Source organism: Girardinichthys multiradiatus, chromosome 18 (genome assembly GCF_021462225.1).
Source record: "Girardinichthys multiradiatus isolate DD_20200921_A chromosome 18, DD_fGirMul_XY1, whole genome shotgun sequence".
Taxonomy (NCBI): Eukaryota; Metazoa; Chordata; class Actinopteri; order Cyprinodontiformes; family Goodeidae; genus Girardinichthys; species Girardinichthys multiradiatus.
The window spans coordinates 9,498,014-9,997,809 of record NC_061810.1 but is presented as its reverse complement, the minus strand read 5'-3'; the positions used below and the strand labels follow the sequence as shown (position 1 = coordinate 9,997,809).

At 40.6% G+C, this 499,796-nt stretch overlaps 7 protein-coding genes and 1 long non-coding RNA gene across 22 annotated transcripts; 4 read left to right on the top strand and 4 right to left on the bottom strand.

Moving 5' to 3' along the window:
• The first annotated feature begins 1,766 nt into the window (after positions 1 to 1,766).
• Positions 1,767 to 27,621, top strand: LOC124883681 (probable E3 ubiquitin-protein ligase MID2). 2 transcript variants are annotated; one of them, XM_047390899.1, is made up of 4 exons: positions 1,767 to 2,591; positions 16,153 to 16,192; positions 16,812 to 16,895; positions 16,985 to 19,034. In XM_047390899.1, the coding sequence occupies exons 1-4, from the start codon at positions 2,223 to 2,225 to the stop codon at positions 17,056 to 17,058; spliced, it is 567 nt and encodes a 188-aa protein (XP_047246855.1). In that variant the 5' UTR covers positions 1,767 to 2,222; the 3' UTR covers positions 17,059 to 19,034. The 2 variants fall into 2 exon arrangements, with proteins under 2 accessions (XP_047246855.1, XP_047246854.1); XM_047390898.1 differs by lacking the exon at positions 1,767 to 2,591 and adding an exon at positions 25,888 to 27,621 and having other exon boundaries at positions 15,556 to 16,895; positions 16,985 to 17,213.
• Positions 27,622 to 41,747: 14,126 nt separating this feature from the next.
• On the top strand, positions 41,748 to 63,980 carry chrd (chordin). 2 transcript variants are annotated; one of them, XM_047390674.1, is made up of 21 exons: positions 41,748 to 42,189; positions 45,741 to 45,844; positions 45,970 to 46,096; positions 49,579 to 49,725; positions 49,888 to 50,005; positions 50,207 to 50,294; positions 51,571 to 51,712; positions 51,880 to 52,017; positions 52,103 to 52,185; positions 54,542 to 54,689; positions 56,614 to 56,720; positions 58,048 to 58,363; positions 58,454 to 58,695; positions 59,188 to 59,301; positions 59,791 to 59,982; positions 60,371 to 60,464; positions 60,583 to 60,639; positions 60,812 to 60,915; positions 61,137 to 61,400; positions 61,513 to 61,606; positions 63,253 to 63,980. In XM_047390674.1, exons 1-21 carry the CDS (start codon positions 42,048 to 42,050, stop codon positions 63,306 to 63,308), a joined length of 2,877 nt encoding a protein of 958 aa, XP_047246630.1. In that variant the 5' UTR covers positions 41,748 to 42,047; the 3' UTR covers positions 63,309 to 63,980. The 2 variants fall into 2 exon arrangements, with proteins under 2 accessions (XP_047246630.1, XP_047246631.1); XM_047390675.1 differs by having other exon boundaries at positions 41,750 to 42,189; positions 58,048 to 58,327.
• An 80,954-nt stretch (positions 63,981 to 144,934) lies between these two features.
• On the bottom strand, positions 144,935 to 145,522 carry LOC124883750. Its single transcript, XR_007042306.1, has 3 exons — positions 145,389 to 145,522; positions 145,079 to 145,302; positions 144,935 to 145,006 (listed from the first exon to the last, which is right to left on the bottom strand). It is a non-coding gene; the product is annotated as an uncharacterized LOC124883750 (long non-coding RNA).
• Positions 145,523 to 164,710: 19,188 nt separating this feature from the next.
• Positions 164,711 to 396,441, top strand: LOC124883862 (chloride channel protein 2-like). 9 transcript variants are annotated; one of them, XM_047391271.1, is made up of 28 exons: positions 164,711 to 165,150; positions 232,832 to 232,979; positions 258,189 to 258,239; positions 279,518 to 279,649; positions 280,309 to 280,437; positions 284,525 to 284,658; positions 293,394 to 293,471; positions 297,757 to 297,780; positions 298,008 to 298,031; positions 298,620 to 298,698; positions 300,373 to 300,498; positions 302,087 to 302,171; positions 306,368 to 306,469; positions 311,115 to 311,199; positions 315,414 to 315,569; positions 337,081 to 337,150; positions 340,033 to 340,143; positions 342,482 to 342,695; positions 357,491 to 357,624; positions 361,683 to 361,873; positions 363,426 to 363,537; positions 365,076 to 365,146; positions 365,615 to 365,689; positions 367,178 to 367,210; positions 378,132 to 378,170; positions 382,610 to 382,714; positions 390,498 to 390,584; positions 393,332 to 396,441. In XM_047391271.1, the coding sequence occupies exons 1-28, from the start codon at positions 165,100 to 165,102 to the stop codon at positions 393,524 to 393,526; spliced, it is 2,841 nt and encodes a 946-aa protein (XP_047247227.1). In that variant the 5' UTR covers positions 164,711 to 165,099; the 3' UTR covers positions 393,527 to 396,441. The 9 variants fall into 9 exon arrangements, with proteins under 9 accessions (XP_047247227.1, XP_047247232.1, XP_047247228.1 ...); XM_047391276.1 differs by lacking the exon at positions 365,615 to 365,689 and having other exon boundaries at positions 164,712 to 165,150; XM_047391272.1 differs by lacking the exon at positions 367,178 to 367,210 and having other exon boundaries at positions 164,712 to 165,150.
• Positions 396,442 to 402,986: 6,545 nt separating this feature from the next.
• Positions 402,987 to 407,557, bottom strand: LOC124884499 (heat shock protein beta-7-like). The gene is made up of 3 exons (XM_047392437.1): positions 405,942 to 407,557; positions 405,217 to 405,368; positions 402,987 to 403,663 (listed from the first exon to the last, which is right to left on the bottom strand). Exons 1-3 carry the CDS (start codon positions 406,186 to 406,188, stop codon positions 403,472 to 403,474), a joined length of 591 nt encoding a protein of 196 aa, XP_047248393.1. The 5' UTR covers positions 406,189 to 407,557; the 3' UTR covers positions 402,987 to 403,471.
• Positions 407,558 to 421,857: 14,300 nt separating this feature from the next.
• Positions 421,858 to 450,449, bottom strand: fam131ab (family with sequence similarity 131 member Ab). 5 transcript variants are annotated; one of them, XM_047391821.1, is made up of 7 exons: positions 449,956 to 450,449; positions 449,832 to 449,887; positions 439,869 to 440,008; positions 431,938 to 432,031; positions 431,656 to 431,838; positions 425,818 to 425,949; positions 421,858 to 423,681 (listed from the first exon to the last, which is right to left on the bottom strand). In XM_047391821.1, the coding sequence occupies exons 2-7, from the start codon at positions 449,860 to 449,862 to the stop codon at positions 423,029 to 423,031; spliced, it is 1,233 nt and encodes a 410-aa protein (XP_047247777.1). In that variant the 5' UTR covers positions 449,863 to 449,887; positions 449,956 to 450,449; the 3' UTR covers positions 421,858 to 423,028. The 5 variants fall into 5 exon arrangements, with proteins under 5 accessions (XP_047247777.1, XP_047247778.1, XP_047247779.1 ...); XM_047391822.1 differs by lacking the exon at positions 449,832 to 449,887; XM_047391823.1 differs by lacking the exons at positions 449,832 to 449,887; positions 449,956 to 450,449 and adding an exon at positions 444,391 to 444,519.
• LOC124884134 lies at positions 447,382 to 448,274 on the top strand. The gene is made up of 2 exons (XM_047391826.1): positions 447,382 to 447,902; positions 448,004 to 448,274. The coding sequence occupies exons 1-2, from the start codon at positions 447,382 to 447,384 to the stop codon at positions 448,272 to 448,274; spliced, it is 792 nt and encodes a 263-aa protein (XP_047247782.1).
• Positions 450,450 to 454,777: 4,328 nt separating the features above from the next.
• Positions 454,778 to 483,480, bottom strand: alp3 (alkaline phosphatase 3). Its single transcript, XM_047392529.1, has 11 exons — positions 482,983 to 483,480; positions 478,924 to 479,040; positions 478,663 to 478,778; positions 477,785 to 477,959; positions 468,365 to 468,537; positions 468,105 to 468,245; positions 465,911 to 465,980; positions 464,146 to 464,280; positions 461,650 to 461,841; positions 460,001 to 460,117; positions 454,778 to 458,310 (listed from the first exon to the last, which is right to left on the bottom strand). Exons 1-11 carry the CDS (start codon positions 483,050 to 483,052, stop codon positions 458,120 to 458,122), a joined length of 1,497 nt encoding a protein of 498 aa, XP_047248485.1. The 5' UTR covers positions 483,053 to 483,480; the 3' UTR covers positions 454,778 to 458,119.
• Between the last annotated feature and the right edge of the window lie 16,316 nt (positions 483,481 to 499,796).

Here is a 499,796-nt window from a genome sequence, read left to right as displayed (position 1 = left end):
TATTGTAGATTCAACTTTCACAAACAACTATTCTACTCTTCCTTCTTTCATCTTTATTTCTTTATTCCCAATTTATCCATAGCTACAATACATGAATGGACAATGTTTTTCAATGAGCGACAGATACTCCCGACCTATTTTCATGTCACAACTTGCTGAACCTTTATGAGTGTATTTGAGGCTAAAGAAGTCATAAACACATTAGGTTCTGGTAAAAAAGGAAAAATATTAGACTCCTTTTCTTCCCACCAGTATCTGTTGCATCAGTGGTTGTGCTGTGTACATTTCACTTGTAGGATGTTGTGCAATGCCCTGGCTTCCTTATCCCAGACTTCACAGGAATTTCAAGAAATCTATCCATCATCATTGTCTCTTTCATGCCAGAAAAGAGTCACTCATTCCAACAGCTCAAAAAGGTTATCCGTGTGTGTTCTTTGATTTTGGAACCGCAAAACTAAACATTACCAAATTATCAACCTTAAGTTCCAGTATTTGCCACATCTGTACGCAGTAATTGTGTTAATTCTCTCCAGCAAAGTATAATAAAATCCTGGAAAAACTTTCACAACCACTTGATTGGAGATACTTGTCATGTATCTCCAATCAGTGCACTGAGATTTCATCCCAGTAGCTGGAAAGGTGTACCTAACAGTAATGCTGGCTGTCCACTGGTGACAGGGGTTGCCCATGCTGTTGAATTTGATGACATTTGTTGGATTTCACCGTCACATGCAGTTCACGTTTTGTCATGATACAACCACAAACCTCTGTGTGTTTTATTGGGATTTAATATGATACAACACAAAGTAGTGATAACTATGAGGTGGAAGGACAATAGAACATCACTTTGAACCTTTATCACCAATCCATACCAAAGCATTTATATCCATTGGTATTTTTTCCCATTTGTTAGTTTGCAAAATAGCACAAGCTGCCTCAGACTGAACGGGGAGGATCCGGGAATGGCATTGGACTTAGGTCTGATTTAGGTTTGATCAAACCCATTTCATTGCAGGTCTGTACATATGGTCAGGGTCGTGTGACCTGCTGGACGGTGAACCTCTGCTCCAGTTTTTTTCAGTCTTTTGCTGCCTCTTTTTTTCAGTCTTTTGCTGCCTCTTTTTTTCAGTCTTTTGCTGCCTCTAACAGGCTTTCTTCCAAGATTGGCCAGTATTTAGCTCTATCCATTTTCACATCAGCTCTGGATCCTCACAGCATGATGCTGCCACTACCATGTTTCTTTATGTAGTTGGTGTGTACAAGGTTGTTTTTCTTCTGCCACAGTGTTTGTATTGCAAATTCAGTTTTGGTCTCATCTTGTTCACTAACAAAGCTCCGAGGACATCAGAGAACAAATAGAGTTAATAGATTAAATTACGAACAGGTGGATGTAATTACAAAGTCCGTGACGTCTTAAGGCAATTGTTGCACTCGAATTTATTTAGGTTTATCAGATTAAAGGACACAAATGCATAACAAACCTTTAAGACTTTCTATAAACAAATCAGTTTCCTTCCACTTCACAATTAAACATCTTTCCAGTTGCAGAATTGTTAAGAAGTCTATCACATACAATTCCAACTGAATAAACTGAGGATTGTAATATTAGAATTTGGAGAGAGCACTGGAATACCTTAACAAGGCCCTGCAGATGTACATGTGTGCACAGGGGCTCTTCATCTTGTAGATGTGCGTCTCTTCAGAATGAGCTGTAACCATGGCAACACCAAGCGATGAGTACCCTTTCAAAAGCCTGGCCTCTCTTTCTCTCTTTTATCTTTCAGCCCATCCTGCTTTTTTTCACCCATAGCAGTCAGCTGGGAGACTGGCGACAAAGCAAAACGGGAGGATTTCAGTTCCAGGCGATATCAGTTTAACTCCATTCTTTAGGTGTTCCAGTGTGACAGCCTGCTTCACTTCTGCTTTACAGGAGGATTTTCTAATTTTTGTGCCACTATAGGACGTCTATTTTAATTTTTTATGGTTTTGTTGGTAGGGTAATTCATCACTTAATAAGACTTAATAATTTTTGATACTGCTTGCAGAGACTGATGCCCCTCACCCTAAGATGTAAGTTGGAATCAAAGATTTTTCAGGATAAATTTCAATTGCATAAATAAAGCAAAACAAGAATCTGCCAAATATTTGCATTTTCGTTCTTTAAGGGTCATAAGACGTTTAATAAGAAAGGTAAAGAAAATGAAAAGAAAGTAAAGAACATAATGGAGACCTACAGAAATGCTCATGGGACTGGAAACAAACATGGCATGGATTGTTTGGAGGATTTCTCTCACTGTCCAGCCTGTAACAAAGAATATGACATTGCGTTGATCTTGCCTTGTTCTCATACAATCTGTGGTCGCTGTGTGGCAGCCGGAGAAGAAACCGAGTCACATCCATTAGGTCATCGTGACACACGACTGTCAGTCTGCTCAGTGCCATGCCCTTGCTGTAGACAACCCATAGAGCTGCCATGCTGGACCTGGTTGTCTGCCGCCTCCTGTCTCCCTCAGCATCCCACTCTGAGGTCTGAACATGCCATCAGGAATACAGGCTTCAAAGACAGATCAGCAGAGAGTCACCGTGTGCAGGTAAGGCACTGCGATCCAAACAAGACCCTTTAAAAAAAAAATATATATATATATATATATACAGGTAAGCCCACAATTATTTATACCCCTGTCAGATTTTGATTACGAAATGTTTTTTGTTCATCAAAAAGTTTGTTTTTGATATAAAATGTATAAAAATAATCGCACACTGAAAATCATTTAAACCCTTCTCGATAATCAGTGGAAACATCGTTATTAGCAGTACAGCATTCACGGCCTTCATATAAATGCTATACAGCCGTTTTGCAAGTTTTATGGATATTCAGACAATTTATATTTAGTGACAAGCTCTAAGTCTTTGAGGCTGAAAGGCTTCCTTGCCATCACCCTCCTTGCCCACTCAAAAATGTGCAGTGAGTTTGTAGTACTTAACTAACCATGTCAATGGGGGGGTGTGCTTCACACCAATTGTTTTTTTTATATGGGTTTATTTAAAATTGTTCACTGTGAGGCAAAAAAAGATAATAGCAAATAGGCACTATCTTTGAGTAATAAATAATGAACTTGCGGAATTCTGTTGAGATTTTTTGTACATTTAAGGTTGTCTTTAAATAACGTAAGGAGCACGCTTAAGGCCTAAGGTGTTTCGTGATTAACTTTTATCTCACTGAGGAAACATTCTAAGAATTTGAGAAATTCTACGCTTTTTCTTAGAATTTTACCTCGGTAAAATAAAAGTTATGCACAAAAGAGATATATTCTCCGGCTAGTGGTCTTTCTGCATTGAGTTTGAATGTTGTCCCCATGCATGTTTGGGTTTTTTCCGGGTACTCTGGTTTCCTCAAATAGTCCAAAAACATGACTATTAAATTAATTGTTCTCTCTGACTTGCCCTTAGGTATGAATGGGTGTGATCATGGTTATTTGTCCAGTATGTTTCTGTGTTTCCCTGCAATGGACTGGTAACCTGTCCTGGGTGTACCCCTCTTCTCACCTGTATGGCTGGAGATAGGCCCCAGCTACCCTGTGACCCAGTATGGAAGAAGAAAGTATAGAAGATGGGGATGGATGGATGGATGGATGGACGGACGGACGGACGGACGGACGGACGGATGGATGGATGGATGGGTGGATAATTACCAGGATAACATTTGTGTTTTGTTTTATTTTTGTTTTTTGTTTTTGTAACAATCAATCACAGCTCTTAGAAGACAGCGCTCCACAAAAATGATGTCTCAGCTTGGAATCCTGATTGCTTGATTGACTTTATTAAATCAAGACTGCATCCAGCATCATAGTCAAAGTGACAAGAAATTTGTGTTTGTTTGACCTTCAACCATTGTAACCATTGTGTGTATGTGTGTGTGTTTGTTACATGATGAGGTCCATTTTAGAAAAAAGCCACAGCTGTGAGTGTGTGTGTGTTTGTGTGTGTGTGTGTGTGTGTGTGTGTGTGTGTGTGTGTGTGTGTGTGTGTGGGTGTGTGTGTGCGTGTGTGAGCTTAGGTATAGAAATAATGTGTTTTGGTATAACAAATGTATCTGAGTGAGATTTTAACATGAACGTCCACAGTTGTTCGAGTGGCGAGAATGGTAGAAAGGCTAACGAGGCACATAAAGCTTCCAGTCGGCCTGACACATCCCTGGGAGCCATAGGCCACCCAACAGGAGCCCACCACTACGGGACATGGCCCGAGCACCAACACAAACACCACCACGCCAAAGGAGGCACTGCATGGTGCACCAACCATGCCTGCAAGGCCCATCATCCCAGGGACCAAGAGACAAAGACCACAGACACCATCAGGCCCTGGTAGGCGCACCCAGCCTCTAGACCATCCGGGCATAACCAAAATTACTTCACACCCTAAGTAACAGTGTTTCCCTCCTTCGTCTCAAAGGTGTCTCTCATGTTTGAATCAAAACTGCGTTTATAGGTGTTGATTGAATAGCTCTTATACACAACTGCAATGCTCTACATTGTAGCCTGTCAACTGTTTGTAATGTTGTATTTGCTGCTGCCCTGTACACAACACAGCAATAATCAATTGGTGACATCATAATATCTTTACATCAGTTGTGCCAAGCTATAGTAGTAGATTTAGGAGTTTTTTGCACTTTGCTTCTAGATGTTTGATATGAACTTGTCATGTTTATTTGTTATCTAACCACAGACCAAGATATTTAAATTCAGACAAGACAAGACAAATTCAGAAAGGGTTCAAAGTAATTATGAGGTCAAATGTAACTACCATATAGGTTTCAATTTACGGTTTTGTCCATTTTTTTGTGATAATCATATACCAAGACTTTGAGTGAAAGTTTAAATCAATCAGTCAGTCTTAAGACACTCCTACAATTTTTCCATTGCTTTTTGCAAATGTTTGACTATGTGTTGTACATACCATCCTCTCATCCAAATAGCACCATCATCAGCATATGATGCTGAATTAATGCACACCTTTAGCACTGCCACCAGCCAATCCCAGACTCTGAATAGCCCACCTCCCCTGGATCTCCATTATCCTCAGCAAACAGTAAGCAACTCTGTTCCTCCAGCAAAAGAGACATTATCAGCATCATCTCAACTTCCAATTTATCACTCATCATTTCCTCCTCAGTGTCCATTCCTATTTCCATGCGAAATCCTGAGACATTCATGCTTGTTTTCAATAAAATCCTTAAAACTGTTCTTAATGTGTGTAACTCTTGCTAGTACTAAAGCTGAGCAACAAAAAACCACGACAACACCTTGGTATGAGTAAAATGAGGTGTTGGGAAAAACACAGGTATGGACATGAGAAAAGGCATGAACAGGAACAGTATAATCAGTCAGACAGGCGGAGACTGGAGATTGCATAAATAGGGAGACAGCGACTACTCTTTTGTTTTGCTGCTATATAAGATTTTAAAAGAACGTTTGTTCTGAGTGCTCTACATCTCTCCCTAACTGCTTTGCTGCATTTCTAACTCTACCAAGGTACCACCTTTTTCTTGCCCTGTATAGTTCTTTTTGGCATACTCAATGCTACAGCATTTAGAGTATGTTCATTAATTTCTGTTGTACACTCATCCATATTTTCATTTATGATACTAAATGTGCTGTTTTCATAAATCTTCAAAATTTCCCCCTGTCCACCTTTTTGAAGCACCAGCCAGTAAATACATTTGTCCTATCCACAGAGCGGTGTGCTGTTGTTGCGTGCTTCTGTGTCTCTCCTCACCTCTTCATTGCAGACGGTGACTTGCAGGTGTGTCCCGCAGCTGCAGATCATCAGCACTAATTAGGAGCATAAAGAGGAGCAGATTCCATGAGGCAGATGCCAGATTGTTTTTGCTTACCAGAGTGGTAATTAGGCCTACCTTCTCTTGTGTTACCAGTCCTTCGCTGATCTTATGCTAACCCTTGCTGTCCTCCTTCGCAGATACTGGTTCCTGTTTGTGCTCAAACTCCCACGCCTCTGTACTCTGTTTCTTCATGCACTGGAACATTAGAAAAAATCCCTGGAAAGCTCTTCTGTAAGTCTCCCCACTACTCCTCTGACCACTCTCCTGATTTCGGCCGTTCAGAACCCTTTGCAGCTTACTGCACACTCACCTGCCTGTTCGTCCTTCAACGCTCACCACTCCATCGATGCCTTTTCTGGAAAAAAGAACAACATAGACTCCATTACCCGTACGCTGTTTACTGCCAACAGCAAAATTCAGACTCTATGGATTTGCTCACCTCCTCCTGGACCTTATCCTTCATTGATACCAGTAGGAGCTTTCCCAAAATTTAACTGATTATTAACCAACATTCTGCAAAATAACAACAATATTCAACAATAACTCAATATTCTGTGCACAGTCTTCAATAAACCTTTCAACCTTTCCTTTAGTGTCCATAATTGTTGTCCAATCCGTATCTACAATGACAGAATTTCCTTCTTGTTTGAATACATCAATGTTAACTTTAGTGAATATTAGGAAATTATCACTTCCTATGGCGGACATCTTCCTAACATTTCATTCTGCAGAAACGGCCAAACTATTAGATACTAGGGTAAGATCTAAACATGCTCTTCTTAATATCTATTCTTGTTTCTTTTGCACTGTTATTAAGCCAAACAAGTGTTTCATATCCACAGAGCTGTGTGCAGGTTTTGGTGTTTCCTCTCTTCCTACTTCTTTCCAGGGTGACTCATCAGGAGGGGCTTAAAGAGGAGCTGGCTCCCTGAGACAGACACCAGATTGTTATCCTAATATGAATGGTAACCAGGCATTCATCTCTGTGTGTTCTTTGTTTCTCGAACCTCTGACTAATCAGATTTGACCTTCGATGCCTGAGTTTTGGACTCCAGTGATCCGCTTTCTAATTCCTAGCATCTGTGTGCAAAACACCTACCTGGATCTCTTTCCCTCTCTCTGCCACTCCTCCATCGTCCTGGTAACTGCTCCTTAAGTCCTTACATCTTCCGCTGCTCCACTGACCTGCCTCCGGCCTCCGATGAGTCACTGCTCACAGCTCCTACCCGGAAGGAAAAAAAGGGACAAAACATCATTTGACCACCAAATACCAAACTCCTGTCAACCTCAACCTCTGTGGATGGACTCACCTTCTTTTTGATCTTCAGTCATCCCTGCATTAGTATTCACTGCTCACAAATACTGTACCTGCTCATTTCTCATTATCTCCAAACAAGATCTAACCACTTACTTCTCTTTTTAGTGTCATCCAGGAACCCGGTCTCGATACCTGCAGAACATCACTTGTTTACATATTTTACAATAAATAATTTTCGGAACTTCTGCTGTTGTGTAATTCATGCTTGCTCCACAAAATCATGACCCCTAAGAACGCACTAGAGTGCGACTGTTTTAATTTTAATCGTGTTGTCATCTGATGACAGGGAGCTACATAGAGGCAGAAAAGAAAGGTCTCTGGGGCACAAAAGAGAAAATAGAAGAGGGAGAAGGATAAAGACGTTGTAGGGATGAAAAAAAAAGTCAAAGTGGTTGAGAGACAGCAGATAAGTTATGTATCAGGATAGAGAGGCATAAGAGAAGAAGAGAAAGAAAGAATCAGGACAGACGGGAAGGTGACAGGTTGGTCTAATATTAGGTGGAGGTGTAGGAACCAAGTGATTCATTTTTAAATATTATTTATGATGAAAAAGTACAATAACAAGATGTGTAAATTAGTTAAAGCTATTAAATAATGATCGTTTGACCACATGACTTAGCAGAGAAAACACAGGCAAGGGGTGAAGGGTTCCTACCATGCCTCTGAAGGTTGCATCTGCCACAGAGATCCTTTAATAAGCTGAAGCTTATAAAAACATACCTTCCTTCCAGTATGAGCAATGATCACTGGATCCAGTAAGCAGTGATATCTATTGAAAACAGATCTATTTCATTTGATGCCATTCTTGACAAATGGGCGAGTGCAAAAGGCATGACGTGTAACAACTTAGTTTTAATATTCTTACGTAGATACAATACAAGCTGTTGTTCCAATGTCATAATTTCATATTTCCACTACAGAGAATGTAGAACAGAGTGCTGGGTGTCGCTGCAATTACATGTTATTACATTTTTTTGTTTTTGATTGAGTTGATCACCTGCTGTAATACTTACCAGAAGTAAAAGTCTTTAATAGTAGTCTTGTATTTTCCATGTCCATGAATAAGAAAAATGTATACACATAAATATAAGAAAAGAGAAAGTCCGGCTTTAGTTTTGGGGTGGGGTTTGGGGTGCCTGTAATGTGTCCGCATACCCATCATAAAGTAAGATAGTTGCACCCCAGTCTGCAAGTATTTCTAACTCATGAAAACAGTTTTCAAATTCTTGACCGTTGGGCATGAGACTACCAGTGTCATGACTATAGGGTTAATCCTTAACATTCTTCACCCCGACTTCAAATGCTGTTAGCAAAACATGAATCTTTTCTGCTTTAACATCTTTTAACCATAAAAACAACAATGCAATGCTTTGGTTTTTATTGGGTCACTTTTTTATTTTGAGTTGTGAGGCAACATTGAGAATATGGCAGTATAATGGCACCAAATTCACTTTAGTCACCAATAATGTGGTCTCATCAACTTTATATTTTTATGCACAAGCACATCATACAAGTAAAAGGTCAGAAGGTTCCTGTTGTGTTGAGGTATCATTTCTTTTATTTACCAATGGATTTATTGCACCGGATTTGATCTTGTTTGTTATTCTCACTCTCTGGACTTCTATAGCTTCTTTTTTGAACTGAACGTCCTCCTTATACAGCACTGTGTTCTCCTACCCAGTTGTAGCATTAACTATTGCATCTTCCACATTTCTCGTATTTATGTTGGCCTCCACATAATGCACATGTAAACTTTTATACTTTCTCATTTAAGTTGTGACATGTTGATTATTTTATCTTATTGTTGTATGTTATAGTTGCCAATTTCTAAACATGCTTGTTGCTCGGGAATCTATTTGATTCTGGCTCATTTCTTCTTCAGTCACTTTGATAAGTTTTATTGGGTGATTAATTCCACTGTCTTGTCTAAATTAAATTATTTCTTCCCATTCTACTTCTTCTGTTGTTTAATAGATGTTTGTTGAACATTCTGAGTAGTCTTAGATATTTTTCTGTTGTAATGGCCAGCCGGCTCACTCATGTAATCAAACCAACTAACTTCTCTTCCTTCTTTTTGTCCTTCTTTCAAAGCCCTATATTGCCTCCTGGACTTGGATGTTATCCACTTCATGTCATTACCAATATCTCCATCCAAACTACTTGACATGATCTTGCAGTCTATGTACTTTTTATCCAGTCCACCTAGAAAGAAAATTTAACCCTACCATGTTTAACTTGTCTAACCATAGCCGACCTAGTGACACCCAACCAATTCTAAGCTCTTGACCCATCAGAGGTTGAACCTACTTTGTGAGAAACAAAACACACCAAACAAGTAAAATGTTTGCTGGAGAGCTGATTACTGAAATGCTAGGCAGGTGAGTTAATGAGCAGGTGAGGGACAGCTGGGAGGTGCGTTGAGCTGAGACACTGTGGGAAGGTACTTGCTAAATCAGGGAACACAGAAAATAGTCACTAACAAAAACAACTAAACACTAACAGAATGCAAATCTAGGAATACACAGAAATGCAAAATACTACAGATCATAACATACTTTTTTTCCTCTGAGTAAAAATGTTTTTAAATTACTAACAGAAAACATCTGTTCTAAAAGAAATGAGGCCATTTTCCAGCCTGTCACTACCAGTTTGTCAGGCAGTCATTGTTCCAAGTGATTGTTGAGACTTCCATCTGAGTCTTCCGGAGTTTCTGACAAAGCAAATAAGTACTGGAGAACATAATCCTTACAATGCTGCCTGCTTTGTCCAGATGACAGTGGGTTTGTGGAAGCAGGTATATGATGGTGTCTTCACCTCCAACTCCACTGTGATAAGCAATATCACTGATAGTTGCCCTGTTTGGTTACTCTGGCGGGCCAACAGGAGAACCTTAATGATGTTGGACATCAGGGAAACATGTCAATAGCCATAGGTGAGTTTATCTGAACAAGGCAGGAGGTGCAGAATCTCATAGAACCGCTGTGCACAAACCTGAAGGACACAAAAAAAGGTTCCATGGCCGAATTGGATGATGAAACATTTGAGGTATAACAGGAAAGCTGTGGGTCAAGGAAGGGTGGAAGGTCTGTTTGGCTGGGGAGAGGAGAGGAGAATGCAGAGACTGTTCCTGAACTGAACCTATTGAAGAATGTGTATAGTTCATTGGTTCTGTCCAGACGTCCATCAGTCCAATCGTCCTTCTGCTTGAAGCCTGTGATCTTCTTCATCCCTGACCACACATCTCTGATATCGTTATGGTGAATCATGCCCTCTAGATTCATTTTGTACACATCCTTGCTGTTTTAATCTTCGCTTTAAATTGCTTCTGTATACTCCTCAGTGTTTTTTATTTCTCTTCCTGAAGGCCCCTTTTTCTTGTTAAACAGGTCCTGAAGGTCACTGGTGATCCAGGGTTTGTTACTGGTGAAGCATCCTATTCGGTCATGGCATTAGTGTCCTCTTCATGTAGTTGGCACAGTGCAACCCAGTCTGGAGCCTCAAAACAACCCTGCAGGGCTTCTTCAGCTTCCTGTTATCATCTTCTTCTCTGTCTGTTCATTATCCATGGTCAGAAAGCCCAGCATAGACACATTGAAGTCAGGGATATGATCCTGCAGCCATGTCTCAGTGAAACACATAATACTGCTTTTCCGTTACTGTGGCTGGGTCCTTGTTAGTGGTTGGAGTTCATCCACATAGTTTCCCAATAATCTCACATTTTCCATTATTGTGATTATTATTATGAATACTGTATGTTATTTAATATTTAATTTTAATATTTTATTAAATAATAATTCAGTCTATTATCCGGTGAATACCAGCCCAATAAAGCGGTGGCATTAGGACAATAGTGAAAAGGGTGAGTCAAGCTCTGACAATACTAAACATCTAAACTATGTGCACATGTGGAATAAATTCACACAATTTCTTAAAATAAAAAAATGTATTAACAAATACAAGTCAACTCAAAGTCAAACATATTTTAATCAACAACCTCTTTACTATCCTAGAACAATGTAACTAAAACTGCCAATCAAAATGAAAGAATAAGGAAGAGCAACTATAAACAATATGAACAAGTGAATCAAGATGGTTAAAAACCAAGTGATGCAATATTATCATTCAATGTTATTTATGTCTGAGAACCAAGGATTATCTTGGGGAATCTGGAAATGAAGTTAAGTTAGTCTTAGAACTAACTTAGGCAATAATCAGTATATCTTCAGGCCATCACTCACACTACAACATCAGATAAAACAATATAAAATAATATTTCAAAGAATGATTTGCTGAATAAAACCGACCTTCTGGATGACTAATTCTCAGTGGTGTTTAAGTAACTGCTTTTATTTAGTACAGTAATATTTAAGGAAACATTATTTTCCTAGATTGGAAATTAACAACCTTTCTGGATACATTATTCTTAGTGGATTCATAAGATGGCGGCAAGTCGCGTTACCTTAGCCTTTAGCGGTTGAAGTAAAGAAAAGAAGCTCATAGGTTGTTGCCATTCCTTTAAAATCAAACATATATCTTTAAAATACCAGCAATAAAAGGATCAAAATGCATAAGCATTGATGGCACATTATGGCCGATCTGTGTTTAAAAACCAGCCTTTAAATAAAGTTTGTCTTAACTTTAAAAACACAACACAGAACACATCATTTGCTGAGCAGCTAGTCTGCTAGCCTTAGCTGAGTTTTCTCAACACAAACAAAAAAACACACGTCACCTAACGAACATTATTTAGATTATTTCATTCTAAACTAATCTCCTCTGCCCAAACACCACCTCTTACAAGAACCATGCCGAGGAAAAGGTTTCTGGACAACGAATTGAGGGAAGCGAAGAAATCTGGTCATTCACTTATGGACTGAACTATACAACAAAGGCACTTTTGGCTCTTTCAGTGGCCGCAGCGTGGTGAGGTAGCTCTCGCTACCTGGACATGTAAGCAAGAAGGCATGCAATGCCACAAGTGCCGTGTAGTAGAGGCCGCCATGTTGGAACATGGTGTTTTTGTTCAAACAGTGATGTCACAGGGAGTCAGCTATGACACCTCCGCTTCCTGGGCTGGGTTTGATGCACATTAGTGTAACACTGAAAGGTGTAGAAAATTTCATTTTGCCCTCTGGAGTCTATGTTCATCTATGTTGTAATCCATTGCTGGGGTCCCAACAGCATCATAACTGATGAGTGAGACATTTCGATATGTATGTGGAAGACATGTAAGATCATTAAAGTAGTTAACTTAAATAGAAGTATATTAATAAATGACATGATGTTTAGTGTGGGCTGGTAGCACTGTTGCCGCAAACCAAGAAGGTCCTGGGTTCAAATCCCAGCCTGGCATCTTTCTGCATCAATCTTGCATGTTTTCCCCCATACATTCATGGGTTCTGTCTGGGTGCTCCAGCTTCCTCCCACAGTCCAAAAGCATGACCGTTAGGTCAATGGGTTACTCTAAATTGCCTTTGGGTTGCCTGTACTGTGTTGCCATGTGATGGACGGTCGTCCTGTCCTGGCTGTACATTGCTACTGGCCCATTGACTGCTGGAGATAAGCACCCTGCAAGAACAAGAGGGTATAGATGGTAGATGTATGGATGTTTATTACAAAAGTAAAACCATTTAGGAGCCTCTTTTTAACTCAGTACACAACTGTAGATTAACCTACAGATGTTATTACTTTACACCTTTAAATTAATGGTTTACCAGTGCAAGAATGAAAAAAGAAAATGTTTTTGGTCACTTCCTTTTTCCTGTATAGGGTTTCTGTAGGTAATGAGCTTATTCCAGCAGAAGACAGTCTGTAAAAGAAAAAGTACATCCTGGACAGGTTGCCAGCCCATCACAGAGCCAACATAGGGAAAGATGGGAGAGACCTAAGCACTAGGGTTTTTAATACTTTTATATTGTTTATCACTTGTGTCTGCTCTAAGTGCTTTCTTCCCCCACATGCCATAGACAAAGAGATAAGAGAGAAGGGTGAGTTATGCTATTATCAGCAACATCTAGGGACTGGCACCAATCCACACACACACACACACCCTGAATGTTTGTTGAACTATGTGTGAACCAGCATGTTATAAAATAAAGAGAGAGGGGTGCTAATGCTTTGTAGATTTGCACTGCAAAGTGTGAGCTACCCTTGCTGCAAGTACATCTGACTCTGTGTCGTTCCTTACCTCTGAGTTGACTAAATAATACCTAACACCTAAGCACGATTAACCTCTTAGCCCCTAACTAAACATGACATTTGACTACATTAGTTACGTCAGACAGGCCATGTGTAAATGTTTAAATACACATCTTTTTTTAAAGGAGCTTAGCCCCACCCTTATCATTTTATGTCTATGTTGCTCAACATTTGAAATACTGATGAGTATCTCCATCCCCTGAACATGTCTCCTAGCATGCCAGGTTTTGAGGAGACAGTTTCTGACCTCAGAGCTCATAGGTGGATGATAGGGTGGTGGAGGGGCTGAAAAGCAGCACAACGAAGCATGCAAGGAGCAGCAGCAGGAGATGATAAGCAGAATGATGAAGGAAGCTTGTAGCCTCATGACCACGGATTGGTCCCCACAAACTCTACGGGTCTTATCAAGATACACTATATTACCAAAAGTATTTGTTCTCGTGCCTTCACACACAAATGAACTTCAGTGACATCCCATTCTTAATTCATAGGCTTTATTGTGATGCCTGTCCAGTCTTTGCAGGTATAGCAGCTTTAACTCTTCTCTGAAGGATTTGTAAGGTCGGGCAGTGATGTTGATCGAGAAGACCTGGCTTGCAGTCTTCACTCTAACTCATCCCAAAGCTGTTCTGCTGGGTTAAGGTCACAACTCTGAGCAGGATACTCAACTCCCTACATACCAAACACACTCATTCATGTCTTTACAGACCTCGTTTTCTGCACTGGTGGGCAGCCATGTTGAAACAGGATGGGGGCTTCCCCATCTTGTCCCCATAAAGTTTGCCCAAAATATATTAGTATGCTAAAAGATTAATAATTACTCTCACTTTAAATAAGAGACCAAGCCCAACTCCTGCAATATTTTGCAGCCCTACACCATAATCCCCTCAGGACAAAACTTTACACCTGACAGTCAGGCAAGTGACATTTTTCTGGAAATTGCCTAAACTAGACTGGTCCTTGGGATTGCCAGACAGAGACTGGTCACTTCAGAGAGTACATCTCCACTCCTCTACAGTTCATGCATTTTTCTTGAGCTAATATGAAGAGAAGGTCCCTAATGAATACCCAATTAGAGCACATTTTCCCTTTATTTTCTTTAAACCTGTCTGGCTCAGTCTGGGTTGATAGTATAATAAAATAAGATTTTTAATCTATGGTGTTGCAAGAATTATATTTTATAAATTCTATATGATTTTTTTCCTACTAAGGTTATAAAATTAATTTGGCAATTGGACTGGTGGGTCACATTGAACCTAAATCCGGCAATATTTCACATCACATATGCGATAACCTTTTCAGTTCTGCATTATCTGTAGAAATTATTAGACCAGATAGCCCTTCTTGCTTAAGACATTTCCTTCCTTTAGCACACATGATTTTAAACCTCATAGTTCATTTGCAGGCTTCTACAGAACTTATAACCATGATGATGATGATGATGATGTAATAAATTCCTTTGAAACTGGTAATTCCTTCCTTTGAATCTGGAGTCTGGGACAATCATGCAGGACAACGTTCCCATAGGACCAAAGTTATGAAACTCTTCATCTGACAACAGTCACCCTAAATCAATTCAATTCAATTCAATTCAAAGATACTTTATTAATCCCCGAGGGGAAATTAGAATTCCAGTACAACCCATCCAAACATACATCATGACACAAGACAAGGGGGGGGACGGGTCACCGAGGCTTTGCTGCCCACTCACAGGCGCTGCCCTTGCTAGATGAGCTACTTACCTACTTACATTAGGTAAGTAGAGGGAAAAAAAAAATCATATTTTACACTTTATCCTTAGCAGGATATAGTTTGAGATTGCAAAAAACCTCAGCACAAAGAAGCAACAAGTTGACAAAACAACATCATGCCGGGAACGGTGAAGGTGGTGTGAGGGGTGCATATGTTTATCTTGAGCATGTGTGTGTGTGCAACTGAGTGTGTGCAAGTAAGTCCATGAAGCACTGTCACAGAGGCCATTGTCCTTGATGGTTCGTTGGAATGTTCATCAACCGGCCACAAAGTTCTCAGCAGGTCCACAGATGTCCTCAGGGAAGGGAGGGGGCAGAGGGAGCAGAGCGTCATGTTTACATAACTTCCAGGAGAAGTTGAAGATAGCCTGCCATCAAGGCGGTGCAGGGGAGCCAGATTCAGAAAAACAATAGTTATTTAGGTTAGGCTGACTCTTAATTTTCCTCAGTCAATTCCCATGTCTAGGAGAGAGAAAGGGTTAAACACTAAAAGACAGGGCTATGTGGATCATCGGTAGAGGGTGAGCATTAAGTTGTTGCCAGCAGAAGCTGTCCCTCAAGTCTCTTATAAAAATATGTGGGCTTGAGATGATTGTCTATTTTTCAAGCAGTATTGTTCAAGGTGATAAAGAAACAGCTTAACCAGTTCTTGTCTCTTTTTCTTTTAACCATTTTCATATTTTATTCACTGTTACATCCACAAACTTCAATGTGTTTTATTGACCAGCAAAAAGTAATGCATAACTTTGAAGGGGAAGGGAAAAAACACATGGCTTTCAAGATGTTTTTACAAATAAACATTTAAAAAGTGTGCCTTGCTTTTGTATTCAGCCCCCTTTACTCTGTGAAGGCCTCAGATGTTTGTTAGAGAACATTATTGAGCAAGCAGCTCTCTCATATTTGCATAAAGGTTTGCTTTTCTGCCTCAACATGTACAATACATGGAGATTATTTGATTCTGCTGGTATGGTTTATTTATCATTTATTAATCGCAGTCGTGTGCCAACGATTAATTCATTTCCCCTTTCCATTGTTTCCCTCTGTAGGAGGACAGAGGTGGGAAATCAACACAAAGCAGTAAAAAATGTAAGTATGTAATGCCTCCTTTAACGAAAAGTCCATGGTTTTGGGTTAGAAGAAGTAAAGCAATTGTGAGATCCTGCTTGAGAAGATAACATCAGGTACACTTCTTGAGCTGCAACAGAGAAACGACAACAAATACAAAATGCAAACGTTTTTTTTTTTGTCTCAGTCTTTGAAAATTTTTTTAGATCAAGCTAACTGTCAGTTGTTTTTCTTTACTGTTCCCAGGAAAGACTTCAACCTCAATGACTTTAAGATTTTTAGACAATGTTTTGATTTTGTTTAAGCTGAGAGACTCCAGGATAAACTTTTGAAGATAATTATGGGCATAGTGGTTAGATTGTTTCCAAGCAAGCTGCACAGCTGAGTACAGCCACAATAGAGTCTGACCAGTCCTCCTACAGCTGAAAGGATTTTCATTTGACTGTCCAAGTACGATATGTACAAGGTGTTTAAAGAAAAAAGCTCTGATTCCAGCCTACTCATGACCTGTTGTCTTTTGGGGATCAGTTAATCTACTCGGAATATTTTCTGTTACAGATGTATTGAGCAGAGGAACAAAAGATGTTATAATGAGCTATTTATGACTGAGCGACTTTACATGCTTTCCTGTTTGCCTCAGGCTCCAGTGCTGCCAGTTCCTATGTATTGCCAGTGGATGGTGCTGTAGACCTGCAAGAGGAGGAAATGGAGCAGAGTGTTAATGGTCAGAAATCAACCAGGATTCTCCCCCAAAAAATACAGATGATATGGGCATCATTATTTTAGCTCTGTTCTTCATCTGAATCATTTTAGGGCTGCCTTTCGCTCTGGACCCTTCATCTGTCCCACCGTCTTTCCCAGTCCCACCTCGCAGTGACTTACAGTGAAAGTAGTCCTTTACACCCACATCCTCTAATCAGAAAACCTGGGTTGACCCCTAACACCACGGTGCTCCTACTTCTTGTGCGTGCTGATGTCATAATTGCTCGAGGACAGTACTACTGGGAAGTGGATGTCTCTAACAGCTCTGTCTACACGGTTGGTAAGAACTCTCTTAGATGTGGTTGAACAGGGTTGATGTCAGTGGGTTCATTCCTTCCAGAAGCCCTCACCGTTAGTCAGCAAGACTGTGCTTGTTTATCCCCACACCCACTCTAACGTGCACTCTGGCAGTGAAGACACACACATGCACCTATAACAACCCACCTTCGTTGGTCATGGGACCTAAAGTTTTTAGGAGCATCGACAAGCTATTGGTCATAATTTAAGCTTTGTTGGCAAGAGAACATTTTGGTGCAGGATGTTGCTACAGTAATCCAGGAAAACTCTAAGCATCTTCAGTCTCTTCGTGTAATCCCAGACTGACTCCAGGATGTTGACATCAGGGCTCAGAACCATCTGTTGCACAACTCTTTATTTTTCTTCTTGCTTGCATGTTTGGGTTAATTGTCATACAACAGAGGGAAATTTGGACAAATCAGATGCCGCTCTGTTGGTCTTACGGAAAAAAAACACGAATCTAAACACAAAATGCGGACACAATTGTTGATAACCTAGGAAGGCTTATTTCTGTGAGTGATTCTGTGAGTGTTGTACTTCAAATAATCTCAGGGATTCAAAGTGTTATATTTTACAGTGTAAAAATCAAAGCTGAGAAACTGCAGTGGTCTTAGAATCTGTAAGAGCGTGGAGCTCCACTGGTGGGATAAAGTTCCAGAAACAGTATATTGCAATGAAGAATATTCCTATTATTTTCCTCATCGTCTCAGTGCTCTGCTACTGCATTGACAGAGAATCATAAAGAATTGGATCAGCATTGGTTTGTAATGATTACCACTTTTCTAAAGGATGATGACAGTTAAATATCTGTTAACAGTTTTAAAGCAGCACATATCATTGAAATCATTGCCCCTTCTAAATTGCTTGCAAGATGCCATTTTTTTTAATGTTTAATGTTTTAATGTTTTTTTGTGTTTAGAATGAAAATGTTTTATCAATTTTTCTATATTTTTGGTAATTAGATTCTTGTATTTATTATTTACATTGGTTATTATTATTATTACAATTATTAATAATTGTCTATTGATGAAGTAATTCCTGTTTACAGGAATTTAACCAAAATATATATATTTTTTAATAACTTTTATGCAGCATTTTCACAAAAAAAGCCTCATGCAGGATTCAGTTTGCCTCTTCTAGTTTGCCAATTAGCTGTCAATGTAATACTTATGTAGACCACAATTTTTATGACAGTCGTGATACAAAAGAAAGTAGCTACACCTTTGTGGGGGCTCTTTTGTGCTGTAGAACCCTCAGACAGGATGACAAAACCCAGCAGTTAGGAGGAGGACCATAAGATGAAAAAAAATGGAAACAGACTTCATCAGTTTTCCAGAGCTCTGTGTTTTTTCATTTAATTTCTTTCATTAAAAAAAAATTTACACCATCCGCTCACCAGTGCAGATTCTGCTACAGGTCTTCTGCATCACAGGTCAGGCAGAAAAATAACTTTGACTTTTTTAAACACATACACACACACTTGACCAACAACTTATTTAAATATACAAGTCAACAACAACAACAAAAAAAAGAGCAAATCAAAACAAAAACTTCAGTCGATTTCAACCCTCAGCTTCACCTAGTGGTCTGCCCCAATGAGATGGATGATTAGGGAAGTCCCTCCAGGTGAAGTCATTAGAATGCCATCATGTGTGCACTCCATGAAGCTAGCCCTCAGGAAGTGGACCTCAAAGAAAAAGAAGTTAAATCATCAAAAGCCACTTTGTTTTGCCTGCCTGGTCGATATTGGATGGAGAACCGGTATGGTTGTAAAGACAGGAACCAGCGTGTTACCCTGCTGTTGGTATCTTTCATCCTCTCCAACCACTGCAATGCCTTATGATCTGTTTCCAATATGAACTCACTTCCAAGCAAGTAATATTTCAGTGTGTCAATAGCCCATTTCATAGCTAAACACTCCAACTCTACTGTTGAATACCGAGTCTCTCTTGGAAACAGTTTCCTGCTTATAAATGCTATTGGTTTCTGGTCTTCTCTCTCACCTTGTAATCGAACTGTGCCTATCCCTCAACCAGAGGCATCAGTTTGAACGGTGAAAGGCAGGTAAAAGTTGGGACTCTGAAGCACGGGCTCACAGCACAAGGCCTCCTTCAGATCTTTGAAGGCTTTCTTATGCTCTTATCCCCAGACCCATTTTGCTTTTGCTGCACTGGTAAGATCCGACAACAGAGTGAAGCTCTCTCTGAGATGTTAGGGATAAAACGACGATACCAACTCACTAAGCCAAGGAAGGATTTTACCTGCTTATGTGTGTTAGGCCTCTCACTCTTCGGATTGCCTCCACTTTGTCCTTGACGGGCTTTATCACTCCCCAACCAATCCTATACCCCAGATACTGAAGCTCTTGCTTTGCTACACACTTCTTTGGGTTTATCGTCAGTCCTGCTTCCTTTATTTTCCCAAACACGGCTTCTAGATGAGTCAGTTGTTCCTGCCAAGAAGAACTATGAATAATTATGTCATCCAGACAGGCAGCAGTAAATTTGTCCATACTTGCCAATACTTTATTCATCAACCTTTGGAAGGTGGCTGGCGCACCTTGATGGCCAAAGGGCATCTTTGGCCATCAGAGGCTTTGCAGCATCTGACAATGGCACCTGCCAATACCCTTTACAAAGATCTAAAGTAGTTAAGAATTGGCCTGGCCCACTCGTTCAATTAAATCCTCTAGTCTTGGCAATGGATATGCATCAAATTCAGATTGTGCATTTACTTTTCTGAAATCAATACAGAACTTGATACTTCCATCTTTCTCGACCACCAGTACGATAGGATTGCTCCATTCACTGTTTGAAGGCTCAATAACCCCCATTTCCAACATAATAGCAATCTCCTCCTCCAAAACTGGCAGTAATTTCTGTGGAATCCTGTACATTCTCTGCCTTATTGGTACACTTTCTTTCAGGCGGATGTCATGCTGCACCAGGTTTGTTGACTCAGGTTTCTCCTGAAAACGATCTGGCGGAATAATGGAATACAGTTCTTCCTGCTGAGTTACAGATAGATGAGAGAGATCCAGCAAGGCAGAGTTCAGTTCAACAGGAGTAAACTCACCAAAAACATCTTCCTCCTCAGCTACAGCACGCACAAACAGCTGCTGTTGGATTGGACTATCCCGGGTTTTCCATTCCTTTAGCAGATTGATGTGAAATGATTGGTTTGGATTTCTTCTCTGGCATTAGAATCTCATAAGTTGTTGAACTTAACTTCCTCAGCACAGTATATGGACCTTGCCATTTAGCCAACAATTTATTTTCAGCAGTGGGAAGTAGTAAGAGTACCTGCTGTACTGGACTGAACGACTTCTCCCTTGCACCTTTGTTGTACCATGTTTGCTGTTGCTGCTGTGCCTTCTTCAGGTGCTTCCTCACCAGATTAGTGTTTTGCTCCATTTTCTCCCTCATCTGGAGAATGTAGGCCAATACACTCGCCATCTCTTTCTTTGGCTTAATCCAGGACCCTTGTAAAACATCCAGTGGTCCTCTCACCTGTCTGCCATAAAGAAGCTCAAAAGGTGAAAAGCCTGTTGAAGCTTGTGGTACCTCCCTATAAGCAAACAACAGATAAGGGAGCCACTTGTCCCAGTCTTTAGCGTTAGCAGAGATGAACTTCTTTAACATAGTCTTCAGAGCTCAATTGTATCTCTCCACTAAGCCATCTCTTTGTGGGTGATAAGGGGTGGTACGAATACTCCTAATCCCTAGAAGGGTATACACTTGCCTTAATGTATTTGATAAAAAATTTGTTCCCTGATCTGTTAGGATTTCAGATGGAATCCCCACTTGAGAAAAGAGCTGTAAAAGAGCATAAGCTATCTGTTTAGCTGTGACATCCCTAAGAGGAAATGCCTCAGGATACAGTGCCTTGCGAAAGTATTCTGTCCCCTTGAACTGGTCAACCTTTTGCCACATTTCAGGTTTCAAACATAAAGATATAAAATGCTAATTTTTTGTGAAGAATCAAAAACAAGTGGGACACAATATTGAAGTGGAATGAAATTTATTGGATGTGCCAAACTTTTTTAACAAATAAAAAATTGAAAAGTGGGGTGTGCAATATTATTCGGCCCCTTTACTTTCAGTGCAGCAAACTCACTCCAGAAGTTCAGTGAGGATCTCTGAATGATCCAATGTTGTCCCAAATGACTGATGATGATAAATAGAATCCACCTGTGTGTAATCAAGTCTCTGTATAAATGCACCTGCTCTGTGATAGTCTCAGGGTTCTGTTCAAAGCGCAGAGAACATCATGAAGACCAAGGAACACACCAGGCAGGTCCAAGAAACTGTTGTGGAGAAGTTTAAAGCCGGATTTGGATACAAAAAGATTTCCCAAGCTTTAAACATGCCAAGGAGCACGATGCAAGCAATCATATTGAAATGGAAGGAGTATCAGACCACTGCGAATCTACCAAGACCCGGCCGTCCCTCTAAACTTTCATCTCGAACAAGGAGAAGACTGATCAGAGATGCAGCCAAGAGGCCCATGATCATTCTGGATGAACTGCAGAGATCTACAGCTGAGGTGGGAGAGTCTGTCCATAGGAAGAGTGGCAAGAAGAAAGCCATTTCTCAAAGATATCCTTAAAAAGTCTCATTTAAAGTTTGCCACAAGCCACTTGGGAGACACACCAAACATGTGGAAGAAGTTGCTCTGGTCAGATGAAACCAAAATCGAACTGTTTGGCCACAATGCAAAACGATATGTTTGGCGTAAAAGCAACACAACTCATCACCCTGAACACACCATCCCCACTGTCAAACATGGTGGTGGCAGCATCATGGTTTGGGCCTGCTTTTCGTCAGCAGGGACAGGGAAGATGGTCAAAATTGATGGGAAGATGGATGGGGCCAAATACAGGACCATTCTGGAAGAAAACCTGTTGGAGTCTGCAAGAGACCTGAGACTGGGACGGAGATTTATCTTCCAACAAGACAATGATCCAAAACAAAGCCAAATCTACAATGGAATGGTTCACAAATAAACATATCCAGGTGTTGGAATGGCCAAGTCAAAGTACAGACCTGAATCCAATCGAGAATCTGTGGAAAGAGCTGAAGACTGCTGTTCACGAACGCTCTCGATCAAACCTCACTGAGCTCCAGCTGTTTTGCAAGGAAGATTGGGCAAGAATTTCAGTCTCTCGATGTGCAAAACTGATAGAGACATACCCCAAGCGACTTGCAGCTGTAATTGCACCAAAGGGTGGCACGACAAAGTATTAACGCAACGGGGCCAAATAATATTGCACGCCCCACTTTTCAGTTTTTTATTAGTTAAAAAAGTTTGACACATCCAATAAATTTCCTTCCACTTCACAATTGTGTCCCACTTGTTGATTCTTCGCAAAACATTTGAATTTTATATCTTTATGTTTGAAGCCTGAAATGTGGCAAGAGGTTGAAAAGTTCAAGGGGGCCGAATACTTTCGCAAGGCACTGTATCTGGTGCTGTAGTCACACACTACTAAAATATAGCGATTACCTGCTTGGGTTCGCTCCAGTGGCCCAACAACATCCATTGCTATGCGATTAAAACGAACATCAATCACAAGTAATGGCTGTAAAGGAAACTTTGGAACATTTTTGTCTCCAGCCAACTGACAGATTGAGCAAGACTGGCAGAAGTTCTCAACATCCCTATTCATACCCGACCAGTAAAACCTGTTTGCAAATCTGTCCCTTGTCTTCTTTGTTCCCAGGTGACCTGCCCAGGGAATAACATGTCTTAGTCTTAACACTTGATCACGAAGCTGTTGTGGGACCACCAACCCCACCATATGGTACAACACTTTTTCTTTGAGGAAATAGCCCACGTCTATGTCTTGATCTGGATGAATTTCAACTGCCCTTTTATAACAGTCTTTTAATGACACATCCTTTTTCTGAAGCTGCAAGAAATCACTTTGTTCAGTCTCGTCGCTTTCTAGCACTGGAAATTTAGCCGTATTTCTAACTGTACCAGCTATTTTCTCTAGTCTTCTCTGTCCTTTACTTTTTCGAGGTTTAAAAGCACCTTCTACAAGACCATCAAAAAAATGGCAGCTCTGAGAAAACTGAATGCTCTTCAATAACCCCTTCCGATTGTTCCAGAGGTGGTGGAATCTGCTGGGGCTGACCCTCTATTCTGTGCTGCTGCTCCAAATCATCGCTTATGTTGTTTATTTGAATTTGCATCTGGCACCACCTTTGGTCTTGCCTTAGTGTTTCTTTTTCCCACCTTTCATTAAGGTCACGCTGAACATGAAGAAACTGCTGCAGCAAGCCAATAACGGAATCCAAGTCTGCAGTTACTGGATGCAGAGGGTCTTCCTGAGGCTTTAAAATCCGGGGAACTCCTCCTGCTGCACCCTCCTCCAGAGAGTCCTCCACACCATCCATCTTTTGAACCTTGGCTTGTGCTTTTAGGCCCATGTTGCCACTCTTAATATAGTCCACCTCCAAGCATGAAGTGAATCATCCCACTTCTGACACCAAAATGTGGGGGCTCTTTTGCACTGTAGAACCCTCAGACAGGATGACAAAACCCAGCAGATAGGAGGAGGGCCATAAGATGAAAAAAATGGAAACAGGCTTCATCAGTTTTCCAGAGCTCTGTGTTTTTTCATTTAATTTATTTCATAAAAAAATTTACACCATCAGCTCACCAGTGCAGATTCTGGTACAGGTCTTTTGCATCACAGGTCAGGCAGAAAAATAACTTTGACACAACCCATCTCAACAAAGAAAACAAAAAACAACCACCACCCCTACTCTGCAATCCTGTTTAAATATATAGGGATACTTCCACTCTTCAAATTCAAGGGGGATTTCCCTTTAGTAAAACAGCTACATAAGCTATCAGAATTGCTCAAAAGTCATTTTAAACACATACACACACACTTGACCAACAACTTATTTAAATATACAAGTCAACAATAAAAAAAACAGAGCAAATCAAAACAAAAACTTCAGTCCATTTCCACCCTCAGCTTCACCTAGTGGTCTGCCCCAATGAGATGGATGATTAGGGAAGTCCCTCCAGGTGAAGTCATTAGACTGCCATCATGTGTGCACTCCATGAAGCTAGCCCTCAGGAAGTGGACCTCAAAGAAAAAGAAGTTAAATTATCAAAATAAAAACATAATACCATCTTGCTATTAGTGTTTGTGTGTGCTTCACTTAGTGAGGGGGATGCTTCCCAGCACCCTCACAACCTTGTTTTAAGTTTCATGTATCAGAAAATTATATCGAAAATTATGTGATTATTTTCAGGTTATAAAAAAATTAGCTCTAACCCTCAAGTTCAAAAAAGCACACAGCAGATTTCACATTGTAAAAATGTATGTAAAAGGAAAATTAACCATAAATGAAAAGGTGTGTGTGGAAAAATAACCTAACTCCTTGCTGCCCCCATTGCATTTAATAGAACAGAGTAGTAGTTAGGTTTTTTTAACCAAATGCATCCTATTACTGATTATTGGTCAGTGAATCCACCTCTAAAAGTAGGTGCTCAGGAACATGCAGATGTGTGTTAACAAAGGCCATGTTTAGAGACATCAGCGATTAACTTAAAGAAGCAGTTCTGCATTACACTTTGATGGGTCCTAAAGCCACTTCCAAGCAATTTGAAGTCCATCACCCTTGTAGAAACTCACTCACACTTACTCACAAATGAAATATATTTTAAAAAGTTGCGAGTGGATCACCCAGCAAAGTCACTTGAAGGTTAGATGATGTAATGCTCAGAGACACTGCAAGAACCCAGCTCAGTCTCTACAGACCTTAACTAGCATGTTAAATGGTTAAAGGTAATGACACGATAACTAGGAAAAGACTGAAGAAGAATGGTTTGTTTGGAAAGGTTACCAAGAGAAATCTTCTTTCTAAAGCACAAAGAATATGGCAGTATGACCTATGCTCCCAAAGCTGCAATTAAATGAACCACAGAAGCTCTGGAACAATGACTGTGGACAGAGATGAAAAAAGAAATGCGTCTTTGACCAGAATCCAGTGTCATGTTTGGTAAAAAAAAAAAAAAACACAGCATATCAGCCCAAAAACCTCATACTAGGTGCAATCAGGGTGGCAGAGGGGTGATGATTTGGACTCGTTTTGCAACCACAGGACATGGGCACCTTGCATCATTGAATCGACCATGACCTCCCCATTATAATGAGGTATTCTTGCACAAAAGGGTTGTCTGTCCAACAGATGAAGCTTTGCACATCTTGGGTCATGCAACATGACACTGATCCCAAACACAGCAACACCCAAAGTTCAATTTAGAGAACATCTGAACAAAGTGCATTAAGACCACAAAATATCAAGCTATAATTCATTGAGCTGTTTCTAATTAGGTAATGTCTGTGCTTTTTCAGAAATAGCTCAGAACAAAGCAGGCACCAGGGTTAGGAAGTTGACTGCTCTGTTTGAGCACATTTTCTCTGCACCAAATCATTTTAGCACAATTAATTTTATTTAAATAGTCTTATTCATCCTATCGTATAAAATATGTAACACTTTATTACTTGCTTCACAGATGCAGCAGGTGCTTTTCTTTGCAATAGTACTTCAGATCAAGTTCAATTGTGCAGAATTTATTGAACAGTACACATTTCTTTAACTTCACTCAGCAATCATTGCGTTTCTTCCTAGGTGTGATCTCATCAGATGGCTGCAGAGGCTGGTGGCTGGAGAGAAATGCTTCGGCTTTTCATGCAGTGCACGATGGAAGCTGCAAGGCTATTGTCACTGTCCCACCAAGGGTCAAAACTCTCGGAATATTCCTCAGTTTCGAAGGTGGGATCTTGAGCTTCCGCAATCCCCCGACCCAGGAGCACCTTGTGACACTTCCGACCCACTTCAGCACTTCTGGGGTGCTCCCGGCTCTGGGCCTAGGACAGGGCAGACTGAGGCTACGCTGTGGCCTCCCAACACCTTCTTATGTGTTTCTGGGTAAGAACTCAACATATAGGGGGCCTTGTTGCCCAAAGGGTGTTTGGTGGCACAGAAAGGTTTCATTCCAGTTGGTGAAAAGAGTGATCCAGAAGTTTGAGAAACTGGCTTTATCAGACTAAAACTTTGTGTCTAGTTTTGGATTATCCTGTTCTCCCTTTACTGGGAGAGTCTGTGGACCCTGTTGTTTGGGCAACCAGAAGAAAACTCATACAGAATATGAAGAACTTCTAAAACCTCCTGTTCAAAAGGAATGCCCACAGCTCCCATGGCTGGTTTGATGTTTAACTGTCATTTGAAAGGCTAATTTTCCATCTTGGAGGACTATGGCTGCCCTTTTTCATTCTCTACTTGAACCCGGACCTGCAATTGACTCTCTCCCCAGGATGCAGCTCTTTCTCTCAGCTGAACGACCCCCACAGCTTTAGGCTTGGGCCAGAAAAAGTCCTGGCATATACAGAGTGTGAGGAAAGGGTGGGATTTTATCAGCAGGACTCCTTGTTTTGTCTCTGTGTGCCGGCTGTTGGACAGTAGGTGTCCCACACTATGGAAACACACGTTCGGTATAGCACTGCTTTAAAGGTTTGCTCAGTCACTCGTGCATTTTGCTGTGTGTTTGAGCAAGAGGAAACTATGTATGAGCAGCAGGGGGTGAGGTGATGAAGCGTGAGTACAGTGACACCAGTAGTGTTGACGGGGAGCAGCAGTGACAGGTGGTAACATACATTTATACCGCCGCCTGTCTTCGAGGGAACAGTAGGGCTGCCCTTTCTGACGCCTTTTGAAAACCGCAGGGCATCTAATGACTTCAAAAGAGCCAAGAGAAAGCTGGGGAACAGAGAGGGAGAAAGAGTAACAGCATGCATGTCAGCAGGTGATGAATTGATATAAAGGAATAAGCTAAGAAAGGCATTCCAAACTGCCTTCGTGCCAAATAGGTTGATAGATGTACTTTGTGAAGCTACAGCAGCAACCACTTTACTTCAAGGTGGCATCGTCTAAGACACAGCAGAGACAATTATAACATTAAATGTTTCATGTCCTGTGAATGCTCATTTGTGCTCCTTTTGTTATTATGTGGAGGCAACGCAAATGGTAAGAATGGAAAAGCTGTGTAACCATGACTCAACTTCGTAGTGTCTTGTTTAAAAGATTAGTAGATACTGATTCTTGGTCTTTCCTGTAAAGCATATTTTTCTGTAATAAGTGGTAAAAGATTCTGGTTTGACAATTGTTTGTGTCTGTGAGTGTGTGTTTGTGTTTGTTCAGGTAAAGCCATGTGAAATGTTTTGTTGTCAATGCCATAAGGATCTGTAACTGAAGCTAAACAGAGCATGTACTGTAGATGTTAAACAAATAAAAACTCAAGAATTGACCCCTGAGGAATTACCCCTGTGATATGTGTATTTTGTTTTTTTTTACATTTTTTATATAAAGCAGCTTTCTGGAAGGAAACAACAATTCTGATTAAAATGCACCTGTAATTTTTCACCATCTACAACCTGTTTTTATTCTGTTGCCATTTTGTTTTGAGGTTTAAAATTCAGCTTTCTTACATAGGGCTTTCATCGTTCCTGAGAAAGCCTTACCTTCAACTGCAAAATAGCATCAGTGATGGTTACAGTGTTAATCCTGGCAATAGAGACTGCAAATTTGAAGGAACACAGCACAAATATATTTAAAGAGATCAACACATCTCCACTTGCAACAGCGATTTGTCTGCAAATTAAAACCAAAACCATTTAGTTAAATATCATGAGGTTTGATGGGGGGTCAAAGTGGGGCCAAAATAACTGATTAAACCGTATAGCCTTCTGCAGATGGACATTCTTTAAAAGGACAGATATTACACTTTTAAGATCAAACACCTAAACATGATTCTAAGGTCATCAAAATAATAGAAACAGAAACATTTTATTGTTGAATACTGTCCTTTTTTCAAAGTTTCTTCTCTTGCCAAAACTCTAGAATTTTAAATAAACTCTCAACTGAACAATAATATCTAAATCAGGTCACAGTACCATAACAGCAGGTATGTTATTAACTAACTACACTGCCTGGCCAAAAACAAATTCGCCACGTGGATTTAACTAAGCAAATGGGTACGAGCCTCCCATTGGATAATTACTGCATGGGTGATTATTTTTCAGTTGGCAACAAGTTATTTAACCCCAACTGGTGCAATGAGTTGCTTCTCATTTCTTAAACAACAATGTTGAATGATACATCCCATGGTCGTGGAAAAGAAGTCAGTCTGTTTCAGAAGGGTCAAATCATTGGCATGCATCAAGCAGAGAAAACATCTAAGAAGATTGCAGAAACTACCTAAATTGGGTTAAGAACTGTCCAACGCATTATTAAAAAGTGGAAACATAGTGGGGACCCATAGTCTTCGAGGAAGAAATGTGGCCGGAAAAAAAATCCTGAATGATCATGATCGGCGATCACTTAAACGTTTGGTGAAATCAAATCGAAGAAAAACAACAGTAGTGAAAGTAAGAGCATTTCCGCAAACACAATGCAAAGGGAACTCAAGGGATTGGGACTGAACAGCTGTGTAGCCTTAAGAAAACCACTAATCAGTGAGGCTAACCGAAAAAAAGGCTTCAACTTGCTAGGGAGCATAAAGATTGGACTCTGGAGCAATGGAAGAAGGTCATGGTCTGATGAGTCCAGATTTTCCCTGTTCCAGAGTGATGGGTGGATCAGGGTAAGAAGAGAGGCAGGTGAAGTGATGCACCCATCATGCCTTGTGCCTACTGTACAAGTCTATGGGGGCAGTGCTATGATCTGGGGTTGCTGCCGTTGGTCAGGTCTGGGTTCAGCAAGAGCATGTGTTCAAAGAATGAGGTCAGCTGACTACCTGAATATACTGAATGACCAGGTTATTCCATCAATGGATTTTTTCTTCCCTGATGCCACGGGCATATTCCAAGATGACAATAGCAGGATTCATTGGGCTCTAATTGTGAAAAAGTGGTTCAGGGAGCATGAGACATCATTCTCACACATGGATTGGCCACCACAGAGTCCAGACCTTAACCCCATTGAGAATCTTTGGGATGTGCTGGAGAAGGCTTTGCGCAGCGGTCAGACTCTACCATCATCAATGCAAGATCTTGGTGAAAGATTTATGCAACACTGGGTGAATATAAATCTTGTGCCATTGCAGAAGCTTATCGAAACAATGCCACAGCGAATGCATGCCGTAATCAAAGCTAAAGGTGGCCGAACGAAATATTAGAGTGTGTGACATTTTTTTTTGGCCAGGCAGTGTATGTTATTAATGCTGTGAGGATGCAGCATTGTGCCGCTCTGTTGCTAGATCTGTCGCAGGCATTTTATTTAGTTGATTATGACTTCAATATGATTACAACTTCCTGTTGGTTTTTAATCTACCTTTCATTTAGAATACAGTGTGCTTTAGCAGATTGATATAAGTTATTTTTATGATTTTATAAGGAGTCCACGGAGCTCAAAATCTCTGGATTCACTTAAAGGCTTTTAAAGAGCTTTAAACTGTCTTTCAGTAACTGCAGGCACCTCTGTAAACCTTGAAATTTGTTATTAAAGTGAATAAAACTAAATAAACAGAAATCACTTCCAGGTCTCAGATAAAAGTATACTGGATAAGCTCTCTTTTAGTTTATGTGGATTCTTATCAACTTCAAAGTCTTGATATGATGCCTGAGCTAGTTTTGCATTAAATCTACCAGATTTTTTTCACAACTTCAAAGCATAAAGTGTGTTCTCTTAGTTAGCACCTTGGTCATGGACTAAGAACATCATACTGACAGTCAATCAATGTTGTGGTAGTGTGGTTGTCTTCTGTACATGGACAACATCGTAATTAATGGAACCATGAATTTTGTTCTCTGCAAGAAAATCCTAACAGAGAGTTCTTAAAAACAAACCCAAAATGAATGTTTCAGAGTGGCCTAGTCAAAGTCAAAGCTTAAATCTAATTGAGATGCTGTGGCATGAACTTAAACAGGCTGTTCATAATAGAAAGTGTCATAGTTTTGTAAACCGACTTGACCCACATGCAGGAAATGCTCAGGAGAAACAGGAAAGTTTGTAATGAGTTTATTGAAAACAGGAATACTGGGCACTCTGGTACATGGAGGGGTAGGCTGTAAAGAAGAAGGGAGCAGTAAGTAGGAGTAAAACTAAAAACGGATTAATGAATAAGCATTTCCTTACTAGGCTGGGTGAGTTCTCTGCCAGGTGGAGAGGGATTCAGACTGACCAGAAAGAGTACACAGTGCGGTGAGTGAGAAAGCTTCCAAACCAGGAGTGTGCAATAACGAGTGGTAGTACGGTGCTGGAGCTGGGTCGCTTGAGAGCGGTGGAGGGTGGACAGGTTCTGTGGAATCGGTGTGAGGCTGGAAGCACTTGGCGGCAGCCAGCAAGGTAGGCCAGCAGGACAATAATGATGTGGCTTCTGTGCAGCAAAGGTACTCCAAAAAAATGCTTTAACTAAGCAAGGTGGCGATCCAGCCTGGGTAGTATCCAGGTAGTCTCGATCTGGGATACAAGAAGACAGAAGCAGGTCAGCAAAAAGTCAAAACGAGAAATACTTAACTATACATAAGAAGGCTGGAGCTCTACCACTGAGGGCTAACACTTGAGCAGTGAGATGCTGGCTGCTTAAATATACCGAAGCTCATCAGTGAAGATAGGGAACACCTGTCACCTCCACCAGTACTTCAGCACTTGCTATAAACCAAGCACACACACACACACACACTGCCGTGTGGCCACCACAACAGAAAGCCCTCGATGTGGCTGAATTAATACGATTCTGCAAAGAAGAGTGAGCCAAAACTCCTCCACAGTGATGTAAAAGACTTACTACCAGTAATCACAAACGCTGGGCAGCACAACCAGTTATTAGGTTTAAGGAGCAATTACGGTTTTAAGATAAAGCTAGGTTTGGATAGCGTTTCTACCTAATGGAATACAATCATCCTTTGAAAACTGCTTTTTGGATTTACTCAGGCTAATTTTATTATTTTTGTTGAATGTATTTTTATGTTAATAGCTAACTTGCAGCTTGTAACTTTGTAATGGTTTGTCTTCTCTGACTCCATAGGGCTTTCTGGTTAAATAAAGTTTGAACAAAATGAATAAAGGTTGGGGCCCTGAGATCTACTTTCATGGTTTCTAAGCTGGTGTAAAATAAAATCACACATTTTTCACAGAAGAATCATGTGACTGGCCAGATGAAGAAAGAAAATTACCTCCTCTTGTGTCCTTTTCTGCTGATTTTTATCTACGCTCGTTTGGATTTATGCATTGGATTTGACAGGGGATATAATCATCTTATAAACTTTTCCACTTTTCTTCTCCATCTTAAGGGCTCCAAGCCCAATCTGGCACTGACAACTATTTACACTTGGCACGACTGATGTTCTCACTCATTCTGCCTGTGACCACTTGACTTCTGATTGGGTCGAGCCAAGTGAACAAATCTCTCAAGGCCCATACTCTGCTTCCAGTTTTTCTGTGACGTTTTGTCTTTTCTCAAGCATGTTTTGCCTGGCCATCTCAAGTGTGTTTAAATGTTAGAAAAGGAAGGATATTAACTGGAACAACTAGCTCTGACTTATACAGACAGGATATAAATCTTTTGGGGAACGTTTGAATGCTAGTATCTGTGGCATTTGGCCTACATTTCCACTAAGCGACAGTCATTCTGTGGCTGCATGACAATGGTTAGGCAGAGGGTCAAACTGTGTAAACAAGTGTTGAGTCGAAAAGAAGCTTGTTAGCCTGTCGCCTCTCAGCCCACTCATCAGGATGACTGTGTGTTGATGTTTAACGGATGAGGTATTTACCACGCCAGATTTTTTTTTAGAAATGCATACTTAGTGACTGCCTTTAGTGTAGCTCTCTCTGTGTCACTCCTGTTCTCTCTCTCTCTTTCTGCAGATTTATCAGCTTTTACAAATAAAGTGTGGAAGCAATTTGACTCTTGTAAACAGAAACGAGACCAGAGTGATGCAGATTTCAAAGAGCCGATGGGGGGTGGAGATGGAGGGGGGTTGTCTGCCAGGAAGGATGGATAACGCATTGTGGCTTGTGTGCTTGAGTTTCGCAGTTTCTGCTGGATGGATTCCAGCTTTCTGAACATGAGCCATAAGATGATCTACATGGGGCTTGAGAGGTGGATCCACAGTGATGACACAAAAATGAGGATCCCGACAGATCCCACACAGTCATATAGTTCTTTAAAAAAGCGGAAAATAATTGTGGGGCCTTGGGCTAAATTAAATCCTGTCCACTTGTAAATAATATTTTTCATTGTAGGATAATGGTTTTCAAATAAGCCTTTTACAAAAAGTAAGGAAATTTGTGTTTGCCAATTATGTCTTTGTTAAAACAAACAGGCAATTTATCCCATTTGTAAGGAAAATGATTTGTCTGATGAGCAGCATAGTTCATTATGGTGATAAGTATGAGGAGGTGCCAGGCTGTTGTGGTTCTGTAGTTCTCTCATGCTTTATAAATCCCCCTCCTTGTTAAATGAATAAACTGTTAAATTGTCATTGTGTATTGTTTCTTCAAACTTCAAACATCCAAAAAAAAAAAAAAACACCAAAGAGACAACAGCAGAATAGGCTGTTTGGCAATGGCAGTTTTTCATTGGTATAACCATCAACTTTGCTGTTTAAGCATCAAATACATTTTCCTTACAAATGTGGCACCTTTTAAATGGAAATATATGAGCTTTCAAGCAGTATGAAACTAGTTGTTAAGAAGCATTGATACAATATGTGCACCAATTTCCTTACTTTTTCTGCCACTCATAACCCTCACTACAGCTCAGATTAACTCTTGCTGTGCTTTAAAATTTCCTGGTTGTGGAAGCAAAAGGTAGACACTTGAACTATGTTATAGAAAACTTGTTCAGGGCGACACATCCTGTCCCCCCTCCCATTTCTAATGCCACCCTGGCCAACCACCCATATGGCACATATTAAAAACCCACCACTGCCCTTGAGGTTTGGTTTCAGTAAATTTAGAATCTGTTATAGAACCTGTTAAAGACCAGATCATTTAATTATGTCCTGATACATAAAAACAACAGTTTAATTGCCTTTTATCATGACTGTAAGTATTTTATTTTACTTTATTTTAATTTTACTGTAGGTGTCTGACTTGTGTTAGAAAATATTCATGCTATGCTTATAGGATTGGTATGGCTATGCTTAAGTATGTTTAATAATGTGTGAAATAAAATGTATTGTGTAACTTAGAGGCCTCCAAACAGGCTTATATTTGTGTGTGTTGGACTTAGATATCACCTGCCCAGTAACTGAAGATATTTTTGGATGTGTCTCTGTAAATCTTCTGCCTAACGACAAGAACATATTTCTGTATGTAAGACTTACTTTTGCCCAGTGACAACAAGATATTTATATATGCAAGACTTCAGTGACAACAGATATTTTTATATTTCTACATATGTAAATAAAGGTCAAAAGTAGAAAAACAGGAAGTGTCGAAAAGTCAGCTGAATGGGTGTCAGACAGCTCCAGATATGAAATCAGACAGTCGATTAAAATTTATGCTTTTTCATGTACAAGTACACGCCTGGCTTTTGAATAAAGACTGCTGTTCTTGGGGACGTAATCAGAAGTTTCGGAAGTTTCAGAAGGATTCGGACGATCTTCTCAGTGTACAGGCATCTAAAAGACTGCAGTCTCCGTGTTTCTTTTATTACTTTGTTTTTTATTAATAACAGAAAAGGAGGTCTTAGCTTTACCAAACAAACGAGCATGCAGGAGTTTAGGGATAACTCCTACACTGGGAATTAGAAATTACATCTTGATATTGTCCTTTTAATATCCCGAATTTAATTTCATAATATCTCTTCATTACCTGTGTGTCAATTATATATTTAGAAATATAAGCAAAAAGCTTTGTCATAAGAAAGTATTGGGGTGCAAACCATTGGACTGCCATTCAATATAACCAATTACCCCATGGCTCATCCACTAATATAAAACTGTAACAGCACTCCTGTTTAAGACAGGCACTTATTTCCGTGTGATTTTACAGCAACACCTAGAATCCTTTGCAAAATATTCATAGCCTTACTCATACCACTTTTCACACATTGTCACATCAAAATCACAGAATTCAACGTATTTTAGGGGAGTTTATTGGGTAAGACTATAGACAAATGTACCACAAAACTCTGAATCGGATGAAAACACCACACAGCATTCAAAATATTCTACAAATAAAAATTGGAAAGGTGTGGCATACTTTTGTATTCTAGTATCACCAGAAAACATCCAGAGCGACCAATTGCCTTCAGAATTCACTAGTAAATAGGGTCCACCTGAGTTTAATTTAATCTTAATCTAAGTCGGTCTGTTCTGTGAAGGCCTCAGAGGTTTGTTAGAGAACATTACAAAACAAAGGAACACAGCTGACAAGTCAGACACAAAGTTGTGGAGGTGTTTGAAGGAGGGTTGGCTTCTAAAGCAATACTCCATCAATCCATCATCTGAAAATGGAAAAAAAAAAAGAGGCATAACTGCTAATCTTCAAAGGCATTAATCTGAGGAGCAGATTCCAGGGGAGGAGCTGCCGAAATCTGGAGCTCAGGTGGGAGAATGTCTTGAAAGGACAACATTATAGTCAGGGTGCACTCCATGAATCTGGCATTTTAATAAAAATGGAAAGAAGAACCAAAGCCACAAAAAGTGCTGCTTGAATTGTGGGGGCAGCATCATACTTAATAATGACTTTCTTCAGGGGAAGGGATGCTGGTCAGAGTGAAGATAAATACAGTACAATGTGACTGCTAAAGATTTAAAGTTCACCTTCCATTAGAACAAGGACCCAATGCGTATACCCAGAGCTACATTTGGTTCAGATGACCAAATGTAGTCGAAATCCAAACCTAAATCCTATTAGGAATACTTTGAAATTGCTCTTCACAGATAATCTCCATCCAACGCGATTGAGCTCATGATATTTTGCAAAGAGGAATGGTTACAATTTTAGTCTCAATGTGTGCAAAGATGACAGAGACATAACTGAAAAGGCTTTCAACTGTAATTAAAACAGAATTCAATAAAGCAGTGGAGCAGGAGACAAATGCCTGCCAACCTTTTCATGGTTCTTAACAAACAATAAAATAAATCTGTTTTATTTCCCTTCCATTTGACTATTGTATACTACTTAGTGTTGATGCTTCACGTGAAATCCTTTTAAATATAGTGACGTTTGTGGCTGAAATATAACAGAATAAAAAAATGACTGTAAAAGTCAAATCAATGAGTTGCTTCTACTTTAAATAAGTCCTGCTTCACAACAATTGTCAAATCAATCATACTCTGTTGCAAACTCATTGAGAATTGCCAGTTCTTCCTCCCAATATTCCATCTGCAAGGAGATCTTCTTACTGCATGATGTCTGATGTTGGGAATGTTGGGAACATTTCCCTTACACACCTCTTCTTTCTGAGGTGTCAAAATAAACTAAGCAGCCCCTCCACTCCCAGCACTCGATATATTTGGTTCTAGCCCTCAGTCGCTAATTGCTCCCTGGAATTATAGCGCCTCTCTGGCCTCGGAAATTAGGGATGGTGAGAAGAAAGGAGGTGCGCTTTTCTAGTCAGAGTTTTGATCGTGTCTGCCAATTGATCCCATTTGTTTGAATAAACATCAGCCCCGCAAGATTTCCTCTGTTTGCATATTGTGTGAGGACAGAGAGAGCCATTAGCCACCCCCAACCCGCCTTCTCCCTCCAGATGCCAGGCGGGCATCTGGAGGGAGTCCCTCTAAATTAGCTTAACAACTGAATGGGCTGCCTCTTATTACCATCATGATGAGCATCAGCATAACAGTGGATGAAAACAGTGCAGTGCGCTCCGCTGTTGGGTCGCTCCGCCGGTTTGTCATATAGAGCCATTTCTTTACAGCTCTTTCTTTTCTTTACAGCCTTAGTTGCATCCTGGTTCAGATTGCTATTCATATTCAAGAACGAGAAACTGTTTTTTTTCTACATCTCCGCCTTTGATGCAATAACCTTAAATGCGCACCAAACTCGCAAATCCAAAACGCGCAAACGTGTTACATTCCCTCTCCTGACCTGTAAAAATGGCAAAGAAAAGTCAAATTTTGTCCCAATAGATTGTCAGGTTAGAGCTCTTTGTGTCTTGCAACAATAAAATCTCATCATATAAAATCATGAGAAGTGGAAAGTTCTGCCACGTTGTGACAATTGTTACACTTTTGCCATAGCCATGTAGTTTGGATCGTTTCGTGTCCGACTTTTTCAGCACAAAACAGCGTTCTGTCATGAGACATTTAGTAGAACGTAACTTGACTTCTACAGTTGACTGAGTGGGTACCAAATGTGCCCCTCGTGGTACAAAGTGATGCTTAGTATGAAGCCTACGTCATACCCCCAAAAATGGGGCAGGAAAACATTAAAACTGCAAAGGTACGAACTGGCAAAGTGGTGAAATCCCCATCATTCACTGAAATTGGGTTTAATATAACGGCTTCGGAAAATCTATTTAAATTTTGACCATTTGTAAATAGCAAGTATTAACATAAAAAAATAAACTGACAAGGTTTAATTACATGGGTACGAAATGGAAGCAGAAGCACGCGAAACGGCAACGCTTTCGGCATGAAATGGTGCAAAGAAACGGCGGAGGGGCGACTTGGTCCGGAGCGTAACTAATCTCAGGGTTATTTTGTTCCCATATTAAAGACAGAAGCATAACAGCATGCACATCAACGCTGCAGGTCCATGATGTGATGAGGAACAGGTTGTGTGTGTGGCACATCTGCCAGGCCATCCGCGATTCACACCTCCCAGTCCAACCAGCAAACAGCATGCGGTCCCCGCTTCCCTGCGCCCTGCAGCAGCAGGAGCATTTTTCACCTGTAAACTGAAATGTCTGCTGCAAACACACAAATGAGCCCATTGAGCCGAGGGGATAATAACGAATCCACGATCATGCAAGCATCCACCCAGCAGCTTTGAGCGTGATTTACAACCTCCCACGCACACAACGCGGCTAATATCTTATTAATAGTGTCACATCTGCAAAAATCCGCTCAGTGCATTGTTCCCCCACTTCAGCCGTGAATTCGTATCAGGTTGTCCTGCTCTCACGGAGAGCTCCACGGAGAGCGCAGCGGTAATAGCAATAAAAAATATTTTGTTTCTGATTCAATCCTGATCGGGAATGCTAAAAGACTCATAAAGCTGCAGGCAGGCAGGTCATTTTAATCGATTTCTTTTGGCTTGAATGTTTGGAGTATCAGAGGTGACTTCTGGCCCCTTCCCTGCTGATTTTAACGGTCCAAACCCAGTGTGATTACTTTCTAATTGAAATTAAATGACCATGTAATCACCAAATAAATTGAAATTCTACAGTTGGATGAAGGCCAGAGTTCTGAAGCCAAAATACGCCCATAAATTAGAGGAATACATTATCCTTCTTCACAATAAGCGCCTTACAAAAATAAGCTAAATCAATGTAAACATGCCCAATGTGCTAATAAGGTGTTGACTTGTATTATCATCACAGAATTTCCAGGAATCCTAATGTACACAAAAATGAAAAATGTCATTCTTAAATCTGTAAGGAGTTCTTTTAATGTGTGGAAAAGTATTATACGGTTATTATACAGTCAGTCAGTCATTCAGTCATTTTCTTCCACTTATTCCATAGTGGGTCGCAGGGAAGCTAGTGCCTATCTCCAGCAGTCTATGGGTGGGAGGCGGAGTAGGCCTACACCCTGGACAAGTCGCCAGTCCATCGCAGGGCAGCATGCAGATAAGTTTCTGTTTGATGCAAAACTACAATCTCTGCCCAAGAACCTGCAGCCCATTTCTTTCGCTTTTATATGCTATAGTCCTTAGAGGAAAAAATCGAAATCTGAAATGTAAGATCGCATGTTAAAGACAATCACTACTTTTTGGATCTATTCCAACAAGATCAGATGTAACCCCTTTCCCTGACAACCACAGCTAAGATAGGCCCTTTGTTGGTAATGACTACCACACGGTCAAGAAACTCAACTTGCTAGCAAATTTGACTTAAGCATTAGCGCTATAGCTAAACTAGTTAAATCCTACATTTTTGCCCAAACACAAAGCCTTTCTTATGAAAGTTTTTAACTTTTACTAAATTGATATGTTAATTTATTATACAACCGACATAGACAGCTCAGCCTTACTGTTCTCTGCTGGTCACAGTGACCAATGAGAATAGCTGGACCAACATAGCTACGATAAATCAGAATTAAAATGTTGACATAGGATTTGTTACCAAAAATAAAGTATGTCATCAGTTTTTTACCATGAAAGAAAACAAAATGCTTTAAATGCTCTAAATTGATTGCTCTAAATTTCTTTTTTACAGTGTGCTAACAGGTTTGACACTAGCATTAGTGCTGTGGTTAAACTAGGAAGAGCTGGATACAAACGTAAATTCTTGCTACACAAAAACTTTCTCAGCCACAAGATCTTTGACAATTCATCATTTTTACGTTTACTTTTACTTTTTGACTTATCCTCCTATTATTGAACCCATATAAACTTATCAGCCTTACTGAACAAACATCTTCAGTTAAATTCTAATCAAAATGTTTAGCTAGGATTTGTTAGCAAAGCAAAGTAGCTACTGTGGCTATAATTTAAACAATTATTAAACATTAGATAAACTAGGGAAGACCGGGGTTAATGTCACACTGATTACTGCCATAGTATAGGACACTACAAAATGTTATTACTGTTCTCATAATAAAAGCTCATAAAACATAAAAAATCTGAAGATAATGGTTTTCATTTCAACCATTTTTTCTTTTCTTTAGCAGGTTAAAGCCATGCTAGCTTCAAAATGCTTGTCAAGCACTCAGTTGGTTGTTACCTGTGCACATGTATAAGTCATGTATTGTTTTAATAAAGGTAATATTATTAAAGCACAGTAAATTCATTGATTTCACTGCCCAATAATTGCTTGAAGGTTCAAATTCACTTTTAAAAATAAACTGCATTAGCTAGTACCTACAGTATGTCTAGCCTTACTGAAATCTTTATCTGAGAAAGGGTAAGGAAAGGGTATGTTTGTTTAAAATGTAGATAGATAATTTTATTGATTAATATTCAACACCTTCCAAAATTCCTTTTTTATAGTGCATGTAAGGGGTAACTGGGTGCACACGGAAAACGGACCTAGGACGCATTTAGAATACGGACTTTTCTTATTCATATTTGCTAAACAGCTGTTATGAAATCGCGCTGGTCACCTTGAATACACACTAAACGATCCCGTCAGCATCCCAGTGTTTACGGGGTTTTGTTAGCTCTAATAGGCAATTTAGCATCCAGTCAGCTTAATGAATCACCGCGCAGCGCTGAACAAAAGCCGTCGCTTATCACCCGATGATGAACAGCAAACAGCCCATCATCGACTTCAATAGCAGAGTCTGGGGGCTGCGTGAATCTTCACACCCGGGTGGAAGTGGAACCCCCAATAGGGGCCACATAATGTGAAATATGCATAAAAATAATACCTTGCCTTCGCACCGTTATGTGCGCTTCTGGCACACAGCGCCGATTAGATTTGGCACCTTCTAAGGCGACTCTTGCGAGTGACCAGTAGCATGTTTGCGGAGTAATAAATATGTTTTCCAGTATTTCTTGATTAATCATTGTATTCCAAACAGCTCTGTGATCCAGCTGGCCTGACAATTCCTGAACTCTCCACCATAAATCACCCGTGGGCAGCTATAGTGATGTAAACCGCTTGTTCAGCTCCCCCTCTCCTAAAGGAACTAGACTGTTACCTCACATTTGTTTGTCTGATGGGAACATTTCGCAGATCTAATAGGTGCCATTAACCCCCCGCCCCCCCCACCCCCACCCCCCAGAACCACCACCACCACCACCTCCTTGTGTAACCCCATATTGAGCACAGTGAACTGTAAAATCGTCGGGGTTAAATAGCCTTCGGGCACCTGCGTCCGGACAAGGCTGCCTAATACGAAATGGGATGTTTGCTGCAGCTTTTAGACGATCAGGAACAGAGAGCCTGGACGAATCTGGCATGAGACATTCCAGCTACTTTCATTTGTTTCTGTTAAGTCACTTAGGTGCTGTAGCTCCAAGCACATTTGGAAAAATAAAAGGCGAGCACTCACACATTCCTTACTGTACATGATCTGGAGGTTCACTCGTCCAATCTATAGGAGCGCTCATGTAGCTGCGCTTTGTGTGGGTGTCAGATGACCTCGGTGTGCTTCTCATCATACTGAGGAACCTTTATTGCTGCACAGCGTGAAAATAGGCACAGGATAGTCATAAATCTATGAGGGGACCAAAAGACAGACTGTCAACTCAAATATTGGAGCATTTGGTCCTGTCACCACTAAATTAAAATAACACAAACGAGGTGAGCATAGAAAGTCAACCACTCAAAACCAAATAAACTGTTAGAATTTAAGCAATGCAGGATGCTGTAGAAATTTCCATACATTTTATCTGGCTCGATTTTACTTAGCATGCAAAAAATAGAGGAATACACTCTCAACTCTCTCACTCTCAAGTCCCGCTCAATGAGCAGAACATTTTAACATGAACATGATCAAAGTGCATATTGTTGTATTTATTTATATAATCATTAAATAATTTGCACAAAGTGAATTTTCAAGAATCTTAATACAAATAAATAATCTTCTATCAGATCTGTTGGGAGTCCTTCTCATGATTCGAAAATCCCAGTCTGCACAAATAAAACATACCTGCCAATAAAATTGGTGTGACAGTCTGTAGGCTATACAATTTGGGTCAATTTAAATCATCTCAGAGTAGAAATTCTGCAAATTTGACAGGTAAAATACTCTCAAATGGAACTGGTGTGAGATAAAACGTTACTGAAATAGTAAAGAACTTTTAAAAAGTATTCCAACATGTAAGCTTTGTCCTTTACTCAGTGTAAAGAAGCTCAGCTTCCTAGTCTGTTTGAGATTCACAGCAGGGCTGTGGCTAAACTAGCTTCAAGCTGGATACAAACTTAAATTCTTGCTCCAACATGAAAAGGTTCCCAACCACAGGTCTTATGACAGTTACGCACTTTTAATAGGTTGAAATATTAATTTATAATACAATTCATATAAATATATCAGCTTTACCATTCTCTGCTGGTCGACGACTGAGAATAAAAGCTGATTAAACCAACATCTACAGTTAAATTCAAATCTAAATGTTCGATTGGCTATAAGTATAATGTAGTTAGAACTGAACCATTATTGAACATTGCATTTGCTATCCAATATGCTTGATCTAACTTGTAATTAATACCTCCATTTTTTTATAGTGTAATGCAATGTAAAGATTTAAAAAAAACGTAGACACAATAAATCAGACGCTGACTCATTTCCATATCTTAGGCGTGTGTGAATTGTCAAGGCGTCCATTTCCCTTTCCATCACCCACCCCCATAACCCATCCTTCATCTCTTCAGCCCCCCTCTCCCTCCCCTCCTTCCGACCGGTGGCTGCTTCAAGCTGTCAGAAGGAGGCTATAAAACAGAGAGGGGCGGCTCTGAAGAGGCAGCTCATTTTTGGGGGAAATACACACAGTACAGTTACTTTGCGCTCTGCCTGCGGGGAAAAAACCTTCTGGCTGAGATTGATGATTTAAAACAGGCGACGTTTGACCCAATAATAGCGGACAGTTGGAGGCAACGAGGACACATTGCATTTTTTTGTCAGCCTGAATGAGAATTGGCGTTGACAGGCTGCCAAAGAAGAAATCGTTGGGTGTTTTTTTTTTTTGAGAGAAAGGAAGTAAAGGCTGCTTTGTGAAAGTCTGGGATGCTGGCTCCCCGAGCGCTCCGCTCCTGGCTCTGCGCACTGAGCTGCTGGTGGCTTCACACCGGAACAGCTTCGCGCCTCAAGACTCCTGCGCTGCCCATCCAGTCCGAGAGAGAGCCGCTGCCCTCCAAAGGCCTGGCAGGTACGTGAACCAGCGCCTTTACCTACACGTACCATATCTACTGTCTGCATCAGAACCTGACCCAGACATAGAATAGCAAAACTCCAATAAATGTAAAATGTTTGTGTAAATATAGCTGCCTCCTAGACTGCCCGCAATTTACAAAAAAATCTACGCTATTTGGCTAATTAAGAAATTTATTTCAATCTTATCTTATTTAGAAAATTAGAAAATAGATTAGACTCTGGGAGGCAGCACCGAGCACCAATCTTATTAGCTACTTGTTCATTTTTTGTTTTTACGCCGTGTGACGCTAACCACTTCGCAGGTGTTGCCTCTATCTAGGGTAAGTCACAATTTAAAAATTTCTGTTTGTAAAAAAAATCATTTTCCTTTCACTTTACAATTATGGAGTACGTTGTGTTATATAAAGTATATAAAGCATATACTTTATATAACACTACGTTTAAAGTATATAAAAAAAGTATATAAAAAATCCCCCCAAAATATGTAACATGGCAAAATGTGAGTTATACCTTCGCAAATCACTGTAAGTGTTGTATGGAAATATATATTGTAAGAGTATGTTTTATTTCTTTTTAACTTTTTTTTACTCGGAAATACACAGTTAAAGGAATGCATATGATTTGTTGCTCTTTAAATGTTTAAGTTTTTGGGGGGCAATTAATCTCAGTAGTAGTGTTGCTTGATTTAGGATTTTAACTTTCTAATAATTCAGAAATGGTAGTCTTTCAAATGACAAACAGGAATAATAAAAAAATATTATTTGGTCCTTATCTAATGGCTATTTTAATACATTTAAAGACTATGGACTACTTTCATTTGGAAAATATGATTGTGATTTGTTAGATATCTATTCAAGATGTGAAAAAGAAAAAAGGCTGATACTGAAATCATGGCTGTTTGTTGTCGAGTTTGCCATCTGGTCCATCTCAAAAAACGACAAAAACTAGACATGTCTAAACTCTAAGGTCGTTTTTTTGATTTGCTTGCTACCAAAGGGTGGGTCCATTTTAAAAGCTATATTACCTAGAATGGTCAAAGCTAGAGTAAATTGTTCTAAACTGATAACAGATTCTATAAAAACACAGATTGAAATCTTCATTCAGTTTGTGGAAACTCAAAAGAAGCCCTTTTAGACTTGAGTTGCTTTCTTTTCCTTTACCTTAGATAAGGTCCATCTCAAAAACTACAATACCAGGTTAGACATGTCCATGGTGTTGTCATTTTTAAGATAGCAAGTTGCAAACAACCCAGTTTTCATAAAAGTTTTACAAATCACAAACTGCATTTTAAAGAATCTATCTTGAGTGAACAAGCCAAAAAATACCTTTCTTTGGCAGTTACTCATTGAATAAAGGTTTAAAAAAAAAAAAACTGTAATCTGTAGAATCTGTTATGACTGTAAAATACTTTTGTGTAAGTTAGATTTTTCTAGATACTTTAACTTTTAGGATGGACCCAATATAAGGTGCTCTCTAGCCACAAAATTCCTTAAAATAGACAGGGTTTTTTTTTTACCAATTAAATAAAGGTTTCACAAAAACAAATAACGTTTTGAGGGGATCAAAGGTAGTCCCGTGTTGTTAAATGCAGTGAAATAGCTCATTAGTTCAGTGTTGAAGCTACAAATAGAGTGTGTTGGTCAGCAGCTAAATCGTGTGTGTAGTGAAGTTGGCCACAATGCTGAAGCTACCTGGTCACCAATTTTCTGCGTGATTTAGGGATTATTTCACTGCCTTCTAGGGAATCAGCACTTCAGAATCTAGAATACTTGGAATGGTCAATGTTGTGATGTGACTCCAACAAGTCAAAGTTGTGAAACTCATATAAAAATAGAGATAACACTTGAAAGTCTCCCACTCTGACACCAGTTTTATCTTCATAGGTTTGACTTAAAACTTCCCGTAGTGTTGCCGCCTGTTTTCTCCCAGAGCAAGCGGCAAACCTCTGAGTCATAACCCTGTGAATGCCTTTTGATTCACGCAGGGCTCGATGTGCTTTTTATAAGGTAACTACTCCTAGGAGTTCAAACTAGTGAGGAGCTCTGTGGTAACCGCCGCCTTGTACCATGCAATTCAGAGCTGGAAACTGTAATCAATCGACTTTCCATTACAAGTGCTGGCTCCTCCAAGATGATTTATTTGAGCAGGGACAGACAAGTGGCAGGCGAAGCGAGCAGCTCACAGTTTGGCTCTTTGACTCAGCTGGTGTGTTTAAAGTGTGTAGTCACTTTATTGTAATTATAATGTGGTAAAACTTTGTGTGCATGCCCCTTACACTCACTGCTTATAGCCAGTTCTCCCAAACAGAAATAACTGTAATACTCCTGTAGAGCCTCAGTGTGACAAAGGCTCAATTATCCTTGTAGTATAATAATAATAATAATTATAATAATAATAACAACAACACTAAGGACTATTTTATCTGCTCTGACATGAATACCCAACCCACTAGAACATTTTAGAATTATGACGATATTTAAGGTCTCTTAAACTGATTAGAAAGTGTAACATGTTTACTTTTTAGCTTTAAGGAATTTGAAGATGCTTACAACCCGTATTGAAGCGGTTGCAATGTCTTTCTACCTATTTTCAAGTCTTTATGGTGTTTTATGGTGTGATATTATCTCTAAACTTAGAAGTGCGTATTAAGAAAATTGAGAGATTGAGATTTTTCTGGGATTCTTTGGCAGACCTTCTGAGAAAATTGGCATGTCTCCACCATGCCTTCTCCTGGCTCATTTAGATTAGACACCAAAACTGGTAAGGCATCCAGGGAGTTTCGTTCAGTTCCAGCATGCCTGGACAAGGAACTATATGAGATCTTTTGGTTGTGAAGTATTAAAATGTTGGTAGAGTCTGAGATTGTCATCAAGGAAAACATCAAAAGATGCAAATTTGCATTTACCTAAAGTTCTAGAATCAGTTCTTATTTTGCACCAAATAGATTTTCTTTCTTTTTTTGCAAATATCATGAGATAAAAGGTTTCGACAAATCAAAGGGGATCCTAATGTCAAAAAAGCGCAGAAAATTTAATGATTTTTGTTTTTTTACAAAATCAAAATAAAATTTTCATTTTTCTTAAACTGAGCTTTAAATAATCTCTGTAATCAGTGTAGATCAATCCAGTTCAGGTCTTACCAGTCTAAGTAATTTGTATTTTGGACATGTAAGCAGTGAAACAGCTCTTTAACACTGAGCATTATATATGACCATTTTTTTTCACATTGCTGATAGTGTATTGCTTAAGCCCACTCCATTTGACTGAAAATGCAAGTAAGCAATAGAATACTAATAGTTTTTTTATACTGCGATGCCCCCTAATGGACTGGTGCCTTGGGTGCACCAGTCATATTGCCCATTTTGAGTGACTGTTTAGCCCACATTGATTTTTTCCCCCTGATGTATAAACTAATCAAGCTTTATGCGTATTCTAATTTACAAGTTTTCTGATCAAACTAAAAAAATGTCAAAGCAGAGTGATCCGAATAACCTAACATTTAGGTTTCAGGTAAGCCATGTTTAATCTGCATGTGTTTGTTTCACAGGATGCTCATTTGGAGGTCGATTTTACTCCCTGGAGGACACCTGGCACCCAGATCTGGGGGAGCCCTTTGGTGTCATGCACTGTGTCCAGTGCCACTGCGAACCTGTAAGTGTTGTTACTCTCTGACTCCACTCTTTATTATCTCAGCTTCACTATGTGCATTGTGCAGTATTAAGCCAAAGAAGCATGCCCACTGCCAATGCTTACTGTTGTATCTTTTTGTCTGGCAGCAAAAGAGTCGCCGTGGGAAGGTGTCGGGAAAGGTAAACTGCAGGAACATCAAGCAGGACTGTCCAAACCTGGAGTGTGATGACTCTGTCCTGCTTCCAGGACACTGCTGTAGAACCTGTCCAAAAGGTAATCGTCCTCTGCCTCAAACCTAACACCTTCTCACAAGGGATCAAAGTTTAGGTTATTCTGATTGCGTATGGCTTTTTACCTTGCCATGCCTTGCAAAAGGTTTTGAATCCCTTGAACTTTCCTCCATTTTTCACATTAGAACCACAAACTTCCCTGTATTTTATTGGGATCCTTTGCAATAAACCAACCAACCAAGTTCTAGGAGGAAAACGTTTCCGGTTTTTATTTTTATTTTTTTCAAAGAGAAATCTAAAAAATGTGTTGTGCGTTTGTGAACATCTGTTTCAAGTCTTGCCAAAGATCCTCAACTTAATTTAAGTCTGGAATTTGAATGTGCTTCTCCAGTACATGAATATGCTTTTATGTAAGCCGTTTCATTGTAGCTTTGACTGTATGTTAGTCGCAGTCTTAAGCCTTTTGCAGCCTATATCAGATGTTCTTCCAGGGTTGTCCTGTGTTTTGCTTCATTCATCCTTCAATCCGTTGTCTGCAGCTTCCCTGGTTGGGGGTGGGAATGGTGTTTTTAGGGGAATATGCAAATTTGTGAATGCACAACTAATAGTTCTGCCATCTACAGATGCTTTCAACTGAGCATTGTGTCTCAGCTGCTCCTCCAGTGTTCCCATAGACCTTTGGTATTTGTTTAAATTCTCTCCTTGCTCAGCCTTTCCGTTTAGTTGGAAAGCCATGTCTTGGTAGGTTTGCAGATTTGCAATCCTCCTTCCATTTTCAGATGATGGGTTGAACAGTACTCAAAGCATGCTCTGTTAACTATGTTCTCCAACAAAACCTCTGAGGCAACAGAGCAGCTAGGAGATTAAATGGCACTCAGATAACTCTGCTTACTACATAGGGAACTTCTGTGGGTAATTGGTTGTTCTTGATCAGAATAAAGGGGTCTGAATGCAAATCCCCTTGACTTTTTTCAGGTTTCTATTTGCAAAAATATACTCTCTAATTTACCTTCCATTCCACAGTGAAAATAAATCACTCTCTTTCCTCCTTGTCTTCTTCTTTTGACCTCTTATGCATTTCCAGTTTTCTAGTCATAGGTCAGCTAGTTACCTTTCAGAACAGCTGCTCAACTGATTTTCCACTAAGTTGTGTCAAATGCACATTTTCTGTAACAAACCTTAAGTGAAAGCCACCTACCTTGCCTCTGCACTCCTGCACATACAATTCCACCTTATTATGGTATTACAGAGCTGCCCTGCAAAGAGAAACACACCCTGGGTGGGTGCTTTCCTACCATGTGTGTCTGGTAATGGAATGGAAAGTAAAGGTAGAGCACTGTTGGACTTTATGTTGTGTGTGCTTGGAAGAACCGTGCAGCCCTCTGAATGTGTGTGTGTTGTGGTTAAGTCTTAAGGAAAAGGTTGAGTGTGTTTTTCTTAGCCTTGGCACAATTGCACCTGGGATGTTTGTGCAAGTGATGGAAAATGTGTATACATGTATGCACGCGGGTGTGTTTGTGTGTGTGTGTGTGTGTGTGTGTGTGTGTGTGTGTGTGCTATTACTTGGTGCACCTGAAGATACAGTATAACTAAGCAGGAAGAAGTGAGAGTGACGCAACCCAAAAGCCTTCAGGGGGGCTAGGAATGCCTGGAGAGATGTTTGTGTGTGTGTGTGTGTGTGTGTGTGTGTGTGTGTGTGTGTGTGTGTTTGTGTGTGTGTGTACTGATATTTGTTATATGGCGAGGACAATTTTTCCAACATTTATGACATTGTGAGGACCCACTGCTCCAAGGTCTGGTCCCCGTAAGGAACAATGCTGTTCTTCGGTTGGTGTTTAGGTTTAGGACTAAGGTATCAATTGAGTTTGGGTTAGGTTTAGGGTAAGGTCAATGTTAGAATATAACAATGAATGGAAGTCAATGCAAGGACCCTGTAAGCATAACAAGACACTATGTATGTGTGTGGGTTCTTGTACTTGCTGCTGAGTGAGAACCATTTTTTGTATTTTTATCGCAAAGATTTTCCTAGTCCACACTTTTCCAAATTCTGTTCTTGGGAAAGGGGTTAGGTTTAGGACTAGGGTATGAATTGAGTTATGGTTAGGTATGAACTGGTTAGGCTTAGGGTTAGGTTTAGGGTAAGGGTTAGGCCCTAGAAATCAAGGAAAATGAATAGAAGTCAATGGAAGTATATGAAAATTCCTCACGAAGATAGTAAAACACGGATGTGTGTGTGTGTGTTGTGTGTGTGTGTGTGTGTGTGCCTGTGTGTGTGTGTGTGTGTTTGTTTGTATAAATCAGATGCAGAAAAGAAAAGCAGACAGTTCAATCGAGCTCGTCAGAAAACAACCTTGGGAGAAATAACATTTGGGTGACTAAGAGGCAACGTGTGGTTTTCATTCTCAAGAACATGTCAGAAGGGCTGTAACTGGTTGAACAAGCACCCCTGCATGTGTTACTATGTGTTGTGCATGCATGTGCGGAGCTGTGAGGGCTACACATTACATCAGGATGCAGTGCAGTTTGTGAGGAACAGTGGGTCTTTGTTGAGATCGCACGCCAGTGTCGCTTCCAATCCTCTTGAAGCTTGTCAGCTGTAAGACACAGTGCTGGTTAGCTGTTCTTGGCCAAGAAAGGAGGAGGTAGAAAGACTAAGCTGTCAGGAAGATGGAGACCTCCATATTATGCTGGTCATATGTCTAATCACCCGAGATCAGTTTCAGTTCTGCCAGATGGTCAATGGTCAGGGTTCTTATGTGGGCCACACGTTGTCAGAACCTGTTTGAATTGTTTGGATTTGTGTGGCCACTTTGAAAACCCAAATATTAGATAACATTTCTCAGTGTCTGCTAGGTTGGCAGACAGATACTGGAGTGGCAGACTGGGGAAGTGGTCCTGAATTTTAAGAAAGGAGAACTCTGAGTATGTTCCAACTGTCTGCCTAAAGCGAAGGAGTCCAAGTATCTTGGTGTCTTGTTAACAAGTGATGGTAGGATGGAGTGGGAGATAGATAGATGGATTCAAGCCTCATTTGCCGTAATGTGGGCGTTGTTCCTGTCTGTTGTGATAAAAGAAGAGCTGAACCAAACAGTGAAACTCCCAATTGCATCCACAGACACCTACCTATTTGTCAAGATATGGATCATGCATGAAAGATTGAAATCCCACAAGCAGCTGAAATGAGCTTGTTCCTTAGAGTGGCTTGGTTAACCATTGGAGAGCTGCTGCTATTCTGCATCAAGAGGAGGTGGTTCAGGGAGCTGATCAGAATGAGTCCTGGGAGGAGACCCAAAAGCAGACCCAGAACTTGCTGGATGGACTATATAACCCTTCTGGCCTGGGACTGTTTAGGAATCCCAGAGAAAGAACTAGGGAGTTTTACTAGGGAGAGGGATTTCTGGATTTCCCTCCTGGAACTGTCACCTCTGCGACTCATCTTTGATAAGCGGAAGGCAATATATAGCTGGTATACAGACAGCTGTTTAATGTAGCACAGTGACGTGATTTCTTATTTATATTCTGCAGATTCAAATGACAAAAAGCAAACTGACTCTATGCTGGACAGCTTTGAGTATTTCCATGAGAAGGGCAAAGAGGACGACCTCCACAAATCCTACAACGACAGATCCTACCTGAGCTCTGAGGACACAGGCTTCGTAGAGAGCCGGACAGGTACACCTAAAGCACCCACCGACAAATAGATATAACCCAATGTTCCTTCATATGTTATGCAGGTTGGGTAAAGTAGATGGTGAAATGATATCTAATATACCTTTTCTGCCACATCCTTGTACAGAGTGATAAAACCTATGTGCCTTTTGTTACTCTCTGCAGATTTTGTAGCATTGTTGACAGGGGTGACAGACTCATGGCTGCCCAGCTCCAGTGGAGTTGCCAGAGTTCGTTTTTCTCTGACCAGAACCACACTGACCTTCTCTGTGACATACCAAAGGTAAACCAGCTTGCTAAAGAAGAAGCAAGTCATTTGTTTTGTTTTTTTGCGTTTCACAAGATGTGTCTGTTGTTTCAAATATAATTCTGTAATGGAGTAGGGGGGGGGGGGGAAACGAAGTGCTCTTAATATAAATGAGACAAGTTTTCTGGTCACTGCCTGTTTTTATGCTTGCATCTGAACTTTACCCTCACTTTCCAGAATCGGCCGCCCCAGTAAAATAGCCATCCTGGACTCAGATGGGACTCCTGCTTTTGAATATAAAGTCCCTAAAGGACAAGCAGACATGGTAAGACATTAGTTCCATGAGAGCAGACAAACATATCCTCTTGGCTCCGTCTGTGTTGTATTAGGTTTCACGCACATGTGTTTCCTGAGAGATCAAGCAGCAACATGATGGATGCTCTTACAGCTGGACTGTGTGCTCAGACTCTGATTTGTTTTCTCATAACTCACTCACTGTAACATCATAAACAATAAACACACATATACAGACATTGACACTTCCTATCTGCTTCAATGGCCCATTTCTAAACTTCAAACTGATTGCAGTCATTATTAGCACAGAGTCACCCACACCAACAGTTCAGTTTTAAGTCAGCTTTATCTTGATAAATCAGTATATCTATCCTTCATTGGGCTAGTAGTAACCTCACATGTTTGTTCATATGTTCCCTATGGATTATCTGTATTCCTACATGTGATTTCCTGCCAAAATACACACATCTTCACATTCCATTTCAGACAAAAACACTGTTCAGTGAGACAGGAGCCCCCTAAATACAGGTCCCAGAAATTGGCCTATTATTATTTTTAGATAAATGTCAGTGTCAAGCTCCAGAGGACCTCAGAGAAAACACTATGGCCCTGAAAAAGAAAGGAGGAGGGGGTTTGCTGAAGCAGGGCTTTGCGGGAGAGAGGGAATTTTTCACACGTTACATCATTGCTTAGCAAGGCGACAGAGAGTATTGGTAATTAAAATGGAGATTACTCCTGAACTCCGAGTTATGAGGAGCCGGCATTCTGCCACATTTCTTCCCTCCGCTCAGAGGAAGATGTTTTGGTTTTATGTTCAAGTGCTGTGGCCAAGAGTTCAGTCCACAATCACAAAACGTTATGGATCTAGCAGATGGCAATGTGTTCCCTGTCTGTTCTTATTTATAGTGTTTTCCAAACGTATTCATGAGCCTTAAACTTTTCACGTATTGTCAAGTTACAAAAGGCCTAATGTATACTAATGGTAATGATAGAGCAACGAAAAGTAGGGCTTAAAAGTGAAGTGGATTAAATAAAGATGTTTTTAATAAAGTGGGTTCATTATCAGTTACTTAATCATGCAGTACTTTGTGGGTCTATCACATAATATCTAGAAAAATAGAAATAAATTAAATTGGAGACAAAATGTAAAAACGTTCCTAAGGCATGAGTACCTTTGCAAGGCATTGTATCAACCTTTGTCTAAATATGCTTCCAGGATGAACAAGGTGGCTCGATGTTCATTTGGATTTGCAGCCTGAATTTCCCCAGTACTGCACCTTATGGTGTCTGTGTTTGTTTGTCTGCAGATCTGTGGAGTGTGGAAGAATCTGGCGAAACCTGTCTTGCGACAGCTGCAGTCTGAGCAGATGCGCATCAGCATGACCACATCCACGGGCAGACGAGAAGAGGTGGAGGGCAAGATCATCAAACACAGGGCGCTGTTTGCCGGTGAGACTGCATGTGGGCTGTTAAAGCATATGCTCTTTTTCTTAAATATTTTATGGTCATGTATTGTTTTTCTCAATGCATCAGTTATGTCTGGCAAAATAGACTTATTGTAGATACATGCTTAAGTGTGTGGGCAGATATCTCATGTGCATGTTTATTATGTGCAGAGACATTCAGTTCAATCCTGACCTCAGAGGAGGAGAATGCGGGAATGGGAGGCATCGCTATGCTGACACTGAGTGACAGTGAGAACAACCTCCACTTCATCCTCATCCTACAGGGTCTCATCAGACACAAGGACAAAGGTGAGAGGGAGACACACTGAAGCAAAGATATGGACTCTAAATGAAGGTCTCTCAGTTAATAGTGAAAAAACCCTTTTCTCCTCAGAGCCGGTTTTGGTGCCAATCCGAGTCCAGCTGATGTACCGCCAACATGTCCTGAGAGAGATCCGGGCAAACATCACCTCTAACGTGAGTAACACTTAAACATCCATTCTAACCAGTTTGGTCAAAGAAGGAACCAGTTTTAAAGAGAATTATTTTATGCTGATTATTGCAACACAGTGGAGAAGTTGTAGGTCCAAAGGTTTGCTCAAAGTGTTAGGATGTGGACCCGAAGCCGTCTTGTTTTGGGTTTGAAGCTTATGACACATCAACACAGTCCCAATCCTGCCCCCTCCCAGTTCCCATCCACTCAAGCAGACGGATGTGGTTTTGTCGCCACATCCTAGCGATGTTATCGCCGCTGCTCGGATCACAGCTCACCATCTCGAAACATGACGAGAAACATTAACGGAGGCGCGGGAAAACAAAGAAAAGAGAAAGTGTGTGTGTGGAGAGTTTGGCAAGAGATAGATGGCGGCAGGGGATGAGACACAGAGGAAGCATGGAGGTAAAAGAGGATGCAGCGTGCAGACACCTCTCACACATGTCAGTGGTTAGTGGTCTGTGGGCTCAGTTGAAGGAGAGGAGGAGGGTGGTGGGGAGGTGATGAAAGGTGTGTCTGGTTTTAATTCTGCCAGGGAGGGACGATGTGTGTCTTTTGAACTGGTTGTTTACAGAACGTGTCCGTGACAAATATGTGTAAGGTTTGAGCTTAGCCACTGCTTTCTGACCGATTAAACTGTACAATGGCAGGAAAGCCAAACTCTCACCATGTGATTATCATTTCAAGCGCAAGACAATGCTTGACTTATGTGCTTTGTAATACTTGCAATAATATATATATATGCCGCTTGAACCTTTGAACGTTTTAACACATATTTTTTTAAGATTTTATGTGACATACCAGGACAAAGTGGTGCATAATTGTCTAAAAAATGTGGCATTGGTATGCATTCTACCCTGTTTACCCCGATATCCTTAAAAAAACACTTTTGCAACCAATCATCCAAAAGTGAAAAGAATATGACACATCTGCAGGTCAGCCTTAATCAGAAGGTGCTCTGGTCAGATTAGACCAAAACTGAAATGTTTAGTCAAACCACTATGCGGGGCAAAAACTAAACGTGGTGTTGTCAGCATTACGCTGAGGGCATGCTTTTCTTTAGCAGGGATGTGGAAGCTGGTCAGAATTGATGGGAGATTGAATGGAGCAAAATAAAGGGCAGAACTAGAAATAAAACCGTCTGCATAAGACTTTACACTGGGGCAAAGCTTCAACTTTCATTAGGATGATGACTCTGAACACACAGGTAACTCTAAGCCTACTCATGTGATAAAATGGTCTAGTCAAACTTCAGACCTACATCTAATTGAGAATCCGGCTAGAGCTTAGGCCCTTTCGCATAAAAGAATGCGTAAAGATTTTCAATATTTAAATGTGCAAAGCTGGTACTTGCAGAAAATATTGTCTGAATACGAATGCATGCCGCAGTTTATTTAGTAAAAAATGTTGAAAGCCATGCTTTGGGTTGCTCTAGCTCATAAAATCCATGTGAGATACATTAAGGTTTGTGGTTGCAACTTGACATATGGCAAAACAACTCAAGGGTGTGAATACTTTTGAAGAGCGCTGTAAAGACACACTTGGACAAGTAGCCTTGTTACTGCTGTGTTACTGCCCTGCTCCATTCACACCAGAACCCAATATATCCATCTTCACCTTGCCTCCACCTCATTATTGGTTCCAGTTTTTCTTCCAACAACATAACCCTCTCTCAGTGCTGCCCCTCCTCTGTCTATGAGCTGTTTTGGCTGCTCACTCTGTGGATTTATGCTTCACGTGTATTTATATTGAACTGAGGCCTGAGGGTCATAAAAGCAACATTTCTTTAACACACTCATATTGTATCCCATTAATCCATCATTTCTCAGTGTCTTTGTGGAATATTGTCAGTCCTGCTTCAAATTTAGGATCTCTAAGTATGAAACCAGTTAAAGCAAAGCAAACTCAAGTCAAATTGTACGCGTGTGAGCGAGGTGATTATGGGGTCGTGTTGTTTCGTAGCAGAAATGTTTGTGGCCTTAACGGATTCGGACTCTGTCATGCCCTTGGAACTGTCGTATTTATTTAATCTCTGGAGGTTCAGCTGCTATGAGATTTGTTTTGCTCTCTGTTCCCTTTTTGTTTAGGATAAATAGAAACAAATGGAGCCGGACACAAAAATCATGAGCCTGTCCTTCCTTTAAAGAGGTTGGGGGTGGTTACTCTGGTGACATATCAGTCTTGAATAAACCTCATGTCAACAAAATCTAACACTTTATTGTGACATTTTCATTCCTGCTTTTGAAGACCATATTTATTTATTTGCGACATTTTTTTTTTTTTACTCCTTCTCTTACAAATAAGCTTTTAGTGTTGTGCTAACCACTTCAATCTGTGCAGGATCCAGATTTTGCAGAGGTGCTGACAGACCTGAACAGCCGAGAGTTGTTTTGGTTATCGCGTGGTCAGCTGGAAATGGCAGTGGCGACTGAGGGTCAGGATCCCCGACAAATCTCTGGCTTCATCACTGGGAGAAAATCTTGTGACAGTAAGTGTTATGCAGTAAGAAACCTAAATGCTCACTTTGTTCTACGGGTACAGGCGTTAGAAAAACACTAGGTAGCACATGACTGTAAAAAGAACGGAAAATGGTACCTGATTTTTCCAATTTGTTTTACAAAAAGTGTGGCATTCAATGGAATTCAGTCCACAGAGTCAGCTGCAGGTCTGTTGGGGATATGTCTACTTACTTTGCACATCTAGAGACACAGGTTTTATCCATTCTTTGCAAAATAGCTCAAGCAGCATCAAACTGGATAGGTAACATCTGTGAGCATCAATGTTCATCAAGACATCCCACAGATTCTCAGTTGCTTTCAGGTCTAGACTGGACCATTCTAATGTGGATATGCTTTGATTTAAACCGTTCCATTATAATTCTGGCTGGATGTTTGTGATCGTCCTGCTGGAAGGTGAAGCTTCAGTCCTGTCTCAGGTCTTTTGCAGCCTCAAACATGATTGTCCCTGGGACCAGCTTCCTTGTTCCCGCTGAAGAGAAGCATCCACACAGCATGATGCTTCCACTACCATGTTTCATCATGTGACTTTTTGCATATCGATCAAAAAGCCCAAGTTTGGTTTCATCTGACCAGAAGACCTTCTTCCCCATGTTTGCTGTTTCTCCTACGTGAGCAGTGGCTAACTCTAAACAGGACTTCGAATGGCTTTTTTAATAATGCCTTTCATTTAGTCGCTTTTAATGAAAGCCAGATTTGTGGAGCGCATGATTACTGGCTGTGCTGTCAACAGATTCTCCAACCCGAGCTGTGGATCTGTGCAGCTCCTTTGGAGCTGGATAATATTTACGATTATTAAAGTGAAGGGACCCAAACAAAAATGAATGTCACACTTTTAAGGATTTTGTTTGATGAACATTTTGGAAATGATGTAGCAGGTTCCTTTCACTTCAAAATTATGTAATTAGTTGTATTGATCAACTACAGAAAATCCCAGTAAAGCACATTAAAGTTTGACAAGAACTTCAAAGGGCAATGAATACTTTTCCAAAACTCTTTGAGTTGGTTCTGAGCAGCAGAGAAACAGGAAAAGAAAAACAGTTAAAACAATGGTTTGTGTTGCTATGGTACTGGGCCCATCCATCTGTGGCTGTTTTTGTCATTCTCTATAAATACTTTCTTTCTGTCTCCTTTCTTTCAAGTCTTATCGATGTGGGGAAAACTATGTTTATAGACCTTATGTTGGACTTGGTGTCCCACCGAGGGCCTGCACACATGTGTGTTTGAAACCCTAAGAAAAGGGTTTCAGGAAGACTGCAAGCAGTCTACAAATATTAAAGCATGAACACATGGCCTTTTCTATGGGACTCATTTTTGAACATAATCATCACCATTAGCAAGTCTACTGCTAATGTAAAATGCTTTGATTATGTTTTTTTTATTGTCACAGAGTAGGATTTATAACAAAAAAGATGCTTGTTTGTAAAATGTGTATACACACACTCACACACACATGGTTGCTGCCAAGGTTAGCGTGCTGGACCTGATTCCCCAAGTTCCAACGTTTTGATTAACAGTGTCTGATGTAATCTGTTAGGAATTCAATTCCAACGCTCTTCTCTGCCTCTCTGTCTCCTCCATGTCTCAGTCCCTTCGTTCGATGTCCTCTTTGTGCAGCTTTGGCATCAGTTCCCATGTGTGGCGTTGTTCCCTCTGTGCCTCATATTAAAAACTTTCTCTCCACTTCTGTTACTCATTACCTCCTGTCCCCCTCAGCTCAGTCTTTCTAAGGCTTGCTTCACTCACCAAGAGATAGCCCAATCTAAGACAGCCTTCAGCAGGTTCCTTTACAAAGAAACATTGATGTTTTTTGTATGACAGACGATGTGTTAAACAGACACAGCTTTTTGTTATCATTATTTTCATTTTATATGAATCTGTCTATGTCCAATCCAGCTATTCAGAGTGTGATGTCCAGTGGCAATGCATTGATCCCAGGGAAGACAGGAGGGGCGGGATCTGCTGTCTTTAACCTCCATGATAACGGAACGCTGGACTACCAGGTATCAATCTGTTTCACTCTAACACAAGTTGGTGTTTTTTTCTTTTCAGGAGAACTTTGTTTGATTTTAAAGAGTACAACAAGGTTTAATATTTTGGACTGCATGCATTTGTTTCCTTAACTGGTTTAAACTGGTTGTTACGTTGGAAATATGCAGAAGTGGAAGCCCTTATTGAGACCCCTTGCTTGTCATGCTCATTAAAGTCAAAAGGTTTGCTGTGAAACAGCTTTGTTATTAGTTGATAAAACTGTCATATCTGAAGTGTTTGAGTTCAGCAGAGCTCTGCTTATGCTACTAAGACATTTTAAATCACAGTCATGGTAAAAACCAACTGCAACAGTTTCAGTACAATATTTTTAAATTAAGAAAACAAAACTCAATTTTAGATTTAGGAAAACACAAAACATACTCAATATTTCTCTGCTGAAAAATGAAACCAGAATGAACAGTAAGAATTAAGAGAATAAGTAGCATTCAGGCACTGCTAACCTAATGCACCTGAATATATCGTCATCAGCAGGTGTGACCACATCTATTATAGAAGGAGTTTGTCCTGTTTGTTGCCAAGTAGGAAAGAAATCAGCAATGACTAGAGAAGCCACAGTTTCTGTCTTCAAACTATTTAATGTTCATCATTCTGTTGTGAGAAAGGTAAATCATCAATGAAAAACATTTAAGGCAGTTGTGACCCTAAGGTCAGACTGTACAGTGCTCTGTTTCCACTTACTTTCACATACTGTACTCTGCATATCTTCACATGTTAAATGTCGATGTTCACCACATTGCAAATCAGAAAGATTGAATGTATGGGCTGTTTAAGGTACACAGTCAAAGTCTTTTCTCTCTAAACACAACATAGCAGCACAGCCTAAGGTGCCCAGGTTCAATATGATTTGGCCACGATGTATAGAGTGTCACTTAGCTGAGACCAAACAGTCTCAGGCATGGGGGTGGAGTGGTAATAATTTGGCCATATTATTAGTCTTACCCATGCCACTCTTTTGCTTTATCAATCAGTACTTTCTTTTAGCAGTAAGAAAACTAAAAATAAACACATTATTAAACATTATTATTACAACCACAAGACCTGGGCATGTTGAAGTCACTGACTCAACCATGACTGTACACCATGGTGTTGTTGACTCAAATAGGTAATCTGTCCACCTAAACCGATTAAAAGCGAACAAACCAAAATTACATTTTTTTATAATGTTGCAGTAATATGTCCACATTTCTCAATGCTTTTGAAAAGACCCATAGTATTATGATGAAAACCAGATTTAGAGTTGATGGAGTGTTTTAAGATTTCTGGGTCTCCATTCTGCAGGTTCAGGTTGCAGGTCTCACAAGTGATGTGGTGGGTCTCACAATAGAGCTGAAGCCGCGGCGTCGAAACAAGCGCTCCATCCTATATGATTTAACACCGGAGTATAGCAAGCCTACGGGGCAGGCGGTAGGCAGCTGGAGTCGACTGGAGGCGCGACATGTCCACATGCTGCTGCAGAATGAGCTCTTCATCAATGTGGCCACAGCACACAGCCAGGAGGGGGAGCTCAGGGGTCAAATCAAGGCCCTGCCTTACAGTGGTCTGGAGGTGCCCAGAGATGGTGAGGACCGATGGAACGAGGAGGGCTGGAGTTGTGGTAGACAAATTAAGAAACAGCTATACATAAAAAGATACAGTAAATCTCTTCGAAAATGTACTATATATATTGTCCTTTCTAACCTTCCAGAGCTGCCCACTCCTCTTGCTGGACATTTTGTGTCCCCACCAGTAAGAACTGGTGCATCTGGCCATGCCTGGGTTTCAGTGGACAAACATTGCCACCTGCACTATGAGATAATTGTCGCAGGCCTTAGTAAGACAGACGATGTGGCTGTGAACGCTCACCTGCATGGACTGGCTGAGATCGGAGAGCTGGATGACAGCAACACAAATCACAAGAGGCTGCTGACAGGTTTCTACGGCTCTCAGGTTCGTCTGTTCATACATGCTACCGTAGAAATACCCTGGTCAGAAGTTAATGTTTTGGTTTTGTTTTAGATAAAGAAAATCAGAAGTCATATTTTATATTAGAATGTGTTTACATTTTAAGACAGCACAGCCAAATAAATCTCATTCAACCTACTCATTAGGTGCAAATGTGAAATCTTAAACTGGTATTTCTTAGCATTTTTTGATTGTTTATTCAGACTTGTTTTTGGCATCAATGACTGTCCCAAAAGAGAAACAAGTAGAGTTTGTGTTGCATAAAAGGAAACCAAATCCTGCTAATGGTTCTCAGTCAGCAGCAGCTCTAATTAGGAGGTGAGTAAGTCAAAGGGATCACAGGGTTAAATGGAAGCAAGGTATACAATGTCTGGTGAATGAAAACACTTTAAAATACCTGTCCAGGACAATCTCTGCTTCATACATAAATCCAAAAACCTAAAGTACTGAATCTAAACTTGTTTGTCTGCCCTGCAGGCCCAGGGTGTTTTAAAGGACATGAGTGTTGAACTATTGCAACATCTGGACCAGGGAACAGCCTTCATCCAAGTCAGCACCAAGATGAACCCTCAGGGAGAAATACGAGGACGGGTATGTGATAAAAGGTCACATTGTCACTAACTGTAATGTCACTGTGGACTTTAGTGATATATTTGGCCACAACAGTTGTGATAATTACCAATGTCAAAGTTAATAAATACAGTATATATAACTCTGTCTGGTAAATCTGGTAAAAATGAGAAAGTGTTTGAAGTTTGGCAAAAAAAATGTGAAAAGTGTTTTCCCCCTGCAGTATAAAGAGTGTCTGTTTTTTAAAGGTGGTATTAAGAGAAGGGGCTCTGTGTTGTAGGAGTCCTGCAGATTCTTTAACCACCTGAATCTTTCTGGGTGCATGTGATTGTTTTCACTGGCAGCTGTTGTTCTCTACAGAGGACAGACAAACCTCACAGGTGTATAGGTTGATCATGTTGTGAGGCCCTCTTTCATCCCAACTTTATTTCACCCACTTTTTTTCCCAGGTCCTCCCTCTCCATCTGACTCCATCTAATGTTTTTTTCTCCACACATTCCATGATTCCAGGTCCATGTTCCAAACACCTGTAAGTTTGGTGCCCCAGCGGAGGTGGAAGAGGCAGAGTTTGACGACCTTTTTCTTAATGACCCAGAGGAGCTGAAGAAAGACCCAAATACCTGCTTCTTTGAGAACCAGCACCATGCTCACAGCTCTCGTTGGACTCCCAGCTACGATAAGTGTTTCACATGCAGCTGTCAGGTAAGCAGGACAAAACAAAGGCAAACAAGAACTGATTTTTTTATTGTTTCAATTAGGGGTGTCTCAATCTGGATGTTTTGTCCCAGATGTTGCAATGAGTCAAGGCAGCTCTGCAGCTATGCAGATGGCAATTAGCCACAGGGGTACGCTGGGGTGCAGCAGACAAAATCCCACTGTAGACCAATAACAAGTATCAGAACTCAGGTTTCATCAGGGAATCTGATACTTCTTATATTAAAACACCTTCATTGAGAGCTGATAACTAGAATTGGATCTGGACATCCCAAACTAAGTTTAAATTGTTCAAAATGTTTAAAAAATGTTTTTAGGAATATGATCAAGTTGTCTGCACAAATTAATGATGCGAACACATTTTTTTTATTTGTAGAAGCGAACAGTGATCTGTGATCCAGTTATCTGTCCAGAGCTGACTTGCTCCAGAACTATTCAGCCTGAGGACAAGTGCTGTCCTGTCTGTGATGGTAAGGTCAACATTATGTTGGTGTTTTCTAAGTTATTCATTGATGCTAAAGTGCTCTCCACGGCCATTTATGAGATTCAAACTGATTATGTTTTTATGACGGTTTTCCCTGTGTACAGAAAGGAGGGAGCCTAAGGACATGAAAGCACCAGAGGCGGTGGAAGAACATCTCGAAGGTGGTATTATATATGTATCTGCTTTAGAATTTATTTTCCCTCTTTAATGTTGTATGTTTTCTAACTGCTTTTCCCTTCTGCCCATTTTAGTTTATAGGATCTTAGCACACACCTTAATGAACCCCCTGGCTTACATTGGTAACCCTCCTATCTTGTATTTTCCAACACTCAGGTTGTTACTTTGAAGGCGACCAGAAGATGCATGCCCCAGGAACCACATGGCATCCCTTTGTTCCTCCGTTTGGATACATTAAATGTGCTGTCTGCACTTGCAAGGTAATAAACATCAATAAACATGCTCACATCTGGCTGAGTTTACAACCCAGAGGCTTGTTATGGATCATTTGTGTTGGATTAGGCTGCAAAGAATGTGAAGCATAAAGACACTTCTCCTCTGTCCTTTAAGGATGCCCATGCTATTGAAAAGGAAAAACCAATGCATCACATTTTTCTTAGGAAAAATAACGGTTTCCAATCTGTTGTTATTTTAACCCAAGGGCTCTACAGGGGAGGTCCACTGTGAGAAGGTGACGTGTCCCGCGCTGACCTGCAGTCTCCCAGTGAGACGGAGCCCCTCTGACTGCTGTAAGGAGTGTCCTGAAGAAGAAAGAACCCCTGCAGGCCTGGAGCTCAGTGACATGATGCAAGCGGATGGCCCACGATACTGCAAATTTGGAAAGAACGTTTACCAGAACAGCGACAGCTGGCATCCCTGGGTACCGCTGGTGGGTGAGATGAAGTGCATCAACTGCTGGTGTGATGTAAGCATGAGGGATCCACAGGTTTCTGCCAAAAATTTTATCTGAAATCTGAATTTTCCCAACAAATGCACAAGCCCTTAATGTTGCTCTCCTATTCTCTTTTTCTCCACAGCATGGAGTTACTAAGTGTCAAAGGAAACAGTGTCCAGTGCTGACCTGCTCTAACATCACCCGTACAGAGAGCTCATGCTGTCCTGAATGTGCTGGTGAGCAGTGAACACTCATTGATTTACAGTATTTTTATTAGGGGTGTAACAAAACCTCACAACATTTTAATGTCACCATATTTCTTTAAAATAAGTCTAAGCTATTATTACATGCCTGGATATGAAATGAGTGCTTTAAATTAAACAGCTGGTATCTATGTCTGAGGATCTTATTTTGAAGAGAGAAAGGAAGTAGGTCTTGGGTTGTCTTGCACTGTTGCCAACTTGGCAACCTTGTCCCCAGTATTCAGACCCCTGCACCCACTTAGTCAAAAATTGACAAAGGAAAAACCTAGTAACCTTTTCTGGTGTTTTGAAGTCATGAAAGCAAAGTTGTTCATATTCTTCTATCTTCTTTGCACACTCACCCGTCTGCATCCAGAACATAAGTGAATGGTGCATGAAGCCGGAAAATTTGCAGAAAACTAAACCAAATTAGAAAGTTCAAAACATATTTAAAGTTGTTGTTGTCTCTTCCATAACATTATTCCTCTCTTCTACAGATTTTAGTATGACCACATAGCAACTTTTTGGACAATGAATAGATACTGTCCTGGCTGTGGAGATGGCAACAGCGTTGCCCTGCTGTGTTGGTAGAGCTGGGTGTTAACATCTTCTTCTCATGCTGGTTGACAACACTTAATTACATAACCACCGAAGAATCTTCTTCTACTTTTAACTTGTTTGTGCTGCAACATTTTGTTTTTTTAGTTTTAGAAAAAAAAAATCAATGACAGAGTGACAGACAAGATACAAATACTTTGTAAGCAGTGTGGGAAAACTGCAACTGGCTAAACGTTAACGCTAACAATGCTGAAGTTGACAACTGCTTCTGACACTTAACTACAGAGGTTTTTTAGTTGATTTTAAAGTATCTGGGTAGTATTTAATCACCAGTTATTCAAACCCTAGAATTTCTGATTGATCAAACCTAAACTGGAACATTTTACACTAAAAGGAGCTTCTTTTTTTTTTTTTTTTTTTAAGATATTTTTTTCACCACTAGTGGCCTTTATTTTTTTTATTTTTTGACAGTAGGCAGATAGGAAAGAGGGGTAGAGAGAGAGGGAGACATTTGGCAAATGTCGCCGGGTCCGGGACTCGAACCCTGGACAGCCACTTTGAGGACTATAGCCTCTGCTTATGGTCGCGCGCTTTCGACATTTCTCGTCTTATTGTTAAATGTGCTGCTCTTACATTACATCCTCTTTTCCTGCTTTTGGAACATTGACCCTTCATGAATTCACACTTTAAGCGAACTGCTCCATGCTTCATATAAACTGTGCAGAGACAGGCAGATCTCACCGTGCCATGGTGCGGTTCTCTGATCCATTTCATGGTCCGGAATGGGTTCACAGAGGCATGATTTTCAATTCTTCTTTGGTGTTCGGGACCATTATTGGTTGAGACAAACATATAGACCACAATAGATAGTTAACACAACAGAGTTGTCAAACTTGGATTAGAAATTCTGCAAAGATTAGACTACAGATTGTTTGAAAAACCAATTTCTAAAATCCTCACTATTTGTGAAAACAAAACAAAAAATCAGGGATTCTTGGTTTCGCAAAATATTGCAGAAAATTGGTCTTGTTGCATTTTCTTGAACTCAATATGATCTCATGCATTTTTTACCTTCTCCATAGATAACAAACAGGAAGCTGATCTGATGACAAAAACACCAGGCAAAAGACGAACCTAGAGACAATGATGATGTGAAATGCCCCCACTCCTGAGATGAGCCCCAACCCCCCGTTTTTAGGAAACCCAGCACCGTACTCTTCCCCATCCCACACAGACATGTTCCCAGAGCTGCACACTGGGACCCCTTTTCACTCCTGACCCGACACCCACCCTGTTATCAGCTTTAAGATTGTAATGAGGAGAGCCGTGCAGAGACTGGAGGGAGTTCAAATGCAAAATAAAAACTTTTTAAGTGAAGCATCGAAGCTTTGGTGAGGACCAACCTAATGTTACTCACATGTTGCCTTCAGTGTTGTTGAAGTTTAACCGTCGCTACACAGCTGCTCATCGGACTGAAATCCAGCAGGATTTTAAATAGCAAGCATTGGGAGTAAAAAGCAGTTTGTATCGACAGAGCTTCTTTTTGAAGCATAGCCATAGCTGCTGCGGTTCCCACTGGACACAACGATGGAAAGTGTTACTTAAGATGGCTTGAGTGTGTGAATGTAGGTATCTGTGTGTGTTTCTTTTACTTATTTTGGTGTTTGATAGTGGAAGTGAATAGAAGTGTATCTGCTCACCGGCCTACAGCTTTCGTTTGTTGTAAGAAAATATTTCTACTCTGTATGAATCTCATTCCTAATAAGATCACAGTTTTTCTGGGATATTAAAACACCCTCTGTTTATATCATTTCGCCTCAGTTTTGGTTCTTCCTGTTTTCTTTTAAGTCCTATTTGAATATTTTTTTTCAGTCATTGTGAACTATGCAGGAGGGTTTGTATTTTGTATTTATTGAATACCATTGAAATAAAATAAAAGGGGTTTTGTTCGTGAGGAAATGTCTGCTGATTTTTACATGCTGTTACTAAGCATATACCAGTAATTCCTCCTTTATGAATTTTTACCTTTTTTCCATTTTAAGTTGAACATTTTGCTTTTTAACTTTCTTTAGATTTCCTTCCTATTCTCAATGTTTTTGTCCTCTTTGTTTGAATTTTTTGTCCATTTCAGACTTGCCTTTGGAATGTTTATAAAATTTGAAGTGAGATTCTATAAAGTCAATCTAAGTTATAGTTTTTGTTTCTGTAGTTGACAGATGTCATATCACTATGAGTTTGTAGAAATAAGAAGAATGCCTCAACGCGATGCAGGGTTAACATTCAGTCAGACGCACTGCCACCTTAGCTGAATTTAGGATATTTTCTCATCTGTTTCAACATGAATTTACTTGGTTGAGAATGCAGGTTTATTCATCAGTCAGCTCTCAGTCTGCCAGACGTGGAGTAAACATTTGGATTTTGTGGGAGATAGTCCATTTCTGGGTCTTATACCTGTGTGGAAATTATTTTGATGGTCTCACAATCAGCAGATCAGGCGGATGGAAAGAGCTGTCAGTCTGTGGCATTGACATTTCAATTAGTAACAGGCGATGTTTGTGTGAGAAAACAGCTACAAACTTAATGGTTTACTGCAAGAGTTAATATTCAGTAACATTTTTAGGTGGAGTTATTTTAAATTCATAAAATCAGCCTTTCTTTTGACTACGTACAGCAAGAAGATAAGACACCTTTCTGTTTTAGTTCTAATAGAACGATTAATGAAAATCACTTCATAGAACTTCTCTTCAGAAACTCCAAGCTCACCATTTTATTTGTCTTCCTAAAAAGCCCATTCTTCTTCTTTTTCTATTTTGCTTTCTTTTTTGTTATTTTCTGCTTTCTTCCTCAGACAGTCACATGTGATCACACACACACACACACACACACACACACACACACACACACAGAGGGAGACAAAAAGACAAACACACAATGAAAGCACACAGACTGAAACATAAACACACGTTCACAGAGTCACACATGTCCAAACCCTGGTCCTGGAACACACACATTGCTAAAAAGCCAGCAGTTATTCCAACACACCGCTATAAAGCTGTGGCTGCTGCACTCTGCTGGTCAAAATATATTACTACTCTTTTTTCTTTTTTTTTTTTACAATTATTATTATTTTTATTTTCTTTACTGCTGCGGGTGTCTATGTACAATAAGGTTACGTTGAAAGGTCACGATGTTGTTATTTATAACTTAAATTTTAGATATTTATTTTATTTACATTTTTAAAAAATATGACTGAGAACCAGAGATCTGTAAATGAAAACTGGAGCCAACTAGTCAGTGTCCCAGAGTCTTTGAATTGCCATTTAATCTAACATGCATGACTGGAATTGTAAGAAGCAGATGTACAATCCCTGCAAGCAGAGAGAGAGAGAGTGAAAACTCTACACAGAAGAGTTTTCATATGCTTCTTATTTTCAAAACCAGAGGGTTATTCCATCTTTACTTTCAGTTTGCATGATGAGTATCATCACAGCACGGTAGCAGCAGATGGTGACTAATATTACTACATATTTTCAGCTTGTCTGTCTCTTTCTTGACAAGTTAACTCAGGATTGGGCTGTGAATCAAACTTTGTTTGGACTGGAGAATAAACCAAAAGACTCAGTGAATAACGATAATGATCACATTGTCTTTATACAAAACACATTCTAATGGCTAATTATCCTAAAAACTGAAATTACATTGTATAAAATGAGGGAATTGAATTGGCCAGTTTTTAACCTGACTCAATAGTTGATTGAAATGAATTGCTCCACGGAGGCATTCTGTTAGGATGTAGTAATATTAAACTTCTGTTTATATCCTCACCACTTTATGTCACCAAGGAACATAAAATCATATAGCCAACCTGGAAATGTGTTTAAATATAGTTGCTTTACTCGTACTCGTACTCGTACTCGTCGTCTTCCGCTTATCCGGGACCGGGTCGCGGGGGCAGTAGACTCAGCAGACGCACAGACGTCCCTCTCCCCAGACACGTCCTCCGGGGGGAGCCCAAGGAGTTCCCAGGCCAGCCGAGAGACATAGTCCCTCCAGCGTGTCCTGGGCCGTCCCCTGGGCCTCCTCCCGGTGGGACGTGGCTGGAACACCTCCCGAGGAAGGCGTCCAGGAGGCATCCGGTATAGATGCCCGAGCCACCTCAACTGGCTCCTCTCGATGTGGAGGAGCAGCGCCTCTACTCCGAGCCCCTCCCGGATGGCCGAGCTCCTCACCCTATCTCTAAGGGAGTGCCTGGCCACCCTACGGAGGAAGCTCATTTCAGCCGCTTGTATCCGGGATCTCGTTCTTTCGGTCATGACCCAAAGTTCATGGCCATAGGTGAGGGTAGGAACGTAGACCAACCGGTAAATTGAGAGCTTTGCTTTTCGGCTCAGCTCTCTCTTCACGACAACGGACCGGCACAGTGCCCCCATTACTGTGGCGGCCGCACCGATCCGTCTGTCAATCTCCTGCTCCATTCTTCCCTCACTCATGAACAAGACCCCGAGATACTTAAACTCCTCCACTTGAGGCAGGAACTCCCCTCCAACCTTAAGAGGACAAGCCACCCTTTTCCGGTCGAGTACCATGGCCTCGGACTTGGAGTAGTTGATCCTCATCCCAGCCGCTTCACACTCGGCTGTGAACCGCCACAGCGCATGCTGTAGGACTTGGCTAGAGGGGGCCAGCAGGACCACGTCATCTGCAAAAAGAAGAGACGAAATCCACTGGTCCCCAAACCAGACCCCCTCTGGCCCTTGGCTGCGTCTAGAAATCCTGTCCATAAAAGTTATGAACAGGACCGGTGACAAAGTGCAGCCCTGCTGGAGTCCAACATGCACCTGGGAACAGGTCCAACTTAGTGCTGGCAATGCAAACCAAACTCCTGCTCCGCTCGTACAGGGACAGGATGGCCCCTAATAAAGGGCCCCTGATTCCATACTCCTGGAGCAGCCCCCACAGGGCATCACGAGGGACACAGTCGAATGCCTTCTCCAGGTCCACAAAACACATGTGAACCGGTTGGGCAAACTCCCACGAACCCTCGAGTACCCTGTAGAGGGTATAGAGCTGGTCCAGTGTTCGACGGCCGGGACGAAAACCACACTGCTCCTCCTGAAGCCGGGGTTCGACTATCGGCCGGACTCTCCTCTCCAATACCCTGGCGTAGGCCTTACCAGGGAGGCTGAGGAGTGTGATCCCCCTGTAGTTGGAACACACCCTCCGGTCCCCCTTCTTATGAAGGGGGACCACCACCCCAGTCTGCCAGTCCAGAGGCACTGTCCCCGACCGCCACGCAATGTTGAAGAGGCTTGTCAACCATGACAGCCCTACAACATCCAGAGACTTGAGGTACTCAGGGTGGATCTCATCCACCCCCGAAGCCTTGCCACCGCGGAGCTTTTTAACCACCTCGGTGACTTCAGCCTGGGGGATGAAAGAGTCCAACCCCGAGTCCCCAGCATCTGTTTCCACCACGGAATGCGTGATGGCAGGATTGAGGAGATCCTCGAAGTACTCCTTCCACCGCCCGATAATGTCCTCAGTCGAGGTCAGCAGTCTCCCACCCCCACTATAAACAGTGTTGGCGAAGCACTGCTTCCCCCTCCTGAGGCGCCGGATGGTTTGCCAGAATCGCTTCGAGGCCAACCGGTAGTCCTTCTCCATGGCCTCACCGAACTCCTCCCAGGCCCGAGTTTTTGCCTCTGCCACAGCCTGGGCTGCAGCACGCTTGGCCTCACGGTACCCATTAGCCGCCTCAGGAGTCCCACAAGCCAACCACAGCCGATAGGACTCCTCCTTCAGCTTGACAGCCTCCCTTACTGCCGGTGTCCACCACCGAGTTCTGGGATTGCCACCGTGACGGGCACCGCAGACCTTATGGCCGCAGCTACGGGCAGCAGCATCGACAATAGATGCGGAGAACATGGTCCACTCGGACTCTATGTCTCCAACATCCCCCGGGATCTGGTTGAAGCTCTCCCGGAGGTGGGAGTTGAGTACATCCCTGGCCGAGGGCTCCGCCAGCCAAGTCTGTCTGGCTTTCTCCTCCTCCAGCGGATCCAACTCACCACCAGGAGGTGATCAGTGGACAGCTCAGCCCCTCTCTTCACCCGAGTGTCCAAAACATGCGGCCGAAGGTCTGATGATACGACAACAAAGTCGATCATCAACCTCCTGCCTAGGGTGTCCTGGTGCCAAGTGCACTGATTGACACCCTTATGTTTGAACATGGTGTTCGTTATGGACAATCCGTGACTAGCACAGAAGTCCAATAACAAAACACCACTCGGATTCAGATCGGGGAGGCCATTCCTCCCGATCACGCCTCTCCAGGTGTCACTGTCATTCCCCACGTGGGCATTGAAGTCCCCCAGCAGAATAATGGAGTCCCCGGGAGGGGCACTATCCAGCACCCCCGACAGGGATGCCAAGAAGGCCGGGTACTCTGCACTACCACTCGGCCCGTAGGCTGAAATGATAGTCAGAGACCTCTCCCCAACCCGAAGGCGCAGGGATATGACCTTCTCATCCACTGGGTTAAACCCCAACACGAGACGGCTGAGCTGGGGGGCAACAAGCAAACCCACACCAGCCCGCCGCCTCTCCCCGTGGGCCACTCCAGAGTAGAAGAGAGTCCAACCCCTCTCAAGGAGATGGGTTCCAGAGCCCACGTTGTGCGTGGAGGCGAGCCCGACTATTTCTAGTTGATATCTCTCGACCTCCCGCACAAGCTCAGGCTCCTTCCCCCCCAGCGAAGTGACATTCCACATCCCTAGAGCCAGCCTAAGCATCCGGGGATCGGGCCGCTGAGGTCTCCACCTTCGTCCGCCACCCAATCCTCTTTGCATCAACAACCACATTTGTGGTTCCGTTTCACTTACCACAACCTGGCCTGATTACTGCCAGACCTGTACAATCAATAAATCATTCAAACTGAACCTGTCTGACAACATGAAGTAGACAAACACATTTCATAAATAACATATTAAGTCCAGATCTAAAGACATTTTAGAACAAAGAAACAAAACCCCAGACCACTATCAGTCTAGAAAGTTACTGAGCCATTTTTAAGGCTTTTAATCAAAATAAGAGCCATTATCAACGCACAAATAAAGAAAACATGTAACATTTCAGGAAACAACATCATACCAAGAGTCAAACATGGTGGAGGAAAGGTGATGATCTGGGCCTGTTTTGCTGCATCACCACCTGGACAAATTGATGGAACCATGAATTTTGCTCTCTAGCAAAACCTAGAGAAAAACATGTAAACTTTAGTTCGTTAGTTTAAGCTTAAGCAGACCTGAGCTATGCAGCAGAAAAATTATCCAAAGCACACCAGCAGGTTTACCTCTGAATGGCAAAAAGGAAACAAAATGAAGTATGTGGTGTAGTCAAGGTCCAACTGAGATGCTGTGTCATGCTCTTAAACAGGCTTTTGAATTAGAACAACACTGTGAAGAAGGGTGGGCCAATATTCCTCCACAGCAATGTAAAAGATTCACAAACACTTGATGGCAGCTGTTGCTGCCAAGAGTGGCTCAACCATTTAGTTGGGTCTAGAGGGCAATTATGTTCAGGTTAGTTTGGAGAGCTTCTTCCCTAAAGCAAGAGAAAGGTGTCAGACGTTTTAAACAATTTTGCTCCCAGGAAGTTTAAAACAAATGCTTTAAAAATAATTTTATGGCTCCAATGGGTCAAAAAGGCAAGTTGTATCACTACTAATTCTAATGAATACAATCTATGAAGTGCGAACACAATACTCAGTATATATCTGAATACAAAAATCTGCAGAGATCAATGACCAGTAACATTTGCTAAAACTTGACCGTTCCTTGAGACTATATCCTCATAACTACTAAGCTCACAATTCAATGGACTGCTGCCAACTCAGCAGTGTTTAGTTTTGACAAGCTATTTTACACTAAACACAGCTGGACTTTCTGTAACAAGCTAAGCACTCTCTACTCTCCTGCTCAATAATCGGGTAGCCAGTGCTTCTTCTTAGGGCATCAATTAAAATGGACAAACAACAGTCTGAAAATGATTTTCCTCGCATATTGGATGAATAACACACTAGTAAATTAGACAGACAGACAGACAGACAGACAGACAGACAGACAGACAGACAGACAGACAGACAGACAGACAGACAGACAGACAGACAGACAGACAGACAGACAATGTGTAATAATTAATCATGATGGTGACCCATTCTTATTTTATTAGTACTTGGAGTTGCTCACAGTTTGTTGTTTAGAACTGGTCACATATTCTCAATGAGTTCTGAAACCTGAACATACACTATATTACCAAAGGCATTGAGTCCCACCACCAAATCAGTTAGGTCTGGTGTTTCACTTCCAGGGCTGCAGGTGTATGAAGTTTGCTGTGGAAAAACTTGACTGGACTGCACAGAGTCCTGACCTCAACCTTCTTCAACACCTTTGGAGTGAATTAGAGTGGAGGTTGCTGTTCTAATTTTCTCATCTAACTATGAACACACTCCTAAATTTTGTGGAAGATGTTTAGAGAATAGTTAAAGTTGCTATTGCTGGCAACACTGGGTCCATCAACAAAACTGGACCTTTTAGCTTATAATTAGGATGTCATCGTGTTCATCAAGTTTATGTACATGTAAAAGTAAATAAATACTATTGACAAGATAGTGTATGTTAAATTTCACTGTTCTGATGTTTGAGCTGGGACCATAAGGTGATGCAGTTGTTAGCACTATTGCTTTGCAGCAAGAAGGTCCTGGATTGCCTGGTGATACTACCTGACAACTTGCCCAGGTAGTTTTCCCCCTCTCGCCCAATGACCTCTGAAGATAGACACCAGCAACAGTGCAAGGATTGTAGCACACTTCACACTGTTATGTAGCCACATTTATGACATATTCGTGCTATTTTTTGTGTGCTCACTGTTAAATTCACATTACCTCACTGAATGTCTTCATAATTAAGTTATCTGGGTGTTAAGAATATTTGTTTGTACAAATTTACAATTAGTGGCCCAGATGTCTAGAAATAGGGGAAAGGCTATTTCTAACTTCACTCAGAAGTATGTATATCTAATAAAATGTGTTCTGTAGGAAATAATCGTACAAGTGTGAACAGAGCTTACCCAAAGGAAATGCTATAAAAGTCAAGGTAAGAGATGTCTTTGACTCACACTGCAGAGCAGACTCCAGCTGAGTGAGCACAGTCTCATCAATATTTTAGCACTGCTGCCCTCTGCTGTGAAGATCTGATCTGACATTTTAGCACTCGTAAAACAGGGATTTACAGCGTTTGACTGGGTGTACTTTCACGAGTCATATACAGCATCATAAAATGGTTCTTAAGCTCGCAACAAAGCAGCAGCAGCATGATGGAGCTTTTTTTTTTACATTCACTGCTCTCCAGTTTCACACCTGCTCCGCTGTAACAACTGAAAGAGAAGTGTCTTCCCACAGTGAAAGAAAAAGTTACAGGGAAAATAAATCCTAGCATTTACCTCTGCTGATTGCTGTAGCCTGATTAGTTTCCCAACCTTCAAACTGCAGGTAGGTCACACTACACTGAAGCCGCAACAAATAGTTTTATCTTATCAAAAAGATTTTGACTCTAAACTCTTCAGAACCTCACCTTTGTGTTGAGACTGTGCCTGCATCAATGAAACCCCCTCAGGGCTAGGGATGAAAGGAAAACACCAGATGCTTTATGCATGGCCAAGCATCTCATGGTGCAGAGGGCAAAAACTTTATTTTTGACTTTCTCCTTTTGTAAAACTTCAGAGACAGTTGACTGAAGAGGTCCCTTCACACATCTATCATCTTCCCCTCTTGCAGTGGACCAGCCTCTGTTGACATTTTGAATTTGATGAGCTTTATCTTTGTTTTCTACCATATGAAAGTACTGATAAGTTTCTTGGCGCATGACTTTGGAGATCTTTTAATGCCTGGAAGACAACTAGCATATTTTCATTGCTGTGAAAAATTATTTCCGTTATTGTGTTTTTGCTTGTACGTGAACCTTAATTGTTTTAGATCATCACACAAGATTCAATAGCAGACACAGATAACCCTAATAAATCCAAAATGTGATTTCACCTATTAGAGAAAATGGAAGCCAACCTCGCCATGTGGAAAATGATGATTGCTGCTCAAACCTATGGTGTTTTATGTCTATTATTTCCCAGTTTCTCTTTCTTACTGGTGAATTACAGACTCTGATCTCAACCGATGTAGCAACATGAGGCCTGCAGTGCTTTCAATGTAATTCTGGGTATTTTTGTGCCATGCATTCTTGTAGTAATTTTGGTAGGCTGTCCCATGTTTTCACCATTTGTGGATAAGGATTCTCACTGTGGTTCTCTGAAGCCTAGGAAATGACTCTGTAACCCTTTCCAGAGTGACAGATGTTAATGAATTGGCTTCTGTTCTTGAATTTCTTCAGATTGAGACATGGTTTCAATTCAATTCAAAAATACTTTATTCATCCCAAAGGGAAATTAAAATTGTCACTCCTTGAGATCTCCTAGCCTACTTCGTGTTTTCAAACAGGTTCTATTTCAGTGTTTTATTGATTCTAGCAGTCTGAGAGTAATCAGGCCTAGTTGTGGTAATTGAATAAATTAAATGATGATTTTAAAAACTACATTTTGTCAAATTATAACCAAAAACTTCATCATATTTTTGGAGGATTTTAAATGAAGAACATAAATTTAGTTCATTGTTAGCCTGAAAAAGTCCTATTGTAGTAGGTGATATAAGCATTCCACATGAGTTTCCTCTTGCTGCAATCTGACCAGAGTTGTGCCTTCTCTATCATGGATGTACCAAAGCTCCATTTTTCTCCTCTTAAGGGCAAGGAAACATGGGCCTCTGTGTCCTGACCTGGGGCAAAATGGTGGTCAAGATCCATGACTGAAGAGATGGAGGTGTGACTGGGGAGCCATTGTTAACAAAAATGCCCCTTTTCCAGTGCCGTGATTTGGACCTACTTGACTCCACTCGGCTCGTTAGGCGAGCGTTCCATTACAGTTTTTCCCGTACCGGTACCTACTTTTTTGGTCCCTGCTCCTGAGCAGGTACGACTGGGGCTGAGTCTGGACTACATGTGACGTGACTAGAGTGCTGTTCACTGATTGGCCGTGGGAGGAGGAGAAATGAGAAGGTTTTTGTTCAGACAGTGCAGGGAAAAGTTAAACTCAAAAGCAACTACAATAATATTAGGGACCACTGTGGCCGAGCAGGTCATACATGTAATTTTACCATTTACAGAGCATAAACCTGAAGGATGACAGAAAAGAAAAAGGACAAATCAGCTTTCTGAATTACACGCAGGCAGAGCGCTGTATGTAATTACATCCTAAATTGGCTGATCACACATAAAATCAGCTGTTCAGAGGAAAAACATTTCTCCCAAAACACACAAAACAAAACCACCATGAAACAACATGTTTGGTTCGGACATTTATTGACGGTTCTTTAGTGAACCAGCGTCTGCAGGAGGAGGGAGCAGGCAGAGATCAGACTGCCTTCACTGATCAAACAGGAGGATAAGCCCATTGAATCTGCGGAGCATGGATATGCAATATCCAACCTAAAACTAACTTCAAATGTCATAAGTCCGTGGTTTTGCGCTTTTAAGTCCTTGTCCTCGTTATTGCCATGGATAAGCCAAAAACTTCATCATAAAGCCCAAAATTGTGGCCTCTTCAGGCAAATTTTGGAGCTTCAACATCCAGACAGCAGCATCTCTCCTCTCAGCTTAAGACAAAACATAAGACATTCTTCCATATATATTAATACAAACATTATTAGTATTTAGTTTATTTATGTTTTTATTTTCTATTTATTTTTTATCATTTCATGCAGATTACTTTAATGTGAATTAATGTAACACAGCACTATTAATAGTAGCACAGTGTTCTATACTCATAGCTGGAGGCGGGGCTTCAGCCACCATAGCTTCCGCCGTCGGCGGGTCAGTGGAAACACAACAGTTACCGGACCGAGTAGAGCGAGACCGAGTGGAGCGGAGCCGCGCTGGCTAAAACGAGCCAGTGGAAAAGGGGCAAAAAAGTTCAACTTAAAGCAGGCAACCGGCCAGTGGGAACTCTGGAGGAGTTCTAGAGTGCCAAAGCTCGGGTGGGAGAATCTGTTGACACAGCAGCCATTAACTATGCATTCCACAATCCTGGCCATTATGGATGAGTGACATGATGAAAGCCATTAATAAAAAGAAACCGTAAGACGCCTGTTTGCAGTTTACTATGTTTTGTATATGAGTGACAGAGCAAACATGTGGAAGACGTCTATAGGATATTGTAAATGTATGCAGTAAAATTGCAGGCATACCCCTGAATTATCTTTGTAACCTTTACAATATCAGATTTCTTCAGAAGGCTGAAATCATCTTGGCTGACTGCAGCCATCCTTTATGGGGAGAATTTTCCCTGCCGCCTTCAGGAAGGAGGTACAGGATGCCACGCTGTAGAACAAACTGCTGGTGAACTCGACAATATGAGGATGAACTCAGACCTTTCTTTTTCTTTTAATGCTGCAGTTCTTGTTGTTGTTGTGTGCTTGTTTACAGGTCCTTCTCAAAATATTAGCATATTGTGATAAAGTTCATTATTTTCCATAATGTCATGATGAAAATTTTACATTCACATATTTTAGATTCATTGCACACTAACTGAAATATTTCAGGTCTTTTATTGTCTTAATACGGATGATTTTGGCATACAGCTCATGAAAACCCAAAATTCCTATCTCACAAAATTAGCATATCATTAAAAGGGTCTCTAAACGAGCTATGAACCTAATCATCTGAATCAACGAGTTAACTCTAAACACCTGCAAAAGATTCCTGAGACCTTTAAAACTCCCAGCCTGGTTCATCACTCAAAACCCCAATCATGGGTAAGACTGCCGACCTGACTGCTGTCCAGAAGGCCACTATTGACACCCTCAAGCAAGAGGGTAAGACACAGAAAGAAATTTCTGAACGAATAGGCTGTTCCCAGAGTGCTGTATCAAGGCACCTCAGTGGGAAGTCTGTGGGAAGGAAAAAGTGTGGCAGAAAACGCTGCACAACGAGAAGAGGTGACCGGACCCTGAGGAAGATTGTGGAGAAGGGCCGATTCCAGACGTTGGGGGACCTGCGGAAGCAGTGGACTGAGTCTGAAGTAGAAACATCCAGAGCCACCGTGCACAGGCGTGTGCAGGAAATGGGCTACAGGTGCCGCATTCCCCAGGTCAAGCCACTTTTGAACCAGAAACAGCGGCAGAAGCGCCTGACCTGGGCTACAGAGAAGCAGCACTGGACTGTTGCTCAGTGGTCCAAAGTACTTTTTTCAGATGAAAGCAAATTCTGCATGTCATTCGGAAATCAAGGTGCCAGAGTCTGGAGGAAGACTGGGGAGAAGGAAATGCCAAAATGCCAGAAGTCCAGTGTCAAGTACCCACTGTCAGTGATGGTCTGGGGTGCTGTGTCAGCTGCTGGTGTTGGTCCACTGTGTTTTATCAAGGGCAGGGTCAATGCAGCTAGCTATCAGGAGATTTTGGAGCACTTCATGCTTCCATCTGCTGAAAAGCTTTATGGAGATGAAGATTTCATTTTTCAGCACAACCTGGCACCTGCTCACAGTGCCAAAACCACTGGTAAATGGTTTACTGACCATGGTATCACTGTGCTCAATTGGCCTGCCAACTCTCCTGACCTGAACCCCATAGAGAATCTGTGGGATATTGTGAAGAGAACGTTGAGAGACTCAAGACCCAACACTCTGGATGAGCTAAAGGCCGCTATCGAAGCATCCTGGGCCTCCATAAGACCTCAGCAGTGCCACAGGCTGATTGCCTCCATGCCACGCCGCATTGAAGCAGTCATTTCTGCAAAAGGATTCCCGACCAAGTATTGAGTGCATAACTGTACATGATTATTTGAAGGTTGACGTTTTTTGTATTAAAAACACTTTTCTTTTATTGGTCGGATGAAATATGCTAATTTTGTGAGATAGGAATTTTGGGTTTTCATGAGCTGTATGCCAAAATCATCCGTATTAAGACAATAAAAGACCTGAAATATTTCAGTCAGTGTGCAATGAATCTAAAATATATGAATGTTAAATTTTCATCATGACAGTATGGAAAATAATGAACTTTATCACAATATGCTAATATTTGACAAGGACCTGTATGTGGCTGCTAACTCCACCACAAAAATAAAGTTTACCTTGACCTTGAGTCAAAGTCCAGACCTAAATCTTTGGAATGAATTGAGACTAATTATTCACAGATACTCCTCATAATATCTGACTGAACTTTGACTATTTTGCAGGAAGAATGAGTAGGAAAATCTGCAGATGTCTATAGATGTGCAACAGTTCCTGTGCAGAGAAGCAGTGTTATCTGTGAAACAAAAATGAATAATTCACTCATGGGATTACAAACCTACATTACCCAGGAAAAAGGATGCTAATGAGTAACAAGAACTGTTATTGGACGTGACAGTGCCAACTCCCTGGGACATTCATCACTTCCTGCAGCTTGTTTGCTGTTTATAGCTCTACTGTGCCCTCAGAAGTGACAGCAGAACCAGATTTGATAAAGCCAGCCCATCATTACTTGTGCTTCCATCATGGCTGTTGTCTGAAGGTTGAGCATGACGGTTAGGAAGGCTAGAACCAGGATAGCAGGGGGTGACGAATTGGTTTCTCGTCCTATTCAATAATATTTTAAACTATGCTGTCTGTTAATAACTTATTTACTTTGTCTTTGAAACTTTAAAAACTGTTCAGTTAGTATTACAGCATCTCCCGCATGTTAAAAACCTTTGTCTAGTTTCCACAGAGACAAATCCAAGCCAATGCCTTTGAAGACAAGAAATCTCTAAATGTTTCTGTCGCCTCAAACTTTAGTTAGTTTCATCAAGTGTCTGTTTTGTTTCTATTATCTGATGTAGTGAAATGATTCCTAAATTTGCAGAGACAGAACTATTGGGAAATTCATGCATAACTGAAGAAAAGATGGAAATTTTGATTTAACTATGCTGTGCCTTCCCAAGGGGTCCCATCAATTAGAAGGAAAATGTGCTGCTTCAGGAGCTTTTGGTGAAGCCTCACTGATTATATCCAGCAAATGTCAGAATGTAGGGTAGAATAAAGAAGGATTGATAAATAATGATCAAGCAAATGAATGAATGAATGAATGAATGAATGAATGAATGAATGAACGAAAATTCACTCAGTGTGGGATTAAAGCTGAACATTGTATTACTGGAGCCTTTCAATCTAGTCTTTATCATGGGCTCCTTCCCCTTTCCAAAAGCCTCAGAGGCAGCCCCAGTCTTCGTACAGCAGCCCTCCCTGCTGCTGCAAGGGCCGCTCCCCTTAAGGTCAGGGTGGGAAATAAATGTAATGTTTTTTTCCTAAAATAAATCACTGCATTAAATAAATCACAATGCTGTGGTTGTGTCATTTTGGCCCATTTAGATTCTTATTTTAGACTGTATTAAAAAAAATTATTTTACCTACCTATGGGTTTCTACTGTAACTGGGCCATAGGGCTAAAAAAAAACCAAACAGGAATGAAGAAAAATAAAACAAAAATCTAAAGCTAAATAAAAATATAAATATAAAACAATTAAACAAAAGCATATCTCCAGTGTCTCTGTGCATCCAAAGGCAGGATAAAAGAGGAGAGTTGGAATTGCAACGAAACAAAGAACAAACTGGAGTTGAAAAGAATGTGTATTTGTAGCCCTCCACATGTTAAAAATACTTTTCTCACACCATTGTTTATTGTTCTCACAAGGCTCATTACAGCTAATTGCAGATGACAATAAGATATTTCTAGAGTCATGTGTTTATCATGTTTTGGATAGTTACATTTCTTGCATCTAAAGTTGTCTTTAGTATCTTTTTCATGTAAAGCATTTGAATTGTTTTGTTACAGAAATATACTTTACAATAAACGTCCCTTACATTATTAGTTTTATTGTGGATAGTCTGGCCCTTTCTGTTCTGCGTTCTCTTTATTTCTTGTTTTCTTCCTGTTTCCCAGTCTCCTCTTGGTTTGAGTCTTTCTTATATCTAGTTGTGTTGTGTTTGTGTACTGCTTATTGGTTTCGGGTCTGTGTTCAGTTCCTGTTCTGCCATTCATTCTCTTTAATTCCCTCTGTTCTCTGCTTGCAATCTCAGCTACTTCTACTCTGGTCATTAGTCTCATGTGTTTCGTGTTCCTCCCATCAATTCTCCACAGTATATTTTTTTCTTTGGTTTTTTAGTCACTGCTGGTACTTCTTAATCCTGCTCTAGCCTGCCCCATGTAATTCTGCCCATTTTGGACCATGGACTTTGTTTTTGTAAGTTTATTTGTTGTATTATAAAGCATCTTTATTTTTTACTGTGTCACCTCCACATCCCTATTGCCTGTATTTGGGTCCTCCACCAACCACCACCCCTTTTGTGACAATGGCAGCCAATAGCTATTTCCCTTTTTTAAGAGTTAGCAACAGTAAAAACAGCAAGCTTGATTTGTCCCCAAAACTGGAAAGGAAGCTGGTTATTATGTCCCGTTGGTCATTTAGACTTTTCCTGGTACCAAACGGAGCCACCTGCCATGGGACATTTCATACTAACTATGCTTCAATTCATACCAACCAAGACTACATTTTATATAGTTGCACGGCAGAAAAACTGTTTTATATGTTCTGTTCAGAGTCTAGTTTAAGAAAATGTGATTGGGTGACTCCAGTAAAGCGGGAGTCCATTGATTGAAATGAGGATCAAAACCCACTTCAATCAATGGGCAAACTGAGTTACCTTCAGTAGGGGTAACCCAGCAAATAGAGTTTATGAGTTACTGGCATTAATATGTCACCTTGACAACACAGAAAGTGTTCATTAACAGATGTATGGGCTTCTCTGCACTTCATAACGTTCAGAGGATTTACCTAATAAGGTAAGTCCTCTGAACCAATCCGGAGCTAAAATTAAAAACAAGGAAAAATTCAAAGCAAAGAATGTGTAAAAGTTAACATTATTAAATGACACGTTTTAACTTATAGGTTTTAACTGTCTGATTCTCAAAATATCTCTAGTCCAAACCTCTGAGTGTATGAACAGCTATAAAAGAAATTCTTACAACATATTATTGAGACAGAATTGGGTCACTGTCACTGTTCTTATTGAGCCCTGAAGGCAGAGGAAACCATGTCATCCCACCTGACAGAGCAAAGAATCTCATGGCAAATTTGCATGATGCCCTAAAAGTTCATTTTGATACAAGTCTGTGAGAAGATAGCAAGGAGTACCAGAACATATTGATGTAGATTTTAGGTTTTGGTGAAGATCTTTTCATTTTTCAATCTCAAAACAAAGCAAAAATATTTAAATGCTACACAAATGCTGCTGTGTTGATAACATTCCTCACTGAAGTTCTTAATGACATGCAAATGAGCCAAGTGGATACCATGCACCCGTTGCTTTAGGTAGATTCAACCTAGCAACAATGAGAGGAGTAAAACAGACTTAGATCAATTAGCAGCAGCTGAGGAAAATACGCATCAGGGAAGCTTCATTTGTTTTATTTTCTAACCTTTTAACCTCTGATGCTCCAACCTGGGGTACTCAAGATATGATTAGATCCATTTCTAGATTACAAAACACAATGACTTGGATAAATATACTTTGGGATCTCAGCTGTTGTCTTGTCATCTGTGAGCAAATCGTGTAAAATTGTGGAAATGCCACAAATTACTTTATTGACTTTTCAACCCTCTCAGTGCTTTAACTCTGAAGGATGTCTCTAAGAGAAAGGAATGGGGTCACAATGTAGGGTCCCACAGAAAATTTGTGCCCAGATTCACATGATTGTTAGTTGGAAATGGAACAGGCTGGTTAATGAAAGTAACCTCAGCATGAGATTTTTGGGTTGGGTGATAGATTACGTTCAGAGGGTTGCACACAGGTGTCGGTGCGGCTTAATTTACCACAAATGCATTTAGACCCAAGCCCATCTTGCACTGATGAAATGTGGGCACAGTCAATCTCTTACACCTAATGTCAGGGAGTAAGAAAACAGAAAGTGAATGTGTCTGCCTAAATGTGCAATGGCAGAGCAATCCACAGATTTGGAGTTACCTCAGTAAAAGCTAGCTCACCTCAAAGTTTGCATCTCATCCCAAACTGCGTATTTTAACCAATTGAACATGCTGGTCTTTATACCAATTATAGAGACGTTTTAAGATAAAAGAAATGCCCCAAACAAAAGCCAGAGGTACTTTCAAGATCTATATCATTAGAAGTTGCAATAATTTTCATTATACTTAAGAACTGAGAGGAAATCACACACAGCACTGTTAAAAAAATCCATTTATCACAGATTTGTCTTCTGTTTTTTTTGTTAACCTTATGTTTCAGATCATCAAGAAAATTTTAATATTAATTTAAAGATTATTGTCAGACTTGCAAAACCAAGAAATCACCTAAATGGATCCTGTCCAGAAACATTAATTTGACTACATCTCAAAAGGCAACACATTACACCCCAATCTAAATCAATTAAGAAAAGATGACAAAACAAAGTTCCAGTTATTGATTGGTTTCAAAAAGGTTACAAAGATATTTCTAAGGCTCTGGGAATCCAAAGAACCACAGTGAGAGCCATTATTAATCTACAAATGGAGAAAACATGGAACAGTGTTGAACTTTGCCAAAAAATGGCTGGCATTTCACAAGAACTTCAAGAGCACATCAACGACTCATCCAGAAGGTTACAATAAACCTCCAGAACTACATCTAAAGCACTGCAGCCATCACTTGCCTCAGTTAAGGTCAGAGTTTACACTTTAACAATAGGAAAGAGACAAAAAGGCAAAAATTACAACTGTGAATTCTGCTCTGTACCAAAAGATCCTGGCTCAAAAAAAAAAAACTAACTGAAGGCAATGGATTGGCCTAGTCAGAGACATTAAGGACATCCTTCAATCAAACGAGGTGTGAACATTTTGACAGGTGGGCGGGACTTCCGGTGGCTGGGACATCCTAGGGCGGGACTTCCGGTGGCTGGGGCTTCCTGTGACGTAACCGGATATCATCATTAATCGGATGTTGTCATTAGCCGGATATCATCATTAATTGGATGTTGTCATTAACCGGAAGTTGTCATTACTAGGAAGCGAATCTTTCTAATTGTATGTTTTTAGATGTTTTTTACATCTAAAAACAAAACATGTAGTTTCTCCACTTTAAAAGGTCACTCAATTTAATGCAGGCACATCACACGAAATTCTGATAAAAAGAGAGAACCTGACAGATTGTAAATTCATTTTGTTTTAACACAGGGGGTTATTTAGATGCTATTTAGAAAAGAAGGATGAATTGGCTTCCGTTGTAGAGATTATCTAAAACAGAGAAGCCAATTGTTAGGTATTATTTAGTCAACTCAGAGGTAAGAACGATACAGTCAGAGTTACTTGTGACAAGGGTAGCCCACTTTGCAGTGAAACTACAAAGTTTTGACACCCTATCTCTTTATTTATATACACAATTCAACAGACAGTTCAGACAGGGTGTGTGTGTGTGAGACGGAAAGGAGGCTGGTTCACACAGAGATAACAATGATCTCACACACACAGGGAGGAAGGCATAGTGCAGGTGCCTTGCAACCCAAGGTTTTTACATGAGTGATAACAAGTTTTTGCACCCATCCAACAGTCCCTCCTTTTATCACAAGTAAAAACATTTAATATAAAAACGAGTAAGAAAAATACTTTGTATGAGCGAAAACCCATGGACGGTAAACAGATTATATTTTGTGGGAAATACTCATACGGCCCCGCCGCCCTCGGCGACCATTAAAAGTTAAATGTTGATTAATACTTGAAATCATAAAAATAACATAATGATACTTGAAATCATAAAAATAAAATAATGATACTTGAAATCATAAAAATAAAAGAATGATACTTGAAATCATAAAAATAAAAGAATAATACTTGAAATCATAAAAATAAAAGAATAATACTTGAAATCATAAAAATAAAAGAATAATACTTGAAATCATAAAAATAAAAGAATAATACTTGAAATCATAAAAATAAAAGAATTAAAAAATCTGCCCTGTTTATGTCATCATTGTACTTTTTCTCATTTCACTTAAGCAACAACTTCTTCCGATTTTCTGCTGTAAGGTTATTTTATGAAATACAATGTATGAGTACACTCAGGCTTTTGATGTGATTTATTTACAACATGTCATCATAATCGTCCCCTTCATTTTCGTGCATTTCTACCTGGTTCAGTGTTGCATATGCCACCATGAACAATACCAGAAATTCTGTAGGAATGGATGTGCGTCATGTTCTTCCGTCAGTGTTCTGAGATGGGTCCCGTCTGATGTCCATCTCTTCTGGTTCGGTATCACCTCCTGTGGATCCTGCTTTAGATAGAGAAAGAGTCCTGCTACCAGAATTAAGCTCAGGCTTATCAGTCCTGTCCACATGTTACAGAGAGCCATTTTATAATTGGGCGCAGATCAGCTGTTTTCTTCACCGGTTTGAGACGCTGGGCCATCTTTGAACCCGGACTTCCTCTGCTACCCCGTCGGTTGGTTTGGCTCCTGTAACGGCAAAACTGGCTTACAGTGGCTTTTATGGATCCAGGAAGGCCTCTCTGCTATTTTCAGAGCTGTGGGCGTTGTCAGGAGTATTTGAAACGGCCCTTTCCACCAAGGAGTGCTCCAATCCTTCCGGTGGAGTGTCTTAATCAGGACCAGGTCTCCAGGCCTCATTCTGTGGGATAGGAGCAGAGATTATCGGCAGACCACTGGACATTTGTTCTTCTTTTGTCTGCAACATTTTATTCATCCACTCAGCTAATGAAGGTTCCTGTTGTGCTTTCTCTATTTCATTCATGTCAGAGGGCAGAGAAAACGGTCTGCCATGTACTATTTCTTTGAGAATACAAATTCACATCAGCAACTTGGTGTCACGTGATCTCAGGCTCAGAACACAGTGGGTGGAGTTATACAATGATGTACAGTAGGTGGCAAATGGAGTAAGACCAGTTTGATTTGGAGTTATTCTCATCCATAATTAACCAGGGATAGGCATTCGGGCCATGGCCTCCCTGTTTCTTCCATTGTTTTCCTTAATCTTTAACTGAAACCCTAATGCATTAGAACTTAGTTCTATTAATTTATTTACAAAATGAGTTCCATTATCTGACCTTATAATCTGTGGGATACCATATGTGGGGAAGAAATGTGTCACTAGGTTCATCTATTACAACTAGGCAATATTTCTTCCCCCGTGTTTGCAACAAATTATGCATGATCTGCAAAAATGATTTGCATAGTCAGAAATATTTATAGTGTAGCATTAATGCTTTACCAGATGTGACATATTCCCCCCTTGACACGTGGGTCTTCCCAATGTGTCACTGTAGCCGCTGTGTTGTATAACTTTTTTGGGAGGATTGGTTTATCTTCTATCTGATAGATGTCATCTTTTTTCTGTGCTCCTCTCTTTAGCCAGGCCTTTATTTCTGTCTTGGGTGCTGACTGTTGGGCGTCTTTCAGCACATCTGTGTCTATAAATAGCAGATCTGACATTTTCTCTTTAATAGGTTGAAATGAGTTAGTTCTGTCCCTGATGATGTTTTAAAACCTCTATTTTGCCAAATCTTAGCATGGTGATGTACTGATCCGAAAACGTATTGGCTGTCTGTGTATATAGTAAGTATTTGTCCCTCATGTAATTCACATGCTCTTACTACAGCATATAATTCTGCTGTTTGGGCTGAGCATGTATTGGGTAGAGATTTAGCTTCTATTATCCTATCGATGGTTGTTACTGCATAACCAACTCTATTCTTTCCATATTCATCTTTAGATGCTGAGCCATCTACAAACACAACACATGAATCTGGTATAAGGGTTTGAGAAATGTCTTGTCTGGGTTTGGTGTCTTCTTCAACTTTTGCTTTATAAGAATGTGGTTTTCCATCTTCTGCAGTAGGTATTAGAGTACTTGGATTTAAAGGGCACATCTTTTTAGAGTTATGTTTGGCTGTGATAATAATAGCGATGTCAGTGTGATATGCCTTGCATGTAGCGTCAGGTGCTTCTTTTAATATTCCTGACTTCAACATATCTTGTATTACTGGCTTAGTACCTTCTTCAGCTTCTGGCTTTAAGGGGTATTGACGGACTGATTGCCTTTTTTCAGATATTAGTTTAACCTTGTATGGTGGGAACCCCTTTATAAGCCCTACATCAGTTGATGATTGGGACCACAGTTCAGGTGGGACAGCAGATAGGGCAGGATGCATGTTGCTCTCTTTGCTCTCAGCTAAGCCCTGTATTTGTCCCTCTGCCTCATCTAAATGTATCCTTGGATGGACTTTGACTGTCTACGCCAGAATGAGCTTCCAGATTCCTGTAACTAGGATCCACCTTTGACAGTGTCAGTGCTGTTCCTACAGAGGTTTAAAGCCTCTGTTTTTCCAAATTCTTATTATTCTTTTTTATCATATATTATAAAGTAAGTCCTTATTACATTTAAAAATGAGATCAATATTTTTGGTAATTGCTATTATTATAAATAATGCTTGGTTTAGTTCTTATTAAAAATAAAAATAAAAACTCACTCACTGATGAACACAAAAAATGAAGGGCATATTATATCTTATAATCTTAGTTTGTTTTACCCTGTTTTATAGATACAACATACAGTTTCAGTCAGCTTTGTATTTAGTTCAAGTAACTAAAGTTTGTTTCAATTAACTCAAGTTTTCTCTATTTCAGTCCAGTTCAGTAATTCTGTTAAGGTTAATTTAATCTTATGTTAAGTTTGAGTCTAATTCAATCATTTTGAACCTGACTGGAAAAAGTCTAAACATCTGTTAAAATCTTTTTGTTTTACCATAGAGAACTGACCTAATATTATTATGGTATGTTGAGGACTCTAATTTTTACATAACATGAAACAGACATTTATTTCACAAAAACAGAAAGTCAAACACAGACATTTGGCCACATGAAAGTTTAAATAACCTGTTTGTAAAAGAATTAGGAAAAATTGAAGACAGATCTATGAACTTTCCTATGGTTATCAGTATTTTTAATACAGGTAGAACCTTTGCTATCTTTATATGATTTTTCGGAAAAGATTCTGGAAACCTTATTAAGATATAAATTTGGCAAAGATCATCAGAACATCAGACCTTTATTAGCGCTTTTAAGGTCCCTCAAAGATGCATTACAATGAAATCAGTCATTCCCATTCACACACTACTTACTTATTTTTCTGTCAGAGTAATTTTTATTTGCAAAAATTTGAACATAATTTGACTTCTATTATTCTTAAATTGCACATTGTTTCCTCATAACCCCTTTTGTTTCCACAAGGTCTGTTTTGAACGCTTCAATTCTTTTTTTTTTTATTCACCAAGAATCAATAAGGTGGTCTTAGTGGGGTCCACCTTAAAGGTGTTATCTGTTGGGTGTCATGTTATCATTGTCAGGTCAGTGAGGTTCATAAGTCAGTCAGAACCTTGGTCATTTGGTCTGTGCTCATAATGTTTCATAGATCCAGCCTATGATTAGTCAGCAAAACGTCCACCTATAGGAGAAAAATTGATTGTTAATGAATGAGCTGAATTTCCTAGGAACACTGTCTTCCTCCTGGATGAGCATCACCTGTTGAAAAACTTTCATCATTGTTTGTTTCACATATTCAATCAGATCTTTATATTATACCAGTAGGTGAAGTTGTTAGTATCTCATGTAGACTGACATATACTGTTGCATTTGGAGAGGATCTCAGATTAAATAAACTTAGTTAGAGCGTCAATCCAGGTTCATTTTGTGTCTGCAGACTTTAGCCAATTTTTCTTTTCTTTCTTTTTTTTTTTATACATAAAGAGCAAGATTCAAAACATTTTCAAAAGGCAGATTGTGGCAGAATGTAGACAAAACTGCTTATTGATTGACAAAATAACATTCAAGCACACAATCACTATATTAAAAGGCTCTACTTCTAGAGAATCACTAAACTTCTGGGGTCCGGTTTTGGCCCGCGGACCTTGAGTTTGACACATGCAGGGTAGAGTTACAATTTTTTTTTTAGACCTTTCAGCAGAGACAGGCTTCTGCTGTTTGCAGAAGTTTTATCTTTGTTTTCAGGCAGCTACATCTCTTTGTCAAGGTCGTTTCACAGAGCTGAAATTTAACTTCTCTCAAAGAGGAAAAATCAAGAATGCACACAATCTGAGCCAAATATGGAATTATTTCCCTGTAAAATGAATATTTTGCATTTTATCATGATATTGTTAGTAGTATAACACCATAGAATGATTTTTAAAGCACCTGTTTCTCACTAATGCTTGCCTACAAAATCTTTTACTCTCAGATTACTTCTTTAACAACATTCTGTTCTCTCTTCTCTAGTCATTGTTCACTGGGTTGTCCAGTTGGACAGTTTCCATGTTGTCCACATTGTCACCTCCTCTTTTAACTTCTTTTACCACGTCCTCTAAAACCATCTCTTAGTCTTTATAATTTGGGGCTACCTTGGTATTCTAACCTGGAATGGGTGGCAGTCCGCCCCTCTTTATTTGTTTTCAGTTAAGCTGAAAGTTTTTTTTCTGTGCTTTTCTTAAGGCCTCAGTATTATGGCTATGTCAGTTAAAAGCTGCTCTTATTGTTGTTTTTTTTAATTCATCTTTTTGTTTTAATCTGTTTATCAACTGTGAGCACTCAGGGACTGAAAAGTCCCCTTTGAAATTATAACCTGGCAAGGTTTTTTATTGTCTCTTGAATCTTTTGAATGCATAATCTCCAGTTTAAGATCCCCGTGTAGTTTTAGGATTTCAGTGATAATTAAGTTACCTGAAAATCCGTATTTTTATGCCATCGTGCACATATTTCTGTTAAATCAGAGCTTTTTCTCTGTTCTTCCCCCATTGTTCTTTGTTATTTTTCTCTTTTTAGTTTTCATTATTGCTAATTTTAGATCCCCTTGTAATTTTAAGACATCCTTTGTATCTAATTTGCCCAAAAACCCATGTTTTTTATTTTTTATTCCATCTATGACAGATCATACCTGCTCCTTTTACATAGTTCTCCATAAACTTTACCTCCCCTTCTAAGTCAATTAGTTTACTTTGTTTCTTCCCCATTATGTTTTATGTTAGTTTAATTATAGTATAAATGTCCCAGATAAAAGGTCACTGGCATGAGACTTTAAGGAGAGGACATTAACACGCCCTTCTACTGCGACTAATTCGCAGCGGTGTTAATTTTCTGGAATGAAATCCGACCTGAATCTCCAAAGTCACCAGTACGTAGTTTTAATCTGGGCAAAAGAAAACACAGGACTAGCAGAATCCTGCTATGATTCTATTAAAATGCTTAGTCCTCCATATACACACAACACAGTCACACAGTTAGTTTCAGGTACCTTGTAATTTTTCTAAGTTAACTTGGTGTTATTTTATGAGCTCAATTTACTCCGTTCTTTTTACTTGTATAGCGCTTATTCTATTCCCTCGCAGGGGAATAACCCTTAGTCGTTTTATTTGGCCCCCTTCTTGGCGGGGCCCTACCTTAATTTGTCACTATTCCTTTCACGGTGGAATAAAACCATCCCAATGCAGCGTCCTTACCGGCGACGCACTACCAACGACTGTTAAGTACTTTTCTTCTTTTATTTATATAGCGCTTACTCTATTCCCTCACAGGGGAATAATCCTCAGTCGTTTTCTTTAATCCCCTTCACGGCGGGATTGTACCAAATTTGTCACTATTCCTTTCACGGTGGAATAAAACCATCCGAATGCAGCGTCCTTACCGGCGACGCACTACCAACGACTGTTAAGTACTTTTCCTATGAACTGTATTTTAAAACTGTCTCACCTCGGAGTTGACTTCTTGGTGACTCTTTGGACCCTGTGACAGTCACCCCGCGCAGAGGAAGGCAATAACCCACTGGCCAGGTGTGAATTCACACACACCGGGACTTTCAGCCACTCCGGCTAAAGGAGGCTGTGCAGCGGTGCTTCGCTCGACGTCAGGCTTCCCCCACGGATCCCAGAGTCACTGTTAAAGCAAAGAGAAATAAGGTTATTGAATTAATCCGGCTCGAAGGACCAATAAATGTTAGGTATTATTTAGTCAACTCAGAGGTAAGAACGATACAGTCAGAGTTACTTGTGACAAGGGTAGCCCACTTTGCAGTGAAACTACAAAGTTTTGACACCCTATCTCTTTATTTATATACACAATTCAACAGACAGTTCAGACAGGGTGTGTGTGTGTGAGACGGAAAGGAGGCTGGTTCACACAGAGATAACAATGATCTCACACACACAGGGAGGAAGGCATAGTGCAGGTGCCTTGCAACCCAAGGTTTTTACATGAGTGATAACAAGTTTTTGCACCCATCCAACACCAATGAACTGAAAAAATAAAAAATAAAGGTTATAAAATCCTCAGACATGTCACTGTTTATTGAATTAAAGCAGACATCTTGTGTATTGTCTCAGACAGTCTTCACACCAACTGTAGTCAAAAGTAATTAAGAGGAAAATAGCACTTTCCTGGCTATAAGTCTGGAGCATTGTCTGACAATACACATCCACTGTTTAATGAATTAACGCGTCTGCGCTGTTGCTGAGGTGTCTCGGGGGGTATGGCCAAGGGGCGTAACTAAGCGCGCTGAAGGTGGTGGAGTCAGTCATCCCTGGTTCTATCGAGAGATAAAGCGCAATCTTTACTGGGAGATCCGCTTCAAATCTGGTAGCTAAAAGTTTATTTTTAACCAATTACACTGAAATATTTTTAGAACACTTGTAAGGAGAAGCTGAAAAAAAAATGTCGGAAAATATTTCAGGAAACGAAGAAGGTGAACATTCTGCTTCTATCGAAAGATACAACGCAATCTTCAGTAGTAAGTATTCATCTTTAAGAATTCTTTAAGTGCTTGTGAATGCTCGTTGGATAATAATAATGTTTAACTTATATTCTTTAGAACCCACAAGTGATGAGCTGGATGGTATCGTTTTTACACAGTCTGACTATGGTAATTATTAACTGCAACAACAACATCTAGTTTAGTCAACTGGTGAATGCTATTTTGTGATTTAAAAAATAAATTAGATAAATTCTACTTGCAGATTTAACAAGAGACGTATTCCTGAACGTTGGAGAGGTCAGCGTTTGTAACCGTCTGCCTCCGAAAAAATCAAAGTTGAGACGGAAACTTGTCTTTAAAAAAGACAATCCGATCCCAGCGAAACATGAAATAGAGCGCGAAGCCATTCATGCGCCACAGTCCCCTGACCGTGCGCCGGAAAAAGTAACAGCTCCGGAAGAGGAGAGTAAGAAAAAAAAAAAATATATATATATATATATATATATATATATATTTCTAAGCATATGTTTTCACAGGTCTATGCGATATTGCAGACTTGTTTTAACCCCTGATAAAATATTTTACAGATATATCGAATGATTTAATCCAGAACCCAAGCTTGGATAACATTCAGCAGAACTGTAGCAGTTCAGTGCAGGAAGAGTTGGAACCGCCCGGAACCGTTCAAATACCCCGTGTACGGAGTAAGTTATAGTTATATTCAAATCTTCACAGAAACAAGATTTTTTTTTTTTTCAAAAGACCTGCATTGTAAGGTAACTTTATTTTGTTTCACAGAATATCTTAAATTGAGGAAAAGACGGCGACTCTGTGCTCTTTATACCAGGGCAAGGCTTGTTAAAGGTTTATTGAATGGTAAGTTTAATTCTTCTTATACTCATTTACCTACTGAATTAATTCGCATATTTCATTAATTAATTTTTTTCTTTATCTTTCCAGAGGCAACGTTGATGGTGGAGCAGATTTCATCGAGACCTGGACAGCAACAGCGCAGACAGAGAGTTCCCCTATCCTTACGTGACCGTTGTAATAAAGCATCATGTTTAACGCTTCTGGCTGCATGTCAGACATTGTTAGTGAAACATTGCGCTGATATCAAGGTAATTTAAACTGATCCCTGGGTCTTCTTCTTCTGATACTCATGTTAATATGGAAAGCCAGATCACACATGCGCTGAATGAGATAAGGAATGTTGTTGCTCATCTTAATGAAAGTCCTATTAATGCTGATGTAGCAGATAACATCGGGTTAAATGCATCTCCTGCTAACAGTGAAAATGTAATAAATCAAAATCTGTACGGTGACATTTTAAGCTCATTAGAACAGGCTGTTGAAGATTTAAATAGAACACCATCTCCATCCAGCATTCAGCAAAATGAATCAGCTGACTTACAAATTCCTTCAACGTCACACGCCGCTGATCATACTGGGCAGCATGGAGGCAATTTCAATCCAGAGGTTGCAGTCAACCCTGATCAGATTGAGGGAGATCCTCCTGTGACTGTTGAACGTGAACGTTTTAATAACATTGAAATAAGGAGACCTTTTACCATCCCACCTCCCTGCCCTGGGAATGTCCCTGATCTTGCTACAATCTATATAAACATCATGCATATTCTCACTGAATTAGCCGATACTGCAAGATCTTTAGCCAGACGTAACGATGTTGTGCAGCTAGAATTAGTCGGGGAAAATCTGAACCGTAACGTCACGTTTACCATTAACGATGATGGGAATATGATTCTGCCTGCTTTTGAGGATTTTCTGGATGAGTTAGTACAGTCCAACGCTGAAATGCCTGCAGATAATAACCTGGAATTTGTTCTACAGGTAGTTAATGACCCTGCAGGAGGGTCAAAATGTAAGGTTAAAGGAACGTTAGACTGTGAATTGATTAATAAGAAAAAGTGTCACCTGTATATTGTAGATAATACCGGTAATCAGTTATGCTTTGCCATAAGTCTTGCACACGTCTCTGACTCTAACCTTACTGATAATCAGGCTTTAGAGCTGGGGAGGGAGTGGCAACACAGGGCTGGTTTAGATGATCAGACAGCAGTAACTTTCAGCGACATTGGTAAATTTGAAAACATTCTAAAGAGAAAAATTGTAGTGTTTCACAGAACCGTTACAGGCTCTGCAGCTCTTTGTAAATTTGAGACCAGTTTCCCTGATCGATCAAACCCTCTCTTTCTGCTGTTATTTCAAGGTCACTACTATGGGATAAAAAATCTCAAGGGTTTTATAGGATCGAGATACATCTGTGCATATTGTTACGGGAGCTATGAAAAGCCAGACACACACCATTGTGAAGGCTATTGTCCGGTGTGTCAGTCATACCAGTGTATGCGTGAAATTAACGAACCTGTCGCCTGTGCAGGTTGTCACAGAATCTGTCGCAACTCTTCTTGTTTCAGTAGACACAGGGAACCTCGCAAAAGACCTAGTGCTGACAGGCCCATGAGAGACTGTGAGTTGGTAAAACTGTGCAAGGTGTGTAAAAGGATATACGTTATTCCAATCAGCAAGCAGGATAAACCACACGTGTGTAATGTAAAATGCCGTATTTGTGGTGAGAATATACCTCCTGATTTAGATGTGATGTGCGATGGTCATCTGTGTTACATTCAAACCGCCCAAGCCTGTAATCAGTTAGATGATAAACTGGTTTTTTATGATTTTGAATGCTTCATTGACGAGAACGGTGTGCACATCCCCTATCTGGTCTGTGTTAAAACGCTGAAAGGTGAGGAATGGCATGCTTTTGGATTGAATTGCACCCACAAATTACTTCTCCATTTCAGGAGACCGATGTACAGAGGCTTTACCTTAATAGCTCATAACGCACGTGGGTATGATAGCTACCTGATTCTCACAGCTATGCTGCAGTTAGGCATTAAACCTCATCTCATCATGCAGGGAAGTAAAGTTCTCTGTTTAACCGACCCTGATTACAGGTTAAAATACATTGATAGTCTGTCCTTCATGTGTATGAAGCTTAGTGCGATGCCGAAAGCATTAGGTTTTAGTGATAAGACCAAAGGTTTTTTCCCCCACCTATTCTCGTCTGAGCAACATCTCCAGTATGTGGGGTCTTTTCCTCCTCCATCCTCCTACGCTGTAGAACGCATGAGCCTTCAAGAACAACAGGTGTTTAGCAGCTGGTACAGAGAAACGAGCAAAGGGGTCTTGACTTTGAGAAGGAAGCTCTTCGTTATTGTAAAAATGATGTGGACATTCTTTATCAAGGTTGTGTTAAATACAGAGATGAGTTCTTTAGGGAGACAAGTGTGGATCCGCTTAAATGCGTCACGATAGCCTCAGCCTGCATGAAGGTTTTTGTAACCAATTTCCTTCCTCCTAAAACCTTGGCCATCCCCTCACCTCTGGACTACAGGCATAGTAGTAAGACATTTTCCAGCACGTCCATTCAATGGCTTGGCTGGATTTCAGACAGCAGAAAAATTGACATCGAACATGCATTAAACATGGGGGAAAGGAAAATTGGTCCATATTCTGTGGATGGGTATGCAGAGATTAACGGTGTCAAAGTTGCGTTTGAATTTTACGGCTGTTTTTTCCACGGCTGTAAAAAGTGTTACATGCCTCATGACAAATGTCCGTTGAGAGGGGTCGCATTTGAACAGTTTTACGCAGCCACTGTTGAGAGAAGCAAGGTGCTCCAAACTGTGTACGGCCTTCATCTCGAGGTTATCTGGGAGCATGAGTGTACTGAAATGAAAAAATCAGACCCAGGGGTGATCAGCTTTCTTGAGAAAGTTAATGCACCCGAACCGCTATCACCCCGAGATGCTCTGTATGGTGGACGCACCTGTCCTATGAGGTTGAGGTACACAGCGGGGGCAGGTGAAACTGTACACTATGTGGATTACACATCTCTGTACCCCTATGTAAATGCTAGCTGCGTCTTTCCCCTCGGGCACCCCACCATCATTTACAAAAACTTTGATGACCCCAGCAGCTACTTTGGCCTCATCAGAGCTGTGGTCTACCCCCCACGAGGTCTCTTTTTCCCTGTTTTGCCTTACAGAACATCCCAAACTGGTGTTTACTCTCTGCCGCACATGTGCTGAAATAAATAACCAGTCAGGTCCCTGCAGGCATAATGATGAGGACAGAGCTCTGACAGGTGTGTGGGTGAGTGTAGAGTTTTGTAAAGCGCTGCAGTGTGGTTATCGCCTAGCTAAAATCACTGAAGTTTGGCATTTTGAGAAGACCAGAGACACAATCTTTAAAGGTTACATTCACTGCTTTTTAAAGGGTAAGCAGGAGGCTTCAGGCTACCCATCTGAAGCGGTGGATGAGGAGAGCAGGTCAAAGTATGTCGCAGACTACAAACTCCACCAGGGTATCCAATTAGACGTAGGCAAAATCGAGGTGAACCCTGCCAAAAGACAAGTAGCGAAACTGTGCTTAAACAGCTTTTGGGGAAAGTTTGCGCAGCGAAGTGATCTATCTTAGACCACAGTCATCACTAACACTGATGAGTTTTTCAGCTTCATGTTCTCGAGTAAATACAGGGTTAACTACTTCCATTTCTTCAACCCTAAAATGTGTGTAGTGCAGTGGAACTACAGCAAACGTGTCATCTCTCCCCCAAGCAAGGTAAACAATGTGTTTATTGCAGCATTCACCACCGCTTATGCGCGTTTAAAACTTCTCAGCAGCATGGAGCAATTGCAGGACAGATTGATTTATATTGACACAGACAGTTTGATTTATGTGACAAAAAGTGGTGAAACTCCTCTGGAGTTGGGGAATTATCTGGGTGATCTTACTGACGAGCTCGCGGGAGACAGCATTTCGGAGTTTGCATCAACAGGACCCAAGAGTTATGCATATCAAACCAACAACCAGAAAAAGCTAGTGATACGTGCTAAGGGTATCACTCAGATGCATAAATGCAGCGAGAGGGTCAATTTGGACAGCATCAAAGGGCTGGTTGAGGGCTACTTACAGGGGTCAACTGAGGGTGTCATTGAAATCCCTCAGCACACGATCAGGAGGGATAAAAAGGTTTCGGTTGGTGTATGACAAGAGATACCTTTTTTCTGACGGGACAACTCTGCCTTTCGGTTATTAGAGCATAAGAAGAAGAAGAAGAAAGATAAAATAAAAATGTTGCAATCTGCCAATTTACAGGAGATTGATTTTGATCCTAGATTTAGAGCGCCTTTCTCATGTATGATAATAGGACCCAGTGGTTGTGGAAAAACCTTTTTTGTAAAAAGCGTTTTGCAGAACTGTAACCATGTCATGGATGTTGTTCCAGAAAATATTGTGTGGATTTACACATCTTTTCAGCCGATGTATGCTGAATTGCAGAAGATGAATAAAAATATTACCTTTGTGGAAGGATTGCTTCATTCTTTTGAAGATGAAAACCTGTTTCCTCCTGATCAGAATCATCTGATTATTCTAGACGATGTTATTGCTCAAGCCTCAGATGATGAAAACGCCTTTACCCAGTTTCGTCACCATCGTAATATGAGTGTTATGATGTTGACTCAGAATGTTTTTTATCAAGGAAAGTTCAGTCGCACTATTAGTTTGAACTGTAATTATATGGTGTTGTTTAAAAACCCGAGAGATAAGCTGCAGCTGAATATACTGGCCCGCCAAATGTTTCCATCTCAAAAGGGTCTCTTCTTGGAGAGTTTTGAAGATGCGACGAGAGAAGCTCATGGATATTTAATCATCGATTTTACGCCTACCTGCCCAGAACATTTCAGATTGAGAACAGGCATACTTCCTTACCAGTGGCCAGCTGTGTACGTACCCAGAACAAAGTAAGTCATCATGTCTGCACGTATAAAAAGGAATGTACCATTATTCAGAGCCTTGTTTGAGGCCACCCCGCAGAAGCGCAAAGATATTCTCACACACTGCTCTCCCGACTTTCTTCAGGCTCTGTGCGAGATTGCACTGAATATCCTTAAAGGTAACATTAAACTATCTCCATCTCAACACCGGAAATTGAAGAAGCAAAGAAAAATCATCAGATTGTTGGGTGATAAAAAAAACGGAAAAAAAACTAAACAGCTGGCTCTCAAAAGGCAACGAGGTGGTTTTATTCTCCCCATCTTAACAGCTCTTGCTCCCTTGATAGGTGATCTAGTGGGTGGTATAATCAGGAGATAATGTCTCTCAGAACATCGCAGAAGATGTTTCTCATTTCCCCTCATCAATTCAAGCGTCTGACCCAGTCAGACACGTCCATCAGACAGACGGCGGAGGAGAATTTGGATGCTGAAATGAGAGCGATATTAAACGAACACGGTTTGACTTCTTATGAAAAAATCAAGAAATATGATGCACTTTTCCAGAGGTATCTGACTCTACTCAAGCAAGGTGTGAAAGAAGAACAGCGGGTAAGTTTAACGCTGCAGCGTGACACAGAGGTTCCTGAACATGAGCGGTCCCAAGAAAAAAGAGACCCAGGGCAGGACGAGGCCCCTAAGGATCAGGTTGTTACGGATGTACTGAAAAGCCTACCGAAGCATAACCGTAAAAATGCTGAGTACATTTTGATGAAATTATCCAAAAGAAGTGAGAGTTGGACTTCGCGAGGTGAATTTGTATATAAAGGGAATGTTGTAAAGGGGTCCCACATGATTGACTTGTTGAAAAATCTCATCCTTCTGTTTAAAAAATCTGGCGCATGGCTACCCCAAGGATGGTCAGACTTTCTACATACCTTGTCAGAGGTAAACATCCCCATATCTTCAGTCATTAACCCTTATGCTCGTGAAGAATATAGACAGTTCAAAACAGGGGGTACATCTATTGAAAATGGGGGTACACCACCCAGCATTAAGCAGAGAAGAACAAGAAGAAGAAGGCAGATAACTCATTCTCCCCATTGGTCGAGATCCGAGCTGGAAGATCCAAAAAATGCTGATGGGAAGTCAAAAAAGTCTCTTCGTAAGACGACACTACCACCCCGATGGATTACATTTTCACCATAAACCGTTATAAGAAAATGAAACATGTAGCCTATTTCTTTTATTCAATAAAATCTTTATTGATTATATTTTCAAGTCTAGCTTCGTTCTCTACTTCACACACTAACATATGATGTCATTACACAAATATTAAATCATAAGAAAAACAAACAATGAAAAAAAATGACAATTTAAATTCCATAACAATCTAGAAACATCTCCAAAGAGCATGTTCCATGAGTATAAAATGTACAACTTTGATTAATGACACATTTCTGATATTTTTTCACAAAGTTAGATACCATTAAATCATTCTTAATCACGTCTCCGGTGTATTTTGACAACATTTGCTGCAGTGATAATCCGCACGCTCTATGACATAGATAAAAAATGCAATGGTGACCGCACACAGTGGACATAGTGTTTTGAAGCTGATTATTATGATACAATATTTTTGAGGATCTGTCTTCTAAAAATGTTACGATGCTTGACGGGTAGAACTCGAAATCTGGAGAGAATCCATAAGAGTCAAAAAAGCTGGATTGACCATTCTCATCCAAAGTCAGAGCTAACCAGTGTTCTCCAGGCATGTGTGAAGGATGTGTGTTCACAATAAAGTAGCCCGGCCCTGGGAATTTGTCAGCTAGCAGCGTCAGCTGGTCGCACGGCCACACACCGCAAAACAAATCTCCCAGCAGATGATGCAGTATGTTCTCAATTTCATGATTATTCATGTCTGATTAGATTAATAATAATCCACCAGCACACGCCTCTTTGAATCAATCTCTAAAATAGAGTCATAACAAGCGTAGATGATCAGCGTGGTGGTATGAGGCAACGGGTTTCTGAAACGCATTTCCAGTCTTAAATTCCCACTGGAAACTGGAGATAGAGCATCTGTGTCCTCACCCGGGTTAAGATTAAATGCGAATAGAGAGTATCCTTGATTAAATTCCTGACGTGTTATCCTCAGCGGAAGATCTTTTAGATGTCGTCCTGTAGCCGTAATCAAGTTGTAATACTCTCTCACTGAATTACCTTGGTTAAAATTGGGCTGGAAGGCCTTAGCTGGAATTTGTCTGCCATCCTTACACAAAGCTAAATATTCCATATCAAAATGATTAAAGTCAAACGGATTGAGATTGCGTGTTCCTGTAAAAGCGTCATGATCCAGTAATGCAATCACCACATACTTGGGAAAGACGCCTAAGAAAAGATTCTCTTGGTTGCCTACCCTTGAATTTTCAGGGATGGAATATGTTTTTACATTCACACGTGAAAGTGGATAGAGAGCATTTGCCTTCATTAAAGCTGAAGCGTGCCCCAGTCATAAAGCCTGCTCTGTTGTTAAGACCTTGGTTAGGGCCGTTAGTTGTAACAATAGAGTTCAGAGCCCCTGCAGTGTCTTTATAAAAAAGACCAGAGCTAAACTGGCTTTTTAAAGAATCCTCAGAAAAGTTTAACAATGTCTCAATCATGGCTCTGTATGGATGTGTAGCGCTGGATTGTGAAATCAATCGATCTCCGAGAGTGACGTCACACTGACTGAAGATGGTGTTTAACGGGTAGTTGATGAGCCCTACAGGTGCATCATCCGGCAGGTTTGTTCCATCCTCGTTAGTAATTTTCACTCTGAGATGCAACAGCGTATTGTTGAGATCTAGATACTTTTCTCCATCTCCCAGAATGAAAAACTCGATCGGGCCTCCATCGGTGATTGCTGATAAAGGCTGGATCTCGGTGTAAATTTTATCTTCAATTGATAGCTGCGTCATCGGGGCAGAAAATAAGTCCAACTCTGCCAGTATGCACTCTGATGATTTGTTTTGTAAAAGAGCCATTATTTAAATATATCAAAACATGCGGATGACTTCCTTCCTCTTCGTTTGTCAGCTCTAACTTTTTTGCGTTTGTCGTTGTTTTTTAACTGTCCTTAAACGATCACCAGGGGGTCTTGTTCTGGGTCTTTTGGATAAAACCATAATTCCTGAACCTTCTTGACCTTCGGTGCGTGTAGAACCACTCATTTTACTCACGGCTCTACCGATGACGTCTGAAGCGATATTTGATGCAGCCGTTTTAAGATGGGGTTTTGCAATAGCAAATCCTTTTTTAACCAGAGGGGATACGAAGCGGAATAATTTTGAAAATAATGATCCAATCCGTACATGACCAGGGCCCCATAAAACCCTGGCAGATTACCGCCTGATTGACTTACATAGTAATTTACAAAGCGATTTGGATCACGTCTCAGACTTAGATGTGCCATGTTCTCTCTTGCCTGCTTGATGCAGTGTTGAAGGACCAGGGTAATATGAATGATAATCAATCAGTCTTAGAGGTTATATATATCTCTGTTTATACAAATAAAATTTATCTCAGGCTACGTTGTGATATCACCGGTTTGAAGTGTAGTCTTACAATGGTCTTACCATAGACGAAATTTACAGGAACATTTTGGTCCGATTTAATTTCTATATGGATATTTTCAATATGTCTTCTGGAAACTGGAAGGTAGTGGGCGGGGTTAAACGTCAGAGTAACCATATCACTGAAGTCGCCTTGTACTTTGACGGTCCGCAGTAAAGTCGCAAAAGTGTCGCCCACTATTTGCGGGCTGACCACGTCGCTGTAACAGTATAGGTGATAGAAACCAGCCTTTATATCTGCCGGAAAAGGAGCCAGTTTTGGTTCAGATACATGAATCCATTCCCCTGGTTTCATGCCCATCATATAAGCCAGAGTGTTGAAGAAGCGTATTTCATACGGACTGTTTGCTTGAAATGCAAATCTCTTTTGAACTTTGCTGAATTTAATGCGGATACCCGAGTTCATTTTTTTGAAAAACAGTTCCATCTCTGTCTCGAGTTGAATAACGCTGTTATAGTAGCCACTTCTGATCCTTTGCGTATTGATCTCCACATCGCCAACCTTCCTCCATTCAAAGTAGGCATCATAATCCGGTAAATTATGCCATGTATGAGGGTATGAAATCTCTGCTAATGCAACCATCCATTGGCCTTCTAAATCAATATGTTGAGCTAAATTTACACGGAAACTCGAACTGGTATTATTTTTAAACACTTCCATGCTAGCATTAGAGGGAAGGGTAATGTAAAAACCGTCATCCTCTGCCTTGCATTCCATGATGCTGTATGAATCATTAGGTTTTAGTACACACCTATTTTTTACGTTTCGTAGTTCATCAAACTTGATCCAACTGTTGAATTTCTCAGGCCAATTTTTCCAGCGTACAAAAACCTGTTTGAAACCCTTGACGGTGCGTTGATTTAATATTTTCTCCACTTGATACATCTTGTCCTTAAATATTTTTACTTTTTGAAGTTCCTCAGCGTGAAAAGAACCCTCAATAGGTTCTCCATCCAAATCCTTGAGTTTGTATACAGGAGGAGATCGGGGTATCCGCTCATACACTGTAAACACTTAATCCGTAAAACTCTGTTTGTATTTTTTGTCAAACACTCCACGTACCTTGGATATTCTGACAAGATCCCCCTGTTTAAACATTGTCACTGAGGCCCTGCAATATCTGTTGGAGGTAACATCGTACAGATTCTGAAACACTTGAAAGGCATTTTCTGAGGTCACTTCCATTGGGCTCATCTTAATGCTGGTGTGGTAGCTGTGGTTGTAGCTTCTTGTTAAATTTTGCAGGACGTCAATGTACCGCCGGGTGTTGTTAGCAGTAAAATATCTCCACATCCTTGTTTTTAACGTACGGTTAAACCTCTCAACCACAGAGGCTTTTGCTTCACTTGCTGTGGCAAAATGTTCAATACCGTGTATCTCCATTAGAAGCTTAAATTTCTTGTTAAAAAATTCTTTCCCTGCATCAGTCTGAAGTTTTTTTGGGACCTGACTTTCTTTAAAAACTGATTCAAAAGCCTTTAGCACCTCTGCAGCAGTTTTCCTCTTCAAAACACGTACATACGCCCTCTTTGAAAAGATGTCAATGACTGTTAATAAATAATTGTAACCGTCATTTTCCTTGGCCAGAGCTTGCATGTCACAGAGATCGGCTTGGAACTGTCTCAATGGTCTGGTGACAAAAACTCTGTTTCTCGGGAACTTTATTCTTGCAGGTTTATGTAGAGTATAGGTATCTTCTCCCGATAAAAAATCTTTAACTTTTTCAACCGCTACCTTCTTCCCCATTTCATCTTGTATAACCCTCCTCAACCTTTCTAAACCCCCTAAACTTCCAGGATTTGATGGGTTGTAATATACATTTTTCATGATCCTTCTTTCAGACATCCCAGTTTTATGCTCACTCTGACGACTACTTGTTAAATAATGAATAAAACAAACACCTGGGGGTATATTTATACTTCTTTTTTTATTTTGTACCCGTATTTAATAGAGAAACAGAAAAAAAAAACACATTCAGATAAGAAAGATCAATTCAAACATTGCAATCTTTAAAAGAAAAAAAAAACTGTTATATATGTATACCAGTAGAAAGCTGAGAGAGAATACAGAAAAGACAAAACAAGTCATCAATCATCTGAGATCGGATCGTAGCACTCTGAGACAGAGTTAAGCTGCTTGAGACAATCATTACCGCTCATCTTATCGTACATATCAGTGATTGCACTATGGAAGCCTTGTACCGATTTCAGTTCATATAAAACCGTCTCAGCAATCGTTTTCACTCTGAAGTCATCTGCTTGTATGCGTCGAAGTGTCAGAAGTTTCCGAATAGCAGGAAGGAGCTTGGGGTTTACGAGTCATCGCACGATGCGTTGAAAGTTGACTTGGTAATACTCCTCCAATATCTCCAGGCACTGATGCTGTCGTTGGCTCGGGTGGTTCGTAGTGCACCCATAACAGGTTTCTTTGACATAGTTCAAACAGGTTATGTTGAATAAATGAAGTATTGCTGTTTTCACCGTATTGATGAGAGCGCTTGAGATCCAGCCGTCAATTTCATCACCCTGATTACTCTCCTCCTCCTCTGGTGAAGGCTGAGGGGCAGGTATCGGGTCTGGAGTTTGTGGGGAGGGTGAGTAGCTGATGGTTGCCTCGTCCTCCACGATCACCCTCTTGTCTTCAGGTTGGATATCTGTGTGTACAAACTCAGCCACGCATAGCGGTGAATAGAGGCCGGGTGAAGGCGGATGATATGATCTGAGGTTGTATCCTGTCGGTGTCCCTGAACTGAATAGGGACTCAAAGAGCTGCGACGATGAGGCGGCTGGTGAGTAGAGGTCTGGAGAAGGTGGATGATACGGCCCGGTGTTGAAGCTTTTATCATCATGATCAGGAGAGAAGACGGTCTCTTCTTGCTGGTTGTAGAGGTCCCAGTATGGTGTTTTCCCGTACGCTCCATACATTCTCAAGGTCTGCCGCCCGCCGTTATGAAGAAGAAGAGTCTGTGAGCTCACAGTTAGACCCTGATATATAGCACAGGAAGGTGGGAGGGTCCTCAAGAAGGGGAGTGGGTCCTCAAAAGAGGGTGGGCTTTAGATCCACAACAGGGAACGTCAGGATTCTTTTCACTGACATAACATCAATCCAGCAGCGTGAGTTTTCGAAAAGGTTGGAAAGACGCTGTCCAATTTCATTCATCTTCTCAACCCAAGCATCATACGGTAGAGCCAGCACAGTCTTGAATACACCGCAGTTCTGATTGAATGCCTCCAACACAAACAGATCTGAGGGGGTCGTCTGGTTATTCCTGCGTTTGCTTGCCTGAAAAGACCAGCGGCCATTTGCTGTGGTTTTTGACCCCCACACTGCACTAAAGAGAGGTTCTCTCGCAGCTATTTCAACATCGGAAGGACACATTCTCATCCTTTTTGCTGGTCGAGGAGAGCTTTCATCTTCATCCTCCCTTTCGTACACTGAGACTGATTCAGGGTTATCGTTAAGGTGTGGGATTGCCAGCCGTAACACAGCCCAGTCGTTGTGGGTGAGAGTACACAGAGCCAATGATCCATTAAATACCTCGTCTTGATACAATTGATACAGGCAGAGCTCTCCTATTTCGTACATGAAAATATACCCCCAGCTACCGCTCAGTCCATATGGTTCCAAAGACCACTCTTCCTGCAGAGTGTCGAACGGAGGCCTTTGTACCTTGCATAGGTAATATGTTGATTTCTTCGGGGCATCCATTTCACGGCGCGTATGCCTGTAGACGGTTACCGGGGTTTCACACAGAAGAGATGTACGTCTTAGCTGACCTGAGGCCTGTTTTTCATCCATTGTTGTTGGTGAAGTTGAATCATCATCTGCAGAGTATGTTACGATAGGAATTCCGATAGGTATCTCAGACGAGGAAATAGATGATGTAGATGGTTGTTCATCATCTTGGCACATCTTGCTTTTCTCCCCGGTTTGATGAAAAACTCTCTTAACTCTAACCATTGTTCAACAAGCGTTCTTTTCCAGCGAATGCTGCAGGTAAATTGTTGCGTTTTCCGCTAGTATTTAAAACAAACAATGAAGAACGCCCCTCTGTTTTTTAATTTGTTGATTCTAGATTCGCCCCCTAATGACAAAATCCTATTAGCGCGCTTAGTTACGCCCCTTGGCCATACCCCCCGAGACACCTCAGCAACAGCGCAGACGCGTTAATTCATTAAACAGTGGATGTGTATTGTCAGACAATGCTCCAGACTTATAGCCAGGAAAGTGCTATTTTCCTCTTAATTACTTTGTGACTACAGTTGGTGTGAAGACTGTCTGAGACAATGCACACCTGTGGATGTTTAGAGGTCTGCCCATCTATTCATTAAACAGTGGATATGTATTGTCAGACAATGCTCCAGACTTATAGCCAGGAAAGTGCTATTTTCCTCTTAATTACTTTTGACTACAGTTGGTGTGAAGACTGTCTGAGACAATAAACAAGATGTCTGCTTTAATTCAATAAACAGTGACATGTCTGAGGATTTTATAACCTTTATTTTTTATTTTTTCAGTTCATTGGTTTCTCTGTTTTAGATCATCTCTACAACAGAAGCCAATTCATCCTTCTTTTCTAAATAGCATCTAAATAACCCCCTGTGTTAAAACAAAATGAATTTACAATATGTCAGGTTCTCTCTTTTTATCAGAATTTCGTGTGATGTGCCTGCATTAAATTGAGTGACCTTTTAAAGTGGAGAAACTACATGTTTTGTTTTTAGATGTAAAAAACATCTAAAAACATACAATTAGAAAGATTCGCTTCCTTGTAATGACAACTTCCGGTTAATGACAACATCCGATTAATGATGATATCCGGCTAATGACAACATCCGATTAATGATGATATCCGGCTAATGACAACATCCGATTAATGATGATATCCGGTTACGTCACAGGAAGCCCCAGCCACCGGAAGTCCCGCCCCAGGATGTCCAAGCCACCGGAAGTCCCGCCCTAGGGTGTCCCAGCCACCGGAAGTCCCGCCCACCTGTCAAACTTTTCACACCTCGTTTGATTGAAGGATGTCCTTAATGTCTCTCTCTAGTCAAAGTCAGGAGTTAAATCCTATTGAGCTGCTGTGGCATGACCTTAAACATGCTGCTTATGCTCAAAAACCCACCAGTTGTGCTGAATTAAAACTTCAGAAGAGTAAGAAAAAATTTCCCATAGTGATATTAAATTGATCTCCGATAATAAAGTAAAAAACCTTGGTGTTATTTTTGACCAGGACATGTCAATTAAATCCCATAATAAACAGGTTTCTAGGATTTCCTTCTTTCATCTCTGGAACATTGCCAAAATTAGAAATATCCTGTCCAGGAGTGACGCTGAAAAACTAGTCCATGCATTTGTTACTTCAAGGCTGGACTATTGTAATTCTTTACTATCAGGATGTCCACAAAATGCAGTTAAAAGCCTTGAGCTGATTCAAAATGCTGCAGCAAGAGTTCTGATGAAAATTAAAAAGAGATATCATATTTCCCCTACTGTAGCTTCCCTTCATTGGCTCCCTGTTAAATCCAGAATAGAATTTAAAATTCTCCTCCTCACATATAAAGCCCTTAATGATCTTGATCCATCATACATCAGAGATCTGATTGTTCCATGTGTTCCTAACAGAGCACTTCGTTCTCAGACTGCAGGTTTACTGGTGGTTCCTAGAGTCTCTAGAAGTAGAATGGGAGGCAGATCCTTTAGTTATCAGGCTCCTCTCCTGTGGAACCAGCTCCCAGTTTTAGTCCGTGAGGCAGACACCCTGTCTACTTTTAAGTCTAGGCTTAAAACTTTCCTTTTTGATAAAGCTTATAGTTAGAGTGGCTTAGGTTATCTTGAGCTATCTTCCTTATTTTTTACCTCCATCTTCTTCTCTCCCTGTTGGATGGAGTCAGGTTTAGTCTAAACCGGCTCAGTTATGGTTGAAGTGCAAACACATCCATTTCTGCTACCTGTATAACCCCCTCTCTTTTCCAATGGTTATGGTCAATCTGACAAAGAGAGATATCCCAATCGTTGTGGTTTTTAGTATGACAATGACCAATCAATGGGCTCTAGATGGACAAACTGTCTACTTTTAAGGCTAGGCTTAAAACTTTCCTTTTTGATAAAGTTTATAGTTAGAGTGGCTTAGGTTATCCTGAGCTATCTCTGTAGTTATGCTGTTATAGGCTTAGACTGCTGGAGGACATAATGACCACTTTCCCCCTCTTCGCTACATTCTCACACTACTCTCTAATTCTGCATTATTTGCTGTTATTTCAGCTTTTAACTTTGTTCTCTCTCTTTTCTCTTCCTAGAAACTACATCTGGCCTGGCTTAGTGTCTACCTGTGACACTTTTCTGGAGAGGGGCATCGTCCAAGCTTCTGCTGGCAACAATTTAATGCTCACCCTCTACCGATGATCCACATGGCCCTGTCTTTCAGTGTTTAACCCTTTCTCTCTCCTAGACATGGAAATTGACTGAGCTTTTACTGTAACTAACTCTATGTGCTCTCTTTCAGACTCTAACCTTGAAAACTGGCTTAGCATTTATCTGTTCTTTCTTTCTATATGAAACAACTAAAGGAGCTACATCCATTAACATTTACTTTTCCTTCCCATAGAAAGTACTCCTGGATCAGTGCTTCATTGTTCTCTTTGTGTCTCTGCTCTGTTCTCTCAAACCCGTCGGTCGTAGCAGATGGCCGCTCACACTGAGCCTGGTTCTGCCGGAGGTTTCTTCCTGTTAAAAGGGAGTTTTTCCTCTCCACTGTCGCTACATGCATGCTCAGTATGAGGGATTGCTGCAAAGTCAACGCCAGTGACTGTCCACTGTCTCTACATGCTCATCAGGGAGGAGGGAATGCTGCAAGTCACTGTCTGGATGCAATCTGTTGGGTTTCCTTAGACAGAAAAACGTTTTATCCAATTTTAATAAATAACTGAATCTGAGTGCACTGTTCAATGGTTATGATTAATTTGAATGTATGTACCTGACTTTGTGAAGTGCCTTGAGACAACATGTGTTGTGAATTGGCGCTATATAAATAAACTGAATTGAATTGAATTAAATTAAATTTGTCATGGTTCTGTCACGGTTTACTTGGAATTGGACCTCAGAATGCAGACGAGCAGGCAGCATGATGGTAAGTGAAAAAAAAAGGTTTAATAACAAAAACTCACACTCAGCAGGAGGCAGGAACAAAACAAACGTGCAGGCAAGACAGGCATGGCATGATCCAAAAAAACAAAACAAGACTTGGTTAGAGAGCTAGACATGAGCATGAGAGTGAAAGATGTTTCCGCGAAGACTAACAGAACAGGTGTGAATATATAGCGTGAAAACCAGGTGGAGTAAGGAGACAGATTAACTTGAAGCAGGTGAACTGAATAAACTTAATTAACAGAACAAAATGTGACTGGAGCAAAACAGAGACTCTTGAACACAAACTAGAAAAACATGAAGCAAAAGCATAACCAGATCCGAAAACCAAAATTGACAAAACATGAACAAGATGACAAAACCAAATTATGACCAGGAAAATAAACAGAAACATGATTCAAAACTTGAACAGTGAAAAAACATAAGGGAAAACCCCAAAACTAAAAACCAAACCACCCTACATCATGACAAAATAAAATTAAATAAAATTAAATAAAATTGAATTGAATTGAATTGAATTGAATTGAATTGAATTGAATTGATATTGCCAACGAAATGCTAGATTTAGGGAATGATTCCTTTATTTTTCTTTATTTGTTTTTTTTTTACAAAGGGCCATGTTGGTTCGGGAAGGTTTTTTTCAGTTGTTTATGATATTTAAAAGCCAAAGCTAATTTAATTATATGCTTCTGAACCATATGATGATAAAAAGTGATGGATTCCATAACTTTACATGAAACTGATATTGATGCTATGTGGAAGATGATTTAGATTCCTCATTTTTAAACAAATTTATATAGTTTTGTTCTGTTATTTCCAATGGATTTCACTTTCCTCTGTATTTATGTACCTTATGAGCATCATGTTTATCTATCTACTTTGACTGGGCCATTCTGACACAGGAATATGCGTTGAATAAAACTAGGGTTGTCTTTCTGGTAGGTGAACCTACTGGCATCAAGTCTTTTGCTGCCATTAATAGGTCTGTCTTTCCAGGATTCATCTGTATTTAGCTTCATCCATCTTCCCATCAACTCTGAGCAGCTTCCCTGTCCTTGCTGAAGAAAAAAAACAACACATCCACATCATGATGTTACCATAGCTATATTTAAATGGAATGGTGTGTTCAGGCTGATGTACACTCTTAGAAATGTCTGTAAATTTACAGCAGATTTCTAGTAGTAACATACTGTTATTATAAAATACGGTAGAATACTGTTAAATTTGACATCTTTCAGAGTCAAGAATGATGACGGTAAACTACCGTAAAAATAATCAAGTAATACAGTATTTTTTCCAGGGTAGACATTTTTCTTTGGTTTTTGCAACTTTGACAATCAGCATTCATCCTCCAATTTTAAAGCATCAAAAAGGTAAGTAAAATCACTCTGGTAAATGTTAATTATTTCATGGTAGAGAGTGAATTTAGACACGAGGTTGTGCTGTCATTTGTCATTGAGTTTACTTTGGATGACCACATGTCTTAAGCCACAGTCAGGTAGTAGGGATTTTATGGAGAAAAGTTAATCACTTTTTTTTTATATTTAGCCATATGTCAAGTATTTTGTGCTTAAAGTTTGTCTAATACAAAAGCGATTCAGGACCACATATTTTATCTTCTATCTTTACAAAGCTATAAATTCAAGCTAGCATTAGCATCTGAACTTAAGTTATGTTGCTACTAACCATGCATACAAGCACAGCACTAAGTGTAGCATTAATTACAGCTGAGTCCCATTATTGAAAAGTGATTTCTGCTACAGCTTTCTGAATTTATTTTTTGTTGGCTTCTTAGTTACGTTTTATTTTATTGCAGGTTACATACGTAGACCACGATTTTGTTGTGCTCCTGGACCACATGAAAGATACAGTTCGAATTAACTGGTATTGTAAAGAAAGTTCTTACTGTCAGTTTTATATGTTTTTGGTAATCTGAGATTTTAAAGAAGATACAAAAATCTTAAATATGGCATTGTGTAACATATGTTCCAAGATGTGCAGTAATACAGCTTCTTACATAAGGCACAAGCGGAGCATTGTATGTCAAATGTGATGTTCAGGTGTGGTTTTTCCAGATGCAGCAGGGTGTTTAGTAAATTTTCATCTTATAAGGGTCACATCTATCAGCATAAAGTTACACATAAAACTGCTGTTGTAAAGTAAACTGATTTAAAATGTCATATGGAATTTTCTAATGCTAAATTTGAGGATAAGAGGAGTCTTTTTACCCATCTGAAAGTCCATATAAAAGAGGGAACAATGCACGAAAAATTTTACAGTTAGGTCAACGTTTACATCGCACATGACAAGAAAAGAATAGACACTCTTCTGAAAAAAGTCTGATGACCTCAGTTGGAAGCCTAACAGATCCTTGTAGCTCTCCTGATACTGATGATGGAGCTTTTAATTTGAAGCCAGATGTTTCAAGCTCCTTCAGTAATGAACAGGAGATTTTTCCAGAGAAGACAGAAAAGGACATGTTTTTAAGACATTTGTCTTTGTTTTATTTGAAATTACAAGCCAAACTATTGATACCATCCTCTACTATTAATACTATCTTTAAAGCAAGTTTGGTGATGTATTTTCTTAATATATTTAAAAACAGCATAATTTCTCCATATAAGGTAAATAAACTTTATATATTGTATACCTGCTGCCTTCAAAGTGCCACACTGTCTATATTTTATCATTTTTTTCATTTTGGATTGTGTTTTTTAGGCGCTTCATTGGGATTAACCCGGAAAGGGGCACAAAGACCAGCCATGGCAAAATGGTGTCCAAAACGACAGGCAAGATAATCCAAAGGAAACAGCAGACAGTGAATGCACCTGTTTCTACCCTGATCAAAAACCAGATGGACTTTGAGTGGCACTTCATACAGGTTAGTTGTTGTCTTTTTTTTTGTTTTTTTGTTTTTGAATACTTCTGTTTCCAAATCATTTAAGGTATAAAAGATATTTTCTTGTATTTTTCCATGCTGGATATTACCCTCACCTGCATCTGAAAACATAAGTGCCACTTGGACTCTTGAAAAACAGTAATAGTTCATGGTTTAAATCTCTGTTTAGGACACTACAATATGTGATTTTGGAATTCTTACTCAAGTGTTAATGAGGCCATGTTTAATTTTTGATTTTGGGAGTCTTTTATTTAATGATACCCATGGATATTTCTGTAAGAACTGTGTTTTTTTGTTCCTAAGATTGGAAAAATGGATCAGTTAAACCCAGTTTAAGACACTGCAAACTGTACTTATTTAATTTTCATTCCAGTGTAAGTGAAACTAATTTTTGACTTTGGAGGTCCATTTTGTTTTCTCACTGATTCCCTGAGGCATTGGTATGTGTTTATTTTCTATAATTTGTTTGAATATAAATGTATATGGTTTGAGGGATAACAGTGCCTTTTAAATAAAAATGTTGTCCTAAAGAATGTTACTTATCTCCTCCTCTTTTATGTTATGTCATGTAAGGTTTATGCATTTTAAAACTATGCCAATTTTAGCACTACACAAAGTAAAGTACTACTATAACACTGTAAAACTAAGACTGTAAAAGTTGCATTTAATTTTTTGCAGTAGTCTAGTGATAAAGTGAATGCTGTAGTAAAACTAAACTTAAAGTAAAATACTAGCAGCTACAGATGCTAGTATTTTACTGTATATTTAGTTTCACCACTGTATTTAATTTAACAGTAAACTACTTTTAAAAAGTTTTACCGTGTTGAAAATGTAAATTTACAGTAAATTACTGGCAGCTAAATTTGCCAGTATTTTACCTTTTTTTTTTTTTTACAGTATCTATACTGTATACTATAACAGTAATCTACTGTCAAAATAAATTGCAGTATACATAATGTAAATTTACAGTAAAATACTGGCGTCTGTAGCTGCCAGTATTTTACTGTAAATTTACAGGAGGATTTCTTAGAGTGTACAGTGCTAGATTTCTGCCACAATTGCATTTTCCATAGAGGCCAAAAAGTTCAACTCTGGTCTCTTCTGACCAGAGCACCTTCTTTCACTTGTCTGCTGTTTCTCCTATGGCTTGTGGCTTGTCTGTCAGTTAGATCGTTTTCTTGCTCTCTTTAATAGAGTGGCTGCTTACAGACTCTCCCACCTGAAGTGTGAATCTCTGCGGCTCATACAGAGTTACTATGGATCTCTTTGTTGCGTCTCTGATTAATGCTTTCCTTGCCTATCATATCAGTTTAGCTGGTCTGTTTCCATTTTCATGTGATGGATGAGCAGAGCTCTCTGAGCTGTCCAAAGCTTTGGGTATTGTTTTAATTTTATCCTCATCGTTCTCCCTGACCTGTCTTCTGTGTCCTTGGGCTTCTCGTTGCATATTTATTTACTAATGTTCTCTAATAAACCCCTGAGGTCTTCAAAGAACCGCTGGATTTATACTGAGATAAATTACACGTAAGTGGACTCTATTTAACAGTCAAGTTACTTCTTCAGCCAGTTGGTCCCATTGTAGGTCAAAATACGGCGCATTAAATAAAAAAGCACTCCACACTTTTCAGATTTTTATTTGTAAAAAAAAAAAAAAAAAAACTTTTGAAAACCATGTAAACCATTTTCCTTCCACCTTACATTTATGTGATACTTTATGTTGGTCTGTCCCAATAAAATACGGTAACCTTTGTGTTTGCAGTCTGATAAGAAACATTCTGGGCTTTGAATACTTTTGAAAGGCACAGTACTGTAAAGGACAGAGTGGATGGATTGTTTTGATGAAGCTTTAAAAAGCCGCTGTGTGGGAATACCAGCTGCTGTACTCCTCTACGCCGCAGAAATAGATACAGCGGCTTATCTTCCAAATCATGCACACATCTCAACCAGGTTCTCCAGGACCTCACACAGGTAACTCTCCTCCACGCTCTCATCCCGCACCAGCCACGTGCCTCCCTCAGAGATGCGCACTCCGCCGCGCCCCCACCACTTCCCCTCAACCCGCTGTCTCTCAGGCTGTCCAGTCCCGTGGAAGTACGCGATGGAAGTCTGCACCTCTGGATGGATGGATGGATGAGAAGCGGCCAAGGTTTAATCCATGATTTCATGGATTTTTCGTGTGCATCTGAGTGTGACTGTGTGGGTATCCGGCGGTTCGTGCAGCGATAGCACCCGCATTGCAACACACGGCGGCTGTTGAATGCCAAAAAGAGCATCTTTCCGTTGTTCAGCCGTTATCTTAAAGAAATGCTGTCATTCTTGAGCAGGGCGCTGTCAGGAAAAGACTGTGTGTGTTTCCCCTGATTTTAACTGCAATCTGGAAGTTCAGGCTATTGCAGTGAATTCCTCCCCTTTCACTGTCACCGGTGGCCGCCTGAGGCTTCAGAAACACTCTTGTCAAGTTCTCAGAGGAGTAAACTGTTGCCTTGAGTCAACTTTGTCTGTCGGTGTTCGGATCTGAGATTTGCTTGGTCTCCAGCCTTTCCTCCTATCGCCCCAGCCTTCGTCCTCAGCGCTCTGAGTAGGAGAGATGGAGAGCAGTAGGTGACTCACCACGCACCGTCGCTTCAGGACACCTTCTGGGGACTCACTGGACATACTGGGAATACCTAGAAAGTCCCAGGACTGGATGGTGAGTGCGCAGCGCACTGAGCGCCTGCACGCCGCCGTATGCTGTCTGTGCGTGTGCGTGAATTAACAGCAACAGGCAACACGGTGTTTAAATGGGTGGCAGAAGTGAGATCTGCCCTTTGGTCGCTCCAGTTTACCACACGATTATTTAACTGAGTAGGTTTGAAGTGATGGATAAAGTATAAGAACCATGAGTTTACTTCTTGCACGTATTAAAAGAGACTGCTGCCAAGGAGATGAAGTGTAGTCTAACAGCTGCACTGAGCTGTCTCAGCTGAGTTGTTTTAGAGTTGTCTCAATTTGTTGCAGTAAAAACTGCCTCTATAAAACACTGGAAATATATTGGCTGTATGTTGGAAGTCAGGTTTATAGTGGTTGTTGAGGACAACATGGCTCTCCACCATAGGCCCCATTCAATAGGGCGCTTTCAAAAAAAGAAACAAAGTTATGTAATTGGAACACAGAATGGGACTTATCCAGTCCAGTAAACAAAAAACATGGCAGCGCCTTATTGGAAGCTAAAGAGCTATGGTCAATATCTGATTTTACCATTTTGATTTGTGAAACATTTAAAGTTGTGAAACCAAACAAGAAATGTGTTCCTGAAGCAAAAAAAGAGGCTGATTCATGCCACTTATGCTAGAACAACTGCAGCATGTGTTCATTAAAAAAACAGTCAATGTTTTTAGCTCGATTATCCCACATTGAAAAATGTTATGCATCTGTTATGTTTACAGCATAATTTAAAAATCATATTTGCTCTTTGAAAAAGCTTGTTTTAAATCCATCCACTCTTAGCAGTTATAGACTTGTCTACCTCTCCTGCTGAAATTCTAGAAATCTGGAAAGCCCTGCAAAAGAATTTATACCTCAGAAAATGTTCACACTTTGTCACATTTTATTCATAAACCTATCAATGTGTTTTATTGGTGTTTATTGACTTTTTTGGGGTACATGGATTTCAAAATGTAGTTTTACAAAGTAAACTCTGAAGAGTGTGGTTAGCTTTTGTAGAGATTGCTATAAATACAATACTATTAATACAATCCAGTGCAACGAATTTTCTTCAGACATAACCTCATTAGTAAATAGAGTCCACGTGTTAATCTCGGTAGAACTCCAGCTACTGTGACGGCTGTGTTTGAAGAAAGCTGTGAAGAATTTTATTAAAGCAGGTTAGTTTATAACGCCATATTCAATGCTTTGGACATTTGCAAAGGTACTTTTTGATCTATCATTAAAAAGGATGCCAGAACAGTAAGCTTACCAAACTATGGTAAATTAACAAGCTGGTCAGGAAAGCATGAATCAAAAAAGCAACCAAGACACCCCTGGGGACTTTGGAGAAGCTGCAGAGATCCACAACTCAGGTTGTAGAATCTTTTAGCAGGACAATTATTTAGTGGTTCCCTCCACAAATCTGTCCTTTATGGAAGTGTAGCAAAAAGAAGGCCATTGTTGAAAGACTTTTGTTTGCCAGACCCCATCTAGGGGACAGCTAAGTTACTCTGGTTAGTTGGGAACAAAACTGAATCTTTTGGCCTGTGATGGAAAACTAACATTGCACATCACCCTGAACACACAATCCTCTTTTTTAAAAGATGATAGTTCCTGATAGAGATATGTTTTCCTGAGCAGAACTTAGAAAGTATCGACTCAGAGGGGCTGAAAACAAATGCACGTCACATTTCTTGAAATTTATATTTGCAAGAAGTTAATTTCAGCTAGACTTTTATTTAAAAAATCCAAATTCCACTCATTGGCTTTGTCTGGACTTCCAAGTTCTAAATCCAACTAATCTATGGCACCACTTGATATTTGCTCTTCACAGACATTCTCCATCCAATCTGTCTGAGCTTGAGCTCCTGAAAACCACGTATTGTTTTTATTGTACTTAACAATAATAATAATAATAATAATTATACACCACATTTAAGTTTGTTGATCACACAATGTACTGGTAAAGTACTTTTAAATATGTTCTGGTAACATGGCAACATTTTAAAAAGTTTTAGGTGTATAAAGACTTTTTCAATGCAGTGTAGATGCTTTTAATGACTGTAATATATGGAAGAAATGTCAGTCTAGTCTGCATAGAAGCCATTCTTCAGAAGCAACTCTCCACAGGGATTGTAATAACTTGAGAATTCACAGTCTTAGCGTCTTTCCTTTAGGTTTAGCCTTTGACACTTGGATGATTTAGTGTAGCTCCAGGCACTAAAATGTTGGGCGGACTGATACAGGGCCGATGTGCTCTATGTGTGATATGTGGTATTTCTGTTGCAAAATAAAATTTTAAATCATCTGGGGTTACTCTTACGCATGGAGTTCCACTGAGTTCTGTTCTTGGCCTTATTTTAATCAAGCTTTATTTGCTTTTTTCCTGTTATATCTCCCATAGCTACTATGCAGATTATATGCAGCTTTACAATAGTTTTAAACCGCAGTGTGTATAACAACTTTCATTGCAGCCGAATTGTATGAAACGTATGAACTCCTTGTGGTTGGATAAGTTTCCACAGAATGACGAGAAAAAACGGTCTTATTTTTGTTGCCAATTGCTGGGTGCTGCACACTGTTAAATGACCTGGGTTCAAATCTTCACACATTTAACCTACTGTTAAAAATATTGGTGTGACCTTTGATGGTAATATATATATATATATATATATATATATACAGTACAGACCAAACGTTTGGACACACCTTCTCATTCAAAGAGTTTTCTTTATTTTCACGACTATGAATATTGTAGCTTCACACTGAAGGCATCAAAACTATGAATTAACACATGTGGAATTATATACTGAACAAAAAAGTGTGAAACAACTGAAAATATGTCTCATATTCTAGGTTCTTCAAAGTAGCCACCTTTTGCTTTGATTACTGCTCCGCACACTCTTGGCATTCTGTTGATGAGCTTCAAGAGGTAGTCACCTGAAATGGTTTTCCAACAGTCTTGAAGGAGTTCCCAGAGATGCTTAGCACTTGTTGGCCCTTTTGCCTTCACTCTGTGGTCCAGTTCACCCCAAACCATCTCGATTGGGTTCAGGTCCGGTGACTGTAGAGGCCAGGTCATCTGGCGCAGCACCCCATCACTCTCCTTCTTGGTCAAATAGCCCTTACACAGCCTGGAGGTGTGTTTGGGGTCATTGTCCTGTTGAAAAATAAATGATGGTCCAACTAAACGCAAACCGGATGGAATAGCATGCTGCTGCAAGATGCTGTGGTAGCCTTGCTGGTTCAGTATGCCTTCAATTTTGAATAAATCCCCAACAGTGTCACCAGCAAAGCACCCCCACACCATCACACCTCCTCCATGCTTCACGGTGGGAACCAGGCATGTAGAGACATCTGTTTACCTCTTCTGTGCCGCACAAAGACACGGTGGTTGGAACCAAAGATCTCAAAGTTGGACTCATCAGACCAAAGCACAGATTTCCACTGGTCTAATGTCCATTCCTTGTGTTCTTTAGCCCAAACAAGTCTCTTCTGCTTGTTGCCTGTCCTCAGCAGTGGTTTCCTAGCAGCTATGTTACCATGAAGGCCTGATTCACACAATCTCCTCTTAATAGTTGTTCTAGAGATGTGTCTGCTGCTAGAACTCTGTGTGGCATTGACCTGTTCTCTAATCTGAGCTGCTGTTAACCTGCAATTTCTGTGGTTGGTGACTCGGATTAACATATCGTCCGCAGCAGAGGTGACTCTTGGTCTTCCTTTCCTGGGGCGGTCCTCATGTGAGCCAGTTTCTTTGTAGCCCTTGATGGTTTTTGCAACTGCACCTGGGGACACTTTCAAAGTTTTCCCAATTGTTCGGACTGACTGACCTTCATTTCTTAAAGTAATGATGGCCACTCGTTTTTCTTTACTTAGCTGCCTTTTTCTTACCATAATACAAATTCTAACAGTCTATTCAGTAGGACTATCAGCTGTGTACTGTATCCACCTCCTGCACAACACAACTGATGGTCCCAACCCCATTTATAAGGCCTGAAATCCTACTTATTAAACCTGACAGGGCACACCTGTGAAGTGAAAACCATTTCAGGTGTCTACCTCTTGAAGCTCATCAACAGAATACCAAGAGTGTGCGGCGCAGTAATCAAATCAAAAAGTGGCTACTTTGAAGAACCTAGAATATAAGACATATTTTTAGTTGTTTCACACTTTTTTGTTCAGTATATAATTCCACATGTGTTAATTCATAGTTTTGATGCCTTCAGTGTGAAGCTACAATATTCATAGTCATGAAAATAAAGAAAACTCTTTGAATGAGAAGGTGTGTCCAAATTTTGGTCTGTACTGTATATACAGTATATATTCAGTGCTGTTATAGGAAGGGTTATTCATGGTTTCCTCTCGCGTAGATTGCTTTAATTCCTTTTTGGTCTGATCACAATCACAATCACAATTGGCAATCCAGAGTTCATTGTGATCTTCTAACCTAAATCAAAGGTAAAAAGGTTCAGGACGACACACCCTTGAGAATAGTACCCCCTGCAATTTGGAATGCTCCCCTTTGCTCAGTGAAATTCAAGAAGCAGCCAAGAACTAATCTGTTTAGGCTGACATTTGCATAGCTTATGACTGGATTTGATGGTAGATGATTGTATTTTAGCATTTTATTGTATTTATATTTATTTGATTTTAAAATATATTTTTTTATTTTTCTGTAATTTTTATTTTAAAAGGTGCTGCACCTTTCCAAATGCTCACAAATATGTTAGTTTTTCTTAGATTTAGTGAGGTTCTGGTGAGCCTGAAGCAAACCATCGATGAGGAGGTTCAGGTTCAGGAAAACTTTATTAATCCCTTAAATGGAAGGACCTATGCCTTGACCTTGAAAGACCTAGATGTAAGAAAAATAAAAATAAACTCTCAAAATATGTCATTCTGTGTCTAATGAATCTATGTAAGTTTCACTTTTTTAATTGAATTGCTCAAATAAATTTATTCATCAGATGCAGCTGTAAATTCTGTCATTTAGTGTCCACCTGTGGAAAAATTTGATATTTACAGACAGATAAATGCAAAGTTTTATGCATTATAAGAGAGGTGTATTATGTGATTATTTGAATGAAACCAACACAACCTGTTATAAACAATAAAAATATTTAGCCTATCAGATCATCTTGGTTGGGACTGTTTTCTTGCTTTTGAGAAAGTCCAGACTCACAGCTGATTGAGCAACACAGCAGGATTTAGAAATATAACCTGAACATTTTAGAAACCATATCATATATCAATTCAGAAATGTTTCTAAATGCATTTGGTGCACATTATAGCTTGAAACTGACAAAAATGTTCTTAAATATAAGCTAATGTGCAAATTCAGCAGTGAAGGTTTTTAACAACTGCCACAATGTTCTTGATGCCTATCTGTGGAAACTTAGGAACATATCAAGAAAATTTGTGGATACGGATGAATCTTCAATTTTAGGGGCAGAGCTTTGTTCTTGTTTGAAGAGCCTCACACACCGTCTGCAGGCCTGCCCTCGGCTTGGTGTCTACACCACCTCGTGTCACAAGATGCGTATGATAACTGCACGTCAGCAGCGTGGCTTTCAAGTCACAAGGCTCTTTTAGTAGCTTGTCTTTACACAGATATTAAGTACATTTTAATGATGGATCATGTGGCCTCTTTTTTTCAGGAAGTAACAAAAAAAACCATCTCTAATTTGTGCGAATGGCATTTGCAGTCGTGCCTCTTCAACACAGAAACTGTTGGCATAGCATTGAACCTGCTGGAGGTCGTCTTTAGTTCCACGATTTTGGGATCAAAGACAGAAGGCCCGCAGCACAGATCCTGACCTCCTGCAACTGACCTCCGTGTTAAACTGTACCTTGATTGTTCCACTAGAGGGCCTAAAACAACCACTGTAACAACCTAACCCACTGAACTCTTTAAAAAACTAAAATATACTAGCAGAAATAATTTATTTGAATATATAGAGAGATCTCTCTATCTATCTATCTATCTATCTATCTATCTATCTATCTATCTATCTATCTATCTATCTATCTATCTATCTATCTATCTATCTATCTATCTATCTATCTATCTATCTATCTATCTATATATATATATCAATGTATATCTATATATTTGTATTTTGTGTAATTTGAGCAATAGTACACACATTTATTGGCCTGTTCTGCTAGCATCTATCATAGACCACATCTATAATCCACTGTGAGGCCACAGGAGCTGAGAGTAGCTCTTTCAACATGAGACCGATGTATACCCAGCGTAAAACAACAGATTATTCAGATTATTTATCTCCACGACAGTCAGATCAGCAGATCAATGGGACTGTTGTTATCTTTCATATTATCACAGATCATATCTGTTTTTAGATACTACTCCCTGTATCTCTGAATAAAGAGCCTTTTCATCAATCTCTAGTGACAGTTTCATCTATGTTATATAATATTTATTTTATAATTTTCTGTCATTTTTTTAGTTCTACTGACTTCATATATTTCACTTCGAGGGGTGAGTGTTTTTTGTTAATTTTAGGGATCTTTTTATGATTCCAAAACTTAGGGGATGGACCAGTGATGTTTCCACTTAACAATATAGTAAAGGACAATTCTTAAACTGGATCTATGGCCACATTGTTACAAACAAAGACACAATGTCCAACAACTTTTGTTGTGGAACCTGGTAAATTTACTAACACCACAGCTTGACAGACAGAAAATAGTAGTTCAGCACCAATAAGTAGATTCCTGAAGGGTAATTAGCGGGTTTGCATGGTCTCTGTGTGCATATGTGGTTTCTCTCTTGGTACTCCACATTCTATTCACAGTCCAAAAACATGACGGTTCAGTTAACTGGTTATTCTATATTGCCCTCATGTAGGTGTGTGTGTGTGTGTGTGTGTGTATGTGTGTGTGTGTGTGTGTGTGTGTTTTCATGTTTTTTTTATCCGGTGTGTCTCTCTGTTGCCCTTTGATGGATCAGTGACCTGTTTGAAGGATGTACCACCCCCACCATCCCTCCCCCTCGACCATGTAAAAACATAAGTAAATGTTCTCTTTAAAGACTTTCTTGTATGAATGTTGCTCATAGGAACAACCAATTGATAGTCTACTATTACAGTATCAGTCCTAGTGGCATAATTTCCACAAACTTTCCCCTATTTACAAATGAATTCATTCTGTAATAGTACAATATGACATGGCAATAGCTTGAACTCCAACCAGCATCAAATTTATCTTTATTAAATTATTAAAACAAATTTATGATGAAGGTTAAACGTCTTTGAACATTATCTATACCTAAAAACACAGTAGCCAAATTTCATGTTGCAGTGGTGATACCATAATGGTACATTGCTGCCTCAGGGCAAAAGTTGCTTTTCTAAAAGTTTCTATTATTTATTTGGCAAATACATTAAACTATTAAACAATAGGGGTTATTCACCTTTTATTATGAATAAAGGTCTTTGCAAATGGAAAGTGACCAAGAAATAATGTTTACAGACCAAATGGCAAAGCTTTTTTATTTGAAAGAGACGGTAAAATAGAGTTTGAATATAGTAGCTTCCTAGAAGTCATGTGGCAAATTCTCCTTCTTTTAAAGATTTACATCATTCAGCTGAGAGAGGCCAAAAATAGTTTGTTTCCTGGGGGCAAAATGGTACTATAGAGGCATAACAATAATTTAATTGGCTCCATAATGATGTGAATTTCCGTCAGATTCCAGAGAACTTTTGTTTTACCTGTCAGCAACATCAGCAATATTCCTCTTTCTCTTCTCAGAATCAGTCCCTCACCTTCACTCTTGACCTTGTTCAACACTTTCCATTACTGCTGTAGTTTAAGTCAGAGGCAATTAGTTGAGGCAACTGCTAATATGTAATACCTGCACGACCTGGTTTTTTAATCAAACATAAATCACTGTAACATATCTATGACTAATAGGGCTGTCTGATAGCAAATTAACACAGTGAAGCAGTTCAGACAATGGTAGAGAGTAAGCCATCAGATGGTGGGGACAGGAGGGTGGAGTGTGGACCATCTGAGTGAACTGAAGTGATCTTGCTAATTCTTTGATAGTATGAAAAAATATACCGCCACCAAAGTATGTTCCAGCATGAGGTAGATTTTGTAAGTTTTGCAAACAAAACAGTTTTCCATCCAGTTCTTTTGATAAAGCCTTGGAGGTTGAGCTTTAGAAATGGAGATTTAACCAGGACTGCTTTAATTCTGTGGACACAAAGAGTAAAATCAATTATCAGGCATCCATGTGTTCACAAATCTCTTCTATTTATGAGTACAAGTGTGTGTTTTTCCATTTGAGCTAGATAATCCTTTGTCTTATTGCTTGGGAACTCATTGCCGTTGCTGGCATCTTGACCACGTTTCTGTTCATCTCCTGAGGGGAACACTGGTGTGGTAATAGCATGCAGCGCCCAGAACATGGGGGAAAAAAATGACCGTTGAACCTATTGTTAGGATGTTGTGAGTTCAAAGATCTAATATGAGGAAGGGGAGGAGGTAGGTTGAAGTGTAAAAAGCATCTTCAGTAAAAACAGAAAAAAAACTGAAGTTTGAAAGGTCAAAACTGCAAAATCTGAGGTTCTAGCAAATTGAGCAGGGCAAAAGCAGGTAAGAGAGAGCAGAAACACCTGGTATCGAGACACGAAATGAAGACAGAAGAAGAGAAAACACCTGCAGGACATAGGATGTGTCTTCAGCTGGAACCCAGAAACAGGACACCAGGCGTCTTACGCCAGACCCCCAGAGAAAGGAGTTAAAGGGCCTTTGTCCGAACGGGGTTTTGGGGTTAAATGTGTGGCGTTCGTGAGCTTTCAGAGGCTAGAGAAGCATGAAGCTAACAGCAAACCCAGTCCTTTGGCTGTGGCTGTAGTGTGGACTAGTGAGCAGGTCAGTGTTTGAACTGGGGTCAGAGAAAGGTGTGAGACTCAGGAGAGGGACGTGAAGAAGCAAAGGTCTGGAAAGTACGAATGTACAACTCCATCATGTGCCAGGGAGATGGGTGGGGCGTGGTATGCTACCAGACATTGGCAAAATATGGGACATCTTTGGAAATTCTTTCTGGTCTTGTGGTGTGGTGTGCAGCTCAGCTTAAATGATAAATGCACTGAAATTTTCAAGTCATGCCAGCCATTCACCTTTACACTATGACTTACATTAACCTATCTCCACACACATCCATGTATCAGTCATTCCAGGGGGCAACATGGGGTTTAGTATTTTTGCTCCAAATCTTGTATTTAGAAGAGTTCAAACTGCAGCAAAGTCCAAACAGGTAGTATACTGAGGAAGGGGAAAACAAGTACGCACAAGAGGAAACAACTGGGACAGAGATGCAATGGAGCAGGGTGATTAAACAGGAGGGTCTGACAAGGACCACCTGAAACCAAGAAGAATAAATACTGGGAGGAGCAATTACTGGAACAAGGACACAGTAAACATCAGGGGAAACCAGGCAATTTCTCAGCATGAACAAAATAACCTGTTGAATGCAAAACCCAAACACAAAAATGCACAACTACCTTAAGATTAAAATACAGAACACAAAATCTGCACAACAAAATCAAATATTTTGGACCTGGCAGTGGCGCATAAACATAAACATAAAATCATCAGTTAGTTTACTTAGATAACATCAGATGCAAATTATTTATGACAAAACAACTCCACCTCCCAGGATTCTTTGTGGTTTATTAAAGGTCACCTTCAAATCTGTCTGAGTCCTGCAGAATCTGTTTGGACTGTTGAGACTCAGTCTGACTACAGTTACGGCCTAGTTAATGTATTTTACATGTTTCTAGGATGAATTGGATCACATTTGAAAAACATAACTTCTGAGCCAAATCCTAACTGGTGTTGAACAATTTTTGTGTTTGGAGTTGATCACAGTTAAATTGTGATTATCTTTTGATTGTTTAAAGAAGCAACAGATTGTCAGAGAGGATAAGATCTGAGGAATTTCCTGGCCATAGGTCCAACATTTGAATGCTTTGATCTTTGAGCCACCTTATTATTACTTTTGTCCTCTGCCTCATCATGCTGGAAAACACACTAATCATTACCAAGTGGTTTCTGGATTGTTGGAAGTAGTTGTTCTTTGGGAACATTGTGATCCCACTTTTTATTCTTTTTTTTTTTTTTTGTAAAGAAGTTAGCCCACTCCCTCGGATAAGAAGAAACCCAACATATGAAATGTAGCAGGATACTTTACTGTTGATACAGCACAGGATTCATGGTGTTTCTCACCTTTTCTTGTCTGAACAAATGATTTCCAGGACATCCTAAACAATCAGAATGAGGATTCGTCAGAGAATATAAGTTTGCAACAGTCTTCCGAGTTCCATCCCTGTACTTACTTCAGAAATATGGTCTGTCCTGTGCAATAAATCCCAAATAAAACTAGAAAAAGACTTAAAAATTAAGTAACAAACTGCCAAAATCTTCTGCTTTACAAAACAAAGGTTTAGCTACTTCTACTCTGTTCAAACCAACTCCCTTTGGTTCATCTTTAAACTCTGTGGAAGACTAATATGAACAGTGATACTGTCAAAATACAGGTGTACATTTGGATCAAAGAGCAAGGCTTTTTCTTCCTTTCACTCATCTTTAAAACATTTTAAAACGGTCTTTATCTACCACTTTTTTAAAATATTATGAGGAAAATTTACCACTACATTGCATTTATAGAAATGCTCTGAAATTTATTTGGGTTCCCATTTCTAAATTAGATCCGGATTTCAGATATTAAAGATGTTTTACCATTTTTACTGAAATATGTAGTGATGTTATTGACGTAAAAGCCAAAATGAATAAACAGCACAGGCCCTATTTGTAATGCAGCATTTATGAAAGTAAATTTTTTGCATTAAGCAATAGTTCCAAACAATTTACAGATGGCTATGGCACGTTTGGGCAGTGGGCTGGTTGCACACCTGATGTATAAAGGTAAAGAAGGTTGTATTAATAAGTGAATCTGACAACATGTATTTATGTGGCAAACTGATAAGTCCTACCAAAGAGCTGAGTATGGAAGGAGAAGTCAAGGACATTTGGAGGAGACACTTTTAAGCTGTTTTTAACAGCTTAAAATGAGTTCTTTTAGCCTTTAGCCACTTTAGTATCGTTTACCTGTCAGATAAATCCCACAGACTTGAAGGAAATGCAGAAGCTTCATTTTTTACTTTATGTGTAGAATTTATCACCAGCATCTTGTTAGCTGTGTAGTTACACATCACTACGGTGCTTTAGCATACTGATGAGAAAGTTACATCCCACCATCAAAATTGTTACCAATGCCTGAACTCTGGCCACTTTATGTCCCGGAGGTTTTCTAAAATTCTGCCAAACCTGAAATAAGACCAATTAATATAGCCTACAGCAAAATCATCAATGACTTACGTAAAACCTCTTGTCTCTCTTGATGAATTCAACCGAATTTGCATTTCTCTTAATATCGTCTTAATTTCTCTTTTTCCTTTATTTACATTGTCTCTTGCTGGCCTACAGGCTGCTATACCACAGAACTCAGTGGTATCCCAGATCAACCCCAGAATGCAACGTAGTCTGATGTCTAAGATCATGTTCTCTTTTCTAGAGTGCAAATATTTCTAACTGATTTTAGAGTCTTCCGACAGGCTGCCAAAGTCTCTAGATCCTACAGGGACCACGTCCTTGCAGCTGTCCTAATCCTCTCGAGTAGTGTTGCACCAAGATGCCCACGCCTTCTCCAATGTGTCTTGCACCAATGTGCACCACAATGTCCAAACTTGCTCCATCATCCCGCGTGTGAATCCAGAGTTCATTGTGATCTTCTAACCTTCTTGGACTAATAAACAATACTAAGGGCATTCCAAGGCTACTCCAAAAAGAACTTACGTTGGATATGCCAATCAATTTAGCATCCTACAACGTCAGTCTCTTCATTAAATACCATCATATGATCAAAAAAGTCCATGAGACCATGGCAGCCTAAATGCAAAACCTTTGTACCACAGCGCCATCTAATGAGAAAGTTTCAAATCTCAATCGTTCTTTGCATTTTCTCTCATTATTTTCTTTATTTCTCTGTTCTTTCTGTCACTGTGTCTTTCGCTGGCTTATAGACTGTTGTTTTGCGGAACTGACAGTTATGACCAACCAATCCCAGAATGCTAATTTTCTCCTCCCTAGGATGCCAAAATTTCCTAACACATGTGAGGCTGCCAAAGCTTGGAGATCCAATATGCTCCACGGCAGACAGAGTTTGAACATCCAAAAGAATAAAAAAAGCAACATTCTGTAATCCAGTTAGCCTGAAGTTGCTGCAGGAGCTCCTTGTAGCTCCTCTGAAGAACTCCTGAACTTTATCCTTAGGTTTTACTGTAACAGGCTGATTTGAATTTCACCTCTCTAGACAGTTGCCAAAAACACATAGATGATGTACAGTACTGTGCAAAAGATTTAGGCAGGTGTGAAAAAGTGCTGTAAACAAAGAATGTTTTCAAAAATGGAAGTGTTAATCATTAATTTTCATCAATTAACAAATGCAGTGAATGAACAAAAGAGAAATCTAAATCAAATCAATATTTGGTGTGACCACCCTTTTGCCTTCAAAACAGCATCAATTCTTCTAGGTACATTTGCACACAGTTTTTGAAGGAACTCAGCTGGTAGGTTGTTCCAAACATCTTGGAGAACTAACCACAGATCTTCTGTGGATGTAGACGTTCTCACATCCGTCTGTCTCTTCATGTAATCCCAGACACACCACTTCTTTACGCTGAAGATATTTCTTGATGACTTTGGCTGTATGTTTGGGTTCGCTCACTTAGCATTTTGTAAATTGATAAAAATAAATCATCATTTATATTTCTGAAAACATTCTTTGTGTACAGCATTTTTTCACACCCGCCCAACACCTTTGCACAGTACTGTATATGCATTTTTTTCCCTTTTCAATACTAAAGTATCTCTGAAGCAAAGAGTGCAGCGGAGTTCTCTCGTTACAAAGATACAGTCCACTGACACATGCTTCTGTAACAAGCTTCGACTATGGGGATTAAATTTGCCAAATAAATTAATGATATATTTGAAACATTGGTTTGCATGCAGTTTATAAAATTACTCCGTTTTCTCATTTAAGTCTGCAACTGTTTTACGTTTTTTCTTTGGCTGTAAACCTAAATTTCCAGAGTAAAATAAGTCAAGTTCTTTGAGACTGATTCTGTAATTCTATATTTCTGCCACATTGAGATTACAGGTACTTGTGAATAGGTACCCTTTCTACTGCACAGTACATTGCTCCATCCTTACCAAACACCTTCCCTGCATACTTCTAGGATTTAGTCAAGTATTTTGTTAAGATTTATTCAAAGGTTAGAGATATTCAACCAATATGACAAATTAGACATATGAGATGAACCTATGATTGATCTGGTAAAAGATGCAGATGCATGATGGTGTTATGAAAACAGCAGGAAGCCAATTATTCTGCCTTGGTTCTATGCCTCAGTTGGATCTGCACCTGAGACAAACAGCTTTAGGAGGATATAAAGGTTGTTAAAAAAATTATTACTCAACTGTTGTGATTGGTTTAAAGAAATTCAGTTGATCATTCTCCTAATGGTAATGGATATTTACCACAGCATTGAGATGCTTGAAGCAAGAATAATCTTAAGTCATACTCTTTCTAACATTGTCATGAATGTTTGTGTAGTTTCAAACATGTTCTATGTGAGTCTAAACGTAAATAAATGAAGCATATTTGGTGAAACATCAAGATGTATATGAAGTGTATCATTTATGATGTGCCACTGCTTTTTATAGTATGTGTGCATTGGGATGAAAAGTGTTAAATGTAAAGACTGCTACTGCGTCAGGACAGGGTAAGGTTACCTTCATCTTAATGTCAAACGATAGAGCTTTAGCTGACAACGTTTTCACTCAAACTATGAACAACAAGGCACTACAGACAAAAAATAAAGAAACAGTGAAATTCAAAAGCATTCAAGTTTACTAAATTGATTTTTCCTCTGGCTACCTATCAGTAGCTAAACACATAAAAAAATGGTGCTTTTAAAAGAACTTAAGCAGCTCTATGTTCAACTGTGAGTGTGACTCAAATATCATCAACCTGAGTTTGAAGGAGTTACCAGGAGAGCTCCGAACGTTTCTGGCTCCTGATAAGAGCCTCAGTCTGGACTTACAGTAGACAAAGCAGCTCCGAGGTCAGGCTCAAGGTTCAGCCCGTTTCTGTGTTTTCAGCATAGCCTGAGAGGAGAAGCCACTCTCATAGAGATGTGTAGTGCTGAATGGTAGGAGGATTTTGACCTGGCAAAGAAAGGATGGGTGCCACAGAGCAGCACCACAACTGAGAAAGGTTTACCTCAGCAAATAGTAGTGCATTGCTACATGATAGTCCTACCCGCTGACTCTCTTCACTGTTTGACATGATGACTTCTATGTTGCTTCTAAAGTGATCTTATCATTTTCTCTCTCAGGTAAACAGCATCTCATATGCACAGGTTTTGCCATGCATAATTAGCCTAGGGAAAGAAGCTTTGCGCCTTCTTCTATGGTGTTTTACTACAAGTGTCAACTCACATTAGTGGACATTATGGCCACCAACTGTAAGGACAGTAAATAGGTGAGACCCAGTTGTTTTTTTTTTCCTTGACTTTGTTTGCCCAGACAAAGTCCTATGAGCTACTGGAAACAGAGTTTGCTCTATGTGGTGCAATGGCATCACAAGAAGTACAGACCTACCTTTGTGGAAGACAAGCAATGAGCATAACCACGGCAATATGCAGAATTTCAAAAAAAAAAATACTCAATACTAACTAGACCGATGCCAGACACCAAACAATAAATGTAGTCCCACGTTCGATGCTTAGGAACATTTCATGTATTGATATCTAGAAGTACTTGGTGTTGTCTGTGAAGCCTGAATACAACATGAATCCATGATGCTTTAATGATCAAACTTGCAGCTCCTGTCAATATTCTCTTGTGAATTTATGTGCATGGGCTAAGACATTATTTTCGATCAGTTTAAATTTCAAAAACAGATGCTTACATCTTTGGAAAGTATTATCTGGAGGTTTAGACCTAGCTCAAGTCTTAGCACCAGCCTGGTAATGTCCAAACCAAAGATAAACCACCCTTCCTTCAAGAAATATAATAGTGACTGTAACACAGATTGTTTATGCTCCTGTTTACTCGGCACAATTTGTGTTAATCACCAGTAAATGATCAAATGTTTCATCTTATCTCTTTGTTTCTAATTGCTGAAGTTTACATATCTGCACTGTTATTTTTCAAAGATTGGGAAAATGTCCTGATCTGGCATTTTTTTATGCTTTTAAATCACTGAAAGCACATTAGTTGTATATTTCAATGTTTTTTTTAGATGCAGTTTTCTGTTTAAGGTTGGGTATGAGGTCAGGGATGCACTGATGAATTATTACCAATCAGAAAGGGACGTAACTCTGTTGCACATTATTTCTGAAGCCACCCTCAGCCGTGCAGTCAATCCGTTTCTAAAAGTGATGTTTTGAACGGCCCTTGTCTCCATGGGCTTTACTTTGGCTGGCTCAACTGCACTCACACTTAAAAGTGACTACAAAAATATTAAGGATCACAATGGCTGGAGCAAGGCAAACTGAAAGCCATGTTGTTGGTTCGAAATCATTGTTGAAGTTCATGGTGAGCAATGTTAGGTGTTAATTTTACTTTGCATGTTTGACTTTATCTCATGTTTACTGAAAGCTGAAGGGTGGGGCTTCAAGCCAAAGCACCAGCCATCACTGAGTCAATGATAACACAACAGCAGAGTAGAGCAAGATCAAGTTGATGCAGCGCTGGAATCATGAATGGAAAAGTGCTATTGTTGGTTGGTTGCATCTCAACCACAAAGTAGGTTAAAGATTTTCCTTCAAGGAAGGAAGCTACATATTTTCCTGTGCCATAGAAATGCATAGTAGCTACAGAACACCCCTTGGGGGGGTGCTTCAACAATGTGTTGTTGGGAATAAAAGTGCAACACTACACAATAGCAGGACGATGCCAAAGGTCGCTGAACCGGTTTGACCTCAGCTCAATGTATTTTTGCACGCTTCAGAAAAACAAGAATAAACCAATACAAATTCCAGAACCCTGAATCACTGAATGCATTAGTGTGTCTAAACAGCTAATTATCACAGTCATGTAACTACCCGGTATGCCTCTTATGTGTGATTCAGCGATTTGTGCCTCTGTTTCAGCTCACAAAAGCTTTGCTTATGAAGTTATAGTAAACAATCTACAGATAGGTCCGTGCTAAACGCTACCTCTATTTTCTTTTCATCCTACACTGGCTGCTCTGCCTGCCCTGTTGTTTGTCGGCACTTTTTGGAAGCGTTTTCCATTTATATGTACCGTTACCAGTCAGGGCTGGTAAACCTGGGCACACCTCAGACCTATGTGATCACAGAGCCATGTAATGGATGTGACACTTGTGACAATAAGGCAGCATCCAGAAAGTGTAAAACCCTACTCTACTATGCTACTCATACTAGGAGATCTTTCTGATCCTCCGTTCCGCTGTCCTTCCTTCATCAAATACTGGAGTTGGATGCGCACAGACATGCACTTATGTTTTGGGAGTGATTCTATCCAGCAAAATGACTGGTGAGACATTGGAGTTTAATCTATAGTGTATTCTGTGTTCATTATGTAGGAGCTTTTAAATAACGTGAATGTTGAAGGTTGACCATCATCAGAGTTTTACCCACCAGTTCTCTCCCTATCACCTTACTGCACTTCTACACAGCTTTATATGGACATAACAATAACCTGAGTGCTCCTGGTACATTAGATTATCTATTTGAAATATATTTGAAATTGGATATTTTTTTTCACTCTCAAATACCACCACAGTATTACTCAACATCGTTAAAAACATCCCTGTTTTATATTTTTACTGTTTTATATTAGTTTTATATTAATAAAATCTGACCAAAACTCCGGTCAATTCTATACTGGTGATTTTTTTAAACGCTAATAAATATAAAATCAAGGTGTCATCAGAAAACTGCTATGAAATCTTGATTATTAGGGCACAAGGTTTAGATTCTAAAGCAGAAGCTTTGAATATTTTAATTTTTAACAAGGTCAAACTGATTGTCCAGCACCATGGACAGCACCATCCTAGGTTTAAGTTTAAATAAAAATAAAGACTACCCATGTTCTCTGTGTGCACTGTAAGTCTCTAGGCTTAGGCCATTTACTGAGGAAATAAGACAGAAATCACCTCATCCCTTAAATGTTCCGTCTTATTTTGTTGTTCTTAATGTCCTAGGCCTGATCAGTGACAATTCAGAAGAGAGACAGATAACACAACATGAAACTAAAACAGGAATCAGGAATACCTACTGAGTAATAAAAACAGATTAGTATTTAAACATTCTCTGGTCAAAAGTTTATGTTATTACATTGTAGCATTTCAAAAGTGGCCAATATAGAGGTGACTAGAGTTTTGGTCAGGTTTTATCATTTGCCAAATATAAGATGATTTGATAATGGTCAAGGATGTTACTTAGGAAGTGCAGAATAAGACCTTTGGTGACTTTTGATAATAAACATGATTATATTTAATTATTCATTTTTGAGTTTTTTTTTTATGTAAATATTTTAATTCACTATTTGACTTTAATGCACCATGAAGTTAAAAATGTATGTAAATGCCTGTGGAGCTGGTGGAGAGGCATATTTCAATGGGAAACATCAGCTGGACACAACAGTGCATCGGTGACTGATGGACCCGACGCATTTTAAACATTGCATGGTACCTGAACATTGGTACACTGTAACTCTACTTAATCTTGCTTTTCAGTCAACTTAGACTGATGTATTTGCATAACTGTGGAAGAATCCCAGCAGTTACTGTGATTTAAACCATGATGTTTTCACGCATACTGGAGGGTATTCTCTCTTTTCTGCAGGATCTGTGTTTAATGTGGGACTAAATCTACTTAAGCTATTCAACCATCAATCAAACAGCTGAAAATAAGTGTTAGCAAAAAACTTTATTTAAGATGGCATGGCCAGAGCAGAACAAAGACTTGACAATGCTGCGATTAGCTCTGACATGCAGTAGAAAGTGCTCCATTAAGCTGCGCACCCATGGAGACAGGTGAGGTGGAGGGACTTTTGCATCTAAGGACTCCCAAAACTAATTCACAGCTTGTCAATTGATGGAGGACGTAGAAAAAAATTGCTGCACACCGAGATTACAGATTGAAAGCTAATTAAGTCATTCACAGTGAGCAGGCTGGAGACAGTGATGCATAAAACTGCAGCACACTCTGTAAAATGTGCAAGCAGCAGCCGTTTCATTTTCTCACATTTCAATCTTTCTGGCTTTCACCCAGCAGAGGTTCCTGCAGGCAAATATAAATAAGATGCTTATTTTTGAAAACTGTCTGACAGCTAAGACAAAAGAGAAACACAATGGATAGAAGCACTTAAACAGAACACAGATCTGATATGTCAGTAAGGAGACGCTATAAATTTAGTAGTAATCTAAAGTGAGTTAAGTGTCACTGTGGGTGTGTCTTTACAGCAGCAGTCTTTTCCAGGAATCAGGCTGTAAGATTGACTTAGAATCGCTATTTAACTTGGCATGCATGGGTTTCATAAAACCAGAGTACTCAGAAACCATCCACCAATGCTCAGGAAAAGTAGGCAAACTCCTTACAGAAAGTCCTCCTTGTTGTGATGAAACTCTACAAACTGATTCCCTGTACTGTTGGTAGCGCTCACATTCTACTGTACACAAATACAATCACTGCAAACTCGGTGGAAATCTGCATCTCCAACAAAGTACGATGACTCTTTGACTGTTGCAGCCAGAGTGAGTGAATGTTTTTGTCAACGCCATTTATTGGAGTATTAAACCATTGATGTCAGAATGTTTCATTTCCAAGAAATAAATAAAACAATAAACCTTTAGGAATTCGCATTTATGGGAACACGGTTTCTTTTTATCCTGTACTTGACATTTTCCAGAGGGATGTAATAATGTGAAAAGTTTGGATCATAAATATTTTATGCAAATTCATCATGGTTTTCAAAAGGATCAGTTTTGTTAAAATGTGTTAAAAATAGGCAAAACATTTTATTTCAGGCTGAAATGATTCCACTAAGAGTGAAACCAGCATATCTTACACTAAATTAGTAGTAGAAGTCAACTTTCCATCTGTGATCACATACTGACTTACACCTGGAATTCATTTTTCTGTAATAGATTATTTCTCTAACTATAAAATTGTCTTAAGAAGGAAAGCCTGTGTTTGAATGAGATTATCTGTATAAATAAAGGTGAAATAATAATGAAATAGCTTCCAAAATGTATAAATACATTGCTTTAATGACAATGGTTGTAATTCTTCTGAGATGAACCTAGGACCAGAACATGCAAAAAGATGACATTAAGAGCCCGGTGGCGCCAATTGTGTGGCAGCTCCACTTCTGTCAGTCTGCCCCGGGGCAGCTGTGGCTACAATGTATCCTACCACTGTCAGTGTGTAAATGTGTGAATGAATGGGTGGATAATTACCCTTTTCATGTGGGGTGACATTCCTGATGTTTTAGAGCGTAACCATTTGGTTAAATTATTGTTTCATAACCTCTTCATTTATCTGAGACAGAAATCTCAGACACTGAGACGGATGTGAATAAATAAAGGAATGTGTTGGTGCAGGTCATTTAGAAATCTGAGATAGGAATACATTGCCATGAGGTTTGGAGTGACTATTATTAATTATTATTATTATTATTATTATTATTATTATTATTATTATTATTATTATTATTATTATGTTTTAGAATGCCATCAAAATGAAACTATTTGAGGTTGATGTGTCATTGGCTAATTTCACTGGTTCTTTGTAACATTTTTACAGGTAGATGTGATCTATGTTTTCAGCTGACATAACCTGCATTGGTGACCAAGTATGAATGTTATTTTTGCAAACAATGAGGCATCTTTCAAATACACAGAACAAGTGAAAGTAAACACATTTTAAATAGAATGCATAGTGGCTATAGTGGACTGCTTCGCTTTATTCCGTTTATTCATGCTCTCTGTAACAGCAAGACTCCAGCAGCACTAAACAGAAGCAACACACTAGTGGATATAATTTCCTTATTTACTCTGAACCTCGGACTTTCTTGCAAATGCAAAAAAAATTGTTAAAACAAATATTGTTGTGCAAAAATATTTTGCTTTGGCTATGAATAACATAAGTCGAGACACCACCTGACTGTCAGGAATTAATAACCAAACAGCTTTCAGTCTCTGTCAGGTATGGCTGTACTAATACCTATCTGGTGGGGTGTAGTATTATATATCAATAGATGAGTGAATCCATGCACTGGTGTTCTGAAACGGCAAGCACTACGCACATACACTCACCGGCCACTTTATTAGGTACACCTTGCTAGTACCGGCTTGGACCCCTTTTGACTTCAGAACTGCCTTAATCCTTCGTGGCATAGATTCAACAAGGTACTGGAAACATTCCTCAGAGAGTTTGGTCCATATTGACATAATGGCATCATACAGATGCTGCAGATTTGTCGGCTGCACATCCATGATGCGAATCTCCCGTTCCCCCACATCCCAAAGCTGCTCTATTGGATTGAGATCTGGTGACTGTGGAGGTCATGTGAGTACAGTGAACTCATTGTCATGTTCAAGAAACCAGTCTGAGATGATTCATGCTTTATAACATGGCACGTTATCCTGCTGGAAGTAACCATCAGAAGACGGGTACACTGTGGTCATAAAGGGATGGACATGGTCAGCAACAATACTCAGGTAGGCTGTGGCGTTGACACGATGCTCAATTGGTACTAAGGGGCCCAAAGTGTGCCAAGAAAATATCCCCCACACCATTACGCCACCAGTCTGAACCATTGATACAAGGCAGGATGGATCTATGCTTTCATGTTGTTGATGCCATATTCTGACCCTACCATCCGAATGTCGCAGCAGAAATCGAGACTCATCAGACCAGGCAACATTTTTCCAATCTTCTATTGTCCAATTTTGGTGAGCCTGTGCGAATTGTAGCCTCAGTTTCCTGTTCTCAGCTGACAGGAGTGGCACCCGGTGTGGTCTTCTGCTGCTGTAGCCCATCCGCCTCAAGGTTTGACGTGTTGTGTGTTCAGAGATGCTCTTCTGCATGCCTTGGTTGTAACGAGTGGTTATTTGAGTTACTGTTGCCTTTCTACCAGCTCAAACCAGTCTGGCCATTCTCCTCTGACCTCTGGCATCAACAAGGCATTTGCGCCCACAGAACTGCCGCTCACTGGATATTTTCTCTTTTTTGAATCATTCTCTGTAAACCCTAGAGATGGTAGTGCGGGAAAATCCCAGTAGATCAGCAGTTTGTGAAATACTCAGACCAGCCCGTCTGGCACCAACAACCATGCCACGTTCAAAGCTACATAAATCATCTTTCTTCCCCATTCTGATGCTTGGTTTGAACTGCAGCAGATCATCTTGACCATGTCTACATGCCTAAATGCACTGAGTTGCTGCCATGTGATTGGCTGATTAGAAATTTGTGCTAACAAGCAGTTGGACAGGTGTACCTAATAAAGTGGCCGGTGAGTGTATACAGAATAAACTTCTATCCAAAATACAAGAATTTATTAACAAAATCCTTTAGCTTGCAGTTAAAATACTTTAGTCAACTAACTCTTTAACTGGGCTGGTAACATTCAGCTAAACTACTAAGTAAAAATGGAGAGAAAATAATGAAAACTAATAAATCAAAAATAATCAACTAATCGATGCAGTGAAGACCTGTGCTTTAAAGAAAAGAACTGTTTAAAGCAAAGGTACCTTTGGAGCCAGTAATTAAAAATTGATTTTGTATTAATTTTCTGTTTGACGATTCTTTACAGAGAAGGGCTTCTTTACCAAACATATCTTACGCTGTGCGTTGACATATAAACAGGACTAAGGCTCTTGTTTAACAATCATTTGCGGCAGTATTGTTTGTGTGCTTCTTAATAGTTCACCGCACAAAATGCATACAAAACAGGCAACCTCTCCTATACAAGTACCATTGCCCATTTCTTTGCAAAGGTGGTGACATTAATCTGAGAGCACTTCAAGGCTTGTCAGGCTCAGGAGATTTGCTGAACAACATCCTCAGCAAGCACAACTGATGGAAAACACTATTCATTTCCATGCAGGCATGCAGGTATAAAGTTTGTTTGGAAGCTGGATATACTGTAGCTGCTCTAGATTATACATATAGTGGAAATGAGACTAATTAGCCAAGTCTTGTATCCAAAAGAACAGTTCCAGTCCAAAGATTGAACACCTCATGTCTCCCAAAGGATTTCATTAAGAGGACAAACTTGGATAACAATGTTGAAATTATTTTTGTAAAGTTTCTGCAAACCTTTTGCATCTCTAAATGTACCTGAGCTGTGCATGCAGGTATTGAAAATAAACAGAGTTCAGCTTTTCTGCACAGAGCTGATGAATGGCATCCTCTTTGCATACCACAGTTTAAGAATACATTTCATGAAGAAGCCCAAGATTGTGTTCAGTGATGCAATCTGGAGCCTGTTTCAATATATTGTCTATGCAGTTATGATGTTGTCTCCAGAAGTGGCTCATTTAGTAGCTTGAATGACAGAGGCAGTTCCCATCTTGAAGCTTTACCCAGATACACCTGAAGAAACAATGGTGTTCATCTTTTTAAAATTTAGAACAGATAAAATATTTAAACTTGCCAACATACCTGTGATGGATAATGATAAAATATAATGCTTAGAAACTGGCTTTGCTCTAAAGTAGGTACTGGAATGCAAACTTTTCTGATGAGGACTTAATGCAAACGTGTGCTTGTGAGGTAGAGAAAGCAGGTGTTTTATTTTAATAATTTCCATTTACCGCTTCGTATCTTCTCAACTTGCTTCTCCTTGTTCTTCCCCAGTGTTATTTGCTGCCTCTGCTGTAACAGTTTTAGATCTTCATCAAAAGGTAGGAGGCATTCCAACTTAACAGCTGATCAGAAGTTCTGGTGGGATCTTACACAGCAGTCAGGGTTGTTGCACTTCTGTCTTTCCCATTAATCACAGGCTCACCACAATATCCAGTTAGCTTTGCTTTTGCTTTGTCTTTTTTCTTGTGAGTCACATATAAAGAGCTAAATAAAGAAATACTTTACTTGCCTTGTAAAGTTCGCCTGAATGTTGAAATTTTTTGTTAGGGGTTGGGTGGATGGTATTTAGCTTGACAAGCTCACCTTTTTAACATGAGTTCACATTACATTATCCAGCAGTAAACTGCACATGTTATTGCCAGGATTTAACCCTGCATTGATGATAAAGTAAGATAGTTCTAACAAGAGCTCATTTGTTGGAAAGACCTTAACAGTGTGTGTTACACTCATTGCAGTTCCTCTCCCAAGCAGGAGGTATTGCTGTGGAGAAAATAATGTGGCTAGACAACAGAAAGAACAGCAGAGGAAGAGTCGTACAGAAAGTGCACAAATGTAACCCAGCTGTAACTCATCTGCCTGTGACTGACAATACATTTACAGCAGTTTTTAAAGACAGAATTCACAGAGTTATATTTTCAGATTTTCCATATTACCTTCCAACCCCTGTGAATGTTCTACAAATTCTTCCATATTGCTGTTAAGGCCAATACATACTCCACAAGAACAGACAAATTAGTTCTTCTACTCGAGGCTCTAAGAACATTTCATACTCCACAAGAACTAAAGTGCAGCACTCCTAAGAAGTCTTCATAGGTTTCTTCCACTACAGCACACCCACTTCATATTTCTCGGACAACACGGAAGACCAAACCAGGGCTGCAAGAACAGAACTAAGGCATTTAGTTCTTGCAGCTCCGGTAGAGAACACACTTCTTTTTGCAGAGTATTTATTGGCCATCACCAGTTTTTCTTTTTCAAATGTAGTTCTTTGAATGTGTTGCACAAATAAATGTAAAAAAAAAAAAAAATCAAGTTATTGCATTTTAGAAAACTGTCACATTTAGTTGATATTGTTTGACTTAGTTATTGAAAAATGTTCTTTTATCTGTTTCTGTCACGGCAGTCTGTCGATTTTGAGAGACAGTAGCCATTTTCATGAAACTATCAGCGTTTTATTGTTTGCTGCCAAATTTAAATCAGTTCTTATGTAACCATGAAAATAAGTATCCTTTACTTTTTTGTGGCACAAAATTTATGTTTCAGCCCTCAGTATTGTTTAAATGTATTTTTACTCAATATGCTTCCCTGATACCCCTCATCTATACAGATGTTAAGCTGATGATGCTTGATTTTCAAAAATATTTTTTTCTACATCACTGAATAAGGACTGACAATATGTAAAATGTTCCTATTTGTCCACCTTTTACACAAAACCCTTTTTCTATTATATGGTTCTATTATTTACCAATAATTACAGTCACAACAAATATAGCACTGGAGACAACAACATCATTTCAGGAACTATTTTCTATAGATGTTCACTTCGAGACTTGAGTCAGAAAATCTATTTAAATACCATAAGCCATAGGTTATAGGGTGACACCATTTTAGCAGGTGGAGCTAAGAATCCTGGCGAAGGGGTTAAACTTGTTAGGCTGATAGGCTTTGTTTTCACTCTGCAAGGGCAATGGCCTCCCAGAGGTAGTGAGCCTGTTGGAGTTGGATTAGTGAAATAAAGAGGTTTAATAAAAAAACAAAAAAAAAGAACTTACAGCAGGCTGGATTAAGCAGATGCAGCCATGAACATGAAACAGGCTTGGTTTGGCTTGGCTTGGTAAACAGGTATGAACAACAGTTTTAGCATGAACCGAGTAGAATAAACCAGCAAGGAGTAAACAGAGGAGTATATATGGGGCATGTGAAGCAAGGAAACTGATTGGCAAAGTGCAGGTGGACTGAATGAAACTGACTGCTGTGGCAGAGGCAGAGAGTGAAAATAAAACATAATTGATCTAAGCAAGTTTGTCCGATATGTTGCCCTGTGACGGACTGGCGACCTGTCCTGGATGTAGCCTGCCTCTTGCCCGTATACTGCTGGAGCTCGGCACCAGCTCCCTGCGACCCTGTATGGAAGAAGCGGGTATAGAAAATGGACGGACGGACGGACGGACAGACGGATGGATGGTCTAAGCAAAGAAACGGTGACAATGAACCCAAAGGATAGATCTTACAGTAACAGAACTAGAACACACTATAATCAAAACACAACACTAGATTTACAGAAATTAACTAAATACCCACATGGAAAATATAAGCTATCATGAACAAAGTCCAAAGCAAAACTCAAACACCTTAAATCATAATCAAGCTTTTGAACCGCGTAGGAAACTGCCCTATCCTGCGTCTGCTGCTGTTTGCATACACAACAGGCTTTTTAAAGTTTGCTGACACGTCTTTTTAAAGCACTGTTTGAACTCATGCCAATCCATTCAATAATATTCTGTCTTATTTCCTTGAAAAAGCACCAAAATAATGTATGTATACCTTTTAATGACTTAAGGAACAATTGTAAGGAACAATTTTAATATTAATATTAATATAGTACCTTGCAAGTATTCACACCTCCTAAACATTTTAACATTCGGTCACAGTACAACCAAAAACTTGAATGTATGTCATTGTGATTGAACACAAAGTAGTGCATAAATTTGAAGTAGAAGGATAATGATACATTTTACAAAACAAACCTAAAAATGTGATGTGCATTTGGGTTTACCCCTCTTTAATCTGACACCCCCAAATAAAACCAAGTGCAACCAACTTGCCTTCAGAAGCCACCTAAAAGGTTAAAAGGGTGCATTTCCATTTCTGCATAAATAAAGCTTTTGTGTGAAGATACCAAAGGTGGTTTAGAGAACAAACAGCATCAAATGATATATATCCAAAAGGCTATAAAACGATATAAGAAACCTTAAACATCACATGGAGAACTGTTCAATCAGTAATTTTCTATACCACTTCTTCCATCGTGGGTCGCGGGGAAGCTGGTGCCTATCTCCAGCAGTCTATGGGCATGAGGCGGGGTACACCCTGGACAGGTTGCCAGTCCATCTCAGGGCAAAACACAAACAACCAGGCACACACTCATTCACACACCTAAGGGCAATTTAAAGAGACCAATTAACCTAACAGGCATGTCTTTGGACTGTGGGAGGAAGCCAGAGTACACAGTGAGAACCCATGCATGCACGGGGAGAACATGCAAACTCCATGCAGAAAGACCCCCAGCCTGGAGTCAAACCCAGGACCTTTTTGCTGCAACGCAACAGTGCTACCAACTGCGCCACCGTTCAGCCCACTGTTCAATCAATTACGAAAAAATAAAAAGAATATGACTCACCAGTAAACCTACCAAAACATGGCAGTCCACCTAAACAGGGAGAGTGTTACTTAGAGAAGCAGCCAACATGCTCCAGCTAGCCCTGGAAGACCAACTGAAATCTACAACTCAGGTAAGAGAATTTGTTGACAGGACAGCTATTAGATGTGCACCTGATACATCTGGCTTGTTTGAAAAATGACAAGGAGAAATCTATTGTTGAGAGAAAATCACAAAAGATCACGTTTTCACTTTTCCTCAAGGTATGTAGGGGACACAGCAAACATGTGGAAGAAGGTGCACTGGGCAGATAAGAGCAAAATAGAATGATGTGTAATGTAAAACTAATGCTGCATTCACCCTAAATGCACCATTATAATGCAAAACATTTTGGTTGCAGCATCATGCTGTGGAGATGGCTTTCCTAAGCAGGAACAGGGAGGCGGGCCAAAGTTGTGTGGAAGATTTATGCAGCTAAATGCTAAGTATTTCAGTAAAAAATGTGTTTACAAATTCTCCCCATCCAGCCTGACCAAGCTTGAGGTACTTTACAAAAAAGTGCATCTCTAGATAGAGATTTGCCCTAAACACTTGTAGCTTTTATTGCAACTGATTATAAATGCAGGGCACAATTTTAACATTTTTATTTCTAATACATTTTAAAAATCATGCATCAGTTCCTTCCACTTCACAATTATGCATTATTTCATGTTGGCCTAGCACAAAAAATCCAAATAAAATACACTCAAGCTTTTGGTAGTAACGTGACTAAATGTTAAAAAGATCAGGGAGTATGGACACTTTTGTGTGGCACTGCATAAATGATAAAAACAAAACAATTTTAAGCCAAAGGGTGTGTGAAATGATTCAAATTTGAAACATTACTGATCTCAGATTTTAATACTATAGTATAAATAGAGTTCTTGACAGTACAGAGCTGAATGGACCTAAGAGGTCTGAAACAGCCAGATGGTCTGTCTGCTGCTGCCTGAATTATTCATTCCCTGCAGTATGATCCTCATTATGCTGTTCCCACTGCTCCTGTCATGTGAAAACCCTTAAAATATTGTTCTAAAAACAACTCCAAGTTAATTCACCTGTGAATTATTTAACATTAACTATGAAGGAAGATTTTTCCCCAGACACATAACTTTGTCATTCCATGGTTATTCCGTTCCAATCTTTGCGTTTTTTTGTGCAATATTTTGTGTTTTATAAATTAGAGATGATCAGACATACCTTTTATCTTACTATGCAAGTATAACATGCAATACATTTTATCCAATTAAGGACATGACTTAATTTAATCAAATATATATTTTTTACATTTAGAGGAGTTTTAGTTGTTCCAGTACTTTTAGATCTGTTTAGCATTTTTTCAGTATTTATGTGCCCATTTGACCTCAAAGTGAAGCAATATTAATCAACTTGAAGAAGCTATTGCTTGGATTTTTTTTTAACCTTATTAGTATTGATAAACAAAACAGAAATGGTAAACAACATTTTAAAATGTTATACAACATTTTAAAATGTTGTATAATATTTTAGGGAGCGGAGGGGTCTGGTGCCCATGTCCAGCAGTCACTGGTTAGACCATGGACAGTCTATCACAGGGCAACATAGACAAACAGGACACAAGACAAAACAACCACTCTCACCTCTAAGCACAGTTTCGAAAGACCAATTAGCCTCACATGCATATTTTTGGACTGTGAGAGGAAGCCAGATTACCCAGAAAGAACCATCGCATGCATGGGGAGAACATGCAAAATCATGGCACAAAGGCCCCAGGCTGGGATTCGAACCCCGTGACCTTCTTGCTGCAAAGAAAAAAGAACCGATTACTGCTTCAGATTGAAGTCCCTCTAATAATGCATTTATCATGAAATTGTTAGAAATAACAGTAGAGTAATAGAATATTAGGATTTCAGATCCTTCCCAAAGTGGACATTTTTTTTATTTTACCATTACTTTAACCTTCCTAGCAACGTTACTTCTGATGCAGTCCCATGTGATAAACTGACACAAGGTAGTGCAGAACTGATATGAAAGGTAAACAATACATGATTTTTAAAATGGGAAATTTTAAATTAAGGTGTGCATTTGTATTCAGACCCTTTACTAAAACCTCTAAATAAAATACAGTGTAACCAATTGGCTTCAGAACTACCCAACTAGCAAATTGAGTGTAACATTTTTCTTGTTTCTGGCCTCAGAGGTTTGTTAGAAGACATTAGTGAACAATCAGCTTCATGAAGACTAAGGAGCACAACAGACAGGTCAGGGAGAAAGCTGTGAAGACATTTAAAGTAGTGCTGGGTGTTGGAACAGCTTAGCGCTGTTTAATCCATCATCTGAAAATGGAAAATGTACGGCACAAAATAAAATGGAATTAAACTGTAGAAGCAATGATTAATGTCACAGGCAAGGCAAACCCCAGAAACATCCAGAGATCAAAACTTAAAGCACAGAAAGAAGCAAGTCCTGTTACATTTTTGAAGTATTTGTGATGTTCTTGTTGTGTTCTTCCCTCCTTGTCACAATTTATAGACGCTTGGGTTTTGTTTTTCTTTTAGGTTTGTTTTTAGCATCTCTGTATTACTCTTCAGGTCTTGCCTATGATCATTATTGTTTACTTTCTACAGACAGTGCTTTATTAGTTTATTCCGTTATTCAGTTTCATTTCTTATTTATTCTGTTCCTGGTTCATTTTTACTGGGAGAAGGTGGTGGCGGTGATAGAGATTTGTCCGGTAACTGGTGGGTTGCTGGTTCAAACCCCTGCTCCTTCATTCTCAGTTGTTGTGACCTTGGGCAAGACACTTCACCCACCTTGCCTGATGGTGGTAAGAGGTCTTGGTGGTGCTGATTGTTTGGCAGTCTCACTTCTGTCAGTCTGCCCCAGGGCTGATGTAGCCTGTCAGTGTATGGATGACTGATTGTAGTGTAAAGCGCTATTCAAGTGGAGACCATTTACCATTTTTGTTTCTGTTATTACTATAAGCCTTTTTCATCAGTTAGATTGTGTCCATGTATTTCTGTTTTGTTTCCAGTCATGTTTCGGTTCCACTCTGAGTCTTTGCCAACTGCATTTTGCCAGTCAGTCTCCTTGTCTCACCTGCATGTGGCATTATAAATACCCTTCAGTTATGATTTCTCCTTGCTGGTTATTATTGTTTGTGTCTGCCATGTCTGCCCAAGTCCATGCCTTACCTTCTGTTACGCCTTGTCTGGATGTAAGTTTTTACTTTTTATTTATCAAAGTGGTTCTATCCCCTTAAGCTTCTTCTGCCTGTCTGTCCCCATTCTGGGGTCCACTCCAAGATCACTTTTTAAATTTTATTTCCCATGAGTTTATCCCGTCACATTCATTTTCATTGTCAAGCATCCAGGGTGAGTGAAGTGTGTGTGTGTGGTGGGAGCTTAAGTAATATTGCTATGCTCATGTTGCCGGATTGTGCAACATTTCCAAAAATCTATGGCAGTCTAATTTATTTGTTCACCAAATTGTGTATGGCACAGTGTCAAATGTGTTGTGTCTTACTATGCCATTGAAAGGCAGATAAGCAATAGGGTGAATGGGGATAGTAAGGAATTGGGCGAGATATACCTGAGACCAGTAAAATAATTAAAAAGACAAGTGATGGTTGCCAACAGGTCCGTTAGTGGCAAGACAGATAAATAGCAGAACAATCAATCATAAACAGCCAATTAACTAATTATCAACATCTGTTTGGAAGATAAAACATAAAGCATCATGATATAAGATTAAAAAAAACATGACTTTTTAAAGTCATTAAAAAATGATAACACTTTTATAGCCTTTTTAAAACCACTCTGCACAATCAGTGGTTAACTGCCATCTAATCACATTGTAAACAGTGAGCCAACAATAGTGGGCTAACTGCCAGATTTACAGGACCCTGTAGCATCATCACAATGTGTCATGTTGAAGTGTCGCATGGAGCGCTGCAGGAAGTGGCACATGGATCATATTTATTTCTTTATTATAACTTGGTAAAATAATACCCAGCTGTTCATCTGTCATCACAGAAGGAGATCACAGAACCTGTACAGTCAGCTAACAGCAATCATCTGTGTAAAACAGACGGAGCTGACACCTCCTCCAACCACAGAGATGTCTTTGTTGTATTATTTCAGCTTCACGTCTGAATTGAATTACAGAATCAAAAGTCAGAAAAATTGAAGTCTTGTTTTACTTTTTTCAATACAGTCAACCTTGATTTAGTCAACCAACATTACAATATTAATCTCTGCAGAAATCAAATGCAGCAACTAGTTTCAGGCCGTTTAAGATAGTATACATAGGTGTTTCGTTTTATATTTTTTCTCACATGCATTAATTTTTAAAGGCCTCAGGTACCTACATTGATACAGTGAGCATATACAGTGCCTTGCAAAAGTACTCGACCCCCTTGAACTGGTCAACCTCTTGCCAGATTTCAGGTTTCATACATAAAGATATAAAATTCTAATTTTTTGTGAAGAATCAGCAACAAGTGGGACACAATCGTGAAGTGGAATGAAATTTATCGGATGTGTCAAACTTTTGTAACAAATAAAAAACTAATACATTTCTAATAAAACAATATAAAAAAACCTTAAACATCAAGTGCAATATTATTCGGCCCCTTTACTTTCAGTGCAGCAAACTCACTCCAGAAGTTCAGTGAGGATCTCTGAATGATCCAATGTTGTCCCAAATGACTGATGATGATAAATAGAATCCACCTGTGTGTAATCAAGTCTCTGTATAAATGCACCTGCTCTGTGATAGTCTCAGGGTTCTGTTCAAAGCGCAGAGAGCATCATGAAGACCAAGGAACACACCAGGCAGGTCTGAGATACTGTTGTGGAGACGTTTAAAGCAGGATTTCCCAAGCTTTAAACATCCCAAGGAGCACTGTGCAAGCAATCATATTGAAATGGAAGGAGTATCAGACCACTGCAAATCTACCAAGACCCGGCCGTCCCTCTAAACTTTCATCTCGAACAAGGAGAAGACTGATCAGAGATGCAGCCAAGAGGCCCATGATCACTCTGGATGAACTGCAGAGATCTACAGCTGAGGTGGGAGAGTCTGTCCATTGGACAACAATCAGTCGTACACTGCACAAATCTGGCCTTTATGGAAGAGTGGCAAGAAGAAAGCCATTTCTCAAAGATATCCATAAAAAGTCTCATTTAAAGTTTGCCACAAACCACCTGGGAGACACACCAAACATGTGGAAGAAGGTGCTCTGGTCAGATGAAACCAAAATCAAACTGTTTGGCCACAATGCAAAACAATATGTTTGGCATAAAAGCAACACAGTTCATCACCCTGAACACACCATCCCCACTGTCAAACATGGTGGTGGCAGCATCATGGTTTGGGTCTGCTTTTCGTCAGCAGGGAAAGAGAAGATGGTCAAAATTGATGGGAAGATGGATGGGGCCAAATACAGGACCATTCTGGAAGAAAACCTGTTGGAGTCTGTAAGAGACCTGAGACTGGGACGGAGATTTATCTTCCAACAAGACAATGATCCAAAACATAAAGCCAAATCTACAATGGAATGGTTCACAAATAAACGTATCCAGGTGTTGGAATGGCCAAGTCAAAGTACAGACCTGAATCCAATCGAGAATCTGTGGAAAGAGCTGAAGACTGCTGTTCACGAACGCTCTCATCCAACCTCACTGAGCTCCAGCTGTTTTGCAAGGAAGAATGGGCAAGAATTTCAGTCTCTCAATGTGCAAAACTGATAGAGACATACCCCAAGCGACTTGCAGCTGTAATTGCAGCAAAGGGTGGCGCTACAAAGTATTAATGCAACGGGGCCAAATAATATTGCACGCCCCACTTTTCAGTTTTTTATTAGTTAAAAAAGTTTGACACATCCAATAAATTTCATTCCACTTCACGATTGTGTCCTACTTGTTGATTCTTCACAAAAAAATAGAATTTTATATCTTTATGTTTGAAGCCTGAAATGTGGCAAGAGGTTGAAAAGTTCAAGGGGGCCAAATACTTTCGCAAGACACTGTACCACTAGTGTTGCAACGGAACCTTGAGGACTACATTCTAAAACCTTAAGGCTAGGCAGTGTTTTCTAAGTGTATAGATGCTGATTTGCTTGCATAACACTCCTTCCCTATCATCCTCCTCCTTTGCTGGATTATTACCCTGCATATCTCCTCCACTCCACCTATAAACCTTCTATCTGATCTTCCTCCTTTATTTTCCACCCTTTCTGATATTACTTTGATCTCTTCTCTTTACATGTCCAAACAGTCTCAGCTTTATTTCCAAGTCCAGGTTCAGCTTGAATTGTCACTTGTAAATTGATTCCTAACACTTCCAGTGAAAATCCTATTATCTCCAGCTTTCAACCCTGATACCTATTCCCATTCAATCCACCCAACCTGCACTCTCTTCTTCACTTCTCCTGTGAACTACTCTTTGCTTTGGATGGTTGACCACAGGCACAACCACCTTCAATAAATGGACTTCTTGCAGCATCACTCTTCCATCTGTTTCTTTCTTTTTCGCCAACACATTTATTCTGCTCTGCTTCACCTTAATTCCCTTACTATATCTCTCCCCCACCTGCTCTTTACTGCCACAACAGATCACAATAGCATCCGCACCCATCAAATACCCCTTTTCCGACATACTACCACAACATAATATCTATTCAATTTGACTTGGCTCCGGTTGGCTCCTGACGGTTTGGTTCATTTTCCATTACAGTTGTGTACCAACCTAATGTGGGCAGGATTGTCAATAGCAAAGCAGCCCCACAGTCCGAAAAAATAACGTGATATGATTTGCAAATGGAGCAAACAACAACTGCTGCTCAGTCTATAGCAGTTGTCAGATTCAGTGTGAGAGAAGAGCCAGAGACGGCTGCGGGCAGCAAGACAAAGCACTCTGGGTAAGTACAGGAGAGAGAGGGAAGCCAAGGACAAGTAAAAACTTCAGGGTATGAACTAGAGGACGTGTGAGGGTAAACTAACGCTACCTAATGCTAGCTTGCTACAGTGGTCAGATATACAAAAAGCCCAACATATAACAATTTAACAGGTGATGGTATTAGTTATTACAATATGCTGTGACTAGTGATGCCGCTCCTACCCAATCAGTAACCGATAGTCTACTGATGTGGCATTTTCAGCATTGATCGACCTGCAAGCAAGCAGGTACTAAAAATAGTAATAGTTCCAAGTGACCGGTAATAATAAAAAAACCTAAAAGGCAAGTAGAGCTGTACCTGTCATAGTTTTACTGAGCTTCTTGACCCACATGCAGGAACCTTCAGGAGACTAGGGAAGTTTAAGATATTTATTTTGAAGAGACAATAATATGTGTGAGGAACACTCAGCTGCTCCGGCGGTTCGCCCTATGAGGAAGGAAAGCAGATGGGTGAGCTTGGCATGAACGTAGAGTAATAGTTAGAGTGAGGAGAGCTTACAGTTGCAGGTGGATTATGAGTCCGGGAGGGGAGGTCAGTTTCGGGTAGACAGGTCTGTGTTTTCCGTAGGTAAGCAGTTCGTTGGAGGGCAGACAGTTTTCGGTTGCTGAGCGTCTTGAGGCTGGTGGAAGTCAGCCTGCGATCCTAACGTGGAATCCGGAGGTATGCTGAACCAGGCTGCACAAGGATCACCGGGAGGACCCAGGGAGTTTGCCAGGAGGCACCTTGGAGGAAGGAGCAGAGCTTAAGGTTACAAAAAATTTTTCACAGGGTTTTCAGTCAAGGACAAGATGCGGGGGGCTTGAGGTACCGCAAAGGACGACACTCAGGCGTTGAATCCTCTGCAACCCACTCCTTAAAACCTGCCTTAACGAGCCTGATAGCTTGCAGGTTTGAGATGGCAGCACGCAGCTCCACCCTCCAACTGAACCTGCTGAAAAAACCAAAACAGAAGAAAACACACAGACAGATCCTGACAGTACCACTGACAGAGTGGGGACTAGTGGAAATGGGCAAACGTCTTTCTGCCTTCATCTGTCAACCTTTCCATCAGGGTGCTTTAGAGCTCTCACCCCTCTTTCTTATTCCTACTATACACTTCACTACTGCCTCACTGCCCCTGCATATGTCCTACAGCACATCTGATTTCCTTATACACTATCTCTCGTGGCATCCTATTGCATGCTTTCTCAAGATCTACAATAACATGGTGCAACTACTTTATTCTTCCTTAACATTTTCAAAGCAAACATTATATCTGCATGTAGTGTTCTTCCTCTGCATAAACACAATGATGGCCTCATAATACATATTAGTCTCATTTGGACTCAAAAACTTAGTTTAAGCTCTGAATTTTCAGATAAGTTAGTTTCAGATTCATGTGTAATAAAATTTATCAGGTTTATCAGGGAAGATCTATCATACAATCCATTTTCATAGTAACAGCAAGAAATACAAAGTACAAGATCATACATTTAAAGGTGATTGTGCCTTTTCAGTTTATTGTCAGTTTCAGACCTAATAAATCCTTTGTTAGTGTGCGGGTCCTCATAAATTAATCAGTAAATTATTGTAGCCTAATTATTAAAATCTTATAAATATGCAACAAATTGTCAATTTCATGTGATAACTCCATGCCTAACAAATAATAAGTTGTGACTCTTGTTTCTCTGTTGCTTCATACATCAATAATGATTGTCATTGTTGCAAGGTGTTTATTTGCTTTCATGTTGACCACCTCCTATTTCTCATTCCATTGATATCCTGCTCTCATTGGTGGAGACAGTTCTCTGTTACTACCACTACAGATGCTCATTCAACCAATCAACAGTTCCTGAATGTACTGACCAGTGGACAGCCACCACCATATTGTCTGTTCGTGGTTGACAAATTCTCTTTGGTTGCTCTCCCACATATCTGCTTCAAACTCCACTTCTGCTCAGATTCCATCTGAGTCATTCCCCAACACCTCCCTGTGAATGCGTCACCTCTTGCGCATTTATTCGGCCATAACTATTTCTACCTCCTCATTAACCTGCCTGTCCAACCTTCTCCACCCACTGTCTTGGTAACAAATGCCAGAACATTAACAATACAAACACCTAATGACAATAAACACTGCTATCACCACAAAAGCAAGGGAACTAAGGAGAAAAGATTACAAGGCAGATGGACACCCAGCTGCAAGATCCTTATCAAACTAAATGGAACACCAGAGCAGTCAAAAGTGTTGGTGGTGAGAAGCACAGAGCAACTGGGCAAATACATACATTACATAAAGGTGTGAATACTATACACAAAATCAACAAGAACCTAAAACCACATCTGCACATTCTGATAGCACTCACCTGATTAACATTAACATGATCAGCTGGAACAAATGCAATTTGACTACATAGAACTCTCAGGATTTTGGAAGTTAAAAAGATCTAGATATGAAATTTTTTCCAACCACCAACACCAGATGCATGTACTCCACAAATGAACAATATAATCATGTCAAGTCGTCAAGTTTATTTATATAGCGCTTTTCAGCAACAAGGCACTCAAGGCTCTGTACATAAGGAAAAACATTACAACGATACAGAAAATCAAACAGCAGAGGTAATTTAAAAAAATAAAATAAAGAGAATAGAATGATGGATAAGAAAATGAAAGGAAAATTTGACTGATTTCTTCTAAGCCTTTACCCAGCGCTTGAATGGGTTCATGGTCACCTGGTGACATTGTAACTTATAGCTGCGTGTTGTCTGCATAGTTATGATAACTTACGTTGTTGTTTATTATAATCTGAGTTAGGGGGAGCATGTAGATATTGAATAGAAGGGGCCCTAAGATGGACCCTTGAGGAACGCCACATGTGATTTTTGTGGTCTCTGATGTAAAGTTACCTACTGACACAAAAAAGTCCCTGTCCTTCAAGTAGGATTTAAACCAATTGAGTGCTGTACCAGAAAGGTCGACCCAGTTTTCCAGGTGCTCTAATAAAATGGAGTGATCAACAGTGTCGAATGCTGTACAAAGGTCCAATAATACCAGCACTGTGGTTTTTCCCCAGTCTGCATTTATACGGATGCCATTGAACACCTTGACAAGAGCAGTCTCTGTACTGTGGTGAGCACGGAAGCCTGACTGGAAGACATCGAAGCAGTTGGTCGTTGTTAGGAAGTTGTTTAACTGCTGAAACACAGCTTTTTCAATAATCTTACTGATGAAGGGGAGGTTTGATATAGGCCTGTAGTTCTGTAGTAGCAGCTTGTCCAAGTTGCTCTTTTTCAATAGAGGTTTGATAATTGCTGTTTTCAGGGCCTGGGGGAAAACACCTGACAAAAGGGACGTGTTTATTATTTGAGTTAAATCAGATGTTATTACAGGCAAAGCTTTCTTAAGGAAAGCTGTGGGTAAAACATCGAGACAGCAGGAAGAAGAGCTTAGTTGTTGTACGATTTCTTCTACGTTTTTGCAGTTTATTTGGTGAAATTGGGAAATTTTGTCAAAATAAGTTCTAGTTGGAGACAGCATTGGTACTGGAGTTGATGTGGATGTGCTGACTGCCTCTCTGATCTTTTGGGTTTTTTCAGTGAAGAAGTTAGCAAATTCATTGCAGGCCCTGGTAGAGTGGAGTTCAGATGCTACAGTTACAGGAGGGTTTGTTAACCTGTCGACCGTGGCAAATAATGCACGAGCATTGTTAATGTTTTTGCTGATGACCTCAGAAAAGAAAGATTCCCTTGCATTTTTCAGTTGTAGATTATATCTGTATAGTCTCTCTTTATAGATAATATAGTGAACCTGGAGTCCAGTCTTTCGCCACCTGCGTTCAGCTTTTCGACACTCCTGTTTTTCACTTCTGACTGGTGAAGCACTTCTCCATGGAGACATTTTCTTCCCAGAAACGACTTTCACTTTAATTGGTGGAATTGAATCAATGATGTCTGAGATTTTAGAATTAAAGTTATGTACCAGCTCATCTACAGTGTTACAGGGCAAAGTGGAGGTAGAAGAGTAAATCTGGTTAAAGGTTTCAGCAGCACCGTCCTTAAAAAGGTGTTTTCTTATCATGTCTCTTTGCAGATGATGCTTTCAAAAATAACAGAAAAGTGGTCAGATAGGGCAACATCAGTTACAGACACCTTGGAAATGTTTAGACCCTTAATGATGATCAGGTCCAAAATATATCCCTGTTTGTGCGTTTGCTGTTTAACATGTTGAGTCAAACCATAATTTCTAAGAGTGTCACATAGATCTATTGCACTTCTGTCTTCAGGATTGTCCATGTGAATGTTGAAGTCTCCCACAATAATTAAACAGTCATAATCAACACATATCACAGATAAAAACTCATTAAAATCACTAATAAAGTTTGTTTTGGACTTAGGAGGCCTGTAAATATTCAAGAACATGGTTCGGACCGAGCTCTTTACCTGGAGAGCCAAATATTTAAAAGAGTCAAATTCGCCCAGAAATACTTTTTTACACTTTAGTAAATCTTTAAACAAAGTGGCCACCCCTCCACCTTTTCTTTGTTGTCTGCTCTCACAAAGAAAATTGTAGGTCGGAGGCGTCGCCTCTATCAGAATGGGAGCTTCATTAAATTCATGTAACCATGTTTCTGTTAAAAACATAACATCAAGATCGTGGTCAGTAATGAAGTCACTGATTAAAAATGATTTTCCTTACAGAGATCTAATGTTCAGTAAAGCCAGTTTATATGACTTAGTTGTTGATATTAACTCTGTGTGTGGTTGTACCTGACAGTTTATGGCTTTCGTTGATAGTTTATTACTGTCTCTTATCCTTGTGGCTTTGTTCTTTCTGTCACGTATAAGCACAGAGATTTTACAACTATCTCCTATCAGGGGCCCAAGTCTTTCCTGGACATGCTCATTTCTGATAGAGTTGCTATGATTTGAAGGTCCTGATTAGAAGGAGAAAGATTAGGAGGTGGTGGAGGTCTGCGGCATATGGAAGATGTTGGTTCAGTAGCAGGGCCTCCGCCACGGGGGGTGTTGAATGGAGAAGATGTCAGAGCCATTTGGGTTCCGATTTTAAGAGCTCCTTTCATGTTATCAGAATCCAGTAAAGCAAAAAGCGAGCTCAGTGGGGAGATGGGAGAGTTCTGTGCGGTCTGGGTCGGGGTCTGGGTTGAGGGGGGTTTACCAGGAGTGTTGGTCTGCGTCTGGGTTTTGGGGGAGGGGGGTATAACGGGGGGGTCCACCTGTGGATTTCGACAGGGAGACCTTTTGTGATGACCTCTCTTTCTCAGCCAACTGGCTGATTGTTTCTGCTGGAGCTGTTGGAGGGAGCGTTATCATTGTTGTTGATACTCCATGTTCTCTGCTGAAGGTTGAAGCTGCTGGTGGATTATTTACTGAATAGAAGAGATTAGATGTGAGACGTCTGACTCCTGGCTTGTTCAAGCAGAAACCATCTTGCTTGAAGAGTTGTCTTTTTTCCCAAAAAATATTAAAGTTGTCGATGAAGTTCACAGATGTAGTGGCACATGTGTTTTTCAACCACTTATTAATCATCAGAAGTCTCGAGAAAATCTCATCTCCAAAACAGCCTATTTATGTAAAGGTTTGTCAAAGTCGTCTGTGGTGAAGGGAGGCATTTTGTGCTGATTAGCTGGCGTCAACTTGTCCTTCTTTCGAGTTTGATTAAAAACATCAAAATCCTTTAGAAAAAATAATAATAATAATAATAATAATCCTTGGGAGTCGCTGGTAAGAAGTAGTTTTAGTCCAATATTTCTGTAATTTTGGCTAAGAGATAAAAAGTTAGTAATAAAAGAATGCAAGCAAGCAGGGAGCTTAGGAGAAAACGTCTGAGCAGGCAGAGAGGCGGGAGCAGATCACAGCTTTACATCTGAAGACTTGAAAATCATGCATTTTAACATCAGAAGTCTGTATTCCGACTTCAAGGAATATTTACATATATTTTTATGCTCGTTCTAATTGTTTTCAGCTTGATAGATGTGATTTATGAACAGAAAAAACAAAGTAGGAGGTAGAGTAGCAATTCGCATGGACAGATAATTGAACATAATTGAACATCAGAGTGCTGGATGATATGCCAACTGTGACTGAAAATACACTTGAATCTATTATAATAGAAACCTGTATAAAAACAAGTACAGATATAATCATAAGTTGTACATGCAGAACACATGGGTCCAACATAGACATTTTTAATGTTTGGCTGAAGAGAATATTTAGTGCAAATGTAATATTGACATTAATACTAGTAATCACAAAAACCCAAATGATTTCATTAACACAATGCACAGTTTAAGACTTTTTTCCAAAAATGACCAGATCTAGTAGACTCACACAGTTACTTTATTTGATAATATTTTCACAAATTATCTTATTATTAATCCAATTGGTGGATTGAAAATCAATGACATCAGAGATCATCTACCAGTTTTATTAATATACAACAGAAATTACAAGACTAACAAATCAAAAAGACATAATATTTCATAGAATTAAAACAAAAGAATCAAATAAGTAATGAAGTGATCCAATGAAACAGAATTGGGACACTATCTATCAAGTAGTGACATAAATATAGCTTATGAAACAGTTATCAAAAAATATTTAAACGATACACGTTGTCTGCAGAAAATCTATAAAAACTACAAACGTACCAGAGCTGTCCATGGATGACTAAAGGATTGCAAAACAGCTGTAAAAGGAAAAATTGCACATTATACAGGTCCTTCTCAAAAAATTAGCATATTGTGATAAAGTTCATTATTTTCTATAATGTAATGATGAAAATTTAATATTTATATATTTTAGATTCATTGCACACTAACTGAAATATTTCAGGTCTTTTATTGTCTTAATACAGATGATTTTGGCATACAGCTCATGAAAACCCAAAATTCCTATCTCACAAAATTAGCATATTTCATCCGACCAATAAAAGAAAAGTGTTTTTAATACAAAAAACGTCAACCTTCAAATAATCATGTACAGTTATGCACTCAATACTTGGTCGGGAATCCTTTTGCAGAAATGACTGCTTCAATGTGGCGTGGCATGGAGGCAATCAGCCTGTGGCACTGCTGAGGTCTTATGGAGGCCCAGGATGCTTCGATAGCGGCCTTTAGCTCATCCAGAGTGTTGGATCTAGAGTCTCTCAACGTTCTCTTCACAATATCCCACAGATTCTCTATGGGGTTCAGGTCAGGAGAGTTGGCAGGCCAATTGAGCACAGTGATACCATGGTCAGTAAACCATTTACCAGTGGTTTTGGCACTGTGAGCAGGTGCCAGGTCGTGCTGAAAAATGAAATCTTCATCTCCATAAAGCTTTTCAGCAGATGGAAGCATGAAGTGCTCCAAAATCTCCTGATAGCTAGCTGCATTGACCCTGCCCTTGATAAAACACAGTGGACCAACACCAGCAGCTGACACGGCACCCCAGACCATCACTGACTGTGGGTACTTGACACTGGACTTCTGGCATTTTGGCATTTCCTTCTCCCCAGTCTTCCTCCAGACTCTGGCACCTTGATTTCCGAATGACATGCAGAATTTGCTTTCATCCGAAAAAAGTACTTTGGACCACTGAGCAACAGTCCAGTGCTGGTCAGGCGCTTCTGCCGCTGTTTCTGGTTCAAAAGTGGCTTGACCTGGGGAATGCGGCACCTGTAGCCCATTTCCTGCACACGCCTGTGCACGGTGGCTCTGGATGTTTCTACTCCAGACTCAGTCCACTGCTTCCGCAGGTCCCCCAAGGTCTGGAATTGGCCCTTCGCCACAATCTTCCTCAGGATCCAGTCACCTCTTCTCGTTGTGCAGCGTTTTCTGCCACACTTTTTCCTTCCCACAGACTTCCCACTGAGGTGCCTTGATACAGCACTCTGGGAACAGCCTATTCGTTCAGAAATTTCTTTCTGTGTCTTACCCTCTTGCTTGAGGGTGTCAATAGTGGCCTTCTGGACAGCAGTCAGGTTGGCAGTCTTACCCATGATTGGGGTTTTGAGTGATGAACCATGCTGGGAGTTTTAAAGGCCTCAGGAATCTTTTGCAGGTGTTTAGAGTTAACTCATTGATTCAGATGATTAGGTTCATAGCTCGTTTAGAGACCCTTTTAATGATATGCTAATTTTGTGAGATAGGAATTTTGAGTTTTCATGAGCTGTATGCCAAAATCATCCATATTAAGACAATAAAAGACCTGAAATATTTCAGTTAGTGTGCAATGAATCTAAAATATATGAATGTAAAATTTTCATCATGACATTATGGAAAATAATGAACTTCATTACAATATGCTAATATTTTGAGAAGGACCTGTACAGGGTATGACTGACATGTGCAGCTGCACAGCTGCTTTTCATTAAGCCCAATCAGCAGGGGCTTCATAAGGAGCTGGAACCTAATGGAAGGTGTCAGCCTGTTGTTCCTACAAGCGCAATCATTCTGGTGACTGTGTCCTGGATTCCTCATCCCTGCTCTGTGTGTCATACTCAAGCAAGTTACTGGAACAATTCCCTGCCTCTCCAGCTGTGAGTCTCCCTTCCCCTCCTTTCTCCAGCCTTGCATCTCTGAGAACACCTCATAGAGAACACCATACAGACAGATAATTTCATCACTCACCAGGTTGAGGATGTTATCTCCTGTGCTCCTTGTTCTCCTGTTAACCCTGTTACGTCTGTTTCTTCTTCCGCCCAGCCCTCTGCCAGTCCCATCCAGATCCAACCTGTGGCCCTTGAAACAATTTCACCCCCTCGTCCCGAGCGGTTCTCTGGGAACCTCAAAAATGCAACAAACCAAAGTGAAGAATAAGCAGCAAAGACATTTTTGGGCATTCAAACAAGGCACCCAATCTGTTGCAGAGATGGCTATTGAGTTCCATACACTAGCCGCTGAGTCTGGATGAAACTCCCCGGCTCTTAAAGGGGCATTCCAAAATTCTCTAAATGAAAGAGTGAAGGGTGAATTGGCCTGCCATGACGAAACAAAGTCACTAAAGGAACTTATTAATTTATCCATTCACATTGACAATCGAATAAGGGAAAGAGCCAGGGAAAAGGAGACCCAAACAAGCCCAGGAGCTGGACAGCCTACCTTACTTACTGTAACTCCCATCATCCATTAAGGTCATTGTATTGGATGGGCGTGCACTTTTTCCTGTTTCCCAACAAGCCCATCCGATTGAGCTGGTCACTTCAGGCAATCATCATGACCTCATTTCATTTTTCATTTTCTTCACAAAAGAATCCCCTGGAGTACTTCACCCTTGGTTTAAAATTCACAATCGTCATATAAACTGGACAGACTCCGGCATCGAAGCCAGGCCCAAAAACCATCGAGCCCCTTCTCCTGCCAAACTCAGTTGCTGTGGGAAAGACTTGACCTCCTCCAACGAACCATCATCCACCATCAACAGTAAGCTGACCACGCTGTTCTCCTACATTCTCTCCATAACCCCCACCCAACAAGCAATAACATTTCTCCTCCTCAGTGCCAGTCCAGATCCATCCGATGGATCTAGTCCATATTCAACCTTGCTTTGCACATATCACAAATAAACTGTTAACACCGCTGTTCTGCCTCCATAATTGTGTCCACACCCAGAGTCGGTAAAGCCAACATTATGACAAGATGGCTTTTAAAGCTTGGTTTTGTTGATCTCCAGGAGGTCCCGCTTGTTTTCCAGAAAAATTAAAAAGTGAGCACACTGTTTGTGTTGGAGTTGTAGAAGCTTTTGATGTATGTTCTGACTCTTGCATTAATGCAGCCAAGGGTGAGCCCCACAAACTTGCTTGGCTTTAGGACAGTGGGTAAACCAATTGAAGCTGGATACAAACTTAAATTCTTGCTCCAACCACATTTAATGTCACTTAACTTTTATAAGTCAGTATATTCACACTTTACACAATCCATACAAACATCTCAGCCTTACTGTTTTCTGCTGGACACTTGACATGACCAACAGGAATAATAGTTTACTAAAACAACCGTTCAATTCCATTTAAAATATTTAGGATATCAATTGTTGCTGAAAAATAGAGATGATGCTAGAATTTAATTATTATTGAATATTTCCAAATAATATGCTTGATTAAAGGTTTAATAATGCATCATATTTGATTTGAAACCCTCCCATATGCCTTTTATAGTGCACCACCTGCCTCAGCCTAGCCCATTTTACAAAGTACCTTTTTATGAACTGATCAGAACTATCAAGCACTAACGTACAATTATCATTTTGATCTCAATCATATTCTTAATAAATGGAAACGCTGCATCATAAATGTTTCATTAATACAAATGTAAATCTGTGAGTCAGAAATCAAACGCCTGAGACAGTGAACTGTCATATTTTCTTACGATGCTTACAACTTGCACAACACAGCCCATTTATCATTGAAAAGTCATGAAAACAACGTGTTGTAGAAAGCACACAGAAAGTTTTTTTTTGCTGAAAAGACTTTCTTTTCTGTTTAAGAAGAGACCTTTTTATTTTCTTTATTAGGCAACACTCCTCAGCAAACCGTGGGCTACCAAACAGGTGGAGTTGTAGGGACAATTTTGACAGCATTTATTTTATATAAACAGCACCAAAGTTGAAATGCAAACAACAAACAGTCCAGGACAAATTTGGGTTCAGAGTGATTAAGGTCTTGGGGATAAAGGTTCAAGGTCAGATGATTTTCAGATTTTATTGTGGCCCCATTCGGATGAATGGGGCCACAATAAGTGGAGAAACAAAGAAAATTATCTACTGCAGGTAATATTTTTATGGCTCATAGTAGAAGAAGTCAAACAATTCTAAACTCTCTCTTGATTATGTGCAAGAAGAACAAAATCTTCCTTAAAAGGGTATTTATAACCAATGCAAATCAACAAAAAGATTGTTATTTTGATGCAAAAAAAAATCTTCACTGATAGCAAAGTGTACCGGAGTCAAATCTGTACAAACTTTGCAATAAAGCTGATTCTTGCTTTAGACTACAATGACAGTACATGGCTACAGTCAGTCAACGGTGTTTATCAAAGCAAATATTTGCCATGATTGTAGATTTAGAATAAAAGGCTACTGGAAGCTGCTGGATCACATTCTGAAACAATCACATTTATTTAGCCTCTTAAAAATCAATTTCATAAAGATTTCACCCTAAAACTAAGTTAGTATTTAAAATTACTGCCATAAGTTGTGAGGGTTGAGCAAGACCAAATCACAGCCAGGAATCCAGGAGCAACATGAATTTAACAAACAAGGAACAAAACACATCAATGCATCTAAAGAACAAGACCAAGAACCAAGCAGGGTGTAAAAGAAGAAACCAGCAGTGACAATGGAAACCAGTGAGCTTAAATTCTGTTCTGATCAACTGCATGGAAACCAGGTGAGTCTAATAAGGAGATTGTTGTGGATGTGGATCGTTACAACTACCCATATTTGCCATGTGAGATCTGTAGAAAATTTTATATTAAGACCAGTTTGATCAAATTAGGCCATTTATTCTTTTCCCAGAAGAGGGCGTATTATGCCCTTGTGTATGAGAGCAACTTTGTGACCTAACTGTAAGGATTACACATTCTGGTTCATAAGTAAAATTGGCTAAAAGGGTCACATGGTCCTGAAACAACATAACCTACATGCATCTGTTATTTCTGTGCTGTGGTCTGTAGCATGGATCATACCGACCTCTTTAAACAAACTGATCATCCAGATTTGAAGCAGGATGCTGAGATACCAGAGGAAAACAGGGTCACGGCTTGTATTTTCTCAAGCAAATCTTCAGAGAACATAGCTATATGCTCAACCCAGATGTTGGTATTTTTTAAATCTGTTTCATGTTATATAATTTTTAATAAACTACAGTTTTAAATAAGTGCCACAGTTGAGCTTAAATCATGTTTTTCAGTTGTTTCAGAGAACTAGGCCCTCCTTCACACCAGACTATGACCACACCTTACATGGGGAGACTCAAATCGTGGTGGTTTACTTTCATGCTGGCATCATATCAGGGTCCTGGTTACTGCATTGAGGAACCTTGTATCACCAATGGTATCCCACCCATGGTGTACCTTGTGTGCACCTGTGTAGAAACATTATCAGAAGATTAGAAAGAGGACTGGCCACTGTGCCCAATCCTGGCCACACCAGACTTGGAGTGCTCTATATAAGTTATAGTAATTATTTTTGCATGGCAGGTGCTGTGAGCATGGTTCCTAACCACTGCCATGACTGCAGCCAAAAGGATCTGACAAAGCAGCCAAGATGTAGATAAAAATACACCCACAAAAAAATTTTAAATACCATTCAGGCTTCTTGAAGATTTAGATCATCAGAAGCTGGGTTTCTCATTGAAGAGAGCTCCCAGCTGTGTTGAAGCACACTCACCTCCAAAATGCACATAGACTGTTTACCTAAAGACCAGAGGAAAGCTTTCAGGCTACAATTGAAAAATATATTTGTCACAACCCTTATTAAATAGAGTATAATGACAGCATTTGTTCCGCTTTGCAATTATGCGCAACTTTGTGTTGGTTTCTCCAATACAATCACAATGAAATGCATTAAAGTTTAAGGTTGCAAAGTGACAAAATAAAGATTAAAGTGATCCGAATACCTTGTTGTATTTTATTGGATCATTCAAAGAAAAGCGGGGAGAAAGTAACTGAACCCAGTTCTCCATCATGTGGTGCTTCAGCCACCATGACCCAGATCCGGATAACTGGTGGAAAATGCTGGTTGGCTGATCTTGATTCTGAGTATATCTGTTTATCTCGTACTTCCAGCCGTTTTCCACAGCAAATTAAGAGCTTCCTGGAACCCTTGCTTAACCTTGAAAAAGATGAAGGCTTGTTGATCTGTGGAATGCCTATCACAGCACTATTTGACAGTATAACTAAAGATTTTCTGTTAAAACTGAAGTTACAGAGGATGCTTACCATCTCAGTAACTTTAGTCTGCTCAGATTGATTGGGTTCAGCACCCATTGTACATTACTTTTCACCAAATTTGAAATTAAAAGCAACCACAACAGAAAAATGAGCACCAACTATTATTATTTTTATGGTATAAAAACAATAATGCGCATTGAAGGAAATGTCGGCTGTAAAATCTCAAGAAGATTGACTTTCTTAAAGTTGCACATGCTGGTAAACTTGTGACGTATACTGTAGTGCCATCTAACATACAGGTGTTGACACATAACATGATTGATTTCTAAAGAACTTTAAGCCACAATGCTGTCACTTTCAAACATGTGTTGCACAAAGCTGTCAGTCTAATCATTAACGCACATTTTTTTACAATCAATAAAGCTTGAGTGTGTGTTTTTTTCTAACAGATCCATGATAAGGTGAAGTCCTTGTTGACAGCTATGAATAGGTTTCCCATATTTATTTCACATCACTGCCAGAGAACATCAAACACCTTAGCTTCTCAGTACTGCATTCGGGAGACAAATTAAATCAAACACCAATTGGACCTCAAAAAGAGCAATTTTTTGCTCAACTGACCTGAAGTTAAAATCTGAAAATCTAACATTTGAAATATTTTTTGCTTACTGATCCAAAATACAGTGAATTCATTACAGATCGTTCAGTAATGATTGTACTCATGTGGGTGTGAGCTATACACAAAGTAAATAAAGGTTTTATTTCTGTATGAAGAGGTACAGTTTTTGGAAAAGTACTATATAGAAATTGGCCTTCTCAAAGACACTCTGGGCTTTTGGTTACATTTATGCTAACAAAATAATCTCATACAACTAAACGTACACTGATCAGGCCCATTATGACTCATAAACAAATTATCTAAACTATCTTCATGGCACTTTTTAGTTGTAGCAATATATATTACAAAAACGTTAAACATTTTGTCCTCAAAGTTGAACCAGAAAACATGAGGATTTGAGAGTGTTTGACAAGGACGAAGAGGGTGAGAGCATACTCTGCCTTTTGTGGTGAGTTTCTTGTCTGCAATGATCATGCAGTATCTATCAAAAGTGATCAAAGGAAGAAACAGAGATGGGTCAGCAAGTGAAGGTTGCCCATGAGGTCTGACCCAAGATCAGCGACTGAAGCTCAAATTTATGAAATAAACACAGGTTTTGTTAGAAATTTGTCAGAATACACAGTTCATTGCCATTTGTTGCATATGGGGTCTGTGGTCCCCACCTGCAGAACCACTCCTTTATTGAGTGTCTTGCTAATCGCCAAAGATTCCCCCCTGTTGTCTATTCCATTTGCACAACAGCATGTGAAACTGATTGTCAATCAGTGTTGCTTCCTAAGTGGACAGTTTGATTTCACAGAAGTTTGATTTACTTGGAGTTATATTGTGTTGTTTAAGCGTTCCCTTCATTTTTTGAACAGTGTAATTTCTTGGTGACTTTGGGTTAAGCCTTTTGTGGGTTAGTAATTGATCATTTTCATCGAATGATGTAAATGGTTCAATGGTAAATAGAATTTAGTGCAACTTTACTTTCATCTGAAAACAGAACCTTCAACCACTGAGCAACAATGCTTTTTCATCATAGCTCATAAGACACCTCATTGTTTCTGGTTTAGAAATGGCTTAACACAAGGAATGCGACAGTTGTAGTCCAATTCCTGGATACATCTGGGTGTGGTAACTCTTGAAACAGTGACTCCAGCTGCAATTCTCACCTTGTAAACCTCCTCCAAATCCTTGAATGTGCTCTGCCTCACATTTATCTCAAAGCTGCAGTTATCCCTGTGTACTTGTGTACTTTCTACTCAACCTTCCAATAATATGCTGGGATAATTCAATTCAATTAAAAAATACTTTATTAATCCCAAAGGAAATTAAATGTTGTTGTAGCTCATTATGAGGGTTTCCTCAAAGAGCCGTTGTAGATGCTGATGGCTGTGGACAGGAAGGATCTCCTGTAGCGCTCCGTCTTACAGCAGATCTGAAGAAGCCTCTGACTGAAGACACTCTGTTGTTGTAGGACAGTCTCATGAAGAGGATGCTCAGGGTTCTCCATAATGTTCTTCATTTTATGAAGAATCCGTCTTTCCACAATGATCTCCAGAGGTTCCAGAGGAGTCCCCAGAACAGAACCAGTCTTTTTTATCAGCTTGTTGAGCTTTTTTAAGTCCCTGGTTCTGATGCAGCTTCCCCAGCAGATGATGGCAGAAGAGATCACACTTTCCACAACAGACCTTTGGAAGATATGCAGCATCTTGCTGCAAACACCAAAGGACCTAAGCTTCCTCAAGAAGTACAGTCTGCTCTGTCCCTTCTTGTAGATGGCTTAACAGTTGCATCTCCACTCTAGTCTGTTGTCCAGGTGAACACCGAGGTATTTATACTCCTCCACCACCTCCACTTCTTCTCCTGTAATAGAAATAGTTTTTGACTTATTCTTGTTTCTCTTAAAATCTACAATCATCTCCTTTCCACACCATGCCACAAAGCGGTCCACCGCCTTCCTGTACTCAGCTTCTTGTCCATCTCTGATCCACCCCACGACTTCAGAATCATCCGAGTATTTCTGCAGATGACAGGAGTCTGTCTTGTACTGGAGGTCTGAGGTGTACAGAGTGAAAAGGAATGGTGAGAGTACAGTCCCCTGTGATGCTCCTGTGCTGCTGACTACCTGGTTAGACTCACAACTCTTCAGTCTCACAAACTGTGGTCTGTTTGTCAGGTAGTCTTTGATCCAGGAGATTGTTGAGGCCTTCACCTGAGTCTTCTGGAGTTTCTGACAAAGCAAATCAGATTGTATTGTATTAAATGCACTGGAGAAATCATAGAACATGATCCTCACAGTGCTACTGGCTTTGGCCAGATGACAGTGGGTTTGTTGAAGCAGGTGTATGATGGCATCTTCAACTCCAACTCCACAGCAATAAGCAAACTGAAGGGGATCCTGATGGTTTACTGTTTGCTTACTCAGGTGGACCAACAGGAGTCTCTCTAGGACCTTCATTATGTGAGATGTCAGGGCAACAGGTCTATCTATAGTCATTGAGGACTGATGGGTGAGTTTTCTTTGGTACCGGAACAAGACAGGAGTTCTTCCACAACACCGGAACCTTCCTCTGGGTCAAGCTAAGGTTGAAGAGGTTCTGCAGAATCCCACAGAGCTGCTTTGCACAGGCCTTCAGGACTCTAGGGTTGACATGATCTGGACCTGCAGCCTTATTCCAATTCAGTCTTTCCAGTTGCATCTTCACTTGACTTCTTGAGACACACAGGTGGAAGGGGGAAGGAAGCAAAGGAAGCATCAGCATCTTCTGATATGGTTGAAGGCAAACATGTAGAAGCAGAAGGGTCTAGGGCTGAGGTGGAAGATAAAAAATGTGAGGTGTTACTGGACAACTGTGGGTACTGTGGGTCAAAGGAGTGTGGAATGTCTGTTTGACTGTGAGCAGGAGAGGAGGAAGCGAAGCTTGTTTCTGAACTGAACCTATTGAAGAATGTGTTCAGTTCATTGGCTCTGTCCAGACCTCCATCGGTCTGATCATCCTTCTGCTTGAAGCCTGTGATCTTCTTCATCCCTGTCCACACATCTCTGATATTGTTTTGCTGGAGCTTGCTCTCCAGCTTCTTCCTGTACACCTCCTTGCTGTCTCTTATCTTGACTTTGAGTTGCTTCTGTATACTCCTCAATAATTCTCTGTCTCCCTCTCTGAAGGCTCTTTTTTTCTTGTTAAGCAGGTCCTTCAGGTCACTGGTGATCCAAGGTTTGTTATTGGGGAAGCATCTCACGGTTCTGGTGGGGATGATGTTATCCACACAGACGTTTATATAGTTGGTTACACACTCAGTCATGACATTGATGTCCTCTCCATGTGGCTGGCACAGTGCGTCCCAGTCTGTAGCCTCAAAGCAACCTTGCAGAGCTTCTTCAGCTTCCTGTGACCATTTTCTCACAGTCCTCTTTATTACAGGTTGCCTCTGAACAAGGGGCTTATATTTCGAGCAGAGAAAAACAAGATTGTGATCTGATTTGCCTAGAGGAGGTCTTGCTGTAGAGATGTATGAGTCCTTGACATTTGCACAAAACAAATCCAAAGCACTGTGTGATCAGTCAGCTTTTGTTGCAATGACCTTTTTATGACCTACCCTCCTTGTGGAGGGTGTCAGTGAGTATCTGCTGAACAACTCTCAAGTCCGAGCCATGATTGTGTTATGTTAGGACCTTATCATGGTCTTTTTTGGTGAAAACAAAATGTGGATTGTTTTATTAGCTTAAAGAAGTATTCATCACAGTTACAAAACGATATATCAATCTGTTTGTAATGAATCTATATAAACACATTTGAGGTTCACTTTTTAAATTGAATAACTAGATACATTTACTTTTAGATTATGCATTTATGACACATTGCCATTAGACCAGTACACAATTAATTGATACTTTCGACTGGCTTTTCACAAAAAGTTTTTCAGCCAATCATATAGCAACAACTTAGGCAACAGGAGAAAGTGGTGCCAGAATGGGAAAGAAATGGGATTTAGGTGGCTTTAAACGTAGCAAGGTGGTATAGTTGGTGTGTTTCAGAAACAGTTTGGTCTGGGTATTGTTGCTGACCATGTCCATACCTTTATTGCCACAGTGTTACATCTTGTGATGGCTATGTCCAGCAGAATAATGCACCAAATCATGTCAAACATGGTTTCCTGAACATGAGAAGAAGTTCATTATACTCCAAAGGCCTCCAAAGTCACCAGAACACCTTTGGAATGTAGTGGGACAAGAGCATGGATGTGCAGGAAACATATCTGCTGCAACTGCATGATGCCTACATTGAATTTATAAACCAGAATCCCACAGGAACAGATTTAGACATGTGGTTGCATATGTGCCATGAAGAATTTAGGCAACTCTGAAGATAAACAAAGGCCCGATCCTATACCAATAAAGTGTACCTAATAAAGTGGCTAGTGAGAATGCTATTACATAATTTTAATTTAATTTATTGATATATTTACCAGGGACAATGTACATTAATTAAGATTGCTGTAAATGTACCGGAATAGCCAATTGTCCATTTGTCCGCTGTCCCTGGACAAATGGAAACATTTGTCTCAATAAAAACAACAAAAGGGTCACACTATGGCGATATAAAGTATAAATGAACATAACTATACAAATTCTGTCAAAAACAATAAATCGAAATACAATAAATACAATAGTTAAAGGACACGGCACTACAGACACTATATAAAAGTCTAAACAGTCATTAAAACAGATTAAATCTTACATCAAGGTGGCCAAACACACATTGCCCCATTGTAGGGGTAGGGGAAGGTCCCCTTTATTCAAAATTATGACATATCTGATGTATTATGAACCAGTTCTTTAATTGTTTTTTAAACAGGTTATATCTAGTAAGAGCTCTGATTGTCTGGGGGACAGAGTTCCACTCCTGTGCAGCTGTAACTGAAAAGGCACTCTGACTAAAAGCACTTTTGCTGAGAGGAACAATACAGTCTTCTCGGGTTGCCCCTCTTGTTAACCGGTATGTGTTGTTCCTTACATTTATAAACTCACTGAGTGGTGGAGATGACAGCCCTTTAACAATTTTATACATCAGATGGAGATTTCATTATATCATAAAATTCTCCCAACTGAGGAGTTTATGCTTTTCCAAAATAGTGCAATGATGATATCTTAATGCTTTTTTATCCAGTATTTTATTGTCTGTTTTTATGAGGACTCTAGGGATTGTAGTGTTGTTTTGTTTGCTTGTGACCAGGTTGAAAGACAGTTGGTTATGTGTGATATAACCATAGCATGCATGAACATTTTAGCTGCCTGTAGCGATAATTGTGATCTTGTGAACCTAAAGTTGGAAATACAAAATTTCATGTAATTACAGACGTTTTTTGATCTGAGATTTAAAAGTAAGATTTGAATCTATTATGACGCCGAGATATTTAAATTCAGTTACAAGTTGTATTTTTTCCCCAGCCACATGTCTGTCTCATAATTAGTCATTTTTGATTTGGAGAAGAACATTCCAACTGTTTTGTTTACAATGAGCTTTAAGCAAGATTGGTTTAGACGTTCTGATACAAGGGCCATAGACTGTGTAAGTTCATCAGCATTGTTGTGATAAGTATGATTCTATCCATTTTATTGCATCTGTAGAAAAAACGAATTTAATAAATTTGGTCAATAATATTTTGTGATTTACAATTTCAAAAGCTTTTCAGGTCAAGAAACACAGCACCAACAACCCCACCCTTCTCCAATAATTGCATTATATTTTCTAAAAAGAAAAAATTAATAGTCTCTGTAGAGTGCTGAGCTCTGAAGCCAAATTGCATTGGGTGGAGCAAAAAAGAAGAGGTGTTTAGATGTGTAACCATTTGTTGAGCAATAAGCTTCTCAGCTATTTTAGACAATGTTGGTGTAATATTGATGGCCTGCAATTATCAATGGTTGATGGATCTCTATTTTTATTGACAGGAATGATAGCTGATGACTTCTATACCTTGGGATCTATTTTTAAGTTTGGTTTATTGGGGGTATTAATATAGGTCTTTCAATATAAATGTGTCCATACCATATCTGTCTATTGTTTTGGAAAGTTTGATTGATCTTATTGCCTGTAAGACTTTGGTTTCTGTAGCACCAACTATACAAAACAATGGCTCCAAACTATTTATTGGACACACGTTTTGTTTTTAAAATGGGAAACCCCTGGGTAATAGCGAGTACAGATTTAATGAAGTAATGATTAAAAGTATCTGCAACTCTCTGTGAATTATTTATAATTTCTCAATTTATTTTTATTTCTCCATGTTTTTTGTATTTTGGGTCCTGTCCTACAAGCTTTTTCAATTGGTTCCAGATTAATTTGGGATTTCACTTGGCATTCTCTTTCATACTCAAGAATTAATCCGTTTTATTTTTCACTACTTTATTCCTTAATGTTAAAAAGACATTTTTAGCACTAGCGGGGTTACTTTTAATTGCACTTTTTAATTCTCTCCAGTTCATCCAAGGCAGCATGTTTTTGTTGCGTCTGTATTTGAGTTGGAACTCATTTTTTTAATGATCCTCTCCATTCTTGTTACAAAGTTGCGACCGTCCATTTCACAACCAGTTCCCTGCAATATCTCATCCCAGTCAATCTGCTAGACAGCATTTTTAAATCTCCGGAACCCAGAGTAGTCACAGTGCACCTGGACAGAACAACCTCAGCACTAATTTTTTGTGGAAGCGTTTTCTTCCTGTTTACGAACTCACGTGTAGAACCCACGCAGCGAGTTTCTCCTCGGTTTGATTGACTAGATGTGGAAGGAGGCTGGACTCCACTCCACACTCAAGTCCCGCCTCGCGCGTGTTTCTTACTGGGGAACTAAAGCTATAAAATGAAGCGCTTTGGCACAATAACAGGGGGACAGCGAGAAGCTAGAGATCACCTGGTGAACTGTTGTACGGACACTTGAGTCAGTCTGATGCGTTAACCACCGGAGAGACGTCGCTGACTGGGTTTCCTCTCACTTCCACACCGAAAAGTCTTCCATCCAGTCGCCGGGTGAGGACGGAGCAGAACCATGGCGGGAGACGGTTCGGACCAGCGAGCCCTGCAGTATGAGCAAACCTTGGTGAGTCTCACTTGTTGGCCACTTTGACCTTTATCCACGGCCCTCTGTGGTCTCCTACACCTGGGTTGACGGACTGAAACCGCATAGCTAACCCCGCACACATCTGGTAGCTAAACAGCAGAATGTGGATAAAAGTTGAAACGAGTGAAAAACAAAGACACAGTGGAAAGAACAGAAGCCGAATGACACATTGTTCCATTTACTTGCTAAAAACACAAGTCAGCCTGTAAAGTAGTGGCGAGTCTACTCACACTCATGTTTCATCAACTTTCAAACGTAGTTCAGCCTGTTGTGCTTTCTCGCGTGTTTCACCGCCGTGTCGGCCATGTGTTCCTGAACACTATTACCATCCACGTAAACAGGCAAGGTGACAGTAGGTGTAAGAGACTTTCTAAAGGGTTTTAACACGAACTATTCACTGACTTTCACAAGCACAGAGGCTCAGAGAGCGCAGCTGCTGGCGGTGAGAACATCTGGATTCACATGCGGCATCTCTTCTACCCTTTCAACACCAGTTTGGCCAAACTGCAAGAAAATACAAGAAACCCCCCTCACCCCTTTTTTGATTCATAAACTGTTTATACAGATAGGCTCAACAGTATTCACACCCCGGGCAGATTTAGATTTCAAATAAATTTCTAAACTACAAGGTTTATGTGTTGGAACTGGCACAGGTATCTCCTAAAATGTAATATGGCAATGTATGAGAGCTGTCATGTTTAAAACAAATCCAACAATTTCTCTTTTTTTTTTTTTTTTTACATTACTGCAAAACATTGCATGTCAGAAAATATCTCAATAAATAATGGAAATACATTATTGACAATAAAGCACTCAAACCCTTTTACATGTTTCCACTCATTTTGATGATTTATCTTTGTTGATGAGCCCCAAGTCCTAAAGGTTGGAAGGCTTCCTTCCAAGCACCCTAATCTTTAGCTCCCCTTACACATTCTCTGTCAGATTCAATTCAGGACTCAAAAATGTTAAAAATACTTTGAGTCAGAAAAAACATGTTGATCAAACTAAAAGATTACTTTAAATCCAAGTCCAAAATTATTCCAGGGGTAGGAATAATTTTGAGCCTAGCTGTACATTTGACGTGCAAGTGAGTAATTAAACTTAATTGTATTTGTTTTGAGAGGCTCTAAACTTTATTGAGCCTATCCATCTCTGAGGGTTGCTGATAACCGGCAGTGTGGCGTGTTTTGAAATTCATGATGAATATATAATGTTACATTTGTTGGATGCTTCTTAAGTTTTAGAAATGTTTGCTGGATGTGCGTTTAGTTTTCCTGGCCAGGTTCTTGAAATAAACAGTTGTGCAGAAAGATTTAGGTTTTGTTTGTGTGCCGCTGGAATTAAATGTTTGTCGGACACGATTATCTGACAGCTGTCAAGTTCACTCTGCAAACCCTTTTCACCTGACTGTTATTGGGTTGAACTCATAAAACAGGGAACTTTCACACAGCAGTGCCTTCCAAAAGTATTTAGGCTGTCTTTATACAGTCCTGAAACATCTTTAAACTTTAATGTGTTTTGTTGGGCTTTTATGTAATGGATCATTACAAATCCTGCATAATTGTAAAGTGGAAATGTGTTTTCAAAGTAATTTTACAAATTGAACTCAAAATAAGCCTTGCCTTTGTAGTCAGCTTCAACTGAATCAATAATTTGTGCAACTTCCAGCTGCAAGTCTTTTGGGGGATGTCTAGCTTTGCATATACTATCCACTTGCTTATTCTTCTTTGCAAACTAGCTCCAGCTCAGTCAGATGGAGAGTGTCTAAACTAGAATGTTCAAGTCTGTCCACATATTCTCAGTAGGATTTAGGTCTGGACTTTGACTAGATAGTTCAAACACATGAATACACTTGTAATCTAAATCATTCTCTTGTAGCTCTATGCCTAGGGTTAATGTCCTGTTAGAAGGCAAATCTTAGTCCCAGTCTCAAGTGTTTTGCTGCCTCTAACAGGTTTTCTTCCAGGACTGCTCTGTCTGTAGCCCCCTCCATCTTTCCAACAGCTCTGACCATCTTCCTTGTCTCTGCACCCCCACCCCCCATATGATGCTGCAGCTATAATCTTGCACTGAGTGGATGTCCTGTTCAAGGTGATAAGCAGTGTTTTTATTTCTACCCAACATAGAGTTTTGCTTGTATGCTACAAGGTTCATCTGACCAGGGCACCTTCTTGCATATGTTTACTGTGTCCCCTACTAGCTTGTGGCAAACTGCAAACAGGACTTGTTATGGCTTTCTTTCAACAAATGCGTTCTTTCTGCCACTCTTCCATGAAGGACAGATTTGCAGAGTGTACGACCTGCGTACACCTGAGTTGTAGATCTGTGCAGGACCTTCAGAGTTGGCGTGGACTGCTTGGCTGCCTCTCCAGTTAATGCTCTGCTTGCCTGGCCTGTCAGTTTAGCTAGATGTCTTGGTAGGTTTGGAGTTGTGCCATACCCATTTCATTTTTAGAAGGATTGATCAGTTTTCATTTAAAGTCTCCAAAGCTAGGCATATTATTTTATAACCTTACCCTGCTTTCAACCCCTCCACAGACTTGCAGCATGTTCTTCACATTGGTAAGAAGGGAAATGTTTTTGGACCAAGTTAAACTTTTCTGGATAAAACTTCTGTCAGGTCAAAATAATCCCCATTTTATTTCTGGTTTTATATGGACCAGCTCAGTGGCACTGAGGTTTTAAATTAGGAGGGGCCACAGCTGTAACACCACTTTGGACTTCTGTTTCTTCTATTTAAAAAAGTTTCTTTGTCAAAGGGGAAAAAAATGACACATCTCCCCGTGTGTTTTGTGTTAATCTGTGTGGGTTGTGTGAGAGATTACACAACTTGCGACCAGCTGATTCAGCACTGGAGACTCCGTCACCCTGGCAGGTCTCGTGCTTGGCCCCTCGGCTCTCTGAAAAGGAGACGAATAAATAAGTAAAAAACCCGACTGTTTTGTTTTCCACCTCTGCTCATCCTGCTGCAACATAGTGAAATAAATGGAATAAAACAAAAATGGCTGCAAAATGAGAGTAGTCTCATCAGTTCTCCCTCTCTTTCTGCCCCCGTTGCAGCTCTTCGCTGTGGGCTCTAGTAACACGGTGTCTTTGTGTGATATTGGCAGTCGTGATGGTTGTGTGGGTTTAGTTGTGGGCAGCGAATGCTCAAAGAGGCCAGTGTGTTGGGCTGTGAGAGAGAATGAAAGCTGGCGGGGTCGGAAGTGCTGAGCACTAGGACGGTAAAATCTGCCTCCAAGTACCGTTAACATCAAACTGAGACATCAGTAAGCATTTATAAAAGCCTGATCTATCAATAACTCTGCTGTACACTTAAATTACCAGTCATTTGTTTTATGGGCAATATTAGATTTATGTTTACATGTGATCAAAGGTAACATTTTATTTTGTGCTATTTAAGGGCATGGATTGGATCTTTGAAGTGTAAGGTTAAGGTTTTCATGTGACGTGACGTCCTCACCAATAAAAGACTTTATTAGAATGTGTTAAACATGCAAATTTATGGTTGAAAAGAATTAATAGTTGGATAATCGAGCCAGTGCCAAACACTGGACATAATTTTCAATTCAGTGACATAAATCAGACCTGAGCCTCTTTTAGCAGTATAATTTAATCTACCCATCTGTTTACCAGACACATGGGCATTAGATGAAAGCGTCTGCCAGGCAACGAGTAGATGACAACCGACCATGATATTAGTTCCAAAATTGGATTACTCAGTCTTTGTGTTTTTTGGTTAGAAGTCAAGGAATGGCTGTTCATCCAGTAAGCAGTATGATTGATTTATTCTGGGACAGACAACTTTCTCATTCTTTGCAAAATGAACTTGTCAAGTTGGAAAATTCCAGTACGTTTTGGTAAATATGCTTGAAAATGGGTATTATGCAGAATGTGATTGATGGTTTGCCAGCTATGTTGCCGGTTTTTTGGATATGCTTTCATAAGGCGTGCAGATAAGGTGACCCGGTCATCAGAACATATTTTCTTTACCAGTTCTTTATGTTTCTGTTCCTGCATGTCTTTAAATGTTGTTTAACAACCAAACCTCAAGGCATTTGAGAATGTTTGCAGTGTAAGTCTGAAAGTGTGAGTATATTTAGCTTAGATGGTGTATGTAAAGCTGGCTGGTACACGCATTACCTTGTATGTAGGAATCATTAGGAGATGGGTGTAAAATCTCTGTGCTTTTACGTGATAGAACAAAGCCAAAAGGATAAGAGACGGCAATAAACAATCAAAAAAAGCCATAAACTGTCAGGTACAACCAGACACAGAGTTAATACCTGCAACTAAATCATATAAACTGGCTTTATTGAACATTAGATCTGTCAGGAAAATCATTTTTAATCAACGACTTCATTACTGACTACAATCTGACGTTATGTTTTTAACAGAAACATGGTTACATGTCGACGCCTCCGACCTACAATTTTCTTTGTGAGAGCAGACGGCAAAGAAAAGGTGGAGAGGTGGCCACTTTGTTTAAAGATTTACTAAAGTGTAAAAAAGTATTTCTGGGCAAATTTGACTCTTTTGAATATTTGGCTCTCCAGGTAAAGAGCCCGGTCCTAACCGTGTTCTTGAATATTTACAGGCCTCCTAAGTCCAAAACAAACTTTATCAGTGATTTTAATGAGCTTTTATCTGTGATGTGCTGATTATGACTGTTTAATTATTGTGGGAGACTTCAACATTCACATGGACAATCCTGAAGACAGAAGTACAATAGATCTATGTGACACTTAGAAATTTTGGTTTGACTCAACATGTTAAACAGCAAACGCACAAACAGGGACATATTTTGGACCTGATCATCATTAAGGGTCTAAACATTTCCAAGGTGTCTGTAACTGATGTTGCCCTATCTGACCACTTTTCTGTTATTTATGAAAGCATCATCTGCAAAGAGACATGATAAGAAAACACATTTTTAAGGATGGTGCTGCTGAAACGTTTAACCAGATTTACTCTTCTACCTCCACTTTGCCCTGTAACACTGTAGATGAGCTGGTTGATAACTTTAATTCTAAAATCTCAGACATCATTGATTCAATTCCTCCAATTAAAGTGAAAGTCGTTTCTGGGAAGAAAATGTCTCCATGGAGAAGTGCTCCACCAGTCAGAAGTGAAAAACAGGAGTGTCGAAAAGCTGAACGCAGGTGGCGAAAGACTGGACTCCAGGTTCACTATATTATCTATAAAGAGAGACTATACAGATATAATCTACAACTGAAAAATGCAAGGGAATCTTTCTTTTCTGAGGTCATCAGCAAAAATATTAACAATGCTCGTGCATTATTTGCCACGGTCGACAGGCTAACAAACCCTCCTGTAACTGTAGCATCTGAACTCCACTCTACCAGGGCCTGCAATGAATTTGCTAACTTCTGCATTGAAAAAACCTAAAAGATCAGAGAAGCAGTCAGCACATCCACATCAACTCCAGTACCAATGCTGTCTCCAACAAGAACTGATTTTGAAAAAATTTCCCAATTTCACCACATAAACTACAAACACTTAGAAGAAATCGTACACCAATTAAGCTCTTCTTCTTGTTTTACCCACAGTTCTCCTTAAGAAATCTTTTCCCATAATGACATCTGATTTAATACAAATAATAAACACGTCCTTTTTGTCAGGTGTTTTCCTCTAGACACTGAAAACAGCAATTATCAAACCTCTATTGAAAAATAGCAACTTGGACAAGCTGCTACTACAGAACTACAGGCCTATATCAAACCTCCCTTTCATCAGTAAGATTATTGAAAAAGCTGTGTTTCAGCAGTTATACAACTTCCTAACAGTGACCAACCGCTTCGATGTCTTCCAGTCAGGCTTCCGTGCTCACCACAGTACAGAGACTGCTCTTGTCAAGGTGTTCAATGACATCCGTATAAATGCAGACTGTGGAAGAACCACAGTGCTGGTATTATTGGACCTTAGTGCAGCATTCGACACTGTTGATCACTCCATTTTATTAGAGCGCCTGGAAAACTGGGTCGGCCTTTTTGGAACAGCGCTCGATTGGTTTAAATCCTACTTGAAGGACAGGGACTTTTTTGTATCAGTAGGTAACTTTACATCAGACACCACAAAAATCACATGTGGCGTTCCCCAAGGGTCCATCTTAGGGCACCTCCTATTCAATATCTACATGCTCCCCCTAACTCAGATTTTAATAAACAACAACATAATTTATCATAACTATGCAGACGACATACGTTATGATGTCACCAGGTGACTACGAACCCATTCAAGCACTGGGTAAATGATTTAGAAGAAATCAATGCATGGATGTGCCAAAATTTTCTTCAGCTGAATCAAAACAAAACTGAAGTAATAATCTTTGGACTAAAGGAAGAGCGTTTAAAAGTTAGCACACAGCTTCATTTAATACAGCTAGAAACCACCAGTCAGGCTCGAAACCTGGGTGTAGTGATGGACTCAGACCTGAACCTTCAGAGACTCATAAAGACAGTAACAAGGTCAGCCTTCTATCACCTAAAGAACATCTTCAGGATTAAAGGACTAATGTCTCAGGAGGACCTTGAAAAACTAATTCATACGTTCATCTTTAGTAGAATTGATTACTGCAACGTTGTCTTCACAGGTCTCCCTAAAAAGTCGATCAGACAGTTGCAGTTGATCCAGAACACTGCTGCCCACGTCCCCACTAGAACTAAGGAAGTGGAGCACATTACCCCGGTTCTAAAGTCCTTACACTGGGTCCCCGTATCTTAAAGAATAGACTTTAAAATACTTCTGTTAGTCTATAAATCACTGAATGGCTTAGGACCAAAATACATTACAGACTTGTTGTCAGTGTATCAACCACCCAGACCTCTCAGGTCTTCTGGCTCAAATCTACTCTGCATAACCAGAACCAAACATGGAGAAGCAGCTTTTAGTTCTTATGCTCCACTAATCTGGAATAAACTCCCAGAAAACTGTAAATGCGCCGAAACCCCAAGTTGCTTTAAATCAAGATTAAAAACGTATTTGTTTAGAGTGGCCTTTGAATGTTTTCTCTAAACATTATTAAGTTTTCAGTCCAGTTTTCCTTTCGTTTTCTTATCCATCATTCTATTCTCTATTTTTTTTTAATTACCTCTGTTGTTTGATTTTCTGTATCATTGTCATGTTATTCCTTTTGTACAGTGCCTTGTTGCTGAAAAGTGCTATATAAATAAACTTGACTTGACTTTAGTCTCTACATGTCTCAATTTGGTTATGATGCTGATTGTCACTAATGCCCCCCTGCACCCCCCTCCTCCAAAGTATAACAGTATTCCCAGGCAAGGCAAGACCTTTTTAAATACCTCAGACAAACAATATGTATGTATAATTACATATTTAAAAAAAGCAAATAAAAGCAACCAACCAAAACTAAAACCTTCTTAGCGATCTGCTGTTTCTCTGCTACAATTTTACAACCATGGGTCTCTTAGCTGCTTCTATTATGGTTGGTCATGTTTTGACAGGTTTGAAAGTTTTGCTTTACTCTTTCCATTTTTGAAGAATGGATTGAAGTTAGAATAAGATGTTCACAGGTTGGGATATTGTTGAAAACCAAAACCTGCTTTCTCCAAAACTCTATTCCTGGCCTGTGTGCTCTGTTAAACATCGTCTAAACACAATGTAAACACAGCCTAAGCATATTAGACATGGTCTAAACACGTTACACACGGTCTAAACGCGTTCAACACGGTCTAAACACATTAAACATGGTTTAAACACGGTTCAAACAATTTAAACACAGTCTAAGCATATTAGACATGGTCTAAACACGTTAAACATGGTCTAAACACCTTAAACACAGTCTAAACACAGAACATTTGTAACTTTAATGAACATACAAGTTTAAGAATAAATGCACTATTCCTCCTAAACTAAATTCTGAGCCTTGCAAACAAATTTGAATAATGTCTAAGATCACTAGATTTTGAAAAACAAACTAAATTATTCTAAAAACATCAATATATATTATAATTTTATTTCTTATGTTTAGATTCATAGGGAATTTGTTTCGACTTGGGTCTTAACTGTAAACATCGAATGGCACTTTCTTTCCTAACAGCACAGGATCAGGAGAGTACGCGAGTTGCTCAAGGAGGGGAGACAACGTTGTAAGAGGTTTTGAACAAACATAGCCGCATGAGACCTAATCAAGGTTCAAAGGGCAAATTTTACGAGTCAAATCAAACTGTAGTTTTCAGTTCAATTGAACGTGGAAAAACCTTTCCAAACAACTGTCAAGAGTTAATTCTGTTGTCAGGGTGGCAGGGGGATTTTGGTTGTTTATCTCGTTAGGCTATCTTCCAAAGCTTCCTTGGTGCTTTGTGTGTTCATCTTCATTAAACATAACTTGAGATCTTTTGTAAGCCATTAAAGAAACCTCCCATACTGCAGGATAGGTTTGATGGAAAATTTGAGTGGTTTTGAAGCTAGGTTCTTCTTTGGTTTTATGCTAATAACTGGTCAAAGCCTAATCAAAGTTTTGGTAAAATTTTTAGTGTCTCGGGAGTCTTTCTGAGCAGAGTAACTAAGTAGAAAAACATGGAAGTGAAACTGCTGGAGAGAAATATTGTAAATTGTGACTGTGTACGTGTGCTTTGATGTTGTTGGTGCCTGCTCTGCTGTGACAAAGCATCATTTTAACCCTGTGTTTTCTTCACTATTAGACGTACTGAAGCTGCCACCTTGATGGAAGTAATGTTAGTGGATTTATAGTGGAAATTTCCCTTTCCTCGGCTGTCTAAATCATTTTACCTCATGGGTAAATTCTCATTTTATATTTGCAAGATAGGTCAACAGCTCCTTGACCCTTCTGAGTGTGAAGACAAGTGTTTGCTTAATGTGGGCTGGCTGGATATGCAGATAAGCATCAAAAACACCTAACCAAACTTGTCTCTTTGTTACAAAATACCAACAACTAACTTTAATTTTGTTTATTTCTTGTTTAACAATGTTTGCTTTCTGCACAAACAGCCGTGATACATTGCCCCGGTCAAAGGTTGTGCTAGAAAGGTTTAGGTCAAACAATCTTAGAAAAGGAATTTCAGCTCATAACAAGGAGCTGTTTTACAAAAACAGGGAATTTGGCAGATACTCAACTAGACGGAGCAAATGTTGACCCTGTGTTCAGGTGAAATCAAAACGTGTGTTCCACTTGCTCTTCGTTCCCCGACGCTTTGAAATTTTTGGGCTGTGTTAATAATGAATTACTTAGAGATGGAGAGAAGCTAGAGACTGAGTGTGAATGATTACCCATGAGCCTCTTAAGTGCTAAGGTGTGCCTCTTCATTAGTGCCATACAGTTATTTCAACCTGCTCTCCAGTCCTCAAAGATTGATTATACAAAGGATAGAAAAGGGAGATCTCAATGCAATGGATGCTGTTTGTGGTTTAACCCTCTGAAGCAGAGAAAGCTGAATGTGAAGCTTCAAGTTAAATGCAGAATTAAAAGGTGCTCGTATGCAGACTGGAACAGAATGAGATCTCATTCAAGCAATTTCCAAGACTGAAGTATGGAAAAAATGTATCTGTCAGTCCGTCCGTCCGTACATCCATACATCCATCCATTTATAACGATGAGCTTTGTAAAACTAGTAGGCTAGTAAAGTTTTGATTTATACGTTTAAAAAAGGGCAACAAAAGGACTGACATCTGTGGGAATTAGAGTCTGGAAAAGCATGGCCTTTTGACTTAAAAATGTTTAAGATAATTTTCTACTATGCCATCAGTTATACATATATTCTCCTGTTAGATGTTTTTTTTTTATATATTAAAAAACAACAGCAGATGATCTTGTGTTTGTATCCGACTCTAAAAGAAATGTAGCATTTAAGGGTTGCAGTTATCTGACTTGAGGTGTTTAAAAAAAACCAAAAAAAACATTGTCTTCAAGATAAAGCCTGGTGTTTGAGTAAGATACTCTCTGTTAGTACTGTTCTTCTTTGAGAGATAACAATTGGAGTGCTGATCAGCTTCTTGCATTTGATTTTATTTCCACTACCTCGTCTGAATTGAGTTAAAATTGCAGCAGCAGCATCATGCTGTGGGGATGCTTTTCTTGGGCTGGTCATAGTTGATGGGAAGATGGATGGAGTTAATGACGAGGCATTCCTGGAAGAAAACCTGTTGGAGGCGGAAGACCTGGGACTGAGATGGAAGTTCACCATCAAGCACAGTGGTGTCTAAACGTTTTGCCATGATGCCCGAAATCATTATCAAGCAGGCCACAAATTAGATAAAAATAAACAAAAACATATTTTTAAGCAAGAATTTCCATCTCTAGATGTTCAAAAGTGGTGGTGACCTACCTCAAAAGATTTGCAGCTGTAATTGCAGTGAAATGTGGTTCTTGAAAGTGACTTAAGGGAACTTAATACAAATGCACTCAATACTTTTTCAATCATTATATGAAAACAAATCTTTAAAACTGAAATCATCTGAAAATTATGTTGTACTTTGTGTTGGTCAGTTGCATAAAATCCCAAATAAAATACTCTGAAGTTTGTGGTTGTGATGTGACATAATGTGGCAAAGTGGAGGAGTAAGAAAACGTTTGCAGTGAATGAAATCCACCAAGTTTAGTTGACAGGACAGGATGCTGTGTGATAAACCAACAGCTGTACTCTGGACTGAATAAAACAATGAACCCAGAGGGGGGAAATGATTTGAATTTTGTTATGTAGCTACCTTTTAGAGACAGTGTGGCTTTATGTGGACCTTGGGTGTAGATGATTTCTCTTTTTTAAAGGTCCCCTAACAATGAACCACACCTTTTTTACTTTTGTTGCATCCAACTAAACCCAATTTTTGGGGTTAGTTTTTTGAGCTTCTGGTATTGTACTCCGTTTTACATTTTTATAATAAACATGTCCACTTGTTGTTTTTGCCAGCACTACTTGGTTACAGTGTGGGTCATTTGGCCTTCCTAACTAAAGATTAAAAATTGTCTAGTACAGGCTGACCTCTTTTTATTACTCATAATTAGGTGAAGCCCTTCCTTGTTGTGTTTCACACCCCTTCCTCTTCAAAATGACTTCGAAGGTTATTCCCTTTCCAGGTCAAGACAGCCTTTCAGCCAGTCAATATTGTTCCTTCAGATAGGGTCATGCCCAGTGGCTGTGTGCTGTTTGCTTGTTGGTGAACAGCACCCAGGTTTGTCTTCATAGCTGTTTGTCCTTGAAATACTTTAAGTTAAAACAGTGTTTTACAGCTGGAACAGCATCTCATACATAGTTTAGTAATCCAGACTATACACTATCCAGAAAGCCAGCTATTAGACATTCAACACAGCCATTGATTTATCTGAATGGTAACAGAGATAATTTAGAAATAGGTTTCACTGAAGCATTCTTTTGTTTTTAATTGGCTCAAGTCGATACAGTCTGCCAGGCTACCTTGAGGTGGCCGCTTGCTGTGATAAACTCAATGTTGACACATCAGAGGATGTTCAGTTCATTATCAGCCGTGTGGATATGCGTGTCTGCTGTGAGATTTTTCATGTCCTGAGCCTAGTTTACTTTCAACATCTCTCAGATAAACGCAGTATTGTTGGCGTATCCTGTTGAGGACAGAAGATCACAATCAGCTGTATCTACATTGGCTGTTTAAAGGCCTTTCCATTGTTCATATGGTGATACTTGTAATGACTATGTAAAGACAATCCAGTAACTGCTGAAGCGAGTTGGCAGAAAAAGGTTTAGAAGCAATGGTGTATTCAAGAATAGTCCATCTCTGGATCAGCATATTATTACTGTGAACTGTCAGTCACAACTTTGGCCAATAGTAAAACTTCCTCTGTCTATGGACTGGAGGGAAAAGTATAAATATTCACTTGAGGAGATCAGAATATGTTTTGAACATGATCTGGCATGTACTTCCTAAAGTGGACATAATAAAAAAGTCTCCAAGGTTCACATACCCGCATTATTATAACCATGCTTACTCTTTAAATACCACAGTATTTACCTTAGTGGCTGGCCAGAGGAAGAGGAACTAGCTGTAGCTGAGAGTTATTGACATAGACCTTGGGCTAAACTTAATGTTTTCCTGTCCAGTCAGCATCATCATCCGATGAGAAATCAGCTCTTTGGCTCATTTCCTTTTTGCTTTCTGTTGATCTGCTGTCTTCACTGACCTTCCACACTGTGGCTGGCTGCCTCTATTTATATGTCCACACCATCCGTAGAACATTCTCTACCATTTGGTTTCCACATTGACTTTTCTCCTTGCCTGTGTGGTGAGAGGTCATTGTCACAATAACATTGTCATTAAAAATATGGATGCATACGTACCAATCTGTATTGTGATGGCTGAGCTTGGTTTACTCAGCCCCTATCCCACTATAACTTTAAAAATCCATTGGAAAAACTACATTAACGAATCATTTCATGAGGAAAAAGTGTAACATGTAAAATGAAATTATCTTACAGGAACAAAACTTTTTTTACTTTTAATGTTTTTTTTTCCCAGAACACTGAATAGTAACGGGGCATGGTGACGCAGTTGTTGGCACTGTCCATTTGCAGCAAGAAGGTCCTGTGTTCAAATTCAGTCTTTGTGAATGGAGTTTGCATGTTCTCTGTAGGTTCTCCGGCTTTCTCCCACTGTACAAAAACATTTGGGTGAATTGGTCTCTCTAAATTCTCCTTAGGTTTTAAATGTGTGTGTGTGTGGTGGTAGTTGTTTGTCCAGTGTTGCTTTGTGATGGACTAGCAACCTGTTAAGGTTGTACCCCGCCTATTACCTAATGACTGCTTGAGACAAGGACCAGCACCCATGTGACCTTACATGGATAAGCAGATATTGACGATGGATGGATGGGTGATATTAGTTCTACAGTGTCCCTAAATGTGCCCATAAGTTTAGCATTAAAGTTAATTACAGAAATCTGTTTTCTGTGACCTTCTCTTGCTGAATAAGTGACATTGAGTTATAGCTCTCTACTTGTACATGCAGCTGTAACCAGATATTGGCCAACATTATACAAAAGAAAGTTAACTTTTTTTTTCTTCTTGTCTGACAATTAGGCAGACTAAAACTTTTCATGCTTCAGTTTAGGGAGGATAAGAGAAATGGTTTGTATTTGCTAATTGCCAGAATAAAAAGTGAGATGTTTTCTTTCTTCTGATTCAGAATGTTACACTACATACATTACCTTAGTTTATATTATCAATGACCTAGTTCCAACGTTTTGGGTTTCTTTCCACAAGTTTCTCACAATATTTTGGCTCATTCCTCTTGACAGAACTGGTGTAACTGGGTCGGGTTATCAAGACGCCTTGCTCACATGCACCTTTTCAGCTCAACCTAAAAGTCGTCTTTGGGACTGAGATCGGGGTTATGTCATGAGTCCTCAAAAACATTGACTTTTGTGTCCTTTAGCCACTTTGCCACTAATTTGGTGGAATAATTTGGTGGGTCATTGTCCAATTGGACAACCCATTTGTGTCCAAACATCCTGGCCGATGTCTTGAGATGTTTCTTCAATAATTCCACACGATGTTCTTTCCTCATGAAGTCATCTTTTTCCTTTGCACATTTGCAAACTATGATCTGGCTTTTTTTTGTTGCTTTTGAAGAACTGGCTTCTTCCCCTCTGAGTGGCCTGTCAGCCGCTACTGGTACGGCACAATGACTTACCAGCTTCAGCAGCATCTTTACAAGGTCTTTTGCTTTGACTTTTGTTTTGTGGTTGATATGTACTTTCACAACAAAAATGTTCGTATCTGGGAAACATTACCTGTCTCCTTGCTGAACAGTTTGTCAGGTATGGTTGTACTAATACCTATCTGGTGGGGTGTGGCATTGTATATCAATATATGAGTGAATCCATGCCCTGGTGTTCTCAAACAGCAAGCACTACAAATATACACTCAACGGCCACTTTATTGGGTACACCTTGCTAGTACCGGGTTGGAACCCCTTTTGCCTTCAGAACGGCCTTAGTCCTTCGTGGCATAGATTCAGCAAGGTACTGGAAACATTTTTCAGAGAGTTTGGTCCATATTGACATGATAGCATCACACAGACGCTGCAGATTTGTCGGCTGCACATCCATGATGTGGATCTCCGGTTCTACCACATCCCAAAGGTGCTCTATTGGATTGAGATCTGGTGACTGTGGAGGCCATTTGAGTCCAGTGAACTCATTGTCATGTTCAAGAAACCAGTCTGAGATGATTTGGGCTTTATGACATGGTGCGTTATCCTGCTGGAAGTAACCATCAGAAGATGGGTGCACTGTGGTCATAAAGGGATGGACATGGTCAGCAACAATACTCAGGTAGGCCCAAAGTGTGCCAAGAAAATATCCCCCACACCATTACACCACCACTACCAGCCTGAATCGTTGATACAAGGCAGGATGGATCCATGCTTTCATGTTGTTGATGCCAAATTCTGACCCTACCATCCAAATGTCACAGCAGGATTCTCTGTAAACCCTAGAGATGATAGTGCATGAAATTCCCAGTAGATCAGCAGTTTCAGAAATACTCAGACTAGCCAGTCTGGTACCAGCAAACATGTCACGTTCAAAGTCACTTAAATCACCCTTCTTTCCCATTCTGATGCTCGGTTTGAACTGCAGCAGATCATCTTGACCTTGTCCACCAGCCTAAATGCATTGAGTTGCTGCCATGTGATTGGCTGATTATTAATTGAAATCAAGTCCATTAGACTTTTGAGATCGCTTGTCTTCTGATAGAAGCAATGATCATCCCCAATATTGGAGACATTAGCTTTCCACAAGCGTGAGAAAGTGTGAGACTGCGAGCAACCAAAAATGGCAAGTTTAGCTTCTGGATGAAAAGAAAAGCGAAACTAAAAACTGTGGGACAGTCTGATCACAGATATTTTTTGTCTGTCACACACTAATCAGACTATATGATGTGTTTTGTGTAAATGTAAATCCACCATTGTCCAGCATTAACATAATTTGATTGGATCATCTGTAAGCTTCTCATTTGGCACCAGACAAGTCAATAAGCGGTTTCTCTGTCCTTAATGTTGATGGTAGAAACTGCTCAACTTTTAATCAAATAAATGTGTTACCTCGACCTTTCTAGACAGCTTAATTCTTTGAAGGATGCCCGAACAAATGTTCAGCTAGAACAATTATAAAAAATCTTCTGCTCAAACATGAATGTTTCAAAATGAAAAAATCTAACATAAATGTGGCTTGAATTTCTTTCAATAAATGGAAAGACACAAATCGAGTCCTCACATTGATGCCTCTTAATGGTGATTAAACCACCTAATACTGTCAGTGCCTGAATTCATAAAGCTGCAGTGACTTATAAACAGATTGCAAATTAAACGTGCTGAATATTTACATTAAATGGCAGCTCAGAAAACCTAATTTCAGAGCAGTCAGTAATGAGTCACCAGAATAGCATAACTTTCTTCTATGCTGTAAAGGACCCATTTCCAACTGTGTTCTGTTCATCAACTCCAAATTAAAGCAGTGGCTCTCTTGCTTTCCTGCTGTCTAATTGCTGCTGGCTCCTCAGTGGAGTGTAATTAAACAGACTTGGCAGTTCGTGGGTCCCTAAAAAAGTAAATCAGCTTCACGTTTGGCAGCAGAGGGACAGTCCTGATGGATTAGAGAGGAAGATGAGAGATGTTTTGGTGCGTCAAATGCTGGTTATTAACAAGGTAGCAAAAAGATGGGTCCTTGGGTGTTTACGACCTTTGTGGCAACATGTAGCGTTTGAGTGAAAGGATAGTAAGAAAGATTTCCCACCTGTTACTTTCCGCCTTGTCTGAGCTCTGTCACACACACTGCTTGTTGTACTGTGCTGTCCAACATGCACAAATACGGTTTAACTGGTCTAGTATAACTGAACAGAGCAATCAACATCTGGACAAATTGTGCCATTATAATTACAGGTTTGGTAAAATAGATTATGACTCTGGATTTGTGGACATTCAATGCTTGAATTTGTCATCAGGGTGAATAATTTTCCCATTTTGCAACATATGAAACTCAATTAATTTAAAGGAGATTGAAATGAAAACACTATTGTAAGTGGAGACGTTGGCAGGTAAGAATCCCAACTATTCAAATGTTTGAACCAGTGTCTTTTTGTTAACATAGATTTAATTATTTCTGATTGAAGATGCAGCGAGAAATCAGCTGGTAAAATAAGTCATGCAATTTTTCAGTTTGGTCAGCTGTAAATGCTAACCGACCAGTTAGAAACTTGAAAGGCTGACCTTTCTCAGATCAGCAAATGCACCATGCATAAGTGCAACCAGGTTGCATTAGGTGCAAGACCCTTTGGGGGTGATGTCGTTGCTGAGTGAAGACAACTCAAAGATCTAAGACATCAATAAAAAGAAAACGTTTTTTTCTTTAACATATTGAAACATGTCTGTGGTTGGTTCAGGTTGCTAGAGAGTGAGACTTACAGCACACAACAGGAAGGCTAAACAAGCAACAGTATGTTGCTCTCACTAGGTTGGAAATCAACCACAAAAGTCTGATCGGTCCATCTTTATTTGCTGTTGCTTACGCCATTAAATAATTATGTTGCAGGTGAAAAGACAAGTGAAAAGTCTTAGTATGTCAGATGCTTAAGATGTCCTTTGCAAGCTTGTTTTGCAAAGCCTAAAGTAACACATTTTACACTCCACAAAACTTTTTGAGGAAAAGAAAAACACCATATTGCGATATCTGCTTTTATTTGTCATGTTTCACCACTTTGGAAAGCTAAGCCTGCATCTGCTGACTCAGATTTTTGTTCACACTCCTAATAAGCCTGATCAAAGCAGTTTATACGTAACTGGTTTAGAGTAGCATTAATCCTACTAATCCTACAAACAGTCTATAGAAACCTCTGGAAACCGGTGGGAACTAGGAACTTGGTAACATCAAATTTTCATGATAAATCAAATTACATTTATGGAAAGGAAACATTGCTAAATGTTTAAAAAAGTTAATTCATGTCACTGAAATGAACAGTTGTTGAGATATATAATCATACATTTCACTAAAAAGGCATTTCCAGACCACTCGGTTTCGATTTTGTTGTGCTCTTTTATGACGTAGAAGGGGAACTCCCTCATGTAAACTGACTGCTGCTGCAATTGCCAGCAACAGAATCTGATGTTTATTTAGATGCACACAATATAGTACAGTATAGCAGTCAGGAGAAGAAAGTCAGCTTTCATCAGATGGCAGAGCACAAGTTCTGCGGCGTACCACCAGGAAACGAGCTATATCAACAAATTCACATATATATTTCTATATGCAGGTGTATATATTTGCAGTTAACGTGAGATCAGTTAGATCAGTTACTGGGTTATCTATGGTATTATACAGAGTAATTAAACATTAAGTGCACCAAACAAAGCAACAATTATAGCTTCGCTGCACTCAGTGAATTCACCCATTGTAAAACAAAAAACATGAAAATATCTGGATGCATAAAACAAAGAATGAAGCAATTTAACTGGTTTAACTTCCACAGAATGAGTTGTTTTGGACTTGCTACTGCATTTATCACTGGTTTTTATTAAGGGACTTGCACTTGGTTCTTGATGCTCCTCCAGGATGATTCAACATCTGAAGACAATACCTGGTGTCATTTTTTAAAACTTTTTATATTAGAATATTTATAGAAAAAGTTTTTTTAACTATATTGTATGCATGTGTAATTTATCTTATTTTAATAATAATCATTTCAGTCAGTCAGTCAGTCAGTCAGTCATTTTCTACCGCTTATTCCATAGTGGGTCGCGGGGGAGCTGGTGCCTATCTCCAACAGTCTATGGGCGAGAGGCGGGGTACACCCTGGACAGATCGCCAGTCCATCGCAGGGCAACACACAAACAACCATGCACACACTCATTCATACACCTAGGGTCAATTTAGAGTGACCAATTAACCTAACAGGCATGTCTTTGGACTGTGGGAGGAAGCCGGAGTACCCGGTAATCATTTCAGATTAATATTATTAATAATAAAATAAGAAATTTGGATTTTTAATTAACAATAACTGCCAATATCTAATTGTACTTTTGCAACAAGGAAGTGTTCTTACATGCAGCAGCAACAACCTTTTCTTTGACGATCTTTTCCCATCAGATGCTCTGAACAGCGTGGCTATAGACTCTGCTTCATGTCAGATATCGCGTCCTCTAACATCATTTCTCTTGTGAATTTAGAGGTTTCTTGTTCGAAGCAGTTTGCCGAGAAGTCCTCCAATCAAAACTTTGAATTTGCCCTGACGTCATTTCTTGGCAACTTTGGAAAATTTAACATCAAAATATCCCTATTTTGTGTCACAGTTGTCTTTTATAGTCTTTAATCCTAATATGTCGTCAATTACTGCCCAATTCCTTCAATATTAAGATGTTTTCTTTCAATTTCTGTATTTGTGGTAAAAGTGTGTCAGAGACACTTTAAACTTACACAGGGTCACCCCTGGTATGTAACCTTTATGTAAAATGTACAAGTTTATTTATGTATTTTACTGAACAGAAGCATTTTTTTAAATACAATTTTTATTGACGATTAAAGTGATACAAAATGTATATAAGAATCAAAGGATATGTATTTGTCCCACATGTTCACTTTTTTTTTTTTTTAAGAAAAAATGACCACAAATACAACCAAAAATGTAATAAAGAATGAACATTACCGATGAACATATCGTTGGTAACAAAACAAATCCACCCTATCTAGGGGGACCCAATTATTTTGTTCCAGACAAAGTCTGATCTTACTGGCTTAATATAATTCAACTATCCTTTCCACAGCCTCTTAAATTCTGCACATTCAAGTTTACAAGAGTAAGTCCACTTCTCCATGACATATATATCTTCCATCACATGAAACCACTGTTAAATTCCTTTTACCTTGCAAGTATTCCTAGGTCAAATGTTTTAAAGGCTAAATGGGGGATCCGTCTGAAGAATCTTGTCCATACATTGTTTTAGCTCCATCCAGTCAATATAAGGTAAGCTCCAGAAAATGTGAACAAGTTTTGCAACCCTTTCCCCACAGCCTCACCAACATTTTATATCCTTATATTTCATCTGAGCTGCTGTTCTAAAGTGTTTTTCCCCCCATGCTACATCCATGTTAAGAATATTTTCCATATTTGTTAAGTAATGCCATCCCACTCTTCCTCTGTTGCATTTACTTTTGCTTCAATTTCCCATTTCTGCTTTTTGTATTGTCTTCTTTTTTTAAACTTTCTATTCCTGTGGATAATTTTGAAATCAATTTCTTCAGTTTTGATTTGTATGCCAAGATAAACATTTTTATTATATCTAATAACACCTTAATATTTTGCTTCTTTATAACTTGAATACTGCTTGAATAGAAGCATTTTGCATTTTTTTGGGTCAACTAACAGCGGAGGAAATTAGAAAAGTGTCAGAGGTGTAGCTTCAACTCAAAGATTGCAACGAAAGAAATGCACAGACACTTTGTAACTCTTTTTCTCTCTGAACAAACAGTCCTGTATAAAACAAACACGTTCTCCTTGATGAGCCAGATCCTGATGATAGCAGACGGCTGACAAATTTATTTTACCCCACGTGTATCAAGATGTCCTTACATCTAACCGCTCCAAGAACTTGTAAAACTGCTTGCCATAAAGGCTTTTCACTAAATGACCTTATCTTTCTGATTGTCATAGATTTAATTGTTTGTACTTTGATGGTCCTGTTTGGTTCCTGCCTTACATTACAAAAGGCCTGTAGTCGCTATCTCATACTTTTTTCTGGGTTATGTCTTGCTTTTCCTTTAGCTTCTATAGACTTTTTGTTCTGCTCAAAATATTTTCTCTAACCAATGCAGCATTTGTGCGATAGGTCTGTCGCTGTTGTTTTTCCTCTTCCTGCAAACAAATTCCGCAAGATTCTTCATCCCTGGAGAATGACTGGGTGCCTTTGAACGCCCCTCGTCACTCTAACCGCAGCACAAGATTAGTCATCCCGCAGACAAACACACAACATGGAATAGCACACTACGGATACCCTGCACAACATGCACAAATGGAAAATGCACAGTCAAACACACAAACTCCTCCGCTTTGTAAGAAGGGCTGCCCACTGGTACCCAGCTGCAGTAAAGCGAGCGACTGGAGCATTAGCTGGTTGAAAAGTGAAGAGCGAATCAGCTCCTGAACCAGTCTTTTTTTTAATTTTTATATTCAATTAGTTTGTTTAACTCTCTCTGTTTTTTGTCACCTCCCATTTCACCTCCAAGCTATGTTTTCAGTTTGCTTTGAGAAGAGGAATTAGCAGCACTTTAATGCAATTTATTTCTTTTCTTTTGTATTTCATATTAAATTAAAGTGCCTTGAAGAAATGCTTTCCATATTTTGTCATGCTACAATATCAAACGTCTGTGCATCTTACTTGTATTTGTGGCAAAGGTCAACACAGAGTAGTACATATTTGTGAAGTGGAAACAAAATGATGCTCATGCTCTTTAAAAGACAAAAACTGTAAGAGAAAATCAGAATAATCTGAGATCCATTTACATTCTGTCCCATTCCCTCTGATGCCCCTAAATTAAATTAATTGCCTTCAAGTGTCTTCAGAAATCATAAACTTTTTAAATAATCCACGTGTGTCATTCAGTCTCAGTATAAACGGCATCATTAAGACCAAAGAACTTCAGACAGATCTGGGAGAACCTTGTGGACAAGTTTAAAGCAGGGTTGGTTTATAAAGCTGTACTCTAAGCTTCAAACATCTCATGGAACTCTGTTCTATCAATCTATCCATAAATATAGAGCAGGTATGGCAAAACTGTAGACCTGCCAAGACATGACTAGATTACAAATGCATGTAAATAATCCATTTTTTTTTTATCTACTTAATGCTACTTTGTGTTGGTTTATCAGTTAAAATCCTAATACAATACACAGAGACTTTTGGTTGGAGCGTAACACAATGAGAAAAGGTCAAGAGATAACTATGGAGGACACTTTAAATCCATTTACTTTTAGTTTATGTTTCTAAACCCATTAATAGCTCTTAGCTCACAAAGTTGCATGTATTTGTGGTAATTTAAAACTTTTAGGTAATCTACGGGTTGCTTGATACTGCAAAACAAACTAAAATGAGTCAATATTAGAAATAATTCAGTATGGGTTCCCAGCTTTGTTTTAAGCTGACTCATCCTTTCAGATATGCCAATCCTCTTCCAGGCTTCAGTTTTTAATGGATGTTCTTTTATTCACAGACTAATTGATTCTATTTTACAAAATTGTGTGTAGTTTAAACTTCTCTAAGTATTTAAGGTAGGACTGATGCAACTTTGTAGAAACTTATGTAGTAACATCTGGAAACACAGCCTATATCAAGTCACCTTGAAGACGTTGGGTAAACATTAGGTCAGATGTTCTAGAAAGTAGTTTATTTTGTTATTTCCTAAAAGATCCAGTCATTTCATTCCTTGGTGAGTAAGAAAAGAATACGTTTCTTATGGTAATGTTTTTATTTATTTGAAAAGTATAGATTTAGCTTCTCATGTGTTTATAACATCAGTTTAAATGGATCTAATTAGCAATTCACATCATGGTCAGATCATGTCAATCATGTCAAGTGTTATGCAACTTTCGGAAGTTGCTTGACACTTTATTATTATATGTAATCTGTACTTTGCAGTCAGTAACAGACACTGGCAACTATCTGTTAACAAAGTGAGTCTCCTGATCCCTGGTGCTGCTGTTACATCATCCGTCTTTGACCCATCTGCCCGAAGAACTCAAGGCGCCTGTGTGTCATCTGATATCAATCTCTGTAGCTTTAGCTTTGAGGATCAGAATCAAACAGCACAGGAGGGTTATATCACATCTGGCATTGAGCTCTGAGAACATGCACACAGACGCATGGTGGCTCATGTTTGCCTCTCGCATTCAGGCCCACACCTATCGGCGCCTGTCGAACAGTGCTGTATAAAGTGATTTTCCATTTTTGTGGGGGACAAAAAAAGCAAAAGCATTACTGGAATATTAAATACTGCACCACCTGTGCTGCAGCAAACTTTACTGACATCATTGCTTAGAAGATAAAGAAAACATTTACCTTCCCTACAAGAAAAGTCAAGATCAGTTTGAAAATATTTCTTTTTACAAAAAACATGGACAGTGAGGGCATGGAGACTAAAGGAGCACCAACCATCGCTAATGTAACACTGTTTTAAAAGTACGGTTGGCAAAGTACGAGTGGTATGTCTGTTAAGCAGCTGACTGCAGGCTTGCTAACCGAGCAGATATCCTGACTAATATGTTCTCAGCGTTGCTGTATTAAAAACACAGAAAGACAACAAAATATTGAGAGCAATAAGCACATTTACTTGAAAGCAACAACATTTAGCATCTGTTTAATTAATTTTGTTTGCTAGTTTACATATCAAAAATCGAAATAATCATTTACCAGCAGAATGCGCTTTTTGCTTTCATCTTGGATACAGTCAGTCAGATTGTGTTATCTCTTTGTGTAAATCCTGTCGTACTATCTTTTTATTTGAGGTTATCATTAGTGAGAATCTCATGCCAGCCCATGAACACTCACAGTATAACTTTGTAAAGGGTTTAGTCTTTGGTAAACCTTGGATGAAAGACTGGAGCATAATTCAGCTTCCAGAACAATGAAAACATATATTCTCCTCATCCAATGATAATAAATACACCTTTTTACCTTTTGTGGTTTATTGCTATATAGAAAATTTGTATTGAAAGCCACATTTATTGCATTGCTCACTTTGACCGAGCAATAATGCAACTTAGTTGAGTGAATATGAACTTTTCTTTTTTTGTTTATGCTGCTAGTGGCACTGAATAGAAGGGGTACGGTATGCTCTGTGAACCAAAAAGCCTTAATGTACTTCTAAAGCTAGAGGCTGATGTTGCATTAGGACATTTTGCAGAGCTCAGATAGAATCAACCTCTTACGTCACACTACTCTAGAGTTCTGTGGGAGTTTCTGGTTGAAATTATATCTGCAAGGTGATAGGAGTGTTCATGTAGAGCAGTCTCTTCTCACTTTCATATGGACGAAGTGCGTTATTACAGAATGAGGAGCATTGTGCCAGTTAGACTGCAGTGCCACCTGATGCCACCACTGGGCAACCTGGTTAGTACATTTAACAAAAGAGATCTGTTGAGGGAGTTCTGTTAATACAGAATGAGGGTCAGGGATTAAATGAATGAGAACAATAAACTTCTGATTATGTATTTTCCGCTTTTATTCACCCTTATTAAAATCACACTTTAAATATATGAAGGTATGAATCACACTTTAAATGTATTATATGCAACCTCCCACTATCACAGAATACTCCTGTGCGCCTCGTCTGTTTGGGTTTTTTTCTGTCCCAAAGTATTCATGTGGTTTTTGGCACAATGACAAACACTGAGAACCTGGTGGAATTCAGAAGCTTTAATCTTTATAGAGGTTTGTTTGTGTATTGTTTGTTTTTAGCCCTCGTACTTTTTAATTAATGCCTGCCTTCTGATGGATGGAACTCTTTTAGTTACTCAGCCTGATAAGGTGGATTTAAAATGGAATCTACAAGACAGAAAGCTGCTGACAAGTAGGATGCTAGTGCTACTCTTAGCCTAACACATGACCCCATTAAAGGGTTGCTTGAGGATCACCTCCAAAAGCTGTCTGCAGAGTTCGAGTCGTCCTTCTATGCGATCAACTCCAAACTGAACCAAAATAGAATTTCCTTGGACGACCATGACCAGCGCATTTGTTCACTTGAACTCGTTTCCGAAGACCTAAGCCAGCATGTTATGGATCTAGAGAACACATGCACCACTCTGAGAATGCCAGGCTAAAGGCTAAAATAACGAAAAGCTGCATTCGTCGTCAAAACAAATGCATTCTTAAGCAGGCTGAAGCTGCAGAGTTGGTGTCCGACTAAGTGTTTCTTCTCCGTTTCTTCAAGAGATACATGGGAAGGGATCTCTGCCTTCCCCATGTGAAATAGACACAGCTCATTGATCACTAGCTCCCAAACTAGCCACAGGACAGCGGCTGGTTTGCTACCAGACTAAGGAGCTTCTCATCAGAGAAGTGTGGCGCAGGGGAAGGTACGCCTACAACAGCCAGCAGATTCATGTGTTTGCTCTGAAATTACAAGCCAACGAGTGGAGTACAGGAACGTAATGACTGAACTGCACAAACGAGGTTTGAAACCAGCTCTGCTGCACCCAGCCCGACTCCATGTAACACTGCCCAATGGAACCAGGAGGTGGTTCAGCAGTGCTCACGAAGCACAGAAATACAGGGGTTGGACAATGAAACTGAAACACCTGTCATTTTAGTGTGGGAGGTTTCATGGCTAAATTGGACCAGCCTGGTAGCGAGTCTTCGTTGATTGCACATTGCACCAGTAAGAGCAGAGTGTGAAGGTTCAATTAACGGGGTAAGAGCACAGTTTTGCTCAAAATATTGAAATGCACACAACATTATGGGTGACATACCAGAGTTCAAAAGAGGTCAAATTGTTGGTGCACGTCTTGCTGGCGCATCTGTGACCAAGACAGCAAGTCTTTGTGATGTATCAAGAGCCACGGTATCCAGGGTAATGTCAGCATACCACCAAGAAGGACGAACCACATCCAACAGGATTAACTGTGGACCCAAGAGGAAGCTGTCTGAAGGGATGTTCGGGTGCTAACCCGGATTGTATCCAAAAAACATAAAACCACGGCTGCCCAAATCACGGCAGAATTAAATGTGCACCTCAACTCTCCTTTTTCCACCAGAACTGTCCGTCGGGAGCTCCACAGGGTCAATATACACGGCCGGGCTGCTATAGCCAAACCTTTGGTCACTCATGCCAATGCCAAACGTCGGTTTCAATGGTGCAAGGAGCGCAAATCTTGGGCTGTGGACAATGTGAAACATGTATTGTTCTCTGATGAGTCCACCTTTACTGTTTTCCCCACATCCGGGAGAGTTACGGTGTGGAGAAGCCCCAAAGAAGCATACCACCCAGACTGTTGCATGCCCAGAGTGAAGCATGGGGATGGATCAGTGATGGTTTGGGCTGCCATATCATGGCAATCCCTCGGCCCAATACTTGTGCTAGATGGGCGTGTCACTGCCAAGGACTACCGAACCATTCTTGAGGACCATGTGCATCCAATGGTTCAAACATTGTATCCTGAAGGCGGTGCCGTGTATCAGGATGACAATGCAGCAATACACACAGCAAGACTGGTGAAAGATTGGTTTGATGAACATGAAAGTGAAGTTGAACATCTCCCATGGCCTGCACAGTCACCAGATCTAAATATTATTGAGCCACTTTGTGGTGTTTTGGAGGAGCGAGTCAGGAAACGTTTTCCTCCACCAGCATCACGTAGTGACCTGGCCACTATCCTGCAAGAAGAATGGCTTAAAATCCCTCTGACCACTGTGCAGGACTTGTATATGTCATTCCCAAGACGAATTGATGCTGTATTGGCTGCAAAAGGAGGCCCTACACCATACTAATAAATTATTGTGGTCTAAAACCAGGTGTTTCAGTTTCATTGTCCAACCCCTGTACATCAATGAGCTTCCCTAACAATGTGCTCTTGGGTGAAGAGTGAATGGAACTTGACTGGACTCAGGACTTCCTTTGCAAGGCCCCTGGACAACAAATGCCACTTGATACATTTCACTTCAGTAGGTTGCTTGTAGTTAAATTACTCTTTTGTGTCGCTATTACAAAGTGGCAGACACAAGTGGATTTCAGCTTGTTCTAGAGGTATTATTATTATCATTATTATTTTTTTTTATAATTTTTCTTTAAAGCAAACCAATGATCCAGCATTTATCTTCTATATTTTAATTATCTGTTATGCTTTGGAAGAAGATCTGTTGTGAGATGTTTGTCCTGCAGAGCTTGCTGCTGTGTGGCTTAGTCTTGGGTTGGGAAAGAGTAGAGGTGGGATCTCCCACTCCCAAAATCTTTTTAGCAACTCTCAAAAATCTGGAAAATAAAAGTGGTGGTAACTTAGTTTCATTACTCTGCTCACTGGGTTTCTGCAGTCAATTTATCTTTATATTTCTCTGAACATGCAGGATGACTAACTACCTTAACTTAATGAGCTGGAAAGTAAAGGGTTTAAATCACCTAGATAAAAGGAAAAAGTATTTTCACATCTCAAGTTTCTTGGACCAAGATAGCTTTCTTACAAGAAACTCATATTCACAGCCCTGATTCTAATCGACTGTTATCATGTTGGTCAGGTCAATGTTTTCATTCATCTTTTGATGCCAAGGCTCAGTGGGTCTCAATTCTTATTAATCATGATGTACCATTTGAACCCCACGATATAGTTTCAGATAAATACTGACGGTATGTAATTGTCTCAGGCAAACTATACTATAAATTAGTAGCCTTAGTTAACATGTGTGCCCCAGATGTAGACAGATTTCCTGTCATGGTGCGTTCACACCGACCGCGGATTCTGCAAATATTTTGCGTCATTTGTGTGCTTTTGCCCACTTGACATTCCGCGTGAACTCCGCGTTGGCATTTGTCAACAAGCGGCAACGCTTCGCCGCATCATCAAATAGGAGGAGCTTCCATCCGCTGCTTGCTGGTTTCAACTGAGCATGGCGGACATGGATTTCACGGATAATCACGGTGTTTTACCTGTGGAGAGCCGAAAAATGCCACCGACGTCAATGTCCCTGGGTTCCCCAGATTCTTCAGGGACGGGAACAGTTTGGAGATTACCACCACCTACTCCAGGAGCTGCGTCTGGATGATGGTTGATTTCAGCGGTACTTCCGTCTATCCAGGACCCAGTTCGAAGATCTGCTGTTCCGCGTTGGGAGACGAATCGGCCTCCGGGACACCAACTACCGGCGACCGTAGTGAAGCCAGCCCGAAGCCGGACACCGGACACTCAAGCTCCGCGGAGCCAGCGGCATCCAGCCCACGGCCGATCCGAGTCAGGCACCCAGATTTCGGCTAGCTGCTCTCTGTTGCTCCCTCTTCTGACGCGCGGTGGTTCACTAGAGACCGTCAATAAGTTTCCGAACCAAACAATCGTGGAAAATCTAAGTGCCTGAATCGGATCGACTGTGAGCTAGATGCCACTAACTCCGCGGAGCTTGAACATCCAACTTCAAATTAACTTCACCGCAGTCTACCGGCGCTGTATCCCTCTGCTGAACGCCTATCCATCTGTCTTCGGTGAGTAAATAAATCTCAGCTCAATAAAAAATCTGCCGATTTTTAATGTCCACATCTCCTAAATATAAGATATTTGTGCCTAAACATAACCAGGCCAGGTCCTTTCTGTACTTGTCTCGGTAAAAGTAATTAGTTCTGAGTCATACAACTCTGGCTTGCCGCACACCGCCACTATGATCTGGTCCTCCATCTTCACTAACAACCGCTTCTTCTCCGCTTTGGTCCTTCACTCTACGTCACAGCCACACCCAGTCCCTGATTGGTTGACGCAACGAAAATTTAGGAAAAAGTTCCGATTTTTCAACTCGTCCATCGCTCTTGCTCCGCTCCTGCTTCGCTTGCCGCGCCTTCCGTGCCGCGCCCTCCGTGTCCTTCGCACCGCGCCGCTCCACTCCTGAACGCGCCTCTACATAGGGATAACATGTAAATTGGCCACTCCTTTCGCAGAAACCGTGTTCGGTGTGAACGCACCATCAGAGTTTGGTCTCGGTGATGTCTGGTGTTTTCTGCACCCTACTGATGGGGAATACTTATTCCCCACTCATTCTTCTCACCGTTTCCCCACACATTTTCTAGAAATTATTACCTCCTTGTTGATAGTCAACATCTTTCCCTAGTTTACTCTTATGAATACCAGCCGATTGTAATATCTGACCACGCCCCGCTCACATTGTCTATGCCTCTCCCTGGTCTGATTCCTGGAAGTAGGCAACAGAGATTTTATTCCAAACTTCAAACAGATGCAAACTTTATTAAGTTTATGGAGAAAGAAATAACCTTTTTATAGACGCCAATAAGGAGCCAGAAATTCTCCTATCTCACTTTATGGGACACGCTCGAGGCTTACATACAGGGGATAACTATCTCTTAAACTGCTTGTATAAAACACGAATCGAATAAGGATCCAAATGATCTGGTCCGCCACATGGGAGTTATTAATTAGCAATACATTCAAAATATGTGTATATATATATATATATATATATATATAAATATAAAGAAACAATTAGAATTGAACACCAGGTTTGACCTGCTAAGCACCCACCAAACAGAAAGGCTGTTTGTGAGAAATACAAATGTGTTCTATAATCATGGAGATAAACTATTACCCAACCAGCTTAATGGCTTTAGAGCAAAACATGCTATCCCTAAAATACAATTAGACACTGTTCAAATCACAACTGACCTCTTGTAAATCCAAACCACCTTCAAGGAAGTCTACACTAAACTGTACACCTCTGAGGCTTATGCAGATTGCAGTGTAATGTTGAATTTCCCTAATTGATGCTTTCTGGAGACTTGCGTACAAGATTGTATGAGCCTATATATCACAGGCAGAAATAATTGCTGCCATCAAGTCAATGCAATCAAACGAGTGCCCTCGTCCAGATGCATGGTCCCAACATGCCTTAAGAACATATTGAACAACGATGAAGACGATAGCTCATACTCCGTAGGAGTTTTAAAATTGAATTTAATGTCCTTTAGTCAGAAATTGGCTACAAATTAGTGTTCTTAAGCGTTAACTGCCAACAAATTTTGCTTTACGTTTGTCAGGTCATGCTTTATTTTCCCAGTGTGTTCATGTTGAAGATTTTTATTTTGCATCATGTTGGCCCAAAGACTATATAGTGTTTTGCTCTTAATGAGCTAACCTTATTGCAGTTCAGATGTCTTCATCAAAATGGGAACTAGAAGAAAATGTTGCAAAGATGCAAATATATTCTTTAGAACCACATCACAGTTCACAATGTGACCTCTAGTTCTCCTCCAAGATTAAGTTGAGCTCATACAAACAGTATAGTTCTTGTTGCGTATGGCACCTGAAAATCAACTACAGTCTAAGCCTGTAAGATCACCCAAACGCCAATATCCTCCCAGCTCCTTTCTGGTGTCTTGTCTGTGTTCCCACTGCAGCAGAACTGTCTTCATGTCTCATTTTTACTGCAGGTGGGTGTTAGGTTTTTGAAAGCTTGTTGCTCATCCTCCCATAGCTGATACCTTTATGCTCCAAAACCTTTCTGTGTGTGTGTTTTTGTGTGTACCTGGCAGCACTTGTACTGTATTCATGTTACCTGGATCAATACATGCTTCGCTCCTTCTATCTTAATACATCTGTCCCTTCCATCCTCACATAAAGTGTGTGTGGCTGCTCGTCGTCCCACATCCCACTGCCAGGGTTGCGGGCTCTCACACATCGATCTCCTGCTAATAAGCTGGCCCAAGCTTAAGTAGATCTGCACGCACCTCCTGCTCTGCTCCTCTCTGAGGGGGGAGAACTATTAAGTCCCGCAGGCCACACAGGCGCATGTTCTTTTTATCACAAGGACTTCACTAGTGCAGCGTCTGATATTTTGTCTTGCTTTGTTGCTGTGCAATTGGAACAGTTCCTTCCATGATATGACACAGAATTTCATACCGTGGACGCGTGACCTTGAAAGCACTGGCTGTTGATGCAATACTCTGATTCTCAATGTCTTTGTCTTTCTCTGTGTGTGTGTGTGTTCCTGTCTTGGCATCACAGTGAGAACCATTTTCCCGATTTCACCATCAAATTGAGGACCGTTTGTAACAAAGTGAGGACATTTTGCTGGTCCTCACGACCTATTTTGCTAACGGCTAGGTTTAGGACTAAGGTGTGAATTGACTTTAGGTTAAGGTTAGGGTTAGGCATGCACTGGTAATGGTTAGGTTTAGGGTTATTGTCAGGGTTAGGGCATAGAAAGGGTTGAAAATGACTGAAAATCAATGGAAGTCAATGGGAGTCAACACATGGTCCTCACTACATATAGCAAAACAAGAGTGTGTGTGTGCGCACACACACATGAATTTGGACATTGGTTAATGTATCACTTCTTGTAATATACATTGACTGATAAAGATTACCCTGTGTTAATACCTTACTGGTTTAACTTTGGCTTTCAACTCAGACAAACAGACAATGTGGGCAAATACAGAAGAATAACTTTACCTTCTTAAAAATATTCTTTCCTGCTGTTATACCTGTTATTGGTTTATGAAACATTCCGATTTGTATTAACATAATGCCAAGAAGAGTAGCACTCAGAACTGTTGTCTGAGTCGCAACAAGAAGTCAGATATATTAACTTTTATAAGTTGAGCATTACGGCTTTTGCTATAATGCCTCATTAGATATATATACACTTTAAGAATTGCTTTGGGATTATTTCAAATGCAATGTGCACAGAGACGGAAATGAAAGGTAAGAAAAGAAGAACAAAAGGGAGAAAGGTGGGGCTAAAAATTAAACGGGAAAGAACGAGATAAGAATGGAGCCGAGAAAGAAGGATAAAGAGAATTCAAGATAACAGCCTAGAAATCTGCTTCTACACTTGCAGAAAGAGAGAGAGAAAACCACAGGGACAACAACAAACTCGTATATAACAACAACAACGTTACTGAAGAGTACACGGTACTAATTAATTCAAGATGTATTCAATATAGAGTATATCTGTCAATCTGTGTGTCTGTAAACACCTCAATTTAAACAACTGTGGCTGTATGGGGGAGCATTGCTTGTGTATACAGGTCCTTCTCAAAATATTAGCATATTGTGATAAAGTTCATTATTTTCCATAATGTCATGATGAAAATTTAACATTCATATATTTTAGATTCATTGCACACTAACTGAAATATTTCAGGTCTTTTATTGTCTTAATACGGATGATTGTGGCATACAGCTCATGAAAACCCAAAATTCCTATCTCACAAAATTAGCATATTTCATCCGACCAATAAAAGAAAAGTGTTTTTAATACAAAAAACGTCAACCTTCAAATAATCATGTACAGTTATGCACTCAATACTTGGTCGGGAATCCTTTTGCAGAAATGACTGCTTCAATGCGGCGTGGCATGGAGGCAATCAGCCTGTGGCACTGCTGAGGTCTTATGGAGGCCCAGGATGCTTCGATAGCGGCCTTTAGCTCATCCATAGTGTTGGATCTAGAGTCTCTCAACGTTCTCTTCACAATATCCCACAGATTCTCTATGGGGTTCAGGTCAGGAGAGTTGGCAGGCCAATTGAGCACAGTGATACCATGGTCAGTAAACCATTTATCCGGTGGTTTTGGCACTGTGAGCAGGTGCCAGGTCGTGCTGAAAAATGAAATCTTCATCTCCATAAAGCTTTTCAGCAGATGGAAGCATGAAGTGCTCCAAAATCTCCTGATAGCTAGCTGCATTGACCCTGCCCTTGATAAAACACAGTGGACCAACACCAGCAGCTGACACGGCACCCCAGACCATCACTGACTGTGGGTACTTGACACTGGACTTCTGGCATTTTGGCATTTCCTTCTCCCCAGTCTTCCTCCAGACTCTGGCACCTTGATTTCCGAATGACATGCAGAATTTGCTTTCATCCGAAAAAAGTACTTTGGACCACTGAGCAACAGTCCAGTGCTGCTTCTCTGTAGCCCAGGTCAGGCGCTTCTGCCGCTGTTTCTGGTTCAAAAGTGGCTTGACCTGGGGAATGCGGCACCTGTAGCCCATTTCCTGCACACGCCTGTGCACGGTGGCTCTGGATGTTTCTACTCCAGACTCAGTCCACTGCTTCCGCAGGTCCCCCAAGGTCTGGAATTGGCCCTTCTCCACAATCTTCCTGAGGGTCCGGTCACCTCTTCTTGTTGTGCAGCGTTTTCTGCCACACTTTTTCCTTCCCACAGACTTCCCACTGAGGTGCCTTGATACAGCACTCTGGGAACAGCCTATTCGTTCAGAAATTTCTTTTTGTGTCTTACCCTCTTGCTTGAGGGTGTCAATAGTGGCCTTCTGGACAGCAGTCAGGTCGGCAGTCTTACCCATGATTGGGGTTTTGAGTGATGAACCAGGCTGGAAGTTTTAAAGGCCTCAGGAATCTTTTGCAGGTGTTTAGAGTTAACTCGTTGATTCAGATGATTAGGTTCATAGCTCGTTTAGAGACCCTTTTAATGATATGCTAATTTTGTGAGATAGGAATTTTGGGTTTTCATGAGCTGTATGCCAAAATCATCCGTATTAAGACAATAAAAGACCTGAAATATTTCAGTTAGTGTGCAATGAATCTAAAATATATGAATGTTAAATTTTCATCATGACATTATGGAAAATAATGAACTTCATCACAATATGCTAATATTTTGAGAAGGACCTGTATAAGGTTTCTGCATAAAAATATTCAATAGCAGGGGTGAGGAGCCACAGAGGTGCCGACAGAGGTTACTGGAGCCACAGACCTCCAAAGGCCCCCCAGAACATGGGAGCCCCAGGGGAACCACCCAGCAGTCACAGTGCAGAAGCCCCTGGGAGCTGCAGCCACGAGCCCACAGGCACTGCTGGCAGCTGACTATGCCGGAGCAGATCCAGCCATGGACCCAGAAACCCGAAATCCAATGGGCACACCACCCCCAGCAGATGCCTGATAGAGCCAGGGGGTAGATGATCCAGGACAGGGGGAAGTCCAAGACCCAACTTGACAGAAAAGCAGGCACAATCACGTTCCCACCCTCATGCTACACCCACACACCCAACGCAAAGGCACACATAAAAGTGTGCCGTGCACACACTACACTTCCCATACACACTCCATTCTCCCAGTTCCAGATGCCGATACCCCAGAGGGGCAACCCAGTCGGTGGTTCTCCTCATTCCGGCGGAGGAGACAGGCCGACCTCCCAAACCACCAACCCAGACTAGGGTCCGAACAACCCTGGCCCAGACCCCCGACTCCCCACCTCAACCTTAATAGAAACTTTTCAGCACATCTATCATGAAGTTTTACATTCATGCTTTAAAAGTTGGCATAAACTCAGCATATGTGATTCTGGAGAACTGTGGAATTTGGACATTTAAGCAGTCAGCAAGGGTTGGGTTGTAACACCAGAAAACATATTTCCATTGACTATTAAGATAATTTTCGATAAGACATATTTACTTAAATTTAAATAAACAGATTTTTTTAAAATTGTTAGTTCTTTTATAAGTTTTTTTCTTTTGAAAGACACCTGTCACCTTGACACCTTGAAGGAAAATTATTTTAGTCAACTTTGTGTCTTTTTCACCTAGTATCTGTCTACATCAAAGAGCATTGCTGGTATTGCCTAGGTATGGTGTGTTCACTGACAAGAAAAAAGATCTGATTGTTCACTTACTGATCAGCTGATCATGGTTTAGGGTTGATCAAGTAGAAAACTGGCCAATTTCCCTTAATTTACCAGTTTCTCTGTGCACCTCACTGGATATTCTTCAGTTTTTCACCTGAGTCAATGAAATGTTCTCTTTTAGCTGCGCAGTTTTTGGTAACAATTACTCTCCTTATTGATTTTAAGCACATTTTTGCAATTGTGAGTAGATGAGCTAAAATAAATTTTTAAATTATGAAATCCAATAGCAAAGATAGAGGTCATGTACGTCTAATGAGTTCATGTCTGAGAGGGGAGAAAGTCACTTTAGGTTCCTGCAGCATATACCTTTTTGTTTCTTGTGTATGCAGGCATTAACCTGTGTGAGCTAAGAGCTGGTGAAGAGTTTATTTTTGCACACATGCAGGTTAAGCTATAATCTGCTATTGGGTGTAATATCCTTCAGGTCATTAAAATAAGATGATCCGGCTGCACTGAGGAAGTAAGTGATTTTAAAATGGTTAATTTGGAACTTTTTATCAGTAGGTCTATCTGGAGCTGATGTTTAACCTCTATGTGCTCTTAAAAATATGTCAGACGTCTTATGCTACGGTACGTAAACAGTTTAAACTTTTATAAAAAAGTTTATTATATTGCTTTCAGAAAGAAACGTAGGGTTATGTCACGCTTAAAACTGGGCACACCTGACAAACACTTGGCCATGCCCAAGTTTTAGAAGGAATATGCGTTTTTGTGCAATAAGGATGGGGAAAGGGGGCATCTGCCTATCCTCTTCGGCATATTTCAGATGACATGGCAAAGATAACAGGCCCAGGAGGGAAACCCAGACATCCACCTGCACAATTTCACACTCCAGCCTTTTCTGGGTGTTCCAAGGCTAAACGGCCTAAACAGTCCCCAGTGTGATTTCAGCGTCTGCCCTTGGGGTCTCCTTCCACTGAGAAGTGAATAGAGAATCTCTCAGATCCATCCCAATCAGATGGCTGAAACCCTTCATCTGCTGCCGAGGAGCAGCAGCTCTAATCTTAGCTCCTCTCCGAGCTCCTTACATTTCTTCTAAGGTTGACCCCAGCCACCCAGGTGAAGAAGCTCATTCCAGGTGCTTGTATCCGGGATCTCTTTCTTTTGGTCATAATCCATATTTCATGACACATGTGAGGGTCAGAACATAGACAGACTGGTAAATTTAAAGCTACGCTTTTTGGCTCAACTCTTTTTTTTTTTTTTTTTTACTGCCCTAATTTATCAATGGGGGCTGAACCAAGCTGGGTTGGAAATAACATGGATGAGATTTACTACTTTTTAAGGAGACGGGCAAACCGTGCAATCATGCTGTGTACACTGATTAATCAACAGGCTGGCTTTTCACACACACGCCTTTGAACTCCATAGAAGCTGACAAAAACACTTCCTTTGGCCTAGCAACCCTTAGTGTCTTGGCATCTGTGCCTAATAGCTTGCTAGCCACAGTAGCTGACTTAGTCCCATTGGGCTAAAGGTGTTTGTGTGTGTGATTGTTTGATAGTGACTTCTTTGTCAAAACCCTGCAACACGGCACTGAAACCCCATCCTTGAAAGCAATTTAATCATGAATGTAATCTTTGTAGACCCCTAATGTTTAAGCATGATTGTACAGCCTGTAATTACTTATCTATATCCTAACACAAGCAGCAAGAATCATGAACAGCAGTTGAATCAATCACAGTTTTATAATGGGGTGGAGCCTGGCCGAATCAAAGGGGATAGATTTAATCAGTCGGGTATAGGCATGCGCCTCCTATTGACAGCCACTTGCTTCAAGATAGATCGGTGTCGTTAGCTTTAAATTAATTACAGCACACACCTCACTCCTTGTCACAGTCCTTCTTTGCCTTTGACAAGTTGAGATAGAGCAGCATAGGTGTCTAGAAGACAAATCAATCCAGTATTGCAGCAGTGTGGATCAGTGTTGCAGTTAAACAGAGTGCAGCCACATTTCCCACATGTAGCTGTTACAAAGCCACATTTTAAAGACTGCACAGTCATGCATGCAAGCCAAAAATCCTTAGGGAAACAATGATGGGGAAACCAGTGGTATAGCAAAATAGCTCAGGAGGTACACAAGTCAAATAAGGTTGTTTTAAAAAAGGATTTAGAAAAATTACATTTGTTCAGATTCAGAGTTCTGCTGTATGCAATATTTAGTTTTTACCTCACCCTCGGAATCTCTAACTTAGTTTGAAAGAGTAAGTATCATCTTCTTCAGACCTCAGCATTTTGGTTTTTTAACAAAAATGTTTGGGCTTTTTCTTTTGTCGCAAAAAATCTACCAGGTGACACCTCACCTTTATTTTCCTATCTGGAGCTGCTGTGGTGATGACATTAAAAGTAGTAGATAGTTTTCTTTTAGCAGTATACAGTAGTTTTATTACAATAATACATCATTTTTTTTACTTAAAAGAATGGTTGACTCAGTTCAGATGTTTATCTTCACCATAGGAGAAGTTGTTTTTTTGTTAAAAAGAAGTTTCTGTTTTGTTTGCAATAAAAATGTGCATGCGTTCATTTTCAGAGATTTATTACTCATCTCAGAACTCACGGTCAGCTAAGTGGATTTAGCAAAGCCCTAGAGTGAAGTGGTTTTTCTCTCCTGTGTTCAGATGCTTGAACTTAGTGACTGTTTTGGAGATGGAGGGCTTAGGGGAACGTACTCCAAAATGATTTTCCCATGGCCATGCATCCAACACTCTTGCCAGATCAATAAAGTCGGTTGTTTTTGGGAATTTATGGGAGCTTTTCGGATTTTAAAGCATGTTTAGCTATAAAAGCAGTTCTTAATGTCTAACCGAAAAAAGGATTTAGAAATAAGAAAGCTTGCCTATGATGGAGCTTGTTTTCTTAATGTACTTAAATGTTGGCAGGTTTCTCTGCACCAACATGTCTGGTGTAGGTGGTTGTTTCTCCTCTTTTGATTGGTCGTAGTTTGCAGAGTTGCTTTATACAATCAGCAAACGGTTTTCCAGTTCTATGTTTAAGGTTTAATCATTCATTCAATTACCAGTCATCAAGGTACCATTAGTCATGGTTGATTGATTAATACTATTAGGAGCCTTTAGTGTGGCACAGCTCTGACTTAAAACAAATTCTATTTAACTGCAAACAGAAAATGATTACCGAGTTAATAATTTATATTGTTTTAAAAGACGGCCAACATTTGCAGATCCAGCATGTTCCCTGACAGAATTCTTCAAAGGGATGAAACAACTTTGTTGTAATACGTTCATCCTCCTGTACTGCTGAAGTCTCACCCTCTGCTCATAAGAGTAGCCTGGAAGAACACCCAAAATACCTCTGTAGAGAACTCATACAGCCATACCAACACTGTCATTCCACATTAACACACACACACACACACACACACACACACACGGAGTGAGAAAGAGGGCATTGCAGTGAGTGGGACAGTGGAGAAGAACTCTTAGCTGACAGATTCCCATTAGGTGAATGGCCATTGTCGTTGATGGTTCGTTGGAATGTACATCAACCGGCCACAAAGTTCTGAGCAGGTCCACAGATGTCCTCAGGGAAGGGTGGGGGCAGAGGGAGCAGAGCGTCATGTTTACATAACTTCCAGGAGAAGTTGAAGATAGCCTGTCATCAAGGCCGTGCAGGGGAGCCAGATTCTGAAAAACAATAATTATTTGGGTTAGGCTGACTCTTAATTTTCCGTCAGCCTTGAGAGTCTCACTGGTGCTTCTCAAAGGCGAATCCAAACAGCCAAATTCCTGGTCTTTCTGCCAGATCCGAGCGAACAACTTTCTCCAAGATTTATCCCATTTAACCCCTGAGTCCAGGAACCGCAACCTGCCTGCGATCCTGTATAAGGATCACATCCAGTCTGCGATTCAGCTCACGTAACATCTCAGTCTGAATGTTGATCGCTCTGAAGATCCCATCACACATGCCAGGCAGCCTTACAATGGCCAGAACAGCTGCTGACATTCTCCGAATTTCTCGATATGCCAGGTAACTGCTGACTCCAAAAAGCAGAAATCCTGATATCAAACATCCAATTATATACACATCTTCCACATCCTCGACTGACATTATCGACAGACACACAATCCTCCACTTCTGCCAGGAGTCCATTGTGTATCCGGAGAAACATTTCCTGTCCAGGCAAGTGGGCTCTCCCGACCCCTGCCTTTACATCGAGAAAATTTGATCAATTGCATTGAGAGACCAGCTGACCAAATCCATATTTTGGAAGAATTTGGAAGATGTGCAAAAAGAGGCTCCAAAAAAGACAAGACACAGAGCTGAAGCAGGGCAGATATGGGAGGGGTGCTGGAGACAGAGAAAAAGCGTCCACCTCCACCGAGAGCAGGAAAACAAGTGGGAAGAAAAAAAAAACTATTTTATTAAATATTTACCAAAACAAATCGAAAAATGTGGTATGAATTTGTTTCCAGCCCCCTTTACTTTGATAATTACAATTTGGCAGGTGTGCTGTGCCTAAAGATTCAGCCCCCCCAGGTGCACTTACAGCTGCATGTCTTTGAAAGGTACACTGCCTGGCCAAAAACAAAGTCACCACCAAAAAAAAAAAAAGGTCACACAAAATTTCGTTAGACCGCCTTTAGCTTTGATTATGACACGTATTCGCTGTGGCATTGTTTCGATAAGCTTCTGCAATGGCACAAGATTTATTTCTACCCAGTGTTGCATTAATTTTTCACCAAGATCTTGCATTGATGATGGTAGAGTCTGACCGCTATGCAAAACCTTCTCCAGCACATCCCAAAGATTCTCAATGGGGTTAAGGTCTGGACTCTGTGGTGGCCAATCCATGTGTGAGAATGATGTCTCATGCTTCCTGAACCACTCTTTCACAATTAGAGCCCAATGAATCCTGCTATTGTCATCTTGGAATATGCCCGTGCCATCAGGGAAGAAAAATCCATTGATGGAATAACCTGGTAATTCAGTATATTCAGAGACGATGGGTCCCCACTATGTTTCCAGTTTTTAATAATGCGTTGGACAGTTCTTAACCCAATTTGGTAGTTTCTACAATCTCCTTAAATGTTTTCTCTGCTTGATGCATGCCAATGATTTGACCCTTCTGAAACAGAGTGACATCTTTTTCACGACTGCAGGATGCATCTTTCAGCATGATTGTTTAAGAAATGAGAAGCAACTCATTGCACCAGTTGGGGTTAAATAACTTGTTGCCAACTGAAACATAATCGCCCATGCAGTAATTATCCAATGGGAGGCTGGTACCTATTTGCTTTGTTAGAGTTAGAAAGCTGATAAACACAGACAAGTGTATGAATAAGGCACAGATGAACCAAGTAAGTTTGACTTGCAAGGGTGAGCTAGTCCTCTGCCAAACAGCAACTTCCTTCTCACACAGAATAAATCCTTGCACCAGCCTTTTTATTTACAACTCACATTCTTACAAGCAAAAAGTGGGAATTGGTTTAGCCAATTCTTACAAAGATTTCAACATAAAAAGTAGTCATTCCCATATATGGTATGAGCATGTCATGTCCAGAGAGTGATCCACTCCAGACCACACTCCTTAACTTTCCATTCCCTTTGTCCACACTAAAACCAATCACAGGAACCATCTTCACTATAGTAGAAAGTCAAACATAAACCTTGTTTAAACTAAACAATGATGATTTTTATACATTTTTCCAACAGCTTAGTTAAATCCAGGTGTTTTTGGCCAGCTCGTTTGGTGCCAGCTTTACAATATAGGGACTTAGATAGATAAATAGATAGATAGATAGATAGATAGATAGATAGATAGATAGATAGATAGATAGATAGATAGATAGATAGATAGATAATTTTTTATTTATTTACTTTTTTTCTTTCTTTATTATTATTATTTTTTTTTCCCATTATTACTTGGAGTAGCTCAAGCTCAGTCAAATTGGATGGAAAGCATCCGAATATTTTCAAGTTTCTCAACTAGATATAGGTTTGGATATTGACTGAGGGAATATAACACATACATTTTCTTTATTCTAAACCATTCCATTGTAGCTCTGGCTGTATGATTAGGGCCTATGTTCTGCTGGAGGGTGAGCCTCCTTCCCAGTCCCAAGTTTTTGCAGCCTCTGACAAGTTTTTTCCTCAGCAATGTCCTGTACTACAGGTCCTTCTCAAAAAATTAGCATATTGTGATAAAGTTCATTATTTTCTATAATGTAATGATGAAAATTTAATATTCATATATTTTAAATTCATTGCACACTAACTGAAATATTTCAGGTCTTTTATTGTCTTAATACGGATGATTTTGGCATACAGCTCATGAAAACCCAAAATTCCTATCTCACAAAATTAGCATATTTCATCCGACCAATAAAAGAAAAGTGTTTTTAATACAAAAAACGTCAACCTTCAAATAATCACGTACAGTTATGCATTCAATACTTGGTCGGGAATCCTTTTGCAGAAATGACTGCTTCAATGTGGCGTGGCATGGAGGCAATCAGCCTGTGGCACTGCTGAGGTCTTATGGAGGCCCAGGATGCTTCGATAGCGGCCTTTAGCTCATCCAGAGTGTTGGGTCTTGAGTCTCTTCACAATATCCCACAGATTCTCTATGGGGTTCAGGTCAGGAGAGTTGGCAGGCCAATTGAGCACAGTGATACCATGGTCAGTAAACCATTTACCAGTGGTTTTGGCACTGTGAGCAGGTGCCAGGTCGTGCTGAAAAATGAAATCTTCATCTCCATAAAGCTTTTCAGCAGATGGAAGCATGAAGTGCTCCAAAATCTCCTGATAGCTAGCTGCATTGACCCTGCCCTTGATAAAACACAGTGGACCAACACCAGCAGCTGACACGGCACCCCAGACCATCACTGACTGTGGGTACTTGACACTGGACTTCTGGCATTTTGGCATTTCCTTCTCCCCAGTCTTCCTCCAGACTCTGGCACCTTGATTTCCGAATGACATGCAGAATTTGCTTTCATCCGAAAAAAGTACTTTGGACCACTGAGCAACAGTCCAGTGCTGCTTCTCTGTAGCCCAGGTCTGGGGAATGCGGCACCTGTAGCCCATTTCCTGCACACGCCTGTGCACGGTGGCTCTGGATGTTTCTACTCCAGACTCAGTCCACTGCTTCCGCAGGTACCCAAGGTCTGGAATCGGCCCTTCTCCACAATCTTCCTCAGGGTCCGGTCACCTCTTCTCGTTGTGCAGCGTTTTCTGCCACACTTTTTCCTTCCCACTGAGGTGCCTTGATACAGCACTCTGGGAACAGCCTATTCATTCAGACATTTCTTTCTGTGTCTTACCCTCTTGCTTGAGGGTGTCAATAGTGGCCTTCTGGACAGCAGTCAGGTCGGCAGTCTTACCCATGATTGGGGTTTTGAGTGATGAACCAGGCTGGGAGTTTTAAAGGCCTCAGGAATCTTTTGCAGGTGTTTAGAGTTAACTTGTTGATTCAGATGATTAGGTTCATAGCTCGTTTAGAGACCCTTTTAATGATATGCTAATTTTGTGAGATAGGAATTTTGGGTTTTCATGAGCTGTATGCCAAAATCATCTGTATTAAGACAATAAAAGACCTGAAATATTTCAGTTAGTGTGCAATGAATCTAAAATATATGAATGTAAAATTTTCATCATGACATTATGGAAAATAATGAACTTTATCACAATATGCTAATTTTTTGAGAAGGACCTGTATACTCCATCTTTCCGTCAACACCAATCACCTTCACTGTCCCTGCTCAAGAAGAGCAACCTCACAGCATGATGAGGCCACCACCATGTCTCATCATTAAGCTGGTGAAGTCCAATTGGCTTGTGTACACAGAGACCCAGAAGTATCTCTAGGCCTTTTGGGTCCTTGTCCTGCTGGGAGGAGGGAGTCTTTTGAAGCTTCTAGCAGATGGTTTTCAAAGAATTTCCCAGAATTCAACTCCTATCTTCCCACCAACAAACCGACGTGAGTTCCTGAAAGAAACATCCCTAAAGAATGATGCTGCCACGGTTAGATGGTGTGTTTAGGGTTATGTACATTGCTACTTGTAAAACCACACACACAAATGCCCAAAGGTTCAAGTTTGGGCTCATCTCGCCGAAGCACCTGCTTCCACAAACTTCTCCACAGCTTCCTCCCTGACCCGTCTGCTGTGTTCTTTTGTCTTCATGCAGCTGTTTGTTCTCTAATGTTCTCTAACAAACCTCTGAGGCCTTCACAGAACATTTCGATTCATACTGAGATTAAATTACACACAGGAGGAGTCAGTTTACTAGCCAGGTGTGTTATGAAGGCCATTAGTTACACTAGATTTCATTGAGGGGTCTCAAAGTAAAGGGTGCTGGATCCAATTCATGCCACATTTGTAGATGTTTTGGTTTTCTTTAAACGTTTTATGCACTTTTTTGTGTTGAATTGTTTCATACAATCACAGTTAAAGACAGTGAAGTTGTGGTTGTAATGCGACAAAATATGTAAACGTTCAAGGGGTGTTGATGCTTTTGCAAGGCACTGCTTCTCTTGCCAGGGCTAAGATTGGTGTTGGGATGTTTGTTTGTTAGAAAGGTGGAGACCCCCTAAACTGACCCTGTTGTTCCACCTCGACATTCCCTCGCCTAGACTGCACATGTAAATTTGCCTCTCATGGTCACTGTACACGCACATGGAGTAAAAGCACGAATGCTGTCGGTGATGCTGCAGTTGTCAACAGTTTAATAAAAATCTAAAAAACAACCATCGATATCAGATTTAGTTTTACGGTCCATTATTTTTATATTTGGGATGATTAGAAAGTCATTGCGTTTAGTTTTTTTGTCCTTTCAAGCTTTTTAGAAACGGGTCTGCAGAGAGAAATAAACATTGTTCTTAATGCAGGGACCTCTTAGACTTTTAGATTATTTCTAACTGATCATTATGCTGCTTGTGCCGTAAACAGCCAGTATTTGTGAGTCAAGATTGTAGTGAGGAAGGGCAGATAATGTTGTTTATTTTCAAATAAATAAGATGAAATGATGAATGGAAAGATAATGCAGTCCCAGTAAGAAAATGGGTGAGACAGAGCGAGGACTGCAGGGAGGAAAGATGTTGGAGCACAATGAATCTTTGTGTTTTCCTTCTGTCTCTCACACATACTTAGTTGGGACGTGGGAAGATTCTGCCATGGCACAGGCCTGTACCGGCCTGAGCTTTCACACAAACACACAAGAGCCGGGGGACACAATGTCCAGCAAATTATAACTGAGGTCTGTCCGAGCAAACACAGCTGTGACAATAAGTGTCACAACAGCCCGTGCTGATAGAGGGATGCACAAACACTCTAAACATGGGAACACAACAGGAAGGAAGATACTTCTAAGAAAAGACCGAAGATGGAGGACCTTACAATCTCAGCTTCTGAACCGTAGAGTTTACGAGATCCTGAGAAAACCTGAAATGGTTGTGCAGCTTGAGAGAGACTGAAACATGAGAGTCATAACATAAACAGGACTCCAGTGTGAGTGAAGAGGGGAAAGCGGCATGTGGAAAAACCTGATACAGACCCAGGTGAGAGTATGAATAATAAAATAAAGACTCAGAAAATCCAGCAGCTGCACTGACAACCAGACCCCCCACCCACCACCCCTCTCTCTCCCACACACACACATAACTTTACTCAGATGAGAGGACACTGTTTAGTGCACAGTGGGCCACTTTTGTCAATATGTCAATATTTGTAATGAAATTAGGGCTGTCTGAGACAATATCCCATCAACTGGTGTGTGTGTTTGTGTGTTAAAGCAACAAACCTGCAGCCATCAGCATAAATCTGCACTGCACCATATCCCCGGCTGTACCCCTTTACCCATTACTTTATTAACACTCCTTTCACTTTACCTATTGGAGCTCTCCCCAAGTGCTTCTAAAATACACAGAGTAAACTGTGGTGTTTTAATATATGTGAGAATATTATATTTACATTTAATCCACTTTGAGTCCAATTAATTCTTTATCTCCTATAACGTTTTTTTAACGCTGCTCCTCCACATTGTGAGGAGCCAGTTGAGGTGGCTCGGGCATCTATACCGGATGTCTGCTGGACGCCTTCTTCGGTAGGTGTCCCAGGCACGTCCCACCAGGAGGAGGCCCAGGGGATGGCCAAGGACACGCTGGAGGGACTATGTCTCTCGGCTGGCCTGGGAACGCCTTGGGCTCCCCCCGGAGGAGCTGGAGAAGGTGTCTGGGGAGAGGGAAGTCTGGGTGTCTATACTGAGTCTGCTGCCCCCGTGACCCGGTCCCGGATGAAACAGAAGTTGACGAGTACGTTTTTTTTTATTCTAATAAAAGCAGAGGAAAGTGTCTCCAGACTGATTTCCAGACTGACTGATTTCTTTATTTTACTTTCAACCCCTTTGATGTTTGAGAAATGTCGTGATTGAAACCTTGCAGATGATCAACATTGAGTCAAGGTCAGACACCATACAAGTTAGTAGCTATAATTCTATTTAACATTTCAGTTGGGTTGTCCTGATCAGGATTTTTTTTTTTTCTGTCCCGACACCGGACCAGATTATTTAAGATGGGGGATTTGCAAATACAGAGTCCCAGTGCAGTAAAATAACACACATTTCCTCAGTATTACATGATTTACAGTGAGCATTTTGGCCAATATTAATGTTGCTGTTATAGCCGATAGCCGATATTGTACGATATCATATATATATCCCAACCCTTTCATCACTGCTATAACAATGACCACACCACGGACATTCCTTCTCTGCCTCAGTTAAACATCCTACAATCCTGCGCTGTGTTACTGTCACATGCATAAGCAAATATCACAGGTCCAACCTCTCCCGTCTACCTCCTGAAATACATACATGGCAACAAGTTGGAAATATATAACATTGGTTATTAATATTGGTCCAGTTGTTCTTATCGGACCAATACCAATTTTTTTTTTTTTTACAATTGACTAAGATTAGATTAAACTGATGTTAATGCTGGTACATCAAATTGTTAAATGACAGGAACCAAACATTGTGGGGTCAATGTTGCCTGCATAGGTTTGTATAAAGGTCCATGAGCAAGCAGCTTAAACACACACAGACACACGCACACACGGTCAAATAATAACCTTTTGCCCTCTCTAGGTGACTAACTTCCTTAGCTTCATCACGTGAGATGAGATTAGCTCAGCTAGGCTTAGTATACTCACACATCCACACATGCAGGAACAATGAAAGCATTTACCAACACAATGCTGAGGTACAACTGAAGGAGAACAAATGGATAGAGAGATAGAATGGACGGGGATGAGGGAGGGAAGAAGTTATTTAACCGTTTGTAAAAGTAACCATCTGTAAAGATTACTATGGCATATTCATCAATCTGATGTGCATGTTGCTTGTGTAACTCTGAAGTGTTAACTAAACTAGCCATAAAAATCCAGCCAAGTTAGTGTGGGTCATCTTTACTTCAATATGATGCGTTCATGTCTGACTAATGTTGGGGTGAAAGGTTATTTCAAACAGTCTAGTCTGTCCATTCATTTGCCCAGTCACTGATTTCAGTGCTTTGTAAAAGTATTCATAACCCTTAAACATTTTCACACTTTGTAATGTTACAACCACAAACCTTAATGAGTTATAGAGGTTTTATGTAATTGACACCAAGCAGTGAGTTAAACTTTCTACAAATTAAAATCTGAACAGTGTGGCTTCCATTTAATCTTTAGTGATACCCCTTAAAAGAAATCTAGGAGTTCCCAGGTCACCTAATTTGAGCCCACCTGTCTGTAATTTATTCTCAGTATAAATGCAGCTGTTCTGTGAAGGCCTCGGAGGTTTGTTAGAGAACACTGGTGAACAAACAGCAGCATGGATAACGGGGAACACAGCAGGCAAGTCGAGGAGAAAGTTGTAGAGAAGTTTGTGAAGAAAGTTCTTTGGTGAAATGAGAAACAAAAATATTCAGGGCTTACCTTCAAAATGCTGTGTGTGGTAGAACACTAACCCTGCACATGCCTGTACACAAACTATCGCCACCTTTAAACATGGTGGTGGCAGCATCATGTTTTGGGGATGTGTTTCTTAGAAGGGACTTTAAAGCCAAGCTTAATACCAGGTAATCCTTGGAAGAACTCCTTTTAGAAGCTGGAAAAAGGACATTTCAGTAGGACAACCACCCCAAGGCCTCAACATCCAGCATCCATGTACCTGAGCCCATTGGACAAAAATGTGCTCCTATTCATCCTACTTTTAGTACACCTTAGCCACAGCGTACCAGCCAGAGACACAGGTTTAACTGAAACATCTGAGGGACTTTCTCTTGCTGTCGATGGAAGACACACGCATTTTCTCTCCCCCCCTCCCTGCTGATCCCAGCTTCTGCTTTTTGTCTGTATTTTTCTCAGAGCCTCGCTTTGCATATCCTCCAAACTTGTATATTATGGATATGGTCAGCTGGACTCTCAACGTAATTGATCAAAAATTCTTTCGAAGGGCAGACTGGGTAAAGGAGACCCTCTTGTCCAGACGGGACGTTCTTCTCTGGATACATAATGGATTCTTGGCAGCAGTGGAAGATTGTGTACCTGACTACGATGTCTGTCGCGGACGTAGTAAATGTGTACATATTTGGACTTTTGATAACAGGATTTCTGCTTTTTGGTGTTGGTGGTTACCTGGCTTATCGAGTGATTCGCAAAACGTGGATGGCTGTTCCAAAGCTGCCTGCGATGTTGGATGGAGTCTGTAGAGCGATTAACACTCAGACTGAAATGTTAAGAGAGCAGAATCGCAAGCTCGACACGTTTGTTGAACAGAATCGCAGCCTGGCAGCGGTTGGACTCAGAGGTTAAAGGATATAATCTTGGTGAAGTTGTACGCTTGAGATCTGCGGAAAATACCAGAAATTTGGTTCTTTGGATTCGCAATGGAGACGTACCAGTAAAACGCTTAAGGTGGTTGGAAATTCACAACTGCCTGATCCACAACCTTTATTGTTTTTCTAAATCTGGTGCCCCAATGTGGTCTTGGCAACTTTTGCTAACTGGCTATCGACAAAATATCTCCTGGATGTTATATAAATACGACGCTCTTCCCCAGCACTCCACTACCAGATGTGTGCTGATAGGATTATGCGGCCGATTGATAAAACTTCCACCTCTCTTCTCAAGGACAATGGCGCTTCTCTCAGTGTTGACAGTCTAATTCTTGCAAACAAACTCATATATATATTCGCACCCTCAAGATTCCACCGTACCTTGCTGAATCTTTACTTATGTCTGTGTTGCTTACCACTGCTGAGGTTTTTTGTATTATTTCAGACTCTATTCTGCTAAGAATAGAATCTGAAATATGATTTTTTTTCCCCTCCTATCTTACTTTACCTAAATGTTTGATTTCATTACTTTTCATAGATTTTCAGATTTCTCAGAAGGATTACCAGCAAAAGCCAATTATTAATATTTGAAAATTTTACTACAGCTGTTTTTACACCAATGACCAGAGATTTTTAGATTTCTTAGAAAGATTCATGATTTTTAGATTTCTTAGAAGGATTGTATTACAACAATTTCATACCAGTGAAAGCCAAACATTATAAGTATTTAAAAGGTTTGGACCTACCAGTGACCCAGCCTCTCTACTTAGACTTCAGTGAGTGCCCATGACTGTTACTATTTGAATGATGGGACCACAGCTGCCTCATACCAGCGACCTCAAGGATTAATATTATCATTCTTCTTCTAGCACAGGATGAATTCCTTACCACAGAGGACTTAATTAGCTAATTACCGCTATTAAAAAGATTGGATTAGAACCAGCTCTTACCAGTAAACCCCCAAGGATTATTAATGTCATTTGATTTGTTTTTCTGTTTGATTTTCTGTATCATTGTAATGTTTTTCCTCGTGTACAGCGCTTTGAGTGCCTTGTTGCTGAAAAGCGTTATATAAATAAACTTGACTTGACTATTGGAGGGCCAATTAATACACTGTCTACTCAAAGGAGAAGAAAGTGATTTCTTGCCAGAATGTCACTTTAGTTTTTGTATCGTTGATTGTCCCTGAGATTAACTATCCACAATGGAAAAACAGCAGATCTCTCCTCACTGTATTTCTTAGAAGCAAGTGTCACTGTCCCCTCCTTGAACCGCTACCTTAACGTGGTGGAGGAGTTTGAGTGCTCAAATGATCCTAGAGGCTATGTTGTCTGGGGCCTAAATGCACCTGGTAGGGTCTCCCATGGCAAACAGGCTCTAGGTGATGGGAGTGGTTCAAGAATCCCTCATGAAGAACAAAATATCAAGGCACGTGACGTTGCCCGGTACGGCGGAGCCGGGGTCCCACCCTGGAGCCAGGCCTGGGGTTGGGACTTGTCGGAGAGCGCCTGGTGGCCGGGTTGCTCCTCGCGGGACCCGGCCAGGCCAAGCCCGAAAGAGAGACGCGAGGCCATCCCCCAGTGGGCCCACCACCTGCAGGGGGAACCGTGAGGGACCGGTGCAAAGAGGATTGGGTGGCGGACGAAGGTGGAGACCTCAGCGGCCTGATCCCCAGATACTTAGGCTGGCTCTAGGGACGTGGAATGTCACCTCGCTGGGGGGGAAGGAGCCTGAGCTTGAGCGGGAGGTCGAGAGATATCGACTAGAAATAGTCGGGCTCGCCTCCACGCACAGCGTGGGCTCTGGAACCCATCTCCTTGAGAGGGGTTGGACTCTCTTCTACTCTGGAGTGGCCCATGGGGAGAGATGGCGGGCTGATGTGGGTTTGCTTGTTGCCCCCCAGCTCAGCCATCTTGTGTTGGAGTTTACCCCAGTGGATGAGAGGGTCGTATCCCTGCGCCTTTGGGTTGGGGAGAGGTCTCTGACTATCATTTCAGCCTATGGGCCGAGTGGTAGTGCAGAGTATCTGGCCTTCCTGGCGTCCCTGTCGGGGATGCTAGATAGTGCCCCTCCCGGGGACTCCATTATTCTACTGGGGGACTCCAACACCCACGTGGGGAATGACAGTGACACCTGGAGAGGCGTGATCGGGAGGAATGGCCTCCCCGATCTGAATCCGAGTGGTGTTTTGTTATTGGACTTCTGTGCTAGTCACGGATTGTCCATAACGAACACCATGTTCAAACATAAGGGTGTCCATCAGTGCACTTGGCACCAGGACACCCTAGGCAGGAGGTCGATGATAGATTTTGTTGTCGTATCATCAGACCTTCGGCCGCATGTTTTGGACACTCGGGTGAAGAGAGGGGCTGAGCTGTCCACTGATCACCACCTGGTGGTGAGTTGGATCCGCTGGAGGAGGAGAAAGCCGGACAGGCTTGGCAGGTCCAAGCGGATAGTGAGGGTCTGCTGGGAACGCCTGGCGGAGCCCTCGACCAGGGATGTATTCAACTCCCACCTCCGGGAGAGCTTCGACCAGATCCCGGGGGATGTTGGAGACATAGAGTCCGAGTGGACCATGTTCTCCGCATCTATTGTCGATGCTGCTGCCCGTAGCTGCGGCCGTAAGGTCTGCGGTGCCTGTCGCGGCGGCAATCCCAGAACCCGGTGGTGGACACCGGAAGTAAGGGATGCTGTCAAGCTGAAGAAGGAGTCCTATCGGCTGTGGTTGGCTTGTGGGACTCCTGAGGCAGCTGATGGGTACCGTGAGGCCAAGCGTGCTGCGGCCCGGGCTGTGGCAGAGGAACACATTCGGGCCTGGGAGGAGTTCGGTGAGGCCATGGAGAAGGACTACCGGTTGGCCTCAAAGTGATTCTGGCAAACCGTCCGGTGCCTCAGGAGGGGGAAGCAGTGCTTCGCCAACACTGTTTATAGTGGGGGCGGGAGACTGCTGACCTCGACTGAGGACATTATCGGGCGGTGGAAGGAGTACTTCGATGATCTCCTCAATCCTGCCATCACACATTCCGTGGTGGAAACAGAGGCTGGGGACTCGGGGTTGGACTCTTTCATCACCCAGCCTGAAGTCACCGAGGTGGTTAAAAAGCTCCACGGTGGCAAGGCTTTGGGGGTGGATGAGATCCGCCCTGAGTACCTCAAGTCTCTGGATGTTGTAGGGCTGTCATGGTTGACATGGCGGTCGGGGACAGTGCCTCTGGACTGGCAGACTGGGGTGGTGGTCCCCCTTCATAAGAAGGTTCGACTATCGATCGAACCTTCGAACCCCCTTCGAACACTCCTCAGCCTCCCTGGTAAGGCATACGCCAGGGTATTGGAGAGGAGAGTCCGACCGATAGTCGAACCTCGGCTTCAGGAGGAGCAGTGTGGTTACTGGACACGCTGGAGGGACTATGTCTCTCGGCTGGCCTGGGAACGCCTTGGGCTCCCCCTGGAGGAACTGGAGGAGGTGTCTGGAGAGAGGGATGTCTGGGTGTCTCTGCTGAGTCTGCTGCCCCCGCGACCCGGTCCCGGATAAGCGGAAGACGACGAATCGAACGAAGTGTCACTGTTATTTTTCTTCATCTGCCATTGATCTTTCACTTTCTTTACTGGCTGTGGGTTTGGCGCCATCCTCTGATTTGAGAGTAGTATTGTTGTTGCCAACGTGGTCGAAAGATTTGGGTCTGCATCCAGGCGTCTCAGAAAACCCTAGTGGGCCGGTACTGATAACAAAATCTACTTCAGACAGGCTTTTTGGTAGAGAGCACAGAGGGAGTAATGAACTAGGTGCACCCAAGTCTGCTTTTGATTCATTTATTAAAGTATACTAAATACACCAAGTGTTTTCACAGAAAGTTGCCCAATGTTCACTTTGGTAAGAATATTTTTTTTTTCCTTTGAGTCCAAAATAATTTTTAAACTGGATGCCTTTCTTTTAACAAAACTTTTTTAAGTGTTGGATCTACAATGAATTATACATCCCTTTCCTACAAAATATCTGACTGCTTCATTTGCTTAATTAAAGCCTCTTCCTACCCATCCCCGGGAAACCGGACTCTTGGCTAAAAGCTGTTATAAACCATTTCTTCAAACTCCAAACCCAGTCAAAACTACGAGCAGTTGAATCAGAAAGTAAGAAAACTCCACAAAATGCATGTCACCGCAAATCTCGGTCTCAGCTGCCTGCCTGGCAGCTTGTACACGCGCAAACCATAACTGCAGACAGCATAGAGCTCACAGATTCCGAAAATATAGGTTTTGTCACAATCCACCCAGGATTCAGTAAACCAGCAGCAAAAAAAGAACAGGATTATCACTTAGGAATGAAAAATGTAATCTAAAGCCTTTCTTACCTTAATCTTTTTCCTCTCCAAATCCTAAACCCATTTCTATTCAGTTAAATTCAGTTTATTAATATAGCGCCAATTCACAACACACATCATCTCAAGGCACTTCAGGCACTATGAATAAAACTCCATCAATCGAATAATACAATCAATCGAATTATACAATTCAATTCATTCGAATCATACAGATTTCAAGTCAGGAAAATACATTCCAATTAGTCCTAACTATCAAACAAATTTGAATAAATTCAGTTATTTATTCAAATTGGTTAAAAAGTTTTCAAAGTTTTTCAAAGCAGGAACACAAAAAGAACACAGAAGCACTGATCCAGGAGAACTTTCTTTGGAAAGGAAAAATAAAATGTTAATGGACGTAGCTTCTTTAGTGGCTTCATCTAGGAAAGAAAGACAGATGAACTCTGAGCCAGTTTTCAAATTTAGAGTATGAAAGAGAGCACATAGTTAGTCACAGAAAAGGCTCAGTCAGTAGCTATGTCTAGGAGAAAAATGGGGTTAAACACTGAAAGGCGGAGCCAAATGTATCATCGGTAGAAGGTGAGCATTAAATTGTTGGATTGGATTGCATTTATTGGTGAACTATCTGGACAGTAATCTCCCAGTGTGGTTTGCACCGATGTAGCACATTTTCTGCTTCCTGTTTCTGGATAGAACGCGTTGATTCGATAAAGGTAAAAGTCACTCACACAGCTTGTGATGGGTGGGACTGACATCAATGTGTTTGGTATAATCTGATTCTATTGGCTCTACACATTAAAAGGAGGGGTCGTTTGTGCAATTTAGATCAACCAAACATGAGTCATTGCTCTGCGTAAAGCTGAATGTCGGTGAATTTGATGCTGTTCGAGCAAAAGCGAGTAGTTTCTCAAGGTTTTACTAAAAATTGAAAATAAATGTCAGTAATTTGAAAAACAAATATGTTAAAATGAACCGTTTTAGAGTAAATGGTGCCATACTGTGCCAATGGGCAAAACGCCTAGGTATGTATTTACTAAACATTTGTAGCCTTATTGATGATAAGGTTTATATACTGTACAATTCAGAAAAACCTTTGGCAAGGGGAAAAAAAATCTTAATTTTCTTCTGTGTTCCATCCTCATTATCTCGAAAAATAGCAGCTACTGTGATATTTACACTTCTGATGGAATCTCCTAAGTGTTAGCTTTAATATGATTCCAAGATTATCTAAATAGAGTTTGTGATTGCTGATGAAAAACTCTAAAACCTCTTGGGGCTTAAGAATATTCCATTATTAGCTCTTTTTTGTGTGTGTGTGTTTTGTGTCCTGTCTGGCAGAGTAGCACTCAGAATTGTTGTCTGAGTGCCAAGAAAAAGCCCAGCAGATTTACTTTCACAAGTGGAGCATTACAGCGAACACTTTTAAGCTTTGCTTGATATTTTTATGAAAAACTTTATTAGAAACTGCTTTCGGATTATTTCAATTGTTACGGACATGGAGACAGAAATGAAAAGGAAAATAAATAAGCACAAAGGAAAGAAGGGGGCAAAAAGGAAAAGGGGAGAGAAGGAGAAAAGAATGGAGGAAAAAAAGAAGGATGAAGAGAATACAAGATAACACCCTGCTTGCTTCTACACCTGCAGAAACATTCATATTAACATCTTTTTTGTGCACTGTACTTAATGCAAGATATATTTAGTGGTAAATGCAGCTCAATATAGAACATTTGTGTATCTGTCAACACCTGAATCTAAACACCTGTGGGTCTGAGTGTGAGCCCGCTTGTGTATACAAGGTTTCTTCATAAAAATATGCAATATTGAGTGTGAGGAGTCACAGACCTGCCCCCCCTGTACCCGGGACAGATACGGAGGAGATCCGAGCCACAGACATCCAAAGGTCCCTCAGAGCACAGCAACCCCAGGAGAACCACCGCCGGGACTACCGCAATCCCCCCAGAGAAGAGGCGGGGAGAGTCCCAAGGGAATCACCCGGCAGCCACAGTGCAGAAGCCCCAAGGAACTGCAGCGATGAGCCCACAGGCCCCGCCGGCAGCCGTCTACGCCCGAGCAGATCCAGCCATGGACACAGAGACCCGAGACCCCGCGACATATCAATCCTCAAGCAGAGGCCTGACAGAGCCCCGGGATCCAGACCCCGGCAAGCAGCCACCGGGAGTGAGCCAGCACATTCCAAAGTACCCAGCCCCGGACACAGAGAACCACAAGTACACCGGTGGGCAGAGACATAAACCACCGGTAGTGTGGCGGGGAGGGAATAGGCCCCACAGATGGGGGTCTAAACTGATCCAGGTGAGGGAGCAGCCCAAGACCCAACCTGACACAAAAAGCAGGCACACACAGTCACAATCATACATTCCCACTCTCATGTGTACACATAAAAACACTCACACCCACACACCCAATGTAAAGACGAACAACAATGGACGTCATACACTCACTCACACTCCCCATACATACTCTATACTCCCAGGTCCAGGTGCCAATACCTCATAGGGACAACCAGTCCCCGGACCCAAGAGGTGGAGACAGGCAGACCGCCCCAGCACCTGAACGTGGTCCGGGCTAGCCCGGGCTCGTGCCTGAACCCGAGTGACCCCGACCCGGACCACAACCCCCCGCCCCGAGCCCTGTCCCCAACGACCCCCATCCTCATCCAGAGAGAGGGCCATGTATAAAAGAAGGGTCAGAGCCACCACAGAATAAAATAGTCCCAATCCCCAACTGAATTCCAATCCCACCTCCAATGAACCACGGTAGGAATTTCCGCACAGGGCCACCCCCAACCTGGACACATGCCCCTGAACCCAAATGCTATAAATCCCCTCCCCACAGCACATGGACACAGCCCCACAGGTGAGCTTCATCCCCGAAAAGCCGACGAAGCAACACCCACAATGCGCAAGCTCCACACACAGCCCCGCTCCAAGCACCCCCGCGGCATCCAGCCCCCACCACAAAGAGCACCACGATGGCAAGGCAAGGGCCCTGTGCAACACCACCCCAGCACCCACCCACAGATCCAAAAGCTTATTTTTGAGCTGGTAAAAATTACCAAGAAACTTTTTGTGAGTTAAGTTTTTAAAGAATTATTTATTTATTTATTTTTTGGCTAGTGAGTACTGGCTATGTGATTTTTGGCACATGATGAAGAGTCACATATTTAGATCAAAGCCTAATCATATGATGGAAAGAAGTCTTTACTCGGGGCTGAATTCAAATGTACACCGCACTTACTATCTTTATTTGTAAGAAAAAAGTCATGTATCATTTTTCTTCCGCTACGAAGTATCCTTTGCTTTGTATTATTCTGCTACACAAAATCTCAACATACATCCATAATGTGGAGAAAGTTAAAGGGGTGTGAATTTTTTGTAGATTGTCCTCAGGTGGGGCCTCGCCATGCATCAAGGTGGAACACTAGATGTCCTCTCCTCGTAGATGAGTAGGAAGCTGCACTGTCCAGAAAACCATCGTCTCAAACAAAGTCAATTGTAGTGTGCTACATAAAAATTAAACGGGTCCTGTCCAAACCCAGCTATACATCGTCCAGTCTGACTAAATGCAGTCAGTTTTATATCTCCTTGCATTCAGCCCAGTTTAAGCTATTTCACTCTAGTTCTGTAGGATTCAATGGAATTATTCTAACTTGGTGTTAATAATACTGTGGTTATTTAAAAGCCATCGGAATGAACTTGTTCAGCATGAGTCCTAGCTTACTAAAGTGCCAGGACATTTTAGACCTTTGAAAGAGGGACAAAGGTGGGTAAAAGCGGGAAGGAGCTGCAGTTTGCCAGGAGAGCAGGATGTGCCCAAGTAAATATGGGTTTTCCTAATGGGGCAACAGGAGAGTGCACCTGCTGCTCACACGCTCCCACTCCACAGGTGAATATCAGTGCTTTGCAGTGTCACTGGCAGTTTTTGTTGCTATTCATAAGACGTGGCATTATTGCCAATGTGCAGCTGCACATTGGGGCTCATGCTGCCAGAGACACAGACAAAGAGAACCAAAGGGACAAAGTTGGTTTATGTCCGTGGTTCATTTCCCCGGAGGGAAACTGCAGCTTATTGGAATAATTACAGTCACAAGGCAGAAAGCAGGGGATGGAATTAAAGCATTTTGGAACAGAACAGCTGGGACAGAAATGATTTCTTAAATGGATTGTTGTGATATGCAATTGGTAGCACTCAAATGAAGACTCTGGTGTGTGCGTCAGACAGGTGTGAGGCCTGTGTCATTAATCACTAACCGAAGCTGAACTTTCATTCCGCCCGGGTCCATACTCCCTTTGTTTTCCTGGTCTTGGTGTTGCAAATTTACGCTCTAAATTCAGCTCACACTGTAGGGTGGATTCTGCACACAGTGTCGAATGTGGCAACTCCACTTTCTCACACACACACAATCCCAGCACTTCTTACTTCCTTTACCTTTCTTTACAGTCCTTCCATGGCTGCCATACACCTTCAGCAGCTTTCTTGCCCGTTTGACTTTTTTTCAACCTTCCTCATTTTCTTCCTTCTGTGCAGCTCTAAATCAGTGTGAGAGAGGCCCAGACGTTGGCATGGCAGCCTGGCACAAGCACACAAGACTTTTGAGGTGCCCCCTGGGGTGCCCCTCTGGAGGAATGGAAGACCGTTGCTTACTGTAAATCTTTTTCATCCCACTTCTTCTTCTTGGCTTTTTTTTCTGGATGTCCTTTTTCCCCTTTGGAATGGAACATGTGCAGTCCCACTTTAGAACTAATTTGTGAACATATATATTTTTTTAATTCATTAAAACTAAAAGGTAAAGCTGTATTCTGATCACAGATCTTGGGCAGTTCTGGTTTGAATGTGCCAAAATGACAAATGTTGACTCCAAGTGACGGCTCCAATGTACAGGTCCTTCTCAAAATATTAGCATATTGTGATAAAGTTCATTATTTTCCATAATGTCATGATGAAAATTTAACATTCATATATTTTAGATTCATTGCACACTAACTGAAATATTTCAGGTCTTTTATTGTCTTAATACGGATGATTTTGGCATACAGCTCATGAAAACCCAAAATTCCTAGCTCACAAAATTAGCATATCATTAAAAGGATCTCTAAACGAGCTATGAACCTAATCATCTGAATCAACGAGTTAACTCTAAACACCTGCAAAAGATTCCTGAGACCTTTAAAACTCCCAGCCTGGTTCATCACTCAAAACTCCAATCATGGGTAAGACTGCCGACTTGACTGCTGTCCAGAAGGCCACTATTGACACCCTCAAGCAAGAGGGTAAGACACAGAAAGAAATTTCTGAAAAAATAGGCTGTTCCCAGAGTGCTGTATCAAGGCACCTCAGTGGGAAGTCTGTGGGAAGGAAAAAGTGTGGCAGAAAACGCTGCACAACGAGAAGAGGTGACCGGACCCTCAGGAAGATTGTGGAGAAGGGCCGATTCCAGACCTTGGGGGACCTGCGGAAGCAGTGGACTGAGTCTGGATTAGAAACATCTAGAGCCACCGTGCACAGGCGTGTGCAGGAAATGGGCTACAGGTGCCGCATTCCCCAGGTCAAGCCACTTTTGAACCAGAAACAGCGGCAGAAGCGCCTGACCTGGGCTACAGAGAAGCAGCACTGGACTGTTGCTCAGTGGTCCAAAGTACTTTTTTTGGATGAAAGCAAATTCTGCATGTCATTCGGAAATCAAGGTGCCAGAGTCTGGAGGAAGACTGGGGAGAAGGAAATGCCAAAATGCCAGAAGTCCAGTGTCAAGTACCCACAGTCAGTGATGGTCTGGGGTGCCGTGTCAGCTGCTGGTGTTGGTCCACTGTGTTTTATCAAGGGCAGGGTCAATGCAGCTAGCTATCAGGAGATTTTGGAGCACTTCATGCTTCCATCTGCTGAAAAGCTTTATGGAGATGAAGATTTCATTTTTCAACACGACCTGGCACCTGCTCACAGTGCCAAAACCACTGGTAAATGGTTTACTGACCATGGTATCACTGTGCTCAATTGGCCTGCCAACTCTCCTGACCTGAACCCCATAGAGAATCTGTGGGATATTGTGAAGAGAACGTTGAGAGACTCAAGACCCAACACTCTGGATGAGCTAAAGGCCGCTATCGAAGCATCCTGGGCCTCCATAAGACCTCAGCAGTGCCACAGGCTGATTGCCTCCATGCCACGCCGCATTGAAGCAGTCATTTCTGCCAAAGGATTCCCGACCAAGTATTGAGTGCATAACTGTACATGATTATTTGAAGGTTGACGTTTTTTGTATTAAAAACACTTTTATTTTATTGGTCGGATGAAATATGCTAATTTTGTGAGCTAGGAATTTTGGGTTTTCATGAGCTGTATGCCTAAATCATCCGTATTAAGACAATAAAAGACCTGAAATATTTCAGTTAGTGTGCAATGAATCTAAAATATATGAATGTTAAATTTTCATCATGACATTATGGAAAATAATGAACTTTATCACAATATGCTAATATTTTGAGAAGGACCTGTACACAGCAGTTTGGGATGTCAGAGGAGAAGTCAGCTGTGAATTTGGAAAGAAGTAAATTTACAGGACTTTTTTAGGCCACTGCCTCTACCTCCCAGATTTCTCATTTAGCTTTCTAGTCGAGTTTTTAAAATATAAAGCCATCTACTGAATGTTGGTGAAAAAGCAACCAAAAAAAAACTATTGCGATTCTTCAGAGTTTGCAGGAGAATGTTCCAAGTTTGTTTTTATGTGTTCAGTCTCTGTAGGGTTGTCTTCATTGGTCTAGTGACTTAAAAAAAGCTCAGCAAGCTGATGAAGGAAGGCTGGATCTGTTCTGGAGACCCTTCTGGAGCTTCAAGAACTGCCATATGCCTGGGGATATTTGACTGTAAAATCTGCACGTAAAAGCTTGTATTGTATAATTACTCCATGTGATTTTTGGGGCATTCTCATACATTTCTAATGTTGTTTTTTTTTTTGATTAACACAACATACAAGTGTTTTTTTCCACTGAAGTTGCAGCCTGGAACAATGCATCTAAGCAGTGGGTAAATAAATAAGCAAGCAAACATGTTACCAATAGGTTTAGTTAGAAATTATTGCCTCTGGGTCTGTAGGAGAGTCAACAGACAGCAAAGTTTCTGGCTGAAGATCTAATCCAAAGATGTTCTTTTTAGAGTTTTTCCTGCCAGAGTTTAGTTCTGGAGGCATCCTTCTCCTCTTCACCAAGCTGAAAACTTTTCAGCTAACAATCTACTCCAAGATGCGCACACAGAAGGAAAAGGTACTTTTAAATCACTATTCAAAACAATACTTCCTCTATTTTGAACACTATATTGTGGACTATACCACAAAACTATTTATTTATTTATTGGAGACCAGGTTAAACCTTTAGTGTTTAGAACATTATTTACATCCTATTATGGAGGAGGTGTGCAGTGTGGCTAAGGGCTGAAGAGACAGCCAGCTGACCCAAGGCAGGATGGATAGAATCTAAGAAGACAGGATGGTCAACGAATCGTTTACCCATCCAAGCACAGATTTCCTGTAAACGTCTCAAAATGACTGTATCATTGCTTGGTCTTCCAAAACAAGTACTTATTAAAAGCCTAAGTTGTTGAATAGGAAGCATCTGGATTTCTTTTTTCTTGCTTCCTAAAAACCACAGCTTTGAATCAAGAAAGAAAGACCATATTAGGATTTCCATGACCTCAAAGACTGCAATCCTACACCCAGTATTTTCCCAGTCAAGATGATTTTTACCTTTTCTCTAACTGCTTTTCCTTCTCATCCGTCCCCATGGACAGGAAGTCCTAAATATGTGCTGACACACTGGCAATGCCTCCTCCACCTGTTATTGTATGGATTTGTGTTTTTAAAAGGAAGCTCAACTATCAGGACAGAGCACAAGCTTATCTGCTCTCTGTCTCTGCTTTTAGAGCGCCACTCCTATACCCACAGCGGTGCTCACACATACACAATATGTCAGGGAACCCATCACCGAAGTGAGTTGTTCCACACTGAAGTCAAGCGGTCATTCGGGCTTGACCCAATGGAGTGCAGCCAGCCATGTGTGTGTCTCCTCTTGGCTGTGGCTGGCTTATTTGTAATAGGCTTTACATTGCAAGACAACAAGAGAAACCACTTGTCCTGCTCAGTTTTGGTAGCTTCAGTTTAACTTGGTACAAACATGTATTTTTATGTCTTTTTACTATTAGATCTATTAACTGCTGTCTTTAGAAAACAAAGAAAATGTCACTGACATATTATTTCTGTTTGGGGGCAGATACACTAGCATTTATGGCCAATAGATAGATTACAAAGCTCTGGGACAGATGACCCAAAAGAGCTTAAATATGAGTGCCTACTGTGTATGTTGGAGACATGGGCTGGTTACCTTTTATGAAGGTATTCCATGGTTTTAAAGTTCTCCATCAGACCATTACTACAGCTTGAAGTCCATTAATGGGCTGCCAGAGAGAGAGAGCAGGATTTGGTGGCATTTCTGTTGCTATATAAAATATAAGCAACAACATACAGCAATGCACCACTGCCAGTTCCCCATCTGTTGCTTAGCACTGCTGCTCAGTTGGCTTAAAAATATCCCCCTAGTTTACAGAATGACAAATTCCGAGGTTTGGAAACCTTTCCAATCAGAAAATAAACATGGACATTCATGGTTTGGAAACTGAAGGAGCACCACCTGTCACTTTTCTTTGTTATCAATGCAGTAGATGCTTTGTTTAGTGAAGGTCAGTTTCTAAGGTGAAGGCCAGTTCAAATACGTTTTTCAACATTTCTCCTCTGGCGTTCTTTCTGCTCTGGTTGAGTATGATATGCAGGGTTCTTATGTTTGATATTTTGTATATCTTATTTATTGGTTATTTAATCTTTTCATTTATTGGTGCTGTATAAATTCTTCATATGCCTGTACAGCACTTCAAAAACAAAATAAGTTGAACCAAATGTGCTCTGTTATTAAATAAATGAAATTAAGGTAATTGTGATTTAGCTTTTAATATTATTTTAGCAGTACTTGATTATTATTATTATAATCATCGGTGCTTTTCTGTTTTTAACAAAGGCAGTTAGGTCATGTTATACATTCTTATTTTAACTTTTTGTGTAAATAATGTTGTAGTACCAAAGGCCATCAGGGTGTAAGAATCTTATCCTGGCCCTCGTCTGGTGTCAGATATTATCTTGGTGGAACTACAGACTCACACTACATTCCACCGAAAGGACAATCAATTGATAAGTGACTTATTTTTAAGATGATGTAACAACAGAACAAAAATGTGGTTGATACCTGTGGATGAGCATTGTCTTATCCACATTTTTCCGGCAGTGTCAGTTATTATCAGCCTTTTGTAATGCATTTAACTTAATTTCCAATTGTTGTTTGGACGAAATCGTTGCTCTGCAACCAGTGAGTTTTCAGAGTAGCCTGCTTTATTACATACCAGGGGTCATCCCAGTTCCTAATAGCTTTTGTTCTTGGGTTTGCTATTTGCTTTCCGTGCTCTCAGTCTTGCCCACATAATGAGGACACTAACTGCAGGACAACCCCTTCATCTGGGATCAATTAACTAAAGCAGGCAGGCTTGGCCATGTGGCCTTTTCTGACTATGCTCAGCGTAATGACAGGCCTCCAAGCAGTAAAGTCTTTGTTTTGGATGGGTCTGTTTGTTTTCTTCCTTCATTCAGATGCAAATTTCAGAGGGGGTGCATCTGAGAAGGCCTATTTTTGCCCTCTTGTTTTTGGGTCCCTGGAGTTTCCGTCGCTTTTGAAGTCTAGCCATTTAATTAAAACATAGGGTTGACGATCATGGATGTGGCTGAGAATGCCATGCAGAATGGCATATTTGCACGAGCAGTGGTTTGCGTTTGATGCCAGAAACCCCAAAACTGTTCCAGTGTTTGTGTTCATTCCTTTTTTACCATTTCTCCCGTGTTGGGGTTTTACATGGACCCTGCATTGAATATGGACCCCTCACAGTCCAACAGTCTTCTCTATGAAGAGGGAATGTGAGATTGAAGATTGAAAAGGCATCAAGAGGCCTGTTACATGTATTTTGAAGTTTGTTGATTTTGTTTATTTATTGTCTTGAAATAAGTGGAGTCTCACCTCAGTGTGACCCATTCTTTTAACAGTCTATATTATTGGCACTAATTCTTTCGGTTCTACAGTTTTTCATATCAGGACATGATTTAAAAAGGAGCTGATTTTGGCCGCGTTGTAAAATGATTTACATCTAAACTCCTTTGACAAAGTTTATTCAAGAGTGGAAGATATTTAGGAGAGTTGCCATTCTTCTTTTTTTCACCCCAAGATCAGAGTGAGGGTCATAGACACTGCAAAGAATCCAAAAACTCCACTGCAGAATCTCTGGGCCTCAGTTATGTTAAAACTCACTAGAGTGCAATTAGAAAAAGACTAAATAACTATGATTGGCAGGATGAATCCTCTTCTCACCTCAAAGGACATGGCATGTGTGACCTTTTCAAAGGTGCATCTGAAGTAACCCAATACTCCTGCACCTTGTTTGCAGAAAGCCAAACACAGCAATATCAGCACAAACACATTACATCCCAGCATGGTGGTGGAGCAGTGATTATGTGGGCTTGTTTAGTAGCAACAGGACCTGGGCACCTTGTAGTCTGTGGGTTATCCATGAACTGCCCCTTTTTGATATAAAGCATTGTACTGTAAATGTGAATACTTTAGTGAGTATGCAATATCTCAATCATATAGGACTGCTTGGAAGCACTATTTAGTAGAGTATTGAATTTCAGTTTCATGCTCTACATATCAGTAATATTTGGCAAGTTGAGAGGACTCAGACTAGTCTAAATGCCCACACACATCTGAGAGATGCTAACAGAGTGGAGTGGAATGGTAAAGAAACAAAAGTGGTCAGACATAAACTGTAGGTTTAATAAAGTAATTGCAGAGTAAAAGGCTTCATCTTGCAACCTGCTTTACTCTCTGAGCAGGTTTAAAAGGTTCTGTGTAGTTGTGTGTGGAAGAAACTGGCAGGGGACTGGATTGTTGAAGAAGGCCTTTATTTTGTTTTAGTGTTAAGTTTGTTAAACAAGAATTGCGCCTAACTATTAATACAGTAACATGTATTAACATCGGTTTGAGTTTATTTAAAGGGATTGAAAATGCTGTAAACCCCAATGTCAGTAGGTCATCTAACTTTCTCCCAGAGATTTTACTCAAACTGTTATTCTACAAACAACTATATCAAACAACAAATATTGCTGGTCCTAATTTTTCCATTTTTCCAAAGTGACTAGAAGCCACCCTGACCTGGTTAAACTGTCTATATTATGAAGGTTAATCAAGCAAAACAGCCGTTTGAGGTTTCCGTAATGAAAGAGGATGGTGATGATCATTCTGGCGTACAGCGGCAACACTCATTCACCATCAGGGTAAACATATACTGGTCCTTCTCAAAATATTAGCATATTGTGATAAAGTTCATTATTTTCCATAATGTAATGATGAAAATTTAACATTCATATATTTTAGATTCATTGCACACTAACTGAAATATTTTAGGTCTTTTATTGTTTTAATACAGATGATTTTGGCATACAGCTCATGAAAACCCAAAATTCCTATCTCACAAAATTAGCATATCATTAAAAGGGTCTCTAAACGAGCTATGAACCTAATCATCTGAATCAACGAGTTAACTCTAAACACCTGCAAAAGATTCTTGAGGCCTTTAAAACTCCCAGCCTGGTTCATCACTCAAAACCCCAATCATGGGTAAGACTGCCGACCTGACTGCTGTCCAGAAGGCCACTATTGACACCCTCAAGCAAGAGGGTAAGACACAGAAAGAAATTTCTGAACGAATAGGCTGTTCCCAGAGTGCTGTATCAAGGCACCTCAGTGGGAAGTCTGTGGGAAGGAAAAAGTGTGGCAGAAAACGCTGCACAACGAGAAGAGGTGACCGGACCCTGAGGAAGATTGTGGAGAAGGGCTGATTCCAGACCTTGGGGGACCTGCGGAAGCAGTGGACTGAGTCTGGAGTAGAAACATCCAGAGCCACCGTGAACAGGCGTGTGCAGGAAATGGGCTACAGGTGCCGCATTCCCCAGGTCAAGCCACTTCTGAACCAGAAACAGCGGCAGAAGCGCCTGACCTGGGCTACAGAGAAGCAGCACTGGACTGTTGCTCAGGTGTCCAAAGTACTTTTTTCGGATGAAAGCAAATTCTGCATGTCATTCGGAAATCAAGGTGCCAGAGTCTGGAGGAAGACTGGGGAGAAGGAAATGCCAAAATGCCAGAAGTCCAGTGTCAAGTACCCACAGTCAGTGATGGTCTGGGGTGCCGTGTCAGCTGCTGGTGTTGGTCCACTGTGTTTTATCAAGGGCAGGGTCAATGCAGCTAGCTATCAGGAGATTTTGGAGCACTTCATGCTTCCATCTGCTGAAAAGCTTTATGGAGATGAAGATTTCATTTTTCAACACGACCTGGCACCTGCTCACAGTGCCAAAACCACTGGTAAATGGTTTACTGACCATGGTATCACTGTGCTCAATTGGCCTGCCAACTCTCCTGACCTGAACCCCATAGAGAATCTGTGGGATATTGTGAAGAGAACGTTGAGAGACTCAAGACCCAACACTCTGGATGAGCTAAAGGCTGCCATCGAAGCATCCTGGGCCTCCATAAGACCTCAGCAGTGCCACAGGCTGATTGCCTCCATGCCACGCCGCATTGAAGCAGTCATTTCTGCCAAAGGATTCCCGACCAAGTATTGAGTGCATAACTGTACATGATTATTTGAAGGTTGACGTTTTTTGTATTAAAAACACTTTTATTTTATTGGTCGGATGAAATATGCTAATTTTGTGAGATAGGAATTTTGGGTTTTCATGAGCTGTATGCCAAAATCATCCGTATTAAGACAATAAAAGACCTGAAATATTTCAGTTAGTGTGCAATGAATCTAAAATATATGAATGTTAAATTTTCATCATTACATTATGGAAAATAATGAACTTTATCACAATATGCTAATATTTTGAGAAGGACCAGTACATATCTGACCTGGCTAATGAAGCTCCCGCACACCAATTACAAGCAGGAAGCAAATTAACACCCTGTGGTTGACTGCAGGTCTTGTTGCACATACTTCTCATTCAAAAGGAGTCTCTTTGGACTGAAATGACTGGAGATGCACATAGGTTGTGTGAAATACAGAGCTGATCATACCACAAGGCAGATTAGATTATACATGTTGTGGACAGCCACATGGGAGGCATGGAGAAAAACTTGTCAAAGAGGGGTCAGACTGTAGTGAATGATTGATAAAACAAATGACATAAATGTTCACATTCACACTCATTAAATCTGTGGCTCTGTGAAAGTACTGGCAGCCTTATATACAGTTTATAGAATGAAAAATAAACTTGGGAAATAATCTAGAAACTTTGGGTAATTTGGACATGTCCCCTTGTCTGGACATGGCTGCTGGACATGGCAGTGGTCGTGTTCGGTTGAGCAATACTTCAGAATGTACCCGTCTTGTAATGATCATCATGCACATTTGACATGTGATTCATTGTCTTAAGTCGGTATTTGTGCTGATTTTAAGACTGCTGGAATTTCACTGACCTTAATGACACATTTGGAGAGCCTTTACAAATACCAAGCATGCTTGATGGGGACAGGACTTGCTCAAGATCTGCTTGCAGCTATGACAAATAGCAGCAGTCAACCTTTCATCAAGTTGGCTGAATTCTCTGTTTGATTTACCCTTCTGAAGTCCAATTCCAATAGCCTTAATTTTCCCTAAATAAATCTCTATCTGACAGCCAACCTGCTGTAATCATTGACCCTAATTAAACTACAGTGAACGGTCTGTCTTCACTGTTAACACGAACTTTGCGCAGGTATATGTGGGTGTGTGTGAGTGTGTGCCTAAAAATAGCTTTGTATTTGTGTACACTGTTACAAGGTGCAGCAGTTGATCGGTGTGTGTGTGTGTGTGTGTGTATGTGGGTGGATGCACAAATTTGTGTGTGCCCATATGTTATCCAACCAGTTTCTTTTGTCAAGCAACAGGGGCTGTGTTCCGGGAAGCATAAGCATGCTTCCAGGCCCTGGTTTATCCCAGCATGCATGGAAATCTACTGAATGGACATCTGAGTATTTAAGCGCAAATAGCAATGCACCCCTTGCTTTGCGCTGCAGTTACAAGAATAGTGGCGTTTAAGTTAAAAAGGAAAGTCCCATCATTGTGCATTGGAACAAGTTTGCATGTTTTTTCAAAGCCAGATGAATGAAAACCATTAGTTTTGTATTTTGTTAACAGTTCACGTGAACTCCCAGCAGCATGATGCTGCTACTACCGTTGTTTACTGTGACAACCGTGTATTCAGAGTGATGTACAGTGTTAGTTTATTTACCACACATAACATCTGACCAGAGCATCATTCGTATGCTTGCTGTGCCTCCTACATTACTTGTGGGAAACTGCAAAAAGGACTACTTATCACTTTCTAGTATACATGGATTTCTCCTTGCCACTCTTCTGTAAAGCCATATTTGTTGAGTGCTTAGCAAGCAGTTGTGCAGTTAACATATTTTCCCACCTAAGCTCTGAAGGTGCTTTATGCAGCTCCTCCAGAGTTGTCATAAACCCCTTTTGATGCTTCGCTCACCTTACCAGGGTGTGTCAGTTTACACAAGACACTGTCTGATAAAACGTGCTATTTGGCTCTCCTGGTGCTGATATGAGCCTGTGTGATTTTAAGAAGCTTGTTATGGCTGGCCAAGAGGAAATGTATTTTGGTGCTAAGCCATTCAGTGATTTATAGACTAACAGAAGTATTTTAAAGTCTATTCTTTGAGATACGGGGACCCAGTGTAAGGACTTTAGAACTGGGGTGATGTGCTCCACTTTCACGTGGGCAGCAGCGTTCTGGATCAACTGCAGCTGTCTGATCGACTTTTTAGGGAGACCTGTGAAGACACCATTGCAGTAATCAATTCTACTAAAGATGAACACATGAATTAGTTTTTCAAGGTCCTGCTCAGACATTAGTCCTTTAATCCTGGAGATGTTCTTTAGGTGATAGAAGGCCGACCTTGTTACTATCTTTATGTGCCTCTGAAGGTTCAGGTCTGAGTCCATCACTACACCCAGGTTTGAGCCTGACTGGTGGTTTCTAGCTGTAATAACTGAAGCTGTGTGCTAACTTTTAAACGCTCTTCCTTTGGTCCAAAGATTATTACTTCAGTTTTGTTTTGATTCAGCTGAAGAAAATTTAGGCCAATCCATGCATTGATTTCTTCTAAGCATTTACCCAGCGCTTGAATGGGTTCATGGTCACCTGGTGACATCGTAACATATAGCTGTGTGTCGTCTGTATAGTTATGATAAATTATGTTTATTATAATCTGAGTTAGGGGGAGCATGTAGATATTGAATAGGAGGGGCCCTAAGATGGATCCTTGGGGAATGCCACATGTGATTTTTGTGGTCTCTGATGTAAAGTTACCTACTGACACAAAAAAGTCCCTGTCCTTCAAGTAGGATTTAAACCAATCGAGCGCTGTTCCAAAAAGGCCGACCCAGTTCTCCAGGCGCTCTAATAAAATGGAGTGATCAACAGTGTCGAATGCTGCACTAAGGTCCAATAATACCAGCACTGTGGTTCTTCCACAGTCTGCATTTATACTGATGTCATTGAACACCTTGATAAGAGCAGTCTCTGTACTGTGGTGAGCAGGAAGCCTGACTGGAAGACATCGAAGCGGTTGGTCATTGTTAGGAAGTTGTATAACTGCTGAAATACAGCTTTTTCTATAATCTTGCTGATTTATGAGTGGAGGTTTGATATAGGCCTGTAGTTCTGTAGTAGCAGCTTGTCCAAGTTGCTATTTTTCAATAGAAGTTTGATAATTGCTGTTTTTAGGGCCTGGGGGAAAACACGTGACAAAAGGGACGTGTGTATTATTTGTATTAAATCAGATGTTATTACAGGCAAAGCTTTCTTAAGGAAAGCTGTGGGTGAAACATCGAGACAGCAGGAAGAAGAGCTTAGTTGCTGTACAATTTCTTCTAAGTTTTTGTAGTTTATTTGGTGAAATTGGGAAATTTTGTCAAAATCAGTTCTAGTTGGAGACAGCATTGGTACTGGAGTTGATGTGGATGTGCTGACTGCCTCTCTGATCTTTTGGGGTTTTTCAGTAAAGAAGTTAGCAAATTCATTGCAGGCCCTGGTAAAGAGGAGTTCAGATGCTACAGTTACAGGAGGGTTTGTTAGCCTGTCGACCGTGGCAAATATTGCACGAGCATTGTTAATATTTTTGCTGATGATCTCAGAAAAGAAGGATTCTCTCATAGTTTTCAGTTGTAAATTATATCTGTGGAGTCTCTCTTTAGAGATGGTATAGTGAACCTGCAATCCAGCTTTTCAACACTCCCTTTTTTCACTTCAGACTGGTGGAGCACTTCTCTATGGAGACTTTTTGTTCAGGGAAATTACCTTCAGTTTAATTGCAACAACTGAATCAATGATGTCAGATATTGTAGAATGAAAGTTTTCTACCAACTCATCTACAGTGTTACAGGGCAAAGTGGAGGTAGAAGAGTAAATCTGGTTAAAGGTTTCAGCAGCACTGTCCTTAAAGATGTGTTTTCTTATCATGTCTCTTTGGCAAACTGAGTCATTGCAGATGATGCTTTCAGAAATAACAGAAAAGTGGTCAGATAGGGCAACATCAGTTACAGACACCGTGGAAATGTTTAGACCCTTAGTGATGATCAAGTCCAAAATATGTCGCCATTTTTGCGTTTGCTATTTAATGGTAGGAGAAAAACACAGAAAGTCAGAGTAATGTTTTCTAGGCAGGTCCGTTTTAAAGGAAATTTCAGTTTTCCCTAAAACAACTCTGCTAAAGATGCAAGGCCTTTAAAAATAAAACACTTTTTCTAGTTTAAACATATGATGGCCACAAGCTCCAGAGAGTGAGGTGTTTCCACACTAGAACCAAAAATTCTGGCAGAACTTCCGTTGATACATCCGGCGGTGCAAAAGGCTTCGGTTTTCAATAATACTGTCTACATCCCAGGGTGAAATCAGGAGTCTCTACATTCTGGACTAAATCTGTCACTTCCCTCCTCTACAGATGTATGGGCGTTACACCCAGGAACTCGGGGTGTTTGCCAAAGAGGAGGCTGCCCGGCTGAAGGAGAGTGGGCAGAGGCGCTCGACAAGCGAGCGCAGCCGGACCCAGGACCTGCTGGAGTACAAGGGACGCTGCGCCAAGTGCCATAGTAAGTCCAAGCAAGCACCTCCAGTTTCAGCAAAAGGCAGATGATTGTGGTCCACCTGGAGCCTTGAAATAGCCTTGAAATTCAAGGCTAAGGCTATCATGTATAGTTGTAGATTTTAATGCGGTTTGGATCGATTTTTATCAGTGTCTTCACATCTGAACCTGTAGGATGTAGCTAGTGAGTGGCTTGCATAACTAAAAAGGTCATTTAATGTCATGTTTAGAGCCTTTGACTGCAGTGATGTCAATAACGGTTTGACACGAATGCCTTTAAAGTCAACCCAGTTGTCAGTGTCAATAACAGAGGATATTAATTATTTTTTGAACACTTTATTGATGAAATCTGAGTCAAAACGTCTGTAAACAGATTGAGTATAGACCTCAGCTGAAGGTGAAGACAAAGAAACTGTGTCTACCTAACAAACCGTTCTGATACATCCCTCACCATCACTGCCTCATTGTTTTCATTACCTTGGTGTCAGAAATAAAATGCTGGAAGCTCCTTTTTGGGTCTGAACTGGACCACGTTTCTTAGTGCTTGTTGCTAAGGGAGCTCAGATCACCCTGGACTTCAGATCAGGAAGATTGAAACTTAGCGACATACCTGTAGGATACAGTGCTGTATTAGCAGATGTTACCTGCCCCCACTGAGCCCTACAAAATATGTGTTATTATACAACATTGCATTACCTAAGGTTGTGGGCTGTATCACTCCACCTGATCAAGGATCTGCCGGGATACTTCCAAGCAACCATAAGACCCAGAAAAGCCCATCACCATCTTTGATGCTGCAGCACAAGTGAAACCTTTTCCTCTACTTCATTCAACAGGCTGAATGTTACAGTTCATGACACTTAGATTATATTAACAATTATGGCAATCTAACCTCAGCTTTGCTGTATTAGTATTGCAAACATTGATATATTTGCATTATATTTATTTTGTAAAACCTCACTCCAATATAATGTCTTTCGACAAGAGGTAATGGAAGGATTACTGATGAGAGCTTTAAGCTCACTTTGAAAGATGGCAGGTATACCTGTAATGCCTATTAAATTACATCTATTAGTAGAGGTACCACTGGAGCATCCTTTGCAATAAAAGGTAGATAAGCTGGCCCAGTACTCCTAACATTCCTTGTGATCATATTCTCATTGAGAGGGAACTGTGACTCCTAGTTTACCACTTCAGTTAAATGGACAGGCAGTCACAAATATGCACAAGTGTCTGATTGGTTGCTGTCTTTATTGCAGGCTTGCAGAATGATGATGGGATTATGTTGAGCTTTACTGCATGTGCCTTACCCTGTTTTCACTTATATTTCTGTTCTAAATAAAGAATCCCAAAGCTTGCCAGAGTTTACATCTCAACAGCCTGGTGTCACTTCTCATTCTGTGAAAACTGAGAGCCCTCTAGTGTTGTCTAACAACAACTGCAGGCAGTTATGTCAATGTTTTGTCCTAATAAGCAGATTTGTGTGCCTCCGTGTCCTTCCCTCTCATCTTCCTGATGAGCTTCAGTGTTGTTTTGCTGGAAGCTGATGAATCAGCTTTCCATTACTCCACCACCTCTTGTTCTCTTCAGATGCATACGAACACCATTGATTCAATTGATTAGAGGCTCAGCAGGCCGCCGCAATTATGAGAGATGTCGTTTGGACAGCAGCACGGCCATATGCTGCAGGAGAAAAAGGCGAATAGAAACACACAGTGAGGCAAAGCCATTAAACAAGTTGAGGATGAATATACATGTAAATCTGACACATGCACATTCCTTGTCATTTTATGCTCTTCATGCTGGCAGAGGCTGTGGATGTGTGTATATACACACACAAACAAAAAGAAACATATTGCTTACATGAGGCGTAGATTCATCTTGATTTTATGCATGTACCCCCACACACACACACATACACACACGTGATCTTGCTCATTCGTTGCTGTGTAATGATGCTGAATGTTGCAGCCAGCAGCATGGTCAGCATATCATCAGCCATCTGTGTCCCCACGGAGGCTGTCATCATGTCAGCTGTGTTCAGTGTGTGTGTGTATGAGAGAGAGAAAGATGGCTGCACAAGCCCCACTCCAGACATTTTCACTGTGGAACACAGTGACAGCGAAGCAGCTTAAGCAACAGGTATCATGTCTATACCGGTGGAGCTAAAAAAAAAAAAACGTATTTTATTGAATTATTCGACATTAAATATTTCAAGCCTTTATTTTTTGTAATTTTAATGATTCTAGATTACAGATAATGAAAACCCAAGCTTCAGTGTCTCAGAAAATTAGAATATTAGATAAGATCAATTAAAAAAGGATATTTCGAACAGAAATGTCAGGTGTCTGAAAGTCCGCTCATTTCTATGGACTCAGTACATGGTTGGGGCTCTTTTTGCATGAGTTACTGCATCAATGGAAAATGGAAGTAGTTTCTCCATAAAGCCTGTCAGCAGAGGGAAACATGAGGAGCTCTAAGAGTTCCTGGCAGATGGCTGCATTGACTGTGGACTTCAGAAAACCCAGTGGCCCAGCAGATGACATTCAAACCTTACTTTCAACTAAACAGACCACTGAGAAACAGTCCAGATGTTTTCTCCTTAGCCCAGGTAAGACACTTGGGACATTGTCTCTAGTTCAGTGGCTTGACACGAGGAAAGTGACATTTGTAGCCCATGTGTAGAATTTATCTGTGTGGGGTGGTTCTTGATGAGCTGACTCCAGCCTGAGTCCACTCCTTGTGAAGTTCCCCCAGATTCTTGATTTTGGTTTTTTTGATTTTGCTTGACAAACCTCTTAAGGCTGTGGTTATCCCTGTTGCTGGTGCAGCTTTTCTCTAATACAGCCTTATTTATGTTACGGGTTGCAAATATGAATGAAAAACAATCAGATGGAAAAGTTCCGATTTGTCTTAGGTAAAGCTCTGAAGATGATCATTGTCACACTTTGCCTCAAATTCACCACCCCAAGAAGTATCCATCATGGCTTGGGGCTAAGCACAATCAAACTATGACACAAAGTTGTAAAGTTGAACCTATACACAAAAAGCAGCATTTTTTTATGTTTTAAAAAACTTTATCAATAATTTATAAAAATTACACAAAATACTATTAGTGTTTATATTGCCATGAAAATGTATTCTTCATTACACAGATGTGATTTCATTGTCAGCATACATTAAAAATAAATACACCACAGAATTGTACGTGTAATGGTGTATAATGATGTTTAAAGGTTAATGTTTCTTGAGATCTGGGGTCAAACTGACTATTTACGGTATAAAATATGACTAAATATCTTAAACACAAAGTCTAATCTTTGGCTATGTTTCTGTTTTTACTCATTTCAGCCTGTAATCTCAGGTCCTTTGACTTTCTTAACAAAACTGTTGCTGCACTATTTGGATCCTGAACCTGCAGGAGTCCAAATGACCCACATTTTACCTGTAAATTCTACAGTTTCTTCATTTAAGGCTCTGCTTCACCTGGCCCACTGGTTGCACCCTACATCTATCATTCCCTTACAAGATTGGGTTCAGTCTTGCATCAGCAGCTGTGGCTGCACCTTTGACATTTCAATGGCTACAGAAAAGCTGAGTTGGCCTTTTTTGTGAAACTGTTCATTTGTTCAAGATCAAACAAGCAGAAAGATGTTAGCTTGTTAAGATTAAGAGTTGCAGCTCTGACTTCTGAAATTATCTGATCATATCTCTGTCTTCTCACATGAGTGCTGTGAAATTCAGGTTCTATTTTATTGTGCCTGAATATAACAGAAAGTGAATATGGCTGAATTAATCACACAGGCAAATAATGCGTTTCTACTAGTTTTACTTGGGATGTGAGGGAATTTTGGAAGCATTAAAAAGAAAGAATTTTAGGAGAATATTATAACATTAATATTTGTCATTAAAATAAAGTATGTCTCATGAAACGCTATCTGGTTATTGTCAGGCTTTTTGGATACCCAGTTCAAAGAAATAAACGGTGAAATAGTGATGGACAAAATTCAAAGGATTTGTTAGCACTGTTTGTATCGTCACAGGTAAAACGGTTAAAGCAGCTAAAGCTGGAGCCTGCTTCCTATCAGCACTAAGCTGTGTGACCCCAGTTATGGTTTGGGATTTTTAAACCTTTTTATTCAGTTTGTAAAAACACTAAAAGAGCAGAATTGCTGTTTTTTTGGGTGGTGGGGGATGGGGTTGGGACCCACTTAAATTGAGATAAAGGGGATAACTACATCATGTAGACTGGTCATCTTTAAATCTGTTCTACACAGATTACAGAACCGCTAAAACACAGTTAAACATTTCTGATAACTTTGAAAAATTTGTGAAAACAAAACTAGGGTTCCCAGTTTTCTCCCAGATATTGCTAAAATCCTTTCTCATTCTTATCAAGCCAATAATGTATAAAAATACACTGACTTGGAAGTATCTTTACTTCTACAATAACGGTTCTTTGTCCACTCTGGCCTACATCTCAGGGTGCTCCGCATACTTCCAAACTGTTTGCAGTGTCAGCAACAAACTGCAACAGAAAGATCAATTCAATTCGTCTTATAGAGCACCTATTCACCACAAATCATCCTCCATAAATCTAGCTGAATTAAAAAAAATAAGTGTGATGAAGCATATTCTAATGAATCTATTGGTATCCTGTTCAGATCAAGTTCAGTTTATCAGTATTTCTAAAGTGCCCCAGACAGCATCAGATCTTGACTTTAGTCCCCCATTTTGAGCGTGCATGGGGTGAAGAGTGATAGTCGAGAGCAGAACTTCCTTTCATCAGGAAGACATGTCCAGCAGAACCAGGCACAAGAAGGGTAGCCATCTGCCTCCATCAGCTGGGGGTTGACAGGACAGGAATTAGACAAAACACTTCCTGTTACGGCATGAAAGTCTTCACATCAGCTCATTTGAAAAAGAAAAGGCAATGTTAGAAGAGATCAACATGTTCTGATTCTGGTTGGAAGTGTGCCGCTCTCACAATCATTTGAAGTGAGTACTATACTGTTCAACTGATAAACACATAAATTGCTTTTGTCTTTTTTATTCTTTCATTGTTAAAAATGTTAAAATATTTTCTTTAAAGTTGATTTTGTTCTTTTGTGTTTTTTAATATAAATGCACATACAGTATTTCTGAAAAACTCTTCAGACTGGTTTATTCAAAACAGAAATAATGAAGCATTTCGTTGTGGTAGCTATTAAGTGGAAGTTTTCCCTTGAAACAGTCTGGCCTCATTAAACCCGGCAGTAACTCTGAGCTGCAGAGCTGAATGGTTTTCATCCCCCTCACTGCCTCCATTTGGAGAGCATAAATAGGAAAACAAGTGCCGCAGGAGTGAGCATATGGTATTTTCACCAACTGTTGGATAATCAACCAGCCGATGCAGTCTGTGGGGAAAGGCCTGTTGGTGTGTGTGTGTCAGTCAGCAGGGGGCAGCGTTGAACTTCACATCGCTGCATTTTGATGGAGGCGGCAGGTGGAGGAGCTCTGCAGAGATGAAAGTGGAAGGAGTGGGATCCTGGCAGGGCCTCTCTTCCTCTGCGGATGAGTTTTTTTGTGTGTGTGTCCCGAATGTAATCTCTGTGCATCAAGGAACATCCTGTCAGCTTTCCCGTTCACGCTGCATCAATTGATCCTTCTCAAACAATGTATATAAATTTATATGTTCCTCTAAATGTTGGGGGGGGTTAACCTCAAAAGGATTTCTGTAATTATCTAAGATAATCTTTTATTTTGAAAATCAGATGTGACACTTTGTTTAATTTTTACTAAAAGTGGACGGTTTGAGTTGCAGAACATATGCAATAAAATAAGTTCTTGCACAAGAGGCATGATCATAGCTAGCTCCAGAAGATTTGGGGTCATGTGTAACAAAAACCCTTCCCACCAGAATGTATGTAAAACACACACACCTGCACAAACACAGTGTGCAGCAGTAGAAGGTTACTCACCATGTTGCCACAGTTCAAATCCCAGGGAAGCTTTATTTCTTTTATTTCTTCCTGAAGATCAAATGATAATTGCAGACAAATCCACATGGGTTATTTCTTTCTTTATTTTCTTTTTTGTCCTTTTACATGGTCTACTAGAAGATCAAATATAAAATTGGTTGGGCATGGTCCGGAGATTCTCATGGCATGAGGATCTTTTAAAAAAAGCACCACGGTTTTAAGGTATTATTGTATTAAATTAAACAATGAAAAATAAAAATGATCTAATTGCTTTTATTTTAAACTGAAAAAATAAAATGACTAAAATAATTAGATTTTTAGGGTAATACAGCAAGGTTATCTACATTACAGTGTCTTATGAACTTTAGCTCGCTGTGGGAAAGACACAAGACCCTGACTAATAGTTGATTATACGACCAGGTAGGGATAAAAAGGAATACAAAAATCACGGTTGTCCTTACCTCAGTTTTGAAGTCCTATTTTAATACGGTTTGATGGAGAGAATCAAATAAGTCTTTTTTTATTTTTTTTTTATTTTTTACTGTATTTAGCTGAGAACTAAGAATTGTTAGGCTAGTAAAGAACTGACTGGAGATTTGGTTTTGTAATCAAGGACAATCGGGTGTAGTCTATGTCTGGAAAAATTATAAAACAATAAAATCACATAATTTATTCAAGAATAAAAATGTTTGCATTATTTCGGGGTTGTTTGATTATATAATGCAATGTATAAGTTAATCTTAAACGTTTCCCAGAGGGAACCCTGCCAACCTGTCTGCTGCTGTGTAGCATTTTGGTAAAGTGCCACTACAGGTAGCAGTATTTAGACCTTCGCTAATTTTTCTCCAGCACCAGTGGTGTTTACCTTTTGGGTTGAAGTTGTTTGGGGAGTAATTAAGTGTTGAAAAATGCAGACAAGCCTTTGGTTCAGTCTTTCTTTCTCCCTAATTGCTGTAACACTAAAGGACCTTAATGTTCCTTCAAAAGCAGACGCTGGTGGTAGCTGGGAGTCCACTATTTTTGTTTTGGTGTCACTTTTTAAGGTTGCACAACGGATCTTGGCTTCGTCCACTTAGCTCTGCACATATACATGTACACACATGGGCACAATTGTTGGTCCCCCTCGGTTAATGAAAGAAACACCCACAATGGTCACAGAAAGAACTTGAATCTGACAAAGGTAATAATGAATAAAATAATTCTATGAAAATGAACAAATGAAAGTCGGACATTGCTTTTCAAACATGCTTCAACAGAATTATTTCGAAAAATAAACCCATGAAAAAGGCCTAGACAAAAATGTTGGTACCCCTGAAAATAATGTGACCAAAGGGAGATGTTAAATCAAGGTGTGTCCATTAATTAGCATCACAGGTGTCTACATTCTTGTAATCAGTCAGTGGGCCTATATATAGGGCTACAGGTAGTCACTGTGCTGTTTGGTGGCATGGTGTGTACCACACTCAACATGGACCAGAGGAAGCGAAGGAAAGAGTTGTCTCAAGAGATTAGAAAGAAAATTATAGACAAGCATGTTAAAGGTTATAAGACCATCTCCAAGCAGCTTCATGTTGCTGTGACTACAGTTGCACATATTATTCAGAAATTTAAGATCCATGGGACTGTAGCCAACCTCCCTGGACTTGGACGCAGGAGGAAAATTGATGACAAAACAAAGAGACGGATAATATGAACGGTAAGAAAAGAGCCCAGAAAAACTAAAGAGATTAAAGGCGAACTTCAAGCTCAATGAACATCAGTGTCAGATCGCACCATCCGACGTCGTTTGAGGCAAAGTGGACTTAATGGGAGGCGACCAAGGAGAACACCACTGTTGAAAACAAATCATAAAAAAAGCCAGACTGGAATTTGCCAAACTACATGTTGACAAGCCACAAAGCTTCTGGGAGAATGTCCTATGGACAAATGAGGCAAAAACTGAACTTTTTGGCAAGGCACATCCGCTCTGTGTTCACTGACGGAAAAATGAAGCATATGAAGAAAAGAAGTCTGTCCCTACTGTGAAACATGGAGGAGGCTCTGTTATGTTCTGGGGCTGCTTTGCTGCATCTGGCACAGGGTATCTTGAATCTGTGCAGGGTATAATGAAATCTCAAGATTATCAAGAGATTCTAGAGAGAAATGTGCTGCCCAGTGTTGCTTGGTCTCAGTTGCAGGTCATGGGTTTTGCAACTGGATAATGACCCAAAACACACAGCTAAAAACACCCAAGAATGGCTAAAAAACATACTATTCTGAAGTGGCCTTCTATGAGCCCTGACCTAAATCCTACTGAACATCTTTGGAAGGAGCTGAAACATGCCGTCTGGAAACGGCACCCTTCAAACCTGAGACAACTGGAACAGTTTGCTCATGAGGAGTGGCCAAAATACCTGCTGACATGTGCAGAAGTCTCATTGACAGTTATAGGAATGGTTTGAATGCAGTGATTGCCTCAAAAGGTTGTGCAACAAAATATTAAGTTAAGGGTACCATCATTTTTGTCTAGGCCTGTTTCATAAGTTTACTTTTTTAAAATAATTCTGTTGACGCATGTTTGAAAAGCAATGTCTGACTTTCATTTGTTCATTTTCATAGAATTCTTTTATGGAGAATTTTTTTATGGAGGGGCAGTGAGAGTCTAATAAAGCTGATATAAGCTAGTTAATTACTCAGGCTATCTGCTCAGGTAGCCTGCATCCAGCTGCTTTACAGACATTTCACTCAAAACTTGCTAAAATGGTCCCAGGTTCATAAGAGTTATTGGTAGTGCTCATTTAGTTTCCGCTTTAGGGCTGCATGTAATTTTTACGACCAGAAATGTTTCCAAATAGCTGGACTTGTCTTTCCTGTAAGCGATGGAAAAGTATAAGAGCTTTCTTTTAGCCATCTGACTGACAGTGCACAGCAACAGGTGTGGGTGTGACAGTGCTGAAATGCTCTGTGGTCCATACAGCTGGAGAAAACGTTTCTCACTTCATCTAATTAAGATCACTTTAAACCCTGAGGGCAATATGACTGCAAATTACAGGGTTTCTCAAATTGAGTTGTTATAACATTGGCCTACCTTGATACCAGAAACCAGCCTTTGCTGTCTTGGAAAAGCCTTTTGATCTTTGTCACCCCTGCTGCGGATAGAAAGGATCTGGGGTTAGCTCCATCATTTGTAAGCATGTGAGAGTCCACATGATCCATCCTTTCTCAGGCTTGTTGTTTACTGCTGATAACACTGTCCCCCGCATCTGTGCCCAGCCTTCCAGAGGCAACACCCACCAATGCATGGTGTTAGCAGCTGTGTCCATGAGGTGATAAAATCCACACAGCTGGCGTTTCTTTTTCTGTCCCCTGACTCTTCTCTCACTTGAAATCCACCTTGTACTGATACTTTATGTCATATAATTGGCTCCAAGATGACACACACATGTTTCTCCTCAACAGGTGTGATGTCAGCAGGAGCTCAGCGTGGCACCATATGTTGCCATGGTGACCAGCAGGCACCTAGCGACCAATGGTGTTCATCCATCTCATTTTTTGTCCGTGTTGTCTTTTCGCCTTCATCACTTATCTTCTTCCCCTTCCTTTGTTCCTGTATGTGTTCCTTCACCTACCCTTCTTTGAAGATGGTACAGTAGGAGCTGGACAAAAATGTCTGTTCAGAAAACCACCTGATGAAACATCTAGGTATGGACATTTTCAAAGGAGACATATCCACACCGAACCAGTGAGATTTCAGTGTTCTCTTTCAGATAATGCTCATACCTCACGATATAATGGACCAAACAGCCTTTTCAACCAGTTTAGCTACCATTATTGCACAAAAGATGCTCTATGGACAAGAATGCCACCAAGATAAACATAACGAAAGAAAGGGAGAGAGGCAGGGCAAAAAGTTAAAGGGGAGAGGAGATAAGGATAGAGGAGAGAAAGAAGGATAAAGAGAATACAAGATAACACCTTAGAAGTCTGCTTCTACACCCGCGGAAAGAGAGGAAGAAAACCACAGGGACAAACAACAAACACATATATAACAACAACAATGTTACTAAGAAGTACATGGTACTAATTAATAAAGGATGCATTTAGTGGCAACCAGCGCTCAATATAGAGTATATATGTCCACACCCACCCCACTCTAGAGCAGAGGAGAGCCCTGGGGACCCACCCAGCAGCCACAGTGGAGTAGCCCCAGGGAGCTGCAGCGACGAGTCCACAGGCCCCACCGGAGGAAGTCCAGCCATGGACCCAGAGACCCAAGACCCTAGGGCAACCCCCCAACAGAGATCAGACAGAGTCAGGGGACCCAGGCCCCACCAAGCAGCCACCAGGAGTGAGCCAGCACGCACCCAGCCCTGGAAACCGAGAACCACCAACACACTGGTGGGCAGAGACAGCAGCCACCGGGAAAGAGTGTGACAGGGGGGGCCTAAGATGATCCAGGAGAGGGGGGACCCCAAGACCCAACCTGACACAAAAACAGCCACACACAGTCACAACTATCGTTGCTACCTTCATGCTTACACATAGAAACACTGACACCCACATACAAGACATACAAGAATGGATGTCGTACACTCATTTGCACTCACCATACATGCTCTATACTTCCAGGTCCAGGTACTGATACTCCAGAGGGGCAACTAGCCCTTGGACCCAGGAGGCGGTCCTGGTGCATTTAGTTTACTGTGTAGGACACTTTCACTTCTGCATGAGTGGCATTCGGTTGATCAACTGGTTGTCCAGTGATGTTAACCTGACCTGTGATTGATGAGCATACTCTGCTCCACCATGTGGATTCAGTGGGCTTTTCAACACAATACAGGAGCCACATGTGTCCTGTTGATGGCTCTGTTGGGCTCCATGCTGAAGCATGACGGGGGTCTTCAAACGGCATTCACATTCAGACTTCAGCCAAGTCCAGGAAACAGGACATGTGACACTCGCATACATGCAGAGTTTCACTGCTGTGTGTGTGTGTGTGTGTGTGTGTGTGTGTGTGTGTGTGTGTGTGTGTGTGTGTGTGTGTGTGTGTGTGTGTGTGTGTGTGTGTGTGTGTGTGTGTGTGTGTGTGTGTGTGTGTGTGTGTGTGTGTGTGTGTGTGTGTGTGTGTGTGTGTGTGTGTGTTACGTGTAGGTGGAACTTTCACTCTGATATATCAAGTAACCAAGGAGACTGAATCCTGATCAATATTTGATTCTCTGCCACTTGAGCTCTCGGTATGTGTAAAGAGGGGGGCGTGTGTGTGTGTCTGATTTTGGGCTGCTGTTACATTGCTTTATACTCATCAGGTTGTGGCCCAGTTTCAACTGGCTTGTCAGCACATTGAAACATTGACTCACATTGATTTTCCCCTCTCAGGGATGGTAGGTAAAGCTAAAATGGCACCTATTTAAAAGCTGGGACTAATCACATGTTAATGTCGTGTAACATTTTGCACACATGCCCCAAGGTGGTAGAAGGCTACATCATGTGCAAAGAAGAAATTATTGCACTCCAAGTAAAGCATGAAGCCTGACCAAATTGCCAAAAACATCGTAGAGAAAGACCACGACTTCTGGAATAATTTTCATTGGACAGAGGAGTCTGAGTTATTGGTCTGAATTGGACAGCAGGACAAAGAACTTGTTTGACATAAAAAAAAAAAATCTACCGTTCCAGGAGAACAACCTTGTATAAAACTGAGAAGCATAGAGGTAGAAGTGTCATGGTTTAGGATGCTTTGCAGCAACCAGGTGGTCAGCTCACCACGAATACACCATGGATACAACATGAATGCTTTTACTCAGAGGGTGCTTATGGAAAGAAAATCTATAAGGGCATCTGTAAAAAAATAAATAGCTGAAGTAGAACCAGATCCTACGACTTTATAAAGACCCCCACAACATAGCAGCAAATCCACCAATGAGTGGCTCAGAATTCAGAAATGGAAAACATCCTGGGGTGAGTTTTAATCTTATTGAGATGTTGTGAGGGGACTTTGAAAGAGCTGAACCTACCTACCTACTATCGAAAAAAGAAAAATAAAGGTCTCTAGTGCCGAATTTATTTTTTTAATATTTAAAAAGAGCTGAACATGCAATAAACCCCTCAAACATGTCACAGCTGAATGTAAAGAGTTGGGTGAATTTTCCTCAGACTGATGTCAGAAACAGATACTTCAAGAAGTATCCCACTATCTGTTTTCTCAAAGCATTTTGTTGCATCTAGGCACGCTGCAGGGAACCTTTCCTGAGTAAATAGTTAATAGATTGAATTTTCTAGTCTTACAGATCACTCAAAGCACTTTACACTAGAACCACATTTACCCAGTCGCACACATTCAGAGATGCACGGATTGGTTAGCAACTTGGGGTTTAGGTTCCCTGCTCAGTGGCACATTGACATTTGACAGGAGGAAGCTGAACTTAAACCCACAGTCTTCCTATTGCAAGATCACTACTGAGCCACAGTGACTCCCATAGTACATGGGGGTGAGAGTACATTACATGTTGCTGCAGACAACATTTTTAAGCTTCCATTAGACATGTATAATCTGTTGAGAGTGGACTATAAGTTGAGACCCTCCATCCCAACGGCCGTCACCAGAGAAACTCACTTGGTCACCAAAGTCATTGAGTTCTCTTTCAACATTCGCTTCGGTATATCATTATGGGATATGCCTCCAGCGCCTGTCCCCGAGAAGCTCTATTACATTACGCCAGCCTTGACTGGCAGATGGAAGTGACGTCCGCTTCCATGGAAGGGACTTCCTGCCAGTATAAAAGCCTGACGTCACTTCAGTCACCTCCTCTCGCTACCAGAAGCACCTTTCAGATGGTCAATATGGTAACTGAGTTAGCTTAACTGTTCACTGAGCGAGTTAACAACTCGGTTGCTGAACGCTTCTCAATAACTGTGCTTAACTTTTCGCAGCTGCAACTGGTCACTGCCCTCTTAACGGAGCTTACAAAGTCGTGAAACTTGCACTTGTTCTCACCATGGACAGAGTCAAGCCACCATCTATAACCTGACATGTGGCAACCTCATAGCTGGGGCAGATACTCATTTTGTCTGCGCTTCGTGTCGGGGGCAGCGACATGCCCAGGACACGTTATCATCACGTTAGCAAAGAAAAAGAGACACGCTACTTTCGGGGTGTCTACCAGAAACCTGTACACCCGCTAGTGGGGGAAGATCAAAGCTACCGAGCGCTCAGTAGACCCACAGCTGTGGCCAGAAGGCACACACCAGTGCACAATCACATGCCAGTGTCAGAAAACATGACCTTCCCCCTTCACAAGTTCAATAGTTGTTCTCTGGTGTGCATCTAGGCCCAGAGCCGAGGGCCCAACCACTACAAAATAACTTAATAAAAAATGTATTGTTTTTAACCGTGTCCTGTCCAGCAGAGTAGCCTCAGAATTGTTGTCTGAGTGCCAAGAAAAAGCCCAACAGATTTACTTTCACAGGTGGAGCATTACAGCTAACGCTTTAAAGCTCTGCTTGATATTTATAAAAGAAACTTTATTAGAAACTGCTTTGGGATTATTTCAGTTGTTACAGGGACAGAAATGAAAAGGAAGAAAATAAGAAGCATGACTGAGAGAGAGGTGGGGCAAAATGGAAAAGGGAAGAGAAAGAGAAAAGAATAGAGGAAAGAAAGAAGGATGAAGAGAATACAAGATAACACCCTACTTGCTTCTACACCTGTAGAAAAATTTATATTAACAGCTTTTTTACCAAAACGTGCACGGTACTTATCAACGCAAGATGTATTTAGTGGAAATGCAGCTCAATATAGAACATTTGTGTATCTGTTAACACCTGAATCTATACATCTGTGGGTCTGAGTGTGAGCGTGCATGTGTATACAAGGTTTCTCCATAAAAATATGAAATAGTGAGTGTGAGGAGCCACAGACCTGTCCCCCTGGACCTGGGACAGATACGGAGGAGAACAGAGCCATAGATATCTAAAGGCCCCCCAGAGCACAGGAACCCCAGGAGAACCACCGCCGGGACTACCGTAACCCCCCCCAGAGAAGAGCAGGGGAGAGCCCAAGGGGAACCACCCAGCAGCCACAGTGCAGAAGCCCCAGGGAGCTGCAGCGGCGTGCCCACAGGCCCCGCCGGCAGCTGTCTACACCTGAGCAGATCCAGCCATGGACCCGAGACCCTGGGACATATCACTACACAAGCAGAGACCCGACAGTGCCCAATGGTCCAGGCCTGGGCAAGCAGCCAGGGAGGAAATTACCCCCCCATTTCCTGACACATAAAACAGGCACACATTCTCACCCTCATGTGGACACATAAAAACACTCACACCCACGCTCCCAACGTAAAGACAAACAACAATGGACGTAGTACACTCATTCACACTCCCCATACATGCTCTATACTCCCAGGTCGAGGTGCCAATACCCAATAGGGGCAATCAGCCTCCGGACCCAGGAGGTGGTCCACTTCTCTCTGGGTTGGAGACAGGCAGACCGCCCCAGCACCTGAACCTGGACTGGAGAAACATTATCCAGCTATCTCAGCCGACCCCCCACCTCACACGCTGCAGCCCCTCCACGCCAACCTCTAGCCCGCCAGTCCATGAGAGGGAAACATGCACCAGCTGGGTAACCGGGCTGGGCAGGCCAGAAGCACGCGCAGCAATGATCAAGAGTGGGCCCCACTCCAAAAAAAAAAAGGGAGACCAGCCGGCCCAGTGCAACCAGAATACACCACACAAAGGAGGGCACATGACCCAACATGCCCCAAAACCCCCCAAACCCACAGGGCAGAGCCAACAGAGCTCCCAGTCCCCGATGCCCGGCACCGGACCGCAGCCACAACCAGACAAACTGGGCAACAAAACACATCCCACACCAACACCGAGGCCGCCAATAAGCCACACCCAACCCAAAATGGCAATTCAAAATTCAAAAATGCTTCATTAATCCTAAAGGGAAATTAAATGTTGTTGTAGCTCATTATGTAGATTTCCTCAAAGAGCCGTTGTAAATGCTGATGGCTGTGGGCAGGAAGGATCTCCTGTAGCGCTCTGTCTTACAGCACATCTGAAGAAGCCTCTGACTGAAGACACTGTTGCTGTGGGACAGTCTCATGAAGAGGATGCTCAGGGTTCTCCATAATGTTCTTCATTCTATGAAGAATCCTTCTTTCCACAATGATCTCCAGAGGTTGCAGAGGAGTCCCCAGAACAGAGCCAGCCTTCTTTATCAGCTTGTTGAGCTTTTTTAAGTCCCTGGTTCAGATGCTGCTTCCCCAGCAGATGATGGCAGAAGAGATCACACTTTCCACAACAGACTTATGGAAGATATGCAGCATCTTGCTGCAAACACCAAAGGACCTCAGCTTCCTCAAGAAGTACAGTCTGCTCTGTTCCTTCTTGTAGATGGCTTCACAGTCGCATCTTCACTCCAGTCTGTTGTCCAGGTGAACACTGAGGTATTTATACTCCTCCACCACCTCCACCACTTCTCCCATGATAGAAATAGTTTTTGACTTATTCCTGTTTCTCTGAAAATCTACAATCATCTCCTTTGTTTTAGTCACGTTCAACATGAGATGATTGTTTCCACACCATGCCACAAAGCGGTCCACCACCTTCCTGTACTCATCTTCTTGTCCATCTCTGATCCACCCCATGACTGCAGAATCATCCGAGTATTTCTGCAGATGACAGGAGTCTGTCTTGTACTGGAGGTCTGAGGTGTACATAGTGAAGAGGAATGGTGAGAGTACAGTCCCCTGTGGTGCTCCTGTGCTGCTGACTACCTGCTTAGACTCATAACCCTTCAGTCTCAAACTGTGGTCTGTTTGTCAGGTAGTCTTTGATCCAGGAGATTGTTGAGGCCTCCACCTGAGTCTTCTGGAGTTTCTGACAAAGCAAATCAGGTAGAATGTCAGGTTGTGTTGAATGTACTGGTGAAATCAAAGAACATGATCCTCGCAGTCCTGCTGGCTTTGTCCAGATGACAGTGGGTATGTTGAAGCAGGTGTATGTTGGCATCTTCAACTCCAACTCCACAGCGATAAGCAAACTGAAGGGGTCCTGATAGTTCTGATATTTTTATTCAGTCTTTTCAGTTGCATCTTCACGTAATTTCTTGAGACACACAGATGGAAGGGGGAGGCAAAAGCAGCATCAGCATCTTCTGATTTGGTTGGGTTAGGGTAAGGGTGAGGTTTATGCATTTGTGTCACGTTGAGGAATTTATTTCTCCAAAATCATAAGAGGTGACAACACAGTCTCTTCAGATTATATTAAAAGGTCATCTATACTATAACCAAAATTATTATTTCATAATTTCACTGTAGATTTCTGGAGAAATACACAACTACCCCAACAAAGTACCCCAAATGCTTCTTTTTGGTGAGGTCGAAAAGGTCCAACATCTGACACAGTGATTGTCTGCAGGTTACTTTTCTGTTTTCTAATTTCTCAGCAGTTCCCAGGATCGGCGTCCTTTCTGCTCTAGGCAAGGCAAGGCACGTTTATTTATATAGCACATTTCAGTAGCAAGACAATTTAAAGTGCTGTACATAAAAAAGAAACATAATAGGAGAAGTACATTACAGTGGCATAAAAGTAATTAAAAAATATAGAGAATAAAATGAGTGATAAAAAACTTTGAGGAAAGTTGGACTGAAAACATACCAACAATGTTTAGATAGCACAGTCAAAGGCCACTCTTAACAAATAAGTTTTTATTCTTGATTTAAAGCAACTCGGGGTTTCAGCGCTATCACAGTTTTCTGGGAGTTTATTCCAGATCAGTGGAGCATAAGAACTAAAAGCTGCTTCTCCATGTTTAGTTCTGGGTATGCAGAGTAGATTTGAGCCAGACGACCTGAGAGGTCTGTAATGTATTTGAGTGCTACGTTATTCAGTGATTTATAGACTAACAGACGTATTTTCAAGTTTATTCTCTGAGATATGGGGACCCAGTGTAAGGACTTAAGAACCGGGGTAATGTGCTCCACTTCCTTAGTTCTAGTGGGGACGCGGGCAGCAGCGTTCTGTATCAATTGCAGCTATCTGATCGACTTTTTAGGGAGACCTGTGAAGACACCGTTGCAGTGTATGATGGCATCTTCAACTCCAAATCCACAGCGATAAGCAAACTGAAAGGGGTCTTGATAGGTTAGTTTGCTTACTCAGGTGGGCCAACAGGAGTCTCGGACCTTCATTATGTGGGATGTCAGGGCAACAGGTCTGTAGTCATTGAGGACTGATGGGTGAGTTTTCTTTGGTACCGGAACAAGACAGGAGGTCTTCCACAACACTGGAACCTTCTTCTCGGCCAGGCTAAGATTGAAGAGGTGCTGCAGAATCCCACAGAACTGCTCCGCACATGCCTTTAGGACTGTGGGGCTGACACAATCTGGACCTGCAGCCTTATTCCGATTCAGTTTCTCCAGTTGCATGTTCACCTGAGACACACAGGTGGAACGGGGAGGCAAAGGAAGCATCGGCATCTTCTGATTTGGTTGAAGGCAACCATGTAGAAGCAGAAGGGTCCATGGCTGAGGTGGAAGATAAAACATTTGAGGTGTGACAGGGAAGCTTTGGGTGAAAGGAGGGTGGGATGTCTGTTGGCTTTGAGGTGGAGAGGAGGATGCTGAGCTTGTTTCTGAACTGAACCTATTGAAGAATGTGTTCAGTTCATTCGCTCTGTCCAGACCTCCATTGGTCTGATCATCCTTCTGCTTGAAGCCTGTGATCTTCATCCCTGTCAACACATCTCTGATATTGTTTTGCTGGAGCTTGCTCTCCAGCTTCCTCTTATCTTGACATTAAGTTGCTTCTGTATACTCCTCAACAATTGTCTGTCTCCCTCTCTGAAGGCTCTTTTTTTTTTTTTGTTAAGCAGGTCCTTCAGATCACTGGTGATCCAAGGTTTGTTATTGCGAAAGCATCTCACGGTTCTGGTGGGGATGATGTTATCCACACAGAAGTTTATATAGTTGGTTACACACTCAGTCATGACATTGATGTCCTCTCCATGTGGCTGGTACAATGCATCCCAGTCTGTAGCCTCAAAGCAACCTTGCAGGGCTTCTTCAGCTTCCTGTGACCATTTTCTGAATTTATCAATCCAGTTACCTGAGAGACACAGGTTTGCAAATGCTGGAGAAAAACTACCACCTCATCTGCATAAAGACTGATTTTATGTTCAATTTTCAAGCATTGTATGCCTTTAATATCTTTAGTTTGCCAGATTGCTGCCGCTACTGGTTCAATAAAAAATAGCAAATAATGAGGGGAAAGTGGGAATACCCACCTGCCCCTCTGAGGATAGAAGCCGGAAGATGTTTGGTTGTTTGTCCTGACAAATGCCATTGGGGATCTGTATAATATTTTTAACCCGTTTATGAAAGAGCTTCCAAAACCAAATTTAGTCAAGGTTGCAAGCAAGAATTTCCAGTTAACTCTATCAAATGCTTTGTCTGCATCTAGAGATAATATATTGGTCTCAATATTTTTGCTGTAGGAATAGTCTGTTAAATTGCAAAACAAAATATATTAAAATTAACAGGCGGACAGAACGTGGCCGTGCAGCTGCACATAAGGCCATGAGGGGGAGCTCTCACCCTACCTCTTGCACAGAAGGCCCCCTTAGCCGGTGCAGCACAGTGTTTACGCAGGAGCACCTTCAAGTCCACTGGCAAACAAAACTCGGCTGTGGCGAGGGTACAGGGCATCAGATTGGGCAATGAAGACTGTATCCAGGGGATACAGGTTCCAGTTTGTGACAGCCCCACCCTGTTTCAAGGGCATAGTGTAGTCATATGCCTAGCGGGAGTCAGGACGGATCCTACAGAAGGAAATAATTTCCCTGCAAAACAAAAAGGCTATTCGGCTGGTCCTTTTAAAACGGCCTTATTAGTTGCTTTGGTTTCTGCCAAACCTGTGAGCGACATTCAAGTGCTCGCAGAGAACCCGTCCTGCATGCAGTTACTGGATGGGGACTCGAAGATTTTACTGAAAACTAATCCTGCCTTTATACCAAAGGTTGTTATAGCCCTGCCATGCCGTGCCTTTGAATCAATGGTTTTCTACCCACCACCATTCTCCTCAGGACCATGAACGACTGCACACACTCTGCCCCAGTATGAGCCCTGCGGTTATATGTGGAGAAAACAGCGGATTTTCGCAAATCGAAGCAGCTGTTTGTGTTATGGGATTCATCACATAAAGGAAACCTTCTCACAAGACAACGCCTCTCAAATTGGATAGTGGGGTCTACAACTTTAACATATGAGAGCAGAGATCCCCTGCAGGCCAGCGGGCTCACTCTAGTCATGGTATGGCCTCATACCAGGGTATACTTGTGGAGGACATACAGGTCCTTCTCAAAATATTAGCATATTGTGATAAAGTTAATTATTTTCCATAATGTCATGATGAAAATTTAACATTCATATATTTTAGATTCATTGCACACTAACTGAAATATTTCAGGTCTTTTATTGTCTTAATACGGATGATTTTGGCATACAGCTCATGAAAACCCAAAATTCCAATCTCACAAAATTGGCATATCATTAAAAGGGTCTCTAAACGAGCTATGAACCTAATCATCTGAATCAACGAGTTAACTCTAAACACCTGCAAAAGATTCCTGAGGCCTTTAAAACTTCCAGCCTGGTTCATCACTCAAAACCCCAATCATGGGTAAGACTGCCGACCTGACTGCTCGCCAGACGGCCACTATTGACACCCTCAAGCAAGAGGGTAAGACACAGAAAGAAATTTCTGAACGAATAGGCAGTTCCCAGAGTGCTGTATCATGGCACCTCAGTGGGAAGTCTGTGGGAAGGAAAAAGTGTGGCAGAAAACACTGCACAACGAGAAGAGGTGACCGGACCCTGAGGAAGATTGTGGAGAAGGGCCGATTCCAGACCTTGCGGGACCTGCGGAAGCAGTGGACTGAGTCTGGAGTAGAAACATCCAGAGCCACCGTGCACAGGCGTGTGCAGGAAATGGGCTACAGGTGCCGCATTACCCAGGTCAAGCCACTTTTGAACCAGAAACAGCGGCAGAAGCACCTGACCTGACTACAGAGAAACAGCACTGGACTGTTGCTCAGTGGTCCAAAGTACTTTTTTCGGATGAAAGCAAATTCTGCATGTCATTCGGAAATCAAGGTGCCAGAGTCTGGAGGAAGACTGGGGAGAAGGAAATGCCAAAATGCCAGAAGTCCAGTGTCAAGTACCCACAATCAGTGATGGTCTGGGGTGCCGTGTCAGCTGCTGGTGTTGGTCCACTGTGTTTTATCAAGGGCAGGGTCAGTGCAGCTAGCTATCAGGAGATTTTGGAGCACTTCATGCTTCCATCTGCTGAAAAGCTTTATGGAGATGAAGATTTCATTTTTCAGCACCGCCTGGCACCTGCTCACAGTGCCAAAACCACTGGTAAATGGTTTACTGACCATGGTATCACTGTGCTCAATTGGCCTGCCAACTCTCCTGACCTGAACCCCATAGAGAATATGTGGGATATTGTGAAGAGAACGTTGAGAGACTCAAGACCCAACACTCTGGATGAGCTAAAGGCCGCTATCGAAGCATCCTGGGCCTCCATAAGACCTCAGCAGTGCCACAGGCTGATTGCCTCCATGCCACGCCGCATTGAAGCAGTCATTTCTGCAAAAGGATTCCCGACCAAGTATTGAATGCATAACTGTACATGATTATTTGAAGGTTGACGTTTTTTGTATTAAAAACACTTTTCTTTTATTGGTCGGATGAAATATGCTAATTTTGTGAGATAGGAATTTTGGGTTTTCATGAGCTGTATGCCACAACCATCCGTATTAAGACAATAAAAGACCTGAAATATTTCAGTTAGTGTGCAATGCATCTAAAATATATGAATGTTAAATTTTCATCATGACATTATGGAAAATAATTAACTTTATCACAATATGCTAATATTTTGAGAAGGACCTGTATGTGAGGCTGCCAGCTGGATGATCCTTCACACCTTCACTAGGTTCTATAGTTTATAGAACCTAGTGAAGATGTTACGACGACCACTCTGGCTCACACGTTCTGGGTGTGGGTTCCACATTGACATAAATGCTGGATGGATCTGCTGGTCTACAAGTGAGCTTATCTGGCAATATGGGAGCACAAATATCTCGTAGTGAGATACTGAAGCGAGTGTTGAAAGAGAACATTAGGTTAAGGACTTAATCCCGGTTCTATGAAACATAAGTGAGGTATCTCACCAGATCACCCTCCTTGCCTGGAGTGAAGAAGAGGTGTGCTTACTATGCTGAAGATCACCTGCGTGACCTTGGGCATTTATACAGGGAGGAAGTCCCTCCCATGGTAGCAGATGTCACTTTCATCGGCCAGTCAAGACTGGCATAATGTAATAGAGCTTCTGAGGGAAAGGCGCTGGATACGTTTACCATTATTGGATTTCTTGCTTATGTTTCAAAGAACCGGGGTTAAGTCCTTAATCTAAAGTTTTTAAAGCCACTGGGAGCTTTTAAAGAATAATGCTGCACCCAGTTTGAATTCCTCTCAGTCTGTCGAAACATCTTAAAAAATGCAGGACTGTGAGGGTGAGTAATGGGGGACAGCAGGGCAAGATGGAGAATGCAGCCACGAGGAAGGGTGGTGTATGGATTGTTCCTTTAACTTAATATTAAACTGGTGAAGGAATCATTGATCTAAAGTTTAACCACATTATTTAAGCTGTTAGAAGCAACTTCTGCCGTTTTTTTCTCTTTAATGACGGTGTTGAACTCAAACTGCAGCATGTCCACTTCTTTAACAGTCGACAGTAGATTCAGTGTTTGTTAGGATTATGAACCTGAGAATATTATTTAATATTAATATTTTTATATTTTTATCAAATAATATTTTGGTCTGTTAAGGGTTGTCCTGTGAATACCAGCCCAGTAAGGCGATGGTATTAGGACAAAATAGAAAGGCGTGAGATGAGCTCTGACATTATTGAACAGCAAAACTCTGCACATATATGGAATGAATTCACACAATTTCTTAAAATACAAGAATTTATTAACAAAAATAAGTCAACTCAACGTCAAACATATTTCAATCAACAAACTCTTTACTATGCTAAAACAATCCAACTAAACTACCTAGCAGAATTAAAGAATAACGAAGTTGATGAGAGATGATTGAAAATCATGACCAAAAAGAGTGATGCAACATTACCATGCAATGTTTATGTTTGAGAACCAAGGATTATCTTGAAGAATCTGGAAGTGACGTGAAGTTAGTGTTGGAACTAACTTAGACCACCATTCACAATGCAAGATCAGATAAAATATTATTTTAATAAAATGTTTTAAGAATGATCTGATGAATAAAACCAACCTTCTGGATGACTAATTCTCAACGGGGTCTCATTATATGCCTTTGTTTATTAAAATAATATTTAAAGAAATATTATTAAGGGAATGATAAAACATTTAAGGACGTATTTTGGAAAAGAACCAAATCATCTCACTTTTCCTCTTTTCAACCTCTTTGACCACTCCTTCACTTTTTCCTCTCTGTTTGTTGCTACCACTCAGCTCTCTTCACTTCCCTCTTGGTTGACAATCCATCACCTTTTCTTATCCTTCTTCTTTGGCTGTGTGCAAGCTGAAGTGTGAGGGTTAGTGTGTGCCTGCTGCTCCATCCATTTGAGCCCCCATGTTCTGAGTTATTACTCTCTAATCCTCAGTGAGACCAGAGCCTGTCCACAACTCACTTCTCCCCCCTTACTTTGCTGATTTGTATCCAGACTGGGTTGAAAGGTGTGAACCATTTACCTTTACATATTTTTCAGAAAATATGTGGCACCAGGGGGAGATGTGGACGGATGCTACCTGTTTAAGTCACTATACATAAGATTTAAAAGTGATAAACTTGGTGTAGATTGCAAAAGTACCGCCTTTCAGATTTTTCTATTAGTGCAATATTTGACCAGGTCTTCTACTTGCTTGCAAATGTATCCATACACCTTGGACTTGCTTTACAACCAAAAACCTCAGTGTTTTATTTTGTTTTGTTTGACCGACACATGTAGTGCAGATTTGTGAAGTGGATGAAAGTTTATGGCTACTTTGGAGAAGCTTCAGAGATCCACATCTCAGGTAGGAGAATGTATCAACAGGACAACTATTGAATACAAATGAATTTGTCTACACTCTACAGATTTTGTTGTTGTCAAAAAAAGTTTAAAATACATAATTTTCTGTTGGGACGAACAGCCACGGATTTCAACATTAAACTCCGGTACAGACTTTTCTGGAACTTTCAAAATAAATTGCATTTAACAGACTTTCAGCACAACTTCAGAAGGGGGAAGGGGGGGAATGTTTTTTTGCTCGAAAAAAAACAAACTCTTCAAACTGGATCCAAGAGTGTCATAAGATCACACGATCATATGCACAAGTTAAGTATGAGTGAAGCACTATTTGCGTACCCGGTGATTTCATTCATAGTTAGGGGAAATTAAGGTATAAGCATTGCTGACTTTCTCTCCGAGCCCCGCAGAAGCAAACGGTGTTCGAGAGAAACCCCTGCAAAGACACAGTCTGAAAGGAAGACAGCAGAGACCACATCATCGTGTTAACCCGTGTGGTCAGCGGACAGGACGGGCCAGCTACAGCTCCGGAGCTAACCCTTTTGTTCATAGAGCGAACGCACGTTCAACCCCCCGCGAAGCTACCGAGATTTGCTAACCGCTTGTTGACTGTGGACGTTTCTTCAAACTTCGCCCCTTGGACAACATTTCCTCACCATGGTCAGAGGTTAGGTTTGGGCAGATTAACAGTTAGGATGAAATGATCTGAATGTTTTCATTCTATGAAGTTTGGTTTTGTTTGTGTGAAACCAGGCTATCTGCAGCACGCGTGCCCTGTTTGTGTTCTGTGTTTGTGTGTTTTTAAGTTAAGTCAAATTTTAATGAAGGGTGATTTTAAACACAGAAGATTGATCATAACGCGCCGTCCGCGCTTATGCATTTTAACCCTTTTATTAACGGTATTTTTAAAGGTGTGTGTTTGATTCTGGTGCTAAATAATATTTACCCAGAAAGGTTTGGCTCGTTTCCAAAATACTCCCATAATAATGTTTCTTCAAATATTATTTCAATAAATAAAGGCAGCGAATTAGACACCGTTGAGAAATGGTCATCCAGAAGGTTGGTTTTATTCAGCGGATCATTATTTATAACATTATTTTATTAAAATAATATTTTATCTGATCTTGCATTGTGAAAGGTTGTCTAAACATTTGCTGATTATTGCCTAAGTTGGTTCCAAGACTAACTTAACTTCATTTCCAGATTCTTCAAGATAATCCTTGGTTCTCAAACATAAACATTACATGGTAATGTTGCATCACTCTTTTGGTCATGATTCTCAATCATCTTTAATCAACTTGTTTATATTGTACATAGCCCATTAGTCTTCATTATTCTTTAATTCTGCTTGGTGGTTTAGTTGGATTGTTTTAGCATAGTAAAGAGTTTAATTGAAATATGTTTAACTTTGAGTTGACTTATTTTTGTTAATAAATTCGTGTATTTTAAGAAATTGTGTGAATTCATTCCATGTGTGCAGAGTTTTGCTGTTCAATAATGTCAGAGCTTGTCTCACACCTTTCTATTTTGTCCTAATACCATCGCCTTATTGGGCCGGTATTCACAGGACAACCCTTAACAGACCAAAATATTATTTGATAAAATATTAAAATATTAATATTAAATAATATTCTCAGATTAATAATCACAACATTTCCATGGACCTCACAATAATGCACTATGTTGTGTTGGCCTATCACTTAAAATCGCATGAAAACATTTAACCTATTCTTACTTTTTGAAAACGTTCAAAGGCTTGAAATACTTGTAGAAAGTACTGTAAATGTGATCCTGCCACACAGTAAAAGGAAGTTGTTACAGAGGCTGCAGGTGGCAACGTTATCTCTTGTTTTCCATCCTTTCTGTTCTGGCTCCCCCTCTTTGTTCTCCAGTGCCTCATATCATCACCCCAACATGAATCTCAGTGTCTCTGGGCTCGTATTGGCCCATCACTCTTCTGTTTTCTTGTTCATTTGTTGGTCTGCTGCATGTGAACAGGGCCTGCATCCATCACAAAGTAATGACATAATGTAGTTAACTTTTTTCCTGCAGTGATGAAAAGAAAAATGGGATCTTGGAGGAAAAAGTGCATATACCCAAACTTCTTTGTGCATTGTGTAACAACTTGATATGGTTTGTTTGTTCTCCAGGGTCAGGGTACCCGTATGTTCTGGAGGCCCCAGCCCAGGATTTTATCTCTGGTAAACAAACAACAAAATGTGTAATTCCCCGTCTACCCCCATCAACTAAAACTAAGCTCTCCAATTCATCTCTTTATTACTACAGCTCCACTACTGCTCCATCAGTTACCTGTACTAAATCGTCATTAAATGTTGCTGCATTGCTGTGATGCTTGCAAACAGTGTCCAGTGCTTTGTGATGTCTAAATCCCTCCATCATTAATAACAAAAAGAGCTCTCCAGACACCAGTGATTGTTTAAGTGCTGGAAAAGTTTGACAATGCTGCAAATGGGAGCCCTGAAACACAGAATTACACACTTATAGCTTGTGGCTTCTTATTAATCAACAACCAACATGCCTCAGTATACTTAACATTGCTGTTTTGCTGCAGACTAACTCCACCAGCCTGGCCTTATGACTGCTTCCCTGCAGCCCTAATGTGGAGTCATAAACAACATCTTGTGTGTGTGTGTTTTCTGTGTATAAGAAAGCGGGAGTGAATGCCTTTGGGTTAGGCTGTGCTGTAAACAATGATGATCAATGACTTTTTCCTCTGTTAGGTTTAAGCAAATGTCTGACAGGTACTTAGTGGTCATACACCATTAACTTTTCTTACCTTTTGTTTTGTTACAACCACAAACTTCATTGTGTTTTATTGGGATTTAAATGACAGATTAACACAAAGTAATCCATCGTTGTGAAGAGGAAGCTAGAGCTACGTGGATCAATGTTTTTTACAAATTAAAATCTAAACGGTGAGATGTTTTTTTTTGTTTTCAACCCAACCGAGTCAGTATTTCTGCAAAATGAGCTCTTGGGGAATGTCTGTATTAGCCCAATTCTTGTCCTGATTCTGAATTGGGTTTTAGACTGGACTTTTAATAGGCCATTCTAAAGCAGCCATTCCACTGTAGCTCCAGCTGTATGTTGAGGGTCATTGTCCTGCTGCTAGGTTAACCTCTGACCCATGTAACAGGTTTTCTTTTTTCTGATTACTTTTGTATTTAGCTCCATCTGTCTTTCTATCGCCTTTGACCGACATCCCTGTCCCTGCTGAGGGAAAGCATTCCCAGAGCAAGTAGCTGCCACCACTATGGGGAGGAGTGTTTTCTACCATACCTAGCATTTTGCATGTAGGGTTAACTTTACATTTTCTTCTTCCACGTGTTTGTTGTTTACCCCATTTTCTTTCAAAAGTCCATATTGGCTTCGATTTAACAGCGCTTCCTCCCCAAGATTTAGTTTTGGGTGGACAGCATGGTAAGTTTGCAATTGTACCATCCTCTTTCATTTGTCAGATGATGGATTGAACAGTCCTCTGTTAGATGTTCACCTTCTGGGACATTTTTGTTACCTAACCCTGCTTTAAACTTCTCTAAAACTATTCCCTTGACTTTTCTGTTGTGTACCTTGTTCTTCCCGATGCTGTTTGTTCACTAATGTTCTGGATTGTTCAGCTGGATTTGTACTGAGATTAGATTACAAAAGGCATGTTTGACTTCAGCCCCACATGGGCCAGAGTTGTTTTTTTGTAGAAAATGTATGCTTTTTCCATTCACTTCACAGTTATGTGAAATTTTCTTTGGTCTTTCAGATAAAATCCAAATAGAAAGCTCTGAGATTTGTGGTATGAAATGTGAAAAAGGTTATTAGATATGAATGCAATGCTCTGTATATATGTACAGCATTTGTGTGTTGTCCTTTTTCCTCATTTCATTAGTTGTATTTGGGGATTGGATATGTAATGCAGTTTGTAAGTTAGACTATTTTTACTTTATTCTTTTATATATGTCTATAACAGAGCATGCTTGGTAAATATATAGGATTTTGCTGTCACTTTTGAAGGATAGCGCAGGTATTGGGTGTACTGTAGAGACTAGTTACAGTAGCGTGTAAAAGTGTAAATCAGCACACCTCTATGTCTGCAGAGGCCTGCAGAACAGAAGTGCTGACTCTGTGATGGCAGAGCAGTGTGTGTGTGTGTGTGTGTGTGTAAGAAGGGAAGGGAAGGAAAGGGCAAACTATAGCGAAATAGAAAGGCGGAAAAATGAACGGATGTAGAGCAGTAATGTAAGCATGATTTGAAATAGAAAGAGTTTGAAAAGTTAACACAGGAAATGAAAGACAAAAGATGAGCGAAGGAGGTGTTCACAGAGGTCTGGAGAGGGGATGGATGAAATTAATGGAGATGGAAAGAGAGGTCTAGAAGGGATAAAATGAGAGAAGGATTGAGAGTCTGCAATGCATCATGTGGCTTTTGGTTCACCAGGCTGCTGTTCAGGAAATGATACAACTTACCTTTTTCTTGTGCGATCTATCTAAAAAAGCCACACACACAAGACGGAGATCAATAATTCTGCAGTGAATTTAAGGTACATACACACAAATCTGCCCACATTTGCATGGTTAAAAAAAATCCACGGAGTTAACACGATGCCAAGGAAGGAAGGAAAGACCTCAGCAATGATCTTAGAGAAGAGATTGACTTTTCCAGTATTTGGGATACTGTTTTAAGGCAATTTCTAAATGATTAGTGGACAACATTTAAAACCTATCCTTCCTGGTGTAAATGTCCATCAAATTTAGCCCCAAATTAAACTGTTCCACACTTAAATAAACTACTAAACAAACTATGGGAAGGTAACAAAGGAAAGGACTCATCTTAAAAGACTTGTTGATTTTATTTCCAGGAAAGAGGTTGAAAGAGATTTCCTAAAGAGATTGTAGCATCTCAGTGGTTTTCCAAACTTCAGAGATGCATTTGAAGCTATGACCAAGGACTCAGAGTTATGTTGCTGCCACAGGACCACGGCTGAGTCTGCATAAACTCCTCTGTAAACCAGAGTATTCTAGAGTTAACTGTGTGGGCAAATAGAGTTGGAGGTTGTACAGCAGGACAATGATTCCTGAAAAATAGTCAAGGTGTTCCTCATGTGCATAAAACCTTACACTTGAAAGAGGATGTATTTCCATTTTATCATGTCTAAAAGTTGCAGGGGTGACATTGCAATCACCACTGCCACAATCTGCCTAGCACATGACTTTACCCCTTTTAATGCTGTTTACAATAGCTACACATTCACATAATTACAGCATCAAGCGTTTGTTTCAGTCATTCATCTTTTAATCATATCAGCAAGAAAACATTACATTAAAATGACGGTGAACTTGTAATCCATTCGTTGGCTACTGCATGTAGCTGATTTGTGCCTTTTTACTTTCTAGTTATTGATCCCCAGCAAATCACCACCCCAGGAAAGGAGGCAGCCTCAGAAATCAAAGGGTCAGGGGAGTTGATTGTTATTGTCGTTTCCGTAGACTCTGAGGAGACAGAAGAGAAGTGACTTCATGTAAAGAGGGAAATAAAATCAGCCAGCCTAAGACCTTAATGCATTCATTAAGGATGATGTAAGGGCTATAGTATTGATTTTGGGTTTATTTGAGGCTGACAGTGAAAAATTAATCAATGACTTGAAGGCAGAAGTTGAGAGCTCTGGCTCTGAGTTTAAAAAGAAACAAGGATGCAGTAATAATTTGTATTAAGCCCCCTATTATTATACCCCTAGATAAAATCCAGTGTAACACAGGGCCTTCAGAAGTCAACAAATTAATAAATACAGTACACCTGTTTTTAATCTTCGTATTCCGAGCTCTAAGTGTTGAACATCTCATACAACTCTGTTTAATCCATCATCTGAACATAGAGCATGGCATAACTGCAAACACACCAAGACATGATCGCCCACCTTAACTTTAAAGAGCATTACACCCTTTTGACAGGAGAACACTAAACATAGCAAGAGCAACAATGGAATGGGTAATATCAAAGCTTATAAATGTATTAGAATGGCCCAGTCAAAGTCCAGACATAAGTTCAGTTGGGAATCTGTGGCAGGACTTGAAGAACTTGAATTGATGTTCACGTTTTCTCCATCCAATCTCACTATGCTTGAGATATTTTGCAAAGAAGGATGGTAGAGACATACCTCAAAGGCCTTGTAGGGCTGAGGACAAATAACTGTGTAACAATGAACAAGGCTAAAAAACAAGGTCGGTTCCACTTCAAGAATATTTGGATACTTACAATTTTTCTCAGAGCACATTGCATAAATGCTAACTGGAACATGACATCAAAAAACTTGACAATTGGTTAGTTGATCAGTGCTTAACGGAGCTCTTATGATCTGCTTTTGTGAAGCCGTTATCAGCCCAGCAGTCAAGAACATTTGAACTTTTTTTATTTAGTTTTATAAGCGTTTGCAAACTGCAAACAAAGATCAGTAGCACTGCAGTTGCATGTGGGTATCTTCACGTGAAATGGCAGAGTACCACTCTGTTGCTGCTGTGCTTCTTGCTCTTTTTGTTTACAGACACAACATAATTGTGCTCATAAACACTCGCAAACTGTTAGCCACCAACATAAACAACTAATTTTGTTCTCTGTTTTAGAGCTTCCTGTCAGGATTACACTGAAAGATTATGTCTGTCTGGTCTACAGTATGATATTGGTGAAACCTTTATCCTATTTCTGATGTCATAACGAAGGGGCATTTCTGTTTTGTTTTGGCTGTTGTTGGAATTAAACAATCATGAAACCCACATTATATCGACTCATCAGATGTGGACCACAATATCCTTAAATGTCTCCAGATTCATTGCAACACATTTAGGGATTTGTGAAACATTTACTCTATGTTCACTGTTACTGTAGAACAGCATTTTTCATAAAACTTTTGATTTTTTTGTTTCAATGCACCTGGCTAGACTTACACAGGGTAATTGACAAATAAATCTGTCAATAGACGAGAGAAATACTGCGTGACCGGAAACGGCAGACAATAATGTAATAAAAATTTAAATAGACATTTTGTAAACTTTAAAATTAGTTTGTTAGCTGTTTGTTAAATGATCAAATGCTCTAAGACTATTAGGTTCAAAAAGTCAAAACCTAGGGTTCATGTGATTTTCTGTCAGCCATCTATACTCTTATGGCCCCCTGATTGCAAAGTCAAAAAGGCTTTCTGTGATTGAATGTTGCAGGATTGTTGAGCTGTACATACCCGAAGGGTTGCAACACAGCAACCCTTCGGAGGCTGAACACTGTGATAGTCATTTTACATTTCTTTAAAGGTTTTAAGGGGGCTTTAACAATAAAAGACCCTCCGTACTTCTCTGAACGATACAAAGAGATGACCAAGAAAATGCAGGCAGATGCTAAACCCAGTGTAGGCCCTTACTGGTGCTGACCGCAGCCAATAACCAGAAGATGTCTTCTGTTAGAGAAGGCCTTAGAGAACAAAAACATCTCTGAAGCCACATCTCCTGTGCAACAAACTTGCCCTTTGGGACTACAGGCAGATTTTGATCACAAGTGCATATAAAGTCACAAAAGTATGTTTTAATAAATTAAAATATTAAGAAGCGTTAAAGCATTCCTTGATGAATATGGCAAGTGACTGAGACTTTGATTATAGCCTCAGATCTTTAGCATTTGATAATTCTACTTTAATAATAATTTAGGTCCAACACAGAAGCTCTGTTTACTTTTTGAAAGCATCTTTAGCATTTATTGCAAGATATTTGTCCTCCTACTCTGCTAGGGCTTTAAATTGAGGGAATTTGGTGTGTAGGTTTTAATGTTACCCTCCTATAGACGTTTTAAACACAAACCCCAAAGCCTGCAATTAAGGAAGGACACCCAGGTTGTTTATGTCTCATAATAAGTTGGCTGATTTATTCCAGCCTCTGGTCTGGGATGGTGCATGTGTGTCTGCCGATACACCATTACACCTCATTAGGCAGACATTCTACCGCTGCCATAGGACTGGTACCACAACAGTCGTTACTCGGCAAGTGATTGAGCGCGAGACGAGACGCTTTGGCTGCTCGCTGGGGACCGACGCAGAGGCTGTTACAGAACATTTACATAAGCACCCCCCCACCCCCCCACCCCTCGTTTTCATCTTATCAGCATAGAGAACACATGAACACTAAGGAGGGAGTGGAGGAGGAATGGATAGAGGGATTAATGAATAGACGAGTTGAGAGATGGAGATGTTACAGTTGGAGGGTTCAGAGGAATGATGATGTTTTTGTTAAGTAGCAGAGCAAACATTTACAGATTCATAGTTGTTTTTTATTTTTATTTCTCTGACGTTTCTATCTCGTCCTCAGGGACCAGTTTGTTTTATAAGCTTTAGCTCTTTCCTTCATTCATTAATCTCCATTCTTGTTGCCTTTTTTATTTTCTCCACATGTTCTGCATGGACTCCTTTACGGAATTAGTTTTTAAAGAGGTGAAATCGTTACGCATTGAAAAAATTATGAACCACTCTAGGTTCTTGTAACAAGAACTTTCATAAAATACTTAAAAACCAGGCCATGAGACTCCTGCTCGTCTTCTGTGATGTTTGTAAGAAAATTGGTACCTGTCAAGCTGTTCTAAAGTTCTCTCAAACATAAAGCCTGTATGATCCAAATTTTGTCATATGTACTGACCCATACTGATCCACTATGGGTCACGTGGAGCCTAGATATTTGTGACCGTGTGAGCTATGCTCACAGGCAGTTATAATAGTCCCATAGGATGGCACCAGAGACACAGCAGATGATGAAAACTGCTGGTCAGATCATGAGCAGAAGAAGAAAAACAACAACAAATCTTGTTTTTTTTAAGAAATACACAAAGAAAAGATCAACTTTTTTGCCCAGCGGGAATAATTTATCCCTCGTGGACAACAGTGGTACAAAAACTACATTAACGTTCAGTTGAGAAATCTTTTATTGTTCTTTTCTCCTTCTCCACTTCTGCGTAGACATTGTATAAACAGTGCATCAATGCCCCCCAAGAGGCTGCAGTAGAAAACTGTTTATCTCTGAGTGGAACACGGATATGGAGCTGAGCATAAAATTATATGAATAGGGGCACCTAGTAGTCCATGAGGACCAAGCGGCTCTTGTACACTGGGGGGTTGACTGTATTGCCAAAACAATCTGTCTGTCTACTTGTACATGTACAGTACAGACCAAAGGTTTGGACACACCTTCTCATTCAAAGAGTTTTCTTTATTTTCATGACTATGAATATTGTAGCTTCACACTGAAGGCATCAAAACTATGAATCAACACATGTGGAATTATATACTGAACAAAAAAGTGTGAAACAACTGAAAATATGTCTTATATTCTAGGTTCTTCAAAGTAACCACCTTTTGCTTTGATTACTGCTCCGCACACTCTTGGTATTCTGTTGATGAGCTTCAAGAGGTAGTCATGGTTTTCCAATAGTCTTGAAGGAGTTCCCAGAGATGCTTTGCACTTGTTGGCCCTTTTGCCTTCACTCTGCGGTCCAGCTCACCCCAAACCATCTCGATTGGGTTCAGGTCCGGTGACTGTGGAGGCCAGGTCATCTGACGCAGCACCCCATCACTCTCCTTCTTGGTCAAATAGCCCTTACACAGCCTGGAGGTGTGTTTGGGGTCATTGTCCTGTTGAAAAATAAATGATGGTCCAACTAAATGCAAACCGGATGGAACAGCATGCCGCTGCAAGATGCTGTGGTAGCCTTGCTGGTTCAGTATGCCTTCAATTTTGAATAAATTCCCAACAGTGTCACCAGCAAAGCATCCCCACACCATCACATCTCCTCCTCCATGCTTCACGGTGGGAACCAGGCATGTAGAGTCCATCCGTTCACCTCTTCTGTGCCGCACAAAGACACGGTGGTTGGAACCAAAGATCTCAAACTTGGACTCATCAGACCAAAGCACAGATTTCCACTGGTCTAATGTCCATTCCTTGTGTTCTTTAGCCCAAACAAATCTCTTCTGCTTGTTGCCTGTCCTCAGCAGTGGTTTCCTAGCAGCTATTTTACCATGAAGGCCTGATTCACACAGTCTCCTCTTAGCAGTTGTTCTAGAGATGTGTCTGCTGCTAGAACTCTGTGTGGCATTGACCTGTTCTCTAATCTGAGCTGTTGTTAACCTGCGATTTCTGAGGCTGGTGACTCGGATTAACTTATCGTCCGCAGCAGAGGTGACTCTTGGTCTTCCTTTCCTGGGGCGGTCCTCATGTGAGCCAGTTTCTTTGTAGCCCTTGATGGTTTTTGCGACTGCACTTGGGGACACTTTCAAAGTTTTCCCAATTGTTCGGACTGACTGACCTTCATTTCTTAAAGTAATGATGGCCACTCGTTTTTCTTTACTTAGCTGCTTTTTTCTTGCCATAATACAAATTCTAACAGTCTATTCAGTAGGACTATCAGCTGTGTACTGTATCCATCTCCCGCACAACACAACTGATGGTCCCAACCCCATTTATAAGGCTTGAAATCCCACTTATTAAACCTGACAGGGCACACCTGTGAAGTGAAAACCATTTCAGGTGACTACCTCTTGAAGCTCATCAACAGAATGCCAAGAGTGTGCGGAGCAGTAATCAAAGCAAATAGTGGTTACTTTGAAGAACCTAGAATATAAAACATATTTTCAGTTGTTTCACACCTTTTTGTTCAGTATATAATTTCACATGTGTTAATTCATAGTTTTTATGTCTTCAGTGTGAAGTTACAATAGTCATGTAAATAAAGACAACTCTTTGAATGAGAAGGTGTGTCCAAACTTTTGGTGTGTACAGTACATGAACTATTCCTAATCTATAAGGTGCAGTTTGTTGATGCACCCACCGTTGCCAGCAATAGCAACTTTAACTATTGTGTAAACATCTTCCTCAAGGTTTAGGAGTTTGTTCATAGTTAGATGAGAAAACCAGAACTGTTGCCTTCTCTCTAAATCATTCCAAAGGTGTTCAAGAAGGTTGAGGTTCAAGACCCAGCGCAGATCAGTCAAGTTTCTGCTAACCAAAATTCACTGATTTGGTGGTGTGACCCAATATATTTGGCAATATAGCGTACGTCAAGCCTATTAGACAACCTGTTGCTCTAAATCCTCTGAACCACCAATGCAGGCAGTCATGAAGCCGAGTTCGTGAGTAAGAACAAAGTGGGTGTTCTAAACTAAATCTTTTAAAAATTTCTATATCTGAATGTTGTTCGTTAAGTTTTATGAAGGTGCCTGAGTAACATTGTTGAATTCACAAACTAAAGAATCACAAACCCCTTGCTCTGAACCCCAGTCCAAACTTCTTTTACCTTTGCAGCGCTTTCATCTTGAACTGCTTCCTTTTTTCTTGCATTAAGTTGATGCAAAATCTGGTACAACACAGATTGTTTTTAAAAATCCTCAAGATAATTGGACAGCTCATGAAAAAGCTTTAACTTGATTATGTATGTGTACCTTTATTGACACCAAACATCAGTTTTATTTGAGTCCATCCTCTATCAGTCAGCACTGACATTTAAAACTAAAACTATCTGAATATTCCCATTTGTCTGTGTTCCTTATGATCTAATTAAGCAGGTGGTCTTAAACACAGCGAGGCGTTTCTAATTGAATCTCTGCCTCATGCATGAAGGTCCATGAATGAATGTAGAGCCACATAGACGGGAAGAGGGAGCATGCCTCGTTGCCATGACCACGCAAAATTGATGTACTAATGGTCAGCCTTTTACCCCTTTACACCCTTATAAGGCTGTCACCTTGCATAATGCATGAAAGGGGTGATTTGAATAACTGAGTTTTATGTGAGAGCAGTAATGAGAAATCTGCACTGGTTTTCTTCAGATTCAGGACCGGTGTTGGTTTCCTTAGAAGTGACATAATTATTTTATTTAAATTTGGAGGTTTCCAACATTTCCTCTGCTTTTGTACTTCCTATTTTACATTTTTGGGTAAACAAATGTTGGGCTTGGCTATTCCATAGCCCTTCTTTCTGAATGTGCTCCGGTCAGCTTAGTCTCACATGTACCCGTTACTGGTTCCAGTCACAAAATAGAAAATTAGAACTGTGCAAATTTGCAGTCATTTGAGATAAATACAGTCTCTTAGAAATTTCTAGGTATTACAAATTCTTTCTAGGTGTGCAGACTTTTACAAGCCTCTTTTACCCACCCCAACCCTGGCTTCTTTATTTTCTGAAATGCCCTTTAAATTGGTAAGAATGGTCTTTGATTGAAGCAGTTTTAGTCCTGCCATAGTTTTTGGAATTTATTGGCAAACAATATATAGAAAGGGGTGACGCATGGCGACTCTCTAATGTAGTTCCCTAATGTCAGACTGAGGAGCTTGATGCACCATGTATCCAAGGCAACCTAAATTAGTCCCAGCAGGTTTGTGGGCATTGTGTCTCTAGGTGAGGAGAGACTAAGCGAGCATATAAGAATAAAAAGGAACAGAAGAAAAGTGCAGAGAAAGGAAAGAGCTTGCAAAGGAGGAGTGAAGAGTTTTAGATAAGATGTGAGGGGGGAGAGATGAGGAGATTAGAAGCTAAGTCAGAGGTTGAATGTGATTAATAGATGGATGAAGGGAACGGAGGAGGATGCATGGGGTGAGTCAGGCGATAATAAGAGTCACTGGGAAGGAGCATGCTGCTTATTGCATGCCATGAAGAATAAAGGCAGCAACTAGTCTGCAAGACCACTGTGTTTCTGTGCATGTGCTGAAAAAGCCATCAAGCAATACCAGCACAGTAAGCTAACTAAATTACACCCCTTAAGAGCCAAAATTACACTTGCTGTTGGAAACCTGCACATAGACACTCTGCTGAAGCACAAGAAGGCCATGCTGCCAGACACACACACACACACACACACTTTTGTTACATTGACTGGATGACAGAAGGGGTTCAGGAACACAGACGGTCCGTGGGTGAGATGACGCACAAGCATGCACGTATACACTCATATAACGCATAAATCTAAAGATACACATGTGCAAGGCCTGTTCCTCGGATCTGTCACAAAAGAGTGATGGAAAGCAAAGGCAAATCTGTGCTATAGTAGAAGCGTTTCTCACAGCTGTTGCCTGTATGTGTGTGTGTGTGTTTGAAACCTCAGTTCACAGCTCGTGGTGTTAATTGGACAGTATGTGCATGTATGTGTAGCTGTTTTCCTTCCAATCCCTGCAGCATTTTTTTCCTCACCTTATGGACCCTCTTAACAGCTGTACTTTCTCTCCTTCTCCTCAGTCTATCATTTAAACAGAATGATTGGATGCACAGCACCATTAAATGCTTTTCCAATCAAAGTTTCTGAAGACAGGATCCTAAGTTCTGAGATCCTGTCCATGAATGCCACAAACAGAATCAGGGACATGGGACAGCCCTAATAAAGTCCAACCTGCACTGGGACCAAGTCAGACTTTCTGCCAAGACTACGGACATAGCTCTTGCCTTCGTCATGCAAGGTTAAGGTGGTCCTTTTAAAAGCGTTCTTTGCACCCCAAAATATCTTAGTGGGCCATGCATTAAACATTCTCCAGAAATGTGAACTGGACAATCAAATTCCCATGGCAACCTCAGCATCTCTACAGGGATAAAATTCTGGTCCACTCTTCCATGGCATAATGAATGCCACTCTGAAAAGAAAATGGAAAATATTCAGAAGAAATTTGGGGAATCACTGAACTGCTGACTATCCTACATGTCACTCACCCCAAAACAGTCATTTTAATCTTTCCTTTCTGGAAAAATGGTTTTGACTAGGGATAATTTGTTTGATGTGTTTTCCAGATTGCACTAGAAATCAATTATCGCTCATTATTAATGGAAGTTCTTCTCTTCCTCAAATGAAACGAACTAATCAAATAAGATCAACAGCTTTGTTTTAAATCATTACGTACTAGAGTTGGACAACATATGGATCGTCCTCCCAATATCCATGCGGGGAATATCCCAGTCACAAAGTACTACTTATTTAATGCAAAATGGTGAGGTGCTAACGCTCAAGGAGAGTGGTGGGGATCAGGATGAGTTTCAGTGTTCAGCAATAACTTTTGTTTTCTAATGTTGTGCAGCTCTACTGCAGCCTTCGTGTTTCACAGAATGAATGCATTGCTGATATTATGAGAAGTAATGTATGGAGCTAAATTGGGGCCATAAAGTTTGTTCAAATGAAAAAAATTTGAACCTGAAAAATAAAAGTTTGTTCAAAAGAAAAAAATTCGAACCTGAAAAATTATTTTTAACCTCCCCAAAAAATTTTGAAAACTGGAAAAAAAGTTTTGCAACTGAAAAAAAAACAGATGTGAAACTGGAAAAAAACAAGTTCAAAACTACTTTTCAGATTCAAGTTTTTTTTTCGAACTTGCAGATTTTCTTTTTTTTATGCCAGTTTGCCCCTGACTCAGCCAACCCTAACCCTAACACTGACTCTTAAAGGAACGACTCTCAAACAGTTTCTAACTTTCAGCTCCTTTAATCTAAATTAGGCAGAGGAATGATTACAGAGATCAGCGCAGAGGCTCGTCTCGGACCGTAGCCTCTGTGAAAGGATGAGGAAGAGCCCCGATAGAAGGTCACATGTAGTTTTATATCCGGCACTCCGATGCAATGGATGTTGCCTCCCTCAGTGTTTATCAGTAGACTATGTGTCACCATTGTGGTGTCTATCTGGTAGGTTGTGTAGTAGCTGGTGTCCATCCTTAATCTAAGTGGGCTGCTGCATTCTAAACAAACCAGTTACAGCCTGCTCCACCATCAAACCCAGTGCCACAGGTCATTCATGACAAACCTTGAGCCATTTATCCTTGTAATGTGTGTCGATGAGCATTCTTGTCCTATTCTAACAAAAAGGAAACATTAGAACTTATGCTTTATATCAATATGGTATGAATGGGAAAAACTGCTATGAGTCATATAAATATAGGTTATCCTTAACAGGTTGATATGACGTAGTTTAGGGCACAATGGTCCAGAAAAATATCAGCGCACCACAAACTGTCACCTCTTCCGTACTTGATGTCGCGCTCGCCCTGCATCTGTGCAGGGTGGTGGGCCGGTGGTTCAGCTGCGTCTGTGAAAGGCGGTTATTAAAAACTAAACATTCACAAAATAAGAAATGCCTAAGCCAGCGGTCCACCGGGGATTTCCTCGGTTGCCCCGTATGCCAGTTTGCCCCTGGCTGTGAGTCAATTCACTAAATGGAGACCAAACACGTCTTAATCAAAAATGCACCAGACACCGAAACCCGAGTGCAGTCCATGTGAAAACAATCCAGGCTTAATTATGCAAGGATATTCGGAAAATATCGGCTCATTTTGCATCTGGTTTCATATCGCCGCTTAGTCTGGCGGTTCTTTTGCTTGATGTTGAGAGCATGGGAAATCTCCAACACGGACTTAAAATGCTGTGCAAATATGTCAAGATCATATTTTCTCCTCTGAGATGCGCGTTGTGTATTCACGTAAGCTGCTTCTATCGGTGAAGCATGTTATCTTTCAAAACCAATCACAAATATATCGAATATCGATGATGTATTACAGATAATTCCAGTTCCCACGGTCCCTGAATGCAACAGCTGGGAATATGTTGTTCAGCCGCTGTGTTGAGCTGTCAGTCATGATTCCGCACCCTCGTAATCTGAGGCCCCGCCCCCCACGCTAAAACAGGGCCAAATGTTTGAAGCCGAGAAAAAAATCTGCAAGTTTGGAAAAAAAAACTTGAATCTGAAAAGTAGTTTTGAACTTGTTTTTTTCCAGTTTCACATCTGTTGTTTTTTTTTCAGTTGCAAAACTTTTTTTCCAGTTTTCAAATTTTTTTGGGGAGGTTCAAAATAATTTTCAGGTTCAAATTTTTTTGTTTTGAACAAACTTATTTTTCAGGTTTACATTTTTTTCGTTTGAACAAACTTCATGGCCCCAATTTAATTTCCCAGTAACGGGATTGGACAGTCTTTAGCAGGATTCAAAAATTATTTTTATCTTATCAGATTGGAAAGCATTGAAACAATATTTTTCTATTTTTCATTTTTCTATTTATGATCACAGTGCAAACGGTTATATAATAGCGAGAGAGTAAATTTAAGCAGAGTTTTTTCTGCTCAGAGAGAAAAGAAGCAATAGTTGTAATAAATTATGAATACTGCTGCACTCAGGCTATTGATTTTGCCATTTTCTTCTACTAAAAGAGTATAAATGGATTTATTTTTTTTAGGTAATTGAAACTTGCTGAAAGATAGGCCAATATTTTTTTTAAACGTCAGGTGTTTTCCCTGCTGAAGAGAAAAGGGAAGCCCAGGTTTAGACATTAGGCAGTAGAAATGTGACTGTGCAAGCACATCCTAATGCGACAGCTCTATTTCACTATCAGGCTAATGTTCAGTTCCAGCAATTAGTCATGATTAGTAATTCTGTTTGTGTTATAAAGTGTACCGGAGGGGAATTAGTTCTTATTTGAGTACAGTATATTTACCTGTGCCTCATATGATCAAGCCTTGCAAGACTATTCACACTCAGACGTTTTCCAAATTTTTGCCAGATGACAACCACATTCAAAACTCTGCATGGTGGGAAAACTAGCGCTGCAAAAAAGACACAACAAACAATCCCTGCGGTGAAATGTGGCAGCATGATGCTGTGGGAAGGCTTTTCTGCACCAGACCAGGGAAGGTGTTGGAGGGAATCAAGGAAGAAAACCTGTTGGAGGCTGCACATGACTTGAGACTGGGGGAAACGTACTGGGCAAATACCCTGAACATACAGCCAGAGCTGCAATAAAATGGTTTAACTCAGAGCATGTTCACATGTTAGAATGGCCCAGTCAAAATCCAGACCTGAACCTATCAAAAAAGCTCTTCTCAGAGATGCCCTCCATGCAGCATGACATGGCCTGAGCTATTTTGCAGAGAAGAATGGGCACAGATTTCAATCCCCTTCTTAACACAGCTACCCATTGCAAAAAATGTTGAAACCCGTGTATCGTTTTCACTTCCAAATTTATGCTATTCCAGGTTGGTCTTTCATATAAAATCCTACTTAAATACATAGTTTGTGGTTCTCTTTCAACATTCGTTTCGGTATCTCACTATGGGACACGCCTCCAGCGCCTGTCCCCCAGAAGCTCTATTACGCCAGTCTTGACTGGCAGGCGGAAGTGACGTCCGCTCCCATGGGAGGACTTCCTCCCAGTATAAAAGTCGACGTCACGAAGGTGATCTTCAGTCTAACACCTCTTCTCGCTCCCAGAAGCACCTCTCAGACGGTCATTACAGTAACTTGAGCTAGCTTAACTGTTCACAGAGCGAGCTAACAACTTGGTCGCCGAGCGCTTCTCAATAACTGTGCTCGACTGTTCTGAGTCCCTTTCAACGCTGGTCTGTCGCCAAACAGCAGCGCTGCAACTGGTCACCAAACTAGCTGCAACCTTAACGGTGCTTAAGAAGTTGTGTAACTTGCACTCGTTCTCACCATGAACAGAGTCAAGCCACCATCTAGAACCTGCACATGTGGCAATCTCATAGCTGGGGCAGATACCCACTCTGTCTGTGCTTCGTGTCTGGGGCTGCAACATGCCCAGGACGCGTTGGCGTCACCGGCGAGCTGCGAGCACTGTGCACGGCTCTCCCTTAAGTCTCGTCGGCGCAGGCTAGCACGCCAAGCTAGCCTGTCGGAGGTTGATCCTATGATGGGGGTAGCCAATCCCCCGCCACCGGAGCTTCCTGGTACTGATGAGAGAGAGCCCACTTTGGCTGGAGCCAGTTGGGGTGATCAGCTCGACGCTGTCGCGCCACTGACTGACCCAGAAGAAGACGAGGCCGCACTTCCAGGTTTCAGTACTCTAATGCCGAGTTCGAATCTGAAATGGAGTCCATCAGTCTCGGGTCTGACGACGACGAGCTGGACTGCGGGCCTTATGCCATCCAGTCGGTTGCAAAGCCCTCGGTGACGGATGATACCAGCCGCTGCGGTTCCCCAAACCCGACTGCAACGGACCTGCATGATGTCTGCAGAAGGGCAGCAAAGAAGCTGGGCATCGAGTGGCCGGAAACCCTCACCGAAACTACCACATCTCAATATGAGGGGAAGCGGCTTCCGAGAGCCAAATCTTCCGGCAGACAGCTGTTGCCGGTCTTTCCCGAGTGCCTCGAGGAAGCGACCCGGTCCTGGAGCAATCCTCTCACCGCCAAGAACCCCGCCCTGGGAGGGTCGGCGCTGGACTGGACGGGCATGGAGGCCGGCGGTTTTTCACATCTGCCTACCGTAGAACCTCTGCTGGCATCTCACCTGCACCCATCGCAAAAGTCAGCCATGACAGCGGCAGGACCCACCCTTCCCTTCAAAGCTGACCCTTTTCAGTCCACTCTGAATGAGAAAAGCTACAAGGTGGTGGCTGCATCTGTTAAAGCCTTAAACGCTTCGTCTCTTCTCCTCGCTTACCAAGCGGAATTACAGGAGCAGATGACTGGCACACCGATGGCCGATTTGTGGGACGAGTTGTGCATGGTGACAGACCTATGCCTGCGTCTCCACAGAAGTGCTGTCCAAGCATCCGGGAGAGCCATGGCCCTGATGGTCACTCAGGAGAGAGCTAGATGGCTGAACCAGTCTAGCCTGTCTCAGAGGGAAAAGAACCAGCTCCTCGACACCCCCGTGGACCCGAAGAGCTTATTCGGACCCACTGTGGCAGCCATGCAAAAACGCTGTGAGGAAAAGAAGAGGGAAGGTGAAGCGCTAAAGCTGTGTCTGCCCAGGAAAGCGCAGCCTCCTCCCCCTCCAGCACCCCGTGTGCCGTTCGCTCAAGCGGCGGCTCGACCGGCCTACCGCATCCCCAAACGCCAGCCTCAGCCGCAGTCAGCGGACCGTGGGAAACAAACCGAGCTCAAAGGTGCTTGGGGAAGGAAGCCATTCGCTCCCCCGACGACGCCGGGAAACCAAGCGACCCCTTCCGCTACTGTGAGCGCAAAGAAAAAGAGGCGCGCTACCTAGGGAGCCGTCTTCGGGGTGGGAGAGCAGGATCTGCCAGACACCTGCACCCCCCCTACCAGGACACATCCTGTCCCAGTTCGAGTTCAGAACGCCACGTTCAAGGCAACTCAAACGGCCTGCAGAGCCGACGTTGGAGCTCATCGTTCAGAGCCGATCGAAGCGGAGGAGGATCAAAGCCACCGAGAGCTCAGTGGAGCCGCAGCTGTGGCCAGAAAGCACACACCAGTGCACAAACACATGCCAGTGTCTAAAAACACAACCTTCCCCCTTCACAACATGTTCAATAAAGTTGTTTTCTGGCACGCATCCAGGCCTGGAGCCGAGGGCGCAGGCACAACAAAAAAACATGAAAAATATGTTAAAAATAACACAAGGACAGGACGTGCAGCTGCACATGAGGCCACAAGGGGGAGCTCCCGCTCCACCCTTGCCACAGCTGCACATGAGGCCTCAAGGGGGAGCTCTCACCCTACCTCTAGCACAGCAGGCTGTTTTTTCTGTGGAAGAAGCAGACCTGGGACGAGCGCAGCTGGCAGTTGTAGCGGAACAGCAGATCCCTCAGCCGGTGTTGCGCAGTGTTTACACGGAAGCACCTTTAGGTCCACTGGCAAACAACACTCAGCTGTGGCGAGCGTGTGGAGCGTCAGATTGGGTGATAAAGACTGTATCCAAGGGATACAGGCTCCAATTTGTGACAGCCCCACCCTGTTTCAAGGGCATAGTACAGTCATACGCCCGGGGAGAGTCCGCTCGCATCCTGCAAGAGGAAATAATTTCCCTGCAGCACAAAAGAGCTGTCCGGCTGGTACCGCAGGAGCAAAGCAGAGACGGGTTTTACTCCAGATACTTTCTCGTGCCGAAAAGGGGTGGGGATCTGCGACCGATATTGGATCTGCGGGCTCTGAACACATATCTGAGACGGTATTCGTTCAGGATGCTAACACACGCAGCTCTGATAAAGTTTGCGCGTCAAGGAGACTGGTTTGTCTCCATAGTCTTGAAAGACGCATATTTCCATATCCCTATATACCCCCCTCACAGAAAATACCTCAGATTTGCGTTTCAGGGAGAGATATACGAATACCTGGTACTTCCTTTTGGCCTCTCACTGAGCCCACGTGTGTTCGTGAAATGCACCGAGGCAGCCATCGCGCCTCTGAGGGAAAGGGGGATGCGTCTGGCGACGTATATAGACGATTGGCTGATTGCAGCTCAGTCTTTAGAGGAGCTCAGGACACATGCCGAGATGCTTACTTTACATCTGACAGCCCTGGGATTCACAATAAACTGGGAAAAGAGCATTTTAACCCCAGTACAAACAATCACCTTCATTGGCCTGTCCCTAAATTCAGTCGAGTTCAGAGCGCGCCTCTCAGCGGAACGAGTAAAAGCCTTTCAGGCTTGTCTGGCACTCTTTCGCAGAGGCACACAGGTGAAATTCAGGTTATGCCTCAGACTGCTGGGTCTGATGGCGTCTGCGCTGGCGGTCATCACACTCGGCCGTCTACACATGCGCCCGTTTCAAAGGCGGGTGGCGTCACTCAGCTTGAGCCCCACACGCCATGCTCACCGCAGCGTCCTGGTTTCTCTCATATGTGCACGCGCGCTGAGCCCGTGGAAGCGTCCCGGTTTTCTCAACACCGGCGTTACCATGGGAACCATCCTGACGAGGAAGGTCATTACCACAGATGCCTCGCTGACAGGCTGGGGAGCCACTCACGAGGGGATGATGGTAAACGGTGTTTGGAGTCCACAAACACAGACAGCTCACATAAATTGTCTGGAACTCCTGGCCGTGATGCTGGCACTGAGACACTTTCTGCCCTTTATCAAAGGGCACCATGTTTTGGTCAGAACGGACAACACAACAGTGGTTGCTTACATCAACAGACAGGGGGGTCTGCGTTCACGTCATTTACACGAGCTGGCATACAGACTGATAATTTGGACCAGCTCACACTTGCTGTCGCTAAGAGCGACTCACGTGCCAGGGGTAATGAACAGAGGCGCGGATTTGCTGTCAAAGGGCAATCCCCGCTACAAAGAGTGGAAACTCCACAGCGAGGTGATGACCCAGATATGGAAGAGGTACGGCCAAGTGGAGGTCGACCTCTTCGCATCAGGGGAAAATGCTCAGTGTCTGATGTTTTTCTCACTGACAGAGCAACAAGCTCCGCTTGGGCTGGATGCTCTAGCGCACAAATGGCCGCCGGCCTTACTGTACGCCTTTCCCCCGCTGGAACTGATCATTCCTACTCTCGCCAGGGTGCGAGAGGGAAAACACTCACTCATTCTGATAGCTCCCCGCTGGCCAGGGAAACATTGGCTAGCGGAGATTTTTCAGATGCTACACGGCGAGCCATGGCGGCTTCCCCTCCGCAGAGATCTCCTGACGCATGCACGCGGAGAAATATTTCATCCGCATCCAGAGCGCATGGCCCTATGGGCCTGGCCTGTGAGGGGTTAAATCTGGCTGCCAGTGGGCTTCCCCAGAGCGTTATTGACACAATTCAAAATGCAAGGGCCGTTTCCACGCGTAACGTGTATGAGGGTAAATGGCAGGCATTCGTGGGTTGGTGCGCAAACCCTATGGTGAGCGTAATGCAAAGCCCTGTGTCGGACGTTTGAACTTTTCTGCAGGCACTGTTGGATAAAGGCTTGGCTTTTTCCACTGTGAAGGTGTACCTGGCTGCTATTTCAGCTTGTCACGTTGGCTTTGGTGACAAAACAGTGGGGCAGCACCCCCTGGTGTGTCAATTCATGAAAGGTGCACGACGGCTCCGTCCAGTGTCGAGGAGCCTCACTCCTTCATGGGATTTACCTATGGTACTCGATGCGTTGTCACGTGCACCGTTCGAACCGTTGCAGCAGGTTGAGCTCAAAGTGCTTTCCTTTAAAACGGCCTTATTGATTGCTCTGGTTTCTGCTAAGCGTGTGAGTGACATTCAAGCGCTCTCAGTTAACCCGTCCTGCATGCAGTTTCTGGGTGAGTCAAGGGTTTTACTGAAACCTAATCCTGCCTTTATACCTAAGGTTGCTACGGCTCTGCCATGCCGTGCCCTTGAATTAATGGCTTTCTACCCACCACCATTCTCCTCTCAGGAGCATGAACGACTGCATACGCTCTGCCCAGTACGAGCTCTGCGGTTATATGTGAAAAGAAAGAACAGCAGATTTTCGTAAATCAGAGCAGCTGTTTGTGTCGTGGGCTTCATCACATAAAGGAAAGCCTCTCACAAAGCAACGTCTTTCGCATTGGGTAGTGGGGGCTATTATTATGGCTTATGAGAGCAGAGGCCTTGCACCCCCTGCAGGTCTGCGGGCTCATTCCACTCGTGGTGTGGCATCATCCTGGGCATTGTTCCAGGGTATACCTGTGGAGGAAATATGTGAGGCTGCCAACTGGGCGACCCCTCACACCTTCACTAGGTTCTATAAACTGGATGTCACCAGGCCCACACTGGCTCACACGGTTCTGGGTGTGGGTTCCACATTGCCATGAATGCAAGATGCAATCTGTTGGTCTTCGAGTGAGCTTATCTGGCAATACGGGAGCAGAAATATCCCATAGTGAGATACCGAAACGAATGTTGAAAGAGAACTTTAGGTTAAGGATTTAACCCCGGTTCTCTGAAACATGAGTGAGGTATCTCACCAGATAACCCTCCTTGCAGAGAGTGAGGAAGAGGTGTGCTTATTAAACTGAAGATCACCTACGTGACGTCGACTTTTATACTGGGAGGAAGTCCCTCCCATGGGAGCGGACGTCACTTCCGCCTGCCAGTCAAGACTGGCGTAATGTAATAGAGTTTCTGGGGGACAGGCGCCGGAGGCGTGTCCCATAGTGAGATACCTCTCATGTTTCAGAGAACCGGGGTTAAATCCTTAACCTAAAGTTTTAATGTGACAAAATCTGAAAAAGTTAATGGGGGTTTTAATGCTTTTGCAAGGCACTGTAAAGAGTCATAGAAATCTAAATGTTGAGTAATTTAATTGAATAATATTTCATGGAAACTATATTACACCTTATTTTCATTTATTCTGGTTCTGATGCCAAGACAATTCTGACAGATTAGGACCACTGATCATCCAAACTAACTGATGTTATATGTCTGAGTACTAAATCTAAAATTCTGTTACAAAACTAGCAGGCTCTGGGGGTCACATGGTCAGCTGGATATGTCCTTCAGCACACAGCTGTATTTCATACCCACATTTTTACAAAAGCAGAGCAGAACTACAGAGTTATGAAATGCCGAACCTTTAAAATAAAACTTTTAAGTTAATAAGTAGACTTCAGGCCACCAGTTTCTCAGTGAGTTGGGTCCACTGATTGGAAACCTTCATATACAGAATGTGGGGACAGTTTAGATGTTGCTCTCTGGGAATGCTTACTTCAGTACCAACTAATTCCTGGGCTGAAAGACAGCTATGATCTGGGTAATGGCTCTCTGCTAACATGTTATGTTGTCTTCCTACAGTCTGCACAGTTCGTTGCCAGAAATTCCTGATCTCACGGGTTGGGGAGGACTGGATCTTCCTGATACTGCTTGGACTGGTCATGGCCCTTGTCAGCTGGGTTATGGACTTTTGCATCGCTGTCTGCCAACAAGGTGAGGGATAAGAGGAGTTGTTTTCTACTAAATGCTCCACTCGTCTGATTTCAAGCTCAGAGGGAAACTTTGATGAAGTCCTCATTAAACTCTGATCTTTGATCAGAAAGCTGAGCCTCGACAACCGATTTAAAACACTGAGAATGTAGTTTTTCTCTAATGGAGAACCATTTCTGGTCTGCCAACACAAGTCATCTTTACTTTGAAATTATGTTACAAGCTGCTCTCTTTATTGCTGAGTAAGTAACAGGAATAGACTGACCTACATTAGTTAAGGTAGATGGAAATAAATGTCTGACTCACTCTGAATGAACATGATACATCTCTCCCAAAGGTCTAAACTCGTATCCATCATGATTACGTAAACAGAAGAGTTTTTAAAATATTTTAGTTACCCTTGAGCCTATAGGAAACCCAGTGGAGGGTGATGCCTAGAATAATGATGTGCTGCTCAAAGTGATAGGAATTATCTTGTAAGGGTACTATAGTGTGGGGAGAGTTTCTAAAAGGCAAACTTTTACGGTCCAAAGCTCCAGGGCCGTAGGTTTCAGACCCTTTCACCCACACAATCTAACCTTGCATGAATATCTGCGCTGCTGCCTTAAAATTGTTGTTTTGTAACATGCCTTCTCTGGCCCCACCTGTGTGTGTTTCCACAGCACAAACCTGGATGTATGGTGGTCTGGACAGTAACGTGTTCCTGCAGTATCTGGCCTGGGTCACCTACCCGGTGGTCCTGATCACCTTCTCTGCCGGCTTCACTCAGATCCTCGCCCCGCAGGCTGTTGGTATGGCACACACAAAGGCATGAAACAGAACATACAAACAGGACAGGAAAGCAGCACAGGCCTTTCAGAACATGAACATAAAGAAACTCTCAACATTTATTTAGAACTATTTGGAAACGTAAGCACCTTGCTTTTTACTGAACATGAAAGATTTGTGTGGACCTGTTAATAGTGTTAAGATTTGACTGGAATTTCACTGCTGGTTTATTATTTGTAAGATTTATTTACCAGTTAATATGCAGTTCATGGAGTCACCTCCATTAATATTTGGACAAATGACCCTTAATAAGTTGCAAATCAACCTCGTACCTTTTGTTGCCATCAACAAGCTTGTGTCTGGATATTTGGCCACTCTTATCAGAAATGTTAGAGCTCATTTGAATTGTTCATACACTGGACCTTTAACTACTGTCCTCAACATTTCAGACCAGTTCTAATGGATGTTTTGGGTCAATGTCCTTTTGGAACACCCATTTGTGTCCCACTACCATCCCTAAAGCTGGTAATTAAAGGGGAGGTTTATGAATTTGGAAGAAGTCCTCAATCATTATTATTCCCTCCTCTTTGAGTGATGCAGCAATTCCACTGGCATTGAAACAGCCCCTCAGCATGATGCTGCCACCTCCATGTTTGACAGTTGGTGCAGTGTTCTTAGGTCTGAAACCTCAATGTGACTCCTTCAAAACATTCTTCTTGTCATTGTTGCCAGATAAACCAATCTCCTCATCTTATCATAAAACCTTTCTCTACAAGGCATTTGGTTTGTCCTTTTGGGCAGCTGCAGATTATAATCGATGTTGGAGCAGGGGCTTGTTTCATGGTCTGCATCCTCTCTTTCCTAGGCAACATAGAACTGGCTTCGATGTGGACAGAAAGACTGGTGTTCCAGTAGTTTTCAGGTCATAGCAGGCTGAGGCTTTGATAGTTTCTATGTTGTTCGTGTTCATCCTAATAAATTTCCTTCTTACTGGGGTTACATTTACAGTCAGATTTAGAATTCATGTATGTTGTATGATCAGTCTGCTGGAAAAAAGTGGTTTAGATGCATCATTTAGCCTTTCTTTAACAACATAATGCCCATGATGACTGCATATGAAGCTTCTGACTGGAACTGTCTGTAGTGTACCTGTTGATTTATCTGAAGCAAAAACCTTCTGTCAGAAAACCTCACATTGGTTCCCTAGCCGGTCTTCTCTGTTTCTCTACGTGTTTGGGGAAAGAGAGTGAATCCCCCACTAGTCTTCTGAATGCATCACTGTGTCCTGGCATTCAGGTTTGGTTTATTTGAATGCAGCACAGCGCAGTATGTAAGTACCTGCAGGTAAGAAGGAGACCTGATTCTCACTAACGGAGGCTGATGAGATGGATGTACTCCTGAGAATCCGAAGGCTTATCCAGTAGAAAGCTTTTTCCTCTGCTGCACTGTAGCGGAATACAGGGAGGGGAGGGTGGAGCCAGAGGAATATCTATCTTGCTTAAAGCTTCCTAGATCAAACATGAGGTGATAATGATGAAGGAACAGTAAATGTCTCTGAGATGCATAATGGGAAGTCGTTGCACTTGTTGCCTTTTGTCATAAAATCACAGAAACTGATTTTTGGGAAAGAGGGTGAAAGAAGCAATGTCTGAATTCAATGTGGCAAAAGTTGTTAAGGATTTTCAGCTACAAAACATGATATATCTGTATATGTGATGTGCTAATGGTGCAGAGTTTCCTCTGAACAGAGGAGATGGAGGATTTAAAGTCTGAATAAAAAAAACTTGACTCAAAACATACTTCTCATTTACACATAAGGGCCGACTCCTTTGCTTTCAGGTTCTGAAAGATGAACATACATTTGAAAGAGATTCCTTCTGGTACCCGCAGCAGAGAAAAAGTTTGCTTGCATCCTGAGTTTAGCTACTAAAACTCTGATCAAAATAACCAATCACAAGCATTTTTGATGCTTTAGGCTTTGCTGAAGAGGAAAATAATGTATACTTGAAGGAAAAGTGGGAAAAGAGGCAGGAATTCAGATTTCTCAGGGGGAATGGGAGTAAATATGTATTAATGGACCTTAACATGTTTATTTTGACTGGAGCGAACATATGATTATAAAATATTTTAAGTTGCCACAACAAGAAAAATTAAAAAGAATTTAGGATATATTGTTGGAGGAATTTGTGGATTTAGAGACGCTAACCATTATCCCATATTCTGGGACTGCCCACAACTGAACTTTATTGGCACGGTATTAATAAAATATTGACCTTGACGTTTGCCTAGGAATACCACTTAATTCTGTTAACATATATCTATGCCAACTGAATGTTATGAAGTTATGAATTTTCCTAGCTGCAAGTAAGAAAGCAGGACATGGCTCAATAACCTACCAGCTACAGTTGAAGACTGGCAGGAAGTAAATCTGGAAATTGTCAAAATAAAAAAGATATTTTCTGAACTCCAAGTGACAAATTCTATAGAAACTGGAACAGATGGATAAAGGTTCATGACTTCAAGCAAGGCATGACTTTATATGATATTCCAAAGTTTTACTTTATTTTACAAGGTTGATGCATAGAATAGCATTCCAAGTGGCTCAATTACAAATAGTTTATATTTTCATGTTTATTTTAACTATTTAATTCTCTTAATTTCTTGGTACTAATTTGTGTGCTTAACCAGCTCCTTGTTCCAGAGCAGAACAGGTCTTTGCAGTTATCCACATCTAGAGTTTGAAACCTTTGCCCTTTCTTCTTTTGAAGATGGTGTCAAGCTTAATGGCATTGGATGGAGAGTGTTTTTGAACAACATTTTTTAAGTCTTGACACAGATTCTGAAGTGGATTTAGGTCTGGACTTTGTCTGTGCCATTCTACCACGTAAATATGGTTTGATCTGCAGTAGCTCTGATTACATGTTTAAGGTTGTTGTCCTGCTGAAAGGTGCACCTCCGCCTTAGTCTCAAGTCCTTTTCATCCCAACAGGATTTCTTCCAGAATTCCCCTGTATTTAGCCCTATATATCATCTGATTCAGTCTAATCTGTTTCCCTGTCCTAGCTGAAGAAAAACATTACTCCAGCATGATGCTGCTACTACCATGTTTGACTTTTTTGTTCTCAGGGTGATGTGCACTTCCAGTCTTCCACCATGTCGGCGAAGAGTTTACATTTTGATCTCAACTCACCAATGCACCATCTTCCATATGGTTGCTTTGTACCAGTGGCGATTGCTCTAACACTTAAGTGATCAAATATATACTGTTGTGTGTACATATCATTGACTAAATATGCGCTACAACGTGCTCAACTTTTGTTCAGAATCAGCTTCTTATCACTGGTAATGACGTGGCTTTCCTCTCACTCATTCCCGCAGCTTCACAGCGCTTTAAACAGTGAGTTCAAAAGCGAAACAAAAATGTTGGGCTTTGTCTCGCCCATCGGACGCTCAGCATCTCTGGGGGTCTATGGGGCAGTGGTCTGGCCTCGGCTGGCCCGGACGCTCAGCGATTGGATGATCTGTCTGAGGCTGAATCCCTTTTTGATTGACAGAAAAATGAGCGAATCAGCAATCTTGAAATTGAGCTTCCCCTCCTTAAAAGACCAGCATCCACCACTGCTTTGTACCTTACATGATTTCTGGCATACTGCAAATAAGACTTCCTATATTCTTTACAAAACAGCTTTTTTCGTATAGTATTCATATTACGTCACACTAGGGTGGGCTGTATGTATCTAATGGAGGGACTTCTGAAGGCAGTTGCTGGTGCTAGATTTGATTTCAGAGGGCTGAATACAAATGTAAACTACATTTTAGATTTCAGTAAAAAAAAAAATAATAAGAATCATCTACCATTTTCCCCTTACTTTAAAAGTAAAGCGAACCCCACCAGACCTCATAGTCACCCACAGTGGCCCTGTGAGGAATGGGCTCATTGATACGTTGGATGGATGATTAAAGGAAACTTGTTAGAAAAGTGTTAATACTCTGCAATTTTGCCATAAATATTTAAATAAATAATGATTATTTGAAACTAATTTAAATGACAGTTACTCCTTACTTAAAGCTGACTGTCCAGCCATAAGCGCCTTCTCTTCTGTCCTGCAGGTTCTGGTATCCCTGAGATGAAGACCATCCTACGAGGGGTGGTGCTGAAGGAATATCTCACTCTCAAAACGTTTGTGGCCAAAGTCATTGGGCTCACCTGCGCCCTGGGCAGCGGCATGCCCCTGGGCAAGGAGGTAACTTTCACACACAGAAGCACAGATCACCATCCTGTCATAATGCATTCATCAGTTTGTGACCCGAACAGAACCAGGTTATGAACAGGAAGACAGTGCAAGGGCAGCAAAAGCTGACAACTTTGTGAATCTTTGAGTCACAGAGCATGAGTCATAGGTTATTTTTTATTTTACTTTATTTTTTAAATTGTCCTGTTTGTCAGAGTAGCACTCAGAATTGCTATCTGAGTGCCAAGAAGTAGCCCAACGGATTTGGCCACCCTCATGCCTACACATAAAAACACTGTTAGGTATTATTTAGTCAACTCAGAGGTAAGAACGATACAGTCAGAGTTACTTGTGACAAGGGTAGCCCACTTTGCAGTGAAACTACAAAGTTTTGACACCCTATCTCTTTATTTATATACACAGTTCAACAGACAGTTCAGACAGGGTGTATGTGTGTGAGACGGAAAGGAGGCTGGTTCACACAGAGATAACAATGATCTCACACACACAGGGAGGAAGGCATAGTGCAGGTGCCTTGCAACCCAAGGTTTTTACATGAGTGATAACAAGTCCTCACACCCATCCAACAGTCCCTCCTTTTATCACAAGTAAAAACATTTAATATAAAAACGAGTAAGAAAAATACTTTGTATGAGCGAAAACCCACGGACGGTAAACAGATTATATTTTGTGGGAAATACTCATACGGCCCCGCCGCCCTCGGCGACCATTAAAAGTTAAATGTTGATTAATACTTGAAATCATAAAAATAAAATAATGATACTTGAAATCATAAAAATAAAATAATGATACTTGAAATCATAAAAATAAAAGAATGATACTTGAAATCATAAAAATAAAAGAATAATACTTGAAATCATAAAAATAAAAGAATGATACTTGAAATCATAAAAATAAAAGAATAATACTTGAAATCATAAAAATAAAAGAATAATACTTGAAATCATAAAAATAAAAGAATAATACTTGAAATCATAAAAATAAAAGAATAATACTTGATGAAAACAGTGAAACATAATAAAGGAATTTAAAAATCTGCCCTGTTTATGTCATCATTGTACTTTTTCTCATTTCACTTAAGCAACAACTTCTTTCGATTTTCTGCTGTAAGGTCATTTTATGAAATACAATGTATGAGTACACTCAGGCTTTTGATGTGATTTATTTACAACATGTCATCATAATCGTCCCCTTCATTTTTGTGCATTTCTACCTAGTTCAGTGTTGCATATGCCACCATGAACAATACCAGAAATTCTGTAGGAATGGATGTGCGTCATGTTCTTCCGTCAGTGTTCTGAGATGGGTCCCGTCTGATGTCCATCTCTTCTGGTTCGGTATCACCTCCTGTGGATCCTGCTTTAGATAGAGAAAGAGTCCTGCTACCAGAATTAAGCTCAGGCTTATCAGTCCTGTCCACATGTTACAGAGAGCCATTTTATAATTGGGCGCAGATCAGCTGTTTTCTTCACCGGTTTGAGACGCTGGGCCATCTTTGAACCCGGACTTCCTCTGCTACCCCGTCGGTTGATCTGGCTCCTGTAACGGCAAAACTGGCTTACAGTGGCTTTTATGGATCCAGGAAGGCCTCTCTGCTATTTTCAGAGCTGTGGGCGTTGTTAGGAGTATTTGAAACGGCCCTTTCCACCAAGGAGTGCTCCAATCCTTCCGGTGGAGTGTCTTAATCAGGACCAGGTCTCCAGGCCTCATTCTGTGGGATAGGAGCAGAGATTATCGGCAGACCACTGGACATTTGTTCTTCTTTTGTCTGCAACATTTTATTCATCCACTCAGCTAATGAAGGTTCCTGTTGTGCTTTCTCTATTTCATTCATGTCAGAGGGCAGAGAAAACGGTCTGCCATGTACTATTTCTTTGAGAATACAAATTCACATCAGCAACTTGGTGTCACGTGATCTCAGGCTCAGAACACAGTGGGTGGAGTTATACAATGATGTACAGTAGGTGGCAAATGGAGTAAGACCAGTTTGATTTGGAGTTATTCTCATCCATAATTAACCAGGGATAGGCATTCGGGCCATGGCCTCCCTGTTTCTTCCATTGTTTTCCTTAATCTTTAACTGAAACCCTAATGCATTAGAACTTAGATCTATTAATTTATTTACAAAATGAGTTCCATTATCTGACCTTATAATCTGTGGGATACCATATGTGGGGAAGAAATGTGTCACTAGGTTCATCTATTACAACTAGGCAATATTTCTTCCCCCGTGTTTGCAACAAATTATGCATGATCTGCAAAAATGATTTGCATAGTCAGAAATATTTATAGTGTAGCATTAATGCTTTACCAGATGTGACATATTCCCCCCTTGACACGTGGATCTTCCCAATGTGTCACTGTAGCTGCTGTGTTGTATAAATTTTTTGGGAGGATTGGTTTATCTTCTATCTGATAGATGTCATCTTTTTTCTGTGCTCCTCTCTTTAGCCAGGCCTTTATTTCTGTCTTGGGTGCTGACTGTTGGGCGTCTTTCAGCACGTCTGTGTCTATAAATAGCAGATCTGACATTTTCTCTTTAATAGGTTGAAATGAGTTAGTTCTGTCCCTGATGATGTTTTAAAACCTCTATTTTGCCAAATCTTAGCATGGTGATGTACTGATCCAAAAACGTATTGGCTGTCTGTGTATATAGTAAGTATTTGTCCCTCATGTAATTCGCAGGCTCTTACGACAGCATATAATTCTGCTGTTTGGGCTGAGCATGTATTGGGTAGAGATTTAGCTTCTATTATCCTATCGATGGTTGTTATTGCATAACCAACTCTATTCTTTCCATATTCATCTTTAGATGCTGAGCCATCTACAAACACAACACATGAATCTGGTATAAGGGTTTGAGAAATGTCTTGTCTGGGTTTGGTGTCTTCTTCAACTTTTGCTTTATAAGAATGTGGTTTTCCATCTTCTGCAGTAGGTATTAGAGTACTTGGATTTAAAAGGCACATCTTTTTAGAGTTATGTTTGGCTGTGATAATAATAGTGATGTCAGTGTGATATGTCTTGCATGTAGCGTCAGGTGCTTCTCTTAATATTCCTGACTTCAACATATCTTGTATTACTGGCTTAGTATCTTCTTCAGCTTCTGGCTTGAAGGGGTATTGACGGACTAATTGCATTTTTTCAGATATTAGTTTAACCTTGTATGGTGGGAACCCCTTTATAAGCCCTACATCAGTTGATGATTGGGACCATAGTTCAGGTGGGACAGCAGCTAGGGCAGGATGCATGTTGCTCTCAGCTAAGCCCTGTATTTGTCCCTCTGCCTCATCTAAATGTGTCCTTGGATGGACTTTGACTATCCACGCCAGAATGAGCTTCCAGATTCCTGTATTAGGATCCACTTTTGACAGTGTCAGTGCTGTTCCTGCAGAGGTTTAAAGCCTCTGTTTTTCCAAATTCTTATTATTCTTTTTTATTATATTTTATAAAGTAAGTCCTTATTACATTTAAAAATGAGATCAATATTTTTGGTAGTTGCTATTATTATAAATAATGCTTGGTTTAGTTCTTATTAAAAATAAAAAATAAAAACTCACTCACTGATGAACACAAAAAAATGAAGGGCATATTATATCTTATAATCTTAGTTTATCTTACCCAGTTTTATAGATACAACATACAGTTTCAGTCAGCTTTGTATTTAGTTCAAGTAACTAAAGTTTGTTTCAATTAACTCACGTTTTCTCTATTTCAGTCCAGTTCAGTAATTCTGTTAAGGTTCATTTCATCTTATGTTAAGTTTGAGTCTAATTCAATCATTTTGAACCTGACTGGAAAAAGTCTAAACATCTGTTAAAATCTTTTTGTTTTACCATAGAGAACTGACCTAATATTATTATGGTATGTTGAGGACTCTAATTTTTACATAACATGAAACAGACATTTATTTCACAAAAACAGAAAGTCAAACACAGACATTTGGCCACATGAAAGTTTAAATAACCTGTTTGTAAAAGAATTAGGAAAAATTGAAGACAGATCTATGAACTTTCCTATGGTTATCAGTATTTTTAATACAGGTAGAACCTTTGCCATCTTTATATGATTTTTCAAAAAAGATTCTGGAAACCTTATTAAGATATAAGTTTGGCAAAGATAATCAGAACATCAGACCTTTATTAGCGCTTTTAAGGTCCCTCAAAGATGCATTACAATGAAATCAGTCATTCCCATTCACACACATTCACACACTACTTACTTATTTTTCTGTCAGAGTAATTTTTATTTGCAAAAATTTGAACATAATTTGACTTCTATTATTCTTAAAATGCACATTGTTTCCTCATAACCCCTTTTGTTTCCACAAGGTCTGTTTTGAACGCTTCAATTCTTTTTTTTTTATTCACCAAGAATCAATAAGGTGGTCTTAGTGGATCCACCTTAAAGGTGTTATCTGTTGGGTGTCATGTTATCATCGTCAGGTCAGTGAGGTTCATAAGTCAGTCAGAACCTTGGTCATTTGTTCTGTGCTCATAATGTTTCATAGATCCAGCCTATGATTAGTCAGCAAAACTTCCACCTATAGGAGAAAAAATGATTGTTAATGAATGAGCTGCATTTCCTAGGAACACTGTCTTCCTCCTGGATGAGCATCAACTGTTGAAAAACTTTCATCATTGTTTGTTTCACATATTCACTCAGATCTTTATATTATACCAGTAGGTGAAGTTGTTAGTATCTCATGTAGACTGACATATACTGTTGCATTTGGAGAGGATCTCAGATTAAATAAACTTAGTTAGAGCTTCAATCCAGGTTCATTTTGTGTCTGCAGACTTTAGCCGATTTTTATTTTTTTTTTTTATACATAAAGAGCAAGATTCAAAACATTTTCAAAAGGCAGATTGTGGCAGAATGTAGACAAAACTGCTTATTGATTGACAAAATAACATTCAAGCACACAATCACCATATTAAAAGGCTCTACTTCTAGAGAATCACTAAACTTCTGAGGTCCGGTTTTGGCCCGCGGACCTTGAGTTTGACACATGCAGAGGTAGAGTTACAATTTTTTTCAGACCTTTCAGCAGAGACAGGCTTCTGCTGTTTGCAGAAGTTTTATCTTTGTTTTCAGGCAGCTGCATCTCTTTGTCAAGGTCGTTTCACAGAGCTGAAATTTAACTTCTCTCAAAGAGGAAAAATCAAGAATGCACAAAATCTGAGCCAAATATGGAATTATTTCCCTGTAAAATGAATCTTTTGCATTTTATCATGATATTGTTGGTAGTATAACACCATAGAATGATTTTTAAAGCACCTGTTTCTCACTAATGCTTGCCTACAAAATCTTTTACTCTCAGATTACTTCTTTAACAACATTCTGTTCTCCCTTCTCTAGTCATTGTTCACTGGGTTGTCCAGTTGGACAGTTTCCATGTTGTCCACATTGTCACCTCCTCTTTTAACTTATTTTACCACGTCCTCTAAAACCACCTCTTAGTCTTTATAATTTGGGGCTACCTTGGTATTCTAACCTGGGATGGGTGGCGGTCCGCCCCCCTTTATTTGTTTTCAGTTAAGCTGAAAGTTTTTTCCTGTGCTTTTCTTAAGGCCTCAGTATTATGGCTATGTCAGTTAAAAGCTGCTCTTATTGTTGTTTTTTTAATTCATCTTTTTGTTTTAATCTGTTTATCAACTGTGAGCACTCAGGGACTGAAAAGTCCCCTTTGAAATTATAATCTGGCAAGGTTTTTTATTGTCTCTTGAATCTTTTGAATGCATAATCTCCAGTTTAAGATCCCCGTGTAGTTTTAGGATTTCAGTGATAATTAAGTTACCTGAAAATCCGTATTTTTATGCCATCGTGTACATATTTCTGTTAAATCAGAGCTTTTTCTCTGTTCTTCCCCCATTGTTCTTTGTTATTTTTCTCTTTTTAGTTTTCATTATTGCTAATTTTAGATCCCCTTGTAATTTTAAGACATCCTTTGTATCTAATTTGCCCAAAAACCCATGTTTTTTATTTTTTATTCCATCTATGACAGATCATACCTGCTCCTTTTACTTAGTTCTCCATAAACTTTACCTCCCATTCTAAGTCAATTAGTTTACTTTGTTTCTTCCCCCTTATGTTTTATGTTAGTTTAATTATAGTATAAATGTCCCAGATAAAAGGTCACTGGCATGAGACTTAAGGAGAGGACATTAACACGCCCTTCTACTGCGACTAATTCGCAGCGGTGTTAATTTTCTGGAATGAAATCCGACCTGAATCTCCAAAGTCACCAGTACGTAGTTTTAATCTGGGCAAAAGAAAACACAGGACTAGCAGAATCCTGCTGATTCTATTAAAATGCTTAGTCCTCCATACACACACAACACAGTCACACAGTTAGTTTCAGGTACCTTGTAATTTTTTCTAAGTTAACTTGGTGTTATTTTATGAGCTCAATTTACTCCGTTCTTTTTACTTGTATAGCGCTTATTCTATTCCCTCGCAGGGGAATAACCCTTAGTCGTTTTATTTGGCCCCCTTCTTGGCGGGGCCCTACCTTAATTTGTCACTATTCCTTTCACGGTGGAATAAAACCATCCCAATGCAGCGTCCTTACCGGCGACGCACTACCAACGACTTTTAAGTACTTTTCTTCTTTTATTTATATAGCGCTTACTCTATTCCCTCTCAGGAGAATAATCCTCAGTCGTTTTCTTTAATCCCCTTCACGGCGGAATTGTACCAAATTTGTCACTATCCCTTTCACGGTGGAATAAAACCATCCTAATGCAGCGTCCTTACCGGCGACGCACTACCAACGACTGTTAAGTACTTTTCCTATGAACTGTATTTTAAAACTGTCTCACCTCGGAGTTGACTTCTTGGTGACTCTCTGGACCCTGTGAGAGTCACCCCGCGCAGAGGAAGGCAATAACCCACTGGCCAGGTGTGAATTCACACACACCGGGACTTTCAGCCACTCCGGCTAATGGAGGCTGTGCAGCGGTGCTTCGCTCGACGTCAGGCTTCCCCCACGGATCCCAGAGTCACTGTTAAAGCAAAGAGAAATAAGGTTATTGAATTAATCCGGCTTCGAAGGACCAATAAATGTTAGGTATTATTTAGTCAACTCAGAGGTAAGAACGATACAGTCAGAGTTACTTGTGACAAGGGTAGCCCACTTTGCAGTGAAACTACAAAGTTTTGACACCCTATCTCTTTATTTATATACACAGTTCAACAGACAGTTCAGACAGGGTGTATGTGTGTGAGACGGAAAGGAGGCTGGTTCACACAGAGATAACAATGATCTCACACACACAGGGAGGAAGGCATAGTGCAGGTGCCTTGCAACCCAAGGTTTTTACATGAGTGATAACAAGTCCTCACACCCATCCAACAAACACTCACACCCAACTTAAAGACACACAACAATGGATGCCGTACACTCACTCACATTCCCCATACATAGTCTATACCCCAGAGGGGCAACCAGCCCCCAGACCCAGGAGGTGGTCCCCTTCCTTCCGGGGTGGAGACAGGCAGCACCAGCCCAGACTAGTGCCAGCACCAGCCAAACCTGAACGACCCTGGCCCAGACTCGGACCCCCGGCTCCGATCCCGGCTCCCAACGACTCCTGTGCCCATCCGGAGAGGGGACAGGGGTCCCCCCCGCCACTGCAACTTAGCTCCACCGTCACTGCTCAGTTGATCCAAATGGCGGTGACCACAGATCCAGAAACAACCCCTGTCCTGAGAGACAGAATCCCCCAAGACCCGACTTCAAACCCCAGCCCAGACCCCAAACAGAAGTCCAGTTCCTGCTCCTGGCCTCCAACCCCAACCTATGAGTCATAGGTCTAATGGCTGCTCACACTCATGTTGAGGAACGTATAGCTGCATAGTTATTCAAAATTATTCATATATGCGGTTGTGGAGTTTTGAATGCATTTACAGTTACTGCCTCAGATGCTCTGGCTGTATGTTACTTTTAACATAGTGGAGGACCCTTAATAGTGCAGGAAAAGACACAGTATGAGTCAGACATTTGGCATTTGAGTTGGACACACATCGAGGCACTTGCCTGGAACTTTTAAATTGGACACAAGGGAAATTTCTTTGTTTTTGCAGCTTTTCCACTTCTTGAAGCACTGCATATATGCCCTATATAATAAAATATGAACTCTCACTTACTTTTCACATTTCTTTCATCGTATTAGCTGGGTTTAGGTGTAGAGTAGTAGGTGAAATCTGGAGTAAAGAGAACTGGGAGCTTACATGAAATGTGTCTAAATATTTGAAAAAAAAGGATGAATTCTTTTACTGTGTAGATGTGTTGTTTATATTGTCTAAATAGATTTTATTGCAATGTAAGTGCTTCTGTATTTTAAGCAGTGCAGAGATATAAAGGTCTAGTGTGAAGAATAGCTTACCTGAAGTCTTTATTTCCTCAGATACACACACACACACACGCACACACACCCTGCAGCAGCATCAGTAATTTTGATGCAGTGCAGGCCTCTTCCTCCTCTTTATTTGTTCACCCCCTTTCTAATTCTCTCACTTTTAATCCCGTCAGCTCCTCTTAGAACTCCATCCTCTGAATTTTAACATTCTCTGCAGACTTCCTTGTTGTTGATATGTTTTAATTTTTTCATACAGCCTCTGCATGCTGTCATATGTGACCCAGAGCAAACAGGGAGGCTCAAGTGGTGTTTAACCTGAAGTGATTGCATCTGTCTCATGTCTTTTATGTTTCCTCCTGTCAGGGTCCCTTTGTACACATCGCTAGTTTGTGTGCTGCTCTCCTCAGCAAGTTTATGTCTCTGTTTGGAGGAATCTATGAGGTGAGTTTATCAGATTCTGGTATGATGATTTCACTCTGTGCTCAGTTAATTTCAGTCTGTTTCATTGGTGGTGCTAACAATATTATGATGTTTACTTTACTATTACTCTAGCCTCGTGAAGCTATCATACGTCTTGAACTTATTAAAATTTTGTCTCATTATAAGTTCTTTGTTATAATGGGATTTAAAATGAAAGACCACAAGGCAGTGCATAGTTGTGCTATAGAAGGATAAAGATACACGGTTTTAAAAAATATTTACAGATGAAATGCCTAAAAGTTCAGTGTGCATTAATTTTTATCCTTCTTTGCTTCTATATACAAAAACGTAGGAGGCATTGTGAAAACATAAGTTCTCAAGCAATAAAAAACCAGGGAAATAAAGTCCACAAAGTCTAAAGTTGTGAAGAAATTTAAACCAGGGTTAGGTTATAAAACATTCAGTGCATTGAACAATCTCGCAGAGCTCTGTTTAATCTATCATGTTAACATAGAAAGACAATGGGACAAGTGCAGGCCTACCAAGACAGAGCTATCCACCTAAAAAGCAGGCCCGACAAGCAGAGGATTATTCAGAGAAGCAACCAAGAGGCTTATGGTATCTCTAGAGAAGCTACGGAGAGTTCAAATGACAGTTTAGTCTCCTACTCATCAAATATGGCCTTTATGGAAGAGTAGCAAGAAAGGCCCATTGTCGAAAGCTGCCCGAAGAAGTCCTTTTTGTAATTTGCCACATGAGAAGTGTGTTTTTCACCCAGATAGATCCAAAGTTTAATGTTTTAGTCTACATGCAAGATTATTTGTGTGGAGGAAAAAATAACACTCCACATCACCCTAAGCTCAGCATCCCCACAGTGAAACATGGTGGTGGAAGGATCATGCTGTGGGGGATGCTTTTCTTCAAGAGGAACAAAGAAATTGGTCCGAGCTGATGGCATCGGACAATCCTATAAAAAACCCGTTAGAGGCTGCCAAAGACTTCTGAATGGGGCTGAGTTTCACCTTCCAGCAGGACAACAACCCTGAACATGCAGCCAGAGCTACAATAAGATTGTTTAGATCAAAGCATATTCAGGTGTTGCAATAGGCCACTCATAATCCAGACATTAATCCAATTGTGCATTGGTAGCAAGATTTGATAGTTGATGTTCACTGAGACCCTTTATCCAATCTCACTAAGCTTGATCTATTTTAAAAATAACAATATTTCTATCTCTAGCATTATTTTGTCTTGTCTGTCACATAAAATCCCAATAAAATACATTAACGTTTGTGGCTCCAAAATAACAAAATATGAAGAGGTTCAAGGGGGCCGAATAGTTTTGCAACATACAGTGCAATAGTTTTACATTCAGTTTTTTTTTCTGCTTACATGATATACACAAAATTATTAAAGCTTTTCTCTTAGACTCAAAGTGCAGATTTTCTCCCTCTCCCTTAGGCATTAGTATCTTTTACATAAAGTCAACATCCATCGATAATGTATTTTCTAAATGTTTAATTACCCTTTATTTATCCCCAAGCTGCATTTTTTTCATGTATCCAACTAAGTTTCTAAAAGATTTGCAGTTCAGCATGGGAAGTGTGGGATTCATCCATTGGGAGAGCACTATAGGATCTTAAAGGAAGCAGAGAGTCTCTCTGACTCTCGTCTTTTCTTGTGATGAGATGTGAGCACCTCTCTTTGGGGAATGAAGTGTTGGAGAAATGGGAGAGTTTGAAAGCAGTACTGAGGGCAGTTGAATTGAAAACTTCCTCCCTTTGCATCTACTATGTAGTCATAGTAAGTAAAATCAAAATGCAGTTTTCAAATGATTTTATTTGCTAAGAGGAAAAAGGCATCCAAACCAACCTGGCCCCATGTGGAAAAGTTACTGCCCTCCTATATTAAATAATCAATTAACTGTCATTAAACACATTTTTAGACTGTGGAGTTCAGTTTAACGATTCACACCCAGATCTGATTTCTGCCAGACTTTTAGAATTAAGATTCACTTAAGTAAAACCTCTCTGACAACATAGGCTACAATATCTCAAAAAGCTACACATCATACCAGAATAAAAAAAAAATTCAAGAATGGATGAAACCCACACATTGACATTAATGAGTCTGGAAGGGGTTATAAAAGCATTTCTAAGACTGTGACTACATTGAACCACAGTGGGAACTCTTGTCCAAAGAACAGTCATGAAACAATAATTACTCCAAGATCTCATTTCCAACTCATCCAGGAGGTCCCAAAAGAACCCAGAAAAACATCTAAAGCATTGCAGTTCTTGCTTGTCTCAGTTAAGGTCAGTTTTCATGATGTTACTGGACAAAATGGCATCTATGGAAAAGTTCTAAAGTAAAAAGTACTGCTGACCAACAAAGGACATAAAGGCTGTTTTTTATTTGCCAAAAAAGTACCTTGATTATCTCAAAGACTTATATTTTATGGAATAATGAGATAAAAGTTGGAAGTGTTTAGAAGGTGTGCGTGAGCTGTTACATTTGGTGTGAAACGAACACAGAATTTTAGAAAAAAACTATAGCAACAATCAAACATGGTGGTGGTAGTATAATGGTCTGGTCTGCTTCTATAGGACCTGCATGACGGCTGTAACTGATTGAACCATAAATTCTTGTCTGAAGCAAAGAATCCAGAAGTAGTTGTTGGTGCCAAACGTGGCACAGCGCGTGACCAACAAAGATCACGCGCTGGGATCTCCGTTTGTTTTTGACAAAAGAGCAAAAACAAACCCAGTTAAAGGATATTTGTTGGTATCGAGGTGTTTCCAAGAGATTGTTGGTTGGTGCTATTGTACTGTCACTGAAACAGAGACTGAATGTTGTCAACAGCTGTTCTAGAAGACCATTTTAGAAAATAAAAACATCAATGAAAGAATGATTCAGTGAAGTATTTATGTCTAAAACTGATGTTCATCTGACTCCCCAACAATGTGAATGACCTCATAAAGGATGATTACATCTGAAATTGTTGTGGATATATAAATAAACTTGACTTGGAAAGGAGAGAATAGAAAAGTTTTTTTTCTGTCATTGTTTCAATTTATTGATGAAAACTCTGTGATCAAAAACCCAGTTCCATGCTGGGCTTGAAATTAGGTTCCCAGTGGAAATATTTTTGGATTTTCATCAGTGAGGTAACTTACCTATCTCTGTATGTTTACGTCCGCCTCAACAGCGATGTCAAAGTAGCACATGACTCAGGTCACGCAGACACACATCCCAAATCTATTTCCAACCACTGTAGTCATACATCTTTGTGATAATAAACCCAAAGGGCATATTTCCACACATTAATAGTTCTAACTCATCAGCATCACTGACTCAATAGGAGACAAGGGAGACTTATAGCAGATGGCTGGATCTGGTGTTGGATTCAGTGACATAAAAGACAGTTTGATGTCATTACAGAGCAATTATCTGGATTTAGATGTTCATTACATTTGTTTAGTTTCAGGGGATTCTTTTAAGAAGTTCCTTATTGTGATATTTCTAGTTAACACAGGGGTAAAGGTGTACATACAACCCCAAATATATTCATACGTCCACGGCTGCTTGGAGGGAGTGGGTCTACCGGGGTCAGTTGTATCGGGCTCAAAGTGGAGGGGAGGGGGGGTGGCAGAAATACAAGTTGCTCAGCAAGGTAACCAATCAGTTGTCAGGATTTATTTAATGAGACCCAGCAGCAGTTTAAATTATTTTATGATGTACTTTAGCATAGGAATCAAAAAAGTAATAAAAAAATATTTCACTAGTATTCTTATATTTCTGCTGTCATTTAAAACTTTGTGTTCCTCTGCTGTTTGTCTCTTTATTTATCCGTCTTCACATGCATTGTACTTCAGACATTACCATTACATGGTTTTCATCTAATATTCCTACTAGTGACTCCTCGTCCCTAAAGAGCCAAGTGCTGCATTTTATAGCATTCTAATCTAAAGAGTGTGCTGCATGACCGAAGTGGCCCGCTGCAGCTGTAGCTGGCCCTCTCCAGTACAGTATGCTAATGCAGCCTGTGGGCTGTGAACAAGCAGCTTTTCTTTTCAGAGTGCTGTGCTTACAAAAATAAAGAAAACTGGGATGAGTGCCTCAAATGAATGTGGAGAATGTCATTATTTGTAGAGGGCTAGATGGACCTCATTGCATAACATGTTTTTATTCAGATCTGTAAATGTGAGGTGATTGAGTGTAAATGCTGAAAAGGCTGCGCTGATTCACACAGTTTAATCATTTGTTATCTACCTGTTTAACTCTGTTGCTCTCATGCTACACGAAGGAGCCAGGTCTAGTAGGGATTAAGGTAAACTAGCTGCACATTTCCTAGCATGCTTCCCCCACACATGTGTCCAAAACTATTAGGTTAAATAAAATCAATATTTGGGTCAGAGTAAGCTTTATGTTGCCTTCTGATGTGGAATGCGTGTGTGTCAGAAGTAGCCCTGCATGCAAAAGCAGGATAAGCTTCAGTACAGTGAGAGAAATACACAAGCCTCTAACCTGTCTTTCACATTAAATTGCTGCTTGAAGGACTTCAGTCTCCTGGGAACCAAGGTAGGTAAACTCACAGGGTTAAAGAAAATAAAACAAGAAATAAAACTCAATTTCTCGGGATGCACCTTGATCCACTTTCTCCTCCAGGATACTAGATCAATCTTTTCATTTGTTCTTCACTCATCTGGCTTACTATGTTTCACACTAAAACTCCTAACCTAAAATAAGGAATCATGTCATTCTCAGAAATGCAGAGAAGCAGTAAATTAGATGCATCTGATCTATGAAATGGTTTTTTATGCATAAGCTTCATTTACTTTTTTATCTTTTGTCAATACTGCTAGATTTAGCCAATGTTTTCAAGATGATTTTTTTTAATTGTTGCAGTTTAAGGCTCATCTTTCATACACTGTCTGGATGTAGATATGGAGCTGGTTTGTAAGAGACTGTTATGCTCCCCGATCCACCAGTTCGGTGATGTCAGAATTATTGAAAAAAAAAAAAGGCTATTACCTAAAATGCTTATGTCTATTAGTTTGGTAAAACATATATTGTATGTTTACATCTAAATTTACATCTCATCTCTCTTTCATTAGTTTTTTTTTTCATTAAATTGAAAATACTGATTGTTCTGTGCATGTATTTCAGAATGAGTCGAGGAACATCGAGATGCTGGCGGCAGCCTGTGCGGTTGGAGTGGGCTGCTGCTTTGCTGCCCCCATAGGAGGTTTGTTTTAAGGGGCAAAAATCTGTCACTTTTAATTTTATCAAATTAATCCAGTTAATTATAAAGTAAATTTAAAAACAGCCGCTGATAAAAGTGTTAAAGTGCATAAAATGGCAAAAAAAAAGTGTTAAGTAGAGGTTACCGTACAATATGTTAACTCAAAATGTCATAGGTAAGCTATTAACTATAGTAAGAGTATTAATCATGATTTTAAAAGACTCTGTTGTAGCCAGTCTAACATGTAGGGGCATTTGGTTCTATAATCTAGGGGCAAGAACCCTAGAGATCAGGCAGCTAGGAGCGTGTTTGGTCAAAATGTTAAAGTAAAAAGTAAAGGGAAGCCAATGAAGAAAGCCAAGCTGTGGCCAACATGCTAACAATTATTAATCTAATTGAGATGTATTAAAGCATGGATCACTCTTTTAAGGTTGCTACAGGATAAAAACAATTCCAATTCCAAAGTTTAAATATTTTACCACAAAGCCAGTTTGTTTTTTAAAGTAAAAATAACTGAGAAGTATCAGATCCAAAATAAGTGATTTACTTGTACCAGAGTGAATAAACATGATTATTTCATTGTCACTTCATTTAAAGTGAACGTATGATGCAAAATCCACTTTTTTAGCCCTTCAATACATTTTATTGTGTACTTGGAGTCTGTAGGAGTGCAAAAAATGTGAATTTAGTCTCTCCAGGTGCTGCGTAGATATCTTTATGTTCTGTTTGGCTCATATTTTTTAGTCCGTTCAGTTTTCTCATAGTATTTGCTGCGGAACAGCTAAACAAGGTCATGGATGTCCGGCTGATCAATTTTGCGTATCCGCCATATTTATTTCTCTCTGCAATTTTGTTGTCCACGCTCCTGTATGCCGACACTGCAAGAGAATAAGTTTGGTTCAGTTGTTGGGTGTATTAACCCACACAATTCATTACAGCGTCCCCCAGCATCAGAACCTTTTTGAAGCGCCTGGTGCTTATTTTTCATAGAAATCTACCCACATCACTAGGGGAATTCCTATTCCCCTACTTCAAGGACAAGTACTTCAACAACCTCCACCAGTGTGTTGATATGACATCTTGGCTATTGTTCTGATAGCAGTAGCATCATGCCTTCTGCTTATGTTAGCGCTGTATGTCACTTTTAGCTCCTGGAGGACAGAACCTTACTGCATGATTTGAATATTATTATTACATAAACGGTTTTGTATTGTTTTTGCCACTTTGTCTTGTTTCTGCGGCATAATTGTTATATATTATCAAACTACAAAAATGGCCAAACGGGTTAAAGTTCAGTGCTCTTTGACCTGGAGGGGTGGGGGGTGGGAAGCGCCTCAGCAGCAAAAACAAGTTGCTCTCAGATGCGCCTCAGAAAAGGTAAAAGAGGAGCCTGTGGAGCTACAATAACAAGTTCAGATCAAAGCATTGCAGTTCCACTTTATATAGACCACAACTGAATGATTTAAGGGTGAAAAGAAAGGATTTAAAAGCATGATATGTCCCCTTTAAATTAATAAACTTAAAAGGAGGTCAATTTCACTTCACACACTATAATGCATCATTTGTTTGGTTAACATCACACATTTGGATATCTCCATTCTTTTTCCAAGGCATATTCAGAAATATGTCTGTAGGAAAAATAGTATCACAACTTAGTGTTTCTGCCTTGTGTTGCAGGTGTCTTGTTCAGTATTGAAGTAACATCCACATTCTTTGCTGTGAGGAACTATTGGAGAGGTTTCTTTGCAGCTACCTTCAGTGCCTTCATCTTCAGAGTGCTGGCTGTTTGGAACAGGGAGGAAGGTAACGTCAGATTACATCAGGCTTTCAGCATATTAATACAAATGTGCACTCACTGACCACCTTATTAGGAACATGTCAGCAGTTAAATGCAGCACTGTAATATTTTAGTACACATGTTTACTAATGAGACAAAACCCTACCTCCCCTATGGCTTAAATAATGCATGTGCTTGGCGCGGCGCTGGCACAGCAGTGTTGCACATGGCCCAGGTATAGAGGCTTCGGCCCTCGGTGTGGCTGTTTGCTTTATATTACATTTTAAGCATAATTAAGTTTTTTGTTTGTTTGGAAACAAACTCATAAGAATGTGTTCAGATCCTCTGCTTATGACTAAATGTTTGCAACATCTACTAAACGAGCATGTTGGCGAATATATATATTTTTTCCTTTTAATATTTTGAGGAAATGACTGTAGGAGTAGCGCCCATCACATCAACCGCTGGTTTAAACGCATATGACTGACAAAAGCGTTGTGGTTGGTATACACAATGCAAGAAACATCACTGGAATCTACCACCAGCTTAAAATACGTTGCAAAAGATACAAAGGGAGATGTATTGTGTAAAAAGGTGAGAAGTCCCAAGTTCATATCACGGACGAGCCCCCAAATGAGTTAGGGTCCATAATTTAAAGTGGCTCAAATAAATATCTTCTTTGACAGTAGTTTTTAATTTGAGCACAACAGTGGACAGCTATTTAACAAATTTCAGTGAGGACCTCTAAAATCCCAAAAGTAGTCATAGAGGGAAAGTCCATGTCCTTCAGCTTATCAACTAGGATGTCAGGGATGATTTTGTTAAAAGTGAAGCTATAAAATAAAATTAAAAAACAGACAAAAGCATCCATAGTTTCCACTATGTCCCAAAATGGCTGAGTGCCATGTGGAGAGCAGTCAAGATGCTGGTGTCTGCTTTGAAGGTAGAGGTTTGGGCTCTATTGACAGACCAAACCTGTTTGATTATTCAGGTTTTTTGGTCTTATTATCTTATCACTTAGCTGTGCTATACTTGCACCCATACAGTCTATTTCTCAGCCATAATTTTGTCAACACCAATAGGAAGAAGTTGGAGAAAACAAATTCTATTGCTTCGCATGTTTTTGAGTTAGTATACAAAGGTCCACTCTTTCAATACCTATGTCTGAATCCCTTCTTTGTGTTATGTCATACATCAGTAACTTTATGAGAAGTAAAAATTTCCTGTTGGTGATAAAAACGTCTGAATCCAGCAGAATATGAGAAACTTTAGTGGCAGATGGAAATTTCTTACCACTGAACAAGAAAAATAATTAGTTTTCAGAGCTACACTGCCAACTTAACAAGCTGTGGGATCTGTTAGCTACTACTCTGTTTATATCGTGCACCTTTCTGTGCACCTTCACCTGGCTGTGTGAGGTACAGGACTTCTGGTCTGCAGGGCAAGTTGGCTTTTTGTTATTAGAAACAAAGCATGAGTTGCAGTTATACTTGCACAGAAAACAAAAACATCTAAAATGAAAACCAATAATTTGGACCTTATATTAATCATTTTCTGTAGTGTGTTTTGGCTTGTTTTGTCTTCTAACTTGCTGTAATTTTCATACTCCCTCAGAGACCATCACGGCACTTTTCAAAACCCGTTTCCGTTTGGATTTTCCCTTTGACCTCCAGGAACTTCCTGCCTTCGCTGTCATAGGGTGAGTTTTCCCTCCAGGTCAAGAGGTCTGCAACCTGCAACTCTGAAGCTGCAAGTGGTTCTTTGGACCTTCCAATAACTCTGGCTAAAAATCATGAAGAACCAACTAATGTTTTTAAATGTAGATATAATCCATGTACAAATGCAGGTTTTAGCAGTTTTTCAGTTTTTTAATAACTGCAATCATTTAGGAATAATTGCATGGACTTTTCTCAACAGAATATTAAAAGTATTTTTTTTACATTATCTTCCACAAAGATGAAAATCCCATAGAAGAAAATGTATCCATCCTCTTTTTGTAAAAGTTTTGGGGGGGGGGGGGTTTCACAAGGTCATGTAACATTTGCGGCTCTAAATGAGTTTTATTCAGCTGGACTGAGGGCAAAAATGGCTCTTTTGATTGTAAAGGTTGCATACCCCTGCTCTAGGTTGGTCACAGCTTGCAGTGATCAATGATAGACTTAAATGCAAAGGACACCGGCAGTGTCAGGTGCTCTAAGAAAGCATAAAACACAAATGCCACTGCATTCCAGCACCCGTAGCAGCTCTTCTTCTGAGCTTGGAAAGTAGCTTAAAATGGACAAAGATCAATGTTTGTAATGGAAAAATATTTACATGACTCGTCTTTATAAGCACAATGGCAATAGAAAATATTTCCTGGCGATCGTGAAATTGGTTATTCTGGTAAAGATATTAGTTTAGGTATAGATATAATGAGAAAATGCTAAGCTAACATCCTGAAGATGTTTAGAAGATCTAAATAGAACACATTGTACACTAAAGTAATTTATTTGTTTCTTTTGGTGTGCTGTGCCATCGCTGGCACAAATATATAACTGCATTTGACAGGAATCCACAGAAAAGTAATCTGTTCTATTTCGGTGCAATTTTGTGTAATAAAGGTGTCATTTGACACATGTGAAAAGAATACTAGACTAGATCATAATTTTAAGCAGAAAGAGGATGATACATTGTGTAATTCAGACCTCATTACTCTGATACCCCCAGTAAAATCCATTGCTTTCAGAAGTCACATATTTTGCAAGTGTCTAATTTAATCTCAGTATAAATGCAGCTGTTCTGTGAAGGCCTTGGTGGAATGAAAGGGCCATGGTAACTTTGGAAGAGCTACAGAGATCCTGCAGGGATGATGTGTGTTGTTGACTTCTTTGTCAGGTCAACGTTTTTAAAGTGATCTCTATCTCAGTGGGACTTGCACTTGTTAAAAGTTACATAAAAATAAGACAAACAAACAACTCCACAGCTATGTATGGAAATCTGTTGACTGGACACTTGATTGACCTGGCCCAGACAGAGTGGTGGTCAGAAGAAAGCTACATGTGGAAAACTAACTGTCCTCACCCTGAAGACACCATCCCCAAGGTCAAAACTGGTGGTGGCAGCATCATTCTGTGGGGATTTTATCTCCTACTAAGGCAAGGGAAGCTGGCCAGAGTTAATGAGAATATTGATGGAGCTAAATAGAGGACAATCCTGAGAAAAAGCCTGTTGGAGGCTGCAAAAATTGTGAGACGGGGCAGAGGTTCACCTTCCAGCAAGAGAAGGACAATAAAAATAGAGGCAGAGCTCCACAATGTATCCAAATTTAGTGTTATCACAATATTACTGTACACAAAATGCGTACCTTGAGGTGTGAATACTTTGAAAAAGTTCAGTAAAATGTGGATGAGGAGATCTATCAGGACTAAAACGATTTTTATGGAACGTAGGAGCCGTTTTTAAATTGTGTTACCAGAAAAGAGCAGAATGTAGCAAATCAACAAATCTCTTGGACAAAAAGAAAAGTTTTCTTCGTTCTAGACAGGTGATCCCATTTTTTTATGGCACCTTGTTGAGTTTTATTCAGGAGCTTCACTTGCTAGCATGTGGAGGTGTTTCCTCAGGGTGGCCTGCATGAGTCTCCTAACATGGAAAATTCAGCACTGTTCACCAGCTGCCAGATCTCTAAGGCATGTCCTATTTTATTCTGTCATAGCCTGAGGGCCTTTTCTGGCTGGGAGTGATACAGAAAGCCCTGTAAAAAAGCTGGTGCAGAGGGATGTTCTCTACCTCCTAGGCCCCCCTCTTCCTCTTTCTTCCATCATCACCTGTTTTTTCTAGCTGAAAGCCTGTCCATTTGAATAAGCTGTGTACATGCTGCTGAAGAAAATTACTCTTATTGTTCATTTTTTGCCTCTTTCTGTGACCCTTTTAGTCCTAAATGTTCATTCCAATGTGGACATCAGTGACTACTGCACCTATACTGCCATTGCAATGTGTAATCATAGTTTTACACTTTATTATCTGTGCCAACAAGTGAGAGAGACAGGGTGTTTATCTGTCCATCTTGCCCCTACAGAATCCGTGTACCAGGGAAAGTCGGTCACTGTTTCAGTCAACTAACCAGTTTGTGCTGTGCTGCATGCTGCCAAGGGCACGTCTTTGAAGAGTTGCTTCTTATTCTGCTTACTGTTTATTACACCTTCGGGCATCGGTTCGCTTGGCGAAACCCAACCTTATTACTGCAGACTAAAACATACACGCATGGAAACGCATGTGATGAAACAGCTATGAGCTCAAACATGCCACATGTGTTTGTATTTGCACTCACTCTAGAAGACCATTTTTCCCAACAGGTTCATGTGATTTTTGAGAATATGCCAGTATCGTTTCTTCAGCTTGTTTCCTTGATGTTTCCAGGAGTGAACGTACTGCATCTCCTTAGTAGTTTTCATGTACAATGACCTTGTTCAGTAAAATGTATGTCAAAAAAGGAAACTGTTGCAAGGGACCTCAATTGAGGGGACTGGAGATAAAGGCTTTGACAGTTTGGTGCACCAAGAACCACCTGGAGCTGAATACCTCAAAAACCAAGGAGATGGTCATTGATTTCAGGAGAGAGAGGGGTCCATGCTCCCCTTACCATCAATGGGGCATTCGTGGAGAAAGTGGCCTCCTTGAAGTTTCTGGGGGTACACATCAACAAGGACCTTACCTGGACAGAAATACATCTGCACTAGTCAAAAAGGCTTCACAGAGACTTCACTTCTCACGTTTGTTACAGCAGAGCCACTTAGAGGAGAAGCTACTGGCATCCTTTTATCGGGCCACTATTGAGTCAGTGCTCATCAACAGCCAGGCTACTGTGTAGACCAGATATGGAGAGGCAGCAGAAAATGTTCAGTTTTGTAAAATATCTGCGTTATAATGGGCAAGGCTTTACTGAGATGCAAGCAGAAGCACAAATAAACAGTTTAATAGTAATGCTACATTTTAAGCGTTGCATATTTGCTACTTTTTCTCTAAGCCTTCTTTGTAGATATCTTCGTGGATGGTTGTTTGAAAAAAATAGAAAGTGGAAACAGGTTACGGAGGGCTTTACCTGACCCCACCCTTCTGTAATACCTCCTCGAACACCACCACCTCAGCCCCAATGCTAAACTGGAATTATAACAGCATAAAGCTCTGGTTGTTTAAAAGAAAGGAACAAAATAAGCATACCTGCTGTGTTTTTTTTATGCTTCACCAGGGGGTTAAAGACTACCTCATCATCCTGGTCATTATTTATTCAAACGTATTTAATGGAATTAATAATGCAGAAAGATTATTTTATAAGCATTAGACTTTCTGCGTAGCTGCCTATTCCCTACCACACATATTTCCCGTTTATCTGTCTTCTGGCGTCCATAAAGAGAACTCCCACTGTGCTTTTAAATGCATACTTATATAAACCTCTCCTTTGGCTTTCTCTCCAGCACCCCCACACTTCTCCACCTGACAGCGTGCTCCATCTGTCTCACTCTTAGCTGTAATTTTCTGTTTTTATATTCCAGCGTTTTTCTTTTTTCCATTATATGTCTTTGTTCGTTTGTTCTCCTGTTTTTTCTCTGTATTTACATTATGCTGTTCCTCATCTATTCCTTGACCGTACGGGTTTTATGACATCACTGCATCACATTTGCATTTACTCCTGACACCCGCCTCCAGCGTATTAGAGCCTCATTACGTTCCCTTTGTTTTTATTGTGGCCAAATGCACCGAGACCAACGTATGGAGGTGGATCAGGAGACTTGATATGTTGCATTGTTTACTTTTGAACTAATTTATTCCATATAGTTTCACTTTGATTATGCGGAGTGCCTAATCGTGCCAATTAAGGAAAAAACAGGACTAACTCACCTGTTTTTCTCTCTGCAGTATTGCCAGTGGATTCGGTGGTGCTTTGTTCGTCTACCTGAACCGACTAATAGTCCAGTTCATGAGAAAGCAAAAGACCATCAACAAATTCCTCATGAAAAAGTAGGTATTGCACTCTTTGCCCAGCTCCAGCTTTTCTACATTGTTTCAAATGAGCCACATACTGTAGGATGCATTTGTGGGCTGGTACAGGTCCTTCTCAAAATATTAGCATATTGTGATAAAGTTCATTATTTTCCATAATGCCATGATGAAAATTTAACATTCATATATTTTAGATTCATTGCACACTAACTGAAATATTTCAGGTCTTTTATTGTCTTAATACGGATTATTGTGGCATACAGCTCATGAAAACTCAAAATTCCTATCTCACAAAATTAGCATATTTCATCCGACCAATAAAAGAAAAGTGTTTTTAATGCAAAAAACGTCAACCTTCAAATAATCATGTACAGTTATGCACTCAATACTTGGTCGGGAATCCTTTTGCAGAAATGACTGCTTCAATGCGGCGTGGCATGGAGGCAATCAGCCTGTGGCACTGCTGAGGTCTTATGGAGGCCCAGGATGCTTCGATAGCGGCCTTTAGCTCATCCAGAGTGTTGGCTCATGAGTCTCTCAACGTTCTCTTCACAATATCCCACAGATTCTCTATGGGGTTCAGGTCAGGAGAGTTGGCAGGCCAATTGAGCACAGTGATGCCATGGTCAGTAAACCACCTTGATTTCCGAATGACATGAAGAATTTGCTTTCATCCGAAAAAAGTACTTTGGACCACTAAGCAACAGTCCTGTGCTGCTTCTCTGTAGCCCAGGTCAGGCGCTTCTGCCGCTGTTTCTGGTTCAAAAGTGGCTTGACCTGGGGAATGCAGCACCTGTAGCCCATTTCCTGCACACGCCTGTGCACGGTGGCTCTGGATGTTTCTACTCCAGACTCAGTCCACTGCTTCCGCAGGTCTCCCAAGGTCTGGAATCGGCCCTTCTCCACAATCTTCCTCAGGGTCCGGTCACCTCTTCTCGTTGTGCAGCGTTTTCTGCCACACTTTTTCCTTCCCACAGACTTCCCACTGAGGTGCCTTGATACAGCACTCTGGGAACAGCCTATTCTTTCAGAAATTTCTTTCTGTGTCTTACCCTCATGCTTGAGGGTGTCAATAGTGGCCTTCTGGACAGCAGTCAGGTCGGCAGTCTTACCCATGATTGGGGTTTTGAGTGATGATCCAGGCTGGGAGTTTTAAAATCCTCAAGAATCTTTTGCAGGTGTTTAGAGTTAACTCATTGATTCAGATGATTAGGTTCATAGCTCGTTTAGAGACCCTTTTAATGATATGCTAATTTTGTGAGATAGGAATTTTGGGTTTTCATGAGCTGTATGCCAAAATCATCCGTATTAAGACAATAAAAGACCTGAAATATTTCAGTTAGTGTGCAATGAATCTAAAATATATGAATGTTAAATTTTCATTGTGACATTATGGAAAATAATGAACTTTATCACAATATGCTTATATTTTGAGAAGGACCTGTATAAAGCCATCTGAGTCAAGCTTCACAGCCGGTTGTATCCATCTTTGAGACTCTTATTTTAAAGTATGAAAGAAAGTCGTTCTTGAATTGCCCTGTGCTGACAATCATCTGCTCATCAGGATGGATGAAAACACGCAAAAAATAAGCCACCACTAATTCTAAACCATTTGTGTGGCAGTCTGTTGGGTACTCTATAGAAAAGCCAAAGTGACAGACTATGAGCTTTTAGCAGGAATACTGGCGCTGGCTAACTGTTAGCCTTTACCAATGCAACTGCATCAGAGTTTCCTATCAAAACTAAACTAAAGGGCTCTTTTGTCATGTCAGAATCTCTGGTTCTTGAAAGCCCAGTATCATGTATTGTTTTTTCTTGAACCTGGATATACTGTTACACACCTACTGTAGAATATTTCAATCCAAACCTTTGTTCTACTCACATGCTTATGTGATCCTAATCCTAAATAACATTGAACATGGTTCATTTGCTGAATTTATAATGGTTTTAAAGAAAGTGTATCCAGTATAGAATTATTTAGCTTGATTTACATTCAGGCCTAAAACTATTTGTACCCCTTGTAAAGATTATGATTATTGATTAATTCATATTTATCAAAATTGTAATTAAAAATCATAATTCCGAAAAATATTTTCTTAACCTAAAATCATTACTTACAAATAGAAATCAAAGATGCACTCTGGTGTGGTGATTATGGGCTCAAAGCACTTAATAATTACAATTAGTTAATTATCATTAGTCATTTAACTATTAACTAAAACAATGCTATATGTCACTATTTAATCAGCTGCTCCACCGAATGGTGGGGGAACTTTGACCTTATTTTGACAGATAAATCACTGTTGCACAAAATAAACACAAATGCTTCTCTATATATGTGAACATTTATTGAAACCATATAGCCCTGATATAATTACTATTCTGGTCCAAAAACTTTCACCTAAGTAAACATTCACTATTCTATAAAAAGAGTAAAATGACTACCTAAAACTAATAGTAAAAAGAAAATATATGCGCATTGAGTGTCTATGAAGATCAAACTGGCAGTTTTATGGACAAAATGTGCAGTTTGGGTTAACTTGGAAAGAGAAGCCCTCCTGGTGTGCTGATGTCTCGATTTTCGACGATCAGCTGGTAGAACGATGGGCTGCGCCCTTAGCCACTAGCAGCTGATTGCCCTAAATCTCGAACAAAGGGTCATAAAACTCTGAGGCAGGAACTCAGTGGAAAACTCCGGTAATAAAACTGATTGTAAAGGAGTGGTCAGGCCATGAGGTCCAGACTGCAGTGTGTTTCGAATGAAAAACTTCCTAAGTTCAGCTTAAACTCCTGACAATCAGCAGGGTGAAAGCATCCAACTTGAGGTTTTCTTGAGTTTTCAAACAGCAAATCAAAACAGTTGAGCATAAAACACTTTAATCAATATTGCATGCAACAAGTTGGATTGGGATGGTTATACTAATTCACATTAACCATGCCTCATCCTGCCCAGACCTCTAAATACACCTATCTGATTTGATATAAAAACAATGAAATTACTTTGACATTGATATCCTCTCTTCACCGGCTTAAGGATGGGTCGTAGATCTGAAGAAAAACGGGGGGGAACCAGAGTAACACGCATCTGTGATCAACTCAAAAATGGTAAACTTCTCATCCCTCCAAAACGGGGATAATATGAGGAACTGTTGCAGTCGACTGAAAAACAAGGGGTCTCCTTGGAAATAAAACCTCTATGAGGGCTTTCACATGCTCCTGGTGCGTCTAACGGTCTTCGATCGGGATATGAGTCTTCTGATCTTCGTGTATCAGACAGAATTACAGTTTTCAAGCTCTTCCAGATATGGCCATGTGGAGGAAAAGTTAACTCGCCTGCGAGCTTCCGTCTCTCCAGATATGCGCCTCCGGTGCGTCGTCCCATGAGACATGCTGGAAATGGCGGCGAAAACTTTTTCCTCAGCTTTTTATAGTTCCAATGACGTCAGCTTCGATGTCCATCGCTGCAACGTATGCAAGCTGTGCATGTTGAACTGCGCAACCCGGTCCATCTACCCGACCAAAATGGATGACCCTGACACCCTGAAAGAATTTCCTTCAACTAAGAACGTTTCTGATAGGAAATGAGATGGGCATCTGTCAAAAGTTAATAACACTATGTAAAAGTAGTTTCAGGTAAAAAAATCGTTTGTTTTTATCTACAATTTATTCAAATGTTGCAAATGGAAAATGATATACCTCTCTAACTGGCATTACAGCAGTCAAACATTGTTAAAATGGCTGACCAGCTTTTTGCATGTTGCTAACGATATTTTGGAAATGAGCTCTGAGCTGGATGGGCTCTTTGCCATCACCCTAATCTTTAGCTCCCTCCACAAATTCTCTTTCAGATTCAAGTCAGTAGTCCCTTTCAGTCACTCCCAAATGTTGATATTACTTTCAGTCATGAAAAGATCATTTTAAATCTTTATCTGCTATTTTTGGCTGAAACTGTAGCTATTTTAGACTCTCCACAGTTGAGACTCATTGAGAAGAAAAGGTGAACTAGCCCTTTAGTATTCATGGCGATCCAGTATCCAGGCTCCATAGTCTCATTGTTTACAGATCATTTGTATCTCGTCTTTTAATTTCTGTTGACTTTTCAACATGCTGCCTCACAATTATCAAACAAGAGCTTCTTCAATGCAAAACTATGTGCTTTGTTACTGCAAAATAATAACCAAAATGTATTTGCATTCAGCATTTTAAAACCGTGTCGTTTTAAACTAAAAGACTGTTGACACATCCTTTTCTAGGGATTATAATGTTATGGTAAAGTTGTGTCACAGTAATTAGAACATATTTTTAAAGGGAACACAAAGTGATAAATTTACAGTTGAGTTATTGAGCAGCTGAAGAGAACAAACATTTTATTATCTACTTATGCACTTGAATACATCCTGGCCTGTTTACCTAAAGCCTACAGCAACAGATAGACATACACCTGTCTATAATCACAGTACATTGTCGGAAATTTTTGTGTGGTAACTTGCTGCTGTGACATTGATGGTATCAGAGGTTGCTTGGTTTTAGACATGACTGCTTACCCAGTTTACAGCATGTTTAGTCTTTAATAAGTTATGATGTGTAAAGATAAAAAATTTGTTTTTATGGGTAAGCCCAACTTTTCAGATGTTCTTCTTTGCCCCTCCTGTTATTCTCTCAGACGACTGCTGTATCCAGCACTGGTCACTTTACTGATTTCAACGCTGACATTTCCACCTGGATTTGGACAGTATATGGCTGGAAAGGTATGGTTCCAACACGTTTCAAAGGTTGTGACTGAAATCATAGGAGATGTACTTGTTAAGACATTAATACTTTAAAATAACAAAATATGCATAGTAATTAGGTTTCTGTGTGTTTTTTCTATTCTTTTAACTACCTTTGTATAAACAGCATGGAGTCTACACATTGATTTGCAGTTTTTGAGTTACCCCTAGCATATCCATAAGGTAACAGGTGTCACCTTATGGATATGCTTCAGGTTGATGCATGGCGCTTGGTACTGTGCAATTGCTTGGTGTTCCAGTGTTGGAAATATCAAGTTTGACAAGTATGAAAAACTGGCTAATGACCATAATCGGTTGATTTTCAACTTGATCTGCCATGATGGTTGAGCGGATGGTTGGCAAAATAAAAGTCTTTTTTTGTGTTTTTCAATTAACAACACTCTTCAGTGGATGCTGTTCCAGGGTGAAGACCACTCAGCGGTTTTAAAAATTACATTAGAGTAAGAACAACATTTTATTTTCTGGAGTCATGTCAGCTGCTCATCCAGGCTGCTACAACAGACTTTGGTGGATGCTGGTCATTTTGCTTCTTCCCCAGTTTGGACTTTTGCTGTTTAGATCATTCCATACCCATAAGGAGCCTTATGCTACAGGCTCAAATGGTCCACATTCTCATGGGATTACATGTAGACTAGAGTTTACAGTTAGTTGATAAGTATGACTGTAGCTGACAGCTTAAAAGGATCCTAAAAGAAAAAAGCTTTGGGAACATAAAGGGTATAAAGTGTTTTTTTCCTCTTTTTAAAGCCTCCAGTCATAATAGGGGAGTAAATGTGCCTGAGAGTGTTAGTGAATCATCAGTGTACACTGGAGACATGGACCAGCATATTGTACTTTTGCTCCAGGGATGACTCATGAGCATGTGTTTGTGCCTTCTCTGATGTTATCCCCTTCATCCGGTTAATTATCGGAATTAGAAAAGGAATAGGGTGTCCATCCTTCATGCACACATTACACACAAACATGCACACACAGATTGGCTCCCTTGCTTAGCCGTGGCTCCTATAAGAAAGTGATAAAGACTTCTGAATCTCTGCCCACGCTGGCCTACTCCTCTTAAAGCTCTTCTCTTTGGAGTAGCCACTCAGATATTTGTATCTGTGATCCCTTTGTCTTCATGGCACACTTTTCATCATCATCTCTGGTAGTAGGAAACTTTATCTCCATCTCTGTGTGCAGCTGATGTGGCTTTTAAACGGCTGCAGATGATTTTGTCGCAGTATAATCCCTGACAGATATTATAAAATTTAAATCTCCAGTGACATTTTGTGAAACCTTGAGCTCATCTTTTCCTGTGCTCACATTCAGAGGGGCACTAAAACCTCCTGTGAATCTGACACAAGAATCACAGTTTTTCTAAATGCTGCGGTGAAACAGGATTCAGATATGCCTTGAGTCACATGGATACCTGAAAACAAGCAGGACTGAGCATGAATAATAAGCAAATATAATCACGAGTAAAATAACAACTTCCCAAATTCCTCCTGAGAGAACCTGCTAACACTACTGTGTGTTGCTACTGAACCCTGAGCAAGATATTAGAGGCAAAGAAAGAAGTACTTTTGAAAGATCCCTCAAAGGTTTTAGAATATGTCACAAAAGTTTTCTTCACGCAAGAGCGTTTATTTGCAGATCACCCAGAGATCCTCCACCAGAAATATTTGAGCTCTGCAGGTGTTAAATGTGGAAAAAGGATATCAGCAACAGTCATCCCAATGCTTCTTTCCAGGCTTAACTATCTCACTTTTGTTTGTCCCCTAAGATAGACCACAGTAAAACTGTAGTTGGTTTGTTCAGAGGAACCAAAACTGGTTTCTTGTGGCACCGTTTTTCATAGTTATCGCTCTTCCACATAGCTGGCAAATGGTTTGTCCAAAATTCTTCCTCTTGAAGTCAAACCATCTCTGCCCAACATATCGGGATCTCTGTGGATTTTTCCACAATCTCAAAAAAAACTACCACAAAGACTGCAAATCTATTTTTTAGCAAGTTGACTGATTGTCTTTTTCAGACATATCTCAGCAATGGTTTAACTTCCACAGACTGAATAGCATTCTATTTATACCTTAAGGGTACATGACAACACGTAATCAATATGTTTCCTGCAATTCGGTTCTCTTTGAAAGGTGACGGATTTGCTCGATAATGCCTGTTCCCTCATCGTTAAAAGAAGAATGTCAGTATAATTGAAACTTCTATCTAGAATTATATGGCACACCCTGTGTGACCTTCACCCATGTTGGTTTCAGCAATTATCATTATTTGAGAGATGTATAAATCTCCTGGTTTCTAAAATTATAGAACATTGGAAAACAATTTATCAAAAAAAGATCATTGTGAATTATTCAGATTTTATGTACCGGTTACCTGTCATACTTGGCCTTTTTTTGTATACATAGACTTGTGTTAAAGTCAACTGAGACTTTTAAAATGGGAATCTAACAAATTGTGAATGTAAAGCTGCTGTGTCAGTTTCCTGACTTGCCTGGTATGCTGGTAACATGTGTCGGTCTAAATAAAATGGGGATAAGTGGATATTATAGAACACTATGCACTCTAGAAAAGTCTGGGGATGAATGGAATTGGCTTTTATTATTTTCTGGGCCTGGATACGTATGAAAAAATAGAATTGAATATGGAAAACCTTTTTGATTGTGCAACCTTTCTTTCATTTTTTAAATGACAAAAATCTAATAATTATATGTTACAATCAATACTAATTGTAGATTTTTTTTACCTTGATTTATATTAAAATGACATGCTTTATTTTCATAGTCCAGTCACACCAACCACTCAAAGCACTTTACAGTAGAGCCACATTCACACTCACAAACGTCCATTTATTTTTGTCCTGATGCCATAAATGTGGTGAAATGGCCTTATAGCACACTCTGAAAATTGGAAGCCAATTTAAGCATTTTGTTACGTGTATTGTGAAATCTACAGATTAATATTCAAGCACTTAAAGGTTAAAATTTTGCACTCAAAAGTTCAGAATTGTATAAAATCTTCAGAGAAAGTCTAGAAATTCAGGTTAAAATGTGTAGGAACTCTGATAACATCAAGTTCTGTCATGTATGTGTGGCGCATTGATACACTCCTGTTAGCATAGTGAATATCTACTGTGGACAACAGGTGAAATTCAGTGTCCTGCTGTGTCATAACCGGGTATATAACTTTTCTGTGAAGTCACCATCTGGTTTTATTCATTTAAAGGTTTTTTTTTATACATTAGTCAATCAACTGACTATATTTCAATGAAACTAAAGTGCTCTCTGAGTGCCCTTAAGTGATCAGATAGGTTTCATGTGAAATAATGACAGTGAACGATGCCTTAACTATCAATTTAAGTTTGAAGCATCCAGCTTCCCCAGGTGAGGGAACCGCCTGCATAGTTTATATAGTTTATATTTTGATTATGTGTGGTGCTTATGCGGCAAATGTTTTTGACATGTTCATAAAATCCGAGCCGGCCTACCTGAGGTTTTCTACATGTCTTCTAAAGCGTTTTAAATGAAGGCCTGACACGCAATAATGTGACAGGGGCATTGGAAAAAGTCGTACATCTAAGTGTGAGTCATACATTGATGAATTAACATTAGAACTACAAAAAATTCTGTTATTGTAGATAATGTATTTCTGTGTTTCCTGTGGGGTTTCCTGCATTATTTGCTTCTAAGAAGAATAGTTTTGCCAGAACTCGCTAAACTTTTGCACTTTTCCTACAGAAGTGCATCATTTGGGGTCTTTTTTCTGCGATGTCCCATTCAGGGCTCAGTCAAATCATAATACAATATTTTGACAATAAGGCGACTGTGGCTCAGTAGGAAGAGTAGTTGTCTTGCAATCAGAAGGTTGTGGGTTCGATTCCAGCTTCCTCCTGCCATATGTCGATGTGCCTCTGGGCAAGGCACTTAACCTCAAGTTGCCTACCGATCTGCATATCGGTGTATGAATGTGTGAGCGTTAGTGAGTGCGATTGGGTGAATGTGGCGCTAGTGTAAAGCGCTTTGAGCGGTCTGTATGACTGGAAAAGCGCTATATAAGTTCAGTCCATTTACCATATGTAAACCTAGATGATGTGATGTTGGATGGATGGATAGGTGGGATGAATGGATGGGTGAGCTGGCACCTGCTGCTGAATAGTGATTATTATTTCCTGTGGTTTGTAGTTGACTCAGAAAGAGTCTCTGGTGACTTTGCTGGACAACCGGACTTGGGCCAAACAGGGCATTGCTGAGGAATTCGACTACATTGGACATTCCCAAGCCTGGCAACACCCGCAAGTCAACGTCTTTGTCACACTGGTTCTCTTCATCGTCATGAAGGTAGGAACAAAGATTTGAGGCAAACATACTATGATTACAGTGATTCTTTAAATCTATTTCAGACCTCACAACAGCTAAGCAGTGCCTTGCAAAAGTGTGCTCTGAATTTATGTTACTTTTTAACATCATAATCACAATTGCCAATGTATTTGGGGATTTTATTTGACAGATCAACACAAAGTAGTACATAATTATAAAGACTGAAAATAACATGTTGTTTGCAAAACGTTTTGCTCATAAAATCTGAAAAGTGTTGAGTTTGTTTGTATTAGGTTTCCATGAGTCCATACTGGTATGACATTTCAGGTATGCTCTGTTTGCTGCATAGGGGCCCTCTGAAACCAGTTGGTTCCTTTAGGTCTTATGTAGGGGTATCAATGTAATATACTCCAACAGAAGCACATTGTTGCGTGCAACTTTGGAGTTGGTCTATCGCAAAATCCCAGTGAAATACATTGAGGTTTGCAACAAGTGACACAATGTGAACAAGAAGTTAAAGGGAAATTCATACCTTGTGTGAGGCCCTGTAAGCCTCTGTCTCTGTCTGTTGATCTTTTGGTGGAGATTAAACATCAATATATAAAGATACAATGGCACTGGTGTTAAAGGAGGCTGTTTGGGTTAAAAGGAAAAACCTATATTAAGTGGCCTATCTCCCTTTCTCATTACAAAGTTCTCTTCCCCTGAAGCCATTTAAAGTTTGGACCACTTTGACAGCTTATCTCTGAATAAAAGAACTGATGGAATCCGTGTAAAATGAAAGAACCAGAACAAATACAATAATCAGAACACTGACTTCCACTTTGTTTGGCCAGTGACCTTAACCTAGTCTGTCCCATCTGCTTATCAGGGTCAAATGAAAGCTGTTGGGTTTAAGGAACAGAACCCAGACTTACTGAAAATGTGACTGTGTGAAGGCGTTATCGTGTGATAGAGGAAGATTCACTTTGAATTCTGACAACCCTATAATGACATGCTGTGTATGTCCTGTATGTAAGACAGACACTTTGTGGGTAAAAACTGAACTTATGGCTAAAACTTTGGCAGTGTTGAAAATGCTTTGTGGATCTGTAAAGGTGTTTAGAGTCTTTTATGTTTCTGTGATATATCAGAGCACATAAAATCATTCTATGTACATATGAACTCGCACCCACCTGCTGCCATTGTTGAGGAAGCTTTGACTACATGTGAGGCCAGTTTTATGCAAAGCTGTAATGGCGGCACACCTTTCTTTGACACACCTTTCTTTGACAGGAACCACAAGAAGACAATGATCTCATGGCCATCCCTTTTCATACAATTGATTGGGTTGATAGTAATTTCAACTGGACTCATTTAGAGCATGACTTCTGCAATGGGAATGTTGGTCAGGATTTTATAAAATTCCTGATATTGATCCAAGCCATTCAAGAATAAGCATTTGCCAAGCTTGATACACACTCCGAAACCAATGTTTCATTAGTATCAATGTCCTGTATATGCTTAAAAGAATTACAAGCTTGAAAGATTAGTTGTGTAATTGTGATTGTATATTGGTAAATTACCTTAACATTGATGTTCTGGAAACACCAGTATCACTTCTTCTTGATGGTAACAAGTATCTTGTCCCATATTGTCCCAGTATGTTTCACATGGAGCTACAATCTTCAATAAACTCACTTCTTGCTCCTGTAGATGATGTGGGGCAGTTTGCTTAGGTGCGTTGAGGTAGGAAAACTTTACTGGCCGTACATTACTCCTCACCTCTTCCCGACCCTTTTAATTTGACACCCCAAAGGACAATCCTCAGTCAGAGATCAGTTGTACGTTTCCACAAGTTTATTAAAACCAATCTGAATTCAGAGAGGGGACATCACACTTACACTGGTACCTGGAAACGTCTGTGTGTTGTCTCACTGGGGGCTGCGTTACATTACATTTTATACCCCACGCTGCTATGCAGTACACATACACAATCATTCTGTCTGTGGATGTCTCCCCAGCAACAGTATCAAAGAAACAGAGATACATTTCATCATTTAATTAAAGAATTGTTTCCCACACGTCTTCAGGAATCTTCAGTGAGAGGAGTACCATGCCTCCCTAATACACTGCCGGCTTCTCACGATACAGACAGAAAACACCTGCAAGCTTTAACCTTGAATAATAAACACTCATGGTGTGACCACATTAGAAGCTACTGTTTAAGGATTTTTCTAACTCTCAAAAGCATAACTAAAAACTTCTAATAATAATCAATCTATAAGCAGCAAATCCCAAATATATCTTAGCTTTAGCTACTAATGATAAGGCATTTATATTTCCACAGGTGCTAGGCTAACGTTAGCATGTTTACTCTCCATTTTATTGGGAACCATTGATAATCCAATTCCTAACATAATTTCATTTGGTCCCAGTTATTCGTGTGTTGACAAAACCTACAGGAAAATTGTTCTCCTGCTTCGTTAATATGCTTTGAATGTCTTAATATTGATGATTGGTGTTTCAGCTGCTTTCTGTGCAGCTCATACTCACAGGCAGCTGTTTGTGCACTGTGCTCAGATATCTCCAGAGGGGTTGTTATGACAAAAAAAATAGAAAGGTGTCATTGTAAATGGTGAAAACACCTTTGTTGTTTGAGAAAATTCAGATTTGTTAGATTAACAAAAGAATGGGCCTACAATGCATTTTTGCTAGCTGTGCAGACAGAAACAGGCCTTTTGTATCACCTGCAGCTGCAGCAGACATACGTATAATTACAGGCCATTCAACAACAGTAAGTATCAGCAGAGCTTATCTGGGACTTAAACATTGACTCTGAATAGGATCCCATTTTCATACCTGGGATTGGATTAAGACATCCCTGCTGTGTAACCTTTGAATCAATGATCTTGCGAACAGCATTTTGTTTGCCATACATTTGCTAAGCAGTAGTCGTGTTTTAGGTTTTCTCTCAGGTCTTTTTTAGAGCTGAAAATGTATCTGTTTGTTAAAAATAAGTCAGTGACATAAGAGCAGACTGTCCATCTCTGTGCAATTTGAATTGGAAGTTCAATTCAATTTCAATTTAGTTTTATTTATATAGTGCCAATTCACAACACATGTTGTCTCAAGGCACTTCACAACAGTCAGGTACATACATTCCAATTAATCCTAACCATTGAACAGTGCAGTTGGAGTTAGCTTTTTATTCAAATTGGATAAAAAGCTTTTCTATCTAAGGAAACCCAGGAGATTGCATCCAGTCAGTGACTTGCAGCATTCCCTCCTCCCGGATGAGCATGTAGAGACAGTGGACAGTCACTGGCGTCGACTTTGCAGCAATCCCTCATACTGAGCATGCATGTAGCGACAGTGGAGAGGAAAAACTCCCTTTTAACAGGAAGAAACCTCCTGCAGAACCAGGCTCAGTGTGAGTGGCCATCTGCCACGACCAACTGGGGGTGTGAGAGAACAGAGCAGAGACACAAAAAGAACACAGAAGCACTGATCCAGAAGTACTTTCTATGGGAAGGAAAAGTAAATGTTAATGGATGTAGCTCCTTTAGTCGTTTCACCTAGAAAGAATGAACAGATAAACTCTGAGCCAGTTTTCAAGGTTAGAGTCTGAAAGAGAGCACATATAATTAGTTACAGTAAAAGCTCAGTCAATTTCCATGTCTAGGAGAGAGAAAGGGTTAAACACTAAAAGACAGGGCTATGTGGATCATCGGTAGAGGGTGAGCATTAAGTTGTTGCCAGCAGAAGCTCGGACGATTCCCCTCTCCAGAAAGGTGTCACAGGCAGACACAGAGTCAGGCCAGGTGTAGCTTCTAGGAAGAGAAAAGAGAGAACAAGGTTAAAAGCTGAAATATCAGCAAACAATGCAAAATTGGAGAGTAGTGTGAGAATGTAGCAAAGAGGGTGAAAGAGCCTATAGCAGCATAACTACACAGATAGTTTCAGTTCAGATTATTTAGTTAAACGGCGCTTATTTACAACAATGTCGTCTCAAGGCACCTCACAAAGGGTCCCACTGATGGTCATTGTTATACTAAAAACCACAATGATTGGGATACCTCCCTCTGTCAGACTGATTATAACGATTGGAAAAGAGAAGGGGTCATACAGGTAGCAGAAATGGAGGGTGTGTTTGCACCTCATAACTGAGCCGGTTTTGGCTAAACCTGACTCCCCCTTACTCCAACCAACAGGGAGGGAAGAAGACGGAGGTACAAAATAAGGTAGATAGCTCAGGATAAACTAAGCCACTCTAACTATAAGCTTTATCAAAAAGGAAAGTTTTAAGCCTAGCCTTAAAAGTAGACAGGGTGTCTGCCTCACGGACTAAAGCTGGGAGCTGGTTCCACAGGAGAGGAGCCTGATAACTAAAGGATCTGCCTCCCATTCTACTTCTAGAGACTCTAGGAACCACCAGTAAACCTGCAGTCTGAGAACGAAGTGCTCTGTTAGGAACATATGGAACAATCAGATCTCTGATGTATGATGGAGCTAGATCATTAAGGGCTTTATATGTGAGGAGGAGAATTTTCAATTCTATTCTGGATTTAACAGGGAGCCAATGAAGGGAAGCTAAAATAGGAGAAATATGATCTCTCTTTTTAATTTTCATCAGAACTCTTGCTGCAGCATTTTGAATCAGCTCAAGGCTTTTAACTGCATTTTGTGGACATCCTGATAGTAACGAATTACAATAGTCCAGCCTTGAAGGAACAAATGCATGGACTAGTTTTTCAGCGTCACTCCTAGATAGGATATTTCTAATTTTGGCAATGTTCCGGAGGTGAAAGAAGGAAATCCTAGAAACCTGTTTAATATGGGATTTAAATGACATGTCCTGGTCAAAAATAACACCAAGGTTTTTTACTTTATTATCAGAGGTCAATTTAATGCCATCCAGGTTAAGTGATTGACTAAGCAGTTTCTTTTTTAAAGACTCCGGTCCAAAGACGACAACTTCTGTCTTGTCTGAATTTAGAAGCAAAAAATTTAACGTCATCCAAGTTTTTATATCTTCAAGACATGCTTGTAGTCTATCTAACTGGTTGGGCTCATCAGGATTTATGGATAAGTAAAGCTGAGTATCATCAGCGTAACAGTGAAAACTTATCCCATGCTGCCTAATAATTTGACCTTTTGGAAGCATATATATAGTAAAGAGAATTGGCCCAAGTACTGAGCCCTGTGGTACTCCACAATTAACCCTGGAGTTTAAAGATGATTAGTAACCTATTAGTGGCTTGTGCACAGCCAGCGAGCTGAATATCAGCTACTCTGGTAGTCTGGCCTCATAACATGATCACAGCCTTTGATTATCCCACATAACTAATGACAGAGCTCACCTGTGACAGGTGGCGAGACAGACGTATGTAAGGAGCTGAAGCATTCAGCAGAGTATTGCTGTCAGTTATCACAGCAGCTGCACAACGCTACTGGTTTATAATAGGACATGTTGGAAAGTCTGCTTGCTTGAGGTACAGAATTTAAAAGACCATTCTTAGATGTAAGTGGTCTGATCAGGTGGGAGTAAAGGATTAACACCTCAACTCATCCAGGTTTTAATGAGATGAACTAGGAACATTTTAAAGATATTTTTCAGCACTAGTGGCCTTTATTTTTTAACAGTAGGCAGACAGGAAACAGGGGTAGAGAGAGGGGGAGACATTCGGCAAATGTCGCCGGGTCTGGGAACTCGAACCCAGGACGGCCACTTCGAGGACTGTAGCCTCCGTATATGGTCGCGCGCTTAACCCATACACCATCAGCGCCGCGCCCTGAACTGGGAATATTAACATCAAGCCAGTGCAATATACTTTGTAAGAGAAAATTAAGTAAATATACCTCAGTACTATAGGTCATCCTCTTATTCACCTTCCATTGTCCTGTTTCTCTCGCACTCAGATATAAAGAGAGGATACACAGAAGTTTGAGCTGTATGTCACACAGGCTTATCTTTGAAAATGGTCATGCTTGTATCTTTATTGGATTATTTGCTGGTGTTTTGAATAAATACAAATGTCCTTTGTCCAATAACAAATGATACAAGGCTAAATGTGAGTTTGTGGCTGTACTTTGAATTTCATCCAGAAAGTAAAGTACCCACAGAGAACTGTGTAAATGTATATGTGGGTGTAGAAACAAAGAGAGAGTAGGGCTATGAGTGTTCACGTGGTCACTATGGTTCATGTACGGGTGACTAAAGACAGGATCTAAATGATTGCAAATACAACTACAGCTGCTGCTGTCTACATGTAGAAAAATATCATCAGAACATTCATAATAAGCTCCTAAAATACAGGTCGACAAGTACGGGTTTTTCTATTGCCAATAGTGAGCTTAAAAAACATTGTTGGCTGATAGCCGATGTCAGTAATTATTTTTTTTCTTTAGGACTTTGTTGTAATTCAAATGTTTTTGACCTTTGGTCTGAATTGTGCCTTTTTCTTTCTCCTGAACCCTGTGCCAGTAGCAGGCTGAAATCAGCTGGTTGAAGCTCTAATTCTATTATTCTAGTGGTGCAGACATCTAAAGTTTGCCACCAATTAGTGTTGTACTTTGTTTTTGCAGCTCCAATTCTTACAAGATTCCTCGTCGCAGTCAAAGAAGTTGAGGACCCAGAAGAGATGTACTTCATTTTAAAAGTATATTTACAAATCAATTGGACTTTTTCCTCAGTATTTTATCCTTTTATACCCATTCTCTTTGACAATTTTTAGCTTAGGATTAAGGTTACGGTTACTTACTCTACACAAGCCATAGGGAGAACATCAGAGGAGACAACACTGATTAGACAATAACCAGTCAGTAACTAAAAATATTCCCGTTCCTCTCACCCAAACTATGAGCCTCCTTCATGATGTCCACTAGCATCAGCTCCAGTCCAGTGTAATCAGCATTTTAAACATTAAGCTTCTCCACCATCTCTAATAACAGAGTCTGGGAGCATGCAGTGGACGAAGCGTACAAGAGTGTGTACAAACAGCCGGATCACAACAATAGTGTGTGTGGGGAAGAGCTCACAGTGGCTGTGTCACTACAGTGGAGAGAGATGTTCTGCTTCATATCATTTCTCTGCATCCTAGGTTGTGAACAAGCTGTCCTGATGTTCCGGCAGTCATGCACAGATTCATCACACGCAGCAGCTCATGTCAGTGCGTCTATAAACGGAGCACGTCTCCATTCGCGGAGAAGCAACCATTTCTTTTCAGAAGTTTGCACACAGTCTGATAACCACTGTCATTTGGGATCTAACTGTAGCCCTGTGACGGTCCGGAGGGCGGTGTGTTAACACAGCGGCAGCAGCATGTGCACTGTTGAGACCGATTGCAGATACTATAAAGTGGCAAATATTGCAGCACTATATATGATCTAAAACTTTTAAGTATTGCAAAAACGTAACAACAGAAGAAATCAATGAAGGGTCAAATAATTTTTATGGCACTTTTATAATTTGTTTTCATCCATGTTGATGTAACATTAGATTACCCACTGTGCATCTGCTGCTGAGCACGATGTCCAGGAAAATGAGTGTAAAGCTACACAGTGAAGTGGATGTGTAACACATGGTTCTGCTGTCAAAGTTCTGTAAGCAGAGAGATAGATCATTGAATTGTACAACAATAATGGAGGGAGCTGATTTACTGCAGTTGTTTCTCAGCATTATAACAGGGAATGTCTCACTCAGTGTTCTGTCTGGTTCTGTATACTTAGAAGGAGCAATGCCAAGCAGTGGGTTTGATTTTGAATAAAGCAAGTTTGATTGAGTCAACTTTTAATAACTTGTTTAATAGCAGCTCTCTCATTTTGTGTGTGTGAGTGTGTCTCCAATCCTCGCTTTGTCCTTTAGTGAAATATTCTCCTTTCAGAATCATTCCACCTCATTGCCGTGACATCCATCCTCTGTGGATGTGTACACTGAGCCTGAGCGAGGTAATAAAAACAGCAGCAGCTCTTCATGTAGGTGACCCAGACAGAGCTTTTGGCAAACTGCAAATTTCTTTCACCAACTGCTTTTATCTTGCCCGTTCCATAAAGGCCAGATTGGTGGAGTGCATGACTAATAGTTGTCCTGTCGACACGTTCTCCCACCTGAGCTATGAATGTCCGCAGCTCCTCCAGAGTTACCATGGGCCTCTTGGCTACTTCTCCGATTAATGCTCCTCTTTGCCAGCTTGCCATTTTAGATTACCGGTCATGCCCTGGTAGGTTTGCACCTGTGCCATACTAGTCCTGTGACATTAGCAAATATTATTTTCCTTTCACTTCACTATTATGCTGTACTGTTTGATGGTCTATCACATACAATGCAAATGAAAGTTTGTGTTTGTAATGTGACTAATTGACAAAACAGGCATGGGGTATGAAAACTGTTGCATGGTAAGATATATTAAACAGACAAACAACCTTATTGAGCAGTGGAGCACGTATCTGCTGCTATCCTCTGACACATGTCCTCTCCCTATCTATCTCTGTCTCACTGACACACACTCGACATTCAAAGCCGGGCTCTAATGGTTCTGTCTAATTACAGCCTTTGGTTTAACTGGATTCAGCCTGGTGGTTTTCAAAGGGGAGATTGCTCTCACTCCTGCTTCTCTGTAATGAGTAGTTATTTTATTCAGCCTGGCAGCCATCTTGTCTTAGTGATCCTTTTTTTACGCTGAAATGTAGAAAACATCAGGGACCCTGATCAGCTTCAGCTCTGCTAACATTTAGCTGCTTGCCTTAATTAACCAAAGACAGGGAAATGTTAGCATGTTAGTACTTGCTGTGACGATTTTAGCTTCAACACAGCTCCAATACACTCTGTGCACTCACAAAGCTGCATGCCAATTTAGCGTTCTTAATGGTGAGATGTTATTTTTAGTCTTGTGCTATTATAAGCTCTCGGGGTGAAATGGATATATTAATATAGGTTCATGTCCTCTACTGTCTATGTGTCTAAATGGCAGTGTATGTGCCTTACAATTAAAGAGTTGGCTGGGCTCCGTAATTGGAGTGGGAATCCAAGACGGGCCCCTGAGGGTCCCTGAGGCCCTGAGAAGTTCTGTCCTCTGGAAATGATTTACATACAAGAGCATAAAGAGCTTCTAGCTGACTGAATAGAAATGTTCTCGATGGTGTCATAAATGATACCCTTGACATCTGTACACTTTATGTAAGTGTACATAACACAAAATTAAAATCCACACTCTTAATAAATGGAAGAGATGTTTTGTCCTGTTCCATTTTAGGACTTCTTCAAGTTGTCCCAGCTTTAACTTACACTGGCAATGCAACTATGTCCAAATTGCACTCAGAAACTCAAAAAATACTACTGCTGTGGGTAGTTTAAGCTTTAATATTTGGCAGTGTTTGTATGGGATGTCATGCCTTCCCTCTTTTTGTTTTGACTCACTTTTGTTCAAGCCCTGTTATTAAAGAGTTCCTTAAACTTTACCACAATGAACTTTTTGTCATTTGACAGTCACAACCTTCAATGTTTTTTTGGGAATTTTAGGAGATACAACAACACAGTGCGGTGTAATTGCAAATGTATACAGTAGACGGGAGGAAAAGGATTCGTGATTTAGAAGAAAATCACCAGATAAAAGACAGAAAACTGTGGTGTGTATTTTGAATTCAGCTATCTTTACCCTGATGCTCCTAAATAAAACCCAGTGCAATCTCAGTATAAAAAAAACTGTTCTGGGAAGACCTCAGAAGTTTATTGGAGAACATCAGTGAACAAACAGCATCATGGAGACCAAAGGACCCAGCAGATAGGTCAGGTAGGAAGTGGTGGAGAACTTATAGCAGGACTAGGTTATAAAGCAATGTCTCATACCTAAACATCTCAGAGTTATCTTTAATCCATCCTCTGTTAATAGAAATAGTTTGGAACATTTGCAAACATGCCCACACATATCTGTTCTTCTAAACTGGATGCCTGAACATGGACAGCAATAATCAGAGAAGCAGCTGAGAGCCTCGTAGTAACTCTGGAGAAGCTGCAGAGATTCACAGCTCGGGTGAGAGAGTCTGTTAACAGGGCATATATTAGTGATTCGGAGCAATGATAAGAAGAAATCTGTTGGTAAAAGAAAGGTGATACCAAAGCACAGATAAGATCATAAATTAATATATCACCCTGACACACCATCACCATGGTAATAATGGCGGTGGTGGCATCATGCTGTGGGGATGCTTTTCTTCAGCAGGAACAGGGGAGCTGGAGAGAGTTGATGGGAAGCTCCAACCATCTTCCCACAGGACAATACTTGAGGAAAACCTGTTGGAGGCTGCAAAAGACTAGAGACCAGGTCAGACAGTCCACCTTCCAGCGGGACAATGCCTCTAAACATGAAGTTAGAGCTACAATGGAGTAGTTTAGATCATAGCATATTCATGTGTTAGAATGGCCCAGTCAAAGTCTAGACCTAAATCCAATTTGAATCCAAACCTGGAGGCTCTTTATCCAGTCTGACTCAGTTTGAGCTATTTTGCATAAAGATGGCAAAAATGTTGTAGCTTGTTGTTCGGGTACTTAAAAATCATTCAGATAATGCGAGGTGCATCTCAAGTCTTTTCCAGTCTTCAATCTGAGAAGTAATGTACGTTTTTCATTTTTATCATTCCTAATTATTAAATAGAAGTTAATGCTTTCTCTGTGTTCTGAGAATGTGTGATAAAAACCTTTAAACTATAAAAACTTACAACAATAGATTTGACTGAATTAGTGACACATAATGTATTGTTTTTGTCAGAATCACTGTTTTAGCAAATTATGCAAAGAAAAGTAGGTTTAAAGAACTGACGACTGCTGACGTCTAAAAACACACAAGGAGGGAGCCCTGCCATTGAGATCAAAACCGACATCTGCAATTTTACAGGCAATTTTAGACAAGGCAAGTTCAATACAGAAACACGGTAAGCCTGATTATTTTTTTAAAACATGACTGTTGGAGGGAAAAAAAAGGGCATGATGCCTCATTTCAAACATGGCCAGTGATTAATGATATATCATGGCTAGGCTTTAATATTACAATAATTATTTATGTAACTCACAGCTGTGTTTGTCTGATAGCTTCAAATGTTTGAGAGAAAACAAAAACTGGTCAAGAATTTTGTTTCACCATGAGGCAGAGCAGGGAGACTTCTAAAGTTGAGGATAGGGTCTTGTTCCTCCAATGCCTTCTACCCACAATGCACCTGTCATTATAAAATGAAACTTTATGTTATCAGCCTGCCCTTTTAATACATCAGCTTGCAGAGTACAACACAAACTGCCCACTTTGACTCTTCCACCGTATTTCACTTAGTGTAAATAAAAGTTCCTCTTGGCCAATCCACTGCGACTTTATTTAAATATTTCTATAATAGACATGGGCTGGAAGGGGGTTATCCAGTAACCTGGAGTAAAAATCCCACAGTTGCATGTGTTTTGTAGAAAAAGGGAAATGTAGTAGCCCTCTTTCAGCCAACTGATGGAAGGGATGTCATAAAAAACTTCAGGATATTTTTGCAGTTTTAAATAAAATAGGAAAAAATTAAAGTGTGACATATCATTCATTGATTGAACAGCTCCTGTATTTAAGGCCCTTGTCTCCTGAGCCTTCCAGTTACTATTCAGTGTTCCTGCTAATGATGAACCTATAAACATTAATAAAGTCCAATTTCAGACTGGTTTGTAGTTGCATAGATCTGAATTTGTATTCAATCAGCTAATCTGAATTTGAATTTCACACCTTGCCCAAATCTTCAGTAGAAATAATATCCAATGTTGAATATAAATTGAACATGTTAACCACTTCCTCTTCCTCTAAAATAGTATATGCCTTAAGCAACTCTATAAATACATAATATTGAAGCCACTTTCAAAATTCATGCAGTTCATTAGGAATATTCTAATTGGATTTTGATGTAGGATTCCATCTGAGTTTGCTGGTAGCTTATTGAAGGTTTTGAAACCATTAAAACTATTTATGTTGAAGAGTTATTTTCTGATACTAAAGCCTTGTCTTACAGAAGTCTCAATTAAGTTACTGGCTGGAAATCTTTATTATGTCTGATGGCTGTGGACCTCTTCTGTGAGACATACAGTGAGTCGATTAAATCAGATTAAATGAAAAATTAATGATTCCTTCGGGGGGGAAATGAGTCACTGCTGCTGCACAGGATTTGCTAAAGTTATAGTTGGGACATAAGATTGAGCGTAGCATTAGTTCAGGCAGGAGAACCAGTCAAGCTTAACCCACATACGCGCAGCTGATTTTAAAGCAAATCTTCATCGGGTTATATTTTTCCTTCCCTTCATGACAGTTAGTTAGTTGGTTAATCTAACGAAGCACATTCTGTTTAAACTGATCCTGCATTTACTAAGGTTTCTACAGGTGTGCATATTGGGAAAAGACAAAAATCAGTGCCGAACCAACAGCATCCATTCCTCAAAATTAGCTTCTTCAGGCAGTTGCCTCAGATCGCAAAAAGACAGAAGTGGTAAGTTGCTAAGATAAGCAGGGCTTCTCCTGCAACCACAGAGGAAATCCAGCTCAAACTTCTGCTACAGTCTCCAAAGAATCCTTCAAACCAGATCCTCCCATGTTGCTCTCCAACGCAATGTTTACAGTATTGAAGGAAAATGTTACACCTTGAAATTGACTAAAAAAAACAGAATTGGTCAAATTTTAACTTGAATGGTGACAAACAGGTTGGAAAATGAATTTTCCCTTTCAGTGATCACACCATACTGAGCACTATCAGATCAAACTTGCAACACTTTTGAATGTGGAGGCTGTTACTGAGTAAAGAAGACTCAGTTAACCATTTCAAATATTTTAAATCAAAACAGTGTTATCTGTTAAGGCTGCGAGAGAGTTACGCTAAGGGTGTGCATTCTCTAAGGATTCAACATGAGACCAAATTGTTAGTAATGTTAGCCATGATAATCTCTAATAGATATGTCTTTGTTTTAAAATACCAGACACTGCCTTACAGAGACTGCTTTATGTCATCTCTGAACCTAATCTGACTAATTAACCAAATAAAAAATATTTTCAGTCATGTTCTGAAATCTTCTTATTTTATAGTTCTTAAAGAGAATTTTGAATTATCCAAAATTGGTGTTAGCAATCTGAAGATTTGAAAACTTTAAAGATTGGGTATCTGCATTGCTAGCTGAGTCCACTCTGAGGTTCCATCTTGAACAAATATAGTTTCAATATAAGTTGTGTGAGCTCTTTCCTCCTTGACAACCTTTTTGTTTGAAAAGCAGCTTACACCTCACACATACATCACAGTATTCCAAGATAATTATTCAGCCCTGTAAGTATTTTAGCTTTAAACTGAACATGCCTGCAGTTTGCTTTAGTTACTAAATCTTCTGAGGAGGAGTCTAATTAGTCAGCAACAACATTCAGTCTGTAACATGACATTACTAAAGTCATTGTATTTTTTCCACCAGTGAGGATACAGTACTTATTAAAAATACATGGAGGGACATTAACAGCCAGCGGGGATCTTTTCATTAGTTTATCTCAGAGGTAACACTGAGCCAGGGGGGATTTGTGGGCCTCTGTAACTTTGCAGACGTCAGAGTGGTTGCCATGGTAAGGACTGCTGTCCTATGGGGATGGAGACGACGCAGCCGGTAGCATCTTGTCACATTCACCTGTGTTCAAGTGGGTTTTTCTGTGTAAACAAGCAGCTGGATCAGATTACCTTGTAATCTACACCCTGCAGACAAGGAGCCCTTTACTGATTTCAGCTGAGTAAAGGCTGATCCCAACATTACACTTATAGTAAGACTAATGTGTACAAAAGGTTGTTGTGCCAAGTGACACTAAAGAATCTTGACAGTCATCTGACCAATTGTGTCTTATTTCAGTCTCTAGTGCTGTTATGTCCCAGTTTTCATGGCCATTGTGAGTAAATAATTAATATTTTTTGTTTTTAGAGCTCTAAGAAAATCCTATTCCCATTTTAAAAAGCTGTAGTGTGATTTTAATATGCTGTTTGTTCTTGGAGAGTAATTACCCATTCTTTTAGACCACAAAATGAATCTGTAGCCCAGATTTGCCCAGTTTTTATCAGTTTTTTCCACCATGTTTGTACATTGTTCTTTTTGTGTTTTATTAAAATGATTACTCAGTTCTGTTCCAGTTTTATTGTTTATCCTTCATCTCTCCATAGTGGTGACTATTGTCTGTGTTTGACATTTTTCAAAGTGGTTTTCTCAGAGACGAGGCTGTTTAAATCTGTCAAACTACATGAGACAACAGCGGATTGTTGGAAGTGGAGTGACTCAGACTGTAGGTGGCAACATAAAGTGGAGCTTGACGCATTATAATGAAAAAGATTGATTTGGCTAAAATCTTTTTTTTTTTTTTACTTTTTGGTTTGAGAAAAAATGTTCTTGTTCTTTTTTGACCGTTGCATATTTCCTGTTATCCATTCTGCTGCAGTGTTAAATTAATAAGTCACAATCCAAAGTAGAGAATGTAGAGCATCAGAAAGCAGTTAGTGCTTTTTATACAAGCCTGTAAGTGTTAAGATTTTGCAGCAAGTGTAAATGAAGTTAACTGTTGTGTAACTATAAACTAAACCTACACACACGGGCTGATATGAGATTCTCACCATATGAATATCTTCAGTAAAAGTACCTACCACATTTTCACAGTATCGTGGTATTTACAAAAACTGCGAAACAAAAAAACTTGATGCCAACATGATATCACTTTTACTGAAAACAGAAAAGATACAGTTGTTTCTATTGCTGCTACAGTAACATATTGGTTCTTAAAGTTATATTTATATCATGTATTTATTCAAATTTCCATACAAAGAGTTAAGCATAAATGTGAAAAACCGCTACATTTGGTAGTAACTTTTAAGTGCCTATTGGAAGTAGATTAACACAAGTATAACTAGCTGATATTGGATGGTTTAGTAGTAGGGCTGTATGTCTGGATAGCTGGCCTGCAGTCAGCAGCTTGACAAACATGCTGCTTTTACTTATTTTTATTTTTTACTTTTTTTAAACCTATTTTTCATGATTTGCATCATCTAAAGAGTGATGGGCGACCCTCCTTTAGTTTCCACACCAAGCCTGTCTTAGTGGTAGCTACTAGAAATACTTCAAATTTCTCCCAATTGTGAAAATGCCAATTTGCTCCCTTTTCTTGCCTTTCCCTTTCCTTGGTAATTCAGCTTTCAGTTTCTATGTTACTTGGTTTTAGTTTTATTTACAAATATATTAGACAGTATTAAAAACCCAGACTGAGTGGAGAACATGGCTGTCAGATAATGTCCAACACCTACACTGTGACACCCTTGCATGCTCTGTGGTGATGTCCACAGAGCTTGTGGCCTCAGCCTAAGTTTTGGCTTTATTATAAGTTCAAAGATCCTTCAGTGTTCCATATCTCTCATTTGTGCTTTACTGTCTGGGTGGAAGAGCAACAATAAGATGGAAAAGGTTGTCTGAAGAATAATCCACTGTCTGCTTTATTTTCCCCACGAGGCTCATTTAGTGTAATCAAATGTTTGTGTGTCTGGTAGCATGGAGCTTTGATTCTCATCACAGAGTATGTGTTATGGTGTGTGCCGTGGGGGTGTCTGAACACCTACGCAAATATGTGTGTTTGCTCGGGGTGTGAAAACGGTAGCGGTGCAGGGCTGCAGGAGATGCATTACGTCACCGTGGCAGCTGGCCTTAATTACTGCTAACTATAGATGGAGTAGAGGGAGCGGAGAGAGGAAGGAGAGAGACGAAGCAATGAGAGTAATTAAAAAGTCTATTTGAAACCATGAGATTAATACAGCAATGAGATTTGTCTAATAGCTTGTACAATACTCCAACTCACATGCTGCACTTTGTGCATGCAAATGCGACAAAGCCTTGGTTTTGTGTAGCTCAGATGGATAAATGGGCTGCCCCACATTGAAGCAAGTAGTAAATTAATAACCCAAACTGACCTAATTAGTGGAAGACTCATCTCAGTGGTCGATGAGAGACAACACATCAACCTTCGGTTCTGTTAACATTCGGTTCTGTTAACATCCTACCTTTTGATTTTTAAGTGTTTGTTGTTGATACAGTTCTTTATTTGGGCTGGTTTGCTTTTTCACCTGAGAGTTAAGTCAGAGCAAGATCTTTATGAACATTTCATCCAGTTAATGTTTGATCCTCCTTGTTTTGTTCAATTTAATCACACAAATATTATTTATCCCAGTTTCCCTGCAAACAGATGCCCCAATATCAGCCCATCTAATTTATTAACGTTGTTTTAAATAACAAGCAACAATTTTGAATGCTTTACAATCCTAATCATCTAATCTCTCATCCAAACCAGCAGCTGGAAAAAGTGAGTTAAACACAACATTTAGAGCAAGAAAGAAGATTTTAGGAATTTATTAATACCGATATAGATATTAGGAGACCAAAGTGTTCAAGAACTCAGTTAGAAATAATGTTTATGGATTCAGGTGAAAATAATCAGCTGTAAGCAGCACATTTACCTCCATAAATTCCAGGATGGATGGTTTTAAAATAATCTGCAGGAAGATGAGAAACAGTCAGCTTGTGTTATTCTGATGCTGGTCAGACATTTTATTAGTGTTTTTACTGTTGTCTGTTTCTTTTAAACATGACAGATCAAAAATGAAACTGAACTCTGAAGTTTTAAAGATGGAGCTTACAACATTTTGATCGGCTGCTGTTACCCCATGACTCCGCCTCTAGTTCCTAATAAAAGTGGAAATTAATATTTTTCTTTTGAAACAATAATCAATCTATGAAAATTTTTGGGACTTTCATATTGTACTTATGTCATGAAATGCTTCCTCTAGTAATATTTTAGAGAATTTAAGGAGACACATTTGATTCTTAAGTAGTTTTTGAATCAATGCTGTCAAATACCCAGAATTCATTGTAAGGGACAAGCCATTTAGGCCTGAGTGCTTCTGCAAGCAAGTTCTAATCTGACCCTATTGAAAATGCGGTCGACACATGCTGGGTTGGCAAATGCATGTGATGGGTGCGCTGGGAGGGGCGGAGCCAGGGAAAGACTTCCTAGTTTGAGCTTGGAACCTGTTGAAACTGCTTGTAGTTCTAGTTATTCTTACTGTGTTTAAAAATAAGGTTCATATCATATCATATTAGCCTCATATCATTATTGCCTCAGTCATATTTCGACAAATATGACCTAGGCAATAATGCAATGAGGCTAATTGTCATCTTGCTTTTTTAAATAAAACTTGTAAAAATACCTTTTTATTGGCTGTATTGTATAGTATCTCCACTGTTTCATGGTAAACATATGTTTTGTTTGTAAATAACCAGCTGCAAGCATTTAATAAAATTAATTAGTTTCCTTGAACCGCCACCTTAACGTGGTGGAGGGGTTTGAGTGCCTGAATGATCCTAGAGGCTATGTTGTCTGGGGCTTAAATGCCCCTGGTAGGGTGCCTCATGGCAAACAGGCTCTAGGTGACGGGTCAGACAAAGAGCAGTTCAAGACACCCTCATGAGGACTAAACGATCGAGGCACGTGACGTTGCCCGGTATGGCGGAGCCAGGGTCCCGCCCTAGAGCCAGGCCTGGGGTCGGGACTCGTCAGAGAGCGCCTGGTGACTGGGTTGCTCCTCGTGGGACCCGGCCAGAGGATTGGGCGGCAGACGAATGTGGAGACCTCGGCGGCCCGATCCCCGGATGCTTAGGCTGCCTCTAGGGACGTGGAATGTCACCTCACTGGGGGGGAAGGAGCCTGAGCTTTTGCAGGAGGTTGAGAGATATTGACTAGAAATAGTCGGGCTCACCTTCACGCACAGCTAGGGCTCTGGAACCCATCTCCTCGAGAGTGGCTGGACTCTCTTCTGCTCTGGAGTGGCCCACGAGGAGAGGCGGCGGGCTGGGGTGGGTTTGCTTGTTGCCCCCCAGCTCAGCCGTCTCGTGTTGGGGTTTACCCCAGTGGGTGAGAGTGTCTCATCCCTGCGCCTTCGGGGTGGGGATAGGTCTCTGACTGTTGTTTCGGCCTACAGGACGGGCGGTAGTGCGGAGTACCCGGCCTTCTTGGCGTCGCTGTCGGGGGTGCTGGATAGTGCCCCTCCCAGGGACTCCATTATTCTGCTAGGGGAATTCAACGCCCACGTGGGAAACGACAGTGACACCTGGAGAGGCGTGATCGGTAGGAATGGCCTCCCCGATCTGAATCCAAGTGGTGTTTTGTTGTTGGACTTCTGTGCTAGTCACGGATTGTCCATAATGAACACCATGTTTAAGTGTAAGGGTGTCCATCAGTGCACTTGGCACCAGGACACCCTAGGCAGAAGGTCGATCATCGACTTTGTTGTCATATCGTCAGACCTTCGGCTGCATGTTTTGGACACCCGAGTGAAGAGAGGGGCTGAGCTGTCCACTGATCACCACCTGGTGGTGAGTTGGATCTGCTGGAAGAAGAGAAAGCCAGACAGACTTGGCAGGCCCAAGCGCATAGTGAGGGTCTGGGAACATCTGGCAGAGCCCTTGGCCAGGGACGTATTCAACTCCCACCTCCGGGAGAGCTTTGACCAGATTCCGGGGGATGTTGGAGACATAGAGTGCGAGTGGACCATGTTCTCCACATCTATTGTTTGATGCTGCTGCCTGTAGCTGCGGCTGTAAGGTCTGCGGTGCCTGTCGCAGCGGCAATTCCCGAACCCTGTGGTGGACGCTGTCAAGCTGAAGGAGTCCTATCGGCTGTGTTTGGCTTGTGGGACTCCTGAGGCGGCTGACGGGTACCGTGAGGCCAAGCATGCCGCGGCCGGGCTGTGACACAGGCAAAAACCCGGGCCTGGGAGGAGCCAACTGGTAGTCCTTCTCCATGGCCTCGAAGCGATTCTGGCAAACTATCCGGCGCCTCAGGAGGGGCAAGCAGTGCTTCGCCAACACTGTTTACAGTGGGGGTGGGAGGCTGCTGACCTCGACTGGGGCCATTATCGGGCGGTGGAAGGAGTACTTCGAGGATCTCCTCAATCCTGCCATCATGCATTCTCTGGTGGAAACAGAGGCTGGGGACTCGGGGTAGACTCTTTCATCATCCAGGCTGATGTCACAGAGGTGGTTAAAAAGCTCTGTGGTGGCAGGGCTTCGGGGATGGATGAGATCCGCCCTGAGTACCTCAAGTCTCTAGGTGTTGTAGGGCTGTGATGGTTGACACGCTTCTTCAACATTGCGTGGTGGTCGGGGACAGTGCCTCTGGAGTGGCAGACTGGGGTGGTGGTCCCCCTTCATAAGAAGGGTGACCGGAGAGTGAGTCCCAACTACAGGGGGATCACACTCCTGAGCCTCCCTGGTAAGGCATACACCAAGGTATTGGAGAGGAGAGTCCGGCCGATAGTCAAACCTCGGCTTCTGGAGGAGCAGTATGGCTTTCGTCCTGGCCGTGGAACACTGGACTAGCTCTATACCCTCTACAGGGTACTCGAGGGTTCATGGGAGTTTGCCCAACCGGTCCACATGTGTTTTGTGGACCTGGAGAAAGCATTCGACTGTCTCCCTCGTGGTGCCCTGTTGGGGGTGCTCCAGGAGTATGGAATCAGGGGCCCTTTATTAGGGGCCTTCCGGTCTCTGTACAAGCGGAGCAGGAGTTTGGTCCGCATTGCCGACACTAAGGTGGACCTGTTCCCGGTGCATGTTGCACTCCGGCAGGGCTGCCCTTTGTCACTGGACCTGTTCATAACTTTTATGGACAGGATTTCTAGGCGCAGCCAAGGGCTGGAGGGGGTCTGGTTTGGGGACCAGTGGATTTCGTCTCTTCTTTTTACGGATGACGTGGTCCTGCTGGCCCCCTCTAGCCAAGACCTACAGCATGCGCTGGGGCGGTTCGCAGCCGAGTGTGAAACGGCTGGGATGAAGATCAGCTAGTCCAAGTCCGTGGCCATGGTTCTCGACCGGAAAAGGGTGGCTTGTCCTCTTCAGGTTGGAGGGGAGTTCTTGCCTCAAGTGGAGGAGCTCAAGTTTCTCGGGGTCTTGTTCACAAGTGAGGGAAGAATGGAGCGGGAGATCGACAGACGGATCGGTGCGGCTGCCGCAGTAACGGGGGCATTGTGCCGGTCCGTTGTGGTGAAGAGAGAGCTGAGCCGAAAAATTAAGCTCTCGATTTACCGGTCGGTCTACGTTCCTACCCTCACCTATGGCCATGAACTTTGGGTCATGACCGATAGAACGAGATCCCGGATACAAGCGGCTGAAATGAGCTTCCTCCGTAGGGTGGCCAGGCACTCCCTTAGAGATAGGGTGAGGAGCTCGGCCATCCGGGAGGTGCTCGGAGTAGAGCCGCTGCTCCTCCACATCGAGAGGAGCCAGTTGAGGTGGCTCGGGCATCTATACTGGATGCCTCCTGGACGCCTTCCTCGGGAGGTGTTCCAGGCACGTCCCACCGGGAGGAGGCCCAGGGGACGGCTCAGGACATGCTGGAGGGACTATGTCTCTCGGCTGGCAGCAGAATGGACTCGGCTGGGAACGCCTTGGGCTCCCCCTGGAGGAGCTGGAGGACGTGTCTGGGGAGAGGGACGTCTGGGCGTCTGCTGAGTCTGCTGCCCCCGCGACCCGGTCTCGGATAAAGTGGAAGAAGACGAGTACGAGTACGTATTAATTTTCAGGTAAGTATAAGTAGATTGTCTCAACAGATGATTTGCTCCACACAGTCTAGTCTTACAGCCAGCTCTGGAAAGCAGGTCATACATGTTCAGAGGCTGAGTCATGTGATTGACAATCTAAGTCGTGTTACTACAGATATTTGTATATTTAAAAAAATCTATTTTGCTTATCTTTTCTCATTTCTTTTTTCATTTTTTATCTATTTATTTTTGTGGCACTTCTGGCCTTTATTTTGTCTTCGGGTCAGGACTGGGACCTAGAACAGTTGTGTCGAGGACAGAGGCCACCGTACATGAGTCGCTTGCTCTACCCCTGCGCCACTGCTGCGTCCCAGTAACATTAGCATTACCCAACAATTGATTATGTGTTACAATATTACTGGTTCCCTGTGTTTGTTCCTGGTGTCAAGGATAGAAGGACTGATCACATATTTAACCTGATTTATACTGTGCTGACTGAGCAGAACTTGAATGAATGTTAATGAGGTATAATATGTAACAACTGTGGAGCTGAAGTTAAAGACTCGCATCTCTTGATTCCTTTTAAGCACAGGTCCACCTACACATGTGCGCACAGAGCAATGCTCAGACATTGTCAGCACTGACATTTCCATTTTTTTTTGTCCCTCTTGCCTAATTAGCCGTTCTTTCCCCTTGCCTGCTGTCAGCCAATCAGCGAAGGCCACTCATTACCAAGGCTTTGTTTCAGGGTCTTTGTCAAATGAAGAATGAATGTGTCAGTTCAATATAACCTCAGCAGTAAGTTTTGCATGACCGCTCCCCCTCACTGCTGATCCGAGATTCAGCTTCGCTCGCTATCATGTCAGGGCGCACTGCATTGGACTAATTGAAATGCCACGCTGTTCTTTTATTTTATGTCTTTGTCTTCCTATTGTTTTGTTTTTTTTCTCTATAGTTCTGGATGTCTGCCTTGGCCACCACCATTCCAGTGCCCTGTGGAGCCTTCATGCCTGTGTTTGTCATCGGTAATGATCTATTAACAATATGCATTTTAGGACGGTTTGTCTTTTAGGAATAGGTGCAACCAAAAGAAAGTACTTACTTGAAGTAAAGACTGAACAGTCCTTACTTCAAAACAATGAAAAAACCATCAAACCAGGAATTGTTCAGATGCCGGAACATTAATGGCAGAACACCGTTTGGATCCTTATCATAATACAAATCAGTAGTAATAAACCAAGTAGAGTGAGTTTCCTGCATTTCTGTAAATGTATACAGAATGTAAAAAATATTAGGACACTCTCTGGCATTCTGTTCTTCTTAGGTACAGTATTTGGACATTTGGATACTAAATATAAATTATAAAAATACAGAAAAAATGCAAATTATATTAAACAATTAGACCTGATGATAGACAGTTTTTGATAGACAGTTTTTGATTTCCCCCCCTCCAACACACCCACATATTGTTGTCCAACCCTGAAAGCAGACCGCAAGATGCTAAAAGAAGTCTCCAAAAAACTTAAAAGGGCATCACGGGAACTACAGTTGGTTTGTACTGTTACTTTGGAAGTCTATGCATGTACAATCAAAAAGAGACTGCCCAAGTTTAACTTTAATGGGAGGTGTGCATGGAGCAATTTTTTTTTGCTCTAAGAAAAACAAGGCCAGATTAAAATTTGCCAGCGAGGCAAAGACCAGGACCTCTGGAATAATGTTCTGTGGACGGATGAGTCAGAAATATTTGGAAATATTTGGACACCAGAACAGAGGACATGCTTGAAATAAACTAAATGCAACATTTTAAGAAAAAATAAAATAAAACTCATACCAGTTGTGAAGCATGGAGGTGGAAGTGTCATGGTTTGGGGATGCTTTGCTTGACCAGCATCATCATTATACAGGTCCTTCTCAAAATATTAGCATATTGTGATAAAGTTCATTATTTTCCATAATGTAATGATGAAAATTTTACATTCATATATTATAGATTCATTGCACACTAACTGAAATATTTCAGGTCTTTTATTGTCTTAATACGGATGATTTTGGCATACAGCTCATGAAAACCCAAAATTCCTATCTCACAAAATTAGCATATCATTAAAAGGGTCTCTAAACGAGCTATGAACCTAATCATCTGAATCAACGAGTTAACTCTAAACACCTGCAAAAGATTCCTGAGGCCTTTAAAACTCCCAGCCTGGTTCATCACTCAAAACCCCAATCATGGGTAAGACTGCCGACCTGACTGCTGTCCAGAAGGCCACTATTGACACCCTCAAGCAAGAGGGTAAGACACAGAAAGAAATTTCTGAACGAATAGGCTGTTCCCAGAGTGCTGTATCAAGGCACCTCAGTGGGAAGTCTGTGGGAAGGAAAAAGTGTGGCAGAAAACGCTGCACAACGAGAAGAGGTGACCGGACCCTGAGGAACATTATTGAGAAGGGCCGATTCCAGACCTTGGGGGACCTGCGGAAGCAGTGGACTGAGTCTGGAGTAGAAACATCCAGAGCCACCGTGCACAGGTGTGTGCAGGAAATGGGCTACAGGTGCCGCATTCCCCAGGTCAAGCCACTTTTGAACCAGAAACAGCGGCAGAAGCGCCTGACCAGCACTGGACTGTTGCTCAGTGGTCCAAAGTACTTTTTTCGGATGAAAGCCAATTCTGCATGTCATTCGGAAATCAAGGTGCCAGAGTCTGGAGGAAGACTGGGGAGAAGGAAATGCCAGAAGTCCAGTGTCAAGTACCCACAGTCAGTGATGGTCTGGGGTGCCGTGTCAGCTGCTGGTGTTGGTCCACTGTGTTTTATCAAGGGCAGGGTCAATGCAGCTAGCTATCAGGAGATTTTGGAGCACTTCATGCTTCCATCTGCTGAAAAGCTTTATGGAGATGAAGATTTCATTTTTCAGCACGACCTGGCACCTGCTCACAGTGCCAAAACCACTGGTAAATGGTTTACTGACCATGGTATCACTGTGCTCAATTGGCCTGCCAGCTCTCCTGACCTGAACCCCATAGAGAATCTGTGGGATATTGTGAAGAGAACGTTGAGAGACTCATGAGCCAACACTCTGGATGAGCTAAAGGCCGCTATCGAAGCATCCTGGGCCTCCATAAGACCTCAGCAGTGCCACAGGCTGATTGCCTCCATGCCACGCCACATTGAAGCAGTCATTTCTGCAAAAGGATTCCCGACCAAGTATTGAGTGCATAACTGTATATGATTATTTGAAGGTTGACATTTTTTGTATTAAAAACACTTTTCTTTTATTGGTCGGATGAAATACGCTAATTTTGTGAGATAGGAATTTTGGGTTTTCATGAGCTGTATGCCAAAATCATCCGTATTAAGACAATAAAAGACCTGAAATATTTCAGTTAGTGTGCAATGAATCTAAAATATATGAATGTTAAATTTTCATCATGGCATTATGGAATATAATGAACTTTATCACAATATGCTAATATTTTGAGAAGGACCTGTAGAATCCATCCTGTATGGATGTTTGAGGAAAAAAAAAACATATGTAAAAGCAAAATCATAGCTGAACCAGAACCGGACCCTGCAACATAATGAACCAAGACTCTATACTGTAAAAGCCTTCTTGTTTTGCTTATTCAATATTAATCTACAAAATGACCACCAGTTTATTTTTGAGAAAGATGTCTCCACTTCCTGGGTTGTAGAGATTTCTGTTGAGCCAGCTGCTTGTGACGGTCAGTGGCTTTTAACTTTAAGACTCTAATCCACCAACTTATGTCTCCTACAACCATCCACAGTGGTTTATAGTCTTTATAGTCTGTATTTGATGTTTATATTGCTACTGTACATGTAGACGGGAACCCAAAGTCTGATTGTTTCTTTCTTCCCCCGTGCGTTTGTGTTTGGTTGGGCCATGGTAGGAGCAGCCTTTGGCCGTCTGGTTGGAGAAAGCATGGCAGCCTGGTTCCCTGATGGCATTCAATCAGATGGGTCCATCTATCCCATAGTGCCAGGAGGCTATGCTGTTGTGGGTATGTTAAGGACTCATTAATTTATTACTGGACAGCTTGTTGTTTTCTTCTTTTTTTCCGTTTATGATTTTGAATAAATGTTAATGTGTTCCTTTGTTCTCACAATAATGTATTTTTGATCTGGCAGGTTAAATTATTATGTTTCAAAGATTCATACAGTTTTTATTTTGATAAGGTTTCTATTTACATTTCTATCTGCACCCCTGACTTCTAGCTCAAAGTCCAAACGCTCTGATTAGCCATAATAAATAACACAAAACAGAGTCAGGGTTCAACAGAATAGAAACTAAAATGACCAAAATCACCTGGCAGAGAACTGTTTTTATAAGGTCTTCCAAATTTAAATTAAATCCAAAATAGTTCAATAGTTTTATTTGGCATTGTAAATGAGTGGTAGAAATGACACATACTCAGCATTTCTTAAAGTTGAGTTTTGATGATACCAGTGTTGCTACTTGTTGACAGTAGTGCCTCTGCTGCAGGTTCTGGTGCCTGCTGTTTTCTGTTTTTCTGGGGTTGCTGATGCTGTTGTGCTGTGCTGTAGCTGATGACTCAGCCCTTTGCAGGCCCGACACTCTGATGAGCCTCTTTCATCTCACACAGCAGAGCTCGCTCTAAGGACCGAGCGTTAGGACGGGAGGAGGGAGCAGCAACAGCAGCATTTATCTGAGGGGTGGAGGGGAGCTGACACTCTCGGCTTAATTAAGTTACGGGAAAGAACAATGAAACCTGCGTGTGCTAACCCTTCCTATCTAGCATCCATTTCCTCTTTCCCTCTTTATGTTGCTACCTCTTTATTTTAATTCTCTCATTCTCCACTGTTTCTCCTTTTTTCCTTTGTTTAAATTGGACTCATCCATTTTCTCGGTGTGTATGAAGACTCATTCACTCCACACTGCTCTGTTTGGTCTTATACTTTATGCTACTCTTTATACACTTACGTGAAGGAAAAAAAGGTTTGAAGCAGAGATTTCCTCCTGTATTGAATTGGTTGTGTGGGCCTTATGGGTATGTAGGAGAAGATTGCGTGGGGAAGAATGTGAATTTGTTTAGCTGAGCTGAGGGTTTAGAGAGTAGTGTTAGTCTGATAAATACAACTGATAAAAGGAGGATGACTTAGGATGGTTTAGTAGACAGATATCATATTCTGAGTTTAATCATGGCTTTTAGGTTTCTTGTTTTTAGAAATGTTTGGTATATGTTTTGCGAAGAAATGTAGCCGATCCAGATGTATCCTGCAAGACTAAAATAATGCATTGAAAAGGTTTTATTTTCTAGCCTTCTTGCTGTAAGTTATTAATCATTTATAGCCAACGTCACACAATCTGTGAGAGAAACATACTCACAATTATTTTAGAGTAATGACTAAATCAGCTTGACTTTTTAAACTGGTTTTAAATCGGTTTAGGTTTTGATATTGCCAAGTAGAATGACTAACATTGTAAAAACATTCTTACCTTAACTCTGAGGTTCCCAAAGGGCTGCCAACCTTTCTAAATCCAGCATGTTGCATTACAGACATGGGTTAAAAGCCCAAATGGACAAAACACTGCAACCTTGCTGTAAAATGAAAGAGCCTTCCTGTTATCCAATGGAGTCTTACTCTTGCATCCTGATTGAATCGCAAACATATTGTAAAGAAATACAGTTTCCTTTTAAAAGCTTCTTACATCTCTGTGGTTCCTGTGTACCCCATAAAGACCACCCGTTTGCATTACCAGCAATCAAACAATGGATAATCCCAATCTGTCCCTTTACCGTTTCTTTAGTAGTGTCCTATCAAAACTTTTTTAAATGTTTAATCCTGCCATTGCTCCTAAATTTCACCAGCCTCTCTGTGTGTTAAGTGTGGTAACTTAACCTTAGTAACAGACAGCCAGCGAAATCAGATTCCACGACTACTGACTACCCAGATCTGTTCCTGATCCTCTATAGGGCAGCAGAATTCAGCTCAGAAGTGTTTACAGTCCGCTCTCTACACTACACAAATCATTTTCTTAAATAAATTCACAACATATCTGCTTAATTGCTTTTATAAAGATAATAACATTCACACAGACCAAACGTGCAAAAAGAAAGTTAATTATGTGAACAAGGTGCACTTTAGGGACCAGGTCTCCGTTGAAAGGTAGATTGTAAGTTAATCAAACTTAAATTTACAAAGTTTGTGTAAGGTATTTCACACTCTTTTGTGATAAAAGAAACTTTAGCTGTCAGAATCCTTATTTATGATGTTCCTAAACCTACTCTTATAATCCTGTTGATAGATTCGGACCTTATCTTGATAATTACTAGTACTGCTCATTTTGCTCACCCTGCTGTCTTCCCCCTACCCCAGGTGCTGCAGCCTTGTCAGGAGCGGTCACCCACACCGTTTCCACTGCGGTCATTGTGTTTGAGCTGACTGGTCAGATCTCCCACATCCTGCCGGTGATGATAGCTGTGATCCTTGCCAATGCCGTGGCTCAGTCTTTACAGCCGTCGCTCTACGACTCCATCATCAGGATCAAGAAACTGCCCTACCTCCCAGAGCTGGGCTGGGGTCACCACGAGTACGTACAGCATGATATATATAGTGTAGTAGTCTCATTAGAATGTAATGCTGCCATCCACAGACAGGTGAAGCTTTTTTAGGTTAACTTATTTCTATTTCTACAGTTTTTAAGTCTTCAACTAGTACAGTATTCATCCTCACTTTAAGATCCATAACAACAGGAGCTTGTGTGGAGACGGTTTGACATGATGGTAAATATGGTTTGAGTCACAGTGTTTGAAAGAGCTTGATGAGACAGTCAGAAGCTCTTCTATATCTGCAATATAAAAGCCAAGGTTCTATTAACTTGGCAGAGATCTAGATGTAAAATCTGGAAAACTTAAATGTTGCCATTTGTAATTTTTGGTGCTATATTCCAGGAGTTCATAAACGTCTAATGTTTGCTACAAAAATGCCAAAAAATAGCTTTCAGCTTTTAATTTAAGTAAGATTTTATGTTTAGAAAGCCTTCCTGCTTTTAGTTTGTTCATTTAAATGGTCACCAGTATGATCAAAAGAAGAAAACAATTACTAGTTCTGTGTATATTAATTGTTATATTAAATCAGACTGTTGTTGCATCTTGCTAGCGGATGCCTATTAGCATGCTAGTTACATTTTCTTCTGCTCAGACTACAGTTTTTGTTGATGCTCTGTTGAGGGTCTTTTTTTTAACCATATTGATGAGATGGACCGATACACTTTTTTTCAGTTAAATCTTTTTAATGACTTTAATAAACTGTGTTAATGAACACTGTAGCAAGCTAGCATAAGGTAGCATTAGCTTACCCTCACACATCCTCTAGATTGTACCCTTCATTGTGATACCACTGCATGGCTTTCCTTTCTCTCCTGTACTTAATCAGAGTGCTTTGTCTTGCTACCTTCTCTGACTCTCTTCTGACAAGTCTGACAACAGCCATAGACTGAACAGCATTTAAGGCTGTTGTTTTGCTTGTGTCACAAATTACATCACACTACTTTTTCAGCCTGTGGGACCACTTTCCTGTTGACGATGCTGCCCACATTGAGATGGTATTCAGTGGTAATGGAAAATAAACCAAATTGTGTAGAGCTGACCTGAGTCAGGTAGAGTAGGTACTAATGGAAAAAAGGCAATATGATCTCTTAGTCTGGGTCAGTAGGCTACACAGTCTTGGGGAAGACTGCTGACTACACTGATGTTCAGAAGATAACCATTGACACCCTCCACAAAGAGGGTAAGCCACAAAAAGTTAATCGCTAATAAGCTGGTTGTTTAAAGTGCTGCATCCAAGCATGTTCTTAGAAAATTGAGTGGAAGGAAAAAGGTAGAAAAAGGTGCACCAGCGACAGAGAAAACTGCAGACTCGAGCGGATTGTCAAATAAAATCCATTCAAGAATCTAAGGGAACTCCACAAGGAGTGGGCTGGAGTCCATAAGGTGCAAATGTCTTACCTGGGCTAAGGAAAAAAGGAACTGGACTGTTGTTCAGTGGTCCAAAGTCCTCTTTTCATAAATGTAAAGTTTGCACTTTATTTGGAAATCAAGGTCCCAGAGTCTGGAGGAAGAGTGGAGAGGCACAGAATCCATGTTGTTTGAAGTCCAGGGTATAGCTTCCACCATCAGTAATGATTTGGGGAGCCATGTCATCTACTAAAGTTGGTTCACTGTGGTTTCTGAAATCCACAGTCAACACAGCCATCTACCAGAACATTTTAAAGCACTTCTTTCTACTAACTAGCTTTATGAAGGAGTTTTCTGGTAATAGGTTGGAGCCAGAGTCTCTACTGCTGGGCAACATTTATTACATTGAAAATGATAAAATTATATTTGAAATTCTCTGTAATCTGGTGCTTACATGTAACAGGAGTAAACTCGAAAACGGCGTCACAAAAAATGACTGTCTCTGTATACCAGTGTTTTATTTATTTGTTATTTAAATGTAACTAGTTAAAAACAAGTATTTCTATATATTTTTAGTTTAATTTATGTGTTAAAACTTCAAATCACACAGTCTGTTAGACTTGAATCTGTTGGCAAAGCAAACATGGGTTTAGGTTCCTGACTCAATAGTTACAGTTAGTTTCCTTCACACTTATTAATATACACTGCCTGGCCAACAAAAATGTGGCCCAAAAAAAAAGGTCACATACTCTGATATTTCGTTGGACCGCTTTTAGCTTTGATTACGACACCCATTCGCTGTGGCATTGTTTCGATAAGCTTCTGTAATGTCACAAGATTTATTTCCACCCAGTGTTGCATAAATCTTTCACCAAGATCTTGCATTGATGATGGTAAAGTCTGACCGCTGCGCAAAACCTTCTCCAGCACATCCCAAAGATTCTCAATGGGGTTAAGGTCTGGACTCTGTGGTGGCCAATCCATGTGTGAGAATGATGTCTCATGCTCCCTGAACCACTCTTTCACAATTAGAGCCCAATGAATCCTGCTATTGTCATCTTGGAATATGCCCGTGCCATCAGGGAAGAAAAAATCCATTGATGGAATAATCTGGTCGTTCAGTATATTCAGGTAGTCAGCTGACCTCATTCTTTGAACACTTACTGTTGCTGAACCCAGACTTGACCAACTGCAGCAACCCCAGATCATAGCACTGCACCCATAGGCTTGTACAGTAGGCACAAGGCATGATGGGTGCATCACTTCACCTGCCTCTCTTCTTACCCTGATCCACCCATCACTCTGGAACAGGGAAAATCTGGACTCATCAGACCATGACCTTCTTCCATTGCTCCAGAGTCCAATCTTTATGTTCCCTAGCAGATTAAAGCCTTTTTTTTTTTTTTTCGGTTAACCTCACTGATTAGTGGTTTTCTTAAGGCTACACAGCTGTTCAGTCCCTATCCCTTGAGTTCCCTACGCATTGTGTGTGTGGAAATGCTCTTACTTTCACTATTAACCATAGGCTGGAGTTCTACTGTTGTTTTTCTTCGATTTGATTTCACCAAACGTTTAAGTGATCGCCCAACACGATCATTCAGGATTTTTTTCCGGCCACATTTCTTCCTCAAAGATGATGGGTCCCCACTATGTTTCCACTTTTTAATAATGCGTTGGACAGTTCTTAACCCAATTTTGGTAGTTTCTGCAATCTCCTTAGATGTTTTCTCTGCTTGATGCATGCCAATGATTTGACCCTTCTGAAACAGACTGACATCTTTTTCCCGACCACAGGATGTATCTTTCAACATGGTTGTTTAAGAAATGAGAAGCAACTCATTGCACCAGTTGGGGTTAAGTAACTTGTTGGTAGCTGAAACATAATCGCCCATGCAGTAATTATCCAAACTATTTGCTTAGTTAAATCCAGGTGGCGACTTTTTATTTTGGCCAGGCAGTGTATATCATATACATACAAGGTGCTGGGTGTCCCCAGAGATGCCCCATTCCATACATTAGCACTTCGCATTTAACAGCTTTTCCTTGATATCTGCAAACTGTTACATGGGAATAATAGCTTAAACGCATCATTCACAAACTAGTTAGCAATAAGGGCACAACGTATGTCATTCTGAATAATTTGTTTCCAGGAGAGCTTCTCTGAGTCATTCATTTCACTACTTCACCACTTCACTTGACCCCCTGTCTCTCACTGTCTTATTTAGTTTCCACTGTCTCCAACTATGTCACTCTCTTCTCCTTTACCACTTCAGATGATCTGCTGTAACCTTCTGGCGTTCTTATTGTATTCACACCTGTGTGCCTATTTGTTTGTGTGGATGTGTGGAATTATGCATAGTCCTAGCCAATTGCTTTAAACATGTGAAAAAGACGTATGTATCTTGTAGTGCATGAGCATACTCTTACGCAATTTTTTTTTTTGTAAAATCCTGCCTTAATTTTGATTACATTTATTCGCTGGGCCAGCATTTTAAGTGGCTTAGGTGACATAAAAAATTAGTCTTTAGTCTCTTATTTTCTTTCATAAATTGTTTTTGTAGCAAATGTAACACAAAAAATACAGGTCCTTCTCAAAAAATTTGCATATTGTGATAAAGTTCATTATTTTCCATAATGTCATGATGAAAATTTAACATTCATATATTTTAGATTCATTGCACACTAACTGAAATATTTCAGGTCTTTTATTGTCTTAATACGGATGATTTTGGCGTACAGCTCATGAAAACCCAAAATTCCTATCTCACAAAATTAGCATATCATTAAAAGGGTCTCTAAACGAGCTATGAACTTAATCATCTGAATCAACGAGTTAACTCTAAACACCTGCAAAAGATTCCTGAGGCCTTTAAAACTCCCAGCCTGGTTCATCACTCAAAACCCCAATCACGGGTAAGACTGCCGACCTGACTGCTGTCCAGAAGGCCACTATTGACACCCTCAAGCAAGAGGGTAAGACACAGAAACAAATTTCTGAACGAATAGACTGTTCCCAGAGTGCTGTATCAAGGCACCTCAGTGGGAAGGAAAAAGTGTGGCAGAAAACGCTGCACAACGAGAAGAGGTGACCGGACCCTGAGGGGAGAAGGGCCGATTCCAGACCTTGGGGGACCTGCGGAAGCAGTGGACTGAGTCTGGAGTAGAAACATCCAGAGCACAGGCGTGTGCAGGAAATGGGCTACAGGTGCCACATTCCCCAGGTCAAGCCACTTTTGAACCAGAAACAGCGGCAGAAGCGCCTGACCTGGGCTACAGAGAAGCAGCACTGGACTGTTGCTCAGTGGTCCAAAGTACTTTTTTCGGATGAAAGCAAATTCTGCATGTCATTCAGAAATCACGGTGCCAGAGTCTGGAGGAAGACTGGGGAGAAGGAAATGCCAAAATGCCAGAAGTCCAGTGTCAAGTACCCACAGTCAGTGATGGTCTGGGGTGCCATGTCAGCTGCTGGTGTTGGTCCACTGTGTTTTATCAAGGGCAGGGTCAATGCAGCTAGCTATCAGGACATTTTGGAGCACTTCATGCTTCCATCTGCTGAAAAGCTTTATGGAGATGAAGATTTCATTTTTCAGCACGACCTGGCACCTGCTCACAGTGCCAAAACCACTGGTAAATGGTTTACTGACCATGGTATCACTGTGCTCAATTGGCCTGCCAACTCTCCTGACCTGAACCCCATAGAGAATCTGTGGGATATTGTGAAGAGAACGTTGAGAGACTCAAGACCCAACACTCTGGATGAGCTAAAGGCCGCTATCGAAGCATCCTGGGCCTCCATAAGACCTCAGCAGTGCCACGGGCTGATTGCCTCCATGCCACGCCGCATTGAAGCAGTCATTTCTGCAAAAGGATTCCCGACCAAGTATTGAGTGCATAACTGTACATGATTATTTGAAGGTTGACATTTTTTGTATTAAAAAACACTTTTCTTTTATTGGTCGGATGAAATATGCTAATTTTGTGAGATAGGAATTTTGGGTTTTCATGAGCTGTATGCCAAAATCATCCGTATTAAGACAATAAAAGACCTGAAATATTTCAGTTAGTGTGCAATGAATCTAAAATATATGAATGTTAAATTTTCATCATGGCATTATGGAATATAATGAACTTTATCACAATATGCTAATATTTTGAGAAGGACCTGTACACACAGTAGGCAGGAAAACACCCACCTACACAGCTGAGATATTTCATAATCAGGCTCCTAGGTATCAGTTCTAATATTGTCCTGCTCTGAAAAATAATCTTAAAAAATCATTTTTATAGTTATATGTGTGGATTATCAAAAATTCAATAGTAAACAAACCTTTATAAGTCGGTTTACTGACTGTGGTGAGAAACCCCAACACATTTGCTTTCACTTTTAGGTTTTGATGAATTTATTCTCTTTTAGTCATTATTTATACATACTTCTGTGCAAGAAGCCAGTGCTGCATGCCGCATCCTGAACTGCCTCGTCCACTGCAGAGATAAGTGTCCCAGGAGGCTGCATGAAAAACATTAGCCAAACAACTCTGCAGTGCTCCTAATGCAGTGAGAAACTCAGAGCTGCTCTGAAACAGAGTTTGGAAATGATCCAGACATATATTTTCCTAACAGGTCTGAGTGTATATGTTTTCTACCTAAGGCACAGCAAATTACTTTTCCTACTGCTGTTGGAAAATAGATCTCAATATTCGGTTGCTTTTACACAGTCAGTTTATCCAGTTCACTGAGCACTTGCAATCAGCTTGTTTGGTTGACAATGGTGAGGCCTGTTCTGAATGGAACCTGTCCTGTTAACTTTTTTTTTTTTCACTCAAAATTGTTTTCTGAATGACAAGGAGGAGCCCATCAGATTTATTTTCACAAGTGGAGCATTACGGCCAATGCTATATTGCTTCGCTTGATGTTTATAAAAGAAACGTTATTAGAAACTGCTTTGGGATTATTTCAATTGCAATGGAGATGGAAACAAAAATAAATAAAAATGAGCCAAAAAGAGAGTGACGTGGGGCAAAAAGGAAAAAAGGGAGATAAAAGAATAGAGGACAGAAAGAAGGATGGAGAGAATTCACGATAACCCCCTAGAAGACTGCTTCTACACCTGCAGAAACAAATATAACAACAGCAATGTTACTGAAAAGTGCACGGTACTAATGGATGCAAGATGTATTTGGTAGTAAATGCAGCTCAATATAAAACATCTGTCTACCTGTTAACACCTGAATCTAAACACCTGTGTGAGCACTTGCACGCAAGGTTTCTCCATTAAAAATATGCAATAGTGAGTGTAAGGAGCCACAGACCTGCCCCCCTGGACCCAAGACAGACACAGAGGAGATCTGAGCCTCACACATAAAAAGGCCACCCAGAGCACGGGAACCCCGGGAGGACCACTGCCGGGATTACCGCAACCCCTCCACAGAAGAGCAGAGGAAAACCCCAGGGGAACCACCCAGCAGCGACAGTACAGAAGCCCCAGGGAGCTGCAGCGACGAGACCACAGGCCCCATCAACAGCAGTCTACACCGGAGCAGATCCAGCAATGGAGGTAAGGTCCCGGAAAATAGCCACCGAGAGTGAGCCGACACACACCGAAGCACCCTGCTCCGGATCCCAAGAACCACAAATACACCAGCGGGTAGAGACAACATCCACCGGCAGGGAGGAAATAGGCCCCCCATCAAATGTGGGGCCTAAACTGATTCAAGTGAGTGTGAGCATCTAAGACCCAAGCTGACACAAAAACAGGCACACACAGTCACAATCACATCCTCATGCGTACACATAAAAATAATCACACCCCCACATGAACCCGAACAACTCCAGCGACCCCGAGCCCACGCTCCAACCCCAGCCCCCAACGATCTTCGTCCCTATCCGGAGAGGGGGCTACGTACAAAAGAGGGGTCTACCTGGTCCAAATAAGCCATCCCACCAGTGCCGTCCCAGGATTAAATAGTCCCAAATCCCCAATGAATACCAATCTTAACATGTATTACCCACCCCCTATGGACCCCAACATTAATCTCCCACAGGACCCCCAACCAGGACACAGATATCGAACACATGCCTCTGAACCCAAACGCCATGAATCCCCTCCCCAAAAGGGCACATCCCCACAGATGAGCTCCACCCCCCGAAAAGCAGACGAAGACACATTTGCAAAGCGCCAGCTCCACACACAGCCCCACTCCAAGCACCCCCGCCGCATCCTGCCTTCCACCACACAGGGCGCCCAACAGCAAGGCAAGGGCCCCGCCCAACGCCACCCCATCCTCTGCCTACAAGTGCAACAGAGCAGACACCACCGAGCACTGTGTTCACAAAGAACACCCTGACCCCACACCAAGATGGGACAAACTGACCCACCAACAGTTCCCTAGCCGGCAGTATACACCTCGAACTGGCAGCCCCTGCAACCACACAAACACACCACATTACGTCCAATGCTATGACAGCCTGGGGACAAACACCTACCAGTTCAACTCCACAGTCACCGCTCAGCCGATTCAATTGCCGGTGACCCCACATCCAAAACGAGGAAACAACCCCCCACTCCACACAATGCAACCCCCTCCAGACCGCCGCCCCGATCCCCCCCACCCAAAGACGACAGCCAGCGGAGCAGCACACCGCCAGACCCACCCAACAATCTGGCCAACACCAGCACCCCCAGAGAGAAACATGCGCCAGCCGGATAACAGTGCCAGGCCGACCAACCACCCCAGGGCGAGCACAACTCGCCAGTCAACCCAGTGAAGGTACAAGACGTGCTCCACCCACCTGATCGCGACTGCAGTCCAGCCTAGGCCATCTTTATGTATTATAACAATTCTTTAAGATCATCAGAGAGTTCTTTGCCATGAGGTGCCATGTTGACGTTCTAGTGACCAGTATGAGAGAATGTGAGAGTGATAACACCAAATTTAACACACCTACTCCCCCGACACACCTGAGACCTTGTAACACTAACAAGTCACATGACACGGGGGACAGAAAATGGCTAATTGGGAACATTTTCATTTAGGGGTGTTCTCACTTTTGTTGCCAGTGGTTTAGACATCGATGACTATGTGTTGGGTTATTTTAAGGGTACAGCAAATTTACACTGTTATACAAGCTATACCCTGACTACTTTACATTGTATCATATCTTCAGTGTTGTCCCTCAAAAGGATGTAATTAAATATTTTCAGAAATGTATCTCTCATTTTTTGACAGGTAATCCTTTTGTCTTTTCCTAGTTTAGGCTGGAGGACATTCTGGCCAATTTTGTATTCATGTGATGACACAATAAAGTTGTCAGTCATCAGCATTCTACTAATTCTAACAATATAGCTAGGAAGAGCATGTACTGTGCATGTTGAATAGAAGTGGATCTGAGAAAGCAGCCCTTGAGGAACCCCAAAAAGCAGAAATACTGGATGTTTTTTATGGTAATGTTATTTTTTTCTTAATAGGTTACAGTGTTACCACAAAACCTAATTTTGCTTTTGAGAGTGCCAAAAAACTTGTAATAGTTCTATTTACTTTGCTTCACCTTTTAGTATTTCTTTATATATATATATATATGTATATATATATATATATATATATACACTGCTCAAAAAAATAAAGGGAACACTTAAACAACACAATATAACTCCAAGTAAATCAAACGTCTGTGAAATCAAACTGTCCACTTAGGAAGCAACACTGATTGACAATCAATTTCACATGATGTTGTTCAAATGGAATAGACAACAGGGGGAAATCTTTGGTGATTAGCAAGACAGACTCAATACAGGAGTGGTTCTGCGGGTGGGGACCACAGACCACTTCTCAGTACCTATGCTTTCTGGATGATGTTTTGGTCACTTTTGAATGTTGGTGGTGCTTTCACACTCGTGGTAGCATGAGACGGACTCTACAACCCACACAAGTGGCTCAGGTAGTGCAGTTCATCCAGGATGGCACATCAATGCGAGCTGTGGCAAGAAGGTTTGCTGTGTCTGTCAGTATAGTGTCCAGAGCCTGGAGGCGCTACCAGGAGACAGGCCAGTACACCAGGAGACGTGGAGGAGGCCGTAGGAGGGCAACAACCCAGCAGCAGGACCGCTACCTCCGCCTTTGTGCAAGGAGGAACAGGAGGAGCACTGCCAGAGCCCTGCAAAATGACCTCCAGCAGGCCACAAATGTGCATATGTCTGCACAAACGGTTAGAAACCGACTCCATGAGGATGGTATGAGGGCCTGACGTCCACAAAAGGGGGTTGTGCTCACAGCCCAACACCGTGCAGGACGCTTGACATTTTCCAGAAAACACCAGGATTGGCAAATTCGCCACTGCCGCCCTGTGCTTTTCACAGATGAGAACAGGTTCACACTGAGCACATGTGACAGACGTGACAGAGTCTGGAGACACCGTGGAGAGCGATCTGCTGCCTGCAACATCCTTCAGCATGACCGGTTTGGCAGTGGGTCAGTAATGGTGTGGGGTGGTATTTCTTTGGAGGGCCACACAGCCCTCCATGTGCTCGCCAGAGGTAGCCTGACTGCCATTAGGTACCGAGATGAGATCCTCAGACCCCTTGTGAGACCATATGCTGGTGAGGTTGGCCCTGGGTTCCTCCGAATGCAGGACAATGCTAGACCTCATGTGGCTGGAGTGTGTCAGCAGTTCCTGCAAGATGAAGACATTGAAGCTATGGACTGGCCCGCCCGTTCCCCAGACCTATTGAGCACATCTGGGACATCATGTCTCGCTCCATCCACCAACGTCACGTTGCACCACAGACTATCCAGGAGTTGGTGGATGCTTTAGTCCAGGTCTGGGAGGAGATCCCTCAGGAGACCATCCACCGTCTCATCAGGAGCATGTTCAGGCATTGTAGTGAGGTCATACAGACACTTGGAGGCCACACACAATACTGAGCCTCATTTTGACTTGTTTTAAGGACATTACATCAAAGTTGGATCAGCCTGTAGAGTGTTTTTCCACTTTAGTTTTATGTGTGACTCCAAATCCAGGCCTTCATTGGTTAATAAATTTGATTTTCATTGATGATTTTTGTGTTATTTTGTTGTCAGCACATTCAACTTTGTACAGAACAAAGAATTCAATGAGAATATTTCATTCATTGAGATCTAGGATGTGTTATTTGAGTGTTCCCTTTATCTTTTTGAGCAGTGTGTATGTATATATATATATATATATATACACACACACTATCATACCAGACATCCTCCACCAGAAGCTCACCCAGCTCAACGTCCCAGCCTCCACGTGTCAGTGGATCAACAGCTTCCTGACGGACCGACAGCAGCAGGTGAGACTGGGGAACATCTTCTCCCGATCCAGATCAATAAGTACTGGTGCCCCCAAGGGGTGTGTTCTATCCCCACTCTTCTTCTCTCTGTACACAAATGACTGCACCTCATCGGACTCGTCCTTGAAACTCCTTAAGTTTGCAGACGACACCACTGTCATTGGACTGATCCAGGACGGTGATGAGTGGATTGGCTGGTACACTGGTGCGGTCAGAACTACCTTGAACTGAACCCACTCAAGACTGTGGAAATGGCGGTGGACCTTCGGAGAACACCACCCCCATACACCCCCCTCACCATCCTCAACAACACTGTATCGGCCGTGGACCACTTCAGGTTCTTAGGAACCACCATCTCTGAGGACCTGAGATGGTCTTCACACATAGACACTGTTCGAAAGAAGGCCCAGCAGAGACTGTACTTCCTGAGGCAACTCAAGAAGTTCAACCTTCCACAGGAGCTGTTGGTCATCTTCTACACTGCCATCATTCAGTCTGTCCTGTCTTCATCCATCTCAGTGTGGTTTGGCTCATCCACAAAACAGGACAGGTCCAGACTGCAACGAATAATCAGGACTGCAGAGAGAATAATCAGAGCTGACCTTCCCTCCATCCAGGACTTATACAGGTCTAGGGTCAAGAAAAGAGCTGCTAAAATCTCTGCAGACCCCACACACCCTGCACATGAACTGTTCAGGGTTTACCTTCAGGCCGCCGCTACAAAGCACTGTTCACTAAAATCAGACGCCACAGAGACAGTTTCTTCCCCCAGGCTGTTTCTCTGATGAACATCCAGTAGAGTACAAAACAACAGCATATGCACCTTTTTTATTAGATATGTGTATATTGTACATTGTAAATTGTTCGTTCGTTCGTTCGTTCGTCGTCTTCCGCTTATCCAGGACCGGATCGCGGGGGCAGCAGACTCAGCAGAGACGCCCAGACGTCCCTCTCTCCAGACACCTCCTCCAGCTCCTCCAGCTCTTGTAAATGTGTATATTCTGTAATGCAAAAACAGAACATATATTTATATATATATATATATATATATATATATATATATATATATATATATTAGACATGCCACATTGCAATTATCCCTTTGTCTTATTACTACCTCTGTCATGCCGGATTAATGTCATCAAACATTTCAGACATTATTTTTAATGATTATTTTTTTTCCAAACAAGAAATTATCCATCTCTGACTTCTAGAAACACCTTATACAGGAACACTTGTGTAACACCTGCTTTGCTACTGGCATACAGCATAATGGTAGGTGATTTTATCCATTTAGCTACACTGAAATGGAGAGAATTGGATTTATTGGACTGCAGTTGCAAAAACAGGTATTCAGATTACATATAAATTGCACCCTATACACATTTTCTACATATTCATGCCGGTTCAAAGCCTTTTCCACATCTTGATTCATGATTTCACATCTTACTTAATTCATAAAAGGTCCATCCTGTAATGAATTGACTTTAACTGCTAAATGTGGAAACCATTAGATAACTTCTTAATCATCACAGCTCTCTTGTCACTTTCTTCTGTTTTAACACTTTTTTTTCCACCTCATCTCAGTGTAAAACCTGAGCCTTGCTGCACCTGGTTAACATTGGCTAGGCCATATATAACTCCTAACTGCAAAAATAAAAAAGATGCAGTCTCCATTTAAAGAAAATTCCCAGATTATCAGTCTTATTTAGCATCTGTGTGATTTATTAGGAAAAGCAATTGGGCCCACCTTTCAGGTTGTGCAATTTATAGCTTATGCCGGCGGCCTGATCAGATTCTTTTCCCAGCTATTACAAGGAAGGTTGGTTGAATTAAGAGAAAAGCTATTGGATTTCTTCCACCTTTGATGCCTCAAGGAAAATTTGCCTTGACAGATGCTGTGGCCAGTTCAGAGGCAAGCATTTACATTATTCTCTCTGATCCACATGCAAATTAAAAGGCTGTCAGCAAGCGCAGTGCAAAGACGAGTCTTTCCTTAAGGCTCTATAATGTTTGGGATGTTATGGGTGTCCAATGGTAAAGGAACTATTTTATCTTTTTTAAATGTGACAAAATAAATTATTTGTGTTTTAGTCTCAGCATCTAGAAAATGAATTTTGAAATGTTTAACTGCAAAATCTTTGAAGGATTTGACGTTTTAAAAGTTCTAGGTCTCTTATGGTTAAACCATTTTGTGAAAAAGCATATACAGTAAAAGGTTAAAGTTGGTCTTTGTTTCATGGACGTATTGTTTTGTGTTTTTGCATGAAATTCAGATAGCTGACGTGTCCTTTCTCTATTCCTTCTGCCTTCAGGCATTGTTTGTTGTGTAAATAGTAAATATATATATATATATATATCAGTTTGATCCGCCGACCATTGTTAGTGGCCTTAATATTATTGCAGCTGCTCTTACGATTTTTTACTTTTCCCTGCAATACCTTGGCAAAAAATCTTCTCATTTCCCCTTGTCCCTTGGCCAATCAGTGAACAGCAGTCTGTTATCCTCACATTTAGTTCCTACTCAGACCCAATGCTACGTGCTCTTCAGCAGGGACAAAAAAACTAGGTACCGGGCCAGAAAAACCAGTAATGGAAACGCTTGCAAAACGGGCTCAGTGAAGTAGAGCCGGCCCAAGTAGACCCCATAGAAAAGGGGCAAAAGATTTCTGAATAAAGAAACTAAAGCCTTCTAAAACAGGGCCTTCTAATGTTGGTGATATTTTATTCCATAAAAATAATATGCAAAGTTTGATATCATAACTGTATCTGGATCTGTATGTTTGGATTAACCACAGCATGAAAACCACAAAAATCTTGTTTACACTACATCATTGTAGAAATAGCTTTATGTCATCATAATATACATTTTGCCTATTTAATTAATACATTAGATTTAAGCTGAAACATTATAGCATGTGGTCAGTCTAGCTTTTTATTTTGTTGTGGAGTAATGCTATTCCCATTTCTTCTCTACTGATTTTTCTTCCTCAGTCTTATCCCTAAACTGTTTTTAGTTTGATCTTAAGTAAAAACTTGACATCACACACTGTTAGAAGAAATGCAAACACTATACAATACTTGCATGAAAGGAAGCTACATAAGTAGATAGTAGCAGCAGCTGGGTGTCTTTAGCCCACTAATATTGATGATTGTTATTTTAGTTTCGTAAAACTGAAGCAAAGTATATAACTTATCAACCCCCGTGTTCTAAAATCTGAATTATATTCTTATTCTTGGTTCCCGTTTTACGTTACTGCTGTATTACATACTTCATTCAAAGTAGCAGTGCTTCTAAAATGGTAAAAAATAAAACTTCATTCAGGGAACTAATTAAAACCTGGTTCCTTTCAGTAAAAAAATTATAAACGGTTGTTTCGTGGAACTTTTTTACTCTTGCACAGTACACACACTGTCCTTTCAAACCTCTGGCCTGGCACATTTCTTTCTTATTCCAGTGATCTAATGTGGAGAACTTTATTGATAGGATTCCTTCATTTTTCTAAGAGGCATCCTGGACTAGCTTTGTGCATTATATGTATTAAATTGGTAGTTTAGAGAGCATGGCCATCAATTTTGTTTTTTGCATCTGAGGAAAGGTTAGCGCTGTGAGTTGTCACTGCTTGAATAAGTGAAGATTTGGCCAGAGTCTTTGTCCTGATGGTCTTGGCAGCGGAAGCCATTAAGCGACGGCTGTTGTGTTTGCAGGTTTTGGCCGGCTCCAGCAGGAAGAGAAATCTGAGTGTTGATAACTGATGTACTGGGGCGTGTGATTCTGCTGAGCCAAGAAGTGCTCGCACAGATTCACGTAAAGCACACATGTCAGTGCAGTAACGACCAAAAGATGTGTTGACGCTGTGGCTTTTTATTGTGTTGACCCATCAGCTGAAAGGCTGCAAGGGCAATAGCTTTGAAACATTTATGACTCTTACTTAGTATAAGCTTTATGGACTGTTCAAAATAAAATATTAGTGTCAATACGTTTTCAGTCAATGAGTCTCAAATACTATTTTATCTGTCTTCTTTCTTATCCCTCATCTCAATGAATGAGTAGACAAATTTCACTTCTATATCATTTTGTACATTTCATATTCTCTACTCCCATGCTTTTCCCAGGAAATATAACATCCGCGTGGAGGACATCATGGTGCGAGATGTACGGTACATCACCCTCAACTGCTGCTATCGAGACCTGCATAACGTTCTGATGTCTGGCCACCTCAAGACTCTGGCATTGGTGGAGTCTGCTGGTGAGACAAAAAAATCCACACATCTATACATGTACTGTGTATCGTGGAACCACCAAAAGGCACAGTGACAAAAGATTTATTTTCACCTGAAGGTAGTTCATCTAGAGAGCAGGAGCTCTTTGGTCCATCTTCTTAATGACTATTCAGATATTCCCTGTATTTCTGCAGCAATCAGGCTCACTCATTATCAAAATGATCCCATTAGTCATTTGCCACAACCTTGGGTCAAGTGACCACTTCTTCATTTCATTCCCCCATTTGTACCTCTTCTTTGCTATTTTGTGAAATTATGACCCCTGATCAAACCAATCAAATATTTTCCAGTAGAAGTTACTTTTTGGACGTACATAGGCCCTTTCCCGTACAGTGGACTGTGAGAAGATTATAGAAAATGACTTTATTAAATCATTAAATCATTATCAGTCAAAGCAGGTAAGAAATGTTCCCAATGCAGGTATGAAAGAATCACTGTTGGAGTGAAACGACCTGTGAAAACTCTTGTCAGACCTGAAAAAGTCAGGTGTGAAAAAAAAAAAAAAAAATCTATGCAAAACTATGAAAGTAATGAAGTCACCCCATTTCCTGAAGTGATAGTTTGTTTTCTTTGCTTTCAGTTAGCTTCATGTAGAGTATTAATCAATCATGTGCAATAACATCAGTGGGAATTGCACCAAGCAGTCATTTATTAATGGCCAATAACACAAGGCCTGCCAATAACCTAATCTTTTTGGCCATTTTAAATAAGGAATTTTCCAATAATTATATTTGAGTTAAGTTTAAGTTTTTAAATACATTTTTGAGCCAATAAAATTTATCCTGTAGTGTAGTAAATTACATTATTGTTAATAATATTACAAAAAAAATCTTTTGAAATATAACTGTGTAAAACGTATAGGTCACTTGACCAGGGTGTCTTGTTCATTTCACTGAGTGATGTCGTTACCAAATGAATTTGACAGTAATTACATTTTTGGTATCAATACAGGTCCTTCTCAAAATATTAGCATATTGTGATAAAGTTCATTACTTTCCATAATGTCATGATGAAAATTTAACATTCATATATTTTAGATTCATTGCACACTAACTGAAATATTTCAGGTCTTTTATTGTCTTAATACGGATGATTTTGGCATACAGCTCATGAAAACCCAAAATTCCTATCTCACAAAATTAGCATATTTCATCCGACCAATAAAAGAAAAGTGTTTTTAATACAAAAAACGTCAACCTTCAAATAATCATGTACAGTTATGCACTCAATACTTGGTCAGGAATCCTTTTGCAGAAATGACTGCTTCAATGCGGCGTGGCATGGAGGCAATCAGCCTGTGGCACTGCTGAGGTCTTATGGAGGCCCAGGATACTTCGATAGCGGCCTTTAGCTCATCCAGAGTGTTGGGTCTTGAGTCTCTCAACGTTCTCTTCACAATATCCCACAGATTCTCTATGGGGTTCAGGTCAGGAGAGTTGGCAGGCCAATTGAGCACAGTGATACCATGGTCAGTAAACCATTTACCAGTGGTTTTGGCACTGTGAGCAGGTGCCAGGTCGTGCTGAAAAATGAAATTTTCATCTCCATAAAGCTTTTCAGCAGATGGAAGCATGAAGTGCTCCAGAATCTCCTGATAGCTAGCTGCATTGACCCTGCCCTTGATAAAACACAGTGGACCAACACCAGCAGCTGACACAGCACCCCAGACCATCACTGACTGTGGGTACTTGACACTGGACTTCTGGCATTTCCTTCTAACCAGTCTTCCTCCAGACTCTGGCACCTTGATTTCCGAATGACATGCAGAATTTGCTTTCATCCGAAAAAAGTACTTTGGACCACTGAGCAACAGTCCAGTGCTGCTTCTCTGTAGACCAGGTTAGGCGCTTCTGCCGCTGTTTCTGGTTCAAAAGTGGCTTGACCTGGGGAATGCGGCACCTGTAGCCCATTTCCTGCACACGCCTGTGCACGGTGGCTCTGGATGTTTCTACTCCAGACTCAGTCCACTGCTTCCGCAGGTCCCCCAAGGTCTGGAATCGGCCCTTCTCCACAATCTTCCTCAGGGTCCGGTCACCTCTTCTCGTTGTGCAGCGTTTTCTGCCACATTTTTTCCTTCCCACAGACTTCCCACTGAGGTGCCTTGATACAGCACTCTGGGAACAGCCTATTCATTCAGAAATGTCTTTCTGTGTCTTACCCTCTTGCTTGAGGGTGTCAGTAGTGGCCTTCTGGACAGCAGTCAGGTCGGCAGTCTTACCCATGATTGGGGTTTTGAGTGATGAACCAGGCTGGGAGTTTTAAAGGCCTCAGGAATCTTTTGCAGGTGTTTAGAGTTAACTCGTTGATTCAGATGATTAGGTTCATAGCTCGTTTAGAGACCCTTTTAATGATATGCTAATTTTGTGAGATAGGAATTTTGGGTTTTCATGAGCTGTATGCCAAAATCATCCGTATTAAGACAATAAAAGACCTGAAATATTTCAGTTAGTGTGCAATGAATCTAAAATATATGAATGTTAAAATTTCATCATGACATTATGGAAAATAATGAACTTTATCACAATATGCTAATATTTTGAGAAGGACCTGTATATAAAAAATACATAATTTACATATCTAAGTCAATGAATGTCAATTTCAACAAAACAAAACTCAAATTAGGTCTTACAATCATAAAGGAGAGAGAGTCATGCTTAGTAAGCATCTTTAAAAGATCAAAAATAGAATAGAGAAAAGAAATTAAATAACACGATTTTCCATCAGTGGAGAAATTTAGGACTACCAGCAGCTAATTGACAGGCAATGTGAACCATGCAGATTCATACAAGGGTAAAATGGAAAAACAGAACGTAAGAATAAGAGGTTTTAAGTGAGGGCAAATTTACAACATAGGGAAATAAATACTGTGCAGTTATTCAAAATAGTGTACTCGAATTCAAAGAAATCCATCAACACCAAAGTGCTACCAAGGTTTCTGTTCTCTATCCCATCATGTCTATCAAAGTCTCAAGTCAATCCAAACTGTCCAGTTACAACCTCCACTGCCAGTTCTGATGCCAGGTGTCCATGACCAATCTCTCACAATTTCCCACAATCATTCTGAAAAAATGGACTAATGGTATAACCCTAGAGAGGTCATAATCTGACCGTTTTCTGTCTCCATGGTAGCAGAAAAATCAAGTAACGTCAAATAATAGGTTGCTGACCACTGCTGTGTTTCGGTTATTGTATATTAATTGCAGATTTGGAAGATGTTCAGTGAAATGTACACTGGATCAAATAACAGTGAATATTTTTGATAATGTAGTCATGCTTCAACGAGAATACTTGGAAGAAATGTCACAAAAATTCCGAACCTTTGGTTCATGTCAGGTTTGTTTTTTGCAGTTAATCAGCTCAGTCTCAGTTTTAATGACCTACACGTCCATTCTCGCCAGCTCATTCCACACATCAGCACAGCACACATCAGTTTTTAAGAAGCTATATAACATCCTAACGAGGTTTCACTATATTATATCCATAATATAGTGAATCTAACATGGTTGGGGACCTCTTTGTTCAATGTTGCTGATGTTGTATTCCCGTTGTGCCTTCCAGCTGGTATTAAACTTAACATTTCTGCAATCTCAGTCCTGTCCTCATCAAAGTGACTGATTGATAGAAAGCACCGGCTTGGGCATAGCTTACTGATGGCCTTAGTCACCTCATTAAAGTGTAAATTGCGTATTTCAACACTCTTTCAGTCATGCAGGAACAATTAACTGTGTCATTTAGCCAAACACCTAATATACCCGCACCGTCACAACGGCAGTTGCGTACAGCTGGCGACTCATGCACACTAATCAGTGGACATTTGCTGCAATCTGGGCTCTTGTTATGCAACTGTGCAGATTTTCCTGCAATATGTTTGTTTGCTCACTCTTCTCTAAAGCTCTTTAAACCATGTTTTTTTGCCTTTCTCTTCTGATTCTGTATTTCTCCACAAACTTACCCCCTCACATCCTCCTTGGTTTTTCTATCTCTCTTGAGTTCACCTCACGCATCTCTGTCTCTCCTACCCCAGAGTCGATGATCCTGTTGGGCTCCATAGAAAGTGCCCAGCTGCAGTCGCTGCTCTCCCAACAGCTCAGTCGCAGTAGGCGGATGGAGTACATCATGGAGCGGGCTGCAGCGGAGAAAAAACACCCGTCGGTTGTGTCAAACAGCAACAGCGAGGATGGCCGCCAGCGGACCAGCCAGGAGGTCCGCTTCCAGGTGAGAGGTCCTTATTGACAAGTACAATATGTAGAGAAATTCCTCAAATTTTATTGATGAGACGCTTTTCTTTTTATGCTTCAAAGTAACATACTATCACACACAAGCCGAGATTTATTTTCTCTGTGAAACCTTTTTCATATTTCATTTTCTGTTGCACTAAAAGTGTAAATTTTTATGGAGTATTATCTTCATTAGGTGTGTAGTGCTTATCATAAAAATGTATACCCTTTAACTTTATCGCTAGTCACGTTACAAACAAAAACTTTAGTGGATCGTATTTAAACTTTATTCATTAGAACAACACAATGTAACCCATAATTAGTGAAAATACTTTTCAAATATTTTACTGTGTTTATTTTACAAGAGTTTAGTGTTCAGCCTCTAAATAAAATACAGTGCAATAATTTGCCTACACAAGTCTTTTGATTAATACGTAAACTCCACCTCTATGTAATTTAATCTCAGTATAAATGCAGCTGCTCTGTGAAGGCCTTAGAGGTTTGTTAGAGAACAGCAAACCTTTGGAAAAACGTGTTCTGTTCAGATGAGACTAAAATCAAACATTTTGGCCTACAAAACCTTATGTTTCGTAGAAAACACTGCCCATCTTCCCGAAAACACCATGACAACCGTGTGCCCTCTACACTGTGAAACATGCTGCAGGTAGATGGAGCGCAATGCAAGACAATTACAGAAGAAAATATTTCCATCTCTTCCTCTTCTTTGTTTAATTCTCTCTCAGAAGTTTCAATATGTTTGCAATACAGAGGTGACTAAAACGTTCCAAAGCTAAAAGCTTAAAAGCAAACTTGCTTATTTACTTTAGAAAATTATGAAAGAATAAAAGTTTTTAAGGCATTTGGCAAATTATTCTGTGAGTCTTTACTTAAAGACGTAGTATAAAACCATGTGGGAATTCTTTATTTTAAGTCATGAAGAATCTGCACTCGCCCATGTTTAAAAGGCACCTCAGGTTCTAATGGATTCAGCAATTAGACGTTTGTTTACTCTGCAACGCTTGGTGTCCCACCAATATCACCCTCCTAATGCAGACAATCAGAAAAACACTTCTGTCTTTCATTTGAACACCCAGAAGATTGTGCTGAATAATGCATTCAGTTTGAGGCAAACAGACACACAAGTTGTACTACAGGATATCATGGAACTAGCAACTTTACAGAGATCTTTAGCAATAAATATTTTAACTTATTTCACAAAAGCATTCAGATTTTATGGCTGAAAGTACAATTTTCTCCCACTTTCTGAATTTCATTAGCTTAGCAAAAATGAAGAAATGAAACCCACTGTAGTCATGAAATTTTATATCAAGGCCAACCCCACATGTAGTCTCTGAACTTTCTTCTCCCCTCTGGCTTCTTGTGTCTTTGTAAGCATTTTCTTTTTTATATTGCCATCTTTACCCCTTTGATATGTTTCTATCTGCTGAAAGCACATCCATCTGTCTAATGAGTTCAATGTTGAAGAGAGTGGTGGAGCGTTAAGTCAAAATGAGGTGATTTAGATCTTATCTTTACGTGTTTGTGTACAGATCTCTACTGAGGAGTCCACCTTCAGTCCAACCCATCCAGTTAGTCAGAAGCCTCTCAAACCTGCACTGAAAAGATCATCTGTGGCAGAGAGGACCACTCAGCTTCCCACAAGTAAGTTACTATTACAGTAGTAGTAATTCTTGAATCCAAGTGGGACTACACGATTTCTATCATACGCCACGAAATCTTACACTTCACCCATATTCCCAAGCTAGTGATCACTGAAAATCTCCAGACTATTGATTTTAAGGTAGTGTAAAACGTTCATGCAGAAACTCACACCAAAGAAAGCACAGAGAAGTCAAAGTGGTCAAAAGGTTCCTGGTAATGTTCTTGGCAGTTACAACAATCAGTTTGTTTCACTTTGGGATAACAGAGCTCTGTTGATGTTCAAAATGGGCATGATGAAAAAGAGAAAAGCTCCACAAAGCATGTTTTAATTCCTGATTGCTACAGCTACAGTTGAATTGCTTTGGGTTGTGTAAGCCTCAGTGGTGTGTAACATTTGGGGAAGTGAATTGTTGGAGTAAATTTAATAATTCATTCATACCAAAGCAATCATGGCTACTCAAGCAAAATACTAAACGTGCACTGCTAAATCAGAACAAAACTTCCACAGTGTGCAACATCAAATTCCCCCAGGGGTCAAACTGTCCACAGGACAAACGGAAGAAGAAAGATTGAAACATTTTTTAGCTTTCTGGATTTCAAACAGGCCCAGTCCCTCAATGTCTGTGCTGTTGTGGCCTATTGCTAAGAATCATTCATTCTCATCCCCTGCTCAATCAGACTGAGAGCTTGTGTGCATTTCCTCTAATTAATCAGTATTGTTTCCAAAACATATTCGGTCAGAACTGATCCTAAGCTTTATGGGAAAAAAATTTCCCATTGCAGGTATAGATTTTCTAGCTGAATTGATTGAGGTAATTCGAATGAGTGCTTTTAGATTGATTCTTTGCCACCAGTAATGCAAGTTACCATAGGCATGTCTGGAGCTATGGCCTTTACTCAAAAATGAATAGGGTTTTTGAACTGCATTTGATCATTTCTAGTCCAAGATCAAAAATACTTAGTCTGTTCAAACTTGTTCTTGATTATTCTACATCCTTCACTTTATTTATTTCACTATTTAAAACAAAGAAAAAATGATCCTTGTTCAAATTCTGTCTCAATCTCCTGAAGCCAATGATGTGTATCACCCATGTTATTCATGAGTCTCTGTGCAAAGGTTGTCAAACAGATTGGTATTCTGAATTCACATCACTGCATTTTTTGCCTTCATCAGTCAAAACTGAGCCGACACTGATACTAAAAAAATAATCTTCTTCCAATGTAGCTCTCTTTTCAGAGAGGCTGAGGAGCTCAGCTTTGTAGGAGACCCTCAGTGAGGAGTAGCTACTCCTTCACATCATAGTGAAGGTGCTTCAAACATGTCGCAGTGTGAGACATACTATAAACTGACACAGGACCAGCTGTAGACATTCCAGGTCAAAGCTGGAGGAGGTGGCTAGGCTAGGGGGATTTGGAGATTTCTGGGCAGACTAATGTCCCATCAATGCAATTATCAGTAATGAGTAGAACATGAGTGGCTGGATCAATCAAAAAATCTCGAGCAATAATTTTTTATGTTTTCTAACTTCCTCCTGCAGGCCCACAGGATCATTCCGGCATAGCTTTGAAGAGCCTGTTCTGCTCCAGTCCAGACGTAGAAGCTCTGGAGGTGAGGAACCAGTTCCCTTTATGCAGCCAAACAACAAGAGCACCATCGCAGGCACAACCATATTAACACAGAGATACACACACAAAACCATGCAAACATACACACAGTGACTCACATCCTGCCGTTCACACATTCTGTGCGCCCACACAGTCCTACCCTATCTCTCACATGCAGTCCTTCACGCTTTACAGTACAGTACCTCCCACACTCACACACACATTCAGAAAACACTCACACAGAATCTCAGGCAGTTTCAATTTAAAATTTCTCACTTTGTCTCAGCCTTGTATCTTACTGCATTTCATTTCATCCAGCAGCATCCTGCTAATGGATTGTTTCACTACAGTGAAGTTCTGTCATATCAGAGTGGAGATGTTTTCCAGAGGCATTTTTTTATTAATATTTTTGCAAAGTCAGCTGACGTTCAGGTTGTTAACTTTGTATGCTTGTCTCTGGTCACCCTGGAAGAAAAACAACAATATGGAGAGCCCAGTGTCTCCTGAGCAAAGGAGGCCATCCAAACGAGTCCGGATATCTGTCGTGGTAAGAGCCACCGTTTCAGGCTCCCATCGTGCCTGGAAGCCGCTCTGCAACAAGTCCATTCACCGATCAACCAATTGTCACTCAGCCATTCCATTTCAGGGCTAATCTGATGGACTGTGATCTGGGCTGAGCTCAGCCAAAGCTGTCCCATCATGCCAATAAGTGTAGAGCATGCTCTTTCTGTATCGACTACCCTCACCCTGACCACTGACCTTTCACTGCTTTTAGTTGCTGCTATTATTTGCTCTGGCTTTGATCCGTTCACCTTAACCAGTTTCCATTGGTCTGTTGGCCAGGAGACATCATACAGAGCACTTGACCACTAATACCACTTCTGCCTTTTATTGATTCCATTGCTTCAAAGTCTCATTGCAACATTGGTTCAAAGAATGTCTTTTGGACCGTAAAGCAATAGGGGGCATTTTTTAAGCCTTTGATGATGGTCCGTTCAAAAGCAAAAACATTGCTACCATCACATAAAAAGCATTATTCTACAGATTAACCTTTTCCATTTATGACACCTTTTTGATTATGTTATTACATACTTCTACATTTGTTTCTTAAAATTTCCAGTTATATTTACATCCTTTAGATTCATCTATTAGATTGTTGAATCAATTGAATGAAACTGATCTGTTACGCATTTTTAACTCTGAACACACACTAGTTTTGAAAGTAAGTCATAAAAGTTAGGCCGCTGCAGAAAAAGAGTGTGTTTTAACTTTTATTAACCTTGACATCATTAGTCGTTTGATGTCAAAGCTGTTTAAAGGTGCTCTTCTACATTGTGGAAAAGAACCCACTTTACTGCATTTTGTTCTAAATGTTCAGAAACTGTACAGAAAGCTGCTTGTTCGTTGTGAGAATAAGGCTCATTGGCTAAAAACTACAGCAAACACGTGGTGGAGTTGTGGTCAAGTCTTTTGCATTTTTCTGTCGGCCATACTGTTGTTTATCAAGTGGTGTCACCCAAGATGTCCACTGCCTCCCAGTGCAAGCCCCGGCCTGCTTCTGGATTGACCAAAAAATAAAAATAAATAAATCCCTTACAATCTGATGGAACCTCTTTGAAAAAAACACCACCCCATGCATTTGATTTTACAGAGGGGGAACTGAACAGTCTGTCAAGTTGAATCCCTTCATATGTGTAGCATTATATTTCATCATATCAGGTACCTGAATGATAAAGATCTGGCACCACTTCAAACAAAATGATACTTTCTCAAATTGAGGGATTTAATCCATGTGCAATTACTCAGGCAGCAATGCATGTCAATCAGTGAAATAAGCATCTGATTATGAATTAAGAAATTTGATTCCACTGGATCAATCAGCTTTGCATGACAGTCAGACAATTTCAGTTCCTGAAATCAAACATGTATTATCTTCACATAATTTAGCATTCTCTCTGAATGCATTCACATCTACATGTTTGTAAGCATCCAGTAATATTGTTCTCCACTAATCATATATCATTTCATTCACTAGGAGCTTCCTCCAGGCCTAAAGGGTTTCTCTGTGGTGAGCACACTTACTTCTCCAAAGCATTCCTGTGTGGGTCCTGCGTTAGGAAGCAGAGGCTGATATCGTTTGTAATATATCAGTTCAGATTGTGGCTGATTGGTTGCAAACTATGTTCCTGTCCTGGCTGGATGCACTTCAACAGTTTAAAGTAAAGTGAGCCCATGAAGAGTTTATGTAAAATCACATTTAAATTTTTTATAGGCTCTGTATGTTTTGATATCATTGGGAGGCTATAGAACTATAGCAGATAATATTTTCTGGGAGGATACAGGGATACAATTATAGATGGCACATTTAGCCAAAATTTATTGTTTGGTTCCTTTTGCTTATTGGTTGCATCTTTTGCACCGTTGATATATATGAAACTGAAACACCTGGTTTTAGACCACAATAATTTAGTAATATGGTGTAGGGCCTCCTTTTGAGGCCAGTACAACGTCAATTTGTCTTGGGAATGACATATACAAGTCCTGCACAGTGGTCAGAGGGATTTTAAGCCATTCTTCTTGCAGGATAGTGGCCAGGTCACTACGTGATACTGGTGGAGGAAAACGTTTCCTGACTCGCTCCTCCAAAACACCGCAAAGTGGCTCAATAATATTTAGATGTGGTGACTGTGCAGGCCATGGGAGATGTTCAACTTCACTTTCATGTTCATCAAACCAATTTTTCACCAGTCTTGCTGTGTGTATTGGTGCATTGTCATCCTGATACACGGCACAGCTTTCAGGATACAATGTTTGAACCATTGGATGCACATGGTCCTCAAGAATGGTTCGGTAGTCCTTGGCAGTGACGCGCCCATCTAGCACAAGTATTGGGCCAAGGGAATGTCATGATATGGCAGCCCAAACCATCACTGATCCACCCCCATGTTTCACTCTGGGCATGCAACAGTCTGGGTGGTACGCTTCTTTGGGGCTTCTCCACACCGTAACTCTCCCGGATGTGGGGAAAACAGTAAAGGTGGACTCATCAGAGAACAATACATGTTTCACATTGTCCGCAGCCCAAGATTTGCGCTCCTTGCACCATTGAAACCGACGTTTGGCATTGACATGAGTGACCAAAGGTTTGGTTATAGCAGCCCGGCCGTGTATATTGACCCTGTGGAGCTCCCGACAGACAGTTCTGGTGGAAACAGGAGAGTTGAGGTGCACATTTAATTCTGCCGTGATTTGGGCAGCCGTGGTTTTATGTTTTTTGGATACAATCCTGGTTAGCACCCGAACATCCCTTTCAGACAGCTTCCTCTTGCGTCCACAGTTAATCCTGTTGGATGTGGTTCGTCCTTCTTGGTGGTATGCTGACATTACCCTGGATACCGTGGCTCTTGATACATCACAAAGACTTGCTGTCTTGGTCACAGATGCGCCAGCAAGACGTGCACCAACAATTTGTCCTCTTTTGAACTCTGGTATGTCACCCATAATGTTGTGTGCATTTCAATATTTTGCATGAAACCTCCCACCCTAAAATGACAGGTGTTTCAGTTTCATTGTCCAACCCCTGTATATTTTTTGGGTTTACCAGCACCCACTTAAAAAAATTAAGCTGCACCTCCATCTTACTATCAACATTATACCCAATACCAGTACCATTTCGAGGATCAACCAATAGTTGGAAATGATCATGGCAAAAAGTATGGCATAGATGCAAACCTCAAAGAAGCTGCAACTTTTCTGCCAGCTACATTTTAAGGAAATTTTTCTCTTGAAAATGAGTTCATCAGAATAAAAGATCACACCCTTCTTCTGACAGAGTTACGGTTCATATCATGTTAATGTAACTCTATTAGAAGTATTATTGATGTGGATTTGAAGAGCTGAAAGGGCTCCATCAGCCCAATTATTGAAGTTTGTACAAAATTTTAATCATTTCACTGCGTAGAGATGTCATGTGATTACTCATGCACCGCCTCAGGCTGTGTGTGTAAAACCAGGGTATGCTGCTAATAAATGACCCTGGTCAGTTTTGTTGACAGGAAAGGAAAACCATTGACAGTGCTGCGTTCTTCAATCATGCACTTATCTCATTGAGCATTTTGGGTCCACTACCATATCCAGTTCTGCTCCATGATGATATTTTCTCTGCAATGAATTTTGCTGTTTGGCTTCATAACGCTGTATGGCCAAACAGCAGAAGTTAGACCTACCCTTAAAGGGTTAATTCAGATTTTTTGAAGTGAGGCTCTTTGAAGTTATAACCGGTAATAAATCCCTTACTTCTAATAGAAAGATGTCATATGACTGAGTTAGTTGGAAAAGTAAATAAATCCACACAGTGGTGTGAACTAACAAGCTTGTTGATGTTATGTTTGGTGCTGTTTTCTTTGGCCAACTACCATCCGTGTGTTTATGTCCAGTTATGTCGGTTGAGCTTCCGGCTGTTTCAATTTTTCAGATCAGTCGTCACTCATCTGTCTATTCTAGTTCTAGTTTTCCATCAGTTGTGCAGCAGCATCAGCAATGGCATGTTTCTGTGGTATCCAGCTTTAATTGCTGTTTGATGATGATCCTGGTGAACTCACTATGGGCTGATTCACCAAATCACTTGATGATCCAGATTGATAGAGCGTATATCTGACTAGCTTGTTGGCTTCCACCTCCTTGTAGTTTTAATTACTTTCCAAAAAGCTCACTAGTATATGATTTCCTTCTTCTACAGATAAGGCAGCTATTCGTGATGGTATCACAGAGCTTCACTGTTAAAAATCTGAACTAACTCTTAAAGGAACCTAAAGAAAAGTATTAAATTAACTACAGAGCAGGTTTTATTTGTGATGCAAAGTGGAAACCCTAATGTTAGGTTAGTGTGGCACTGAAAGAAACAGAGTTCATTAAAAATAGGAGGATCGGTTTGTAATAAAAATGTATCAAAAGAAAAAAGTGGTGTCACACATTATTAGCGGAGAAACGTGTTTTTTTATTCTGGCTATGGTGTTGCGCTGCACTTAGCTGCTTTAAACCACAGTGATCGTCCTGATGAGGAGCTGCACTGAAGGTCGCAGGTAAAATAAACCTCCAATCAGCATCACCGCTGAACTACTCTGTTTTAGTGAAACTGGAATCCCAGTATTGGTTCACCACAACATGTTGAGGTACTTTTAGAAAATGACATACTTTGTCAAGCTTGTCTGTAGGGAGGACACCGTGGGACATCTGCAAGTTCGTTTTACATGCATCAAACTCACTAGATTAGAATCTATTATTAGAATATCCTCTGATTTCATCTTCAAGTAAAAAGGTTTTCAGGGTTTACATTGAGTACATAGAGTTTCCTCTAAAGTTTGTCGCTTTAACCCTCTTGCTTTCAGAGTAACCGAAGAAAACTTGTATTTGGCTGATTGTTAAAATTTTTATTAATTATACTATTATATATAACGCCTAATTATATTGTTGCTACTGAATCGATGCCTTAGAGAATATTGAAACAGCTCCATTTGCTAGAGACAACTAAATAATTTCAGACAGCAAACTTACTAGTTGGGACATTCCATCACAGTGTTTTATTGCACCTGTATGAGGTGCTTCTCACATTAAGCCAAACACATAGCAGCGATCCAGACTGAAAAGGCACTTGCGCTGATGCTGACCATTTGAAAATACTTTGATTGTTCCTTGAAGCTGAAGCTTGAGATCAAGACCTCTCTAATTAAAATCAATTAAGGCTTTTCAAGTTTCTTAGATGGCATACCACCATTCATTAATGTTGATTTCACTGAATGATCCCCTAGATACACCTACTGCAAACAAAATCTCTCATTGCTTGGAGCCCCTCTTACACAATTAAAACCACGCGGTTTTCCATGAGCTTTTACATTTCAGAATGTGGTTGGATCATGGCGAATTTTGAAAGCCTTCATCAATGTGATACCATCCATGAAGCTGGTATGCTTTTAGTACTGGCTACTTTCTGTGTTTTAAAGTAGCTCTGCTGCACCTGCACCATGATCTATTCATCTGCACCATGGTCCCAACTCTCTCAGACCTAACTTGACCAGGTGACAGGTCCTTTTCAAACTGCAGTTTTGGGTAATTCATTGTGTAGTGGTGGATCAGACGCCCCAGATTACATATTAATATATTTTTTTTTTTATCCATAGGCGCCTTTCTTGACACTCAAGGTCACCTTACATAAAACATAAAAAAGAGACAACATATTAAAAAAAATAAAGTGAAACAATACAATCCAAACATGGCTGTCACTACTCGACACAGGCGCCGTGTGTTCGTTTCCTAGGGTGAAGATCTTTTGCTGCATGTATACTCCCTTTTTCTCTCTGCTGATAACTGTAAAGTAAGGTGCCACAAAACCTTAAAAAATCCTGCATCTTGAACAAAGTACAACTTCCTTAGGTCTCCTACCAACCAGCACAGTTGGGAGTTATCCATCTTTGTCCCCAGCTGGAAGCTCTGCTTCAGTAGGGAGGATAGCACATACCAGTTGTTACGTGTTAGGGGCTTGAGCTTTGCATGATGTTTATTGCTGTCTAGAGAGCATAGACCTATGATTGTAGCTCCTGATGATGGCAGGCCACAGTCCATTTGGTTAAAGCCAAAGCAGTAGCAGGACACCAATGGTGCAACTGCCACACTATAAGAGCTTTGCAATTTGTTAGCAAAAACTGGAAATCATTCATTTTGATTTGAAATGTTTAGACTATATTAGGTGTTCTAAATATTTTAGTCATTACTTTAACTATGGGAGACAAATTTCCACAAGGCAGTTTTACATCACATCAGATTTTCTTTTTCTTTCCAAGTCTGTCAGTTTTTGTTTATAGTGTCTATTATTAATTGATGGACAGCAGTCAATCTTCCACATCTGCCACTGTGAGTTATGATTTAATCAATGATTGCAGGGTACACTTGTGAAGCTTATCGCCCAGTTGGTGCTTAGACAGATGGAGCAGGATTTGATCTAAGGAACCGTGTGTTTAGTGAACTAAGGAGCAAGTGGTACATGTCGTATTAGCTATTCAAAAAGCTTGATGAAATAGTTTCAGGTTTTGCATTCCATCAGGAGCCCTGTTCTCAGTTATATTACCAGTCCTTGATTTGTGCTCCCTGTTGTAGATCTATGTTATACTTGACAACTTTTTTAGCACTCTCCTCCTATTCTGTTGCTTCGTCATCAGGCCCACAGCACACACACAACCCCTCCACTCTACCCTCCATTGTTCTATTGTGACTGAAATATTGATACAGGGCAAATGACATCAGGAGCCTGTTGCACAGATTGATTCTTCCTTCCTTGCTGTTTTCTCATTATTTTCCACCCCCTCTTGCTTCCCACGTGCTTTATTTATAATCGCTTCTGGGCTTGTAGTTTTCCTTTTTGTTCTTTTTTTTTTGTTTCTTTCTGACAACTCAAATCTTTCTTCATCCATTGTTTTGTTTGTTGGAGTTTATGTGAATTATTGGTAAATCTTTGTGGTCCTTGTTCTTGTCTGTTCTTCCTGCCTAAATTAAAATCTCAGTAGTTGTTTAGTCATTTACACTGTTACCCTAGAATCTGTTTAGAAAGTGAAAACCGAAGCCAGAAAGGGTTAAGTGAGATGGTTAAAACTGCACTTGGTGTCTATATACTATTTGATTGTCACATAAAAATAAGATTCATCACATTCTTTTGACAGATCAGTACGGCATGCAGTGCCTTGTAAAAGTAGTTTTTTGAGGTTTGATTTAATCGACATAGCACACAATTATAAAGTGAAAGGAAAAGCATATATTGTTTTCAAATGTCCTATTCAAGAAAACCTGAAAAGTGTGAAGTGCATTTGTATTCAGCCCCCTTAATAAAGTACTATAAAAACGGCTGCAATGTATCCGTAAAACAAACAAATTAAACCAGTGTCTCAAACCGCCAAACGGTACTAATGACTAAAATCCTAGTCTACAGAAGCTTAATAAAATGGAGAATGTGGGATTCCACAGCTGGTTTGACATGTTTATTCAACATTATAATGAAAAATATCTCCAGAATCTGACAACGATCCCTGAAGCAGAGAGATAATAAGCAAATTTCCCACAACATCTGGAGCCTCCAACCGCTGAGCCTGATTACATACATCTCCATGTTTCTGCATCCAGCTGCACGAACTTCGGGACATTACATTAAAAAATCAGTTTGAAAAGGAGGTTTAGGCTTCCTTCTTGCTTTACTTTACAACTCTCCTGCCATTTATTTTTGTTCTGTCAGCAAAGAAATGGAAATTGATGGTTTAGGCTCGCTAAAACTGATTACAGCAGCTGTTTATAACATCACATTTGGCCTGATTAGAATTCAAATGTTTACGAAGTGCAAGTTTACAGACCAGGGAAGTAGAGAGTTTGCTCTCTACAAATTAGAGAGCAAACTCTAAAGTGTAGTGTAGTAAAGTGTAGTACTTGTTTCATGTCCAAGGGAGCTGTTTATGCAGGCTTAGTCTAGGTTGGGTTAAAGGATGTGTGTGTAGAATAAAACGGCACCAAAGCATGTAGTGACTAAACGGCTAAAAATCTTGTTTTAGAGGCTGAACTGAAAAATGACTTCCCCACTCAGTTACATTCTGGTTTTCTTTTAGGATGTCAGGACTGGCCGGTCCCAGAGTGAAGCAGGAAATTAGAGATATAAAACAAGATTAATAAGCTTATTCTGGTTGTGTTATACCAGGCTATTGTGTTTATGGTGAAAACCCTTTTCAGACATGGATGTGTGTGATAATGTTTTGAGCAGCACTATTTATATGTTGTCACAACTCCAGCCTGTCATTGGTTTCTGTGGACACCTGCTCTACCCAAAGGAAGCAGCCCAGACATAACCCAACGAATGAAAGAGTTGAAAGAATACAACTATACAGAGAAACACACAAACAAAGGCCCTACAAAGAATGATGAGGGAAGGTAAATAGTTGCTTTTACTGTCCCTGCCCTCTGCCAAGAGTCTGTTTCAGATGGTTGCAGGAACAGGGCGCTGAACATTCTGAGAGACTCCTATGAACTTTATGAACTGCTGTCCTCAGGCTAGTGGTAGTCCAACTCTACTTTGTGTGAGTCAGGTCATTGGAGTCAGACATAACTGTTGCCAGAGTGGTCTTAATGGAGGCAAATATTAAGCATTGTTACAAAGACACCGACTCCATTAAAAACGCCCTTCAGGCATCTGATAAGGAAAATATTCAGCGAACACTACGGGGTCATTTTTGGCGGAGGTTCAGATAACAAGGAGAGGAGAATGATCCTATCTGGAGAATTAAAAGTACATACGATACTGAGGAATATTTGGTTCAAACTAATTTTGATATCAAAAACTTTAAAAAGAGGAAATTTGGTGCTTGTTGTTGGCCAGTTGATTTTTTTAATATAGAAAACTCAACCTTTAATATGATAACAGAAAGTGAGCTGCTCAAACAATAAGAGTGGTCACTACTTGCCTAGCACAAAGTAACGACAGCTTAAGGTTTCCTGCAATGCAATATATTTACCAGTTCCATCATACCTTGGTATAATTAGATCAGTTTTTATTACTGCTGTTGATTTTAGCTCCAATCTTTGCCTAAAAATTCTCAGCAACAACTCCTAGCTTCAGAGTGATTAACTGCCCTATCTTGTTGAGGTGTGGTTGACCTCGTTGGTGTCTTCTAAGAGCTGTGATTGGTTGTTAAAATTAAAACAACCAAAAAAACAAATTGGCTTCTAGTAACCAATGGAGAGAAAACTGATGATGGAATTTAGACTGGATTAAGAAATGTGTAAATCACAATGATAAAACTTAACAAAATTAAATTAATGATTACACAGCAACAACAACAAGAATCTTTGTGAATACGGGCCCTGAAACCCGGCTTTTGAAGTGTACAGCATGTTTGTTGTCTTTAGAAATATTGTGTATCATGCAAAACAAAACTGGTACAAACAGAGAGGCCTCTAATATGGAACGCTAGGGCTTGTTCAGGGTGGGGTTACCATATTCCTGCAGAACATAAAGGCAATGAGAAGAATTATACCTAGGTTGTGTTTAGGTCACTGCCGTGTTTTTATTACCAGCAGTTTTTACCGTGCTCGCTGGCACTTTGCTGCAGCTGCAACTTTGTAAAACGTGTTGTCGTATGGAGGTTCAAGTCAGTTCATACATATTCAATTCATCCCAAAACGTCCTCTTGGATATAAATCTACATGTGGGTCAAATTCACATCCACTTACATTCAATTCAGTATCATTCCGAATATGTATTACAAAGATGTTCAGTCCAAAATGAAGGTGAAAGTAGGGATGAGCAACTGGGCATTTGTCCCCTGGTCACAGAACCAGCACAGCAAACACTACTGCTTCATCTGCCGGATGTAACCACTGTGAGTCACTGGCTTAAAACTGCAGTCTCTACACACACACACCCCTGCACACACACTCATCCAGCTGTTTTACATCTTATTGCAATGTGCTTACATAGTTTGTCACATCTAAAGTGCTTTGCAAAAATATTCACACCTCTTGAATATTTGCACATTTCGCCACAAAACTTCAATGTATTTTATTGGGATTTAATGTGACAGACTAAAACGAAGTAGCACTTCATTTTGAAGTGGAAGGAAAACAGTTTTACAACAAATTAAAGTCTGAAAAGTAAAGTATGCATTTGTTTTCAGACTCCTTTATTTGAAAACACCAAAATAGAATTTAGTGCAGACAACTGCCTTCTTCATGCTCCACATTATATTTTTTCTTTTTGGTTTTTCACATTAAATCCCATTAAAATATTCTGCAGTTTGTGCAAAGGTTCACTGTGGATTCACAGCATCATCCCTACCACACACACCAATCCAGACATGGACAGACTTACATCCATATTTTTTATAACCAATAAGTCTATATTTTCTTAACAAAAGGCCGCTAATGTTTCTAAAAGTTTCTGTTTTGTATTCACATACCCACCTCTTTGTGTGTTTCTCTGAAAATAAGAAAGTTCTGCCAACAGTGTGACACACATCAAGTTCAGATGCTGTTCCTCCATTTTAGCCCTCCTAGTAAATTATTTGCCCCTTGAGCAGCAGCATCTCTGGGTTTTCCCAGTGTTGTGCGTCAAGCATAAGTGGCTCAGACAAAGTGCTTGTAGGTGTTTGAGTGCCTAGTTGTTTAGTCTCATAAACTCCAGGCATGTCTGGTCTCTGCTTGAACTGTGCTACAGTAGGCAACAGTTGCTAGGGTTGGCAGCAGGTCAGCCGCCGCAGCAATGAGGATAAATAAGCTCTGAGCTCCCATCATCCCGTGGGTCACCCTCTAGCTCCATCTCTCTATTGCTCTTGCACACATTTTCTGCATTCAGTCCTGTTAAAGTAAATACCTGCGTTTGAGGACATGTTTACATGACTTTTATTTCACAACTCACTGCTCATACAGGCCCATCTACTGGCACCACTAGTAAAGTTGTGTAAAAAACCTTAGAATAAACTTAACTTGTACTACAGTAGCAAAATCCTACAATTAAAACTGTAAATTTCAAACTTTATTTTCAGTGGGGGGTATCACTGATCAAGATTAAATTTTTTAACACCCGTGGAACAGTTGTTGGTACCCCTGATGACTCATTAAAGATCATTATAACTGAAGCATTTTTTTAATTATTCTTTACTTTTTGTTTTTGTTATTTTAATTAGTAATCCATGACGTATTTTCCCTGGGTTATAAATATGAGGTAACACAGAGGACCGGTTCTTCTAGCCAGTGGCCACCAAGCTGGACAAGGACCCAAATTTATCTTGTCACCACTCACAGTGAACGGGATGGTAAGGAAGAAAAAAATAAAAACATTTGCAGCAAAGCATGTGTCAGTCACCATAACACCCATTATGCATTTTTATTGGATTGTTTGGGACTAAGGTTAGAAAAAAGACTTCACACAAACACAAATGTGGAGTTTGCTGAACCCTAAAAATGCTTCGACTGGAACCATGTGCTTTGTTCAGATGGGACTAAGAATGAGCTTTTATTTAACAAACTCGGGGTAGGAGGATGAATGTGTGGAAAAGCACCTCATGCTCACTTTTGAGTATAGTGGAGAACCTGTGATGCTGTGGGCCTGTTTCTCTTCCCAAGGCCCTTGCAACCTTGTTGGTGAGCCTGACATCAGAAACTCTCAAACCGAATCAAAAATCTCAGTCCTCAAACCTAAATGCTATTTCAATCCATCGGAGTAAGCTAATTAAAAGAGAAGACAATAAAGGACACTTGCTGATCTACAGAGAGATTATCCAAAGAGGAATGACCAAATATCCCTCTCTTTGTATGCTCCAACGTTGTGAAATGCTGTAGGAGATAAAGTTTGGGATTTTTGCCCCCACTGACTTAATAAACTCAAATGAAGTATTTTACACATCTTTTCTTAGGGTGCCAATTAGTCTGCACTTGATCACAAAGAGACATGAATACACACCCTACAGTAATGTTCTCCTCACCCATCCCCCTCTGCAGGTTTAAATGTGTTTGTCTGCAAAGCGACCGGCTGCTGGTTCGACTCCTGCTCGTCAAACTAATATAACAGGCTGTCTGTTGAAACTCGCCCTGGGTCCTTCTTTATAATGATTATGTATTATGACAAGTCATAAATCACATCCCACGCACCTATTAAATGTACTTCAGTTGCTCCGTTAGTCTCTCATCTCATTTCTGTTCATTTGTTACAAGGCAGTGATGCAGTATAACACTCTGGATGTCTTGCATGTGTCTCTCTTCCTTCTGTGCTTAGCTGTATTCTAGAGGGTTTGACTGAAAATTTGAAATGTTTAAGATAATAAAGTGAAACTGTCTATCTTTCTTTTGTTTGCCACGTATATATCTGATGTTTTCCGTGCATTTCTTCATGTTACTGTGTAAAGCTAAAACCTGAAATAACCCTGTTTATATTTACTGACTTCTCTTCTGATGCTTTCCATCTACAGGATGATGGAGATGTGGAAGACGACATGACACTAAGAGAGGTAAGGCCACAGCCGGTCACACCACGTTCCACTTGTGACACAAACTTCCCAGCCAGTAGGAGCACTCCATCAGCAGGATGTTTTGACCTAACTTAAAAAATAGCCCCAATGAAGCCAAGCTGAGTTAGGGTTTGAGGAATTGAGCTGTGCAGACAGGATACGGAGTGCAGTACTTGTTATGGCACCCTCTAGGTCTAACGAGGGAAATCATAAAGGTTATGGTTACTACCTTTCTGTTTCCGTCTCAAACTCCAATAATATAAGAGGAATTCAATTTTAAAGTTTGTGGGGAATAAACTCCCAGGCTTGACGTGGACTGAAATTACTGTGTAATGTTCTGTAAATTGGGAGTTGGCTCATAAAAAAGTAGCTAGAGGACTCCATTGTGTAATTTGGAGAGAATGAGCACTTGAAGAATGGAGGATTTTTGTAGTAAACAAAAGGTTTACTAAGCATAGTTTTTGATGACAGCTTTTTTAATGCGGAGATATTAGTAAAAAGCTTACCAAATAGAGATGTTGCAATGCATCCAACGCACAGGACAATACACAATGTGGGATTCACAACAATGAGACAAAATGGGATTTTAGCTATATTTTTGGGAAAGCCAAAGGCTCCCACATAGTTGGATGATTGTGAGCAGTGCAGACTCCGTGCGCACTCTCCTCAGACGCTTGAGTTTTCATAGTTGAAGATACCCATTTCCTACATCTCTCACTACAAGTTCCTACATCTCCCACACTTTCTGCCATGGTGTCATCAAATGAGGAGGAAGATCTAATCTGGCTTGTTGCTTTGACAAAACCAAAAAGAAATAAAGGTGGCATATTAGGCCATTAAGCCAGACTAGGGATGAAGAAGGAGAATACTCCTGGTATTGCAACTAGAAAGTGGGAGTGGCACAGTGCGTTCTCGTGACTGGTTGCTCGGAGCAGTGTGTTACATATAAGAGTTCGATGTGAAGACTTTTTCCCGCCGAGCAGTTTATTGTGTGACACCGTGTACACGGTTGTAAAAAGTAAGATCTGCACGGACATGTCCAGCAGACGTCCTGATTGAGTCCACTTTAAGTGCATGTGGATGTCCGCGGAGTCAAGTACACCCGACTATGTGGGAGACTTAAGAATCACTTTTTTAATTTGTCCTCACAGATTGTGTAAAGATTTCACATATCCCAAACTCTGTTTTAGTGAATCTGTAGTCGGTGTTGAATCGTTAAGTTCTGGTTTGATTAGTCCACATACTGTGGTTTTTATGCTTCTCTCTTTTTAAGGGGTTCCTAATGTCTCTTTTGTGTTTTCATAAATAGAGTAAAGGTTTTATCAATATGAAACTGTGAAGCAAGCTCAGTGTTGAATTAGCCAGTTCAGGTTTGCTCAGTTAAAATATTGTTGGATTTGACCTATAGCACATCTAATGCAGTCCAGACTCGTTAGATGTTCATCAACTAACCCCCGTTTCCTGTCTAGCCACTTTCAAAGAACTCTGGAAAGAATAAAATCCACTAGTGCCAACAAAACAAATATTTAAAAAAAAACTAACCCCTTAGTTTAGCTTTGGTCTGAATTTAGGAAAGGAACGGTTGGCAGCTAACTCTTTCCAGATCGCAGTATTCTCACAGTGCTTGCAAATCAAACATATCTTGTTTTTCACTATAATTCAAAATATATATATAAAATATTTATCAATACTTGAGGAATCTTGCGTTGTAAGCCAGCCCGACGAGCGGTTGTCATTGGTCGATTCTGTCAAAACAAGGGCGACAGAAGAACTACTTCTTGTTTCTTTCCTTAGTCTCAAACAGACACAAGGGGACAAGCTTAGAGAAACCCACTACTGCCCCTCATCTGGTGCTCATAATAATAGTTCACACTTACTTAACCAGGCTAAGTCACATGCTCACAACAGTATGTAGAAAGTCCTCAGACACACTTAATATCATGCTGGTGTGTTTAACACCCTTAGTAACAAATAGTTTGCAACTTTCCCAAAAAATACATGTTTGAAGAAAGGTTTTGTTGAATTTGTATAATTTTAATTGGGATCATGTTTTAGTGAAGATTAATCTGATGATTTTATAGGTAATGGTTGATAATTTCAATACAAGGATAGTAGCTTTTAAAAATGTATCTGTTCACACTCTTACAGGTCCTTCTCAAAAAATTAGCATATTGTGATAAAGTTCATTATTTTCCATAATGTCATGATGAAAATTTAACATTCATATATTTTAGATTCATTGCACACTAACTGAAATATTTCAGGTCTTTTATTGTCTTAATACGGATGATTTTGGCATACAGCTCATGAAAACCCAAAATTCCTATCTCACAAAATTAGCATATCATTAAAAGAGTCTCTAAACGAGCTATGAACTTAATCATCTGAATCAACGAGTTAACTCTAAACACCTGCAAAAGATTCCTGAGGCCTTTAAAACTCCCAGCCTGGTTCATCACTCAAAACCCCAATCATGGGTAAGACTGCCGACCTGACTGCAGTCCAGAAGGCCATTATTGACACCCTCAAGCAAGAGGGTAAGACACAGAAAGAAATTTCTGAACGAATAGGCTGTTCCCAGAGTGCTGTATCAAGGCACCTTAGTGGGAAGTCTGTGGGAAGGAAAAAGTGTGGCAGAAAACGCTGCACAACGAGAAGAGGTGACCGGACCCTGAGGAAGATTGTGGAGAAGGGCCGATTCCAGACCTTGGGGGACCTGCGGAAGCAGTGGACTGAGTCTGGAGTAGAAACATCCAGAGCCACCGTGCACAGGCGTGTGCAGGAAATGGGCTACAGGTGCCGCATTCCCCAGGTCAAGCCACTTTTGAACCAGAAACAGCGGCAGAAGCGCCTGACCTGGGCTACAGAGAAGCAGCACTGGACTGTTGCTCAGTGGTCCAAAGTACTTTTTTCGGATGAAAGCAAATTCTGCATGTCATTCGGAAATCAAGGTGCCAGAGTCTGGAGGAAGACTGGGGAGAAGGAAATGCCAAAATGCCAGAAGTCCAGTGTCAAGTACCCACAGTCAGTGATGGTCTGGGGTGCCGTGTCAGCTGCTGGTGTTGGTCCACTGTGTTTTATCAAGGGCAGGGTCAATGCAGCTAGCTATCAGGAGATTTTGGAGCACTTTATGCTTCCATCTGCTGAAAAGCTTTATGGAGATGAAGATTTCATTTTTCAGCACAACCTGGCACCTGCTCACAGTGCCAAAACCACTGGTAAATGGTTTACTGACCATGGTATCACTGTGCTCAATTGGCCTGCCAACTCTCCTGACCTGAACCCCATAGAGAATCTGTGGGATATTGTGAAGAGAACGTTGAGAGACTCAAGACCCAACACTCTGGGTGAGCTAAAGGCCGCTATCGAAGCATCCTGGGCCTCCATAAGACCTCAGCAGTGCCACAGGCTGATTGCCTCCATGCCACGCCGCCTTGAAGCAGTCATTTCTGCAAAAGGATTCCCGACCAAGTATTGAGTGCATAACTGTACATGATTATTTGAAGGTTGACGTTTTTTGTATTAAAAACACTTTTCTTTTATTGGTCGGATGAAATATGCTAATTTTGTGAGATAGGAATTTTGGGTTTTCATGAGCTGTATGCCAAAATCATCCATATTAAGACAATAAAAGACCTGAAATATTTCAGTTAGTGTGCAATGAATCTAAAATATATGAATGTTAAATTTTCATCATGACATTATGGAAAATAATGAACTTCATCACAATATGCTAATATTTTGAGAAGGACCTGTATGTTTGTGAAATCTCAGTTTGCACTTGATGACAACACAGCCCAAGGAACCTTGACCCATCACGTTTTCGGTGTGCCCAAATGGGTCAATTACCCTCGAGTCTTATATTTTTGGATATGGCATCATTCATAATTCATCCATCAACAGCACCTCTCATTTCCTCTCTGTCAGACAAAAATTTCTCACACTTTCATAAATTTGCCATGTCACTGCATCTGTCTTTGTCTCCCTTTGTTTGCCTATGCTCAGCAGCATTGCAGTGTAGGCTGGCTTTGATTTATAGTCTTTCAGCATCTGTGCCACTAAGTGGATGTGATGTGTCAAATAGTGGTTTGGAAAATTTGATGCTTTTATCATCTGATCACAGACTGATATTAGACATAAAGACTTCATCTGTTGTCATTATATTCTAAACTCATTTCAGTTTGTTTTACAGTCACAGCCACAAATATGTTCAGCCAACTAACTGTCTAAACATGTGAGTTAGTTGTTTTTACCTAGAATAATGTTTAACTGCTGTAAAGCCAGGTATTTGTATCTCAACTCAATTTGAACCTCAGCTTACAAAGAATATACTGAATGTCACAAGCTCCTTCACTATTGGAAAATACTTCACTGTGTTTATTGTTTTCTGTTTTACTTTGGTGATCATCACTGCTTCTCCAAATCTGTGTGATTTCCAGATTGCAGAGTGGGAGGAGAGGCAGCTTGATGAGCAAGTCAACTTCAACAACTGCAAAATTGACCCTGCCCCTTTCCAGCTGGTGGAGCGCACTTCGCTGCATAAGGTATGATTGGAGCTACAGCTGCTGTTTTACCCTCTGTGTGCATAAATGTGCATCCTTTCTGATGGGTGCATTTCTCAGTGTTTAGAGGCATGAATTAATCAACACTCTTAAGCTGCACTGAGCCTTGCTGTGTTACAGTATTCACACCCCTTGAACTTTTTTACACTATCACATTACAAACATGAGTGTATTTTGCTGAGGTGTCATGATAGACGAAAAGAAGGTAGCATATTGTTGTGAAGTGAAAGGATAAGAATAGATGGTTTTCAAAATATTTCACAAATAGAAATCTGAAAAGTGTGGTGTGCATTTGTATTAAGACCCATTCTCTCTCATCCACAAATCTGGATGAGTTTCAAGAAGAGTTAGGTTCTAAAACAGTATCCCAACTTTTGAACATCTCACAAAGCTCTGTTCAGTCCATCATCAAAAAACAGAACGAGTATGAAACAACTGTAAAGCCACAAAGATATAGCCGTCCACCTGAAATGACAGAGCTTTAATGTGGTAAACCCGCTGCAGAGATCCACAGCTCTAGCCGAAGAATGTAATTACAGCACAACTATAATTTGTGCAGTATACAAATCTGACCTTTTATGGAAGTAGCAAGAAGATGGACATTGTTTTAGTAAAGAAGTTTGTCTGTGGTAAGTTGTTCAGACAATCTGCATCCAATCTGACTGATCTTGAGCTGTTTTGCAAAGACGAATGTGTAGAAATCTCGATCTCTAGATGTACAAAACTACTAGACATCCCACAGAAGAGTTATAAGAGTTGTTATTGCAGCAAAAGGTGGTTTTACAATGCTTTTATACATGTCAGCTGAATACATAAAAAAGCCACAATTTTCAAGAATTTGTTGGGGAAAAAGAAAATGTATTATTTTCCCTTAACTATTTAGCTATGTGATAATTTGTCATATACTGTCACATATAGACCTCATGAAATACATTGATGTTTGTGCTGTATAAAGTTCATATAGCAAAGGCTAGCATGAGCACAAATTCCCACATTTTAAGACTAAATGTTTTTTATCACAGTGAATTCCAAGTCACAACTTTCAACAGTGTTTAAGAGAAATGCACCACTGACAAAAATGGCAAAGACAGTTTTTCTTAATATTTCCAAATAGGCAGTTATTCTTACCTTACAGATGGCATTTCAAAGTAGTAAAAAAGCCCTCAGTATCCCTTCTTATACAATCAGTGTGTTGGTTGTTTTTCACAAAAACTGACCCACCACTGAGAGAGTTTCAGATTTCACCTTTCACGCAAATGGAAAGGTGAGTCAAAATTGAGGAGCGCCTGAGAAGAATTGTGAAAGGTTTTCTGCACCAGTCAGGCAATATTAAAGTGCGGAACAGTTTTTTTTGTTTGACTGAAAATGACATCCCATCCAGGGTGCAGGGTGAGGTACTTAAGGGAACAGCTACAATTTGATTTAGAATTATCTATGGTTTGAAGAGCTGTGTGTCTTACCCAAACTGCCCATACAACTTAGCTTTAGTTTTTTTTGTTGTCACAGTCACAGCCACAATTATTAGATGACACCTACTGCTGCAGAGTGAAATGTAGCAGGCCTGCATTCACCTCTCCTGGGAATAGTGTATTTTAACCCACAGCTGCTTTGGCTTGCCAGCCGCTGTGGCAGCACCTAATGTCCCCCATTTATAACACTACCTTGGCTCTCTGAAGTCTTCAGGGCACTGTATGAATACTCTTTAAACATTTAAAAGAGAGGGATTCTGCCCCAATCTATTTCGCTTCCCTCCTTTCACTGCATGCTGCAAAAGCCAATATCACGCACAATCTCCCTCAGCACATTAAACACTGCCACCACTCCATCTGCCGCTGCTCCCCAAACCAGCTGCGGTTATGTGTCAAAGTTCTAATATCTCTACCTCCCATTTCCCTTTAGTTTTATTGATGTTTACATCCACAGATCCCTTTTTGTGATGACCAACTCTGCACCTAACAGTACATCCCTTTAATTGCTGCTGACAAGGTTTTAGCCCTAAACCACTCTGGTAATTTGACTTGTCTGCCACAAGTGCTCTCTAATTCTTCATTTAGGATTATTAAAAAAGGAACCTGTGAGGCTTTTTGGTTTTTAGTAATTTAGTTGTTACCCTCCTTGAACTATTTAACACATACAAAAATCTGAAAAGTGTGGTGTGTATTCATCTTCCTGTCATTACTTTGGTAAACCATCTTGTGCTGCAATGACCTGTGCAAGTCTCAAAAAACTTTGCACATTACCCAGCAGGAAGAAAAGTCAGATTGGGCACTGATTCTGTGAACAGCAGTCTTTTAAGTCTTACCACAGATTTACATTTTCATTTAGCTCTGGACTTTGACTGGGCCATTTGTGTATATATATGTACATTTAAAAAATATATTCTTTATTATTAAGAGCAAAGTGTACCAGAGTCAAATTCCTTGCATGTCTCTACAAACTTGGCAATAAAGCTGATTCAGATTCTGATTTTAACTCATGAATATATAAAGCTCCATCCAGCTCCATCTTTCAATCTACTCCGACCAGCTTTGTCACCCTGATAAAAGCTTTTCCGCAGCATGATGCTACTACCACTGTTTTTCACAGTGTAGTTTGTGCGTTCAGGCTGGTGCAGTGTTAATATTCTACCACACGGCATTTTCCATGTAGGAATTTGACATGAGCACCTTCTTCTACATGTTTGTTCTGTTGCTGTACATGTACAGGGCTTGTGTCAAACTAGAAACTGGTTTTCTGCTGGCGTTTTTACTACCCCTCTTCCATAAAGGCCAGATTTGTAGAGTGCAGAACTAACAGTTATCCTGTTAGCAGATTTTCCCACCTGAAACTCTGCAACTCTTGCAGAGGTAAATGGGCCTCATGGGTGCTCTCCTCACCCAACCGCACTTATATAGCTTGGGTAGCCAACCATGCCTTGGTAGGTTTGCATTTCACTGTTTTTGAATGATGAATTGAACTGATCTCTGTGAGTTGTTCAAAGTTTGGATATTGTTTTATAACCCAACTCTTCAAATTTCACAACTTTCTCCTGAACCTGTCTGCTGTGTTCTTTGGTCTTCATGATGCTGTTTGTTCTCTAATGTTCCCTAACAAACATCTGAGGCCTTCACAGAACAGCTGGATTTATACTGAGATTACATACAGATGGACTCGATTTACTAATTAGATGACTTCTGAGAGTATTTGGTTGAACTTGACTTTTTGGGATGGGGTAAAAGAGTACGAAGACTGGACTAAAAATGCACCCACCATTTTTAGGTTTTTAATTCTTAAAAATAAATGTTGAATTTTGCATCATCTTGTGTTGGTTTTTCACATATAATCGCATTAAGGAACTAACGTTTGTGGTTGTAACGTGACATTGAAAGGTTTATGGGGTGTGAATACTTTTGTAGGGAAAGGAAACATCCATATAGGTTCAGAACGGTGGCGAATCCAGTGATTCTCCCAAAGATCTTTTTTCAATGATAGAAACTCAAATTTTGACTCAGATAGACAAACAAAGCTAAAAAATAGAATGGATGTTTAGTGTTAACATTTAATTTAGAAGAAAAGATAAAGGCACATTTTCTGCAGAGCGACTCATTTATTCATCGTGATTGAGTGTTGGGAATCTTTCTACATTCGCATCCTAAAGGAGCTTGGATCTTTGGTTGCTGATCATTACTGTGCTGCTGATTGTGAAAAACCCTGTGCAGCAGCCTCAATCAATGAACTTCAAGTTAAAGAGATGCTGGTGTCCTCAGTAAAGCTCCTACATTCTCCTCTGGGAGACCTATTTGACAAATTACATTGCAGCTTGCTTTAGCCTAAAAACACCCAACAATCTTTTTCTTGGCAGCCTTTATTTCCTTTGCACTGTGGGATCAATTTCAGACATCCCAGATGGAGAACGTCTCCCTTGGATCCAAAATAAAAGTGTATCCGGCCTCAGAAATGAAAGCCATCTGATCCAGCAGCAAAACACATGAACAGTCTTTACTTTTACTTTAGCTGCACAAATCCTCCCTACTCCACTGCAGATAAAGTCAAATAAAACTTTGGTGATTCCCAAGAGGAAATCCTGCAGCTGTGAATACTACAAGTTCTGGATATTATAATCAGGCAAAAAGATTAGAGATGAAATAATTGTGAACTTTTTAATAGCCATTGCCAAATGTGAACTTTGTGGCAGCAGATTGTGGTGCTGACAGTTCACATAGTTTTTCATTTATTTTGCGGAGTGATCAAGCAGCAGAAGACTGGAGATGGAAATCAGCCATTGGCTAAATCTGATGCAGTGCTTCTTATCTATTGTGTACATGGTCCTGAATAAATAAACTCAAACATAAGGGAGGGGGCTTACTCAAAGATCAAGAACACTGGCTATGCTGAAGAATGGGATCAGAATGTTATTCGTCTTCTTCCAACAATTCAGGCACAAAAAAGGCAGAACCTTTGTAATTTATTTGTCCTGATTCAAAACTTATAATGAAAATGTTAAAAGCTTGACATTTTAGACCCATGGGCAAGAAAGTCTCCTAATCTCATCCCATTGAGAACCTCTGGTCAGTTCTCAATGAGCAGAATTCAACATGATTCTCACAGTAGGATAACCTTGAATTAAATAAACCCTCATTTTACAGTATTTACACGAAAATCTTAGAAATGAAAAACTTGAATTGCTTTTGTTAAAGCAGAAAATCAAGAATAATTCATATTGGTCCCAAATTACTAATATAGTTTTTCGCTTATTAATTTTTATTGGCACTTTGTGTTTAGAGGCTGCATAATCATTTAAATTGATCATTTTGTATTGACGCATGCTAATGAAAACAAAGCATGTTGCCTATTCAGAGTTGGGGTGGTTTTTACAGCATGTTCCTAAACTCTGTCCTTTATTACTACAAATATAACAGGAATGTGCAGATGATTATTGTTCTTCCTTGTTTCTTATAATAAGGCTGAATTAAGATTTAAACAAATCTATGCCACAACATGGGCAACCTGTCTAGAGCTGTGTAACCCTATCCTACATATCATTTTCTCTGGCATTTCATAAAAAGGGCTTTAAACTGTAGGCAATGTATGGTGGAACATTTCAGCAATTTTGAAACCACAACTTCACATTGTTATATCTTGATGGCAAAAGGTGGCCTAGTCCTGCAACAAAGAGTAATCAACTCCAAGCACTAAGACTAAAATTTGCCACTTTCTCAGGAATAGGCCAAGACTTCTAAAAAACTGCAGCAGTGTAAAAAAAATTATTTTCACATTTATTTTATGTTTTTCTGAAGGCTTTAAAACTTATTAAATGTTTAATCATTCTTTACTATATAACATAGGGTAGATACCTCTGCTAAAACCTTTGACCATGACTGGGTTTAATGACACAAATAACCCTAATAATTTTAAAAATCATCAGAATTATCCATTTTATTTCTGCTGTTTTTGTTTTTTGGGCTGCGAATGTCGAGGTTAGACGCTTTTCTGCTTATTATGTTTTCTCTTCAATAGTGGACATCTTCAAGTTCAACTATTTAATATTCAGCTTCACAATTACACAGTAACAAACACAGGCTAAGAAGAAAAGTCATGTTAACCGAAATAAGCCAATATGTAAGTGTCTCTCTAGAATACTACTGCAGTGATTAAACCATTTTGTTGGCAACAATTCTATCCTAATTATTGCAGCTTCATTCCCTTAAGAGCCATGTTAAAGAACACATTGTTAGGTTTTGGTGAAGATGTTCAGGAGGATCTAATTGCTGGTTTGTGGCAACTAGACAAACAAAAGTACTAACAGGATTGCTTATACTCAAATTATCTTAAAAACTGAAATTGGCAATGCTGAAATATGTAAGGAGAGTGGTGAATATTGAGAAAAGATTTGGGTTGGAAAAAGTGTGCAAGTTCAGGGTGTGAGATGACCCATCAAGGCTTAGACGTTTATACCTAATGTTTAAAAACTGATTTAATATCTCTTTAGGTTAAGCAATAGCTTCATTAATCAACTCCTAAGGCTACAAAATAGTAATTTAAAAGGATGGGAACAGCATGGACATGTTGGTAATAATGCTTTCTCCTTTTAGTTGTGCTTTAGCCCCCCCCATGTTTCTGAAACTAGACCAGCACCAGCTTGTTGCTAACCTTATGTAACTGCTGTTTGAGAGTACCTACTGCTATTAGACCCACTTGACTGAAAGCAACACTCTACTCATCTCACAGTCTCACCAGTGGCACCATAAAATAACATCAGTTGAGAGGAAACCATCACAGAGGAGCCGGCTCAAACAGAAAGGCTTAGTAGCTTTTTATGTAAGGTTGACTCCATTAGGGAACTTTGTCTGAATTCACCATTATGGAAAACGCACTAATTTATATTCTTGCGATGCATAGTATGCATTACACACTAACTGGTATTTAATTCACACAGTATGATTACCGTGAGCCAAATGACCACGGTTTTACTGTGTGAATGTATTCAGAAAAACATTAATTATAAAAATGTTTAACATGAACTTTCTGCTCTTTATGTAAATGCTTAGTCTTATGCAAAAGCAGAATAAACACTTAATTTCCCTGTAGTTTTCAAGTGTTTATTGGGCAAAGCATTGCCTTTTACAGTTCTCCTTATAGAGTCGCACTGGGCACATGAAAAGCAGATATTAGCTGTTTAATTAGTCAGGCTATCTGCACTGGTAGCCAGTCGGCAGTTGGCTTTTTAAAGCCCCGAACAAACTGCTTGACACTGCTTGATATTTGTTCTAGATTGGCTTTGGTTTGGAGTGTTGGTGAGTCAGTCAAACTGAAGGACCACAGACCACTGATTAAAGCTCATGATCCAGAGATCTCACGATTCTTTCACAACTAAAGCTTTTGTTGTTGATGCCTGATAATTGTACAAATGTGAACCTAGCTTAACAAACAGCATTACCTCGGTCAGCTACATTTGGCTTATAAGCAAGGGAGAGATGTCGGAACCGTCTTTAAGCCAGCTGACTAGCAGTGCACAGTAACAGGTTTTGAAACTGTAACTTTTTAAAACCTCTTTGTTATATATTGTTTAGCAACAAGTAAGAAGCTTGTGCCTTGTTAGCATGAACTGTACATCATGGCTGTTTTTGACCAGTTTAATTATCAAATGATAATAATGTGCTAGTATAAGCCTTTCGGCAGCTGAATTGTCCTGTATCTAATTATTCCAAATGTTTTGAAGCAGGCTGATAATGAACCACAGGATTTAACTTTCATCTCACTTCCTCAACACGTGCGCTGGTTATTCTGTTCAGCTGTCCCATCCAGTTTTCTCACCTAGCTATTTGGCATCTTCACATGCAGTTCCAGGTCCTATGTGGCTGTTAAACCTCTGTTTGTGAGCCTCTTGTTACCTATTGCTCTAATAAAGATGCTCTGCCACAAAATTTGTTTTGTTATTGTTCCATAGGTAAGATAACAAAAGTTTTTTAATGTGCAGTTTGAAAGGATCCAATTTTGCAACTGTGATTTTAATTAGCTTTAGCTAATTAGCAAATCAGGCGTAATGCTGTATGTTTTTATTTCCTTTTGAACGTATGAATGTTTTTAGAAATGCAGCCCCAGGATGTCCAAAGGATCTGTATCCAATTTAGCTGAACATGTTCAGTGAGCATCTTGTGAATTAAGTGTTGGATAATTAAAGTCAGTGGTGCTTTGCCCTAAATGAGCTCCGTTTCAAGCTTGAACCCTTCACAGTGCTGTCTCTGGTTGGTTGTAAAGATTAATTCCCACTTTCACCTCCCTGTAGACTCACACCATTTTCTCCTTGCTGGGCCTCGACCACGCCTATGTTACCAGCATTGGACGTCTCATCGGGGTGGTTTCCCTCAAGGAGGTAAGGGTCTCTGTGTTCATCCTTTTTTACGTGGCATTTCATGTATAATTGTTCCAGGGTCATATTCTGCTTTGTGACATCCATTAGCACTGTTTGTTGTTTTTAAAACTGTGACCAAGTGTAACGGTCTGTCATCAGCAATGCTTTCACTGTGCTAAGCTGGCATACATTTACACTAAGACCTCTCAGTCATCTTTAATGAGTCCTCTTTCATCTGCCTGTGATTTAGTGTGACAGTCATAAGGCTCCTGCAAATTACTCTCGCTTATCTATTGTCTCGGTCTGTTCTCTGCTCACGTCCCTCTCCTTCCATTTCTCCTGCCTCCCAAACGGCTCAAGACCTCTCCCTCTTTTCGAATTGGCCAGGAAGTGGAGAGAGGGTTGTTGCTAAGTGCAGTCACTGCTTTCCGGTCCCTGACATTTAAGGGTTTTATGTGCTTTGTTCCACCATCAGGCGAAAGGTCCAGAGCAGATAAAGGCTGTCCTCCACCATAGACATGTCTATTGTATCACAGCATCTGTAATACATACAGTGAAGAACATTCACAGGAATTTGTGTTACATTTTTAAACAGGACCTTGTTTTCCCTCCTGAAGCAGGCAGATGGTTGATTTTAGACTCACCAAAGAATCCTTCATATTTGTCTAACTTGGACTGAGCTTCAGAACAATGAAGCTTTTTCTAAGAGTTTTCTCACACTTCTGCCCTCCTTCAGTGTGTTGAGAAAACTGAACAGATTATGTGAAGCAAAATCCAGTACATTAAAAAATGAAGAAAGAAACACATACTTATCAGGTTTCAAATGAAAAAGTTGATGAATATTTGGTAAATAACCATTACCCCTTTGGATGAAAATTAGCTAAAAACATGTTTTAGATTGTTTTTTGTATAATTAGTATAGTTAAAAACATCTTGGATATTTTACTGTGGTGAATAAATGGGAAGCTTAATATGAAGCCAAACAAGCTGGGAAGTTTATATAATTACCTAAATTTAGTTGGCCAATAGATAGACTTAGCCTGAAAGTCCTAAATTCTCTAAATGAATTCAGTTTCCATAATGCATCAATCCATTGTCTTAAGATGGTATAAAAGCTCACTCTTACACCATCTCCTCCACATTTGGCTGCAAACTGCTCTGTTGAATGCTGAAGGTCATGGCTCAGAGATGCCAACAGAACCACATCAGCTATTAGAAGCTAGAATTTCACAAACCAAACTGTTCCTGATACCTTGAGATTCTGTTCACAGCAGAAATAGGGCGGGTGAGAACTGGTGGCCCAAGTGCAGTCCATCTGGGAACAGCTCACTCAGCTTTATGCCAACAATGTGGACACTTGGTTATAACTCAGAACTCATTTACCCTAAAATAGAATTTTTTTTTATTTCAACCATATATATTAACCCAACAAGGGTGAAGTTATGCAGTAAATAAAATAATAAAATAATTCAAGAAAATAGCCAAAGAATTCCACATTTAAAGACTTTTAATCAACTTTCACGAATATAGCTGTGGTTCATAGGAAATGCCTTTGCAAGCTGTTTAAAACTATTTACCCTTCATGTATTTAAAGAACATCATTTATGTGCAAAGCAAATAATCTCACATATTTCACATTTATAAAAAGAAAAGTGTTGATTTTGTAAAATCAAAATGCATTTGAGTTGAACTCAACACAAAGAAATGTCTCAATTAACCTGCAAACAGTCAAACTTGTGCACACTTGCCTAATGAACAGGTCCCCTGTTCATTTTTACTTCCTCCATCTGTCACAAACATTTCCATTCAAGTACATGATTTCCATTCTTTTTTGTGTTTACCCAGAACCCTTGTTTGTGGTGCTTTTACCTAAAATGGATTAAGCTTCTTCAATAAGAGTTTGCAGGCAAGACTGGTTCACACCAGCTTGCTTCTGCTTCATGTTTCTGACAGTAAGGGGTCGTCACATGTATCTGTGAAGTCAATCGTGTGCTGACAAGACTTACAGAAATGTTGTTCTTGTGATTCATAAAAAAAAAACACTGGGGCATGATCTGCCCTAAACTTTACGCTAAGCTTTGAGTTTGTACAATTTTCTCTTGCCTAACCAGGTAACAACAGGTAACTGCGAGTTTCTGCCTATTTCAGTGAATAAAATTTTATTTGTTAAATTCCGCATGCAACCAGAAGCCGCCCATTTAAGGGGGGGGCTTTTAGGCTTGACCACCAGGAATCTACAGTAACTGTGAGCTCCCAGGCCTGGCTCTAGAAGCATGCTATAAATCTCTCTAATCCAGCCAAGGTCTATCAACAACCATGATCTACCTTCCTGAAGGTCATCGAGCAGCTGTCTGACCCCTCCTGTGCTGCTGAAGACCCCAGGATCATAGGGATACTCAAATCCCTGACCACCCTAAGGTGGTGTTTAAGAGGGAAATCTGAGCATTGATGGAGTGATAATTACAGCAAACCTGCACTCAACTGGTACCTCAGTACAATTAGTAGCTGCAGCTGTAACATCTCTACACTCATTGTAATACAGAAATCATGCAATCGGTCTGGCCACTAAGGTCTTCCTCATGTCAATTTTGTCGTTGATCTCAGTCTACAAGTCCTTGTTGATGAAGCCTGTCATTAACCTAATTTGATTTTGTCTTCTTCCCCTAAGGTGCAGCTAGCAAATATCAGTTTTATCTATTATCCAACACATTCTTAGCTGTTTCTTGGTACCGTTCTGTTCTAAACTTCTTGTCTATAATTTTTTTTAGCTTCGCAAAGCCATCGAGGGCTCAGTGACTGTAAAAGGAGTGAAGGTGCGTCCACCTCTGGCCAGCTTCAGGGATAGCGGAACCAGCAGCAGCGAGACTGAGGCAACTGAGCTCCACAAGCTGTGGGACCGCCACAGGAGCGTGTCGCTGCCAAGGGAACACGCCACGTCAGAGTCCGACGAGAGGTCCCAGTGAGGGGGAGGACAAAAAGGAAGAGATGCGGGTGGGGGAAGAGGAGGTGAAGGATGAATTGAGGTCTTTAATCTCCAAAGCCACAAATATCCAAAACTCCTCAGGGCCACAGATCATTATTTAAATGTAGAAAGTTCTGCTACGCCAGCCTTCTTTCCTCTCTCCTTATCTGCTGCTCTACCTCCTCCAACACCACCTTTCTGCTTCTTCACCTGCCCGGTGCTTCCTCCAGGAGCCTTGCGATGACCCAGACAGACACTCCACAGGAAGAGCTAAACACGTGTCCATGGCTTTCCATTTACCCACAGTATAACGTGTTCGTCATCTCCCAAGCTGTGACTGGGTCTTTTTAAAAGGGATGTTTTTGTAGACTTTATTATTTTATATGTTTTGCTTGTTTGTCTTCCACTTGAGTTATGAAATTACCCAGTGACAACATGGGAGAATACTGTAATGCTCTGGAAGTGTGAATGTATGAAAGGGGAAAATGTGAGTGTGCATGAAGAGAAGCGTAGCAATGACTTTTACCCTATAGGATTGGTTTTTTTTTTTACTGCCTTTAGAACATATTTCTGCAGATATCTGTGATGAGGTCTAATCCTGGCAAATCAGGTGGTGAGGAGGATCACTACAGTTTGTCCCACTACCAAGCATTGAACTGATAAGGGGACAGATGCTGAAGTAGTATGTCGTCTTTGTCTTTTCCTGCGCATGCTCATCCCTTCACTGCTAGACGTTCATGTTGAGCGCAGCGAGCCGACGGGCCTGTTGGCACCTTAATGTACACTCCTTTTATACTGTGGCTGTGGCATCCAGCTAAATCCAGCTCAGTCAGAGTTTCTGAGAGTGTTAGGGAAGATGAAGAGGACTGGAAGGAGGAAGGACAGGAGCAAATGGATGTGTGGAAGAATGAAGACGTTACCTACCGAGCTGCTCTGGATGCTCATCAATCTGAATTTATTACCTGTGAGCTGATATTACATCATCTCAGAGACACAACAAAAACCACACTTGTATAATGGTACCAGATGATATGCTGATGAAAAATTCAATGACCACTGAAGGAAATCTATAACTGACCAACGGGGAGCGTTTTAACATGTTCAGTCGGACACAATAACTAGTCTACCTGCTGGACTATTTCAGACTATTGTTAACCAGGAGCCCGAGGTATGAGTGTGCAACAGCACTGTGTTTTCTGATCACTGACATGGCAAATAACACTAAATACTTCATCGTTCATGTCTTCCATAATTCTCCAGGCTCCATGTTCTCTCTGTTCACTTAGAGGAAAACATTTCTTCCAGCTCCTCCTTCTTTTCCGGTCCACGTTTTTTCTCAGCGCATGTTTTTGAACCAGGCAAGGATTTTTGCCACCATTTTATTGCCTTAAAAACACTCCCAACCTTCCAATGTCGCTTTAATCTTCAGTGCATTTAAATAGATTTAGGTTGGGTTCTGCAGAGTAGAAACTGTTTGCGGTGACAAAGCATGGCTTTGCATGAGAGAAAGCATGTGGCATTTGTTTTATATGATCCAAACGTACCAAACGCAACAGAGACAATGTGACGGGTGAATGATGTTATAGATTTGCCATCCTGTGCCTGTATTTTCTACCATTGTGCAGCATCTCCCTCCTATCCAGTAAGCTCTAGTCATTAGCTGATTTTTAAATGGGGTGTGTGGTCTTTGGGGGGGGGGGTCAGAAACATACAGATTAATATATTTAATATCAGTAGTAATGTAAAATCATGATATAATGTCTTAACCAATCTTACTTGTTGACTTTTCTCTCTTTTGTTTCAGAAGAGATTTTTTTTGTTTCATGTTTATCTTTTGTCACTTTTTAATGTTTAAATGCTATTTTTTTATATTTAACATTCAGTCTGAAGCATATCTGCAGTCCAGATTTATTTGTGAAGTGCCAACACACTAACAGGGTTGTAGCTTGCGGCGCGTGTCTGATGGCAAACCGAAGAACCAGAATATTGAAGTTAACTTTGAAGGAATGAACTCGCTCATTCCACAAGTGCCTCCTTCTCTTTGTCAGTGGGAATAAACAGTGCACACACATGTAGACGAGGCACTTCTTACACTCGTCCCCAAATATGTAAGTGGTTTGATGATGTTTCACAGAGGTGTGCAGTCATCACCATAGCAACCGTGGTGTCTGCTCAATCCGGGGCGAGCTGAACGCTCCACTCATTTGGTTCTGTTCATTTGTTAGTGCTTTTTCATCGATTTCCATTGTTCTGCCATGTCCTTTCACCTCACCTCAGACGTCTCGTCTCATCTGCTGCAGAGCGAGGTCGCTGCTCTTTTTCAGCCCGCATTAATCACTGTAGAAGTTGTACATTTTCTTTTTATTGATGGATCTGCTTGTGGGTAATTGATTTGTGCAATAACAGTAGTTCATCTCATTTTCTAGTCCTGTTTTAATTGATGACATGAACGCAAGATAACCTTATTTTTGTAAAGAAATCTGAAATGGGTAAAAAGATTTATGTACACAAGAAGAGGTAGCATGGTAAGATCTTTGACTGTTTGTAGAGGAAGGTTTCCCAGAAGTCTCTGGAAATTAAAATCCACATTACCACATTAATTTGCACATTTGATGCCTCAGTTTGGCTTTTTGGAAACCTTCTCTGAAAGATTCTGTGGTGAAGCTGCTGCATGGACTGTAGCTGGTGCTCTCATCCAAGCCCCCCTGGGCACTGACTGGGAGTCAGTTTATAATGATTCCCTCCCTCCTGTGCGGGTTTGATGAGACCAGATCTTGCATCCACTCCACATGGCTTGTAATGTACAGCAAGCCATGTGGACCACACCTGAGAGAGCGGGGAACAAAATTCAGAACTATTTTTCACATGGAAAATTGAAACATTGCTTTTTGAATAAATATGATTTTAACAAACGAGTGTTTGTGTTGGAGAGTGCTTTTTGTCTGAGAGTCATTCTGCACCTGTCCTCTGTTGTTTTTATTCCCCTTTAGCAACAGCTGGGATGCACATGGACTGATGTTTTTGTTTTTCTCTCACATTCCCCATAGAGACAAACACAGAACTGCTCAAACTTTTAGATAGTTTAGTTTGTCATAAATATTTTATACCTCCACATGTCAAAGACTCAGTGTTTTCCACTGCCTATCCACAATCGGACCCTAAAATCAAAGATGGTCTGGTCTGCATCAGAAAATAGAAGAGTCAATCTTCTGATGGTCCAGATTTATACACGTTACACATTTTTAGTGTGATGAGTCTGGGTAGTCTTACCAAACCTCTGAGGCCTTAAGGAGACCTCCCAGGACCTCTGGATGACATGTCTGACATTAAGGTGTTAGTAGTGCATCACTTTGTTCCTGTGGGAGAGTTTTTTTGTGTACTGGCCTTCCAGAGTCAGATTGGGAAATTCCCTAAACGGATTCAGCTATAAAGGATCAGTGAGGTGAAGCATTTTCCAACAGATGGACCTACGATAACAAAGCATATTTAGTTTGGTTTTTCTTTGGACTTGGTGGTGCCACCTAGGGGGGCAATGGCCACACCCTATTAAATCTACATCTTAGGAGGGAAAAGCAGCCTCATTTACAGTATTTATGAGGCGATGCATGTGATTTTGTTTTGTGCTTTAGAGCCACTTATAAATCTGTCACTATCATCCACCTGTCCCTAACTTCCCTATGTGTGACAATATTAGAGTCAAACTAGTCAGTTTTGTGAACAAATTGTCCTTTGAAATACTGTAAAATGATAGCAAGCCCAGGTCAAAAATTACCAAGGTTGCTGTATTTTACATTTATGAACTTTAAATTTTGTAGTAGCAGCTCAAATCATGCTTTAACATCATCTTATTCTGAAAAACCATAAATGAACAGAGTATGAAGGTGTTTAAAATAATCCTAAAAAGGATCAAGCTTTTTGTTTAGCTGTCCCTAAGTTTTGGAGTTTCACCACAGCAACATACCTTAGTGACCCTCCTGATAATCAATTAGAACATTAGGTATTGGTGTGCCATTACAAGATTAGTAGTGGCTACTACCTACAAGTATTTTTTTTTTTTTTAGGAGGCTCCCCTGTTTCTACTAAATTAACTAATAACCCAGTGAGCCTTTATAATCTAACTGATCTGCAGTGATCCGTGTATAGCTGCTAGGAACAAAAGAAAGCCTCCTGCATGATACTCTTTGTTTTGCTGCATTGATTTGTTCCCCTTGGTTACATCCCACAGAGAAAGCGTTGTTAAACTATAGCCCTGTTGGCTGTTGACAAAATAAAGTACAAAAATCAATCCAGCAAAGAAAGACGTCCTTTTCTTCCTTTTTTCATTTATTTCTCTTCTAAATATTACCTGTAAAATAACTAGATTGGAACAGTTCAGAACAATAAACTCAACCAATGATGACCCTTGCAGACAGAATACTTTTACATGTAACTGAACTTTGTTGACATCCTATTCTTAATCAAAGAGGTCCAGTTTGTTGATGGACCCACCGTTGCCAGCAATAGCAACTTTATCCATTCTGTAAACATCTTCCTCAAGGTTCAGGAGTGTGTTCATAGTTGGATGAGAAAACCAGAACTGTAGCCTCTGCTCTAATTCATCCCAAAGATTTTCAAGAAGGCTGAGGTCAGTGCAGTCCAGTCAAGTTTCTCCACACCAAACCTTATACAGCCGCAGCCATGGAAGTGATTGTAACACCAGAATTCATTGATTTGGTGCTATGACCCAATACGTTTGGTAATATAGTGCATGTACTCCTATCCCTTCTCAGTAAGCCACAGAACAATAGTACATGTAAATCCATTGTTACCCGTATTCGCTATAGATCTATTAAAACAGGAATCAAGAGCGTTAGTTGGACAAGTTATGTTGGACCATTTTGTTTGCTGAATGTTGGACCATTTGCACGTTGCTGGATGCCACCAGGCCTTCTGGCATCATCGGCCATTTTGTATCCCAGGACAGTCCGCTACTACAAATCCCAGAGGGCACCGCGGCTGATAGGATGGGGGCGTCGCAGCTCTGATGCCACAGTCAACTATATAACAGAGTATGAGACGGCCCACCATTGCTTTTCAGGAACCGAGACGCGGTTACCAGCATCTGAAGCGCATCATTCTGGAGAAGGAAATCCCACGTGGACTTTTATTCATTCTCCCCGTTGGCCAACGAGAAAACTAAGCGAATTAAGCTTACAGGAATAAGAAGGCTTGTAAGCTTTCAACTTTACCGATCGACGACGTGGGTTTAACACGTGACCAAAAAAAAAACCGCGGAGGTTTCAAGGAGACGGAATCACCACCCTTGTTTTTGTTCCAGTCGACTGTGATACTGCTTTTCTGCCAAGGAAGCCAGAAGAAACGGACCGTTCTTCTCTGAGTTATCCACGGACGCGTGGAAACTCTTCCCCCCTCCTTTCTCTGCCTCTCTGGCCCAAGGAAGACTTCAACAAGTAAAGTCTGTTCGTTCCTTTTATTTCTTTATTAGGAAGAGTCTGGGCAGGACAGAGTAGGATGTTAGTGCGATTTAGAATCGCCACTTATAATGTATTCTAAATTGTATGTGCATGCAACATTTTATTGAAACTTTGATTGCTGTTGATTTCTGAGGCCGCCAAGTCTCGCAAGTTGTGTTTTTATTGTGCGAACACCTGAGAGCAGGTGCGCTGCGGAACTGAACTGCTATAATAACCTTATGGTGAAAATCAACCATTTTCTTTGTCTTCAACTTCATGTTTTATTAGTAGCCGCCAAAAGATTTACAACCCTTTGTGTGCTCGGACACCCCCAGCGGTGGGGATGTTTTATGACTTACAGAAAGTAAGCTACACTTTGGGAGTGGCCTCCCCGAGCTTCATTCAACCATATTCCTTTTGTATTTTGCCATAACTGTTGGTTTGATCTCATACAATGTTTTATGTTGTTTAGTTAGATATTTTAGCCTTTTTAGTAGGACTTTGCATGTTTGATTAGGTGAAGATTATTGAATCGGAAGAGCGAGTTGTATCAGGGCTGTTGATTTAATAAATATTCACATAGATAAAGAGAAGGCGTTTGTGTTTATTTGGTGCGAGAATGATTTGTCAGTCAAAATAAGGTCAAAAGTTCCCCACGTTTCTGCAGAAACGGTTGATTAAACACTGACATCTAATAATAGTTATCAACTATTACTGAGAATTTAATAACTGTAATTATCAAGGGATTTGAGCCACAATTACAACACCAGAGGACATCTCTGGTTTCGATTCATAAATGAGGATTTTTGGTTAAGAAATTAATTTTCTCAAATTATGATTTTAATTATAATTCTTGATAAATATTTATTAATCAATAATCATAATGCCAACAATTAGATGAAAACATCTACATCATCATAATACATCAAAGCCATAGGTGGGTCATACACAGCATATTGTCATTGATTAGTAATGTCTTCTGTTCCATTACTTATTACATGATCCATATGATTAGTTGATGCATTGTTCCAGGCTCCTGTTCTGTATTCAGCCAAGACAATCATGTCAATTTATAGTGTAAACTTTGGCACACCTCTGTGTCATGGCTAGAATGATTATGACTCTGCACATCACCCTGAATACAGGTCTTATACAGGTCTAGGGTCAGGAAAAGGGCAGCAAAAAGCAGGCTCTGCAGACCCCACACATCCTGCACACAAACATTTTAGGCTTTTACCTTTTAGGTTGGCGGTACAGAGCGCTGTCTGCAAAAAACAACCACCACAGAGTCAGTTTCTTCCCCCAGACTGTTTGTCTGATAAACACATAACAGTCAGAGTTCCAGAACAACACCATGCATACTGGACTGATCTCACTTTATATTCTATTGTAAAGTCAACTGTGTATATATGTACATTTAAAAAGATGTTCTTTATTATTGAGAACAAAGTGCACCGGAGTCAAATTCCTTGCTTGTCAGTACAAACGTGGCAATGAAGCTGATTCTGATTCTGAATACACCATACATGATAGGAAACCGTGGCGGTAGCAGCATGGTGCAGGGATGCTTTTCTTCAGCTGGATCAGGAAACAGAGTTAAAGATGGATGAAGCTAAACACAGGGCATTCCTTAAAGAAACCCTATCGGAAGCTCCAAACCATTTCGGACTGTGATTATAGTTCCTCATTCAGAGAACAGGTTCTTCTCAAAATATTAGCATATTGTGATAAAGTTCATTATTTTCCATAATGTAATGATGAAAATTTAACATTCATATATTTTAGATTCATTGCACACTAACTGAAATATTTCAGGTCTTTTATTGTCTTAATACGGATGATTTTGGCATACATCTCATGAAAACCCAAAATTCCTATCTCACAAAATTAGCATATTTCATCCGACCAATAAAAGAAAAGTGTTTTTAATACAAAAAACGTCAACCTTCAAATAATCATGTACAGTTATGCACTCAATACTTGGTCGGGAATCCTTTGGCAGAAATGACTGCTTCAATGCGGCGTGGCATGGAGGCAATCAGCCTGTGGTACTGCTGAGGTCTTATGGAGGCCCAGGATGCTTCGATAGCGGCCTTTAGCTCATCCAGAGTGTTGGGTCTTGAGTCTCTCAACGTTCTCTTCACAATATCCCACAGATTCTCTATGGGGTTCAGGTCAGGAGAGTTGGAATCTGCCCTTCTCCACAATCTTCCTCAGGGTCCGGTCACCTCTTCTCGTTGTGCAGCGTTTTGTGACACACTTTTTCCTACCCACAGACTTCCCACTGAGGTGCCTTGATACAGCACTCTGGGAACAGCCTATTCGTTCAGAAATGTCTTTCTGTGTCTTGCTTGAAGGTGTCAATAGTGGCCTTCTGGACAGCAGTCAGGTCGGCAGTCTTACCCATGATTGGGGTTTTGAGTGATGAACCAGGCTGGGAGTTTTAAAGGCCTCAGGAATCTTTTGCAGGTGTTTAGAGTTAACTTGTTGATTCAGATGATTAGGTTCATAGCTCGTTTAGAGACCCTTTTAATGATATGCTAATTTTGTGAGATAGGAATTTTGGGTTTTCATGAGCTGTATGCCAAAATCATCCATATTAAGACAATAAAAGACCTGAAATATTTCAGTTAGTGTGCAATGAATCTAAAATATATGAATGTTAAATTTTCATCATGACATTATGGAAAATAATGAACTTTATCACAATATGCCAATATTTTGAGAAGGACCTGTATATACCCCTTCAACTTTTCCCTATTTTGTCAAATCACTAGAAATCTTAAATTATTTAGCAGATGTCTGGTCCACATGTGTTTTGTGGACTTAGAGAAGGCATTCGACCGTGTCCTTTGTGGTGCCCTGTGGAGGCCACTCCAAGAGTACGGAGTCAGGGGGCCTTTTACTAGGGGATAGGAGTTTGGTCCGCATTGCCAGCACTAATTAGGACCTGTTCTAGCCAAGACTTACAGCATACACTGGGGCGGTTCGCAGCCGAGTGTGAAGTGGCTGGAATGAGGATTAGCTCTTCCAAGCCCGAGGCCATGGTTCTCGACCAGAAAAGGATGGCTTGCTCTCTTCAGGTGGGAGGGAAGCTTCTGCCTCAGGTGGAGGAGTTTGAGTATCTCAGGAGCGGGAGATCAACAGATGGATTGGTGCGGCCGCCGCAGTAATGAGGACACTGTGCCAGTCCATTGTGGTAAAGGGAAAGCTGAGCCGAAAAGCGAAGCGGTTGGTCTACGCTCCTACCTTCACCTATTAACTTTGGATCATGATCAAAAATCGAGATCCTGGGTACAAGCGGCAGAAATGAGCTTCCTCCATAGGGTGGCCAGGCACTCCCTTAGAGATAGGGTGAGGAGCTTGGCCATCCGGGAGGAGCTCGGAGTAGAGCCGCTGCTCCAGGATGCCTTCTTTGGGATGTGTTCCAGGCACTTCCCACCGGGAGGAGGCCCAGGGGACAGCCCAGGACAAGCTGGAGGGACTATGTCTCTTGGCTGACCTGGGAATGCCTTGGGCTCCCCCCGGAGGACCCTAGAGGAGGTGTCTGGGGAGAGGGAAGTCTAGGTGTCTCTGCTGAGTGTGCTGCCCCTGCGACCCGGTCCCGGATGAAGCGGAAGACGACGAGTATGAGTACGAGTATGAGTATGAGTACATTAAAGTCATAAATTACCATGACATTCATGTCCAGAAGGATTGGATGCAAACTTTCTGTATGTTCTCATCCAAACAATGAAACGGCTTTTTTTTATACGTCCGATAGTAGAAACATAGTTCATGCATTACGTTAATGTACCTATATATGTTCTGGAGAGGCAACATATCAAAGCTTTATCTGTAGTTGACCTAAGTTGTGGATGTATCTAAAACTCAATAACCAATTTACTTTGTTTAAAGTAAATTGGTTACTTTAAAGCATATACACACACTTCAAGTACAAAACATGAAGTGTGTGTTATTGGAGTACGAGTGAAGTCAGGCAAGTTTAATAAAACCAGAATACAGCTGTTCTGTAAAAATTTTTATTTCATTTATTCCTCCAATACCACAATGTGTCGCCTTAGGAGATGTCTGGTGCAGGATGGATGATCTCACTATCTGAACTGTGGTTCTCTTGCGTTTTAGTCAGTGACACAATAATACAAAAAAACCTCCAGAGCTTTTTTAACATTGAAATGAAGTAAGGTTGGAAATGTCAGCTGATTTGTTAGTTGAACCTTTTATTTTACTCTTAAAAGCCTGGAACTAATCTGGTGTTAATGCAGGGCCTGACTGTAACAATTAGATTGGCTTGAATTGTGTTTTTAGGTTTTAATATGAAGAGAAAATGGAAACCCATGAATCTTTTGTGGAGCATTTATTATATTATATTATTAGAAAATTGATGCACTGATGAGAATGAATAAAAAGGCGAGCTCTTCTACTCACTGAAGCCAGGACACACCTAAATGATAGCTATGATTGTCACTCAGAGAACACAATGAGGAAAGTTGTCAAAGGTGAGCCTCGCTGGTGTAGGTAGGGACTCCCAGTGTCTCTGGTCCATTCAGCTCCACGATCCGTCGCACGGTCACCCATAGGGTACCGTCAAGGTCCAGGGTCCCACTAACCGACAGGGGATCCATGTCCTCTGGGAACAGGGACTTATGGGTGAACGTGTTACTGACGCTTCCATCATCCAGAACCTGAAGAAGGATGACAGAACATCAGAAAAAGAGAAGTAAAGAAAGAAATGAAACGAAACGAAAAGAGGCAGAGAAGAAACAGGAACACCAGTAGGTCAAGAGAGGATCAAGGAAAGAAGATCAAAAAAGAAAGATGATATAGTTTAATTCTAAGAGATATGGCAACTCTGGTTTGAAAGAGCCTGCAGGAGCATAGCATTAAGCATTAAAGCCTACCCAAAAATTCAGCCTGTTAACTTTTATTGAAAGCCTCAGCAGAGACAGGAAAGCACAAAAGTTTCATGCTTGCAGGTTATCTGCTCAAAATACTGAAGAAATAATTTCTGTAGCTTTCTGCATTTAGCGCCATGTTGTGCTAATGTTACTGATATGTTTGCCAGTTTAAAAGAGAAGGCCTGTAAAAAGCAAAGAGAGATTAAAAACTTTAGAAAATGTTTTCTAAAGTAGACATCTGGGTACACACTGGATTTTATGAACTCAGCGCAAAGTAATCAGACACGACATTATACACACAAGGGTCTGATTTAGTAAATAATGGCACTGCTTTTACACAGAATGTCAAATTCATCCTCTTTTCCAGTGATGTGTGCCTGATATTTTCTTAACTTCTGCCTCAAAAACTAAAATACTATAGTTTTATGTATTTTTTTTTTCTTCTTACATCAATAATTACAAAACATGCAATATTTTCATCAAACAAACATAATCAGACCATTGTAAAAAAAAATAGATCTGCAAATGAGTGTTCATTAGAAATATACAGAGGAAAAATGGGATATAGGTCACCCTTTGACAACACTTTAGCCATCACCAAAGTCTGCTATTGAGTAAAATTCGATGTTTGTGTTTCTACTTATTATGAAGCTAGGATTAAAAAAAGCAACGTGGTTAATGAGACGCCTACCTTATGTTGTACCCAACTTTTCCCATTTTTATTTGTCAGTGAAAATGTAACCATACCACTAAATGAAAAAATCAACTGCCAGTGCTGGCAAATTTGTACCAATCTTGAACTGGGATTGGCACAAAATTATTCTGAGGGACACACTTGGGACACCCTTGCATTTGTCCTATCAGCCTCTGTCTGTTGACGTATATGGCTCAGTAATCACTTTGTTTTTGTTTTAAAATATGAACACCATTTTCCACAGTGGCATGACATAAACCTCTGCTCCAAGTATAAATAACTAATAACTGCTTGTGGTAGAAAGGCTGGAAAAACATATTTTGACTGCTGTTTTTATGTCTTTTTTATGTCTGTCTGAGAGAAATCAAAATGGGTTAAACTTCAGAATGTAACAGCTTACTCTAAAGCTTGTGGGCAAGTCCTGAAAACTTAGGTGATGTGTCAATCTAAGCTAAGGGTGCTGGCTTTACTTTGGTCACCTCATAAAAAGCAATTTCAATTAACGCCAGAATTAAGGGAGCACATGCCAGCCTAAGTAAAACTACACAATAAGGCAGCAACAGTCTGTGTAAATATATTTTATGGTTTTTCTGAACTTCTTGCTGTGTTTCTATTTAAGAAAAAGAAAATACAGACACATTCAGACCTTCTGTGCGTGAATGACGACGTGGTGGTTGTAGGCCATCACCACTATGTCGTGTGGCTCGAACTGGCTGAGGTCAGTCGTCATACAGTAGGAGTCACCGAGACATCGCACCCCGCTTCCTGCTCCGCTCTGCCAGTTCATCACAGTGCCACCTACAGGAGGAGCAGATATAAAACAGAGCTTCCTTAAAGCTTGGTCTTGAAATAAATGTAAGTTGTACAAATCTAGTTACCCTTTATAACAATAAAAATACTTTAACAAATTATATTATGTTTAGCAATTAAAACATATTTGATCTATAAAACGTTTTGAAGCCAGGCATTACTGTGAAGCTTATATTTCTAAAAGTTTTTTCAGCAAGAAAATCTGTAGATAGGAAATCCATAAACTTCTTTTGGATTTCTCTGAATATTATGTAAAAATTCTTATCACTCCCCAAACATGCTATTGACAAATGCCTGTAACTCAGATCAGTACCAGGGACCAAAACATTTCAAAGCTATATCCCTTTAAAGCAATAATATAATCTGACACTTTGTTCTCATAGATAATCAGGCAAAACTGGCATCAAACTAGAAAATAAAAAAAGAAATGCTGGACCTTCAGGTTTCATTACCTGATGATGGGACTGAGCTCATTTTTAACTGTATTCTCCGACTCGCTCTACTGTGTCATACACGAGTAAGAAATAGACACATCAGTAGGCAAATGTGTGATTTCCTTACCTTGAGGTTCCAACGATAATCTGTTGTGTCTGCCAAAGTAGGGCAAAGTGTTGGGCCCCCCGGGGCCCTCCTCTCTGAACAGACTAGAACAATTGGCAGAGTCTATAAAAGGTTCAAAATGGGCATCCAGGGAATCAGACGATCCGTTAAGTGATCCATCTGATCGATAGCAGCTGGAAGTGCTATAACGTGATGAGGAGCGATATGAGGAAGAAGATCTTTGGCTGGAAGTTGTCAGGGATGTCATGACTGAGGTTTACAGTAGCCTTTAAAACTTACTGAGGTTCCACTTCTATCCCAGATACAACCAAACTGTTCTCAGAAATTAAAAACTGCCAGAACAGCCTCAGAGTAGTTGTTTTCCAGCAGCTACTGACCGCGTCCTAACTATCCTGGGGTCTTTGCCGTGGGGTTAAATAAAGCCCTGCTGCATTATGGGACGCAGTGTTGACTACTCTGCAACGCATTTTGACTTTAGCCTTAAATGGCAATTTGTCCAAGCACTTGGGCCAAGAGTGTAACGGACAAACTGATAATGAGTGGAGACCGCTTCCTATTCTCACACACAAATACCCACCAAGAGAGATAACAGCCATCAGAGCTGCTGGAGAAGTTTCTGGCATGTAGTTGGAAATAGAAAAGCCGTTGAGAGGTCAGGTCATCCATAAGACTGACCCTGCACACAATGTTTGACATTGTGTGCAGGGGTGGGGGGTACAGGCTGTGAGCCAAAACAACAAACTGCACTCTTTATACTTGAATCAAAGTTTCTATGTTGATAACCAATTTAGAAAGGAAATAAAATGTTGGTTTGAGGACAGGTTTTTGTGAGTATGAAAACGCATTTGCAAACTTCTTCTAGATTTAATGTGACTTCAATCCTTATCCACAAAACTAAAAAACAACTAAATATATTAGATGCAAAACTGTAACATCACTGTCGGAAACTAGTTGCATAAGTGTGCACAACCCTAAATTAATACAGTGAGGACAATTGTTGTCTGCAGCACTCTTCACGCGAGGTCTGTTGAGGTCTTTCCAAAACCAATTTCCTCAGGGGAAGCTATTCTTTCCTTGATTTGGATGTAATTTTGGACCTGAAAAATAAAAATCTTCTCCATCCTAAGCTTCCTAGCTGATACCTAATAGTACCAGAATGGACTGTGTGGCAAACGTATCATCTGGAATTGTTTCCAAAAACTTAAGGTTTACTTTAACCAGGTTGTGACTTACTGGGAGACTTTTGCAGAACACAGCCAGTCCGTCAGTACTGCTGTAGTGGTTTATATCAATCATGGGGAAATATCCTGTTGTAGAAATGTTACTGTTCCTCATATTTACTCCCAATATTCCTCACTGTACCACTATGCATTTTTTAAACCTTTCTCCTGACCGATAACTACAGTTAGATCCTTTACAACCCCTCAGCAAACTAAGGTTTTAGCTAAAGGACACATATTAGCAAATGTCAAGAGAAACCTCCTGGAATGGCTGAACTTTATTTTAGGTTAATCAGATTTCTTATAACTGAAAACAGGTGTGAACTCAAAAAGACTGAATGCTGGAATTAAATCAAAATGTAGTTTAACAAAATTTTAAAGTGTCAGCAACTTATGCAATCAGGTTATTGCCGCATTTTTTGCAGTTCAGTAACACAGGATATATGTTGCAATAATGTAAAAAAAAGTTTTCAAATGATTTATCATGGTCTCATCACAAACACCTGGCATAATATTGACAGGGTTGTGCACACTTTTCCTACCTGCTCTAACAGTACTCTGTTAACCTTCATATTTCCAGTGACATTTGACACAGTTGTCTTCAAAAGGGTTCTATTATCCCTTTGACATTCACATAGGGGAAAACCTTTAATGATGTATGTTTGTGTGCTTGTATTTTCATTTGAAAAGTAGTTTCAGCTGTATTTTATTGTGCCCTGCAGGACTGTTCAGCCTCAGCCATGCCAGGGAAACCTTGTGTCAGCTATAAAGCAGTAATTCTGCAGCTAATACGAAGCAGTATGGATGCATCACCATGACAGTCCTAATGTGTGCTCTTGGGTGAAACACCTGTATCTATCTTTGTGTAAAATAGCATACATTAATAAACCCTTGGAATGGCTTCAAACATTTCTCTGTATATGGTGCTACAATCAAGAACAGAAGGATAATAGAAAGAGACAAAGTTTAGACTCAGCTGTTTCCTGCAGCGTCACTCAGTGAGCAGCGGTGAAGTTCATCCTGAGCTCCCTCACTGGGGATCCAGTATCTCCTCTGGGAATGGTTTCAGCCCCTCATGACAGAGCTGCCTCTGTCCTGACCCGTGCCAGATGGTGAACCATCAGTCGTAGCACCATGGCTTAGCAGGGGAGATAATATGATGGTGTTAATAAGGCAAAAAGTAAACACAGAACATCATGAAAGATCCATTTATGTTTTCTGAACTTGAGGGAATCATTGTTAAATCAACCTGCCTCAATATATCTGCAGCTGGCATATATTCAGGAAATGTAGAAATCTACATGAGAAAACTTAGATTCACATGTAGCATATCATAACACCCAGGACAAAATGTATTTACAACTTCATTTATTTTTTTGACTATGTTGTTCTACAGTTGGACCAATCCAAACACACGAAGAAATGCAACAATGCTTGGTATTTTTAGCATGTCATTGGTTGAGAAATGTTTTAAAGTAAAACATTTGAATGTGGTAGAAGCCAGATAAATTTAACCTGTAGCTGGAAGAGGATCTGTCAAGCTGGCTTTAGCTGCATAAAGCATTCACAGTTCCAGTCTGAAGTTTACATACACAAGTAACTGGAATGATTTCTTTGAACCATTCTTTCTTCAAGATGGACTCATAATACAAGAATTTTGTACACAAGTTTGAATTAATTTTTGAATTTTTCTAATCCATCAATAACAACTTGTGGCTGGATGTTTAACAAATCGTATCAGATATAGTGATGGTATTTTTAATAGGCTGGTTTCTTGGCTCAGACACAGATGTGAAGCCTATTCTATAAATGTTCAATAGAGTTGGTGTCAGGTCCACTCCAGAGGATGCTTTCTTTATTTGCTCTAAAACCAGTTTTGTTATAGGCATCACTGTCCCTTTGGAACTCCAATTTATAACCAAGTTTCCACCATCTGACTCAAAACTGAGAGAATCAGAAGACATGAAATTGATTACTGGAAACTCTTGAAACATCAGTGTCACTGTCCACAGTGAAAACGTTTGAACTTAGATTTCGAGGGTGATGACCTTAAAAGAATCCCCCGAGCCAAAACTGAGATGTTCAAGGTCGACTGAAAGTTGCAGCTGCCTACATGGACAAGCCACATGCCGTCTGGAGAAACCCTTTTGTTCAGATGAGACTAAAATTTAGCTATTTAGACACATATGCAACAACAATGCTAGGAGGAGTCAACATGAAGCTTTCAAATCTAAAACATCTGTATTACCTGTCAAGCATGGCGGCGGCAGCATCATGCAGAGAGTTTGTTTTGCTGCCAGTGCCACTGGTGTATTGCAAAAGTGAAAAAATGAAACATTGCATCCATTTCGGAACGCACTATGTTTAAAAGCCAGGTAAGTAAGGGGAGATCCATTAGGTTAAATGAAGGCTAGCATTTCAGAACAGAAGAGTGGTCAGATATCTGAATGGAATTATGCAGAAAGCTTGATGATGGCTACAATAAACATTTGGATTTATTTCCAACTTACAGAACACATTAACTTACATTTAACCAAACATATACTATATGGTATGGCTATAATGTATATTTCAGCCTGAATGTATAATGTATAATATATTTGGGCTTAACTATAGCCTAATCCACACAGAGGCAATCTGCAGTAAATTCAAACCTGTGCACCAAATTCCTTTTTTAATCTACTAAAGTTGATTTCTCTATCAGCCTTCAACCGGAAAAATGAATGGCTTATGTAAATTATTAAAGGCAGAAAATAAGACATTCATACTAATAATGAGTGTATGTGAACTTCTGACTAGATCTACAGTTTTATAATTTTCTAGGTTTTACAAAAGATGGACTTCTGTTTTTTTGTTTTAAATTTCATGATTTCCAACAAAAAAACAGTTATGTAAAAAAGCTATGTAATAAAACAGACGTAATCAAAAAGGGCTAGCCTTCATGACAGTAGCTGTAGGCTTTTCTTCATTAAAACGGTTTTAATCACATTCTTTTTATAACAGTCTGATAAGCTTTCAGCCTATCCAGCAGATAATTTTCAAACAGGCAGCCTGGAAAACTATTTAGCCTGAACTGAGTTTAATGGTTATGCAATCGCAATTTACAAAACAAAAAGGTATCAAACATGTCAAAAAATATAATGATGTCAAACTAAAACATTAAATTGTGACAAAGTGAATTTTACTTCCTGTCATTTTCACTGTGAATAGCTCACAGTGAGGTTAACACAGTTATTAACTAATGCATCCATCAGCTGAAAACTAAACGTTTAGGAACAGTTATTTTAAGATGGGGGTGCAACACAGGTCAGTTCACAGTCTAACACCAACTTATTTTATATAACTACTAGGAAATGTTTTAGATGTTGGTGTAATGAAAAAAATTGTAAAGTTGCATAGAAGCTGTGGTCATTTAAACTTTTTGAGCCATTATTTAAAGTCTTAGATCAAGAAAATAGTTGCAGTACAGTGAAAAAGATTTGTCTCAACAGAAAGAATGGATGAAAAATCGATGTATTTTTGCACGATATACTCTTCTTCTATAGATGGAACATGCAGCCCTGCTACATAGATCCTTAGAGCCACCAGTCAATGCTAATACTGAATATGGATAGTATTTATCAAAATCATTGTGAACAAGGTCACATCATGGTCCATGTTGCTACTTGAGCTTTGGTTCTTTCTGGATATTAAATTCCACATGTAAGTAGTGGAAAAACCTAGGGAGCGATGGAAGAACGTGGACCTCTAGAGCTATATTGTGAATGATCTAGTTGTTTTATCACACTTAAATTTTTTAGATCATCAAATTAATTTTAGTATCAGACAAAGATGACCTGCGTGAAAACAAATAATGATTTTATTTATAAAGGTGGGGGGATAATCCAAATAAAAACTATTAACCCCCTTGTTAAATTGTGAAAAAAATTATTAACTAGTTTAAACAGTCACAGCCAGGCCTGATTGCTGCCTTACCTGTAGAATCAAGAAATACCTTAAATAGAACCAATATGACACATGTTCACAATTAGGAACAAATATGTCAAAAACCACACATCATGTCCCCATCTAAATGAACTGAAGAACAAAGACATTGACAACTACCAGTCTGGAAAGTGTTGCAAGGCCACTTCTGGGACAGAAAACCATCATTAGAGGCATTATACACAAATGGAGAAAACATGGAACATCTAACACTTAAACAGGAGGTCAATAAAGAAAGCAGAACAACTTCTAAAGCATTGTAGGCCTGTTGATACATGATGCAACAATAAGAAACAGACTGGGCAAAAATTGGCATCTACTATACAAAGGTCAAAACCACTGCTGACCAAAAAAAAACACAATGGTTAGTTTTAAATTTGCCATAAAACGTCTTGATGACATTTGGGAAAATATTCAGTGAACTGAGGAGAAAAGTGGAACCGATTGGAAGGTGAGTCTCATGTTGCATCTAAGTACAACAGTACTTCAGAAAATCTCCATCATACCGATAGTCAAACATGGCAGAGGTATGCTGATGGTTTGATGCCACAGGATCTGGATGGCTTGCCATAACAGATGGGAGAATGCTCTCCACCAGAAAATCCTGAGGGATGAATTCACTGTCATCAGTTTGTGAACTTAACCTCTCTGAATGGCTAAAAACCCACATAATAAAGGTGTTGGAGTGGCATAGTCAAAGTCTGGACTTAAATCTGAGACAGATGCTGTGGCATGCCCTTAAATAGGCATTCATGCTTGATGAACCCTCCAATGTGGCTATATTGAAGCAATTACACAAAGAAAGGTGGGCCAGAATTCCTCCATAGTGACATAAAAGACTCATTGATGGAAGCTGTTGCTGCCAAGGGTGGGACAACCAGTTATTATAGGGTTATTAGGGTTAGGGGGCAACCATTGTTCCCCACAGGGCCAAGCTGGTTTGGAAGTTTGTTTTTATTTAATAAATGAAATCATAATTTGAAAAGTGGTTTCTAATAATAAAGTTTTAAGATCATATGTCAGATGATCGGATTACAGATGAAAAAAAGCATAAACAGAAGAAATTTGCAAGAAAGAAAAATCCTTTTTCACAGCCCTATAAATATTCGGTCTACTGAGAGCTACAGTGGTAGCTGCATACTATGACGTTTGTGTAGTATTCACCACTTACACCCTCCCAGAGCTGGTTTAGGAAGACACTCGTCTTTTATACATTTTCTTGTTTTGCAGAGATTCTGATATAATTAAGAAAATTATGAAAAGTTTCATGGCTGTAGAGGGAATGGCTTATAAAGTAGTTAAATGAAACAGCTAAAAATATCTCCTTCAATAAAGAAGCTTTAGTGTTTTAGACTGAAAAGGTCACAGATTTCCTCAAGTTTAGCAATGAAACTTCAGATACTGGGATTTATTTAAGTTTTGGTCCAGATATTACTGTGTATCTTTAATGCACAGCCTGAACAGCAGCTTCTCAGACCTGAAGCTCAGAATCAGATGTTTCAGTCTGTGGTGAAGATCTGATCCGATCAGGGCCTGAGCCAGGAGGATCAGATGCTGCTCCGCTCTGCTTCACAACCTTGACAAGGACTTTTCTGAATGGTGTTTATCTCAGCTCTTTTTTTTGTGAGGCGAACAACTGTTAAACCATATACAGTTTGAACGCTTTGATTTAAACTGATTATTAATCATCTATGTTAACACCTATTTTGACTAAATGTTAAAGTATTTATAGTTTCATGTGTTTTGAAACGTAGTTATGCACAAGGACCTGTTCATCTCACCGTGTAGGAAAGTTTGTTTTATTATCCACATCAGTACACTATACAAATGTTCAGTTTATTTATTTCTTATTAGTAAGTGAGTTTTTCACAGTGTTTGTGTTACGTATAAAAGTGTGTTAATGCTAAATATTCACTGTATCATACCATTTTTACTTTTTTTTTGTACTTATGATACAGTATTGTGTCCTGGTCCTGGATGAATGTTTTCACCCCTGATTTGTATTACACAATTTAATCAGCAGTCCAGGAGGAACTCTGTGTTCTGAAAATACACTGTTTCCCATAAAGTTGCAATAGTTTTGTTTTCAGATTCGTTTCTTTATTTAAATAAACTAAATTGAATCTGAATTTCATTTATTGTGGTTTAATTTTCACCGTCATATGTTTGGAAAAGACTAACATTCTTACTCCAACTTTATGGACATCAGTGCTTAAAGGGGCAGTCTAAAAGTTAAAGTTTTGCAAAACAACAGGACTGACATTTGAAAATAGTTCCTCAAGCAGCTTAGCTAGGGTGATATTTGTGGTTGTAGGGATAAAACTATACTCTAAATATGATTATGAGACCACTATAAAACATTGTCACACGTTTTTGAAACAACTCCCTGTAAAATGTTTAGAAACAATCTGTTTCTGAAGATTTACCTGTTAGTTTCATAGTTCTTCATAAGTCGGCCTTGTTTTAACTCACGCATGGTCCCCTCTGATAAAAACCCTTCAGTTCCACCAAAGTTGGAGCAGCCAGCTCCCAACAGAATGGTGATGTAATGGAAAAGTGAAACATGCCTGCAGGATCAGCAGTATATCTTGACTGTTTCAGCTGTCTGTTGCTGCTATAGGGTCTTACCAGTGATCATGTCTTCATGTCAGTTAGCTCCACACATGGACAAAATTGTTGGTCCCCCTCGGTTAATGAAAGAAAAACCCACAATGGTCACAGAAAGAACTTGAATCTGACAAAGGTAATAATGAATAAAAATTCTATGAAAATAAACAAATGAAAGTCAGACATTGCTTTTCAAACATGCTTCAACAGAATTATTTCGAAAAATAAACTCATGAAAAAGGCCTAGACAAAAATGTTGGTACCCCTGAAAATAATGTGACCAAAGGGACATGTTGAATCAAGGTGTGTCCATTAATTAGCATCACAGGTGTCTACATTCTTGTAATCAGTCAGTGGGCCTATATACAGGTCCTTCTCAAAAAATTAGCATATTGTGATAAAGTTCATTATTTTCTATAATATAATGAGGAAAATTTAACATTCATATATTTTAGATTCATTGCACACTAACTGAAATATTTCAGGTCTTTTATTGTCTTAATACGGATGATTTTGGCATACAGCTCATGAAAACCCAAAATTCCTATCTCACAAAATTAGCATATTTCATCCGACCAATAAAAGAAAAGTGTTTTTAATACAAAAAACGTCAACCTTCAAATAATCATGTACAGTTATGCACTCAATACTTGGTTGGGAATCCTTTTGCAGAAATGACTGCTTCAATGCGGCGTGGCATGGAGGCAATCAGCCTGTGGCACTGCTGAGGTCTTATGGAGGCCCAGGATGCTTCGATAGCGGCCTTTAGCTCATCCAGAGTGTTGGGTCTTGAGTCTCTCAACATTCTCTTCACAATATCCCACAGATTCTCTATGGGGTTCAGGTCAGGAGAGTTGGCAGGCCAATTGAGCACAGTGATATCATGGTCAGTAAACCATTTACCAGTGGTTTTGGCACTGTGAGCAGGTGCCAGGTCGTGCTGAAAAATGAAATCTTCATCTCCATAAAGCTTTTCAGCAGATGGAAGCATGAAGTGCTCCAAAATCTCCTGATAGCTAGCTGCATTGACCCTGCCCTTGATAAAACACAGTGGACCAACACCAGCAGCTGACACGGCACCCCAGACCATCACTGACTGTGGGTACTTGACACTGGACTTCTGGCATTTTGGCATTTCCTTCTCCCCAGTCTTCCTCCAGACTCTGGCACCTTGATTTCCGAATGACATGCAGAATTTGCTTTCATCCGAAAAAAGTACTTTGGACCACTGAGCAACAGTCCAGTGCTGCTTCTCTGTAGCCCAGGTCAGGCGCTTCTGCCGCTGTTTCTGGTTCAAAAGTGGCTTGACCTGGGGAATGCGGCACCTGTAGCCCATTTCCTGCACACGCCTGTGCACGGTGGCTCTGGATGTTTCTACTCCAGACTCAGTCCACTGCTTCCGCAGGTCCCCCAAGGTCTGGAATCGACCCTTCTCCACAATCTTCCTCAGGGTCCGGTCACCTCTTCTCGTTGTGCAGCGTTTTCTGCCACACTTTTTCCTTCCCACAGACTTCCCACTGAGGTGCCTTGATACAGCACTCTGGGAACAGCCTATTCGTTCAGAAATTTCTTTCTGTGTCTTACCCTCTTGCTTGAGGGTGTCAATAGTGGCCTTCTGGACAGCAGTCAGGTCGGCAGTCTTACCCATGATTGGGGTTTTGAGTGATGAACCAGGCTGGGAGTTTTAAAGGCCCCAGGAATCTTTTGCAAGTGTTTAGAGTTAACTCGTTGATTCAGATGATTAGGTTCATAGCTCGTTTAGAGACCCTTTTAATGATATGCTAATTTTGTGAGATAGGAATTTTGGGTTTTCATGAGCTGTATGCCAAAATCATCCGTATTAAGACAATAAAAGACCTGAAATATTTCAGTTAGTGTGCAATGAATCTAAAATATATGAATGTTAAATTTTCATCATTACATTATGGAAAATAATGAACTTTATCACAATATGCTAATATTTTGAGAAGGACCTGTATAGGGCTACAGGTAGTCACTGTGCTGTTTGGTGGCATGGTGTGTACCATACTCAACATGGACCAGAGGAAGTGAAGGAAAGAGTTGTCTCAAGAGATTAGAAAGAAAATGATAAACAAGCATGTTAAAGGTAAAGATTATAAGACCATCTCCAAGCAGCTTCATGTTGCTGTGACTACAGTTGCACATATTATTCAGAAATTTAAGATCCATGGGACTGTAGCCAACCTCCCTGGACTTGGACGCAGGAGGAAAATTGATGACAAAACAAAGAGACGGATAATACGAACGTTGACAAAAGAGCCCAGAAAAACTAAAGAGATTAAAGGCGAACTTCAAGCTCAATGAACATCAGTGTCGGATCGCACCATCCGATGTCGTTTGAGGCAAAGTGGACTTAATGGGAGGCGACCAAGGAGAACACCACTGTTGAAAACAAATCATAAAAAAAGCCAGACTGGAATTTGCCAAACTACATGTTGACAAGCCACAAAGCTTCTGGGAGAATGTCCTATGGACAAATGAGGCAAAAACTGAACTTTTTGGCAAGGCACATCCGCTCTGTGTTCACTGACGGAAAAATGAAGCATATGAAGAAAAGAAGTCTGTCCCTACTGTGAAACATGGAGGAGGCTCTGTTATGTTCTGGGGCTGCTTTGCTGCATGTGGCACAGGGTATCTTGAATCTGTGCAGGGTATAATGAAATCTCAAGATTATCAAGAGATTCTAGAGAGAAATGTGCTGCCCAGTGCTGCTTGGTCTCAGTCGCAGGTCATGGGTCTTGCAACCGGATAACACACAGCTAAAAACACCCAAGAATGGCTAAAAAACATATTATTCTGAAGTGGCCTTCTATGAGCCCTGACCTAAATCCTACTGAACATCTTTGGAAGGAGCTGAAACATGCCGTCTGGAAACGGCACCCTTCAAACCTGAGACAACTGGAACAGTTTGCTCATGAGGAGTGGCCAAAATACCTGCTGACATGTGCAGAAGTCTCATTGACAGTTATAGGAATGGTTTGAATGCAGTGATTGCCTCAAAAGGTTGTGCAACAAAATATTAAGTTAAGGGTACCATCGTTTTTGTCCAGGCCTGTTTCATAAGTTTTTTTTTTTTTTTTATAATTCGGTTGACGCATGTTTGAAAAGCAACGTCTGACTTTCATTTGTTCATTTTCATAGAATTTGTATTCATTATTACCTTTGTCAAGTTATTTGTGTGACCATTGTGGGTTTTTCTTTCATTTACTGAGGTATACCAACAATTTTGTCCACGTGTGTAACTGCAAACAGATTTAAACTGTGTTAACTGTGAGTAAATGTTGAAGATGTAAACGCAACAGTTTATTGTATGATCAGCCATAAAGCACTGTACTACACAGAAAACAACTGATAAATTGACTGCTGACCAGAATCGGCCCATTTTGATTCAAACTTAATTTTCCGTATGGCTGGTTGGAATAGAAACAATCTCATCCTTTTCTGATCAGTAAGCAGAAGCGGGTTGCACCAACAACGCCCGTTGGTGTGAAGGTTAGTTCCGTGGAGAAGAAGACTAAAGGTTAGCTACTTTCAGTATCACTGAGGTGTTGAAGTCAGAGGAAAACAGAGATGTAAGACGCTGTTCAAAAGGAAATCGTATTTTTGACAATTCTAGAGAGTGAGACTTCAAGCAGAAAACAGGAAGGCTGACTGGAGGATACAAAAGTTGCTCTGTTTTATCCTTTTGAGCTTTCAACCCATCTACCAGGAAAAATTATGGATTTTAAAATGTTGACAGCCTTTCAGAACTGCTGACAGCTGTTCTTGTAATATTAGCAGAGCTTACGATTAAATTCACTGATATAAGCTGTTAAAGACATTTAAAATATGGAATCAGAATTGGCTGCAAATCAGTATGTACAAGTTAAAGCTTTACACAAACAGAAGAATGTCAATCAGCCCTAAAATTCTGATTGTTGCATCTCTAATGCTGTTTATTGTTACATCTTGAAAAAACATCTACCTAACAAAAAAGACAGCCAGTCACACACCAGATTAGTTTTTTGTTTTTTTTGTTGCAAAGAGCAATGACAATATTTGATTTATTTTGAAATATCAGATGCAGCAAACAAATATATTTATTTTTCAATCCAAGGTGGCAATAATTGAATAATTACATTCAGTCAAAAGAGGAAGAAAAGTATAAGAAAGAAGAAAAGAGACTTGGACAAAGAAGAGGGGTAAGGAGGTGTGTTTGACTGATGCTGATGGTGAAATGAATCCTACGCAGTGTGGGGGTGGAACACTACATTCATTCAATGATATCTTTTTCCTCTTACCCTGTTAGTTCCTACAACACTATCTCTGTTGGGGGAGTTGTATGGCTTTGCTCTCTGAACTCTGTACTGTAAGTCTTGTTGTTGCCTGTACAGTTGAGGCTGATGTGGGTCAAACACGGACCATATCGGTCTCTTGTTCACTTCCTGCTGTAGTTTCTATTCAGTCTTGGCTGTGTTGGCCAGTTCTGACCCAATATTCGCTGACAGGGTGCGAGGAGAGTGGTCCCTAGGCCCATCTGCTTTGTTCTGAAATGGTGAGTAGGTTATAAGATGACAGGGGCACTACCACCATCTGAATATTTATATGGCTTCCTGTCTCGACACTGTCTGACAGATGTTTTGATGTCTTTTTATAGCACTGGTTCCCTCTGCGAATATCACACACTCTCACACACACACTGATTCTGGAACATGTCTCTCTGTTAAGTATCCAAAGTCAGCCCTCGCCTGAAGCAACAAACTAAAACGGATTGCCCAGGGACATTCACACAAACAAGACACAACATGTTTGGATAGAAAGACAGTGGAGGACCGTGTGGGTTTCTTGTTGTTCTGGGCCACAAAATCTCAAAACACTTTCCAACATAAAGACAAGCAAAAATGTCCACAGAGTTTTCTGGGACAGCTGACCTCAAAAGCTGCCACTTAGAAACGTGTGCTAGTGATGAGGACCTGGGGAGAAAGGCGGAAAAAAGAGAGCAGATGGACTGAAGGGTAGAAGGAGAAAAAAACTCCAGACAGGAGAAAGATACAGATCTCCTGATCTTCAGTCGTTTTCCTAATCACAAGCTAATTGCTTTTTGGCAAAGGTAGCCCTCAGACCTCCAAGTATTTACCTAATAAGCTCCCTATGGGGAACAATGGAGTGACAGAGGGACAGAAAAAGAGTGGGGGCAACAGAATGAATGGAACGGACAAAGACAAAGAGAGGTGGGAGGAAAGGACTGGAAAGGACAGGATGCTGATGGAAGGATGGAGAGGGAACACATTCATCAGGCTGTCTGGTGTATCAGCGGTACATTTTCTACTTCTATCCATATGAGGACAAATTGCTCTTCTGGTGATGAACGAATAGTCATGGTTCTCCGAAGTATAAAAATCATAAAGTAACACATGGATGTGAGAGACAGAGGAAGTCCAAGTTGCCCTTCCTTACCTAGAGAGGCGATGGGGACGTTAATACAGAGATGCAGAGAAAAAGTGTGCACAAGAGGTGCACAGAATGAACTGATGATCAGAGGGGAAAAAGAGGTGAAGGTTATGGAACAATGGCACGCTCGTGTCACCATGCTCAGTCAAAAGCACGACCTCGCCTCGCCAGCATCGCTCAGCTTTTAATGTCAACCAAAAGGACAGTGACGCAGATCGGCCCTCTGCAAGCTCTCATCATTGCAGGATAAACAACAGGATTTTCTGATGCCTCTGTCTAACTGGGGCATTATACTGTGATCCCGATTGAGGGGATGGAAGTCTGAGCGACACCAAGGAGGATGTTACAATGATGATGCAGTTTGAGAGGTCAAAGGCGATGTATGAAAGGCACAGCTTCAATGGTTCCCCCTGAGTTGTCACGGTCTTGTCTAACTGAACACTAGCATTCACTGTTTTCTGTAAATTAGGCAATGTCAGACCTTCATTCTCGTTTAATCCACCGAAATCAGATAAAGTTCAGCCTCAAGCAGGAGCTCGCCTACCCCGAAACACTGTTTTAAAGGGAATTGCTGCATTGGAGGGAATGAATATACAGTGCAAGCTTGGAGCACTTGCTGACATCTTACGAGACAAGGTCGGACACACAATTTCACAAAATCTCAAAATACAAACACACACTTTAAGGTTTCTTTAAACAAAAAGCATAGAAGTAGGAATCAAGTCTGTGCTTGGATTATGTTGTACTGTAAAAAATAACAACTCACTCCAGGGTTTCTCTTGAACACATGCGGGGTGACGGTGAAAGAGGAGGGTTGCTGTACACATAGGCATGGGCCAGATTCTCATATGATTACCATGGTTTCACAGTATCATGGTATGAAAACAAAGATTTAAAACAAATATGATCAAAGTACTTTAATTTATGACAGAAAAGCAACAATTTATCGCTGCTGATCCTTAAATAAAATAGCGTTAGCATAATTAATATTACTGTTTCATTGTGATACAAAGCACACACATTTTTTTTATTTTAAAGCAACTTTTAAATCTTTAATTAGTCTGGTTATCAGCTCAGGTAGTCTGTAATCAGCTGCTTCACATTCATCCTGCTCATAGCTTTCAAAAAGTTGCCAGCTGCGTTAGTTTAGTGACTACAGGGTGGCGCTTTTCGTTTCCTTGCCATAACTTTCCAAACAGCTAACTCTTCTGTAAGCAAGGGAAAAGTGCCAGACCAACCAGCAGTGTGCAGCAACAGGTGGGGGAGGGAGAGTGCTGTGATACTGTAAGCTTTAAATAACCAGAGAAAAGTTTGGTAACTCAAACACTGTCTGGCACCTAATTAGAACTTTATTAAGCATTTCATTAATTCTGACAAATGTCGAAAGTTGTAGTGCAGCAGCTCTGGCTGGATATTAAGATTCATGCTGAGCAACTGACAATTTCCTAATAACAAACCTAACTTTGTAACAATAACCAGAAAGTATAGCAAAGTCTATACAGCGTGAATACCTAAAAATACTTAGATGAAATAAACTAACTAAATTACAGCCTTTTTCTGCACAGTATTACCCTGAGATCACAGTTTACAAATGGATAAAATTCATTTGGATTTAATCAGAGGAATGTTGTTGAGTTTCGGTTTATGCTTTCTGACATTTTGCATGAGTTATAGATTCTTTGTGGACCTCACGAATGTTTTTCTCAAAGTCCAAGCTTAGACGACTTTTAGCCCAGGCGGTTTTGCTTGGTCTAAACCTAGATAAAATATATAGGGTTAAATCAGGGTTATTTATAGACCTAATACTGACTCATGTCTAAATGGGGTCTAAGGTTTTCCTGAATGTTGCTCACAGGGGCAGGTATTAAAGGGAAATGAACCAACTTTGAAAGTGTAGCTCTAGATAAATCCCCATACAGGTAACTGGCCCAAGCCGTATTATGCATGTAGGCATTAAAGCTAAAATGATTAACAAAAACTAACAGCTTTTCTTTAAAACAGGACAGCAACTATTATTCCTACATCTGTTAAAATATTAGCTAATAAGAGTGATTGGTGGCACTTCTTTAGTTTCCACTCTATGACTGTCTTTTTATTAACAGAAAGCTGACAGGAAGCAAGTGTTGCAGCAACAGGTGATGGAGGAACTCAATGCTTTTATTCTGTATACAGCTGAAGAACTTCCTGGTCAATCCAGAACATTCTCTGGCAGCTCACTAACAGATTTTAAACCATAGGAGCTTCATGACAGAAAAGTTTTGATTTTTTAAATCTTGGCTTTCCTTGGTACCGGAAACCAGCCTGTGCCTATGTGCATGTGGGAATGAATGCATCCATGCTCTGGTCCAATGGGATTCCTGAGTTGTATGAAAGACATTTTCTCTCAGGGACTACATCAAGATTAACATGGAGAGGAGGATGGAGGCTCTCAAGGTGTCACATTATCATGCCTTTTTGCAAGCATCATAGAGAGTACAGAAAAGAAGGCAAAGATTTTCAAGAGTCAACATGAGAGAAAATATTGAAGATCATTCAGAAGTTTTTAAATAAAGGAGAAAAACAAGAGCTCTTTATGAGGATCATGATAAATGGCAAAAACCGTATCACAGTATCCTGTTTTAAAATATAAAGGAAAATTGTTCACATTTGTATCATTTGTTTTTTTTTTTTTTTTTTTTCCCAGTAGACTATATCACACAGTGATAACAAAGGACAGGAGAAATCTACAGCCACATTAGCTTCGTGCAAAAAACCACATACACTGGCACGCCGCATAGGCAAAGAGATCAAAGCAAGACAACGCATACAAAAATATAGAAAAATCTCCAAATGCAATTCATCTCTGCACAGGAAGAAATGTTTCTGTCGCTTGCTGCCAAACATCTGTTGCTGAAGCGTCACTTCTGGAACTTTATCTTTGTGTTTCCTGTGGTGCTGCTGTGAGTTTTTATTTTTCCGGAGCAGAGTTCAGATGTCCTCCACAGAAAACACTAAGTAACACCAAGCAGCTGATCATCATTGTGTCAGCTGTCCATCATAATAATGACATGAACAAGAACATGACCGATAGAAAACTAGTACATTAAAAGCATATCATTTCTGTCATATCATTTGGAACACATGATTATTTTTTTAAATACATACCATTTCCTGCCACTGAAGACATTCCAGCATTTGTTTATAATTGGTAGTGACAGGGGTTATATAGTTTGGCATGCTCAGCAAGGCATGCCCAAAAGGATGCTATTTACTGTCTTGCAAGGAACAGGGGAGGGAGATAATGGGGGGATGAGGACAGGTGCCAGGATGTAGTGTCAGACTGCTTACACATGGGAGAGGTGGGCGGGGGTGATACAGCACAGCGGAGATTACAAAAACGTGCCCGAGTTCAGGTCAGCCCATTGATTTCAGCATTTGCAAATAACATGCAGATATAAGTCAGAGATTTGGACTCTCAGTCGAACTGTATGCCTGGAGAAGTGTCCATTCACAGAACCGAAGGAGACATAGCTGAAAAACTGCAGGCGTCATAGCCGAGAGTCAGTCACCTGACTGACTGCGCTTAGTCCAGCCCTCAATGTTCTCACTCTGATGAAAAGGATTGTTTGGACGCCTTCAAAGCAAAAACTGTTAATACGTGGGATGGGGACAAAGCACTTATGGGATGGAGTGGAGAGCTGAAATGCTGTGAGAATAAGGCAGAGACAGATGATTTGTGCATCAATCAAAGGGAAGGGGGTGGGGCATCTAAATAAGAGGTTCAAACTGTTCAGATACCATGATAAGGAGAGCGAGTTTCTGCTGCCCAAATACTGCGGTGAGGATTCATTGATGGTTCAGCTCTCCTGCCCTCTCCTCAAGTTCCTCTTCTTCCTCCTCCTCATCTAGGGAAACAACCCCTGAGGAGGCCACATCAGACACCCTCCTGCGTGGGTCATAGTCAGGGGCATACTCCACCCCCTGGCCCTCTGCCTCCTTTTGGCACACAGTGCCTTCATAGTCCTTGCAGGGGGTCTCATCATCCTCACCAGGTGAAAGATACGTTTCAGAGTAAGACATGGAGTAGCAAGGAGAGTCCTGACCTCCATAGGACCTACTGCCCAGGCCGCCCCCACTTAAGCTGTGGAAGCCACAGTCTCCCCCACCATGCCCACTATGCCCCACCCTCTGAAGTCGGGCCAGCAGCTCCTCCCCTCCATGCAGCGCAGACAGGATCTTGGCAGCCAGCTCAACTGCGTTGTTTTGGGCGTGATTACCACGATGAGTTCCCAGGTTGCGCAGCAGTGGGTGCTGCTCGTCGAGACTGCAAAGGCTGGAGCACAGCGTGTCCGGAGAACCCGCTGTAGGGGAGGGCTCTCTACTGCCACCTCCCTCTCCAATCCCTCCTCCGCTCTCAGAACAGGGCCTCAGCAGGCCCAGGTGCTGGCAAAGCTGGTGGTGGATAAGGTCCTTTAAGTGTGGTGGATAAGATGACAGTTCTAGAAAGAACAACACAAACTGTAAGCATGAAGTCCTGAAAGAAGAAGAACAGCAATGACAAAGTAGTGAGGAGATAAAACAAATACTTTTTGGGATGCTGCAATATGAAAAATGTTTTTGCATATTAAACTGCTCCTGGAGGAGACTTTTACAATTAGATGCCGCCGAGAGCAGCTTTTTGATGAATGTACCTTTGTTTTCTTGGTTTCTTGAGATTCATTAGAAAATATTATAGACATAAAAATCTTAAAATCAAAACAATAGAATATAATGATACAATGCTTTGCAAAATATTCATAACCTCTGAAATGGAAAGCAGACCATATAACTGAACATTGCAGAATATTTTAATCCACAAACTACAGCAGCTCTGAAAGGCAGCTGTAAACAAAAAAGTATTAGGAACTAAATTTTCTCAAGAGTTTGTCAAGTTTATTATCATTACATATACAGGGGTTGGACAATGAAACTGAAACACCTGGTTTTAGACCACAATAATTGATTAGTATGGTGTAGGGCCTCCTTTTGCGGCCAATACAGCGTCAATTCGTCTTGGGAATGACATATACAAGTCCTGCACAGTGGTCAGAGGGATTTTAAGCCATTCTTCTTGGAGGATAGTGGCCAGGTCACCACGTGATACTGGTGGAGGAAAACGTTTCCTGACTCGCTCCTCCAAAACACCCCAAGTGGCTCATTAACATTTAGATCTGGTGACTGTGCAGGCCATGGGAGATGTTCAACTTCACTTTCATGTTCATCAAACCAATCTTTCACCAGTCTTGCTGTGTGTATTGGTGCATTGTCATCCTGATACACGGCACCGCCTTCAGGATACAATGTTTGAACCATTGGATGCACATGGTCCTCAAAAATGGTTCGGTAGTCCTTGACAGTGACGCGCCCATCTAGCACAAGTATTGGGCCAAGGGAATGTCATGATATGGCAGCCCAAACCATCACTGATCCACCCCCATGCTTCACTCTGGGCATGCAACAGTCTGGGTGGTACGCTTCTTTGGGGCTTCTCCACACCATAACTCTCCCGGATGTGGGGAAAACAGTAAAGGTGGACTCATCAGAGAACAATACATGTTTCACATTGTCCACAGCCCAAGATTTGCGCTCCTTGCACCATTGAAATTGACATTTGGCATTGGCATGAGTGACCAAAGGTTTGGTTATAGCAGCCCGGCCATGTATATTGACCCTGTGGAGCTCCCGACGGACAGTTCTGGTGGAAACAGGAGAGTTGAGGTGCACATTTAATTCTGCCGTGATTTGGGCAGCCGTGGTTTTATTTTTTTTGGATACAATCCGGGTTAGCACCCGAACATCCCTTTCAGACAGCTTCCTCTTGCGTCCACAGTTAATCCTGTTGGATGTGGTTCGTCCTTCTTGGTGGTATGCTGACATTACCCTGGATACCGTGGCTCTTGATACATCACAAAGACTTGCTGTCTTGGTCACAGATGCGCCAGCAAGACGTGCACCAACAATTTGTCCTCTTTTGAACTCTGGTATGTCACCCATAATGTTGTGTGCATTTCAATATTTTGAGCAAAACTGTGCTCTTTCCCTGCTAATTGAACCTTCACACTCTGCTCTTACTGGTGCAATGTGCAATCAATGAAGACTGGCTACCAGGCTGGTCCAATTTAGCCATGAAACCTCCCACACTAAAATGACCAGTGTTTCAGTTTCATTGTCCAACCCCTGTAGGTGTCTGTGTAAATAAAAGCTCATTAAAAATGGTCGGCCAGAATGTAAGATGCTACTGGTGTATATATGAATGTAGGTGCAGTACAGTTTATTAATGAATGTGCATAATCAAGATGAAAGCTGTGTTGCACGCACTGCTGACTGCCTTTATAAACCACTAACACAAAATACCCTCACAGATGCTGCCTGTGCAGCACAGGAAATGATATTAAACTTGCAAAAGGAGTATCAAATTACGCAGACAAACAGAAAAATGTCAGGAGAGGATGAAAACTGGGGCACTGGGACAATGAAAGACAAAGAGAGAGGGGGGAGGAAAAGAGAGATGGATATGGGAGACGGTGTCTTATTTAGCTATAAATCAATGGGATGTGATTTAGCTGCTCTGTGTGTGTGTTGGTGTGTGTGTTTACCTGTGCTTTGTGTGGTAGGCTCACTGGCAGGCAGAAAGTCTTCATCATATGAGTCATCGTTGGACTCGTCGCCGTCCACAGAGGACCAGGCCCTCAGCTTAGCCTCGGCGATGGCAAACTGCTCCGCCACACCTGCAGACACACAAATCACACACATGGGCTTGCACAAGCGCACAAGCAATTACATGGTTGGCATGGTAACAAGAGGCTGCATTGTGCCTCGGCATTGATGCAGCTGGTTCCCGACTGACAGATCAGTGTGAGATGCGGTGCACAGCGTAGCATTAGAATGGACACAGACAGAATTCCCATTAAGGTTGGTGTTCCTCAGCCGTCACTTGGCTGGAGCCCTTAAGATGGATGTCACTTGGTGTTAAGTTGTGTTCAGCTACAGGCAAAATTCCCCTTGGTGCAGAGACAGTGAGGTGGAGGAGATACAGGGGAGAAGTGCAGGCTTACTCTGTGCCTGTCCAAAGAATGTGAGGGAAAGTTTAGTGAAGTGAACAACATTTATGTGTTTCTAACTACAGTCAAAAAGATTCATCTCTTGAATCATTTCTAGAAAACACAAAAAAGTCACATATAAGGTGGAGAAGTGAGACAGAGGGCAAAACACATTTACTTACCCCTACAGCGTATTAACAGTCTACAAAACAAGGTGATTGTTTCAAAATTTTTATTGTGAAAAAAGGTTAGTCAACTTTCTTCTTTTTTTATTAGAATAAATTCACTATTTTTAACATTTTACAATTTCTTCACAAAAATGTTTAAAAAGCCCTGCTCTCTGAGCTGTGCAAACGCAGCTGGCTATAAGTGGAAGAGCTGCACAGCGAGCAGCTGAAACACTGGTCATTACATTTTATGATGTAAAAAGCCATGTACTAAATTAATGAATAATGTCTTTTTCTATAGGTTTTGTCCGCACACAATTAACTGGAACTGGAATATGTTATGGGTCGGAATGACCAACAAGTCATAGAAAAATAGGGGGAAACAAGTTAATATTAGCCTAGCACTTTTGGTTCACTGCTCCACATGGCAACATCATCCGCAAGAGAAAGGCATCAATTCATTGAAGACTGTAGCTGGATGTGTTGAGCCAGATATTTAGATGTTTAGAAACATCAAGCTGCAGAAACTCTAGAAATCAAAGAACATGATCCTCACAGTGGTGTTGGCTTTGTCCAGATGACAGTGGGTTTAAATAAATGCTTATTCTTAGATTACATGGACCTGTATTGGGGACAAAAAGTTATGATCAGGACATCCAAGTCAATAATCACATAGTCCCAGCCTGGTGTGACTTGTTAGTTACTGTCTTTATTTGAATATTAAACAGATTAAACCCACCAGTTCTTTATTTTTTGCTCTTAGAGAACCTCTGTCACTTAAACTGGTAGTCGTCCATGGCAGACAAATCCTTCAGCTTAATGAAAGAGTTTCAAAGAATGAGAATCCATCAGGTTCTGTTAGGGGCACACAAGCATGTAAGAGAGGTGAAAGGCCAGGAGAGGAGGCATGTTTGTAGTGTATTTGTTTAATGTGTAACTGCGGCTCCTTTAAACAATAGACTTGAGGAAGTCCCTCACTTGACTGCAAGTCCCTCACTTTTATTTCTTTTAATGTAACTCTGTTCCCCCTCCTCTTCCTCCCTTTTCTTCCTCCCTCTTCCATGCCTTTCTTACGACGGTCTCTCTCAAGAAAAGTCTCTATCAAATCACCTGGCTTTCCTGTTTCCTCATGTTCCCTCTTTTTCTTCTCCCCGCAATCTGTCAGCTCTGTCGCTCACTTCTCATTTTGATTTTCTTCTCCTCAGTTTTCATCTCTTTATGTCTCCTTCTCAGTCTCCTCTGCTCAATGCTCAGTATTCATGCGATGTCCCCCATAAGGAGAGAGATCGATGCTCCCATTCATCTCCCACTGTAGCTGGGCCCTGAACCCTCCTCACAAACACCAGAACATCCTCCCACAGATGGAGCTGTGCAGGCTCATCTTTAGATCTCCTTTAAAAAATCTTTTTTATGTCTTGAGAAGAGGAAGAAAGTGACTGTTCACCTGCTGTAAAGATTCCTTTCAATGTCACTGACCCCCATACAGTACAATAAATACAAGGACTAACAATTATAAGTGAGCGCCCACAGAAAATACATGTTTAGACATCTTTGCACTTTAGTGTGTGCAGTTCTTAAATGATGCTTAGAAACATGTAGGAGGTGCTCTGCACCAATACAATTTTTAATCAAGTTTGTCAAACAGTGCGTTTTCAACCCTATTCAGTTGTGACACATTGTGTTCATAGGATGAAATCCCAGCTTTCTTGTGTCCATCAGGTAAGACATGGCTCACAGATCTTTGTGAGCATAGTGGCAACACCAGGGAGGTAGGCTGTTTTAAGCCAGTCATCTTAGTGAACTTTTTGTTGAATGATTTCAACACTGAATACATTTTAAGATGGAGCGCCAGCAGTGTGGTGTACTAGCCAACATCACATTCTCAGCATCTTCTTATCGTCAGTGGTAATGTAAAGCGAAGAAAATCCATACTAATGTCATACATGTTGTATCTTTTCTAAATGCCAGAATAGTGGGTAAGAGAATCGTTTAGAGAATTTGTTATTATTCCCTAAATATTTGACCTTCTAAACTGCTGGACTAGGAACTAATGTTTTCAACAAGTTTCTCACAATAGTTTTGGCCCAATTCCTGCTAACAGAACTGGTGTAACTAAATCAGGTTTAAATCAGGTCTTGCTTGGTGACATCTTTTCAGGCCCATGAATTCCTCATGGGCCTGAAATTAAGGTCTGATGATGGCTACTCCAATACATTGACTGTGTTGACCTCAAGCCATTTTGCAACTCATTTTGGTGGAGTGCTTTTATCTTGGACCAAGCTGCTGGCCAGTTAATAAACAGAAACACCACAAGTGGGAGAATGCATTGGTAAGTATGTTTATTGAGACTGGGATGTCCATCCAAAGGACTATGTGACTGAGATTAAGTTTACATTAAATTGTCTAGTATTTTATTAGTTAATACTATTATGTTCATGTTTGACCTTAGTCTATGGAATATTTTCAGCAACTGCTGCATTTGATCTTGTGGACGGTTGGTTGTTAAATAGTAATTAAATATATATTTTTTTAAATGGTATCTTGTTTTGAGTCTTTAATCACCAACACATATATATATGATTTCATAAATATGATACTCTGACCTTTTTCAATATTGCACCTAAAAATTAACTTGAGCATGACAAATGTAAAACTAGATCTAATGAAAACTAAACTAAGCATTTAAAAAATGACAATAACTAATAAAAACTAGTAAATGCAGCCTAGAAAATAAATAAAAATAACTGAATTATAGAGACAAAGTCACAACAAATAAAACTAAACTGTAATGAAAAATCCACATATATTATAACCTTGGTTTAGACATAGGTCAGTAACAGTTATCATAAGATAATAAATTTCAAGGTTTCAAGAACTTACAGTTTCAAAACCTGAAAAATCTTCCATCGCACCATTTCAATGGTTTAAAAGCCTAAAAGAAAATATCTGAATGACCAAAGTTTTGTCCAAAATGGAGCATAGAGTAATTAATAATAATAATTAATGTGTTAAAAGGAGGTTGTAAAAGAGGAGATATCCTATAAATTATCATATTAAAGAGTAAACCACAAGGAAGCAGAACAGAGAAGGCATAGAGGAAAACCGCTCAGTCACGGTGGCACTAGCCAGGGGCAGAACCTTACTGTGCAAATTAACCTTGAGAGTCTGCATTGCAGGGACAGAGAATGGATAAAGAGCAGACAGCAAGTGAAAACGACTGAAAAAGAGGTGTTACAGAGGGCAAAGAGGAGCATTAAAAGGGGGACAGTGTGGGTAGAAGAGCAAAGAGATGAGATAATGAACACAAGGGGGAGGAGGGAATGAAAGAAACATCAGAGATGAGGTGAGTCGGTAACAGACAGAGTCACAGATGGCTGTAAGTGAATGCTTTCAAAGATGAACAAACCTTAAACAGTCTGTGTGAGGAGGGGGAATGGTTAGGGTGAGAACGCATTAGAGCCATTCTCTCCTGTAAAAAGCATGTTTGTCCCTATCCCAAAAATAAATGGGTTTAAATTTTTTTTAAAGAAACTGTTAGGTGGCAACATTTCCTTTGGTTGTTTAACATGCAGGCCAGCATGTACGGCAGCAAAAGCCACTCGCCAATGTATGCATATTTCTGTATATGTTATGTATCATCTTAAACTGCAGATATTTAATTTGATATTTTATAAAACCTATTTTTTTTTACTCTAACCTTCAATATTCATGAGTGAGAGTGAAATAAAAATGCAAAAACAACTGAAAAATGTTTGAATTTCTGCGTCATGCATCATAAAAGTTCTTCTACCTTATTATCACCATAATGAGCAATGAGATGTAAAAGTCTTGTTTTGTCTTAGGCAAAGCAGATGATAAACCATTTGAGGTTTTATTGTGAATGTGCAACATTTTAACTATAAACCAATGTGGCTATAACACTTAATATCATAAAAATTCCAGGTTGCAAGATAAACAAGCCATTTTTATTCAGCTAATGTTTGGTTTAAGCTGTGATGCACCATTGGGGAGTGCTGTGGATTGTAATCCCAGACAAGCCTCCAAATATTACCAACTCTGATTAAATTAAACAGTTAAAGTCCTTATAAGTATTTGATTAATATGAATAATTTCATAAAAATGTGCGTGTGTTGTGTCAGAACAGGAAACACCGAAAAAGTAAATGAAATGTGAAGCGTGTCACTGTCTCTTATTGGCAGGGCCTGTTTTTACCTCCACCAAGGAGGTACTGTTTTCGGTTGAGGTTGTCTGTCTGTCTCTGTGTGTGTTAGCAACTTACAGAAAAACGTACAGACAAAGTCTCATGAATTTTTTTTACCAGAGGTTTGTTGTGATCACTGAACCCATATTGGGAGGTATGTAATCTCTGACTGCTTTGTTTCCTTGGTGTCTTTCTACTCCTTTGCAGGTCCTGATGAGCTGTGGTAACTACCCTGACTTAGAGCTACTGTATTGACCAGTCCTCCCAGGATCTTTAAAGCTGACTGAAGACAACCTCAGACTCTCTCACACAGTGTCAGTGGCATCTATATGCTGACACACTGACACCACTGAACAAACACCTCATATTGGTAACAGCGTCATTTAGTAAATCAATTATTTTTGATATTTTTCCTAAACCTATGTTTCAGTGGGTATATTTGGTCACAGCCTATGATGTACTGTACAGTAAGGCTGTGAAACACTGTTGATTCTACTGCTGTAGAATCTCCTCTCCTATCAGGCATAAAGTGAGTGAGAAAATAACAAAGATGATGTCAAACTGATTAGTCCAGATGAATTTGCTTATCAGGAAATTAAAATGAAGAGGGGTTCATAATGACACGTGTCATCCATGTGTTTCAATCAATACTACAAAGTCACCCCACTGTCTCTTTTATATTCTGGTTGACTTTGTTGAGACATGAATCTGGATGAGATCCAAAAATAGTCATATGCAGCCTAGCCAATCAGATAGTAATCAGTTTAAAATGATTTCCACATGTGTTATATATGACAAAGACATGATTTATTCTTTCAGATAAGGTACCTAGGTAAACATGTATCATGCATGTAAATCAGGTAAGTGCTTAACCCATATTCCCATAGAATTGTCCAAAGAACCACAGCATTGATATAGTCACCAAGAAACAAAAAACGGAAAAATAACTCTTTAATACAGTCATACAGCCTGTGATTTAAAGTGTGGCACAAAAACATCCACTAAATAATAAACCTAATATCTTACCAGCAGCAAAGCGTGCCTCTTGCTCTCCCTCAGTGAGATCAGAGTAAGAGTTGAAGTCTGACTCCAAGGCTGCCGGAGTGTCCATTGGCTTGCACCATCCTTTCCACTCTATCAAGTGGGCTACTCTGCCCTGCGCCATGGCTGTAGGCTTTGTCACATGGTCCTTGACCACCTGTGAAATACCTGCAGGACACATATCAGGAGTTATCCTAAAGCAGGTTCAGTATGTGCATGCATTTCATTGTGTCATTACAAGTTGTTGTTATGAATCCTTGCACTTACCATGCAGAGAAGATCGCGCTAAAGCGGCAATCTCTTGAATGGTAAGAGCTCTTCTTGATTTTGGTAGCATTTCAACAGTGTCATCAACATTCACCTGAAACAAACAGAAATGAATGAGTATACCTTGACCTCACTCAGTAACTCAGCATGAATGTAACCACATCTGAATGCATCATGCTATGACTCACAGGAAAACCTTGTGCCGCCTTTTTGGTGCAAAAGGAGAATCCTGTTGTTAAAGTAACTGGTATATTGTAATATTGGAGGATTTTCTTCATTACACACACACACACACACACACACACTTTCAGAGAATTTTAATGAGTCACAAGCAGAATGACTGACACCAGTGTGCACAAGAAGGGATACAATTCTGCTGACTTCTTTTGCATTGTGAATACAGTTCTCTGCAAAAATGTTTATTTTTAATATGTTTAATATAACAATTGTACATTTTCGCATTTTATAATATTACAATACAAAAAAAAATTTCGGGGTTTATGTCACTGATGAACTAATGCTTACTGCCATCATTGTGAAGCAATAGCTCAGTCACCTTAGCTAGAGAGCCTCTATAAATCTTAACTGTCTAGTCTGGCCAGAGCATCTCAATTGGATTTTGGTTTCGACTTTGACTGGGCCATTCTAACAAATTAACATGTTCTGGTCTAAATTACTGCTTTGTAGCTCTAGCTGCATATTTAGGACATTGTCCAGCAGGAAGCTGAATCTCCAGCTCACTCTCATTTTCTGTGGCCTCCACTCCAGGATTGCCCCGCATTTGCCTCTATCCATCTCCACATCAATTCTTACAATATTCCCTATGACTGCTTTAGAAAACAACCCCCACAGCATGATTCTGCCACCACCATATTTTACCTCGATGATGCAGTTTTAGTTTTCCAGTACACACAGTGTTTTGCATGCAGTCCAAAAGGCATTGTTCTAATCTAACCAGAGCATCTTCTTCCATATGTGCGCTGTGTCCCCTGTGACATGGAAGACGGTTTTTGAATTGCCACTTTTCCATTAAGGCCAGATTGGTCATGAGCTTCTTACCTGTCTGCTGTGTTCCTGGGTCCTCATGTTTGTTCTCTGACAAAAGGTGGATTCCATTTGCTAATTAAATTCCTTCTAAAGTACATTAGTTGGATCCTATTTAGATGTATCAGAGTAGAGGGGGCTGAATACAAATCCCAATTAATAATCCAAATAGAATAAAGTGAAGTCTGTAAAAAACTGTGAAAAATGTCAAAAGTTATGAACTCATTTTAAGGAATGTATTTACATTGATCTTTTTATGTAATTTGTGGTGAAATAGCAATAATGAGATGAAGTTAAAAATGCTTCTGATCTGCTTTTTAAAAACTGCAAGTCACAGAGGTTTAATGCCTTTCTTTAGTAGTTTCTTAAAGTAGACTGTGGGATATTAGCAAACCAGTTGTTGGTTAAGGTAACAGTGATCACTCTACTCAGTTAACTAATTATTGCTATGTTATAGAGCTGCACATGTGAAGGCAAGCAAAACATAAAAAGAGAACACCATGACTAAATTGGTTTATTTTTGCACACTATCCTCACCCAGCTGCCATCCATGCAGGCTGAATGGGACTATATAGGACTGACCAATTAACAAGCATAAAAGAAAAGGATACAGCTTTGCATCCAAACATTGTCACAGATAATTCAAGATAAGCAGACGGGAGACAAAAGCCTGACACCTTCCATCACCCCACCAGCCCTGCATTCTGTAAAGACAAACCACAGAAGCAGTATCAGGTGTTGACGATCTCCTTTGTCTGCTAACTCTTTATAGCTTCAGCTGTTCTCACGTGAGGAATGGACACATCAACAACCAAAGGCCCATTCTGAGCTGACTCTTCCATGTCATTAATATGGCTCAATGCACTTGCCAGAGTGAGCAATGTGATGGCTGCACTGAAGAATATTTCCACAAACAGTAACTTTTTTTCACTTTCAATTGGACAGATCCAGGGATCCTACACATTATTTTCAGGAAAAAAATCCAAACCTTTCCTAACTGAAAAATCATTGGTTCTCTGTCCTTCATGATCATTTTAAAATACAAAATATTAGGGTCAGTGTGAATTTATGGCAGCTACAGTGGGCACAGGCTTTAAATATCGTACCTGAATAACCTGAAGATGGAATGTCTGAGGGAAGGAAGGACACAAGGGAGGAAGGAATGTTGAAAGAAGTGATGAAAGAAGATAGGTAAGAGAGAAGGAAAGATGGGAGTGAGGATGGAGAGAAGTATGCCAGCAAGGAAAGAAGGAAGAGCACAATTGAGAAGTGAAGGATAGACACCACAAAGGAAGGAAAAAATGAAAGAACAGTCACAAGGAGGGAAAGAAGCGACGAAAAGATGGACAAAAGGAATTATTAAAAGAAGGGAAGGGTGAAAGGCAAGAAAGAAAAGAAAGCAATGAAACACACAAGAAGGGAAAGAAGTAAGAGCACAAGAAGAAAATGAAGAACATGGGGCAGAAAGAAATGATGGAGGGAAGGAAACAAGGAACAAAGGAAGGTCAGAATATTTAGAGAATGGGATAGTGAATAAATTCTGGAATTACAAATAAGTTTCTAAAATCTTATTTTCCATGACTATCCAAACCTGGAAAACACTAGAATCAAGTTCCAGAACCTTCCAGAATTTTCCAGACTGTGTAGAAACCTTCCTGATGTCAGATATCTGTCTGAGTTTGTTTGAAAGGTACATCCTTCAACTACTAAACTCCTTACAGAGTTATCTGTAAAACTGTCTAGTCACTCTGAAGTTAAATCCTATATTCCTCCCTCTCATTAATAGTCACCACTGACTGCTAACCGCATTTCCTTTACAGACGCAAGATACAAATAATTATCTTAGGTCATCAAAGGCGCCACCCTGACTTTGACCTTTTAATTTCTCCTAACAGAACAAAACAGTGGACAGAATAACAAACAACTAGTAAAATGATGTTGCAGAAAGTCCCTACGTTAATGGGGATCCCAAGCTGGAGATTGTATCGCCTGCTGCCCTGAGGCGGGATAATCCTCTTGTGCCGCAGAGCAGCTCACAGATCTGAGGGGAGGATAATCTGGAGGAGACGTGACACGTAGCCTCGAGGAGGTTTGGAATGATATATTCTGCTTGGCCTTTTCTGAAAATGAAGGGTGTCCTAGTTAATGTTATTCAGCCATAAATGAGCTTGTTTCATTTTTAAGGTGTAGAGCTAAAAGAAAATATTTCCACTGTGTTGTAGGTGGTCTTACGGGAAACATGCTGTCTTTATCTGGCTAATGCATCTAAAGTTTTTATCCATACAGTTTTTACAACAGAGCAGAACAAGATTAAGGCCAGGACCTATTTGAAGTTTTAGATTGACATATATAAGAGTTAGAGCGCATATAAAAGTGAGTAGAACCCTCTGCTTGTGTGTCATCTTTCTTCTGGCTGACTGTGTTCTTCTATCGATTCCCTCCCACCTCTGCTTCTCCCACTGCCCTACTGAACTGCAGAGCGAGCAAAGAGCGGCACACATGAGTCGTACTCAACAAGAAAGCTGCACTACATCCATTCACATTGCATGCTCATATTTATAATAAGATACACATAATGATTCCTTGACACGGGCGTTAGAAGCTCAAAATTCAACAGTAGTTTACATTTGTCTTTACGTCGCTATTCTTGAGACTCATAAGAACATCACAACAAATATGAAAAAAAAAAAAACAAGTATGGTACAACTACTGACAGCTTGTGCAAAAATAGTATTCATCAGAAAAGCAGCTAAGAAGGCCATGGTAACTCTGGAGGAGCTGGAGAGATCCATAGATCAGGTAGGAGATTCTTTTGACAGGGTAAACATTAGTCCTGCACTCCACGTACCATGCAGAGCAACCTTGTGGAAGAAGGTGCTCTGGCCAGATGAGACCAAAATTGGAATTTTTGGCCAATGTGCAAAGCACTATGTGTGTATTATAGTAACACTGCACATCATACCATACTGAACATACCAGCTTCCTGCTTGTGTTTTTCATAAAAATATGAAAAACTTCTAGGGATGTGGACGCTTTTGTAAATACAAGAACAAATTCTACATGTGGCTTTTAGAGGTATTATACACTAACCAGTTATCACAGTTTGGCAGTTTGACTTGAGAGAATGAGCTATTTTTTTATTATCAAATTTGAATTTCTGTTATTTCTTTCTGTTTTGAAAACATCAACTGTGAAAAACAATTATGGTCCTTTATTCAGAGGCCCTTTCTCCTGCTTCAGAGAACCAATAGTTGGAAGCCATTATGCCAACCTATCTAAGGTGAGCCATGAATGCCTGCATGCAGATTTCTGTTTCATGCTGTGGAAAATAATGTGAGGATCTTTATTCTCCACTGGCACAGCACATTTCTAGCATTCTCTCCATTTTTCTACCCCTCTCAAACCCTCCCTGCTTGTCTAACCTTTTCCACAATTGGAACATTTCTATGGCAACCAGTCATTGTGGAACAATTACTCTACATGCATGTGTGGCTGACGTGCTGATGACGTTGCAGACTTGAAATGTCGTATCACAACTAACTGCAACACCAGCTGCTGCTCTCTGTGAAATCAGAAATCCTGTGATGAAACGATGCTTTCACATGTATTGTGTAGGAAATAATCAGCAGTCAGAATACATTCTCACATCAAAGACGCAGCATGTCTCTCTAGGGTTCTGGCAAATAGGAATGCATTAGGGAGGAACACCTCTGTGATGCAGTGAGCTCAGCAGTCTAGCCAACTCCTCTTTTATGGTGGCCAGCGTTCAATAACATACCCCCACCCCATATTCATACGGAGGGACAGGCTGGCGGTGATTCCTAATGGATCCCTTAAACATTGCTAATCATTGCCTGGCTGGCTCACTGTGCTACATCAGATGAAATAAAAAAAAGAAAGGTGGAGACATAATTATTATTACAATCATCAGCAACTCTGTGCCAACCCCATACAATTAAATAGATGTAGCATTGTAGAACCATTGGGTCATTTGCCCCCTTGATTGAATGCACTTTTTGGGAAAAATTATTTGCCCCCTTAATGATTTCTTCTGTTTTTGTTTCTTTGCCAAACTTATATGTTTCAAATCATCAAACAAATTTTAGTATCAGACAAATATAATCTAAATAATTTGGAGTTTTCATTTCATTTTTTGAGGGTTATAAAAGCTATTCAAAACAACCTGAAGCTATTTGACAAAGTAAGCATCCTCCTAAACCTAATAATTATTTGTTGGCAGCAGCAACTGACATAAAGTGTCTGCGATAACTCGCAATGAGTCTTTTACATTACTGTGGAAAAATCTTTGCTTATTTCTCTTTGCAGAATTCGAAAGTTCAAATTCAGGTACAATGAAAGATGTCTGAGCATGAACAGCCAGTTTATCTTTTTCAGTCTATCTTATTGTTGAATCATCCATGCTGACCATAACTGAGGCAAATATAGCACTTTAGATGTTTTTGTTCTTTTGTGACCTCCTGGGTAAGTCATCGAAGTGCCCTTCTAGTAATGTTGTAGGGCAGCCACTCCTGGGAAGGTTTTCAGAATTTAATCTCACTGTGGTTCACTAAAGTCCCAACGTCTTAAGACATACCTACCACACCAATGGATACCAATAAAGGCATGGTGGGTTGCTTTTGGGGTTCCTTTCACCTACTTCATGTTGTCAAACAGGTTCTATTTAAATAATTGAATTGAGCAGGACTGGATGTGGGTGAATTTCAATATATTTAATGGGGTTTCAGAACATACTCGGCCCCCTTGAACTGGTCAACCTCTTGCCACATTTCAGGCTTCAAACATAAAGATATAAAATTCTAATTTTTTGTGAAGAATCAACAACAAGTGGGACACAATCGTGAAGTGGAATTACATTTATTGGATGTGTCAAACCTTTTTAACAAATAAAAAACTAAAAAGTGGGGCGTGCAGTATTATTCGGCCCCATTGTGTTAATACTTTGTAGCGCCACCCTTTGCTGCAATTACAGCTGCAAGTCACTTGGGGTATGTCTCTATCAGTTTTGCACATCGAGAGACTGAAATTCTTGCCCATTCTTCCTTGCAAAACAGCTGGAGCTCAGTGAGGTTGGATGAGAGCGTTCGTGAACAGCAGTCTTCAGTTCTTTCCACAGATTCTCGATTGGATTGAGGTCTGGACTTTGACTTGGCCATTCCAACACCTGGATACGTTTATTTGTGAACCATTCCATTGTAGATTTGGCTTCATGTTTTGGATCATTGTCTTGTTGGAAGATAAATCTCCGTCCCAGTCTCAGGTCTCTTGCAGACTCCAACAGGTTTTCTTCCAGAATGGTCCTGTATTTGGCCCCATCCATCTTCCCATCAATTTTGACCATCTTCCCTGTCCCTTCTGACGAAAAGCAGGCCCAAACCATGATGCTGCCACCACCATGTTTGACAGTGGGGATGGTGTGTTCAGGGAGATGAGCTGTGTTGCTTTTACGCCAAACATATCGTTTGCATTGTGGCCAAACAGCTCGATTTTGGTTTCATCTGACCAGAGCACCTTCTTCCACATGTTTGGTGTGTCTCCCAGGTGGCTTGTGGCAAACTTTAAATGAGACTTTTTATGGATATCTTTGAGAAATGACTTTCTTCTTGCCACTCTTCCATAAAGGCCAGATTTGTGCAGTGTACGACTGATTGTTGTCCTATGGACAGACTCTCCCACCTCAGCTGTAGATCTCTGCAGTTCATCCAGAGTGATCATGGGCCTCTTGGCTGCATCTCTGATCAGTCTTCTCCTTGTTCAAGATGAAATTTTAGAGGGACGCCGGGTCTTGGTCTTGCAGTGGTCTGATACTCCTTCCATTTCAATATGATTGCTTGCACAGAGCTCCTTGGGATGTTTAAAGCTTGGGAAATCCTGCTTTAAACTTCTCCACAACAGTATCTCAGACCTGCCTAGTGTGTTCCTTGGTCTTCATGATGCTCTCTGCGCTTTGAACCCTGAGACTATCACAGAGCAGGTGCATTTATACGGAGACTTGATTACACACAGGTGGATTCTATTTATCATCATCAGTCATTTGGGACAACATTGGATCATTCAGAGATCCTCACTGAACGTCTGGAGTGAGTTTGCTGCACTGAAAGTAAAGAGACCGAATAACATTGCACACCTCATTTTTCAGTTTTTTATTTGTTAAAAAAGTTTGACACAGCCAATAAATTTCATTCCACTTCCCGATTGTGTCCCACTTGTTGATTCTTCACAAAAAATTTGAATTTTATATCTTTATGTTTGAAGCCTGAAATGTGGCAAGAGGTTGAAAAGTTCAAGGGGGCCGAGTACGTTTGCAAGGCACTGTAAGCATGTGGAAAAAGTTGCTCTGGTCATGAGACAATCATCACACTTTTTGGCTTGCATGCAAAATTTCAAGAGGGGCACAATTAAAATTATATATCACCCTGAACACACCATCCTCACAATTAAACATGGTGGGAGTTGCATCAAGCTGTAGGGAAACCTTTCTTTAGCAGGGGCATGGAAGCTGCTAAGAATAAATGAGAAGATGGATGGATCTAAATACAGAGCAATACTGGGAGAAAATGTGTTTGAGGCTGCAAAAGAAAGGTGCTTCTACAAATTATTCACTCGGGGGGTCTGGATATAAATAAAAGTGTTCATTCAGACAAATGTTGAAAGACATGTATTTTTTCACTTCACAAATGTACATTACATCTTGTGGATCTATCAATTAAAAACCAATTATACATTGAACTTTGCAGTTTTAATGTGACAAAATGTGAAAAAGTTCAAGAGAAATGAATACTATTGCAATGTACTGAAGGAATTCTACAGTTTACAGAACCACATTAACTGTGAGGTTATATTTCAGTCAAAGAAAGAATTCAGGGCACCTCACTAAAGTCCAGAGCACCCAAAGGTGCACCGAGTATCAGTCTGCGTGCCATGCAGGTCTGCGTGCTCCCCAAGAGCCTGACATCAGAAATGGAGCTGGACGCGCTCCAGTCCACACGCAACGAACTGTCAACCGCCACTGTCAGGAGGAAGAGAGCCATGTGAAGGTCACAGCAAGCGCTCTGTTTAAAACTCATAGCAGCTCTGGACCTCATTCTCGCTCCAAAAAGTAATAAGGGCTTGGATTAGATTACTAGCAAAACGTTTTATTGTATCCACTGGGTTTATAGCTTAGTTTTAACTGGAGCAAGAATTAGCTATCCATGAGTTTTAAGCTAACCATATGTATTGCTCTAAAAACAAGATGCATTTAACTCCATGCGTCCATCAGGAACTCAGGGCAGTCATAGCCATGACCAAAATGTACCCTGATGTTGTCTTATCTCACTACAAGGTTACTGCAGTCTCTCCAAAGCAAACCATTCAATAACTATTTAACGCAATGGGGGATAAAACATTGTTTCCCTTGTCTCAATCAGCTATTGTCTGCTTAAATGGAAAATCTGATCAGGTATTAAAAAAATGGCAATAAACAAATTTTATATTTAATCGTATATATAGTGCTACAAAGATCAAAGCGAACTATTTTTGCTGTACATACTAAACAGTGGCAGTACTAGGCTAAATTTACCGGGGGGGGGGGGGGGTTGGTCAGGGTGGTGCCAGCAATATTTCATCATTTAATAGAATAAGTGAGTCACAGAGCCACTTGCGGCTCCGGAGCTGCAGGTTGCAGACCCTGATCTAGCAGATGAAAACTGTGATCCTATCTCAATATGGTTGAAGCTAAAAGTGCAACACCTTAATTTTTAATTGCTAAGGTAAAACTGTAGAGGTAAAAAATGAAATTGGTCCAAGGGACCAATCAGGGTTTCTGTGTCAGCACATATCTTCATAAGAAACTGATTTAGTATTATGCCGTCGGTAGAAGGTCCAGCACCAGTTCCCCAGAGGCACTGGCCCCTGTTGGCCCAGGTTTAGACCTGCCCATGATGCTAAACCTGTTCAGGTGGGTTCTTCCATAAATCTCTTTATGTAGCTCTGATATGCAGCATTCTTTATGCAATATGTAACTGGTTTTAAGTTTAAGTGGGTTCATTTTGAGTCATTTATTGGAGCTTATCCAGCAGAGACTGTGGTCTATGTAGTGAGATAATATGTTGTGGGGTGGGTGTGAAGGCCTGCTTTCATGCACCTTTTAAACCATGCTATTCATGCTCTGGTCAGCACCTGAACCTTTCCTTCTTTCCATCTAAAGGAATAGTGGGATTTTTTGAAGTGTAGGTTTTTGTTCTAAGTATTTCTTCACTGCAGTATGACCTCTTTCTACAACAGGTAAGGGAGCTACTACTGAGTCACAGAGTCTCTATTCAAATGATCCAAAAAAACCCTTCGACCCTTTTACACCTAATAAAGTTGGGTCTCCTTTCTAGGTGAGAGAAGTTATGTAAGCAAATGCATGTCTAAGGCATGAACAGGTTACATCACCCACACAACTAACTTAGGAGTTCAAATCTCTTGTTAGTCCAATTCTCCCTGCAAACATCACATAACAACCAACAGGTTCAAAACATCTGTTCAATTAAGAGGGCCTACATGAGTCACTCTCATCTCGAACCGATACAATCCACAGCAGACATCTAAATGCTGATCCACTGCATGCCAAAAATCAAGTTTCCCACTCAGCTAAGCATTTCAGCACCTGGACAGCTCCCTTTAACCACATGCTCACTGCCTCTGGCCTCCGTGCTCACCCTCATCAAATCAGATTTGGAAAAATGAGATTAGGAGAGGTGGGCCTCTAAATGTCAGTGCCTAGCTCTTCTTTCCAGCCCTGCATGGCAGGGAGCAGTTTCTGGTTACTGTCTGTGAAAAGAACAACTCGCTCGATTAGCCATCAGCATCCATCTCAAACATTAAAGACCAATCAGTCAGACAATCCCCGCATAGCCCTCTCCTGTCTGGTCAAAGACTTGTCGTTTAGCTCCATCGGCTCAGGTTGCCCACCTGCAGAACTCGATGTGTGCCATTTAACCGGGTACGATGAGATCAGTTGCCTGGGGTGTATTGTGTTGAATCTAGGCCATCTCAATGAAAGTAACTGTGAAGAGTGCGAGATGCTGACGTGTTTTCTACAGCAGTTTCCAGAACCTGGTGGTCATTAGAGCTAACATTTACCCCTGTTAGACACATTTATTGGTACCAATAGTAAAGATGAATAAAAGTCTTAAAACAAATTAAGCTTTTTTTGCAGTAGCATGATCTAACATAGAATTATTTTGAAAAATCCAGCCTTTAATTTTAATATATTTATTCAGAAGGGAGAAAACATCTGAAGTAATAATTGTTTTTGACAAACTCATCAGTCCCACACTCATTGGAATTCCTAAAATTACCTTTAGAATAAATGAAACTGGAGACTTTTAAATTTTTTAATTTTGTATTTTAATAGAGTTTAAATAGAGTAACGTCTAATTAGTAACCAATGACTTCCTGTTTCCCCGGAGTGGTCCACGTATTTTAGCCACTGGCCGCTAGGTTGGACGACTATTCATACTCATTTTTCCACCATGACAGTAAGCACAATGGTAAGGAAGGAAGAAAAACAAAGTCCCCAAAGCTGCAGCAAAGAGTGGCATCTTGGAGTCACCGTGTCTCTATAACAACCATGAGACACCATCTACATACAAACCAGTTGTTTTGGTACCATGCCACAAAAAGACCTCATCTGTCCTACTATCATAAACATAAACCTTTAGAGTTAGCTAAACTTCACTCTTTACTGGTAAGTATGGTGGAGGGATTCCCCATACTTACCACCATACCCATGATGCACTTCAGCTGTTTCTCTTCTTGATAGAGTGCATGGTGTCATATATTATTTACAATTGAAGTGAACATCTAGCAGACTACCAGTAAACTGGAAACAGATCCTAAATATCTGGCCAAATCAACACAGAAATGGAAAGACACAAAATCAACATTCCTACTGGGCCAATGCAGTCCCCAGACCTAAATCCTGCAGAAAACCAGTGGAGTGAGTTGAGTAGCAGACAGTCTAACAGAGAACCTAGGGCTATAGACAAGTTAGAGAGATTGTGCAAAGAAGAATGATCAAATACCACTCTCTGAGTGTGATCCAGCCTTGTCAGGAAGTTCTATCCTGTTGGCAAACGAGGGCTATAAAAGGTATTGACAGCTGGGCTGCCAGTTTTTGTGCCAACTTTGATTCTGTTAGAAATAATTTAACAATGGAATTTCTTTCTCACAAATTAATATAATATATAATCAAACCAATAGCTGGATTTGTCTACCTTTTCTAATTTCGAGATTATGCTTCTGCAATAAATGATGAATTTATTTTAAGTTCTTGTCTACATCTTTACGAAGGGACCAATTATTCGAATTTGTACCATGTGTGCATTGTATGTTGGCACGTCGGCAAATATGCACAAATTTGCCACGAATCTCGTCCCGCAGAGATGACAGAGAGGCTGGGTTCTAAATGAAGACAGGTCTCAGATATTCAGCCAGAACAAGGGTGTGCTCTAATCAGCTTCCAGGGATATTGATCATTGATCTGATGAAATCGAAGGAAACCTGCGGGGCTTCGAACAAACCGGAAAACGGGCCTCAGACAAAAATGCACAAATTTGTAAACAATCTCGTTGCTCTAATTGATTACTGTCTACAGCTGTGAAATAAAATTAGTATGTAATCTTGATTTTGATGTGAATTGCGCTCTTGGCGCTCAGAAGCGCTTCTTCTCTCTGCATAGTTTCTGTTGTCGTGGAAACTGCAGGAGGGGAACCCTCGGCTCGTCCGTGTCACCATCTCCCTCTCTCTTTTTATTATTATTATTTTTTTTCTCCAATCTTTTGCTGTTTGGGGAAATCAGCCCTATTGAGTGTGGCTGTAAGGCTAGCAGGGTGATACCATCACATATGCAGAGGGGCACACAGGTGGCTTCTGGCCGCTTGCGAGCTGCAAAGATACGTGGGAGCGCTGGGCTGCTGCGCGGTCTGGGGTTATGAGACTGAGGGACGTGTCCTTTACGCACTCCGCGACAAGGAGACGCGGAGAAAGGGTAATACCAGTCTCCATGGGTTGATGCAGGGTTATCAATTAGAAATTGACGCTTCAGTTAACGCTCACAGGAAAATGAGAAAAAAACAGCGACTGTTTTTGTTTAAAATGACATGGGAGCGATGGATCGATGGATGTGGGTCGAATCTGATGTTTGGTTTCACGCGTGGGAGACAGGCGTCATAGAGGTAAGGGTGGCACAGACAGGTCTGTGGAGATCCTGGTAGCCAACTGGGGGCTTGCTTCTTGGCGACGTTCAGTCTTAAGCTAAATTATGATGTTTTGAATGTACTTAACTTAAACCCCTTGAACCGACTCGAATAATATAAAAGCCTCTGAAGATTTGCAGGAGCAAAAGAACAAGCGTGGTCCTACCTTGCAGCTAAACTGGATCAGCGCTGTCAGAACCATCGTTTCAGGGTGAACCTTTCACGAACCTAACAACCGTTTAAATAACGCATCCATCGACGGAGTCAGGATCGCCTCTGTCTGTGCGTCTGCTTCTGACTGGCGTCAACCCCTAACAGCGTCTCGCAACTCGTAGCATCGCGATGCTTAGACTACAGGATCCCAGCCTCTTGAGTCTTACACATGCACCGCAACCGGTAAAAGCGCAAACCCTCTTCATACATACATGCGCAGCTATGAGCCTCTCCAGACCGCTGCTGTCAAGTAAGTAGAGACTTGGAAATACACGTTAAGACCAGCCGACGTGCCCCCACGGCTTAAAATGAGGTCTCACCCATACATGGTGCTTTATGGTAGAAGAGTTGAATGGGTGCCATTAATGGCGAAACAAATTCAGAGTGAATGCAACTACTTTTTTTGATCTGAGGAATTTAATCCAAACAGTAAAACTCAGATATTATGTAGATTCATAACACAGAGTGTGTTATGAATATATTTCAAAAGTTTATTTTTGCCAATTTTGGTTTACAGCTAGGGTAAACCCAATAGTTAGTTTCTTAGACGGTTTTTGCATTTCAGAAGACCAATTAAAAGGCAGTTTTTAATACAAAATTGTTAAGTTGCAATATACACAAATATGGGGAAGGCTGACCGATGTTGTCCAGCAAACCTCGCCCTCCGAAAGGAGTATAAGCCACAAAAGAAAATAAGCCCATGTTCAAATTGTGCTATATCCAAACATATCAATGGAAAGTTGAGTGGAAGAAAAAAGTTTTTTTAGGAAACTGTGAATGAGCAATAAGGATAAGTGCAGCCCCCACTCAAGAGTTTTGAGGCGTTTCACAAGGTGTGGAATGCAGCTAGAGTCACCCCACACAGAAATATTCAGGACACGGACTACAACTGTCTCATTCTTCTGAAGCAGAGAGTCCAGAAAAATTACTCAACTGTTGCTTTGAGATCCAAAATCATAAAAGAGTATTTTGCATTTTTGTTGGAAATTAAGGTCCCAGAGTCTGGAAATAGAATATAGAGACACAGAATCTAAGTTGCTTGACGATCTCTGTGAGGTTAACTGTGTTCCAAGTCAGTGCAGCCATTGATCTGGAATTTAACTTTATGCTTTCCTACGCTGACAATCTTTATGGAGATTCTGATTTCATTTTTATTAAACCCTGTGAAGAATCTATGGGCTTTAGGTCAGGAGCAACAAAGGAGAAACCATACTCTGTATAGCACATTGATATTCTTTTCAGCAGGCTGTCATCTTTTTCATTAGTCGTATGTGATATTTTACTGTATTTTCTGAGAAACTGACTTTTGGCTTTTATTAGCTGTAAGCAATAATCATTAAAATGAACAGAGACAAGCACTTGAAATAAATCACTCAGTGTGTATTAAATCTATATTAATATCAGTTTCTAAAAAAAAATGCTGTGGTATTTTGTTCTAATTTACTGAGGTGCAACATTATGTTTAACTGTTTTATGATTTTCATGTAAAATAAGGGGAAAATTAAACTAAGTAATGGCACATCTATTAATAACAGCCCTAATAGTGAATAAAAAGAAAACAATATCATTGACTGGTTAATGGTTAATACTGTCACGATGTTTGTTTACGTTCATTTAGTCAGGTGTTTTTTTTTCTGTTTACTTCTGATGATGGTAGTTTTAGTTTCTATGCTTCAGGTGTGTTTTTTTCTTTTCTTATTGATTTGTCTAGGTTCTGCTTTGTTCTGTGTTCTTATGGGTTTGATGATTGTCTGTTTAGATCTGTTCCCCCTGTTTTTAGTTTTGAAGTTTATTTCCTGCCCTGTCCTTCGCATTTCTGTTCTTAGATCTGTGTTCTGGTTTCTGTGGGTTTGTTTATTGTTTGTCCTCATCTAGCTCCTCTTGTTTCTGTTACTCCTATTGGATTTACCTGCGTCTCAGGCTCTTTGCCAGTCCGTCCAGTTGCCTGGAGCCCGAAGGCCGAAGCAGCCTTTAATAGGTTAAAGGGGAGCTTCTCCCAGGCTCCAGTGCTCATGCACCCAGACACCAGCAAGCAATTCGTCTTGGAGGTGGACGCCTCAGACACCGATGGGAGCCGTGCTGTCCCAGCGCCTGGACGAGGATGGGGAACTCCATCCGTGTGCCTTCTTCTCCCGCCGACTGTCTTCAGCCAAAAGAAATTACGACGTCGGTGACAGAGAACTCCTCGCCATCAAGCTGGCTTTGTAGGAGTGGCGGCACTGGCTGGAGGGCGCTGAACATCCCGTGCTGGTATGGACAGACCACAAAAATTTGGCTTACATTCAGTCTGCTAAACGCCTAAATCCCCGTCAGTCACGCTGGTCTTTGTTCTTTTCAAGGTGTAATCTGAACATCTATTATAGACCCGGTTCCAGAAATGTTAAGCCTGGTGCACTGTCCCATCAATTTGCTCCAGATGACTCAGAGAAACAAGCGGCCACCATTCTACCACCTAGCTGTACTGTAGGTTCCATGACCTGGGAGATCGAGGACAGTGTGCGGCAGGCTCTCCTTACTGAGCCGGGGCCTGGTACTGGACCAGCCAACCGCACCAATGTGCCTTCTACGGTCCGTTCTCGGCTCATCAAGTGGTTTCACTCTTCAGGGTTCTCCATCCACCCTGGTGTCAGTCGAACCATCGCAGCGGTCACCAGAAAGTTCTGGTGGCCGACACTTCATAAAGACATCAGAGACTTTGTAAACGCCTGTCCCACTTGTGCATGAAGCAAGTCTTCGAACTGTCCACCCGCCGGCCTTCTGCAGCCGCTTGAGGTTCCTAGGCGACCCTGGTCTCATATCGCCTTGGATTTTGTCACTGGGCTGCCTAACTCCCAAGGCATGACTACTATCCTGACCATAATTGACCGCTTTTCTAAGGCTTGTCATTTGGTTCCCCTCAAGATGTTGCCTTCAGCCATTCAGACTGCTAAACGTTTTGTTAAGCATGTTTTTCGCCTTCATGGAATTCCCCAAGACATCCTCTCCGACCGGGGTCCCCAGTTTGCCTCCAGGGTCTGGAGGGAGTTTTGCACAGAGCTGGGAACACCCGCAGTCTAACGGCCAGGTCGAACGGATGAACCAGGAGTTGGAGACAGCCCTTTGCTGTGTTACATCAGCCGAACCGACCGAATGGAGCAGCCACCTGCCGTGGATAGAGTACTCTCATAATTCCCATGTATCTGCAGCTACTGGCCTCATTCCATTTCAGGTCTCTGTTGGTTACCAGCCTTCGTTGTTTCCATCAGATGAGAAGAAGGCAGCCTCGGTGTCTGTGCAGCATCATGTTCGGAGATGTCGGCAAGTTTGGGATTTGACTGTCCGGGTTCTTCAGAGGACATCAGAGCAGAACAGACGTTATGCGGATAGACGCCGCATTCCAGCTCCCGAGTACTGCCCCGGTCAGAAGGTTTGGCTTGCCGCACGGAATGTGCCTTTCAAGTCCCTGTCCAGAAAGTTGTATCCCAGGTTCATCAGTCCCTACCCTGTCGAGTCTCTAGTTGGTCCTACTTCAGTTTGTCTCAGGTTTCCAGTTCATTTCCGTATTCATGTTTTTTCATGTTTCCCAGCTCAAACCTGTCCAAACCAGCACGCTCTGCCCTCCGGCCGAGCCTCCTCCACCCGCCCGGGACTTCCAGGGTCATCCAGCCTACAGGGTCCGTCGGATCGTGGCCTCTTGTCGACGTGGGTGGGGTTGGCAATACCTGGTCGATTGGGCTGGTTATGGTCTGGAGGATCGTTCATGGGTTCCCGGGTCCTTCATCTTGGACCCGTCTCTTATTCAGACTTTTTTTGTCATCGCAGGCTGGGCCTTCAGGGCCACCAGGTGGCGGCCGTTGAGGGGGAGATGGTGTCAGAGTCTGCGGTCTCTGCCTCTCCTGCTTATCTTCTTCCACTACCAGGTGCTGCTGAGGGCTGTGTCTCTGGGTGCGACAGGTGTTCCTCATTTTGATGGTCATCTGGAGGAGTAAATAGGGGACGGATCGCCAGCACTTCTTTGCCTGAGTGTTTTGCTTACAGCGGTACCATCACCTGGCCAGATCTTGTATTTTGAAAATCTTGTGTCTCTTTGATTAAGAGAAATTACTCACCGTTTCTGTCTCGCTCCTTCTAGGTTCCATATTCAGTCTTTTGACTCAGTCTGATGGTTTATCGCACCCTGCTTCAGAAGAACCCGGATCAAGTCCCAGCTGGCTGTCCGTTCTCCGGTACTCTTTCCTCACCTGCACGCACCCAGTCCACCCTCCAACGATCTGCTTACTTGGACCACGCAGACTCATTTACCATCTCCCTGGTGTATCTAGTCCTCCCTGCACACCGTAAGCCTTCTAAAACAGAGACTGTTAGCTGTCACTCACCAAGTACTTCCCTGACCTGTTTCCCTCTTTTTCGCAGTCCTCCGGTTTCTGTCTGCATGGCCTGATGGTGGTCTGCGTGGTGATCTGTCTGCATGGCCTGCGTGGTCCTGATCATTATCTGTTCCAGAATTCTAGCAATAAACTTCCAAAACTGTTTACTGTTCTCTGAGTGTTCTTCCGCATGTGGGTTAAGTTGGCCGTTAAAACGCTGACAGTATAGTGGTTTTTTTTTAGGCTCTCAATAGTTCTTCCTCCATAGAGATATCACAAGAATTCCTTAAGATTTTTTATGCTGATTTGCGCTACTGTGTGCTGTACAAACGTTCTGTATTTTTCCTATAGATTTTAATTCATACATTGGGATAAAAACACAGCCACTGCCGGTCTACCACTTAAGAACAAGTCTTATTTTCAGTAATAGAAGCCTAAAGCGAGGCGCTATAAGATGACAAAGGTTTTTTTTTTTTTTTTATCATCTGTAAAATAATATAATATTATTAGTAATATTGTAAAATGTTTGGCCATTAGAGTCAATCAAATGTTTTTTTGTTTTTTTTTGTGACTTTCATATATATGCCAGTGGTGGGGGTAGTAAGCACAACATAACAGCTAGGCTTTTTATTTTCGACATAATTCGTATTGAAAATTATCAAATGAGATATCCGTTCAACTTGTGCAGTTGTGGTGACTTTTTTCATCTTCAGGTGTACTCTGAAGACGCTGCTTCAGCGTTATACACCATGAATGGGCGAGCTAATTTCCGGATAAGTAGTCTGCTTTGACTGCATATCTTCAAGAGTCGGCTGGCTCGCTTGACCACATAATCAGGCTTTGCAAATTCCTGCCTTAAATCATATAGTGTGGACTGTTATTGATGTGCATGTGACTTAGCGGAACTGTAATGTGTGTTGCATTGCAGAAGAAGCTTGCATTCAAAATCCACACTTATACAGTTGCCGACTCACGTAAGGATGCAGCAAAACAAATGCAAAACACAGGCTTCCCACATCGTGCTGTTTTAATTTAAAGCACGTCTTACCAACAGGCGCTTTGGAGCTGATGCAGCCCATTCTCGCTGCTGCACGTAGACCCTCCCTTTAGAAGCACAATCTATTACAATTCATTCCCGCAATTATCCGAGTGTAAAGAGACGCGGAGCGTACCTTACTGACGGAAGAGACGGAAGGGTCTGCTGCTGTGCTTACACCGCCGAATCGAAGCCTGTAGGACTGGAGGGAAGTCTGTCCATCACTTCTGCTCAGCGTTGCAGCTTGTTTCTTCTAAGTCCATACACAAAGTTTTTCTGCAGCCTTTATAAATCTCTTGTCTCTCTTTGAATCTCAGCCCTGCGGCACCATGCGCGGGGCTTGGACCCTGCGTTTCAGCACCACAGCGGAGGGACAGCGCTCTTCTTCTCTGCAGGCAGGAGCAGCAGAAACAGCAGCAGTGAGGGTTTCTGCCCCAGTCTGAAAGCTGCAAGACAGTGTTATGTATGCGGTGTCAATGGAGTTTCCCCCCCCCCCCAACGCTCCGTTAATGTCTGTCGAGTCCACGCCACACCGTTGGCATGTTTCCCCTGTCCCCGGTCAGGAAGTGAAGAGTCGACACGTTGATAGAAAGAAAATCCATGCTTAACCCGCTCTTATACCGCCTGCGCCGACTTTCCGCCTCTTGAATGTTTTTTCTTACTGTGCAGGAGCGGAAAGAGACGGGATTGGCTGGAGTCACGTGCGGGAGGAGTTGTAAGTACACGCAGAGGAGGAGCAAGTTTTTAATTTTGGATTGCATTTCCTGTCCGTGTTTACACCAGCTGACATAATAACAGCAGCTCTGATGTAGAAAAGTGAATAGCAGATGTCGTCATATTGAGACATATCATTTGTGTATTAAGATTGAAGGAAAATGAGCGACTTAAACTATTCTGTTTTGGACCTTTAAAATGTTCACTTTATTGATGTTTATTTATGCGTTTGAGCCTCTGTGTGGTCAAGGACGCAGCATATAAACCACATATGAGCAAAGTGACATGCCCCAGGACACCATAACCCCGTTATATAGCCCACAAGCACACATTGCGGATTAACTGCAGGCGCATTGTGACCTAAAACTCCTCTCATGTATGCGGTTCCCTGCAACAATAGTTTTTTGCGAAGTACAAGGGTGCCCCTTGAGCTTTTCCAGGTTTTTCAATGTTCCAACCACAAACTTCAGTTTGTGTGTTTGGATTATTTGTTTAAAAATGTAGTACATGTTTATCAAGTAGAATGAAAAATTATATTGTGAAATATTTTCAGCTGGATGTAGTTTTGATCTTTGGCTGGCTTTTCTGACACATCCAGGTGTTCTTTACAAGACCCAAAAAAGTAATGACAGTCTGTAGATTGACCTATTTGTAAGCAATGCAAACTTGTCTTTAGGCTGGTTGGAGCTGAACCAGCATCCTTCTTGCCTTCGTCTTCCCTCACGCCCACCAGGGATCTAAAGACAGCCTCGCAAAGCTGTTGACCCACGAGGCGCGTATCTCCGCTGCACCGCTACCGTCTCCCGTGGAGCAAAGACCTACACTCAGTCCTCCCCCCGAAATAGCACCGCTTAACGCTCTCTGAGTGGGTGCTCAGTGGCGCCTATTCGGATTTTAAAAGCCCAAATGACCCCATATTTTAGTGCACGCACCCACTGGATGTTATTGATATTTCACAAATGCGATGCCGTTTATAGAAAGTAGGGCTTCGGCCACGTATGTGTGCAGGAAATCCGCACCTCCGCAGAACTGCGTTAGGTTTTGGGAAGGGAATGTTGTTCTAATAACTTTAATAAGGTTCAGAGGAGGTTCAGTGTTAAATGTGAGGAGCGTTTATTCCATTTTTTCTCCCTTTAAAGGTTTAAGTTTAGGTTAAGTAGACGCATATGTTCAAGTTCAAACGGGAAACAAAAAATCCCAGAGAGGGTTTTATTCATAAATGTTTGTACAGATGAGGATATAAGGCTTAAAAATAAAAACCATCAGCTTTTAGCACAATAAACATTTCAAAAGAGGGTATAATGGACCCGAGCTGTGCGCGTCTGTTTGCTTATGAAACAATTATAAGTGGGAGAACTGTCAGTCAGATAGGTTCTTCTCCTGCTTTTACATTTTACAGGATAGGAATCTTCTGCAGCAACTTTCCCTCTCTGCTGCGCGCACTCGACCGTCATTTCATAACACACCCCAAGCTGCGTCAAAAGAGACAAAGCCCACGGAGGCCCGCTCAGCTCCCCCGTTCATGGCATTTATCCGATGCCCTAGCGCCACCGGCAGGCCAGCCGCGGTACTGTCAGCTAACGGTGCCGGAGTACCGCGGAGAAAGCCTGTTGCGCAGCACAACGTGTGACTGCAGAGCTGAGGAGCAGAATATGTGCAACATGTGATCATCAGAGAACTTTGCGGTTCATTACTGAGCAGCTACTTATTTCCTGTCCGGCTTTTTATTAGAGAGAAGAGTGATGTAAGCTGTAAATGACCAAAAATTCTGATTTTGAGTTTTTGATGCAATTAATCATATATTGTGCATTTAATAACGATGCAGAAGGGCGTGATTCGGAATGATTTTGGTTTTGGTTAAAGTGATAAAATTATATGCACCTAAAATATTTTGCAAAAGAATTAATTCCCTTTAGGATTGTCCATCAGAATCAATTTTATTGGCCATGTTTGTGTGTACTAACAAGGATTTTGACTTGAGATTTTATGGCTCACATCGTATACCAAGATCAATCCAAACAACAACCACAATGTGTAAAAACACTTAAATAAATAAGGACAATGAGAAGAATGTAGAAGTGTGGGTTTTTGATATAGATATTTTGTCACATGACAACCACCAACTTCAGCTTGTATTTTGTTGTGATCTCATGTGGAAGACCATCAGTACATAACTGTGAAGTTGAAGAAAAGTATACATGGTTTTAAAACATTTATTTACAAATACAAATCTGAAAAGTGTGGTGTGTGTTTGTATTCAGACCCCTACACTCAATATTTTGTAGAACCACATTTCGCTGCAATTGGAACCACAAGTATTATGGGGTATGTCTTTACTTTGTACAAGAGAGTGACATTTGTGTGTATTCTTCTTTGCAAAACAGCCCAAGCTCATCAGACCGGATGGGGTCCTCATTTTCAGGTCCTATTAAGATTCTCAGTTTGATTTGGGTTTGGACTTGGCCTGGTTTGCCTCAGCCATCCTAATATATCAAAATGAACATGAATATCATGTGCCTACTGAAGAGAAGCATTCCCACAGCATGATTCTGTCATGATCCTTGGGTGTTAGGTTTTAATTCCTATTTGTGTTTTTTTTTATTATTGTTCACTGGATTCCTTATTTTGCTCTACTCAGTGGTTATCATTAGTTAGATGTTGTTTTCTTATTTATCCCTTGGGCTTAGCATCTTAGTTTATTCCATGTGCACTCTAGTTTATTTCCCCTTAGGTTTCGGTTTCTTTTTCCTTCTTTATTGAGTGTCCTGCATATGTCTGTTTTGTCCCAATCTCTTCCTTCAGTTACTTAGCCTTCACTCTGCACTGCCGCCTTGGCAGTTAAGCTTGTTCAACCCACCTGTGCCTGGCCATTACCTTGATCACCCTCACCTTTGTTTCTCATACCCCCCCGGGTAAAACCGGACATTTTGACAGATACTACCACCACCACTGTGGGAAGGAGTGTGTTCTGTATGCTTATGATCTATACTGAGATTAAATTACACATAGGTGTACTCTGTTTACTAATTAGGTGACTTATCAAGGCAATCAATTGTAATAGATATTATTAGAGTTGTTAAGGAAATTGGGGTGATCACAAATGCACATTGCACTTTCAGATTTTTATTTGTAAAAAATAAAATATGAATAATTTTCTCCCACTTTACTTTTGCTACTTTGTGTTAATCTGTCACCTAAAATCCCAACAAAAGACACTGAAATTTGTGTTTCAAATTTTTTGAAATGACAAAGAGTAGAAAAAGGTATGAATATTTGGGTAAGGCACTACTGTACATTTAAGATCTTCATAGACCCATAATGGATTTAGCCAGAAAACATCCAACCTTCCAAATGTGGCCATGAGAAGTTTTTATATGATCAGCCTATGAAACTGGTTTGGTCATGTACAGCTAGGCCCAAATTATTAATGCCCCACAACAACTTTAAGTTTAAAATTATTTTCATTTAATCAAGAAGTTTTATTGCAGATAGGAAATAAGATAGACCTGTCTTAAAGGATATTAAACTATGTATAAAGAGTGTCAATTACAATGGTTTTTATTTACATTTTAATAAAAATGGTATGTTAAATTTATTTGGACCCTTCTCACTGTCCAATAGAAAATCTTTATTAGTATTACAGCCTGAAACAAATTTTTCTGCTAAACATATTTTTTCATGTGTCCACTTGTTTTTTAGAGGTTTATCTTTGCTGATGAGCTCCAAGGTTTTGAGGTTATAAGGCCTCCTTGCCATCACCCTAATCTTTAGCTCCCTCCTCAGATTTGCTATCAGATTTAAGTCAGGACTCTAGTTGGGCCATTCCAAAACATTAATTTTACTTCCAGTCAGAAGAGACATGTTGGTGAAATTAAAAGATTACCTTAAAGCCAATTAATTTGGGGTTTAAGCCACATTATGTGTGCTTTTAAGGAGGGCAGAGATGAAATGGCAGTGTTCCTCCTGCAGACCAAATAACTAATCTGTTCCAAACCTTCTGGCCCTCATTGCTAGAGATGAACAAACTGCTAATTAATGTTTGGATTTTCATCAGCCAAAATTCAGAAAAGATGCTATTATAGATTTGAGAAGCAGGTTAAGTCAATTGAGAGAAATTGCATTTTTGTTTGAAATGAATGTTGGACGTCCAGAGTTCAACTATACGAAAATAAATACACCACAAAATAATGAGAAATATTAAATAATTTGCATTAGGCTTCCATATGTTACAATAAATGACAAACTCTGAAGGTGAAGTTTAATGCATTTCTTGAATAATTCTCTGTGTTTTTGTCTCTTTAACACACAATGTTTATGTCACCTTTTGTATTTATACATTTATACATCTATTAATATGTCTCCAAGTGAAGCTTTTCTCCACTATCTGATCTATGACTGAGTCCCTGTGTAAAAGATGAGGATCTGAAACAAACATGATGAGGGCCTCTGGCCAGGCTAAATGAGCTCAAGAAGAGTCCAAATCAGGCTTAACAAACTCCAATCCCCACCAGATGTTCAGAATAATTACTACAATCTGTCACAGATAAAAATAGACAAACTTTAAATATTTTGCATTATTAATGGACTGCCGTGGTGATATCATGAAACACGCCGCCTCAAACCTTAATTAGCACAGTAGATAATGGAGGAAAGGATCAAAGCAAAAAGGAGCCATACTTGGACGCCTGTTGCATCACAGGTTGGAAAATTATAACCTACTGCAACTAAAATCTTATTAGTCAGCTTCACTGGTCCTACATGCATTTTACATCACATCTATAAATTATTTAATCATATAAATTTAGTGTGTATATTATATTTCTACCAATATGTGGTGAAGGTATTTGGAAGTAGAGCCACTGGCAGCAAAATAAACCTTTAGTATGATGCTAACATCACTTTGCTGACTCTTTTAAACATTCTGTGTTACTCTGGTTAAATAGCTAAATTTTTGTCTCAACCTTAAAAAGCTTCCTCCAGATGCACAGTTGACATTTGACTCATCTGCACGGGCTGCTACAAATTCCAACTATTTAAAGGTGCAGATGCTTTTTTCCTGGTCTGCACTGACTCTGTCCATGTTGATGTTAAACTTGCTTCACTGTGGAAAGTGTTGCTGGTTTACCAAAAGTTTTCAGTTGATGGCAGATTTTTCACCTTGGTGGTTCCTGGGTTGGTCCTGATCATCTTGATCAATATTGTATTTAATCTGAGGGTGACAGTTTAGGTCAAATCCATATAGGAACTCATTTTGGATTGGATGATGCAACTAACCTTTGGCCTCTGGAAGGACCTCAACCCTACTGACATTTTTTGGACTTTGTTGAAAAACCAGGGCACAGCAGGAAACCAACATATTTAAATAAACTCTAATATGTCTGCCAAAAGAAATGGTAAAATATCCAAACAGAATTATGTTATAGGAATAAAAGGTATTTGTCTTCTTACAGATTTGTGGTTTTGGTTTTTGTAACATTTAAATGTTGTATATTATCAAACAAATATTAATATCAGACAAAGAGAACCAGATGTAAATACAAAAATGCCATTTTCCAATGATGTTTTCACTTAAGGGAAAAAGCTATCCAGACCAGTTGTTGATATTAGTTGGACATCTTGTCAGTGTAAAAGGTTTTAGGACAAAGTTTGGATATGGACTTAAAACAAGGTAAGGTAAGGACACCTTTTTATTTGTGAATCAGTGTGGTTGTATTATGATCCAAACCAATTGTTTTCTGCATCACAGCCACTCCTGATACATTTTTTTTATGGTAAACAATCTGAGTATTTTCCTTCTACCTGCAAATGTTTTTTTTTGTACCTATCAGCCAATATACTGAGCAGATTAAGGTTCATTCAGATGAGACACTTTTTCCCCAGGTCAGTACAGACTGTTTGTTTCTAATTCTAGGTTCAGGGAGACAGAGAAAAGACCTTGAACTGATAAAGAAAGCTGATGTCTCTCTCTTTTCCTTTATTATTCAGAGTTAAGATGGTTAAATAATTCTCTCGTATTATGTTATAGCTCTGCTTGTCACCAGTAATTATTGTCACACCTTTGACTCTCATGTGGAAGGCGTTTAAGAGAGTTTTAATAGAGGGTTTTTCTGGGATAATGTGCTGAAATATTTCCATCCTTGATAAAGTTAGCAGATGGTTTTGACACATTTGTTCCCAAAAACATCATATTGAATGTGTCCTTAGAAACACTTCATCTTCCAAGTTTGTTTTCTCACTGTTGAAGCTGTCACAAGATATAGTGGAAAATTTCAGGAAGTCAGCAGGATTTTAAAAGCGAGACACCTCAATGCCATGTCAGAGAAGAAGAAGAAATAAAAAAGTGAGATGTGTGAAGCTCCGCTTCCATCTTAATAAGCAGTTATGGTGTTCCTGTAATGATTCAAGTTTTTGTCACACCATGCCTGGGATTTCTGTTTTCATGTCTCCACGCTCTTTCTGCCTTGTCTCTCCATTTCAATCATTCTCATTCAGCCCACCTGTGCCATCCCTAATTGCCTCTCTGTTTCACCTGAGCGTAGTACTTCATAAGCTCTCCCCAGCCTCTGCCTCTCTGCCAGATTATTGACCGCCTTCTCCTAATAGAGAGCCAGCAGTTTTTCCTTGCTCTCATCTATCTCCTTGTGATCGGCCAAGTTTATACCCTCTAATGATTTTTAGCTTGCTCCTGTGTCATGGCTTAATTTACGGGTCCTCAGTGTAAACCTTTACAGTTCCGTCTGATCACCTGGTCCAAGTGTGACTGCTGAAATTTATTTCGCTATTTTTGTCAACATAGCCTAAGACTGTCTGCCTGCAACTTTCAGGAGACTGTTTCCCTGCAGCACTCTGGAAACCCTTTGTTTTTCTACATATCTTTCCTAAGAAAATATTTTTCTTTACACCAGAAGAGATTCTGTTCCCTTGGGACTGAGACTTACAATTATAAGTGCCCTTTCACCTATCGGCTATAGTATTGAGATGGGGATCAAAAACACTCATTTCATCCAAACACCCAAGTTTGTTGTACAGACACCTGTTGCCTGCTCTCATCCCTTAGAGCCTTAGAGCCACCCAGGCCAGTTGTGGAGACCGCAAGTCTAGACTCCTGGACAGAGAAACATATGAAAGATGGAATATTGCACTAGCTAAGAGCCTGAGACCCAGCAAGTCAGAGCTAAGGTTTCCCTGGACATGACACTTCATGTTTAGGTTTGACATGTCCTTATCTGAGGGTGAAAATAAGTCAAAGTGCTGAGACACAGTTGGACCTCTGGGCTTTTTGAGTCTATAACAACTGATTTTTTAAAAGAAAGAATAAGAATCACATCTGATTCATAATATTATTGTTTAAATAATGGCAAAATGCATGAGACTGACTTACATCTTGATAATACATTAGTATAATTTAATATAGTACTTATTTAGGCCACAACTCATTAAGGTCGTGTAATAAATTTGTCACTCGGGGAGTGGGGGTGTTACATGAGTATGGTTAAGGCCAGCAGCAAACTGAGGAGACTGCTGAACAGAGCTGCTGAAGGCTGAACTGCCCAAGACCTGTTGGGGGGGTTTACAGGTGGTAACGCCTACCCCTGGCAGTGCCTCATGTCAGCACCCACACAGGCAGCGTAGCCCATAGCATGGGCAATGTAATTTTGCTCCTGGACCCCACTGAAGAGGTGAGCCATGGGTCCACGGGCCAGCACTGCAACATCCTCCCCGCTGTGGGTGGTGGAATCTGAGGGGGCGGCAGAAAGCTGGACGTAGTCTTTATCTTCTACAAAAGAAAAAACATACAGAGGGTTATTTCATTCAACTGGATATATTCAACTACATTTGAATGTCTAACCTGCAGGAAAGGAGCTGCATTCTCTGTCTACTCAGAAAAAGTTCTAACTACACAAGAAGATGGTGTTTGCCTGATTTTGTTATCTAAATACTTGCAGGTTGTTATTTGGGGCTGAACACCTACTGTTAAAAGGCTGCAGTCATTAAATGTGTAAAACAGCACATGGAGCAAAAAGAAAATAAGGCTAAAGGGATATTATGTGAAAACGGTAAAATGGTAAATGACCTCCACTTCTATTGCACTTTATGAAGTCCCCAGAGACCCCAAAGCGCTTTACACTACAAACAGCCATACACCCATTCATACACACATTCACACACTGACATTGGTGAGCTACATTGTATCCAGCTGTGTCTTGCCCAATGACTAAGTCCCCAATGGTGATTCGAACCAGCAACCCACCAGTTACAGGACAAACCCCCACCACTGCCTCATGTGCCACAACTGTCACCCCCTGTAAAGAGTCTCCTTTTCGGTTCCTAATAAGTTTTATTTCCAGGGTTGCCCTGTATTTAGCTCCAATCGTCTTCCCTTCAACTCGGACCAGCCTCCCTACTAATGCTGAAGAAAAGCAACTCCACAGAATGATGCTGCCACCTCTGTTTCACCCAAAATATGCGGTGTTTAGGGTGACGAATAGTATTAGCTTTCCACAAATAGTGTCTTGCAAGTAAGCCAAAAAATGCAGCTTTGGTCTCAACTGAACAGAGCACGTTCTTCCACATGTTTAATGTATTCTCACCATTGCTCATGGTAAATTGCAACCTGGACTTGCTTTATGAATTGCTAATTAAAAATAGCTTTCTAACTGGCATACATCCATAAAGGTCAGATTTATAGAGAGCTCTAAGTATAGTTGTCCTGGTGGGTTTAACAAAGCACTATGAGATGTCCAAAGCTTTGAATATTGTTTTGGAGCCTAATCCTGCTTCAAACCTCTCCAACACTTCCTCCCTGACCTGTCTGCTGTGGTCTTTATGATGCAGCTTGTTCAATAATATTAACAAATTTACGAAATACATGACCTCTGACGGTAGTTGGGTGGATTGAGTTTTATCCAGAGGGGTATCAAGTAAAGGGGAGTGAATATCAAATACACAGATTTTTTTTGTCAAAAATGGTAGGCCTTGTATTACTTTTTCCCATTCACAATAACTCACTGTACTATCACTTAAATTTCCAATAAAACACCTTGAAGTTTGTGGTTGCAACGAGATAAAATAAAGATGAATCCTTTGCAAAAAAATGTAGTCTATCTATCTATCTATCTATCTATCTATCTATCTATCTATCTATCTATCTATCTATCTATCTATCTATCTATCTATCTATCTATCTATCTATCTATCTATCTATCTATCTATCTATCTATCTATCTATCTATCTATCTATCTATCTATCTATCTATCTATCTATCTATCTATCTATCTATCTATCTATCTATCTATCTATCTATCTATCTATCTATCTATCTATCTATCTATCTATCTATCTATCTATCTATCTATCTATCTATCTATCTATCTATCTATCTATCTATCTATCTATCTATCTATCTATCTATCTATCTATCTATCTATCTATCTATCTATCCAAAAAAACAGGGATTGTTCCTTACTGGTGGTGACATTGCGGATGTCAGGGCGCTTGCCGTCAATGATTTTGTGACCAGGTCCATTGCCGTACATCAGCGTGGTGTAAGGTAGAAAGTCTGTACCCCACAGAGGGGATTTACCTGGAAAACATATCAGATTAAATGTGCACTTTTCTTCTGTTTCTTCCTTAGTCATATACACATGCACATACAGTGGTTACTGAAACACACAAGCAGAGCAAAAGAAAGGGTTTGCAGATCCCCAGGGGGCTGCAAGAGGTCTCAAGCTTGTTGAGTGTCTCAGTGTTTCTCTCCAGATGAGCCATTAGCCTGGCAAGTCTCCCTGCTGATGAAGAGCTTAGAGTTTCACAATCCGATTAATCACTGCTGCACCACAGGGAGAGGAAGGAGGAGATGGAGGATGAGGGGGTACAATCAAGGTAGGACAGAGAGAGCCGAAAAGTTGAAACCGCATCAAACAACCACACAACTGTAGCCCAATCAATACAGGTTTTGAGGGCTGATATTGATGTATTTGTGGGCTGTATCTTCTAAAGGGAAAGAATTGTTCCAGCAAACACTTAAAATATCAGTGTTTGCCATGGATTTTGTTGGAAACATCTGTGAAACTTCGGTTCAGGAACATAAAGGCTCACTGTGATCCAAACAAGACAGGAAAGCACACAGTAAAAAGAAGTGTTAAGAATCTGACTTTTTCAATTCTGTTCAAGCATGAAGCTCATGATAGTTGTATTCATTTCTATGTCCGAATTTGAAAAATATGCAAGAAAATGTAAACAATCTTTGAGACTAAACAAAAGGTACCACACCCAGGGATTTAAAAGAACTCCTTGGTGCGCCACATAAAATAAGCTTAAAAAAGATTTAAATTACAGGTTGGAATTTAACAAAATAGGTAAAAGCCAACGGGGGTGAATACTTTTGAAATGTACTGTATTTCTATCTAACAAAGTGTGATTGAAAAGGCTCTTTTGGTGCCAGAAAAATACGCTTTATAAGGAATTAACCGCTTTGAAAAACAATACAAATGCAAGTTGTAATTAATGTGTTTTATGCTTTTAAGAACTTTATGTTTTCTGGCTCTATAATGCAATGGAAATTACCCTTTAATTGAGAAGCTATACCCTTGTCTTCATTAAAGTGCTGAATTATCTCAGTGTAAGCTCAAAAGTTAGTGAAGAGAGAAGACTGAAAAGTGAGAGCTGATGGTAAAGAGGTCAACAGCATGTGAGGAGGGTAAGGAGACTCTCCATCAGGAGAAGGGGCTCTGATACAAAAAGGAGAAGGTGAGAGATAGGGAGGCATTGTGGTCGATACTTGGAGACAGGTAGAGGGAGGAGAGATGAAGAGAGGGAAAGTGACTGAAATAGAAAGGTGAGCAGGAGAGAGGCTGCTAACAATGTGTTTACCTAGACTGTAATTGTAGGGAAGACAAAGCGTAGGAAATGTCAAAGTGCTGGTGGCTGAAGCACTCTGAAGCTGTGAGGAAGCAGGTACTGATGCACAGAAACAAACACACACACAAACACACACACACGGCGGGGGAAAATGAATTAGAAGAGACAGGCTTAGGGGGAAAACGAGAAGCAGACTCAACCTTCACACCAACATGTTATACCAAAACCTGCAGACAAAGTTAAAGCGGAAATTACCCAGAATGCTTTGACCTCGAAAAGGGAATCCATTCAAGGTGAGAGGGTGGGAGTGGTCGGCTGTCACTATAGTAAGAGTTTCCTCCTCTTTGGTTAGATTGAGTCCTTTGGCAATGGCGTCATCGAAAGCCACAGCCTCATGGAGAGCCATGTAAGCCCGACCTGCATGGTGGGCCTGGTCGATTCTCCCCCCTGGACACATGTAGAACAGAGAGGCTTAAAGAGAAAACTGCAGTGGGGTCATGTAGTGGGGAAAAACAATGGCCTGCTCAGGTGATAAGAAAGCTAAATCAAGTGTTACACTTAAAATTCTCACCAAAATCCCTTGTTTTTAGTTGAGCTTTTAACTTTTGAATCACAAAATAAAGTTCTGATCTTAGCTGTTGACATTAAAAGACAAATAAAATGACAAAGAGCAACAGATAAGGCCACAATATTTGATTATTATTTTAATTGTGTAAAATGTTCTATGAAAAAAATACTAAAAGTAAAAGTAAAGTAAAAGTATGTGATTGTTTTTGACCGGTTTAATTTTCTTAAATCCTTATATATAAAACTTGTGTGCCAAGATTCTTTTTTAGAAATTTGGATGCTGATAACAGTATAACACGTGACTTTTTGGATGCTGAAGTTTGGGCATGGGTTTGCTTTAAAAAGTTACAGTTTCAAAACTACTAAATGTTTTTGATCATGCTGTTCCATAATTAAATATTTTTAATGAGATCCCAGAGAATTTGTTGGAGTGGGCGGAATTTTCTCCAGTAGGATGAAGTATAGAGTAACAAAGCCCTTCCCCCACCTATTGCAGCTCAATATTAGTCAGCCGGTTTAAAAAAGACAGTCATAATGGGGAAGCTAAAGGTGTGCCACATATCACTAATAATGCCGTTTAAAAACTACATTTGGCAAGCTACATGTGTGTGTTGAGGGGCGCACTGCAGGCTCTTCCAGAGCAGGCAGTCTGACAAATTAATTAGGTCATATCAGTTTGTTATTCTTGTTGTGTTCTATAAAGAACAAAAAAACAACAAAAATAATGGTATAGATAACACTGTTACAGTTGTAATTTTTTTTTCTTATACTGGCTTAGCACCAGTAGGAGTAATTATTGTTTCTTTGTTTAAAATTAAAGCAATGCGATCGTTTAATAATAAAGTGAAAAGGTTAAACCAGCCACTGTGTATTAATGTGCAAACGCACAGCAAACGGATAAACATGCTTCAAACACATGAATAATGCAACTCCTAAGCACAAAAACACAAATGCAACAGAAAAACACTACAATAGAAACATGTCGCAATCCCAGCATATAGACAAAAGCAAGAAACCTACAACCAACAAAACAAACGCAAAAGCAAAACGCTGCAATCACGGAGAATAGACAGAAGCTGCAGACGCCAAAAACAACAGCAAGGTAAAAAAAAAAAAAACGCAAACTAGTTCCACAAAACAGAAGACCACCAGACCACTAGGGAGCGTTGAACACCAAGACACACTGGGATCAGACCAGACCAGTAAAGACATTAATGGGATGTCCAGGAGAAAGTTGGAGAGAGCAAACAAATGTAAGTTTTCTGTCATGTTTTTTCTTTTTGATCTTTTACAATATTATAGAACAGAAGCATATTTGCATAGGTTATATTAAATAGCCCCCAGTGGTCTAATACATTTCCATTTGGTGGAGTGAGCTCGCAGCTTTTTTTTTTTACTGCTGTTTTTGGTATTTTTTTGGTATCTATATTCTGTGAGTGCACCTTTTTTCTTTTGCAGCGTTTTTCTGTTGCATTAGTTTTTTTGGAGTTTGCATTATTAATTTATTTGCTGTACATTTTGTTGTTTGCAGCACAGATACATAGATCCACATAGATCTCAACCCAAAATAAAATTTTTGTGGCTGTAGTGTGTCAAAAAATTTAATAAAATGTATGAATGCTTTTGCAAGACACTTAATATTGCACAGTGACCTAGAGGCCAGATGAGAAGTTTAGATCTCAGGGAGCTGTCAGTGATTGGGTGCACCATATGCCTACTTCTATTTCTACATTTGTCTGTTATTTTTAAGTCATTGTGAAGACACTGGGTGAAAGCAAGTTGTCCCCAGGCAGCTGCCTCAGATTATAGGAGAGATGGATGAGGAGGGCAGCGCAGCAGCCGAGTGGAACAGAAACACATCAGCCCCTCCGCTCCCCAACTATAGCACACGCTGCAGCAAACTCATTGAGCTGTGGGCAGAATCAAGCCACCGGATCTACTGCAGGTACATTGTTCTCTGAAAATATGCATTGTGGAAGGTGGAGATGAAGCTGAATCCATGAAGGTCACCCTATGCCTTCCAAGATTAGTTCTAAAAAATGAATTACTGGAAAAGTACTTTTTTTACTGTAATTTGTGAAACTTTGTAACTACTGGTGAAGACCAACAAAAAATGTGTATCTGGTACAGAAAGAGGCACTATTTGTGCAAGAGCAGCCACAAGATATATTTACTGATCCTTACCCTCCACTAGCAGGAAGAAACCTTTTGGGTTTTTCTGCAAGATCCGGATGGCCTTTTCTGTGGTCTCAACAATGGACGGATCCATGCTTGGGTCCCTCTCTACCTCATAACGCAGATCCCCGGGTTCAAACAGAGCTGTGAAGAGACAGGCTAACCAGATTAGAGTGATGCATCACTAGTTTAATCCGAGGGGAGGCTCAGCTGCATGGTTTTCATCCCACTACTATTGTTTTTTTTAAAGCATCAGAAGGAACAGATCACTGTGGAGAGCTGGAGATGACTAGATCACTACCTCGTCCTCACAATCACAGCACAAAGAAGACTGATGTCAAAATATATTAAATTAACTGAGGTCTCTGCAAAAGGCAAACAAGTTTAAACATTTTTTGATTTTTTGATCATAGCTACAAACAGATTTAAATAGCTACTAATGCTTTTTCTATTGCTAATGAAGGGCTGTCCTCCTGATTTCTTAATTTAAAAATCTAATCTGAAGTTGTTGGTTTTCACCTGATGTTTAGCAGCAACTTTCAAAACTCAAGCTTTAAAGACACAGATTTAAGAGACCACATCTGCAAAGCATGGGTCTCATGCAGATGTTTCAACTAGAACTGGTAGGATGAGTGCACTAATGGTACTTGAGAATCAAATCTAGCTTCTCAAGTGTGCTCTAGTCCTCTTCATGAAGTGTTTTCATATTTATCTTACAGTGTTCTCAACATATGGCTCAGTAAGTTTTCTGCAGCAGTACAGAATACAAGTAAATATCTGAAGATAAAATATGAATCACTGATCATGTTATGGTTTGCGAGATAGAACCCCAGAATGCAGACGAGCAGGCAGCGTGATGGTAAGTGAAAAAAACAATTTAATAAAAAATAAAACTCACTCTAAAAAGAGGCAGGAACAAAACAACGAACGGGCAGGCAGAACAGGCAAAAAACAGACTTGGCCAGGCTGGTCGAGACAGGTGTGGCGTGACTACAGGACAAGAGCAATATTTGAATAATGTTTCTGCAATGAACACCTGAACAGGAGTGTATATATGGAGAGTAAACCAGGTGGAGCTAGGAGACAGATTAGTTTGGAGCAGGTGAACCGGATAAAGATAATTAACAGACAGAACAGAACGTGGCTGGAGCAAGAACAGAGTCTCTTGAATACAAACAAAAACTAAAGCATGACCAGAACCAAAAACCAAACTTGACAAAACATGAACAAGACTAAAACATGACCAGAAAAATAATAAACAGAACCATGATTCAAAAACTGTGAGACAAATATAAGAAAAACCCAGAAACCAAAAACCAAACAACCGCAAATCATAACAGATCAGACCACAAATAGTCATTTTTTGAGTGCATTAGCTGCATTTAGCTATATTTGGTTCTGCAAACTAATGTCTCTAAGTCATGAGCACATGCAAAAGTTGATTTTTTTCTCTAAGAAACAATTACAAACATAGTCTAAATGGATGCTTTTTGGTTAAAATTTCAGTCTTAAAACCCTTTTGGCTAAAGCTGTCACTATACGGTAATATGATGTTGAATATTAATACTATCTGAAATGGAATTACAGCAACAGCATTGATCCTTTTATCATTTTCTCATAACTATCAAAACAATTTTTATTGTAGCTAGTTGTTCCTTAAAAAATCTGTAGGCAGAGTGTCATGACAAATTATACAAATATTTACGACTGGCATCATCTGTAAGAAGGAAATACACCAAACGAAGATGGAAACACATGAGAAACAAATTATTACCCATGAGGTAGTCTGTAGCTTCAGGGTCAACAGCATCAAAATCAGTTTTATTCCATACATAGTGGGCTACCTGTAACACAGAGACCAAGAAACTTAAAACCATGGATAAAATAAAACAGATTGTGCTTGTGGGTCAGTTGCTTGATCATTCGGTGTTATACACACCTTCAATTTCAATATTAAACTATTTTTTCCACATCAGTGAATGAAGCCATCTAAACAATCCTTTTATTGTTCATTGTCAGATCTGCTCTAAATTTATCTGCAGATAAATTTAGGTTTTGACCTAATAACATACAAACAGCACTTTCAGTTGTGAGAAAGTTCTGGCCTTCAATCAAAAGATCTAATTTCAAAAAGGATTCTGTTCATGTCCAAATTTGAATGTAACATTTTGAAAAACCATTTTGACATTAATTTGATCAGATGACGTCCACCTGATAAAATTACAAACAAGTTGGAAAACAACCTTTTTAAACAAAAATTTCAAAAGAATCTGCTGGGCACACTTGACTCCAGATGCATTGTTTCATCCCCCAACACAACTTGATACTGTAACACAATGCAGTACAGTCACTGTAGTTTAGGGGTAGGTAGGTAGGTGTTCTGTTGGTTACAATTAACAAATTGTACCACAAGATGTCACATCATTTTACATACTTGACCTTTAATATTTTTAAAACAAATTTTCACCCCTTATCTGGCACATAATAAAGGAATTTGTTTTATAATCACTGCATGATTCAGCTCGGCCTTCAACACCATCAACCCAGACATCTTTCACCAGAAGCTCAACCAGCTCACAGAGCCGACCTCCACCTATCAGTGGATCACCAGCTTGTGAACTGACCAGCAGCAGCATGTGAGGCTGAGGAGCATCTACTCCCGGACAAGAACTACCAGCACTGGCGCCCCCCATTGGTGTGTTCTTTGACCTCATTCTTCAACACCCGTCACTCGAAATATCTTATGGCCACAGGCGTCAGGGCGACGGGTCTGTAATCATTTAATCCTGGTATGGTGGATTTCCTGGGGACTGGTATGATGAAGCATAAGGACACCTTACACAGCTCCAGAGACCCATTGAAGAGCAGGGAGCCAGTCAGTGCAAACCACAGGCATGAAGGAGAGACATTGTCAGGTCCTGGAGCTTTCCTGGTCCTTTGACACTGAAAGAGACTATTTACATCTTCTTTGGAGATCTGAAATCCAGGTAAGGGCCTGAGGAGAGGAGGGTGGTTGGTGCAGCCCATGGACCAACCACCCTTCTGGGGAGCTTTTGTGTCAGACTGAGCTGTGGACAAGTTGGTGGAAGGTGGGATGGCTGCGCTTTGGTTGGTCCTCTGAACCACCTGAACCACCTGAAGCTTAACCCGCTTAAGACTGTGGAGTGGACGGTGGACTTCCAGAGAACACCCCCACACTCCCTCCCATCACCATCCTCAACAACACTGTGTCTACTGTGGATCACTTGTGGTTCCTAGGAACCACCTTTTCTCAGGACCTGAGATGATCCTCACACATAGACACAGAGACTGTATGTCCTCCAGCGACTGAAGAAGTACAATCTTCCACAAGAGCTGCTGGTCATGTTCTACACAGCTATTATTTATTCGGTCCTGTGCACATCCATCCACAAAACTGGAGTGGGCCAAACTGCATTGAACAATTAGGTCTGCAGAGAGAATCATTGGGGCTGACCTTCCATCCATCCAGTACAGATCTGGGATCAGGAGAAGGGCAGCTAACATCTCTGTAGACCCCACATGCAATATCACAACCGGCCTTTCTTTTTTCTTTTTCTTCATCTATAAAAAAATGGCTGTACACACATATACATGTACATATTGATCATTTTATCCTTTATATTATTTCCTCTTAAGTTTATATATTTATACTTAATGTCTGTAAGCTGTTAGCGCTTGAAACCCACGTCAAATTCCTTGTTTGTGCACACAATCCTGGCCAACAAAGCTGTTTCTGATTCTGACAATATTCTTAGCATCATCTAGGTCACTGATAATAAATTATTCCAACAATTCTTATATTTTTCCACTTGATTTCCATAAGTTTGACCAGTTAGATGGATCTGTTTTTGTCCAGGTGATGTGAGCATTTTTGTGTGTTTTTCTCAGGTTTTACAAACTCCTCATTAGTTGGTTTATGTGTCAGCGCTAGTTATCAAAAGAGCTACCTTTCCTGTTTTCATGCTCTGCCACTCCTGGATTAGGTTTCGTCCATCTCTTCTTGTACCCCAGGAAAATATATCACCAGGGTACTCTGGGTCCTTGATGCCCCTAGGTGTCATGTACTTTCTGCCTCCACCAATGATCACCTGGGAAAAACATGCACATACCATTGTAAATGCTTACATTTAAACACACTGACCGTTTTTAAAAAAAACATCTGTTGAAAATGCTTCAAGGTAATGATTCCTGTAATGATATAACATACGTCGATGTCTATGTTTTTGATTAGCTGGAATGCAATGTCAGTGCAGTTGTCCTTCTTGGCCACGTCAGGCATGTCTGCATCGCTGTACCACTTCCTGCTGGCACTGTGGGCGTAGGTGGCTGCTGGGGTGGCATGCTGCACCCGGGTGGTCGTCACAATGCCCACAGACTTACCTGCAACATAAACACTGAGTAAAACGAACATTTTTCAACAACACAATCACACAAACTCAGTTATTTTAACAAAACAAATAAATAATTTGTTCCAGTAAAGAATATTCAGAAAGTTTTTTTTCCAGTTAAGAAAAAACAAGAAATAGTTAAAATTCTAGTCCCAGGTTAAAAAAAAAGGACAGATGTAAAAAAAAAACATACTGGCTCAAAGAAAATAGTCACTTTGGAATATTAACCCTCATTGCCTTGTTCTTTAATTATTGCCACTGGTCATCGATTAGCTCCAGCCTTTTATGTGTTTCAAATCACTTATCACCAACTCTTCCGACCACATTCTTAGATTAAGATATCAGTTAAAAGCTCCAACTAATACATCGACACAAAAACACATTCGATTGTCCATTGAAAAGCCAAACTTTCAAAAAATCAGTGTTTAAGAAATGTATAACTTATAAATAGCGACAATTATTTCTCTTCTTTAAGCTATTCTGTCTGTGTTTACATCTGTCACCACTGGTTCCAGATGTTAACATAACCTTTAAAATGTCTGGTTGGCTTTTGTATATTTTACCTGGCACTGTTTTTAAGTTTAGTCTTACTACTTGAGAAATTCTACCTCTAGATGAGCCAGCAACTAGGATAGACTCCCTAACCCAACTGCCTTGCAAGACCCTAAACATGATGTAGCAGAAGAAAACGAATGGATGGATGAAGGCAAAGCAACTTTTAAATGGCAATAAAAAAGCACAATCTACATGATAGTGTATTAATTCTAAACACCATTAACTAGTTAAGAGAAATAAGAAAAGACCTTTCCAGTCTTTCTTTTCAGTCTTTTATTTAAATAAAACTTATAATTAATGGAACAAAATAGTTTTTATGTATTGAACTATTCTTTAAACCTTTACTCAAAAGATAAACATGTTTCAGTGCGACTAGAAAGCATGAGGTGTTTCTGATTGGGGGTGTGAGGAGGAAAACGTTAATGACGTGAGGAAACAAACGATGCGGATAAATATTTTCTTTTTACTATTATTTTGCAGGGTTAATTTTTTACTTTAATTAGAGCACAAGCTCAAGTCCATGTCAAGTCATTACTATTCAAGTCAGGGTCAAGTCGCAGTTTGTTTCTAATACAAACCAAGTCATCAAATTTGTGACTGGAGTCGGGTCATCAAGTCAAAATCCACTCCTCTGGGGTTCAGGTAATACAGGTCCTTCTCAAAATATTAGCATATTGTGATAAAGTTCATTATTTTCCATAATGTCATGATGAAAATTTAACATTCATATATTTTAGATTCATTGCACACTAACTGAAATATTTCAGGTCTTTTATTGTCTTAATACGGATGATTTTGACATACAGCTCATGAAAACCCAAAATTCCTATCTCACAAAATTAGCATATTTCATCCGACCAATAAAATAAAAGTGTTTTTAATACAAAAAACGTCAACCTTCAAATAATCATGTACAGTTATGCACTCAATACTTGGTCAGGAATCCTTTTGCAGAAATGACTGCTTCAATGCGGCGTGGCATGGAGGCAATCAGCCTGTGGCACTGCTGAGGTCTTATGGAGGCCCAGGATGCTTCGATAGCGGCCTTTAGCTCATCCAGAGTGTTGGGTCTTGAGTCTCTCAACGTTCTCTTCACAATATCCCACAGATTCTCTATGGGGTTCAGGTCAGGAGAGTTGGCAGGCCAATTGAGCACAGTGATACCATGGTCAGTAAACCATTTACCAGTGGTTTTGGCACTGTGAGCAGGTGCCAGGTCGTGCTGAAAAATGAAATCTTCATCTCCATAAAGCTTTTCAGCAGATGGAAGCATGAAGTGCTCCAAAATCTCCTGATAGCTAGCTGCATTGACCCTGCCCTTGATAAAACACAGTGGACCAACACCAGCAGCTGACACGGCACCCCAGACCATCACTGACTGTGGGTACTTGACACTGGACTTCTGGCATTTTGGCATTTCCTTCTCCCCAGTCTTCCTCCAGACTCTGGCACCTTGATTTCCGAATGACATGCAGAATTTGCTTTCATCCGTAAAAAGTACTTTGGACCACTGAGCAACAGTCCAGTGCTGCTTCTCTGTAGCCCAGGTCAGGCGCTTCTGCCGCTGTTTCTGGTTCAAAAGTGGCTTGACCTGGGGAATGCAGCACCTGTAGCCCATTTCCTGCACACGCCTGTGCACGGTGGCTCTGGATGTTTCCACTCCAGACTCAGTCCACTGCTTCCGCAGGTCCCCCAAGGTCTGGAATCGGCCCTTCTCCACAATCTTCCTCAGGGTCCGGTCACCTCTTCTCGTTGTGCAGCGTTTTCTGCCACACTTTTTCCTTCCCACAGACTTCCCACTGAGGTGCCTTGATACAGCACTCTGGGAACAGCTTATTCGTTCAGAAATTTCTTTCTGTGTCTTACCCTCTTGCTTGAAGGTGTCAATAGTGGCCTTCTGGACAGCAGTCAGGTCGGCAGTCTTACCCATGATTGGGGTTTTGAGTGATGAACCAGGCTGGGAGTTTTAAAGGCCTCGGGAATCTTTTGCAGGTATTTAGAGTTAACTCGTTGATTCAGATGATTAGGTTCATAGCTCGTTTAGAGACCCTTTTAATGATATGCTAATTTTGTGAGATAGGAATTTTGGGTTTTCATGAGCTGTATGCCAAAATCATCCGTATTAAGACAATAAAAGACCTGAAATATTTCAGTTAGTGTGCAATGAATCTAACATATATGAATGTTAAATTTTCATCATCACATTATGGAGAATAATGAACTTTATCACAATATGCTAATATTTTGAGAAGGACCTGTATAACCAGAAAAACCATCAACACTCATGTTTTCTCTCACTCTCCTTGTGTGTCAAAAATCCATTTAAAAAAACAGAATTATCATAACTATATTTTTACAGTGGCAGTACCTGTGTTTCATTTTAAATGAAAACAATTAAATCATAGAATTAATATGTTATTTAGTTAAATATTATATTGTATAATACAGTTAATTTTTATTATACGGTTAATACGGTCTTCTTGTGAAAGGATGATATTTCTGCTCGGTGTTATTAAATCATCCTATCTAAGCCATCTAATGCCAGCCCATGCATGGTCTACAGATAGAAATAACTGCTATACCTTTAAGTGGCTTGGTTAATAGTCAAACAAAGCAGATGGCTTTGAGGTGTTAGATTGAATTACCATGAAAATAAATGTAGATAAATGTAGGAAGTATCAATAGGAGTTTAATCATTAGATAATCTGTTTAATTAGGGTGGAGGGTTAGCAGAAGACGTGGCTTTAATCTGGTCAATACAGGAAAAAAACATGGGTTCAGAAGCATGGTTAGTTAGTTAGTTTTAGTATCAAATAAAGATTTTAGTTTTATATACACTGCTCAAAAAAATAAAGGGAACACTCAAATAACATCCTAGATCTGAATGAATGAAATATTCACATTAAATACTTTGTTCTGTACAAAGCTGAATGTCCTGACAACAAAAATCACACAAAATTCATCAATGGAAATAAAATTTATTAACCAATGGAGGCCTGGATTTGGAGTTACACACAAAATTAAAGTGGAGAAACACACTACAGGCTGATCCAACTTTGATGTAATGTCCTTAAAACAAGTCAAAATGAGGCTCAGTATTGTGTGTGGCCTCCAAGTGTCTGTATGACCTCACTACAACGCCTGGACATGCTCCTGATGAGACGCTGGATGGTCTCTTGAGGGATCTCCTCCCAGACCTGGACTAAAGCATCCGCCAACTCCTGGACAGTCTGTGGTGCAACGTGACGTTGGTGGATGGAGCGAGACATGATGTTCCAGATGTGCTCAATCGGATTCAGGTCTGGGGAACGGGCGGGCCAGTCCATAGCTTCAATGTCTTCATCTTGCAGGAACTGCTGACACACTTCAGCCACATGAGGTCTAGCATTGTCCTGCATTAGGAGGAACCCAGGGCCAACCGCACCAGCATATGGTCTCACAAGGGGTCTGAGGATCTCATCTCGGTACCTAATGGCAGTCAGGCTACCTCTGGCGAGCACATGGAGGGCTGTGTGGCCCTCCAAAGAAATACCACCCCACACCATTACTGACCCACTGCCAAACCAGTCATGCTGAAGGATGTTGCAGGCAGCAGATCGCTCTCCACGGTGTCTCCAGACTCTGTCAAGTCTGTCACATGTGCTCAGTGTGAACCTGTTCTCATCTGTGAAGAGCACAGGGCGCCAGTGGAGAATTTGCCAATCCTGGTGTTCTCTGGCAAATGCCAAGCGTCCTGCACGGTGTTGGGCTGTGAGCACAACCTCCATTTGTGGACGTTGGACCCTCATACCATCCTCATGGAGTCGGTTTCTAACCGTTTGTGGAGACACATGCACATTTGTGGCCTGCTGGAGGTCATTTTGCAGGGCTCTGGCAGAGCTCCTCCTGTTCCTCCTTGAACAAAGGCGGAGGTAGCGGTCCTGCTGCTGGGTTGTTGCCCTCCTACGGCCTCCTCCACGTCTCCTGGTGTACTGGCCTGTCTCCTGGTAGCGCCTCGAGGCTCTGGACACTACGCTGACAGACACAGCAAACCTTCTTGCCACAGCTCGCATTGATGTGCCATCCTGGATGAGCTGCACTACCTGAGCCACTTGTGTGGGTTGTAGAGTCCGTCTCATGCTACCACGAGTGTGAAAGCACCACCAACATTCAAAAGTGACCAAAACATCATCCAGAAAGCATAGGTACTGAGAAATGGTCTGTGGTCCCCACCTGCAGAACCACTCCTTTATTGAGTGTGTCTTGCTAATCGCCAAAGATTTCCCCCTGTTGTCTATTCCATTTGAACAACTGAATGTGAATTTGATTGTCAATCAGTGCTGTTTCCTAAGTGGACAGTTTGATTTCACAGAAGTTTGATTTATTTGGAGTTATATTGTGTTGTTTAAGTGTTCCCTTTATTTTTTTGAGCAGTGTATATATAACAAACAGTTTACATAAATAAATCCATCTTATGACACCTACATTTATCTTAGAACAGCTGGGGGTGCTTCTACACGGTTGTTGCCTCACAACAACAAAATTAAGTCTCATGAGGAATATGGCTCGTCTGCAGTATGCTTTACTGATGTGCAGTAGAGTTCTTTTCAGGTCAAAGACTAAGAATAACTTCATTGCAATAAGATCAGCATATTAATTAATTAATGTTAGAACCCCTGATAACAGTGGAACTTGATCAGGGTCAAAGTGCGCTTTAAGCTGCAGTGAAACAGCTGAGCTAAGCTGTAAAACCAAGGTTTGTCGCAGACCTGAGGGGTTTTCTGGTGCAACAACCAGAATCTGCCTGCTCCTCATAGACTCAATTCATCTTATTTGTGAATGTCCTCTATTCATCTATGTAATCTGTGCGGCAGTGGTCTGTATGTCTATTTATATCACTATGTGAAATTTGATCAGGCATCTTCTTTCTCAGTCATAATTATTCTTTTATAGAACATTATATGTCACATTTTTAGCCATTTCACCATTTTATTTCATTACACTCAATCATATTTCTGTACTGCTCTGATCCACTTTATATGTGTATGTTTCTGTTCCTTTAACAGCCTGTCATAAAGTATACTTAATTACTGCAAAGCTCTGAATATCTTTAGAGCTTCTCCAATTCAAACAATTAAACAAATTCACAATATCAGGGTGATCTGCATACATGAAAACATGTCAAATTAAGAACTGCGGGCAGACATTCTGTCACCAGATTGCAGGGTAATATTTTTACCCACTTCATAATAGAAACGTCAGCACATAAGTTTAAACAGCTAAAGGAACTGTGAGAAAAACTATTCTCTTTGCTGGGTTTGTTCTTGCACTGACAGAGCCCTGAGTTATTCTCCAAAAAAACAGTGTAGGTTAGACATAGAGTCAAGTTTTTGCTCTAGCGGCTAAGTTGAAATTTGTGTTTTTACAACTTGAATATAAAATGCTGAGAAAGACAGTTTGTACTTTATGCTATGAAGGCTGAGAGAAAAGCATGTTGCAGCATACCTATAAGTTATTGTAAGTTATTTTATGTGAATATATTCACTGGAGTACAAAGTGGGGTGCAGCTTCCCCTTGTGATGGCAGGAGGATGCAGCACGTTAACTTTAAACTATAAAAGTGGCAGCAAAGAATATTGTATTTTTTCATAAGTATATTGTTAGCTGTAACACTGTTAACCACCTTGGTCCTGGCGGTGCTGCTGGAGATCTGATAATGTTTGCAACTTCTGGAATGATTGCAATGCAGTTTATTTTGGTACGTCGTAAGCTGTATATCTGAAGTAACTCGTTAGCAGTTTAGCTTAATTTCTTCTTTTTTATCTGATATGGTAATCACACACCTACAGTGATGACCTTTCGAAGCTAAAGCACCTTTAACTGGACAAAGCTTAACCTGTGGCTTCTGCTGGAGTATGTTGAACATGGACATAAAGGGACATCGGATTATTATGCAATCAGAGGATTATTTTCCATCAGTTACCAACAGACCAGGAATCAAAACAAATATAGCTGACCACTCTAAATTTCATGCGACCACTGAATGCCCTGCATGTATTTGAATGACTGTGGATTGGGAAATTCCTTCACCCATTTATGAATGGTCTATGACAGAGCACCACAGAAGAAATGTCTCTGAAAAGGATAAACAGAGGTACTGAGAATGAATTGAGGATGATTTTAGGTTTCCAAAATAACTTGTAACATAGTTATGTCCTTTGATGATGTGGTAAGTGCATGATAGCTGGCTCTTGACCACCCTGACTGCATTCTGACAACAGAAAATTACCAATTTTAAAAAGGTAAAATACACAACTAATGTGTTGTCAGGGACATAGAAAATGCTGAATAAATACCAAATTAAATTAGATTTTTGCCTCCATTTTTGTTCATGCAATGGAGTTGACAAGACAGACACATATGCCATATGTACGAGTCCATTTCTTCAGGTCAGTCCCAGAGAAAGGACGGCATTAACAATATGATTCTGTTTAGGATGTAAAAGCCAATGTTACACATGTTTTTATCTGGATTTGCTCGTTTGCTTACATGTTAAAATGCCGAAGCTGCAAACAGATATCAGGTGATGCTTAATGGGATGAGGGAACAAGGTGAATAGATGAGGATTACAATTAAAAAAAGATGAGGATTAAAATAAAAAAATTAAATGAAATTGATTGTCCTCATATTGTAACTGGGTACACACTGGAGCAAGTTGTATGGCAACACAACCTGTATCCGCAACACAACCCCGATTGATCTAACCAAGTTAGATCAATCAGTGTGTGCTTATAATTATACCAATCATATCCCCTGATTCTAAGGGTGCAAGACAGCTAGCATATTGCTAGATTTTAGCAATATGTTTGCAATAAACCTTTAAATATTTTCCTAGCAATAAGCTAGGAATCCCCAAATTCTGTTTTTTTTTTTGCAAACAAATTTGAAAAATTTAATTTAAGGAAGTTATAATCAGTGTCCTAAAGCCTAAGAAACATTAAAATGCTTCCTTGGTGCGTTTTTCAAATAGAATAACAAATAATAATAGAATAACAAATCTTGACCTGTGTTTTAAAAAAATCTTCACTGTAAAATGATCAAGATCAGATATGATCAATCTGAATATTTAAAATTTTAAAATAGGAAGGATTATGCACTCCACACTTATGAATAAAACTGTGAACTGTATCGATAGGAAACTTAGATGCTAAATTCAGCATAATTAGCAGCTAACGGTTAAGCAGCATTCTCACGGTGCTTGCAAATCATTTGTATCTACTCTTGTTCTCTTTTCTGTTTCTTTCTGAAAACATTTCTATTTATCAACTCTGTCAATTCAGCAGTGAGAATCAGGAACTTCTTAGTTTTCTCTTAATTCAGCAGATGAAGTCAGCTACTAGATAGCGCTTCGTCAGACAGATTTACCTTTGGCCAGATGTATTGTGGCATTTTTAATTTTGTTAGTTTTGTTTAGTTTTAATTTTTTTTAAATCTCATTACACAATTACTTACAACTCCGTTTGGTTCTTGTTGTGCCAAAAAAGTAAAGACTAGTGCAGCAGTCAAATCAAATCAATTTAAAACAATATATTGCCAAAAGTATTCGCTCACCTGCCTTGACTCGCATATGAACTCAAATGACATCCCATTATTAATCGATAGGGTACAATATGAAGTTGGTCCACCTCTTGCAGCTATAACAGCTTCTGCATTTCTAGAAAGGTTGTCCACAAGGTTTAGCAGCGTGTTCATGGGAATTTTTGACAATTTTTCCAGAAGCACATTTGTGAGGTCATAGACTGCACAGTCTATGACTTCACAGGACTGCACAGGAAAAAGCCTGGCTCTCGGTCTCCACTCTAATTTATCCCAAAGGTGTTCAGGTTGGGGTCAGGACTCTGTGCAGGCCAGTCAAGCTCACCCACACCAAATTCTCTCATCCATGTGTTGATGGACCTTGCTTTGTGCACTGGTGAACATCATGTTGGATGAGGCCATCTCCAAACTGTCCCCAGAAAGTTGTAATTTTCCAAAATTTCCTGGTATGCTGATGCTTTCAGAGTTCCTTTTACACTGGAACTAAGGGGCCAAAAAACAACAACCCCCAGTTTAGAGGTCTGTAGCAAATGGTTCTGCAGAATGTCGGCTACTTCTGCACGCTCAGCATTCTTTGCGCCTGCTCCATCAGTTCATGTTGCCTACCCCTTTGTGCCTGAGTTGCTGTTTTTCCCATTTGCTTCCACTTTCTTATAATACCACCGACAATTGGAATATTAAAGAGTGAGGAAATTTCACAACTGGACTTGTTGAACAGTCTGCATGCCTAGGTGATGACTGTATACAGCTATGGCCATGGAAGTGATTGTAAGAACTCATTTTAGTTATTTGGTTGGCTGAGTGAATACTTTGACAGTATAGTGTATATGAAAAACAAATACTGAAGGAACTTCAAAAATGTTTGAACAGTGAAATGGAGGATGTGGTCCGAAAGAATATTTAGTTTACAGTACATCCGGATATTAACAGCATCAGACAAATATCTACTTATTAGATAACTAGAATATACAGATCATATGTGTGGGTACAGTGAGGCTGCCCATACTCACAGCTTCTATCAGAAATTCCAAATAAAAAAAATAAAAAAATTGGTCCACTTACAAAAAATATGGGGTAATTATGTTCTTAGAGGAGATATGGTGAACTTACCTGCATCTTTAGCCCATTTCATGATAGAGGTGACCTCATTCCCCTTCTGAGTCATGCAGACCCCGTTGCGAACAGCTGCACTGACTCCAACGGTGTTCAGGTTAGTTTTTACTCCACACAAATACGCTGTGGCCGTGGCTGCGCTGTCTGGAATCTGGAAGTCTACACTGTAGGTCTGCACAAAACACACAACCCAATGAGCAATAGTCCTGACCCCATTCAGGCATTAGTCAGTGTTAGGCCAAAAAGTAGTTCTGATTTACCCCAAGCATAACAGCCTGGTGTAAATGTGGTGACCGCTTTAACTGAAGTTATGAAAAATCTGTAATGTACACAAACTCTATAAATCATGTTTTCAGAAACTGAAAACATATTTTGTGAGTAGTGTCGGTCGTTCGGTCGGATGGACGGATGGACGGACGTGATAGATAGATAGAGAGAGAGAGAGCGAGAGCGAGAGCGAGAGCGAGAGCGAGAGCGAGAGCGAGAGAGAGAGAGAGAGAGAGAGAGAGAGAGAGAGAGAGAGAGAGAGAGAGAGAGAGAGAGAGAGAGAGAGAGAGAGAGAGAGAGAGAGAGAGAGAGAGAGAGATAGATAGATAGATAGATAGATAGATAGATAGATAGATAGATAGATAGATAGATAGATAGATAGATAGATAGATAGATAGATAGATAGATAGATAGATAGATAGATAGATAGATAGATAGATAGATAGATAGATAGATAGATAGATAGATAGATGGATAGATAGATGGATAGATAGATGGTAAAAATCCGAATCCACTTTATTTATAATACACATTAATATAATATAATACACAGATTTGCTGTTTTCTGAGAAAAAAGGGATTTCCTTGTGTTACTCTCCTGTACCCACCTTAGCCAGCCCCACATGTGGGAAGGTGTCCATGGTCATCACCGTCTCTTCTCCAGTCTGGTTCTGCAGCTGTCCCTTGAGGATACGGGCAGCAGTGTAGGTTGTAATTCCCATTCCTGAGGCACACAGCACAGACATCTTCATACTTTTAAGTTGCATACCATGTTCCTTTTTAAATATGACAGTCTTGCCATATTTTCTTAGATTTTCTGTCCATTTCATAAGACAAAGGAAAATAATGACTGTGCTGTTGTGACTTACCATCCCCAAGGAAGAGCATGATGTTCTTGGCAACATTGTTGTTCAGCTTCCTGTCTAGTACTGATTGTAAAGTCTGCTTAGCCTTTGACCTCCAGAATTCAGGGTCCTCCTCCTCAACTGTGGACAAACATGCATATATAACTGACTCTCTTGCAGAAATATTAGAGATATTGCTTGTAATATTTGATTCAAATATTACAAACATTAGAATCAAATATTGATTCTAATGTTTGATTCACATTCAAAACACTATATGGCAAAAAACTAACACTGTGCATGCCTAAACATGCCATTTCCATAGTAAACATAGTAAATGGTGGTGGCTGCATAATGCTATTGGGACTCTTCTATAGCAGGGCTGGGAAATCTGGTCAGAGATGATAGGAAGACGAATGGAGCAGAAACAGGGCACTCCTGAAGAACATGCATTCATAGCTGTTTCATATTTTAATTCTTAATCAGTTATTGTGATTCTTGAGCCACCTGGAAGTCATGGCAAATTTTTGATCCCTAGTTATTACATCTTGATGGAAAATGCCATGAAAAGAAATGAATTCAAATTTAATGGTACCTGATTCTTAGATAAGATTGGCATATCGTTATCTGATTCCTAACTGATTTCTAACCTTTGTGCAGTGTTGCTAGTAGATTCTTGTAAATTGTACTGAATTCTTGACAATATTTGTGCGAATCAAGCCGAATATCACAGTTTATCATCATCTATTGTACCTATGTCATAACTGAATCTTCACAATTCTTGGCGATCCATGTTTTTCATGGTCTTTGTAGAATAGTAGTAGGAGTGCAGTGAGATGAGAAAAAAACATTCATAGAAACAGTCAAGATATGACAAAAACAGCCTTGAAACAAGGATCAAAACAGGCTTATTATAAATGATAAATTATTATAAATTTCAAAATAGGAAACAAATGTACTTTTTTTCCATTTCACAATTATGCACTACCTCGCGTTGATATAATCCCAATAATCTATACAGAAGATTGTGATCTGCATGTGACCAATATGTAAAAGTGTTCAGAGTATGAATAGTTCTGCACTGCACTGTAGGTGTGGATGAATATGCAATACTGCATACAGAATAATAGTTTTAAGGTTGCCCGTGGTCTTTCTGTCTTTCTGTTAGTGTTTCCACAATAACAAAAACTGAACTGACGGGCATCCTGGAATTCTACGAACGTGTTGGAAGCTATACCAAGAAAACAAATTTGCACAAAACAACATCCAAATTGTTCATTCCTATCTCACTATTTCAAACAGTGAACGATGACACAAGTGCAAGTTGCACATGTGAAAAAACGTTTTTATTAAGGCCTTTGCATTGGTATGCTGTAAGCCATATCTCTTTATTTCCAGCTTTCTGCTGCATGAGCACTGTGTTAAAATACAGTTTCAGAAACATTTCAAAGTCGATGTAACACCATACATATCTGTGTGCCATATACAGTTTGATACAGCAGTGCGCAGTGAATGCTGATAAAGCTCTTATACAGCTCTGTGTTTACCAAGCTAAAAACATCTGGAAACATCTTGTGAAGCAAACAGTAAACAGTCTCAAGGGTGAGAAGTAAGGTGAAACCCGAAGAACGCTGAAAAAGAATGTGAGTCTGCCATCTGTTATTTGAGGTTCAAATTAGGTTTTAAAACACTGAAGAATAAAACTATAAAAGCTGTCTCATTCTTGGCGGAAAAGAGAATCAGACATCAAAGTCAGGTCAGGCCACTGTGATTATAAAAGACAGTAGAGTCTGTTTGTTTGTGTGAAACCTGAAGAAGGAAGAAAAATGAGAAAAAAAAATAACTTTCAAATATTGCACATGCTCCTCCATTTCCTTAAAGAAGTGGCACAGTCAAAGGAAGAGTGGAAGAGAAAGTGATTTGATGCATAGACAACCGAGACTTTTTTTGGTACTGCAAACCATTCAAATGTTAGTCTACTAGTTAGCAGAGATGTCCTGATCCAATCCAAAGTATTAGATCAGGTTCCAGATGAAGGCCTTTTGAAATGATTGCGTTCAGAGTCTTAGGTTTAGCATAGCTTGTGATACCTGTGATTGTACCATCTTGGTTTATATGTCCACAGTTTACATTACCATTTCTAAACAATCATGTACATGACCTTCCAAATGATTTTATAGCTAGTGCACATTATTCAGTTGATCTAACAAATCTAGGTTTTCCTTAATAATGGAAATGTTCTTCACACTCACTGATGTTCATATTAAAGGAGAGACTGTATTCACTGCTTCAGCTCCCTGTTCATGCTGAGATATCTGCAGATAGCTGCCCATACATGAGCGCTAAGGAGAGAGCACCGGAAACACAAGTCACTGAATTTTACGACATCAAACAAAGTTCAAAGCAAAGTTTATGTAACGGAAAATGTTTTGCTTTAAATTATGTTCACACACAAGCAACAGGAATGGCAACGAAACAGGTCCCAGTCAATTTATTAACAAGTCAGAAGAGAGTAAACATGCTAGCTGAGCACTTCACCAAACTGCCCTGCATGCTAACATTGTCAGCAGGACCAAGACATGAGTTCAGTCTATACTGTAGCTGGATGTATTGCGTTAGATATACAGTGGAACCTCTAAATATGATTATTATTTTAAATTAGTAATTTTCCTCCAAATACAAATGTCTAGGATGTCATTAGCAGGTGATCCAGAGTGTGATCCAGAATGCAAGCCACCCCACTGCACACCTCTTGTGACCCTGGAACTGTGTGCTGGTATATGCCCTGTGCTGCTGCTACATGTGGGCTCTTTCTCCTCTTTTTGCACCTTATGTTTGGGGCTATTGAATTTATCATCACCAAATTGTGCCAACATTTTTTTTTATTTTGCTCTTGGACAATGCTTTGAACCAAGTTTTTATTCATCGCCATGAATGGGAAGGAGTATTCATCTGAGAAAATAACTTTGCACCTGTTTGCTTCTGTGCTTTTGTGTGCTTTCTGTGGAATTTCAGATTTCTCTTGATGTTTTCTTGGACAAAAATGTTTTCTTTGCTGCACATCTTATTAAAAGGCCCTTGTCCAAGTATTTTCACATCACTGTGCATGTAGATACACTTACACCCACCGGCTGCCAGTGTAAAGCAAGCTCTGCACTGGTGTGAGCTCAACTGCTGGACGCCCTGAAGCCTTCTTCATATCCACAACTAAACCTCCTACTTTAAAGGTGTTGGTGATCTGGAAACTGCTCTTTTGAGGCATTTTCATTTGCAAAGTGTTCAAGGCTGCACACTTTTAGAAGGTAACCACTGGCAACAGAGGAATTCAATAATTTAAGGCACACCTGTTCCTCTTTTATAGCAACCAATCTGCTTATTAGATAGACTGAGTGAATTCAGCTGAGCTTTTAACAGCCTCAAATTGGATGATATGACTACAATAAAGTTTAGTAAGGAGATCATTTTCTGTTGCAGCAAAAACATTTTTATTCTTTATTAGTTAGCATGATGTTTAAGCAAATTAAGCTCTATGCAATGAATGAATATGCAGCTGGGTTCCGCTTGCACAGGAATCCAAAACTAGTGTGAACTGTCAGCACAAAAACTGAAGGTACAAAGTTTGCAAAAAAAACTTTTGTCAATGACTGTATTGTGTTCTTTGATCACTGACTAAACCTAAATACAATTTTGTCTCTTACTCCACATGTGTGAAATTCTGCTGAAATTTCACATCTACCCAGAAACCTGCTTTTAGAGGGTCCCCATCTTCTGCTGTTGATGGGTGGTGGATATAAGATGAATAAAGATCATAAAGAAATCATTAAAGGTATAAATAGAAATAAAACTGAGTTTCTGCTTTTACGTTTTAAACGGTAGGCTGAAGAGAAGTTGAAAATATTAAAGAAAACTGAGGAATATTTTAGGTTTTCAGGGCAGCATTAAAAAGAGCTTTAAACTCTCAAATATTTGAACAATGCAAAGAATTTGAAGAAACTAAATTATGAGGAGAATGAAGCATTTAAAACAATCAGATAAAGGATATTACTGATCACAAAAACACCAGATCCGTCTAACTGTTCTTACCCTTGGCTCTTGAGGATCCCAGAGTTACCAGCAGAAACAAAGCAACAAGGGCCACTCTTGTCCACTCCATGGCTAACCTTCAAGCTGGATATCAGCCCCTGCAACCTTCCAGAAAATCAGCTCAGTGACTGATATGTTACATTTTCCAATCACACCTGATGTAATCTTTATTAGGATGACATAAATTCATTAAAATTGCCAAAGACTATGGCCACTGACTGAGAGCATGGAGTGGCTGGGTAAAATACAAGGTTTTAGTGTTTATAAGGGCCTTATTTATAACACTGAGCTAAAGTTCAAGGGTATGAAAGTGAACATAGAACACAACAGTGAAAAACGTGTTTTCCAATCATAAATGCATTTTATCTGACAGAAAGTGCAGCCAGGCATATAGTTATGTAAGTGAGAAACAGAGTCCAAAGGGGCAAGGCTGTATGGCGGAAGCCCTCAGCTATCTATTTTCCAATGAATACATTAGCGGGAGAACAAACTGTAAATTGACAATCATGTTTTTATTCTATTGGTTGTCCCAATTCCTCCATCCCTGATACAAAGAGGCAAAATGTGCATTGGAAACAGATGTAAAAATGTTTTTTAGTTTTAATTTAGCAGATATCGTCACCCACTGATGATTAGATATTTATAGCTGACTTTGTTATCCAATGCTCCATGTGCGGTCAGTGAGAACCCTCCTAGTTGTAAATGGGCGACTGGTGACAAGGTCTGCTGGGGTTTGTTAATACTGGATATGAATTAGGAGGGGAAAGGATTATTCTGACAGACTTTAATAAACGGAAATCTGTGTAAGCTTTGCAAGACTCAGACAACAAAGTTTACCAGCCAGCTTCTGACAACTACAGTGGCTCTCACAATCTACACATCCAGTTTTGGCATTTTGATGAATCATTTCAGAGTGTGTTTACATGTTTCCACATATCATTTGACATATATCCTGTACAGTTAAACAAAAAAAACAATCTGTTTCTGGGAAAAATATTGAAAAAAGAGGCCAACAGCAACACCGAAGGAGCCACAGGAATTTGGTTGTGTTCTACATGTGACGACAATCTGCTCTAGTGTTGCAAGACAGAATTCACCCTCCTGCCTGGTAGATTTGCATGCATTTTCCATTTTCACATGATGGATTAAACAGAGCTCTGTGAAATAAATTTTCAAGGACTTATAACCTAATCCTGCTTTAAACGTCTTTACACTTCCTGACTGACGTGTCTGCTATGTTCCTTGGTCTCCATGATGTTGTTTGTTAATGAATGTTCTCTAACAAACCTCTGAGGCCTTTATAGGACAGTTGGATTTACAGTGTTGTGAAAAAGTGTTTGCCCTCTTACAGATTTCTTGTGTTTTTGCTTTTTTCTCACACTAAAATTAGATAAAGATACCCTGAGTAAATACAAAATCAGCTTTCAAATGATGATTTAATTCATTAAGAGAAAAAAAATATTTATCCAAACATGTAAATTTGTTTAATTCTGCAATATTTGGCTACTGCAGTTGGATTTTCCTGTTGGTTACAAATGGTACAGCTTGGTACATGTCTACACGTACATGGTACATGTCACAGCCCTGCGCTCTGGTATAAAACCATCTCACGTTTCAATATGTCAAACCCCTTAAGACCCCATGTCCACTGGAATGGACATGACATATTTTTGGGTCTAAACCAATAAAAAAATAAGGCATGTTGTCATTTGAATGATGCTTGTTATTGATTGGTTTCTTAATATCCTATGTAATTGAAGTATTGACTTGTAACTTGATATGAGTGAGCTTCAGGCATCAGCCAAGAGAAGCATGACTCTGAAACTGGAAAGGTGGAGAAGTATCTATTTTCCATTATATATATATAATATATACAGTGCAGACCAAACGTTTGGACACACCTTCTCATTCAAAGAGTTGTCTTTATTTTTATGACTATGAATATTGTAGCTTCACACTAAAGGCATCAAAACTATGAATTAACACAGTACACAGCTGATAGTCCTACTGAATAGACTGTTAGAATTTGTATTATGGCAAGAAAAAAGCAGCTAAGTAAAGAAAAACGAGTGGCCATCATTACTTTAAGAAATGAAGGTCAGTCAGTCCGAACAATTGGGAAAACTTTGAAAGTGTCCCCAAGTGCAGTCGCAAAAACCATCAAGTGCTACAAAGAAACTGGCTCACATGAGGACCGCCCCAGGAAAGGAAGACCAAGAGTCACCTCTGCTGCGGACGATAAGTTCATCCGAGTCACCAGCCTCAGAAATCGCAGGTTAACAGCAGCTCAGATTAGAGAACAGGTCAATGCCACACAGAGTTCTAGCAGCAGAAACATCTCTAGAACAACTATTAAGAGGGGATTGTGTGAATCAGGCCTTCATGGTAAAATAGCTGCTAGGAAACCACTGCTGAGGACAGGCAACAAGCAGAAGAGACTTGTTTGGGCTAAAGAACACAAGGAATGGACATTAGACCAGTGGAAATCTGTGCTTTGGTCTGATGAGTCCAACTTTGAGATCTTTGGTTCCAACCATCGTATCTTTGTGCGGCTCAGAAGAGGTGAACAGATGGACTCTACATGCCTGGTTCCCACCGTGAAACATGGAGGAGGAGGAGGTGTGATGGTGTGGGGGTGCTTTGCTGGTGACACTGTTGGGGATTTATTCAAAATTGAAGGCATACTGAACCAGCATGGCTACCACAGCATCTTGCAGCGGCATGCTATTCCATCCGGTTTGCGTTTAGTTGGACCATCATTTATTTTTCAACAGGACAATGACCCCAAACACACCTCCAGGCTGTGTATGGGCTATTTGACCAAGAAGGAGAGTGATGGGGTGCTGCGCAAGATGACCTGGCCTCCACAGTCACCGGACCTGAACCCAATCGAGATGGTTTGGGGTGAGCTGGACCGCAGAGTGAAGGCAAAAGGGCCAACAAGTGCTAAGCATCTCTGGGAACTCCTTCAAGACTGTTGGAAAACCATTTCAGGTGACTACCTCTTGAAGCTCATCAACAGAATGCCAAGAGTGTGCGGAGCAGTAATCAAAGCAAAAGGTGGCTACTTTGAAGAATCTAGAATATAAGACATATTTTTAGTTGTTTCACACTTTTTTGTTCAGTATATAATTCCACATGTGTTAATTCATAGTTTTGATGCCTTCAGTGTGAAGCTACAATATTCATAGTGATGAAAATAAAGAAAACTCTTTGAATAAGAAGGTGTGTTCAAGCGTTTGGTCTGTACTGTATATATATCATATTGCGTGTTCATCCCGCCCTCAGCCAATGCTGCCGCTGCGTGTGAGCGGTTCCACAGTGCAGTCATCCAAATCCAGACACATCATACCCAGGTCCTCCTGCTGATCAGTGGGGCCTTTAATCACATCTCTCTCTCCGCCACTCTCCCAACCTTCACGCAATACAGCAAATGCCATACAAGGGACAAGACGTTGGACCTACTGTCTGCTAACATTAAGGACGCTTACACCTCCGCCCCCCTCCATCCACTTGAATAATCTGACCACAACCTTGTCCATCTGCTCCCCCAATTCACACCCAAGGTGAGAAGAGAGCGAGCACAGAAAAGGTCTGTGAAAGTATGGACTGAGGAGGCCAATGAGATTGATGCCTGACCCACTGCATCACGGACTATATTAACTTCTGTGTGGACAGCATTATGCCAACCCGGAAGGTAAGGTGCTTCTCCAACAACCATCCCTGGGTGACCCCTGAGCTTAAAACCCATCTGAACCAAAAGAAGAGGGCTTTCAACTCAGGGGACAAAAAAGAGCAGAGGAGAGTTCAGCACGAGCTCCAGTGGAGAGAAGTGTAAGAAGGACTACTGGAAGAAGCTGGAGGTCGTGTGGAGAGGACTTAAGAACATTTCTGGCTCTTGCCCCTGGCCGGGCGCAGGCCTACGGTTGGTGGTCGGGTGGGTGAGGCGGTGGAGCATGTCTTGTGCCTGCACTGGGGCGGCTGGTGGGAAGTGCTTGGCCTGGAGCGTTTGCCCTACCTGGCGCGGTTACCTGGCTGGTGCATGTTTCCCGCTCACGAACTGATGGGCTGGGGCTGCTGGCGCTGGCCAGATGGTTGGGGAGGGCTTGGTTGTGTGCTGCTCTGCTGGCTGTTGTGTCTGGGGGGGGGGGCTTATGTCCTCTTCTTGGATGTGGGGTCACCAGCATCTGGATCGGCTGAGCAGCAGTGGTAGAGCTGAGCTGGATGTTTCTACCTGGGCTATCTTTGCAGTGGCAGTCATGTGGTGTGTCTGTGTGGTTGCGGGTGCGTGGTGGGGGACGCCGGCCTCGAGAACTTGCCGCAGGCCGGGGACCTCTTGCCAGGTGAGCTTGCCCCATCTTGATGTGAGCTTGGTGCTCGATGGTGTCTGCCCAGTTGTTGTTCTATATTGAGCTGCATTTACCACTAAATACATCTTGCATTGATAAGTACCGTGCACTTTTCGGTAAAAAAGCTGGTAATATCGTTTCTGCAGGTGTAGAAGCAAGCAGGGTGTTATCTTTTATTCTCTTCATCCGTCTTTTTTTCCATTCTTTTCTCCTTCTTTCCCCTTTTGCTTTTTGCCCCACCTTTCTCTCTTTCGTGCTTCTTTTTTTTTTCTTTTTTTTTTCTGTCTCCATGTCCATAACAATTGAAATAATCCAAAAGCAGTTTCTAATAAAGTTTTCGTTAGCTGTAATGCTCCACTTGTGAAAGTAAATCTGTTGGGCTTGGTCTTAGCATTCCGACAATTCTGAGTGCTATTCTGGCGGACAGGACATGGTTAAAAAAAACAACATTTCTGGACTTGGACAGTGTCACAGTGCCACAGGGACAGCTGATGCAGACCAGCGCTGGGCAGATGAATTAAACTGTTATTTCAACAGGTTTAGTTCTCCCCCCACCCCCTCTGCACCCCTTACTGCTCCCCCCTCTTCACCCATTCCAGCCCAACAAACACTCCTCATTTCCCCCGACTTCCTTTATCTACAGCCAGACCCTCCACACCCATGCCTCCAGACCTCCCCGTACGGACTGTCTACAGCACCAGCCCCCCTCTAGAGGGCTAGAGAACCGGTAGGGCCAGAGTCACCTCCACCCTCTGAGGAAGCTGAGGTCCTTTGGGGTGTGCAGGCCTGTGTTCAGGACTTTTCATGACTCTGTGGTAGCCACTGCCATCCTCTACGCTGTTGTCTGCTGGGCCCCAGGCAGCACACAGCAGGACAGGAAGAGACTGATACAGGCTGGTAAGGAGGGCCAGCTTTGTCCTGGGCTGCCCACTTGACTCTGTGGAGGTGGTGGTTGAGAGGAGGATGTGAGCTTGGCTCACATCCATCATGGACATAACCTCTCACCCACTGCACTGGACTGTACAGGAGCTGAGCAGTGACACCCTCAGTGCAGGAAGGAGCGCTACCGCTGGTCCTTCATCCCCACTGCTATCTGACTGTTCAATTCTACTGTATAATAACTAGTGCAACAACCTCTGTGTGTATAAATACTTGCAATAATAGTCACTTTAGCTTTATTTCTTATTTTATTATTATTATTTTTTATTCTATTATTACTACTTGTTTTTGCACATCTACCTTGTTCTTTGATTGCACAATTTTTCATAACTATCTGCACTACCTATGTGTTACTAAGAGCTGCTGTAACAAGTTAATTTCTCTATTGTGAGATCAATAAAGTCTATCTTATGTTATGTTATGTTATCTTATCTTACAAAGAAAAAAAAGACCCTATAAGCATTTTATAGGTACATTTTCCTTTCAAAATTTGTTTATGTAATTTCACTTTTTTATAATGATCTCTTAGGTATAAAGTCTCAGACTTCCTTGAATCTCTTGTAAATGAAGACTTATCTGGTCTTGACTGTTTCTACGATTCAGGAGATGAGGCAGATGAAAAAAGGGATAAGCCAGGTGGGGGTAGTGTTGACCTGCTAAAGAAACACCACACAGAAATCTGGTCAAAAAAGTTCACCCAAAAAATGATCAGACATGCTTTTGACCTGGCTGTGTTCAACAGTTGGTTAAAGTTTAGGCTGAAGGCAAAGAGGGTCAAACTCCAGAAAAAGGACACCCTGCATCTCCTTCATTTGAAAATGATTGTGGCCCAGTGGCTGGTGGATGTCACCAAACCATTGACAGCAAAAGGTGGAAGCATGTCTCCTGAGCCACAGTGTGTCCATCACTAAACACAAGTTTAGGATGGAAGGCCACTACCTGAAGTGCAGTATGACATGGTTGACCATATGCCAAATTATGATGAAAAGATGGAGGCCACAAGATGCAAGAAACCACACTGCACTGAAAAAATCACATCTTTTGTGACAAATGCAACACCCACTTGTGTTTTGTGCCAATATGAAACATTTCGAGGCTGCTAATTGAAAATAAGTGATTAAAGAAAAAATACCCAGCAAATTGGTGCTTTGCTAGCTGTTTAGTAACTGTATAATCAGTTTTTACATGTTTAGTTACTATACTAAAAGCATGGCAATCCAAGTTCCATGATATATTACTGAAGTCGATACGAAGTTTATGAAGTTACATCACCAACATATTCTGAAAGAGTCCTCTCAGAGAGCTCCTAACTTAGCCTAAAAAATCCTGCCAACGAGTTTTAGCTTAAGACTGAGAATGTCTCTGAGCAGACCAGGCAACCTTTGCCGAATGTCTAAACAAAAGGGAAAAAAAGCAAGAAAGGGAGAGAGGGGAGGCAAAAGGGTAAAAGGGAGAGAAGCAGATAAGAATAAAGGAGATAAAGAAGGATAAAGAGAAAACAAGATACCCTATGAAGACTGCTTCTACAACTGCTGAAACGCATATATAGCAACAACGTTACTGAAAAGTACACAGTACTAATGAATGCAAGATGTATCTAGTAGCAGCCGCAGCGCAGTATTGGGTATATCTGTGTATCTGTTAACAGCTGAATCCAAGCATCTGTGGATATACAAGTGAGCTGTTTGTGTATATGAGTGTTTCTCCATAAGAATATTCAATCAAGTGCGAGGAACACCGAGAGGACCACCGCCAGGACTCCCTCACCCCCAAAAGAAGAGCAGAAGAGAGCCCCAGGGAACCACCCAGCAGCCACAGTGAAGAAGCCCTAAGGAGCAGCAGCGACCCTGCTGGTAGCCAGCTGCCGGTGGGGCCTGTGGGCTCCTTGCTGCAGCCCACAGACCTACAGGCCTAAGGTCTCAGGACCCAGAGACCCGAGACCCTAGGGCACATCACCCCCCAGTAGAGGTCCAACAGAGCCAGGAGGCCCAGGCCTCGCCCAGCAGCCACTGGGAGTGAGCCGGCACACACCAAAGCACCAACCCCGGACTACGCGAACCAACAATGCACTGGCGGGCAGAGACACCGGCAGTGAGTGTGATGGGGAGGAAATAGGCCCCACATTTGATGGGGGGGCTAAGATGATCCAGGAGAGGGAGGTTCCAACACTCCACCAGACACAAACACAGGCGTACACAGTCAAAATCACATGTTCCCACCCTCATGCATACATATAAAAACACTCAGATCACACACCCAACTTAAAGATGCACACTCACTCGCACTCCCCATATATACTCTATACTCCCAGGTACAGGTACCAATATCCCAGAGGATTAACCAGCCCCTGGACCCAGGAGGAGGTCCCCTTCATTCCAGGGTGGAGACAGGCAGACCGTTTGAGTGACCACTCCAGATTATTACTGGCATCGTCTGAACCCGAATGACCCCAGCCCAAACTCCGACCCCCCGACTCTGGCCCCCAACCACCCCTGTCCCCATGCAGAGAGGAGGACATGAACAAAAGCTGTCCCAGGATGAAACAGTTCCAACACCCCAATGAATTCCAATGTCAACCCCATGAACTTCCCACCCCCTATGAACCCCAACATGAATTTCCTCACAGGGCCATCCCCAACCAGGACACAGATATTGAACACATGCCCCCAAATACAAATGCCTTCAATCCCTTCCCACAGAGGCACACCCCACAAGAGAGCTCCCCCTCCAAAAGGTTGATGAAGACACATCCATACAGCGCTAGCTCCGCACACAGCCCCTGCTCCAAGCACCCCCCACCCCAACCAGCCCCCACCACACAGCGCACTGCGACGGCAAATCATGGGCCCAGCGCAACGCCAACCCAGCCTCTACCTGGTAGCGCAACAGAGCTCACACTATCGTGCCTAGTACCCACCCCAGACCCCACACCAAGATGGGATCAACTCTTCCGGCAAGCAGTCCCCAGCCAGCAGCACGCACCAGGAACCCACAATCTGGAAACAATCTGAGGGGGCAACCACTTTTTCACTGCACTGTACACTCAGATTAAAATACAAACTAGAGAACATTGTATACTCATTATGTGACGTCTGAAGGAAACTGGTTGAAACTGCTTGATTTTATTTAGGTGGATTAGGGGTCTAAATACAAATGCAAACCGAATATTTCAGATTTTTATTTCTAAAAAAATTTGTAAACTATTTTATTTTCCTTTCACAAGGTGTGAAGCAATACTTTCAGACAGCACTGTGCAGTTCAATCAAGCCTTTCTCACTTCAGCATATGATGACCCTTTCTCCTTGCTTCAATATGTTCAGAGCATGATTAATGTAGGGCTGACTACCTTTTAGTTTCATTTTCACCTGCATGCATGCAGGTATCTTTGCACCCAGTTGTTGGTTAGAAGTCAAAGATGACTTAGAAGCTTGTTTAATGTGATTTGAAAGTGGTCGGTCAGCATGTCAGTAAAACAGCCATCATTTATCTAAGAATCAAAACGGGACTTGACCCAACTTGCCCCTCGCTGACTGTTGCCATTTCCTAAAAAACACCCATGTCCCAAAAAAGTAATGAGCTCAAATTATGGTGTCATGAATCATAAACTCCATAGCAGATGGTCCTATGTGGGCAACAGTCTGTCATTGTGTAGGCTACTGAGACCCACACCAGGGAAGAGCTCTGATGCAGTATCATTAACAATATGAGTCACTTCACAGTCACCTGTCTCACTCTGCTTCTCCTTGACACTCTGCTCAGGTGCACAAAATACATATTTTACTGAATGTTCCACAGAGATAGATGGTTTCAAGAGAACAAGGCAGATTGTAGAAGAACACGAAGACAGTTCATGGTTTAAAAAAACTGCCCTACCTGGAACATTTGTGACGTCCTGTTAAAACTCAGTATTAACATCACATTAAAAATACATGTTACTCAAATACTTAATCAAACTCTCGTTTCCATTAGCAACAACTCTCTTGTTGCTTATGGAAGTGTCTTAAAAATACTTTCCAGCTAGAGTGAGTAAAAACACTTTTGTGTGTGGAGATGTAGGACAAATAGTTAAGCAACCAAAATGTTTAAAGGTCCACAAATTAACCAACCGACCAATTAACCAACCAAACAACCAACCAACCATCCATCCATGTCAAATTATTATCAGTAACGGTTCCCAAGTGTAATTATGGTCTGTTGCGTAATTGTAGAATATTTATAACATGTATGTAGAACATATAACATAGCGTTCTGTCCCACTGACTTGAACATTTTCAGTTTGAGTTAAACAGTCAGCATAGGTCTGACCAGTTTTTAGCTTCCACCAATGGCATAATTTATTTCTATTTTCAACAAGTTCACAGAGATATGTAATTTTTCTTCCACATTAAAGGGAACTATTTCATTAAACCTTAATTCAAAAATTCTTAAAGATCACAAACAGAAGGCCAGAATCCCTCAGGATTTTCTGCTCAAGAGCAGACTCCATAGTTCTATCAATTACAGCAAGTCATTGAGCTGCTAAAGAAGCCCACAGAGTAATTTTGGCTAGCCTTCCCCAGGAGTGGCTGGTTCACCACTGTTCCATGTTTTCTCCATTAGTTGATAATGGCTCCTGGAGTTCCAACACCTTAGAAAAACTTTTGGTATCCTTTCTGCTATCCTGTTTCCCATGCATTCATGAATTTTTGTTTTAGAGGGTGTTCATTTTTAAGATCCATTTAACCTAATTCATGTTGTCAGACACGTTCTACTTAGGTGACATCTTAATTCTTTGGGTCAGGCAGCAACCAGGCCTTACTGTGGCTAATTAAATAGAACCAAATGTAATACTTAATCACATTTACCTATGATTTAACAAGGGGGGCAGTTATATTTTCACAAAGGGCAAGATTGGTTTGGACTGCTTTTTCCCTTCATAAATTAAATCATCCATTGAAAAGTTTTTGTAAAACATTTTATATTTAATCAGATTTTCTTTGTGTGATACTAAATGTTGTTTGGTGTACTGAAGCATTGAAGTGAGATGAAAAAACAAAAACAGGCGAAAGGTGGAAAACACTTTTTCAAAGCACAGGACCGTCCACATTTATTAGCACTATTGTTTTTACTTTTTTATTTCGGTCCTTGGTTCGACTCCCAGCCGGGGGTCTTTCTGCATGGAGTTTGCATGTTCTCCCCATGTATGTGTGGGTTCTCACCGGGTACTCCAGCTCCCTCCCACAGTCCAAAAACATGTGTGTGTGTGTCTGTGTTGCCCTGCAATGGACTGGCAACCTGTCCAGGGTGTTCCCTGCCTCCCGCCCATAGACTGCTGGAGATAGGCAATAGCTTCCCAGCGACCCACTTCCCAGCGACTTTTGCGATGAATAAAGAGCCTTAAGTCCACATTAAGACAAGATATTCTTGACTGCACCTCCTGAAGCATTAAATACAGTATTGGCACGTTTAGTATCTGCAAGTAGACTGGACACAATTAATGAATTAAACTGACTGGGTGGGTGTGTGTACCTTAAGCTAATGTCCAGTTGATCTAGTTTGAATTTGACATTAATCTGCTTCGTTGCCTCCCATTCAGCATTACATCATCAACACAAACTAATTTCCAGAGAAAAAACTGCTTCTAAACACTGATTGGTTTGATTCAACACATCTTGGGAGGCAGCAGGTTTCTTTCAGGTATACGTCTACAGAAGACTAATGAGGGTCCCCTGAAGGACCAGTTGGGAATGAAATACAGATATATGAGCACCTAGGATGATAGAAAACAGCCAGAATAAACAGACTCAGACTGAAAAGCTATGTGTCATGCTATACCATGAAGCTGCATCAGTGATCTGTTTAGCTGTTGATTTTTTACCTAAAGTAAACTCCTTCATATATGTTTGAGTTTATTAATTATCATCATAGACAACTTCAAACTGCCGTTAACACATCCTTCATCTGTATACTGGTAATGGAAGCAGTAAAAGTAGTGTGATGGTGCCTTCTAGTGGTCAATATAAAACACTTGCATAAAAAACTGAGGTTCAGCTCAAGTGTGTTTGAAAAATAGTGGATGTGAATTTTTCTATAGAAGAATTAAAGGTTGAGACAAGAACTAAAACATCTATTCAGTCCCAAAAGAGACAGACCTCCCCCTTACTACAGTAAGTCTACTGTTAAAGTGACAAAATCACAGCTGTTGTTCTTTGCTTAAATATTTAAAAGCTAATTTAGCTTTGGATTTAATTTTTTTTGTTTTATATATTGTATGCAAGTCATCCACGAAATATTTTCTGGATGCAGCACCTTTGTTCCAGAATAACCTGTTGATCTTGTGAGGAAACCTCTGCATTCCTTTTTACATCAATTATGCTCTTGTGCTAAACTGGCAGGGGCAACCAGTCTACAACACAAACTGTTGATTAAAACCTACACTTTTGTATGTAATTTTATCAACCTTGCCTTCCTCTTTTGTACAAACACTATACATACATATTTACAACTGTATTGGTGTTGGTGTTAATGACATTAACAACAGGTGCACTACAGGGCAGCAATGAGACAACCCCAAAAGCAGGAATGGTCCTGCAGGTGGAGACTAAAGACATTTTTTTCCCTCTTCATTTTTTTATCTGCTTTTCAGTGGTTTTGCATTTGACCAGGGTCAGTGTCACTACTGGTAGCATGGGGTGATACCTGGACCCAACAGATGTTGCATAGGCAGTCCTATTCCACCAGGATGGCACATCAATACGTGCCACTGCCAAGAAGGTTTACTGTGTCTCCCAGCACAGCCTCAAGAGCATGGAGGAGATTCCAGAGACAGGTTGTTACTCTAGAAGAGCTGGACAGGCCTGTTGGAGGTCCCTAACCCCTCAGCAGGACCAGTATCTGCTCCTTTGTGCAAGGAGGAACAGGATGAGTACTGCCAGAGCCCTACAAAGTGACCTCCAGCAGGGCAGGGGCGTGAATGTCTCTGCCGCCATTGCTAGACTTAGCTATCCCGAAAGAGGAGCTGATGCCTGAATTCAGAGTCTTCCTTAACCAACTGCTGGATCAGGCCCATTATGTGGTGAAAGAGCACAACCAATGCTTACACTTAAAATGGAGAAGGAAGAAAACTAACCAACATATCAAGAAACCTGCTTTAGCCTCCAAGACGTTCACCACAAGCTATCTGCTGATGTCAGCAATCTGGAAAACCAGAACCATTAAAAAACATTGCAGAATCCATCAAAAGCACGTGTCCAGCTAACTTTTTAGTTGGACTCTGTTAATTATTTTGTGACGACATACTCTCTACCGGTGTGGTGTTTGATAGGGATAATGCTCACTAGTGCCAAAGCCATATGTGGACCATCCTCACTCGTTGATACGTTGATATCACTGTCACCAGTTAATGGAGCTAACATTCAAAGAGATAAATTGTGGGGCTTTAAAAAAAACAAGGACTGGAGCATCACTTGGATTTCCTGCCTGCTTCTAGATTACCTTGACCAGCTGACAACAATTTTCAGAGGGTAAGAGTGGGACACCATGTGGCAGTCTGAAAACTGACACCAGTTAAATGTTAAAGCAGATGGAAGATAAGGGGGTCCAGAGGCCCACCTGAAATGATGGCCTGACTCTGGTTAGTCCTACACTGAGGTTGATTTACAAAGAACCAGTAGTTCTGTTTTGGACAAAGTGTATATAGCACTGATGAAAACAAAACCCAAGAGTTTGGCTGCAAGGCAGGTTGTGTTGGAACACTGTGCCTTTTTGTGTGAGTGAACATTGCTGATTCTTTTCGGCCAAGACGCAACCTGGAGCCGTCCAGGACAACCACACTTTCTACTTTCAGCTGAGGACTCACTTAACCCACTACCCTCTCGGGCAATGAGATTTCTGTTACAGCAGAAAGATACAAACCAACGCTCTTCTGGCTCTGTTTAAGCCCTAACTTATTCATACCCCAGGCAGATCAAGGTTTAAAGTAACCTTTTCATTTTTCCAACATGGTTCCTCTGACTGGAAGTGATATCAATGTTTTGGAGCGGCCCAGTCAGTCCCGGCTTGAATCTGATACAGAATCTATGGAGGGAGCTAAAGATTAAGGTGATGGCAAGGAGGCCTTCCAACCACGAAATACTTGGAGCTAATCACCAAAGACAAAAACAAGTGGAAACATGGAAAGCTGGTCAAGTATAAGAAGGATTTGATCTCTATCATGCCTATAAAGACTTTGTCACAGATTATTGGGAAGAGTGAAATTAATTTTTGACATGCAATTTTTTTAAATAAAGTTTATTTTTCTCTTAAAGTGTTTTAACATCTTTTGAAAGATGTCTGACCCAGGTGCAAGCAGAATAACATTTTTTGGGTTGAATTAAATTACAATTTTAATTTTAAATCCAAATCTGCTTTGGGTGTGAATACCTTTGAGCTTAACTGTATGTATTAAAAAGAAACTCCAACGCACAGTGCAGGCCTAATTATAAATTAGGAACATTTTGGAAGGCAGGAAGCAGACGTCTCACAGCAGACCAAATAAGTGTTTTCTGTGAAGTTGGATTAGATTTCGACCCATACGCCTTATAGGCCTGGACTGGAGGATGAAAGATGAGCATCCTCAAGAAGCTTACATGAATCCAAAACAAACAGACCCACCTAACAGAATATATAGGCGCTCTAATCCTAAAATGGACTGCTAGGTTTGGAAAAACGGCATCTAAAAAGCACAGCTCAATTCATTCACATTATCTAAAAGCTCAGGTTGCCTTAGCCGTAGGATTCTGGAACCACATGAACACTTCTGACCGCACAGACCAGGCAGAATTAGTCCTTCGAGGTGGTTCAGCACTCATTAAGACCACACAACACATTAACAGCAGCTTAAGGAGTTGAAGACTTATAGCCAAAATGGACCACAGGTTACCACGCTGTTGTTTTTTTTTAGGTACAGTGGTCTGACTGGTCTCTGCTGCAGTCCAGACTGGGTTCAAACCAGTTCTGCAACAGCAAACCTGCAAGTCAAATAAAACTGCAGAACTGTGCAAAAAAAAAGCACAAAAAGTGTCCCAATAAGTAGGACTGCTATCATTTTGGTATAAATGTATCAAAGTGGTAATGAAATTTGGAAAAACAGCTTAATGCATTTCCTGGCAGAATGTGTGCATTTCTTTTAACCTGTTCACAAATTTTAACCTACCGGTAATCAACTCCTTTTTTGTTTTTCTATTACCATTTTTCGTCACAAAATGTTCAGTGTATAGTAAATTGAGACCTTGTATAATATTTGGAAGTTAGTTTAAGTAGCCGCCTCATTCTTTTCAACAAACTATATCTAAAAAAAACAGGCAATTTTCTTTTCTTTTGCCCAAAGCTTATACAACTGATATACATATACATATAATATACAACTGAAATTCAAATACCGATAAATCATGGCCGAAGTACATGGGTGGGAAAGGGAAGAAATGGCAACATTTGGCTTGGAAAAGGTGAAGGGATGAAACATCCAATTAACCTCCAGTTAGTCCACTGAAGACAAATTATCTTGAGCGGTGTTAGCCCCACCCAGTGACTTTCATGAGGCAATAAATTAAAGTGCTCAAGTGATAAAACATGGTAAACTGTCTGATGCTTTGGGAAATAAAATATGGCATGCTTAATTATGTGTTCAATAAATTATGCAGGTTTTCTATTTATTCATTATAGACATATTTAAGTAATTGTTTGTAGACTTTTGTTATATAGAATAGTGAAATTTGTGGACCTCTCGTGTTCTGGACGTTGAATTCTTTCGGGGGGGTTTTCGGCACTAGTGGCCTTAATTTTTGTTAGGCAGACAGGAAGTGGGGTGTAGAGAGAGGGGAAGAGAGCTCCAGCATAAATCTGCAGAGTTGGGACTCGAACCTGAGTCAGGTGCATTGAGGACTGAAGCCTTCATACAGGTCCTTCTCAAAATATTAGCATATTGTGATAAAGTTCATTATTTTCCATAATGTCATGATGAAAATTTAACATTCATATATTTTAGATTCATTGCACACTAACTGAAATATTTCAGGTCTTTTATTGTCTTAAAACGGATGATTTTGGCATACAGCTCATGAAAACCCAAAATTCCTATCTCACAAAATTAGCATATTTCATCCGACCAATAAAAGAAAAGTGTTTTTAATACAAAAAACGTCAACCTTCAAATAATCATGTACAGTTATGCACTCAATACTTGGTCGGGAATCCTTTTGCAGAAATGACTGCTTCAATGCGGCGTGGCATGGAGGCAATCAGCCTGTGGCACTGCTGAGGTCTTATGGAGGCCCAGGATGCTTCGATAGCGGCCTTTAGCTCATCCAGAGTGTTGGATCTTGAGTCTCTCAACGTTCTCTTCACAATATCCCACAGATTCTCTATGGGGTTCAGGTCAGGAGAGTTGGCAGGCCAATTGAGCACAGTGATACCATGGTCAGTAAACCATTTACCAGTGGTTATGGCACTGTGAGCAGGTGCCAGGTCGTGCTGAAAAATGAAATCTTCATCTCTATAAAGCTTTTCAGCAGATGGAAGCATGAAGTGCTCCAAAATCTCCTGATAGCTAGCTGCATTGACCCTGCCCTTGATAAAACACAGTGGACCAACACCAGCAGCTGACACGGCACCCCAGACCATCACTGACTGTGGGTACTTGACACTGGACTTCTGGCATTTTGGCATTTCCTTCTCCCCAGTCTTCCTCCAGACTCTGGCACCTTGATTTCCGAATTACATGCAGAATTTGCTTTCATCCGAAAAAAATACTTTGGACCACTGAGCAACAGTCCAGTGCTGCTTCTCTGTAGCCCAGGTCAGGCGCTTCTGCCGCTGTTTCTGGTTCAAAAGTGGCTTGACCTGGGGAATGCGGCACCTGTAGCCCATTTCCTGCACACGCCTGTGCACAGTGGCTCTGGATGTTTCTACTCCAGACTCAGTCCACTGCTTCCGCAGGTCCCCCAAGGTCTGGAATCGGCCCTTCTCCACAATCTTCCTCAGGGTCCGGTCACCTCTTCTCGTTGTGCAGGGTTTTCTGCCACACTTTTTCCTTCCCACAGACTTCCCACTGAGGTGCCTTGATACAGCACTCTGGGAACAGCCTATTCCTTCAGAAATTTCTTTCTGTGTCTTACCCTCTTGCTTGAGGGTGTCAATAGTGGCCTTCTGGACAGCAGTCAGGTCGGCAGTCTTACCCATGATTGGGGTTTTGAGTGAGGAACCAGGCTGGGAGTTTTAAAGGCCTCAGGAATCTTTTGCAGGTGTTTAGAGTTAACTCGTTGATTCAGATGATTAGGTTCATAGCTCGTTTAGAGACCCTTTTAATGATATGCTAATTTTGTGAGATTGGAATTTTGGGTTTTCATGAGCTGTATGCCAAAATCATCCGTATTAAGACAATAAAAGACCTGAAATATTTCAGTTAGTGTGCAATGAATCTAAAATATATGAATGTTAAATTTTCATCATGACATTATGGAAAATAATGAACTTTATCACAATATGCTAATATTTTGAGAAGGACCTGTA

What these genes read in the sequence shown, in the direction of transcription:
- LOC124884499 (XM_047392437.1), bottom strand. Translation starts at nt 406,188, where the DNA reads ATGACATCCCTGACAACTTCCAGCCAAAGATCTTCTTCCTCATATCGC. An exon ending in ATTATCGTTGGAACCTCAAG is followed by an intron (nt 405,369 to 405,941) that starts GTAAGGAAATCA and finishes CTCCTCCTGTAG; the next exon opens with GTGGCACTGTGATGAACTGG. An exon ending in TCGTCATTCACGCACAGAAG is followed by an intron (nt 403,664 to 405,216) that starts GTCTGAATGTGT and finishes ATCCTTCTTCAG; the next exon opens with GTTCTGGATGATGGAAGCGT.
- LOC124883862 (XM_047391271.1), top strand. Translation starts at nt 165,100, where the DNA reads ATGGCGGGAGACGGTTCGGACCAGCGAGCCCTGCAGTATGAGCAAACC. An exon ending in CCTGCCTTCGCTGTCATAGG is followed by an intron (nt 302,172 to 306,367) that starts GTGAGTTTTCCC and finishes TTCTCTCTGCAG; the next exon opens with TATTGCCAGTGGATTCGGTG. An exon ending in CATGCCTGTGTTTGTCATCG is followed by an intron (nt 337,151 to 340,032) that starts GTAATGATCTAT and finishes GGGCCATGGTAG; the next exon opens with GAGCAGCCTTTGGCCGTCTG.
- LOC124884134 (XM_047391826.1), top strand. Translation starts at nt 447,382, where the DNA reads ATGTTTTTCGCCTTCATGGAATTCCCCAAGACATCCTCTCCGACCGGG. An exon ending in TCCAGAAAGTTGTATCCCAG is followed by an intron (nt 447,903 to 448,003) that starts GTTCATCAGTCC and finishes CATGTTTCCCAG; the next exon opens with CTCAAACCTGTCCAAACCAG.
- fam131ab (XM_047391821.1), bottom strand. Translation starts at nt 449,862, where the DNA reads ATGGGCTGCATCAGCTCCAAAGCGCCTGTTG. An exon ending in GTGCTCTGGACTTTAGTGAG is followed by an intron (nt 432,032 to 439,868) that starts GTGCCCTGAATT and finishes TGTTTGTTTCAG; the next exon opens with GTGAATGTTGATGACACTGT. An exon ending in GCCTACCACACAAAGCACAG is followed by an intron (nt 423,682 to 425,817) that starts GTAAACACACAC and finishes TGTTCTTTCTAG; the next exon opens with AACTGTCATCTTATCCACCA.
- alp3 (XM_047392529.1), bottom strand. Translation starts at nt 483,052, where the DNA reads ATGGAGTGGACAAGAGTGGCCCTTGTTGCTTTGTTTCTGCTGGTAACT. An exon ending in GAAATGGGCTAAAGATGCAG is followed by an intron (nt 468,538 to 477,784) that starts GTAAGTTCACCA and finishes TTTATGTTGCAG; the next exon opens with GTAAGTCTGTGGGCATTGTG. An exon ending in TCGAGGTCAAAGCATTCTGG is followed by an intron (nt 460,118 to 461,649) that starts GTAATTTCCGCT and finishes TATGTTTTCCAG; the next exon opens with GTAAATCCCCTCTGTGGGGT.
- LOC124883681 (XM_047390898.1), top strand. An exon ending in CAGCTCTGTCTACACGGTTG is followed by an intron (nt 17,214 to 25,887) that starts GTAAGAACTCTC and finishes GTTTCTTCCTAG; the next exon opens with GTGTGATCTCATCAGATGGC.
- chrd (XM_047390674.1), top strand. Translation starts at nt 42,048, where the DNA reads ATGCTGGCTCCCCGAGCGCTCCGCTCCTGGCTCTGCGCACTGAGCTGC. An exon ending in GCCCTCCAAAGGCCTGGCAG is followed by an intron (nt 42,190 to 45,740) that starts GTACGTGAACCA and finishes TTTGTTTCACAG; the next exon opens with GATGCTCATTTGGAGGTCGA. An exon ending in GTTTCACATGCAGCTGTCAG is followed by an intron (nt 59,983 to 60,370) that starts GTAAGCAGGACA and finishes TTTTATTTGTAG; the next exon opens with AAGCGAACAGTGATCTGTGA.